This window comes from Neolamprologus brichardi, chromosome 1, assembly GCF_056152115.1.
Source record: "Neolamprologus brichardi isolate AB-2024 chromosome 1, ASM5615211v1, whole genome shotgun sequence".
NCBI classification, from domain to species: Eukaryota; Metazoa; Chordata; class Actinopteri; order Cichliformes; family Cichlidae; genus Neolamprologus; species Neolamprologus brichardi.
The window spans coordinates 39,411,878-39,980,799 of NC_142104.1; the positions used below are offsets into that span (position 1 = coordinate 39,411,878).

The 568,922-nt window shown below is 42.6% G+C and overlaps 19 protein-coding genes and 1 pseudogene across 29 annotated transcripts; 8 read left to right on the plus strand and 12 right to left on the minus strand.

Annotated features, from left to right (window-relative positions):
* Positions 1-39,062: 39,062 nt before the first annotated feature.
* On the minus strand, positions 39,063-42,550 carry foxr1 (forkhead box R1). Its single transcript, XM_087845080.1, has 7 exons — positions 42,418-42,550; positions 42,159-42,251; positions 41,302-41,531; positions 40,838-40,906; positions 39,692-39,819; positions 39,291-39,523; positions 39,063-39,091 (listed from the first exon to the last, which is right to left on the minus strand). The coding sequence occupies exons 1-7, from the start codon at positions 42,548-42,550 to the stop codon at positions 39,063-39,065; spliced, it is 915 nt and encodes a 304-aa protein (XP_087701206.1).
* Positions 42,551-49,662: 7,112 nt separating this feature from the next.
* LOC102794381 (V-type proton ATPase subunit d 1) lies at positions 49,663-57,240 on the minus strand. Its single transcript, XM_006804432.3, has 8 exons — positions 57,029-57,240; positions 55,849-56,020; positions 55,432-55,610; positions 54,841-54,920; positions 53,394-53,471; positions 53,067-53,243; positions 52,812-52,889; positions 49,663-50,723 (listed from the first exon to the last, which is right to left on the minus strand). Exons 1-8 carry the CDS (start codon positions 57,153-57,155, stop codon positions 50,562-50,564), a joined length of 1,053 nt encoding a protein of 350 aa, XP_006804495.1. The 5' UTR covers positions 57,156-57,240; the 3' UTR covers positions 49,663-50,561.
* A 17,339-nt stretch (positions 57,241-74,579) lies between these two features.
* Positions 74,580-78,310, plus strand: LOC102781509 (high choriolytic enzyme 1-like). Its single transcript, XM_006804473.2, has 8 exons — positions 74,580-74,633; positions 74,811-74,838; positions 74,932-74,982; positions 75,202-75,333; positions 76,096-76,213; positions 76,687-76,865; positions 77,859-77,940; positions 78,178-78,310. The coding sequence occupies exons 1-8, from the start codon at positions 74,580-74,582 to the stop codon at positions 78,308-78,310; spliced, it is 777 nt and encodes a 258-aa protein (XP_006804536.1).
* A 53,455-nt stretch (positions 78,311-131,765) lies between these two features.
* Positions 131,766-132,900, minus strand: LOC148106482 (nesprin-2-like). Its single transcript, XM_087843587.1, has 3 exons — positions 132,844-132,900; positions 131,930-132,112; positions 131,766-131,876 (listed from the first exon to the last, which is right to left on the minus strand). Exons 1-3 carry the CDS (start codon positions 132,898-132,900, stop codon positions 131,766-131,768), a joined length of 351 nt encoding a protein of 116 aa, XP_087699713.1.
* A 26,144-nt stretch (positions 132,901-159,044) lies between these two features.
* LOC148106483 (uncharacterized) lies at positions 159,045-161,756 on the plus strand (annotated as a pseudogene).
* Positions 161,757-181,799: 20,043 nt separating this feature from the next.
* Positions 181,800-230,272, plus strand: c1qtnf4 (C1q and TNF related 4). Of its 2 annotated transcripts, XM_006804434.2 has the most exons (4): positions 182,087-182,176; positions 190,839-190,984; positions 223,863-224,224; positions 225,305-230,272. In XM_006804434.2, the coding sequence occupies exons 3-4, from the start codon at positions 223,868-223,870 to the stop codon at positions 226,109-226,111; spliced, it is 1,164 nt and encodes a 387-aa protein (XP_006804497.1). In that variant the 5' UTR covers positions 182,087-182,176; positions 190,839-190,984; positions 223,863-223,867; the 3' UTR covers positions 226,112-230,272. The 2 variants fall into 2 exon arrangements, with proteins under 2 accessions (XP_006804496.1, XP_006804497.1); XM_006804433.2 differs by lacking the exon at positions 190,839-190,984 and having other exon boundaries at positions 181,800-182,176.
* Positions 230,273-231,478: 1,206 nt separating this feature from the next.
* ndufs3 (NADH:ubiquinone oxidoreductase core subunit S3) lies at positions 231,479-239,462 on the minus strand. Its single transcript, XM_006804435.3, has 7 exons — positions 239,353-239,462; positions 239,066-239,131; positions 234,780-234,877; positions 234,354-234,503; positions 232,058-232,183; positions 231,852-231,971; positions 231,479-231,764 (listed from the first exon to the last, which is right to left on the minus strand). The coding sequence occupies exons 1-7, from the start codon at positions 239,405-239,407 to the stop codon at positions 231,594-231,596; spliced, it is 786 nt and encodes a 261-aa protein (XP_006804498.1). The 5' UTR covers positions 239,408-239,462; the 3' UTR covers positions 231,479-231,593.
* Positions 239,463-240,212: 750 nt separating this feature from the next.
* Positions 240,213-244,961, minus strand: ptpmt1 (protein tyrosine phosphatase mitochondrial 1). Its single transcript, XM_006804436.3, has 4 exons — positions 244,661-244,961; positions 242,717-242,797; positions 242,335-242,526; positions 240,213-240,827 (listed from the first exon to the last, which is right to left on the minus strand). The coding sequence occupies exons 1-4, from the start codon at positions 244,805-244,807 to the stop codon at positions 240,699-240,701; spliced, it is 549 nt and encodes a 182-aa protein (XP_006804499.1). The 5' UTR covers positions 244,808-244,961; the 3' UTR covers positions 240,213-240,698.
* Positions 244,962-247,437: 2,476 nt separating this feature from the next.
* prc1b (protein regulator of cytokinesis 1b) lies at positions 247,438-256,984 on the minus strand. Of its 4 annotated transcripts, none has more exons than XM_006804438.3 (15): positions 256,639-256,984; positions 256,285-256,417; positions 253,917-254,039; positions 253,419-253,652; positions 253,050-253,220; positions 252,811-252,960; positions 252,554-252,701; positions 252,340-252,476; positions 250,592-250,687; positions 250,362-250,508; positions 250,167-250,280; positions 249,964-250,077; positions 249,479-249,661; positions 249,314-249,348; positions 247,438-248,395 (listed from the first exon to the last, which is right to left on the minus strand). In XM_006804438.3, the coding sequence occupies exons 1-15, from the start codon at positions 256,863-256,865 to the stop codon at positions 248,347-248,349; spliced, it is 2,061 nt and encodes a 686-aa protein (XP_006804501.2). In that variant the 5' UTR covers positions 256,866-256,984; the 3' UTR covers positions 247,438-248,346. The 4 variants fall into 4 exon arrangements, with proteins under 4 accessions (XP_006804501.2, XP_006804503.2, XP_006804502.2 ...); XM_087841886.1 differs by lacking the exon at positions 247,438-248,395 and adding an exon at positions 248,418-249,042; XM_006804440.3 differs by lacking the exon at positions 249,314-249,348 and having other exon boundaries at positions 249,556-249,661.
* A 50-nt stretch (positions 256,985-257,034) lies between these two features.
* vps33b (VPS33B late endosome and lysosome associated) lies at positions 257,035-267,692 on the minus strand. 3 transcript variants are annotated; one of them, XM_087841894.1, is made up of 24 exons: positions 267,554-267,692; positions 266,988-267,127; positions 266,159-266,239; positions 265,983-266,044; positions 265,848-265,897; positions 265,670-265,737; positions 265,534-265,579; positions 265,360-265,454; positions 264,612-264,716; positions 264,404-264,494; positions 264,252-264,329; positions 264,087-264,160; positions 263,917-264,003; positions 263,243-263,333; positions 263,089-263,163; positions 261,748-261,812; positions 261,620-261,674; positions 261,496-261,542; positions 258,661-258,793; positions 258,471-258,544; positions 257,827-257,928; positions 257,655-257,730; positions 257,408-257,527; positions 257,035-257,267 (listed from the first exon to the last, which is right to left on the minus strand). In XM_087841894.1, the coding sequence occupies exons 2-24, from the start codon at positions 267,081-267,083 to the stop codon at positions 257,188-257,190; spliced, it is 1,851 nt and encodes a 616-aa protein (XP_087698020.1). In that variant the 5' UTR covers positions 267,084-267,127; positions 267,554-267,692; the 3' UTR covers positions 257,035-257,187. The 3 variants fall into 3 exon arrangements, with proteins under 3 accessions (XP_087698020.1, XP_087698017.1, XP_087698023.1); XM_087841891.1 differs by lacking the exon at positions 267,554-267,692 and adding an exon at positions 267,415-267,491; XM_087841897.1 differs by lacking the exon at positions 267,554-267,692 and adding an exon at positions 267,319-267,351.
* On the plus strand, positions 267,471-270,347 carry hddc3 (HD domain containing 3). 2 transcript variants are annotated; one of them, XM_006804437.2, is made up of 4 exons: positions 267,471-267,689; positions 269,556-269,611; positions 269,699-269,939; positions 270,122-270,347. In XM_006804437.2, exons 1-4 carry the CDS (start codon positions 267,578-267,580, stop codon positions 270,250-270,252), a joined length of 540 nt encoding a protein of 179 aa, XP_006804500.1. In that variant the 5' UTR covers positions 267,471-267,577; the 3' UTR covers positions 270,253-270,347. The 2 variants fall into 2 exon arrangements, with proteins under 2 accessions (XP_006804500.1, XP_035769602.1); XM_035913709.2 differs by having other exon boundaries at positions 269,792-269,939.
* A 772-nt stretch (positions 270,348-271,119) lies between these two features.
* Positions 271,120-276,587, plus strand: mfap1 (microfibril associated protein 1). The gene is made up of 8 exons (XM_006804442.3): positions 271,120-271,313; positions 272,629-272,845; positions 272,939-273,077; positions 273,160-273,347; positions 273,799-274,068; positions 274,157-274,316; positions 275,082-275,171; positions 275,751-276,587. Exons 1-8 carry the CDS (start codon positions 271,232-271,234, stop codon positions 275,928-275,930), a joined length of 1,326 nt encoding a protein of 441 aa, XP_006804505.1. The 5' UTR covers positions 271,120-271,231; the 3' UTR covers positions 275,931-276,587.
* hypk (huntingtin interacting protein K) lies at positions 276,316-278,826 on the minus strand. Of its 2 annotated transcripts, none has more exons than XM_006804443.3 (4): positions 278,626-278,826; positions 277,342-277,397; positions 277,187-277,238; positions 276,316-276,538 (listed from the first exon to the last, which is right to left on the minus strand). In XM_006804443.3, exons 1-4 carry the CDS (start codon positions 278,785-278,787, stop codon positions 276,443-276,445), a joined length of 366 nt encoding a protein of 121 aa, XP_006804506.1. In that variant the 5' UTR covers positions 278,788-278,826; the 3' UTR covers positions 276,316-276,442. The 2 variants fall into 2 exon arrangements, with proteins under 2 accessions (XP_006804506.1, XP_087698043.1); XM_087841917.1 differs by lacking the exon at positions 276,316-276,538 and adding an exon at positions 276,733-276,860.
* Positions 278,827-283,830: 5,004 nt separating this feature from the next.
* Positions 283,831-313,160, plus strand: serinc4 (serine incorporator 4). Its single transcript, XM_006804444.2, has 11 exons — positions 283,831-284,201; positions 289,423-289,590; positions 289,950-290,128; positions 292,536-292,615; positions 292,941-293,034; positions 295,339-295,550; positions 296,152-296,247; positions 309,356-309,482; positions 309,622-309,734; positions 310,333-310,486; positions 310,581-313,160. Exons 1-11 carry the CDS (start codon positions 284,088-284,090, stop codon positions 310,786-310,788), a joined length of 1,545 nt encoding a protein of 514 aa, XP_006804507.1. The 5' UTR covers positions 283,831-284,087; the 3' UTR covers positions 310,789-313,160.
* Positions 313,161-315,161: 2,001 nt separating this feature from the next.
* On the minus strand, positions 315,162-373,836 carry adamtsl5 (ADAMTS like 5). 2 transcript variants are annotated; one of them, XM_087841924.1, is made up of 13 exons: positions 373,084-373,835; positions 359,103-359,178; positions 337,274-337,446; positions 337,020-337,080; positions 336,511-336,616; positions 335,161-335,288; positions 332,772-332,895; positions 330,031-330,117; positions 328,463-328,626; positions 322,387-322,585; positions 318,443-318,553; positions 317,313-317,384; positions 315,162-317,230 (listed from the first exon to the last, which is right to left on the minus strand). In XM_087841924.1, the coding sequence occupies exons 1-13, from the start codon at positions 373,101-373,103 to the stop codon at positions 316,911-316,913; spliced, it is 1,641 nt and encodes a 546-aa protein (XP_087698050.1). In that variant the 5' UTR covers positions 373,104-373,835; the 3' UTR covers positions 315,162-316,910. The 2 variants fall into 2 exon arrangements, with proteins under 2 accessions (XP_087698050.1, XP_087698054.1); XM_087841928.1 differs by lacking the exon at positions 330,031-330,117 and having other exon boundaries at positions 373,084-373,836.
* A 24,320-nt stretch (positions 373,837-398,156) lies between these two features.
* Positions 398,157-441,803, minus strand: crtc3 (CREB regulated transcription coactivator 3). 2 transcript variants are annotated; one of them, XM_087841937.1, is made up of 15 exons: positions 440,568-441,803; positions 436,205-436,315; positions 431,523-431,654; positions 427,327-427,385; positions 417,746-417,808; positions 413,720-413,823; positions 408,702-408,740; positions 408,536-408,621; positions 407,204-407,253; positions 406,245-406,465; positions 403,016-403,251; positions 402,588-402,746; positions 402,031-402,114; positions 401,491-401,698; positions 398,157-400,610 (listed from the first exon to the last, which is right to left on the minus strand). In XM_087841937.1, the coding sequence occupies exons 1-15, from the start codon at positions 440,697-440,699 to the stop codon at positions 400,405-400,407; spliced, it is 1,890 nt and encodes a 629-aa protein (XP_087698063.1). In that variant the 5' UTR covers positions 440,700-441,803; the 3' UTR covers positions 398,157-400,404. The 2 variants fall into 2 exon arrangements, with proteins under 2 accessions (XP_087698063.1, XP_087698068.1); XM_087841942.1 differs by lacking the exon at positions 417,746-417,808.
* A 1,512-nt stretch (positions 441,804-443,315) lies between these two features.
* iqgap1 (IQ motif containing GTPase activating protein 1) lies at positions 443,316-486,760 on the minus strand. The gene is made up of 37 exons (XM_006804447.3): positions 486,487-486,760; positions 485,317-485,419; positions 466,500-466,656; positions 466,324-466,401; positions 464,841-464,917; positions 463,877-463,944; positions 462,257-462,370; positions 461,587-461,765; positions 461,183-461,270; positions 460,938-461,095; positions 460,773-460,857; positions 460,538-460,701; positions 459,581-459,741; positions 459,369-459,493; positions 458,312-458,475; positions 455,342-455,432; positions 455,102-455,269; positions 453,879-454,021; positions 453,625-453,795; positions 453,445-453,528; positions 453,293-453,364; positions 452,927-452,996; positions 452,485-452,849; positions 452,080-452,243; positions 451,773-451,997; positions 451,479-451,619; positions 451,300-451,384; positions 449,274-449,506; positions 449,029-449,161; positions 448,779-448,881; positions 447,159-447,294; positions 446,978-447,065; positions 446,397-446,606; positions 446,152-446,318; positions 445,116-445,238; positions 444,896-445,004; positions 443,316-444,802 (listed from the first exon to the last, which is right to left on the minus strand). Exons 1-37 carry the CDS (start codon positions 486,527-486,529, stop codon positions 444,689-444,691), a joined length of 4,959 nt encoding a protein of 1,652 aa, XP_006804510.2. The 5' UTR covers positions 486,530-486,760; the 3' UTR covers positions 443,316-444,688.
* Positions 486,761-491,625: 4,865 nt separating this feature from the next.
* Positions 491,626-494,451, plus strand: cartl (cocaine- and amphetamine-regulated transcript-like). Its single transcript, XM_006804448.3, has 3 exons — positions 491,626-491,883; positions 493,473-493,550; positions 494,129-494,451. Exons 1-3 carry the CDS (start codon positions 491,626-491,628, stop codon positions 494,234-494,236), a joined length of 444 nt encoding a protein of 147 aa, XP_006804511.3. The 3' UTR covers positions 494,237-494,451.
* Positions 494,452-546,739: 52,288 nt separating this feature from the next.
* Positions 546,740-549,927, minus strand: LOC148106484 (sterile alpha motif domain-containing protein 3-like). The gene is made up of 5 exons (XM_087845089.1): positions 549,804-549,927; positions 548,654-548,697; positions 548,399-548,563; positions 547,940-548,146; positions 546,740-547,706 (listed from the first exon to the last, which is right to left on the minus strand). The coding sequence occupies exons 1-5, from the start codon at positions 549,850-549,852 to the stop codon at positions 547,512-547,514; spliced, it is 660 nt and encodes a 219-aa protein (XP_087701215.1). The 5' UTR covers positions 549,853-549,927; the 3' UTR covers positions 546,740-547,511.
* A 10,941-nt stretch (positions 549,928-560,868) lies between these two features.
* Positions 560,869-562,516, plus strand: cart3 (cocaine- and amphetamine-regulated transcript 3). The gene is made up of 3 exons (XM_006804449.2): positions 560,869-561,096; positions 561,675-561,758; positions 561,881-562,516. The coding sequence occupies exons 1-3, from the start codon at positions 560,908-560,910 to the stop codon at positions 561,986-561,988; spliced, it is 381 nt and encodes a 126-aa protein (XP_006804512.1). The 5' UTR covers positions 560,869-560,907; the 3' UTR covers positions 561,989-562,516.
* Positions 562,517-568,922: the final 6,406 nt, after the last annotated feature.

Genomic DNA, 568,922 nt, shown 5'->3' on the forward strand with positions numbered 1-568,922 from the left:
GTAACTTCTGTGAGCAACACAAGCCCATGAATAAAACACCCCTAGTAGATTCACAAACACAGAAAGTGGCATTTAAAAGGTTAAATCATCACGCAACCTCGAAATTTGCTGGCATCTTTCTGCTCCTGTAAAAAGAAACACATAAATTCATCCACCCTTTTGTCCTGTCTAGGTGAAGGTTAACCTTGAGTTGTGGTCAAGTCTTGTCAGCTTTTACCAGTCAGTCAGTTTGTTTTTATTTCCATTCATTCATTCATTCATTCATACATTCTTTCTTTCTTTGCTGATAGTGAAAACCATCGCCGCATTTAGATTTCCACCCTCAGCAAAATGACGTCATTTCAAAAAGAAAAAGAAGAACTTTAGATCGGATTACCTCGCTGAATCCTTTTTATGCAGGGACTCTCATTTTCTAATTGTCCCAAATAAGTGGCTTTCTCCAGAGCCCATTTTAATGTGGAGAAACTCACTTGCAACAATTTTCTCGACGACGTGTAGCACTTTTAATTCCTGACGTGCAGATCTGCTTAGCCCTTTAGAGCCGAGCGGAGCGGTCCCGCTCCGATTTGCGTAACTATTTTTAAATCCCAGTAGAACTGCAACCACGTAAGCTAGCGCAATAATTTTTTTTGCATATGAAACTGGAGAAGTTGTACTTACATATCACACACGCAGCTTTTCCCAGAGAGATGTTTCCTTCCTCTAATATGTTTGCAGAAATCATGTAAAAAGCGAACAAAAAAAAAAAAACCCAACATAATCCTGAGCCAGACTCTTTATCGATCTGATCAGCTGTTCACATCACTTCCTACGTTTGATTATGCCTTGTCACGTTGTCACCGTGACCTATCACGTGGGCCTGTACAACAACAACAGGAAGTGACGTCATTTCCCTGGGAAATTTAGTTTTTTTCTCTCGCTCGTGTATAATGTCGCTTTTTCTAGAAACATACACTCGTACAAAACACAGAACACACACTTTTTACACATTCAAACACATCCACCCATTACATTATTATGCAGCAACAATCCAGACACACCAAATACTTCACATTGCGCGAAGCTTTGGATCTGATTACCGCCCCTCCTGAATACGGTGCTTCTGGCCATTTGTCGGATCCTGATTCTGCTGACAGTGAGGATGAGGCCGACTTCGTTGAAGGGATTGACCCTTGCCAAGACAAGTATGTATATTGTTTGAAATAAAATAATGTTTTTTATGGAAGAGAAACGTAGGAAAAATTACGTTTGCGGTGCAAAAGAGGAATTTCGCACTGCGACACAATTTTGCCCAAATTACGCACCATTATATAACTCTCGTGCTATACAAATTGAACAGACGGTATAATTTATTTTGTGTATAGTGTTGATAATGTTGAAGAGGAGGGAACTGAAGTCTCCTGCTCAACTGAAGCAGCCCCTACTGCGGAGGGAAGCAGAGGGAGGGGAAGGAGTCAGATGACTTGTCCTCCGGCAAAAAGAGGCAAGCGCTCCAGGTCACTCTCCGGTGATGCAGCTGCCTGGATGAGTGAAAAGGACCCTGACAGCTTGCCTCATCCTCTACCGAATTTCTGTCCAAAAAGAAAGCCAGGTGTGCAGCTGCCATTTTCAGAATGTGTGGACCGTCCATCGCCATCTGAACTATTCAAGATATACTTTGACCGTGCTGCTATAAGAACACTGTGTGTCAACACAAACAAAAATGCAGCTAAAAATATTGCTGCAGGCAAAAAATTCACATGGACTGATCTCACAGAGGCTGAACTGTACCATTACATTGGCATAACACTCTACATGGGGGTTCTAAAGCTGCCTAAAATGAGACATTTGTGGCGCGTGAATTCGATTTTTCATGTGCAATATCCCTCTGAGGTCATGACCAGAGACCGGTTCCTCACCATCACTTGGAATATTCATATGAGTGACCCTGCGGAAGACACTCTCAATGACAGAAAAAAAGGAACTACAGATTATGACTGAAAGCATAAAGCTGTATACCACCCACAGCAAAACCTCTCTGTGGATGAGCGCATGGTTTCCACTAAAGTCAGAGTTGCCCTGAAGCAATACATAAAAAGCAAGCCAACAAAGTGGGGGATAAAACTTTTTGTGCTATCTGACAACACAGGCTACTGTCAGGGTTCCTGGGTTGGTGACCCAGTGTTTTCAGTTTTCCCACATCAATGTTTTCACTTCCTGTTTTTTCCCCATGTCAGCTTGTCTCTCGTGTCATTAGTCAGATTATGTTCAGCCCTGTACTCACCTGTTTCCAATCATTGTCATCATTCAACCTGTGTATTTAAGTTCCTCGGTTTCACCAGTTCTTTGTCGTGTCATTGATGTTCGTGTGATGTTGTCCTCCCCGTGTTCTCTCAGTTCAGTCAGCCATTCAGTGATCCAGCCAGTCAGTGTCCGTTCACCCTCTGTTCCTCCACTCCTTATAATAAACCTTCACCAGTCTTCACCTACCTGTGAGTCCTGCGTTTGGGTTCCTTCTTCCTCGCCTCCACACAACGCCTGACAGCTACACAGTGGATTTTAACATTTATACAGGGAAGTCAACTCTGGTAACTGGGAAGGGGCTGTCATTTGATGCTGTGATGGCACTTATAAACAAAAACTACCTGGGAACAGGATATCACATTTATTGTGATAACTTTTATACAAGCCCAGCACTTTTTCACCACCTTCATGATCTGGGGTTTGGAGCATGTGGGACATTTCGGGACACTAGAGTTGGAGTCAAAGGAGCTTGCAAAGAAAAGCGTCTGGACTTCTTTAAGTTACTTGAAGACGTTTCACCTCTCATCCGAGAGGCTTCTTCAGTTCTAAGGTCAAATGGTGGGGAGTCCCAGATATAAACCTGGTGGGAGTGTCCCCCCACAGAGGGACAAAAGGACCCCCTGATGTTCCTCTAATCGCCTGAGCCAAGGTGTGGAACTGGGTGTGGGTCCCAATCAGCCAGAGTTTCGGGTGAGTTCATTGTGAAACCTGGCCCCACCTTATCATGCGAATTCCTGAGGTCAGATGGCCCAGGGTGTGAGTGGGCCTTAAGGCGTCTGGGAAGGGATCTCAAAACTGGATTATAGATGGCAGAGAGTTGGTGTCGTAAACCACCGCCTCTGTTCAAAGATGGTCGCTCACAGTGGACATAGATGGCTTCTTTCACTCCTCTTTCAAACCATCTGTCCTCTCTGTCCAAAATGTGAACATTGGCATCCTCGAAAGAGTGTCCTTTATCCTTAAGATGCAGATGGACAGCTGAATCTTGTCCTGTGGAGGTGGCTCTTCTGTGTTGTGCCATGCGCTTGTGAAGTGGCTGTTTGGTCTCTCCAATGTAGAGGTCTGGGCATTCCTCGCTGCACTGTACAGCATACACCACATTGTTAAGTCTGTGTTTTGGCGTTTTGTCTTTCGGGTGAAACCGAAAGAGAGGGAGGTGAGTGTGTGGGAGGGAGGTGAGTGTGTGCTCAACTCTGCACAGTGCCTTCTCAGGAGACACTGTGAAAAGGATGTGCAAGGCTGAAGGACAACACAGAGCAATTGAGGTGCCAGTGCCATCAGCTGTAAAGGACTATAACCGCTTTATGGGAGGAGTTGATCTGTCAGACCAGCTGATTGGCTCCTATTCTTCATGGAGAAAGAGCAGGAAGTGGTATGTGACAGTGCTGCACCACTTTATAGACATTGCTGTCACAAACAGCTACTTGGTCAGCAAGGAGCTCTGTGGCAGACTGGAGCAGCAGCCAACCAGGATTTCCAGGAGCAGTTGATCGCTGAACTCTGTGGGGTGTCCTCACAATCAGGAACGAAGAGCTACCAACACATCCCAGTTGCCATTGTTGAAGGGGCATCTGGTCAAAACAAAGCCACAAAGGGGCGCCGGAAGTGCAGGCTGTGTGGGAAGTGCACACCCTTCAAGTGTGAGGCATGCAAAGTGCGTCATTGTGGACAGGAACTGTCACAGGGCCTATCACACCTCCACTACTGCTGCTGAAGAATTATATTTGACTGTTTTTCTCTCTCTAAAAGTAATGTGACACTTAGAACTTTTACTGCACTATTGTAAAAAAAAATTTTAAATTATTGTCATGTTGCCAAATTGTGCAAAATATTAATTTATTTATTTTTTGGTTATGCTCCACCGGGGCTACTGAACAGCAATATTTGACTGTGCCTTTCTGTATATAAATTCCTGTGACACTTATAAGTACTGTTATTGTATTGTACTATTATAAATAGTTCATTTCGATGTTGTATTTTTATTGTCATGTTGTTAAATTGTGTCCAATATGCATTTTATTGATTTTCGTTTTTTACTACTGTTTATAAAAATGATTGTATCTCAAAAATGAATTGATGAAAAAACTCCAAATAAATTTTGTGTAGTTTGAAAGGACTTTGTGCAACTTTTTTTCATTTACAATTTTGAGCTATATAGCTTTGATATTTTTGTATCAACAAAAATATGTGAAAAACAAAAAACGTTTTTCAATTTTTTTGTGGTTAATTGCACTTTTTTTAGCAATTTCTATAGTTACTATGGATTTGTTACACACATATTATTAAAATTTGGGATATAAGGGTTGTATTGATGTATAGTAAGTTAAAATACTCAAAAAAAATGGGCCTACAGTATGTAAAAATGTAAACATAAGGTCTGGCGGACTTGTTCTATGGGTCTTAAAGGGTTAAAGAAAGGAAATTCACAAACAGAAATCAGTGCACTGTTCAAAAATAAAAATAAAATGAAAAATAACAGATAAAACTGAAAAACAAAAGCAAATAAAAATACAGAAGCCCGGTCTTAGGACTTGTTGCAGAATATTCTTTCTCTTATAGGTGAGAAAACACCAAATCTAAAACTTGGTGCCATGGTAAAACTTTCCCCATACATCAGAAACAAAAACTAAACAAAACAAAAACAAAAAATCTGCTAGTTTGACTCATTTAAACTCTGGCTGCAGGATTCTGTTCACCCCTGCTATCATGTTCCCCAAAATAATACTAATTCATTCGTCTATGTATCACTTCTCAACCCACTCAACAAACCAGACAGGATGATGGTAACAGTATTGCCTACTTAAAATTGTGTTTGATCCTAATGAGCTTCATTACGTGTGTGTGTGTGTGTGTGTGTATGTAGTTTATGTACCTTCCCCCTTTTTTCTGAAACAAAACTCCGTTCACTCCAAATTTTGTTTCAGAAACATCTAAATGAAAAACTCTGTCATAGTCAGGCACAGCTAAACCCCAAATGCTTGCAGGTTACCATAGGCAACCACACTGAGTGTTGTTAACCCCTTCTACAAATACCCTCTTTTAATGTGTGCCACTTTATGTATGATTTTGTGTTATCTCTAGTGCATATTATATGCATGTGTGATGTCACCTTTCCATTTTTTCTAACAGTACTCTTGCATACCTCAGTGCTTGTCTTCCTCCCCCTTTTGTGGTGGTCTGGACACTGTGTCAATCCTCCACTTCCAGGCAGTCGTTTGTCTCCCTGGATTCCTTAACCCAATTTGATTCCCCACACTAAAACAGCAGCCTCTGTCCTCACCTGCTCCTTTCTCTCCGTTCTTCTCTCCCACTTTGCAGTCCAATGGCAGTCAGTTCTCTTCAGCTTTGTCCCGTGTATCTCTTTGTCCCACTGTCTCTTTCATTGCCATCTTGCTCCAAACATGGCAAGTGTCAAACTCCAACAATCTTCTCAAAAGTCCTTCACACACAGTGAGGTTTCAGCTTGCTGGAAACGCATCTCCATCCATCCAATCTAGATGGTGGATCTTCTCTTTCTGATGTCGTTTGCCCATAGTGCTGCTGGAGCTCTCTGCTCAGGACTCTGGTATTGTCTCTTGGACTGCTGTTCACTGTTGATGTTCATGGCTGTGCTTCTGGAACTGCACTCTGTGTCTTCAGGGAGAGATTAGCTTCCTTGGAGCTTGCTTGTTCAGGATGAGGACGGGAAGCTGCAAAACAATTCAGCCAAAAATTCTGGCTGGGTGTTTTTCTTTTCTTTTCTAATGATTTTAACCTATAATTGTCTTCCGACTGCTGCCCGTGGAGAATTGATCCAGGTCCGTTCCCCACCTGTAATCGACAGGCTGAGAGACTTTCATTATTCACTGTGACTGCATATATTTTCATCACTCCTAAAGCAACACATCTCTACTTATTTTGTTTTGAACTCTACTGACTTTAAACCCCAAAAATGAAATTTTATTTGTTCTTAACCGCAAACACAAAAATCTTCTTGATGTTATTGTTAATTATTTTCATCCACAACACTCCAAATTATGTTTTCTTTTGTGTCCAGCAGGGGAAGAAGGTAAACTGTAGTGTCACTGCTTCCCCCAGTTGGAGACAATTTCCCACTCACACTTCCACACTTTTTATTTTCTTTGTTTTCATCATTTTCTTTCTCTTTTTTTTTTACCCCATTGTTTTACACCCACACATTAACCTGTTAACTCACTCCTCCAACCTCATTTTCCTTTCACCCCAACAGCTCTCATGCAGTCCACAATCAAATTCTCCATTCATCCTTGAATACTTGATCACCTTTAAATGTCACTATTAATTTTATCAATTTATTTATCATTACCTTAACACTAATCCACTGTTTTAGTTTTCTTTATTTATTTTCAGTTCACTTTCTCCTATTTGATCACTACGATTTCTTGACTATTATTATTTCACAGAAAATCAACTAATCTACTTTGTCTCCCTATTTGTCATCAAGGAATTCACACACACTCACAGACTGGTCACTCGCCCCCACCTTTTCTTTCTCTCTCACACACACGCACATTTTACTCCTCCTTTGTTCCACCTGTGAACCCGCCCCTCGAGGCTGGCTCACACACACCTCATGCTTCTCACAGTGGTATGGGCTCAAAATGTGGTCATAAATATTTTGTACTTGTAAATCAGGATTTGTATGTGTAAAAAAATTTTGTGTGTGTGTAAAAAAGATTTGTATGTGTAAAAAAAATTTGTGTGTGCGTAAAAAAGATTTGTATGTGTAAAAAAAAATGTGTGTGTGCGTAAAAAAGATTTGTATGTGTAAAAAAAATTTGTGTGTGCGTAAAAAAGATTTGTATGTGTAAAAAAGATTTGTGCGTGTGTAAAAAAGATTTGTGTGTGGACTTAGCCAAAAAAACCCTGCAAGTTACAAGTACGAATTTTGACCCTATTTTTCTTCCTTTCATCTGATTGGTCAATGTCATGTCAATCACAAATGTAACAATCCAACCAGAGAACAGATGGGTTTGGCTGTCGGAGGGGTGCTTTTTTGAACTGCAGGTCCTTGAAGGGTAATACAGGTTGAAGCTGGAGGATCTCTATATAAATATCCGATAGCAGCTAGGTCCCCTAACTTTTAGTTGCTGTTGAAAGGATAAAGTTGTGGTATATCAGTGGTTAGAAATACCATTATTACTTTAGGATTAGTTTAACACAAAGTCAGGGCTGACCCGGGACCATTGCTGTGAGTCACAGTGCGCAGCATAAAAGTCCTTTCACATCGGACGCAGGATGTGCTGCTAATGCTAACTGCTAACTAAAAGCAAAGCATCCAGAATTTGTTGCGCTGGCTGCTGAGCTCTGTGGGTTTTTGCAGCAGCTCTACCTGTACTAGATGCACCTGCTCCTTGTCTTTTCTATCTCTGACTTTATGTCCTCTACAAGAGTTTCTGTTTTTTTTGCTAGTTCTTCAAATGTTCAATAAAAACATCTATGCTAATTCATAACGAAGAAAGCTTTGTAATGAAGACTGTCATTTCCAAAACACTGCCCGCCCCCACCCCGCGGTCTGCAGCTGTGGAAGTCCCTATATTAAACACGTCGACCTGTGACACAAAAATCACCAAACTCGGACGACCACAGACTGTTTTCCTTCGTGGTGATGAAGGAAAACGCTGGGTTGGCATGTAAAAGGGCATTTATTCCCTTCAAAGACCTGCAGTTCAAAAAAAGCGTCCCTCCGACAGCCAAACCCATCTGTTCTCTGATTGGATTGTTACATTTGTGATTGACATGACATTGACCAATAAGATGAAAGGAAGAAAAATAGGGTCAAAATTCGTACTTGTAACTTGCAGCGTTTTTTTTTGGCTAAGTCCACGCACAAATCTTTTTTACGCACGCACAAATCTTTTTTACACATACAAATCTTTTTTACGCACGCACAAATCTTTTTTACACATACAAATCTTTTTTACGCACGCACAAATCTTTTTTACACATACAAATCTTTTTTACGCACGCACAAATCTTTTTTACACATACAAATCTTTTTTATGCACACAAATTTTTTTTACACATACAAATCTTTTTTACACACACACAAATTTTTTTTACACATACAAATCCTGATTTACAAGTACAAAATATTTATGACCACATTTTGAGCCCATAACAGTCCCATACAAACTTTCTGCGAGACACTTCTACTGATTCAGGACAATGCCCTGATCAGCACAAAGAGTGGGTGCCGTCCGCTCTTGTACACTTCACAAATTATTCAAACTGTGCTACGGACTCGATACCGCGGCTTCTCTGCCCCAAAAAATATAAAACCAAATTAAACCCCTCAATTGACTTCACAGTTTGCAACAATTCGTGACACGGCCTCCTGCCGTGATTTCTACACACCACAAACACACATTTTTAGACACAAATAATTTTTGTTACTTTAATTGACTCCCGTACTTCAGACGAGATACCGACTCTAACGGCGCTTTCACACACACTACACAGTCCTCCTTCTGCTTCAACTCAGCTCGGAATCTAACCGGCGAAAGCAACCGATCCTGCTTTTATGCATATTTCAGACTGTGACAGGGACCTCTCCCCGACTTAGTTATTTAAGGAGCCACGAATCCCCAGGTTACCACCCTGGATTAGTGATGGTAAATTTTCACTCAAACTTAATTTGTTTCTCTTTTCATGTAAATCCCACTGCTAAGATGAATGATTCTAAAAAAACAACAACTATTTTATAGAGCAAAAAAGAGCAAAAAGATTTCTAAAATTAAGCAATTTCCTATCAAAATTGCTTAATAAACATTTATTTTGTTTATTTGTATTTTATTAGTATTTTCCTTAAATGTGTTAAATATATATTTTCTCATCTAAATGTCCACTGAGCTGTGAGCCAGGGGGCGGTAATGCACCTTAACATTGGTTGCCAACCAAGAAGAAGAAGAAGCTGTGAGCCAGGAGGGAGGGGGTGAGTGAGTGATTCGTTCGCTCGCTCTATGATTCAGCACAGGAGGGAGGGGGTGAGCGAGTCCTGAGTGATTCGCTTACGCTTACGATTCAGCACAGGAGGGAGGGAGTTAGTGAGTCCTGAGTGATTCGTTCGCTCTATGATTCAGCACAGGAGGGAGGGGGTGAGCGAGTGAGTGAGTGAGTGAGTGAGTGAGTGAGTGATTCGTTCGCTCGCTCTATGATTCAGCACAGGAGGGAGGGGGTGAGCGAGTCCTGAGTGATTCGCTTACGCTTACGATTCAGCACAGGAGGGAGGGGGTTAGTGAGTCCTGAGTGATTCGTTCGCACTATGATTCAGCACAGGAGGTAAGGGGTTAGTGAGTCCTGAGTGATTCGTTCGCTCTATGATTCAGCACAGGAGGGAGGGGGTGAGCGAGTCCTGAGTGATTTGCTTACGCTTACGATTCAGCACAGGAAGGGAGGGGGTGAGTAGCTCAAATGTGCTGTTAGCATGTTAGCAGAGCGATGCTACTGTGAACCGAGGAGCTATTTTCTTGATGTGAGCTTCTACTCAGGGTTTTTTCTTCCAGTTCAGAGCAGAAATGCTTTTGTTAAGAAACTGGCTGTTGTTTTTTCCCCCCCACAATTTTAATTATAAGCTAGATATATTTCTACTAAGCGAATTAGTTTGCTAACAGAAACAGGGATGAGTCAGTGAGTCAGTTGGGCTTGTGAATCATGATTCACGAGTCAGTAAAGTGATTCTCAAGTATTGAACGATTCGTTCACGAATCGAACATCACTACCCTGGATCTCCTGCCCTCACAGGTCCTAGCCCCGCGTCCGAGACTAGGTGGGGTAACCAAACCCGTGAGACACACCGCCCTCAGCTGGCGACGAGGCCTTAAACCCCGCTTTCTAACTAATAGTAACACAAGTTTCCTGCTTTAACGCACGAGGACGAGCACAACACCGCCACTTTTTTCCTAATAACTAAGACGGATGAAACACCGATTCTACTAATCCGTAACAAACGTCTCCTGCTTTAACGCACTGAGATTTTCTTACGGGGCGCTAAACATCAACTTGGAGTTCTTATCAAAAGTCTCTTGCTTTAGTCGCTCACAGTACGCTAAACATCAACTTGGAGTTCTTAACAAAAGTCTCTTGCTTTAACGCACTGAGATGGACCCTAGCCGCCTTTTTATTCTCTACTGAGTGAATTTACACTGCGATACGTTCAACTTAGCGAACAGATAATTTAGGCTTTAAACAATATGCACGGTTCGAAAATAAACAGGTCGTGCTTACCTTTTAATCATGTGAGCTAGCTCTCTGTTCGCCTCGTTTCACGATCTCAGCTCTGCCAATTCCTCTCTGGGCCTCGAGCGAATCCCGGGTTTCACGGCACCAAAACTGTTGCAAAAGCAGTTTCACCCCGGTTCGTATATTCGTCAGGACTCCAGAAAGAACACCGGGACTCAGAGTCAATTAACAACACTTTTATTAATACACGCTTATTGATTACACCTTCTAGAAGGGAGATGTACAGGACCCTGGACTTTCTCTGCAGATCTCAACTCCTTTGTCTGTTACGTGCAGTTTTAGTGATGTTCGATTCGTGAAGGAATCGTTCAATACTCGAGAATCACTTTACTGACTCGTGAATCATGATTCACAAGCCCAACTGACTCACTGACTCATCCCTGTTTCTGTTAGCAAACTAATTCGCTTAGTAGAAATATATCTAGCTTATAATTACAATTGTGGGGGGGAACAACAGCCAGTTTCTTAACAAAAGCATTTTGTTCAGGTGATAGCCATGTGAAGACGTGTTGTACAGGGCTCCTCAATGGACTAACTTTTTTCATAATTCAACCGCTCCAAAACTAACGAACTTTTAATAATAGTACGACAATACGCCCGTGTGCTGCTCTGAGGCACTTTTTAGAAGATTTGGCAATCTTCAAAGCTACGCTGTACGAATTATGAGCAAAACTAGATCGGGGAAAGAACAGGCCGCAAAAGCCTCGGACCATGCTGAGGACAGATCGGAGGCACCACCCCCTGACATGAGTGAGATTATGAGAGCGATTGCTAGCTCTGAAAAGAGGATATTAGGCCGTATCGATTCAAGCACGAAAGATTTAAATGATAAAATAGACACAATCAAAGAAGATTTGGAGAAGCAAGAGACTAGTTTGGAAAGTGTTGAGTTTGGTTTGAATACTTATTCAGACCGGACAGTGGAGTTGGAAAACGAGGTTAGCAAGCTGAAATCGGACGTTGCTAAGTTGACCAGCAAATTGGACGACATCGAGGGGCGACAACGCCGGTGCAATGGACCCTGTGCACGAGAAAATGCTAACTTCCTGGTTTGAGACCGGATGTGGGGTTGTACATTTCCGGTAGCTTTACTTTGCGGTCAATCGCTACTGCGAAGATATACTCCAAAATTGATGTCCAAAACTCGAAAACGGAACGATCGCGTTAAGTTACAAAGAGGAGAAGGTGGGAACACTCACCACTGTTGTGTCATAAAAATCTAATGATCAATTTTGACGTTTAAAGAGTTTAGATGATCAGTTGTTTACATCACTCAACACAAGCAGAACTGCATTACTGCAGCAGAAGACACATCGTCCACATTCAGAAGCACATCTCTGTATAGTGACTGGTCTTATGATTTAAACAGGCAAATGTTCAGCATTCAAACTACAGGTGAACAATAGTCAAACCAGATGTTTTCCCCGTTATGTCGATATCAGCTAGTCAAGTACACACACACACAGCATGTTAACAAACCGTGAAAAAAAGCCACACAAAAAATTAATGCTTGCTGGTAACGGTTTCTATACATTAGTATTTACGAAGGGTATGTTGTGACTTACCTTCAAAATTACAGTGGTCCCTCGCTATAACGCGGTTCACCTTTCACCTCGCTGTTTCGCAGATTTTTTAGTGCAAGTTTGCATGCTTTTTTACGTCCTGCGTCCTGATCGCTGCAGACGATCTCCTCCGTCTCTCCTGTACAGTACAGAATCACTGCATCTATCGCTAGCAGTGTGACTCTGAAGTGCAGTGCTGTATGTCCACGATGTACACGAAACGTTTTGCACCGTCAAAAAATAAAATTGGCTACTTGATTTCACCTATCACTGGTTATTTTTAGAACATAACACCCGCGATAAACGAGGGACAGCTGAGAAATATAACATTTGAATCCATTTTCTCTTTTCCCCTGAGGCGTGGGGGAAAAATATCGACAAGTCGATGAACATCATTTACAGATATATTGGGTAAATGCCCGAGACATCTATAGAAATGTAAATCGCCGCTTTATTTATTTATTTGCTTAACTTGTTTTGGACCGTAAACAGGGCGCGAATAGGACACCGGAAACAAAGCTCCCCACAGGAGTTTCCGCACCGGAAGTAGCATATGCTAACGTGCACATAGTCAATGCACGCATTGTAGGGGTGAAGGAGGGCTTTGAAAACACCGGGAAACCCACGGCAGTTATTGCTACAATGCTGAAAGACATACTGGGCCTCGATTTTACTCCGATGTTGGACCGCGCTCATCGAGGCTTGGGTCAACAGGGAAACTCCCCCAGGGCAATCGTGGTGAAGTTTCACTATTACCAAGAGAAGGAAGAGGTGTTCCGAAGGGCCGCCAAGTCGCAGCCGTTGCTGCTGCAGGACATGAAGATAAGCATTTTTCCTGATTTTACAGCAATGGTGGCAAAGAAACGAGCTGCTTTTATGGAGGCTAAACGTTTGCTCCGAGGCTGCACTGGCGTTAAGTTTGGACTTTTGTTTCCAGCTGTTCTCCGCATCACTTCACCTACGGGACAGGACAATCGTTTCACCGACCCAGCAGCTGCAATAGACTTTATCAAAAAATACTTACTACGGCCGTGAGAGGTACAGCCGAGTGAGAAGAGATAAGTTGGACTTCATATGTGCGATTGTTTGAACTCAAGGGACATAATTTTACGTTGATGTTGGGGAGAAGTCAAGTAATTAATTGGGCCATACTCAAAAAAGGCCGGAAGGTATAATGATTTTGATTTAATTTATTATGAATACTCTGCCTTCCTCCTTTGTTCCGATTTTTCGATATGTTCGAGATATTGCTGTTATTCTGGGGCATTTGATTAGAATAAACACGGGGAAAGTGGAAAATATAAGTTTTGGAGTTTTGTTTAGTTATTAAATGTTATATATTTGCCCAGTTGAGGGGCTGTTTGAGGGTTAACAGTATGTTTAGTCACTGTGCTATCCTAGCCTGGAGGGTTGTGATCTCAGGGATAATAGTAGATCAGCATGGGGTTTTGAGGCTCGTTTTATTTATTTATTTCCCCCCCCTTTTTTTTTTTTTTTCTCTTTCTTCGGGTTCCAGAGGTTGGGACATATTTTTTCAGCACCTGCATTTTTTGTACCTGAATGGCAAGTTCGCAAAGTAATCTGCCTCTTCGTTTTATAAGCTGGAATGTTAAAGGTATAAATAATCCGGTTAAACGCACAAGGGTTTTTACTCATTTAAAATCATTGAGATCCGACATTGTATATCTGCAGGAAAACACACCTCCGATCAAGTGAACAAATTAAACTAAAAAAAACATGGATAAGCCAAATATTTAGCTCAAAATTTGAGGATAGATCACGGGGTGTGGCTATTCTAATTAGGAAGGGGATTCCATTTATTCCACTATCAACTGTGGCGGATACCAGAGGGAGATATATTATTATACAGGGTAGGTTGTATGGGAAACAAGTAATTCTTGCAAATGTATATGGACCAAACTGGGACGACCCAGATTTTTATTGTACCTTTTTAAAATACCTGCCAGATTTAACAGAGTCCCATTTGATTCTGGGTGGTGACTTTAACTGCGTGCTTAATCCTCAACTTGACAGATCTAATCCTAAACCTGATAGCAAAATTTCAAAAGCGGGTAATGTTCTAAAATCTTTTATGCAATCTTATGCTTTTTTTGACCCCTGGAGGAACAAAAATCCAACATCTAAACAATTCTCATTTTTTTCACCAGTGCACCGGTCATACTCACGGATAGATTTTTTTGTTGTAGATAATAGAATTCTTCCCAAGGTTTTAGATTGCCAATACAATTCTATTGTTATTTCAGACCATAGTCCAGTACAATTAGATGTAAATTTTTATGAACGCTCAAGTCAAAAAATGGCCTGGCGACTTGATCCTTTACTCCTAACTAAAGACTCATTTAAAAAAATGGTCTCTGAGCAAATACAGTTTTTCTTAGAGACAAATCAAACCCAAGGGATGAAAATGACCGTTGTATGGGAGGCATTAAAGGCCTATCTTAGAGGCCAGATCATTTCATATGTTTCATTTCAAAAAAAGAAAAACTTACAACAAATGAACAACCTAGCCAACAGTATAAAAGAGATTGATGTCTTATATGCAGAAAATCCAACACCAGACCTCTATAAGAGAAAATTATTACTAAATTCAGAATACAAAATTCTGTCCATTCAGCAAACAGAACGTTTATTTTTCAAATCAAGGCAAAAGTTCTATGAACATGGGGAAAGAGCCGGAAAACTTTTGGCACATCAAATTAAGCAATCCATATCAGCTAACACGATTTCGGAAATCTGTAAAACCTCTGGAGAAAAGACGTCCGATCCGAAAACCATTAATGACCAGTTTAAAATGTTCTATTCCAATCTTTATACTTCAGATCCGGTTGATGAAAAAAAGGTTGCTGAAATGCTTGATAGATTACCAATTCCACAAATATCTGTAAATGACAGAACAGAAATTGATAGAGAGATAACCATTAGTGAAATTGTCGAAGTAATTAAATCAATGCAAAGTAACAAGGCACCGGGACCTGATGGTTTCCCTATTGAATTATATAAAATGTTTATAGACAAACTAGCACCAATACTCAAAGATGTATACCAGGAAATATTCTTTCAAGAGAAATTACCAGATACTATGAAACAAGCCATAATTTCTGTGTTGTACAAAAAGGGTAAGGATCCCTCACAATGCAGCTCCTACAGACCGGTGAGCCTTTTAAATTGCGATTACAAAATTCTCACAAAAATCTTAGCTAATAGAATTGATCTTATACTGCCAAAAATTATTAATCCTGATCAAACCGGCTTTATACCAGGGCGACAGTCATTTTATAATATGCGTCGCCTATTTAATATTTTATATGCATCAGAACCAAAAGAAAAATCAGAAATAATAATTTCTCTTGATGCAGAAAAGGCCTTCGACCGTATAGAATGGCCATATCTTCATGCGGTCCTAAATAAATTTGAATTTGGCCCATTGTTTCGAAAATGGATTAAAATACTGTATTCCTCTCCAGTTGCAGCAGTGAGGACAAATAATGTAACCTCTGACATTTTTCAGCTTGGCAGAGGCTGCAGGCAAGGCTGTAGTTTATCCCCCTATCTCTTCAACTTAGTAATCAAACCCTTAGCTATCGCTCTTAGGGAGGACAGTCAGGTTGCCGGAATCTCTAGGGACGGGACAGAGCACAAAGTATCATTGTATGCAGATGATTTATTGCTTTATATATCTCATCCAACGGCATCAATCCCTAAATTGTTTAAGATATTAGACCACTTCGGATGCATATCTGGATACAAATTGAACTATTCAAAAAGCCTACTGTTCCCTATTAATAACATAGAGCAAGATTTCTCTGCCTTCCCTTTTAAATTAGAAAAAGAAACATTTAAATATTTGGGAATAAATATAACCCGCACAATGAACGAGTTGCGGATTTATAATTTTGACACTTTGTTAGAACAAACATTGCAAGATTTTAAAAAATGGGCAACACTTCCAATCTCATTGGCAGGCAGAATAAATATAGTTAAAATGGCAGTCTTACCAAAATTTCTCTATGTTTTCCAAATGGTTCCTGTTTTTATAACCAAATCAAGTTTCAAAGATTTAGACAGATTAATAGCAACATTTATTTGGAAAAATTCAAATCCCAGAATAGAAAAAACATATTTGGAAGTACCAAAAGAGGCTGGTGGGCTAGGGTTGCCAAATTTTATTTTTTACTACTGGGCGGCTAATATCTCCAAATTATTGTACTGGAAATATGTTTATGAGAACAACGAGGGTGAGGCTTGGGTAAAAATGGAACTGATGTCTAATCCACTTCCCCTCCTAACCTCATCCCTAGCTCTAAATCAAAAACAGAAAATAACAAATCCAGTTGTAGGAACATCTATTAAAATATGGCTTCAATTCAGAAGGCACTTCTGTTTGCAACAAGTTAGTAATTTTTTCCCTGTTGCTTATAACCCTTTTTTTCTGCCATCCATTTCAGATAAAGCATTCCAAATTTGGCATAATAATGGTTTGAAGTTTTTTTACAATTTATTTTCAGGAGAAACTTTTAACACCTTTGACGCTCTGATGAGAGATTACAATATACCAACCTCACATATGTTTAGATACTTGCAAATACGAAGCTTTGCAAAAACATTGTTTCCTTCTTTCCCGTACCTACCTCCTAAAAATCAAGTGGATACCATTTTGGAAATAGATCCTTTTGGCAAAAGGAGAATCTCCGTCATATACAAACTGATACAGAGCTTAAGGCCTATTACTTGGGAAAAAACTAAAAATAATTGGGAAAAAGACATTGGGGTGGATCTATCTGATGATGAGTGGAGATCTTGTTTAAATCGTATACATACTTCCTCCTTTTGCATTCGCCATGGTTTAATTCAGTTTAAAATTCTTCATCGTCTTCATTATACAAAAGAGAGGCTTTCAAAATTTTTCCCAGAAGTCGATCCTGCCTGTCCCAGGTGTGGACATAATCCAGCAAATGAGGGTCACATGATGTGGTCTTGTCCGAACCTGGATAATTACTGGGGAAATATATTTAAAGCATTATCTCATATCAGTGCGCAGAACTTAGTGCTTGATTTCCGCATTGGCATTTTTGGAGTTATGCCATCTCAATACAAAACGAGTAAATCTCAGGAAAATGCCATAGCATTTGCTACATTGCTTGCCCGTAGACTTATTCTATTCCACTGGAAGTCTGATAAGGCTCCTTCATACATACAATGGTTAAAGGAGGTGCTTTTCTTTTTACCACTGGAAAAACTTAGATACAGAGTTCTCCCATCACAACAAAAATTCTCTGCGACTTGGAACCCATTTATTGACTATATAAAAACGTATTTTCCAGATGTGTGACATACATTTTTTGTTTGTTTTGTTTTGTTTCTCTTTACATGAGCCTCGGGTGGGGAGGGAGGGGGGGTTTCCTTTTTTTTTTTTTTTTTTTTGGTTTGTTTTGTTTTGTTTCTTTTTTTGTGTATAATGGCAACGTTTCCATTATGTATTGTGACCAGGTTTCTGAACATTAAACTTGTTGCTGCCTTTCATAGTGTGTAACTTGAAGGCCCTGAGTACTTTCTCCCACACTGCAAACACTGGGATGATAAAACTATTTGAACATTACCTAATAAGACTGATTCAGGACAGACAATTAGTTATTCTAAACTTTCCTAGCAGTCCTTCACAAACAGGGAACAGTCTGTCTATTCTCTCCATCTGTCAGCTGCTGCTGGCTCTTCCTCCTCCTCTTCCTCACACACTGCTGAGTTTGTCCTGGTGGATCATCAGGGGTGCAAGCCTCACAGATGATGTGCAGCAGTGGGTCCCTCAGTCTGTCCTCACTTTGGACACCTGCAGTCGTCACACATGGAAATCAAATGTGTGATAAGCTGCAGGATTCAAACACAAGTGTAACTTATAAATACATGTTCATACTTTTATTCCACAATCAGAGAGAAAGAAACAGAGAGAGAGTGCAGGACAGACAGACAGGTGACAGTCTCAGGTGTATACACTGCTACAAATAGAAGGATTTAGTGTTATTACAAGTGCTAAACAAGAAGAGTTCCCAGCTGGTACAGTGGACACATGTGTGACTGCTGTGATTAAAGCCTCTTTCTTTCAGCTTAATGAGTGTAGGAACCATAATTAAATGTATTGAATTTTTTGATGATCACTGGGTTTTCATTTGTTTGGTTGCTATGGTGATGTGTAATGGGAGTCACGTGGGTGCTAGCGGTGACATTAAGAGGGCGTTGTCAGTCTGTCATTCACTGGTTTTGATTTTGACAGAGAGGAGGGCTGGGTAGCCGTAGTTTTTGTTGACCGCTGCACAACATGTTTCGTCTTGTTACATTAGAGCCTGTGACGTTGTAAGAGTCCAAATCTCGAGATGACATTACTCTGTAAACACTTATAATAACTAATAAACAAGCAAACAATTCCACCTCTCGCATTATTGCTAAAGTTGACAGCGCGTCAGGCAAATAGGCGCGGGCTCCATCCCCGGCCTCTAGCGACTGTGGAAGTCGCTACAATGAGTGAACCGTCAGCTCGTTCAAACACACGTTAAAGTCCGTTTGGCTCAACACCACCGAACAGAGGCAGCAATATAACATAGCTAACATTAACAGTGCAGTGAATCCTGCTTGTGCCGTGATATTCAGGACTGCAAACCGAGCAGCATCACTGACTTTCAGCCTGTTGTGTTTGTGGATATATGACTGACTTTAATTATCCACAAAATCATCACATTCTCTGTAAGATTAAGGTCGACTATCGAACGGCGTATAAAGTAAAGACTTTAAAACAAAGTAAACGCTGAAAGTACAAACATCGCTAATGTCACATAACTTTGCCGGCATGTGGCCAACAGTAATGTTTTATTGTTCCTCGTTATTAAACATTTGCACATAAATAAGTGACATAATATTCAGAACTTACTTTTGAAAGTTTACTCTTTGGCCGCTCTGCTTCCACTTCGTTGAAGTGTCTCCCAGTCCCAGTGCACTTGTTAGCATGTTTTGGTCAACTGGTCCGTCCGGTTATTGTCTCCCCAGAAACATTTCCGTTGTGTTTTTTCCTATTTCCGTTGTGTTGTGTGTGCTTTTGCAGCACTTTTCTTTTTGTAGCGCTTTTCTTTTTGCAGCGTTTTTCTTTTTGCAGCATTTTTCTTTTTGCAAGTGTTTTTTCTTTTTGCAGCATTTTTCTTTTTGCAAGTGTTTTTCTTTTTGCAGCATTTTTCTTTTTGCAGCATTTTTCTTTTTGCAGCGTTTTTCTTTTTGCAAGTGTTTTTCTTTTTGCAGCGTTTTTCTTTTTGCAGCGTTTTTCTTTTTGCAAGTGTTTTTCTTTTTGCAGGTGTTTTTCTTTTTGCAGCATTTTTCTTTTTGCAGCATTTTTCTTTTTGCAAGTGTTTTCTGAAGTTGCAGTCCGTTTGGCCTCTCAGGGCCACCGTAGGTTAGTGAGTCCTGAGATATTTGCTTAAGCTTACGGTTCAGCACAGGAGGGAGGGGGTGAATAGCTCAAATGTGCTGTTAGCATGTTAGCAGAGCGATGTTACTGTGAACCGAGGAGCTATTTTCTTGATGTGAGCTTCTACTCAGAGTTTTTTCTCCCAGTTCAGAGCAGAAATGCTTTTGTTAAGAAACTGGCTGTTGTTCCCCCCCACAATTGTAATTATAAGCTAGATATATTTCTACTAAGCGAATTAGTTTGCTAACAGAAACAGGGATGAGTCAGTGAGTCAGTTGGGCTTGTGAATCGTGATTCACGAGTCAGTAAAGTGATTCTCGAGTATTGAACGATTCCTTCACGAATCGAACATCACTAAAACTGCATGTATCAGACAAAGGAGTTGAGATCTGCAGAGAAAGTCCAGGGTCCTGTACATCTCCCTTCTAGAAGGTCTAATCAATAAGCGTGTATTAATAAAAGTGTTGTTAATTGACTCTGAGTCCCGGTGTTCTTTCTGGAGTCCTGACGAATATACGAACCGGGGTGAAACTGCTTTTGCAACAGTTTTGGTGCCGTGAAACCCGGGATTCGCTCGAGGCCCAGAGAGGAATTGGCAGAGCTGAGATCGTGAAACGAGGCGAACAGAGAGCTAGCTCACATGATTAAAAGGTAAGCACGACCTGTTTATTTTCGAACCGTGCATATTGTTTAAAGCCTAAATTATCTGTTCGCTAAGTTGAACGTATCGCAGTGTAAATTCACTCAGTAGAGAAAAAAAAGGCGGCTAGGGTCCATCTCAGTGCGTTAAAGCAAGAGACTTTTGTTAAGAACTCCAAGTTGATGTTTAGCGTACTGTGAGCGACTAAAGCAAGAGACTTTTGATAAGAACTCCAAGTTGATGTTTAGCGCCCCGTAAGAAAATCTCAGTGCGTTAAAGCAGGAGACGTTTGTTACGGATTAGTAGAATCGGTGTTTCATCCGTCTTAGTTATTAGGAAAAAAGTGGCGGTGTTGTGCTCGTCCTCGTGCGTTAAAGCAGGAAACTTGTGTTACTATTAGTTAGAAAGCGGGGTTTAAGGCCTCGTCGCCAGCTGAGGGCTGTGTGTCTCACGGGTTTGGTTACCCCACCTAGTCTCGGACGCGGGGCTAGGACCTGTGAGGGCAGGAGATCCAGGGTAGTGATGTTCGATTCGTGAACGAGATTCGTGCACTGGGACTGGGAGACAATTCGTTGAAGTGTCTCCCAGTCCCAGTGCACTTGTTAGCATGTTTTGGTCAACTGGTCCGTCCGGTTATTGTCTCCCCAGAAACATTTCCGTTGTGTTTTTTCCTATTTCTGTTGTGTTGTGTGTGCTTTTGCAGCGCTTTTCTTTTTGCAGCGCTTTTCTTTTTGCAGCGTTTTTCTTTTTGCAAGTGTTTTTCTTTTTGCAGCATTTTTCTTTTTGCAAGTGTTTTTCTTTTTGCAGCGTTTTTCTTTTTGCAAGTGTTTTTCTTTTTGCAAGTGTTTTTCTTTTTGCAGGTGTTTTTCTTTTTGCAGCATTTTTCTTTTTGCAGCATTTTTCTTTTTGCAAGTGTTTTCTGAAGTTGCAGTCCGTTTGGCCTCTCAGGGCCACCGTACTAACCCCCTCCCTCCTGTGCTGAATCATAGAGCGAACAAATCACTCAGGACTCACTAACCCCCTCCCTCCTGTGCTGAATCATAGAGCGAACGAACGAATCACTCACTCGCTCACCCCCTCCCTCCTGTGCTGAATCATAGAGCGAGCGAACGAATCACTCACTCACCCCCTCCCTCCTGTGCTGAATCATAGAGCGAGCGAACGAATCACTCACTCACTCACCCCCTCCCTCCTGGCTCACAGCTTCTTCTTCTTCTTGGTTGGCAACCAATGTTAAGGCGCATTACCGCCCCCTGGCTCACAGCTCAGTGGACATTTAGATGAGAAAATATATATTTAACACATTTAAGGAAAATACTAATAAAATAAAAATAAACAAAATAAATGTTTATTAAGCAATTTTGATAGGAAATTGCTTAATTTTAGAAATCTTTTTGCTCTTTTTTGCTCTATAAAATAGTTGTTGTTTTTTTAGAATCATTCATCTTAGCAGTGGGATTTACATGAAAAGAGAAACAAATTAAGTTTGAGTGAAAATGTAAATTTTTTGCACTCTCTGGTCAACTGACTCAGTGAATCAAATGACTCAAAAAACCCGATTCACTTTGGTGAGTGACTCATTAAAACTCGATTCAGTAAAAAGAATCAAATTTACCATCACTATGCAGTTTTGTATAAGTGACCCCCCTTCTCAACCCTCTACAAGGTGCCATAAAACTAAGTGCTATGTCTACATACTTTTAGTTGTGTGTGTGCCAGCATGTGAATGCCTACATGTGCGTGTTCCCGCGTGTCTATGTGAGTGCCCGTGAGTGAGTGTGCGTGTGGATGTGTGTGCGTGACAGTTAAAACACTGTGGGTGTAGGTGACTCCCTAGAGGTCATAAAAAAAACATCTCCCTTCCAGACCACAGTTATCCAGTTACAAATGTTGAGACCTTTCACAGTTCAACTGGGGGAGGGGTATCCTACAATTACATTGAGGGCAGTGTCAGTGTCTCTACAATAATTCTACATTCTATGTTAACACATTTCTAAACTCTAAAATAAGCTAAACATTCCTACAAGACACAGCAAGGAGGAGATTTGTCAATCAGGCTGCAGAATGCAATGCTGTACTGCAATAAAAAAATAAGCAAAAAAGCGAGGCAGCGATGGATGAACAGCGGGACCACTGTGTGCTGTTTATTAATAAACAATAAAATATATTCCTATATGACAACATGCATAAAAGCAGAACGGTATTTGTACATCAGTGGGAAAATAGCGATGGCTTGCTAGCTTTTGTGCGGCTTCCCCGGATCAGTGAAAACTTTCAAAAGAGAAATGGATGAACTTACCAGGTTGCCCGATCTCTTCACAAATCTTCCTCCAAGCTCGGTCCTTTATATTCCTGTCTCGGTACAGAAAGCAGCTGGTGTCGTACAGCTCTGGATTGTTTGCTACGGCGTTGATTAGCCATTGAAGAATGAAGGGCTTTGGCTGGATCTGCCCCTTTGACCTAGGTCATAGCCACGTCACCAGGCTCCTGATTGGTTGTCGCGGCGCGATTTGACGCTGGAGTACAGATGTTTCCAACTCGAGCGGTAACGTGAGTGCGGTAACGAAACGTGCGTATGCGCAAAATGCAACACAAAAACTGACGCGCGTGGTTTTATTCGCGAGCCAAATGCGTCAGACACGGTACACTGACGCGCGTTTCAGCGAGGCAAATTGGCTTCCCAATTTTCGCGGGACCCGCAATCGCGTGTCAAGATGCTCTTCACTGTCAGACAAATTCTGTTGTACAGAGAGCATTAAGCCACTTTCGCTGTGCTTCATATTCATATTCATCTAGAAGAGAATTATACCTCTAGTTAAGTAACAGTCATAGTGCATAGTTGGTGCACCTACCTGCTCTGATGCATCATGTTGCCTTTTTTGCAGAGTGGGATGCTCCAGTGTTTACAAAGAAATACCTGCTGCTGGCCGATGAGCCGCCAACATCAAACTAGCAGAAACATGTACATATGCACTGACTGACAGCCAGTGTTGGGCAAGTTACTTTGGAAAAAGTAATTAATTATAGTTACTAGTTACTTCTTACTAACTGAGTTAGTAACTGAGTTACAATATTCTAACAGTAATTACTTGAAAAGTAACTGTTGCGTTACTTTAAAAAAAAAAGTTTAACCCTCTGGGGTCCAGGGTATAATCGGCCATTTTTAACTACTTTTGATTTTCCCTCCACATTTTACCTTTAAAAACTATTTACTTTGCCTTGTTTGGTATCATCCTTTTCAGCACAACCTCATGTGTCTGAATTTACAGTTATGTTTTCATTTTGACATACTGTACTAACACAAATGATCTAAAATCACACAAAAAAAATCTGAGTAGGAAAAGTTACATTTTTTACTATAACAACCACAAACATGTTTAATGAATAATATTTCATAACTTTAAGTGCAAATATAAATTGTCAATTTTAAAATCCTATGCACAAGTTTCGTAAACAACAATGTTATTTGCATCCATTTACCTTTTACCCTTTTTTATAACCATTTCAAACTATTTACAGAACAATCAGCTGTTCTGCATTCAATAAGCCACACAAATTATTTGTGCCACTCCAAAAAAATTATTTCTGTCCACTATAAAGGAGAACATCACAGCCTGATACCTGCAGGTCTGACAGCAGCAGGTGTATCACTCCTGTTTCTACCTGGAGACAACAGTCGCCTCATTGTTCTGACACACAAAACAAACCTATCCACAACACTACACACTAACTACACAAGAAAACACATTAACTACACACTCCAAACACGCTAAACGTCACAATCTCTCACAGTCTTAGTTTTACTGGATCTCAGTGCAGCATTTGATACAGTTGACCACAACATATTACTAAAATGACTGGAGAACTGGGCAGGTCTTACAGGAACTGTACTAAACTGGTTCAAAACATACTTAGAAAACAGGAAATACTTTGTGTCAATGGGTAACTTCACATCTGAGCAGACAAGTATTACATGTGGAGTTCCCCAAGGTTCCATCTTGGGACCCCTTCTGTTTAACATTTACATGCTCCCACTGGCACAGATTATAAAGAACAACAAAATGAACTTTCACAGCTATGCAGATGACACACAAATATATATCACAATGTCACCAGGAGACTGAGGCCCTGTACAGGCTCTTGGTAAATGCATTGAGGAAATTAATGACTGGTTGTGCCACAATTTTCTCCTGCTAAACAAAAACAAAACTGAAGCAATAGTCTTTGGTGCCAAAGAAAAACAATTACAGGTCACCAGAGAACTTCAATCTATACACCTAAAAACCACAAACCAGGCGAGAAATTTGGGTGTAGTGATGGATGCAGACCTGAACTTAGAAAAACACATTAAGACAATAACAAAGTCAGCTTACTATCACCTCATGAATATTTCAAGGATAAAAGATCTGATGTCTCAACAGGAACTGTTGTATCTGGAACAAACTCCCAGAAAGCCTCAGATCAGCTGAAACACTCGGTTTATTTAAATCCAGGTTGAAGACTCACCTGTTCTCAGCTGCATTTGAATAAAACACCAAATCAACACTTTTAAGCTTAAATTTCAAAATTTACATTTTAACTACTGATTTTATCTACTGTTCTGATTTTACCTACTGTTTTTTAAATCAATTTTAAATCATGCTTTTTATTTGTTTTTGTTTTTTAATGTCTCTGTAAAGCACTTTGAATCACCTTGTTGAATTGTGCTAAATAAATAAACTTGCCTTGCCTCAAAACTCGCTCTCTCTTTTTCTGCTCTCTCTCTCTGTCTCTCTCGCTGTCACTCCTAAAACTTCCCATGTTTTTATTTTTGGTCGTAAGCAGAGAGTGCTTGCTAGCGCTGTCCTTAGATACGGTGGCCCCTAGAGACAAAGCATGTACAAACTCCAAAACACTTACAAATTCCAAATAGCACACACAAAATCCAAAACACATACAAAATCCAAAATGCGTGCAAAATCCAAAACACGTACAAACTCCAAAACACGTACAAAATCCAAAATGCGTGCAAACTCCAAAACACGTGCAAACTCCAAAACACGTACAAACTCCAAAACACGTACAAAATCCAAAACATGTACAAACTCCAAAACACGTACAAAATCCAAAACACATGCAAACTCCAAAACACGTGCAAACTCCAAAACGCGTACAAAATCCAAAACACATGTAAACTCCAAAACACGTACAAAATACAAAACATGCAAACTCCAAAACACGTACAAACTCCAAAACACATACAAAATCCAAAACATGTACAAACTCCAAAACACGTACAAACTCCAAAACACATGCAAACTCCAAAACACATGCAAACTCCAAATCACAACGGAAGTGCTCCAGGACGGTAGGGGCAGTGTTGAACTCGATTTGCAAAATAAACGGCAAGTTTGTTGCAAACTTGTTTGCCACTTCAAACAAAAGCAACATGTGAAAAGCCGCGGCAGGGAATTAAAAGGAACGGACTTCAGCGTGAACGATCAGTTCCCCAAAGAGATCCTGGAACGACGCAGGGTCCTCTTCCCAATTCGACGCGGCTTCATCCAGAAAGGCTCCCGCGCTGTCATCGCTGTGGACCGGCTGTACGTGGACGGACAGCTCCACCGCGACCCCAACATCACTCCGTGGCTGTATTAACTTCAGACCAGATAAGAATCCGCTACACCCTTTCCCTATCCACTCACACTAACTTGCATTAACATCTGTTTAACTTACCGGTATCAAATCGCATCTTAAGTGTGATTTCATAGCAGTATTAACACCGTCACTCTCCGTCAGTGATTTAATTGGAATGTTTACGTTTTCTTTTCTCTCTTCTCGTTTTTTTTTTTTTTTTTCTTCTCTCTTTTCCCCCTCTTGTTTTTATGCTGCTCACCCTCGTCCTTGGTTTCTTTCTTTATTTCTTTCACTGCTTCGATCACCTGCTTCCACACTCATCCACAAACAACATCATTTATTTCGACACTTACTCACTGCACGATCACGCACAGTCATGCGCTCAACGGCAGCACATTTACATCAGTCAGACAGCGCACACAGACCTACAGGATACACACACTTAAGCCAAGCATACTCATATTAGTAAATATGCAAACACATAGTCAGACTCAGGGAGCATCTTGCCACACATTTTTTCTCTCTCTCCCTCTCCTTATTTATGAACAAGTGATGTATTCTCTCCACCTGTCTAAGCGACACACACAGAGTACACCCCTAGTTATGTACAGACATCTATGGGTGCACTAAGATTCGTTACATGGAATGTAAATGGAGCTGGCTCCAGAGAAAAGAGGTTAAAAATATTTAACCAACTCAAAAAACTACAGGCAGATGTTGTCCTTTTACAAGAGACCCACAGACCTCTTAGAGGTTCGAATGAACTTAAAACACCTGAGTTTCCTAATGTGTTCTCAGCTTGTTATAATTCTAGACAAAGGGGAGTAGCAATTTTAATCCATAAAAAAATTAATTTCACAGTACTCGATACAGTTATAGATCCAGAGGGCAGATTCTTAATCATTAAACTATCTATACTTGATAAAAAGCTATGTATTGTAAGTGTATATGGTCCAAATGTTGATGATCCCTCATTCTTTCACGGTTTTTTCAGTGCACTCTCTGAACACTTAGATGGCACACTTGTGCTTGGAGGCGACCTCAACCTTGGACTGAATGAAGAAATGGATAGGCTCAATACAGCAGGAACTCAGCGTAATTGGCAGTCCACAAATATAATCAAACAGTATATGAGCGACTTTGGTCTTTGCGATGCATGGCGCTCCCTTCACCCCACCAGTAAGGAATATACTTTTTTTTCACATGTTTATCACTCCTACTCTCGTCTAGATTATTTTTTGGTCAGCAGCTCACTGCTGAGTGACGTTTCAGACACTGAGATTCACCCTATAGCTGTCAGCGATCATGCTCCTGTATCTTTAACACTAATGCACAAGAATAATACTATGCCAAGTAAAAACTGGAGATTTAATACATCACTGCTTAAAGATGAAGACTTTATTAAATATTTTAAAAAAGAGTGGACTTCATATTTAGACTTTAATGACACTCCCGGAACATCAGCTTCTGTTTTATGGGAAGCAGGGAAAGCTGTGATGAGAGGTAAAATAATTTCTTTCTCATCACATAAAAAGAAAAAAGAAAACAAAAATATTCAGGAATTAGAAAAAAACATCAAATCACTAGAAGAAGCCTACGCGTCCCACCAAGATCAGGAAACATTGAACAAAATACGCAAAACAAAACTAGAATTAAATGAGATAATTGATAGAAAAACAAAATTCTTAGTACAAAGACTACGCTTACAAAATTATGAACATAGTAATAAATCCGGTCAATTTCTAGCAAACCAGCTAAAAATAAATAAAGAAAAAACAACTATATGTGCTGTTCAAGATTCATCTGGGAACACAATATATGAACCGAAACAAATAAACAACATTTTCAGGGATTTCTATAAAACGTTGTATTCACCACAAATAAACCCATCTAAAAAGGAAATTGATCAATTTTTAGACAACATAACTCTCCCAAAATTATTAGAAGCTCAAGCAATGGCACTGGATTCGCCACTGACATCAGGTGAACTCCAGGAAGCCCTGATAAGTATGTCCAATAATAAGGCTCCAGGTCCAGACGGCTTTCCTGCAGAATTCTACAAAGAATTCTGGACGATTCTAGCACCAGTTTTTTACAGAACGTTGTTAGAAATCAAAGAAAAGGGCAGACTTCCATCAAATATGAATTCTGCAAACATTAATCTCCTGCTAAAACCAGGCAAAGACCCTGTATATCCCTCAAGCTATCGTCCAATATCCCTTATTAATGTAGACCTCAAAATAATCTGCAAAGCTCTCTCGAAGAGACTAGAGAAAATAACCCCCCTCTTAATTCATCCTGACCAAACTGGTTTCATAAAAGGTAGGCACTCATCAACAAATACACGTAGATTACTTAATTTGATAGACTACTCATACAGTAAAAACCTTGAAACTACAATATTTTCCTTAGATGCAGAAAAAGCGTTTGACAGAGTTAACTGGAAATTTCTATTTGCAACTTCACACAAATTTGGTTTTGGATCTTCTTTCATCAACTGGTTAAAAATATTATATAATTCCCCAACAGCTTGTGTCAGAACAAATGACCAGACATCCTCCAGCTTATGTCTCCTGAGGGGCACCAGGCAGGGATGCCCACTCTCCCCTTCACTGTTTGCAATTTTTATCGAACCACTAGCAGCAGCAATTAGACAGAATTCAGCAATTAAGGGCATAAAATGCAAGAACGTGGAACATAAAATCAGCCTTTATGCTGATGATCTGTTACTCTTTCTCCAAAATTCACAAACCAATATCTCTGGGGTGATTGAATTGATAAACTCTTTTGCAAGAATATCAGATTACTCAATTAACTGGTCAAAATCTACAGTCCTTCCTATTAATTGCTGCTTCCATAATTCCTCTTCTACTCCACTGCAATCGGGAAATATAAAATATTTAGGTATTAATATTTCTCCCAAGCTTGCAGATCTAACTAAATTAAACCATACCCCACTTTTAAAGAAAGTAGAAGGTGATCTGGCTAGATGGAAATGTCTACCCATATCACTCATGGGAAGGGTTGCTGCTATAAAAATGATGGTATTACCAAAAATAAATTATTTATTCTCAATGATCCCAACTAAACCGCCGCAAGATTGGTTCAGATCTCTAGATTCATATATGTCCAAATTCCTTTGGAAAAATAAGCCCCCACGTATAAGCTTAAAAACACTACAAAAGACCAAGGATAAAGGAGGATTAGAACTACCTAACTTTCAGCACTACTTCTTAGCCAACAGGCTTCAGTTTATCTCAGGATGGCTAAAACATACCCTTTTAGATGAACCTTGGCTAGATGTAGAACAAGCACTTTGCAATAATCTAGAGATTTCAGATCTACCATTTATCAGCTCAAACATCCAACGACATGAATGCTTCAAAAGCATCAACATCAGCTCTTCTCTGACAGCATGGTGGGAGTTTCTGAAGTTGACAGAGTCTTCATTAATCCCATGCAAACGTACACCTATCTGGAACAACCCTGACATATTACAAAACAATAATATGATAAACTTTTCAGATTGGAATGGTAAAGGAATCAAATATGTAGAACATATACTAGAAGGAACAGAATTTATTTCATTTGACAGACTAGTTACACAATATGGGATCAACAAGAAAAGATTTTTAGAATATCAACAAATTAAATCCATAATAAAAAAGAAATTTAAACCGGGTCAAGTTGAACTACAAACACCACCAAGTGTGGTTCAATTTTTTACTCTTAAAACCCCCAAATTGCTATCCAAAATATACAGAATGCTTTCTAAAACAGATGAATCAATATCACTTCCTATTGCAAAATGGGAAGCGGATTTATCAGTTAACTTAGACCAAAACGTCTGGTCTCAGATTTGCTTAAAAACCTTTCATCTAATCAAAAATCCCAGTCTTCAATTAATTCAATACAAAATACTACATAGAGTGCACTATACAGGTCATCGGATGTTCAAGATGGGCTTTGCATCTACCAACAACTGCTCACACTGCCAAACCAATTCACCGGACAATTATATCCATGCTCTTTGGTTCTGTCCACCAGTTCAGAAGTTTTGGCGCGAGATATGTGAAGACTTATCAAAGTGTCTGAAATGTAACATTCCAACTTCCCCCTTAGTGTGTTTGTTGGGCAGCTTAGATAATGTCACTTCAGAAAAGAATATAGCCCATATGGTTTTCACTGCCCTATGCATAGCCAAGAAAACAGTCCTCATGAACTGGAAAAATAAAAACAATCTTAATTCTAACCAATATAGAAATTATCTATTAGATTACATTAGTCTTGATACAGCCTCTGCCACCACATCAGATCAATCGCTCTGGGCTCCTCTGATCAGCTCCATCACCTAGTGGGGGTGGGGGGTCATATTTTGGTCTCGCCTTCACTGTTGTGATTGGTGTGGGGGTAGGGTCAGGCTTAGGGCGTCGGGGGGTTCCCCCGGGAGCATCTTCCTTGGGGGGCTCAACCCGGGGTAGCGGTCATGGCCAATTAGGGGCTCTGTTGGCTCTTAGGTGACGGTTTCCTCGTGGCTACGTGCAGCGGGGCTAGGGGAGGGTCTGTGCTGACGGACGGGGGTTACTGACCTGGTAGCCTGGCTGCCCCTGGGTGGGTCCGGGACGGGCGTGAGGTTCTGGGGGCGCTCCGGCTCTGGCCTGGGGCCCTGGCCGGGCCTCGGGGGCCTGGGTCCTGGTTGGTGTGTTGCCGGGGTTGTGGGCCGGTGGGTATATGGGGGCCCACCACTGGCGCGGGGTGCCGCCGGTGCGCCGAGCCACCTGGGGGGCTCTTCAACTGGTGGGGGGGGGGTTGTCACATCTTGCAGGAGCTTTCCTCTCTCAGGAACTCTCTCTGCAAGAGGGGGAGATACAGGAGAGGTGGAGGAAGATCTCAGCCTGGGCGTCTATTGTCTTATGTAGTCTGGAAGATGAGTGGATGATGGGGTGGGTGCAGTTTTCTCTGTGGTGGGGTTGGGTGGACTGCCCCGGGCTCTGTGGGGCCGGGCGGCGCCGCTGCACTGGGCCCCGGTTCGGATGGGCCTGGGCCCCCCTTCCCTGGCGGGTCGCGGAGTATGGGGGTGCCTACTGGGGTCAGCGGGGGAGCTGGCCCCAGGGAGGGGTCACTTGCCCCTCCCTTCCTTCCCTCCCCATCTCCAGCTGCCTCCCTCTTCCCGCTCCACCACAACCACCCACATATGCAGGGCCTTGGAGTAGGGGTGTGTCACCAGGGTGCAGAGGAGGTAACCCCCCCCCCCCCCCCCTCCCTCTGTCCCCTTCTGGCTGCCTCTGCCTCAATTTTATCCCGCAACTTAGACATTCACATTACTCACACTCTCATTACACATACATATAGGATCTTGGGGGTGGGCACGCTACACGGAATCCCAATTACCATCAGGGTGTACACCTCACCCCTGGCGTCGTTGCCCACCTCTCAATTTTAAATACACGTAGACATTGAGGGCTAGCAGGAGGGACTATGCGCTTACCTGCTGCTCTCTGGCAGGTAGCTCCATGCCCTCCTGGGTTTTAAATGCACCTTAGAACACACATACATCAACACTACAATGAGCGGGTGGAGGGAGGTTAGGAGTCTTCTCTCACCCTCGTTCTCTGCGGTCTGCTGGAGCAGGGGGGCTAGGAGGAGGAGTTGGCCGTCCGACTGGGGTCCGGAATGTGGGGCCTCCCTGCTGCTGCGGAGTCGGGGCGGTCTGCTTCTCCCCACCGCAGGGAAAAAGGGTAACACAACCTGGGTCTGGGTGCGGTTCCCCCCTCCAGGGGCAAGGGTACCTAGACCCGGTTCGTAGAGTACGCTTGGGGAGTGTGATTGTGTGTACAGCGTCTCTTTATGTCTGTCTCCACGTTGGTTAAGTGTGGAGTAAGTGCATATGAGAGCATGAGGGTGGGAATGGATGTTTGTATCTGTGTGTGCCTGTATGTCTGTGTCCATATGTCAGGTTGGGTATCAGACGCCACCTCTCTGAGGACAGCTCAGGCCCTCCAAGGTTTGGAGGCCTATCTCCCCCCACCACTTCCCCTGCCGGGGGCGGACTCCCTCAGACATCGGTGCGTTGGTGGTTCTTTGTGTCCGGGGGTGGGCGTCCGGGTACACACCGGCTCACTCCTTGGCGGCTGCTTATCGGGGCCTGGAGCCTGGGGCTCGCTTGGGCCACTTCGGAGGTGGGGTGCCCCCGGCCTCTCGGCCTGGGGCTCGGTCACTCAGGCACAGCTGGCTGCCGGCGGAGCTTACGGGCACGTCGCTGCAACCCCCCCTGGCTTCTGCTCCGTGGCTGCTGGGTGACCCCTCATCTGGGACTCTCCTCAGCTCTTTCTGGGACAGTGGCACGGCTGCCCCTCTGTTGGTCTTCCTTGGTCTCTTGTGTTCTGGGGGCCTCTGGATGTCTGGAGTTTTGATCTCCTCCATACCTGCTTCATGCCCTGGAGGACGGGGCAGTGGCCCCCCACACCCTCTAGCAGATCATTACATGAGGGAACCTTTTAAGAAAACAAGCGCGTCCATGCTCACAGGTGTACACACGGGTGATCACACACACAAACTACACCCTTTTTGGCTCCTACCTCAATGCACACTGTGCTGTCGATCTTACGTGCTGCACAATAATGTTTAATATTTAGTATTTACTGTCATATTCCCATATATCATTGTGATGTTGTTTATTGTATTACTCTCGTTTTCTTCTGCTTGTTTTCTTTTTTCTTTCTCAACAGGTGATCCAGGTGATCGATATATGTATTTTTTTTTTTTTTTTTTTTTTTTTTTTTGCTTATTCTGTTGGTTTTTGTTTTTTGCCCTTCTCCCCCGTCCCTCTTCTCAACTGTTTTTCTTTCCCTCTTTCTTTCTCCCTTTTCTTTCCCCCAGTCAAGTCTGTCCCGTATTCAGCAAGTGAAAATAAAATAAAGAATAAAAGGTGAATCAAATGGACCATTACGGCAAAGCTGGGATGGTCAATTTGGTAAAGAAAAACCGTTGGGCATCTTTCTTCGCCTTTAGACAATAATTCTGATGGCAAAAGAGCCAAACGGGACAGGCAAAAGAACAAAAAAAAAAAAAAAAAAAAAAAAAAAGTTTGTTGCAAACACATGGGCTGTATGGGACGGTCTAGTCTCCGTCGCCCTTCCCAGGTTGCCTAGCAACCATGATACTAACCGTTGGAAACATGTCATACAACTTTGTTTGACAGAAATGAAGGAGAACATATTTTGTTCATCTGTTTGTTTGTTTCTACAAGAGCTTTGTGTGATTTAATTTTTTTAAATAAGTATCTGAGGCTGAGACCACAGGACAGTAAAACATGATTGTTGGGCTTCATTTCTGTAGGCTACTGAACACTCATTTAAGATTAGCTAGCAAATAACAATTAGCTAATGTTTTTCATGAGACTAAAGTCCTATCACTTTGGTAATGTAAATATAATATGGCCAATATTATAGTTATTATATTAATCATTATTAGCTATTACAGCAGTGAACATGAACTGTGTCAAATACTGAGCCTCAGTACAGATTCAAGTTGCCGTTATTTACATGTCTTATCACCTTAAATCTTCACTCAAAGACAAGTATATAGGAATGACTGCCAAATTTATTTGCCTCTGAAGCAGAAGGATGGCATCTGAATAAAACCTCTCTTGACATGCCTAGATGACATTAAAGCTTGGTTGGCTCTAAACTTTTTAAATTTGAATGAAAAAACAAACAAACAGATTTGTTGGTGTTTGGACCCAGTGGCCCCTGTGAGTCCTCTTCTTTTGATTTGGAACCCCTGGAAGTTTATTTTAAACCTGTTGTTATTGCCCTTGGTTTTAAGTTGGACCAGTCCAGTTTTTATCATTTAAGGCAACTGGCAAGAGTGAAATCTTTTCTTTCTAGGCAGCACTTTGAAACCGTGATCCATGCTTTTATTTCTTCCCCTGTGGACTACTGTAACGCACTTTATATGGGGGTCAGTCAGTTGTTACTCTGACGTCTGCAGCTGGTTCAAAATGTATATTGACAGTGCTTATATATAGGTGTATCATATATAAGAGACAAATGTTGTTCCTTCAGTATGTTGGCATTACTAAATTTGGCTCATTGCATACATATATTTATAAAAAGAAAATGTACAAGCTGTGATAACTGTTTCAGATAAAAATGAAAAGTAGACTGATATATTGAATATTCCTTTATTGGGTGAGAAAATCAGACCATGTCATAACTGCTTTAAGTCATACAGAATAGATATCAGAGCCTTAAACAGGCTGACTTCTGCTAAATGGGTTAGAATATATAAAGCATATAAACAATTACAGCAATATGATGCAACAAACACAGCAGTGCTACTAATCCAAAATACTCAAAGCTTCATAGAACTGAAACAAACATTTTTAGCTCCATTCTGCTGCTGATACATACTTTAGGTTTCTGAATATTAAACGTTTTGCTGCCTTTCATAGTGTGTAACTTGAAGGCCCTGAGTACTTTCTCCCACACTGAAAACACTGGAATGATCAAATTATTTGAACATTACCTAATAAGACTGATTCAGGACAGACAATTAGTTATGTTAAACTTTTCTAGCAGTCCTTCACAAACAGGGAACAGTCTGTCTATTCTCTCCATCTGTCAGCTGCTGCTGGCTCTTCCTCCTCCTCACACACTGCTGAGTTTGTCTTGGTGGATCATCAGGGGTGCAAAGTCTCACAGATGATGTGCAGCAGTGGGTCCCTCAGTCTGTCCTCAATCTGGACACTTGCAGTTGTCACACATGGAAATCAAATGTGTGATAAGCTGCAGGATTCAAACACAAGCGTAATGTTCATAATTTTATTCCACAATCAGAAAGAAAAAGAGAGAGAGTGCAGGACAGACAGGTGACAGTCTCAGGTGTAGACACTGCTACAAAACAGCACAAGAGAAGGAGGATTTAGTGTTTGTGTTATTACGAGTGCTAAACAAGAAGAGTTCCCAGATGGTACAGTGGACACATGTGTGACTCCTGTGATTAAAGCATCTTTCAGCTTAACGAGTGAACCGTCAGCTCGTTCAAACATACGTTAAAGTCCGTTTGGGTCGACACCACCGAACAGAGGCAGCAATATAACATAGCTAACATTAACAGTGCAGTGAATCCTGCTTGTGCCGTGATATTCAGGACTGCAAACAGAGCAGCATCACTGACTTTCTGCTTGTTGTGTTTGTGGACATATGACTGAGTTTAATTATCCATAAAATCATCACATTATCTGTAAGATTAAAGTCAACTATTGAACGGCGTATATTTAAAAGTAAAGGCTTTAAAACCAAGTTAGTACAAACATCACTAATGTCACATAACTTTCCCGACATGTGGCCAACAGTAATGTTTTAATGTTCTTCATTATAAAAACATTTGCGCATAAGTGACATTATATTCAGCACTTCTGAAAGTTTACTTTTCGTCCGCTCCCGCCGTTTTTTCTCCACAAAATTATCCACACCACCGCCACGCTATGAAGTCTGGGATATGTTGGGCCATGAAGGCTACACCGACCCATCCTTAAAATTCAGGGAAATTAAGGACGCATGTGAGGGCCACATTTCAAGCAGCCTTTGAATTGGGACAGCCTTCGTCGTGTCGGTGTGACGTAATCGGCCTTAAAATGCGGCCTTTAAGGCTGCAGACCCCAAATCCGGTCATTGGTACTTCCTGGCTTGAGTAGTTACTAGGTAACAAAAGCTCAACAATGCCCCTAGCGTCCCGGAGCTCTTGTACGTGCTTTGTCTCTTGGGGCCACCGTACTTGGACAGTGAACGTGATGAAACTATTGAGAAAAAAAAAAAAAAACAAAAAAAAACACCAACACGCATATATATTGTTTATCATGACTCTGGTTTTACATGGCCCATCAGCACAATTTAAAAACTGGTATACATTACCGTGTTGCTTTGTCTTTAAGTGGTCATGTGATTGGCTTACCACGACTACTTTATTCTTCCTCAGTCAAACAGCAGAACTCATGCGATTGTTTTGCCCCCTTAGCTCCAGGTGTTGTGCTAGACAGTGATCGTGATTACCGTCCGAAGGAGCGCACAGCTGCTTAAAGTTGTAGCGGCCAGATTACTTACAGCTACTTCCATGCAACGGATATAGGACGCGGTAAACTGAACACAGCTTCAACCGTCTGTTTGTTGAAAAAAATAGTAACGGACCGCATTTTCTTGTAACTGTAACGGTGTTGTAACAATAGGAATAGTAATTAGTTTTACTTATTACTGAAAAAAAGTAACGCCATTATTCCCATCACTGCTGACAGTTGGCACATATGCAGAAAGCATTTCATTGTTGTCAAATGAAGGAAAGACTTACATGAGGACAAATGTCTTGCAAAAGAAAACAGACAAGTTTAATGTAGTCTTTGTATCATGTCATCTGTGATATTATGTACAATTCCAATGTATTTTGTCCATCTCCCTTAAATAAACAGGCAGCCTTAAAGTATGACATATTCATATACAAAGTACACACATTTGTGTACTGTCTCAGTGTGACCTTTAAGACATTTATAATGTTAAAGTAGCTTGATGTGTAGGTGCTGACCATAAACACATTTTGAATGAAAACCGGGGAACTTTGGTCACACAGAAACAAGTCTCTATCCTTTGTGACCATATGGATCAGTCCCTCATATTACCATTGAGGGACCAAGGCACCAAGTTAATACTTTAAAAAGCTGCAGCAATACACAAATATAAACAATACTTGGTGACAACTTTGCTTTTAGCCTCTAAGGTCCAGGGTATAATTGGCCGTTTTTGACTACTTTTGATTTGGCCTCTATATTTCACCTTTAAAAACTGTTTCTTGCCAATCTGTTATTTTCTTATTTTGACAAACTGGATCAGCACAATTTATCTAAATTCAGAAAAAAATTGAATACGAGTAAAAAGTCATATTTTTGACTGTAAAAACCACAAGCATGTTTAACGAATCATTTTTATAACTTAAAATACAAATAGAAATTTTACATTCTTTAAAAATATGCACAAGTTTTGCAAACAAAGTTATATGGTACTATTTACCTAAAAATGCATCCAAGGCTCAGACGTTTTTCATACAACCATTTAAAACTATTTACAGGAAAATCAGGTGTTCTGCGTCAAAGAAGGCGGCACACAAATTTATGCAACTCAAAAAATTTTTTAGCTGTTAAAGTACGCTTCTAGCTCATATTCAGAAAGGTAGGATGGTTCGCCACTGAAATGTGGTTATTAAAGTATGCTTCTAGCTCAGATTAACAAAAGTAGGATGATTTGCCACAAAATTTTAGCAGTTTAAGTATGCTTGTAGGCAGTGGGAAGGTTACTTTTAAAATGTATTCCATTACAGAATACATGCCCCAAAATGTATTCTGTAACGTATTCCGTTACGTTACTCAATGAGTGTAACGTATTCTGAATACTTTGGATTACTTAATATATTATCATGCCGTTTACAACTACATGAATGTACTATTGCTGTGATTTATTACTGTTACTGAAGGTCCGCGGCTCCGAACCGTAGTAAAGGGACCTCTGGCTAATACGGTGGGTTCTGTGTCGGGCTCGTAGCCGAAAACTAGCTTTACTTTGTTGTCTGGGTCAAGTTTGCTAGTGAGAGACAGAGAGAGGCGTTGAAAGGCTGCTCCAACAGAACTTATTGTTTTGGAGGAAAACACGAACACTGTGTACAGTTGAGTCTTAATAGCTTACTTACAACTGGGCTCGTCAGGCACTCTTCTTGGCTGCAGTGGTTATTATTATATTTACATGCTTCCAGCTCCCGTTTTTGCTCAATGACAGCTCGTACTTTTCCCTTTTTCTCTCCCTCGCTCACAGACACATAACGGGTATGGCAGGCCATTCTCCCTGCAGCACGGACTACACTGCCTATGATGCTACATTCTTTAGAGCTATACCTGTAGCATTCTGCCTTTTAGCTTAGCACAACAACAGCAGGTGCTCTCTCACCCAGGAAACACGCAGAGAGAGAGGTCACCCGTAACCATGGCAACCGTAACGCTGCCGCCTGGAATAACAGAACGTAGCTGTCAAACAAAACCCAAACAGTCCTGACCCGCCACAATATGAAACAGGGAAGTACCGCCGTGTAATCCATTTCAACAAAGTAACTGTATTCTAAATACCACCTTTTTAAACGGTAACTGTAACGGAATACAGTTACTCATATTTTGTATTTTAAATATGTAACGGCGGTACATGTATTCCGTTACTCCCCAACACTGCTTGTAGGTGACATTCAAAGGTAGGTTGGTTTGGCAGTAACTCTGACCGGTCAGAGTATTTTTCTAGCAAATATTCACAAAGGTAGGACAATTTGCCACTGAATTGTGTGTTGTGGGCATGCGCAGAAACAACGGGTAGGACGGTTTGCCAGGTAGGATGGATTCCCAGAACACCAGAGTAAACGCCACTGTTTTATTAAAAACAAAAAACATCGGTTTTACGTGTCCTATCAACACAATTTAACTGGTGTATAGTTTGAAGTCCACACGTTCGACCCAAGTTGAAATGGAGACTCTGGGTCCGTCGACCCCAGAGGGTTAATCAGAAAGCCTCAGTTGGCTAGTTATGTATTGGGCTAATGTTTAAAGCTCTCACTTGAGTAAATTAACTCATATCACTGCTAAGTAATGTTAGCTAAGTTCACAACATATTCCATAATAGCGCTGCCATACTGCATCACACAGTGCATTTCAATCATTTCTCCAGTGAGTTTGATAGCAAAATAATCATAATTTAAAAAAAACAAACAAAAAAAAAAAACACAAAAAAAAAAACGCATGTGTAACGTACACGTACTGGAAAATTTGTGTTTTTCCATCAAACACTCATTAAAACAGCAAGGTATGTTAGCGCACTCATCACAGACTGTCCGAGGGAGGGACGGGGGGGGGGGGGGGGGTCACACGTTGAAACAGGCGCAAGGCAGCCCAGGTGGGGAAATTTTGCGACTCAATTTTTATATCTGAAAAGAAAACTATTCCGATAGTTATTTGTGGTGAATGAAATACAGTTACACTTTCAAGCACCGCATCTGAAATTCAAGCACTTTTCAAACCTTGAATTTTTTTTTTTTTTTTTTTTTTTTAAGAAGACAGATTAATACATTTGGACTAATGAACACTGCATCAGATGGATCTTTTACACCATGCTTTATTATGCTACTGGTTAATGCACATTTCCCACTTTAACTGAAATCACATAGGAAATAAGCTCCGAATTATATCTGAAACAAAAAGAAAGCAGTTATTTGTTGCAAACCAACAGCACCTCAAACTTAATTCTACACTCAAAATGAGTTTTATTCCAAAGCCATTTCTTTACATACGTGGTACTAAACTGAATTCCTTGCCATTATCCTTACCAGCTCTGACAGTAAACTGGAGCTATGAGCTTTCCTCACATCAAGATTGCTTTCCATTTACCTGGGTGGGACATGCTCTTCTCCAGCTGCTTTAAAGATTCTCCCGTCAGCATGTTGATCTCATCCTTAAGGCGCCGCTGGCCATCTAAAGTAAGTTGCCAAAAACATGACTTCCTCTTGCCATCTCTGCACAGCTGGTTGCAAGTTTTGCGAAAACTGCTGTTGAAGCACAAGTTGTGTCGGATAGTGTTCTTCCAGCCGTCTGGAGCCGTCTGAAAAAATGGGAAGTGCTCTCTGGGAACGGGCAGAGAGTCACATCAGATAGTGCAGCAGTTTTATCCAGTTCAAACATAACTTAAATGAAAAGGGACCCATCTGATGTTTTGAAAGACCTAATCATGTGTTTCATTTAGCATGCAAGGTGAAGTAACCTTGTGGGCAATTAGACAATCAAATCCTAACCTGGTGAAATTGTAAATCTGCTGGACTTTGAAGCTCCCTGTATGGCTGCTCTTGAGCGCCAAGGCAATGAGGATGGAGTAATTGACTGGTGGACGGGGCCAGCAGCCTGGTTTAAGAGGCTTATTGTCCTGAAAAGAAAAAAACAAAACAAAAAAAACCCCAAAAACAAACCCCACACACAAAAATAAAAAGCCCATTCACGTTGAAACAATTTTAACATTCACACACCTGAAAGACAGCACTCACAAACCCCATTCTAAATGAACTGCATTCTGGGATATTGCATTTCGAGCTGATTGGAGACCAAAACAGCCAATCAGATTTTTTTTGCATCCAAGTCTGTGATTGGTTTGTTGCCACAAAACCGTGTACAGAAAAAGTTGAACACTGACGAGCAGAAATGTTGAGCGCAAGCAACACATTGCAAGCAAGCGCAAATGCAAAAAAAAAAAAAAAAAAAAAAAAAAAAAAAAAAAAAAGAGCGAGAGGGGCTGCTGTTGTGTGTGTGGATAATAGCAAACACTGAAATGCATTTTTTGCACGCAGCAATAAATTTTGTTTTTAGCTTTTCTTCACTCAAAATTCCTCCTATAACAGAATCATAACTGTTTTTAATGCAGTGAGAGCATAAAGATCACGACCAGCCAAAAAAAAAACCAAAACCTGCATTTAAAGCTTCATGATTATAAGACTAAAAAACACACACTGAACAGTTTAAAAATTCAAACATGCACAAAAACTGGGAGTAGTTAAGCACCATAGAAAGGAGCAACTAGAATAATGACAATAAAGAGAAACACTGAGAGCCTACGGCATTTGCCCAATTATTGCAGAATATGTAGATGCAGTTTTATTGGGACTAAGGAAACTGTCTCTCCAAAATGCCCATTTATACGCAGCCACGTCATTGACTTTGTCTCAGTTAAATTACATTTTACACCGAATCCTAATTTGTTTTCGTTTGGGTCAATTCATTAAATTCCTCCAAAACACTGTAGCTTTAATTGAAAATGTTCTCATTTTAATTCATTTGGACAAAAGCCTGTCTGAGGAAAAAAGGGTTCTCAAGACTTCAAAAACGGCGAGTAATGAGCTGCCTGCATCCCACTGAAGGAAACTGGTTCAGGTCAAAGATATTGTTCTCACCCTGGGCTTTATGGTCCTCCCCTTACGTCTGCTCTTGACGGGTTGAGAGGAGATGACATCATTCTTGACCTAATCATCAGTGATGGTCAGATTATTGACAGTTAACAGATACAGGTTGTTTCAATCCTTACAGGATTTTTAAATGCAATGTTCTTAACGTGTATTTAAATAAATGTAAAAGATGTGGAGACTGAAATCACTTTTGATTAGTTACACCAAATAATGAAAGACTGGGCCTGTGACCCATGTTTATTGGTCAATGGTAATGCGTTTGGTCTTTAATGAATGCCTTGGGATAGCCCATGAACACAAATGTTTAATCCTACGCTCACATGTCAAATCCAGAAAATAAATGAAATGTTCATTGAGACTCTGCAGAAACACCCAGCACTCCAAGTAAGGTTGCCGCTGCAAACAGAAACAGGCGATGCATAATAGAGTGGCTGTGAGCGGTTAGTGTGTACCGTGTACTCAGAAGAAACTGATTGCAGCAGCTCCCCCTGGAGAGGACCATCATGGCAGGAAAACACCTGGAGCTCTGCTGTCAGGGGACATTGGGTCTCCAGGAGCCCAGTTTGGCTTTCCTCAGCAGGTTCACACACAGGCCCCACGTCAGCATCAATCTTGTTGTACTGGATCGGGCAGGCAATGTTGGGATTCACCAGCAGCCACAGGTTTGGTTTCACAAAAGTATCTGATGCACAGAAATATTCAGTTTGCTACAGTGATCACTTAAGAATAATTTCTCCAACACATGAAGCCAGAAGCATAAAAATCAGAGGCAAGAGTGTCATGTGGATGCTCATTTTCCAGATAAGACATTAAAAACCACATTCTTTGTAACAGTTTCCCTCCTTTCACAGTACACACACAATAAATAAAATAAAATTGGAAAGTAGAGTGGTGGAGCAAAGTTTTGACAAGCAGGCATCTTTTGTGTTTGTCCGTCACTGTGCACTGGCCCAATAAAGGAAGGATGTAAATGCATACTGGTAGGCTACCAAAGCTGAGCATGCAACACTCAAGCACACGCATACAGCACTGTAGTGCCAAACACAAAGCACAAATAATTTCAGTACGGTAACAGAACTGCATCCTTGTGTATTAGAAGAAACGTGCTTTAAGGTAGAAAATAAATAAAAGGATTTCAATCAAATCACACTTCAGTGTGTAAAGCAGCCCAACGTGTGTCCTAAACTGACTGTTTGCCATTTCATTCAAACACTACACAAACCACATTTTCAAATGCAAACTAAGAAACAGAGTGATTGTAAGGAGTCATTTGGTGCTGAGTTATGGGGTGGGACTCAATGCAGCTCACCTGATGTTTTATCGTACCAAATACATTCATCTTTCCTTTCCGAGGTGCTTACAGAAGGCCTCTGGACCACATACTGATCACTCACTTTGTCATCTGTCAGAGACACACAAACACACTAACACACACACACACACACAATGACAAAATACACACCGTCTGATCTTCAGATTGACTCGCTATTTCAGAAGGAATTAAAAACTGCTCATCCATATGACAAAATAAAGAGCAAACACTACTGAAGAAAAAAATTATCCATCACCATGATATAACTGGTCAGTGGTTGTAGCCAGTTTCAGCTCCTTGTCCATGTCCCAGTCAGTCAGACCAACAGAGCAATGCAGATCAAAGAGTTGTGCTTTGGTTTTAAGCTGTAAGGTCATAGCTGAATGCATTTCAGTGGTTTGGTTCCTCTCTGTGCAACAGAAGCTCTTAAATGTGGGGGCCTGCAGACTGTCTATACAACAGCTGGAGCTAAACAGCCTAATTGGACACAATTAATCCTAACAGGATGCAGCCTGTGACGACTGGACACATTTAGGTCTACAGTAAGCAGAAATTTCAATTCAGGTGTAAAAAGTCAAAGTAAATAACACCTTCCAAAAACAAGATTCTCAGTCTGAATCAATTAAACAGCATCACCTGTATTATACATATACATATACATACACACACACACATACACACGTGTATATATATATATATATATATATATATATATATATATATATATATATATATATATATATATATATATATACACACACACACATATACATGAAAGAATAAAGTTACTTTGAAACCAAGCACACCATTGTTTTTCTTGTGACATTACCAATAAGTTTGATGTGTCACATGGCCCTCTTCCTATTGAAAAAACAAAAGTTGTGTCCAAGATGGCCGACTTCTAAATGGCAACCATGGTCACCACTCATCTTGAGGAGTTTGCCCCCTCACATATACTAATGTGCCACAAACAGGACTTTAATATCACCAACCATTCCCATTTTATTACGGTGTAGCCATATAAATGGCCCACCTTGTATATATACACACCAGCAGCGGAAGTAATGAATTACAAATACTCACGTTACTGTAATTAAGTAGATTTTTTTGGGTACTTGTACTTTTATGAGTAATTTTTCAAGTGTGTAATTTTACTCATACTTGAGTACAACTTACACCATGTAATCTACTTCGCTACTTATAAAATCAAAAGTCGCTACTGAGTACGCCCACAATTTGAATTAATATTCAAACCTTTCGTCTGCATTTTTGCAGCCAATGAGGCCGTGCAATCGCAACCGCGCCAATTTAAGATGTAAGCAAAGAATAAACTCCGCTGCAGCAGCAGGCACAGGTATCTAGAGGTGCTAAATGGTGGAGTACAAACTACTTCATAGACGGAAGATTTGGAGACAAAGAAGCCAAAATGGAGACAGAGGACAACACTGTCAACCATGAAAACGACGTAGAAAAGACGGAGGACGCGTGCCCGTGGCCATACCTGGAGGAATTTTTCATGTACAGAGGCAGAAAAGGAGTCAGCGTCCAGATTAAGTGCAAACTTTGTTTGACCTCTACAGTCATTTCAGTTTACAGCGTCTAATCTAAAAAAAAACACATTGAGGTAAGAGGTTTTACAACTATACGTGTACAATATTGCCTTCTTATTTTTCATGTGTGTTAAGGTTATTAGTTTGGCTAAGATATTGTCACCGCCATTGGTTACCCTGATTAAAATAAGATGGAGCTAGCTAATGTGCGTGTGTGTGCATGTATAATTGAGCTACAATTCATAGAAATGTTTTAGCTTATTATTTGGATAACCACCATCATTACAATAAATTAAATATGTAGTCATTTAAAACTCACAGGCCTACAATCAGCTGCCCTATATTTAAAAAAACAAACAAACTTGAACACAGTGCTGAGCTGCATCTCAAATTAATCTTCCAGCTCTCAGCTGACATGTACCAGAGCCCGATTGATGGAGTTGATCAGTATCATTGGCCTGATATAGGTCTATCATAGTGACATGGCTCTTAATCAGTAGGGTTATATGTTTCCCAATATGAGATATTTTTTTAAAGAACATAATGTGGATTGTTTTTATTTGTTAGCTGTATGGGCAGCATTTTTGTGTATGTGATCCCTTTTCTTAAATTAGATTTGCTATATACACATATTTTGCTCTCTTAGTATTTTTAGGACCTGACTAATACTGAAAACTTTAGGGTGATACTGATAAAAAGGAGTTAAAAATTTAGATACTGATACATTGGTCGATACTCTTTTTACAGATAGTATACAGATTACAGAACTTAGAATGTATACAGAAATTCATGTTTTTTGCAATGATTGTTCAAAATTGGTTTACATTTGTAAATAAATACAGCAATATATCTCCATGATTTGACCAAATTCACCACTCTTTTATACTATGCTAAACAATCAAAGATTAGCTCAAGTCTAGTTGAATGATGTTTTAAAAATGTGTTTTCCTTTAGTGTTAATCACAGTGATGTTGATGAATTAATGTATGAACCTGACATATGATAATATTTATCTCTACAGAGGAAACATCCATCGAAGATTGAGCAGTACAATATCACTGTGGCATCAACATCTCGTCAGCGAAAGACCACAGCCACACCAAACAAGCTCTCAGCAAATACAGAAGCCAAGTTACCAGACCTGATGTTGAGAGCTGCAAACAAACATGTTCCACAAGCAACTGTTGACAAGCTTGTCATCAATTTCATATGTGAGGGTCTACAGCCATTTGCAGTGGTAGAACAGCCATCTTTCAAAGAATTGGTTACCACATTACAACCTCAAGCCAAAGTCATCTCCAGACCCACTGTCTGTGCCAGAATCTGTGAAGCTGCTGATCACATGACTTTGGTTGCAGCATTGGATAAAGTCAAATTTGTTGCTACCACTACTGATTGTTGGTCAACTCATCAGAAAAGTTACCTTGGAGTCACATGCCATTGGATAGAGGAAGAGTCCCTGGAAAGAAGATCTGCAGCACTAGCGTGCAAAAGATTGAGAGGGTCTCACACATTTGACATGCTTGCTGGTGCGCTTGATGATATCCATTGCCAATACAAGATTAGAGGCAAAGTTGTAAGAACCACAACTGATAGTGGATCCAACTTGGTCAAGGCCTTCCACATGTTTGGGGCACAAAATGACGTAGATGAAGCTGAAGATGAAGCAGACCCAGAAACTCTTGACCTGACTGACCATATTGACTACCATGAGGCAAGTGCAAATCTTGATGAAGACTCTGGTTTGGAGTATCAACTCCCGCCTCATCAGCGATGTGCATGTCACCTGCTAAACCTTGTGGCAACAACTGATGCTGCCCTAGCAGAGAGCATGAATGAAACCTACAAGAGGCTCTCCCGTGCAACCTTTGCAAAATGCCAGGCCATTTGGAACAAAACTGGCCAGTCTCATTTGGCTAATGAAGTGGTAGAGGACAAGTGTGAGCTACAGATCATTCGTCCCAATGCAACACGATGGAATTCAACCTACCTTGCCATTGAAAGGATAATACGCATCATTGATGAGAAGGGGGAAGATGCCATCAGGAGCATTTGTGAGGAATTCAAGGTGAAAATGTGAGTAAAATTGGACACCTACCAATATGGTTGCAAATTTTGTAAATTTTACTTAATGGATGGTTAAAAACGTGAGCAGACTCTTAATATTAAATCAGAAGATCCCTATTATAGTCACGGTGGGTTTTGTTGTTGTGTCTTACAGGTTGAGTCCTGCAGAAGTTGCATTCCTTAGGGAGTACTGTACCACCATGAAGCCACTGGTGAAAGCTTCAAACATCCTTCAGTCTGAGTCCACTTCCTTTATGGGATGGCTCCTGCCAGTAATCCAACAACTACTGTCCAAACTTAGCAGGCTGGAGACATCAAGCAAGACATGTGTGCCACTCATCAGAGCCCTGCAAAATGGCCTTCAAAAGTGTTTTGGAGCGATGATGGAGGATCCAGAGTTGGCTGCAGCTGCAGTCCTCTTACCCAAGTTCAAGACTTCCTGGACTGACAGAGCAGATGTAATTGAGGCTGGTAAGGATTCATGTGATCCCATTTTTGTGTATTTTTACATTTGAACACATGCTTAAGTGAGTATTTCACCTAATACATTGTAAGTTATTGATGGTTTGTCCTGAATACTAAACAATCCTTTTTGAGAATTTGCCGATTTTAAATTTGTGTTCAGGAATAATCACTGAAATTTAAATAACAAAATTGTATTATCTACTTGCAATTACAGCCTTGACATACATCAAACAACATCTTGAAACGACAGAGCATGAGAGTGAGGATCAGCAAAGAGAGTCATCTGATGAAGATGAATTCTTCTCCAAACCAATCTCAGAAGGCTGCAAAGTGCAGTTGAGCTTGATGGTTACCTTGCTCCTTCTCAGCCATCAAAAACCTCTCTCTTAAACTGAACACAGCTCTGCCTGCTTCTGCTACGTGTGAACGACTTTTTAGCTGTGCTGGTCTACTCTTCACAGCCAAACGAAGTCGGATTGCCTCTGTTAATTTAGAAAACCAGCTCTTGCTGAAACTGAACAAAAGGTTCAGAAAGTAAAGTGTGACAGAAATGCTAAGAGTTTAAGACACTTACCTGCCTGTTGTTCAGTGTATGGGGAAAAATTTAAACGGTTCTACGCATGTTCAGAAACATTTTTGTCATTGTTTTAACAAACAAAATTCCTTCTTTTATATCTACATTTATTTACAAAACAAGTTACCTTTCTATACCTTGTTCATCTGAGAAATGTGCTTTGAACATAAATATTTATACTGGTGAATCGAGTTGAATGCCTGCTATTGACGACAGAATAAAACATTGGTCTGTTAAAAAGTAATTAATACTCTGAGTAGTTTTTGAGAAGAGTACTTTGTACTTTTACTCAAGTATTTTTTTAACACCAGTACTTTTACTTGTAATTGAGTACAATTTAACGAGTGTAACAGTACTTGAGTACAAATTTTGAGTACTCTTTCCACCTCTGATACACACATACATACATATGAAAAACACCCAGCACGCCTCTGCGGGCGGTTTATCCTTCAAGCTCGGGTCCTCTACCAGAGGCCTGGGAGCTTGAGGGTCCTGCGCAGTATCTTAGCTGTTCCCAGGACTGTGCTCTTCTGGACAGAGATCTCCGATGTTAGTCCCGGGATCTGCTGGAGCCACTCGCCTAGCTTGGGAGTCACCGCACCTAGTGCTCCGATTACCACGGGGACCACCGTTACCTTCACCCTCCACATCCTCTCGAGCTCTTCTCTGAGCCCTTGGTATTTCTCCAGCTTCTCGTGTTCCTTCTTCCTGATATTGCTGTCATTCGGAACCGCTACATCGATCACTACGGCCGTCTTCTTCTGTTTGTCTACCACCACTATGTCCGGTTGGTTAGCCACCACCATTTTGTCCGGATCTGGAAGTCCCACAGGATCTTAGCTCGGTCATTCTCCACCACCCTTGGGGGCATTTCCCATTTTGACCTTGGGACTTCCAGGTTATACTCAGCACAGATGTTCCTGTACACTATGCCGGCCACTTGGTTATGGCGTTCCATGTATGCCTTGCCTGCTAGCATCTTGCACCCTGCTGTTATGTGCTGGATTGTCTCTGGGGCATCTTTACACAGCCTGCACCTGGGGTCTTGCCTGGTGTGATAGACCCCAGCCTCTATGGATCTTGTACTCAGAGCTTGTTCTTGTGCTGCCATGATTAGTGCCTCTGTGCTATCTTTCAGTCCAGCTTTGTCCAGCCACTGGTAGGATTTCTGGATATCAGCCACCTCCTCTATCAGCCACCTCCTCTATCTGCCACCTCCTCTATCTATACCGTGCAGGGGCCTGTCCTTCCATGATGGTTCCTCGTCTCCCTCCTCTTTCTTGGGTTTCTGCTGCCTGAGGTATTCACTGAGCACGCTGTCAGTTGGGGCCATCTTCGTGATGTATTCTTGGATGTTCGTTGTCTCATCCTGGACTGTGGTGCTGACACTCACCAGTCCCCGGCCCCCTTCCTTCCGCTTAGCGTACAGCCTCAGGGTGCTGGACTTGGGGTGAAACCCTCCATGCATGGTAAGGAGCTTTCTTGTCTTTATGTCAGTGGCTTCTATCTCCTCCTTTGGCCAGCCTATTACCCCAGCAGGGTACCTGATCACGGGCAGGGCGTACGCACACACATACATACGTATGTATATATATATATATATATATACATACATATATATATATATATATATATACATACATGTATATGTGTATATATATATATATATGTACATATATATATGTATATATATATATGTGTGTGTATATATTAGGGGTGCAACAATACTCGTATCGATATTGAACCGTTCGGTTCGGTGCGCACATGTATCGAACAATACAAAATTTTTAATTTATTCTATCAACTTTCCTTCTGACGATGCTGTCTGTGTTGAGCGCTCAGTGGATCTGTGCTTGACAGTGCAGCCTAGGCGCAGTAGTCGAACGCAGATTCACTGAGCGCAGGGCAAGCTAGCGAGACAGAAGTTAAGCTCTCGTTGCAACATGGCAAATTGAACCTCCCCCACCCTAATTCAGATGAGGCGTTTGGAACTATTTTGGTTTTCATGTGACGTATGTGACGTATGACCCTGAAGGGGTCATACGTCACAAAAGTAACACAAAAGTAAAACAAAAGTAAAACAGTATGTCGGATGTGCCACGCAATGCTCAATTACATGGGTGGGAACTACTGCGTTAGCGCAGTTTGCTTGTTAACGTGTTGACGCCGTCCGGCCCCACGCACGGGGCAATCCGCGGTAGCTCGTTAACGGAGATTTGCCATGTTGTGGCGTTAACGTCATTTCAGATTAACGCTGACAGCACTAGTGGGAACAAAATGAATATGACTGCACATTTACGCCGACATCATCCTAGTGCAAAGACAAGTGGAAGCAGACAAAAACAACAAGCACGCATGCTACAAACTTTACCCGAGTCATTTAGACAGCCGTTAGCACATGATTCTCCATATGCGGACCTGATATATTTAATATGCTGCTGAGAATATAGCCCAGAAGAAGCGTATAGTATAGCTTTTAATTTGGAAAGAGCCATTTCTCTGTAATAAACTCTCTTTTCCAAAGATGAGTGATTTCTCGATCAGATAGATTTATTATTATTTGTTATATATTATTTATTTATCCCTTTGTTGTTTCAGCAACATTAAATTTAAAAACTGTACGTTTGAGTTAAAATATATATTTATAATTTTAATAAATGACAAATTAAAAAAGCATGAAATTTTTTTTTTGTATCGAAAAAATATCGAACCGTGAATTTTGTGTATCATTGCACCCCTAAAATAAATAAATAAATATATATATATATATATATACACACACACACACAGAGGAGGAAATTCCATAAATTCTATCCGGTGGGAAATTTAAAAACTCAAAATAATGTCACGGTTCCTCGAGGTCTACAGACCTGCATTAGTCTGTTTATTACTCTGTCACATTTACAATACACATTTCACAAATAACAGATGAAAACAGTAATAAATCCTTTACAGCAGGAGAAAACAAAAATCAGATAGTCATCATTAAATATCTATATATCTTTGTATACTTTAAACATGACGTCTGTCATCCATACGCCCCGGATACTGACTCATTCCACTTTATTCACAGAATCTTCAGGCTGGAGCAGAAGTTCCTGTTCAGCTGTTTCATTTTCAATATTTTAGTATATACTTAGACAACAAACCAGGAGGGCCTCACACATTTCACTCATTGGTTTTGACAGAAAAATCACACTGACCACCAAACATGCTGAGAAAACGTAGCACTACCAACAGAAATCCACATCAAAGACAACCTGGAGGGATGTTTTCATGTTTCAGCACTTGGAGCTGCACAGGCTGAGACAACGTACTGTGTCTTTAGTTTCTGGTCATATTGAATTGCAAATTCTTCCACTACTGTTTTTTTTTTTTAATTAAACAGCTGCCGTGTGCAACATAACACAAGGATTGGAAGCAAGTATTTGAAAGTCAAATAAGTTTAAACAAAGATGTCGCTCTGACGAACCAGAATCATGTCATTCCTTTCTATTATACAAAAACAAAAAAACAAAAACAAAACTACAGTACATCCTTCAGTTGTATTTTTGTGTGTTGGATCATTTAACTTGACAAGCAAGAAAGGAATACACACAACAGCAACTGTTGAAACCCAATTTACACCTACGAGTGAAGAAAGTGGGACTTGAGCATCAAACCATCTGGGCCTTTATCACCAGGCTGCGACTGTGGGGAACAAAAAAAACCAACTGAATGAAATGATGGTGGGAAGAAGACGGCTTAGAAGATGGGAATGTAGTTGTCGATTTTGGCGCGGTGCCGCTGGGCGATGCACTCGGCGATCCAGACGATGTTCCTGCACTCTTGCTCCTTCAGCTTGACGTAGGCGTAGAAAACACTGAAGTGGAACTGGTTGAGGAAGGCCAGCTTATTCAGCTTCACCTACAAACACGAAGGAGGTGGAAAGACAAGGTTAGTACTGACGTCAAAGAATAAAAAATGAAAACAAAAGACGTGGTTAAGGTTGACACAAAGGGATCCAACTTCAATCTCTCTATTAGCTCAGCCCAATCTTTTCTAAACTGGCAGTTCAGTTTCATTTATATTTCAGATACTCATCATTGCAGAGCTTGTCAGGTATTCCTTTACTCAAGATGCTGGACTAAGTTTTTTTTTGCACACATTGCAACTCAAGTGAAATGGTAAATGGACTGATTCTTCTACAGCACTACTCTGCCAGAGTACAACATTCACCCATTCACATGAGCACTGTCTAACTACTACTCCCACACATTCACACTCTGATGGATGCAACTTGTGGTTCATATCTTGCCCAAGGACATTTGGCATGCAGACTGGGGGGAGCCAGGAATCGAACCGTCGACCTTCCGATCAGTAGATGATCTACCTACGGAGCTACAGCCGCCCCACATGTCAATGACTTTACATGACTTCCACACAGGAAACTAAACACAAAATCCCAAAACACCATAAATATCCATGTTGTCTAACAAAAGCAGAAATGAGTTAAAATCTAGTGTAAAAGGTTCTTAGTCTGAGTGACAATTATGCACATTTGTTGATTTTTCCTTTAAGCAAAGCCATCCTGTAACAACGCTATGATAATTATAAGAAACAACATAATTTAAGATGCTCAAAGTTGTAAATAACACAGTTGTTTTTTTTCCAATTGTGGCACTGATTGGCTGAGGGGCAGTCATCTTTTCTGCCTATAGAAGAAACTAGTCGACTAATCATCACTAGTCTTTATCAGACGTACCAGTCGTTTAATGGTTTTACATTGACGCCCAATTCCCAGTAAATGTTATGCAGGCGTCTGCCACAAAATGACGCTTCATTGTTGAGAAACAACATAACTCTGTTAATCTAGGCCCGATCGCTTGTTAAGACTATTACTGTTAGTTCTTTTAAAGGTGAAAGATCGCGGATACAAGTGGAAGAAAAGAGCTTTCTCCAAAGGATGGATGGGCTCTTCTTTAGCACAGGGTAGAGCCCAGCTGAGGGAGTCGCTTCTGGGTACGATGTTCCGACCAGGCACGTCCTACCGGGAGGCGGCACTGGGGTACACCCAGGACAGGCTGGAGGGATCATCTCCCTGGGGTGGCCTGGGAACACCTCGATGTGTCCTCACTACGTTTTCACAATACGCATCATTCATAATGCGCCACACTTTACCATTGTTAATTTGTCATATTTTAATAATAGATGAATATCTTTTGTAGTAACCACAAGTATCGTCTCGATGCATGCTTGATCATCCAGGTAAGTAAATCCCCAAAGGTCGATTCTGTTCATCTGGACGTTTTCAGTGGGAGAAATGCTACGTCCAGATGGACAGAAACAACCTTTGTATCATGTTTAATATCGGTTTATGTGTTTTTCCTCACTGTCCTTTGAAGTATAACACGTAATGCACAATGTGGGGTGCTGCACAGTTAAGCGGCATGATTCGTAATAAAAGAATGTGAATAATGGTAACAAATGGCTTTATTTTGAGCATTTCTGGGGTTCTCAAAACCAGATATCGGAGTGTTCTAGTTGGACAGTCAGATTTTTTTCTCCCCTTTTACTTTCCTGGCTTGGAGAAATGACGGGCTTCAGACTTGGAGCTGTTCCAGCAATCATCATGGGGATGTGAGGTGTTTGGATAATAATATGGACAACCTGTGTGAGGCGGTTAAGGCTCTCACACAGTCAAATAGTTGGATGTGTGTAGTGTTGCAGTGAGACGCAGCCACACTCACACCATGTCGTGACTGTACTGGCTTTACTGGGATGTAAGAAATTCTGCTGTATGAAATATTCTGAAGGCAAGACAAATCACTGAAAATAAATCTAATAACCACACATACAAACCTGCATTAATCCAGCAAAGTTAAAGTCAGCATGCTGTAAATAATAACAGCTTTGAACAATTAGTTCAAATGTAGAGGTCTGTGACTATTACACGACAGAGGTTAATACTGGGTGTAAAAAGGTCTTTGTGAGGGAGGGATGCATGTGCTTCACCTCATGCTCAAAGAAACGGTCCTCCAGGGTTTTATCTCCCGGGTTGCTACCGGCGCCCTCAAACAGCAGCTTGTACTCCTGAAGATGCAAGAACAAGTTTATGCTTTAACACAGACGTTAAACTGAAAGATTGAACCTCAATGGACAATGACAGACACCAAAGCACAAACTGGAAGATGAAAGTGAAAACAACTTGAAACATATGAGTTCAATGATGTTTCTATGGGGAATTCTGCAGGCCATTTCTGAACTTACAGGGTAAAAATCAGCTACAGCCTTGACCTGCTCATAGTCATCGGCACGGGCCAGCTGAGCAAGGCCTTCTGGGTAAAGCTTGCCACAGTGGGGAAAGAGTTTGGCACGGTCCTCTTTGGACAGCTCTGTGCCAAATGAGTTGATGGTGATGATGAAGGCTCTCCTGTCAGCTTCAAACTGCAGATACAGAGGCGAAGAAGAACAGTGATGAGTCAAGTTAAGGACGCTTCAGTGTCTTCGTGAGCAAACCTGCTCAGTGATAAAAGACCTCCCAGAGAACCAGAAGGAAGACTAGTGACACGTTCCTAAATCAGACTGAGGCCTCACCTCCAGAATAGGACACATGGTGTCAGCAGTCGTTCCTCCCAAGTTGGAGCAGAACTTGTAGAAAGCCTCCAGATAAGCCTGAGAGAACAAAATCTACTTAATGTATTTTACATGACAACTTTACATAAATGCATAACAATTTCATGCCAGTTCTGAATTTAAACTATGTAACAACTAGTCTGAGCTTGGAAAGAAAAGCGTCTGGACTTCTTTAAGTAGCTTGAAGATGTTTCACCTCTTATCCGAGAAGCTTCTTCAGTTCTAGGGTCAAATGGAGAGTCCCAGATTTAAGATCTGTGGGGGTAACCCACCGAGAGGGACAATGGACCCCCTAATGATCCTCTACCTAATCACACGAGCCAAGGTGTGAAAACGGGTGTAGGTCACAATCAGCCAAGGTTTCGGGTGAGCTCATTGTGAAACCTAGCCCCACCCCATCATGTGATCATGTGAATTGTGACCGACACCCGTTTTCACACCTTGGCTCATGTGATTAGGTAGAGGATCATTGGGGGTCCATTGTCCCTCTCGGTGGGTTACCCCCACAGAGTTTAAATCTGGGACTCTCCACCATTTGACCCTAGAACTGAAGAAGCTTCTCTGCTGATAGGTGAAACGTCTTCAAGCTACTTAAAGAAGTCCAGACGCTATTCTTTCCAAGCTCCTTAGACTACGATCACCTGGATGACTGAGAACCTTCACAGATATATAACTACTTTTAATGCTTCCATTAAATATTAAGAATATCTCCAACTCCCACGGGCACAAACTGGTTAACTTGTTCTTACTGATACAAAATCAACTGTCAGAAAATACCACGTGCTTTACCATATTCTGTGTTTCTCTGCTAATAATGATTTGGCCAGACTGGCAGACTAACGGGATGTTCACAGGACATTGGTAACTTGCAACTTAATACCTCCTGGTTATTCAAGTGAAAGCTAGAAGTCTGATAATTTCTCACAGAATCACAACTTCTCTGCCCTCAGCTTCCAGACTGACATCCACAGGACTATTAAAACTGTTTATTCTGTGACAAACGCTGGAAAGATTAGGAGCTACAACAATATCTGCAGTTGTCTACTAGAACACAACTGCCAGAGAGTTAATTAAAGATCGATACAATGACACGTTGCTTTATCAGTATTAATGTTTAAGTTGGAACAATTGTGCTCGACTACTGTTGATCTTAATTATTTAATTTTTATTGGTTTTTGACTTGTTCTTCTTCTGTTGGAGTAATTATGGTCTTTGAATTTCTGTTTCTTTAACTGAGTTAACTTCTGAGTTTCAGCTTTTACTGTCACATTTTTGCCTTTTTTGCTGTCATTTTATTTATTCACTTGCTTATGTGGACAGATTATGCTTTTTGCAACACATTGTGATTTCACCTGGAATGACAATGACTGTATAAATAAAGCTTAGCTCAGTTATTAATAAACTCTACCTTGTAAAGGGTGTTACGAATGATTTCAATGTTCATTTCATCCAAGTCCTGCTCAGATATGCAGTCCTGGAAGAACGCAGCTATTGAAAAGAAGAAAAAAAAAACAAAACAGAAATCAATATTTAGTGTTTTCCTCAGCTTTGGCGCCATCTCCTGTTCAACATAAGACATCACAATTCAGGTTTTACACCCCTGCTGGTTGGTGCCCATTCAGAGTAGGTATAAAGCTATCTTAAGTATGATACACAGATGTCAATACAAATGTGTCGCATACAGACAAACATTATGTTACTGCTTTGAAAAGTGAAAGCTAAACGCTACACCGACTGAAGGTGCGTGAGTTACCTTGACCAAATGAGTGTGACAACTTTCAGCCAAACTATAAGCAACTCACGTCTTTTTTTTCTTTTTTAAACAGGAAACCAAAGAAAGAAAATTAATAAACTTGAAAAGGGCAGAGCCACCGTTGTGAAAACCAATTTGAGTTTTAGATTTAGGGGAGTGATAAAGTTTTTTTTGAGGGCCTGTTCTTATTGCATAAAACCCCTGAATATTATTATGATGATGGAAAAGTCATATACAGATATTCACCCAGTGGTGTGTCCACAAGGATGGCATTGTAGAGCTCGGCGGGGGTCTGCGCAATGTTGACTGCCTCCATCTGTTCAAAGCTGCCCAGCGGGTGACACTTGGGCACCAGTTCAGAAATGGCCCGCTGGTGCAGAGTGCCCGTGATCAGCAGGATGACGTTATCGATCATATAGCTGTAGCTAAAGCCCAAAGGAAGGAGGGGAGGGATCGTCACAAATGTTCTACACTGTTATACTTTATAGAACAGAAATGTTACTTTACCGATTAAGGGCAAATACTTTACAGTACTTCAAAGTACTGCAGTGTCTACTGTTATTTACATGACAGTGCCAAATTTTAAATTAATTAATAATATGATATTCAGAAATTGTGCTAACAGACGTCTGTACTCAATTCAACTCGACCGGTTTAGCTTACGTGATGAAGTCCATGAAGCTGGCCAGCGGTTCATATGACTGGTTTCTCATGTGGCGAAACTCCACCACCATCTTCTCCTTTAGCTTGTCGTCAATAACGGACACGGTGAGAGGAGATGCCTCGTTTGCCAAGAAGCTGCCATAGTCTGTGCTCTGCAGGTGGAGCTTCAAGTCTGTAGGACAAACAGTTAGTCAGGGCTCTATTATTCTAAGGGTTAAAGTTTGAAACTAGAACTGCTAAAAATCTGTGGCTATAAATCTAGTTTTATATTAACATACAAAGAAACATAGTTTGTTTAGATGCTGGCTAATACAACAAAAAGCAGTATGAAGGTTTCCCCATAATGTTACCTTACTTGGTTATTTAAGAATTGTTAAATGTAGACTTGCAGTGTTGTACGGCAGCTTTTATTTTCTATAAAGAATTTTGCACTTCACTGACAAGATATTTTTTTGTCTTTTCAAACCAATTTCTCAACTGATTTGCGGTCCAACTTTCAGCTGCAGTGCCCCTGCATTTGTTGCTGTTCCTGTCTCTCAACCCAACTGCTAACTTGACTAGAAATTTGGCTACCTGGTCTTGGTTGTGTCCTAATCTGTCTCACGTTCATAAGTCTCTCTTGGAAAATAAATTTTAATCAAACACCTTGAAGGGAGTGCTGTAATTTGACGCTGAAATGTAACTGAACTGAATTCATCCCTGCCCGCTCCGTGCAGGTGAGCATAACAAAAGAAGCGTCTGCTATAAGAAAATCTCAATTATAATGATGTTAGCTAGTATTAGTTAGCAAGATATGAACCGAATGGTCACAGAAAAGGTAGAGAAAATGTTAACAGGAACACTGTAAAATCTCTTCTGACTATAATTTCACTTCCCTTAAAACTGGGAAGTGAGCAATAAACAGCAATATAGCCGGCCCTTGCTTGGGTTAATTTTAGCTAGCTACGCAGGATACAGACATATGACAGCAAGCTTGACGAACACAGTCTCAAATTATTTCACTTTAACGTGTGGCAGTTATCGATGTTGAGCTTGGCGACTAGATTATAACAGAAATTGGGACGACTTATATCGACAGTAAAACAGACACTAACGTTTAACAGCTAACTAGCTTTAAGCGCTAGCTTGTGGAATTAGCTGGCGTCTAGCTATTAGCCGCTAGCTATCCATTTTAACTCACCTTCCAGCGTCTCACACTGGACGAGATTTAAATAATCCGCCTGCGACAGTATTCCAGCTTTAAAACCTCTCACCAGCCCCTCCAGGTAGCCGTTATCGACGTTAAAATAGAGCTCAGAGAAAGGCATCCTGTCCGACCGTCAGACCCGTCTCTGCCACAGGATTCACTTTCAGTCCGGCTGGTTAGCACTAGCATCAGCTGACTGAACCACGTGACAGTCATCTGATCAGTCACCTGCTCATGATTTCATTACTGTATTGACAAATGACTTTGGCTGTTTGTATTCACAGTTTGCTTTATTACCAGCTCTGTTTCCAAAGCACATGATATTTATATTAGTTTTTGCATTACAATCCACACAAATAGAGGAAAACAACATGAGACCAAGTCTGTCACAGTCAACAAGCTGTTGTTGTGGCACCCTGAGTATTTTGAGCATCAAGAACAAGGTCCCTCCCATCATCTTTTTTTGCTATTGTTGTGACAATAGTTTGCATCATAGCACAGAGCGAAAAGCTCATTTGCTCCTCCCTGATGTGATGTTAGGGCGATATTTAGTTTTGCCAGTAGGTGGCAGTGGCGGCTCAGATAAATGGGTGACTGGCAAAATAATCCCTCACAAAAGTAACGCAGGCCACTTTATATTAATTGAACCTGTCAGTAACACAGAACTGTTTTGCTGTGTTTCAGGTGAGAGCAATATACGAGCACTACATACATTTATGTAAAGTTGATACTTATTTAACATGTTTGAAGTGTAATTCTTGTTTATATGGCGTTTAATGTGACCGAATAAGAGAGTTGTTTCACGTTATCCGTGGGCAACGCTAGTAACGTTTGTGTGCTAGCTAAGTGATGTTTGCCTCCTGCATTAGCCTCTGTAACTGTGTTGTTCCATCAGTAATATGAAAGAGTTCTGTTAGCTGGTTTCAGTTAAAGTTATAGGAAATAAACCACCCAGTACATGTTATGTTGTCTATTATTTACTGGTTTATTGTCTGTCATTTTCTCTGTGTACTAAGGGCTGATTACTAAAGGGCCATTACATGTAATCCTTTACAAAAGTAACGCAGGCCAGTTATTGTAATGGCAGCTGTCAGTAACACAGAACTGTTTTGCTGTGTTTCAGCGCAATAAACGTCCATGTGCACCTGGATGAACCTTGTCTTCCTTCAGTGTGTTGCATTATTGTTATTTTTTTATTATAAGCAGAATAAGATACACCAAAAATCCCGACCGTATCTCGCTTGTTTCTGGTTAAATGCGATAAAATAAATAAATCCTACAGCAGTGACCAAGGCAGGAAAAAAGTGAAGAGACAAAAATAGCACTGAAAACAGTAGAATATGAATTTAGTTTTGAAAAGGAAAAAGAACTCAAATAGATGAACAATAATTGAATTTTTAAAAAAAAACAAACAAACTCCTGCATACTGTAGTCAGCTTTGTCTCCATCTAGTGGAGACCTACCAGATCTAATGCTGTGATTTTTCTATTCACTCCCACCACAGGTTAGACTGACGCCGCATGTCACTGGAGAGTGGCATTAGTCGAACATCCCTTCGGTGGATATTAGCTACTCACAAATGGCACCCTTACAAACTCCAGCTACTGCAGCATCTCAACGAGGATGACCCAGATCGGGGCACAGAATTTGCAGAATGGGCAAAACAAAAATTGGAACAGGACCCTCACTTCACGCAGAAAATTTTGTTCAGTGATGAGACAAACTTTTATGTGAGTGGTGAAGTTAACCAACAAAACCACCGCTATTGGTCTGACACTAACCCACATTGGATGGATCCCTCCAAGACTGTTGTGTCTTCACCTTTGTCTGCACTTCAGTATTCCTTTGAATTCCTTTATATCCTGTTTCCATTTTGGTGCAGTTACACTTACATCTTATACCAACTAGTAATTTTTATTTTGTGGTTTATTTTCATATGGTGTGTCTCTTCTCAATAAAAATCTAATTTATTACTCATAAATGACTCATACATTTTTTTATTATAACTGTTCTGTAGGAGTTGAAGTAAAGAATCATCTGTAAGGCCCATCCCTAATGATGCTTTGTTCTTATGTCAGTCTATCCCTTTAGGGCTTTTTTGGCTTCTATAATCACTTTACCTTCCAGTCCAGCGTCCTTTCCACTTATTTGCACCTGAACCAACAGCTCCACCAGCAAATGACTGCTTTCCTCAGCATTTATCCCCACTGCAGTACATTTGTTACAGTCATTGGTGCTGCTGTTTATACACTTCAGTCACTCCCATGTTATTAACATATGTGTGATATGAAAGGCGCTCCTGTGGTTTCTAAAATACTGTCAAAGTCAAAGTGGATCGTTGTTGCACAGAGAGCCCCAGAACAGAAACTTTCTTTTTTTTGGTTTAATTACATAGCACATACCAAGCATAATCAACCTCCTCATGGCAATGGATATCATGAACTGCACCTCATGAAATTATTTAAAGTGTGTTAGACATTTATGTTTTTTACACATTTATTCACAACTGTTTTTTCAACTTAATCCTTCCTCAGAATATACATACACATACATACATAACAAATATTAATAAATAACAAAGACAAACACACTCTTTTCCTCCTTGGGATTTTATTGGTTTATATTTTTTCCAACCTAAACAACTGATCTTAATTCATCTAAATTGTGAAGCTTTGAGGTTTTTACTAAAAGGTGTTTCTGTCATGGCAAATTGTGATCATTGGCCATGAAATTTGCTGTCATTCATTATCCAGTCTACACCCACCTCCAATGTGATGCATGCTATCATGTTCTCTTCTTCTCAATATTCTCTGAAAACCAGCAGCTCCTTAAAGTTCTACCAGTGCATGATCTAAGCATACACACAATACACACAATAAGCAAAGACACAAGCCTTGAAAACGATCTTTGAAGTTTGAAACAGTAATCTAACCGCTACATCCATCCATCCATCCATTCACTCCCGCTTATCCTTTTCAGGGTCACGGGGGGCGCTGAGCCTATCCCAGCTGTCATAGGGCGAGAGGCGGGGTACACCCTGGACAGGTCACCAGGCTGTCGCAGGTTTTTCAATTAACCTATCCCCACAAGCTGCATGTCTTTGGACTGTGGGAGGAAGCCTATGGCATTATTTTTGTGCCACTATTCTGAGCGCACGTATAAAAAAAAATAAATAAATTTGAGCGCACGTGAAAAAAAATTTGCAGGTGCAAGTGTTGCATTTTGACGAGAAATTTATTTTGAGTAAAGAAAAGCTAAATTTGAGTGAACAAAATTCATTGCTGCGTGCAAAAACTGTATTTCAGTGTTTGCTATTATCCACACACACAATAGCAGCCCCTCTCGCTCAGTTTTTGCATTTGCGCTTGCTCGAAATGTGTTGCCCGTGTGCGTTAAACTCTTTCTGCACACCGTTATATTTGTGCCACAAAACCAGCCAATCACAGACTTGGATGCAAAAAAATCTGATTGGCTGTTTTCATCTCCAATCAGCTCGAAATGACAAAATGCAATATCCCAGAATCCATTTCGTCCAAAACTCAAACGAGGCAGTGGCGGAGGAACGCAGAGTGGCAGAGTTTGAAATATTACTCTTTCTGGGTCACAAAATAAACGTTTAAGATATTTTCATGCAAGAATGGTGCTGTGTGAACTTCAAATATCTGCTCGATTTATCAAGACATCACATATATGCAAAAGTGCACATAAATTTCTCCTCAAAATGCAACACCTGCAAAATGTTTTTACATGCGCTCAAATTTTTTTTATGTGCACTCAGAATAGTGGCACAAAAATAACAACATAGAAACCAGGGGTACCTGCAAACTCCACACAGAAAGACTATGGCCTGATGGTGGAATTGAACTCAGGACCTTCTTGATGTGAGGCAACAGTGCTAACCACCGTGCCACCACATCCATCTAGCATTTTATAACTTTCATAGTCACACGTATGATAAATCATAGAGATTTATCCTGAGCATGAAGATCCACGGTGCTGGGCACTGTGCACAGGGCCCACTACAGGATGTCGGACGCCCTGTTGCCCCTGTAGTGCACTAGCCCCAGAGGGCCAACAGTTAATTTCAAAAACACCAAAGCAACAGAAACTGATTAAACCCCCTCTGCTTCATAACTGACCAGATCAATACATCAACCTGATGCTCTACTCTGATTAAAAGTCTTCCTTTCATTTTCTGAGCACAGTTTTATGTAAGTATGACTTTCCTGGCTTATCACTGACTTAAAGGAGTGAAACTCTGATTATGTGACTGTGCTAATGGAGCCAATGAAGACTGGTGATCATACTTTTTCAGTCAGAAAAGGATGATGAAAAAAGTGAGCTCAATACCCCAAATTAGATTTCTAGCTCGTGGTTTGAGATTTAGAAAGGATGTCATTACGGTTCTTTAGAAAGGAAATTAACAGATTGTATTTCAGGAAACTACAATAAACTAAAAAGTCACACAGACAAATTGTCATCTGATTCAGGGTTTGTCTTTCCTTTGAACATTCACTGTAATTGCAATGCTGTGCAAGACTGTCAGAGCTCTTCTTCCTTAAAGGATGTGATAAGGCTTTGACAACTAGTATATGTGTCAACTATAATAGGGCCAAATGCCAAATCTCATAGGTCTCCTGGTTATGGAGGATCCAGACTCCAAATCAGAATTAGATAAACACAAACCAACCTTTTTTTAATTGCAGCAATAAGTCCAGATCGTTGAGCAGTGTAAAATAATCCAAACTGGAACACATGCAGAAAACACACATATAAACAATATGATGTGACAAAGAACTGAGGAAAACTGAGCGCTTACATACACACACAGATTCTATAATCTGTTTAGGGATAAGATTAGAGTGGATTAGAGACGCAGCTGGGTGTAATAAGATAATAAAATAAAATATTCCATTCAACGCGTGGGGTCCATTTTCATAGATTCAAAATTAAAAAATGGAAAGAAATGATGGATTTTGTGACAGGCTTCTAGTGACAATCTTTTGCTTTGAGTTATCTGTGATGTGCAGAAGTAACACTGGTTTATTCATTCAGTTATGTGCCTTTTTATGCTTGAATGATTTATAAGTCAGTGTTGCTTAATGAGCCATATAAAAAAACGTACTCTTAAAATGGTCAGGAACAAGGACTGGGCTGAAAATGAGTGAAAAAGCAGCCGATGTCCAAAGTAAAGTTTTCCAGAGACCTTCAGAAAGGCCGGAGAGCTCAAGACCAGTTTTTAAAAATTACATTGTGATAGTTCACTGGAATAGCTTTCTGCACTTCAAGTTTCAGTTTCACACATGAAGACAAAGGAACTTAACCAAGATTATCACAATTTTAATGTGAACCACTTGCCATGACTTTCCATGACATGTTTTTCCCATTACAGTCTGCAGTTACAGTAACCAACAAATTGTTTCCTAATTGTAATATGTTTTCCAACTTTAGGTAAAAAAGAGAAGACATTGTATATGAGGGAGAAACTAAAATCTGTCATATATTTAGTGTATATATAGTGTATATATAATACAGCCTTTAGTATAAATATAGTAATATTAGTTTGCCTATGTGGTCACACGTTGAGGTGTACAGCCTCTGAAAATGTCCCAAGGTAAGGTGAGGAAAATTTGTGCTCAGACTTGATGTGGAGGATTATTAGTGAACTCACTGGGAGGACACAATGCCTCCAAAAGCTCTAAGAAAGCAATCTTCCACTGATATTATTGATATTAATTGAAATTCACAACACGCTGGATTCTGCATCATATCAACAATGACAGAAACACCATCACATTCAGTGGTTTTGGGCTGTTTTCTATAAGACGTTCATTACAAAAAAGACACAACCTGTTTTTTCAGTATCAGCCATATTGACCATTAACCATTATTAATTTATAATGGCCAGTTTTTCAGGGAAAGCGTGTGCCAGGATGCTGGTAAGAAGGACTGATATGTAATATGAAAGATGCACAGCTCATACGCTTTTAAAGAAATTCCGGGTTTAAACTAAGTCAGTCGTTTTTTTTTTTCATATTGTTTCTTTTTCTTTTCTTTTTTTAAACTTTAATTCTAATGAGAACAACAATTTCAGTTATTTTACAGATTAAGGCTATACATATCAATGAAATATTATGTATTATTATTATAAAGTATAATGAAAGTTAAACTGCTTGTTATATGTTTCCCTCAGTCTGTGGATGGTGTGGTTGAACAAGCCACTGTTGGCATGTTTAGTTTGTTTTTTGCCTCAAAGTTGAGAGTACTTTCATGCCAAAGACCAAACCAGGATACCCAGCTTTTGAGCATTGACTTCACTTTCAGGTTTTAATGTTGTAGTTATTCATTTTATTATTGCTTTTAATCAACTTAATGTCATTCTGCATTTAGAGAGATGCATCCTGCCCTGTTTCCCTCCTAAGTTAAAAATCTTCATCATAGGTTTTTTTTTTTTTTTTACTTAACTCTGTGATGATGTCTGAACTTCTGCTAAGGCATTTTTGAAATCACAGAGTTTACATCAAAGTCAAAATGTGGATAACTTATTCTGTTATGGTTTATAATTTTATTTCTATGTTTAGAAACTTGTGTCAATGAATGACTTCATAATATTTTGTGTAATGACATAAAAGATCCACTCAACAGAAATTCCAAAGTTGTATCAGAAGGTGGCAGTAACGTTGCACATCAGTGCATCTCAAAGTATTCACAGTGCTTCATTTGTTCCACATTTTGTCACGTTAAAGCCTTTTTACAATTTACTCAATTTATTTTTTACCTCCAAGTTTTTCCACAATGACATAGTGAAAACGGTTTGTTTTTTAACAGGTTTTAAGCCAAATGTTGTAAATGTCATCTCCTACTAAAGCACATATTTTCATTATTTTATTAGTCCTTAATATTTACTTTTAACCTAAGGTGGTTATCATTACTTTCTGGGTGTGAAGCATCACAATCAGATTTAGAAAACAAGGACTCTGACTCCAGGTCACTCTTTAATATTTCAGACAAACCACACAAAATGTCACAGTAACAGGCCGTGTAAAGAATGTGACTGCACCTACTGAGGCCTAAAGATAAGAACTTTGGCATTTTAAACCAGGTATGATGCCGAGAACTGGATCTGACTGTGAAATCACAAACACATTGCCTCATTGTGACTTCCATCACAATGAGCATGTATCCTGGATACTCTGGATAATAACGTATCTGTTGTATGGTTCCAACCTTTTTATATCACTGCCCAAACTGCATTCATTGGTACAGTTTGGCAGTAGCACAGTGGCAAGGAGAGAGTCCTGCATCTTTGTCTACTTACACAAAACCCTGTAGAAGATCATCAAGAGTTCATTTTCACTTAGACACCATGGATCTTTGGGAATGACTGTCATGGCAACACTGATCAAATATTTCACAACACTTCAGGTCTTACAGTTACTTATTGAAATTCAAGCAGTTCAAGTCCAATGAATAGCTAGCTTGAAATGGCAGAAACATAAGTGGTGAACTCCCAGTGGTTTAAAAAAAAAGGTAAGGTTACCCTAAACTGAAAAACAATATACATTTCAAAATATACAAAAATGCATTTTTCTGTTAGAAAAATAGTGAAAAATGGTGAGGAAAAGGCAATTAACAATAAAAGAAACAGATTTTCATACTTTTAAAAGTGTCTCTCTTACAGCCGTGAAAGCTGAGTACAGTCTCAGTCGTTAAAGGCACTCAGAAACAAACTCTGACAGGAAGACGTCTGGCAGACCCAAAGCCACAACTGAATCAGAGGACACGTTTCTGAAAGTCAATGGCTTGTATGATGGACAGTTCACAGGACCACATCTTCAAATATAGCTTCATGATGATCATAGTCACCAAGTCTCAGCTTTGACTGCCAGTTACATGTTTGACAAGTCGAGTTCCTGCAAGAAAGCCATTGATAAGAAAGCCCTGCGACAGACTGGAGACATTCATACCTTGCCTCTTGCCTATGGTAGCTGGGATAGGCTCCAAGTAATCTCCAAGGAGTTTGATCCCCTGATGATGCTAATGATTCTTTGACACCTGCAGGTTATAGAAAGGCCATGACTCACTGGTGTCAGTAATAGCAGACACAAAGAGGCTTTTAAAGCACTTCATAAACAAATCATAAAAGTCAGTTATATAATTAATGTGGACATGAGCTATTGTTACACTCATTTTCACTCCAGTCCTTGTACTTGACTATTTTCTGAGGACTGTTTTGTGGTTTGTTAAACCACTTGACACTGACCTGTGAATTATACATAAATCATCATACTTAGCAAATAGCAAATTTTAAATACGGTAACATTTTTAACCACTTTGTTACTATCTTTGTGGAGATTTCCAGTTAGAGTTGATAAGATAAGATAAGATGAGATAAGATAAGATGACCTTTATTAGTCCCACAGGTGGGAAATTTTTTTCGTTACAGCAAAAGTGCAAAGTTATGTAGCAGAAATTAGAAAACACTGGAATGCAATAAAATAAAATACTATATACAATAGAATAAAATAGAATAATATATACAATAGAATAAAATAGAATACAAATGCTATATACAACTGAGTAAGAAAATACAAAAGTACAACTTTGTCAGAAAAAGAATTGCACATACAGCAGTCTTATTGCACATGTGTGGGTTTTTAATAGCTGAGAACTTGGCAGATCTTGGCGTGTGTCGTTAAAAATACTGAGGAAACTGGATGCTAAATTACACAACAGTGAGGCAGAGGCTTTTGTTATATCACTGTTAATGACTGTTGCTGATGACAGATTAGCTAGACAATGCCTAAATCTGGCCTAAGCTGGTGACATGGCAAAAATGCAATGTGGAGTTTTCCACTCCTGAGCTAAAATCTTCTCATCATTTGTCAGGCTGATTAACTTGTGTTAGCGTTACTGTAATCCGATTAAGTTAAGTTAACATGTTATTTATTTCAACTGTTAATTTGTATTGTTTAGAACTTACCTTACCTACCTGCCTTCCAGAAACAAAAGGAGGAAATGTAGTTTTACTTCCTGCTTTATAGCTTCTGGGTTCATCTGAGGTCACAGGAAGAGACCAAGTGCAGAAGGGGAAGAACTCTTATAATTTAATAAAGTTGATTTTAGAGGGTTTATGAAGAAGTAGATTTATTGTTATAATATGTATTGATTACACCAGAGTTCATGTTGCCAGTAAAGAGGAGTAGTGGAGGTCTGAATATAATCATGTTCATCGTATCTACCTACTGAATGGAGTAGTCCAGAGGAGAAATTGTTTGATTGAGTGGACTATTTAAGCAGAAGAACTCAGGTGTTTCAAAAAAGGTTCGGGTCAGTGTAGCTGTGTGCAGTTTGACCTTAATTTCCGTTGATTTAAGTTCAGTTATGTTTATTTGAACTGAGTTAATTATAGAGTTGAGTTTCTTATTTGTTTCTTTGTAAATATTGTTTCGGTCACAAAATGGTGAATAAATCACTTGCTACACTGGACAGCATCAGTCTCCTGCACTTCTTTGACCGCATAAGTCGAGTCTTACCACACCGTGTAAAGAATGTGACTGCACCTACTGAGGCCTAAAGATAAGAACTTTGGCATTTTTAAACCAGGTATGATGCCGAGAACTGGATCTGACTGTGAAATCACAAACACATTGCCTAATGACTTCCATCACAATGAGCATGTATCCTGGATACTCTGGATAATAACCTGGATAATAATTTATCTGTTTTATGGTTCCAACCTTTTTATATCACTGCCCAAACTGCATTCATTGGTACAGTTTGGCAGTAGCACAGTGGCAAGGAGAGAGTCCTGCATCTTTGTCTACTTACACAAAACCCTGTAGAAGATCATCAAGAGTTCATTTTCACTTAGACACCATGGATCTTTGGGAATGACTGTCATGGCAACACTGATCAAATATTTCACAACACTTCAGGTCTTACAGTTACTTATTGAAATTCAAGCAGTTCAAGTCCAATGAATAGCTAGCTTGAAATGGCAGAACCATAAGTGGTGAACTCCCAGTGGTTTAAAAAAAAGGTAAGGTTACCCTAAACTGAAAAACAATATACATTTCAAAATATACAAAAATGCATTTTTCTGTTAGAAAAATAGTGAAAAATGGTGAGGAAAAGGCAATTAACAATAAACGAGAAACAGATTTTCATACTTTTAAAAGTGTCTCTCTTACAGCCGTGAAAGCTGAGCTCAGTCGTTAAAGGCACTCAGAAACAAACTCTGACAGGAAGACGTCTGGCAGACCCAAAGCCAAAACTGAATCAGAGGACACGTTTCTGAAAGTCAATGGCTTGTATGATGGACAGTTCACAGGACCACATCTTCAAATATAGCTTTATGATGATCATAGTCACCAAGTCTCAGCTTTGACTGCCAGTTACATGTTTGACAAGTCGAGTTCCGGCAAGAAAGCCATTGATAAGACAGCCCTGCGACAGACTGGCGACATTCATACCTTGCCTCTTGCCTATGGTAGCTGGGATAGGCTCCAAGTAATCTCCAAGGAGTTTGATCCCCTGATGATGCTAATGATTCTTTGACACCTGCAGGTTATAGAAAAGGCCATGACCCACTGGTGTCAGTAATAGCAGACACAAAGAGGCTTTTAAAGCACTTCATACACAGTTCTACTTCCTATTTCCTGGAAATATTTCGACAGTCAGACACTTTTCATAATTTGTTTTCGTGTGCTACCACAGTGGATCTAAAATACATCAAGTCCAGTTTTAAAATACTCGAGTCAATTAAACAAATCATAAAAGTCAGTTATATAATTAATGTGGACATGAGCTATTGTTAAACTCATTTTCACTCCAGTCCTTGTACTTGACTATTTTCTGAGAACTGTTTTGTGGTTTGTTAAACCACTTGACACTGACCTGTGAATTATACATAAATCATCATAAATCATCATACTTAGCAAATAGCAAATTTTAAATACGGTAACATTTTTAACCACTTTGTTACTATCTTTGTGGAGATTTCCAGTTACAGTTAATAAGATAAGATAAGATAAGATAAGATAAGATGACCTTTATTAGTCCCACAGGTGCGAAATTTGTTTCGTTACAGCAAAAGTGCAAAGTTATGTAGCAGAAATTAGAAAACACTGGAATGCAATAAAATAAAATACTATATACAATAGAATAAAATAGAATAATATGTACAATAGAATAAAATAGAATACAAATTATATATACAACTGAGTAAGAAAATACAAAAGTACAACTTTGTCAGAAAAAGAATTGCACATACAGCAGTCTTATTGCACATGTGTGGGTTTTTAATAGCTGAGAACTTGGCAGATCTTGGCGTGTGTCGTTAAAAATACTGAGGAAACTGGACAAGTGTAAGATAAAATAAATGGCAGACCTAAAAAAAACTATCTACTCTAGAAGAACATTATATTAAAATCAAGTCCTGACATAGGACCTCAGAGATGCACCTGGCTCTTCAGTTCACTCTTCACATCAACTGTTTGCTGAAGCTTTAAAAAAGGCGACTGTAAGGAAGCCATTCCAAAGGAGGGAACGGAGTGAAAAGGGTGAGGTATGCTAAATTACACAACAGTGAGGCAGAGGCTTTTGTTATATCACTGTTAATGACTTGCTGATGACAGATTAGCTAGACAATGCCTAAATCTGGCCTAAGCTGGTGGCATGGCAAAAATGCAATGTGGAGTTTTCCACTCCTGAGCTAAAATCTTCTCATCATTTGTCAGGCTGATTAACTTGTGTTAGCTTGAAAACCGAAAGAGCCAATCTGCACCAGTCATTCAGAAGGTGTAAAGCTAGTCTGATGTGTAGTGAGAACAACATTAATAACCACCTTTGTGCAAATCAAACAACAGGTATGACCAATGGTGGGAAAGGTATGACCTTTGAAACCCCTATGCAGGAAGATGGTGTCGGTTTCTGATTAAAAAAAGTCCCAATCCCTGATCCTATGGGTCTAAGTCGGTATACAGCAGTCAGCTGGAGCCCATGTAGGTGACGGGACTTGCCAGTACTAACTACCTTGATCCCGTCCAGGTGTCTTCCCTGCTAACCCTGATAAGAAGAAACCCGAGTAGCTTTGCAGGTGAAGGCTTGTCAGCCCCTTGTTAACAGCAGCTCACGTCTCGATGGTGGTACTGGGATGACTTTAGTAGCCTGGATAGCAGGCTCCAAGGACAGATTTAACAGGCTAGGGTAACCTTTAAGAGCTATCTGCACTAATGAAGAAGAACACTCACACTTCTACCTTTACCTCTCACAAAAGGTTGGTGAGGAAAGGTTAGAGAAAGGATAAGCACATTCAGGTCGAAGGATGCACTTATCTCCATGTTCCAACTAAAATCACCCAACCGTGAAAAGAAGCTGGGCTTCAGAGGAAGTGTGATGTAAAAACCCTTCTGGATTAACCACTGAAGCCAAAAAATACAAAACTAATCTGCAGGTTCACAAGTTGGGTTTTCCCTGCTGGATTTTTCAACTGTGACCTTCCTAGATCCAATCTTTGCCCTCCTTTTGGCAAATCCGATCATGCCGCCATCTTCCTCACGCCAAAATACAAACAAAGGCTGAAACGGGAAGTTCCAGTTCAGAGGAAGGTCGCGCGCTGGACAGACCAATTGGTGGCCACGTTACAGGACGCACTCGATGACACAGACTGGGACAATGTTCAGAAACAGCTCCGATGATGATGTCAACGTGTTTACGGAAGCGGTTGTGGGATTCATCGGGAAACTAGCGGATGATACGATGGAGACAAAGACTATCACAACGTTTCCCAACCATTACACTGGTAACTTCAACATATTCAATTAAACTTTTCATTTATATTCAGTGTGCCAGTATTGAACAACTGAGCAAAATGAAACCTCATTAAAACCACATATGAGTTATGTAACCAGCAGAGATGGGCAGTTACTGTAATCCGATTACTTTTTTCAAGTAACGAATGTTACTTGAAACGAATGTAAGGGATTACTATTGCAAAATAAGTAATTAGGTCACTGTTACTTTCCCGTAGCCACGCTGCGTAACTGCGTTACTAAACCGTGATTCTGTTTGTCAGAGTGTCTCAAGACAGTGAGGTATGAGTGTGCGACATCTGTGGCAGCAACAGACGTGTGCAGATTAACAATGGATAATATGGAGTGATGGAGAGAGTACGACCATGCAGCGTTTAAAGCGTGGAAGTAATCACATTACTCTGAATTTGATTCTGTAAAAAGTGACACAAACATTAGCGTCTGCTGTTCACTCTGTGTGGGAAGAAAACTTCTTTCTACAGCGAAAAATGAAACTTCAAACGGGAACGTGACATTCACAGAGAAACCCCCGGATCCTCCCACTGACATGACCGCTGTGGGAAAACCTCCACCCGCCCCACTCCTGCTAAACACGGACAGATTTAAGGAGCCCGTTCTCACTCCCGAGGCGTAACATGCCGACGTTTTGTCACGTTCCGCGGCGTTCCTGAGGAACGTGAAAGGAGACCTTCGGCGTTCTTATGGGACGCGGCGGGTTATGGCCGAAATCCAGTGCAATGATGCTCCCGCGGTAATAGACGTTCCAGCCCTGTATTCCAGCCCTAAACCTAACTTTATCCCTAGCCCTAACCATAACCTTTTTCCTGAGCTTAACCAGGACTTTAATGATGTTAAATAGCGTGTTTCTAAGCGATTTGAAGAAAAAGAGCGAACATGTGTAGATTGAGTCCATACGGTTCTCATATTTCCTCATTTTTTCCGAGGTCCTCATTTAGGAACGTGGTGGGTAGCCGAAAACGTAATATGTTGACGATTTGTCACCTAGCGTAAAATGTTACGCTTTGGGAGTGAGAACGTGTTGGATTTAAGAGATGCTGAGTCTTTGATTCTATTCATTTTTACTGTGTTTTACTTGCATCTATTTGAAAGAGTGTAAACACAAAACATGATTTTATTTTATATGCTGGAATATGCAGAACATAGGTTTAAATGTTAAACACGTTTCTTCAAGTCAAAGACTGTTGATATCATTTAATGTTTGCTTGATGCATAAAGATAAAAGAGTAAAACTCATAAAACAAGTTTTTCATTTGATTTCATTTTATATGATGTATTATTTATAAAAAAAATAGAATTGGGCTAAATGGTCTATTGCTTTTTTATGTATTCAGGTTGTTTTTTAAAAAGTAACTAAGTAAAAAAGTAACTAATTACTTTTGCAAATAAGTAATCAGTAAAGTAATGGGATTAATTTTTTTGGAGAAGTAATCAGTAATTAGTTACTAATTACTTTTTTCAAGTAACTTGACCAACACTGGTAACCAGTACATGTAACCAGAGATTGTGCAACTGTGTTAACCATGAGCAAAATCACATTTAAGTGATGGTTCTGTCTTTAACCGTGACAACACTTAATACTATTTTCCTAATACAGGATTATGTTTATGATTAGTTGGCCACACAGTTGTAATCTTCCTGCATTCCTTCACACACAGAACTGCCAGGGTTTAAGCTGGGTCATGTCCACAGACACTCATGAACCTCAGTCATTGGAAGAGCCAGTTCTACTACTCAAACTACATTTCTCATTTATATATTGATCACATTTATATTTTATCTTTTATTAAGAATTAAAAATGCTTTATTGTTGTAAAGTAGGGAAACGCTCTGGTTTAGCACTGATCATTTTTACTCACATAAGCCTGGATATTAGGACCTGTTAGCCTCTTAGCTGTGATGTAGGGGCAGGGGGAACTTCTCCTTCTGCCCCAGGTCACATGACACAATCCCACTTTTAGTCACTGTTTTTTGGTTACATCGTTTGGTCTTCATGAGCAAAGGATAGCTTGGTTCTCATTAATTAGTAACATGTCATCATCTTGCCTTGCTGTTTCGGGTTTAGTCATCTCAGTATTTAGCTCAAAGTACTTTTATTTTGAAATCATTTAAAGGCAATGTTTTGATCTAAATATGATCACATGTGTCATATGATATGATACAGGGTGAGCTCATATCCTATATCATGGAGTGGGGTACGCTTCTGCTTTCTGAAATTGAGGGTCAAATAAAATTCATGGTGTTGAGTTGGTCATTGTGATAGTCACAGCGTCCCACCTGACACTGTTTGTAACAGCTGCTAATAGCTAACCTGTTAGCTGTCAGTCAGTTCACCTTTCTTTGCAAACAGGTTCTCAAACGCTGATGTTCCTCAGTGGCCTTTCTGTCCCTTTTCTTTCTTTTCGACACAGCGTGCATTAGCAACAACCATGACAGAATAAATGAGCAGTTGTGTAGACAAATAGTAAAAGAAGACGAGTTTTTAGGAGGATGAGTCTTTATCTTACAATATAAAGGCCTCAAGGCTGTTGTGGATTGGTGGTAAATATGTTTAAATTGAACTGAATTACTGCGCATCATAGGACATCATGTAGGCATGTAATAGTGCATGTTTGGTAGGTGGGTACATTAGTGTCTATCATGGACTACAGTGCAATGTAACATGTTACATTTCATTAACCATGCAACAGTCATGTGCCATGACGAGGGCCTGTGTTCTGGCATAATGTGCTAACGTACTCTGCAGTGTGGTGCAAAGTTTTGCTGCAGGTAAAATTCCTCAATACAGATCAATCAGAATCAGTTGTACCTTTTAGTGTGTTTTTTTTTCTTGATCTGAGAAAAAAGTAAAACGTCTGACACTTCCCACAGTGCTGTAGTGGTTAGCACTCACAGAACAGCACACACACCTGGACAGGTCAGGACAGGCATCCATAAAATTAAACCTAAACAAATGCAGCTTTGCCACATTCCTGACTAAAACAATGAGCCTTCTGTGCTGAAGGATCTCATAAGTCAAACATAAATGACTCGTTAAAGTCCCTGTCTGAATGCCAGCATGACTGTGGTGCTGCCCCAAGCTTTCAGTGAACATTCCTGTTTAGATCACACTTCATAAACTGAAAGACTTTCTGTCTGTGAACCAGTAAGACTGGCAGGGATAAGGACAGTGATGAGAGCATTAAAGTGACACATTTTGCTGTTAAATTGCTACATAAAAATAGATCTGCTAACCCCAGGGTGCTGTCCATTGTTACTATAAATGGGATACTCTGCTCCGGTGAGCAAGTTTGGAGGCGTTCTTTGTAGTTACGTGTCTGTGGTGAAAATCCCTGAGTTGTGCTGATGCCAGCTTTACTTCCTCATTGTTGTGGCCTCCACCTGAAACTGTCCTCCGTGTATAAATAAAAAGAATAATACAAATGAAAAAATGAACACTTGTTTCATGTAAGAAACATAATTTCTTCTGAATGCATGGATTATAATGAGTAAGGAAATGGACAGTACAACTCTCCATGTATATTTTTGTTTTATGTCATCTTAAGCACAATTTGTCTTTTTATTTAGCTCACACACAGGATGCTTTATTTAGAAAAACAAAAACAAAAAAACAGTTTCCTGTTTCCATCCCAGCCCTCAAAGTTATCACTGAGTCTTTTGTCACTTGAAAATTACTCATCTATTCAGATATACTCTTTTTTCCGTGCATGTCTCGCTTGCCAAGAGATGATAGAGAAAGTTCTCTGTAGTCATAAGCCAAGGACACAGTTAGACTTTGATCAAAAAAGCTATTGTAAATACGTTGATCTGGACACATTGTTACATAACAGATTCCACAGCCAGTCACACCTGTTATATCTGTATTTATCTTTTTTGTATGCGTCACAAGATTTTACAATGTTTTTTAATTTATTGCCCATTTATGCCAACAGGTTTAATGAATTGCTTTGTTTAATTTTCCTACCTTTGTTCGTTTAGACCACAGTTTCAGTTTATTTGTGTTTTATTTGAGTTTTTCCTTTTGACTGCATCTCAGAGAGAAGCTCTGTATTTTGTGTGCTAGCAGTGAAAAGTATATGATGTAATAAATTATCATATTTTTGTTGATTATTCTGCCCAATGGTAATAAAGCTATTTCATTAATTTCACCCCAGCAAGTCTGATTAAAATTTCATTTACACTGGCAAAGCATACGTCTTTGGGTTTTGCAACTTTTAATTGAAATAATGAAATGATGTGAGTGCTTTTGTCAGCCTGCGCTTCTTTGTTCAAATTTCCTTCCTGGAAAATTGTTGCTATTTCAGTGTTTTGACTAGAGCAAAAACAAAGTCATGAATTGTAAAGTAACCTCAAAAGACATTGGTGAAACATCAACCACACCCTGTGTGAGCTGTCTATAAAGATGCAGCAGCTGAACAGCTGCTGCATCCAGCAGACGCCTGATACAGCAGGTAAGCAGCTCACCTCCTCATTTCGTCTCGATACATGCTCAATCGTACAGGTAAGGAAGTCCCAGAAAGCTGATTCTGTTCATGTGGATGTTGCATTTTCAGTGGGAGAAAATTCAACATCCAGATGAGAAGAATCAGATTTCTGGGTTCTCCTCACAGCATTGATTTACTTTACTGTTCCAGCATTTATACACACTGAAGTTCTTATAACCAAATGCTGGTCAGACTTTGACTGTAGGTTAACTGCAGAGGACCAACATCATGACTCCAGCCTTCTTCTTCTCCCTCTTCCTGTCAATGACGGTCGTTTCTCTGGTACGTTTGACTCTTGTTGTTTTTGGTAATGTTGTTAAACGCTGCCTGCTGTTCTGTGAAAGCCGTGAAATTCTCACTATGTCTGCTTATACCAGTGACCATGATACCAAAATCTGTCAGTGTGATTTTAAACGCGATGAACAGCAAGGTAATGTGTTTGCTGTTTTTGTACTGCAGAGGGCTGCTGTCATCAAAGATCCAAGTGGTGCGTTGAACGATAAAATACTTCCCAGATGTTAAAGTTAAATTGTATCTGAGAGCTTATAGTTAACATGCTGCCACCCCCTTGTGTCCTCAGATGAGTTTTTGGGTGCCTCAGCGATCATTGAAAAAGTCAACGCTGACGTATGTAAGTGAAAATGTACATAATAAAACTCTTTTGGTTAACATAGAAATACTGGAGGAAAATGGAAATTTCCAGAGCCTGTTAACAGAAAATAGACGGCCAACACTCATGATGATCAATCACTCACTTTCTCCTTTTTGTTTTACATTTTATCACTTAGCATTCAACAAGTAAACATGCATTCTGTGAACATCCATCCACTCTCTGTTTGTTGTGCTGCAGCAAAAGGCCTGGTTCATGGCGACATTGCACCCACTTTAACCAAGAATGCTGATCCATGCACAGCCACTGGCTGCAAGTGGCCCAAAAGTGGAAGCCACGTCACTGTACCTGTCTCCATCTCCTCTGTATATTGTAAGCAACACAAACTTTACCCTTAAACACTGACTTCAGATATTTCTCCCTTGGATGCTCATTAAACTTGTTGTCAAATGTCATCTTTATTAAAGAGTTAAAAGACAGACCAGGAAACACGAGCTGTTTAGGCTGAAGGATGAAATATGTAATGAATCAAATAGATGTATAATTTAGGTTGTTTCTACAATAAGTCACTTGAACTGAACTGATGTAAACTGAAAATAATAACATGTTTAGAAACCAGCTTCACAGAGAAAACTAAAACTCTGTGACAACTACAGCAAACAGATCCACAAATGTGTCAAATTATGTTTTCATTTAATGTTGATTTCCATTCTCCTGGGAACGGAAGCATTGGAAGTATGAGAGTTATGGGGATATTGACTCATTATGTTTAAAATTCACTGTTAAATATGGTGACTAGCAAGTACAGGGAAACTCCACACACAGAAAGCCAACACAACCTTTTTACAATGCGGTGACACCACTGATGTTATACTTGTAATTTTATTGTCACAGTGGCAGTGTCAACAGTCTCCTAAGCACAGTTTAGATTACTAATATCAAATATACAGACGACTGTCAGGTGTTACGTGATGAGAGGGGAAGCACAAAAATATACATAAGCTGTTGAATTTTTTCTCATAAAGCATGTCTGAGAAATTCAACTCTATGCATCAAATAAACTACACATGAAGGTGATGCAATGTTACTGTTGTTCAAAGAAGCTCCTCAGCAGACTTGTATTTGTTTGTGCAGCCACCCAGGAGCGCAACATCATCATCAATGCCCTGCTCACCTTCCACAACTCCACCTGCATTCGCTTCGTCTGGAGGACAAACCAAGTCAATTTCCTTTACTTCTTCTCTGGAGAAGGGTGAGAATGCACTCCCTGTACTGACACTGTATGACAAGACAGGACTGACACACTCACGTCCTCAAAACCCTTTAAAATGTAAATAATTATTGCAAATATTCTATTTGTATCATGAAAATGAGCTGTAACAGCTCCATCCTGTGCTGAAATTCTACTGTAAAATGTCCAGCTTTATTATTGTTTGCTACTATATGAAGTGTATACCCTTCATAAGAGGGTAAATAGCATTTTGACGATCTGTTCTCAATTATTTCACATACTGTTTAGTCCACCCGTGCCAGGACTAGAGACTGGCATCTTGTAAGGCAATAAGATGAATCTGGGGTGGGTTGTTAAATGATCAAGGGAAAACAGATCTTTAAAAACCTTAGGAGATCAGTTAGACCGGTATCTTTTTATTTATTTTGGCTGATAGTAGATACCTGTTTGTGTGTCAATCTCAATCGTTTTTTAACAATCTTACTGTGTATCAGGTGTTATTCGTATGTGGGGCGTCAGAGACAAGGACAGGGAATCTCCCTCCAGAGAAACGGTTGCTTGTTCCAGTCAACGGTGCAACACGAGGTTCTTCATGCTCTGGGCTTCCACCATGAGCAGGTCCGCTCCGACAGGGACCAGTATGTGAAGATCCTCACCGAGAACATCATCCCGGGTCAGCTCAACTACACAAACCTTTGGTTACACTTCACATTAGTCCAGGACAGCGGACACTCTGTTTTATACCAATGAGCATTTTACAAGTAAGCTGTGCTTTTCCAAGCTCAGCAGATACGACAGCAGTGCATCCGGTATTCCTTTGGTCCCAAGACTCTCAAACCAATAATAAATGTTTGTAAGACTTCAAAGGCATCATGTCAGGAATGTAGAAATTAATCTATATGAAAACATTTTTTCTTCTTGAAAATCTAATTTCTCATTGAGAAAATGAATTTTAAATATCTCAGTCACTTTATTTGATGGGAAATAGAAAGTGTGGAAGTAACAATGCAACATGGAGTATCTACTAAGCATGATACTTTACTGCTTGGGGGGATACAAAATAGTAAAACCAATTATATAGCAGTAAATAGTCTTTTGTGAGTATAAATAGTAGATATATGTCTTCATGATATGGAAGCATTTATTCATGTACATGTAAAAAATGTTTTGCCATAGCACTTTCTTTGTTGCTTTGCAGTAGTCTTTCATGTTTAACTTTCTTCCTCATTTTTGCTCGGAATGTAAATGTTATATTGTAAATACGTCACGGCTGGTTCAGCAGTCATGTGGTGTTGTGAGAAAAAGGATCCAAAATGCAGGTACTGGCTAGGGTGCGAGTGAGTGTTTCTTTATAGTAAAAGCAAAGTACAAAAACAGAAAGAGCAGAACGGGGAGTTAACAATACCTAAACTGGGGAAAAGTAAAGAACTAACCTGAAACCATACACACACGGGATGAAGAGCAAAAATGGCGCAGAGAATGTTGGGCAGAGAGACACAGAAATTACACCCGGTTACACAGACGACGCAACGAGGAACACAGGCAGACCTTATGGTTATATAATTGTCATCTTCACAGAGCTGAGAGCAAAGATTTGTAGTTGAATATCGTGGCAGCCATGACAGAGTAACATTTAAACATTTGTCTCCTGGAAATGTCTGTGCAGGACAACAGAGCAACTTTGAGAAAGTGCTTACCAACAATTTGCAGACTCCCTATGACTTCAACTCTGTCATGCACTATGGCAGGTGAGTTTGATGGAGCTTGTAAGGTGTTGTGTTACCTTTCATGTTTTGCATTTTCTGAGAGAAAATGTCATCCAGAATTTAAAAAACACGGATTCATTGCTAGGATTTTAGTGTGACTATTCAATACTTTTAAAGGCCTATTTTCTCCCCCGTTCATAAATATTCTTTATATAAGAATGAATGCTGCATATATGAGCATAGTACAGTCACAGTATATGCTGTCGTTTGTTCTTTTAGATACTCCTTCTCCAGGAATGGGCGGCCAACGATTGTTGCTAGGTCCGATCCTAATCTTGACTTCGGAAATGCTTTTCAGATGAGCGCCAATGACATTGATCGTATAAACAGGCTTTATGGATGCTGTGAGTAATTAAGAAACACAATAAGACAAAACAACAAACATACTTTCTTTTTGTAAGAATCAAATACTTCACAGTACTCACTGGATTTCATCATTTTTTCTCAAACCAGAACTTTGGCATGGCAATTCAACTCTACATCCAAATACTTCAGTTCTCAAAACATCAGGATTACAAGAAGGAGCAGGTCGTCGATGCTGCAAAAATATGAAAGAAACAGGAAATGTGCTGCAAAGTTTTGCAAATATGTCACATTTGTCACAATTGAGATATCAAGATCTGAGTCTTTGTGTTAGAGAATATGCTTATATGCCAGAGGGGTCATTATGTTTCTCATCTTTGTTAGTCAACTATGACTACCTGATTTCTTTCTTCTTTCTTGTAATTTGATAATAATTCAGATTCTAATTGTAAATGATGCAGACATAGCTCCAAGCCTTGCGACCACCACTCGCTTCAAACAATAATCCTGGAATCATCATGATTGTTGTCTCACTCTGTTCTTAAGAAATATGTGTCGATACAGTCAAATATCAGCAGTACAAGAGGAACTTGAATCTTTTATTCTGAAATAAAGGGAGCAGTTTATGGTCGTAAAGAGTCCTGGACTGAAACTGAAGTAAATTAAAGTAATATTAGCATGACAACATTAGCCATGTTGAAATCACCAAGTCACCAAGTCAAACTAAGGAATATTTAATCCCAGCATACATAACTTTGGCAGCGTCTTCTCTTTTTTTTTTTTCATGCCATCTTTTTTCTTCGGGTTGCTCGTCTCTTTTTGTAATAAAAGTTGAATCGAATAAAATCCCATATTTCCAGCAAAAGGGGGCAGTATTGTTTCATTATTTTACAGAGATGTAGAGGACAGTGCAGTGTATCCCCAAAGTCCTTAGAGCACCATGATTGTTTAAGCTTTATCACAGCAGGTTTCTTTGAGCAGTGTGTTCAGCTCAAAGTTATGTTAGAAATAGCTGTTGTGGTTAAAGTTGGACAAAATGTTACCAGTGACTTTTTCAGTGTGCAATAAATGCATAAATATGACTTTCTAAATAAATGTTCTGCATTTAAAACCCTGAAAAATCATAAAAACATTATTGAACAGTGTATTAGAAATACGTAAAGCAGCGCCTGCAGAAGCGTTTCTTAAGTTAATATTTATGCAGCATTGTAATATCGTAGCCAGTCAAAGTCACACAAATCTTTATTTGTGGGTCCAAAAGTCCCACATTTTACTCATTTAAGTGAAAGTTAAAATCTGCAAATTGTAGATTATTGTCACAATACTTTTCTTTTTATCAAAATGTCTTTCTCAACATATCTTCCCTCCTTTTTCTTTAACAGCAACAGAATTTTGTAAAAAATATTTTTCTCGGTCAACTAGTAGCTCTTGTAAAAGTGTGTTTAGGCTCATTATCCCGCTCCAGTATAAATAATTCTCCAGAACGATTTCAACCAGACAGGGAAACATACTACTTCCTCTTGGGCAGGTGGAGTCAATTCAGTGCAGGTAACTCCAGAACAGCCAAACTTGAATATTCCCACTACCACCATGATGCACTGTACAGTTATGGGATCCGATTATTTGTCACTGTTACTGTTTCTACTAGTTCAGTTCACAAAGTTGCCTTTGTCTGTTTGTCTGTGTAACTAATTAAGTATACAAGCTGGGAATGTTAAATGGTGGCATTTAAGGAGCTGCTGGCTAACAGCTTAGTTTCCTGGTCTAATGCTGAGTGACAGCTACGTTTTAAGGTGGAATGATAGTTTGGTTTAAACATAAGAGTTTAGAGACCTCAGACATTTGGGGAACAAAACAAATGAGCAGCATAGAATGACGCTCAGCTGAGGTCCCATAAAATACTGCCAGCCCTTTTGTCCTGCAAGTCGCTTTGTAACCCACCTTCACCCCAGTTCTTCCACTGCATGCTGTGTATGACTCAGACATGCCCGATCTGCTCTGTGGTGGGGTCTTGTTCCTGCTCTCACTGCCTTTAACTTATGCACAGGAATATATGGGAAATGTTAATATACATGTAAATGACTAATGACTTATTCTACTAGAGTGCTCCTGACACATAGTTTTGGCTACAACAGTTTTATATGAATGTCATACTGGAAAGCCTTTGCTGTGACTAAACAAAGGCGCAGAAGTCTTGTCCTTGTCCACAGACATGTACTGTTTACTAAGGGAGTGGGAGTTTTCTTTATTTTATTTTCCATATGAGTTCTTTAAAAAGCCAAATGCTCTGGGTCTCCTTTGTCCAGCTGATGGACAGAGCCCACATAAACAGAGCATTTCTCTATACCTTTCTCTGTGTTTCTCTTTGCATCTTTGCTGTTTATTTCACTCAAGTGAATCATCACTCAATGGCAGTGGGCCTCGGATCCTAGCTCAGTGCACTTGTGCAATCATTTTCGTAGTAAAAACTAAAATTAGGAGAATTTTTAGCACTAGCAGAAAATGGATCTCCATGGAAAGCTTTATTTTGAAAGGTGTCCCTCTCATCTAATGTGCTGGAGGCATCCACACACTCAGATATGAGTACAAATATGTTCAAATAAACACCAGCAATCCCTACAGTGTCTGGCTCTGTGTGTGGTTCTATGGCTGAAACACAGAAAAAATTTTGCAGCCCAGTCTCCTGCTAAACGATTGCTAAACTCCTGTGATCAGTGGTTTTCAGGAGCGGGGCATTTCTCCATAGCTTGGTTGTAATGAGTGGTTCTTTAAGATACTTTTACCTTCTTCTCAGCTCCAAGCAGTCTGTCCCATTCACCTCAGAGAACTGCCCCTCACTCAATATTTTCTCTTTTTTGGACAGGAACACATCATAAATATGGTGAGTAACAAAACACATGGCAGTTTAGGCTGCAGGAAGCGGGCATTTGGTTAAATGAAAGAGACAAAAATAAATACAGAATTAAAAAACACCACTCAAAGTAGACTCCAGAGTCTCCCATCTTTTTTTAATCTAAAGTCTAATAACAGAGCCAAGAGGTATAAAAGAAAATATCATCTGAGTCCACTTCATCTGTTGGATGCTAAAAAAATCTTGTATGTCTATGTATTTTTGTATGTCGGCAATTGTATGGATTTGTCTCTTGAATAATTAAATTATTGGTTAATTGCAGTAGTTGAGGAGGTAAATTCTATCATCAACTAATCAGCGTTGATTGATGCTGGGTCTGCCCATGCTGGAGAGATTATATCTCTCAGCAGGCCTGGGAATGCCTCGGTGTTCCCCCAGACAAGCTGGAGGAGGGGACTGGGGAGAGAGAGGTCTGGGTTTCTCTGCTGAGGCTGCTGGCCACACGACCTAGCCCTGAATGCAAAGGAGAAGATGGATGGATTCATGGATGGGTGGATGGATTCATGGTTGGATGGATGGATGGATTCATGGTTGGATGGATGGATTCATGGATGGATGGATGGATTCATGAATGGGTGGATGGATTCATGGATGGATAGATGGATGGATGGATTCATGGTTGGATGGATGGATGGGTGGATGGATTCATGGTTGGATGGATGGATGGGTGGATGGATTCATGGATGGATGGATGGATAGATGGATGGATGGATTCATGGTTGGATGGATTGATGGATGGATGGATTCATGGTTGGATGGATGGATTCATGGATGGGTGGATGGATGGATGGGTGGATGGATGGATGGATTCATGGATGGGTCGATGGATTCATGGATAGATGCGTGGATGGATAGATGGATGGATGGATGGGTGGGTGGGTGGATGGATGGATTCATGGATGGGTCGATGGATTCATGGATAGATGCGTGGATGGATAGATGGATGGATGGGTGGGTGGGTGGATGGATGGATTCATGGATGGATGGATGGAACTCATCAGTGTGTGACTTGGTATTTGAGGTCATTCTCTCACAACCGATCGTAGCAGATGGCCGCCCCTCCCTCAGCCTGGTGATCCATGAGGTTTCTTCCAGTGAAAAGGGACTTCCTTCCTTCTGTCGTCAAGCGCTTTCTCATAAGAGGCCATGTGATTGTTGGGGTTTTGTTTGTATTACTGCAGGGCCTAATGTTTCTATAATTATGTTTAGTTATTGTGTTTACAGAGTAAATAGGCATAATGTCCCTACATACCTACTATAATGGAACTGCATTGAGAGCGTGACTCAATATAACAAGTGAAAGTTTCACTTCCTGGGGAAAGTGTGTGACTCTTGTTGTCCTTGTTGCATTTTTTTCTATATAATTTTGGATGCATATTTCGGCTTGTTGCCATGCTGCAGAACAACCTGGGACTGATCATGTGCTACCCTGAGGGATCTGTGTAATGGATAAGAATCTGACAATTTTACTTTTTCTGTGTTTTGCCAGCACTGTATGAGTCTTTGCCACTGGCACACTGTAAAAAGGCTCATGGGAGTTGTACCTCCAGCTATTGGTTTAGTGATGTGGGCCATACACTGTGTTATTAATATATTTAAATGGAGAACTAATACATTGTGGGATTTTGTTTAAAGAAGCGTAAGGCGCAAATGTTGGTTTCTGAATCCTTTATCTGCTCTCAGGTTAGCCCAAATTGTCTGCAGGTTTCAGGAGACAGGGAAGGATCTGCAGGCAAGTGGGGGGAAGAATTAAACACTTTTCTTACTGTCAGGTGACCTTTAATGCGGTGAAAGGGTGTGAAGGAATGAGGAGGAATGTTTATACCAAGGATAGTCAAGGGGTAGTGAGAAACATGTCTCTTGCTCACACGCACACACACACACACACACACGCACGCACACACACAAACTGCTGTTTGTGTGTAGAAGAGTAAGGATGAGCAGATGGTATCTTAGCAACAGCACGTTAACAGAGGAGAGGGGAGAATGCTTCAGTGAAGGTAGACCAAACTATTGAGACTGCACACACACACGTCCAGACTCTCCACTAATAGCTTAGTTTGTTGCCTGAGCCCCCGGGCAGCAGACAAAAGGCTTTGTATTTGAGCTACCTGATGTCGCGTTTCAGTGAGTGATTCCTGATATCTGCACTTCATTGATTTCTGATGGTGATATTAATCTCTTTGGATTTTAAAAAACGTTTTATTCCTAAATATTCCAAGTATTTAAGTGAACAGCATTTTTGAATAACAATGGTCATCCTACACAGCCACTGCACTAGTTACCATCAAAGGGAAACAACTGGTGTTGGAGAATACCTTAGAACAACACGATTATTAATATATGACAGAATTAAAAATTAATTAGTAGTATTTTTAGTATTAAAGTTTAGCTTGTTATCAGTTACTTTGGGAACATGTTTATGCAATCTGTTACTCAAATAGTGTCCCCTTTTTCATCAGTACTGAACAGACAATTCTTTCTGTCTCTATGCTAAGCTAGCATTAGCCCATCTTCACATAAAGACTGAAAGACAGGTAAACAGACTTAGGTAGCCATAAGCTAGTCTTGTTGCCTCAGCACCACAATCCCTGAGCTTAGCTCTGCCACAGGTCTATTCCAGTGAGTTCTTCCTCTTTACTGTCATAAGGATTGCTCATAGGGATCTGTGATTGTTACCTTGGATAAATGTTGTTGTGGAGATCAAAGGTCAGAAAAGTCAATCCGAAAGCTAAAACTGCATTCTTTTATCTCCAGCTCCTATTCTTTGTAGTGAAGTGAATCAGCAGTCTGCGTTCATGTAGTGTGAACACTGCCGGGCTAGTCACTGGCAGTTGAGTTTTTGTTTGACATGTTGTCAGAGCGAGTTTGATCATTTAAGTTCTTGTTTGAAAATAGTTGGTGTAATTTCTGGTAGTTATAATTTTAATGTTTTAATTAACCTGATATAAAGGATATTTGTTTATTTACATTACTGTTTATTTGTTGTTGAGTTTTTTCAGAAGTTCAGAATAGACACTACAACTTAAATAAATCTGAGAATCAAAGGCAAAAAAAATGCATCCACACCCAACAGTTGATACGTGAAAATATTTCCTTTATTTATTTATTTTTTTGTTGTTTTATTTTAGTTTTTCTAGTCATTTCAGTAAAATTGTATTACATATAGTTTTTGTTAATTATTATACCCTTACTACAAATGTGTACATTTGCATAGGCTGCACATTCAAGGAAGAAGAAGAAGAAATTTTCATTGATCACTTAATCAATTATCTTCTGCTTATCTGAATCAGGGTTCTGGGGGAACTGGAGCTTACCCCAGTCCCCATTGGGTGAGTGGCAAGGTAAACCCTGGACATGTCGCCAGTCTGTCACAGAGCTAACACAGAGAGAGCGACAGTCACACTATTAGGCAATTGTAAATTACTAATTAACCTAAACCTACTAACTACATGTCTTTGGACTCGGGGAAGAAGCTGGAGTGCCCTTAGAGAACTCACAGGGAGAACATGAGGAGAACACGGGGAGAACATGCAAACTCCACACAGAAAGACTCAGCCTGATGGTGGAAATGAACCGGGAACCTTGTTGCTGTGAGCAACAGCACATATCACCACCGCTGCTGCTTTCGTTCTGTGAATGAATGTGAGTTCTGTGAGGACAAAACTCCTCTTTTTAAACTCCTGTTGTTTTTTTGTGTCAGCCCAAAGCTTGATTTACCGATTGTCTGCGCCTTTTGGCCCATCTTGTTTCACCCATACTGCACCACCTCACCACTGTCTGTCTCCATCTCACACATACACACTCACTTTTTTGAGGTGTTGCTGTCTTCCCGGGTGTGAATGGGATTGGCTTCACAAGGGAAAAGATGCAAGGATGGATTGATGAAAGGGTAGGGAATTCAGGAACGGACAATCTGAACAAAAAGGGGAGGCAATGAAGTCAGGCAGAAAAAGAGAGGGAGAGAGACTCTGTACCACAAAACTGACCTGATTCTGTACACCTTGTAGATGTCAAAAATGACAGCAGAGGGATGAAGAAAGAAATAAGAAGAAAAGAAGCACAAAAAAGAAGAAATTAAACCTAAGTAACAACAAGCAGTACACCAAAAAACTAATCAGTACTGGAAAACATCGAATGGGCAAGAATGGAGTTTAAGTAAATCTCGCAGCATCTCCATCATAAAATGGTGGTACAATGCAGACCTCAATAATACGTGGCAACTAGTACAACTAAGGCAGAACTTGGCCGATGACCTCCAGCGGATTAACAACACTGCACTCCCAGGGAAACTGAAGCTCTGGTGCTTCCACTTTGGGTTATTACCCAGACTATTGTGGCCGTTGACAATGTACGAGGTCTCACTGAATCATGTCAATCGACTAGAGAAGCTAGTGAGCTCCTACGTTAAGACGTGGCTCGGACTTCCCAAATGCCTCAGCAGCGTTGGACTCTATAGCGACGGGATACTGTCATTGCCTATCTCTAGCTTGGTAGAGGAGTTTAAGTGTGCAAAAGTGAGGTTTGAGATGTGACTCACAGACTCCCGGGACCCCATAGTAAGAGGCACTGCTCCCACCCTAGCAAGGAAGTGGACTCCAGCCACATCTGTGCTACGGGTCAAATCTGCTCTTCGGCATCGTGACGTGGTGGGTCACGTCCAACAGGGCAGAGGAGGATTTGGTCTTGGAGCAGTAACACCTCGGTGGCAACAGACATCTGTTTTCGAACGTCGAAAAATGGTGGTGGAGGAGGTGCATCGACAGGAGGAAACAGCCAGACATGCTAGAGCCGTAGCGCTGGCCAAGCAGGATCACTGGATGAATTGGGAGAGTGTGGAAAAGCGGAAACTCTCATGGAGTGAAATCTGGGGAATGGAGTCTAATAGACTAAGTTTCATCATCCGAGCGACATACAATGTGCTACCTTCCCCAATAAATCTGCAGCTGTGGTTTGGAAAAGACCCATCCTGCCCCCTGTGAACAGTCTTGGTTGGTTGTGGGACTAGCGACTTGTGGGGCGATCGTGGCTCAAGAGTTGGGAGTTCGCCTTGTAATCGGAAGGTTGCCGGTTCGAGCCCCGGCTTGGACAGTCTCAGTCGTTGTGTCCTTGGGCAAGACACTTCACCCGTTGCCTACTGGTGGTGGTCAGAGGGCCAGGTGGCGCCAGTGTCCGGCAGCCTCGCCTCTGTCAGTGCGCCCCAGGGTGGCTGTGGCTACAATGTAGCTTGCCATCACCAGTGTGTGAATGGGTGGATGACTGGATATGTAAAGCGCTTTGGGGTCCTTAGGGACTAGTAAAGCGCTATATAAATACAGGCCATTTACCATTTACCATTTTAGCCTTACTCAGGGCAGATACACATGGAAACACAACGAGGTCCTCGGGTATCTAGCCGAGAAAGTTGAGTGCCAAAGAAATCCATCAACGCTTAACCTTTCACAAAACAAGAGGAGCGGCAGCTTTCATCAACATTTGTCCGGGAGGGAGACAAGCCGAGGACAAGCCCCTCAGCTCCGGACCTGGGCCCGCTGAAGGTTGCCAGGGATTGGCAGATGCAAGTGGACTTGGATTAGAGGCTAATTTTTCCCACAGAGATTGTAACAACGACTCTGCGACCAGACCTCGTCCTTTGGTCTAACTCCCAAAAACTTGCTTACCTCATTGAGCTGACGGTACCGTGGGAGGAAGCAATTGAAGAAGCATTTGAGCGTAAGAAGCTGTCGTATGCCAACTTGGCAGCTGAGGCAGAGGACAGAGGCTGGAAGATCAAGGTGCGCCCGGTGGAAGTGGGGTGCAGGGTCATTGTTGCCAGTACAACAGCAAAACTGCTTAGAGAGATTGGGATCAGAGGACAGGCGCAACAGCAGGCTATAAGAGAATTAGATAACACTGCTGAGAGGACCAGTCACTGGCTATGGATAACCCTTGTGTTGTCCTCGCCTCAAAAATGGTCCCTAGGTGAATGGCAAACAAGTATATGGGAATCCCGAGGACAACAGGGCTGACATCACTTGGGCAACTAAGGCAGTCAGCTAACCACGAGACACGCCCAGGATTGATCAACCCATGGTGGGCCTGCCTCAACAGGGGGCATCAAAAGGGTAAAATATAACATTAGAAATGTTGCTGGTTGACTGATACAGCTGTCTCAGGGCCTCCTGGGGGCTGTGCAGTTAACCTCATGGTAGTGAAACCAAAAGGAGGAATGAAAGAATAGGAAAGAAAAATGTTCCGCTCTCCTCCTCTCTGCTCTTCTTCCCTTTTCTGGGAGGCAGTGGGGAGTAGAGTGTACAGCCCAATCCGGTGGGGAGGGGTGGGAAGCCAGATCAGGCGCCCCCCTTCCGGTTCATCTCTCTGCTTACTCCTATCTTGTCCCTTTTGTCTTACTTCTCTCTATCACCTTTTCTATCCCTTTGAAGAAGTGAGGCTCCATAAATGTTAAAGAGGTAAGTATTAGTTTTTAGTTGCAGTGAATTGATAGAAGAAAGTAAACTGTAGAAAACTAAACAGCAGAAATAAGAAGAAAAATAACAATGTTAACATAAACCAGTGACACACTTCGGGGCCTGATCAGGGTTGATCAGGCCCCGAAGTGTGTCACTGGTTTATGTTAACATAAACCAGTGAGGGCCTCCTCAGATGAGGGTGTCTAGTGATAATGGCCAAAACACCCGATGATTCCAAGGTCCACTACTGACGATGTGTCCCAAATCTTAATATGATAATGTAGATCAGATCTCTAATACCTAAACCTAACCAAGGAAGAAAAAATGGCACATTAGCCTGGGTAAAACACAGAAAGTTGAGGCATAACGATGTGTGCTGCTGGTAAAGTTTCTGGGCTGCATTTGCTCATAACAGCCATCCCTCAAGATTCTCTCCATTTAAATAAATGCATTATCAGGGACTGTAACATCTAGCCCTTTTACTGAATTAGCTTTCTGCTAGGTTGTGTACTACTGGTCGGGGGATCAACCCAATAAAGGTGATCAGGCAAAAAGATGGACTGAAAAAGGGGATTCATGAAATGGATTGTTTTAGAAGTAAAGGAACAAGTATTCCTTGTGTCATTGAATATAATTCACATGAATCCTTTTTACTGTTGATCTTTTTTTTTTTTTTAAAAAGAAGTCTGTGGGGCATGAACCTATGAAGAATCTGAAAGAAAGGTTGTCAACCCCCGTCAAATCTAGATCAATCCTACTTACCAACAATAAGTGATTACCGTATTTTCCACACTATAAGGCGCACTTAAAATCCTTTAATTTTCTTAAAAAAATCAACAGTGCCTTATGTATGAATTCTGGTTGTGCTTACTGACCTCAAGCCAATTTTATGTGGTACACGGCGCTAAAATATTCTATGGTGAAAAACCCAGCAAACTCCTGGCTTGGCGTATAAAACAGCAGGAATCTGAAAAGGCAATTACAAAACTTGAAACTTCAAATGGAAATATCATAGTAGACCCATTAGAGATAAACAATGCATTTAAAGTGTTTTATGAAACGTTATATAATTCTGAATACAACAATGCAACTAGAATGCAATCTTTATTTCTAAATAAAATTGATATACCCATAATTTCAGACGAAGAAAACGAAAATGTTGACAGGCAAATTACTATGCATGAATTATTGATTCTATAAACTCTCTAAATGCTGTTAAAACAGCTGGCCCAGACGGATTTCCAATCGACCTTTACAAATACTTTAAAGATAAATTAGAACAGCCTCTCTTAGATATGTATATAGAATGTTTTAATACTGGTAATCTTACTGCCTCACTGAGGGAGTCCCTGATAATATTGCTTCCTAAACCTGGAAAACTAAATAATAAGTGTGAAAACATGCGTCCTATAACCTTAATCAACACAGACACTAAAATTCGCTGCAAAATTCTCTCCAAAAGATTAGAAAATGCTCTTCCAGTTATTATAGGAGATGATCAAAATGGATTTGTTAAACATAGGCAGGGTTTTCATAATGTAAGACGAGTCCTCAACATTCTTCATAAGTGAAGAGGAAGATACAGCCATTCTCTCGCTCGACGCGAAGAAGGCTTTTGATAGAATCGAATGGCCATATCTCTTTGATGTCATTGTTAGATGTGGGTTTGGTAAATCATTTCTGCATTGGATCTAGCTACTACACTGTCAGTCTGTTGCTCAGGTTAAAACAAATGAGATCATTTCCGAACCATTTGACATTAAAAGAGGGTGCCCGCAGGGTTCACCATTATCTCCACTTTTATTCCTTTTAGCTATTGAACCTATGCAATAGCTGTTAGAACCAGTGGACAAATACAAGGTGTTAAGATTGGTAGAAAGGAGTATATAATTGCTTTATTTGCTGATGATGTCATATTATTTTTAAAGCAACTAAAAACTTCTGTGCCTGCTGTAAAGGATTTAATAGACCAGTTTGGGGCCTTCTCAGGGTATAAAGTAAATGTAACAAAATCATCATTAATGTTACTTAAATAAGGGTATAATCAAAATTTAAGTCAGAATATATCTGGCTTTACTGTTAATTCTGAATTCACTTATCTAGACATTAAAATAGTTCCTTCACTAAAAGATGTGCCGATACTTAACTATAATACAATTCTACAGAACATTTCCAAAGATCTGGAGCGTTGGATAAGTTTACCACTATCTATTATTGGAAGGATAAGTGTTCTTAAAATGAATGTATTACCTAAACTCTTGTATATGTTTCAGAATGTCCCACTGGCTCCTCCTGCTGGATTGTTTACCAAACTAGCGTCATTAATCAGAGTTTATTTGGAACAAGAAGCAACCCCGCATTCGCTTGTCTTTGTCGTATCTTCCCTTTGATACAGGGGGGTTGAAATGCCCCAATTTTTACTGGTACTATCTGGCTATTCAACTAAGGACAATAATGTTTTATTTTTCATCCCAAAATACCCCATCTTGGGTGGAGATGGAAGCAAATTCTCTTAAAATGCCATTAAACTTGTACTTATACTCTGCACAGCCAAAACAATTAAAGAAAGAAACAAATAATCCTATAGTCTGAAATATGATTGAAGTTTGGTTTACAATAAAAGAAATGATGAATATTAAGAATAATCTCTCTCAGTTTAGTCCTATTTGGGGAAATGCCTTATTTGCACCAGGAAATTTGGACGCAGGGTTCCAGAGTTGGGCAGAAAAAGGTGTTAAGAAAGTGGGTGATCTTTTTTGTGTGGTTTAATGGTTTAATTTAAGAATTTAGTCTCAAAATTTCAAATCCCCCCAAAACACTTCTTTAAGTATTGACAGATTAGAAGCTTCATTTCTTCCATGCAAAATCAGTCTCTCAACATTCCCCAGTTAACTAATTTAGAGGAGTTAGTGGTGAAAAAATGTGGTAACAAAGGCTTAATTTCAAAATTCTATAACTGGATTGTCTCTCCAGTAACATCAGTTTCTAAGTTAGAATCTTGGAGAAATAACCTAAATATTAATATTTCTGAGGAGACATGGAAGTCAATTTGCTTAAAATCACAAAAACAATCGATTAATAGTAACCTGAAGCTATTACAATACAATTGGATCGTGCAAACATATGTAACACTGGTGAAATTGAACAAATATACTAACAGAATTCCAGATACATGTTTTAAATGTGGAGAAGCCCGTGGGACATTTTTCCACTGTACATGGGAATGCAGAATTGTCCGTGCATTTTGGCAGGAGGTGATGAACATAAACTGAATGAAAACTGAAAATAAACCAAATTTTAAATACAAAGATTGCTTTAGATACAGAAATGATGCTACTACATATGTATCCTAAAAATCTTAAACTAAGAGCCCATCAAATTAAGTTTTATGGATTATTGTACATTACATGCAAAACGTATAATTACATTAAACTGGAAAAAATCAGATCCTCCTGCTATTGGTGCTTGGATAAATTCTTTGGCACAGTGTATGGCAATGGAAAAGATAGCGTGTTTTCTCAAAGACAAGTTAACATATTTTGATGATGTTTGGAAGCCATTTAAAAACTTTATAAAAGAAGTAAACATGGGACAACTCCTGTAGGAGTGTGGATGACGGGAAAATTGTTTAGTCTGTGCTAGCTATTGTTACAAAATCAGTTTCACCCCGGTTCTTTTTATTCCTCGGGCATCCAGAGACAGCACCGGAACTCAGTAGTCATTTCAAAACCTTTATTCATCTTTATTTATCTTCATTTAAGCATGCATCTTCTAGAAGGGAAGACGTGCAAGGCCGGTGTCCCTCTGCAAAATCTTCACTCCTTTGTCTGTTACAGTCAGCTTTATAGAAGTGACCCCATCATAAAACCCCCATGGTGTGCTGCAAACTGTGTCTGTGTGTGTATGCACGAGCATGTGAGTGCCTGTACCCGTGTGTCTATGTGAGTGCACGTGAGTGACTGTGTGCGCGTACCTGAGTGTATGTGTGTGTACGTGAGTGAGTGTGCATGTAGGTGTGGGTGTAACAGTCAAAGCACTGTGTGTGTGTGTCTCTGTGTACGTGACTTCCTGGGGGTCATAAAAGTATAATCTCACCCAAGCTACACCAAATTCCTCTACACAACATAGAAAACACAGCTAACATATTACAAACACTAAGACTTACACTCTGCATCCACTGGGTCAGTGGCCTCTTGTTGTCTTACATTTACAGATAAGGTGGAGAGTCTCCTACAAACCTACTTCTGAGTTTATAACAATTATGAGTTTTATTAAAGGTACAAGCATCAGCATCAGCAACCCCCAACTGTAGCTTCCTGACTCCTTTTATGACACCAGACCCCCAGTGTCCATAAATTCCTTTCTCTCTAAACAATTACACACACTCTCAGGCTACAGCTAAGCCAAACTAAAACACAGACCAATCCTTCCTTATTCCTGTGATCTAAACAAATTTAACACATCATATTATAATAATTATTTTCTTGTACTCAAACTTTTTGTTTCCTTCAATATGTATAAATGCCACATATTTTACTAATGTATGCATATTTCAAGTGTTTTTATTTGATGTAGGTAGGTTTGGGAGAGAGCAGGGATAGGAGGTGAGGAGGGATATTATTGTGAAAACAAACCTTTGTATGCTGTTGCAAAAAGCAATAAAAATATTGTTTAAAAAAAAAGAAAGAAAGAATGAAATGTTTTAGTAGGACTTTGCTAAGCTACGAAGCTGCACCGCTTGATGGATTGTCGGAGCATTACGGCTACCGTAGTCAGGAGCCTCGCGGAGTAATCTGGGTCCAAAACTCCGTCCATTTTAGGTCCCAAAGTCAAACAAACACTGCAGCATCGCTGAGAGTTAAAAACTGTCTAAATTCATTCATCTTTATTAAAATGATCAGCGTTGCTGCTTTACCATGTGTAACAATTAAGTTTAACATCCAGGCATCCATGAAAACAGAATTTATTACATTTAACAGAGTTAGAAGTTAGCATGAAGTTAGCCCGCCAGCTTGCATCCAAATACAATATATCATGTCCTGACTGAGAGATTTTAGAAACAAATTCAAACGAACAGCTCTGCTATTAATTTCCAACATAAATGAAAACAGAAAACTAAACAGCAGTGACGTTTGTAACGTTACTGAAGTTTGGCTAGTCAGGAGAACAACTGAGATAATCCATCCACAATAGGAGGTTAGTCATTAATATACTGCAACAACATGGGAATAGAGCAACTGCGTTAAATATTTAGATTTAACATTTAAAATTGTTTTAAATATGAAAAGTTACAAATATTTTACTAAATGTTGTAAAACATGACTCGAAAAAAAATGGTTTTGTAAGGTTTTGAGCTAAATGTGGAAAAATGTTGCTATTAATTTCAGCATGTTTCACTTTACAAACGGCGCTCCATAGCTGCGAGACAATTAAACATTAATGAATCAATGGTACAGAAGTGGAGGAAGCAAGAAGAATGAGTTGAGTAAAGTTTGACTTATCTGACTTTTTTTTTTTTCAATTAATGTACCTTATAATCCGGTTCGCCTTGTGTATGAAAACAGACTCGTTCATCCGTGTGTCTTATGGTCCAAAAATATGGTACACGTTCTTTAACATTTATCATCATTTGAATTACACTTTTTTTTTTACTGTAGGTGAAAAGTAAAGAGTGGGGAAATTTCACTTATATCTTAATTTATTCCTTATTCCTGTATTTACTCAGTATTTCAATGACTTTGGATCATATCTCCCTAATGATGACACAACTGATAGGAATTTGTTTTCATGGTACATACATATCAAATTATTAAATAAACCCTCGAGAGAAACAGCTTGTTCCTATAGCTAAAGTACTAGCCGTGTTAAATATAGAGAGTGTATACAGAAACATGGCTCTTAGGAGACAGATGAGATAGTTGGCACCTAACTTTAAAAAAAATAAATGCATTTTTTTAAAAAAACAGCATGGAATTTGAAAGAAGCATCCCAACAGTTTCAGAAACAGGTTTGCACAACTAGAGACGAGCAATGAAGCGCAAAACATGCTAAGGGAAATCACTTGTGAGATGTGAGGATGTGAAGCAGATGTGTTCAGAGAGGAAGGTCTTTGGCACTGAGTAATGTCCTCCCCCCACTGGCTGTTATTACAGGCATTGAGCCTCTGATCACTGTCTTTAAAGACTAAACAGGTCTACACACTGCTAAGCCAGTTCACAATCACAGCAGAATGGCACAAAGTGAAAATAACATCAGTCGTCATCATTTTGATTCTCTGTCACCAGGACTCTGTGTCACTTGGATGAGTGCTGAAATGTTTCTCCCACTGAAAAACGAACAGAATCAACTTTTTGGGATTCCATAGGGTAAAGTTATTAACTAATGCTAGCAAGCTTAGTTAGTTAAGCTAAATATACAGGGTGGTCCATTTATATGGATACACGGTAATAACATGGAAATGGTTGGTGATATTAAAGTCCTGTTTGTGCCACATTAGTATATGTGAGGGGGCAAACTCCTTAAGATGGGTGGTGACCATGGTGGCCATTTAGAAGTCGGCCATCTTGGATACAACTTTTGTTTTGTCAATAGGAAGAGGGCCATGTGACACATCAAACTTCTTGGTAATGTCACAAGAAAAACAATGGTGTGCTTGGTTTCAACGTAACTTTCATGAGTTATTATTTACAAGTTTCTGACCACTTATAAAATGTGTTCAATGTGCTGCTGATTGTGTTGGATTGTCAATGCAACCCTCTTCTCCCACTCTTCACACACTGATAGCAACACCACAGGAGCAATGCCAGCACAGGCATCCAGCATCTGTAGTTTCAGGTGCTGCACATCTCGTATCTTCACACCATCGACAATTGCCTTCAACTAATCCCACCCTCCAGTGACATGCGGCGAGTGCTACGCTGTGGGCTCTTGCTACGCTGTGGGCTCTTTCTACGCTGTGGGCTCTTGCTACGCTGTGGGCTCTTGCTACGCTGTGGGCTCTTGCTGAATGAAGCTAGGACAGCCACTGATGTTTCTTCATTAGTGACAGTTTTCTTGCATCCATATTTTGGCAAATCCAACACTGAACCAGTTTGATGAAACTTAGCAAGCAGTTTGCTAACTGTAGCATGGGAGATGGGTGGTCTCGTAGGGTGTCTTGCATTGAAATCTGCTGCAATGGCCCAGTTACTGCGTTCACCAGATATCAACACAATTTCGATCCGCTCCTCACGTGTTAACCTCTTCGACATGTCAATGGCTGTGAACAAAGAGAAACTTGTAAATAACGTAAAGTTACGTTGAAACCAAGCACACCATTGTTTTTTCTTGTGACATTACCAATAAGTTTGATTGAGTCTGTATGTAATAAGTTTGATTTTCCTATTGAAAAAACAAAAGTTGTATCCAAGATGGCCGACTTCTAAATGGCCACCATGGTCACCACCCATCTTGAGGCGTTTGCCCCCTCACATATACTAATGTGCCACAAACAGGACTTTAATATCACCAACCATTCCCATGTTATTACGGTGTATCCATATAAATGGCCCACCCTGTATAATCTGTAAAGGTGCAACCTGCAAACTGGTTCTTCTAAATTACCCGAATTACTCGGTTAGATGTAGGAAAAGATCTGCATTTGGATTCAAAAAGATCTTTGCATAAACAAATTATGTTTTTTTTACTGGATAATTGACTTCAAAGAAAACCAAATGGGCTGTTTTCTGAGTAATATATAATTTCAGCTTTGGCTTTAAATACTCACTCAGCAGTGCATTTCGCTTAAGGCTAAAAATGATTAGTCTTGCATGCTGAGTATGTGAGCATGGCAGCTTTTGCTTATTTACATGCATTTTGGTGCTCGAATGCTTGATCATGTAAGCAACATGTTTCCAGTCCCCAAAGAAGACAAGATGTAGTTTAAAACTGAAAACTGATCTATATAACGTAAAAGTACAAATCCTCAGTGTCACTGTGTTTTAGCTGACACTCAATCCAAGAATCTGATGCAGTGTCACAACTATTAAACAGTCATCATGAATGATGCTGCAGTTTTGTCACGACATTTAGAAGAAAGTTCTTACCAATGTTGGTAAATTCAAACTTGTAAATTCACAGATCAGCTGCTTCTCAAAGAATGACAGATTAATAATAGCAGGACCCTTCATGTGCCTCAGATCTCACAGACATCGGGGCTAATGTGCATTTTTAGAAACAGTAAAGAGTCGTGCTTCAGTGACACGCACTTTCTATTCCATACTCATGACTATGGGAAAACTTGTAATGATTTTGGACTAAAAGTCCACAAAGGTGCCAATGTATGAAACCGAGTTAGCATTTACGATCCAAATGAAAGCTGAATAGTAAATGGTAACTAGTAGTAAATGAATCTCAAGCTTGTTAAATGTTTGGGGGGATTGCCAGATTTCTGCTCAGTGCAGGAATCTTCTGCTCAATGAAATATACTCATTGTTAGTAAACCTGCATTAAATTCTCAGGCTTTGATGATATTCGATCGCTAAAGATGGAGTGATCTACCTACAGATGGTGAACACAGCTCTGCACCGTTACGCCTTTCAGTAGCTTGCTGTGATGTTTCCTGACCCAAATTCCATGGTTACACAATCAAACACCTCTGATTCTCTCATTTATTTATGAGTATTGACACTAAATATCAAACGAACGTATATTTTCTTCACAGTTCAACAAGTTGCTCAGGGTTGTTCCACACAGCACTCACTCCAGTGTGGAGCTTGCTCATAAACAATTTCACTCACAAAGCCAAAGTGCTTTCTGACTGAACCTGAACCTGCTCTCATACAGATGACTTTCTGCAGAACGCAAAGACTCCCATTAATCTTGCTGTACAAATTTGTTTTCTTCCACTCAGCCAGTGCAGAGAGCACAACATATAAATCAGGTCCCAGATTCAGGGACAGTGGGAAGCGGTAAACAGAAGTGTGCAAACACCATCGCTGACAATTAGTCTCATTTTTGTGTCTGTAAAATGTGCTGCACTGCACTTTGAGCTTGTTAGCAGAGTTTTTATATAATGACCAGAGATTCTTTTAATCAAAATGTAGCATAAATCACCCTAAACGATGTCATCTCATCATAAAGTTCAGACCAAAAAAACCCCAAAACATCTAAATGCAAGTCATTAAGCTCGCTTTTATTACATAAGTCGGAGCATTTTTGCACGGAGTTTGGTACAGTTGTGTAAGTGGAAGAAAATCAAACTGCTGCAGTGAGAGTGAGGAATTCTTCTGCCGCCGCTCACATCATTAAATAAATTCAGTCTTTCTAATTACACACATGCAGGAATATGTAACACCGAGAACAACAATGCAGCGCTATAAGCGTGCCTCATTAAACCTCAACCAATCGTCCATGCTGTGTATGTGTCTGCCCATGAGTTTCTGTGGCTGCGTATATGAAGCTGTGTGTGGGTGTTAGAGAGGAGGAGGTTGGTGCCGGCTGGATCTGGGGCTCCATGTGCAACACAGCCTGTCTGCTCACACAACACACACTTTATAATTGGACTCAGAGGAGCGAGGAGATCTGCCCGCAGGCTCCGGATTATGCTGATATATGGCATATATTGTTACCGTAGCATTCCTATCACATATCTGGCTCTATTGTAGGCTCACACTTAGTACACCGGCGAAGTAAAAAGTAGAACGGAGGCCTGAGAAAGCATCGCGGCTGACTGTCATGTTAGAGACAATCAGGGCTGTCCTGAAACAAATCTGCTTCTAGGCTGTTTAAACGTCTCTATATCAAACAATAGCTCGCTTCTCCAGGATGTAATGCACACAAACACACACAGAGACACACACACTCAAAGGGCTTGGTTTGCAACAACTTTATGACAGTCTTTGGATTTAGGTTTTCCTTGATCTTGATCTTGCCCGATGGCAACACAACCTTGATTTGTTGTGTTGCCATCGGGCAGTTTTATAGCATAGCTTGCAAATGGGTGTCTTCTGCTCCGTGTTGGTGCTGTTGAACCCAAAATGTAACCAAATCACAGACGTACCCCCTCTTTTCGGTAAAAGTGCTTCTTCTTGGGCTGCCTGTGTAGCTGTCTCTGCCTGTTGCATGTCCGGGCATGAAACTGCAACCTGTCGCACGTCCATCATTTTGAGTTACCGTAAAGCACATCGCAAATCCGGGTGCACGTAAAGCAGCACCATGTCGCAAAACTTTTCTTTGCAAAAAATATCATTTTTTTATACTTTATTTCCTCTTGCATAAAGTTAGAGAATGTATAGTGACAAGACAAAACTAATATATTTGCCACAGGATATTTAATGATATATTTTATGTAATAATTTATAAAACTAGGTTAGAAACGATAGAAACGATAGAAGACAAATGGCACGATAGACATTTTTCTATCGTCCACACGATATATATCGTCATGTCGCCCAGCACTATTGCTAACTATTATTAACAGCTCAGCATTTATTAGAAAAGTATTACATTATATTATCATAACTTAGATTCTGCTTATGCAAATTGCAGATTTCGGACCATCTTTAATCTGGTTTTCAAAAGTAGCACTCCACTGACGTGGCTTTTTAAAATTATGATAATGATCTTTTAGTGGTGTATACTGCAGTGTTCATTTTAGTTGATGTCAACCTTTGATACCTTTGACCACAGTATGTTACCTAATAAGTTTCAAATTTTGGCATTAACATTAGACTTCCTGCTATTTTACCTAACAGTGTTACAAGTTCTCCTGTAACTATGCTTCTATAATTAATACCCTCATTTTCTTTCTTGTTCCTTGAACTCATTCAATGTTTTAATGTAAAATCAGTTTTAGATTCCTGTTTTGTTTTACATTTACAGAACATTTCTAAATCGCAAACTAAAGTTTCCTCCAGCTGAACTGGGTAAAACTGCTTGTTTATATTTGTGTCACTACTTGTATTCTTAACTATCCATCCATCCATCCATCCATCCATCTTCATCCGCTTTATCCGAGGCCAGGTCGCGGGGGCAGCAGCCTAAGCAAAGAGGCCCAGACCTCCCTCTCCCCAGCCACCTCCTCCAGCTTATCCGGGGGAACACCAAGGCGTTCCCAGGCCAGCCGAGAGATATAATCTCTCCAGCGTGTCCTGGGTCTGCCCCGGGGCCTCCTCCCGGTGGGACATGCCTGGAACACCTCACCCAGGAGGCGCCCAGGGGGCATCCTTGTCAGATGCCCAAACCACCTCAGCTGGCTCCTTTCAATGTGGAGCAGCAGCGGCTCTACTCTGAGCCCCTACTCTGGACCTCATCAACACCAGGGGCTCTGCCACCAAGGAGTTGTTTAACTGCCTCAGTGACCTCGCCCCCAGAAATTGGCGGGTCATTCCCCTCATCCCCAGACTCTGCTTCCTCCTCGGAAGACGCGTCAGTGGGATTAAGGAGGTCCTCGAAGTATTCCTTCCACCGCCTGACAATTTTCTCAGTCGGCAGCGCTCCGCCAGCACTATACACAGTGCAGATAGAGCACCGCTTTCCCCTCCTGAGACGCCTGACGGTTTGCCAGAATCTCTTCGAGGCAGTCCGAAAGTCTTTTTCCATGGCCTCTCCGAACTCCTCCCACACCCGAGTTTTTGCTTCAGCCACTGCCCGAGCCGCATTCCGCTTGGCCTGTCGATACCTGTCGGCTGCCTCCGGAGTCCCACAGGCTAACCAAGCCCGATAGGACTCCTTCTTCAGCCTGGTGGCTCCCTTCACCTCTGGTGTCCACCATTTGGTTCGGGGATTACCACCACGGCAGGCACCAACCACCTTGCGGCTGCAGCTCAATGCAGCAGCTTCGGCAATGGCGACGCTGAACATGGTCCATTCGGACTCAATGTCCCCCGCCTCCCTCGGAATGCTGTTGAAGCTCTGCCGGAGGTGTGCGTTGAAGATCTCGCGGACTGGGGCCTCTGCTAGTCGTTCCCAGCACACCCTCACTACGCGTTTAGGTGCACCAGGTCTGTCCAGCGTCCGCCCCCGCCACCTGATCCAACTCGCCACCAGGTGGTGATCAGTTGACAGCTCAGCCCCTCTCTTTACCCGAGTGTCCAGAACATATGGTCGCAGGTCTGGTGATACGATTACAAAATTGATCATCGACCTACGGCCTAGAGCGTCCTGGTGCCACGTGCACTTATGGACACTCTTATGTTCGAACAAGGTGTTCGTTATGGCCAAACTGTGATTAGCACAGAAGTCCAATAACAAAGCACCGCTCGGGTTCAGATCAGGGAGGCCGTTCCTCCCAATCACGCCCCTCCAGGTCTCGCTGTCGTTACCCACGTGAGCATTGAAGTCTCCCAGCAGGACAACAGAGTCTCCAGGTGGAGCACCTTCCAGCACCCTCAGGCTCCTTCCCCACCAGAGAGGTGACATTCCATGTCCCTATTGCCAGTCTTGACAGCCGGGGGTCAGTCCGCCAGGGCCTCCACTCCTGGCCGCCACCCGGCACACAATGCACCCGACCCCTATGGCGCCTCCTGCGGGTGGTGGGCCTGCGGGAGGATGGGCCCATGTCTCCTCTTCGGGCTGTGCCCGGCCGGGCCCCATGGACTAAGGCCCGGCCACCAGACGCTCGCCCTCGGGCACCCTCCCCGGGCCTGGCTCCAGGGCGGGGCCCCGGTAACCCTATCCCGGGCAGGGTAAACTGTTCCCTTGGTGTTCTTTTCATAAGGGTCTTATTCTTAACTAAATAAGCAAAACTTTGAAACTGTTTACCTTCATGTAACTATAGTCTCCTTATTATCTGAACTGTCTCAACCATCGCCGCTGATGTCAGCATTATAAACGTGATCAGGTGAATGTGTCATCTCTTATAAAATGAGAAACTTGAATTTTACTCTGAGAGTTTGAGTCACCTCGTATGTATGTATGTATTTACACATTTGGAAAACATATGCTGTCATGATCCTGGGTCATTTTGACCCAGCATTCTTAGTTTTTGTGTGTTTTTGTATTTTGTTCTTTATTTATGCCATGGTTCCTAGGATGTTCTGTTAAGATGTTGCTTATTTGATTTCCCCTGACTTTACTCCCTGTGTGTCCCCTCTGTGGATGTGAGTCCTCGTTTCCCCTGCCTGTGTTTTATTCCATGTTTTCCCCAGCCCGTTATGTCTGTGCTCTCCCCGTGCTCTCTCTCTCCCCCTGGTCTGCCTCTGTGTGCTTCCTGTTTTAATAATAATAATAATAATAATAATAATAATAATAATAATAATAATAATAATAATAATGGATTGCATTTATATAGCGCTTTTCGAGACCCTCAAAGCGCTTTACAATTCCACTATTCATTCACTCTCACATTCACACACTGGTGAAGGCAGCTACAGTCGAAGCCACAGCTGCCCTGGGGCAGCCTGACAGAAACGAGGCTGCCATATCGCACCATCGGCCCCTCTGGCCATCACCAGTAGGCGGTAGGTGAAGTGTCTTGCCCAAGGACACAACGACCGAGACTATCCGAGCCGGGGCTCGAACCAGCAACCTTCCGATTACAAGACGAACTGCCAACTCTTGAGCCACGATTACTTTTACTTTGATAGTCTCCCGTCAGTGTGCGTCAGTGTTGTGTTTGCTCCTGCCATGCCTCGTTATGGTTGTCAGTGTCACCTGTGTTCCCCGTGTGCTCCCACTTCCCTCGTTAACCCTCTGTGTATTTATGTCCACGTCTCCCTCAGTTCAGTGTGGCGTCGTCAATGTCTCTTCCCTGAACCTGTGTGCCTTTCTCTGTGTTCCCTCTGTCCTCAGTTTAGTTTTCCCAGTTTAGTTCTGTTTCTTTGTGAAGCCTGCAATAAAGCAGAGATTTTGAGTTCAGCTTTTGTCTCCGTGAGTTTTGCATTTGGGTCCTCATCTGCCTGCATACAGCTAGTTCATGACATATGCAGTGTTGGGCAAGTTAATTTGAAAAAGTAATTAATTATAGTTACTAGTTACTTCTTCAAAAAAAGTAACTGAGTTACAAGAATCTAAAAGTAATTAATTACTTGAAAAGTAACTATTGCGTTACTTTTTAACCCTCTGGGGTCCAGGGTATAATTGGCCATTTTTTTACTACTTTTGATTTTCCCTCCACATTTCACCTTTAAAAACTATTTATTTGCCTTGTTTGGTCTCATCCTTTTCAGCACAACCTCACGTGTTTGGATTTACAGTCATGTTTTCATTTTGACATACTATATTAACACAATTGGTCTAAAATCAGGCAAAAACAAAATCTGAGTAGAAAACATTATATTTTTACTGTAACAACCACAAACATTTATTAAATCATATTTCATAACTTTAAATGCAAATATAAATTGTCAGTTTTAAAATCATATGCACAAGTTTTGCAAACAACAACGTTATTTGCATCTATTTACCTTTTACCCTTTTTTATAACCATTTCAAACTATTTACAGAACAATCAGCTGTTCTGCATTCAATAAGATGATGCACAAATTATTTGTGCCACTCCAAAAAAATTATTTGTCCACTATAAAGGAGAACATCACAGCCTGATACCTGCAGGTCTGACAGCAGCTGGTGTATCACTCCTGTTTCTACCTGGAGACAGCAGTCGCCTCATTGTTCTGACACACAACACAAAACTATCCACAACACTACACACTAACTACACAAGACAACACATTAACTACACACTCCAAACACGCTAAACGTCACAAATCTCTCACATCTCAAATCTCTCTCTCTCTCGCCGTCACTCCTAAAACTTCCCCCTCTTCCTAAACAACCAAATGTCATGTTTCCATATCATTTTTTGATTGGTTGACATGGTGCATTTTTCCACCAACACGAACGAGCTGTTTTTTGTTTCTTTGGGGTTTTTTTTTGCTCATAAGCAGAGAGTGCTCGCTGCGCTGTCCTTAGACAGTAAACATGAAACTATTGAGGAAAAACATGGGCATATATTGTTTATCATGACTCTGGTTTACGTGTCCTATCAACACAATTTAAAAATTTGCATATATCACCTTGTTGCTTTCTCATCTTGAAGTGGTCATGTGATTGGCTTACCACGACTACTTTATTCTTCCTCAGTCAAACAGCAGCACTCATGCGATTGTTTTGCCCCCTGAGCTCCAGGTGTTGTGCCAAAAAGTGATCGTCGGGCAGAAAGTGATTGCCGTCCGCGGGAGCGCGCGCAGCTGCTTAAAGCTGTAGTGCCCAGATTACTTACAGCTACTTCCGTGCAACTGATATAAGATGCGGTAAGCTGAACAAAGCTTCAACCGTTTGTTTTTCATTTTCTTGTTAGTAACGGCGTTGTAAAGATAAAAATAGTAATTAGTTAGATTACTTGTTACTGAAAAAAGTAACGCTGTTACTCCCATCATTTAACATATGTAACAGTTATTCAGTAATTGTTTAATTTGATTAAATTTTATTTGATTAATCTATTGCTAAATCACAACGAAAGTTTCCTCAAACGTGTTCAAAGTGGTTTGTTAGGTAAAAACAGTCAGCAATAATGCAATGAATACTGAGTTCAGTTTGTAATTATTCTGACATTCCCCTTTTTTAAATGTTCAAATAAAAATATCTGTTAAATTTTCTTTATGAAACAGTTGGGGGTCACTTTCCTGCCTCACTGCATACGAATGCACCCACATCCTCCATCAGCACGTTCACAGTCACAAATGAAAGTGAGATGTACGAGCGCGAAAACATTTTCACCAACTCACGTTAACAAAAACATTATTCTAAAAAGTGAAGAGCACTTATTCTCACAGTGAATTACACACTCGGTGTTTCATTCTGACAACTAAATAAATACATAAAGCTTTAATTTTATGTCCTGTTGGACACACCTGATATATTATGCTCGTGTGACACACTGTAATGTGTGGTCACATTATGTGATAAAATTTTTGTATATTGTATCAAATCAAATCAAATCACTTTTATTGTCACATCACATGTGCAGGTACACTGGTACAGTACATGCGAGTGAAATTCTTGTGTGCGGGCTTCACAAGCAACAGAGGTGTGCAAAGTACAATTACATAAGAACAAGCAAAATATAAGAATGGCTAAATCTGAGAGTAATAAATATATGTACAATATAAGAGTGTATTCATTACTGGATGTGTGTACTAAATATGTTTTTCTACGTGTGTGTGTGTGTGTGTGTGTGTGTGTGTATACATATTTTACAAATTAAATAGAGTAAATGTAACCCAGTGTTAGTTTGGTTATCTGATATTGTGTAATATTCAGTATATATATATATATATGTATATCTATATTGGGTGTTCAGTTATAAAATGTTCTTCAATGATTTTGAGTTTTTTTTATTGTTATTGGTTTGCGGCTGCTTTACGACAGTCGACTGTGGTAGTACATCCTAGCGGGAGGGGCTATGAGCTCACGTGGCTTGTAGCTATGCCAGAGAGCAAGCTTGGGTGAGCTAGCGGGGAATATCTTCTTCTGCAGTAGCCTTAAAAAAAGACTATTGTTTGTTCTCCTGCCAGGTAAAAATCCGTTTTGTATGTATATTATATTATTCCATGTGTTATCATGTGTTTGCTATGATGTGCTGTGTAGTAATGGTTATTAAGGTGCTAATCGCTAATCGGGGATAAGCTAGCAAGCTCGACAATTAGCCGCCATGCTAAGCGGACGTTGGTAGCCAAGTTCGTATGTCACTGTGGGGTTATTGAGCTCACATGGCTTGTAGCTATGCCAGAGAGCAAGCTTGGGTGAGCTAGCGGGGAATATCTTCTTCTGCAGTAGCCTTAAAAAAAGACTATTGTTCGTTCTCCTGCCAGACGCCTCGCTGCTGTGCTGCCTTACTGCTGTGCTGCCTTACTACTGTGCTGACTCGCTGGTGCCATTAAAGGACCGGCGGCTGCCATCCATTCATCCATCCGGACCTCGATTATTTGGACCGAAGTACTCACACACACGCCCGCACTCAGTGCCATACATTCTCTTTATTTTGCTGGCCAGCTAACACCATTGTTTTGCTTTGTTTTGTTTTTGCATTCACAAAGACTATCCAAAGACATTTTGGTTATTGTCAAATAGACACTCTCTGATTACGGACTGAGGAGGTTGTGGTGTTACAACCCCAGGACTGAGAAAAAAGACTCTTTACATAATATATTCACTTGTCTCCTGGTTAGGAGAAGTGACTATTGATGGAAATATTTTTTTTTTCTTCTTGTCTTTGTTTACATTGTATCCCAGAGAAGTTTTAAGTTGTTCAGGTTGAAACATTTGCACTTAAAGTCTGTTAAGTTTCCTTTGATTTATCAGTGTCAAGCTGATGTTTAAGAGGGTATGTTAAGGACAGATGTGCTCCAGTCCATCAATCCTTTAAAGTGCTGGACACCGATGGTAAATTGCCATCAGACCCTAAATAAATTGTCCTCTGCTGTTATCCATATTGCTTCACTCATTCTTTTGTGAGTAGACGTATTGGTTACAACTAAAAGTAGTAGGAAAAATTGGCGCCCGAACAGGGACTGGAGCGCATCACTAACTTTATCCTGAAGCACATGCACAGACATCTGTGAATTAATCTACTGCTTTGCAGAGAGAGACAGTGGAGTTTTGTGACAGGTATGGGTTTGATCCAGAGTACACTGTTTTGTTAAAAGGGGCTAAAGCCAAGATTAAACTACAAGAGGTGCAAAGAGCATTCGCTTTGCTGGATCACGTTGTCAAAATCCAACCAATAGATAGTCTCCCTGACACTATTTTGTGTCAGTTCACTGAGTCCATTACCCCAATGCTCTTAGATGGAGAACATTCAGCAGATGGGGAGTGTTGGGAGGTTATTCAGATAGATGAGTACTGTCCTCAGGGACCTGACAGTTTTCACCTGGCGCATGATGTGGTCCCCCTTGCTCGAGCAATTGATGATGTGACTGCTAGTTTCAGAGAACAAGTAAACGAACTGGCATTAGCATATAATGTGAGCCCCATGACTTTAAATCAGGCTGCAGTGAGCCATATGTGTGGGAAAAATGATACATATAAGGGGTTAGCTACCTCAACTCCTGCCTTGGGAGTTAAAACTCAGTCCACACCCGGTCCCAGGTCAACTGCCGCCTGTGATGATAGCCATGCACCCAAAGCTAAACAGGCACTTGATGCGGACTCCCTGCTTGTTGATCCTGTGCCAGTGGAAGTTCAGAGAGTCATTGTGGAGCACATTGTAAAACATGACTCGCCCATGCACACTCCCTCTGCTTTTGAGCTCCGCTCATTTTCAGGAAATTCTCCAAAACCCCCTAATGAGGTAGAGTACAGGGTATGGCGACTTAGAGCTAAACAGGTACTAAATGACTCTGCCCTTTCCGAAGGGCAGCAGCGCCGTGTTTTCCTCGATAGCTTGGCTAGCCCTGCTTTGAATGTGGCCCTTTCTATTGGGTCTCAAGCACCACCAAAAGACTACCTCAATGAGCTCGACAAGGCTTATGGCAATGTCACTGGAGGTGAAGAGCTGTATATCCAGTACCTAGAGACTCATCAGAATAGTGGAGAAAAGGCATCTGATTACTTGCGCCGACTCCAGACGTTGCTGCAGGAGGTAGTTGACGGTAACGGCATACCTAGAAGTGATTTCGATGTTCAGCTACTAAAGCAGTTCCTCAGAGGTTGCTGGGATGACTCTCTAATTGCCACTCTGCATCTAAAAGAAATAGTGGGATCTGCACATCATGTTATTCCCACTTTCTCAGAGCTGCTTTTTAAAATCAGAACTTATGAGAAAGAGAGTCAATTAAAAGAAATGTGCAGGAGACGTTACATGAGCGGCACCTCAACTAAAGTGCAGGCTCGAACCCTTGTAGCAACAGATGACTGCAGGCCTTCTGGCACACCTCCCACAGTTCTGGATGTTTGTACCAGAGAGCAACTGGAGGAGAGAATCAGGCAGCTAGAAGCAGAGCTAATGAACAGCTCATCTGCAGCAAATTCTCAATCTCCCAAAAGTGATAAAACTAGGCAGAAGCTATCGCACAAAACCAAAATCCACAATCCATCTCCACCAACTCCTGCTAGGCTACCTGGTGATCATAAAAGGGTTGGGAAATTTTGCTATAATTGTGGGGAGGATTCGCATATGCTGCCACAATGTTCAAACCCAACCAATGCCATATTAGTGCAAAAGAAATTGTGTGAAAGGCACAGTGCTGGGCAAAGCCAGTGTTCAACGGCTCAACGACAGAATAGTCCACAGTCCAACTGCCCTTTAAACAAGTAGGAGCTCCTGCTGTGGAACGAGCAGGAGCTGATGGTCAGAGTAGTTCCAAGCCTTCAAGCCAGTGCATGTATGAAGCCCCAGCTCCAACGGTGCCTCCCCAGTTTCCCCAGGGTCTAATTGGGGAGCCTTGTGATGGTTTAGCATGGTTAGATCAAGTTCCGTGTCGGTGTTTAATTGACACCGGGTCCCAAGTGTCAATAATATCAGAGTCATTCTATTCTCGCTATCTTTCTCATAGAGAACTGTTCTCTATAAAAGAGGTACTAGACATCGAAGGTGCGGCTGGACAAAAGGTACCATATGTGGGGTACATTGAGGCTAAAGTTCAGTTCCCTGAAAGTGCTTGTGGCACAGACAAGTGTTTCAACATCTTAGCATTAGTTAGTCCAGATCAATCATACAATGATAAGTTTTCTCTTCTTGTGGGCACAAATGTGTTAGGTCCCATGATACAAGACTGTCAAAAAAAGGGTGGAGCAAAGTTCCTGCAGACTCTACCCATTGACACCAACTGGGTCATGGCATATACCGAATGTTTCAAACAGGCTGACCCCCAAGCAGACGAGGCCAAAGCCCTCCGTGTTGCACTCTCCAGCAAGGTACCAGTGCATTTGAAACCAGGTGAGGTGTATACTTTGAAAGCCATCTGCCACACTAAACCTGGGAGTGATAAATTTCAAGCGCTTGTGTGTAGCTCGGAGGACACACCCACACCAGGGGGGCTTATCATCTATGACCAGATAGTCGATGTAAAACCTATGTCCCACTGTAAGTTTAAAGTTGCGGTCAAAAATGCCTCTCGGCAGGGCATCACACTGTATCCTGGGACAGCTATTGCTGAGTGCTCCCCCATGATTGGGCAGTTCCCGTTGCACTCTCTGATCTGAACCCCCAGCCCAAAGATGCTCCTCTGCAGGCACATTCCCTGCTAGCTTCTCACTGCGAAGACGGTAGCCAATCTGCTGTGCCTCTTGGCCTTGATTTTGGGGACAGCCCGATATCACCACAATTTAAAGAGCACATACAGGCTAGAATTGTCAAAGAAGCATCAGATGCTTTCTCGAAACATGATCTTGATGTTGGTAGTGTGACGGGGGTCAGTCATCGCATTGAGTTAGAACCTCATGTCCCATTCAAAGAGCGGACAAGACGTGTTTCGCCCGCTGATTTCAATGACTTGAAATGACACCTCCAAGACCTTTTGGCAGCAGGCATTATAGAGGAGTCACATAGCCCCATGCCTCTCCAGTAGTGCTTGTTAGGAAAAAGAATGGGGAACTGCGAATGGTTGTAGATTATCGGAGACTAAACAACTTCACCAAAAAGGACGCATACCCATTTCCTCGTATAGAGGAGACGTTCACTCTGCTCTCTGGTTCAAAATGGTTCACTGTTTTAGATCTCAAGAGCGGGTACTATCAACTTGAAGTTGAGCCATGTGATCGACCCAAGACAGCATTTACAACGCCGTTTGGAACATGGCAATTTCGGAGGATGCCTCAAGGCTTGACTAACTCCCCTGCCACATTTCAACGGACCATGGAGAAAGTGATGGAGGGAATTAACCTCCAGGAGGTTGTTGCATTTCTAGATGACCTCATAATCTTCTCCAACTCACTGGAAGAGCACGAAGAGCGGGTGATGTCCTTAAACGCATTGCTGAGTTTGGTCTGAAGTTATCCCCTTCTAAATGCAAGTTCTTCCAAACCTCCGTGAAATATCTGGGGCATGTAATATCTGCCCAGGGGATCCAGCCTGACCCAGACAAAATTACTGCTGTGAAAGACTGGCCATACACACAAACTGCCAAAGAGCTTCGGTCATTTCTAGGTTTCACGGGGTATTACAGGCGGTTTGTGAGGGATTATTCTTGCATTGTCAGGCCTCTCAATGACTTGTTGAAGGGAGAACTAGCCCCCAGGCATAAAGGCCAAAAACACTGGCCACGAACAAAGTCACCCTCACTTGGGCCAAAATGGACCCCTGCCTGCCAGGCTGCTTTTGGCCTTATTGTTGAAAAACTGATTTCAGCACCTGTTCTGGCTTTCGCCAACTGGCAGCTCCCGTACGTACTACACACAGATGCCAGTATGTCAGGCATGGGGGCAGCGTTGTATCAGGTTCAAGACGGCCAGACTCGAGTAGTAGCTTATGCTAGTCGTGGCCTCTCCAAAAGCGAAAAGAATTACCCTGTACATAAATTAGAATTTCTCGCCCTCAAGTGGGCAGTAAGTGAGAAGTTCCATGATTATTTGTATGGGGCTAATTTCAAGGTGCTGACTGATAACAACCCTATGACATATGTGTTGACCAGTGCGAAGCTTGATGCTACAAGTCACAGATGGCTTGCTGCTCTGTCGCTTTACAACTTTGACATACACTACAAATCTGGCCAACATAACACTGACGCTGACGGGCTCTCTAGGAGGCCTCATGGACCCTCAGAGGAGGACGAGGAGTCTCTGGAGACAGACAGAAAAATCTCCAGCATGCTGGAATGTGCTAGCTTGTCCCCTGAGGAGTTTAAAGTTCTCGATGGGGAGGCAATGAGTACTTTGTGTAATGAGTACACTCATGAGTACAATGAGTACATAGTGTCAATGTCAACACGATCTTAGGTGAAGGCACACAGACAGTCAACACTGTAATCCCTGCCGTGGAAACACTCTTGTGCAATGACAGTGCGGTTCCTGATGATCTTGAGGATCCGGTCCCCATACCTGGCCAGTCAGCCCTACCAGGAATGTCTATGGTGGACTGGTATCAGTTACAGAGGAATGACAGCTCTTTAGCCCGCATCATAGGCATTTTAGAGACTGGGGATGAGACTTTTGACAGAAAGTCTGAGGAACCTGAGGTGGTTCTGTTTTTACGGGAGAAATCCAAGTTACTTCTAGTTGAGGGGGTGCTATACCGTAGAGTTTTTGATCAAAAGGGGGAGGCCTTCCATCAACTTGTCATCCCTAATAGCCATCGAGAGAGAGCCTTCCAAGGTGTTCATGACGAGACAGGTCACATGGGTATTGAGAGAACCTTAGAACTGGCTAGAGCGAGGTTTTACTGGCCAAAAATGGCTAGCTACATTGAGAACAAATGTAAAACATGTGAGAGGTGTGTGAAACGAAAGGCACGAGTGCAGAAAGCCTCTAAACTTGTCAACATCAAGGTCAGTGGTCCCCTTGAGTTAGTGTGCATAGATTTTCTGACAATAGAACCCGATTCGAGAGACACCAGGAACATCCTAGTACTAACTGATCATTTTACAAAATATGCACAGGCATATCCCACGAGAGATCAGACAGCAAAAACGGTGTCCACGGTGTTATGGGAGAACTTCATCAGTCACTACGGGTTTCCTCGCAGAATCCATAGTGATCAAGGTACTTGTTTTGAATCTGAAATAGTGGCAGAGCTTTGTAAACTAGCAGGGATTACAAAGTCCCGTACGACACCCTACCATCCACGTGGAAATCCAGTGGAAAGATTCAACAGGACTCTGTTGGACCTCCTCGGAACTCTGGAGGATAAGAAAAAAGAGGAGTGGAGGAAGTATGTTCGCCCCCTTGTACATGCTTATAACTGTACAAAACATGACGCAACTGGAGAAGCACCCTTCCTTCTGATGTTTGGTAGAGAGCCACGCCTTCCGATTGACCTTTGTTTTGGACTTAGTCCACGTGGCCACAGCACCAGAACACATATTCAGTATGTACGAGAACTAAAGAGTAGGCTGAAGTATGCATACGACCTGGCCTCAAGAAATGCTGAGAAGAGACAATTGTTGAACAAAAGACGCTGGGATGCTAAGGTTACTGCCCTTCCTTTGGAAGTGGGTGACAGAGTCCTGGTAAGGAATCTGAGCCTCAGAAAGAAACACAAAATCTCTGATAAGTGGGAGCCTATTGTGCACATCGTTGTTAAGCAGCCGGATGAGTCTATCCCAGTTTATGTGATTAGGCCAGAGGATGCAGAGGGCAGAGAGCGAGTTCTGCATCGTGACATGCTTCTTCCCTGTGGGTTCCTACCAGTTAACCTGCAATGTGACAGTCAGGATGTGCTAACCAGTTCGGTTCAACCTCTCATGAGAGCGGATGCAGGGAGCAACACAGAAGAAACTCAGCTGGAGGAGGAGTTTGGGCAAGACGAGGAAATACACTTTGCATCCAGCCAATTTCCTGACAATGACTTGTTGGCGGACCAAAGGGATGTTCTGGGAAAACAGGAGGCATCCCAGCCACAGAATCCTCTGGATCCTGGGGCACCTGAATTCATTCTAGATCTGACAGGATCGGAGACAGCAAACGCTGAGGAGGTGCTCAGCCCAGCCCCAACATGTGGTAGGCCACAAAGGAGGAGAGTGCCACCGGCTTACCTCAGTGACTATCAGGTCAGCTACAAAGTCGATTGTAAGCATCACAGTTTCAATGCGCCGATGACACTTGCATTGCTCAATAATTTTTTAGAGTAAATGTAACCCAGTGTTAATTTGGTTATCTGATATTGTGTAATATTCAGTATATATATATATATATATATGTATATCTATATTGGGTGTTCATTTATAAAATGTTCTTCAATGATTTTGAGTTTTTTTTATTGTTATTGGTTTGCGGCTGCTTTACAACAGTCGACTGTGGTAGTACATCCTAGCGGGAGGGGCTATGAGCTCACGTGGCTTGTAGCTATGCCAGAGAGCAAGCTTGGGTGAGCTAGCGGGGAATATCTTCTTCTGCAGTAGCCTTAAAAAAAGACTATTGTTCGTTCTCCTGCCAGGTAAAAATCTGTTTTGTATGTATATTATATTATTCCATGTGTTATCATGTGTTTGCTATGATGTGCTGTGTAGTAATGGTTATTAAGGTGCTAATCGCTAATCGGGGATAAGCTAGCAAGCTCGACAATTAGCCGCCATGCTAAGCGGACGTTGGTAGCCAAGTTCGTATGTCACTGTGGGGTTATTGAGCTCACATGGCTTGTAGCTATGCCAGAGAGCAAGCTTGGGTGAGCTAGCGGGGAATATCTTCTTCTGCAGTAGCCTTAAAAAAAGACTATTGTTCGTTCTCCTGCCAGACGCCTCGCTGCTGTGCTGCCTTACTGCTGTGCTGCCTTACTACTGTGCTGACTCGCTGGTGCCATTAAAGGACCGGCGGCTGCCATCCATTCATCCATCCGGACCTCGATTATTTGGACCGAAGTACTCACACACACGCCCGCACTCAGTGCCATACATTCTCTTTATTTTGCTGGCCAGCTAACACCATTGTTTTGCTTTGTTTTGTTTTTGCATTCACAAAGACTATCCAAAGACATTTTGGTTATTGTCAAATAGACACTCTCTGATTACGGACTGAGGAGGTTGTGGTGTTACAATCCCAGGACTGAGAAAAAAGACTCTTTACATAATATATTCACTTGTCTCCTGGTTAGGAGAAGTGACTATTGATGGAAATATTTTTTTTTTTCTTCTTGTCTTTGTTTACATTGTATCCCAGAGAAGTTTTAAGTTGTTCAGGTTGAAACATTTGCACTTAAAGTCTGTTAAGTTTCCTTTGATTTATCAGTGTCAAGCTGATGTTTAAGAGGGTATGTTAAGGACAGATGTGCTCCAGTCCATCAATCCTTTAAAGTGCTGGACACCGATGGTAAATTGCCATCAGACCCTAAATAAATTGTCCTCTGCTGTTATCCATATTGCTTCACTCATTCTTTTGTGAGTAGACGTATTGGTTACATAAACAATAAAATAAAATATATAAAATATACAGAGTGGCATTTATATACAGTATGGAGTGCATAATGTTGAAGTTCCAGTAGTAAGGGTGAGGTGTCTATGAAGTGTTCAGCAGTCTGATGGCCTGGTGGAAAAAGCTGTCTCTCAGTCTGCTGGTTCGGGACCGGATGCTGCAGAACCTCCTTCCTGATGGAAGTAGTCTGAACAGTTTATGGCTGGGGTGACTGGAGTCCTTGATGATCCTTCCTGCTTTCCTCAGGCACCACTTCCTGTAGATGTCTTGGAGGGAGGGAAGCTCACCTTCAATTATCCGTTCAGAGCAGAGTATAAGCTTTTAGGTGTAGTTTTGTTAATCTTAATCTTGTGATTTTTGTTGGAGATCCAACATGTGGTGTGATCCCTAGTTACGCCACAAGGGGGCACGCTACTGCTCGACTTCAGATCTGCCAGAGAGAGGAAACACACTACCTGTCGTCCATCTCATAATTTATCTGTTTTTTTCAGGTTAGTAAGTAATAAGGCCACACATGTGGTCCACATAATTTACATGCCAAATAAGGGTAAAACCCAATAAGCAGTTTGTTTTGCTGAGATCTGTATTTGTCTGTTTTGCTCATTGAAATGTGTTACAATCGAGAGTAGGAGCTAGCTTAGCTCGCCACATCCTGGAGTAGCCGTCGGCTTTGTTGTTTCCTAAACTTAAGGCACCCTTTTGTAACAAAAGTACACCACGGCTCCTGTATATTTGAGTTAATGTGTTCGCAGAGACAGTTTGATGTGTTGTCACTGTTATTGTCTAAAGTTAGTGTAATAACCTATAATAATTCTGATCGCTCTGCAATGTTGATGTGGAGATTTCCACTATACAGATACGCCATTAGTGTATGGTACAGTACTGGAATGTTTGCTTTATCAAACTACGTGTGAAAAAAAGTGTGATTTATAGCTCTTAGTAACAAACAACAGAGATGACTGTTTAGATTTTTGTTTATACTATTTTAGTTTATTCTGATTTTGGGCTTTGGGAATGTGAGACAGAGATGTTAAGAAGTTTTTGTAACCTGTTGTGAACGCATGAATGTGTTTAAATAAAGATCTGGCAGAAGCGAGACAGGAAACACACTTCCTGTTGTCCATCTCATGATTTATCTGTTTTTTTTCAGAACCAGACATAATCTGTCAGCCGCCCTCTTGCTTGGGGTGTGTTACACTTGCCTACTTCATTTGATGTGATGCCCACGTTTGAGTGGATTCGTATGTTGCGGCTCAGAGTGCACAATAACCACACCAGGTGTTTAATGGCTGAGCAGCTTAGTCTCCAACACGTTTCACTTGAAATTCAACTTCGTTGTTTTGCCCATTAATTTGTTGGCATATTAATGGCAAAGGTGTGTGTGTGTGTGTGTGGTTGAATGGCTGTGCTCAGTATTCACACTTTGTTATGGGATGAAAATCATTGGAGCTCATTATGTGGCTGAGCTGTGCTGGTTGTGGAGCTGTCATTAGCAGCGTCTCAGAGGAGCTAATGAGAGAAATCCTTCTCCTTCTACAAAGCTCTTTACAAACTCCAGCTGTAGGCTGAAGGCTTACCTTACCATTATTCTTTCACGTGATTGGCCAAAGCTCCAAACATAATGTAACAAAGAGTCCAGAAGAGGTGCAGGAGTACGCTTCTTCCACATCACATAAATTCAGATATACTTAAAAGGTTCATATGTAATTATTATGAGACACAAATACTGCCCACTCTGTAATCTAAATAAAACTGCAGTGAAAAATGTGTGATCTAAAACATACTGAATCTTTTCATAAAGGACCCTATTCTTATTAGGTGTTGACAGCTTCACATGGTCTTCACTGTAAACAGGAGATCTCAGTGAGAGATGAACCTAATTTCCCTCTCTTCCATGTATGCCATGCACCTTGCACCCTGCTGTTCTGTGCTGGATTGTCTCAGGGTATCGCTGCACAGCCTGCTCCCAGGATCTTACCTGATGAGGTAGATACCAGTATCTATGGGTCTTGTTACTTGTCAGGGGACATTGTTTGATTGTTGGGGTTTCTCTCTGTTATTGTAGGGCCTTTACCTTACAGTATAAAGTGCCCTGAGTGCCCTAAATATATGTGCTACTACTGGATGAGTCAAGTCGAAAGTGACTACTCTGTGCAAAAATATCAATAGAAGACAGCTGGAGATCCAGATGCTATAGGACAGTGGGAACAATAGTGAGGAGAGTGGAAATAACGAGCAAACCCCGGGAGCAGACAATAGTTAACTAGATGTCCAGACGTGCATCAGATGTGTCTAATGAGGTGGGGATGAAGATTATGGCCACCCAACCCAGAGCACAACTCCCTGTTCTCACTGACAACGTTTCAGATGTGACTACTCCTCTTTGCATCATCCCCTGTACCAGAAACAGTGAGCTCAGTATCCCAAGAAATACTCGGGCATAAGATTATGTGTGCAAGGAAGTCCTCCATGGAGAAGAAGGCTGAAAGCCAAACTCAAGGTGACCTGGAGGATGAAGTGGTTAAATGAGGTGCAGAAGGGTGTGAGAGGGACGGGCCCTGGATGAACAAGGGGTACAAAATGATGCCCGTCACTGAGAGGCTACCAACTGCCAAACAAAGACTCCAAGCTCTACCCACCAGGCTGTAGAGAAACACCAAAGAAGCAGAAAGGGCAGCACAGAGCAGATCCATAATGGTAGGAGTCTACCAGAACTCGAACTGTAAACTGTGCAAAGGTCCTCCAGAGCAGGCAGGATGAAAGGTGCAAGCTGGGACCGCACTGAGAGGCACAACCAAGTGGCTGTGATGGTGTACAGGAACATTTGTGCAAAGTATGGATTAGTGGCACGATCATGGGTCATTGACCCAGTGTTTGGAGTTTTTATATATTTTGATGTTTATGGTTTAAGTTCGTCAGGTTGTCCAAGGTCATTTCTGTTATGCCTAGGTTGCCTTTATAGTTCACTGTTTATTAGATTCCCCTCATGTCTACCCCCTGTGTTTAAGTCTCCCTCGCCCTTCATGTGTTTCATGTCTGCGTGTCTGATATTGTCATGTTTGTCTCATTATGCTTCCTGTTTTATTTTGAAGAGGTCTGGTGTCCCATTGTGTTTCGTTTCACTTCCCCTGTTTAGTCTGTGTGTTTCCACTCACTCCTTGTCCGATCGTTTGCTTTGTCTCCATGTCATGTTTCCAGGTTTATGAATTCATGTCAGGTTTCTCCATGTTCTTGTTTGAGGGTTTTTATATTTAGCTCACCCAGATTAGGTTATTGTTGGTTTCGCCTTTGCTTTTGTATTGTTTGCCAGCCTAAAATTAACGGCACGCTTTCAGTTAGTATTAAGTAGGGCTGGGTATCGTCACTGATTTCTAGAATCGATTCGATTCCGATTTACAAGGTCCCGAATCGATTTGATCCACGAATCAATTCAATTTTAATCGGGGAAATTTTTGCCTCAGACAGTCCGAAATATTATAATTCAGATCATGCATAAGTACATATCCATATTTTTATATCTATAAAAAGAAAGCTGACACTTGCAAGACTTTATCAAAGGTGTGACGTCACAGCAGAGGCCTTTGTGTCAACGTAGCTGAAGATAAAACACAGAAAAACATGAAGGAGATTTTCCTGGCCTGGATTTTATAAAAATATTCTGCAGTAGATCAAAAATAAAAGAAAACTACTAATAAACACATGAACATTACCTGATGCTGCTGAAGTGAAGCAGAGCAAGTTACAGAGGTTTTATTAGAGACACAGCTGAACGTTTTGCAATTTTGCATAATTTAAAAAAGTTTACATTTGTTCAGAAGCCTATTGAACGGCAGAAATTAGGTTTACTGTCATGGTCCTGGGTCGTTGACCCAGTGTTTTGAGTTTATTGTTATTATTTTCCAGTTTCTGCTGTTTTGTATATGTTCTTACGGTTTGAGTTGTGTGTTTAGTGTTTCTATCATCCCTACCTGTGTCCTTCCTCTGTGTTCTGTTCGTGTCCCCGAGTTGGTATTGTGAAACAGTCTGTGAGTTTCCTGTTTTACTTTGTAGGTTTGTGTCTCGTTATGCCCATTAGTTCCAGCTGTGTCCCCTCCTGTGTGCCATTTCCTGATTACCTGGTGTGTGTATTTATACTGCGTGTCTGCCTGTGCTCCTCGTCGCGTCGTCTGCATTTCTCTGCATCATTTTGGTATATCTCCGTGTCTCTCTGTTCCTCGCTTTGTGTCCTCTGTTTGTGTTAGTTTCACCAGTTTAGGTTTATGTTTAGGTGATCTGCCCTCACCTTGGGTTTTTCACTGTAAATAAATCTCCACCTGCATCTCCACTGCCATCTGCATCTTGGGTCCTCTTTCATTCCACCACACGACTGCTGCCCAGCCGTGACAGTACGACGCGACCACTATGGATCCAGCAGATTGGCCCGGAGAGAGCGATCTGACACGCATTCTTCGCCCGGTGGATTGGGTGACCCACACTTCCAACGCAAGGGCAAGGGTTGTCGGGATAAATGCTATAGAAGCAATCCTCAACGGAAATCCCTACCTCCACCTGGTCCGGGGACTTGAGGATTTCATTTCGGACCTGCATGTGGCCCGAGAGGCGGTGCAAGCTCTGGAAGTGGCGGAGTCCGCCCAGCAACAGCAGTCTATGGCCGTCACCGAGCAGCCGCGTCAACTTCGCCTGCCAGAGGTTTTGCCCAGCCCGTCAGAGCCATCAGCAGGGGGGAAGCGACGAACCCGCCGCCGGCGCGTCACTCCACAGCCGGATTCCGGGACAGTCAAGCTACTGGCTGTGCAACCTTTTCAGCCATCACTTCAGTTAGCTGCTCAACAGCCAGTAGCTCAGTCTACACCTCCACCACAATCAGCTCTGCTACCTGTAGCTCAGTCACAGTCTTCACTTGCCTCCCTTCAGCAGGCTGTGCCTACGCTGCCCATTTTGGACTATTGCTCTAACGCTAATTCTGAACAGAGAGACAAACCTATTCACAATGAACTGGTTCCTCAAAAGCTGGCTATGACTCGCTCCAGGGCCTCCCCAGAGGCTTAGTTTCCGCCCTCAGCCCACTCTGGACCCCTGGAGGCTAAGAACCCAGCTGAGGACTGCACCTGGCTGTCGCTGCCTGAGCTGGGTCAGTGCTCCGTGCAGCTGCAGTCTGCTCAGTGTTTGCCAGAGGCTCCCATGCCTGCTGGTTCTGATCTGTCTCTGCCAGAGGCCCGCGTACCTGCTGGTTCTGTTTCTTCCCTGCCAGAGGCCCGCGTACCTGCTGGTTCTGTTTTGTCCCTGCCAGAGGCACACGCGCCTGCTCGTTCGGTTTTGTGTGTGCCAGGGGCCCCGGTGCCCACTGGTTCTGAGACTGTTTTCGCTGGGGGGCCCGATAAGCCCGTCCAGCCTCCTGCCTCGTCGGCTGGGGGGCCCGAGGAGCCCGTCCAGCCTCCTGCCTCGTCGGCTGGGGGGCCCGAGGACCCCGTCCAGCCTCCTGCCTCGTCGGCTGGGGGGCCCGAGGAGCCTGTCCAGCCACCAGCTGCTCCACCACCAGCATCATCCTCACCCTCGCCTGCCGCAGCAGCTTCATCATCCTCACCCTCGCCTGCCGCAGCAGCTTCATCATCCTCATCATCCTCATCATTGCCTGCCGCAGCAGCTTCATCATCCTCATCATCGGCTGCCGCAGCAGCTTCATCATCCTCATCATCGCCTGCCACAGCAGCTTCATCATCCTCATCATCGCCTGCCGCAGCAGCATCCGCTTCGCCTGGCCCGGCCTCTGCTTCAGCTTTGCCTGGCCCGGCCTCTGCATCGGCTTCAGCTTCGCCTTCACCTGGTCCAGTTTCAGCTTCAGCATCATCAGCGTCGCCTGGCCCGGCCTCTGCTTCAGCGTCGCCTGGCCCGGCCTCTGCTTCAGCGTCGCCTGGCACGGCCTCTGCATCGGCTTCAGCTTCGCCTTCACCTGGTCCAGTTTTAGCTTCAGCATCATCAGCGTCGCCTTCACCTGGTCCAGTTTTAGCTTCAGCATCATCAGCGTCGCCTGGTCCAGCTTCAGCATCATCAGCGTCGCCTTGCCCGGCCTCTGCTTCAGCGTTGCCTGGCCCGGCCTCTGCTTCAGCGTTGCCTGGCCCGGCCTCTGCTTCAGCGTCGCCTGGCCCGGCCTCTGCTTCAGCGTCGCCTGGCCCGGCCTCTGCTTCAGCTTCGCCTGGCCCGGCCTCTGCTTCAGCTTCGCCTCGCCCGGCCTCTGCATTGGCTTCAACTTCGCCTTCACCTGGTCCAGTTTCAGCTTCAGCATCATCAGCGTCGCCTGGCCCGGCCTCTGCTTCAGCGTCGCCTGGCCCGGCCTCTGCTTCAGCGTCGCCTGGCACGGCCTCTGCATCGGCTTCAGCTTCGCCTTCACCTGGTCCAGTTTTAGCTTCAGCATCATCAGCGTCGCCTGGTCCAGCTTCAGCATCATCAGCGTCGCCTTGCCCGGCCTCTGCTTCAGCGTTGCCTGGCCCGGCCTCTGCTTCAGCGTTGCCTGGCCCGGCCTCTGCTTCAGCGTCGCCTGGCCCGGCCTCTGCTTCAGCGTCGCCTGGCCCGGCCTCTGCTTCAGCTTCGCCTGGCCCGGCCTCTGCTTCAGCTTCGCCTCGCCCGGCCTCTGCATTGGCTTCAACTTCGCCTTCACCTGGTCCAGTTTCAGCTTCAGCGTCATCAGCGTCGCCTGGTCCAGCTTCAGCATCATCAGCGTCGCCTGGTCCAGCTTCAGCATCATCAGCGTCGTCTGGTCCAGCTTCAGCATCATCAGCGTCGCCTGGTCCAGCTTCAGCATCATCAGCGTCGCCTGGTCCAGCTTCAGCATCCTCAGCGTCGCCTGGTCCAGCATCTGCTTCAGCTTCACCCGCTTCGCCTGGTCCGGCCTCTGCTTCAGCTTCAGCTTCACCTGGTCCGGCCTCTGCTTCAGCTTCACCCGCTTCGCCTGGTCCAGCTTCAGCATCCGCTTCAGCGTCGCCTGGTCCAGCCTCCGCATCCGCTTCAGCGTCGCCTGGTCCAGCCTCAGAGTCTTCATCCTCATCTGGTCCGGCCTCTTCTTCAGCTTCTGCCTCGCCTGGTCCGGCCTCTGCCTCGGCTTCAGCTTTGCCTGGTCCGGCCTCTGCCTCGGCTTCAGCTTCGCCTGGTTCGGCCTCTGCCTCGGCTTCTGCCTCGCCTGGTGCTGCGGGGGCCACGCCACCTTCAGGTCCCCAACTGCTGCCTCAACATCGCTGGCCATCTTCTAGGCCGTTGGCTGGTCATCATCGCCATCGTGGACGCCCTCCTGAACGGTGTCGCCACCGCCGCTGCCTTTTGCGCGGTCGGCCTCCGGACCTGTTTCGCCTGCGTCACTGCTGTTGCCCACCGCGTGGCCGGCCCCCAGATCTGCTCTCTTGCCACCACTGCCTTCTGCATGGCCGACCCCCTGAACTGTTTCACTCTGGACTCCTGGGCTGGCAACCTCTGGGCCGGCCACCAGAGCTGTGTGAGCTTTCACGATATCAGGCCCCAGGCCGGCCACCTGAACTATGTTTCGGACTCTGCTCCCCCGTGTACATTTTGTACATTTTTGTTTGGATTCCTGGGGGTCTCTTGTTTTGTTCTGTTCCGGACCCTCCGTCCTGGACCTCCCGCCGCCCGCCGGCTTGGTGGTCTGTTTGTGTTTTGGGGCTGTCGGGAGCCAGCCCTTGAGGGGGGGGGGGTACTGTCATGGTCCTGGGTCGTTGACCCAGTGTTTTGAGTTTATTGTTATTATTTTCCAGTTTCTGCTGTTTTGTATTTGTTCTTACGGTTTGAGTTGTGTGTTTAGTGTTTCTATCATCCCTACCTGTGTCCTTCCTCTGTGTTCTGTTCGTGTCCCCGAGTTGGTATTGTGAAACAGTCTGTGAGTTTCCTGTTTTACTTTGTAGGTTTGTGTCTCGTTATGCCCATTAGTTCCAGCTGTGTCCCCTCCTGTGTGCCATTTTCTGATTACCTGGTGTGTGTATTTATACTGCGTGTCTGCCTGTGCTCCTCGTCGCGTCGTCTGCATTTCTCTGCATCATTTTGGTATATCTCCGTGTCTCTCTGTTCCTCGCTTTGTGTCCTCTGTTTGTGTTAGTTTCACCAGTTTAGGTTTATGTTTAGGTGATCTGCCCTCACCTTGGGTTTTTCACTGTAAATAAATCTCCACCTGCATCTCCACTGCCATCTGCATCTTGGGTCCTCTTTCATTCCACCACACGACTGCTGCCCAGCCGTGACATTTTCTTTTCGGAAGTAAGTAAAAGGAAAAAAACAGCGTCCGACAGCGATGTAAACAACGGCAGACTTGTGCGTAACAAGCAAGTTAATAATGCAGAAAACAGATTTTTAGATGGGAAACTGTTCTTGAAGTACAGAGAGAGAGAGAAAGAGAGAGAGAGCTGTGCAAGTGGGATTTTATCATGGTGGAAGCAAAACAGTAAAAGTCAGAGTGAATTCATGACGATGTTTATGTGAAGCGTAGTTTGGATCTTCTTTTGCTGCTGGTTCAGTCAGTATTGTTTGGAGAGAGATAAAACTAACAGCTTCAGAATCTAATGCAAAAAGGGCGTAAACACAAAGCTCAACCCGCCGAAACATCAGAATCAGCGAGCTGTCGGCTTTCAGCCCCAACCGTATCCGTGCCATCAGGTGAGAAAGGCGACATCTCACTGATTCTGATCCGTCGGCGGGTCGCGTTTTGTGTTTACGTCTTTGTGCAGAATCTGTGTACCTGCTCTCATTTACTGTTTTAGCTGTTTGTTGGTTGTTGAAATTTTGTGAGGTTTAACCTGAGATTCTGGCATTTTGGGCAAAATAAATTTATAATAAAAAAATCGATTCAGGGATCAATATCACGTTATCTAAGCTAGAATCGATTTTCGATAATGAAAACCCACCCCTTGTCATGGTCCCTGTGCCTCCCCGGCCAGCCCAGTGTGGCCACAAGTGTTGTTGCTCTCTCTCCTACCTGTCTGCCTGGGCGGAGCTCTGACTGGGCTCCTGCCCTTGGCCACGCACCTGCTGCTGATCAAGCGATTGCAGTTCTCTGGCTCTTAAGGCTGGGGCTCTGAGCCATTCGTCGCTGGAATATTGAGTTTGATTCCACGTTAGTGTCATTAGTACCAAGTCCAGTGAGTACATGCCCGCGGTAGTCGAGTGTCCTGACAAGTTGCTTCTTTGTTATTTTTCTCCAGGAAGGAGCAGGGAAGACCAGAGCAGCGAGCACGGGGTGTGGGGACACACTGGAGCGAAGACCACGGAGCACGAACTTGTGGGTGAAGACACGACACGGAAGTCACGGGGAAAACATGGGATTATTTTTGTGAACTATTTACACCATTGTAAATAAACGCACTGCCTTCATCACAAAGTCCTGCATCTTGGGTCCTCATTCCCCTAATCCCCACGGTCTGCCCCACAGACCGTGACAGAATATTCCAGCCACCATGGACCCAGCAGATTCAGCTTCCTCCCCGTCTCCCTCCGCCCCGGTCACACTGGAAGCGATCTTACAACGCCACGAGCAGATGCTTGTTCGCCTCAGCGAGAACGTCGCTGCCTTAACACTAGCAGCTGCTCAGCGCACTCCATTGCCGGAACCCTCACCTACCAGCGAACCCGCCCGGGCATCATCAAGCTCCGCAGTAAGTGCTGCCTCACCGGTTCTAGTCCCGGCTGTGTGTGAGTCTCATCTCCCCACACCTGAGCTGTTTTCAGGGGATGTAGGGAAGTGTGCGGGTTTTCTTATGCAGTGCTCACTCCAGTTTCGCCAGCGGCCTCATGCCTTCTCTAATGACGGGAGTAAGATCTCATATTTTGTTCAGTTGCTACGAGATCGTGCGCTGACCTGGGCACAAGCTGTGCTGAGCGCTAATCCCGAAATTACTTATGATGAATTTTTGTCTCTGTTTCGGAGTGTGTTTGATAAGGGCTCCACTGCTGCGGCGGCCGGGCTCCGCCTCATGAATCTGAAGCAAGGCAAGCGGAGCATGGCAGATTTTTCAGTTGACTTTTGGACACTAGCGACGCAAGCGGGGTGGGGGCAGGAGGCATTAAAGACGGCACTGTTAAATAATGTGTGTGAGGAGATTAAAGATGAACTGATGGTGCGTGAGTTACCCTCCTCTTTAGGTGCGATCATGTCCCTATGCATTCGAATAGACGATCGCCTGCGTGCACGGCGAAGCACGCAACGTCGCTTCGCTCAGCCTCAGCCACCGAGGGACGCCTCACCGGGGCCCGGAGCGGCACGCGAGCACGGCGAGGTTGAGGAGGAGGAGCAGCCCATGCAACTTGGACGTTCGCAGCTCTCGCCCGCAGAACGTCAACGGCGTATGGCCGCCGGTGAGTGTTTATTTTGCGGCCGTAAGGGCCATTTTGCCTCTTCATGCCGGGCACGGGCAAAAGGGCGCGCTCGCCAGTAGTTGAGAGAATACTGGTGGGCGATATAACGACTAGAGGTTCTCTCCCCCGGCTTATGTTACCTGCAAAACTCACCATTAAGAACGTTACCCACTCTCTTCAAGCTCTAGTGGATTCAGGTGCTGAATAGAGTTTCATTGACGCAGCTCTGGCGAAAAAGCTAAGCATCACACTACACGCCCTACCCGATCCACTGGCTGTCACAGCCCTATCTGGGCAGCGCTTGTCGGACATAACCCAAATCACAGAACCCCTGTCTCTTACTCTCTCGGGTAACCACTCAGAGCGCATCGAGCTCTTCGTGTTTCAAGCACCGCGCACCCCCCTTGTATTGGGTTATCCATGGCTGCTCCAACACAATCCACACATCGATTGGAAGAAAGAGAGAGTGACCGGGTGGAGCATTGACTGCTACATGAACTGTCTCCGAGCTGCACCTGCTCCAACCACATCTCAAAGGTCTGACCAGCCGGTCGAGCCTCCGGATTTGACCTCAGTCCCACGTGTTTATCATGATTTGGCTGAAGTGTTTAGTAAAGACCGGGCACGTTCACTTCCCCCTCATAGACCGTATGACTGCGCGATTGATCTCCTGCCTGGGGCTCCGCTTCCATCTGGTCGTTTGTACAGCATTTCACAGCCAGAGAGGGAGTCTATGGGGACATACATTGCAGACTCTCTCGCTGCGGGCATCATTCGGCCGTCGTCTTCCCCAGTGGGAGCGGGGTTTTTCTTTGTTGCTAAGAAGGACAAGACCCTTCGCCCCTGTATCGACTATCGCGGGCTTAACAAGATCACCGTTCGTAACAAGTATCCCCTGCCCCTTCTGTCTTCTGCTTTTGAGTTACTTCAGGGTGCCACGATTTTCAGTAAGTTGGACTTGCGCAACGCCTACCATCTGGTGAGAATCCGTGAAGGGGATGAGTGGAAAACGGCCTTCAATACTCACCTGGGCCATTTCGAGTACCTTGTGATGCCGTTCGGCCTGACCAACGCCCCCGCTGTGTTCCAGGCTCTTGTTAATGATGTTCTCAGAGACTTTATTAACCGATGTGCTTTTGTCTACTTAGATGACATTCTCATCTTCTCCAAATCTAAAGCGGAACATGAGGTCCATGTACGGCAGATCTTGCAGCGCCTGCTGGAGAACAGGCTCTTCGTTAAAGGGGAGAAGTGTGACTTCCACATGGATTCGGTGGCATTTCTGGGCTACATCATCACCAGAGGGGATTTGAAACCTGACCCGGCAAAAGTCCAGGCAGTGTTGGACTGGCCCAAACCACCCGATCGCCGGCAGCTTCAGCGCTTCCTGGGGTTCGCTAACTTCTACAGACGTTTCATCAGGGATTTTAGTAAAGTCGCTCTGCCCCTCTCTAGGTTAACATCGCCCAAGGTGCCATTCCAATGGGGCCGGCTGGCTCAGGAAGCCTTCTCTCGCCTCAAGGAACTATTCGCCACCGCCCCGATCCTTCGCCAGCCGGACCTCTCCCTGCAGTTCGTTGTGGAGGTGGATGCATCGGAGTCTGGAGTAGGGGCCGTGCTCTCCCAGCGGTTCGAGGGTAAGCTCCACCCCTGTGCCTTTTTCTCTCGTCGTCTTTCCCCAGCCGAGAGGAACTATGACATCGGAGACCGCGAACTTCTGGCCGTAAAGCTGGCTCTGGAGCAGTGGAGACACTGGCTGGAGGGGGCCGCACAGCCGTTCATTGTATGGACTGATCATAAAAACCTCGAGTACATCCGCTCGGCGAAACGGCTCAACTCACGGCAGGCCAGGTGGGCTTTGTTTTTCACCCGGTTTAATTTTACCATCACTTACAGGCCAGGCTCCCGTAATGTTAAACCGGACGCTCTTTCCCGGCTATTTGCCCCAGTCGGAGAGGAGTCCGACCCTGGATCTGTCCTGCCTACTTCGTGTATTATTGGAGCCGTTACGTGGGAGATCGAAGAGCTCGTCCGGGAGGCACAAGAAACCGACCCTGATCCTGGCACGGGCCCCCCTGATCGACTCTTTGTTCCGGCGACTGTCCGGTCCCGAGTGCTCCAGTGGGCTCACACGGCCCGTTTTTCCTGCCATCCAGGAGTTAACCGCACCACTGCATTCCTCCGCAGGTATTTCTGGTGGCCCACCCTCGTTAAAGACTCACGGGAGTACGTAACCGCCTGCACCACTTGTGCTCAAAATAAGCACTCCAATCAACATCCGTCTGGACGTCTGCAGCCGCTCTCCACACCCAGCCGACCCTGGTCCCACATTTCTCTGGATTTCGTCACCGGTCTGCCACCATCTGCAGGTAACACTACAATATTGACCATCGTTGACCGTTTCTCCAAAGCTGCCCATTTCATTGCGCTTCCTAAGCTCCCTACAGCCTTGGAGACTGCCCGACTCCTCACCACACATGTTTTCCGGCTCCATGGCATCCCTGAGGACGTTGTCTCGGACCGGGGCCCTCAGTTCACGTCGCGGGTGTGGAGGGAGTTCTGCTCCGCCATAGGAGCCAAGGTGAGCCTCTCCTCTGGCTTCCACCCGCAAAGCAACGGCCAAACGGAGCGCATAAACCAAGAGTTGGAGGCTGCCCTCCGCTGTGTCGCCTCGCATAACCAGGCCATCTGGAGCGAACACCTGTCATGGATAGAGTATGCTCACAACAGTCACACATCCTCTGCTACCGGCGTGTCACCCTTTGAGGCATCTCTGGGATACCAGCCACCTCTGTTTCCCTTGGTTGAAGGTGAGCACGCTGTTCCGTCTGTCCAACATCACCTCCGCAGGTGTCGCAGGGCCTGGCGGGCCACTCGGGCGGCTTTACTCCGGACGAAGGAACGGAATAAGGCTCTTGCGGATCGCCACCGGACGGCCGCCCCTGAGTATGTGGTGGGGCAGAAGGTGTGGCTCTCCACTCGATTCGTGCCCTTACGTGCCGAATCTAAGAAACTCACCCCCAACTTCATCGGCCCATTTGAAATCAGTGCTGTGATCAACCCTGCATCCGTCCGCTTGGCGCTGCCACGCAATATGCGTATTCATGATGTATTCCATGTCTCTCAGGTCAAACCAGTGGTCTCCAGCCCGTTGTGCCCTCCTTCCAGGCCCCCGCCGCCCCCCCGGCTCGTGGGTGGCCAGCTGGTTTACGCGGTCTCGCGCATCTTGGACTCCCGCCGCCGGGGTCGGGGATTTCAGTACCTGGTTGACTGGGAGGGCTACGGGCTCGAGGAACGTTCCTGGGTGCCCCGGTCGGCTATCGTGGGTGGGGGTCTGGTCCGGGACTTCCACCGCCTGCACCCGGGTAAGCCTGGTGGGTCGCCGGGAGGCTCCCATTGAGGGGGGGGTACTGTCATGGTCCCTGTGCCTCCCCGGCCAGCCCAGTGTGGCCACAAGTGTTGTTGCTCTCTCTCCTACCTGTCTGCCTGGGCGGAGCTCTGACTGGGCTCCTGCCCTTGGCCACGCACCTGCTGCTGATCAAGCGATTGCAGTTCTCTGGCTCTTAAGGCTGGGGCTCTGAGCCATTCGTCGCTGGAATATTGAGTTTGATTCCACGTTAGTGTCATTAGTACCAAGTCCAGTGAGTACATGCCCGCGGTAGTCGAGTGTCCTGACAAGTTGCTTCTTTGTTATTTTTCTCCAGGAAGGAGCAGGGAAGACCAGAGCAGCGAGCACGGGGTGTGGGGACACACTGGAGCGAAGACCACGGAGCACGAACTTGTGAGTGAAGACACGACACGGAAGTCACGGGGAAAACATGGGATTATTTTTGTGAACTATTTACACCATTGTAAATAAACGCACTGCCTTCATCACAAAGTCCTGCATCTTGGGTCCTCATTCCCCTAATCCCCACGGTCTGCCCCACAGACCGTGACACCCCTAGTGTTAAGTTTGTTTCCACGCTGTGTTTCATCTGCATTTGGGTGTGTCAGGACTTTTAATTCATTTGAAAGCCTGATGCTTAACATTGTCCACCCCAGCTGTGAAACTCAGGAACCAGTCTTACTTGTTATCATCTATCGTCCACCTGGGCCTTACACAGAGTTTCTGTCTGATTTCTCAGACTTTATATCTAATTTAGTTCTGAGCTCAGATAAAATAATTATTGTGGGTGATTTTAACATCCATGTTGATGCTAAAAATGACAGCCTCAACATGGCATTTAATCTGTTGTTAGACTCAATCAAAATGTAAAAGAACCCACCCACCACTTTAATCACACTCTAGATCTTGTTTTAACATATGGCATAGAAACTGAACATTTAACAGTGTTTCCTGAAAACCCTCTTCCTGTCTGGTCATTTCTTGATAACATTTACATTTACAATAATTGATTACGCAGCAGTGGAGAGTGGACTTTATCAAAGTAGATGTCTTTCTGAAAGCGCTGTAACTAAGTTTAAGAATATAATCCAGCCACTGTTATCATCGTCAATGCCCTGTACCAACACAGAGCAGAGCAGCTATCTGAACGCTACCCCAACAGAGGTCGATTATCTTGTTAATAATTTCACCTCCTCACTACGTACGACTCTGGATACTGTAGCTCCAGTGAAAACTAAGGTCTCTAATCAGAAGTACCTGACCCCATGGTATAATTCTCAAACATGTACCCTAAAGCAGATGACTCGTAATCTGGAGAGGAAATGGCGTGTCACAAATTTAGAGGATCATCATTTAGCCTGGAGAAATAGTTTGTTGCTTTATAAGAAAGCCCTCCGCAAAGCCAGAACAGCTTACTACTCATCACTGATTGAAGAAAATAAGAACAACCCCAGGTTTCTCTTCAGCACTGTAGTCAGGCTGACAAAAAGTCAGAGCTCTTTTGAGCCAACCATCCCTTTAACGTTAACTAGTGATGACTTCATGAACTTCTTCACAAATAAAATTTTTATCATTGGAGAAAAAATTACCAATAATCATCCCACAGATGTAATATTATCTACAGCTACTCTTAGTACCATTGATGTTAAGTTAGACTCTTTTTCTCCAATCGATCTTTCTGAGTTAACTTCAATAATTACTTCCTCCAAACCATCAACGTGTCTTTTAGACCCCATTCCTACAAAACTGCTCAAAGAAGTCCTGCCATTGATTAATTCTTTGATCTTATATATGATCAACCTATCTCTAATAATCGGCTATGTACCACAGGCCTTCAAGGTGGCTGCAGTTAAACCTTTACTCAAAAAGCCATCTCTAGACCCAGCAGTCTTAGCTAATTATAGGCCAATCTCCAACCTTCCTTTCATATCAAAAATCCTTGAAAGAGTAGTTGTCAAACAGCTAACAGATCATCTGCAGAGGAATGGTTTATTTGAAGAGTTTCAGTCAGGTTTCAGAGTTCATCACAGCACAGAAACAGCTTTAGTGAAGGTTACAAATGATCTTCTTATGGCCTCTGACAGTGGACTCATCTCTGTGCTTGTCCTTCTTGACCTTAGTGCAGCATTCGATACTGTTGACCATAATATCCTATTAGAGCGATTAGAACATGCTGTAGGTATTACAGGTATTGCACTGCAGGGGTTTGTATCATATCTATCTAATAGACTCCAATTTGTGCATGTAAATGGAGAGTCCTCTTCACACACTGAGGTTAATTATGGAGTTCCACAGGGTTCAGTGCTAGGACCAATTCTGTTTACATTATACATGCTTCCCCTAGGCAGCATCATTAGAAGACATAGCATACATTTTCACTGCTATGCAGATGACACCCAGCTCTATCTGTCCATGAAGCCAGATAACACACACCAATTAGTTAAACTGCAGGAATGTCTTAAAGACATAAAGACTTGGATGGCCACTAACTTTCTGCTTTTTAACTCAGATAAAACTGAGGTCATTGTACTCGGCGCTGAAAAGCTTAGAAATATGGTATCTAACCAGATTCTTACTCTGGATGGCATTACCTTGGCCTCCAGTAACACTGTGAGGAACCTTGGAGTCATTTTTGACCAGGATATGTCCTTCAACGCACATATTAAATAAATATGTAAGACTGCGTTCTTCCATTTGCGCAACATCTCTAAAATTAGAAATATCCTGTCTCAGAGTGACGCTGAAAAACTAGTTCATGCATTTATTACTTCCAGGCTGGACTACTGCAATTCATTATTATCAGAATGTCCAAAAAACTCACTGAAAAGCCTTCAGCTAATCCAAAATGCTGCAGCAAGAGTACTGACAGGGTCTAGAAAGAGAGAGCATATTTCTCCTGTTTTGGCTTCCCTTCATTGGCTTCCTGTTAAATCCAGAATTGAATTCAAAATCCTGCTCCTCACATACAAGGTCTTAAATAATCAGGCCCCATCTTATCTTAATGACCTTGTAGTACCATATCACCCTATTAGAGCACTTCGCTCCCGCTCTGCAGGCCTACTTGTTGTTCCTAGAGTATTTAAAAGTAGAATGGGAGGGAGAGCCTTCAGTTTTCAGGCCCCTCTTCTGTGGAACCAGCTTCCAGTTTGGATTCGGGAGACAGACACTATCTCTACTTTTAAGATTAGGCTTAAAACTTTCCTTTTTGCTAAAGCATATAGTTAGGGCTGGACCAGGTGACCCTGAATCCTCCCTTAGTTATGCTGCAATAGATGTAGGCTGCCGGGGGATTCCCATGATGCATTGAGTTTTTCCTTTCCAGTCACCCTTCTCGCTCACTATGTATTAACAGACCTCTCTGTATTGAATCATATCTGTTATTAACCTTTGTCTCTCTTCCACAGCATGTCTTTTATCCTGTCTTCCTTCTCTCACCCCAACCGGTCGCAGCAGATGGCCGCCCCTCCCTGAGCCTGGTTCTGCCGGAGGTTTCTTCCTGTTAAAAGGGAGTTTTTCCTTCCCACTGTCGCCAAAGTGCTTGCTCATAGGGGGTCATATGATTGTTGGGTTTTTCTCTGTATCTATGAAGCGCCTTGAGGCGACTTTTGTTGTGATTTGGCGCTATATAAATAAAATTGAATTGAATTGAATTCATGTAATTAATATATATTCTTAATGCTTATTTTCTGATTATATTGTTCTATGTATTTTAATAATACAGGCCTTTATAAACCAGGTCCAGAGGTGACAAAGAACTAGGTCAGAGGGTGAAAAGTTGCCCTGGCAACAGACTTTAGAAAGGAGAAGTAAAGAAAAGGGGAAGTTTAGTGCAGAGCTGCACTGGAAATCTGACACAAAGAAAGAGGAACTGAGTAAACTGAGGGGGTGTGCGTGACGTAGCCGAACTAGACACATACAGATTCACCTTGTGATTTTTTTCAGAGCTGTGGGTCCATGAGAGCGCCCAACAGCTCTCTGTTCCTGGGAATGTCAAATAAAGATCATTTTTTGAGTTAGACCACTTTGAGCCTTGAGTTTTTCTTCACTGCCAAAAGAATGCAAAGAACCAAATTTAATAGTGCATTATTCACACACTCCACACAGTCTGCTTCAACCACACTGTAACATTAGAAGTTTCGAAGTCTTGAAAGAAGGCACCACCAAAGTCGGTCGGTTGAGCACAACAAGGTCCTTTGAATTCCAGTTAATTAGACTGGTGTTAACTCATCATGACTGTCATTAAGTTTCCTAGAAATAACATATCTTTCATTAAAGCTAGCTGAAAGGCACTTCTCGCATTCCTTATTGCAGCATGGCTTGACAAGTAGTCGAACAACATTTCTTTTCTTATGCCCAAATTTAAAGCTGACTTAATTTTTATTGTGGGTTCTGCGTTTTCACATTTGTGCCTGAAGATTCATTTCTGAGTATCCCAATGACCATCCAGTCGATAGCTGCTAGTCCAGGAGCCAGGGCTCAGCAGCTTTAGATGTTTCTGTCAGGTCTAATCAGTGTGATGGAGCAGAACACAGACAAACAGCACAGTATTATACCACAAAGGTTGCGGCAGCACAAGGAAAACGTCTCTTTAGCAAGTCTATAATATCGTTTACATCTGCTTAGAAACCATTTCATCTGACATTTGTGTGATTTTCTGGCAACATAATTGCAATACTGTGCTCAGATAGTGTTTTAACATACTAGTTAAACACATACTTTAGCTGAATGGTGCATAACACCATCATACCATGACATGACACAGGTCAGGAACACAAGAGAGTCTTTATAAATGTCCACAACTGATGTCAGTAAGTTTGGTTTCATTTTTAAAAAGGTCCTTCAAATGGTTCTTTAAAGAACCATTTTAAATCTTTCAAAATAAAATGTATCATACATTGAATTTGAGTAGGGTAAAATAAATATGAGCACAGCATAGAGCTATTTTAATGGTTTGTTGCCATTTCGTAGTTACCAAAAGACAAAAAGGCATTTTAACCCTCAGCACAACATCACTACTAATACATGTCACAAATTAGTCATTCTAAACAGTGATAATTAAATATATTTGCTATACTATAGATAAATATATATAAATACTATATCTATAGATAACACAATTAATACATGTATTGTTTAATTGATAAAACATCAGAAAGTGATAAAAACACATTAGAAATAGCAAAGGCTTCATAACAGACCAATAAATCAACACATTTTCATCAGCAGATGTTTGTATGTTCAGTAAAAATATTTCAACAACAAGCTTTTGATTAAAATGATCAATGAACTTCAGCGTTATGTAAGGTAAGTTTCATGTTGGACTCGTGGTCCTTTGTTAGTCCAGTATAGGACAATGTCTCTGACGTATGTATCATATCAAATAAATGTCATATCCAAACAACCCCACAACTGCAGTTGTTTCAGTTTTTCACGGGTGTTTCAGCTGGTCAACCTCACTCAGGCGGACATCCATATCAGCCAACCAAAGGACAAGCTCCTCCCTTTGTGCTTCAAATCCGTCCCACTCTGAGACAAGGAGCTGAGAGAGAGAGAGAAAAGTGAAACTCTCCTCAGAACGTCTGACTCGCATACCTGCAGTCGACCTGTGATGAACTCCAGTTTGGCATTCACGTCATCCCAGCGGCGGCCACACTCCCTCGCCAATGCCAGCAGCCGAGTCTGCAGGGTGCCCTGGAAGAGCTGAGTTAATGTTTGACTCCTCCTGGTCAGGCTCTCCAGCTGGATGAGCCGAGGTCTCCCCTCTCTCCGCCGCCTCTGAACACACAAACACAAATTGCATGTGAAGCAGGAGGTGCAGATTTTTTTGCTCTTCTTTTCTAAATCCAGGCTTGATCACGTGGTATTTGTAAAACTTTTCTGGCCAGCGGACGACTGTTGTCTCGCAGAAAGTCAAATCAAATGTATGTGATACACAATCAATTCACAAGAACACATTATAAAAAACAAGTCCAGTTCTTGCCTGATTTCAAGTGAATTCTGCATCAAAACAGGGTAACATAATTCAAACTAGTGTTTGCTGCAAATGTGAGCACAAATCTTCACTTTGTACAAGCCTGCTATTAAAGTTCTCCTCTATGCAGACAACGTTCCTGTTTTCAAGGCACAACTTGGATCTGCTGTACAAATCTTATGGATACACGCTAAATGAAACAATAGTGTGCACGACTCCAGATTCTGATCCCTCATCCTAATATGGTCCCAAAAGGCTCACAAAAAAAAAAAACCATAGCAATAAAGCAAATGTTGAGGCTTCTAAATACAAAGTCCATAAACCAATGGTGATAAATATACAACATATGGTCTTAAAACGAAAAGTATAATACAGATTTTAGTCTGAGAGATTTGATGTTCATTTACCTGCAGATGCCCTATACATGCCTGCTCTGTGGTTTTCCACAATGATTTGCACATCACTATTTAATACAGGAAGTGAACTAAAACAAGTCATCTTTCTTTGTGAGAGGACCATATTAATGAAAGCAAACCTCAATGACATCATAGAGATCCCTAAAGATGCTCCTGCTGCTTCTCTTCCTCCTCATCCTAAGCTGAGCGAGCAACTAGACTGGACTAGACTAGACTTTCAGTCCACGACCTGCCAGCTTTCTAGCTGTCTCCACCCTCCTCTCGCCAATACCAACGTCACTGAAGAAGTGAGAGCCTGATTACTAAATGGGTGTCAGCTTCCCTGCCAGCCTCAGTAGCACTGCCCCTTGAGCCTGTCGCACCATATATTGTATTATAGAATTTATTGGTTTTCTTTTATTATTACCTGATAGTAAAATATAATAAATAATATGTATTGCAATAAATAAAAAACTATGTATGTAAGCGAGTAAATGGTGTGCTACTATAAAGGTGCCTTTATTTTGGTGTCTGTTAGCTGCTGTGTATCTGATTATTCTACATCAACAGGCGTGTGTGTCTAATCCATATTCTGCAAAGGTAAAGCAGCCCTGAGTAGCTCCGTGCTGTGCTGGTCCATATTGAGGCAATCTGTCTTCGTTGCTTGTAATTTACATGGTAACGTGCTGATATTGAGGGAGCCTATCAGAGAACCCCTGCAGAACAGTGTGGGAGCTCTGCCTTTGCTCGGTAACAGCAGAGATGTACACACTCTGACCTTGAGATTATCTCTCCTCTTCACCCTCATCTGCTTGCATCTATCAGATTCTCTGTGGAGTAAAAGCTTGATTTGCTTTCTTTTGAAATAGCTGGAGGGCTCTGACATGACTCCATGCAAGTCTATTTTGGATGTTGGTAAAAATTACAGAGAAAGTGAAATTAGGCGTGTGCTACATTTGTCACATTGGTAATAACATTTATAAATCCAGAACAAAGACCGAGGCAGCTTGGCAGATAGTAAAATGAGAATGTACCTTAGTTCAGGATGGTGTTGGCACACTGAACCAATTACTACAAAGTGGGATTAATGGATTAGCAAGATTTCAGGCAAAACAAGGTTTTTGGAGTCACAAAGGTGACTCCTTTTACCATCTAAATTACTGTGAAAACCTATACCAACACATAGCCTGGTCCTGCGTTTGACATTAAAATTGTCTGAACTTTGAATGAAGGACCATGTCATTGCTTTATTCCACTGGAAGAGGCAGTGCATTAAAGTTACCCCAGCACAGTCTGTATGCATTGTCATCATGGGAATTTCCACGTGTTCAGTTGCAGAAAATTGGAAATATATTTTTATGATTGGTCTTTATCAGCTGGAAAGTCTGATTTATACAGTTGAAACTGCACTGAATGAAATAGCAATTAGAACATGTGTTGTAGATGATGTTACACATGTAGTCATTTCCACATCTCCTTCATTAGTATATACGGCCATGTCAAACCTGAATGCACTGAGTGGCTCACGATGTGTAGCTCTGTCACATTTTACGTGACAGCTCTAATGTGTAGATGTTTCACATGACACTATTCTGTCAAGGTAAAGCAGTACTGAGCACACACTCACTGGCAGAAGAAGCGGGGTATTGGATGTCCCCATATTGGCGTTTTTCTGCATCATCACAATAACGCTGGTCTGGGATCAGCATTATAAATGACCAGTCGTGTTGTTGGTTTGGGAAAAACAAAACAAACAATCATCATTCTAATGAGTTTTTATGATATTCTGACTTTTTGTTTTGGATTCAGTTTAGTTTCCAGAGCAGGTTTGGGAGTTTCACTTTAAACATTATTGTATGTCAGATGGTAAGATTTGGGAAAACCAGTACTACAAAGCATCTCCGATAACTAACTAAATGTTTTTTCACATCTAGATTTATTTTTCCTTTAGTTATAACCTCGTATATTATCAAGTTCGGTTTGCTGTATGACACATTTAGGGGACTCGCGTTGTTCGCTAATGAGTTTGATAGCATTAGCTAACTTCTTAGCTAGCGTCTCAGCTAATGCTCAGACAAAATCATTGCAATGTTGATCCTGGATCAGCGTTATTATTAGGGATGGGTACCGGTATCGCACCGGTTCTGAAATAAACGGTAGTAACCAGACCGAAAAGCAGCGCACATTTCGGTGCTTTATTTCGGTGCTTTTTTTTCCCTGAGATGTCATAGACTTTGAATTCTAGCCAATCATTTTACGTTTCCGAGGATAGTAGGCGGGTCCAGGTACGTACGTTCTTTTAGAGCAGAGCTACAGATTAAAAATGCCCAAGGCGAAGCGTTCAAAAGTCTGGCTGTACTTCACAGCAAAATATGCAAACTCAGCAGCCTGCAACAAGTGCTTTAAGCTGATACTGTGATACTGTGCAAAGGAAGTAACACCTCAAATCCGATGAAACACCTGGCGATGCATAGCGGGGTTTTTTTTAAAGCCAAGAAATGCACCGTATTTGATAGCTTGCTGCGAGACCTCACACCGTGCACATCTACCGCGGGTGGGTTGCCTGTTATCGGACCCGGAGTTTGCAACATCCCCCAAAAACCTGAAGAGTAGAGTCCTGGCCCCTAGCCCTGCCAGTGTAGCAGAAATGATGACGGATGATGATGGCAGCAGCAGCCGTTCTTCTCTGCGTGAGTAGCTTAATGTTGTTCGTGTGTAATTTACGTTGAGTAGGCTAACTACTAGTGATGGGATTTCTGGCTCTTTTTAGAGATCCGGCTCTTTCGGCTCGGCTCACTGAAAAGAGCCGGCTCTTTCGGCTCCGAACCGGCTCTTCAGGTTGTTTTGTTGCTTTAATTATTTAATCATTAACAATAATATAAAATTATGCAGAAAAGGAATTACTAATGTAAAAAAAGTGGTTTTATTTATATATGTTTATATATGGCCCCTAGAGACAAAGCACGTACAAACTCTAACGCATATACAAACTCCAAAAAGCACGTACAAACTCCAAAACACATTTCTAGCGTTTACTGAACTTCCAAAACAGAGCTACCCAGATCACTTAAATTACACAATTGAAAGCATGTGTGTATGGTTTGTGTATTTATAGACAAGCACTCATATTTATTTTATAATTTTAAAAAAAAGTTCATTTACCTGTTACTACTTCCTGGCTTGTGTAGCCACTAGGTAACAAAAGCTCAACACTGCGCCCTAGCATCCTGGAGCACTTCTGTTGTCTTTTGTACGTGATTCTGAGTTTGTACGTGCTTCTGAGTTTTTACGTGTTTTGGAGTTTTTACACGTTTTGGAGTTTGTACATGCTTAGGAGTTTGTACGTGCTTTGTCTCTAAGGGCCACCATAAATATACTTTATTTATTCACTCCACATAAAATGTAATAAATAAATCATGTAATACAAAAAACAACTATTTACATTTCTTTTTTCTTTTAACTATTTAAATTTTCAGCTTTTTCCTTTTAAACAAATTTAACGTGAAACAACACAAAACACTGCAAACCACAACACAATTAAATATACTGAATATACTGAAAATAGTGGATGATTACTATACCTTTCTAATGTGACGTTGTTGTCCCTCGCTCTCTTTCTCTCTGGCTCTGTTCCTGTGCTACTGCGAGTGTAACTACCGCCCCTCTGCCCAGTGCAAAGTACAGGCCGCGCATGCGGAGTTTAGCGGAAAAAAGGGCGAGAGAGAGGGTGAGAGAAAGAAAAAAAAAACCTCATGGCTCCCAATAAGGAGCCAGCTCGCATCGTTCACTTCAAAGAGCCGGCTCTAAGAGCCATTTCGTTCGCGAACAACCCATCACTACTAACCACGTTATTACATTAATGCATGTAAGGTGAACTAGCAAACATCATCATAGCTACATGCGGCTGTCTTCTTGTTTGATGGTAGATACTCCCTTCACCCTGGCCAAAAAGGCTAAAATGACCAAAGAAAAAGTGGAAAACAGTTAAACATGAGAGGTTTTTGGACAAAGTTTGTGTTTTTTCCATTGTTTAAGCACTGCCTCCAGCCAAGAATGATACCATATATGCCCCATAGCTGCAGAAAAGGCTAACATTGTTATCTTTTTACAAAAAAACAGCTGAACATGAGAGGTTTTTGGACCAATTTTGTGTTCTCCATTCTTTAAGCACCGGTTTGAGCACCGTTTAAGCACCAGCACCGTTTCAAAAGTACCGGTTTGAGCACCGTTTAAGCACCAGCACCGTTTCAAAAGTACCGGTTTGGCACCGGTATCGGATAAAACCTAAACGATACCCATCCCTAGTTATTATGATGATATAGGAATAGCACAGAGATATCAGAGTGGCACAATATTTCCAGCTGTGAATTCAAAAGTTTACCTGTAGTCCTACCAGCAGGTCAGCTTGTACCATGTTGGTGATCATCAGACAGGGACTTCACTCTGTTCAAAGTAGCAGTAAGTGTGATAAATTTTCTCCACTGTACCTGCAGCCACACTGGAAAGCTTAATGCAGGGCTTAATGAAAGACCAACTGATACTAAGGAAATAAATCTCATTAGTCTGGAAAGCTCAATAGTACATTTAACAATTATACGAGTAGGCTTATTGTCAGCAAATTAAAGCGACATGATGAGGTGTGTTCTGCTCGAATCAGTGGATTCATCTGTGCTCTTTGGCATGTACCTTTTAACAGTATGAGAGGCGGTTGTGTGTCCCATTTGTGGATGTTCATTATCACTCACAGCTACTGGTAATTATTCAGCCTGTCATTCACACAGTATTTGGGGGCGTCTGATTGTTACAAGGGGCAACACAGCTTATTATGTTAATGCCTGCATGCATTAGCAGTGACTGCATACCCTGACTTGTGTGTACATAACCTACTCTGAAATGTTTTGACTAATTGATATTTAATAAATTGATGTTCTGTCACTTCAGATTTAAGCAGCAGTACTCTGTCCTTAATTAATATGAATTTATTAAGTACTTACAGTTTAATGCAGCGTGATGATGCTGCACTTAATGTCAAAGCAGATGACTTTTAGCTCATGATGCATTTCCACTCGAGGTTAGATTTCTTAACCCCCCCCCCCTCCATGCAGTCGAAGTGTTTTATCAAAACGCAGCAGTGTGGAGTACGTAGGTGGCTAACTGCTAACAGCAGGTATTAATAGGTCATCATTTCCTTCTGTCTTGTCATACCGCCGCCTTTTTTAGCTCTCTTGAGAGAAGCTTGTTGTTCAGGGTTTCATACAGTAAGAAAGCTATAAGCTGTTAACTTTCTGCTTGCCTGTTTACTCGTTAAGGAGGAATTCATCCAGATGTGAACTTTTGTCAAGCAGTTCTAGTTGGCATTAGTAAGCATGCTTAGTACGAGCTCTAAAAGGATTTAAAAGGCAGTAAACATAAGCCAGTGTTGTACCTTTTATCCATTTGTATCTATATCTAAGGGCTATGAAATGGAAATCTGTCAAAGGGTTTATTTAACATAATGACTCAGTTCCAGTTTCTGAGATGAGTTAAAAATGTACCGTGGTTTCATTCATTCAGTTGGACAATCAACACAAAGATAAATTGTCAAATTCATTTGTATTTATTTTCTTACCGTCCTAATTCATACACATTTTCTCCAAATAGCTCCTAACTGTGTTCACCTGTGTTCTTAATCCACAAGTAAAGACTTGAAAATGAATTCAACAGATTCTGGAGCTTCTTAAGATGCTCTTAGTATGAGTATGAGTGGGTACTTCAGTCTCTTGATCTCTTATTTCTAATATCATTTTAATGCTTTTGGAAAATGCCTGGAAAAAGCTCTGTTGTATTCTCAGCTTCTTTACGTACGTATATCAACTGTTAGAAACCTGCAGACCAGCAAAGACTTTCCTTCTAGCAAACTCAAAGAGAAGCTCCACACTCCAAACCATATAACCTTTATACCTTTGACACACCAACCCTAACCTCTGCTGGCATGGGAAGAGGAAGAAGTTTTTATTGCCTCCTGTCTCTCCCGTCAAAACCTGGGCATCCAGAGAGAAACAGCACAAGCAGAAAAACCCCGGGGAAATATCAGGACACAACCTGAGAGATGAAAATGGAGAGAGGCAGAGAAAGGTGAGATGAGGCGAGAGACAGAATATAAATGGCATCGAGAGAGAAAGACTGAAGGTGTGAGATAGGAGAAAGAAAAGGGAGGTTCAAGGAGGAAACAGAAGGCAGGAGAGGGAGGAGGAGGAGAGGTGAGCGGTGATAGCAAAGCAGAGAAATTGCATTTTGATGGAGGCAAATTGAATCAAGTCAGCAGTGGAGGCCTCGGGGCAGAGCGACAGATTGAGACGGTCATGTCAGCACGGAGAGATTACTACCACCTGTGTGTGTGCGCGACGTGATGATTGCCTGCCGTCACAATCATAAAATGTCACACAAGAATGTTTGTGCACGCACTGTGACAGCAACCCCCTATCATCAGGGTGAATGAGCAGGCACGCACACACACCTATGATAGTAACAGGAGACCAGGGAGACACTCGGAAATAAAAAGGAGTCAAAGACAGGTATATGAGATTGTCTGCTGAAAAGTCATCATCATCATCCACTAACAGGATTACACAGCAAGGATGCTGGTGCAAGAGAACTCAGCTCTGGTTTGAGAAAACTTTAAAAAAGTAGTCACACAGAGAAAATCTGTGTCACATTAGTCATCAGTGTGAAATAGAAAACGTGTCTACCCGGGTGAGCACACGTGATCTGCTTTCAATTTACACGGCGAGGTTTTAAAATATCACACAAACAGCTTGGTCCACGTGAACGCTTTTCATATTGGACTGTCACGCCCTCTCTCTCTCACCTCCATCAATGTGGCTTTCAAGGCAGCGGCTTGGAGCCCTGTTTAAGTCATTTTAAGTGCAGTGGAAATTTTAAAAGCAGCATCAACCGAGTAATCTTAATGATGTCATGAAAAGTATGAAACTGTTACGGTTCTGGGTCATTTTGACCCAGCATTTTCAGTTTCTTATGTTTTTGGTATTCTTCTGTATTATGATTGATGTCTCATTCTTTAGTTATCCTGTTTTGATTATTATTAAAAATCTTTGTTTCAGTTTATTCTGGTTTAGGGTTTAGTTCTTAAGTTTTGTTCTTGTGCCGTCATGTTTAGTTTAGTTCTGTGCTTAGTCTTCTCTGCCCGTGTGTTCCCTCTGTGTCCGTGTTTCTTAGTCTGCGTCTTTGTGAATTGCTTCCTGGTTTATTTTGAAGGGTTATGTCTGATGTCAGTGTTTCTAGCTTCGCTCCCCCTGTCTCGTTACGTCTCATTCCTCCCAGCTGTGTTCCCCTTCTGTCTCTAATTCCTTGATGACTGCCTCAGTGTGTTTCTTTGTGTCAGTGTCGCGTTGTACCCTCAGATTTTGCCTGTGTGTTTCCAGTCTCAGCTTTCATTGTTCTGTTCATGTTTTGTTCATTGCCAGCAATAAAGCTGTGGTTTTCAGTTGCAATTTTGGCTCCACGAGTCCTGCGTTTGGATCCTCATCTCCGCCTGCCTGCACAGAGAGCCCTGACAGAAACTGAAGAAGAAGGGGGGGGGGGGGGGGGGGCTAAAACATGTCAACACAGAGGGTGGAGCATGTTAGCAGAGCAGCATCTGTGATGTGTCATCAGCAGACTGAATTAGTGACGTGCGATACATCTGATCTGACACAGAGGAAGAAAATCTAAATCAAAAGTAGTGTTTTTCAAATTATAGCTTTCAGAGTGTTAAATTATGAAGAATTATCATAGAAGAAATACATTTTAAATATTCAAACATTTGATAAATGCATGGTATTGTGTATGAAATATTTTTGAGTCGTATTTTTATAATTCAAAGCCTACAGTGGCTGCTTTACTGCAAGTATGTTTTAATGATACCTCTCCAGTTTGATTGCTCTACATCTTGACCTGACTAAATCTAGTCTGAATGAATTGTTATGTGGTGATTGCAGGGACACACATATTACTCCAAGCTAAACTCATACAGCAATTTATTGTAGCATATATTTATGACATTCCTTTTTTCATAGCCATATTTATTAATTTGAACAAATGGGTTTAAAGGATGCAAACATCCATCCATCCATCCATCCATCTTCATCCGCTTTATCCAAGGCCGGGTCGCGGGGGCAGCAGCCTAAGTAAAGAGGCCCAGACCTCCCTCTCCCCAGCCACCTCCTCCAGCTTATCCGGGGGAACACCAAGGCGTTCCCAGGCCAGCCGAGAGATATAATCTCTCCAGCGTGTCCTGGGTCTGCCCCGGGGCCTCCTCCCGGTGGGACATGCCTGGAACACCTCACCCAGGAGGCGCCCAGGGGGCATCCTTGTCAGATGCCCAAACCACCTCAGCTGGCTCCTTTCAATGTAGGGACGTAGATCGACCGGTAAATTGAGAGCTTCGCTTTTACACTCAGCTCCCTCTTCACCACGACGGACCGGTGCAGCGTCTGCATTACTGCAGCTGCAGCCCCAATCCGTCTGTCGATCTCCGGCTCCCTTCTCCCATCACTCGCGAACAAGACCCCGAGATACTTGAACTCCTCCACTTGGGGCAGGAACTCATCCCCGACCCGGAGTGGGCACTCCACCCTTTTCCGGCTGAGAACCATGGCCTCAGATTTGGAGGTGCTGATCCTCATTCCCACTGCTTCACACTCGGCTGCGAACCGCTCCAGTGCGAGCTGGAGGCCCTCACCCGATGAAGCCAACAGAACCACATCATCCGCAAGAATCAGAGATGAGATTCTGAGGCCACCAAAGCGAAAGCCCTCCGCCACTTGGCTGCGCCTAGAAATCCTGTCCATAAAAATTATGAACAGAACCGGTGACAAAGGGCAGCCCTGGCGGAGCCCATCACCCACCGGGAACGAGTCCGACTTATTGCCGGCAATGCGAACCAAGCTCTTGCAACGGTTGTATAGGGATCGAATGGCCCGTAGCAATGGGCCAGACACCCCATACTCCCGCAACACCTCCCACAGGACACCCCGAGGGACACGGTCGAATGCCTTCTCCAAGTCCACAAAACACATGTAGACTGGTTGGGCAAACTCCCATGCACCCTCAAGTATCCTCGAGAAGATGAAGAGCTGGTCCAGTGTTCCGCGACCAGGACGAAAACCGCATTGTTCCTCCTGTATCCGATGTTCGACTAGCGGACGAACTCTCCTTTCCAGCACCCTGGCATAGACTTTCCCGGGGAGGCTGAGGAGTGTGATCCCCCTGTAGTTGGAACACACCCTCCGGTCCCCCTTCTTAAAGATGGGGACCACCACCCCGGTCTGCCAGTCCAGGGGTACTGCCCCTGATCTCCACGCAACATTGCAGAGGCGTGTCAACCAAGACAGCCCTACAACGTCCAGAGCCTTCAGGAACTCGGGGCGGACCTCATCAACACCAGGGGCTCTGCCACCAAGGAGTTGTTTAACTGCCTCAGTGACCTCGCCCCCAGAAATTGGCGGGTCATTCCCCTCATCCCCAGACTCTGCTTCCTCCTCGGAAGACGCGTCAGTGGGATTAAGGAGGTCCTAGAAGTATTCCTTCCACCGCCTGACAATTTTCTCAGTCGACGTCAGCAGCGCTCCGCCAGCACTGTACACAGTGCAGGTAGAGCAAACAAAAACACTAAAACCTAAGTCGCTGAAATAGCTCCACACATGACTCCACTTACAGTTAGCCATTGTTGTCAACTGAGTGAGTGAGCACACGTGAGCCGTGACGCATTTATACAGCTGTGTTTCACATATCACAGTGACAGGAAGTAGTTCCTACCAATCATTTAGACTACCCAGTGACATTTTTACTTCCCACTGTGTTCCTGTTAATGACACCACAGGTCGTGTAACACAGGGCCACAGCTTCCAGGTCAGACAAATGAAACCAGTGCCTTAAACCAGTATTCTACAGAAACTCTGTGCTGCAAAATGAGTTCAACACACACTTTGTTATCGAGACAAAGATAACAGTTATCTTTGTCTTGAGACGTCCCAACATTGGGATGATAAGCACTCACATGAAGCTCAACTCACTAAGGTAACCCAGGATTCCCACTGCGCGTTCACATGAACTGGGTGGTGTCAGCAACATCTGACCAATCCATAAGAGCCTATGACTGATGCATCCTATGACTGTAAGTGCCAACTTCTCCAATCAGAGACATGATCAGGTGATGTTAAAACAGTCATTTAAAAATCTCTAAAGAACATGAAAAATGTAACAGTTAAATGACCCCCGATTAATGCTGTAGAACATGATTAATCTGGTGATTTAATGCACAGACAAAAATTTTAATTAAATTTAATTTGCGAGGCAGTGCCAGCCCTGCCAGAGAGTCCTCAGGCCACCCTCATGAAGTCTGTTTGTGATTGTTTGATCACAGACATTCACAGCTTGAGCAGTGCTCATCCTGTTCCTCACTGCACAAAGGAGCAGATACCGGTCCTGCTGATGGACCGTCTGTAGCCCTGTCCAGCTGTCCCAGAGTAACTGTCCTGAAATCTCCTTCATGCTTGGTGCTGGCAGACACAGCAAACCTGGCAAACAAGGAACAAAGCTAAGATTGTATATTTACTACCAACGCTCATCAGGAAAAGAAAACGCTGCACCCTATTAAAAACTAAAAACATTAGAGCCTCCTACTTGACCCGTCAAGTCTGCGCCATCTTTGAGGAATTGTCATGCTATTTTGGAAAACTGGTCAGTAGGCAATGATTTCACATGCCAATTTCTACTCTGGAACCTAACTTGCTCTGGATCAAAGGTTCACATCATAAATTATTATGGCGATATAGCCTGATAGGAAGTGAACTACATTCACGGTAGTGATGTGTCGGTCACAAACGAAATGGCTCTTAGAGCCGGATGTTTGACGTGAACGACGTGAGCCCGCTCCTTATCGCGACCCGTTGGGTTTTTTTTTTCTTTCTCTCACCCTCTCTCTCGCACTTTGTTTCCGCTTCACTCCGCACGCGAGCCTTGTGCTTTGCGCTGAGCAGAGGGGGGAGGGGCGGTAGTTACACTCGCAGTAGCACAGCAACAGAGCGGGAGGGAGAGAGAGAAAGAGCCAACATGAAGAAGGTTCTCCCCAAATACTACATCTCCTTCCCCACAAGAGGTGATCAAACACTGGACCACTGTTACACTCCATTCAAAGAGTGTTACAAACCCCTCCCCCGCCCAGCTTTTGGCAAGGCAGACCATTGTTCCATACTGCTGCTGCCTGCATACAGACAAAGACTAAAACAGGAAAAAAACAGCTTCCAGGGTCATCTACAAATGGGACAGTGAGGCTGAGGAGGGCCTACAGGACTGCTTTGACACAACTGACTGGCAGATATTTGTGGATGCAGCTGATGGCATATGTGGTACTTTAACCTTTGTACTGTTTTCATCAGGTAATTTTGCAGTTAACATGTGAACATGTTGGATGATCTGTCTGCTGTCACTGAGTGGTGCTGAGGTCTGAATCTGAGGGCAGCCCCTGTAATCACAAAGACAACAGAACCATCACAAACTGAAATATAAAGTCTGAAATAAAGCTGATCCTTCTGTCCTCACACACTCAGAATCTGAAGCTCTTCTCTCACATTTTCAGTTCTACAGTTTAATCCACAGTTACAGATTAATGAGGAGTTACTGAAGTAGAAGCTTAAAAAAAATTGGTGTTACTGTCTTTACACATGTGGAGACTGAAAACATGCTGTTGTTTGCACATATTTAATAATCAGCTCTGCACAGGAGCTGAAGCAGGATGCAGCCTGTTGCTTTTACAGTATAATACTTGTAATAAAAGTACAGTAACAGTAATTAGTGACTGAGCACCCCGGGGCGTTTCTCTTGATTTCTTTAGTCAGGGTAAATTCATTCAACTGCACAGGTTAGCTAAACAAACCCGGACAGCCGAGTCCTCATCTTAGCTAGCTAGGTCTCAGGACCTAGCTAAGGACAGTAGTTACGGATTAGCTTACAAACATGTTTAACTTACCGAAAAAGTGCAGCGGGGCCGCGGGTCCTTCTGTCGGGTAGTCCAGTTTACTGAAGAACACCTCAGGCTGTCAAGTTAAAACAGTCGGTTGTGTTTTCGTAGCGTAAACGCTGGCCCTCCTCTCAGAGCCTACGCTCTATCTGCTATTCCCGAACAGAGATACGTTTCTCCGTGACTGCAGCTGCCAGTCAAAGCTCTTATGATGACGTTTCACCCCAATTTAACATCACCGCGGTAGAAATTAAAAAATTATCTGAGGAGAATTAATTTATCTTAGTCCGACCCCAGTCCCATCCACTAACATGGAGGAGGCGGGGTTTATGACCTATACTGCAGCCAGACACCAGGGGGCGATAGAGACGTTTTGGCTTCATTTTTGGGGAGCTGTCGCGTCGTCCATGTTTTCTACAGTCATTGGCCCTTTCTCAATTCTAAGTACGCGAGTACATACTCACGTTCTCAGCGAGACCGGACTTGCCGAGACCGCACTGGAGTACGGACTCGCCGAGAACGCGAGCACGGACTCGCGATTTTTACAATTGGAACACCAGCGTACTTGATGATGTCACAGGTCCGGAGTTTTTACTGCCGTCCCCTCTTAATTTGACTGTGAGTAATATGTTATGAAGCTTAACTTTAATCACAGCCAAACCGGTTTACTCAGGAACAAATAAAACACTGAAATAAACCAAACATTAACATTTAGAAGTGATCTAAGTGACTTATATATCATGTTTAACCTCAGTAGTGAAATCTCTATTAATAAAAATAGTGTACATGTACATACGTGTACATACCTTATTGAAAACAAGCAGGTGCGATGTTAGAACGCTTTTATTTTTATTTTAGTGGACACTCAATACAATAGACAGCTACTGGGGTTGTGGGTTTGTTTAACCTGAGTAGCGAAAAGACCGCGGGGGGGTTGAAAATGATGTGCCGGGAGTCCGCTGTTCTCGCCGGCTCTAATGATCCTCGACCTCGCTGTCTGCTATGGAGCTGGCGGGTCACAGACGTCTCCAAAAACGTCGGAGCGCGTTTGGAAATATATGATATCTTGATAAATCAAGCAGATATTTGAAGTTTACACAGCTACATTCTCGCTTGAAAATAACTTAAAAGTTTATTTTGTGACCCAGAAAGAGTATTTAAAAGTTTTTAGCCCCGCTCGTCCGTCATTGCTGCGTTTGAGTTTTGGACTAAATGCATTCTGGGATATTTAGCTGTACCAAGTCCACACAAGTCACCACCGATGCATGCTCGATAAAACGGGCGGAGCGAGAACACATCCGGGACTTTTTCGCGTTCTCGGCTTGATGCGTACTTTGAATTGGAACAGTACTTGGTCTCCGACTGATGACATATCACGAGTACACGAGAACACAAGTACGCACAAGTACGCATATTGAGAAAGAGCCATTGGTTCAGACCTCTGACGGTGCTGTTGCTGCAAAAAGACTTCCGGTGCTGTACAAGCCTTTTGGAAAACAGCTTTTTGACTGTGCTGCACTTTACGAGCCCATCTCGGTTCATTCTGAATCAAAAATGAAGCTCATCACTTTTTATGCTCCTGTGATTAACACACAACCTTGGAACTGGAACTTGTGACTCTTTCACACCTTAGCTAGCTACTTTAAGTGCTCACAGCCGCCCATAAACTTAGTACAAGTAGGTAAGGTGTTTTCTCACATGCACTGAAGCTCTGACCTTTTCTAGAAGTAACCTGACAGAGCTGCACAAATGTCCAGCACAGCTGGATCAAATTAAATGGGCTTTAACCTGATCCAGCTCCCTAAAAGTTTGATTTCCAGTTGCTCCCACTGACACGATCTCAGGCATGCCTAACAATTAGCTGTAAGTGAGGGTTTTCTGTGTTGTGCCTCCTGTTGTGCTATTATTATTCTTCAGCTTCCTGTTGTGTGTTTAATGTCAAAAATATGAATTTTGAATAATATCCTGACTGAATCCGAAGTTTGTGTTTCTGGTCGTGATTCTGCTGATCATTAATTAGCAGATACGTGCGTCTGCACAGGTTCCTGTCATCCAAATATGGTCACTCTTGGCTCTTAAAACAACAATGCTGACGCTTCTTTAAATCTAAAATTAATGGGTGTCAGTGTTTACATTCATTTTCATACAGTGCGTGTCATTCGGTGTTTCACACTAAATGTTGCTCCGAGGAGTCAGCTGTTCACTTCTTTTGGAAACTATATTTTAATTTAAGCCTGTTTTTGTAGCCAAAATCAGTGTCCTATGTAACTCCACTTCAAAACTGATAACTAGCATTAGGATACCTGTAATCTTTAACTGGGCTTTATAGCTCTGCCTGTTGGATGCCCCAGTATACGACGCAGGTCCCATGAAAGGAATGTGGGACCCACACAGTGTCTGAATATTCAGACGTTCTGCTCGTCTCCCTGATGTTTCGTCGTCTACTCGCAGAGCTCAACAATGCATCTGAGACGAATTCTCTCGAAGCAACTGGAGGAAAGTCGAAGAAAGAATCGTTTCTCATTCTGACTCATTCACATCACAGCGTCATCTGCATTTATCATCAGCAACAACAACAAGAGATGGTTTTGTTCTTTCCGCTGTGAGACTGAGCCCACTGTGCAGCTATATTTAGTTTGCCAGCTTGCTCCATAAAAACAGACCTAATGATGAAACTAGGGCAGCCCACAGTGGCAGAGCCCCTTGCAACCTGAAGCAATGCTCTCAGAAACCCTTGATGTTAATAATAACAACAACCCAGAGAACCTGCGCGCTTCATTTATGTACCAGCTTTTTCTGCTGTGAAAGGCACGTCTGTGATTCTGTTCTTTTCCACAGCATGTTTGCAAACAGCAGTTTAATCTAAAGATCTTTCCTTGAATGAGTTTCTAAGAGACAAGTGTGAGCAGGATGATGAAATAACACTGCAGAGAGGCCACTGGTTAGTATGCAAACACAGCAACAAAGGTTCGGATGTGGGATGACGCACACCTGGCTGCCATCTGTGTTTTCACAGTGAGGAAAGAAAATACAAGATATAGATCCAAGATTTTGTTTTTTATTAATTATTTCTAATTAATAAAAAATCTTCCAGATATAGATAATCAAACATTAAATATAACAAATCACCAGAGCAAATCAAAGGCAATTCAATGCAACTTTAGCATATTTACATATTTCTGATATTCAGGAAAGTAAAAGACATCCTTCTGGTGACTGTGAAGGCTGAGAGTGCTCGTGGATTGCTGTGATGAAAAATTAAGCAGAGGGAAATTGGGATCTCTTTAATGAAACCAGACTGTTACATCACGGCCACGGAGGAATACTTGGTCATTTATGCGTCAGCCTCTACTCACACTTGCACATATTTCCACAGAGGCATAAGATCCAAGGTGAGGAATTATACTGTAGGCATGCATACACACACACTGCACTGATCATAACACTGCTATCCAACACTGCAGTCGGTAGCCTAGTGATACAGTCACAGTCTGCTTTATGTGACAGAAGTGAAGAAGAACTGAAACTGAATATAAATACTCGGTCTTTACAAAATGTAAAAATGGAGAAAAAACAGTAGATGCATAAGAAAGTCAGCTAACACTAGACCATCTCCTCTGTGATGACTCCAGACATGTTAACAGATAGAAAAAAGCAGCATCCGATTTAGGTCTGGAAGGTGGGGCCTCCCTGCTGCTGCGGAGTCGGGGCAGTCAGCTTCTCTCCACCCCAGGGAAAAGGGTAACACTACCTGGGTCTGGGTGCAGTTTCCCCCTCCAGGGGCAAGGGTACCTAGACCTGGGGTATAGAGTACGCTTGGGGAGTGTGATTGTGTGTACAGTGTCTCTTTATGTCTGTCTCCACGTTGGTTGAGTGTTGAGTAATTGTATATGAGAGCATGAGGGTGGGAATGGATGTTTGTATCTGTGTGTGCCTGTTTGTCTGTGTCCATATGTCAGGTCAGGTATCAGACGCCACCTCTCTGGGGACATCTTAGGCCCTCCAAGGTATGGAGGCCTATCTCCCCCCACCACTCCCCCTGCCATTGGCAGACACACTCAGACATCGGTGCACTGGTGGTTCTTTGTGTCCGGGGATGGGCGTCCAGGTACACACCGGCTCACTCCTTGGTGGCTGCTTGTCGGGGCCTGCAGCCTGGGGCTCGCTCGGGCCACTCACCCCACCCAGGGTGGGGTGCCCTCAGCCTCTCGGCTTGGGGCTCGGTCACACGGGTACAGCTGGCTTCCCGGCGGGGTCAGAACCCGCCCTGGCTTCTGCTCCGCGGCTGCTGAGTGACCCCTCATCTGGGGCTCTCCTCAGCTCTTTCTGGGATAGTGGCGCAGCTGCCCCTCTGTTGGTCTTCCTTGGTCTCTTGTGTTCTGAGGGCCTCTGGATGTCCGGAGTTTTGATCTCCTCCATACCTGCTTCATGCCCAGGAGGACCGGGCTGTGCCCCCCCCACACACACCCTCTAGCAGATCATTACATGAAGGAACCTTTTAAAAACAAGCGCGCTCATGCTCACAGGTGTACACACGGGTGTTCACACACACAAACTACACCCTTTTTGGCTCCTACCTTAAAGCACACTGAGCGCTGTCGATCTTACGTGCTGCACAATAATGTTTAACACTTAGTATTTACTGTTATATTCCCATAGATCATCATGATGTTGTTTATCCCTTGTTAAATGCTTGTTTTCTTTTTTCTTTCTCAACAGGTGATCCAGGTGATTGATATATGTATTTTTGTCTGCTTATTTTGTTGATTTTTGTTTTTTGCCCTTTATCCCCGTCCCTCTTCTCCGTTGTTTTTTTTGTTGTTTTTTTCCCCTCTTTCTTTCTCCCTTTTCTTTTCCTCATTCAAGTCTGTCCCGTATCTAGCAAGTGAAAATAAAAAATAAAAAAAACAATAAAAGGTGAATCAAATAGACCATTACGGCAAGGATGGGATGGTCCATTTGGTAAAGTAAATCCGTTGGGCATCTTTCTTTGCCTTTAGACAATAATTCTGATGGCAAAAGAGCCAAATGGGACAGGCAAAGAAAAAAAAAGGAATCCCTCGGTTTCAGCCGAGCAGGAGCATGTATCAACATGTTTCTTCCTGTTAAAAGGGAGTTTTTCCTTCCTAATGCTGACAACTGCTTGCTCATAGGGGTTGTCTGGTTTTTGAGGTTTCTCTGTATCATTATAGAATAGAATAGAATTCAACTTTATACATTGTCATTGCACATGTCACAGGTACAAGGCAAAGAAATGCAGTTTGCATCCATCCAGAAGTGCTTTAGCCATGATATAGATATATTACAATATATATTAGCAATAATATAGATATGTGAGTATATTACAGAAATGGGTCTATTATCTGGTACCGAAAGCAGACAATATGCCCGCTTCTGCACAGATTTCCGGAAAGTGAATGCGGTTACGAAACCAGACTCATTTCCGCTCCCGCAGATGGAAGATTGCCTCGGGGCGCTTTGCGTCGGTTTCTGGGCATGGCCGGGTTCTATCGGGGGTTCTGTAAAAACCTTTCGGACGTGGTAAGCCCTTTACCCGACCTCGTTAGCCCCTCTAAGCCTTTTGTGTGGTCTGCTGCATGTCAAACAACATTCAGGTCAATCAAAGTGTTGTTGTGTAGTGCGCCGGTGCTTACAGCGCCTGATTTCGGTCGCCTGTTCAAATTGGAAGTGGACGCCAGTGCATCTGGTGCAGGGGCTGTCTTGCTGCAAGAAAGCAAGCAGGGGATTGACCATCTTGTCTGCTACTTCTCTAAGAAGTTTCATAAACATCAGAGTCATTACAGCACTATCGAGAAAGAGGCTCTTGCCCTGCTATTGGCTCTACAACACTTTAAGGTGTATGTTGGATTGACAGTCAGGTATGTACTGATCACAAGTATTTACTGATCACAATCCACTGGTGTTTCTGTCTCAGATGCATAATTCCAACCAGCGACTGATGAGTTGGTCGCTGCTGCGGCAAGATTTTAACTTGCAGCTCCACTACAAGAAAAGTAAAGAAAACGTGCTAGCAGATGCTTTGTCTAGAGCCCTGGAGTTTTCTCCTTGAATTAAACATGTGGTGAAATGTTAATTCTTGGGGTATGGGGGTGTTAAAGCTGGGCTGGGGTTCTGACATGTAAATGTGAGTGTGCAGGTGCGCCTCCAGGAGTGGTGGATCCCGAAGAGGGTGTGCCAGGATTGGATGCTGCTCTGGAGGCGGAGTATAAGATGGTGCGTTTGAGGACGGCAATCATCCATCCTTGGTTTTACCCCAACTGGCTGGGGCTGCGACATGCCCTGTGTTGTTTTGTGAATCCAGGAGGAAGTAGGGGTGGATCGCCTTTTCAGTTGGGCACAGTTTTCTCATGTTTAGTTAGTCAGGGAGGTAAGTGATTGTTGTTTGGTTATGTTTCTTTGGGGCTAAGTAAGCAGTCGCTCCCCTGAGTTAGTTTCCATTTTGTTTGTTATTTTGGCGCTGGTCCACCCCGAAGCCTGAGTGACTCCTGTGAAACCCATTTTTGTTTCATGTCTGTAAATAAACCATTTCATATTTTAACTTATGGTGTGATGTGCTGCTTGGGGTCGAGCAGGGGATGGATCATTCCTCTTGTTGCGGTCGGGTCCCCTAGACCGGCCGTAACACTCATGTATGGATCTCTGTGTCGCCACATCTGCCCAAAGCATAATCTGAAAGGCAAACATTGTGTTTACAGTGCGTATAAAACAGTTTTAGTTTTGTTTTTCCCTTTCATCACAGTTGTTTTAATAACCTCTCCATCTGGATAGTGTTAAAGCCTGGCCACTGTTTAAAGTTTTATCTCCTTTAATTCTGTTCACTGGACATCTTGGTCATCTTTGTGTTATTGGTATCTTTTGAAAACATTTTAATGGAACTGTCTGACAAATGATATGTCACAGTGTGCTGTAATGTTTGAGCGTAAGTGGTGAGAGAAATTCCCCACTTTACTTAGTGTGCAACTATAATTAGCTAATTAGCACCACACCAACCCATACCATTTGTGGATACAGCTTTGCTCACATTAGCTTAGTATACCAACCTTTGGTCTACATGTAGTCACAGAAAAACCTTGTCAAGACCATCTCCAGCACAAACCCATAGGTGTTGTCACACTATGATGTAAGCATACCGTCTGTCTAGAGAATAGAGACTATGTGCACCTTACCATATGCTACTTCCGGTGGGGAAACTCCTCTAGGGCGCTTTGTTTCCGGTGTGATATTCGCGTCTTGTTTACGGTCGGGTTTTCCAAAAAAAGTCAACCAAATGGACAACTCAAGCGGCGATTTAAATTTCTCAAGATGTCTTGGGCATTTACCGAATATATCTGTAGATGATGTTCATTGACTTGTCGATATTTTTCCCTCGCGCCTCAGAGCAGAAGAGAGAAAGGGTTGAAATTTCTCAGTATATACAGTTCCCTCGTGTTATGTTCTAAAAATAACCAGCGATAGGTGAAATCTGCGAAGTAGCCAGCTTTATTTTTTACAATTATTTTAGATGTTTTAAGGCTGTAAAACCCGTCACTACACACTGCTAGTGATCGATGTAGCGATTCTGTACTGTACAGGAGAGCACGGCACAGCACAGAGGAGCTCGACAATGATCTACAGCTGATCGGGACGCAGAACACAATGCGCTTTAAAAAACAAAAGCATGCAAAATTGCACTAAAAGAATCTGCAAAACAGCGAAGCTGCAAAAGGTGAACCACGTTATAGCAAAGGACCACTGTAATTGTGAAGATAAGTCACAACATACCCTTCGTAAATACTAACATATAGAGACCCTTACCAGCAATCATTCATGTATTTTTTATATCCTGTGGCTTTTTTTCACGGTTTGTTGACATGCTGTGTAGGTGTGTACTGATATCGACATAACTGGGAAACATCTGTCTCTGACTATTGTTCACCTTTAGTTTGAATGCTGAACATTTGCCTGTTTAAATTCTTCTTCTGTGGAACCAGCTTCCAGTTTGGATTCGGGAGACAGACACTATCTCTACTTTTAAGATTAGGCTTAAAACTTTCCTTTTTGCTAAAGCATATAGTTAGGGCTGGACCAGGTGACCCTGAATCCTCCCTTAGTTATGCTGCAATAGATGTAGGCTGCCGGGGGATTCCCATTATGCATTGAGTTTTTCCTTTCCAGTCACCTTTCTCGCTCACTATGTGTTAACAGACCTCTCTGTATTGTATCATATCTGTTATTAACCTCTGTCTCTCTTCCACAGCATGTCTTTTATCCTGTCTTCCTTCTCTCACCCCAACCGGTCGCAGCAGATGGCCGCCCCTTCCTGAGCCTGGTTCTGCCGGAGGTTTCTTCCTGTTAAAAGGGAGTTTTTCCTTCCCACTGCCGCCAAAGTGCTTGCTCATAGGGGGTCATATGATTGTTGGGTTTTTCTCTGTATCTATGAAGCGCCTTGAGGCGACTTTTGTTGTGATTTGGTGCTATATAAATAAAATTGAATTGAATTGAATTGAATTAAATCATAATAACTGTTACTATACAGAGATGTGCTTCTGAATGTGGACGATGTGTCTTCTGCATGGTGAATGGTGAGTGTTCCCACCCTCTGCTCTTTGTAACTTAATGAATCTTTCCGTTTTCGAATTTTGGGCATGATTTTTGAGTCCACCTTCGCAGTAGCAATTGACTGCAAAATAAAGCTACCGGAAATTTACAAGCCTACATCCGGTCTTAACACAGGAAGTTAGCATTTTCTCGTGTACAGGGTCTATAAAACATAAACTGTTAATGTTAAATGCTACGAAGTTATTCCTATCTATCATCATACACATAACATCCATCCATCCACTCGCTTCTCTTTTCAGGGGCGCGGGGGGCGCTGGAGCCTATCCCATCTGGCATAGGGCGAGAGGCAGGGTACACCCTGGACAGGTCGCCAGTCTGTCGCAGGGCTAACACATAGAGACAGACAACCATTCGCACTCACATTCACTCGCGCAGTCACACCTATGGACAATTTGGATTTATCAATCAATCTATCCCCACAAACTGCATGTCTTTGGACGGTGGGAGGAAGCCAGAGTAAACATCCACGCAAACATAGGGAGAACATGCAAACCCCGCACAGAAAAACTGCGGCCTGATGGTGGAATTGAACTCAGGACCTTCGTGCTGTGCGGCAACAGTGCTAACCACCGTGCTGCCCATCATACACATACCTTTGTTATAAAATGGTGTGTGGATATGATGAAAACTATAAATGTTGAGGTTATATGTGACACTCACTATACAGTCATTGCATTACAGTTTCAATTTTCTTACACAAACAGTAAAGAGGACTCATATTCAGTTCAGCTTTCACTTATTGACTTTTCTGCACTCAACCTATATTAGAAATGTCTTTTAAATCATAACACAGACAGAATAGAGTTGTCTTTCACTTGGCAATATTTTTCCTTACCAGCCATTTTCCCTTTGTTTTTCTCATCTTATTGATTCCTCACACACTCCCTCTTATATGTCACCTCCCTCTTATATAGGCATCCATACATCTCTTTGTTCTGACTGTCTTTCTGGGCGCTGCACAGCAGTAACAAAGCATAATATTAGGGAGGATGAAGATGTCATGGCGGGCTTATCCTTGTATCTCTATTTCCACAGATGAAACAGAACGTTGTTATTAAACAAGGTTGCCTAGAGCTGCCTACGCACCGTGTCACCTGAAATATCCCCATATCCACAACATCCTCTACTTTTAAATTCTGCACTTTAAAGACTTGACATTTCAAAGTTTTTTGTGAAGCTGTTCTCTAATTAACACCAGTGAAGACGACTCTGACATTCACGCACCGAGCCAACAGAAACACAAGCTCCCTCTTTCCCGCACTGACAGTCAGAGAGGCCATCTCTCCACATTGCTCATATACAACATGTTGTAGGTTAATTGGCTGATCCCAGGTGGATGGAGTGATTGATGGCCATGAAGAAGCAGAGAGGGACTGAGTAACAGACCGACACCGATGCAGAGTATGGCAGTTGGGGGAAAGAGAAAATTGGGGGACACTGAGACTAATTTAGCATCTTTCCCATCATTACCTGATAGCTGGGGGTGGGTCATTAGCTGAGCCTGTCCTATATGCTGGCTTCATGGTGCAGGATGAGGAACACCTGCTGAAGGTGGCAGATGGCAGATACAAAGAGCCCTGAAATAGACACAGTCAGGAGGGGACTGGTTCACATGATTCAGCTCTTGCTCCATTTCCTGTTGTTGGTTTATGTGTAGAAAACTAAAGGACAGATTTATTTCTTTTCATTTTTAATGGAAAGACTGGCATTTAAGATGTGGCTCAAATTGTTGCAAAATTAGATGCAAAAGAAAATGCATATAAACGTCTGTATATAAACCACTAGCTTTCTGTGGTAGGAACAATGGCAATAATGTACATTTTGGCATCCTTTTTTAAAATTGCTTTGAAATAAAAATGTCAGCTGCTTGACATTTTTATTTCAATAGATTGTTGTAATTTTCACCTTGATTGTCTCATTTTTATCCCTTCCCCTCCCCAAAAGTAAAATATGACGCAACACAAAGGTTTTGAAGTTAGCTTTGTTAAAAGATCCAAGGTTGTTATTAAGAGTGTGTCAGACTGAGGCAGGCAGCTAAAAGCGTTAAATCAAAAAACATGAAAAGAGTTTAAGCTGCTCTAATTTAGGCTCAACAAATACAGGAGAACGTGACGGAGTGAAGGTGTCAAAGCTCTCATTTGTTTTTTCTTTTTGTAAACTCATTACACCGAAGCTTTAAGCATTAAAGTTGTTACTTTGTGTTAAAACATCATTCAATAAAGACTATTTTATAAATTAAACCTTTTCTTTGTAACTATATAAGATAGCTTACTCAACAACTCAACAGCCTAAGAAAGGAGTGCGTGTGCAATGCATTCAGCACACACATAAATGACTGTATTTACTTGCATTAAGTCTAATATGTAGTTGCAGCTGACAACATTAGCATTTACTGCGTCTTCTAGAAACCATTAGACATGACCTCTCCCAAACATTTTTGTTTTTGTTTTGTTTTGGGATTTTTTGTAAAGCTTAGGAGTAAGTGCTTAAAAGGATCATTCCAGTGTCTGTTTCCCATTAATGTGGCTGCTGTGGCTCTCTAGGTCATGGTAATTTTACTCTCTCTGTCTCCATTGTAGAGATTGAAAAGGCTTCCTTGATGTTAGAAAAAATTACCATTGAAAGCGGGTAATTTATTTGTTTACTTTCCATCAGACTTTAAAACAAACATGAAAAGTGATTTACATTAATATTGTGCCTTCTGGAAAAGCTGCAGGAAGCTTGTGCTATTTGTTCTGATGAAAAAAAGAAAAGCTCACATTATACAACTTACCTTGTCTATATTGGAGCGTGCGTCTGTGTGTGTGTGTGTCTGGGGCTTTTTGACCCTCAGCCCCTGTGGGACGTGGTCATTGAGGGAGGGGCTCTCCACTGGATGCTGCATGTGGGTACTTGTTGGTTCAGGGGCACGTGGCTGCATGTTGTGGCGTTGTCAGGAGGGGGGGCTCTGCCGATGTTTGGGGGTCTGGAGCCCTGGGACCTGTTCTTGGCTTGTACCAGGGTGGCCAGCCTCTAGCAGGGTAGCAGCCCATTGCCTCTGGTAAGTCCTTTGGCTTAGCTCCTGCCCTGCAGAAGCCTATCGTAAAAAGAAGAATTCATGGCGTACAAAAAAATATAATTTTTTTGTTTATTTTGTAGTGTACTCAACCTCAGTGAGAAAATCTACATCCTGCAGCTATTTTCTTGGTTTTTTTAACCATTCAGCCATAAAAGACTGATGGGGTTTTCTCATCACCTGATCGATGGGTAGTGTTAAATACCCCAATTCTTTGATCTTTGGGCTGAAGGAAGAACAACACTCGGTGTATAAATGCTCAATCAACAATTTCTTTATTCCATACAACACTTTGAGCATTACAAACTTCCGGACGGGAGATGTGCATAGAGAGGGTCACAGCAGATCTGGAAGTGTCTCACAGTTACACAGACTCTAATAGCTTCTCCCCCACTAAACAAATACAGGCCATTTACCATTTATAACTCAGCAGGATAATGCATCATAAAACAGTGTAATGATTTAATAATCTACTGCTAAGATGAATGATTCTAAAAAAAACCCAACTATTTTATAGAGCAAAAAAGAGCAAAAACATTTCTAAAATTAAGCTATTTCCTATCAAAATTGCTTAATAAATATTTATTTTGTTTATTTTTATTTTATTAGCATTTTCCTTAAATGTGTTAAATATATATTTTCTCATCTAAATGTCCACTGAGCTGTAAGCCAGGGGGCGGTAATGCGCCTTAACATTGGTTGCCAACCAAGAAGAAGAAGAAGCTGTGAGCCAGGAGGGAGGGGGTGAGTGAGTGAGTGTTCCCTTTCAGTCGATTCACTCGTGCAACACATAAGTATGGGATATCACGCCCTCGCATGTCCTGACTGAAGAAACCTTTAATCACGCCTTTAAGGCAGATGACGTGTGATGACACGCGCACGGCCCCGCCTGCACATATAGCTGCTGTCATCACAGTTATCCCTCAGTTCTTACGCTCTTCACCTCGCTGAGAACACCTCTGTTGAGTTGGGCTAGCTAGCTGCTGCTAGTTAGCTCCGTTGTCTGCCGACTTGAACTTAGCTTAACTGCCCCTGTTGGTGTTAGCCTCCACTGCGCAGTTGGTGTGTAGGCTGCCCGCGGAGCGCTAATTTCAAGACGAGGATTTTCTGGTCGATGTCCCCGCAATTAGCTGGGCTGACCACATGGAATATGTTGACGGGTTAGCCGATGACGAGCCGGAACCATGCAGGATCACTGACGGGCTTCAGCCTGGGTTCAAGCCCGCCAGCGCTCCCTAGGACGATGATGACATGCTGGACATCGGCCTGGACATCCATGGTTTGTCGGAGGATGAGCAGGAGAGCTCATTGTCGGCCCAATGTACACCTCTCTTTTCTCCCTGTTTTGCCATGCTGCTGAGAAGCTGCAGGTCGACTGGCCCTCTCCTCCGCCAGCTCAGAAGCCGTCGCGGTTCGCGGGGTTTTTCCTCCCACCGGAGCCCGCAACGCCTTCCCATGTTCCCAGACTTTCTCTGCGAGCTAACAGCATCATGGGACAAACCTCTGTCTACCCGCGTCACTGTGCCCGGCTATGGACAGTACATGGAATTGGAGGGCGCCGAGGAGGCTGGCTTAGCTAACCCACCCCCTATGGAGCCGTTTCTGGCTGCTTATCTGGCCCCGTCCCATAACCATGGTGTTGGCGACCCTGCAACTCTGCCGTCCAAGCACTGCAGATTCTCTGCTTCGCAGCTGGAAAAGATTTATCGAGCTCAGGCCGGCACTGCTCGCGCCATGAGCTCTGTCACCATGCTCCAGACGTACCAGGCAATGTGCCTGGCGGAGCTCGGATCGCTGGTTCCTGATGACAGCCCGCTGGCACCTCTTCTTAACGAGGTCAGAGTCGCCACAGATTACATCCTCCGTGCGTCTCGCTCTGCAGCGCTCTCCCTGGGCAGAGGGATGGCTTCGACAGTAGTGGTGCAGAGGCACCTGTGGCTGACCCTCTCTGACGTCCCGGATAGGGACAGGGCGGTATATCTGGACGCACCAGTGTCTGCGGCTGGGTTATTCGGACATTCACTTGAAGCCATTCAGGCTAGATTCGATCTGAGGAAGAAGCAGACGGAAGCTCTGCGCGACATCACCCCCAGACGTCAGCCCAAGCCCAAGCCCGCAGCTAGCTCTCACAGGCCCGCCGCTCCTCTGCCGACTGGCAAGAGACCGGCGCCCACTGCTGAAGTGGGTGTGCTGCCAGCGAGAGCACATCCTCCGGCCCGAGCTCCACGCCAGTTGGCCTGGAGCAAAGGCCCACCCTCGGGCCCCCGGCGGGACCCGACGCCCAGGAGGAAGAAGCCTCAGCCCTCCTAGCTGTGGTTTTGAGTAGAGAGGGGGTCCAGCAGCATGGAGACGCTGTTTTTACACCTCTGTTGCCGCACAAGAGGTGCCGCTTAAGTTCTGTTCAGGTTGTCAGCCCCAGAAGGCGCTGCACTTTCCTAACGCTGTCTCCCAAGCACAAAACCCCTGCACACAAAATGCCTCAGGTAACTCCTTGTTCAGGTGTGTTAAATGTTCAGGTGACCACATCGAGTGTTCCCGCTGTTTTTCATTGTTGTGCCCCAGAAAAGGTGCCTCCAACAAAATGTATAAATGTACATGTTTCCATCTTACAATCAATAAAGAGTGTTGTTTATTCTCAAACAATCTCAAATGCTCAGCCTGCAGGCAGAATGAGCCAGGTCAGGCAGGTGATGCAGTCCCCTGCAGATACACTGGGGGGCGACAACGCCCCGCCGACGGTGCTGCAGGTCAGCCGGCTGGCTGCTCACTTCCCTCAGTGGCGCGCTTGCACCCCCTCTCCGTGGGTGCTGCGAACCATTGCCATGGGTTACCGGTTGCAGTTCCGGGTCAAGCCGCCTCGTTTCCAAAGAGTCGTAAACACAACTGTCAACACCGAGGCGGCCATGGTACTCAGAGAGGAAATAAAGGCGCTATTGCAGAAAAGAGCAATACGAGTGGTCCCCGCTTTGGAGACAGACAAAGGTTGGTACAGCCGTTATTTTGTTGTTCCAAAAAAAGGGGGAGGGCGAGCCGCCCCCACCAGCGGTGGACGAGCCGCTCCCGCCCCCGCCAGCGGTGGACGAGCCGCTCCCGCCCCCGCCAGCGGTGGACGAGCCGCTCCCGCCTCACCACAGCTTCGTCCCATCCTCGACCTGCGAGTCTTGAACACGTATCTACGAACGTACAGGTTCAAGATGCTAACACTCAGACAGCTCTTGAATGCGATCTAACAGATGCTTATTTTCATGTGGCTATACACCCGAAACACGGGCAGTTTCTGAGGTTTGCATTTGAGGGCGTAGCCTACCTACCTACCTAGTGCTGCCGTTCGGGCTGTCGCTCGCTCCTCGCACCTTTACGAACTGTGCCGAGGTAGTGCTAGCGCCCCTCAGAGAGAGAGGAATCCGCATCTTAGCCTACCTAGACGACTGGGCTCTCGTAGCTTGCTCCAGAGAGCAGGCGGAGACACAGCTGTCGCTGGTTCTGTCACACATTCAGACACTGGGGTTCTCTGTGAACTTTCAAAAGAGCTCGCTAATCCCGGGTCAGCAGATTACTTTTCTCGGTTTGGAAATATGCTCGCTTTCCAGCCGCGCACGTTTGTCAGAGCACAGAGTGGCCGCGTTTCATCGCTGCCTCGCTCAGTTTCAGTTGGGACGCAGACTGCGTTTCCAGACGGTATTAAACTTGTTGGGCATGATGGCATCTATGATCGCCGTAGTGCCACTTGGACTGTTAAAAATGAGAGCGTTTCAACGCTGGACTCTCTCACCATTTGTGTGCATCGCGTCACCTCCGGAGGAGGCTGCCGGTAACGGTGTCTTGCATGCTAGCTCTCAGTCCTTGGAGGGAGCCCGGGCTGCTGCACCAGGGCTCTCGGATTGGGAGGGTGTTGTTTCGCAAGGTGGTGTCCACAAATGCTTCCCTAAGAGGGTGGGGAGTGCTGTGCGAGGGTGCATCAGTGAGAGGGATCTGGTCCACAGCCCAGCGCCAGCTGCACACCAACCACTTAGAGCTGTTAGCAGTGTTCTTAGCTCTAAAGCATTTTCGTTCAGTCCTGGAGGGCCAGCATGTCTTAGTCAGGACGGACAATTCAACAGTGGTGTTCTTACATAAACAGGCAGGGAGGAACACGCTCTCTTCCCCTGTTGAACCTGTCTCGCTCTCTGCTGTTATGGTGCAGTCTTCATTTTCTGTCTCTGAGAGCCACCCATGTCCCGGGCCACCTGAACCTGGGGCCGGACCTTCTCTCCAGGGGGGGTCCTCTGGTGAGAGAATGGAGGTTACACCCTTTAATAGTGGCTCAGATTTGGGACCTATTTGGCAAGGCGCAAATAGATCTTTTTGCTTCCAGGGTAAATACTCACTGCCCCCTGTTCTTCTCCATAATCGACCACGATGCACCCTTGGGCTTGGACGCGCTAGCGCACCAATGGCCAGATGTGCTCCTGTATGCATTTCCCCCAGTGGAAATGATATCTCCAGTTCTAGAGAGAGTGCGTCGGCATTCCCTCTCTCTGATTCTAGTGGCCCCTTGGTGGCCCTCAAGGTCGTGGTATGCAGAGATAATCAGCCTGCTAGCAGCAAGTCCTTGGCAGCTCCCTCTCCGCAGGGATCTCCTCTTTCACGCAGGAGGAGAAGATCCGCCAAGATCTGTGGCGCCTTCATGCTTACCTGCTGAGAGGTTAAACTTGATTGCTAAGGGTTTGCCACCTAGTGTGATAGCAACAATTCAGAGCGCTAGGGCCTCATCTACTAGAGGCTTGTACGCTTACAAATGGCGAGCCTTCGAGCAATGGTGCCAGGACCGCCACACTCTCCCATTTCAGTGCTCTATTGTGGATGTTTTGACATTCCTGCAGGAGCTGCTGGATAAGGGCCTTTCATTTTCGACAATTAAGGTTTATTTAGCAGCTATATCTGCTTGTCATATTGGCTTTGATGGGGTGACACCGGGTGCTCATCCCCTCGCCATACGTTTTCTGAAAGGAGTTTGCCGGCTGAGGCCCGTGCTTAAGTCCAGTGTCCCTGCTTGGGACTTGTCTTTGGTGCTGGAGGCCCTTTGTAGCCCCCTGTTTGAACCCATTGAGTCTGTGGATGTGAATTTTCTTTCATATAAGACTGCATTGCTTCTCGCTTTGGCTTCGGCAAAGTGAGTGGGTGACCTTCATGCGCTCTCTGTGCATCCCTCCTGCACACAGTTGTCTTCTGATGGCCACAAGGTTGTATTGCGTCCAAATGCTGCCTATTTTCCCAAGATCATGCCTGCATCTTCTAGCTCAATGGAGTTTGAGTTGCTGAGCTTTTGCTCCCCTCCTTTTGCATCAGCAGAGGAGGATGCATTCTCTTTGTCCAATGCGGGTGCTACGCACCTACATTGAGCGCACTCAGAATGTGCGTTTGTGTGACCAGCTGTTTGTCTGCTTCGCTAATCCAAATAGAGGTAGAGCTCTGTCCAAACAGAGGCTGTCCCACTGGATTATAGAAGCTATCTCACTGGCATATGGCACCAGTGGTCTTGCTTTGCCCCACGGGGTGAGAGCTCATTCCACCAGGGGGATGGCAACCTCATGGGCTCTTTTTAAAGGGGTGCCTGTAGCTGATATTTGTGCAGCAGCTAGTTGGGCATCACCGCACACTTTTGTGCGGTTTTATCGGTTGGACGTTACAGCCCCTTCGGTGGCTCATGCTCTCCTTTCTGCTGGGTCTACCACTCACTGAGGATGTGGTGGTCCGATTCCGGTTCGGTGGCTGCTCTGTGGGGCGTGTGTTGTACCGAGTGAATCGACTGAAAGGGAACGAATAGTTATGTCTATAACTTCTGTTCCCTGGAGGAGAGGAACGAGGTACAACACAAGGTGGCCCCACTGAGCAGTTTGGCTCAGTGAAGAGCAGCTATCAAACTGAGGGATGACTGTGATGACAGCGGCTATATGTGCAGGCGGGGCCGTGCACGTGTCATCACACGTCATCTGCCTTAAAGGCGTGATTAAAGGTTTCTTCAGCCAGGACACTCGAGGGCGTGATATCCCATACTTATGTGTTGTACCTCTTTCCTCTCCTTCAGGGAACAGAAGTTATACACATAACTATTCGATTCGTTCGCTCTATGATTAAGCACAGGAGGGAGGGGGTGAGTGAGTGAGTGAGTGAGTGAGTGATTCGTTCGCTCTATGATTCAGCACAGGAGGAAGGGGGTGAGCGAGTCCTGAGTGATTCGCTTACGTTTACGATTCAGTACAGGAGGGAGGGGGTTAGTGAGTCCTGAGTGATTCGCTTACGCTTACGATTCAGCACAGGAGGGGGTTAGTGAATGAGTGAGTAATTCGTTCGCTCTATGATTCAGCACAGGAGGGAGGGGGTGAGCGAGTCCTGAGTGATTCGCTTACGCTTACGATTCAGCACAGGAAGGGAGGGGGTGAGTAGCTCAAATGTGCTGTTTGCATGTTAGCAGAGCGATGCTACTGTGAACCGAGGAGCTATTTTCTTGATGTGAGCTTCTACTCAGGGTTTTTTCTTCCAGTTCAGAGCAGAAATTTTTTTGTAAAGATACTGGATGTTGTGTTTTTCTCCACAATTTTAATTATAAGCTAGATACATTGCTGCTAACAGCAACAGGGATGAGTCAGTGAGTCAGTTGGGCTTGAACGATTCGTTCATGATTTGCGCAATACTAATCTTTAATCAAAGGCATAATGTGGCTTATAGTCGTATAATGTTTCAACAATTCTTTGATTAGAAGTATAAGATAGTGTAATAATCTCACAGCAGTGAGATTTTTAAATTGTTATCATAAATGTGTCTACTAAGACTTGTTTTGCTATCCTCATTCAATTTAATTCAATTCAATTTATATAGTGCGAAATCACAACAGTCACCTCAAGGCAGACCCTACAATAATACATACAGAGAAGAACATAACAACCCCCTATGAGCAAGCACTTTGGCGACAGTTGGGAGGAAAAACACCCTTTTAACAGGAAGAAACCTCCGACATAACCAGGCTAAGGGAGGGGCAGGGCCATCTGCGGGACTGGGGTGATATTCCCTTTCTCATTCAAGCAAACTTTCCAGCCAATTAACATTAAATCTATGAAGACAATCTTCAAACAACATGCTTTTTAAACAGAACTTTTTTAGTGCATCTTTTCATCTTTGGACAAATTCCCACACCGTAGCAGTGTTGGGTGTAATGTGTTACTAAGTAACGCATTACTGTAATTAAATTACTTTTCCACTGAAAAAGTAGAGTAACTAATTACTGTTCATTTTTAGGTATTTAGGTATCGGCTGCTGTTAATAGCAGGAGTAATCTACTGAAGCGCCTGACACGAGAGTATAGACGAACACTTCTGAGTGATCCTTGTTCATCATCCATGGATAACACCGCGGCAACTCGTGCTAAACAGGCAAAACTTGATTTTACTTCAGCAGCACAGAAAGGTGAGCTTAAAAAAATTATTGCAGGCTACTGTTGAGGAGTAGTTGGTGAGGGCTAGTTCTTTTAGGTTCAGCAGCTAACAAGATGGTGTATCGGTCAGAATACAGGAAGGAGGACAAGAGGCTTCCACTTTGCTGGATTGTCACCGCCAGCTGTTTTATTGCCACCTAGATGCTCAGTGTTGCCAGCAGTCTGTAGTAACAAACAAGTTGCCATGAGTATATAAATATATACAGCAACAGCTTCACTAAGATAAACATAAAGAATGAAATTAAATAAACCAACACATCCATCTGAATATACACATAACACAACATATATGATTTGGACTATGCCAATCTTACATCTCTTGCTCCAAACAGAAAGGGCACAATTAAACACAGTGAGAATGTCTTACATAGCCGAAACATTCACTCTAACTGTGAACAAAGGGACTTTGGCGCCTTCATGTGGCTGAATAAAATTACTACATAATGGCGGCGGCCAGCGGCACATCCCTCTAGTCATGAGATGAAAAAACACGCTGCTATAATACGGTAGAAAGTAACTAAAGCCGCGGCAAACATCAGGATCGGAAAATAAACATTTTTAAGGAAACTTACTTCCAGTCATGAACTTAACACTCGGAGCATCACCGTGAAGGATTGCAACCAGGAACACAGCTTACATGATGAAGTAAAACAGAACTACCACGGAAAACAATCTCCCCTTCTCGAGTAGCATCGTGTTACCCCCAACTTCTGCCTACGTCATTTCCTACGACTCCACCCCACACAATATTGCAGAACATAGACATAAAATCCCAGAGCCTTTAATACAGCCGCCCCCAAATGTGGTTACACATTTGCTCCCCAAAAAAGGCTCCCTAATCAGTTCCGGGAGGCGACTTGCTATTCTTCTCCGTATCTCCGTCTTTTGATGGCATGGCAGGTAAAACTACCAACCGAGCAACTGGTCTGGTGTAAACACGTCCATTAACGTTCACATTAGCAGATCTGACAAGTCCATCATCACTACGATGAATCTTGATCACATGGCCTATTGGCCACAAGGTTCGAGGCAGATGCGGCTCTGCAACCATAACAACTGCCTTTTCCAGAAGTTCAGGAGGAGTTGACTGCCACTTCTGTCTCACCTGTAAGCCAGGCAGGTATTCCTTGATGAATCTTGCCCAGAACTGATCAGCAACGTATTTCCCTTTCCCATACACTTCCGAAATGTGGGGCTGTCGGGGGGTTGAACTGAAATCTGATCTTCTGACGGGCGAGCCTCCCTTGCAATGTCTCTGACATGTTGGCAAAGGCTTCTCTGAGTTCTCGTTCTCCCCCTTTGAAATTGGTCCCACAGTCAGACCATAATTCTGCCAGTGTCCCTCTTCTGGCTATGAATTGCCTCAGGGCCATGAGGAACGCATCCGCGTCTAAGCTACTTAGGAGATCTAGATGTACCGCCCTCGTCATCATACAATTGAAAATGATTCCCCAGCGTTTCTCATGCTGTCTTCCTACCGTCACAAACATAGGCCCGAAACAGTCAACACCGGTTGAGTAAAACGCTGGTTTGTACAGTCTAAGCCGAGCAGCTGGAAGGTCAGCCATCTTGGAAACAGAGGGTTGTGCCTTCCAACGCTGGCACTCAGGACAGGTTCGCTGGTGCTTGCGAATTGCCTCTCTTCCACGCAGTATCCAATAAGACCTCCGCAGCTCCGCGAAGACCCGTTCGGGACCTGGATGATGTAGATCAATGTCATATTTCTGGATAAGCAGACGTGTGAAAGGGTGTGAAGGATCCAGGACAATTGGATGCAATATAGGTCCGTAAAGACCTTCTGGGCATCGCAATCGACCCCCTACTCTAATGAGGCCCGCTGAAGTATCCAGTTCAGGTGACAGGGTAAGCAAGCGGCTCCTGGATGAGACAGGTTTCCTTTGTGAAAGCAATCTGCACTCCTCGGGAAACGACTCCTGTTGAGCCTGCCGAAGGATGGCCTGTTCAGCATTCTGATAGTCCTCGGCACTAGGTGGCGCAGTCGAGAGTCCCTGACCACAAAGCTCTTTAACAGTAACATCCAAGAGTTTCTGTCAAGTCTTGCACGCCATTCCATCCTGACAGGTAGGTGTGGAGGTGATAGAGGTTCCACAGAAGACTGTCTTCCGAAGCTCAAGTTCGTCATTACTGGGGTCGGAGCTTGGGTTCTCTGGCCATGTATCAGGACTGTTGAGCAGAAAGGGGGGTCTATTAGACCACCGATTAGGCACTTTGAGCTCGGCCAGAGCCTTCCCTCTCGTCAGGTCATCCGCTGGATTACTCTCTGAGTCTATGTAGCGCCAGGTACAGTGTTTTGTCAACTCCTGTATCTCAGCTACCCTGGCTCCTACAAAAACCTTGTAGCGGCAGGACTGTGAGCTCAACCAGGTGAGAACAGTGGTCAGACCACAGGACTGTTCTTTCAATTGCTGAGGTGAGTTCCCTATTCAGGGTACTGGCCAGCTGCGCTGCCAGCAAAGCTCCGCAGAGCTCGAGGCGGGGAATAGAGAGAGCTTGTTTGGGGGCTACACGGGATCGAGCTAGGATGAAGGTGAGGGGAACTTGCCCATCCTGTTCTACAGTCCTCATATAAGACACCATTCCATAAGCTTTCTCAGAAGCATCTGCAAAAATGTGCACCTCACGGATGGCCTCTTTTGAGTTAGCACTGGCAGGAACATAGGCACGTGGGAAGGTAAGGTGAGGTAAAAACTGAAGCTCCACCTCCCAGTCAGACCAAGCTTGCAGGAGGGTGGAGGGGAGATTAGAGTCGTCCCAACCATGGTTCTTATCCCATAGCTGCCTGAGGAGGAGCTTGGCCCGAGAGGTGAAGGGTAACAGATAGCCCAAAGGGTCGTACTGTGAGGCTAGGACTCTATAGATGTTTCTGAGGGTTGGCATCTCATAGGACACGGGCCTGTGCTTATAACCCAAGGAGTTGGTATTCCAGTCCCAGCTGAGCGTGGTCTCTAGCGGGTTGGATTTGTCCTCGGCTAGCCACAGATCCAGACTCTGTGATCTAGCTTCTCGAGGCAAATGGCTCAGGACATTTGGATCATTACAAGCCCACTGACGTATCTCAAAGCCGGCCAATTTCAGCAACTCTCTTAGCCGATCCACCAGATCTCTAGCTTCTTCCGGTGAGCCAAATCTCTGTAGGCAGTTGTCTACGTAGAAACACCTCTCGATGGAGAATCTCAGGCTGTCGTCAGGCTGTGTATGCTCCATCACATGACGCTGCAGGGCGAATGTGGCGCAGCAGGGGCTTGAAGTTGTCCCAAATGGCAGGACCTGCCACTTGAAGATTTTAGGGGGTTCATTCACCTTTAAGTCCTGCCAAAGGAACTTCAACAGGGGCCGGTCTTCAGGGAGGAGCAGTACCTGATGGAACATCCCCTTGATGTCTCCACTCACAGCTATGGGGTGTTCACAAAACCTGACCAGCACCCCCAGCAGGGAAGCTCCAAGAGTAGGGCCAGGCAACAGGAACTGGTTCAGGGACTGTACAAGGTATCTATGGGAATAGTTAAACACCAGGCAATTCTTCCCGTTATGACTGACAAGATGATGCAGTATGTACCAGTTCTCCTTGGGCGAAGTCTCATACATAACAGGCGCCATTCTGTGCTTCGAAGCATGGGCATGACTGATTCCTTTGGTGCATTCAATGGTGGCATCTGTGGGTGACGGATTAGAGGTGTAGCATACCTGAAGACTCCCTCAACCATCCTGCGAGTTGTTCTTGCCTCGAGCAGGGCCACAGCCAGCTGATCCTGTTTTGACCGAGTGACCTCTTTCTCGGATCAGTAAGGCACCACGTTCACCTGCCAGAGCCGCTCCACATGCTTGAGCAACTCGTCTGATTGGGCGGATGTATACAGGGATAGGACAGGCTGGGTCTGCCGCCCCATGAAAAGACTTGGCCCTTGAAAGGTCCAGCCAAGCCAGGTGTGGACTGCTGCTGGGCCTCCAGGTGGGCCGAGGCGGACTGGTTCTATGGGGGTGATCAGGTGTGGCTGGTCTGAACCAATAAGGAGCAGAGGCTTGGCTTCCTTCAGGGCAGGGACCATGCAGGTATTTGTACTTCCTTCTCAGCTGATCGATAGGATAGGTATGGTGAGCTAAGTTGAGACGATCAGCTGTGAACGCTCCGTCAATCTTGTAGTAGGATCCAGGGTTGGTAGCAGCAGAGACGCTGAAGGATACGGTATGTCCGTGAAGCAGGACCATCCAGGACACTTGCTATCTTTCGCAAGGCGAGCTGATGAGGTTGTCCAAATTTGTTGTGGAGGGCTGCCATGGTGTCAGTATAAGGCTTGGGTGAGTTCAGGTAAGCATCGGCGATAAGTCGTGCTTCATCTAGTTTGAGGTGGTCCCCAAGTATCTGACACTTGAAGAGCTCAGTAGCATTAGGAGAGAGTAGGTTCTCTAAAGACATGCGGAGCCTAGCAAACTCAGAGGGATCAGAATGAATGAACCTTGGAATGGTTGGTTTGGGCCCCTTGTACACTAGCTCAGCCGAAAGAGGAGCAGATGGGTTATTGCAGTGCCCACTGGTTACTCCAGTGACAAGAGAGGGGGAACTGGCTGGAACAGGCTTGGTTGGGAGTATTGTTCATCAACCTTCATTTGGTAGAATCCTGTGTGCAACTCTTGCACCGGTTCAGGCCATGGTGGTGGGTCGGGCCACACCTCCTCATCCTCCTCCTGTGGCATTGTCTCAGGGGTGGTGTATACATCTCCTGAACCGCGCTTGGAGGGCTGACCGGTGCTATGCTGTGAGGCAGTCAGCTGAGCCATATCCTTCCTCAGCAGGTGAGCCACTTCAATCAGCAATATGAGGTCACTCTTTGCTTCCTTCAGTTCTCTGAGGCCCTCCTGTAAAACTTGCTGTGATTGGAGTAGCTGCTGTCTTTTGGCTTGCAAGGCTCTGAATTCTGTATGAAATGGGTGTATTGAAGACCCTGGCCAATTGGAAGGTGCAAATTCAGGTGAGAGGCTCCTATTAAGGTCCACATCTTGTTCACTTCTTCCCAGTGGAGGGGGTGTATTGTAATAGGCCCCATCCCTGTCGCTGTAGAGGGGTGGCTATCAGGGGCGATTTTAGCCCATTTTTGGGGGTGCTTCAGCACCCCCAAAATGAATCAAAGCACCCCCAAAGATTTCTTACTTTTTTTTGACAATATTTGTTGTTTGTGTGACACACTATTAAAAATATAAAAAATATACAGTACTTAATTGAGATGGAAGATTTAACAGCAAAAGTTTAGATAACCACCCCCCCCTCCCAAAATGGTTTGTTCCAGCTCGGCTCTCCCCTGCTCTGCAGCGCCGTTGCTGCCAGAGCGATGGTGGCTGTTACGCAGCGGAGCGGAGGTGTGAGTGCCTGGCTTAAAACAGGACATATTAGCTGCATTTAACCTTCAGTTACTCTTTATATAGTTAGGTAGGAGTCAGACCATGTTTCTTTTTAGCTGAAAAACATTACACCCAGGTAACCTGCAGTGTTGAAAATGTCTTTTCCGACGATGTTTGCTACCCTACAATCCGTCCTGCTCTGTAGTAAAATCAGTGATATTTGACCGTCCCGTTGCGCCCATTGAAATTTATATAGCCTATTTAAAATCTAAAACTTAACATTATCTAGCCTGCTGTTGTTACCACTGTCCTGTTTGAAATGTAATGAGAGAAACTGGTTATTTTGTCATATGTGCATGTGCCGATATTGAACCCAAGTTACTAACTAGCTAACTGACTGGATGCAGTACAAAGAGGCAGCCAGGTTCATAATGGATATGAGGAAGTTTTTTCAAAAGAAGGAGCCACATTTAGGTAAAAGTGTAAAATCAAATGATCCATCAATAAAGGATAATGTTGGATCAGTGTTTCAATATTTGTATCCTTTATTAGATGTGCATGTGGTTTGGTTATTTGCGTTTTGGTTGAAAGTACACTGAGAGAGGACTTTTTTTTATTAGTGATCTTAATAGTATTTTTTTTTTTAATCTAATTGAATACAATCTATTTGTGTATGATTGTCAGTCCAAAGAGGGAGAGAGGAAAGAGGAGAACATGAGGAGAAAGTACAAGATCAGGAAGAACCAGGTAAGGAAACAGACAGGGAGTACTAACAGGCAAGACAGAAACTGTTAAACTGGCAAATAAAAAAAACAACAACTAATTTTACTCATACAATCTGGAAGTTGTGTTCTCCCTATATTAAAGCTGCTATACAGAATCTGCTAAACAAACTGGGTTGTCAGCCCTGGACTGCATTACCATATTGAGCTTCAGTCAGAGGAAGTCGGGTTGCCAAAAACTTTTTGAAGCTCAAGAGTGAGGCTGGTGCCATTCCAGATATGTTAACATTGTACAATCTTCTGGATAATCAGATCTTCCCCAAACTGAAAACTGTTATTCAGGTTGCCCTAACAAACCCAGTTAGCAGCTGTAGCTGTGAGAGGTCTTTTAGTGTCTTGAGTCAGCTCCATACCTGGCTGAGAAGGACCATGGGTCAAAGCAGACTCCAGCACCTGGCTGTAATGTCAGTTGAGAAAGAGATGCTTCAGAGACTTGACCACCAAAATGTGACAGATTTACCAACCTCAAGGTGAGGCGACATAGGTTAAAAGAAAAGAAAAAATCTGCAGAGCCATAGTAGTATCTGCAGTAAAGATCTTTTCATATATTGTATACATTGTACCAAAGGCCAAGGTCTCTCAATTTTCTAATTTTTTAATAATATTTTGTACATTTCAAGGACTCTTCTATTTTTGGAGTGTATTTTTTATGTATCTATTTTATATTATACATACACATTAAAAGTGAATCTCTGTCCAAAAAATGCACTGAGTTTACTTTTTACTCACTATGAGCATCACTCATTATTCTCCCGCAGTAATTAAGGTTAGGATATGTTTTTTTTTATTCCAATCCATTCTTCTTTAGCAGCATTTAAATAACCTTTATCAGATTTGATGGTTTTGTTACAGACTTTTCAAAAAAGTGTTTTGCTTTTCTTTCACAAATGTGGGGATTAAATTGTGTTAAAACGTACAAAACAGTGATGTCATGTTTTGTGACGAGGACCCAGGCACAGAGAGACTTGATGAATTTAAGAATCTTATGATTTAATAAAGAAATTTGCAGACTTGCACAGAGATGGTAAAATTATGATGACTGATAATGGAGATGAAGTCAGCAGACGATGAGGACAGAGAGGAACAGGGGTTTAAATGCACCAAGGAGACATTCAGAGAGAACTCGGGACAACTGGAGACATTTAAGGATGCAGGGACTGACAGAGACAGGGAAGACGTCTCATTACGACGAGTAAAGTTTACCTTGCCTGGATGGGCAGCTCTCTGGGTGCTCAGCACCCCCAAAGCTCTGATCCTAGAATCGCCCCTGGTGGCTATACTGAGGCTGAACTCTCCCGCCTTTATTTAGGGCTGAAAACTCACGGAAAAAACAACAACAAAGTAACTGAGGGAAAACCTGAACATAGACTAGGAAACTATGACTCTTACTGAGAATTTAGACTATAACTAAACAATACACAAACTATGGCTGGGAAACTATGACAAGGGGTAGGGGAGATAACACAGACGACGCAACGACGAACAAAGGAAGACTGAGACTGAGGACTTAAATACACACATGAGGTAATCAGGGGAAGTGGAGACACATGAAAACACAGCTGACTAGAATGAAACATAATGACAATACAAAGGAGAGTAACACTAACTACAATGAACAAAGAACACTAGACTCTTCCAAAATAAAACAGGAAACACTCTGCCTCCAGTAATGCCCGTGGACGAACTAGGGTTTAGTCGTGCACACATCCAGCACTCCTGCCCCGTGAGTTGGGCATGATGTCCATAGCTGCTGGGGTCTGCTGAGAAAAAACAGACGAGAAGGGATTAGTGTGGGGAAATGACCGGCGGCCAGCGCAGTGGTGGCACCTGGAACCTCATCCTTGGGCCCAGGACAGATCGGACATTTGAGCGGGTGCCTCAATCATGCTGGTTGGGGCTCTGGCATGCCAGTCCTGGATTTTTTCAACTCTGTAGAAAGGACTCCGGCACAACCCAAATACGTGCAGTTCTGGTTTTTATTTTAATGCACGCTTTCCAGTGCTAGCTCGATCCCAGCTGCCAGCTCCTAACCTGTCAACTACACCGATAGGCTTTGTCCTCCTCCAGCCCCTAGGGAGGGCATGATTAGATGACACCACACCGTGAACCCACTGCTCCACCCCTCCCCTGCAGCCAAGCCACAAACCGCCACAGTGTCTGAAACGCTTCTTACAGCCTCAGTGTGTCAGAGTAGAGCATGACCTCAGCTGTGCCTGTGGCTTAAACTACTTGACTTTGACCTCCACTCCCAACATACAACAAAGATGTACAGCACATGGTGGAAACAGACGTTTTCAATGAGAAAGTTTTACATCAACAAGCCGACTCATTGTAAAGTACAATCACACACACATCATGGTTTTCTCCCTTAGCCGCACCAAACAGACCCTCCAACTGACCCTCAAGTGTACCAATGAACAGCCCGCACTAGTACTTTGACCATGGTCAACATGCAAAAAGTTTATAGAGATAACATGAGAAACGTGCTTCAAATAACAGTCTCAACAGTTTTTGATACAAAGCTCCATGGTGTCACACCCACAACCTGTCGTGGAAGAAAGCTCCCCCTCCCTGACCCAGTTTCTGCCAGAGGTTTCTTCCTGTTAAAAGGGAGTTTTTCCTTCCTAATGCTGACAACTGCTTGCTCATAGGGGTTGTCTGGTTTTTGAGGTTTCTCTGTATTATTATAGAATAGAATAGAATTCAACTTTATTGTCATTGCACATGTCACAGGTACAAGGCAAAGAAATGCAGTTTGCATCCATCCAGAAGTGCTTTAGTCATGATATAGATATATTACAATATATATTAGCAATAACATAGATATGTGAATATATTACAGAAATGGGTCTATTATGGTATGTTATAATGTACACGGTATGAAGTATGTTATGAATATGCTATGACTATAAGTATGTACAGGCTGTAGTGAGTACAAGCTATGTACAGGCTATAAACAGGATATAAATATGAAAAACTATACAGAATATGAAATAATAAAAACAATACAGAAATATGAGATATACAGCTATACAGAAATGTGAACTATGCAGGTTATAAACATTGTAGGGTATTTACCTTGAATATAAAGCACCTTGAGGTGACTATTCTTGAGGTTTGGTGCTTTATAAATAAAATAATAATATAAAAGAATAAGAATGAGATTTAATTTTTTTTCTAAATAGTACAAAATGAGACAGCTGCAACTCTTCAAATTTTACAGTCAGGGTAAACTCTGCACTGACAAAAAGAAGAGCAGACAAAACATGTACCATATTTTTCAGACCATAAGGCGCATTAAGCGAAACAAAACAGTCAGGTATGTCAAACTTTACTCAGCTCATTCTTCTTGCTTCCTCCACTTCTGTACCATTGATTCTTTAATGTTGAATTCTCTAACAGCTGCTCTATTCCCATATTGTTGCAGTATATTAATGACTAACCTTGTATTGTGGATGGATTATCTCAGTTGTTCTCCTGACTAGGGTTGCCAACCCTCCCTTAAAAAACGGAATCGTCCCGTATTTAGAAACAAAAGTACACGTCTCGTATTGAGCTGAAAAGGGACGCACTTTGTCCCGTAATACAGTGAGAATCAAAAGTAGTCTATAAGTTTTATTGTAATTAACGCTTTGTTTGAAAACATAATTCCCAGCCCCGCTCCTGCTTTGTGACCAATGAGCTGACAGCACACTTATGACAATTCGAGTATGACAATTCAGATTACCGCTCATCTCATTGGTTGAGGAAAGGTCGCTTGCGGAGAAAATACCGGAAGACAACAGATGACCACAACAAAAAGCATGGCCAACAGGGAAACAAACGCCGACACTGCGGTGCAAGTCTCAGACGACAGTACACCTGAAGCTGGGCAAACACTGTGCGATTTTCAAACTGCACGATTGGCTCGCATGGGTTATAAGTTCGTAGGTCACGATGCAGGTTCTCACACTATACCGCCCAATGCTCTGATGCGACCTGAGTGCTCACACTGTGCCTCCATAAAATGAAGGTTAAAACAGAAAATCTGTCGCTCTCCCTCTCTGTCTTTCACTCACACAGACACACACCACCATCAACTTTGCTAAATTGCTAATGAGAAACACTGATCAGGCAGCTGTGATTGAGCAGCAATGTAAATCCAACTATTTTCACGGTTGTTGTGGTCGTGATCATTTGGTGATGCCACATCGAAAAGGCTCGGATGAGCTTTCCAAAGTTCTACAAGTTGTGCCTCCATCGCTTGTGTCCAGATCACACGCTGCACAGCCGTGCTGCTCCATCTTTTTCACCAACGTTTACGTGTTTGCGCGTGAGCAGTGTGAGTGGCTGCGGTGACACCCTCACGAGCGATTGACAATCGGGAGCTGGTCGTGAGGTGTTAATCGCTTCTCGTTACCCCACATATACTACACGATGCACGATGAAGGCCAAAATCGGGCCGATCACCAAATTGGTCGCACGACTCAAAAATCGGCTCAAAATGGGCCACAAATCACACAGTGTGAGCCCGGCATTAGACCAGCAATGTTTGTTCCTCTCAGAGAAAGAAAAAAAGGCTGCAAAAGTACAGGGAAGAATGGGAAAAGGAAAACACCTGGCTGGAAAAGTGCACGATAACACCTATAAAGCGCACTGCAATGTGTGCCGGCGCACTTTTTCCATAGGCGTGCTTCTAATGGTGGGCACATGAAGAACATGAGGGGCGTGAAAGCTCGGGGAACCCTTAACCAATTTTTGTCCACCAGGCCACGGCAGAAGCAGATATGGTTTGTAAACACTGGTTTGTTTGTTTTTACACCCTCTGGTTAAGGTTAAAATGGGCATGTGCAGTGAATATCAGCGCTATGTGGCCAGAAGTGTGATAATATAATTTATTTTGTGTAATAAACAACTGCAAGAATAGATGATTACAACAAATAGATGAGTAATACATAAAAGTAATACATAGATGAATAATGATGATGAGTTATGATGTGTAATCATGCGAACAAGTGGGTTTACAAACGGGAGCAAAAGCTGAAATAATGCCTCTACTGAAGCCAATTGCACTAAATGCACTAAATGTGCACTGTTAGAAGAATATTTTTCTTTCTATTGTTTTCTATTAATTTATATAATTTTAAGTTAAGCAGGACAGAGTTCTTTTAAAGAAAGATTTACTTTTATTCTCAAAAGTTAAGCATGACAGGCTTCTGTTTAAGAAAGAGACCTGTTTTATTGTGTTAATGTTGTCATTTTGAGCTAAAAATAAATGCCTAAATGATTTTTGTTTCCCATGTGTTGATATCACAAAGAATACGCATCTACTTAAATCAAATTCAAGTCAAATGGTTAAAAAAAATAATTTCACACACAAAAAAAGAGCTAAAAAATTCACCACACTGGGAAGGGTGAAGACAACTGGGTCGCCCGGCCCTGGCCACAAGGTGTCCCTTATTTATTTCTCAGGGAGTTGGCAACCCTACTCCTGACTGAAGTTTGGTCCGTTTACAGCATCCTGCCATGCGATTGCATTTGTCTCTAACCATCAGGAACCCTCACATTAACTTTTATCGAGTGGGAAAAAGTTAGTGTTCATCCTCCAGCTTCACTGTGTTTATGTTATGTCGGTGACCCAGTGTTTTCAGTTTTGTCACATTTAGGTTATGTTGCCACATCAATGTTTTCACTTCCTGTTTTTTCCCCGTGTCAGCTTGGCTCTTGTGTCATTAGTCAGATTATGTTCAGCCCTGTACTCACCTGTTTCCAATCATTGTCATCATTCAACCTGTGTATTTAAGTTCCTCGGTTTCACCAGTTCTTGGTCGTGTCCTTTGATGTTATGTTGTCGTTCCCGTTAGTGCTCAGTTATTCAGCCAGCCACTCAGTCTTTCAGTCAGCTAGTCAGTTCTACCGTTCCTGCTTGTTCATTTACCCGCTCCAATAAATCCTCATCATTTCTGCACCGTGAGTCCTGCGTTTGGGTCATCTCTTCCACGCCTCCACACACAACCCCTGACAGAATGACACGACCCGTGCCACGAAGACACGTTTTCGGCCCAGCGGACTCAGATCTGTTCGAGCGGCAGGAGGCAGCACTCTCCATTTGGGCGGAGAAGCTTAAGGAGAAACAGCGGCTCTTCGCGGAGCGAGAGCACATCTTCGAGGGAACTCGCCTGGCTCTGGGCGGACCTCGGAGACACCGCGTTCTCCCACTTGCTGCCTCACCTGCACCGGAGCATCTGCCGCGGAGAGTGGGCGTTTGGCGCCGCGCTTCGGCGGCTCCCTCTCTCGCGGGTCCGCTCCTCGCGGGTCCGCTCCTCGCTCACACGCCACCTGCCTCATTCACCGGACCTTCAACCTCGCCATGGCACAGCGGCTCCGCCCCCCACCTCGGCTCAACAGAGGCTCGGCTGTGTACCCCGCCCGCTTCCTCTTCCCGGAATCCATCCATAACATGGACTATTTTCAGCAACTCCCGGTGGTGAGTTCCAGTGACTGTTTTCCACCCTCCTCATTTGACTCTTCACCTAAAATAACTAATAGACTCATCTCCGATTCATGGGGAGTTTTCCTCCTAGACGAGGATGTGGACTGGGAAGAGTTTTTCTGCTCCGCTCCCCCAAAGACTGTAAATAGTGGTGGCAGAAAGACCAGACCAATCCCCGATAAACCTGCCAGTATCACACACCCAGTCACTATTTCCACACCCATTACTCAGCCATTTCCCACCAGCACGGCGGCCCAGATTCGGCCTTCCCCTTCAGCCGTTTCACCTCCTCAGATGGCTAGGGCCCAGTCTACACCCACACCAGTGCCAGCTCCCAGGAGGAGGGCAGCTGTGACCCAGTCTACCTCCACACCCGCTTCTGTTTCTCGGGTGGGGGTGACTGGTGTCCAGCCACCTCCCGTGCCTGTCCCAGCGCCCAGGCTGAGGGCAGCCTCAACCCAGTCTGACCTCCCTAGAGGCTTGGAAGAGCTAACCAGTCCACCTGCTACTTCACCACTTCCTCCACCTCCTGACCCAGCCTTTCACGCCCTCGCACTGTCCCTAGTTAGATTAGCTGACCTGTCCCCTGCTCAGGCACCAGCTTTACTAGCCCAGGCTGTAGCTCTATCTCCTTCGCTAGCTCAGTCTGTAGCTCAGCCATTAGCCACACCAACCTCAGCTCCGTCGTCAGCCTCGCCTACCTCTGTTCATCCCTTAGCATCTCCACTCCAGTCAGTTCCCTCACCTGCTGTTCAGCTTCCACGCCAGTCAGTTCCCTCACCTGCTGTTCAGCTTCCACGCCAGTCAGTTCCCTCACCTGCTGTTCAGCCTCCACTCCAGTCAGTTCCCTCACCTGCTGTTCAGCTTCCACGCCAGTCAGTTCCCTCACCTGCTGTTCAGCCTCCTCTCCAGTCAGTCCACTCACCTGCTGTTCAGCCTCCTCTCCAGTCAGTCCACTCACCTGCTGTTCAGCCTCCTCTCCAGTCAGTTCCCTCACCTGCTGTTCAGCCTTCTCTCCAGTCAGTTCCCTCACCTGCTGTTCAGCCTTCTCTCCAGTCAGTTCCCTCACCTGCTGTTCAGCCTTCACTCCAGTCCCCTGTAGTTCAGTCTCCTCCTGTCCTCCAGTCTCCTGTCCTCCAGTCTCCTGTCCTCCAGTCTCCTGTCCTCCAGTCTCCTGTCTAGTCAGTCCAGTCGCCCCCTGTCTAGTCAGTCCAGTCGCCCCCTGTCCAGTCAGTCCAGTCGCCCCCTGTCCAGTCAGTCCAGTCGCCCCCTGTCCAGTCAGTCCAGTCGCCCCCTGTCCAGTCTGTCCAGTGGCCCCTGTCCAGTCTGTCCAGTCTGTTGTCCAGTCTTCTGTAGTCCAGTCAGTTCAGTCACTCATCCACCACCCTGTTCAGTTCCCGGACCTGCAGCCACAGCACCCAGAGCCAGCTGTGAGCTCTCCTGCTCTTCAGTCCCAGCCAGGGGCTTCCGCGCCCGCTGGCCCTGCCTGTCTCCAGCCAGGGGCTTCCGCGCCCGCTGGCCCTGCCTGTCTCCAGCCAGAGGCTTCCGCGCCTGCTGGCTCTACAGCTGTGACTCCGTCACCCCCGGATCCTGTGCCGTCGCCTGGTCCAGCCTCAGCTTCTGCTTCGCCTGGTCCTGCGGCTGCCGCGCCGTCGCCCCAGCCACGTTCTGGACGTCATCGCCGGCGTGGCCACCCACCAGACCTGCTCAGTGGCCGCCGCCGCCTTCCTCGCGGCCGCCCACCGGACCTGCTCAGTGGCTGTCTCTGTGTGGACTCCGTCCCTCTGTCCTGGGCCCCCTCCGCCCGCCCTGTTCTGGTCTTTTTCTCTTTTGGCCGTCGGGTGCCGGCCCTTGAAGGGGGGGGTACTGTCAGGGTTCCTGGGTCGGTGACCCAGTGTTTTCAGTTTTGTCACATTTAGGTTATGTTGCCACATCAATGTTTTTACTTCCTGTTTTTTCCCCGTGTCAGCTTGTCTCTTGTGTCATTAGTCAGATTATGTTCAGCCCTGTACTCACCTGTTTCCAATCATTGTCATCATTCAACCTATGTATTTAAGTTCCTCGGTTTCACCAGTTCTTGGTCGTGTCATTTGATGTTATGTTGTCGTTCCCGTTAGTGCTCAGTTATTCAGCCAGCCACTCAGTCTTTCAGTCAGCTAGTCAGTTCTACCGTTCCTGCTTGTTCATTCACCCGCTCCAATAAATCCTCATCATTTCTGCACCGTGAGTCCTGCGTTTGGGTCATCTCTTCCACGCCTCCACACACAACCCCTGACATATACCAGCTAGTCCAACTTCAGTAACCCTATAAACTTCACTGCTGTTTAGTTTTCTGTCTTCATTTATGTTGGAAGTGATAGCAGAGCTGTACGTTTGAATTCTTTCAGAAATCTCTCAGTCAGAACATGCTATATCATGTTTAGGTGGAAACTAGCGAGCTAACTTCCTGCTAACTTCTAACTCTGTTACATTTAATAAATCCAGTTTTCATGGATGCCTGGATGTTAAACTTCATTGTTTCACCTGGTAAAGCAGCAACGCTGATCATTTTATTATGAAAGAATTTAGACAGTTTTTAACTCTCAGTGATGCCGCAGTGTTCATTTGACTTTGGGACCTGAAGGGATGGAGTTTAGCACCCAGATTACTCTGCGAGGCTCCTGACTACGGTAGCCGTAATGCTCCAACAATCCATCAGGCGGTGCGGCTTCGTAGCTTACCAAAGTCGTACTAAAACATTTTTGACAGATTTCTGCGCGCCGTGTAGCACATGTACCACATGTACCACATAAAATCGGTTCAAGGTCAGTAAGCACAACTAGTTAAGTTATAAATTCATCATCAAACAATCCACTGTGAAGTCAGCATCAAGCAGTGATGAACTCATCCTGATGTTTCTAAACATGAAAAGGAAGAAACTGACATTCTGGCTTCATCTAATTCTCTATCTACTGGGAAAAAAAATCAAGCTTGATCTAAGGAAGAAAATGCAGTAAATTTGTCCTGCAAACTTAATTCAGTGTAGACACCGGGATTGGGCCCATGGGCTTGTTACGTTACTTCACACTAAAGCAACTAGCTTGTCACAATGTCACTCTAAGCCAGTGGTTCCCAAACTTTTTTTGCTAGGCCCCCCTTTGTTTTACAAGAATAATGTTCGCGCCCCCCGCGCACAAACACATCCTCCAACCACACACACACCTATTTTGCTCCATTGTGGTTTATTTCACACCTCAAACATTTAGTAAACAATTAAGCAAATACAAGTAATCTGCAATAAATTACAGGTAGTAATAAAATAAACTACTAACTATTTTACGCTACGTTCGCACCTACACAGGCATTTTTGAAAACGCAGCTGTTTCGTCCACACGTAAACGGCGTTTCGAATCACCAAAAACTGAGATTTTTTTAAAACTCCTTTTTTGCATTTACGTGTGGACGAGGAATACAGAGTTCGACACGCAACGTCAAAGGTATGTGTACGTCACGCTGTGCGCCACGTTATTGTTTACATGAGATGAATTGCAGAATGGCAGATAGTCAGATTAACAGTATTTTGTCTCTATCTGCAGGTTTTACACGCTTACATACACACACGCAGTTACTGTCCCTCCATTTAGAAAGGCAGAGGCTCACGGTGTAATTATTTTACGTGTAGTTGTTTTTTTCCTGTGTAATAATATTCAACATTGCTATCAATACATTTTTCCAAAAATGCCTCTCTGTGCAAAATGTGTTCAAAAACATAAACAGCTGTGGGATACTGTTTGTCAGTGATTTGAACCAAGGGAACAGATCTTGGCAGGATCTGCCTGATGTTATTTGTATCCCACTGTAACTTTACTGTATAAAGAGTTAATATCTCCAAAATGTCAGGAGTAGTTAGTCATTATGACAAGTGTTTGTAAACTAAAAATCAAGAATGTGGGATACTGTTTGTCCGTGATTTGAACAGCCCAGCGCGTGCTCCCGACTAAGGGAAAACCAATTATGCAGGGGAGACCTACCTCGGCACTTGTGCAGGTGAAGCCAAAGGGAAGACATGCTTCACCATATTTTCTAGTCTTTGGCTTAAATGAAGTTGGCTTGGAAACATATTCAGCTATGCTTCATCTCCTGCTTTGCGTTTGTGTAGGCGCCCCGTGCTAGCAGTGTCCAAGCCTTTTTTTTCCCCCTCCCCCTTTTCATACAACACCCCCCCTGCAATGGCTCTGCGCCCCCCCTAGGGGGTGGGCCCCACACTTTGGGAAGGTCTGCTCTAAGCTTACTCACAAGATCGGCTGCCTTGAAGGCAAAAGGCTGTTACCCTTCTTCTAATTTTAGCTTCTGTCAGACCACAAGCACAGCTCATGTTCTCTGAGTCCAATCAAGGATCATGAGCTTGGAAGCAGTGGGCAGCCATAGACATCATAGTTACAGTATTAATTGGTTATGGTTTTAGAAGCGTGGTTGGAGACATTAGAGGCTGTCTCAGTAACACAAGCCTCTCTAATGTTTCAAACAGTCAGACAAGATGAAAAAGAAGACCTTTTCAAACAGTTCTAGACCTCAAAAAACTTCAAAGACTCAATGAAGACAACAATATGGTGAGCTGACACCAGTTCTTGAAAAGCACAAACAAACTGGAGCTTATTTATTCAGTTGTTTGCTAACACCACAGTCTTTCTAGTTTTTCTGTGGTTATGTGTGAAAAGTTACAAGAATATCAGAAACGCTCTGTCAGTGTCATCCTGAGCTTTGGTCCATTCACACTCATTTACCTTCAAAGTGGGTTGCATGTGTCCTGCCTGACATTAGATCTGCGTGGCCTCACTGCCCACTCTTTTAGTTCTATATACGCGTATTGGCCAAAACACAAAGAGTGTGCCAGTTTGCCGAGAAGCGTCCAGGAAGATGGAGAGCAACAGAGCGCAGCAGCCTGCCAAAGGCTGACCAAGAAAAGCGAAAGCACAGGAGGGATTTAGTCAAGTGCTCATTTAAATATGAGTGAGCAACAGACTGTGGAATTTGAATGAGATTATAAAGGGAGACGGGTAGGATGAATTTCAATTTGAGAGCATTACACGTATTCTCAGTGTGTCTCTTCATCCCACTACCCCCGCGCCTTACCCACCAGCCTCCCAGAGGTGAGAAAATAACTCCCAACAAAGAAGCGGGAGGGAGGAAGTTGGCAGCGCTGTCGCCAAATAGCGAAGCCCAACGGTTGTTATGGCACGGAGGCTCCTCCCCTCCCATTATCTGTGAACGTACACACAAACACGCACGCACCAGAAAACACAGGTGGGAACACATACACACGCACGCACACACACACAGACTAGGATCTAGGTTAACAGAGCATCATATCCGAGTGCATCTCTCCAGCACTGCAGTGGTACGCATTGCACCTCATCTAAAAGCTCTTTATCAAATGATAGCCTCCAATAGCAATATAGCCGTACAATATATAATTATATGTACAAAGACAACATGAGCAGCAGCAGGTCGAGGGAAGGCACTGAAGTAGGGAGAAAAAGGCAGATGGAGAAAACACAGTGAGTTACAGAGAAAAAAGAGCAAGAAGGGAAAGCCGGGAGGGTGGGAGAGCAGACTGCGAGAGAGAGAGAGAGAGAGAGAGGGTGAGGGGGGAGGTTTATCCAGCAGCGCTGATGAGACAGAAGTTTCAGCTCTGTGCGTTGCACACGGCCAGGACAGAAGAGACCTTCCGCATACATACAGGTGAGACAGCTCACTTCTTCTTCCCCTCTGAAGCACGGCTTGTAGCCTTTGTGCATGCTGAAACGTAATGCAGACATTTAGGTGCAACAGAGAATACTAGGAACTTGGTGCTGGGAGCGCAGCCTAAGTTGTGAGTGTGCTGGCATGCATCGAGCGCGTCACTCGGGGTTCAGCAGATGTCCTGAGAGACAAACAAGACAACCAGTCCAGAATGTGCTCTGATTTTTCTGATAAGTAATTTCCCAGAGGAGCTCAAAAAGCAAAGGGCAGCGTAAGTGTTGGTGTGATGTTAATGGATGCTTTAAGTGTTGCTTGCTGTGTAAGTGCTGGGAGAAAAGAGCTATACTGCCTTCAGTGCGCATTCAGCAGTCATGCCGCATCTGAGCAGCATGTATTATTTATCTGCACTGATCTCCAGAAACAGTGACACCTCACAAAAGCAGAGGATGTAATGCATATAATGTCTATATAATGTCACATGTGGCAGCTGGGCTGATATAATGCGCTGTGGGAATGCGAGCAGAGGGACAACCTGCAGCTTGCATATGTTTAGCTGAGCTACAGTTGCTTTGTCTTGTTTGTAACATCTTGCCACGGTGGGTTGCAGTGTGGCAAAGACAGCATGAGTGGATATCCTATGGTTTATTTATCTGCCATTATCTGCGGCAGAGATACAGGAGAGCAGAAGGAGGCTGTGAATTAGGCTGAGGAGATGAGATCTCTCTTATCTTAAGATGGGTTTTCTGCACAAAGGCGGTTGACTCCTTTTGTCTGCAGATACAATATCTTAATCCGCATCAGTGTAACATACGGCTGCTGCGGGCTACAGATTGATCCTCGTGCTCAGTGTGTGTGCAGATTACACATTTGTCAGGGACATATGCTGGTGTTATTTACAGCATCTGTGTGTGTGTGTGTGTGTGTGTGTGTGTGTGTGTGTGTGTGTGTGTGTGTGTGTGTGTGTGTGTGTGTGTGTGTGTGTGTGTGTGTGTGTGCCTGCATCCAGCTGCTTCTGCCTTCTTTTATTGAGGAGCTCTTGATGTCGTGAGAGCAAACAAAGAAACCTAGAGTTATGAGATATAAAAATATACACGCTGCCAGCGCAATAAATTGACAAGTAAAGAATTGCCTCAACCAAACACAGCCCGGAGGGAGGGAGCATCAAGCGGTTGAGGAAAGTTTCAAACTTGTTGCTTTGCAGTAGATTGCAGCTGTAAATGGTGTCGTTTAACCTGTTGTACGGTTTTACTATACAGGCAGAGCCTTCAGTTTTCAGGCCCCTCTTCTCTGGAACCAGCTTCCAGTTTGGATTCAGGAGACAGACACTATCTCTACTTTTAAGATTATTCATTACTAAGATTATTCTCTCACCTCAGCATGTCACAGCAGATGGCCCCGCCCCTCCCTGAGCCTGGTTCTGCCGGAGGTTTCTTCCCGTTAAAAGGGAGTTTTTCCTTCCCACTGTTGCCAAAGTGCTTGCTTATAGGGGGTCATATGATTGTTGGGTTTTTCTCTGTATTTAGTTTTGTAGGACCTACCTTCCCATATAAAGCGCCTTGAGACGACTGTTGTTGTGATTTGGTGCTATATAAATAAAATAAAATTGAATTGCTGTATTAAGTCGACCATCCTTTTGACAACATACACTCTATGCAGACGATAGATGTAGCCACATGACATTACGCACTGGTTTGTGGACTTTTTGCTTTTTGGCTGCTGCTGTGTCATGATCCTGGGTTGGTGACCCAGCATTTTGAGTTTATTGTTATTATTTTGTAGTTTATTCTGATTTTGTATTTATTCTTTAGGCTTGATTCCAGTGTTTTATCATCCCTACCTGTGCCTTTCCTCTGTGTTCTGTTCGTGTCCCCGAGTTTGTGTTGTAAAACAGTCTGTGTATATCCTGTTTTACTTTGAAGGTTTGTGTCTTGTGAATTAGGTTCAGCTGTGCTCCCCTCCTGTGTGTCATTCCCTCATTACCATGTGTGTATTTATAGTGCGTGCCACAAAAGCATGTGTTTCGTAGGATGCTTAACAAAGAAGTAAAACCAGCAGCTTAATAAGTTCTTTGGCTTAAGCAACCAAGTTTTATTCAAGTGAGCCCTATTTTTCATAATAAATACGAGCCTGTAGCATTTAGTGACAATAGCATATGAAGATCGTAGCTTGAGGCGACTGCATTTACGTACTTCTGAGGATGATGTTTGGGGTTTTAACAGACAGACTGAGATTAAAATAGTTGCAGCTACACAACCCTAAAGCTTCTGTAAATAACATTTAATCTTCTGCATTCCTGCACCAAACAGTCAGCCTGACTTGTTCATTTGTGCTGGAAAGCAACATGTTGCATGCAGCAAAGGGGGAAAGGGTTAAAAGGTGCAAACCTTTTTTTTCTTGCATATTGAACACTAACAGTGTGGTTTGTATGAGTGTGTGAGAACGAAAAGGCCGGCAACCCCTCCCAAATATTCAAAAAGAAAAAGCTCAAATACTTGAAAAACAGGGCAAAGATTTATTCAAGTTGAAGCCATGCTGTTCTCAGTCAGTCTCCTTTTTGTCATGCTTTAATTCTCATTTAGAAAGGGTTCACTCTGCTGCTCACTGTTCCAACTGTGACAGGTGCAGCTTTTCCCAAAGGAATGCCTTCTGATGGGAGCTTTAAAAAAATCCATATCAATGCATCCATTTCTCCTGACACATGAAGGGTATAGGAAAGAAAAACAGTGGTCCATCTTTTCATTGGCCACATCTACACATAGTTCAGGCGTTCAATGTTAAAAGGCACTGAAGGCATAAAGAGCCGATCACTACAGATCCAGATCCATCACGATGTTACTGAGGTGTGACCACCAGTGCACTCACTTTAAAAAGAAAACAGCAGAAATGCAGTTTACTTGTACTCGTGCTAGAGAGTTTTCTTTGTTGTCTTTGTATTACTGTGGGGTCTTTACTTTACACCTTGAGAGAACTGTTGTTGTGATTTAGCATTAGATTGATAAATTGAAGTCAATCATTTGCAGAAAAATACTGTATTTATCAAAGCCAACATAAATTATACTTTTTGTTGTCTTTTAATCATAGTTTAAAATCTCATAATCACATATAATTTAATATTAATCACACAATTACTGAGCAGTAAGCATCACCATTTTTATCCTTGGAAAATAAAAACACTTAGATGAACCAGAGATCACAAAAATAGATAATGAGATACTTTCTGTGTTTTTGTGCTTAATGGTATTTAACTAAGACACCTGAGTGATGTATGAGCAACTAATTATGTGAGCAACCTTCTCCAAGTCATCTGGGGTAGCAGTGTTTGATCTTTGAAACATCACAGCAAACACAACATTTCAGTTTGGAAATAGTTTGTGCAAATCCAAGCTCAGCCATGAGACATTGCTGTTTTTTATTTGTCATGAATTGAAGAGAACAGCTTTGGGGGACATTAAGGCCACCATCACAAAGAGACCAGCTGGCAACCTGCTGTCAGCTTGTCATAGAGAAGAATGAGGGAGGTTGCTTGGTGTCACTAGGTGAAATTAGTCACAAAGAAGTATTTGGCACTGTATTGAAAACCTCATTGTAATTGCTGTGGTTGCTAGCAGATTAGCATGGTCACGTGTAATCTATGAGAGAGTTGCCAACAAGTGCAAACACTTGTTAACGATTTGGTAAGCAGCAGTGAAAGGGGAAACAGAGACCAACCACCTGTAAAGAAAACACCTTTGAAAAGTGGTGGTTTCAACAGAAAGGCACACAGGTGAACACTCTCCATTCCTGATTTAGCTTTTTCAAATTTCACTACTTGTCTGTGGTTATTTGGCAATTTGCAGACAGCTTGTCATCTTCTATACAAACTACAGGCAATCACAGCAGTCCAAGGAGTCACGGGTCCCCTGTGTTATTGAGGCTTACCAGGCTATAGTTTGACATTACGGCTGCCAGCACCTTCCAAATAAAACTGAATGTGGAATATTTGCAAGAGCCACTTCAGTCACTGATTGCCCATCTGTAAGCACCAACCAGAATACTCAAAGCAGGTGGAGATCTGTTTGTTCAGAGCTTGCCAATCTTGAAAGCACAACATGCATCCCACGCAGGAAAAAGAAAAAACTACTAAGCCAATTGCAGTGCAGTGTTGTGGAACAGTGGACACGGCAAGTGTGAATGCAAAGCATCATGTGAGAAGCACACAAGGAAAAAAGAGAGACACACTCTGATTATTTTAAACCTCACACCTTTGGATCAGTGCAAGTTACAAATAAGTCCCAAAATAAGCCCCAAGAAGAGGAAAGTGACAGTACTGCAGCAGACGATGTCTTTGAGTTGTATGGCGTCATCATCTGACAATCCCTCTGTTGCTGCACTAATCTGTCTCCAGCAACATCCTGACAATATCTCTCTCACACACACACACACACACACACACACACACACACACACACACACACACACACACACACACACACACACACACACACACACACACACACACAGTTCACTCCACCCTGAACCCTTTCATACTTTCCCAAAAGCACAGTCCCCACCCCGAATGGAAAACAATCCATCTGTGGATTCTTCTGTTGTGATTATACAGGTTCACAATACTGCAATGCTTTTGTTTCCTCGCTTTCTCAGGCCATGGTAAAAGACTTTCAGACTGCCTTGAAGAGATTCTAGCAAACCGTCAGGCGACTCAGGAGGGGAAAGCGGTGCTCTACCTGCACTGTGTATAGTGCGGGTGGAGTGCTGCTGACTTCGACTGAGAAAATTGTCATGCGGTGGAAGGAATACTTCGAGGACCTCCTCAATCCCACTGGTCTTCCATGGCGGAAGCAGAGTCTGGGGACGAAAGGGATGACCCGCCAATCTCTGGGGGCGAGGTCACTGAGGCAGTTAAACAACTCCTTGGTGGCAGAGCCCCTGGGGTGGATGAGGTCCGCCCTGAGTTCCTGAATGCTCTGGATGTTGTAGGGCTGTCTTGGTTGACACACCTCTAGAATATTGCGTGGAGATCAGGGGCAGTACCCCTGGATTGGCAGACCAGGGTGGTGGTTCCCATCTTTAAGAAAGGGGATCCGAGGGTGTGTTCCAGCTACAGGGGAATTACGCTCCTCAGCCTCCCTGGGAAAGACTATGCCGAGGTGCTGGAAAGGAGAGTTTGTCCGCTAGTCGAAACCTCGGATTCAGGAGGAACAATGCGGTCTTCTTCCTGGTCGTGGAACACTGGATCAGCTCTTTATCCTCTCGAGGATACTTGAGTCTACATGTGTTTTGTGGACTTGGAGAAGGCATTCGATCGTGTCCCTTGGGGTGTCCTGTCGGGGGTGCTCCAGGAGTATGGGGTGACTGGCCCATTGCTACGGGCCATTCATTCCTTATACAACCGTTGCATAGCTGACAATAATTCGAACTTGTTCCTGGTGGGTCAGCCAGGGCTGCCCTTTATCACCGATTCTGTTCATAATTTTTATGGACAGAATTTCTAGGCGTAGCCAAGTGGCAGAAGGCTTTCACTTTGGTGGTCTCAGGATATCATCTCTGCTTTTCGCAGATGATGTGGTTCTGTTTGCTTCATCAGGTGATGGCCTCCAGCTCGCCTTGAATAGTTCGCAGCCGAGTGTGAAGCGCTGGAAATGAGAATCAGCACCTCCAAATCTGAGGGCCATGGTCTTCAGGCGGAAAAGGGTGGAGTGCCCACTCCGGGTCAGGGATGAGACCCTGCCCCAAGTGAAGGAGTTTAAGTATCTCTGGGTCTTGTTTGCGAGTGATGGGAGAAGGGAGCGGGAGATCGACAGACGGATTGGTGCGGCGGCCACAGTGATGCGGATGCTGTACCGGTCCGTTGTGGTGAAGAGAGAGCTGAGTGTAAAAGCGAAGCTTTCAGTTGACCAGTCGATCTACGTCCCTACCCTCACCTATGGTCACGAGCTGTGGGTAGTGACCAAAAGAACGAGATCGCGAATAAAAGCGGCAGAAATGAGCTTCCTCTGAAGGGTGGCTGGCCTCTCCCTTGGAGATGGGGTGAGAAGTTTGGCTATCTGGGAGGGGCTCAGAGTAGAGCCGCTGCTCCTCCACATCGAAAGGAGCAGTTGAGGTGGTTCGGGCTTCTGACAAGGATGCCTCCAGGCATGTCCCACCGGGAGGAGGCCCCAGGGCAGACCCAGGACATGCTGGAGAGATTATATCTCTCGGCTGGCCTGGGAACGCCTTGGTGTCCCCCCCGGATAAGCTGGAGGAGTTTGCTGAGGAGAGGGAGGTCTGGGCTTCTCTGCTTTGGCTGCTGCCCCCGCGACCCGGCCTCGGATAAGCGGAAGAAAATGAAAGAAAGTATACTTTATTGATTCCCATGGGGAAAGTCCTCTCTGCATTTAACCCATTCACTCAGTGAAGCAGTGGGCAGCCATTGGGCACCTGGGGAGCAGTGTGTAGGGATAATACTTTGCTCAGGGGTACCTCAGGGTAGCCGTTCAGTGGATTCGAACCACCAACCTTCCGATCATGGGGCCACCACTACCTACTGAGCTATCCCTGCCGCAGTGGATGGATGGATGAAATAAGTTATCCCACACAGAACAGTGTGCATGCTGTCAAATGCAAGCTGTCTTTAGAACAACTTTCAGTCCAGTTTCCAGAAATTCAACAGTCAGCACAAGTAAACATGACTCAATGCATTGTGTTTGTTTATGACCATCAAGCATTACACAGTAAGCTACCAACGTACAATCATGCAGTAAATGGGTGAGATGGGAATAACGGGAGTGAAAACTGGGTAAAGATACACTGGTGTAGAGTCAGAAGGGTAAAACAAATAAACAGCAAGGACAGAAGCTGTAAATAGACTGGTTCTTAAGCAGCACTTTCCTCTCTGGTTAAGTGCTTCATTCAACTTGTCTTATTCACATTCATACGAGCGCTTTTTTCCAACATCTAAGTGCTTTCTGTCTAACACTCACACACTCCAGTGAATGCATCAGGGGCAGCTCAGGGTTCAGAGTTTTGGTGAAGCATGTAGACTGAAGCAGTCAGGGATCAAAATACCAACCACCCAATTAGCAGATGACCTGCTGTGACCCTCAGCCACCCCCGAACTGTGGTATGAGAAGAAGATTGATGCCCATCTACAAACTTTGTCAAACAGAAGTTCACAGACCAAATTTAGCACCACTTACTACAGTATAAAAACAAACTAGCAGCCACTGCTGGTTTTTACAGTGGCTCTTTAGGGACAGCACAGCTGCTCTTTCAGCTGGTGCGCCTCTTTTAGCCAACTGAAATATCTTTATTCAAAATTTTAAAAATCTTAAGGAGACTTTTATTATCGCAACTCAGAAAAACCAGGAAGGATATAGTCAGGGGTAAAAATAGTTCAGAGTTGTTTTCACAAGCAGAACAACTCATCTCTGTGCAGGCTGCCAAGAGATGAGTGGAAAAACTGAGTCACTAATCCAACTTAAGGTGGAAATAGGTGAGAGCATGGGCTGGTGCTAAATATAGTAAGCCCAGATGATTAATACTACTGACTTTGGATTCTTCGTCCATGAGGTTGAATTTCAATGTCACAAAGTTTACACAGCAGAATGAAGTGTGATCTCTTTATTGACCCATGTTGTGGTATATAACCAAAGTGGCAGCTAAACGTGATGTGGACACCAAACTGACTGGACAAACACGACTCGGGATCAGCAGGTTCATCGCTGTCAGCGTGTTTGGCATTTATTTCAAGAAACGCTTGGCATAATCAATTCAATTCAATTTTATTTACACAGCGCCAAATCAGAACAACAGTCACCTCAAAGCACTTTATATTGTGAGGTAGACCCTACAATAACACATGCAGAGAAAAACCCAACAATCATATGACCCCTATGAGCAAGCACTTTGGCAACAGTGGGAAGGAAAAACTCCCTTTTAACAGGAACACATCTGGCAGAACCAGGCTCAGGGAAGGGCGGGGCCATCTGCTGCAACTGCTGCAAGCTCACTAAGCCGCTAGGAAGTCTCTGGACTCTTCTGCTGCTTTCATTGTCCTTCAGTACACAGATGCATTTTCAGTTTGCAGAGAGGATGTGATCAGTCAGCACCGTGGATGTTTGATACACTCACTATTTAAGATACCATGGATTACACACCTCCGTTTATGATAGAAAGGGAACTGGATCAAAATCAAATAAGCATGACAAAGTTGGATATTTCTTAAGCATTAAATAAACGGACCAAAAATAAGTGGGCGGAGATTTCTAACTATATGCTTAGAAGTTCTTTGATTCTGAAGATGTGTCCTGCTAGTCTTAGATCATTAAGCCCGTCCTGGTGGGCTGGAAATATCCTCCTGTGCTAATTATTCACCTTCCTCACAAGACCATAGCAGCTGACCACAAATTGCAGGATAGTTTGAGAAGGGAAGTTTGTTGGTGTTTAAATCTTACTGAAATCTAAACCAGCTCCTTACCTGACTGCCATCTGTGCCTTCAACCCCTGTAATCGCACATATAATGGACCGAGGCAGCAGTCAGCTCACTCCCGCTGCTGCTTGTACCTCGTATGTCACTGATGAATCGAACCTCGCCATGTTTTCTGGCAAGAAACTAGGCTGCTGCCACCGCCGATATTCTCCTTGCTTTCTCTCTCTATTCCTTCTCTCTTTCTGTTTCTTTAGCAGGTGAATTGACAGGATTGAGAGAGCAGTGTTTCTGCTTTGGGTTTTCTTTGTACTCAGACACTGGCAGGAAAAAGAAGACACTTACAGGATGGATTAGAGTTCATAGAAATTGATCTCTTCTGTTGTTTGCTAAGGCTGACAAGGTAGGCTTACACCTCCAACTCTTTTTTTCTCTTTCATATTGGATCTGTCAGTTCTCTCTCTTTGTCTTTCCATCTTTCTTTCCATCCCTGCCATGCATCCCATCCCCAGGCTGGTCCGTGTGTCTACAGTTGAGCAGGCAGCTGACAGCTTGGTGACAAGTGCTGAGGAAGGGAGGAGGAAAAGCAGTGAAGGGAAGGAGGGAGGGAGAAGGATTAATGAGAGGGGCAGAAGCAGCAGAGGTCTGTCACTGCACCTCCAGATAACAGCCCCCCAATTCTCTTTGATATGAGGCCTAGGTCGCCAGGCTGCTCCATCAGGCTGCTCCATCAGTTTGTATTTTTGAGCAAGGGTTGGGCTCTTATTATACCTTCCTCCCTTTATTTTCTTTGTGCATTTTTAAAGGGAGGAAAAGAGGAACCAGTGTAGGGTGATGCCAAACCTCCGAAGAATAAAAAGCCAAAAGTAGAACTGAAAAAAACACCTTTGGGAAAGGACAAGAGGAAAGAAACTGGTTATCCACCCAAAGCACGTTCCCCCTGCTGTGCTGATAAATAGAGGCTGGTGTACAAGAGGAACTGCATGATGTCTCAGCAGTGAGAGGTTGGCAAATACAACATGGGAAATGTCTAAACAACTCGACCGCTAAATCAAAACTTTAATACAACAGATACAGACACACTGAGACTTGATATATATATATTTGGCAATTACACTCCCATGATCCATCATGGGAGAACTGAATCCCAGCACTGATAGGCTTTAGGACACCTCCCCGGAGTCTGAGGCTTAGATGGAGCTATGACTGAGGTATCTGTGAGTTCGAGATGGGGGGAACGAATGAGTCTGAAAGGGACAATAATGGACACTTAAACCAAACAACGGGAGGCTCATTGGGTCAAAGAAGGTAGAAGGAAGATGATAGGACAAGAGTAATGATGTCAGACAACGTGAGAATTGATATATAAACATGTATAAATCATAGGTTTTAAAAGATGGATGTAACTTCTGGTTCTAAGAAGATTTAGGTACCTTAATCTTAATCTTTAGAAACCTATTCCTAATTAATACCTTAATCCTACAGTCCTTCCAGTGACCAGCAGGGGCAGCTCCTCATCCCAATCCTCTTGATGCAAAAAGAGTCTGATTGTATAGAAGTCTATGGGGAAGCGTCTCTAATGCTAACTTATCTATGACTTCAATCAAGATTTTAATTGTGAATTTGTGGTCTCTGTTCTTAGTTTCAAGTCTCATTTAATATGATATGATGTTCATTTTGTAATTTTTCCTCATTTATAATAATAAATTAAACACTAAACATGGAGTGATTTGGAGTGTGGCTATCTTCTGATTGATAAGTACCTCACGAATCAAATTAAATTAGTGTTGTCATTCGGGCTACATCCATCTTTTCTATTCAGTCTGGGGTATAAATACATTCACATTCATTGTTTGTTTGTTTTTTCAAAGCTTTCATTTAAGCATATGTTTTTACTGCTCTGGGATTTATGCTCCCTCACAGGTCAGGAGCTGAGCTGTATGCACAGGGCAGTTTTCAGATGGGGGGAGCAATAAAAGGACCTGCTGAAACAAACAGACCTTGTGATGAAACACTTTGCATATTCCTGCAGAAAACAAAAATCCACCAATAGGCTTTATTTTTTATGTAAATAGCAAAGAACCTAATCCAGCCCTCCGGCTTTTCACTTTCATTTAAACTTTACATGGATTTCCATAAACCTGCTGTAGATAACGATGTGAAAACGAGGCACACATAAATCCCAATGAACCCGACCCTCTGACGTCGTAATGCCCCTCATGATCAGGGCTCCTGTGTGTGTCATGCCCTTTGGCAGCATGCTCTGTTTAAAGTTGAAGACATTTACTGTAGCACCAAAATATAATATGAAGTACCTCATTTACACTTAATTCAAATCTAACATGGCAATGAACTGTGCGACATGTTTGGTAGAGCAGCAGATAATGTTAAGCTCTGAGTCATTCTTAGATAATCTGCTGTAGCTCCTCAGATAAAACATTACATTACAATAAAGATGTGCACACATCACCCAGAGGTTAAGCTGCAGGGATACAGATTTAATCAATGGGACTTTTCCTAACTGGTAATAAATTAATTTTGTAAGTCAAAATATTTACAATAAATTACCCAGTCCCAGTACACGCCCTTATTTAGATTTGTATATACTGATGGTGGACGTGATGTTTGTTTGTTACATGAAAGCTCCAGATAACATTACCAACTATTGTGCTCATGCTTGGATTCACATTTGATTACAATTTGATTAAAATGTATATCTTAAGAGAATTTTGGAGCAACAGAAATTGCTCAAGTCATGTAAACTTGCACTATTTTATAATCTGCTACTAGAAGATTACGACATGTCAGCTGAATGGAGCTGGTAGCGTTCAGTGTTTGAATGCAGATAATGCTTTAATAAGACAAGTCTTATTAAAGTCCATCTCCTTCTCTTAGCTGATGAAGGGACCAAAACAAAACTTTACACTTATGCTAAATAACGACCCTAGTCATCTTCTCAGAATGTGTTTAAGGACATTGAAAAATCAGAGACATAAATTCTCCATTTTACACTTTGTCAAATAGTTGTTGCAATAACTGTTTTAGTTAAAAAGCAGAAAGTCCTGCTTCTAAGCCTGGTTTAGAAGACAGAGTGAATTAGAAGCATTACAAATCTATAAAGGTGACTTTGAGGGCAACAGAAGTTTTTTTTTAGCTCAGACTCGGGGTGTTACCTGTCATCATCCTGTCCAAGAGCTTCAGACTCATTTGGGATTTTCTTTGCACACTTCTGATTATACGACCTGTGTAATGCAGACATCAGTGGGGATGCTAAAAACAATCTTCTACAATAGAAATCTTTGATCCAGTCCCAAAGGGCATAATCATTCAGGATCACCCCATGACTCTTATTTCTTCTCCTGGGGCTGCTCCTTCTGATAATGGACATAATCATAACACTAGACTGAACACTTTGATGTCCATCCTCAGTCCCAGTCTACATTTTGATATTGACTTCTAGTCTGAGGTGTGAACTTTCCTATCCACCCTCCCTCAGAAGCCTGTGCTTTGATTTTGCCCTCCCAGCAGGTAGGAGCCGAGGGAGGCGGCTTCACAACATCAGTCGCAGCCTGCTGCCTTCATGGGAAACAGAGCAGACAGTATTGGTCATTATGGAGGCCCTTATGTGCTTTTCACAGAGTATAAGGGCGAGCACGGGCATGCATGTGCAAAATTATTATCATCAAGCTAACTGGAGGACGTACAGGGTAAGTTGGGCATTGAGTGTTCTTTGGTGGAACAAAAAAAGAACCAGGTAACATGTATACTGGTTTTTTTATGCTTTTTCAGAGCAGGAATGTTACTGGGACTTAATATGTACATACTGTACTGTGGAGAACTCTATTGACCTTCATATCAACCCATGGTAAAATCTGATGATGACAGGTACTGTGGATAAACGACAGCACATTTCTGTGCAAGTTAAAAAGTAGAATGCATCAGTTCTGTTTGTCCCGATTTTCACCAGTTTCATGAGAGCCTGGATGTTTGCAGTGAGCAGCTTGAAACCTCATTCCAAACATGGACCCTACTCACAGTGTGTTATCTAAATGTGTAGAGGAGACCATTTAAAGCATGTCAGAAACATTCAACTTGGATTTCTGACAACTTAATGTTCTTTGAAACATTTTAGAAAGAAATATGTTTTTAATTTATGCTGAGCTTTTAGCACTTTTTGTTTTGAACTCACTGGTCACTCTTGGTAATCATCTAAATAAGTCAATCATCAGCAGAAAACTACAAGGATTTGGAACAATCAAAAATCTCACTGCTGCTTCCAAGCAGTCCTTCCTGCTGATGCCATGGAGACTACTCGCTGCACATCCTACCCATTCGTCCCGTGCATCCATATAGATTTCACTGGATTTCCGGTGGCCTCATTTATCTGTAGCTAGCAGTACAGAAGCAAAGCAAGCATATAAGCTATGTTTTTAAAATTAGCAGGTCATTTCAAATGTCAACAAATATAGCCTGAAACAGACTATCAACTGGATTTTGAAACACAAACTGTTAGCTAGCTATTGGTCCATTTGCTGTATTTGAGCTCATTCTCTGAGATGGCGAGAGTGACAGCACAGAAAATCCAGTCTCAAAATGATATCCTCTTTCTCATTAAGCACTTTATCCAGCTCTTCTGACCAAGGTGTTCCCAAGCCAGAGGTGTAATCTGTCCAGCGTTTCTGAGTATGCCTCATCCCAGGAGGACATGCCTGGATTACCTCGCACAGGAGATGCCCAGGATGTATACTGATGCCTGCACTACATCATCTCACTCCTTTAACGTGGAGGACTGGTCCCTCTTAAGTGACCACAGCTAAGGCTGAGCCTAGCCACCTTTAGTATCCACGATCTCATTCTTTAATCCGCAGGTCATGAACCAAGACCTGAAGAGACTTAAAGTCACGAACCATGGCCCTGGGCTTGGTGTTGCTGAATTTCTCTTGTTAGTTTGTATTGTTACGTTTATTTTACAATATATTGTTTTTTAAGTAATAAAAAAGAAATTTAAAGGTTGTGTTAGAAAGTAAGCATAGGCTAAACGTGGTAGGTTGCAGTATTATGTCAGAATTTACAGTAACATCCTCTGCACTAGTTGTGCACGTTCACTGTTAGAATAACCCAGCGTAGGAGTTACTAATGTGAAATTTAGCTGATGGTGCCTTTTAGTGTAACCAGTGTTGGGGAGTAACGGAATACATGTACCGCCGTTACGTATTTAAAATACAAAATATGAGTAACTGTATTCCGTTACAGTTACCGTTTAAAAAGGTGGTATTTAGAATACAGTTACTTTGTTGAAATAAATGGATTACACGGCGGTACTTCCTTGTTTCATATTGTCGCGGGTCAGGACTGTTTTGGTTTTGTTTTACAGCTACGTTCTGTTGTTCCAGGCGGCAGCGTTACGGTTGCCATGGTTACAGTGTGACGCTCTCTCTCTGCGTGTTTCCTGGGTGAGAGAGGCCTTTTTGTTGTTGTTGTGCTAAGCTAATAGGCAGAATGCTACCGGTATAGCTCTAAAGAATGTAGCCTCATGGGCAGTGTAGTCCGTGCTGCAGGGAGAATGGACTGCCATACACATTATGTGTCTCTGAGCGAGGGAGGGAGAAAAAGGAAAAGTACGAGCTGTCATCGAGCAAAAACGGGAGCTGGAAGCATGTAAATATAATAATAACCACTGCAGCCAAGAAGAGCGCCTGACGAGCCCAGTTAAGTAAGCTATTAAGACTCGACTGTACACCGCGTTCGTGTTTTCCTCCAAAAACAATAAGTTCAGTTGGAGCAGCCTTTCAACGCCTCTCTCTGTCTCTCGCAAGCAAAGTTGACCCAGACAACAAAGTAAAGCTATTTTTCAGCTACGAGCCCGACACAGAACCCACCGTATTAGCCAGAGGTCCCTTTACTACGGTTCGGAGCCGCGGACCTTCAGTAACAGTAATAAATCACACAGCAATAGTACATTCATGTAGTTGTAAACAGCATGATAATATATTAAGTAATCCAAAGTATTCAGAATACGTTACTCTCACTGAGTAACGTAACGGAATACGTTACAGAATACATTTTGGGGCATGTATTCTGTAATGGAATACATTTTAAAAGTAACCTTCCCAACACTGAGTGTAACTAACCAAAGTCCACCTGAGACCAGCTTTATTCTGGCAGGGTTTGGAAAACAGCTGTGAAAACATCTGTTTATATGCAGTTAGCCAAATCAGTCCTTCTGGAAACAAACTGGGTAGCCATCTTGAAACACCGCCTGGCAGTTATTTTAGAAAAATTGACTTTAATTTAAATTTCAACACCAATTTCTCCCTTAGATTTTTATTTGAAAATTTTAGCCATTCTCTTACTCTTGCTCTCCTGATAAATGAACAAAAGCACTAAATCTCCAGGTTAGCAGCAGCACTGGTTATCCCATCATAGCCACAAACAAACGTGCAATGTTGCTTTCAGTACAAATTATGAGACTTATTTATAAGTTAGTAACTTTTTGCACTATCTCTAGCTAAATCCTTAAAGCTGAATACTTGCTGTAGGTTGGTGCCCGGGTCATGGTCAGAGCATTTTACAGAGAGCTTTTTTGGTGAAAATGGCTCTCTGGTACTCTCAAAGATGAAAGGCTTCATTTTGATTGTACTATGTGCTTTGAAACACAATGAAATCATCGATCTTAATGTGCTATGTTGATAAAAGTGACTCCCTGAAACTGATGACAGTGATATTGCTTTAATGTAAATGGTAAATGGTAAATGGACTGATTCTTATATAGCGCTTTTCTACTCTCTCAGAGTACTCAAAGCGCTCTATACAACATGCCACATTCACCCAATCACACCCATTCTCACAAGCACTTTATCTATACTTAGTGCTATCTAACTACATTCACACACATTCATGCTCCGATGGATGCATCGGAGAGCAACTTGGGGTTAGTATCTTGCCCAAGGATACTTGACATGCAGACTGGAGGAGCCAAGGATCGAACCACCAACCTTCCGATTAGTAGGTGACCTGCTCTACCTCCTGAGCTACAGCCATTACTGCACAATGTGCAGTAAAGGCAGTTGATGAGATCACACATGAAATAAGCTGATAGACTGTTACCAGAAATAAGCACGACGCCCGTTCCTATTGTCCCGCAGCATCTTATATTCCTGCTCATTTACGGCATCCGATGAGCATCCGTACCACTAAACACAAAGTGTTGTGCATGCTGCTCTTCGCTCAGCATCCGTTGGATTTGGATCGGTTCTCACTGACTCTGTCTGTGTGGTTTTCAAGGTTGCGTGCTGCAGTTCCAGTGAAAGTCATTTTCAAAGGAGCTTTTGTATTCAGATGCCAGTGGGAGAGGAGGAATCAGCAGCCTGCACCCCTGTGTGTTTAGAGGACAGGTGGAGGGAGCCGGTCTTGAGCTGGAACTTCATGTTTGCTCCAGCTCATGAAGCAAAACATGTTTCATCTGTTAAGAATGGGTAAACATGTCAGCAAATGGCAAATTATGCCTTTGGTTCCCATTTTTCAGGCTTTTGCCATTTAAACATGGCAGCTCACTATATGGATGTTTTTTTTAGCTGAAACGTTTGTGAGATAAACCATGTGTCACATTTTCGGTTTTGAATTTACTTTGAATAAGAAACTGTCAAAAGCATTAACCAGCTTTGTTTCAAATAGTGTGATGATAGCGCCCACAGCCTGATCCTGATTACTTTAGTCATTACACAGCCTACAGACTGCAACCATCAGGCAACCTCTGCTCCCAGGGAAAATATGTATTCTCCAAATGGGTGTAACTATTTGCTGGAAGTTGCTGTGAAATCAGTTGCTAAAGCCCGAGGATTAGAGACCAGTAACCATCGATTGCTGGGGAAAGGTGTGTATTCCACGACAAATTGTTTGCTGAAGGTTGATAGCTGTTGCTAAGGATTGAATTTTTCAACAGGTATTATAATATAAATTTGAATATATTTTTAAAATTTGAATCATCAGGATTATATGCAGAATGTGGTACAACAGTAGGGGCTTACAACCATCAAAACACAATGGAGCCTTTATCATGGTTTGCAGTGTTGGGAGGTTACTTTTAAAATGTATTCCACTACAGATTACAGATTACGTGCCCCAAAATGTATTTTGTAACGTATTCCGTCACATTACTCAATGACAGTAACGTATTCTGAATACTTTGGATTACTTAATATATTATCGTGCTTTTTACAACTACATGAATGTCCTATTGCTGTGTGACTTATTACTATTACTGAAGGTTACTTGTCATACCAACTAGATGTTTAAATCTTAATATAAATGAGTAACAGTAGGTGGACATTAGGTAAGGCTGCACTTTTTGCAGCGATCTCGTATAGAAAACTATTCGGCGCGTATATAAAACAGGTCCGAGGCTCCGAACCGTAGTAAAGGGACCTCTGGCTAATACGTCGGGTTCTGTGTCGGGCTCGTAGCTGAAAACTAGCTTTACTTTGTTGTCTGGGTCAACTTTGCTAGTGAGAGAAAGAGAGAGGCGTTGAAAGGCTGCTTCCACCTCTGGCGCTGGTGCCCTACCCTCAATTTTTAATGCATATAGACACTGAGTGTTTTCGGGAGGAGCCGTGCTGCTCTCTGGCAGGAAGCACCATGCCCTCCTGTGTTTTAAATGCACTTTAGAACAGCACGCAGCAACACTACATATAAGCAGGCGGGAGGTTTGGGGTCTTCACTCACACCCGTTCTGTTAACCGTCAGGGCTGGGGGGCTGGGAGGAGGTGCTGGCTGTCATATTGGGGTCTGAGATGCAGGGCCTCCCTGCTACTGCAGATAAGGAGGCGGTCTGCTTTCCTCCACCCCAGAGAGAAGGGTTGCATCTCCTGGGTACCCCTGCCCCCAGAGGGGCAAACCGGACCCGGACCTGGGATATAGAGTATGTTTGGGGAGTGTGAATGTGTCTGCAGTGTCTATTTGTGTCTGTCTCCACGTCGGGTGAGTGCCGAGTATTTGTTTGTGTATATGGGGGTGGGAATGCACGTTTGTGTCTGCGTGCGCCTGTTCGTCTGTGTCTATATGTCAGCTTGGGTTTTAGACTCCACCTTTCTGGGAACATCTCAGGCTCTCCGAGGTATGGAGGCCTATCTTCCCTCACCACACTCCCAGTGGCTGATGCCCTCAGACATTGGTGTGTTGGTGGTTCTTGGTGTCTGGGGCTGGGCGCTCATGTATGTACCGGCTCACTCCTGGTGGCCGATTGGTGGTGCCTGGCGCCTGTGGCCCGGCTGGGCCCCTTCCGAGGGCCTGAGGCCCGGTCCTCTCTGGCACAGCTGGCTGCCAGCAGAGCCCGCGGGCACGTCACTGCAACCCCCTCTGGCCTCTGCTCCGTGGCTGCTGGGTGACCTCTCGTTTGAGGCTCTCCTCAGCTCTTCCCAGGAGGGTGGCACGGTTGCCCCCCTGGTGGTCCTCATTGGGTCCTCGTATTCTGGGGCCTCTGGATGTCTGGGGCCTGGATCTCCTCCATACCTGCTTCATGCCCTGGGGGACGGGGCTATGGCTCCCCACACTCCCTAGCAGATCGTTACATGGAGAAACCTTTTGAATACAAGTGTGCTGATCCACACAGGTGTACACACGGGTGTTCACAGACACAAACTATACCTTTCTTGGGTGCTACCTCAAAGCACATTGTGCGCTGTCGATCTTGCGTACTGCACAATAACATGTAATATTTAGCATCTACTGTTATCTACTGTTAGCTAGTTTATTGTGATGGTGTTGTATTTATTAAATTCAATTCAATTCAATTTTATTTATATAGCGCCAAATCACAACAAAAGTCGCCTCAAGGCACTTCATAGGTACAGAGAAAAACCCAACAATCATATGACCCCCTATGAGCAAGCACTTTGGCGACAGTGGGAAGGAAAAACTCCCTTTTAACAGGAAGAAACCTCCAGCAGAACCAGGCTCAGGGAGGGGCGGGGCCATCTGCTGTGATTGGTTGGGGTGAGAGAAGGTAGACAGGATAAAGACATGCTGTGGAAGAGAGGCAGAGATTAATAACAGATATGATTCAATGCAGAGAGGTCTGTTAACATATAGTGAGTGAGAAAGGTGACTGGAAAGGAAAAACTCAATGCATCATGGGAATCCCCGGCAGCCTACGTCTATTGCAGCATAACTAAGGGAGGATTCAGGGTCACCTGATCCAGCCCTAACTATATGCTTTAGCAAAAAGGAAAGTTTGAAGCCTAATCTTAAAAGTAGAGATAGTGTCTGTCTCCTGAATCCAAACTGGAAGCTGGTTCCACAGAAGAGGGGCCTGAAAACTGAAGGCTCTGCCTCCCATTCTACTTTTAAATACTCTAGGAACAACAAGTAGGCCTGCAGTGCGAGAGCGAAGTGCTCTAATAGGGTGATATGGTACTACAAGGTCATTAAGATAAGATGAGGCCTGATTATTTAAGACCTTGTATGTGAGGAGCAGGATTTTGAATTCAATTCTGGATTTAACAGGAAGCCAATGAAGGGAAGCCAAAACAGGAGAAATATGCTCTCTCTTTCTAGTCCCTGTCAGTACTCTTGCTGCAGCATTTTGGATTAACTGAAGGCTTTTCAGCAAGTTTTTTGGACATCCTGATAATAATGAATTACAGTCGTCCAGCCTGGAAGTAATAAATGCATGAACTAGTTTTTCAGTGTCACTCTGAGACAGGATATTTCTAACTTTAGAGATGTTGCACAAATAGAAGAAAGCAGTCTTACATATTTGTTTAATATGTGCGTTGAAGGACATATCCTGGTCAAAAATGACTCCAAGGTTCCTCACAGTGTTACTGGAGGCCAAGGTAATGCCAGAGTAAGAATCTGGTTAGATACCATATTTCTAAGATTTTCAGGGGCGAGTACAATAACCTCAGTTTGATCTGAATGAAGAAGCAGAAAGTTAGCGGCCATCCAAGTCTTTATGTCTTTAAGACATTCCTGCAGTTTAACTACTTGGTGTGTGTTATCTGGCTTCATGCACAGATAGAGCTGGGTGTCATCAGCATAGCAGTGTAAATGTATGCTATGTCTTCTAATGATGCTGCCTAGGGGAAGCATGTATAATGCAAACAGAATTGGTCCTAGCACTGAACCCTGTGGAACTCCATAATTAACCTCAGTGTGTGAAGAGGACTCTCCATTTACATGAACAGATTGGAGTCTGTTAGATAGATATGATACAAACCACTGCAGCACAGTACCTGTAATACCTACAGCATGTTCTAATCACTCTAATAGGATATTATGGTCAACAGTATCGAATGCTGCACTAAGGTCTAGCAGGGTAAGCACAGAGATGAGTCCACTGTCAGAGGCCACAAGAAGATCATTTGTAACCTTCACTAAAGCTGTTTCTGTGCTGTGATGAACTCTGAAACCTGACTGAAACTCTTCAAATAAACCATTCCTCTGCAGATGATCTGTTAGCTGTTTGACAACTACTCTTTCAAGGATGTTTGATATGAAAGGAAGGTTGGAGATTGGCCTATAATTAGCTAAGACTGCTGGGTCTAGAGATGCTTTTTGAGTAAAGGTTTAACTGCAGCCTACTTGAAGGCCTGTGGTACATAGGCGATTATTAGAGATAGGTTGATCATATTTAAGATCGAAGAATTAATTAATGGCAGGACTTCTTTGAGCAGTTTTGTAGGAATGGGGTCTAAAAGACACGTTGATGGTTTGGAGGAAGTAATTATTGAAGTTAACTCATAAAGATCAATTGGAGAAAATGAGTCTAACTTAACATCAATGGTACTAAGAGTAGCTGTAGATAATATTACATCTGTGGGATGATTATTGGTAATTTTTTCTCTAATGATAAAAATTTTATTTGTGAAGAAGTTTATGAAGTCATTACTAGTTAACGTTAAAGGGATGGTTGGCTCAACAGTGCTCTGACTTTTTGTCAGCCTGGCTACAGTGCTGAAGAGAAACCTGGGGTTGTTCTTATTTTCTTCAATCAGTGGTGGTGGAGGTGAAATTATTAACAAAATAATCAACCTCTGTTGGGGTAGCGTTCAGATAGCTGCTCTGCTCTGTGTTGGTACAGGGCATTGAAGATGATAACAGTGGGTGGATTATATTCTTAAACTTAGTTACAGCGCTTTCAGAAAGACATCTACTGTGATAAAGTCCACTCTCCACTGCTGTGTAATCAATTATTGTAAATGTAAATGTTATCAGGAAATGATTAGACAGGAGAGGGTTTTCAGGAAACACTGTTAAATGTTCAGTTTCTATGCCAGTTTCTCCCCTCTATTTTTCTTTCTCTCTCTCTCTTTCTTTCATTCTTTCTCCCTGTCCTATCCCCCAGTCATGTCTGTCCCGTCTGTAACAACTGAAAATCAAATCAAATAAATACATAATTATAATAAAGGTCAATCAAATGGACCAATATGGCAAGGCCGTGATGATCCACTTGATAAAGTAAATCCGTGTGGCATCTTTCTTGGCCTTCAGACAACAATTCTGATGGCTAAAGATCCAAACGGGAAAGGCAAAAAACCCCCCCCAAAAAAACCATATACACACATACATAAACTGATGGTTTGGTAGTGTGGCGTTGGGGGTCTTCTGAAAACTGTTAGAATCATCAGTGTCACATTTTGACCATAATGCAACAACATCTGGAAAGCATCTGATTGGCAACAGCTTCATTTTTTAGTTTGTCGTTGATCCCAAACACACTGAAAATTCAGTAAAAGCATACGTTGGTAGAAAAATGGAACATTTTAAGTCAAATATTGGCCTCCCAGAGTGTGTGTGAATGTGTGTGCACACATGTGTGATGAGAGATACTTTTGTTTTGTTTTTGTTTTTTTTCTCTTGCTTTCACAGAGCAAAAGCAGTTGTACTGGCCTATACAATGCAACAATAGTTCTCTGTGTGTCTTTGATCTAATGAAGAATAGTGTGTGTGCGTGTGTGTGTGTGTGTGCGTGTGTGGTGGGGGTGGGTGTATCAGAGAGAGAGCGCTATTGTTCAGAGGAAAGCAAAAGCTGGGTTACACAATGAGACTGAATCAGCTGCTTATATCTTCGTTTTTGCTGAACCAAAGGTCTTGCCATAGAAATTGAACCATGCTGTTTTAAAGAGTGATAGCACGGCTATTATTAGAACAGTTACAGTTACTAACATCACATTCACATCAGAGCACTGGCTAGTAAACATGATGAAAATGAAGGTTTCTACCATCACTGCACATTGGTGTAAAAGCTAAAGGTCGAAGGGAGCAGCTGGCCTCAGTGATAGTTATTACCAACATGAAAAGGGAAATGAAAATTAATTTAGGAGTAGAGACTATGTCTGCATTATGGTATGAAATATTAAAATGCAAGTTTGCATTTGACCACACCTAGGGATGCATGCAGACAACCAGCTAACCCTGTGAATAATCACAAGGACAGAAAAGTACATACACTTTGTTTTCATAGGCTTTATGCAGCCATGCGTACACGCTGTTACTGTGAACTACTAAAAGTGCATTTCTTCTATCGTCTTTAGCAGCAAGTGGAAGCAGACCGTCTCATTTTTCATCATTTGCATACAGAATCACTGTTTGCTCCACAAGTTATTTGACAATAATTTTTTAATAAGACAATATCAAAGTAGACGTGCAATTTTACAGACTGTGAAACTGGGAGAGTCACAGGAGAAGTGGGTGAAATGTGCTTTTGTTGTTGAGAACAGAAGAAAAGCTACTGAGGAACAACAAATGTGATGGAGGCGATCGATCCTTTAAGTTCAGGGTACAGAACGCTGCTGCAAGGAAAAAATAGACTTTAAAAAATAACCTCAAATCACAGAAGAAGAGTCAATAATTACAGGTAACAGAAAGAGCTGTAGATAGGTGTGTTCATAAACATGCAATATAACAACAATACATGGTTGTAGTTTCGCTGTCCTTTATAAAGCTTATTTATGTGTTAGAAAGCATGTGCATGGTCTATGTGTGTCATTTATACATGTGGCCAAAGCACTACAGATTATTTCTGCAAATGATGCAATCTGATGGAGGACAAGGGTTTGTTAAGAGCTTGTTTGCTGCCTGTTGTTGTTGGAAATGGGGCTGATAAAAAACACTTGGTCTAAGCCTTAGAATAAGCTGCCATTAAACCAAAACACTGAGCTAGAAGAGGCTAAAAAGCCACACATATCTGCACAGCTGGGTAAATCTGTAAGGTCCTTTTACAGAATCCCTGAAGTCAGTTTATTCAAGCTATACAGTATGTTTGTCTGTTTGTGCCAGGTTACAGGTTATAGAGTAAAGTCTTGCCTTTCCCTGAAAGACTTAGTAGACTAAATATTGCAGGCATCAATCATGCATGTAGTCTTTCACATTTACTAAGCAGTGTCATCAGAAAGCAAGAGCATTTTAGAAAATTAAGATATCTGATTTTATGATACTGGCTGTCAACTTCATGTCAATGTACATGTAATCTACATGTAGGTCCAAACAATCTTAGACAATAACACAGTTAATTTGAAATCACACAGTACGTGTGTGACTGAAGTACAGACTTTAAGCTTTAATTTGAGGTGCAAACAAAAGTATTGCATTAACTGTTTCACAGTCATTTTTATACGCATGCCTTCATATTCAAAGGCTCAAGAGAAATTGATAAAGCTGTTTTATGGTCAGGTCAGTTTCCTCATAAGTCTATGAAAAATTCAGCAGAAATAAAGTCTTGAGTTGATTCCAAGAGTTGCATTTTATTTGGTCTCTCTTCACTGGAACTCTCAGTTTGACTGTGAAAGACACGTGGATGCAAATGAGGAAGACTGAAACAAACAAAACAAAATTAGAGTAAGAGTAAAAACATTCGCATTGTCCAAATCACCATCTAACAAAGTCAGAATATTCATGAATAGATCGCTGCATCACTGTCAAGTCTACAATGAAGAGACACGTTCATACAGTAAATGAAAATAAAAAGGGTTTGCAGTGGTGCAAAGCACTGGTTACACTGACGAATGGGAATGCCATTAAAACAAAAAAGGAATAAAGTTCTTTGGACAGAAGAAAGTAAAATGAACTTAGATTAACCAGAATGATGGGAAGAGAAAAGTCTGGAGAAGAAGAGAAATAGCTCATGAGGTAAAACATACCATACCAGTGTTATGGGATGAGCATGCACACGCCTGCCAGTGAAACTGTGTCACTAGTGTTTATTGATGATGTGAGTGCTGACAAAAGCAGCAGGATCAGTTTGAATCTGCTCAGATTTGGCCAAATGCTGCAAAATTAATCGGACAGCACTTCACAGTCCAAATGGATCCAAATGGATAGTACCTCAAGGAGTACTGCAAAGAAACTGGATGTTCATCAACAGCCAGGTCAGGCAGATGCTGGAGATAAAACTGAAGGCAGAGAGAGCCATGAACAAACCCAGTGGGACTGAAAGCGGCTGCAGTACAGAGGAAAATGACCAGAAATGCGTCCACAAATGTAAACTGCAGCTACACTTTAATGTCAGTCTTTTTGGGCTTTGTCTTGCTTACAGTTCAAAAAACTGAGCCATGGAGGAAAAAACACTGTGCTCATACTGGTCAGTTCACACAAAAGAGACAGAACCATGATGACTCAAGGGGATTTTAACGTGCCAGTCCTTCTGTCACAATGATGTGAAATGTCTCAGATGCATTGGTTTGGTTCCATTATTAAACACCATGAGAAATAAAATGCTGAACTGTTGAGCACAAAATTTGTTCTTTTTTCGTTTCTGTCCTACACGTTCCAGGTAAGGCCTGGCATTAACATACGGTGCTTCTTTACCTGTAATTTACCTATAAACAGAACACCTCACTCATAGCACAACAGCTTCTCAGCTTCAGTCATCGTCCTTAGATTAGCTGAGGAAATCTTAGCTCAGGGTTAAATGGGAGATGATGGCGCTGCAGTTTGTGGACAGCAGCAGCAGGAAAAATGAAAACATATTAACAGGTTCTCTTAAAGGTAATATGAACTAGTCATCCTGAGCCAGCTGGAGAGTGGCTGTTTTGCTTCAGTCTGCAGGCTAATGTGTCTGTTATCACCTCGAGCAGATGGCTCAGCATGGAAGAGAGAGATTCACACATGCACGCACAAAGAAACCAACTCTTCCCTGCACATCCACAAAAACACTCTGAAGTATGTTTGTCATGCACATGTACAACGGTGCAAAACTAAACGTGAAAAAATTCCCACCAGAAACCAAATATTCTGTCCACTACTGACATTTATTCATTTCTGAGTGACAAGAGGGTAACGGAAATGATTTAAAGGTTTGCTGGGAATCTGCATAAAAATACAGCCACAAAAATATTCTAATGGAGGGGAAAAGGTCATATTAAATCTAGTCGGTATAAGCAGTGTGTCTGTAGTGTCTGTAACATTCCTCTGTAGATTAAACCATGCACATGCCGAGGTGACAAAGTTGCACTGCAAAATAAAACTTGGTGTGTGACCTTCAACATATTTCTTTTTCAGCAAGCTCCAACTAGTGCCAAAGTATCCTGTCACATGCTGTATAACTTATGTATACAGTGTTTTTAGTGTTTGACCAGATTATTTATGTTTGAGAAAGAAAAAAAGACGATTTAATCATCCTGAAACAAGATACTGTGACTTTCTTTCCCAGTGCATAAGCATTGAATGAACTATTGACACATATACAGTAGAATATAGACATAAAGTCATATACAGGGAGGAAAATAATAATTTGAACCCCTGCTGACTTTGTGTGTTTTTCCACTTATAAAGAAATCAAGAGTTTATGTTATGATCATTTCATTTTAATGGAGAGAGACAGAATTCCAAAGCCAACATGACGTAATACTTGGTGGAGAAACCCGTGTTGGCAAGAACAGCGGTAAGATGTTTCTTCCTGTAGCTGGTCAACAGGTTTGCACATATCGCAGAAGGGATTTTGGCCCAGTCCTCTTTACAGAAACTCACTAAATCCTTTAAGGTTTCTTGGCTGCCAATTCGACGTTCAGATCCCTCCACAGATTTCCTACAGATTGGAAGTAGACTGGTTTGGCCACTCCAAGAACTTAATATGCCTCTTCAAAGCCACTCCTTTGTTGGCTTGGTGGTATATTTTGGGTTACTGTTATGCTGAATCCTCAATTGTTCTGTCTGAGGGAAAGAGCTTCCTGTGCAAGATTTTGTGGTACCTAGTACCATCAACTGGCCCCGCAATGCAATGAAGTCATCCTGAACCCTTAGCAGAAAAACAGCCCCAAAGCATAATTCTTCCACCTCCATGCTTGACTCTTTGGGTCATACTCAGCATTTCCTTTCCTCCAAACATAACAGGACAAGTTGATGCCATTTTATATAAGCATTGCAAATTTCTTCTGTTTCACACCAAGACTTTTTGCCTTCTCAGTAAGCCTCGTGCTGATGATCTTATAACCCATTCCAGCCTTGTGCAGCTCTGGGCACAAAGCCAGTCTGTGGGAGCCCACATTCTGGCTAGGTTGTAGGGGATCAAGCACTTTTGTATGGTGGCCCCTAGAGACAAAGCACGTACAAACTCCAAAGCACGTACAAATTCCAAAACACGTGCAAACCCCAAAACACAACGGAAGTGCTCCAGGACCCTAGGTGCAGTGTTGAGCTTTTGTTACCTAGTGGCACAAGCCAGCAAGTACCAACAACCAGATTTGGTGTGTGGTAGTAACAGGTAAATGAACTTTTTTTTAAATTATTTGAATATATATGAGTGTGGTTGTTCTATCCTTGCAGGTGTTGTCCGCTGGTACTCCATGTGTTTGCAACAAACTTGCCGTTTATTTTGCAAATCGAGCTCAACACTGCCCTAGCGTCCTGGAGCAATTCCATTGTATTTTGGAGTTTTTGCATGTTTTGGTGTTTGCTCGTGCTTCGGAGCTTGTACGTGCTTTGCAGTTTGTACGTGCTTCAGAGTTTGCACGTGTTTTGGAGTTTGTACGTGTTTTGGAATTTGTACGTGCTTTATCTCTAGGGGCCACCAAAACCAACCAACAAAAACCCAACAAGGACCCCAGACCAAAACACGAGCAAAAAGTCAAGCATAACTTTGAAGGTCAAAGGTACTGAGCTCAAAACAAGACAGCCCTGGAGGTCGACAACACATGAGTCCGTTAACACTTGGTTCTGGAGGGTGACCCGGAGGTCGGCAACACAACAGTCCATGAAGCCTCCATTCAGGAAGTCTACCCGGAGGTCGGCAACACCAGAGTCCAAACGAAAACAGTTCCAGAGGCCAGCAACGTGGAATACGGTGGCGAAACAGTTCAGGAGGCCGCCCATGACGGCAAGGAAGTCCAGCTGACGGCCTAGAAAGTGGACGTGGCAGGCACCAGACGCGGACGTGGCTTGGCAGGTGCGCCAGGCAAGGCAGGATGCTGGACGGGCTCCCCAGACCCTCCAGCTGGCGAGGCAGGATGCTGGCTGGGTTCTTCTGAACCCCCAGTTGATGTAGACGGCGGCATGGAAGCTGCTGGGTGCTGGGCTGGCTCACCTGAGCCAGCAGCGGAAGCCGATGCAGGACCAGCAGGTACAGAGGCCCCCTGCAAAACTGAGAGCGGGGCAGCAGGCTGCGCTAACAGCTGAGCTGCTAAGTGTACAGGGAGCTGAGCTGCTACTTGTGCAAGTAAAAGCGCATGTGACTGATCTAGAGGCAAAACTAGAGATTGAGCAGGTGGCTGAACTGTGGCCTGCGCCAAGGACTGAGGCATAATCATGCAGAGAGAGAGCAGGTGAAAAACAGTCCATAGTGCCCACAATCTGTAAACAAGCGGCCATGAAATTAGTAGTGTTAATAATAATGATAATAATGGATTGGATTTATATAGCGCTTTTCAAGGCACCCAAAGCACTTTACAATGCCACTATTCATTCACACACTGGTGGAGGCAAGCTACGGTTGTAGCCACAGCTGCCCTGAGGCAGACTGACAGAGGCGAGGCTGCCATATCGCACCATCGGCCCCTCTCGCCAACACCAGTAGGCAGTAGGGTAAAGTGTCTTGCCCAAGGACACAACGACCAGGACAGAAAGCCCGGGGATCAAACCGGCGACCTTCCGGTTACAGATACGCTTCCCAACCCCCTGAGCCACGGTCGCCCCGTAATGATCACTGATCCTGAGCCAGCAGTCTTTACGTTCTCAGAGTCTGAGTCAGTCTTAATTGGCCTAAAGGCAAATGGTCCAGTCTCTTCAGACACAGAAGAATTCAGCATAGGCTGGTTGAATTCAATCAATGACACATGAAAAACAAGGATCACAACCTGGCACACAAAAACATGACTTAGACCTTTATGGTGAGGCTCGAGGACAAACATTAAATACTCAGGTATGTATCTGGTTAATGACAACTTAACAGCATGATAGTGGTAAGTGGTACATTTACTTGGAACCACGCTTGATGTGGACTGTAACTTATAAGTGTTGTTTAGATTGTATGGAGAAATGGGTGCAGATAATGCTGCGCTAGAATCCTTAATGAAAAGAGATGACTTTTCAGATTGTGACTGGGTGGTAACACTGTTATCCCAACATGAAACCTCATCTAGTGATGAGTTTACAGAACTAGAGAAGACAGACATCACGGGAGGGGATAACAGAAGTTCACTAACAGTTAGACTGGACTCCCCACTTTCAGCCATGATCACCTGATTGGAGGTGACAGTGCTGGAGTTAAACAGTTCAGAAACATCCTGCTTAAAATTCAGAGGAAAACAGATTTCAGGTTGAGTAATGTTACCGCTTGGATTTCTATGATCTAAATTCGTGTTGTTGTCTGTGAGTTTCATAGTGAGTCTTTGACCAGCATCTATAGTTTTCAGTTCTTTGCACACAACAGCAGGCAATACCTTATCACTTGTCACTTCACACACAATCTGTTCACACTTTAATTCAGGACTGGCCACCTCTGAAATGTCTTTACTTGCTATGAAAGCAGAGGGGCCTGGAGGAGAAGAAACACAGTCTCTGAAGACAGGCTCCAAAAGAGGGTGTGGCTGGGGAACCAATCAGTTCTGGTACATTGAAACCTTTATTTTGAACAAGATCCCCAAACATGACTTTCTCCAGTGACTCAGTAACACCATCATTAGCTTCTTGAAGTGGCTCTGGGGTGAGCAGAGCAGACACAGGAAGGGAGGCATCGGTCACACATAGTTCAGTCTGTGATGGAACCCTTGGCACAACATATGTCGCAGAAGAAAACACCTCCACCCCACTGCCCACAATATTCACATTATGATCTGTGAAAGTCTCTTTTAGTCTAAGTGCAGCATCAGAGATCTTTACAGGAGTACTAGAATTGTCCAAAAATTTTTTAAAAACAAAATCTCCTGTCTGTGGCTTGGTTAGCGGCGCATTACTTAGCTGAAACCCAGCACTGTCTAACTCTGAACAAACGTCTTCACAAACAGGAGGACACATGACACAGGATTCCCCGTCAGCTCAGCAGCTGAGCCGTCAATCTCCTGTTTGGAAGGGCGTGACAAAAACACAGGCTGAAACTCTCCAGTGCTGGAATTCACAGTCTGTGTGGGTCTTACTTCTTGTGCATAGAAGCCAGACGAACAGACAACACCATTCTCAGTACTACAGTCGGCCATCTTCACACTATGAGTCTCTTTTAACTTTGACTCTTGAATCTGTAATTCTGAATCTAGTTCATCTTCTAATGTTTCAACAAAGACTGGTGATAAAAGACTGCATTCACTCACCTCCGGTCGTTGCGCAGCGCGACGGCGACACGAACGCCGTTTCTTCTTGATGGTGGTTTCCAATGAACCAGACAGCGGTGCCTCATGCACGCCGGGCACCATTGCACAGGCTGGGGAACTAGGTGCTGACAGAGCGGTAGGTGAGAGTTTCTGGCAGCTCAGGGGGCCCCCGAGAGCCAGTTCCCCGGAAAATCTTGTCATAGTTAGGAGTGAGCCACGGCTTCCACCGGAGCTCTTCCTCTAGTTGAGTGCATGCAGCGCGCTGCTGCTCCTCGAGGTCGAAATCCATGACCTCCACAGCATCCTTGTGTTGCTCAGTGGAGGGCAAGACATGCCGTAGCAATGCGCGACGGCGACGTGAACGCCGCTTCCTCTTTGAAGCGGCCATGGACAAAACTTGAATTTTCGTGGCGACCGCCCCCTCGTCCTCCAACCACATCCGTGCCAGATAGGAGACAGGAGATGAGTAGTCCGATTGAGGCGGCGAAGGTGAGTGGCCGGTCCGAGGCGGGGTGACTGGCGAGAGCTCCTCCTCGGAAATGAGCCAGGGCTTCCAACGGAGCTCTTCCTCCCGAAAGGCTCATAACACCTGCTGCCGCTCATCGTCACCAAAATTGATGGCCTCCACCACCTCCGTGCAGCTTGACTGTGGCGGAGATGAGGAAGCCGATGTATGGTGAGACGCTGGCAGAGCAGTGGCGAGCTTCAGCGTTCCAACTCTGACTGCCTCTGGCTCACGAGGCAGCGGCGACGACACCCGTTTACGGGGTGAATTTGTGGGTGCTGCTGTGGCTTTCAACACTCTCTAAGCCAGCGCATGGGCGCGAAGCTCCTCCTTCAGGGGGCCAGAGAGTCTAATGCCTCAAAAAGCTGGGGAAACTGCCGGAGCTGCGACAGGATGGCGTCTATAGCCACCAACACAGTGGACACCACTCTGGGGTCCATGCACCCACAGATGCGCGTCATGAGCTGGCTGATCCGCTGCAGCTCCTCCCCCATCTCATCTGGACTGTCTGCTGGGTCTGACATGGTCAGGTCATGCTGTCACGGCGGGGTGCGCCGGTGTGTAGATGAGGTAGACCCAAAAGCAGACACAGTGAAGACAGTACTAAGTCCAAAAATAAAGCGAGCCTTTGTTGTGGCTGATGGCATGAGAACAACTCTAGAGTCACACTGAAACTGGGAAAACTAAGGGGACTAAGAACACTGTGTAAACTAAATGACAATGACACTCTGTGAAAGAACTATGAAAAACTATGAACACAGAGTAACTAGGAATGCTATGAAACACAGTGAAACAATGAGGGAAAACTATTAAATCTGTGGTGAGGATAACACACAACCTGACAAAGAACAGTAAGAGACAAAGGACTTAAATATACACATAAGGTGATCAGGGGAAGTGGAGACACATGAGGAAACAGCTGACTAGGATGAACATAATGATGCACAGGAAATGTAAACCAAAACACAAAGACATGGAAACTGGACTTTCAAAATAAACAGGAAAAAATGATAAGACGCAGGCATGACACAAACTTGACAACATTAACCAGGCAGGCAAGAAACATGACCAATAACAGACAATAAACAACATGGGGAACTTTAACACAGGGGCAGATGACACAAAGAAATTAAGAAACAAAGGACTAATAGCAACCTAGAAATTGACTGGATGAGCTAAACTGAAACTAGAACACAAATTAATACAAAATGACACATTAACAACCCACACACTGGCTCCCATGACCCAGTACCGTGACAGACTCATTAATGTTGAATTCTCTGGCAGCTGCTCTATTCCTATATTGTTGCAGTATATTAATGACTAACCTCGTATTGTGGATGAATAATCTCAGTTGTTCTCCTGACTGAGGTTTGGTCCGTTTACAGCATCCTGCCATGCGATTGCATTTGTCCCTGACCATCGGGAACCCTCGGGAAAAAGTTAGCGTTCATCCTCCAGCTTCACTGTGTTTATGCTATGCTAACATAGCTGTGTCGCTAGCCACCACGTAGCACATCCTTATATACCAGCTAGCCCAACTTCAGTAACCCTACAAACGTCAATGCTGTTTAGTTTTCTGTCTTCATTTATGTTGAAGTGATAGCAGAGCTGTACGTTTGAAATTTTCAGAAATCTCTCACTCAGAACATGTTATATCATGATTAGGTGGAAACTAGTGAGCTAACTTCCTGCTAACTTCTAACTCAGTGAAATGTAATAAATTCCTTTTTCATGGATGCCTGGATGTTAAACTTAATTGTTTTACCTGGTAAAGCAGCAACGCTGATGATTTTATTAAAGATAAAAGAATTTCAGACTTTGGGACCTGAAGATGATGGAGTTTAGGACCCAGATTATTCTGCGAGGCTCCTGACTACGGTAGCCGTAATGCTCCAACAATCCATCAAGCAGTGCGGCTTCGTAGCTTACCAACATTTTTTGACAGATATTTGACCACATAAAATCGGTTCGAGGTCAGTAAGCACAACCAGAATTCATACATAAGGCGCACTGTCGATTTTTGAGAAAAATAAAAGGATTTTAAGTGCACCTTATAGTCTGAAAAATATTGTAATATTTCCTGGGCCCTGTGGTTGATATTCTGCCTCTCTCCATTAAAATGAGACAACCATATAGATTACAGGCTGTTCCCTTCTTTGTAAGTGAGCAAACTTACTGATTCAGGGCATGAAAGGATTATTTCCCCCACTGTTCATATAACCTTAACCACATTATATAGGGCAGAAACAAGCATGATTCAGATGTGTGAACCCACATGTGCACAAAAATATAACTTTAATCAGCACACACAGATAAATTCACACTCGAAGTCACACATTTCTTCTGATACACACCACCAGCAACCCACGCAGCAGAGACTACACAAAAACGCACACCACCACCCACATGACAAAGTTATATAGGCCACATGAGCACGCACGCACAAACACACACACTATTACTGTATTTTAAATCCCCAGTAACCACTCAACAGCTAGATCCACTCCAAGAAATTCTGCCAGATTTGTTCATCATTCTTCTCTTTCTCCACCTTTCCTCCATTTTCTCTCCCTCCTCTTGTCCTCCTTTTCTCTCCCATCTCAATCGTCAGGTATCGATCTGTTTCCAGGGAGGAGAAATCAGCCCTTCTCCTCCCTCTATTTTTAGACGCGGGGCATATCTCGGGGAGAACCACAACACGAGAGAAAGATGGACTAGAAGCACCAACTCTACTGACAACACAAGATGGTGCTTAATCTGATGGCGAGCTGATATTAGAAAAGAATAAAGACAAAGCTCGTAAAGCAATGAACCTGCCAAGGATTCGCTGTCTCTGAGGATATTTGGTTCACTGCGGTACAATCCATGACACCACACTGATATCCATTTGTAGTATTTTAACTAACTTCTACAAGAGAAATTCTCTGTGAGACTCTTAAAATCCTCTCTACAAACTCAAAAATGCATGAAGGTCAATCTGACAATAAGGCTGGTTTTGAAATCCCCCACAGGCTGACCTTTGGAGACAAAGAGGAGTTTGGCTCACATGTTTCTGTTGTCTGAAAAACACACAGATATTTCTGTGTGTTCCTCAGTGTCTCTGCTTAATCTGTGGATCACAGAGAGTGTAGATATTAGAAATCACATGGTGAAAAAACTATTATTCAACTGAGTATGATAGCTTATGGCTTTACCTCTACAAACAATCATTATGGCCTTTTAAGAACAAACACAGATGAGTATTTAAAACCCCTTTGAATCCATCACATCTGTGCAAACCCGTTTTATTTTCAACCCCATCGAACAACAAGATGAGACTTTTTGAGTAAAGCTACTTAGATTTGGGGAAACAATTTGTTCAGGGAGGCCATGAAAGCTCAGCTGATTCTTTCTCTAACTGCTCTGCCTATAGTTGCTTACACCAACAAGCCGCTTTGCAACCCACCTTAACCCAGTTCCTACTTTGATGACTTGAATTGAATGAATATCTTATCAGTTTTCACCAATGCCTACTATCAGTTTGGGGATCTTGGGGTTTTTCTTCTCCACCTCTCGCTCCATGTATGCACATATTGGCAAATACAAATTACTGCAGATGGTGGTTTTCTTGGCTAATGCACAAATCTCTGAATCTCTTGGGAAGAAGGATGCCTTTTCAAATGCAGGATGCTTTGTGTTTTGTGTTTTAGCCATCAGAAAATACAGCAGCTCTGTAACACTCGTGCTGTGTATACAGTGAACAGACACACAACCAGCTCTGTGCTGCTGCTTCATCACTCAGCTGAGTGGTGGGGAGTCCCGTACAGAGAGTGATTGATCCCCTCTAGGATCAGAGCTCTTTTGATAAGATTGCTGCGACTGTCACTGAGGCATGCAACCTTTCATCTTCTGTGATAATGTTGATTTTCCAGCAAGGTGAAGGGCATGGAGTTAAACTGGCAGAACACAACAGTGCAAAAGCACATGATTCATACTCCATGTATTTTATGGAAAATACATTAATTACACAACTTGCTTTTGTAGTTAACCAAATGCCAAGAAAGTGGAAAACATTCATTAGGAAAAGAAGTTTCAAAAAATCTTCTTATTACATTTATTAAGTCTTTTGTCATAGACTGTACAAAATACAGCTGGAGCCTCAACCGCTGCAAAATGAACTTTGACTCTCTCCCTACCATCTGCACTGTGTTTACCGTAACGGAAAGAAGAGGGGAGGTAATCCTGTACCTCCAGCACATTTGGTGTGTTGATGTTCAGTTGCAAATAGTTGAACACACACTAGTCTACCACTCTCAGGTATTCTGAAAGCTCATCTGCCGAAGTATCCGGTAGCTGCAGATCCTGTCAAGAAGTTCTGAATATAAGACTTTCGGTAAGACCGCCACTGCCTATGTGTACAGGGGGCAGAGTGAAAAGGGAATAAGACACAGTTCCTTGCAGTGGCAGTCCAAACTTCTGTGTCTGACACAGTTTTAAATGTGAATGTGCTAGCGTACAGTAATCTGTGTTTAACGCAGTTCTGACCAGTGAGGAAATATCTCAGCTATAAGTGTTTCATGTTCTGCATCTGTGTTAAAAATCCAAGTTTATGCTTTTATTTTGATACATATAAGAAAACTATTCTGGAGGTCTTCAAAACAACACTCTGAAAGGATTAAGAGGTGCATCAATGTGCAGGACAGTCATTCGCGACCAGTGTTGGGTAAGTTACTTTAAAAAAGTAATTAATTACTAATTACTAAAATACTTATCTAATTACTGTGTCAGAAAAGTAACTTAATTACTAAATAAGTAATTTAACTAAATCCTTCTTAAAATCCCTATAAACCTTGAGCGGGCAAACAATAGAAATTAAACTCTTTAAATAATAAATATTTTTTTTTAAAGACGGAGACTCTACAGTACGCAGCGGTAGCATCTCTTCCACAATGTAGCCCGCAATCATTTTTTAAGCTCACCTTCAGACGCTTTCTGTGCTGCTAAAGTAAAATCACATTTTGCCTGCTTAGCAGGAGTTGCCACGGTGTTATCCATGGATGATGAACAAGGATCACTCAGAAGTGTAATGCGTGTAATGCGTTACTTAGTAACGCATTACACGCATTACACGCATTACACGCATTACACGCGTTACTTAGTAACGCATTACACCCAACACTGTTCAGGACATTTTGAAATGTGCTGAAGACACTGGAGAAATCAAAGAGCATCATTTGGACAGCCCCTCCTGTCCTGTCCAGATGGATGTAGGCACGGTGGATTAGGTGTATCGCGGCAGCGCCAACTCGTACATCCGGTTGGTTGGCGATCTGAGTAATGAATCAGTCCCCGTGGATTTTCCCAGAACATGTTTCCTGGCACTTTGAAACAGCTAGTACTGACATGGATATTTGCATACCATGGAGTTTAAGAACTCACCGAATATCTGGACAACTACAGATAAACTACTGAGCAGTCTGAAGGCAAGACAAAAGAGGCAGTTTGATGGCAGCATTCACATGTTTGTTTGTTTGTTTTTTGCTTATTGTGATTTGTTTTTCATGTGTTCAGTTCCACCTGATTCTACAGTGTATGTAAACACAGCTCTGGCCTACTTCTGTTGTTACCCTGAGACAAAAAGCCAGAAAACACAAACAGTATTTAAGGGGAATGAGGGTAGGAGATGTTTTACTCCAGTACATAGTAAATCCTCTGGCACGTGGAAGAACAGGCATCTTTTGTTAAAAGGAACATATCCAGGACTCACTGGGACCATAATGGGATTTCCCAGTCTGCTCAGGCTACTCAGTATTCCCCTCAGAAGAAGCTGCTGGACTCGTAAGCTGTTCAAAAAGGGAATTCTGGCTTCAGCCCAGTTAAATATAGAAATCGACGTTTGAACAGACATTTGGAGATAAGTAACTAGTAAAAAGAAATAGTAAATAAAATTCATGGCAGTCAAATTCATTAGCTGATACATTTCCTCATATTTTATCTGTCACAGCTGATGTTAGTCTGATGGCCTCCCTCAGTCTCTGTATTGGCCATCACAGCTGAGTGCTAGCAGTCACATTAAGTTAACATATGGTTTTATTTGCAGGAGGGTTAAACAGAGCTGTTGTCCTCTTGAAACAAGAGTACACTCCAACGAGGTAATTAACTTGCGAAGGCTCCACTGAAGCTGTTGAGCTTCAAGAATAACAAAAATATATTTCAGTAACATAACACTAAAGTAATTTCCACAAATTATTAATTTATTGTTACAGGTTTTGGTTTCAGAACATATACACATATATATTATGATCCAATAACCTATTGAACTTACACTTCTGACTGATAGATAACAAATTGCCTGTGACTTGGAGCCTATTTAATATTAGCAGCTTCACCACTTCTGCACAGTCTGTCTCGGCCTGTGGGGAAGCAAGAAATTAGAAACACAATTAACAGCAGAGTGAACAAATGTGAAAGTCAGCTATCCCGTGATGACTGAGCCTCTGCAGGCAGCAACCCCTATCTTCAGGCGTTTTGTTGCCAGATGGCAGATAACTCGTATCTGAGCCAATACTTCATCTTACTTGCAGTGCTTATTGTTTACAGACCTCTGGGCTTGCGGTACTTACATTAGTATTATTTATTTTTAACCTTAATACATTATGTCATTTTATTACTGCAGTAATCACCGGACACCCTGCTACTGAGTGAAACTACAACAACTAATCAAATGTTGTGGTATGCTACTCGTCGTGCTGTATAGCAAATGTTAGCATGCTACCATGCTCAGGCAGTTAACATGCTTAAAGGGGCTTTTGGCCAACAGGGATTACTGTGCTAGCACCACTGTGTTGTCCATATGACCGTCATACACTTTTACATGACAGAAACAACGGTAGGTCTACTTTAACATCGATGTGTTAGCATAATCAGTGAACATATGTTAGCATATGTTCAGCTCAAAGCAGTGCTTTGCAGCATTGTTAGCTACACCTCAGTACAGCTAGCATAGCCATTTAGTGTTTTTCTGTTTGTTTCTGGTTAAAATGAAGAACATTCACTGCAGCACACACTGAGCAGCACATAGTCAAACACACTTAGTGTGTAACAGATATTGTTGTGTTATGCATACTAAAAAAAGCTTGTACAATCAGATAATTGTAACCACACAATTACAATGCTCCGCGCATAATAATGTTAACACTAAACTTCAAGAAAGTCAGCCAAAGAGAAATATGCACCTGAGGTGCATTTTAATTATAGAACTGTGCAGGGCACTAGAAAGAGGCTCATTAGTTACATTTTTTGAAAAAGTATCACCATGTACTCTTTATTCTTGAATGGACTTACTCAGCTCCATCCCGTTCTGTTGCTTCGCTCTGTGCTTCACTCCCATGGGTGCTCATTATGGAGGAAGTTTGTTTGATCTGTTCTTTTATTACTGTTTGAACCTGAAGCGTCTCTCTGCGGAGAATCTACATGACTAGTTAAAACTGCTGCCATTACATAGACAAACACTATTTTTTGAATGTAAGGTGCCATTATGTGAACAAGACTAACTACTGCATCATCTGCTTTTTTAAGACTGTTATGATTCATAAAGGAAAATTATGATATCTGCAGCACTATTTGCTTTCTCAGAAAGCATTTCTCTCTCTGCTGCAATGGGACGAGTAATCACACAGAAGTGATCAGTTGTGCCTCGGTGCCCTAAGTACAATTAACCACTATAATTAGTTTCCATTTAAAGAGGTCGATTTAGTATAGCCATACAAGAAGAACATTTAGTTTCACCAGTAATTAACTTTCAAAGATTACAAGTTATAGAGAACCATATAATATACAACACTTTGCACATTAGATGAGGTAAGATGCCACAATGCCGGTTTGTCATGAGAACAAATTCTAATCAATAACAGCCAATAAAAATCCCAACAGAACAAAATATACGGACCTATTTCCTGCTTCATATAAAGTTATATACACCGATCAGCCATAACATCATGATGTCATGCATGTGAAGTGAATAACACTGCTTATCTCTTCATTCTGTTCCCTTCTGTTGGGGAGGACGTGACCTTTGTGTCCTCAAAGTTAATGTGTTAGAAAACTGGACAAGCTTAAGGAGTCAAAACGTTATCCCCAGTCAGTGTGTGTGCTGTGTACATGCAGCCTGTATGTATGAACCTGTTTTAAGTCTTATAGTTTCCACTTTTCTCACCAGTTAGGCATGCAAACCTGTTACACTACTGCAAAAGTGTTGCACAAAGTAATGGTGTGTTTACTGTGTTTGGTTTGACAGTGAATGTTGGTCTGTGCGTCTAAGCTTGTGCATTTAACCCAAGTAAAAACATGCAGTTCATAAAACCATTTCCAAAAGAACAAGAACACTGTGTAAGAGTGTAAATTAAAACATAATGCAGTACAATATAATGTGACCAAAAGTGTGTGAGACTCTAAGACTGATAGTCTGGCCCTCGGGTTGAACTGTACTAAAGGGATTCTGTCATGGAAATCTCTGCATGGGCTCAGGAACACTTCTAGAAATCACTGTCTATGTTTGCCCACAAATCTGCATCATGCATGTGTGAGCACTGCTGAAACACTGCTGTCATCTCTGCGCCAAACTGTAAGCTGACTGGAGCAAAGTGGAAAACTGTTCTGTGGTCACACACTTTTTTATTATTTTGCGTTATCTGGACTGAAGAGGAGATGGACAGTTTTTAATCAGTACAAGTTCAGCAGCCTTCATCTGTGATGATAATCAGGTGTGTTAGTGCCTGTGGAACTGGATCTGGAGAGGCAGCATCAATGCTAAAAGTACATACAGCCTTGTCTATGTCAGCAGGACAAAGACAAAAACTGCACACTGCAATTTTTACAACAGCATGGCGGGGTAACTGAGCTGCCTGCAGCCCAGACCATTCACCAATACAAAATATTTGGAGCATTATGAAATGAAAGACACGGCAAAGAAGATCCAGACAAGAATCTGAAAAGAACGAGTCGACATTCGTCTCCCAAAAGCAGCCGGTATCCCTGATTTTCCCAGATGTTTACGGACTGTCGTCAGTAGAAGGGATGCTACACATTCGTAAACATGGCCCAGCTTCAGATGTGTTGCTGTCAACAAAATCAAAAGCACCTATTTTCTAACTGAAATGGTACATTTTCTCAATTGAAACATTTGATTTGCTGTCTGTGTTCTACTGTAAATAAAATCTTTCCATTCTGTTTCTATCTGTATTTTCCACAGCATGCCAGCTTTCTGCAGTTGTGATGGTGAACATATGTGCAATGCTGTCGTCTGGGTTGGTAGGCAGATTAGCCTTGTCAGGTCACCAGTAAAAGATCCATCATAAAATATGATATAAAAATATGCAGACATTTGGTTTAATAAAATAAGCAGCATCCAGAAGTCACAAGAGTATCAGAGTGCCTTCCTTTGCAAAAATAACCTGTGAGACGGGAGAACCCTGCAGTGTGGTCGGGAAATGTTACTCACTTTTAATTTGTCTTGTAAGATACACTGCACTCAATTTCTTCATGGAGCAGGACCGTCAGTCACTCCAGTTCAAACTGACCTTGACCTAACCTAACAGTTACCATGGAAACCACAGCCAAATCTAGAGGAAACTTTACAACAATGCTGCAAACTAACCAGCTCCATATCTGCACTTATATAATCTGTCAACATTGGCAAAATAAAACAATAACTGAGATATGTCACAGTGTAAAAAATGAATCTGACAGTATGGATTAACCACTTATCTCTAAATGTTTCATTTAATGAGTTTCATGTTTATTGTTGGTTTTTTTTAAATCAGCTATAGTGTTTAAAATAAATGAATGGTACCTACGTGAGGGCCTGGGAGGGAGTATAACACCAGAACCATAAGAGCAAAGCAGCACCGTCGCTATGAGAGCATTCACAGCTACAGTACAGAGAGCCAGTAACAGCATCAGGTGACTCAAGTATTGATTTTGGGGGGGAAAGTGTGTGACAGGGTTTATGACTATATAAACCTTCTGATACCTCACTGTCACTTGTCATCAAACTCCACCGTCTGCTCACAATTTGAATTAGAGTTCAGATTTTTCTGATTGTGTGAAATACTGAAGCATATTGTTGACACAACTGCATCTAATTTTCTTCATATTCTCTAACGTTCTGCATTGTTTGTTTTGTAAGTGGATGGTTGTTATATGTAATAAGTCCAAATGTAAAACTAAGGTGGTGAACATGTATTCGCTGTGCTGAACATGGAGACCACTCCCCCGAGTCTCTGCTCCTTACATGTTAAGCCTCGTCCTTTTGTTCTGACGGGCTTTCAGAGCCCTGCAGCTCCACCTGTGTGTGTGTGTGTGTGTGTGTGTGTGTGTGTGTGTGTGTGTGCGTGTGTGTGTGTGTGTGTGTGTGTGTGTGTGTCTACTTCCTGTTGGTTCACTGGGGGAGGACAATGAGACAATGAAAGCGCTTGTCGCTGCTAATAAAGAACATAATACCTCCTTTACTGAGCACGAACTGCTTGAGTGATTCAAACCCTGCTCTGGGACTGCGTGTTTTTCTTTCATTGAAAAGCTTTTTTGTTGTCGTTTTTGATGTGCAAATGTGTAGTTGCTCCACTGTATGGGGGTCGGGTTTGTCCAGTGCGGTTCTAATGTTGATACAAATATGTGCCTCCACTGTGCAAAAGACAGATGTGGCTGAAATGACTGCACGGTCTGTCATGACCAGGAAGGGGCAGCTTCTCTGACTGCAGAGGAAAACCTGATTGTAATGAAGTCGACAAGAAAGTGATGCTTTGGCTTCTGCAGGTTTGTCCACTTATTACAGTAACAGTGTTACTGAAGGCAAGATGATATTTATTTTGTAAATTATAAAGGATAAAAACACAGGGTGTGATTCAGAGCTTGTGTCAGGCAGTCGTGCTGTGACAGACGAGTTGCTACCATATGAGAGTGAAGTGTTCCTCAGCTTCTAAGACAGGCCAAAAATTCGGCTTGATTTTTAAAACTAATCTAGATGGCAGTGGACAAAAAGCTCAGCTCGATGGAGCAATGTCATCTTTCATATGCAGTAAATGGCACTTGCTTAACAGTTGAAGCTCAGTTATTTATTATTGTCCATAATTCTCTACGATGGACATTTTTGTCAGGTGATGTTTTGAGTTGGTGCTAAATTTCAGGACGTTTCTGCTGGTTCAAGTGTGCCGACAACACTGACTCAGTGAGAGCAGCTCAGGTACATCCAGGAGGTCAGTGACTGCCTCAAGGGCAAAGCAAGGCTGAGACAGCATGTAAGCAGCATCCATCCATTTACAGGTGTGTGTGTGTGTGTGTGTGTGTGTGTGTGTGTGTGTGTGTGTGTGTGTGTGTGTGTGTGTGTGTGTGTGTGTGTGCGTTCACATTCACATCTTTGGGCAGTTTAGGATCACCAATTATCTGAATCCTACCAAGTACGTGTCTCTGAAATGAGGGATGGAGAGAGAGCTCACACAGGTACGAGGCAAACACTTTCAGGTGTGAGGCAGTGGTGTTAGCCACCACGTTACTGTGTTGCCAAGGTGATGATTAAGAAACCATCGACAGAAAAAAACTAGTCCAACTCTTCTCCACAGAAATGGGTTCTGGTTTATCTCCATGTGCTAGTTCACTATGAGCATTGGTGTATCAAATCATGTGAAGGGGACGAATACGATGCTGTGGAAATTAATGAAACAACCGTTACAAATGTTGCAGCCGCTAAGCAGCAAGACAAATGAACACAAGGCTTCAGGCAGCTGGAGCTGATGTGCTGTTTAAGCAGATTGAACACAACAGGGTTATTTATTAAATCCCACTCATGATCATGGAGTGAGACAAGGCAGCAAGGGAAATTCCATATCCTAACTTCCCTGTCACGTATTGATTATACACTGCTGTTTGCCAAGTGATCCATGGAAACCTTTCTATGATAGACTGTCACAAAAACCGCAGCCAGACTGAAACTCTGAGATGTGTGACTGAAACTTTACAAACCTGTATGTGAGGTAAACGTGCCCCTTCTTTCTTTCTGTCTACAGATAAGATGCTGCTCCCAGCCGGCCTGTTGATTGGTCTGCTGTGCCTGAGTCACATGGGCAGTGCGTGGGGTTTCGCCCGTCTGCTTGATGATGTAGAGCTGCGCTCAGCTTTCTCGGTCGCTCGCACCAGCAGCATGGAAGGTGGACCGAAGATGACGGTGACCTTTGACGCTGTTTACGTCAACATCGGTGGGGACTTTGATGCCAAGTCTGGTCTGTTCCGCTGTCGTATCCCTGGAGCCTACTACTTTTCCTTCACCGTGGGAAAGTTTCCACATAAGGACCTGTCTGTGATGCTGATGAAAAACAGGAATGAGGTGCAGGCCATTGTGTATGAAGAAAATGCAGGGGAGGAGAGGAAGGTACGCTTCAGAGCTTCAATCTTATTTATGTTTTTATGTACAGAAAGCTGCTAGCGGCCAAATCTTATAATCCAGTAGTGCTTTACATGTTCAGCAGGTATTACTGGTTAGGATTACTACACTCGGAGGATGAGACTGACCTAAACTTTTATTCCCTAGTCAAAGTGGGTAATAAACACGCCGGTATCTCTCTCTTGTCAGTGACTGAGCGGAAATACACCAAGCCCTAATACACCTCTGCTTATTATAATAAAGTGACTGTTTTTTAACTTTGGAGCCTGCTTCAGGTTTTTATGGAAGTGAGCTCCAGCTCCACAGTTAGTACTTTGACTGGCCACAACATTAAATAATAATAATCTACCTTACATTGTGCTTATACACACAGCTGGCCCAGTAGGACACAGTTAAAGAAGCTCCGAGTGCAGATCTGTCAGGCACTGGGACTTTGGGACTTTGCTTTGTGAAATGAAATTCCTGACACTGAGAACTGTACTGAAGGTGTCCTGGGCTAAGATCCCCCAGCATGAATCTGTTGTGTTTTTTAGTGCTCAGTCAGAATCAAGAAGACTGGGTCAGGGTCTCTGGCTCTGTTTCATGTGCCTCAGCTGTCCTCAGGGCACGCTCTCCTACTGGGTGAAGCCATGCACACCTTCTGGTATATTCCAGTGGCATGCACATGAATGTCAGACCCGGAGGTTTCCCAGCAGATCATTGCATTTCATGCACATTTAAAAAATGCAAAAGCTTCTAATCTAATCAAGCTACCAGATTTCCCAAAATATGGAACTTCAATAACCTTTAAACAAGCTCTGGCACTTTATAGAGACATCTTATAATTGATTGAATCAATCTCTCTCGATGTGTATTTTTTCTCCCCATATTTACAGCGCTCTTTTATGATGTCAGAGGTTGTGGTAGCACTCACAGAGGGTGTGTTTGTGTGGGGATGGGAATGAGATCAGATCAGAGCGGATTATTCCGTCCAATGAAAGGCTGTGTGACAGGATCATGTGTTTGTTGTTGATGTGAAACAGGCCTCGGTATGACTACACCGGCATAACAGTCTGCGTCATTCCTCAGGTGCAGAGCCAGAGTGTCATGCTGCAGCTGGAGTTCGGGGACACTGTCTGGCTCCGTCTCCATGGCGACCCTCGCTACGCGCTGTACAGCAACACCGGACACTACACCACCTTCAATGGTTACCTTGTGTACCCTGATGTCTACGGCTACCAAACGCACCACCATCACCACCAGCAGCACGCCGACTCCGAGCAACCACTGCAAGACAACACCCCACTGCCGAGCGACAACCAGGCCACGGATCATGTCAGACCCGGAATGACGGATGGGGAGAAGGAGCCGCAAATGAAAGAGGAAGAAGAGGAGGAGGAGGACGAAGAGGATGACCAGAGATCTGCTTTCTCGGTGGGGCGCACCCAAAGCATTGTGGGCGTGAACCAACTGGGCATGCCGCAACACCAGCCGGTGAGCTTCGACACTGCATTTGTTAACATAGGGGAAGACTTCAACGTGACAGAGGGAGTGTTCACCTGCCGCATTCCCGGGGCGTACTATTTCTCCTTCAACGTGGGCAAGATGCCACAGAAGACACTGTCCGTCAAACTGATGAAGAACCGCCTGGAAGTGCAAGCGATGATCTATGACGATAGCCAAGGTGAGAAAGCTCTGCAAAGCCAGAGTTTGATGCTGTCACTTAAACCAGGGGACACAGTCTGGCTCTACTCCCACCAGAGAGATGGATTCGGTGCCTACAGCAACCACGCCAAGTACATCACTTTTACCGGCTTCCTGGTATACCCAGATTTTCCTGCTTCCGCCACCACCAATACTGCCACCAGCCAATCATACGCAGACAAGAAACCCTAGCTGCAGCACCTTGACTAGGCACCGAACATTTCTGGAGGAATTCATACAAGATGGAAAAGTCTCAGAATTCACAGAAGGTACTGGGGAGCTGTACTCCAAATGAATGCTGCTTTGTGGCTGTCTTTCTGCTTCATATGAATTCCTTCACAAAGTCACAGCGACCCGGACTGAGTGCAGCGCTTACAACAAAATCAATGTTCAGCCAGTGGCTTCCCAGGATATGATGTTGGCAGATGTGAATATTTAACTCTTTAATGAAAGTTCAGTGGTTATCACCCACTCACTCCTGTGTTAGCTCATCAGTTAGCGTCCATGTCTTTTATACAGCTCAAAAACAGAGTGGGATTCAGAAATGCTCTGTCATATACTCTTAATGATTATTATATGATTGGATGGATATTGGGACAAGATGGTGGACTGCTAAGGTGGAATGCTAGCAAGCTAACTTCTAAGTTAGGCAACAAAGATAGGTTAGCGAGCTGCATGTGCGGTCACAGATATCTGATAATTAATGCCAGCTGTTAGAAAGTCACTCACAAACACTGAATCCAAGGCGGTGCAATAAACACAGCAAGTTATTTTTTAGACAGCAGCAATGAAAATGCCCCAAAAGACAGTTTGACTTCTCGCTATAAAGACAAAGATAAAAAACGGAACCTAACTCTACACCTGCGTATTTCTGCTGCACTGAAACTGACTTGTTTCCATTGTCAGGCCCAAGTGGCTCATAGATTTGTCTTTGTTAGCTTCTTTTTTAGACGAGGCTGCTGCTCGTTGCCGCTTGATGACTTTAAGTTGTTGACAAATAAACATATGTTACTTGCTAACTACATTGCTAGATTAAGTGATTAAATAAGGCGACTTTAGTTAAAGTGTTATATGATTATTTAATGTTGACAGTTGGCCGGTGCGTACCACAGTACATCGTCCTTGTAAAGTCTTTATATTTGATTGCATTTTGAACATAAGATCTTGCTCTGAAGAGAAACTTATAAGCATGTTTTGATAAATGTGCAGTAAACGTCCTGTGTAATGTACTGCAGAATTATAAAGGAAGGGTTAAACTGCAAAACAATGTACTTACTTCCATTACATTGAGCAAAATGAAAATTCAAACTGCATGCACACTTCAGTCTGAGCTGTAGACATAAAGCTGTGGTAGATAATCACTGAATTTTTCATTTTTTTTGAGCAAAATATTCCTCCAAGTGCATTTGTTACCCTCGTCCAAGGTGTTTCTGCTTGTAAAGTGTCTTTACTTTCTTTGTCTATAGAGGCATGTAAATTGATATGAAATTTGTGTGTTTTGTGTCAAAATTAGTCTTTTTTTTTTTATAAAAGTTTGGTGTTTCTCACCCAAATATCAGCCGCAGGAGGAGCAGAGCGCGACGGGAACAAACTGACGTAGCTGTAGAAATGTGCAGACTCCATATCCATCCGACTGTTGACCACATGCCACCTCTGAGCCTGCAGGGATCTGGACCTTAATTTGATTTCTAATTCTAGCGGCACTTAATTCATGTCTTCAGAACCACTGTGGGGAAAATGTAATTGCTTCTCCCGGCAGCTATAATATGCATGTCTGTTTAATTTCACGCCGCAGGGGAAACGATGATGCTGTTCAAGTTGTGATGAACCTTGACTTTATGAAATCACCTTCTCTGTTGGAAAGGCAACATGTGAAATCATACTTCACTTTAATGAACATTTACATTTTTATTACAGTTAACTGGCTATAAATTCACAGGAATGAGGTTCTCATATAACCAACGATCTAAACCAGGGGTGTCCACCTCCAGGCCTCGAGGCCTGCAGGATTTAGATCTCACTCGGGTCAGTACACCTGAATCACATGATTAGTTCATTCCCAGGCCTCTGGAGAACTTCAGGACATGTTGAGGAGGTCATTTAGCCATTTGAATCAGCTGTGTTGGATCAAGGACACATCGAAAACATCCAGGACACCTGCCCTCGAGGCCTGGAAGTGGACACCCCTGATCTAAACACACCAGTGTATAAAAAATGCAAACTTGCTTCCTGAAGACTAAAATAACAAATCAACATTAGTTTCATTAATCAGTATTTTGGTGGTACTGATGGCATAAATGGCTGTGCAATTATAAAAGGTTGCCCAGTGTCGAACACACACTGAATTATTATCCCATTTTGCTTAACAGCTCACTCTCACAGCAAACGACTGAGTCTGTGCTCGTGTGCATTTAACCCAACACAGTTTCCTCAATAGAGGAAATAGAGACTGACTGGCATTCATCAGGTGGAGAGAAGTGTTGCTCCACCTGAGCAGTGGTGGTGTTCATGTACGTCTGCTGCAGGTACAGCTGCTTTTGTGTCCAACCAGACACTACAGTCCAATCACTTCCAAAATCCCTCTTTTATTATTTGGATAAGCAGAATCTTTCAAATCAAGCCAAATATTCTCTCTAAATTCAAGAAAACATATTTTTTTTAATTGTTAGAGGAGTCAACAAATTAAACGTGAAGAAAAAAGATAGAAAGGTTTTGTCCCCTAGCAACAAAATCTGTTATTAGTATCAAAAGTTAAAAAGGCCATTAACAAAACATTTCACATTAAATACCAGAGGCCTTGACTTTGCTTTCTTTTAGCTTTTATCAGATCCCTCAAGATATAATTTTCCTCTTGTAAAGCTGTGGGTGGAGAAGTTCACACTTAAATAAGACATAAGCTATGATGTCCACATCATAACCAGCGAATCAGAGATCTCGGACAACTGCCGATTCTGAGCCACACAGAAAAATCTCAATTAATTAGCCCAGGAAACTTGTGTATAAACACTTCCTCTTGCTCCAGTGAAGTGCATTCAGACTGAAGCACCACAGCAGGGGTAATCATCGCGTGGGTAGCCACGCTTCAGTTGGCAGGCTGAATGGCAGTGAATGTTGCAGCCAATACACGTAACTCCTAAAATAATCCAAACAGCCACGCTATTAATAAACTAGATGCCCGTTAACCACGCTGCGGTCCTGCCAGTTTTACCGACCCTTGGAGCGCCGCAATGGTGAAAGATTCATTGGAAGGAAACATAAACAGTGGGCTGGTGCAAAGTCATTTGGACTGATTAGGAAAAAATACAAGCTGCATTATAAGAAGCATGCAACCCTTCATGTATCCCTGAAATCTGACTATCCCTCATCTGGCAGTAATGTGATTAGTTGCTAATATTAAGAGCAGAAATTTCTAACCACACACACCGTGGCAAAGGAGGAGACGGAAATGAGAGTGTGCAGCAGCAGGAAGTTACATCAAATGGACCAAGGTGTGGAAAACTGGGCTTTAAAATGATGAAAACCTGAAGAGATAAACCTGAAAATGTTCCTAAACAACAGCGTTAGAGTAGTGGAAAGTAAAAAGAAAGGTCTTTGCTTCATTGTCACATCTTTTGGGCGCAGGAGAAATGATTTTGCACCAGCTGGTCTCCGGCTTCAGGTGGCTCCACTCACAGTCTCACTAATCCACAATTTCCTGTCCTTTACGGGCTGCACTCACTTCTGAGAAATTCAGAAAAATATGCCTTTTTTTTAACAGTATGAAATAACACTGTGAGCGTGGCTCATTGCAGATATATTCTGTCACAGTCTAACACTCAGTGAGGAGGAGTGCACACAGGTGGAACGCCTCAGTTCTGCTTTCAGAACCATGACCAGTCTGCAAAGGTGTCCAGAAATCCTGCACCAAACTCGTGTGATGCATGCATTTAAGTGAAATACATGAAAAAGATACTTTGTCACGATTGCAGAGCAGCTTCACAGACCCACTCGATGCCTGCTGTGTACTTTTCTTGATTAGTGACTTATCTGTATAGTAACTGACGATATGTTGGATGTTTCGGGTCTGTGCTTCTCTGTTTCTGATAATCCCCAATGGAAGACTGTGTATTAGTAAATATGTAGCACAGACATGGGTCGAAATGTGCTCGCTTTCTGGAACAGCATCATTTTACTCGGCATGATTGAAACTGAAACTGTGACTGTGACCCTGCTTATGGGGAAAGAGGGCTCAGTTTGACCCACAGCCTGTCTGCAGTAGTCTGCCTCACATTGACTCTTTAAAGTGTTTCGAGTATTTCTTATTTGTAAAATGAATGCTTCAATGAAGATGTTTGACAAAATAAAAAATAAACATAAAGGTTTGAGTGTCATTCTGACTGCGATGAAAGACATTCCAGCTTTATATTATTCAGTGCCGCAGCGCCACCTGCTGGCTAAATTTAGTGTTTGACATTTGAAAAGACTTCAGTGGTCACAGACAAAAAGTTTGTTTCATGATTGGCTTTCACTTTAGTCATAGTTTAAAACTTCTGGTTTCAATTTTTCGGTTGTGTGTTTGTGTGTGTTGTGGGGGGGGGGGGGGGGTTATGAAGTTCATAACAGACACTGCAATGTAAAAACTATAATCACAGTCACATAAACATCCTAGCCTCGGTAAATATTTGAAGACAACTTTGACCAACCACACAGACTTTTTCACTCACTCAAAGTTTGTTAGTTTTCTCTTTTATCAACTTGCTAAAGCTGCTGCCTCGGTAGGAACAGTTTATTTGGGGCCCATAATAAAGAAATACACAGCGTCCCCCAGTTTAGTTACCTCGGGTTGGTCCCTTATTCCCCCTTATTCAGCACAGATTTGATGCTGGATGCCCTCGTGTCAGGAACACATCGGGAAAAAAAGGATGCTGCGTCATTTGTTAGAAATGAGCATTTTCTACCTACCCAGGGCTAAATTTAAGAAAACTCTGAAAATCAAAGGGAAGGAAATGCAGCACGTTAGCTCATTTTGCCAAAAGAACAATTCTGAAACTCAAATAGTGTCAGTAGTTTGTATGGCCCCCATGTGGTTGCATGCATTCCTGACAATGTTGGGACATGTTACTAATGAGACAACCGATGGAGTGATTCCTCCCAGACCGGAGCCAGGGCATTGCTGAGCTCCTCAACAGTGTTAGGTGGAGGAGTTGGACTGCCTGCATAACCTCTGCAGGGTCCAGTTATCTTGTCATGTGACCAGTAGTGACACTGAGCCCAATTAGATGCAAAACTAGTGAAAAAACACAGAAGTTGAGGTCAGCAACTTTTTTTTAGTTTTTTTCCTACTTTTTGTTTGAATTCCCCCAGGACGATATTCTGCTGCTCATGATTCCAACATGAATGTAAATTCTTTAAGCACTTATTTTGAAAAATTAAACAAAATAAGGCTTTGTGCATTATTGGGTTTACTTTTAAAAACATTTTCCCAGTTTATGGTGAAAGTGACAGGTCTGTACCCCTCTGTCAAACCCTTTCAGGTACTTTTTGCATCAACTGGAAGAAAAAAAGCCACAATATTCCAGATGTTTTACTAGTATCTTTATTTACATAAATATCAGGATTGTTGGGGGGTTGGACTCCCAGAATAACACAAAAACAAAACATGGTGATGAAGATGTGGAGGCTAAACAAGAGGACGTCACTTCTTCTCAGGGGCCTTTTCACCAGCCTCCAGCTTGGGTGCATCCTCTTTGGGATCTCGGTAGGCGGGGAACACCTCCCAGGGCGTGTTTAAATCAAACTTCCTAAACTCCTGCGCCAGCTCCACAGGCTCCGCCACCACACGTTTCAACTCATCGTCATAACGAACCTGCAGAGGGAGGCATGCTTCGGGTCAGATTCCTTCCCGTCTCTCACATTGCTGGAGTTGAATAAAGTGGACTCAAAGTAAACTCACCTCCACATATCCCGACAGAGGGAAGTCCTTTCTGAAGGGGTGACCCTCGAAGCCATAGTCTGTCAGGATCCGCCTCAGGTCGGGATGGTTGGCAAAGAAAACTCCAAACATGTCCCACACCTGTGGTAATACAGCTTTGCTCTCAGTTTGTCTGTAATGTTAGTATAAACCATTGCTGAGTTTCACAAGTGCAGCGGGCAACTCACCTCCCTCTCGTACCAGTTGGCGGCCATGTGGACGGGGACAGCGGAGTCAACCGGTGTTAACTCATCGGTGTAGGTCTTGACGCGGATACGGGAGTTGTAACGCAGCGACAGCAAGTTGTACACAATCTGTAGCACACAGTGAGTCAGAGTACTATAGTACACAATCAATGCATAAATTAGACTACCTAACGTCCCACCACAGCCCTTCTCTTGGACCGAGTCTGGACTTTGACATGATTCTTTTCAGCTCTTCTGTTACAGATCGGTTGGTTTGCTGTGATCCTGTTACATGACCTAATGTCACCAGGCTTTAGCTCTCAGAGAGATGGCCTCATATTTGACTTAGAACCCCCCTCAGTATGCAGAGCGATGCCCCTAAATGACTCAAGGTCCAAACAGGTCCTGGCCTTCCTGCGACCCAGCTCCAGATAAGTGGAAGAAAATGGTTTGCTGGATGAAGGTTAGAGCCTGAGCATTTAATATTAAACTGAAAAATTGTATTATATTATATTATATTATATGTGGTTTTTGGTGCTTTGGAAAACTGTACAAAATGACCAAAACACAATATTAAATACAATTATTATTGAAAGTGGTGGCAGAAGTATTTTTAAAGGTTTATGGTAAAATGTCCTAATGCAGACAGGCTCTATGATGCACAGTCAGAGGGACTACTCCATTTGTTAAAGAAGTATAAACTAATTCAGGAACAAATGTTGATAAATCACAGACGCTGCTGTGAAACGTCTTGAAGCACAGATTGGTGCAGACGCTCGGTTGATAAATGAGCCGCAACATTGCAGAAATCTCCAGGCTGTCATCAGGTTTATCATTGAACATGCTAACTGAGCCCTGCACACTTTGAGATGCAGTGTTTGGGTTTATTCCAGATTCCCGGAGCGTTGCCTGTTCTGACCTTGAGGTACATTTGTCTGTCTTGAATGCTTTCCACTTTTTTATAATTCTTCTTTCTTTCTCATTGGAGAATAATGGACTGATGAGCATAAATAATTGCTTTTTTATCAGCGCTTATCTTTCCTCCTTGGCTGGCCGTGCTGATGATCAATTAACCCTTTAAGACCTACCATAGCACCAAATCCGCCAGAGCTTACTTTATATTTTTTTACATGCTGTGGAGCCATTTTTGGGAGCATTTCAAGTTGCTATACATCAATACAACTGTTATAACCCAGACTGTAATAATATGTATGCATTAAGTCCATAGTAACTACATAATAGTTTATTTTTAAAAAATTGCAATAAACTACAAAAAAATAGATAATCGTTTTTGTGTTTTTTACATATATTTCTACTTAGAGAAATTTAAGAGGTTTATCCCTCAAAACTTTAAATACAAAAACGTTGCAAAATTAGTTTTCAACAACAGAAAATTTATTTTGAGTGTCTTCTTAGTTTTATTTTTCAGATACACCAATTTTTATAAACTGCAGAAAAAACGAAAAAAACAATCCTACAATGCACATTTGCAAACAGCATGTGCATCAAAATAAACTATTTCCAGCAGTGCAATTTGAGTTCTAAGCATCCCAGAAACTATTCAGAAAAGTATAAAGTCAAACATGACTTTTAAAAACACCAGTATAGGCTTTTAAGGCCTACAAGTAAAAAACTAAATTTTCCGCAAAAATGATGTCACTTCCGGTTACGGGCAGGTAATGGCGGACATGCGATAGTTCGCGCTGACGTCTATTTCAATGTAGGAAGTGTTATGAACAGCTGATCGGATCGGCAAAGCGTGTTTCTGGGATATTATGTTTTTGTTCCTGCAAGCGCTTTTTATGCAATTTTTGCAAAGCTATATGTGGAAGGAAACCGTGACCGAGAACAAGCTGATGGCATGAGATGTAAGTACAACTCCTCTGGTTTCATATGCAGAAAACATTATTGTGCTGGCTTACGTGGTTGCAGTTCTACGGGGATTTAAAAATAGTTATGCAAAACAGAGCGTGCCCGCGCCGACCGGCTTTAAAGGGTTAATCAAATGCATTGATTACCAGCACCAGGCTCTACTTTCCCTCATAATTCCTATCAAAGCATTAATTGTAGACTTGGTCTTTCACACACTGCTTCCAAATTTTGGCTACATTTTTGTTAAACAAATAATGACACCATGTAACATGTTATATGTTGTTGTTCACCTGCACTGAGAGTTCTACTTTCTTGTTACCATGGCTACACAGGCATGCACCTGCAGATAGGATGCTTAAATCCTTGCCTCTCTTAGCTATAACCTCAGGCAGCTCACAGCTCAGTCAGTTCCAGTTTATCTCTGTACCTCAAAACGGTTCTGCCGTGTCGGGATGTCAACAGCTGTCAGGTCAGTCATGTTCCTGAACTGAGCATTGGTGTGGTCTCTCAGGAAGGTCAGCACAGGGATGACTCCATCAGGATGGATCATCACCTCCAGCTCGTTGTAGCAGGTCACCTACACACATGAACAGTCTTTTAGGCCCTGCTGCAGGTTTCTGAATCTAAACATGCATTCATCCATTCTCTTCCTTATTCAACTCAGAGTAAATCCAAACATAATAAGTCTAATTACAGTTTTAAAATATTTAATCAGGTCTTGATTAGTAACGGCACCAACATATTGATGGCTTTTCAAAGTAACTGTGAAAAACCAATGTGCTGTCTCGGTCAGCAGCAGGATTTGCAACAGAAGAGTGTACGTGCTCCCACTGTGATGTGAATATGAACTGACCTGGACCTGCTGAATATATTTGGGCATCATCTCTGCCACATACTCCCCAAACGCTGCCAGCTGGTTGTGAGCGACAGCATCCTTGGGCCTGACGGTGGCTGCAAAGAGCAGAGGAGACGACACCGTAAATTCACCACGACAGACGCTTCAGGCGTCTGTTTGATATAACGATATACATCGGATGACGATATAAAAACATCTATCGTTTCATTTTACGATATCGTTTGTATCGTTTTGATGGTCACTGTAGTGGCTATATGCATTTCTTACAGTTCTCTCTTTCTCTTATATTTAATATAACCACACTACGGACGGAAAAGCGCCTGTTTTTATGCATTGTCGTTAGCAACAACGACGGTAAAACCTTGTTTATTTTCCACAGATCCTATTGAGACTTTTAAAAATAAACTGAATCACGTGAAAGAGTATGCAGAGTGTTTACGGATGAGAAGCAAAAAAGAGCTGTCAGGTGCTAAAAAATAAACCTTAAACTCAAACGTTAGAACAGGCTTTTGTGCCAGCTGGCTGCCGGCGGAGCTCACGGGCACGTCACTGCAACCCCCCCTGGCTTCTGCTCCACGGCTGCTGAGTGACCCCTCATCTGGGACTCTCCTCAGCTATTTCTAGGATAGTGGCGCGGCTGCCCCTCTGTTGGTCTTCCTTGGTCTCTTGTGTTCTGAGGGCCTCTGGATGTCCGGAGTCTTGATCTCCTCCATACCTGCTTCATGCCCTGGTGGACGGGGCTGTGGCTCCCCACACCCTCTAGCAGGTCATTACATGAAGGAACCTTTTAAAAACAAGCGCGCTCATGCTCACAGGTGTACACACAGGTGCTCACACACACAAACTACACCCTTTTTGGCTCCTTCCTCAAAGCACACTGTGTGCTGTCGATCTTACGTGCTGCACAATAATGTTTAATAATTAGTATTTACTGTTATATTCCCATATATCATCGTGATGTTGTTTATTATGTTGCTCTCATTTTCTTCTGCTTGTTTTCTTTTTTCTTTCTCAACAGGTGATCCAGGTGATTGATATATGTATTTTTTTTTGTCTGCTTATTTAGTTGGTTTTTGTTTTTTTGCCCTTTATCCCCGTCCCTCTTCTCTTTTTTTCCCCTCTTCCTTTCTCCCTTTTCTTTTCCTCATTCAAGTCTGTCCCGTATCTAGCAAGTGAAAATAAAAAATAAATAAAATAAACAATAAAAGGTGAATCAAATAGACCATTACAGCAAGGCTGGGATGGCTTTTCCCCGCAGCACGCCGTGTAATACATACAAAGAAAACGGTGGCCGTTACAACTTATGTCTAAAAATGTATAGTTTCATTTTTAGACATAAGACTCCAGGTACACGACGCGCAGCTGGAAACACTTCGCGCAAGTTGAGCTGCCCGAGATTCACAGAATTTTCAGAAAATGTTAAATTTTTGTGATTTATATCTTTATCGGGACAATAGATGTCTCATATTGGAATATGAGATTTTGGTCATATCGCACAGCCCTAACAGATGCAAAAATGCTTTTGTTTTTCTAATACAACCGATTGTCTCGCTGATGTTCTGAGGACTCTCCTGAGCATTAAGGAAACACGGATTCAGATTTTTCCCAGTTCCAATCTGATTACAAGACCTGGGTTTAAGGTTCTGCCAACACCAATCGCTGATCCGATACCAGTGTTGAAATAATAAAGTCACTGTGAGGGACAGTTTGGGAATCAGTGCTAATAACTTCAGGGTCAATGACAGTACGGCTGGGCCATATCATACCGTTCACAGTAATACCGGCCTAATGTTGGGCAACAATAAGAAAATGAAATATTGCGGTAGAATATGGGTAAAACGCGCATGCACAGTGCCTTTGTTTTCATACGCACATGGCGGAAAAAGCACGGCGGCGACGAAGAATGAAAAGAGCGAAAACGTATTGTTGAATGAAAAGGATGAACCAGAACTGGTTTGTAAAAATGCTGCAACTTCAGTGGTGTGGAACTGGTTTGGCTTTCGTATGTCAGATACACACCAAAGCACTATTTTTGGTAGCGCATGCTAGCGGGCCGTCGTTATTACTGTGTTTTTTGGAAAATACGGCACACTTAAAATTAATCCTTTGATTTTTCTGAAAATCGACAGTGCCCCTTATAATCCCGTGCACCTTATGTATGAACTCTGGTTGTGTTTACTGACCTCGAAACGATTTTATGTACACGGCGCTTGAAAATCTGTCAAATGTTTTAGTGCGACTTTGCTAAGCTACGAACCCGCACCGCTTGATGGATTGTCGGAGCATTACGGCTATCGTAGGCAGGAGCCTCGCGGAGTGATACGTACTGTGCTTCAACATAATATTACCGGATTGTGTGTGTATAACCTCTTTTTAAGTTTTGTGGATATTATACATGGTTATGCTGAGGATATGTCGGCCAGTTTCCACTGGAAATGCCTTTTGGTTAAACTGTCAGCAAGGAATTTGCATTTGCACTGTTAAATTTTTATATAACTTTAATGCACATAAAAAACAGCTGCTTGTTTAAGTGAAAATACATTGATGGGGTTTTTTGCACTAATAAAGTTGTGGAGTTGTAAAGCATTTTGTCTAGTGTCAATTATATCATCAGTTATATCGTTATCATAAATTTTCAAATGCATATCGTCATAAATATTTTTGGTCATATTGCCCTGCTCTAAATGACGGTGCTTCTAACTTTACTAAATAAAATCAAGCAAATAAAATATTTTGAATACAAAATAAAGATTTCATCAACAAAAACTTTTTAGTGAAAAGCTGAACATCTGAACCATTTCAGAATGTCTCTCTGCTTACTGACTGCAGCACACGAGCTCCAAAGGTTCAGCCAATCCTCAGAAACCCTGTTACCCCAGTTCGACCTGACAATGACCCACAGAGCTTCTTGTGATGTCAGGAGCATGGGCCTTTCTCAACCTGTAGATGCCGCCCAAGGTTACTGAAAAAATTTATGTCAGTAAGTCAGCACTTGTTCCTGCACGTTTTCTCTGAGGTCTGGACTCATGGATTCATTCTACTTTTCATTAGTCATCAGGGTGTCAAACTTCAGACGAGGTACTATCCCAACTATCTTTTTTAAAAGCTTTGACAAGTTGGCAGTTAATGTTGTCACTGGGCCTGTATTGTATAAGTAAACTGTGTGATGTGAAGGAACACTGTACACTCTATACTGCAATGATGTGTCCATAGGCTTTAAATATTCAGGAGCAGCCAAAACTAAGTCTTACTCAATATTGTGATGACTGTGTGACAAATATTTTATGCAAATAGACGATTTTGTCATTTTCATGCTGATGCAGTAGTGCAGTAGTAGTGTAGGTAGTGTTTCCCACCCCTGTCATATTCACATGGTAGCTACTGGATATTCATAGTTATAAATATGTGTGTGTGTGTGTGTGTGTGTGTGTGTGTGTGTGTGTGTATTCTTATGTTCTGGGACTAAATGTTGTTTCATTCAATTGTTTTCTTCCATTTTTAAAAAACAAAACTGAAGCACAATGACTTTATGAACAAATGTAAATAAAAGTCCATGTATAGCCTTAACATAACAAAGAATATAAAATGTCAAGGCCAATCATGCCCCTCATTAGCAAATTGTAAAGATAAAGGAAACATTGTGAGCCATTACTGGGACTCCCCTCCCTAAGGAGGATTCAACACAGATGTTTCAGCCCAAAGATCAGACTTCAAGAAGCGGCACACTAAGCCAGCAGCTGTGCTACATACACGCGGTGTCCCCTCTTTGTTGCCAACTTTGTGCACCAGAGAGTTTTTTTTAGTCTTTTACTGTTGGGAAAACACTAAATTTTCATTTGTTGTATGTAGTGCTTTATCCGATAGGTCGAGCTTTGTGTGTCTGTCAGCAGACAAAATAACATCACAACAGTCACAAACACAGCAGCTTTCACTGTGGACCCCACTCCATGTGCTGTTACATATATTTAGACCCTCTGGATATTTTTAAAGCATCTGCGAGTGTTTAAAAAAAAGTCTGATGTTTTTAGTTGTAAAACTTTGCTGTGTAATGTTAGTACCGGGGACAAAAACAACCCGTCACTGCAACCATGTCCGTAGGTACAAACTATGATTTGCGGCTCCATACTCCCACAGTAACGTCCTGTTAACTAGTTGAGTTAAAACAAATTCTAATGCCATTCTAACTCTGGGGTTCTCATATATTTGACAGCTATTAGTCCTAATGTCAAACAGCTCGGTGGTTCAGCGGCACTACCCTGCACGATGAGTTAGTGTGTACTCACGTCTGGTCTCGGTGCTGGAGCCCTGCAGTCTGGTCTGCTGCTGCAGGAGACACGAAGTCCTCGCAACTGAGGAGGGACAGACAGAAAGGATCAATCACTGAGGTACTGACGAGTGAATCCGCACTGCTACACAAGAGCTGGCTAAAGGTAGCATTAGCTAGCTCGAAGGTCAAACACGGAGCATTTGAAGGCTGAAGACGACACTGTATTGGTAGCACGCAAACGGACGCAGGCTAAAACGAATCATTGCAATTTACAGCCTGTATATGGATTTATAGTTAACGTACTGTTAAAACTCCTTCCAAGACCTCCGCGGACAAACCGTACCAACGACGCCGCCATGTTGGCTCTCTCAAGTTTCCTCTTCGGGCCGAGAGCTGACTATCAGCGGCCAGTCGCCCCCTCGTGGACGGGAAGACAAATGTCACTCAATGTGCCCTGGAAAATGCACTGAAACGGAAATATTCAAACATCACATTTTAAGAGAGTGCCAAATGATTTCATTAAATAATTACTAATTAAATATTTTTAAATAAAATTGTAAATAATAAAATATTTAAAACTGTAATTACTGAATAAATTATTTCAATTTTTAATTAATCCATGCTACATTTAGTTATTTACAGATGTATTTAATTAATTGAGTTTGGCACTCGCGTGTAATTTTTAGCCCCAAACCATGCAAATGCTTAAAATACCATGATTTATATAACAATGTGTCATGATACAATGCAGCACTGGCAGTCGACAAGTCAGACTACGCCGAGTGGCCTCTCAAATCTGGATTAAAGGGGAGGGTTGTGTCAGGAAGATCATCCAGCACAAAATGGTCAGTGCTGTTAGCCAACAGCGTGTCAGTGGAAACTAATATTAAATGTTAAAGTTAAATAAACTTCCAATAAACATCTACCCTACTAGGATGTAAAAGTTGACGAATGTTTTAGGTTTTATTTTGTTTTTCTTCAATTTAATTTTTCTATTTGTTTGCATGAAATAGAATCTAACAGTATTATCACTTGAACATTTTTCATGTGTGTCCTCATATTAAACCTTCTTGATAACTGTCACATTGGAACATCCCAACTTTATTTAAATATGTGCTTGCCAATAAGAACAAACTACTGAAAATAAAGAAGCACCATTACTCTTTATGTCATAAACATTTATTTATGGTCATTTTTTTTACATTATGAGGCACTGCAGAAAAATATAAAGCAAATATTTTCCAGTCTACACAGAAACACCTTCATTACTGATTTATTCATTACAGTGTTCTCATCTTGTTGACTAAACTCCAGCTGACGTCAGCCGGCTCTGAGGGGAGTGTTTTCTTTTTTAAGAACAAACGTGGAGAGCATTGCAGTGATTTGTCTTAGTTTGTTAGTTAAAACAGAATAACGTGGCTGGAAATCAAATTCTAAAAAGGAAAATTTCTTTCAACAAAATTATATTAAAGAGTAACAAAAACAGATAAACAACATGTTCTGTTCTGCAGCTGTACACATGCCAAAGAGGACTTGCTGAAAAGGGAACAGTTGCATTTCCTGTTACTGTTGTTTTGATCAAGGCTCTGAGTCGCCGTCTCCCACCTCCAGTGGGAACACGATGAGGTCCGACACACTGCCCCACTTTCTCAGCTAGACTGTGCACATATCTGCTGGTAGTACTTCCTCAGCATCTCCAGCTGAGCGGAGCGTACTAGGATGTGCGGTCGAACAGATGCCAGCTTCTGACAGGCCTCTTCTGGAGTCCAGCAGTGTAACTGTCAGCAGGAAAGCAAACGGTCAACACAGCAAACCTGTCGCTTGATGCCCGAGCGACTCATCAGCCATGAGCATGTTTCATACAGTCACCACTCTGGAATATTGACTTAAACACTCTGTGGTTCAGTGCATGTGGAGGTAAACGGGTCAAAAACGGAGTTAAATGTGGCATGTGTTTTATCTGAAATGACCATAAGATTATATTTACATACAAATACTTTAAAGGTAAGTACGCTGGAATAAAAGGGTAAAAAGTCAGGGTTTTTTCAGGAAACAAAGAAATATATTACATTGTAATTTAGCAGTATGCTGTACTGTTTCTGGGTATTTTACAGGAAAGGAGACACAGCTTACAGTGTAAGTAATTTTAAATACACTGTAAGTTAAAAAGAACAACTGAATAACAGAAAATCCATCATGTACACAGTGTAACAAAATAAGGATGTAAAAAGGGAAGGTTAAGTCACTCAACATTTACAGCCGTCAACACAAAAACTGCATCAAAAATATTGTTTTTCTGCAAAATTACCAGCTAATTACACACCACTTAAAACAGGCTCTGAAACTGAAACGATGTCATCTCATTGGAAGACCACTTTGTGTTCAAGTAGTAATAAAAAAACTAAACAAACAAGAAAACACCCACAAATATTTCTGAAAATGTTTTGTTTGTTTTTTTAATTTCAAATATTGTATAATGAGACAAAACTGCAAACATGAACGTAGATTGTAACAAACTGAATCCTTTCATCGAACCACCAAACAAACACACTGGTCCTCTCTGCGCACACACGTGGCAGCACTGCTGCTGTCATTGTGTTCATGTTTAACAAAATAAACTGCAGACATCAGTGCGACTCTGTCACTGAGCTAACAGCTGATCCCTCAGCATGTTTGTGCTCTCTGCTCATGCTGCCTTCGAAGATATTCAGTCATTCTCAGCTTTTTAAAGAACTTCAAAGACAAACTGCAGGACATTTCTTCAAGTGGCCCCCAGGCTGCAAATATGAGACCCTGACTCAAAATAAGTTATGCAATACTCAAAATTACCTACAGTATAAATTGTGTCTCCTTTCCTCTAAAATACATGCAGGATAGGCCCGTTTAGGCCACTCTGTAATATTGCCTGCTCCACAAAAAGTAACACGTACTTATGACGTAAATACAGGGAAATATTGTTTGTTTTGCTGCTAAATTACCAGGAAATTACACAGCACTTAAAAGTACTTAAAAATACTTAAAAGTGCTTATGCGTTGCTCAGATTTTATAGCAGTATAATTATTTGATTCCTGTAAAAAACGGATTTGGTGCCGCCTTATTCTTATTTGTTCAAAATTATCCAACATAACAAATGTGAATTTATTATTCTATTTATTATTTATTTCTTTATTTTTTATCTGCCCTTTATGCTTTATCTTGAAAAGTGGGATGTTCTTCTCTCCACTCGGTTTTTGTGCTGTCTGCAGTTCAAACAGCAGGTGGCAGTCTGAGTGCATCATACTGACCCGTATGAGGTAGGCGGCAGCTAATGTGGCGCTCCGGGAACGTCCAGCCTTGCAGTGCACGTACACACTGGTTCCCTGCTCTTTATGCTGCAGTGCAAACTCCACGCCTCTGTGGAGGTTCTCCATGCTGGGGACACCAGTCAGGTCCACAGTGCTCAGCCTGAGCTGCTCCACACCAGCAGCCCGCCACTCCTGCACCAGCACCGCAACAATAAATGACACAGTGTATGAGGGGCGGCTCTTTGGCACTTGAACTTCTATCACACATCAGTATTTAACTCATCTTGCATATGCATGACAGCACAGGGTCATTTCAAATATGAGCAGGGCGATTAAACTGCACGTCAACTTAATAATGGGAACTCAAACGAAGGGAACTCACCTGGGCTGAGTTGCAGAAATATTTGGTCTCGTACTCTTCGTTCATGGTGATCACCCCTCGAACATTTTCTGTTTCCACCAGCTGCAACAGCAAAAACAGGCCATCAGCTCTCAGAGTTGAAAACTGCAACTGCCACGAGAGCGGCGCTCTAAATACTCTTTCTCTCCTTTATTCCATTTTTTATGAGGTCTTGACAAAATATATTTCCAGTCTCCTTCTCTGCTCTTTATGCAAACACTGGTGCATCTCAGAAAATGGCAATATTGTGTAAAAGTTCATTTTTTCCAAGATTTTTTTTTTATTTTGATGATCACAAAAAACATAAATCTGGTATCTCAAATTATTAGAATATTTCATCTGGAGTCCACAGCCATGAGGAAGACTGCTGACTTACCAAATGCTCAGATGGCAAAAATCAACAACCACCAGAAGCCACCACAGTCACTGCTGCAAAAGCTGTCAGTTCACAGTGTGCAAATATTTATGGGAAGTTGACTAGAAGGAAAAGGTATACACAAACAACACACGTGACATGAGAGTTTGCCAAGGAGCAGACTGAAGGTGGTGTCAGTGTCACAATGTACACAGCAAAGGGGCCACAGCCATCGACTTCAATAATATCAGCCACTCATAAACAACAGGCATCTTACCTGAGCTAAGGAGAAAGATACCTGTGGTCCTTATTCTAATCATGTAACAGGTAATATCCAGTATGCGTAATGTGACAAAAGCACAACGTTCAGTGTGTGTTTCATGGCATTTTTACGCAGCCAACCCAAAGTTGTGGAATGATCTGCCCTTGCACGTTAGACAGACCTCTTCGCTTTCTGAGTTTAAAAGTTTTCTTAAAACATATTTATTCGCTGAAGCCTTTGGGACTGATTAAAGGGGTTGACTCAATTTGTTTTAACATGTTTTAATTTATTTTAGTTATTTAATTTATTTTATCTTATTTTTATTTACTTTACTTAGGCCATTTGCATGTACAGCACTTTGTGAACTCTGGTTTTATGTTAAAGTGCTTTATAAATAAAGGTGGTATGGTATGGTAGCATGTTCCTTGTGTAACAGTCTTTACATTAATAAGCTGTATTCCTCACACTGAGGAAGGGATGTTTGCCTATCATTTAATAATCAAAAACATTTTAGAAATCACAGTCCTACAATTATCCAAAAGCTTCTTTGCTGGGACCAAAATTACTTTTATAAAAGGAAAGCTCTTAGCTCGGGAAAAGGCCATTCAAAAGCTTTTTGGGGGCAAAGTATTCAAACACACAAATAAGTGGCCAAATGTGCATCTGTGGGTGGTGCTGGAGTGGCCACAGTGGCTGTAGGCAGGACGCACTGATGGGGCATCGTGAAGGAAGGGGCGGAGGTACAGAGCAGCAGAACAATAGCAACAGCGGTGTGTGAATTAATGCTAAACATAGTATGAACATTAGTCTTAGTGTTTTTCTACTGATGCACACTGCACTGTGTGCTCCGACTGACTACTGCAGAAAAAACAAACCTAATAAATCATGTTGACCGTCAGAGGTCTGATGATCCAAGAGGACCAACTATGGGCAAAAACTACTGAACTGCGAGACCGTTTCTGTTTCTGATATGTTAGCTTGTTAGATAACTGAGGCGGTGTTACAGCGGTTTCTGCTTCAGCTGGATCGAAGATGGTGAGAATCACCCACAAATCACAATATTCGCTGATTGAGATAATGACCTACTCACTGCGAGTTACTATTTCATAATTGTGTAATGTCTTTACAGCATTTCTTTGAAATTGCACACACACACACACACACACCACTACTATAACAACTTGCCAAAACATTTGTTTAGAACAAAGTCAATGCCGCCTCGTTAGCGCAGGCTAGCTCGGCAGCTGGTCTAAAGAGTCGTTAGCGTAGTCGAGTGCTAGCTAGCAGCTTCAGTGTTTGACAGGCGGACCTGTTTGGTCATGGACCTGAACGGCAGCGCTCCGAGGATCACAGTTTCATCCACTCGGTCAAACCACCGTCTCGAGGACACCTTCTCCATGACAACGTTGTAGGCTAACGTGGGATAGAAGAGCAGCCGTGCTAACACTCCCGACATGGCTGAGCTATTTTCTGACGAGTCGTGTAAGAATTGAACTTGTGCTGTGGAGAGCTCAGCCTCTCATCATTACTCCTCCGTGCTGCTGTGCGGCGTGTGCTTCGCAGCCTTCATCCCACATGCTGTCAGCTTCCTCCCCCTGCAGTACGACTTCCGCCGACTGCTACCCCTTCAAAATAAACACACTGACCTTCCATCCATAGATTCAGTCTCAAATCAGAATATTTTTTCTGCTCGACCAGCTGATGTTAAGGTGCAAAATCGAACATATATAATGAGTACTTCCTATATCACATTTTTGAAATGACTGTCAGAACCTTTTTTTACACATTAAAATTTAATCTCTCAAAAACTATTCCAAAATAAAAACCTGATTTTTCACTGCGCTTTCTTATCATCGAAATAAATCACGGTATCTGCCAAAGATACGTCAGAAAATCTCGCTAGTTAAAATATGAAAACAACAGCCCAGCACTCTGGCGTTTTTAAAAGTAGAATGGTAGGCAGAAGCTTCAGGCCTCAGTCCCCTCTCCTGACCTCACAGTTTGGACTCAGGACACAAATGATTTCTTCTTTTAAGGTTAGGCTCAAAATGTGCCTTTTGTCAACCCATGCTTCAGTTATGCTGTCATAGTCTGTATTTGCTGGGGGACTTGCCATGATGCATGGAGTACTACTTCTCCTCTCTGTCTCTCACTCCCATCGTGTTTATATACTGTGCTGACTCAAATTTCAATGTTAAGGTTTTCCTGTAATGTTTAGGGCTTTTCCATTGTTTAATATTGTCATTCTATCATAAATAAATAAAAAGATTTTCATTGTGTGGTTTATTCTTCATATAATTTGTAACACATATGAGTATATATGAATAACAGTCTACTAGCATCCTGAGATCCAGCACCCTCATATGGAAATATTCCATTTAGTCTTTTCCTTATACATCATTCAAAACATTTATATTAAAATGTAAATGTTTTCATTTAAAAATGATGACTTTGCTTTATGGTGTCAAATAAAACTATTCTCACCATACTAGGACATTAAAAGATAAAATGGATGTAAGTAACGGCTTCGTACTCAAAGATTACGTTTAGTTTTTATCGTTATAAAGGCAGCTGTGCTGTGCAGCCTGGTGTGAGCTGAAAACATAATGCTATGGTTATGGTCGTCTTCTTTAGAGATGGTCCACATTTACAGGTGCATTTGGTGCAGGATGTAGTTATAGTGCAATCACTGATGATTGGCTGCTTCTGGAAGAGGGTTGTGCAGGAGTGTCTAAAATTTGGGACCTTTCTCCTTATTGACTCTCCCTGACTATGAGGCTTTACAGAAACACATACCATTGCTAAGCTAACTGCAGAGAATACCTACAATAAGAATTGAATAAATCTGTTTTAAGTTTAATTAAGTTTAACTGCTTGATGGTTCGTCAGAGCATTACGGCTGCCGTAGTGAGGAGCTTCACGGAGTAATCTGGGTCCAAAGCTCCTTTCCCTTCAGGGCCCAAAGTCAAACAAACACTGAGAGTTAAAAACGGTCTAAATTCTTTCATCTTTAATAAAATCATCAGCGTTGCTGCTTTACCAGGTGTAACAATTAAGTTTAACATCAATGTATCCATGAAAACAGATTTATTAAATTCAACAAAGTTAGAAGTTAACAGGAAGTTAGCTCGCTAGTTTCCACCTGTTTCCAAGTGCTCTGTAGGGAAACAAGCTCCAGCAGCTCTGCGCTCGGGAAAAATACTATGCGCCGACATTGCATTATATCGAGCACAGTTAAACTGTGACTATCACCAGGTCACGTGGGCGTGTTTCTTGAACTAGCAGCAGGTGTTAAACAGCTGACAGGTGAGGAGGAGGATGCATGCAGGTAAACTGAGGGCCTTTTCAGCTGATCGCTGGTGTCGTGAGAAAAATGTCAGCTCTTTCTTTATGTTACAGAAGCACAGAGACACAAGACCAGGTGGAAAGAGACGATCGTTTGGTGAAAATGAGAATCTGCGAATGCAACATGTGGAACACGGAGAGTGGAATATGTAAACAAACCGGTTAACCCCCCTTTCCCCCAAAAAACAAACAGTGAAGCTGGAACACCGGGGCTGTGAGCTCGGTGCACTCTGTCAGCTGACTGTTAGCTGAGCACTTTTGCAAACATGTTCTATGTCGACAACCTGACCAGACTTGTGAAGATACGGCGCTACATTCGCGGCTAAAACACTATTAAAAGTGTAGCTGGTGACAGAAAAACGGGGTATTTTAAAACTTTACACCACCAACATTGCTGCCTGTGATTTAAAATGCATTCTGGGATACCTGGCTGCCCCAAGTCCACACATTTAATTATTTAATGGTGTATTTAATTAATTCATTATGTCAGTCCTGGCGTTCCATACGAACCAACCAGAGCCTCTGATGTCAAACATGTTTGTGCTACACACTGGCTAAACCTGTGAGAACCCTCTGAAAACTTTGGGGTTTGTGTGTCTTGATATGTTTTTAAAAATAATCTCCAAATGGGCTCCACAAAATGTTAGAGGGCAGCCTTTTTTTGCCAACCAGTTTCTTTGTTGTCACACATTACACCCTTGTTGTTTTTCCTCCATCTCCTCAGATATATGAGTCTTTGAGTGAAAAATGTATTCATTTATTTTTCTTGCTTCCAAAATCAGCCGTGATATGACGTTTCTGTGATTTCAAACATGTAACCTAAAGCCCCTCTCAGACACTCATTCCTTTTCTCATAATCTGATGGCAGCATTTTTCTGCAGGAGTCATCATGGCAACTTTACCAGGATGGACCCATATGTGCAGATCTGAACGTGACACAAGCCTGAAACTGAAGCGCACAAAGACTTACACCTGCACACGTGCTAATCCTTCGTTTTCTCTGTTAATGAGAATAGTGGAGAAAACCAAACGTTCAAAAGTTCAGTTGCACTTCACCAGAGACGTGACGGTGTCACGCATGTAGGCAAATGTGTCACTTAAACTTTTTCATGTCCAAAAAGGGGCTTTAAAGTCCTGACAGCCTGAAATCTTTATGAATTAGCTTAAAAAACACAAACAGCATAGAGACATATATACAGAAACATTTAGGGAAAACAAACAGACTGAGCGAACAGTGTGAGTCTGTGTGAAATGACACTAATCGCAGCAATATATTTTCTAAACAAAGTGCAATACATTCATCATACATATATGGCCTGCAGCCCCAGATTGCATAACTTTATAAAGCTAAACTTCTTATTCAACTGTTTCTCTAAAAAACAAGAATGTGCAGTATAAGATATGGACAATACTATTAGAATAACTGTAAAATTATACAGCCAAAGTAGTGTTGGTTTGACTGTTCTCAGTGACAGGCAAACACCAAAAAGCTTCCTCAGGCCTTTGCTCTCAAACATTTAACACATAATATATTAATGCCTTCATTTACATGGACAAGCAGATCGCTGTGAAAGGTAGTGACACTTGTTGAATGAGACCTCAACTTTAACCAATCAGAGCAGAGAGGTCAAAGGTTGGTGGTGGTGGAGTTCAGGATGCCGTGCTGGATCTTGGCGTCAGAGGCCTTGGACAGGTCTCGCTGTGGAAAAACGAGCAGGCGTGAGCGTGACGTCACATACGTGTGCGGGCCGTTAGAGAAGACAAGACACACACTGTTAGTGTAAATCAGACAATCACACAGATATTAAAGTGCTGCTCATGTAAGTAGTGCTAGCAGCAACAGCAGTGCAGATGAATAAAGGTATCCAAACACTGAACTTGCATTAGCCGTCGCTGACATGTCGGCACACCCAACAACGGTTAACGGTGACATTTTGGAGAACCTTCAGTGACGATGGCAGCAAAAGCCAATCACAGAAGCCCAAAGAGAGCCTCGTTTAGCTGTTAGTATGAGCTTAGCTAGCTGCTCTCACATGTACGTGCTTCCTCTGTGGACAGGGTCATGATTGTGGATTTGTTTAGTTTGCTTGTGCTGTCACAGTGAAGACTTGATGAAATAAAGTAAACTCAAAGCAGCTTTGGCTTATTTACAGTCTAAAATAAATCTTTATTCACGTCACACTGCTCTTTGTGGAGCCCCTCAGTTGGACAGTGTGTTTCAGCTCATTCGAGCCAAATCTCTTCTGATCCGATAAGCAGAAAATTTGAACAGGAGATGGACGGGAGCTCCTGCGCTCACAGTCACTAATGTAGACCCCACAGCTCCACACTAAGGAGGTTCCCCGTCTATGACATACAGCGCAAAGAAACCTTCTGAAACAGAGGGCTCAGAAGCCTTGATTCACATCCACTATATCAACGATTGGTAAATTAACACAGTGTCTGAGTAACCCACTGTTAATCTATGCTACCCATAAATCTGTGCCATCACGTTTAAGAAAGTTAATTGTTAATTTTATCTTTAAGTGTGATTTCTGTCTTTGGTTTGAAGCGTGCAGTTAGAGCAGATTAAGGTGATTAGTTAGGATTATGCAAAGTTTCAGGACTTTAAACACACCTTGATTGAACAGATTCAGTGCTGACCAAGTCCCTCTAAAATACAAATATACATCATAAGCATTATTGTGTACTTCATCCTTGACTTTATGCTTTAAAATGTTATTGCACAGAAACAGAGGGACCGAAATAATAAAAACATGCAGAGACAAAAGTGTTAAATTACCACAAACTCTGAATATGTGCTGGCAACAGAGGCTATGCTGAAGTTACGCTGTGGACTAGCAGGAGTCAGCAACGCACCCCTCAGAGGGCTGCTGCCCTTCAGCTGGGCCTCATTTTCTTTGTTGCATCCCTGCAGTCTTGGGTGGGGGGGTTTACAGCCCCCCGGTGTCCGCACTGCCAGGGTCTGATGGAGGAGGACAGAGTCACATCAGCATTTATAGGCATGCTCTGCTGATAAATAAAATATAACAGTCGCACAACACGATGCAACTATGGTACATTTTAGCATGAAGCAGTAAAATAGACAGGTTATAATAAGTTAGGCAATTGGTGTCTATATCGAGCTGATGGATCAATTTGACCACTTTGTGTTTAACTGACTCCAAAGACGAACCAGGAAAAACATCTAACATGTTTTACGTCCGAGGCTCAAATATCAGTGAGCATGCTTTCGATGTGAACAAGTTTCCCAAAAATCAAGCCAACCTTGTTTGCTGAGAGGGGAGGGCGCGGCACCGGCGAGCGGCAGACAGTCCCGCCATAGACAGAGCGCATTGTGCTGTTAGAGGTGCCACTAGAGATGCTGGTGGTCGCATTACCCTGATAAGAGACGAAGCAGGGTCAGTGCTGCAGAGACGGCGGCTTAATTACAGCAAGAAGCAAAACCCCGACTACAAGGTGATATTTACCATCTTTCGTGATTTATTTGGGGTGGCGGTGCCCAGGAACCTGCGCTTGGTTGGGGTTCGTACTGCGGTTCCGTACAACATGTCCTCCTCCGTTTGTTTGCTTTTCTTAATGTGCTGCAGAGATTGTGGAAAGACGAATCATCAGCACCCTTAGCAAACACCGTGGGTAAGCTTTTAATACAAACACACTCTTACCCTCTCCAGCTTCTCCTTCTCCTTCTCTATTCGGTGCAGCTCCCACTGCTCCTCTACGTACTGCAGAAACTTCTGGCCATTTACTTGAAAGTCTCGACCCTGCTCCTGTTCCCACGTGTCGATCTGGGCTTTTAATCTCTTTTCAATCTTTAAAAAGGAAAGACGCGCACACACACATTAATGCTACAGGATATTATCAGCTCAGGAAAGAGGTGGCCTTCGCTCTTTACCTTTGGCAGGCTTTTAAGCAGGTCAGATCTCTGTTTCTCCTCTTTGAGAAGATTTCCTCCTCTGTTAGTGAACCTCGATGGATCTGTTGCTTTTTTCTGAAGAAAAGAAAGAAAGTGAAAGAAATGGAGATGGACCTGGAAGCAGCATTACCAAATAGAACATGTTCATTAAGGGAGTGACAAATGTTTCCTAATTAATTCAGAAATGTTCATTTAAAGTGATGAAACATGGATATTCATGTTTTATTTGTATGAACTTTTCCTGCCACACATGTTCATAATCTGTATAACAGATTTATAATTAAAAGCAATTATCTGAGTGAGATTTAAGACCAGTCAGAGCACATACAGAGGTCCATAAATATTTTGAGACAACTTGTTTCTAATGTTGGTTCCGTACATCACCACAGTGAATTTTAAATGAAACGACTCTGATGCAGATCAAGTGCAGACTTTCAGCTTAAATTCAGTGGGTTGAACAAAAAGACTGGATAAATTTGTGACCAAATACAGCATTTTAACACAACCCCTTCATTTCAGGGGCTCAAAGGTCATTGGACAAACTACTAGTTGCTTGTAAACTGTTTGCTAGCTTTGACAGCCTGAAGTCTTGAACATCCCCAGATGCTGGTTTCCTCCTTTTTAAAGCTCTCCCAGGCCTTTACTGCAGCGGGTTTCACTTCCTGTTTGTTTGTGAAGTTTAGTCTTCAACAAGTAAAACGCTCAGTTGGGTTAAGATCAGTTGACTGACTTGGCAAATAAAGAATATTCCTCTTCTTTGCATTAATAAACTGCTGGGTTGCTTTGGCTGCATGTTCTGGCTTGTGGTCCATCTGTATTATGAAACACCGGCTAATCAATCTGACTGCATTTAGCTGGATTTGAGCAGACAGTCTCTGAACACCTCAGAGTTCATTCAGCTGCTCCTGTGTCCCTGTGCTTCAGTCCATGACGCCGTGTGTCACCGATGATGTGCTTTGGATCATCAGCTGTTCCACACCTTCCATTCAGGTAGAAGTTGATGTCGGTTTCATCTGTTTGTCCAGATCTGTGCTGGCTTTTTGAGATGACTTCTTTTTTGCACCTTGCAATGAACCCTGTGCATTTACTTTCATGCAGTCTTCTCTTTATGGTACACTTGGATACTGATAAGCCTACCTCCTACCTTCCTCCTGGAGAGTGTTATTCACTTTGTGAAGAGTTTCTCATCACCATGGAAATGATTCTGTGATCACACTGATGTCTGTGGACATCCAGGTCTTTGTGTTGCTGAGTTCACCACAGCTTTCTTTCTTTCTTGCACCAAACTGTAGATTTTGCCGCTCCTAATATTGCAGTAATTTCTTGGATGGATGTTTTCTTTCTTCAAAGCTTAAGGATGGATCGTTTCACCTGCATGGAGCGCTCCTTTGACCACATGTGGTCTGTTTACAGCAAAATCTTCCAAATGCAAGCACCACACCTCAGACTGCAGGCTTTTTATCTGCTTACTTAATAATGATATAACAGAGGAATCGCACACACCTGCCCATGGGCCCTTAAAGAAAAGGAAAAAAAAAAAAAAAAAAAGGAGGGTGGCACATGTGGAGGAGCTTCAGCTCCTAAACACGTCAGAGACTCTAAAATGAAAGCTGAGAGTCTACACATCGTGTCCATGATATAACTATAATTCAAATGTTTCAGTAGACATAAAACAAACTAATTTTGTGTCAGTGTTATACATGGACGTAGCTTCCTGTCAAACTCACCTCCAGCTCCAGGAAGAGTCTCCAGCTTTGCTCCCACTGCTGAACCCCTTCAAAAAGCTCTTTGTGATCCTCATAATGCTGCTTCAAGCGCTGGATCTCAGCATCGTGCAGACTTAACAGATCTTCAGTAAAGTCCTCTAAAACAATCAGTCAGCTTCAGTTAAAAAAAACGAACAAAAAGCTAAATGAATGTGTGACGAACAAGAAAACCCACCACTAAAATATGGTGTGAAAGCCTGCCGCTGCTCTGTGCTGAGGAAGCACTTCTCCCAGAAGACAGTGATCTCAGAGCGGATGGCATCTATGACATTGCGGATGTTCTGCAGTTTGAGCTCCTCGAGACGCTGGACTTCTGTTTGTAACTGAGGAGGACAAATAAAGATCAAACAACACGGCAAAACAGCAGCCACAGAACTGGAACTCACAGCTGTCCACAAAGAACAGGAAAAATAATCTGCAGCATCTTCTCACCGCATCCAAATTCCTCTTCTTGGACGTGACCATGTGTTGGCTGAAAGCCTCCCTTTCCTCCCGTGGAACCTGCAGTCTGTCCCACAGCTGCTGGATCTTCTCTCTGTGACTCTCACACATGGCCTCGTTCTCTGCCTTGCGTTCCTCAAGCTGCAAGATCAACACAGCATCAGTTAGCAACTCAGCAGGTTGGGCTGAAATGACGATTTATGCAAAAAAAAAAAAAAGATTCTGCTCACCTGGCAAAGAAGCAGTTTGAGTGACGTAATGTTGTCTCTAGAGAGGCAAAAAGAGTCCTCATCCTCACAGACCACGTCCTTCTCAAAGCTGGTTTCGGGGACACGGTCCAGCTCCTCCATGTATAAAATGATCTGCTTTTTGAGCTCCGTGAACTCAGCGTGTCGCTTCACCTGGAAACATGAAGCAGTCAAAATGTGACGTAACAAAGAGGAAGAAACAAAACCTGCTCAAACAGTGCTGCACCCAGACTGATCTCAGCATGTCCAGTGACATCTCTCCTGCTTGTAGCAGTGTTCATCCCACAGTTTCTCTTCATGCAGCCACATTAATGTTCTGTTAGAGGTGCGGTTTGAACTACGAGGTCCTACCCTCTCTTCATTCTGGTTGGCGATGTGCTGGTGGAAGTTGTCCAGTGTTTCCAGTGAGGGGACGGAGTCGGGAGCGATGCCGTACGGCACGGAGCACAGGACGTCGCACAGGTCCTGGTCCTGCTCCAGCAGAGCCTTCAGCTGCTGCATCCGCTGAGCCTTCTCCTTTATCAGGGCCTCCACCTGTGTGCGGATGTTCTTCTCTTGCTGGAGCATGCTGATGCCAGCCTCTTCCTTAATATGCAAACAAATTTAACAGCAAAACGTTTTGTTTTTTTTAAAGTCACTAAATTGTCATTAAAGACATCAGCTGATAACTACAGTGACTGACAGGCATGAAGTTAGAAATGGTTTTACAGCAAAAGGAGGAAGCAGGTTAGGCTTGTTGAATATCAATGATATAATCAGTCATTTGCCGAGGAGGATCCTCGATGACGTGTAATTAAATGTTTGATTCAGTTCCCAGTTAAACACGTTGAGATGGAAACGCGCTGTTACCTCGAACACGGGCAGCTGAAGCTCCAAGCAGAGTTTCTCCATTTCTGTTTTGCATGTCTGAAGGCTAAGGATGAGCCTCTTTTTCAGAGATTCCTCTTCTTGAATCATCATGTCTAATAAATTCTGTTGGAGAAACGCAGCAAATCAAACAGGAGTTTAGTGTAAATATCAAAATTCTCTTCAACAGCTGATCACGGGAGGTTATTGTGATTATTTAGGAAACAGTCATTTCAATTTCCATTTCAGTTCATGAAATCCAGATATAATCGGCAACAAAGACTTTGGTGGTTAGCTTACTGCTCCTTGTAAAGGTAAACCAAAGAGCTAGCACAGTTCTTCGTTTTAAAATGCACATTAGGAGAGCAACAACTTACCCAAACTATGGTATCTGTTTAGATATTAGTTCTGATGTTTCTACTGAAATAAGGGGGATAAAATACATTTTGAACAATCACCAATTCTAGTTGGGACTCAATCAGCTGATATTAATTTGCACTGAGTGGCAAAAATTGCTTTCAGTCCTGATGCACTTCTGCTGGTGTCATGACTTTCCTTGGCTTTGAATTCTTTGCATGTGTTGATTGGACAGGTTGTTACTGACTTCTGGCGAAAACTTCATGTCAATAGCACAGAAACATATTTACTTCCAGATGCATCTGATCTGCAGATAACTTTAACTCTATTGTAGTTTTTAGACATAGGCATCACTACAGTGGCTATCAGCTTTCTTTCTGAAGCGGAGCTTTCAACTCTGAACAAACTCATAAAATGTTGTGTTTCATGGGTCACATGACTCCTCTCCCACACAAAATGATCTGCATGTCTACTCCAATCAGATGATGACAAAATGATCATCTATAAAGAATCTGAAAAAATATAACAGTAAAATGTAACAGTGTTGCAAAAGATCAAGCAATGGATGCTGCAGCAACCTGACGATGCAGCACACAGAGCAGTGAAATAAACTCTGTGCTGCTGTTTATTTCTAAGGTTAGTGCTGCACACATTATAACAGTGGAACCTTAAACTGGATCCGTTTAAACATTAAATGTTACCACAGCATAATGAAGGAGACGCTTTACTTTGTAGTCAGATCAGCGACAAACTGATGTTGCTGACCGAACAGGCAGAGGTGATGCGCCCTGCGCTCTAGTGGCTGCAGCTGCAGTGTAAAAGCCATCTGCTGCGACCGGCTGAGGTATTAATATCATCAGAGCTGTAAATATTTTCCACTGCCAAAGATCTCTTAGTAACAAGCCTTGCCACTCTACAACAGTCATATTGAAATATTTCTGAGCACTTGTTCAGGCAGCTATTTTGAAGCGTTGTCTAAATTAGGGTTGTCCAAACTCCCCTGATGTCAGCAAGTCAAAAAAAAAAAGAGCATGAGATAGCAAAGGGTGAACATCACAGAGAACTCGGCATTGACAAAGAGCACAGCTGTTCCACAAAGATGTAAGAGACAGGTTTTTCTTTTTGCCACAGTGATGCACACGTAACGTCTACAGAGTTGACGAAGTGTTTAAAAAAGCAAACACACAATTTACATTTCTTTTAAAGGAATGCACTCATGTTTCTTAAGAGGTCTCATGTTGCGCTCTTCTGTTCTGCAAATGGATGATTCATTAAGTGTGACTGTTTTTATCCACCGAAGATCAAACTGAGCAGCATGTAAACAACAGATAATTCGAACAGAACAACTACAATCTGATGACAAACTGCTCACAGGTGTGATGACTTTGCCCAAACACAAGGCTTTAAAAAGCCCCTCCCCCGGGAAGTTGACCTTCTCCCACTACCTTTGCTGTTGCAGATTTTCCGGATTCTTTGCAGCCACCCCGATTCTCATCGGGGTGGCTGGTAGAGCAGGTCACCTACTTATCGGAAGGTTGGTGGTTCGATCTTTGGCTCCTCCAGTTTGCATGTCAAATATCCTTGGGCAAGATACTAACCCCAAGTTGCTCTCCGATGCATCCATCGGAGTATGAATGTGTGTGAATGTAGTTAGATAGCACTAAAGTATAGATAAAGTGCTTGCGAGAATGGGTGTGATTGGGTGAATGTGGCATGTTGTATAGAGCGCTTTGAGTACTCCGATAGAGTAGAAAAGCGCTATATAAGAATCAGTCCATTTGAATGTCTCCAGTCTCGTTTCGCTCACAATGAATGCAAGCATCAATCCCATCCTTCTTTATTGCTGTCATTCAGATTTACACTCACCCAAAGCACCCTGCACCATCCTACACTCAGTGAAACACCACTAGCCTAAAACTTAAACCCGGTCACAATCCAGCAGGTGCATTTGAGTCACTGACACGTCAGCAGTGATCAGAGGTTACACATACTGTTACATGTGAAATGGTCTCACCTTTATGTGACTTTTGACTACATTAGTTCTCTGTAGTCTCTGGTCCTCCGGGATGCCGATCTCCTCCCAAATGTCCTTCAGGTGGCACAGCGCTTTATTCAGGCACGACACAGCCTCCGCTGCGAGTACCTCGCTAAAAACAAACGCAGGAGACACCGTCGTTTATTAATACAGGATTCACAAGCTATCGATAATCCAGCCGTTCGTAACATTATAACAACAACAGGATTTTTTGGAACACGTACACATCAATTACGAACTGCCTTTGACATTAGCTAACAGTAAGCTGCTAAGAGCCCAATATATAGTTTACAAACACTGACTCCACTGCGAGAAACAAAGACTTAAACATACCTTTTCCTCATCGTTAAATTCCAGAGGCCGTTACAATTACAGGTAAAACCGTTTAAAACACCTGTGGAAAGGTCAAGCCTCAGACGGCCGCTTCTCTCCTGCGCCCAGTCCGTTTGTACACAGTTCAAAATACGCGACTCGCAGCGTCCCGCTCTCCGATTGGCCCGTGCTGCCAGTGCGCTCGTTTTGTCACACCACATCGGGCCGCCAGAGTTTCTTCTACCCATTGCATGCAATGAACTGCACGTCGTCAAGAAAACAAACGCAACGATCGCACGGACGGTGCGCTGACGTCACGTAGTAGAACAGAAGAAACTGCAGTTAATTTTAAACTGATGAACTCACAGCAGAGCCGGGCAGCCGGTAAACGCGACTACATAGAAAACAACGAAGATGTTAAGAAACGTTTATTCACTTTACACAACTTTACAGTTCTCGCGTCACCAGAAACAGACCAGAATGAAGCATTTCTTTATCTTTAATGCCAGTGTTGGAGGAATGCATAGCGGCTCCTTAGCAGTTCTGTCCATAATGATGTGCTGCCAGGCTTCATACGTGGTTGTCCAGCAAAGCCTCCAGGAGTCTGGAACTGTTTGTAATTGCAGTTGTAACCACAATGAATTTATAACCTGAGAGAAAAAAATAGAAATGGTTGTTATTTTCTGCTTTTCAACAATACAATAAAAAAAATACATCTCCCATTTCAGAAGATGTTTTTCACATTTTTTATTTTTGCCTAAGTGGCCCTACACACCATCACAATGTTTACCTTTCTCTCTGCCGAGGAACCGAAGGGCTGAAATCTCAGAGTAGGTGCATCCACCAAGAAACATGACCAGTATGATACGCTGAGTGTCGTTCTTTCCCCTTGAATCCACGCCGCTGCTCCCTGATCAGAGAAGGAGAACAGTGATCAAATCAAAGGCATTTAGATGTTAGACGTCTGTTACAACAGTCTCCTTTTCTGTTTTAGCAATAGCCTCAAATGGATCCATTATACCTGCCATTGAACTAACCTGTAACTGCAAATTCATGCCCATTTAGCAGCCTGGTGACTTCTTCAAGTCCCGTCCAACCGTCTCGCTCCAGCACCTATGCAATACATACCGGGAATAGAATTTTATTTTAAAGTTACCATGGCTGCCCCCCCATCATATCCACAGACTGAATGTGTCCTGGTTGACTTACTTGTTCGATGAGTTTGCAGCTCAGAGGGATGTAGGCACCACTGAAGATATAAGCCATGTCTCGAGGGACACGCAGGTCATATTCTTCATCCGCCTTTGGCACCTTGATGCAAAATATGATGAGCACGTTACCATTTGACACAATCAGAAATGAAAAACAAAATGCCTTTAGGAAAAGTATGTGCTGTAGTTTTTAAAACAAAATAAAGTTAATTAAAGAGAATATATGTTACTGTTTTGTGTCATATATAGTGTTATGATTGCAGATGCTCGTTAAAAGTGTCAAACAATGAGGTCAGCCTATGTGAAAGAAGTAAACAGTGATTTTTTTTTACTTGTGGCTCTGTCTGATGTCACTGAGAGGACACTGCTAATGTGGTCATCCCAACTTAAAACTCATTTCTCTGTTTGGGCCAACCAATCAGAAAAAAGATTAAAGAGAGGGATGTTTTACAAGGGGAGGAGATTTATTTATTTATTTTTTTTTGTTTAAAGCCTTTTTTCCAAGCAGGATGAACACAGTGCTTCACCAAGGCTCAGTACACCATAGATAAGGTTTATTTTGAACCGTGAACCTTACAAAGTTGTTCTTGTAGAGTCATCAAATACAACTAACCAAAGATGTTCACCTAAACAATAATTTACCAAGTTAAGTTTTCTGCTCAAGGCTCTGAAATTGCTCTTCTTTGCCAGAGAGGAAAAGGCATCTGTCAGTTTTCCTGGAAACAAAGAAGAAGAAAAAAAGTCAAACAGCACGTGTGTCTTGATGCACAGAGCAATGCAGGGTTTCCTGTAAGTGGAGAAGGCTAAAACTGCGCTGAGAAGCCACTGTCACCTGCAGTTTTATCATTAACCAGTTTGCCCACTTTGCTCTCCATTACAGTGAGCGTCTCTCCCGGCTGCTGCTCGACCAGCAGCCCAAGCTGCCTCAGGTTGGAAAATGTGAGCAGGTGATCCACTCCATAGCTCTGAGGAGGTCAGACAGAGAAAAATGTCAGGCATTGGACCCATGGCTCTTTATCAAAATGAGCACACACTTAACAAGCCAAGGCTGGCAGCAAAGAGCAATCTGCCACTACAGGCTGCCTGATCAGATCTGTGACAACAGCCTGTGATGTCCCCAAACAGCTGGACGCTGCACGTTCTCCAAAGCATTACTCTAAGAGGAGGAAATGATCTTTGTTCAGCTACAGACTGATTTACATTTCATGCTCCAGTGTAGGGATAGGCTGTATTATTATTTTTCCCCACAGGGCCAGACTGTTAAATTAAGTGAAAGCTCACAACGAATAAATGAAAAATTTAGTGATGATTTAAGCTGAACTCAGATTCTTTTACAATCAGATATTTGTGAGCCTACAAGTCCTGAGTCTTTGTTTAAAAAATACATTTCATTGTCATCTCAGGTTACAAAGATACAAACATGCTTTACATTACAGGTATGTAAGTTTTACTGCATTATTCTGCTCGTATGGGCTCGACATCACTCGGTGAAGAATACGCCCTACATGAAGTACAGGACCACCTGCACACCACATCTTACAGGAGCTTTACAAACATCCCATCATACACCCACAGGTTATAATGGGCTGCATGGCTCATCCAGGTCAGGTGCTGCTGTCCAATGAGAGGTCCTGGCTCACAACCTAGTTCATTATTGGGACTGAGGTCGGGGCCCACAGCAAACTCAAGTAGGAACTGAAAAGGGCCATACTCAAAATGTTCCTACAAAACTGGATTCACAGAACAGTCCCGCATTAAAACGTTCCTTTAGGAGAAAAGACCCCATAGCATTATTATTATTATCTGTCTGAGCCAGCACAGTGCAGTCGGGCGGGCAGCGCTCTCCTGTCATAAGCAAACCCCAGAATGGTCCAGCACACTGTCAGAGAGAGAAGCGTGTAGCTCCAGAGTCCAGTGGCGTTTACACCACTTTGTCCACTGATGTTTCCTCAGCAAGACTCTCAAATTCACTGAGTGTCTCGTTCTCTCACAGAGCTGAAGTAAAGCCGACTGTATGTTTAGCTGCTTGGTTTTATACACCTGAGTTCAAAGGTCAACATATGTGGCCCAATACTTTTGTTCATGTATTGCACCAGCCTACCATTTATCAGCAAATACACTGTATAATAGTTAAATACAAAAATAATAAATCATTTGAGAAAGCAGACGCTCTTTCCAAGACAATCATTGACACAATGCTGCATTTGATGAAATGTGAAGGTTGTTTTGTTTGAAGACATTACAGGGTGACCGAGATGGTTACAGGCATATTTGAGCTGCACAAAACACACACAAAGCAAAGAAAGAAGTGTGTGTGTGTGTGTGTGTTTGCTATTTAACAGGCAAATGTAGAAACTGTGTTATAACTGTGCAGCTGCTTTGTGAGAAGTTCTGCTGTCAGCCTGATTTTCTCCGTCTCAGACGGGTTTCTCCTCGGCGCTCTGGTCTTCCAACAAACAGATTGGACTTTTATTCACCAAGAGCTCCAAAAATGACAGATAGGAGTGTTTTCTGGCACAAATCCCTTACGGCCAGTATCAGCCTACATGCTGTTTGTATACTTGAATCTTTTTTGAGCAAACATGAACAGAAAATAGCATTAAAAAATAAAAATAAACAGCAGAAAATACCATTTCAAGCAAAGGTACAAAAATGCTGACACTAAAAGCTTTTGTACTTCTACCACCAGTGTTGGTCAAATTACTTGAAAAAAGTGATCAGTAACTAACTACTGATTACCCCAAAAGTAATCCTGTTACTTTACTGATTACTTATTTTCAAATTAGTTACTTTTTAAAAACACAATTTACAACCTGAATAGGTGATAAAGCGATAGATCTTTCAGCCCAATTCTACTTTTTCTGCATAATCCATCATACAAAATGTAATCAAATGAAAAAGTCTCTTTTTAAAACTTGTTTTATTAGTTTTAATCTTTTAACTTTATGCATCAAGCAAAAATGTAATTATACGCAACATTCTCTGACTGGAAGAAATTTGTTTAACATTTAAATGTATTTTCTGCACATTACTGCATATAAAATAAAATATTTATTTTGTTTTTACACTCACTCCTTCAAATAGATGCAAGTAAAACAGCAGAAAATAAATAAAATCAAAGACTCAGCGGTCCTGTTGCTCTATTTTCAGCAGCGGTCAGTGGAAGAATCTGCGAGTTTCTCTGTCAATTTCCCATTACGTGGCAGCTACTCGGTGCTTGCTCGGAAGTTTAGGGGTTTTTTCGCTGTAAAAAGACGTTTTCTTCCCACGCACAGCGGACGCTAATGTTTTTGTCACTTTTTATGGAATCAAACTCAAAGTAAGGTCAGTACTTCCACGCTTTAAACGCTGCATGCTCATACTCTCTCCGCACTCGATATATTGTCCATTGTTGATCTGCACACAGCTGTTGTCATGAACGTCGCACTCGCTTACGTCACTGTCATGAGACACTCTCGCAAAAAATCGCAGTTTTAGTAACGCAGTAACGCAGCGTTCCTACGGGAAAGTAACAGTAATCTAATTACCGTTTTTGCAATAGTAATCCCTTACTTTACTCGTTACTTGAAAAAAGTAATCGGATTACAGTAACGCATTACTTGTAACGTGTACTGCCCATCTCTGTCTCCCACAACAAAAATACTTTGAGAGATTTGTTGTACCTCACCTGCAAATACTGTGCTTTCAATGAGCGGTAGTCTTTTGGCAGCAGTCCTGCAGGAAAACAGCATCACAATAGTTGTAAACAGGAACGACAACAGTCTGTGACGAATCAGTGAAGGATGATTCACCGTTTTCTGTGATAGACAGCAGACAAAGCAGCCGCAGACTTTCTACCATGGACACCTAGAAAGGAGAAAAGAGTCATTCAGACTTTTTGGCAGTGCGCTTATTGAAGAACTCTTTTAAGAACACTCACCTGTCTGTTGATGTGCTCCTCTATGTAAGAAATGCATTCACGGATTTCAAATCCTTCCAGTAACACTGGGAAAGCACAAGGAAACAAGATTTGCTGCTTCTGGGGTTAAAACACTACAAACTATTATCTTTGACAACTTTTAGTAACGGACATACACAAAATGAACTGAATCACTTAACGTGCAGCATGGAGACAGGAGCACACACAGGAACACAGGTGTGTTTGTTTACCCATCTCTGCAGGATTTTATTCCACAACAGTGCACTTCAAGCCAGGCACTGTTGTCTCACAGTAAGAAGTTTCTGTGTGGAGTTTGTTCTCTTAGGTTATTCTGGCAGCTCACAGAGACGTGGCCACAGGTGTGACTGTGAGTATTAATGGTTGTCTGTCTGTGTGGTAGGCCCTGCACTGGACTGGGAATCTGTCCAGGGAGTGTGCTCTCCCTCTTGCCCTGTGACAGGATAGGCTCCGCCCTCCTGTGGCCCTAAACTGGATAAGTGCTTAAGGAAATAGATTTATGGTTGGATGGCATTCTCAAGCCTCACGTTTAAGTGCTAAAAACTACCATAAACCTAACTTAACTATGGTCCAAGTCCAAGCTGTCACTGCTTATAATCCCACTCTTAACACTGATCTTACTGTTCTTCTCCCGGTCTTGGCAAACAGGGCACACAGAAAACAATGCAGCAGTTTTAGGCATCACATCGTCACCAGTCCCCGTCGTAACCCAGGGAGATAATGTTGCTGCTTCAGTGACCTTTGCTGGGTTTATGACTGCCTGCTTGTGATGCATTTAGCGGGCATCTGTAAATTGTAGTAATAAAAAAAGATAACCCAAGTTACACCCTTCTCAAATGGGATCATCTCTAGTTGATTTAAAGTACTGAAAACATGAGATTCATTGGTCAGCAAAGTCTTTGGAGAGCTTTCATGTTCTTGCACACACGTATGAAACCAACAAACATGGAGCTTGTTTTGTGCTTTAAGGCGTTAAAAGTCCCTTAACCTCCTAGGACCTGGCGTCCACATATGTGGACATCACATTTTGGGTTATTTAGACCAAAATAGTCAATTTTGCACTACAAAAGTGATATCCACTTATGAGGACATTATACTGCTAGTGTTCGATCGAAATGAATATCCTCATATGTGGCTCTCATTTTTCTTAGAAACAAAAATCAGGTAAAGAAAATATCTGGTAATTCTTTGTTTTTACATTCATCGGGTCCCAATATGCCCAAATATCAAAGAGAAATTAAATATGCTGCTGTGGAAGAGTTCGGGTCTTAGGAGGTTAAATGAAACGCGATTGGAACAAAGAGCAGAGCGGAGGATTCTTACAGTGTTCTGTCTTCAGCAGCTCCTGAAAGTCCTGCTTTGTTTTCTTCTTCATTATCGACTCGCTGGCACCAATGTCTGGAAGAGAAAATGCTCTTCAGCAACGCAGCCGTGCAGATATGGCTCGGAGTCAGCGGTAGGATACTGTAACACTCACGCAGGGTCAGCAGTCGATGTTCCTGCTTCAACCCTTTCAGCTCCTCTGACACAAACGTCTTCATCTGCTTTATGTCCATCCCCCGACGTTTCTGTAGAGTTATTAAAGAAAACCAGACAAAAGGTGTTAGCTGTTATCCTTACTGGTCACTAATGCTTCAGCTACGTCATAATTACCCCTCTGAAACACTGCAGGGTAACCTGACACTATGTAACTATGTAACTAAATGTAACTACACGTCGCATCAACGCAGCCCAACACTACTGTGAGGGGTTCAGCACCGTCAGATCATCTGGACAATTTCCAGATACTTTTTTGTTGTAGTTTTTGAGACAATAACAATTATAGCATCAAAGTGTCAAGATAAAGACTCACAAACGTCACTCCAGCAAATTCCTGGAGCGAGATCACTGAAACTACTGGAACGTACAGAGAAAGAGGAAAAACTAGAGGGACAAAAATGTTTGCTGACCTAAACAGAGAGCGCAGACGCAGGAGCATTTTATTAGTTTCTATTGGCTGGCATCGCACAAAAAAAAATCGACCATGAGGTAATAAACACGTAACGCACCAATGCAAATATAAATGCCATTTTTCAAGGTTGTGCCGTACAAAGACTCTCTAAATCAAGCCACGGGTGCAATGATTGCTAAGCAGTATGAACATTCACTCACGTCATATGCAGTCTGCAGATTCCTGGCTTTCTGACTGAGAAAACCAAAGACGCTGGAGAAATGCTCATTTCTGATTTCACTGAACACCTACGAAACATTAGACACACTTTTCTATTAGAATCACGACAGTTAGCAAAGGGCAGCCGACCGCAGACTAAGACGAGCCTTACCTTATCCTGAGAGTTCAGCATCACTTTCACACTTTTGTCAGAGGCGGTAACATCAGGTCCAAACTCCACACATCCTGCACAACAGTTGGAATGATCAGACAACATATGGATATTTTTCAAAAGTCCCCCAGCCGGCGCTGGGGGATTCGATTTACTGACACCTACCACATTTGATTCTAAAGATGTCATCAACAAGTCCTTCGTAGACAACTTGTGAGCACAGAGGAGTAACAAAGTCCACATCTGCAATGATAACGACGACATTAGAACGGGAACGGCACGGCCCATCGTCCTCTGAGATCACTGCGCCTCCTCACCTCTGTCAATAAGGAAAACATTCCCAATTTCAGCCTGACGAGCTTTTTGTTCTCCCTCTTCGACCTGCTCCCTCCACGACTCGTACGCCATCTGGGATCACACAGAATTACCATCAGCAACAGACCAAAGCAGGTGACGGACAAACTGGACGTGAAAAAGTTAAACTAGTTTGATCAAACTAGCTTCTGGTCTCTAATCTTACTGCACCTTTGAGCAGCGCCCAATCCCGTAGACCTTTGAGAATGGTCCGTACAGGGAGTACAGGAGGTGGAGAGCACTGCCGGCGGTCCTCACCCAGCGCTGGTCTCCAGCCTGGAAAAATACAAGATGCATCAGAGATACACTTCTGATTCAACTACGGGCTTATAAATTAAGCAATGAACAGTTCAAATGTGATGATTTGTTTCACTATGATTATTAACACATTAGTAACACTACAACGCCCAGACTTCCTTTGTGCGGTCGGCTTCAGAAATGAGGAAATTAAAGAAAGAAACGACGAAAACTCAAAACTAAAGCTCGAGGACAAAAACTGTGATGGAATGTAGTCACATCTGGACAACGGTACGAGCAGCTCTGTGTTTCTCACAAAAACATGTTTGGATGTCAAGGTGTCTGTAAACCACGTGGAACAGTAAAAACACAACGAACTTCAGATTTTAGACTGAGTCTATAACGTTTTATTCAAAAGTCTAAAACTGAATCAAACACTGATGCAGAGCAACAAGTCATGCATGCATCCAACAAGAGCATGTGAGGCCAATATTTCTTTTCTTTTCTTTGCTTTTCGTCATTTAGGGGAAACAGCTAACTCATTAGCTGCTCGTGTTCACTCAGTCTGTGTACTGCCGCAGAACCTCTTCACATTAACAAATGATGACTAAAACACTGACTAGAAAAGGATTTAAATGATCAGTGATCAAATGATCAATACAAGGAATTGGCCTCTACTAACCAGGAAGTTGTCTTGAAAGAATTCTGGCAGCTCCAGACTGATGATGTCATCATCAAGAGGAAGCAGGTAGAAAGGCCACTCGTCTATGGACACATCTACAGGAAAGGCAAAAACAGCTTTTACACTTCTCCTCACTCACACTCGTCATTCCTGCAAAAAGAGAAAGATGCCTACCGCCAAAGATCCCCTGCTCCTCCAGCACGGCCTCACACGCATAGAACTGGTAACACAAAGAAGGGTCAGCAGGTCAGTATCAAGCACTCGAAGCATTACAAGTACAGCACGGACACAAGACAAGAAAGAGAAATACCTTCTGAGGGGTAAAGATGATCTTGTATCTTCGGGATTTTCCAGGTACCTTGTCTGTGTTCACCACATCTGCAACAAGAATGCAGATGTCACTTTGCTTCAGTTTCATCCATTTTCACCGGAAGACTTTATAATAATACCATCAAGACAAGAGATAAATAAAAAGAATCTCCGTTTACCACATATCCATTTCACAGTCTGTATTCTTGGACGGATCAGGAAACAGAGCCTGGAAAAAAAGCAACGCCACATTGTCAGGTGTGCGCGTCAGGTGTGTGGGTACAATTCTGCAAGGTATGAAGGTGCAAGCTCACTGATCTGAGGTGCTGATAACAGGTTTGTGTTCCACTTTGTAGAGTTTGTCCACTTCATGTTGCTGAAAGAAAATGGGGGGGGGGGAGGAGACAAAAAGCTTTTAAAGACCTGCTGAAAGTGCAGTAATCCTGAAGAGATCAGAACAGGCAGGAGAGCAGCAGCTGATGCAGTTCACCTTTAGTGTTGATACATTTGCAATACGATCCAGCGGGCTCATCAAGTCTGCCTCAATGAACAGGTCCTTCTTCCCGGGCAGCTGTGACACAAGAGAGCGGCTTGTAGGACAATCTGCTCTTCACAACACAAAAAGCATCACTTGTTTTGTCTTCACCGAGTCGGAAGTACATCACAAACTAATGCGTGCATGGCTTACTCTGCACACAGCTTCTACACTTTCTCCACTGATTCTGACAATGTTCATTTTTGCCTAATTAAATGAAATTAAACTGTAAAACTGAGTCCTAAGGCAAAAGTAAACTGTAGTTTGGTGGGGACAATTTTCATGTTAAGACAGTATAGTTCCGCATATAGGAATATTTCTCAACATAAAATCTCAAGTGAATGGCTGCAACCTTAGAAATAGACATGATTCTGCAGCAGAAATCACTCCATTAGCTGGTGGGCACTTTTAAAAGCCACTGCCAGTAAAACTGCTTGTTGTTATCTCCATAAACACAATTTATAATTCTATAAAACAAAAAAGAAATACAGTAGACTTCATTAAAAACACAAAAGGCCAAAGCAGTCTCTATTTTCTGACATCACTGAGGTCCTTCAACATCTACCGGACGCTGCTCAGGATGTTTGATGAGTCTGTGGTGACCAGTGCGGTCCTCTGCTGTGAGCGATACAAACAGACGTGTTGCTCGTGAATGGGTGTGCAGTCAAATGATAAAGTATAATAATAAAAAACAAAAAAGAAGAACAGTGCCATATCCATGCTATACATGCCAGTCATATTACTGATGCGTATGTCTTCGGCAGGAGCTGTGACGTGTTCCTACCTGTTCCAGCAGGTAGATGAGCTGATCTCTGGCCAGCCTCTTGAGGATGGAGAAGTCGGGGAGCTCCGGGGAGTCTCTCCTGGCACTGTGAGCCATACTGGACACACGACGGAGACCGGACAACACTCAGGCATCCACGACTGGCATAAACAAAGAAAATAAATAAATAACTCATATACAAATATAATGTTTAATAATGGAGATACAAAAACCAGCAGAAACATATAAGACAGAGATCTGTGCTGTGATTATCATCCCTGCTGGCTTAGCTTCAAAGCTAAAAACACATCCATCATATAAATGCTGATATAATCGAATACGCTGACAGTACTTTGTAAAATTTTCCCTCGAAATATAAAATTAATGCCAGAAATTTGACCGTTTATGTCTTTTGAAACATAACGCTTTATCTTAAGTTAGCAGCTACCTGCTTCCGTAGCTAAATAAGTGGAATGATCCCACGACCAGTTGTTTCCCCCCGGATCATAATACCAACGGACCGCTACACTTGCTGGAAAGACGTTGAAAATTAAATAACCTAATAACGCGGGTTTTCTGTCACTGACCTGACAGGACGTGATTTTTACACCATGAACTCAGACGCAGCTTTGTTGTTGGAAACTGTTCAATTTGCCGCAGAGAAACACCGCAACCAGCGACGTAAAGATCCAGAGGGAACGCCGTATATAAATCACCCCATAGGTAGGTGTGTTTTTACGGTAGTATGATGCATTCACGGCCTTTACGTAAACCCGTGAAGTCTCTCACTCTTATCTTTAAAAGAAAAAGAAAACAAAGTTTCTGATGTTTAACTGATACGATACCGGAAGCCGTGGAAGGAGGAGATTGAATTAAAACCCAGTTATCAAACTTAATTATGTTCATAATGGACATTATATAACAGTATCTGCTGCGGCGACACCTTGTCAATAAGGGAGTCGCCGAAAGGAGCGGTACTATTAGAACTAACCAGTCAAGTTATCAGGGTTTACTCGCCTACTACAGCTATATCACTAACATTATATGTTTACCATTTTATGGCAACAAATAGTTTTGCAGAAACTATGTTTCCATTAACACGATTACCTTTATTTTATTTGATTCTGGTGATAATACCCTGCCGTGTAATAGCGATACGTTATTTTTCGACTTTAAATTTGTATAGTGTATAGTCTCACAGGGAGGTGGAGGTCGATTGATCCGGTTTTTTAGTTCAGGGGTACAAAACTAATGGCTTTTTGTGTGCGGGGGATTTAGCGGCATCTAGTGGTAAGGCCGCAGATTGCAACGAATCTAATATCTCCCCCACTACTCACTGCTCCGTTTTTCTTTGCTGAGCTAATGATAGCACTTGGCAGTGCTTTTCCTGTCAGGGCTCCAGACCACTAGAGCTGTGGGGGACTTAAAGGGACAAACTTTGAAAGGATAAAGGAACGCACCAAAAATAATACTGAAAAACATAAATTATTTTCCCTCAAATCTAATTTCCATGTATCTATTTTTATTATATTGTCTTTGCTTTTATTTATTTATTTATTTATTTGCCCCCCCCCCCCCAAATTCGTATTTTTACATTTCTTCAGACATTCTGCTTTATTATGCAAAAGAGGAGCTAGTGATTGTTTCAAAATATCTTTTGAAACGACAGTTCAGTGGATTTGTTTATTGTGGTGTTAGCAAGGAGCACCATAGATGGGCAGCCAGTGATTAAGCTCCCTCCTTGTGTCCCTGTGTGTAAAGGAAGTTTCTGGTGGTTCGTCTGCTTGTTCTGTTTGAGTTTTATTTTCCTACTTACAAATGAGAGCTATGAGCTATGTTATAGTGGGGAGGTAGAGTGTACAGCCTGATATGGCGGGGAGGTGTGGGAAGCCAGATCAGGCACCCCCCCTTCCGGCTCTGCTCTCTGCTCACTCCTATCTTGTCCCTTTTGTCTTCTCTCTATCACCTTTTCTATCCCTTTGAAGAAGTGAGGCTCCATAAATGCTAAAGAGGTAAGTATTAGTTTTTAGTTGCAATGATTAGATAGAAAAATAAACCGTAGAAACCTAAACAGAAGAAAGAAGAAGAGAAATAACAATTGAACATAAACCAGTGACACACTCCAGGGCTGAATCAACCCTGGCAGGGCCTCCTTGGATGAGGGTGTCTAGTGATAATGGCCAAAACACCTGATGAATCCAAGGTCCACTACTGACAATGTGTCCCAAATTTTAATATGAAAATTTAGATCAGATCTCTAATCCCTAAACCTAACCAAGGAATTAAAAATGGCTGATTAGCGTCGGTAAAAGACCGAAAGTTGAGGCATAACGATGTGTGCTGCTGGCAAAGAACAGCCATCCCTCAAGATTCTCTCCATTTAAAGCAATGCATTATCAGGGACTGTAACATCTAGTCCTTTTACTGAATGTAGAAACTTAAAGTGTTGAAGGAGCTCTTCAGAGAGGAAATGTCTGATTATAAATGAGTTTTCTTGTTCTATAAGTGACTTCTCTTAGCAGTCTGGAAACAGTGAAGGTTCTTGTTTACGGTCTTGTTTACTCACAGCTCTCTGTGTGTGCTTTTAAGGAGTAGCGAGAATCCTCAGCCACGAAGGGGGCGTCACAGATATTGAGGTTTTGCAGGTGAGTTATCAGTTGTTACCTGTTAGTCACAGTCACGTGCACGCATTCTCGCATCAGTAATCCTGTGTTCCTTCTCCTGCCCTGCAGGCCGCCCTGCTTCATGACACAGTCGAAGACACCGACACCACCCCCGCAGAGCTGGAAGCTAAATTTGGTGTAACTGTGGCTCGCATTGTTCAGGAGGTGACGGATGACAAGAGCCTGCCCAAGCAGGAGAGGAAGCGTCTACAGGTGGAACACGCACCTCACTGCAGCCAACAGGCCAAGCTGGTTAAACTGGCTGATAAACTGTACAACCTGAGGGATCTGAACCGCTGCACTCCTGTTGGTCAGTACGTCTCTGGACACAGTGCTGTTTCCTACAATAAATGGGATGCTGTGTAAAAAAATTAAAATTAAAATTAAAAATGAAGAGGATGAAATGCTTTGGAACACTTTATTTATTTGGCAGAAGTGCAAAAGACAACATATCAAGCGTTGTTCAGTTATGTTTCTGAATGTGCTTGGCAGGTTGGACAGCTGAGCGAGTTCAGGAGTATTTCCTGTGGGCCTTTGAGGTGGTGAATTGCCTGAAAGGAACCAACTTGGCTCTGGAGAAGAAGCTGGAGGAACTCTTCAAAGAGAGAGGAGTCCAGCTCTGACAGCAGGGCCACAACACAGTGGAGAATGGGCTGTTTCAAATGCAAATAAAACGCTTTTTGTTTGTAAATATTCAAAATAAATCAAATTTCATGTACATTACAGTGTCCTTTAATTTTCTGTTCTGTTTGTAATGTTTTTGCAGGCTAGTTGAATCCCCGAGTGTCTGATGTTGTGGTGTTTAGTAATAGTGAAAAAGTAAAAGATGCTACTCCTCATTTGGTAATTGTAGCTTGTGGACTGTGATGGTGCGTTTAAAAATAAGCCTATTTAGATATAACACACATTTGCAGGACTGCATTACACAAAGCAAACAATTTGGCACAAAGTGTTTTTCACTATACATGTTATTGGTTATATTTGAATCCATTGAAGAAAGCCAGGATGCTCAGTAATTTTCTTTAACAGAAAAATAAATAAGCTAATATAAAACAACAAGGAGATGTAGTTCATTTGCATTTTTTCTCTTGAAGCGACCTGATAACTCTACTTCATTAAAGTAAAAGTGATTTAAGAGTTTTAGTGACTCCTTTACATGTTACATGTCCACATTTAAAACATATGGGATTATTTGAAATTATTCTACTTTTTAACCAAGAAAACAATAAATAATTTGATTTATTCGTATAAAAAGAATGAATGTGTTTAGCTCAGCAGCCTGCAGAGGGCGCTGTTACACTGAAACGTTTCAGAATATTAACATTCACTTTCACCCTTCCCTGTTTTAGAAAGTTAACTTTTCGTTTTTCGCAAACATATTTCCTGTGTAAACCAAATACTTCATATCTTCTGTATTAAAGTGAAATGTACACAGTCACCGCTCACCGGCGGAAGAACTGTCGGAGCAAATTTACTTCCTGTCCGTTCGCCGATTGTGTCAAACTTCCGTTTGATTTGAGCGACGACGAGGAATTCGTTTTGTCAAAGTGAAATACTAATTTTTTAATCTTTGTACGGTTGCATATCGTCGACCGGGCGGTCATGTCTAGTCGCGAAGCCCTAAACATGAAGCTTCCACCGATCCAGTCCACGGCCGGAGCCGTGCCGGTCCGGAATGAAAAAGGTGAGCTTATGCGGTTAGCAAGCAGGGTGTTAGCTGCGTGCTAAGCTAGCTAGCTGGAGTAGCAAAGCTGATAGTAAATTTATGTACGAAGATATATGCTGGAAAAATTTGGACTGTACTTTTTTTTTTTTTACTTAATTTAAAACCATTAGTGTCCTGGCTGTAACAATTTAAGAATTGACGGAACATGTTACCAAATTATCTTCGTCTACATAGTTGTAGTGTTGTAGTTGGATAACGGGTCTCCTGATGGGATCCTGCACTACCTGCGGCCTCAGAGTGGAGTTGCATTAAAACAGAGCCACGTTTTTATTGCGGGGTGCTTCAGTTTGTGGTTTGCACGATTTACACTTCAGATTAACTCTCAGTCCACTCTGTGTTAAACGAGCTCCTTCGTCTTTAAGCCAAAGGTTTTCATTGGCTGGTCTTCCTAAACAGAAGGTTTTTAGAGCAGGTGACATGACCCAGTTGGGGATATTTCCTCTGTGTGACATAATACAGAGTCAAGAGTAGAAAAAACTGTCCGCATCAGCGTGTTGCGAGCGGCCTGAAGCCAGTGAGGACGTATATACACAGACATCAGCACTGTCAGGCATTGCAGTTACTTAAAGACCAGTGACCCCAAAGTCGGAATCAGAATACTTTATTAATCCCCAAGGAAATTATGTGGGTTACAGTTGCTCCAAGACAGCAACAGACTAAACTAATTAAATAATACAATATGTTGCAGAGTTTACAAATGTAAGAAATAGCACTAATATATACATGTAAATACACTCAGTTTGATGTCACGTGTGCTTAAGAAAAGGTGGATTTATTTCTTACTTAGAAGAAGAAGAAAATTGTTCTGAATTAAAATTATGCTTCATGTCAGTGGATTTGTTGATTAATAAAAGTATTTTTTAAAGGTTTTTACTAGATTTGCTACATACAAAGAAATTGGATATTAGAAGTGACTTAAATAATAACTGAAAAACAAACTGTGTGTAATCATTCATTTGGGGTTACCAGTATTGTATAATATTAAATAAATTCAGGTTTCGGTACTTTTAAGATGACTTTTTATGATTTGCATGTCCTGTGAGAAAGGTATTAAATCATTATGTCGAGCAGTTTTCTGGTGATCAGTTTGTCATGTAATGATTTATTTAGCAGTAATAAATGATGATATTTATGACTTGGTCTTAGCTAAACATTAAAATGAGAAACTGCAAAGTTGGTATTATTTGTGGTTCTGCTGAGCTGGTATTCCTAATCGGAAAACTTTACGTAGGTTCAAGTGTGATTAAGAGGATTGTGTGTCTCTGTGTGCCAGGTGAACTCTCCATGGAGAAGGTGAAGGTGAAAAGGTATGTGTCGGGTAAACGCCCTGACTACGCGCCGATGGAGTCGTCTGATGAAGAAGAAGAAGACTTCCAGTTTGTGAAGAAGGGAAAAGAAATGGAGCCAGAGGTGGAGCTGGAGGAGGAGGACGTCTCTGATCCACGTCTCAGGCGTTTGCTGAACCGTGTCTCTGAGGACGTGGAAGAGAGGTGGCGCCCAGCGTTTACAATCTGATTCAAGTTCACCAAAACGATCAAGTTGGAAAGCTGACGTGAACATGATTTGTGCCTGTTTGTCCTCAGGCTTGCAAGACACAGACAGATAGCAGAGCCTGAAGTTGTGGCTGAGAGCAGCGAAGACTCTGATGAAGGCACGTGGCACCCACAGCGAGAGGAGAGCAGTGAAGATGAAGAGGAGGAGGAAGAAGAAGTGGATGATGAGGTGCCTGAAAGCTTAAATTTGTCAGTTTTTTTCTTCATCTATTTGTACTAAGACATGTTTCTTTTCTTCTGGTCACTTACAGGAAATTGAGAGGAGGCGAGCAATGATGCGTCAGCGAGCCTTGGATAGAAAGAATGAAGAGATGGAGGTCATGGAGGTGGAGGAAGAGGGGAAATCAGGAGACGAGTCGGAGATGGAGTCTGAATACGAGGAATACACCGACAGCGAGGACGAAGCAGAGCCGCGGCTCAAACCTGTCTTCATCCGCAAGTACGAGATGAAAGTTTGTAGAACAACGTAAATCCAAAGACCGTATTTATCAGTCGCGGACATGCGACGGTCAGTTTTCTGTGCATAATGTTGACAGATCAAGACACACAAGAAGTGTCTGCTTGCATTACTGAAGGAACGAAAATTAGCAGCATGGAGAAAACATATGAGTGAATGATGAGTCTTTTATCAAGTGGGCTGTGTCTCATTTATCCAGAACAGTCATGTCATTTGGAAACATACAGTACAGTCTGGAGCTGTTCACACTCAAAAATGTGTTTGGAAAGAGCTCGAGTGGAGCCGAACATTTCTGTCAAAGTAACTCCTGAACACTTTATTCCTGTTAAAGCTGCAGTGCGCTTTGTGTTTTAGATGGAAGCAGATCACAACAACACCGGCCTGAATACCAGGCCCTTAACATTAATGAGCACATGAACTGTTTTCTCCACAGAAAAGAGAGAGTCACAGTGGCAGAGCGTGAAGCAGAGGAGCAGAGGCAGAGAGAGTTGGAGGCCGAAGCGAAGAGGCAGGCGGAGGAGCGACGGCGCTATACCCTCAAGATCGTGGAGGAAGAGGCCAAGAAGGAGTTTGAGGAGAACCGGCGCACACTGGCTGCTCTGGACGCTCTGGACACCGATGGAGAGAACGAGGAGGAGGAATACGAAGCCTGGAAGGTCAGAGAGCTGAAGCGCATCAAAAGGGACAGAGAGGCACGGGAAGCGTAAGTAAACACCAGTTTGAGTGACTGAAAATGAATTTGTGATAAAGGAACATCCAGAGAAGAGATCATGAGTGTTGTTTGTTCTCAGCTTCGAGAAGGAGAAGTCTGAAATCGAGAGATTCCACAGCTTGACTGAGGAGGAGCGCAGGGCCGAGCTGCGCAACAACGGCAAGGTCGTCACCAACAAAGCCACCAAAGGCAAATACAAGTTCCTCCAGAAGTACTACCACAGAGGAGCCTTCTTCATGGTGAGTCACCACAGTGCTTCAGTCTAGCTGCACCATCTAACTGAGCTTCCCCCAAATGTCCCAGCTTGACCCAGGGCTTTTCTGCTGAGTTTCTCCTAAGAACCTAAAACATTTGTTACATGTAGCAAAGCAATAATACTTTAATTTCTCATTATATGACTTACCTTTGAATGAATTTCTTGATTTCCATCCCCCTTTTCTTGTATTTTTTAATCAAACTATTTGAGGAGGATCTCTTTGCACCAAATACTTTCTATGCATTTACCTGCATGTAGTTGAGTAAAGCAGAGTTAGTTCACCTAGAAATGAATTAATTTGGATTTGTGTGCCAAAGGTCAGGTGACTGTAGTTTAGTTTAATCAACCAGAGACAGATGATAAAATGATTTTCAGTAAAGTTGAGTACATGTTGGATATTTTGTGTATGTTATGTGCGTGCACACAGGGATGCTGAGCTTCAGTGGGCTGGTGGTACTGTCTGAAAAAAGCAGGATATATGCACCGCACACAGTGCAGGAGATGCATGTAATCCTTGTGGATGTGAACTTTAAACAAGCACCAGGCCTGTACTGTTTTGTCCTCAACAGCAAACTCTTGTGTCAGTGAGCTTTTTAAAATGTCCTGACTTTTTTACACCAAAACGCTTTTATAGTTGTAACATCTCTGACCTTCTGGCTCATCCCTGGAACATTGATCCAAGCTGCAGGATATTAGCTGATGATGTCAGCGATAAGTCTAAGTGTCAGGATGTGTTTTTCTTTTGCAGGACGAGGAGGAGGACGTGTACAAGAGAGATTTCAGTGCACCTACTCTGGAGGATCACTTCAACAAAACCATCCTACCCAAAGTTATGCAGGTCAGTGGCGTTTGCTTTTTCCTCATCTTCATCGTAGCCTGGACTGTTTCACTGAACATTGTTATAACAGCGTTGTGTTCATATGAAAAATAAGGTTAAATGGTTTTCAGGTGTTTGTGCTGTTTCTCAGGAGATCTAGTTGGAACCTTAGAGGAGGATGTAAACACTTAACCATGTTTTTACATTTGTGTCTTGTTGTTCTGAAGACATTTGGACGGGTATGTTGTGAAATTAAATGTTCTTGTGTGCTGCGGGTGTTTCAGCACTCCAGCTAGCTTGGACCTGCTTACTTGGTGCACTTGCAGATATTTATTGTTAATCTGCATCTGTTTATTTGTGCGTTTTCATAAATCAGTACTTGTTTTGAAGCTTTAATGACTAAACAGTCGTCTTTGACCTGCTGCTGCTGTTTCCACTGACTTCTTCTCACATGTGGTGACAGCTGAGAGAACCTCTCGTGCTGCACAGAGCAGTAGAGACAATAACAGTGCATCTTATTCAGGGAATAGCAAAAAGAGTTTCTTTTTCTCTTCAATCACGGGGCTCTCTGATCTTTTCTGGTTTGTGTTTGCTGCAAAGGTGAAAAACTTTGGTCGGTCTGGACGCACAAAGTACACCCACCTGGTGGACCAGGACACCACGTCGTTCGACTCTGCCTGGGCTCAAGAGAGTGCTCAGAACACCAAGTTCTTCAAGCAGAAGGCGGCAGGCGTGAGGGACGTGTTTGACCGGCCCACTGTGAAGAAGAGGAAGACTTAAGATGCACATGAAGAGGATATGAGCAGGCCCACGGTGCAGCTGTAAAGACTTTGAGAGACTGAGCTGCAGCCTGATGGTCTGTTTTTCTGGACTGTGACGTGGAAGGAAATCAGCAGATGGACTGATTGTAAGGTGCACCATCACTGCTGGCTCCATGAAATCTACAGGAGATGCAGCTGGTGGGATTTCAGCTGTAAAACTGTCAAAAAGAGGTTTCTATGTCATTGGACGATGGTTTGTGATGTAATTTTGTAAATTCGGCATTTAGTACACACAGTCTCCCACTGACTCGTTCCTTTTTCCTCGGTGTTGTTTACTGATGTTTGATGACTATTCCAATAAAAGCAGTGTGTTTTCTTTTTTCATAAATGGACATGAAAGAAGCCAAATGTCAACTTTTATTTAAAAAAAAAAAAAAAAAAAAAAACACAGTAAAGATGACACCACGACAGTTTAACCACCCAGTGTGACCGATGAGCCTAATGAAGCAGTCCAGTGTCAGTCATGTTTGTTCAGTTGGTCAGAGCCACCAGAGCTTCCACCACGTTCCCCATGTGTTCCCTCAGACTGCGCTCAGCCACGGCCCTCGAAATCTCCATCTCAGACATCTGGACAACAACACGGACACCAAAAGAAGCGTAAAGACAACTGGTTTTATAAAAACTACAGTTAGGCTCAGGACAATTCCTTCTGTAACACACTGATGTAATTTAAAACGTAGGTTTAATATTTGATAGTTTCCATTACTAACTCTCCAATCAACAGACGTTAGACAGCACTGGTCCAACTGTTGAATTTTATTTTTAGATCACCAATTTACAATAATAGTCGGGACTTAATAAGGTAACATAAAAGTCGTATGTGCACACATGTAGTGACTGTGTGAAGGAACTACTCCACTGTAGAGCCAGGCTCATACGCTGCGATCACCTGGGAAATCAAAGGAAAGGAATTCCAGTTCTAATCGTTTCAAGTGAAGCTTTTAGGAATTCTGCTACTTTCAGATCGCTGAGATCTGATTTTTGTCAATTATCAATAGAAGTGTTTTTGATTCTGGTCCAAGATGCTCATATTTATCATTTTCACCACAACTAAAAAACAGAATCAACTTTTTGGGTTTGGGTCACACGGCGTTAGTGTCCACATACTTTAGATCATGTAGTGAACCAGCATTTGTGTGGTTGTATAACAGCTAAATGGATTAATACACAAAAAGAGTAAAATAAATAATATAATAATTAAAAACAACAACTTACAATTAGCTCTACGTCCTCTCTCTTGATGGTGACTTTGGCCAACTCCTTTTCTCTGAAAGCAGGAATAAATAAAACATCGGGACTCTCCTGGGTCTTTTACAGTGACTGAGGCAACAAGGAGCCAACACTTCAGTTACAGATGAAGCTGCTCTTACCTCTCCTGCTTGGCTTTCTGTTCCCGCGACCTTCTGTCTCCAATCACTGACATGGCCTGTGACAGGAAACACTGTTTATAGCATTTATATGGTTTTCACCTTCCTATGTGTCAAACATGAAGAATATCGCAACCCAGACAATCTCTGTTCTACACGTCCGAGCATTTTGTTTCACAAATTAATGAGTTTTTTAAAAATAGTTTTTAAAATGTTACAAGTAAATAAAGTCCTGCTCACAACTCAGTGTACAGTGCTTACACATTTCATGACTCAAACGCCAACAGATGGTCGCACAAATGATGGGAATAATCTAGTCACGTCACCACTCATTAGGAAGCACCACAAATATTTGTGTGTGCCACACGCAATGTGTTTAGGAATGAATATTAAAATGTGCATTTATCCAAAAGGCGTTAATTATTGGTATTTTGTCAAGAAACAAGGTTTCAAGGTGAGAAAAACTGAAATACTTCTCTGGTCTCACTCCGTGCTGTTCTATCATATCGCGAGTTAGTGTGCAGTAGTTTTTCCTTTAGGTCGAAATATAACCTGAAGATCTTCAGGAGGCGCTGCGGTGGAGTGGGCTTGGAAAATGATGCCAGGCAGCATTTTACTATTTTCTGATGCAGGCATCAGTGAGGTAAGCCCTATTTGATTACAGGATGTGCCTCACAATGGGAGAGCAATTACTTTAAAGTTGTGATTACGTCGCTCAATCATCCAGGGAAGGAAATCCCCAAAAGGTTGAAACTTGCAGTTAGCTGAGAATGAGGAAGTTACCTGGATGAGTGACAAAACGTTTCTCCCACGTGCAGATGGACAGAATCAACTTTAGGGGGTTGTGATTACGTCCCTAACGTTTGATAGGTTTTCGTTTTTCATACCGGAGCTAACGAGAGACATTTAAAAACAGAAGCCTGACAGGACATGTGCGCTCTCTATAACGCTGCTCTTCTGTGTGCAGCATGCTCTGTCTCAGCTGTGAGGCTGTCGTCTTTTTTTTTCTTTTTTTTTTAAAAACATATTTTACTTGTTTTAAAGAAAACCGGTGTGCGGATTTACCTGGCGAGCCACGAAGCAATTAGTTACCGAGTTTATCACTCACGTTACATAATTGCGCAAACGTTAGCTACTAGCATGAAAACAGGCAAAACTCGGTGTGTAGCTTGTGTATAAAACACAAGCAACACACTAGACTTGGTTCTGTGTCAGTGATGCTGTGCGGGAAACGACGGCAGCACGGACCGCATGTTTCCGGTGCTAACGTGAGCCCGCTGCTCTCACCGTTTCTAAATCAGAGCTGGAGATTTCCTTCTCCTCCGCGTAGTCTGTCACTCTCTCCAAATCAGCGGCCCCGCTGTCATGTTTCCGAGGCTTCTCTGCCGGCTTCCCGGTGCAGTTTTCCTCGGCTTCCAAGTCCAAATCGACATCTCCTTCCGCCGCCATGTTTGCTCCAGTAACGCCGGAACAAAGAGGACGGTTCCTAGAACTATCGGATGGAATACGGGGTAGTACCGGAAAGCTTTAAAAAATAAAATCCCAGCTCCCTTAAAACAAAAAGTTCTTTAAAAATAGCAATAACAAAAAACTGTCAACAAAATTAATTAAATGATAAGATACACACAACAAAAATGAAAGTGTTCAGTTTAAAAATACTGCATGAGACTTGTTTGTGAGGAAGAACTCATTCATATTTGTCCGTAGATACTGTAATATCTTTATTTCATGTAGTCAAATATGATTCTGCAATGTTGCTCAACCTTGTAATGGATATGTGTATACATAATTTAGGTAAGCGTTTGGTCACCATGACTATGTCTTACAGGACACCAGATTTATTTTATTGTATTTTTTTTTTTTTTAAGAAAAAGGAATTTGTCGTCAGTCTGATCAATATTTATGATCAGTTAGATGATCCATATATCCAAAATACAGCACAACGATTAAATCCAGTGTGGTCCCCTTTGACACTGAGCAGAGAAATGTGTTACAGTGATAACAGCAGAGAGCATAAACAACAGTTTGTGGAGGGCTTCAGTAAAACAACAACAGTCAGTTGATCAGATGATCAGTCTGATGCTCGGGAAGGAAATGTCTGTTTATTTTATTTTTTTAAATTCTGGATCTAAACTAATATTTAAACCTACCCACAGGTTTGAGGAAGGATAGCATGACTTACTGCCTTGTTATTTTTGAGACAAAAACAAATTACGTGCCGTCTGTCTCCGGATAACTAAATCTCTCTGTACTCCTCTTCGTTCTATTCCTGTCTGTTCTAAGAGGTTTACCTGTTCTTCCACCACTGCAACAGATTTCCTGTGTGTCCAGACTTTTTCAGCCCTTCTGTGTACTTGAGCTTTTCCAATCCACCCACCACTGTAATCAGATTAAAAGAAAGAGAAACCTGTTGGTGCTTTCAGCCTCGAGTGGGACAGAAAAGACACCTCAGTGCTCTGTGGTTTCCTCCTTCAGGAGGTGTGTTGGGTTGCGAGCAGCTGGAGGGATGCCACCGGGGCCGGAGACACATTGTTCCCGTCATACCAACCCCTTCATCCTGCTTTATGACTGATGCTTGCTTGACAGTTTTGGAGATCTCATCACCCGGGGCCTCAGGAACGCGATGACAGGACACTGGCTTCGGCCACAGGTGAGACTCTGCAGAAAGCAAACAGCCTGACAAACACACAAGAATAGAAAACATCTAAAATGAAATTCCTCTGATTCCCAAAAGGATTAAAATGTTGCATACAACCTCTGCTGCCCTTAACTGTCACTCAGTCAGCGCTGAGAACCAGTGGGACTAACAGATTCTATGTAATTATATATTTTTTATATATATAACAAGAAATACTCAGAGAGTGCAGACCGCCGCTGAGGCAGCTCACTCTCTGAGTATTTATTTTTCAGAAAATATTATTGTATTTTTATATGTTTAGTTTTCTTTGATCTTTTTTAACGTACCTTAAGAAGTTTGTATTCCAGTAAAAACAAGTGCAAAGTGGAGGCTTTTGTCATTTCCCATTTTATTTTGTATAATACATTAGCAATGAAGTTATTGGTTAGTTTAGTTTGTTAATAACTGGACATGAATAACTTGAGTCTATTATGTACTACAGTACATTTCTAGCTAACTAAGCAGCTCATTCTCTTTCTCTTAACAAAACATCCTTTAAAGACCAAATCATTTCTGTGTGAACTTGAAAGAAAAGCAGATGTGAAATGTAAAAGTAGATCATAGTTATGAAAGTGTGACCTTATTTGGCCTTGAAGAAGAGGTCCAAAGTAATGTCATATTTAGATCCTCATACATCTTTGCCTGTATACGTTCATGTTGTCAGTGCGAGCGATGACATTGAGAAGTACTTCTATTTAGGAGACCCCCCCTTAAAAACCAAACAATTGTTCTGGGCAATTGATGTAAATATTGGAAACCACCTTTCAGGAACATAATTATTGAGCACTGTGTATGTACACAATGCTCCTGTGCTAGAATAAAAAGGATGGCATCAGATTTTGATGTTAGACCAATGAAAGCAGCACTTTCCCCAAAGTTAAGCTGTCAGTAGAAAAAATGCAGTGTGTAATAATCTGTCGTCTGTGTAATCCTTCAGAGTATGAACACGCCGTTCTGTCAGAGCTATGAATGGGTACATTGTGTCTCTATGGGAAGAAACATTCCTATTGTTTGTAAAACCTGGTAAAAATTGACAGCTTTTATTTGCCTGCCAGGACCAGCGCTGCTTAGAGCGCTCAGGTTTGTCTGTAAGATTCCTAAATAATAACAAAGGGATCAATTTTTTGTGATAAATGAAAACAAGGCTTGGATTTCAGCCAACAGTCATTGCACAGGCCTATTGAAACCATAGATCGAGCACATTCACTCAAGCACGGATTTGCATCCTCTAATTTGCTTTTGTTTGTTCTCGCTGGCACTTCCTCCTCTCCCACAAGGCAGCAGTAATTATCCAAGAGTGAAAGGGGCCCCAAGGAATGCCGGACCCTCCGCAGCCGACCGGAGCGCTGAGAGCAACACGTGTTTGTCACAGTGACTAACTGGTTTACACCCACACTTGTTGGAGGGGATAAGCTAAAGTGAAATTAAGGAAATGACATCAAACAATGTTTGTTCTTAGTTAGTGTGGACGTTTGTGGCCTGGAGAAGCCTTCCTAAGTGGGTTACTGGTTCTCTGAATAATACCCACTCAGCTCCAAGAGAGAGTTATCAAACACATGCAAAGTTACATCATCTGGTTCATTTCTGTCATTTTTATTGGATTTTTTACTAAATATATTTGAATAAAAGCCCTTTGAGTTGTAACATGCATGCAGGTGAAAGGTTATGAATCCTGGGAGCGGGACGCCCACACTCAGGGAGACAGCAGAACACAGTCGTGTCCTGAGTGCTCCACAGTTTCCTCCCCTGGTCTTTGTGTACATTCACAGCCAGCGTGCATCACCTTTCAGTCCTTTAGTGTTTATTCTTCTCGTGTTGGTCATCTTACATTTCTTTGATCGTCTTGTGTATCTGTATTTATTTACAATGTATTATATACAGGGACTAGATAGACATTATCAAAGCATCTTAGGTCAGCTAGTTTTTTCAAGTAAATTGTTAAAAAGTACTTTTCTGTGAAATCGCTGTGAATGAATATGTGGCAGTGAGCTTGTTCTTGGTAATGCTGTCTGTGGTCAGCATGTTCACAGAGCTCCGTGTGTTTCCATGAGCCTCACACTGATAATCCTACAACTGATATAAGAGTCTGGAAGAGTCTTCATTGACTGGCTTTATAAATCCAAGCCTGAACCAGGTTAACCTCTGATGTTCCCTCTTACTCAACTTCTTCTTTATTGCTCAATCCCATGAAGGTAAATCTGGTAGGACTGTGTCTCCTCTCCAGAGGCTACAAGCTGCTTTTTTCCAGCGTACATGCACAGAGGTTCAGTACCAAGAACAACGCATTAAAGCAGCTGAACACGACAGCATTGTGACTCTCTGCTTTTGCTTTGCATCAGCATAACAGTGAACAGACAGTTTAATATATCTGCAAATAACAAAGTGATCTTTTACAGTTGGATGTTTTTGTAAAGCACTGTACTCAGATGGCTGTTTACTGAAGCAGGGGCTCTAAATCCCACGGGTCCTGAGGACACTTGGCCTTCATCATGTAATCTGTCAGACACAGCAGTAACTAAGTAAACTTGTAGCTAAACATGTTATTTTGTTGGGTTTTTGTCTCCATACGGGAGCACAGACTGCTGTGTATTATTTCCTAAACATGCTGCACATTGGCGAATCTCTGCAGCTTCAGTTGAAGGTTTCACTCTGATAGTAACAGGCTGCAATAATGCTGTGCCTGCGCTGGTGAAGGTCATCCTGGCTGAGAGGAGGGCTGGAACAGCGATGGGATTATCCCAGTGCGCCACCCTACACACTAACCCAAATCTAATCTGACCCTCTCCTCATGCACTCAGCGCTTTTCAGCCGCTGCCGTCGTCTCGTTTCACTGCCGCTGTGCAACACAGAAGAGTGTTTTAGCACATATCCAGCTCCAAGTAGCTTTTACACCTCAGTACTGACCAGCTTTGTCCCTTTGAGGAATTCACGGACTGTTTTCACAATTGTCAGATTGTAGAACAGAGCTGGCGACGAGGAGTGTAGCTGAACTTGCAGTGTATGGTTTCCCCCCACGAGCATAATCGGCTTTTATCATGCGATATTCGATATTTGATATCTTTTTACACAGAAACTCATCAAATAAAAGCACAAAGAAAAATACTAACAGTTCATGGAGCTGCAGAGTGCAGCAGCTTGGATTGTGGAGCTGTAAGTCCTTTAAATGATTGCTGAGCAGTCCATCCCAACATCACACACACACTGTCTGGGTAACTTAATAATAAATATATTGTCTTTTGTTCATTTTTGCCTAATACCTTATTACTCTCCCATTAGAGGCCTTCCAAATCCAGTGGCCTGTTTATCATTAAGCACATGTACCGATGCCGTTGTTGACCCATCACAGGCAGAAAGCCGTCCAGCGCGTCCTGCTTTAACATTTCTGGGTCGTAGTGCAATCACGATAACTCGTTGGGATTACGGATGTGGGCCTCTCTCTCTCAGACTTGGCCCAGGTCTCGGAGAAAACTGCGAGTCAAGCTTCCAGAAGTCACACAGGATAATTGTTTAATTTTCCAAATCTGGATTAAACATGCCCAATCTCATTGTGCTGTGGATTTTGTGCAATGCTGGGAATAGGGAATGGAAGGGGACAGATGGGACTGGCACATGATCCCTGTTGACCTCCTCCTTCTCTCCCTCCCCCTCCTCCTCTTCGTCATTTCTCCCCCACTCCCTCCTCCCCTCACACACTCTCTGCCTAATCTGACTGGGGGAGAGAGGGAGGGCACCGGGCATTCGCCACCACCTCTCCCTATTTTCTGGCAGCGCCCAACTCGGCAGCAGAGCCAAAGCACGCAGGATATGGGCGAAAAAACAACTGATTCCTCTGTGAGGCTGGACTGCAGCAACACAGCTCTCATGTCTCATCTGCAGAGAGCCTAGTTGGACTAGATTTACCGCTAATCCAGCATAAGAGAGCGCACAGAAACAAGCTGCCGGACTTTGCATCTTTCCTTTTTTTCCATTTTGCTGAAAAACCCATTAGACGCTACATTCTGGCCTCTTTGAGGATGTGAGGATGCCATCTTTGTAGGCACTTGGAAAAAGAAGCCGCTTGTGCCGGACGTTCATGGCCAAATGTAGGGTGGTGGCGGCTGAGGAAAAGCAGTTCACGATGTCGGCCACTCAGGGGATGAACCGCAGCGGGGTCTACAACTACTTCCTCAACATGGTGGCCTATCAGGTGAGAGCTGGTGAGCAGCAGCACAGCTGGAGTCTGTTTGAGCCATTTTCAGTGTCAGTTTAGTTTGTAATGCATTAAACTAAAGGAATTTACTCATGAGATGATTGTGCATACTCACTGAAGTGCTTTTATTCAGTCAGTTAGATTCACTGCAGCTATTAAGAGTTTTCTGTAGCTGTATTTGTTTTTATTAAAAAGTAGAAGGACAGTAATGTAGAAATAATCAGTTACAGGACGCAGAAACATATTAATGTGTAAGGAGCTTTTTAATGTTGTTGCTGGTCCCAGGTCAGCATTGGACATATATTGTACAGATGCTATAGAAATGTGTAAATATTACTCTGGACAATTACTTTGAGCCAGTGCTGTTAAACAATAGATGTACGTGAGTAAACTACAAGCTTTTTTACTGACTGTTTGCAGTGCTGGCATCCTACTGCAGCAGTGCACTCTTTCACTGCAGACTGCATGGCTAGATGTTTGATTTTTCTCACCAGTGACAATGGGACTCAATGCCTCATTGCAGTGTTGAGACGTAGCCCGAGATTGTTTTGGGTCCAGATTTGTTCATTTGCTCAGCAGTATAGAACTAAAGAACAGTTTTGTTCTTCGGCAGCAGCGGCGTTGTCTTCGGTTTAGTAATGAGCAACATGATACTCTGAACATTCTGCCTTTAATTTGCTCTCCATTAGTAAAAGGTGATTTACTTTTGGATTTTGGATTTGAAGCTGCATTTGGCCTGTTTATCATAGAATCACAGACCTGTTGAAAGCAGTCCTGTTTCCATACTTCCATACTTTACTTAATGTTACGTCTAAACGCTCCCAGTGGGGGGCAGGTCTGAGGTGCAGCCAGACCGGGTTAGAGTATGCTGGTGGGATATGTGCAGAATGAGGTTTTGGCATTATCTGTCTGAAATAAGCAAGACCTTTGCTAAGAACACATCACATTAATAGCAGCTTATGTTAGCTCATGGGGCTTCCATGAATATGCATTTATCGATGTTATGTGGACCTGTGCACCCACACCATGACGGATTGTGCACTGGTAGGAACCTGGAAGGTCCCGCTCCTCTTTAGCTCAGAGAACAAAGCCTGCTTGATTTTCAGGTCACTTTCCTCCTTTGCTGCACTTCATGAATTACCTTTAGGCCAGGATCAGCTGTATTTCTAGATTGTTTTTATGTAGGTTGTCTTATTTCTTGGTTTGCATGTGTGGTAGAATTTCACCCTGGATTTGTGCAACAACGAACTGTGTTCATGACAGCGCTCCTGAACCTGTGCAGCAAGAATACTGAAAGGAAAAGAGTTCATATTACTCTTATATAAGATATATTTCAGGGAGTCCCAGTAAAGTCCAGTTGTCCCAGTTTGTGTTCGGGAGACAGAGACCCGCTCTGCTTTTGATAAAGCATATAGTTAGGGACGGGTCAGGTGACCCTGAACCATTCGCTAGCTTTGCTGCTATGTATGCAGGGACGTTTCCCATGATTCAGTGAGTATTTGAAAGGGGAGTTCTTCTTCCCCATAGGGGACTGTCTTATCATTGGGGTTCTTTCTTTTCTGTAACATATAACGTCCTGTCAGATCCATGTTGTACAGTTGGAGCTTTATAAGTGCATGGAGGCTTAAAGGCGCTCAGCATTAGATTTCAAACTGTGCACACGGGTTTCTGTGGATTCTGTAAAGCTTTAATGTTCTGCAGGATAGTTCATGTAGTTCTTTACTTTATCACACTGAGAAATGTTCTGTTGTTGAACAATTTGCCTTTTCACAAAGCAGCGAAACCCTTCCCACCACCATGTTGCTCTTCCATTAAGGTGAAGCCCTCAAACCTCAGTGGATGAAAATAAAATGCAAAGGACACATTATAAGAAATATACATAGATTAAAATACATAAAGTTGACAGGGGTCCTTTTGCGATACAAAGTGAAAGGCAGATGTGGGTCAGGATTAGCACTTAATACTTGGAAAGATGCAGATGAGATCGTCATCATGTAGAAGTAACATGTTGAGTGACTCCTGTGTTTCTGAAATAATATTCTTACATTTGTGATTTGACAGGACAACCTGGCTCGTTTATGCAAACGTCCATGAATGCCTGAATGAAGACTCCGTCTCTATCTCACAAACTCCTCCACGTTTAGTCTTCACTCTGTACCTAACAGTCTGTGGTCTGCCCTGAATATGCTGTGTGACCCACTCTTTTATTTGGCTGTTTTTAAATGAAAGTGATTATTCATGTTTTTGGTTTAATCTCCGTGGCCCAACTTTGCTCTGTGACCAGTAATCCTGCATTATGAACCTTAAACTAGGCCACAGGGCAGACACCTGGCTGTCTGTAAAGTGGCTCAACTTATAAACCTTTTTTATAAATTATATAAAGTTTCCCTTTTGTTTATGTGTAGTTTTCTTTATTCCATCAGAAACATCTGCACTTCTTTATTATGAACAGTTCTGGTTTGTTCAGAATGCAAAAAAGGACAATTTACATCTGATGCATTTATGGTTTCTTGTGCTCTGCATGCTGAGAGATGGTTTTAGGTGTTCAGTTTCCAAAGTAGTTTATTTTGTGATTATCAAGTGACTTGGAGTTATTACAGTATCTCCATGCTTCTCTTTGGGCCGTCAGACCATCAGTCAGAGTGCAGATAAAAGTACTTTTATTAACAAATCTACAACTTGACTAATAGACAAATAAACAATAAACATGTAAATGTGTACAGTATGTAAGAAAGTAAACAGAGACGTGGTAAACAAAGCTGGTTTAAGTGACTGTGCATGTGGTTGCTGGTGTCTGATGGGCGGGTTTGTTGCAGATCTACTGTATTTTCCCACATAATCATCTCTGGGAGGTTGGTCTGAAGAAGAAAACCTGAGTGACAGTTCTCTGGGTGAACGTGTGTTGCTGGTGTCAGAGGGAAATGGTCAGACTGCTTTGAGCGGACATTGAGGCAGCAGTAACCATCTGTTACAACCGCGACATGTAGAAGAACGTCTTTGAATGTACGATGTTAAACTTTGAAGCAAGTGGGCTGCAGCAGCAGAAGTTCACATTATGTGGCTCTCCTGTCAGCTTTGAACAGAAAACTGCAGCTACAGTTCACACAGAAGACTGGAAGTATGCTGCCCGCTCTGATAGCATGAATTTCTGCTGTAACATTCAGATGTCCGAGTCAGAAACAACAGGACAGCATAGATCCATGTTGTGTGGCATCACTGGCTTCAGGCTGCTGGTGGTTCAATAGTGCGGGGGATATTGTCTCAGCACCATTCGAGTCCATTAGCAGTGGCGTTGTTAAAACACCACGGCCTACCTGGGTTGTGCTGCTGACCTTTACTACCACAGTGTACCCATTCTGTAGCTCAGGAGGAGCCACAGGAGTAGAGCTGGTCATCTACTAATCAGAAGGTTGTGGGTTCAATCCCTGGCTGCTGGAGAAGATACTCACCTCGTTGCTCCCTGATTCATCCATCGCAGTGTGAAGGTTAGAAAAGACAAAGGAAAGAGAGATAAAGGTGCTTGTTGGTGGGTGAATGAAGCAAGTCGTATAAAGTGCTTTGAATGCTCAGAGTAGAAGAGCTCTATATACGAACCAGTCCATTTACCATTCTGTGACGGCTGCTCAGAGCAGGACATCACACCACATCACAATAGTCTCATCAATGAGCTCATTGGGCTCCACAGTAAAAACTTTATGATGTGGTGGAATGGGAGATTCAAGTCATGGGTGTGAATCCCAAAATCTGCAGCAAACACATTATGTACGTGTTAATATATACATATATTGTCATATAGACCAAAATCTATCTTAGAATTATAGAATTCTAATAAAGCACATATTTCTTCTTCAAAATTTAAAGTAATCTACAAAAATACAAAAGGTAGCACCAACAAACAGAAACTGTTCCCCACAAAAATGACCAGAGCAACATCACTGACTGACTGATTTGCAGCCATGTGAGCAGTCAGTGCATAATGGAAACCCATTCTTCAGCTGGGAGGGATATCAGGAGATATACGCTCCATTTAATCGTCTTTCATCAAATCATTTTTCACCCACTGAACAAGATTAAAGATCTATTTTGATGCAGTCTTCCCCTCAATGAGAAGATGTTGGATAATCTTCTCTGCATTATGTATCAGATTAAGACGTGCACATGATGAGTGATAATACATCTGGATTTACTCCTTTAGTATTTAGTGCATGTGTTCATAAATCATATAGTGCAGTTCCAGTGCCTGCAAATATGCACACAGTTCACAAAGCAAAGCAGAGAAATACAATCTACAATATGAAACTACACAGTTACTACAGACAGACTGCAGAGGCTGCTGAAGCACATGAGCAGATGAGCGTGCAGGTTTCTCCTCTAGGTTTAGTTCAGGATCAGTGGACACGGGCTTACATTCAGTCATCCACAGCTCTGATTGATGAGAATCAGAACCAGCCAGATGCCAGTGGACTCATTAATCTGCCATCATTGGCAGTGTGAGACTGGGACTTTTAAATGTCTTCAGACAGTTTTGCTTTTAATACTTGGATTGTGCAGACGCAGTGTTTAGGATTTTCAATCCTCCGGGTCCCTGTACCAGCAGGACACACTGTCCTGTAGAGGTCTGCTGCTCACCAAAAGGTCTGCAGAGATGTGGAACAGCACTGGGAGTTCAATCCATGCATCGATAGTAAACTCTGCTTAACTTAAACTTAACCATACAGCACGATTCAACACTGCAGTGCCCACTACAGAAAGTCTTCAACTTTCAATGAGTACTAAAGCAGTTTGAAACTACTCCAAATACCCGTAAAGTAAATTAGAGCTTAAGGATCAAGAGTTCTCCTGTTGTTGAAAGGCAACAAATTTATGGAGCTCATAGTAGTTCATGGTTTTCATTTTTCAGCACTCTGGACTGAATATCAGTGCACATCATTTCTAATCCCACGGCCGTCAGATGCTCTTTTCACTCAAGAGATGCTGTGTGCCAGAAGTGACCACATGCCAAAGATTTTATTTTTCTAACTTTATCTCCACTTGTTGCAGCATGTAGTGTAGTTTTTACTAACATATTACACGTTTCAAATCAAGTGAAGTGGGATTTTGGTGATTACAGTTCACATCTTCTCAGCTGTCCCTATGTGTGACAGTTGTAACAGCAGACAGAAATATGTCCGTGGCCTGTGTGCTGTTTGGATGCTGAGCTGCCTCTTCTCCTCCTCAGATATGCTGCTGCTGTGGGCCGGCTCCCTGCTCGCTCTGCTGTGCCTTCTGCCCTCCGGTCAAATCCTCCACCAGCACGCGGATCATGTACACGCTCTTTCACATAATGAGTTGTGCGGTCTCCTGCCTCATGCTGTCCCGCACGGTCTCCGAGCTCGTCAGGGAAAATGTGAGTGTTTGCTCAGTTGTTCAATATGTTACCAGTGCGCTTTATACAGTGCAGCTATTCTGACTTCATACTCAAAGTCCACAGTCATGAGTGAATTCAAACCCCAATGAACAATGTGAGAAACATTAAATAAAATCATACAGAATAATAACTACTAAACATTATTATTCTGTACGTAGTTCTGCAAATAACTGCTGCAGGTAAGAGTTTCAAGAACAAAAGAATAAATAAACCAAATTATTTCTCTTATATTGAAGAGCTGCGTGAATTTAATGTGTAGACGAAAATACACTGAATAGTCAGTCAGTGTGGATAAGCGCCATCTCTGACGTCATCATGAATGTGACGTGTCACTTCAGGTGCCTTTCTTCAACGTGGTGTGTGACCAGGCGCACGGCGGGGGCCACTGTGAGATGTTGGTGGGCTACTCTGCGGTCTATCGAGTCTGCTTCGGCACTTCCTCTTTCTACCTGATGATGGCGATGTTCCTCATTGACGTGAAGTCCAGTCAGGACTTCAGAGCACTCATACACAACGGGTCAGTGTGAAGTGTTACACATGAGCCTTTTTCCACATTTCAGCACCAACATGTTACAATGAGTGACAAGAAGTTACACGTACAGACTGTTAGAGGTTAATAATGTAGTTCACCAATCAATCAATCAATCAATCAATCAATCAATAGCTATTTGTAGGAGTCTTCCCAATCTGGGCCTAAAAGTAAAATACCGTATGTTTGTCCAAACAACTCTACACTTTACAAAAGTGTAAAATATAAATAATCAATTTCAACAATAAAAATCTAGTCTGACCTTCAGCATTTGGGTTTTCAGGGCTCAACATGCATCTAAATGTAAAGTCCTTCAGCCTGATACCCAAATATTTGTAGACTGATCGATTAAGTCTACTCAGCGGGTTTGAATACTAATATGTGAGTCTGACATCTGGCAAACATTTATTATCAGTCTCTTAGCTGAGATCTAGGTTTGACTTCTGGGAGACCAGATGAATTTGGCTTTGTGGAGCTCCACAATAAGCAGAGCTAAAGCGTGGCATCATCTGCATACGTGTGCATGTTAGCTGTAAACATATTCGTCTCAACAGTAAAAACTGAAAGTAAAACAGGGCCTAAAATTGAATCTGACTTCTGCCTGTCTGTAAAACAATAACAACATCATTTTCTCTGCCTAAGAGCAGGTCACAGCCAACAAAATCAGATGCTTAACCAGTCTGGATTTGAACACAAGTTTCCTGTCAAAGTGATCAAGAATGCTGGTTTTTACTGGCAAAGCTGCTTTGTTTATACTATGAGGCAGTCCAAGGCCAAAATTAGTTTATTTCAGACTCCCGAGGAGAACGTTTGGATATCAGGTGTTTAAATCTGAAAGGTCACTGCCGTTTAATAAGTGGAGAACATGGGTTTGTTTCCAGATTTCAGGGATGATATTAATCTGGAGGAACCTGACCAGCTTTTACAAACCATAAAGTTATTTCACACATTTATTGGTTTACTACATCAAACATGTTCGTTCATAGTTTTGATGCCTTCAGTGAGAATCTATGATGTAAACAGTCGTGACCACAAAGAAAAAACAGTAAATGAGAAGGCGTGTCCAAACTTTTCAATGGTAGTGTATGTGTATTTTATACATATTATTCTATCTATTTACACTATACATAATACATACATCTCTGTATAGATATTAATCTAAATACACACTATAGGAATATGTCCTAACTACATACAGACAGCAGGATATAAAAGAGAAATGAAGCATCGTGTGAAGGTTATGAGCAGGGACAGAAGATGATGTGTCATGTGACCTGTGCAGGTCTTGTAAAGAAGGCAGATTGGAGTCAATCATGTTTCAGTTAAAAATACTCAAGAAAATATTCAGTTTTTACATTTTGTAATGTTTTCTGATTCACATGAACAATGAAAAGCTTAACGCAGGATATTATTGTAACACTGTTATACAAGTGCAGCAGATCTGACCTAAATGTGCACCGCCTGCTTTTATGTGATTTCCTTGAATATTTAAATTAGACTTTAGGAGTGTGTCCTCACACACGCCTTTAAATACTCCAGCCTGTACCTACTGAAAGCTGCTGCTCTAATTAAAGCTCTTTGTTGTTGCACTTTCCATTGCAGTGCAGTCGATTATAGCTGTGACGTAGCTCGGATTAGGATTTGACAGACTGGATTGCTGCTTCTGTCTGGTATAAATAAACTCACAGGAGTCTTAGTAGTAGCACAGTGAAAGGTTACAGCTCTAACAGTAACCTGCAAAGCAGCGAGTACCCTCGTTCTTAAAGACCAGACGCAGACACATAAACAGTGTTTGCACGGAGGAAAAACTTACTGTGCTCATCAACGTGCACCTCCCTCTTTGGGACTTTATTATTTGTGTTTCAATTGTTTTTCTTTTTTAAATAAAGTATTTATCTGAATGTATGAGGCCACTAAAGTCAATACAATGAATTTTATTTCTGAGGAAACATGAGCAGCACACAAGCACTTTAAAATTCTGCACAGAGACATTCAGTTTGTAGCTGGAAGAAAATCCAATGACATAAAACATGTAATGTTCATGTTGGTAGCAGATGCTGTAAATCTTTACAACAGCAGCTTGAGTTTATGCTGATTCTAATTATTAGTTCAAAAACACACCACAGTGAATATATTTTCATTCCACATCAGATGAATAAAGTAAGTTTGAGCAAACAAGCAGATTTGGAGCTCAGAAGTCTGCAAAAGGTACGTTTTTCAGATTCTGCTGTTTCTGTTCTTAGTATGAGAAATGAGTGGGTTTGTAGGGTCAATAGAGAAGTAATACAGCACTTGTAAATTAGTAAAAATTACAAAATCGTTGGAAAAAAGCTTTTATATTGAAGGTTTAAAACCTTCCAAAAACTAACAGTTCCTTTTTTCTTTCTTTTTTCAGCTTCTGGTTCCTTAAGTTCATCACACTGCTGGGAATGTGCACTGCTGCCTTCTTCATCCCAACAGAGTCCTTCCTGCATGGTGAGAAACTTTTCTATCAGGCTTTTCATTGGAAACAAATCCATCCTGAGAGCAGATATGACCTTCCTTCTAAACCCTTCTAGGGGGCAGCAGAGATCTGCTCCTGAGCACTATCGAAACCCTGCAGGGCATTCAGCCATAAATCTCTGCAGCTCGGCTTCACTTTGTTTGGGGACAATAAATATGCTGAAACAAGTTTGAGATCACAGCCAGTTTATTATATACAGGTTGCTCTTGTTTTTCCTTTCCTGTTAACTGCTTCCTCTGTCATCTTGAAATAAATCACTGGATGATGGCGCTTCTCTCTCTGTTTTACCTGCCTCAGCTTGGCATTATGTTGGTGTGGTGGGAGGATTCGCCTTCATCTTGATTCAGCTCATCCTCATCACAGCGTTTGCACATACCTGGAACAAGAACTGGTAAGACTAAGACTGTCCTACAGAATCACCTAATGTGTGATTTTATGTGAAATGAAGAAGACGAACTCGTAGCTGTGTGGAATCACTCATTTGACAATCATCCAAAGCAAGGACACACTTACCCCGTCTGTGGGGATCTTGACATTGTTAAAAAGTGTGTCATTAACTTTGTGTTTGCTGTGTTGCTTGTGTTTTGCTGACATCATAATGCGTCTTTGCACGATGAAACTTTATGAAAAAACGATTTATGACCTGGAGCACATCCAGCACCTCTGGGATGCCTCGGTGCAGTGCTGGATGAGAGCGAATCCCTGCAGTCAGATTAAACATCTGGTGGAAAGACTGAATCCAGAGGAGGAGCGCCACATGGTGTTGGAATGACATGTTTTCATTGTTTCGCAGTGAACACATATTTTTGGTTTTCAGCATAACACAAGTCCTTCACAAAATACCAATGAAACCATACACACAATCACATCTATTTATTTCTGTAATCTGCATATTTACAAGAGAAATGGAAACATTTTGGATAGAGCTTATAAATTGGTGATGTGCAGCATATACTGCTTTATCATCCTTCTGGACACTAATGTGCATCATTTCCAAACTGAACATAGTGTTGTGTTATTTAAGACAAGCCACTGCGCTCATGGATTTGTATACAGTTGGACTTGTCAGACTTAGCATCCATCTCTTGTTATGTACGGTTTCTGGGTCCTTTGCAGCTTCTTCCAGCCTCGTGTGAAGCCAGTGCTGATGATTCATTTCTGTCCTGCAGAATAACTCAAATCAGACTCATTCAGCACCAGCTAAGTAAAACAGAATGCTGCTTCTATTTTATTTGCTTTTTCTGTGGATGAAACATGTGACAAACAGCAACCACACGTCTGTCTTCAGACGTCTGGAGTAGTTGAAACCAAAAGTATTCAGTTTGCTGTGGTCAAAGAAAATCATCCAGACCACAAATATTCAGGAAAAGAAGGACGTGTTCATGAGTGACCGGAGAACCGACGGACTAAGAAATAATAATTCTGTTGGCACTTCTATCCTCTCTGCATCCTTTCTGTCATGTCCTCATTTATCCGTCCAGACGTATCCCAGATGTTATTTACTCTATCCAGCTGTTGCGGCTGCCTTTGTCGCCAGGCTCAGCCACCTCTGAACTCTGATGAGTTGTAGCCACGACAGCTGAGAGGATTTATTCATTCAGGCCTTTTCTGAGGCCACTGCAGACAGGCAGAAAAGCCTCGTTCTCTCTTTACAATGACGTGGAGTTTTCATTCACCACTGTCTCTCCAGTCTTGGTTTACAGGTCAGAAATGTTACCAAATATTCTTTGGTTCACAGCTGCAGCCCCTGGCAGATTTCTCTTTGCATTATCAAGCTGACTCCAGTGTTATTCTTACTGTCTTCTCATTCCTTGGCCTCACCACTGTGAGTCCTAAATACCCGACTGACTCAGTGACTGTGTGAGATATTCCAAATTCCATCTTAATAACAATAACAGTCACACATTTGATTTATAGGTGCCTGTATAAAACCCCAAGGTCACCTTGTGTTGGTACAGCAAATTAAAAACATGTACACAATTAAACGAGAATCAAATAAACACATAAAACTATACAAACTAATGAAGGTAACGACAGACTGAGACCGTGTTATAATGAAGGCTCTGAAACCTTTTCCATAGAAAATCACATTCACTTGTAAACATAACTTTAGGTTTACTTTCAGCTACATGCTAAACATGCTAAACATGTTCACGTCAAAGTAGGCTGTATACATGCATTCTGTCTTCCAGTTGTTTTCCAGTTGTGTGAGTTTAAATCTCCATAACAAGAGGTTTGAACCACTAACCACCGAGTTCTGCCCATGAGGATGGCAAGGAGAGCAAATATTACTGTACATGTCATTTATCCACAGTTCATGTATATGATGCAGATGTGCAGACTAAGAGATTCATCTTTAATGTTTATGGACCTTAGCAGAGGAAATGTTCTTACAGTCCCAGCTGGTGTTATTAATGGCTCAAAGCCCAGCTCTGCTTTGGTAAGCTTACAGTTCAGGTGTGATGTGTTCAGTCAAAACAATACAGATCTGTTGTTTTTAGTGTTAACAGGTAAAACAACAGGGCTGGAATAAACTCTCAGTTAAAAATGAAGCCTGATGTAATAATTAGATGCCACTTTCCCACCAGCTTCCTTGTCTCGCCAAATTCAAAGTGGAATAATCACTCGTGCAGTGGAACACCATCACACTTGAATATGAAATCAGTCAAGCTCTGACGATCGTCTGTCCTCTCAGGTTGACTGGAGCAGCAGAAAACAAGCGCTGGTACCTGGCGGTGATGTGCGCCACCCTGTTCTTCTACACCATCGCCACTATGGCCTTCACCTTCATGTACAAGTACTACACCCATCCCATTGCCTGCCACTTCAACAAAGTCCTGCTGTGGATCAACCTGGGACTCTGTGGTCTCATGTCCTTCATTGCCGTTACACCGTGTGTGAAACAGAGTGAGTCGATGAAACACGCTCACGGCAACAAATCTGCAAATAACAGTCCACATCCAGCTGTGCAAACATACACCTGTTGAACGGAGAGCTGATGTAAGCTAACATTATCTGCTTCTCCCATTAAACCAGATGTGCTTTGTCTACACATGTCTGGGCTTCAGGATTAAACACAGGCCTGTACTTTTACAAGTGCAGGTAATGGTATTGGTACTTGAGTATTTACATTTTGTGAGAGTTTATGGACTCTAGGAACACACATCAAGACTTTTAACTCCACTGCATTTATCATACAGCATGAGGTAGTGTAGTGTGCATTTGTACTGTGCAAATCTGTAGTTTGGTAAAAGATCTTTATATTCTATATTTATAAAAATATTTATAAAAAAAGAAAAATAGACACTATATGGAATGGAGGACAGTTACATCCTGTTCATTGTGCTGGCACAACAGTAGCGTTGCCAGGTTTGATGGTTCTTTATAGCAGTTTGAAGTGCTGAGCTGAAGGTTTCTTCCTCGAGATGAAAAATAATCATGGCCAGACTTTTCAGGACTCCCCTTTGAGAACTTTTGTGCCATCCTCTGTCTTTCTCTCTGTCTACAGAACAGCCTCGGTCTGGGCTCCTTCAGGCCTCCATCATCAGCTGTTATGTCATGTACCTCACGTTCTCTGCGCTGTCCAGCCGTCCACCAGAGAAAGGTACGGTAAATAATCAAACGCAGAGCAGAAACACAGAGATCACTCTTCTGAGACACTGACACAGAAACGTGGACTTTCCCCTTGCATGCCGATTAAGAGAGAAACATGTGCAACAAGTTCCCACACATGCACCCGGATCTCTTCGTGCTTTTTTCTTCAGAGCTGCAATCGCTCAATGTTGTTGGATTAAATGACACCTGCGTAATGTGATGAGGGTTATAAGGGTTGTCTTCCTGCAGCGTTTCTCTGCATAACTGCGATGTAGGGATTGAAACAATGTGCAAATTTAAAAACTGAAAGTGTAACACTCACAGAGGAAGATAACCCAAATGCAGGACAAAGACGGGAAGTACAAGATTCAGTACAAATAATCCATCTTCAAAATAAAAAAGGAAGTAACTAAGACAGAGTAATGCACAGAGACATGGAGGCAGACGAAGCCTGACAGCTTGCGCTATACCAGGATGTAACCCTAACACATACACATACTCCTCTATAATTTGCCTTTCCATTTTCCCAGTGACTCACCTGTTGGCTCCAGGTAAAACAAAGACCCTTTACATAACAGAGACATTAGAGCAGCAGCTTATCACATGACCCAAGTCTTATCCAGGCTTTACATCTAAATGTGTCTGAATCATACATGGATGCTTTCACAATACTGGCTGGTAGAGTCGTTACACTTCCAAACACAGCTGTCCCGATGAACAGCAAAGTGCAGGGTGATGTAAAGCAGGCGTCCAGGAGGAACCAAAGTACCAATGCATCCCTCATTAAGTGTAGCAGTTCGATGTTTTTAGTCCATTTTTGCTACTTCTGGACTTGTTTGGTTAAATACAGTGTGTTTTTAGTCAAAGGTAAAACATCAATAAAGTCATCATGGGTTCATGATGTTGGAGAAATCTAAATTTGTTTGTGTTGCTATTTTATGCTCTTATTCCATAAAAGCCATAAATTGTATCATAACTTCGACAGGCTGGATGATGTCACCCACAGTTTAAGAACTCCAGTCTTTGAAGTCTAAATTTTAGCGTTAGTTTCATCACCACCTTGTTTTTAGGTGACAGAAATGAGAATTTATTCAACAAGAGGGTGTAGTTCAACCCTGACAGGTAATGCTAGCAAGCCTGCGAGGGAAGTGTTTATTGATAGTATGATCGGAACGCAAGGTTTGTGGACATGCTGTCCCAGACAGCCTTCAGTTAGCAGCATGATTGTCTACAGTCCATATTAGCTGCAGTGATGCTTAGCAAACACATAGGAGCTATAGCTGCCTATAGCTGTGAAACCAGTGAGTTATTTAAAACTTTACTCTCTGTACAATTATCACAAAGTATAAAGGCAAAGGCATGTTTTCATGCTGAGGCTCTGGTGCAGCCACCTTTGAGTCATCGTCTGCCATCGTTGGTGCTTTGGCATAATCTGGCATACACTTGAAGTCCTGGACGGACTCTCGCTTCTTTCTGTTGCTGTTTAAACACATTATGGGTAAATGTCAGAGCTCAATAAAACATTTGAAACCCTCACTGAAGGCCCAGCAGAAAAGTTCCACATCTGTTTTCTAAATGAAGATTGTCGCTTCTTTCTTTAAGGTCACTCAGCAGACTGTGAGCTGTGTCATGTTTGAAAATGTTCTCTGTAATCGGCTGTTATCCACAAGGACAAACTATAGGTGTGTTTGTGTGTGTAGGAGAGGTGTGTGAGAGCTCAGAGGCACTCGGGCAGCTCGGGACGCTGCAGCAACATGTTGAGAAAATATGCACTCTGAGTTTGTTATAAAAACAGCTTTTCAACACAGACTGGGAAGCACACACACACACACACACACACACACACACACACACACACACACACACACACACACACACACACACACACACAACCTTACACACTGTAATAGTTAATTCCCACTTACTGTGGCTGAGATTCCTTTAATTCATGGATTGACCTGTCATGGAAACGTCTCCAGAAGGGAAGTGTGTGTGTGTGCGCGCGCACACGTGTGAGTGTGTGCGTGTGTGTATGTGTGCGTGTGCGCGCACGTGTGTGTGCGTGTGTGTGTGTAGGGCTGGACTGGGACAAAAAATCGGCCCGGGCATTTTGACTAGAGACCGGCCCACCAGGTATTATAGGAAAAACCTATAAAAACCTAAACCTTTGAATGAAAACAAACGCTGTTGTCACAGTGATGTACGCTGTCTTGTTGGTATATATGTACCAGTCTAATAAACTTAAACCTACACCATCCTCCTCCTGAAATTAAGACAGAGAAGACTAGAGGTGAGACATGATCATTGCTGATTACTGATGACAGATTTAGATATATTTTCATAAACCATTCATTTGCCACATCAATAAACAGCATGGCAGGGCAAAATATTTTTTCTAACATGGCAACCTTTAATAAGTGAAAGGAAATAGAAAGACAGGTGAGAAAGAATAAAACTTAATTGACTTTTTGATGGCATTTTACACACAGTAATTCAATTTCAATTTATTTATATACCGCCAAATCACAACAAATGTCGCCTCAAGGCGCTTCATAGATACAGAGAAAAGCCCAACAATCATATGACCCCCTATGAGCAAGCACTTTGGCGACAGTGGGAAGGAAAAACTCCCTTTTAACAGGAAGAAACCTCCGGCAGAACCAGGCTCAGGGAGGGGCGGCCATCTGCTGCGACCGGTTGGGGTGAGAGAAGGAAGACAGGATAAAAGACATGCTGTGGAAGAGAAACAGAGATTAATAACAGATATGATTCAATACAGAGAGGTCTATTAACACATAGTGAGTGAGAAAGGTGACTGGAAAGGAAAAACTCAATGCATCATGGGAATCCCCCGGCAGCCTACATCTATTGCAGCATAACTAAGGGAGGATTCAGGGTCACCTGGTCCAGCCCTAACTATATGCTTTAGCAAAAAGGAAAGTTTTAAGCCTAATCTTAAAAGTAGAGATAGTGTCTGTCTCCCGAATCCAAACTGGAAGCTGGTTCCACAGGAGAGGGGCCTGAAAACTGAAGGCTCTCCCTCCCATTCTACTTTTAAATACTCTAGGAACAACAAGTAGGCCTGCAGAGTGGGAGCGAAGTGCTCTAATAGGGTAATATGGTACTACAAGGTCATTAAGATAAGATGGGGCCTGATTATTTAAGACCTTGTATGTGAGGAGCAGGATTTTGAATTCAATTCTGGATTTAACAGGAAGTCAATGAAGGGAAGCCAAAACAGGAGAAATATGCTCTCTCTTTCTAGTCCCTGTCAGGACTCTTGCTGCAGCATTTTGGATTAACTGAAGGCTTTTCAGTGAGTTTTTTGGACATCCTGATAATAATGAATTGCAGTAGTCCAGCCTGGAAGTAATAAATGCATGAACTAGTTTTTCAGCATCACTCTGAGACAGGATATTTCTAATTTTAGAGATGTTGCGCAAATGGAAGAACGCAGTCTTACATATTTGTTTAATATGTGCGTTGAAGGACATATCCTGGTCAAAAATGACTCCAAGGTTCCTCACAGTGTTACTGGAGGCCAAGGTAATGCCATCCAGAGTAAGAATCTGGTTAGATACCATATTTCTAAGCTTTTCAGCGCCGAGTACAATGACCTCAGTTTTATCTGAGTTAAGAAGCAGAAAGTTAGTGGCCATCCAATGGGGTCTAAAAGACACGTTGATGGTTTGGAGGAAGTAATTATTGAAGTTAACTCAGAAAGATCGATTGGAGAAAAAGAGTCTAACTTAACATCAATGGTACTAAGAGTAGCTGTAGATAATATTACATCTGTGGGATGATTATTGGTAATTTGTTCTCTAATGATAAAAATTTTATTTGTGAAGAAGTTCATGAAGTCATCACTAGTTAACGTTAAAGGGATGGTTAGCTCAAAAGAGCTCTGACTTTTTGTCAGCCTGGCTACAGTGCTGAAGAGAAACCTGGGGTTGTTCTTATTTTCTTCAATCAGTGATGAGTAGTAAGCTGTTCTGGCTTTGCGGAGGGCTTTCTTATAAAGCAACAAACTATTTCTCCAGGCTAAATGATGATCCTCTAAATTTGTGACACGCCATTTCCTCTCCAGATTACGAGTCATCTGCTTTAGGGTACGTGTTTGAGAATTATACCACGGGGTCAGGTACTTCTGATTAGAGACCTTAGTTTTCACTGGAGCTACAGTATCCAGAGTCGTACGTAGTGAGGAGGTGAAATTATTAACAAGATAATCGACCTCTGTTGGGGTAGCGTTCAGATAGCTGCTCTGCTCTGTGTTGGTACAGGGCATTGACGATGATAACAGTGGCTGGATTATATTCTTAAACTTAGTTACAGCGCTTTCAGAAAGACATCTACTTTGATAAAGTCTACTCTCCACTGCTGCGTAATCGATTATTGTAAATGTAAATGTTATCAAGAAATGATCAGACAGGAGAGGGTTTTCAGGAAACACTGTTAAATGTTCAGTTTCTATGCCATATGTTAAAACAAGATCTAGAGTGTGATTAAAGTGGTGGGTGGGTTCTGTTACATTTTGAGAGAAACCAATTGAGTCTAACAACAGATTAAATGCCATGTTGAGGCTGTCATTTTTAGCATCAACATGGATGTTAAAATCACCCACAATAATTATTTTATCTGAGCTCAGAACTAAATTAGATATAAAGTCTGAGAAATCAGACAGAAACTCTGTGTAAGGCCCAGGTGGACGATAGATGATAACAAGTAAGACTGGTTTCTGAGTTTCACAGCTGGGGTGGACAATGTTAAGCATCAGGCTTTCAAATGAATTAAAAGTCTGTCTTGGTCTTTCATTAATTAATAGACTGGTGTGAAAAATTGCTGCCAAACCGCCCCCTCGACCTGTGCTTCGAGATTTCTGGTAGTTAGAATGACTCGGGGGTGTTGATTCATTTAAACTAACATAATCATCCTGCTGCAACCAGGTTTCTGTAAGGCAGAGTAAATCAATTTGTTGATCATTTATTAAGTCATGTACTAACAGAGACTTGGAGGAGAGAGACCTAATATTTAATAATCCACATTTCACTGTTTTACTCTTTGGTTCAGATGTGGATACTGTATTGTTCTTTCTTTGTAAATGTTTAAGTTGTTTGTTGCTGGTTTTTAGTTTGTTTTTTGTCTTTTTGGAAGCTGACACAGTCTCTATGGAGATGGGTTTTTGGGGGGGTAGCAGGAGGAGAGAAGCTGCAGAGAGGCGTGTAAGACTGCAACTCTGCTTCCTGGTCCCAACTCTGGATAGTCATGTTTTGAGGGGTTTAATAAATTTGTCGATATTTCTAGAAATGAGAGCTGCTCCATCAAAGTGGGATGGATGCCATCTCTCCTAACAAGACCAGGTTTCCTCCAGAAGGTTTGCCAATTATCTATGAAGCCCACATCATTTCTGGGCCAGACCAGAGAAAACTACAGAGTCCGACATTGTTTTGGCAAAGTTACACACCGATTCAATATTGATTTTAGTGACCTCCGATTGGCGTAACCGGGTGTCATTACTGCCGACGTGAATTATGATTTTACTGAATTTACGTTTACCCTTAGCCAGCAGTTTTAAATTTCCTTCAATGTCGCCTGCTCTGGCCCCTGGAAGACAATTGACTATGGTTGCCGGTGTCTCTAGCTTCACATGTCTGAGAACAGAATCACCAATTACCAGAGTTTGACCCCCAGCGGGTGTGTCACCGAGTGGGGAAAAACGGTTAGACACATGAACGGGTTGGTGGTGTACCTGGGGCTTCTGTTTAGGACTATGCTTCCTCCTCACCGTTACCCAGCCGCCTTCTTTCCGCAGCTGCTTGGGATTTGCCGGGGAACAGCTAGCGGGGCCTACGCTATCTTCGGCTGCACCAGCTACAGGGGCCTGGCTAGCTAAGGGTGAGAGAAGGGTGCAAAGCCGAGTCTCCAGATCAGTAATCCTGGCCTCCAGAGCTGCAAATATGCTACATTTGTTACAGATATCATTACTGCTAAAGGAGGCCGAGGAGTAACTAAACATCTGACACAATGAGCAAGAAAGTGCAGAAGGGACAGGTGAAGTAGCCATGGTGCTAACGGGTCGGCTACGAGCTAAGCTAGCGAAACAGTACAGAGACAGTGAGTGAATACTTTGGCTATAAATTAGGTAGTGAGTACACAGAAAGTGTGCTTCGGATGAAGCACGTGAAGATTATACTGTGGAAAAAAAAAGAATGTATTTAAAAGTTGTTAATTAAACTGCTAAGCAAATAAGCTACTCAGAAACACCACTGTGTTTGAGCAGGAACAGGAAGCGATACTATACCACAGAGCGAGCGAACACCAAGTGACAGCGCCACCGACAGGACAGCAACGTTCCTATTGGAGCAGCCTTTCAACGCCTCTCTCTGTCTCTCGCTAGCAAAGTTGACCCAGACCAATACCAGTACCAGTACCAGTACTGGTACAGTATCTAGAAAATGTGGGAAAATACTGGCATCATATACAGTACTTGGCTACTTCTGGGAGCCTAAAAAAAATGACTATGTACAATAATGGATTTCTATACATTTGGCATCAGATGAAAACGTTTGTTGTAAGATTCAAATAATTATTTATTAAAAGCTAGACATTTTAAATGAGAATAAGAAAGAAAAGTATTTCTTTGTGCCCCCCTCTCCCTGTTAATGCCCTACCTGCCCCCTGGCAAAACTTTGCTAGACTGCAGTTACCAGCTGTCAGCTACATAAAAAAAGGATCCTGGTGTTCTTAGTCCCTCAGAAACAGTTCATAACTTCCCTTCAACTCATTTATGTCACCTAAAGCAGCGGTCCCCAACCCCCGGGCCTCCGTGAGTCGTTTGGTACCGGGCCGCAAGAGTTGAGGCTCAGCTGTGAAATGTATGGTTTTCAGGGTTTTTATCGGTTTTCAGCGTTATTTTGTTATCGTTTTTATCGTTTACTCGGTTTTCCTGGGTCTTTTCACGTGTGTTATGAATAAATCTTCTTTTTTTCGGTACCGGTACTAGTTTTATTTTGTTGTATTTATCCGCGACACATTAAAGGCCGGTCCGTGAAAATATTGTCGGGCATAATCCGGTCCGTGGTACAAAAAAGGTTGGAGACCGCTGACCTAAAGGGTAAACCTGTTTCTCCATCACCTGTTCAGCTCTGATGATTCAGTAAGAACATCTCCTGGTTTCATCTTCTTCCATCTTCTTCATGTTTCCCTCTCACCAGATAACCAAACCGACATCATGACCAGCAGCTTTACAGCTGTGGCTCCAACAAACATCAGCTGATACTAGAAATTAATATTAAATAAATTCTAACAACAGCTGATCAAGCTTAAACGTGCTGGTGTTGTTTAGCGACATCCACTGGTTTCCTCTTTCTGGCACAAAGTGGGCGATAAACAAACAAGAGAGAAAAGCCGATCAGCTGATCATTGATCAGTTTTATGATTGAAGTAGAAACGGGAGAGAGAGGGGAGAGAATGAGAGAAGAAGATGCAGCTGACAGCAAAGACACAGAATAACTCCAGCTTTGTGTCCGGGACAAACTGTGTTCCTTCTCACCTCAATACCAAACGCGCAATATTTTCTCTGAATACCAGACTATTCCGTTTTTTACAGGACGGTTGGAAACTCTAATAACTAACCTTATAAATAAAATAAGATAAAACAAGTTCAACATCAGTAACATCATAGCACCCACCCAGCAGTATAGAAACTCCATCATGCTAGCTAGTACGCAGTACGAGTTGTTGTAACTGACTGTAAAAAGTCAGCACAACGAAAATAAACTCCACCTAAACTTGGTTTATATCTGACCCAGATAGACTGCAGGTCATAACTTCTTACCTGGAGTTCAGTTCACCGCCTCGGGTCTCTGCTCCTCCTGCCTTTCCGTCATCCACCTGCCAGCGTGTTGCATCTGCTGGCCTCCACCACTTGCTAATGTTACTGAATCTGTGGAAGCTCCGCAATAGCCACCACCAAACAATTGAGTTATTTTTACACATCTCCCAGCATCTGGCCAATCCACCACCTTTCAGTGTTTATACCGTTATGGGGAAAAAACGAAAACAAAAAAACCCCAAAACCCATCGGCACATAAAAACGAAAAATCACCATGCCCAGTGGGCCGATGGCCAGTCCAGCTATGTGTGTGTGTGCGCGCACATGTGTGTGTGCACGTGTGTGTGTGTGTGTGCGTGTGCGCGCACGTGTGTGTGTGTGGGGGGTCTCGTTACTCTCTTCTTCGGCCTTTGTTTGAGTTGTGTGTTCCTAGAAGGCTTATTCTGCTCTTTGAGCTCACCGTGACACACACAGAGTAATCTGTGTGTTTCTGAGAGAAAGAATTAGTGACTGAAAAGACACAACTCAAAGAGGGAGACATGCTCTTGCTGCTTTGGCAACTCCTGATCTGAGTGTACTTGTTTGTCTGTCTTTGTGGGGCCCGGGTCTGGAGTTCACACCTCCAGCGGTGTTAAAGAGACTAAACATCAGTAAGAGTAGAAACATCTGCATTTGACATTTTGTACAATGTCAGTGATGAGAAGCAGCTTAAAGTGTGGACAGCAGAGTTGAACAAGCTGCACATATGAAAGCTTCAGCAGAGATTATATACGGCAGCTATGACACAGTGTTTGTCCTGCATGTGGCACCTTGTCCCTGTTTTGTTGTTGCATTAATAAAAACCAAGACTGCAGCAGGAAGTATGAGACATTTATTCGTTTAAGTTGCTCAGCTGACAATGTTGAACAGAAGAAAAGAGAATGAATTTAGTTACAAAGTTGTTACTCACACAGACTTTGTTACCATTGTCAGTATTTCTATGACGATACAATTCTCTGTATTTACTAATAACACTTTACATATATTACATTTATATCAGACTGTGCCATCATGATTTATCTATAGATATAGTTAAAGAGTCACTTAAATGAACCTGATAGGAAGATATAAAACTCAGCTGCCAGTCAAAGAGCCAGAGTAAGATCTGTGTAAGTAGCTTTCTATTAATATTCCAAAGTTCAATGAACGAAAGAAAAGAAAATATTAGTTATACTGCATGTGTGTAAAAACAGTGATTTATAAAAAACACAAATGCAACAAGAGAATAAACCTTGATTTAAATGTATAAACAGAACGTTGACAAGACCCTTACTAACACAACAATACACCAGTAAAAATGATAATAACCACACAACAAAACCAACAAAAAAGAGTAGAAGTAAAACTGTTAAAAACTTTAAAAAATGTTACATTTAAAGTAAAATAGTAAAAACAAACATAATGACTGACTGGTACGGATAAATAGGAATGTCTTTGGTTTTAAATTCTGATAATGTTGATAATGTTAAAGCACCATATAATGTGATTTATTACATTGTTTCAGCAGCTTGGAGGTAAAAGCAGGTTCACCAGTATTAGAACAGCGTACCGAGGACGTACTGAACAGAGTGTGCAGAGACTTTGAAACAAGCATTAAAGTTTAAAAAACTTTTGAAACTAAATGGAGACTAATGCAAGAACCAACAACAGTCTCTGTGAAGCTTATTTTGGTCACAGTAACATTGTTTTCAGCTCTGCCCCACCTGAGTGTAATCGTTCAGGTAGAAATATGGTTCAGAAATTACATGCCAGGCAACCAAAGTGTCAGTTTCTGAATTTTGCTCAGCATTGCTGTTAGGATTAGCGGCGTCACTCTTGGGAAAGAGGGTGTCGGTACTGACGGCGTCAGTTTCACTGTTATTGGGATTAGGCTCGTCATTACTGTTAGAATGAATGGAACGGTTGCTATGGTGATTTTCTGTTTGTGTCTGCAGCTCAGCTTTTCGAATGTGATTCAAGTATCCTTCACAGAGTTTCTTTGCTTTTTCTTCTGCTATATTTTTGAGCTCTTTCAAGTGGTTGCTCACCTCCTCTGAAAGAAGTTCTTCGTACACCCATCTGTAGTATGAGGGGCACCATGAGGACTTGATGTTCTTGTTGAACCGTCTCATAATACAAATGGGTTTCCAAAATTCGTAGATATTCCAAATAATGAAAAGCACACTCAAAACACCAAAGCCAATGTCCTAAAAGGGAAGGCAGGAAAATGTTAAAGCTTATTTATCTGTATGTTACATGAAATGCACAACTGCCAAAGATATCTATGAATATATATCTAAATCTATATAAATACATCTGTATGGTAGAGCTGTTAGAGAAACGCATTTTATCTTATTTTATTTACTTACCACTGACTCATTCTTATATGTAGCTTTGGTGTGCTTTTCCTCATTTGTCAGATTCTCCTTACAAGCGATTCCTCTGTGGTTTCTACCAATGTTTGTTATCAGACAGATGTACCAGTCACCCTCAAGCAGAACAGCGCCTGCCCAAATGCCAGTCAGAAAGAGATATTTGGCTGAAAAAAAGCCAAAAAGCTGCATGTAATTACCACAACTACAATAGCGCTGATAATAAATCGTCTTTTTGTAGAAAGACTCAATTAAGGTGACTAAACAACTGAGGATTAAAGGTGGGAGAGCCATGAAGACTGCACCAGTTATATGTGAATGTGGATTGCAGGAACAAACATAGTCCATGTCCAATAAGTACTGAAGGACAAAGAAAGTGACTATGAGCAGGATGATGCTCACAGCTTTAGTTAAGGATGAAAAAAGTTTTTGAAGCAGCTCGACATGGTGAGTCATGCTTGCTGAAAAATGTCAAAAACTCTTGATGTAGTAGAAGAACAGTTCAGCTTTGAGACTTGATTTCATCCAGCTTTGTGCACTGCTAATGTGAGAGTGTTTTTCATATGATAACAGAGGGATGTTATTGTGTCTGCTGTGTTTTTAGGTGGGTGGGTTACAACCCGCACTTTTATACTTTCACTTTTGATATCTGTAGTCTATGAAAACATAATATATTCTGCGTTTTACACAGAATGCAGATGGTTTCATGTCATTATTTAGTAAAATAATTTAAACCCCAAAATACTTTTCATCACTGCCTCTGCAAATTTGAACCATTGGGTCTGGTATGAAAGCACATGGCAGCTAGTCTATGTGTCTCTGCCGAATCCAGAGACAGGGATTTCTATTAACTGCCTACCCTTCCTATTCATTGTTTCTAAGTTTGATAAACTTAGAGAGACTCCATTCGCACGACTAACATGCTGAGGATAAAAGGAGGCCCAGCCATGAAGACTGCATCATTTACATGTAAACCCGGACTGCATGAGCAAAAATAATCCATGTCAAATACGTATTGCACAACGAGGAAGAAGGTTATGAGCAGGATGATGCTCACAGCTTTTGATAAGAGTGAACTAAAATTTCCACGTGGTGTGCCATGACAGCTGAAAAATATTAATTCAATTCAATTCAATTTTATTTATATAGCGCCAAATCACAACAAATGTCGCCTCAAGGCGCTTCATAGATACAGAGAAAAGCCCAACAATCATATGACCCCCCACACATTTACAGCACAAAACTCTCAAAGCAGTTTCATCAAATTCTTTCTTGCAGCTTTGCTTTCTGCTAAAACCACAGGAAATATTCTGCATTTAGCGGGCCTGTGAGAACACTGCTGAACTGCTACTACAACGTGCCAGCCCTCTACCCCAGCAGTGGGGGTATAGTCCTTCTTTCGTTGGTGCGCTACCCCCCCCCCCCCCCCAATCCCCCTTAGAACGCACAGTGCAGGTTGGCAGAAGTCAGTTTTTTACAGTTTTATTTAAAGTGCAGTTTAAACATCAAAGTGTGTGCACACTGTAGAGAGCGAGAGCGGTAACCACAGGTTATGAAAACAAGCTGGGACAGGTGCCAACAGTTTCTGCTTCATTTCTTAGTTACTCTGATTTGGATACAACAACACCTTAGACAACAAGAACTGTAATAACTGCAAACCATCCTTTTTACTGTTCAAAAATAACAAATCAGAACATTTGCTTTGCGTAAATAATTCTCCTAACAGATCAAACGTCTGGCCACATAATTTGTGGAACAATTTCTAACAAAATTATTTTAACTACACAAAATTACATCACCAAATGGCACGGTGTTTTAATTCCTGTGCATAAATATGCTTATTTATTCTTGATATTGCTGCAGTTACTTATTGTCACCAGATTGGTCATGTGATCCTCTGGACAAATGAGAGTTTAGAGAAGAAAAGTTTCGTGAAGGCCGGCTAATAGCAGCTAACAACAGAAAAGCTGAAGATGTTCAGCAAATGAGCGTCACTGACTCCTCGACTTGTATCATTGTTGTGAGCAAGACTGAGCAGATGTGCACAGTTGAGGTAAACAGCAGCCTGACAGGCTAAACTCACTGCAGATCAACGCTGGCCAGGGCTCTTGGTCCTACAGCGGCCACCGTAGCTAAGGATTAGAATTAGAATAGAATTCATGTCTATTGTCATTGCACACGTCACAAGTACAAGGCAACGAAATGCAGTTTGCATCCATCCACAAACTGCTTTAGCAATAATATAGATATATTACAGAATATGGATCTATTATAGGTATGGTACAATGCACATGGTATGAAGGTATGTTATGAATATACTATAAGTATGTACAGGCTACAGCTGTAGTGAGTGTACAGGCTATGTTAGCTTATACATATGGTTCAAAATATGGAAACTATACAGATTGTAGATATACAATTGTATTAATAAACAGTTATATACAGTTGCAAACAGTTGTAGAATTATAATTATCGTATTTTACAGCATTTGCAGTAGTGCAGTTAAGCTAAGTGAAATATGTGGATAATTTCTACAGAGGCTATATAACGTGGTAGTGGGTGGTGGTTCAGTCCATGTTATTATTGTGTTTATTTAAAATCAGTACACAATAGATCGAGAGTCCTTTGAAAAAATGTCATATTTTAATATTGAGTCAGTTACTGTGCTCACTGTGTTGGAGGAACTGTGACCGTATCATTTCCTCAGGGATTAATAAAGTATTCTGATAATAAAGATTTCTCTCTTTTTTTTAAAATATAAATTGTGATATTGTTTCATCTTCTGAAACTGTACTGTCAGTGTTCAGCCATTCATACATTATATAAACCAGCGTTTGAGTTTCCTGGTGTGATGCGATGGTAAAACTTAGCATGCTGTGTTATCTTTGTGTCAGTTGTGTACCAGGGCATGAACATGACCGTCTGTTACCCCAGTGTGGGACAAGATGGCATCCAGAAAGAAGGCAACGCTGTGGCCATAATTGGAGCCGCCATCATGTACTGCTGTGTGCTCTTTGCATGGTGAGTAAACACTTCATCTTTAGACAGAGTATCTGCATGATACAAAGAAGTGACTGAAAATGTCCTGTAAGCGTGCATTGCATTTTACATTTCCTCTCTGCTGGGGCAACAAATGTGTTGATGTCTAATTTCCCTCCAGTAATGAAGCTTCCTACCTGGCAGAGGTGTTCGGGCCATTTTGGATGATCAAAGTTTACCGCTATGAGTTCCAGAAAGCTACATGCTGTTTCTGCTGCCCTGAAGAAGAAGAAGGTGTGTACTAAAACACTTAACCTGGTTTCATTTGGTCCTTATGCTACATTTGACCATTTAAAAACTCCTTTTGCAACTAAATTAACTCCCTTAAAACTGAGGATTTAAGAGGTTGGTATCAAATTGTGTCAGTCTTTAACAAGAAGTTTGCAAATGTAAACTCTATGTTGAAGCACTTGCAGTTCTTCTAAAGACCAGCTCGATCCAGGATCACCAACAGCAACGGCAGACTTTTGAAACTGACACCTGACATCAGGAGCTAACGTTGTCCCGCTGATGGGCACTGGAGATTTATTAATTGAGTTTAAATACAAAAGCTGCAACCATTGTTAGCCAATCCTTACACTTGATGATACAAATGTTACAGTTGAATAATGTTTTCCACTTGTTTACTAAATGCAGATTATGGTAGGCCAGGTGGTTCTTTGCCATGTTTCAACCATGCTCACTGTGACTCAGTGCTCTCTCTCATAAATGATTGTGTGTGCAGAAGAAAAAAACACCTTTGCTGTTGTGTAATCCTAACTATGCCTCACAGTTGATGCTACAGTGGAATGATGGTTCTGCAGTAACCAGCATATCACTTGTAATCTTCCAGCTGAAGAAGATTTTGCGATTGATGACGAGAACAAAGGCTGTCAGAAGGTTATTCACAACGAGACGCAGAGGGTGGCTTACAGCTACTTCTTCTTTCATTTTGTCTTCTTCCTGGCCTCGCTGTACGTCATGATGACCCTCACTAACTGGTTCAGGTTAGTAAGTGACAGTTCTAGACATTGTTCTCATACATATATATTTTACATTTCTGAGATGTTTCTTTTGTAATCTGTGCCGTCTTCTCCCCAGTTACGAGTCAGCAGTGCTGGAGACCACTTTCACCCACGGCAGCTGGTCTACCTTCTGGGTGAAGATGTCGTCCTGCTGGGCCTGTGTGATCCTCTACCTCTGGCTCCTGCTGGGCCCTTTGTGCAGCTGTCAGAACGAATCCAGACCTCGCCGCTCGCGCATCAAACGCCGCTCAACATCGTCCCGCCATGTCACCGTCAGTGTCTGACACTCAGGAAGTAGCCTGGCAGGAGGAGAGTGGACAAGAGGTCAGGTGTCGGAGGGCCTCCCCGTGTTGCCCAGCAGGAGGAAATTTTCAGGCGTGGAGGTCACTGGGGTGAGGGGTCAAAGACTCACGGTGTTGTGAGAGAAACCCACGGGTGGTGCCCCTGCTGACATGTGAAGAACTGGGCACAGGCCTGATGTCACAGGCTTGATACCCTAAACCACTAATAAGGACATAACTGTGGTTTAGAAGCACATTACAATATGAATTGCCAAAGGGATCAGAAGTGAACTCTCACTCAGTATACTGGGAATCGCAGTAAGAGGGTAGGTGTAAAGATTTTGAATGTTTAATTTTAGTATTTTTATTATTTTTGCAGCATGTAGACACTTAAAATTGTAAGAGAGAACACTGTTTATGTATTTGCTAGATTACTATTTCAGAGGCGCATGTCCCTAACATTTAAAACTTTTTCATGTATAACAAATAAAGAATTTGCCCTAAAGCACAGAGCCTTTTTAGCCCTCTGACAAATAATTGAGGGTTATGGAGCATGAACAAATCTTTCAAATTCTGCAAAAACACAAACAGTTTAAGAACTACCTATAAAACAACACGTTTTCCTACCGACACATTTACAGTTCAATCTGTGCAGTAACTTTGAATCTTTTTGTACATCTAATCTCTCTCCTCCGCATACAACTGCAAACCTGAAAAAAAGGTCACATTACACATAACTACACTTGACACACTCATCTTTCATCTAAAATAACGTCATGCATACATACAAAAAAGCATAATCCAGTCATCTTGAAAGAAAGAAAAATGCACATGAGACTGGCTCCATATAAAACAAGGCATTCCCTACAGACCCATGTGAAAATCTTCAAATTTACATTATTAATAACTAACCTTTTATCTTTTATTAGTTAACTTCATCCAATTTGAAGACAATGTAGACGCTCCACAAACATGCCTCAATGTCTGTAGTGGTCGGTGCAGGGCGTAACTGCTATAGCAGTAGCATAGCAGTAATCAGCTCCTTCATTGTGAGGCCAGTTACCACTTCCTGATGTGTGTGGTTGCCAGTCCAACATGAGGGATTCTCCAGTCTCGGTTAACCAGATGGTAGCTGCAAACACACCCTAAAAAACCCGTTCTTTTTAGCTTAACATCTTGGTTAGAAATCGCTAACACATTAGCCTAGCTTTTCCAGCCTAGCTTTTCCCCATGCTGCCAGTTGTAAAGGTAAGCTAAAGCCAGTAAACTTCTGGCTTTAGTTTGTTAATGCACAGACACAAAAGTGTTGGTGATCTTCTCAATAGGGATGGGTATTGATAAGATTTTCACGATTCCGATTCCATTTTCGATTCTGTTTAACGATTCGATTCTTTATCGATTCTCTTATCGATTCTTTTTAAAAAAGGAGAACACTAAGGTCGATTAGCTTAGAACTTTGTTTTATATCTGCTCTTTGAACAAGATAGAAATTTAGCAGTAACATGGCCTTACAAACCCAACAGTGAGATCTTAAGAGATCCACAACCTATGGCTCTTCAATGGGTGTCACAGGGTCCCCAGGAAAAAAAATTGTAAATGTAAAATAATAAAATAAATATTCTTCTGTAGCAATAACAAAGTATAACATAAATTATTCTGTAGCAATTACACAAGAATATCCAGTAATGTCCCTGCCTACAATTAAACACATTCACCTACCGAAAATCGAGGGTATCTGCTGTGGCAAATGGGTTCAAGCCTTTGACCACAAACTTAGTCACTGCTCGGTGACATTCGTCTGTCCTGGCCTGAAAGGAGACGCTACCAGTAGACTGCAGCGAGAACTGCCAGCGTCTGAGCCAGACTCTGTCTGTCTCTCTCATCATGGTCACCTAAATGCTCAGTAATGGCAGGTTTTGTAATAAGGCAGATTGCGCTAACATAATATGCACTGTTAGTTGATTATTTATCTGCCGCATTAACGGGAGAGGACGTGCAAACGTTACCGCTGCTGCTGGGTTGAGATTCACGAGTCCGGAGTGGAATTAAAAACACGACATTCATTTAAGGTCATCGCGTGTTTTGTGAGCAAATGCTTTTGCATATTCGTAGTGTTTCCACACCTTAAATGACATATCTACTTTATAAGTATTGCAAGTTGCCCTGTTGTCATCAGTTCTCATAAAGTATAATCATAATTTAGAGTGTTTGAGCCGCCATGTTTCCTGCCAGGTAAATGACGCTCCGCAATGTGGTGACGTCATTCGGGGCGACTGGAATCGATAAGGGAATCGTTTGCAAAAATGGCAAACAATTCCAAGGAAATTAAACAGTGGGAACCGGTTCTCAACAAGAACCGGCTTTCAATACCCATCCCTACTCAATAAACGTGTCAAAACAAATCCATCCAGCACAGAATGTGAGCTTTATTTCATGTAGCGCTAACAAAACCAGAAAATGTACAAACAACATCAGTTTATTCTTTTAATTCATTCATAGCTTCCCACTTCTGTTTGATGCAGCAGCTCTTGATTCTTGTTTCCCACACAAACCCAAAGAAAGATTTGTTCATGTGTTAAATTAAATTCTGAAAAAGATCATGTCTGCATTGTTTCATCAGAATCTGATCTTTAAATACTCTGAGACAAAGTTTACTAGAACAATTGAGAGGCAGCTAAGTAGAATTACATGATTTTTTTTAACGATTAACTGAAGACATGTTAAAAAGACATAATTCACTTCTGTATTTCACAATAATTATCCAGATACATTTATTTATTGTTTACATTTATTTTTGCAAATTGTGAAGCAATTTTAAAAACTTAAAAAAATAAATCCAGGAATGCTTAAAAAGTATTAAAAATGCAGAAGGGATAGAAGCTTCCTGTCTCATGCCTTCAAATGAAGTAATCATGTCTGCAAGAGCGAGTTTGAAATATGTTGTGCACCTAACATAAGCCCCGCTCCATCCCACAAAAGGTCTCGTTGATGTAAGCATATGAAGCCTAGGACTGGTTTCCAATAGTCCCTGTTCAAATAAAGGGAAACTGAGCCAAGTGTCTGTGATGACTCACATACAGTTAATGAGCAGGAACCAGGCTTAGTAAAAAACAATAAATATATATTAGGGGTGCAACGATACACAAAATTCACGGTTTGGTTCAGTTCGATACTTTGGTGTCACGGTTCGATATTTTTTCGATACAAAAAAAATGTTCATGCCTTTTTAATTTGTCTTTTGTTAAAATTATAAATATATTTTAACTCAAAAGTACAGTTTTTAAATTTAATGTTGCTGAAACAACAAAGTAATAAAAAAATGAATCTATCTGATCGAGAAATCACTCATCTTTGGAAAACAGAGTTTATTACAAAGAAATTTCTCTTTCCAAAATAAAAGCTATACTATACGCTTCTTCTGGGCTATATTCTCAGCAGCATATTAAACATATCAGGTCCCCATAATGAGAATCATGTGCTAACGGCTGTCTAAATGACTCGGGTAAAGTTTGTAGCATGCCTGCTTGTTGTTTTTGTCTGCTTCCACTTGTCTTTGCACTAGGATGATGTCGGAGTAAATGTGCAGTCATATTCGTTGTGTTCCCACTAGTGCTGTCAGCGTTAATCTGAAATGACGTTAATGCCACAACACGGCAAATCTCCGTTAACGAGCTATCGCCCGTGCGTGGGGCTGGACAGTCAACACCTTAACGAGCTAACTGCGCTAACCACTAGTTCCCACCCATGTAATTGAGCGTTGCGTGGCACATCTGACATACTGTTTTACTTTTGTCCATGACGCGCTTACCTTCAGGGTCATACTTCACATGAAAACCAAAATAGTTCCAAACGCCAGATCTGAATGAGGGTGGGTGAGGTTCAATTTGCCATGTTGCAATGAGAGCTTAACTTCTGTCTGGCTAGCTTGCCCTGCACTTAGTGAATCTGTGTTCGACTACTCTGCCTAGGCTGGACTGTCGAGCGCAGATCCACTGAGCGCTCAACAAAGAGAGCAGAAGGAAAGTTGATAAAATAAATTAAAAATTTTGTATTGTTCGATACATATGCGTACCAAAAGCACTGTATCGAACGGTTCAATATCGATACGAGTATTGTTGCACCCCTAATATATATATATATATATATTATATATATGTGTGTGTGTGTGTGTGTGTGTGTGTGTGTGTATAAAGTTGTATTAGCCACTGTTTAGTGCTTCCTTTGGTGTAGATGTAAAGGGTTTTTGTAAATACAGTTTTCTTACGGATGTTAATTTTTTCTCATTTGTTATTTTACATTGGTTGGTCTTTGAATACACACGCACATTATAAAGACAAAGAGAGTCTCTTTGGCACATATACATACAGTATATTAGGTTCAAAAGCAAATATGATATTTTTAATCCACAACACAATAAGCAGAGTTCAACCATTTAACTCATTACAAGGTTTCTTAAAACAGTTATAATCAGTTATATTGTAGTACATTTGTAGCTAATCAGCGCCACACAATAAAATACTGTATATTTATTTTCTGTAAGTATCAAAGGCCAGACCTGATTTAACATACTCTAACAAATGAATACAGCAAATAAGCAACGTTATGAAAGACATTACACAGCTTACACAAAAACATTGTGTTATGATTAAAGCTTATTTTTCATACATGAACACTGTGAAACAATCTGTTATTAGATATCACCAGTCAAAGATAAAGCATCTAATTCAGTCTGTCGTGACTGCTGTTTCAGGTTTTTCCCATTGTCTGATTCAGCTGTAGTGTAAGGACAGGTCACACCACAGTTTGAGTAGTGAAGTTAGTGTCTGCATTATATTCTGGTCTATTGTCTGAGAAAGGACTACACAGTGAAAAGAACTGGAAATACTTTTACTCTGGACAGGTAGCCAGTCTGTCAATCTTCTTAAAGACTTCCAAACCTCCATGTTGGAAAAACCACATCCTTGATTAGATTGACAGTGTTTCTTTAAAGAGAGTGGCAGATGGAATAAAGATAGCTCTAGACCTGAGTCTGTGGACTGGGGAAGGCCTCAGACTAGACCTGAGTCTGTGGACAGGGGAAGGCCTCAGGGAGAACTGGCAGGAGCTTCTGGGCCAAGCATTGTGTGGGTTGGCGAGTGTGAAAATGAAAGGAAATGTGCAAGAAAACCATACAACCGTGGGACCAGAGGGTAAGTGTATGAGGTGTGGTCCCACTCCTGAAATTCAGATAAATTATTTCAAACAAGAAAAAAAGACAATGAAACAGCCCCATTGTTGGGATTAAATATTTTGCAGTGCCTCCATAATGCACTGGTGAACAACCTTCAGTTGTTCAGCTGATATCGGTCCACTCATGTTCACTAATTATGGCTTGTTATTATGGTATCCTGCTTCTCAGCCCACTGACAGACTGGCAACCTGTCTGGGTGTGCCCCGCCTCTGGCACTATGACTAGTCTAAAGCAGGTGAGCAGCAGCTGCTCCACAGAGCTGAGTTTGGCACACAGTATACCTTATTCCAGGTGAGATCGTTCACATCAACATCCCAGGATTAGCATCTGAAAACGTGATTGTTGGAAACCCAGCTTTGCAATAAGCTGGAGGTTTCATATCACATATGCTATTTGAAAATAGTATGACCAAGATTTACAAAACAGATCAAAACATATATTCAGAACAACCCAAAATAGGTGACTGAGCCATTCTCCCACAGACTTTGATAGGATCAGAAGTTATTTTGAAACCACAGCTACCGCCATGTGCTTCCTGTCAGACAAAATTCTGGTTTTTAGGCATTTTTTCAGAAATACTAAAGAGAAAAAGGAGAAAATTATTCAAAGTGGATTCTTCTTTTACACAAAAACAAATATAATATAAAAATATATGATGGCTGTGGGAAATAGCCACAATAAAAAGGCCATTTCAGTCAGTTCTTCTCTTTGGTGTTTTTAAAGGTGGCACAAGCGTCACCTAAAGTGCTCTAAATTGTACAGTAAGCTGATCAGGCTTTTAAATAATCGTGGACTCTCAGTATTTCTGGAATACATGCATCACAAGGAATCTGATGTTGGTTTAAAGGTCCAGAAATGTTATATCTGAGTAAAGTGTGCGACAACCCGCATCCCCTCAGTTCTGTTTGGGTCCTCTGTTGCTGCAGAGCCTTTCAAGCGGCCATAGCAGTTCATCCTCTCTGGGTCTGTATGGCACCACATAGCTCTCCTCTTCAAGCAGAATTCGGTTTAATGTGCGCTCATAATTAATGTGACGTCGCGCCATAAAGATATACTGTTTCCCTACTTCCAGGTTAGGGCAGTCGCACACATTAGGGACCCACAGGAACTCCCGGTGCTCCAGGCGGAACCGGTTCCGGTAGGTGTGGATGATCTGGACGTCGTAACGAGTTTCCTCACCTCGTTGCAGCTTCAAAAGGACTCTTGCCCGGAAAACTAAAATAAAATAGCGATACTAATACAGCTGTATGTGGTAACAAGCCACTAAAAACAGCAAAAATAGAATATGTAGTCTTACCAAAGTCCTTCTGGCAATACTGTCTCTGGCGTTCTCGTCGACCTTTAACCCGCTTGCATTTGCCACAATGCCCTGAAGGATATGGCAACCGCAAATTAGTTAGACAATTGCAGACATAAATAAAAATATGTCTCATAGAAATACACCCCGTGGAATTAGATGAAAAACATTAATTAGTCTTTAATTCATGTTTCTGCCATTTAGAAGATAGTGATCCTTTTGTGACAGCCAAAAATGGCCATTGTAATAAATTCATCCCGGATGAACCCCCACTTGCCAAAAACGGGCCACAAGACAAAAAGGGAGACGTACACACATACTTATTAATAGACTATTTATTTTAAATGAAAGACACAAGAAGAGACGCTAAACTAACCATCGTGTGTGGTTAGTACAATCATTTGTGTAAATGGGTGAATAAGGTGTGTGCAGTTTTCTCAGGGGTAAGAAACAACTGAGCGCTGAGGACGTTGATAGTGCACAGGCACAGGAGCCCCATGCTAACAGATGTGACCTGCCACTCAAAGCCAAAAGGAGGGAAGGATGGAGTGGGTCATCACACATAGGCTTGGATGAGAGCCACACTGAAGGTACGTCAACACTAAAGGTTGTACTATCACATGTTTCTTTTTAAAGGTACTTGGCAAGTAGGTTGTTCTCAGTAACTCAAAGAACTTGCCACAGTTCCTCTGTGAATGTGGTCCCAGTGCCAAAACTAGGACTCACAATGACTGATGCCAAAAACTTTGACCCCAAAGATGGAGCCATAACCAAAGACAGCTGCAGTCTACAGATTCTCTCTGCAATGATATTATTCTCAAGGACGTTAGCCACACTTCTGCTGTGCAGTTATAAAGTGTTGCATATACTGAAATGTCAAAGGTATCAAGTTCTTTTTTCTCTTAATGTCAGACCGATTGTTGAGATCACGGCTATGTGGGGTCTTAGCAAAATACACAAGAGCTCTTGTTATTCTTGTGCTTCAAGCTGTTTTTTATTACTCTAGCTTGGAGTTAATGTGGCATTTGGCCTTGGCACATATGGGACTGATCTAATTTATAGGGTACATGAAGTTTTAAAAAATACCAGTTTTAGCTTGTTGAGTGATGTGATGGGTTGTTTGAACATACTTTCAGGTGAGGGCTGAGGGAGGAAATTTCTACGGTTCTCGTCCCGCTCCAGACGAGGCAGGATGGGCTGGTGGGGACGCTGGTGGTGTGGTGGCTTCACTGGCTGTAAAACTAGAAGAGACAAAATCAACACACTAATATCAACATGATTTTTCAAATCCTTGGGCATCTTACAATTGGCTGTTTCTCTATGTATTGCAACCACAATCACTTTGGGCTCCAAAGCAAAATCATGGAAGAGACCAAAAACTGGTCAGTGATGTCACGGTGGCTATTTTCATCTTTTATATACAGTCTATAGTCAAGGTTGATCCACTTTTTTTAACCTATTTTTGATTATTACTTATATTTTGTTGCTTTCATTTTTTATTTTATTAAGTTTAGGCAACAAAACCTCTGGATTTAAGAGTGGGCAGTTGTGCCTTCTGTCCATTTTATCCAGCACTAATGAAAAACCTATAGCTGTGTACTAGAAAGGCAAACTCTTCCTCTGGAACTCCATTTCCATTGGCTATAAAAACATATTTTATGTCGTGTTGTGGCTTAAATGTTTGCTGTTGTTCATTTCATTTTGGATAATGATCAACAGGCAGGCAGTATATACACATGCACTGATATTACAGCCTATCAGTTAACAGTGTTTTTCATTATATAACACAACAGGAAACATTATTTGAATATATTAATGAAATGACAGAGCAGCAACTTTTTCTCGCTCTTTTTTCCCCTTTCAATTATAAGTTAAAAAATGTGAAAACAAAGCCATACTACTGTTATGTTCAATTGCTTTCTCAATAAAAGAGATCATGATTTAAAAAAAAAAAAGAAATGACAGAGCATCTTAAAAATCCACGATGTGTCTCCGTTATTCAACTTCACATTACATATCTAAAACTAAACCTGGTATTGTAAAAGATAAAATATATAAAAATCCTGCATCATACAGTTTGTTTTGCTTCGGCAAAAAAAAATTCATTCTGACTTTATTATGTATCATTGCGACCTGAAGAGTCCCGTTTTTATCTAATAAACAATCAAAATACTATTTCTGTCAATGATATGAGTTCTGCTTTTGGCAGAAATTCCCCTGCTGGAAAATGTTTTCCAGAGAGGCTACTTAGATTTATTGCAGGGTTGGATGGAGTCTGACAAGAAGGCATGGCTCCTCGGGCTCAGTGCAGATTCCCATGTGAATATTTAAGGAGAGATTGAACACATGTGTACTGTGTACTGTAATCATGAAACTTACACCAGCTGTGTTTCTTAGCAGCAACCAGGCCAGCCTGCAGATAAACTATTTTAAATCAAATGGGACCTGAACATGGATTCTTTTCAGCCCCACTGCGAGTGTTTTCACTTATTCAGCTGAATTAGAACTTCTGTAAGGGTGCTGTGTGCACGCCTTTAGGTTTGCTGCCACTCGTCCGACAACTTCCTCTGTCAGACAATAAAATGCACTCGTGAGCTAATCTTGGCTTTATATTTATCTCTGAAAGGAGTCACTCAGCCAATATTTCTGAGTTAGTTTCATCCCATGTTGCTGATTCAAGATGCATAAATATGTCCAAAGTAATTTATTAAATATTCATTAGGTTACTCAGAAATGTGTACTTTCTGCATTTTCAAGTGCTTTGCAGAGTGGTCAGCAGTCTGCTATTTTCAGCATTACCACAAGTTTGTTTGTTAATTTAGCATCATTAGCGTTGCTTTATCAATTTATAAAGTCAGTGAGGAGCATCTATTGTTTCAGTTGTGTTTTTTTGTGACTTGCGTGTCTACTGCAGAGGGCATGAATGAATAGGCTGTGTCTCAGAAGGACATAGAACATGAACAACATGTTATAGTCTGACTTCAAACGAGCACCTGAGAGCATAAACACATCATAATTCCTGAGAAAACAGAGGAATGTAGCAAAACAGGCATTTTCAGCCTCAGATTTGTGCAGAATCAAACTTGTTTTTCATCCCCTGCTGGTGATTAGAAGAAATTATAATTTCTTTCTGTATTTTTACACACATTCTGTATCTGCGGTTTAAAGTGAGCACTTGCATCTGTAGAGATACAGCTCTTAAATTCAATTTCAATTTAAATTTTATTTATATAGCGCCAAATCACAACAAAAGTCGCCTCAAGGCGCTTCATAGATACAGAGAAAAACCCAACAATCATATGACCCCCTATGAGCAAGCACTTTGGCGACAGTGGGAAGGAGAAACTCCCTTTTAACAGGAAGAAACCTCCGGCAGAACCAGGCTCAGGGAGGGGCGGGGCCATCTGCTGCGACCGGTTGGGGTGAGAGAAGGAAGACAGGATAAAAGACATGCTGTGGAAGAGAGACAGAGGTTAATAACAGATATGATTCAATGCAGAGAGATCTGTTAATACATAGTGAGTGAGAAAGGTGACTGGAAAGGAAAAACTCAATGCATCATGGGAATCCCCCGGCAGCCTACGTCTATTGCAGCATAACTAAGGTAGGATTCAGGGTCACCTGGTCCAGCCCTAACTATATGCTTTAGCAAAAAGGAAAGTTTGAAGCCTAATCTTAAAAGTAGAGATAGTGTCTGTCTCCCGAATCCAAACTGGAAGCTGGTTCCACAGAAGAGGGGCCTGAAAACTGAAGGCTCTCCCTCCCATTCTACTTTTAAATACTCTAGGAACAACAAGTAGGCCTGCAGAGCGGGAGCGAAGTGCTCTAATAGGGTGATATGGTACTACAAGGTCATTAAGATAAGATGGGGCCTGATTATTTAAGACCTTGTATGTGAGGAGCAGGCTGTTAATGGCACACTTGTTATTAATCTCTCTCTCCTCCACAGCATGTCTTTATCCTGTCTTCCTTCTCTCACCCCAACCAATCACAGCAGATGGCCCCGCCCCTCCCTGAGCCTGGTTCTGCTGGAGGTTACTTCCTGTTAAAAGGGAGTTTTTCCTTCCCACTGTCACCAAAGTGCTTGCTCATAGGGGGTCATATAATTGTCGGGTTTTTCTCTGTATCTATTACTGTAGGGTCGACCTTACAGTGTAAAGTGTCTTGAGGCGACTGTTGTTGTGATTTGGCGCTATATAAATGCAATTGAACTGACATTTTTTTTGTAGATGAGCTTTACTAACCACTGAATAATTCGGCTGCATTTTTACTTTCAAAGCATAACCGTGTGGGGTTATTTTTGTTTCAGAATGTGGCTGAAACAGCCTCTGTTTCTGGAATGAATCCATCCGTCACACAGATCACAAAGAGTCTGATGGTGATCCATGTAAACTGAGTATAAACTACTGTAAATGTTTAGTGCTATTACTGCAGACTGCAGAGACTGCACAGGACCAAAGCCTTAGTTTTCTTCTTTTTCTTTTTGTAACCTGGATTTCCCTGATGACTGCTCGTTGCCCAGTAATGTAAAGTGAACAGAGAACACTTGTGAGTGCTGTACATGTATGTACAATACTTGGTGATGAGAAAACACTGCTTTGCATCAGTTAAAGTGACAACCAAAGACCAATGGTGTTGTAGGTATTTGTGGAATGACACAATGAATCTGTCTGGTTCTGGTAACAGATCCACAGCTCAACACCACAGAAGGCAGCATTTATAACATTGGAAAGATAGCACAAAGTCCATTTTAGCTGTTATCATTAAAGAAACAATAAAAATACTGTGTTCATGTAAGTATCTGCTCAGTATAGGGCAGATGGTCTGAATGTTGCTGACGGCACACTCTTTCATGAGTTTCTCCTCTTACAGAAATGACTGGCAGGAATTTCTTTAATGCGGTACTTGTGTGTTTTTAAAGGCAGCCTAAAATTACTTCTCAACCTGAACTGTGCTTTAATTAACATGAGGTTGTTTGAGAGGTTGACTGACTTACAGTTTACTGACTTACTAAACTAATGGTTTAATGTATGAATCTGTTTCACGAGAATTAAAGAGAGTATATGGGCCTTACACCAGTGAGGTCGGGGGGTGTTTTGTGGAACCCTGGTAGTGGTGGTTGTGGCTGAAGCAGTGGGCTGACTCCAGGGTAGGTAGCTGGCAGTATGGTGAGCCTGTCGCAGTGGGCTCCTCCTCCCGTGGTAGAGAGCATACTGGTCTGGTGGGAGCCAATACTCGTACTCAATTCCTGGGTTTCTGTCTGTTGCCAGAACCTGCACACAAGTGAACAGTTCAGAGTGGCATGGAAAAAAAGAAAAATAGCAAGCTATCAGTCAGGACCATTAGAGTCAAAGGAAGATTTCTATTTCTATCTGCAGTAACGTGATTCTTTCACCAAGCTGACAAGAAAAAGTCTTTGACTAGCTTCCTCGTTCTCATTTCTATTTTGTTGTTAGTCATCTTGTTATCAGTACATGTGCCCAGATACTTGAAGCTACTATTGATTCCCACAGACTGACCAGAAATTGAAGGACCTGTCATCGGGCCTGTGTAATTCACCGCCTTGATGCTCAATCATCCAGGTAAGTAAATCTCCAAAGGTTGATTCTGTTCATCTGGACGTTTTCAGTGGGAGAAACGTTTCGTCACCAGATATGGGGTCGTTACTTGTAACGCGTTACTGTAATCCGATTACTTTTTTCAAGTAACGAGTAAAGTAAGGGATTACTATTGCAAAAACGGTAATTAGATTACTGTTACTTTCCCGTAGGAACGCTGCGTTACTGTGTTACTAAAACCTTGATTTTTTTGCGAGAATGTCTCATGACAGTGACGTAAGCAAGTGCGACGTTCGTGACAACAGCTGTGTGCAGATCAACAATGGATCATATATTGAGTGCGGGAGAGAGTATGAGCGTGCAGCATTTAAAGCGTGGAAGTACTGACCTTACTTTGAGTTTGATTCCATAAAAAGTGACAAAAACATTAGTGTCCGTTGTGCGTGGGAAGAAAACTTCTTTTTACAGCGAAAAAAAACCCCCTAAACTTCCAAGCAAGCACCGAGTAGCTACGACGTAATGGGAAATTCACAGAGAAACTCACGGATTCTTCCACTGACCGCTGCGGCACACCTGCACCAGGGTAAACCTCCGCCTACCCCACTCCTGCTTTACAGGTGAAAATAGAGCAACAGGACTGCTGAGTCTTTGACTTTATTTATTTTCGGCTGTGTTTTACTTGCATCTATATGAAAGAGTGAGTGTAAACACACACACACACAAAAAAATATTTTATGTGCTGGAATGTGCAGAAAATAGGTTTAAATATTAAACAAATTTCTTCCAGTCAGAGAATGTTGCATATAATTAAATTTTTGCTTGATGCATAAAGTTAAAAGATTAAAACTGATAAAACAAGTTTAAAAAAAAAAGACTTTTCCATTTGATTACATTTTGTATGATGGATTATGCAGAAAAAGTAGAATTGGGCTGAAAGATCTATCGCTTTATCACCTATTCAGGTTGTAAAGTGTTTTTAAAAAGTAACTAAGTAACTAAGTAATTAATTACTTTTTTGGGGAAGTAATCAGTAATTAGTTACTGATTACTTTTTTCAAGTAACTTGACCAACACTGTTCGTCACTCATCCAAGTGACTTCTTCAGTCTCAGCTGACTGCAGGTTTCCAATCTTATAAACAGTACATTTGCATAATGACTGAAACCAGCTGAAAAAACGCTACGTCCAGATGAACAGAATCAACCTTTGGAGACTGTGTAATTCACATTTTGTGAACATTAAACATCAACTAATAATGGATTATCAGTTAGAATTCCAATCTCCTTCCTCAGTCCTCACCTGGAAATATGTTCAAATTCTAATCCATCGAATCCGTCTTGTTGTTGTTGTTGTTGTTGTATTAAAGTCAGATTGACAAATAGCATCTTTTTACTGTAAGTGACATGCAGCTGTATTAAATATAATCATGTTGCATCTTCTGTGCCCCTTTGTGGTTTATATACAAACTGCAAGGATCCAACTGATCCACTACAGCTGAGGTAAGATGTTCACTAACCACTTGTGCCACATATTTAGCCAGGACAAGTCAAAAGTTAAAGCACCTAGATGAAAGTCACCAAGGGCTTTTCGGAAGTGCTTTAATTATAGAAGTTTTCCATATATTTGGGAATGCGCATGCATTTAATAAAAACTGAAACAGTCTGGTCAAACTGCTGCCCAGATGCTTTATGTGGTTTAATCCTCAACAGTTACCAACTGGGACAGATGACCGGTTGGCTCTGAGCTACATCAGCCATTATGGTACTGGTACCTTTACCTTTAAAGCTGTGGCGTGTCCAGCCCAACCAGACTGGCCACCCCAGGTGCCACCCCGAAGCTAAAACAATAAGTGAATCGAGTTTGAATGAGTCACTCACCAAAATGAATCGGGTGTTTTGAGTCACTGAGTCACTGAGTCAGTTGCTAGGAGAGTGCAAAAAATGTACATTTTCACTCAAACTTAATTTGTTTCTCTTTTCATGTAAACCCAATTGCTAAGATGAGTGATTGAAAAAGAAAAACAACTCTTTTATAGAGCAAAAAAGAGCAAAAAAATAAAGATTTGTAAAGGGAACGTTTATTTTTATTTCAATAGAATATCAATGAAATTTCTGACAGATAGAAAATGAAATGTGAATCATCAAAATCAAAAATCTAAATAAAAAAAATAAAATTCACAGATTAAAGCATTCAAATTCTTTTGTTAAAAGGGTTGGCGTAATAAGCAAATGCTTCAGCCAATACCTTTTGATTAGCCTTGTCTCATGCTTTCTTGCTTTGTGGTAGATCTTTGTTCTGTCTTCACTGAGATATTTGAATGCTAATCAATAAAACATATCACTCAAGAAACAAGAAACAAAAGTACTAGTCCTCAAAATTAATTGTCCCTTACAGATTGGCATTGAGGAAAATAAGCTCCCGAACTTTTCCAGGGCTGAGACGGTTCCTCTTGTCTGTAATTATTTGTCCTGCCTTTGAAAAGATCCGCTCTGATGGAACGGAAGTTGCCACTATGCAGAGTCTCGTCTTCATAACATCGCAGGTTTTTTGGAAGACAGTGGCACAGGACTTCCACCACTCCAGGGGGTCAGATGTTCGGGGTAGGAGTGGCTCTGACAGGAATCCTTTAATCTCCAGCATTGCCTCTGTGAAGGGGTTTTGGACTCCTGGCCTCAGTGATGCAAACCGCTTTTCAAAATCGGACCAAATCACAGGCACTGTCTCAGTGGAAGGATTGGCCTGTGGGGCACCCTCTCCTTCCTCTGTGCTGGGTGTTGCCAGTGGCAGTGGTCTTAAGGACCTCGATGCAGCTCCCACAACTCTTGTTACAGCATCTTCTGCATGCCTATCATGCAAAAATGCATGCTTCTTGAACCTGGGATCCAAAAGTGTAGCATCTGCAAGCAGGCTCACTTGTTCGATCCCCCCCCCCCCAGCCGTTTGACAGTTTCTGCAATGAGGATATCTACCATGTTGCGGATTGGCTGATAGATGGAAAGACTTCTCTGTCTGTGTGCAGTAACCCTCTGCAGCCCTCTTGCCATTAAAATGGCTTTTGATCCAGTAACAAACCTGTTGAGGAGAAATAAAGGAAAGACTGTAGTTCCATGCGTTTTAATGCAGTTACAGCCCCTGCAGTTCAGTGCATTAAGCATACATTGTCATAGAAAACCATTTTACAGTTTACATTTAATTGTAAGCTGTTGTAAGAAACATCTTAAATGCTATTATCTGGGAAAGAATTGAAAAATGTGTTTAGGCAAATGTAATGACACAACATGAAATATATACATGTATTATGACACTATTTTAACATACCTTTCGGCACTCAGTTCCACAGTCACTTCCTCAAAAGGCTGCAGGACCTCACAGGTTTCCTTGACCATCTCCCACTCTTCAAGTGACAGGGTTTGCAGCTGTGGATTCACCAAGGCCAGGGTGGAAATGAGGGGATCCTTCACTTCTGCAATCCGCTTCAGCATGTAATAAGTGGAATTCCACCTGGTTGGCACATCTTTCTTCAGTCGTAGTTGGGGCTGTCCCATCTGCTGCTGTGTCTCTCTCAGTTTAGCAGAAGCCACTCTGCTGCGGCGTGCATATTCAATTATTGCTTTTACCTTTCTGATAATTTCTTGAATTTGAGACTGCTGGATTCCCTTTCTGACTATTAAATTCAAAATGTGTGCAAAACAATTTAGATGGTTCCAGTGCAGATTGTCACCCACAGCCTTCTTGACATTGGCTGCACTATCACTTACACATGCGACTATCTTTTCCATTTTCCATGCAGAAAATGAGAAAATGAGGTGAAAAGAAAATGAGAGAATAAATGTCCCGGTAAGTAATATTAAGTTTGTTGAGTTTAGTAAACTTCGGTGAAATTAGAATACCAAGGAAAAAATAACACTTAAAGAATTATTGCAGCCGTCGCATATTTCAGACATTAGGCTGCTGGGGGGAGCTCGCATTAGAGTTATGAGTTATAAAATATAATCCAAGTCGTAACATTGCTGTGTGGAGCTGCAGATTTGGTTGCAGGTTAATACTGGCAGTGTCACCATGCCAGCTGACTGTACTTCATCATCAGCCAGTGTTGTTCTTTATACATCAATATTACCAAAGTTTACCATAAGGCAGCACTTACACTACACTGTGCGGTCTAGCTAATTTCTCTCATTACTTATCCTATCTGCCAGCTCCAAGTTATGAATAGAGTGTAAATCACCCCTGTGCCATGTTCAGTGCAGGGATGTGCAGTTCTGGTTCTCAAGGCTCCTGTCCTCCCGGTTTCAGATGTTTCCATACGTCAACACAGCTGATTTAAAGAATCATTTACAGACTTCTGCACAACTAGGTGTTTGGGGATTATTTGATTTGAATTGGCTCTGTTGGTATAGGTAACATCTAAAACGTGCATGATAGGGGTCCATGAGGGCCAGAATTTGACATCCCTGACTTCTAGTCAAGGCCATACATCAGGAAAGTTGTTGTTTGTGACATAAGTTTTTGCTCTATTACTTCAGGGCCAACCAGTAGAGATAAAAGAACAGGAAAAATATTGAGAATTTCTTCCTTAAGAAGGCTAAAATACACCCAGAAGCAGAGAGCAATGTCAGGGAAAGGTGGACTGAGCAGCAGGCATCATTGTCACCTGTGAGTTCTACAAATGAAGGAATGTGTGAGAAGGAAAATGCAAGGAAGGGATGTTTATATTGTCAAGGTACTTGAGTAAATGTTCACTTTCAAAACATAAATATTTTGCAACTCCAAGTGCTGCTGTTTACAAATGTTTTTGTACTTCTTGTCTTCCTAACACGTAACAGACTCGTATTAAAAGTTCAAGAGGTTTATTTTTGCACAATTTATACTGAAAACATTATCAAAAGAAGGCATAGAAAGTATTTACTTGCTTTCAGGTTTTATTCAAATGTTAAGTCTTTTCATTTGTTTCCCCACTTTTTTCCTGTTTCAAAATCAAACACCAGTTTGTGAGAAGATGATCTTCTTTTTTTAACAGGCAGATAAAGTTTTGCATTGGCTAATTTGCCAACTGTATGTTAAAAATGTTCATATTTTAATATTCAAAAATGCTTTTGCTCAAAACATATGTGCACTATATGTCAGTAAAAATACTATGCAAATATTGCTGTCCTTGAATGCTGAATAAACACTGACAAAGCACTGATTGTATCTCTTGTACTTTATCAACACAGTATCTAAAAACTTTGCTCTGTAGTGGTTAAAATCTCATTCTAATAAGAGTTAAAAGCACATTCGGTTATTAGGTTTATAGGGTTATTGAATTATGGTTAATGGTTGGCAGAATTTTTTTTAATTTTTAATTTTTTTTTTTATCTGCCAATTACATCTGCCACCGTTCTCCAAATCTGTGCCCCTACCTGGCGCCCCCAATTAAAGTTTTCTAGACACGGCACTGCTTTAAAGTCTTCAGTGTCAAAACAGACATGTAATTGATTTATAAAATATATATAAATATTTGGACAGAGACAACTTTTTTCTAATTTTGGTTCTGTACATTACCACAATGAATTATATATATTTGTTCTGTTCCAGCATCTTCAGATATTCTTACCATTAGATGAAGGTCTTCCTGGGTGGGTCCTGGCACCTCAAAGCTTTCCCAGGTGTCTGCTGAGCGCCGATAAACCAGCTTAGTCCCTGCTACACTGTACTCGCCTGGAATGCTGATCTTCCAGTTTCCATTAATCAAAAACTGGGAGCGTCCATTCTGCAGGGCTGTGCAAGGGAAGAACAGGTCATGAGAATGAAGGAAAGACTGGCATGTCTGTCGACATCAAAAGAAACAGTTATGTTTCCTTATCAGTGGGTGAAGTTGAGGCAAAGGCCAGATGCCAGAAGCAGAAATATGGCGCCTGACTATATATGGCAGCAGTGACTCCTGGAGGGGAGAGATTTTCTTTTTTTTTTCTTTTTTTTTGTGTCCCGTTTGGACCTTTAGCCATCAGAATTGTTGTCTTAAGGCCAAAAAAGATGCCAAGCGGATTTATTTTACCAAGTGGATCATCATGGCCTTGCCATATTGGTCCATTTGATTGACCTTTATTATAATTATGTATTTATTTTACAAACGGGACAGACATGACTGGGGGATAGGACAGGGAGAAAGAATGAAAGAAAGAGAGGGAGAGAAAGAAAACCAGAGGGGAGAAGAGACGGTGAGAAAGGAGGGAAGAAAGAAAGAAAAACAAACAAAACACCTGGATCCCCTGTATGGAGAAAAAAAACAGAAGACAAAGCAGACAAAAAAAGAGCAACATAATAAAAACAGCACCATCACAATAAACTAGCTAGCAGTAGATAACAGTAGATACTAAATATTAAACGCTATTGTGCAGCACGCAAGATAGACAGCGCACAATGTGCTTTGAGGCAGCAGCCAAGAAGGGTGTAGTCCGCGTCTGTGTACACCTGTGTGCACACCTGTGTGGATCAGCATGCTTGTATTCCAAAGGTTTCTCCATGTAACGATCTGCTAGGGAGTGTGGGGAGCCATAGCCCCGTCCCCCAGGGCATGAAGCAGGTATGGAGGAGATCCAGGCCCCAGACATCCAGAGGCCCCAGACTACAAGGACCCGAGGAGGACCACCAAAAGGGGGGAACCGTGCCACCCTCCTGGGTAGAGCTGAGTAGAGCCCCAAACGAGAGGTCACCCAGCAGCTACAGAGCAGAGGCCAGAGGGGGTTGCAGTGGCGTGCCCGCGGGCAGGGGAGAGATTTTCCATGACATGGATGGAAACAAGTACCTTCACCTGTCTTAACCAAGTGGTCAAATAAAGCCTTTATGAGGGTCTCTTTAAGGACAACAGCGCATTCTGTTTCAGGGCGTGTTTTATTTTGGTCTCATAAACCGTGATGAGAATAGATGCCCTTGGTTATTATGCTGCCTGGGAAACATTCAGAGGGTCCAGAAACCAAATGGGACCGTCAAGCCCACTGTCTCCAGGGAGAGGAAGCCACGGCATGTGTAGACCTGAAATATAAAACTGATTTACACTGCAGCTATGAAACAGTGATGCAAAGAGACTGCCATGGAATTAAGCTGAAAGTCAAACGCACAGCAGGCCTGGTGTGTGTAAAAGAGAGACAGGGAGAAAAAGCGGCTCTGTAGACAGAATCTTACCAAGATAATTCCTGCTGTTATCAGTGACTCGGATGTGAGTTGCTCCAGCAGGGATCATGGCCACTTCATTGTATCCAAAAGGCCCGCCTGACAGAGAGAGTAAAAGCTTGGTTTTAATTGGATTTCTTGCACCACATTCAGAAAAGGCCATTTTTTTTCCAATCAACTACACAAATACAACACCAACAGCAAGCTTGGATACAAAGTACCAGGAAGCCAGGAAACAAGAAAATCCTAGAAATCATCTAAAAGAAGCTTAGCGTTTGTTGGTTAAACAATAATCCCACATCTGCCTCTGGGATTGCAGAGAGAGTTATGGCTCAGTCTGCAGGTTGAAGTGTTTACTTATATATATACGGTCCAAAAAAAGGATGTGTCTGTAATGTTAAAGCATCTTCACGTTCAAGTCATCTTACAAGACCAGACCAGCCTCCTGACAGAAATCAACCCCTCAGTTACTTGTTTAAACTCTTTTATTAAAAGCTAAATCACCAACACCAGATTACTAGACTACCACTTTATTAGAACCAGTCCATTTACCATTTTAGTGCCATGCTAAACAAGCAGTCACAAAGTTTAAACACTTTTTAAACATCTTAATGTTTTTCTATCATTTAGAACTTTTTTCTCATTTATGTATGTGAAAATTCCACAAAATGCTGTGGATGCTATCCTAACCCCACCCTTAACTCTAAATGGTCACATGGTGGATACCAAAAACCTGCTATGCATTACTGAATGTTATTTGAAAGGATATAAACTTGCACATCTCCAGACAATTGACTGTACTATTATCCTAGTTTGATAACATAATAGATATTTAGAAGCATTCAGACTGTACTGTGCACCTGATACTCAGGGTCTACCTTTGTGTAACTGAGCCGTCAGTAAGTGCTCTGTAATCAGTGACTCACAGAAAACCTGGATTATTAATCACATGATTATAGCTTTTAAAAGAGCTTGCTGTACACTTGCAGGCTATGGTTTGTAACGTGTCATTATAAGATAAACGGGATCTGTAATGTCAGTAATATTAAACCTAATTAAGCACAAAGACAAAGAAATATGGACTCTAAACTCCCAACCATTCCTTACAGACCGATACTTCAAGAAATAGAAAAAGTCTCAGGTGTGTCCCCGAGCGCAAAGCATCAACAGCATGAAGCTCATTTATCATGACGTATAAAGAGTGTCTCACTCTGGTTTTTCTTTTCACCAGTTTCGGAGAAAAACTATTCTCGAGGTGAATCTGCAGGGCTTTATGATGATATAGTGTTTTGAAATGTCAAAGTGGTAGGCATGTGATCAGCGATGAGCTCGGGGCCATGTGCATTTAGAGCTTGAAAGAACCGTTTCGTGCTGCCCCATCGGCCCTCCCTCCACTGGTGAAGGAAAGGAAAAAGAGCCCTTGGAGGCTGCTGAGTCACCCAAACAAAGCAGCCTTTATCAGCCGTGTTCTTCTTTCTCAATCTGAGCCATTATGGGCCAGGACTTCATCTATCACCACTGGTCTGTCTACACAATGAGCTGTGAGAGAGAACCACTGTTACAGAGCCAAAGTGACACGCTTGAGGTGTTAGGCACTTTGTAATTAGGTTTAATTCCCCAGAATCTGGTGCTTATTTTTGTTTATTTCCATCTATTATTCTCAGACCATTAATGTTTGAGAATAACATGAAAGCTCTGTATTATGTTGAGGTTTCCATTCATTAGATGAATGCTCCCAGCTGAATAGGAATGCCCCCTAAACAAACCTCCAAACTCACATGAGTTAAAAAGTAACTATTCTGAGGATAAAGCAGCCAACAAATTCCAAAAGCTGCCATGTTCAAAAATCAAAAATCACATCAAAATGTAGCCAAAGTGCCTTAAACGTGCAAGGCCACTAGATGGCAACTGGTGTTTTTGCAAAAAGAATTTTGGTTAAATACCAATACTATGAAGTCTATGAAGTCTTGACCTCTGTATACACAGACTATTCCATGGTTTGCTCACCAGCTGATGACTTACATTAACATTTGAATTCTTAATTCAATTAAACAGGGCAAACAATGCAGTATAATACTGCTACACAGTGTGTGGGGTTTGTCTGCAGTATACGGGGGAACATAGCACACAGATGCAGGGTGAAGTCAAGAGGCTGGAGATGAACTTGAAGAACATGTGTCCAAGTCCAAGCTCTGCCTGCTGCTTTGTTTTTGCTCTGTTTAATTTCAAAGTAAACTGAGTTAGAAACAGTTTGTTCGCTGGCCTGGTTTAAGTAGTGAATACTTGTGTTTTCTAACCTGTTATTTCTCTTTTCAGATAGAGCATACAGGCAGACAAGCTTCTGAAAACCTCCTCCCAGCATGCAGTCAGACCCCACATTATCCTCTCGAGTACAAGTGCTGATGAAGGTAGAACATGTTGTGGTGGCACCGAGCCAGAATGGCCCAAAGAACTTTGTGTTCTTCCTCCTCTTTCCTGAATCAACTGTAATTTTGTAGCTGTTGTTTGCTCGATTCCTCCTGGAAGGCAGCCAACTGCTTTTATTTGGTAAACGTGTTGCCATGGTTAACGTTCACTTCATCAGGGAACAGTTCCCTGAGCTCGAATGACTAATAGCATTTGGGCAGGAAAACACAAAGGGGGGACTGGAAATATCCCCACGCTGTGTTGGCATTTCAGTCCTTATTACTCTGTGTGTGTGTGTGTGTGTGTGTGTGTGTGTGTGTGTGTGTGTGTGTGTGTGTGTTTCCTACCTGCCTCCAGACTGTTGCTCTGGTACACACTCTTGTGGTGTAGGCAGGTGGCGTTGTGTCCGCCACACACCATGCAGGCATCCACCTGCTGCTTTGAGCCTAAGATGAAGTCACAGCCAGGTTTCTGTGATAAACACAGAAAAACAGTTTGCTTTGACTTATTGTCGCTCCTTTTTTTCCTAACAGCGTGCATTTTCTGCTGAGAAGTAACCTTTCTTTTGGCCTTTTCTTTGCCATGTAGTCACCTCCAGCTACTGCCGGGCCTCAGCTCTCTTCACTCTTCCTTTCTTTCTCGTATTTGCTTCTCTCTGTCATTTGCTTGCTCTTACAAACATTTACTTTGTGGAAAAACTGTACCCCAGGGCCTCAACAGGGCAGAGTGGGTTGGAGTCATCTCTATAAATGCCAGAGTAAAGAGCAGCCAAGACGAGCAGGATTTTTTTTGGTGTGTGAAGAATCTGTTGCTAGAAAGACGACAGCGGCTGCGCTCTTCTGTGGTCTCCATTTCTGCTGTGCAACCCAATCAAAGAGGTTCTCACACTAGAGATCAATAATCTGGAGAACCTATTTAATCAAAAACACATGATCTGTTTGCACAGAAGAAGACATGGATGCTGTGACATTTAGGCATAAAAGCAGACTGACAAATTGAATGGTTGAAGTTGTTGCTGAGCAGCTCTTCTAAAGTCTAGAACTGATTAGTTAGTTCACTGTTTAGTCGTTCAACAGGAAATGAACAATCAGAATCAGTAATTTAATCATTTATGTCATCCAAAGGATGACAGCTTTCCCACTGGTAACCTCCACAGCTGAAGAGAAAACTATTCTTTTTCTTAATGTCAAAACTAAGTCTCAAAATCTGCAGTTTCTCAAGTGGCCACTTGAGGCAGGCGAAAACAAACCAGCCAATCCTGATGGACTCTCCATTCCAGCCAAAGACAATAAACCCACTTTGGGGTTGGATCAGGAGTCAAAAGCATACCAAATCAAGCATGTGGTGCTGCCTGCTGTGGCTAGGGAGCAGCTGAAACATAGCTAGTAATTGCAGAATTAAATAATTTCTTAAACTGAAAAGAGTTTAGATAATTTTGTGTGGTGTACATTAAAAAAACACCGCAGTTTTAGCTGTGAAGGAGTATCTACACTTACACTGCACACACACGGTCCTGTGTTCATGTGTTCACCTGCCTGAACTCAGTTTGTTACCTGCAGGACTCCACGAGCTGCAGGCTGCATCTGCTTCTTGTTTCAGGCCCAGGGCTGCTCTGACCTGGGCCAGCACAAGTCTGTGGCCCATAAATCCTCTTATATGCGCCACACGCAACATGTGAGCATGCTCACACACAAATACACACGTATGCACATGCAGCATATGTAAACACAGACACAGATTAATCCTTTGTGGGCTGTGTAAAAATAGCTTCAGCAGTGAGCGTCCTCTCTTGCAGCAGATGTGTCTGCTGAGTGTTATGTATGCATGTCCCGACAGCACACGAGCTCCAGGACCCATGAGACACGCGTTTGTTTCCTACCCAGTCCCCATCCGTGTGAGGGTAGGAGAGGTGAGAAGGGGACAGGCTACATGTGGGATTGTGGAGAGCTCAGCAGAGCCATAATGCTAACTGAAAGCTGCAGTCTACACTGATGAGAGAACTGTGGTCCAAACGCACAGCATGGAGTTCACTTCTCCAGAGAGCTCCAGTGAGACTGGTCAACATCACTTATGCCTCAACAGAGTGGAGCTGAAGGAACAAGAGACTCGGGCCAGTTTTCTTTTGACATCGCCGTCATTTGAAAGCTTGGATGAGTTTTTAAGGATTTCTGTTTCCAGAAGTACAGCTCCTGTTCATTTATTCCACAGACATGTGACTGAGTGCCGGAGCACCTGAGATGACTGAATGGACACGTAACTCTCTTCAAATAATATTTATTTGATAGAAAAGTGAAATTATTTGTTTTTTAGTAGAAAAGGAACAAAAATTAACTGTAACTCTCAATTTGGCACAAAGCATCCACATATAAAATCATATTACTGTATAAGGACTTTAAAACATGTAAATAGTTTAACTTTTAGACTATAGCGTGGTGAGAAAATATCCTGATTTTTGCATTCCTGGTATAGACCGGACGTGACATCTGCAGTCCAGTCACAGGTGTGAAAATCAAGTGCCCATATTAGGAATATCCCCTCTCCGTGACATCATACTGACTCAAGAGCAGGAAACACTACCTGAAACAGACTGACCTTCGTATCTGAATCCTCGGCCATGTTCAACATAAGCATCTGGCATTGTTTATGACAGAAAACAAGGAAATCCATAATAGGCCTGCTTTAAATCTTCTATGCGGTAAGAAACACTGACACACACACAGACTGGGTACCACTCACCAGGCAGCGTCCGTTCACACACACTGCTCCTGAGTCCTTGTCGCAGGCTGTGCCGTCAAGCACTCGGCCAAAGTTGAAGTAGAAGTTGTGACCCAAGGCCAAGCAGCTGAGTTCACAGGGGTTAGAGCCTGGCAGGGAAGATATTCAGTCAGTGGCTCATTATAATATTATGGGAAAATAGGTGAAGCAGAAGGGCAGCGGGAGGTGACTGAACAGCAAAAACAACCAGAACATGGAGAAAGAGAGCAAACTGAACAAACAGCAACAAAGTCCTGGGATTTAACTTCCAGTAGGCCACAGCAGGACGTGCGAGCTACACGGCTGCCACAAACACACAAACTACAGCTGCGTACAGCTGCTGAGCTTTTTTATTGTTTAGCTACAGTCTGTATGGGCCTTAAAAAACACAGTCTCTGCACATCCACGAGCTATACATCTGAGTCCCTGGAAAACAGAAAAAAGTGCTGTTTTATATGGACACATCAGCATGCTCATCGAGGCTCTGAATGTTATTGGGGAACACTTTTTAAATTCATCTCCAGACATTTTGCTGTAGTTATATTCTACACAGATTAAACCCAAAAGACACACTAGGATAGACTTTTCAGCTCACTGTGGATTTTTGATACGCACTAACTTGTTTGATGGGTTTTTGAAGATTTGTGGTTTGTTATGTATGATTAACGAAGAAGGGAACATAAATCTATTGACACAGTCAAACTGTGGGAAACTGACTTCCTTTTGCACCCAAACGATGAGTCCCCTTACAGTAAACCATTTCATTTTACAGTCGTAGTTTAAATTCAGTGTTAGGACTGAGCAGGCTGTTTATGGTGTTAGTGTGGTGCCATCTGTCCCATCACGATGCCCACAAGTAGTAGAAAATGTATTTCAAATATATCTGGTCTAAAAGCCACGAGTGCCCAGGAATTGCTTTATTGGTGTGCAGGGTTTTTGTGTTTTCAAGTTTTAAAACGTGCTTCTGAAGACAACATAGAAAAAAGTCTCTCTTTCAATCCATGTTAGATATCACTCTTCTCCTCAGAGGCCTGTAGATCGAATAGGAACGTTCGCTGGCTTTCAAGGAAGCATCTTTTGAAAGAAAACCATTTTTCCTGGTGATTAAATGATGCCTGCAGAGAGTAAACTGTGGGCTTAGAAATTTTTCATACATATATAAAAACCACACATTGCATAAATGAGCCATCTGTCTCAGCTTTCATATGGTGAATCTATAACAAGCCACGTGGGACTAGTTACATCCAAAACTGATCTCTTCACTGCACAACAAAAACAACAACATATACTGAAGAAGTCTTAAGTAGGAAGAGGGTGAATCATCTCACTGACCTCCATGAAAGGTGATCCATCTGAAGGAGTTGCCAGCCACCAGCGGCCTGTCATTAAAGGCAGCACACTGCATCTCTCGGAAATCCTCCGAGCCAGGGGGACAGTCCTGCACACACACAGACACACAGCATCAACACCCTGACGTCCTTGAGGATTAACCTTTGTTACGACCATGCCATAAAATATAGGCTTCACATCGAAGGAACCTTCTACCTGATTTTGAACTCTCTCAGTGAAACTGTTTTGATTGCTACACTGTAACAATTACTCTGCATACAGAGACACATTATTGCTTTATCATGAAGCGCAAACAGTGGCAGGACCGCCGCCGCGGTGCAGACGCAGGTTAATCTGTCAGTGAAATCCCAGATCACACCCTGAAAGTCACTGATCGTTATACCCTGGACATTCCTTCACGAGCAAACGTTAGCCATTGCTCTACAGTGTTTGCATAAAATGTGTGTGTGTGTTTTTAAAATAAAGACCAAAAGCCTTTTTGTTGAAAGGACCTTGGTGTTGCAGATCTTGTACTGTCTGGGATCTCCTGCACATGGTCCACCCACTGGGTTCCTGGGACAGAAATAAAAGAGATGTATAGGATTAGGTAAGGGAACAGTAGGAAACACTGTGGCTTAAAAATGTTAAAATATAAATTTCATATCCCTTCAAAAATCTCTGTGAAGGTTTTTCTGGAAAAAAAAGTCTGACTGAAACGTCGTCGCATAAAATTTGGAAAACTGTCCGTATTTTCTCCCGTGCTAACCTTGTGATGCAGGTGCGTGACCTCACAGATGCTCCGCCCCCACAGGTGCGTGAGCACACAGACCAGCCGCTCCACGTTGCCCACTCATTTCTGAAGTGCAGCTGCCTCCGTGTGCGAGCTGGACGCACCGATGAATCGTCGCTGTTAGGACCCCACGCCGAAATCCAAGAGGGCTGGAAAAAAAGCATAAAACAGAGAGACAATTACAAAGACAACTTTAAGAACAGGTAACACAAACATGAGAGCAGGACACTGGGAGAAGACCAGGTAGACACCAAATGAGTGTACACGCTGAAACCTTTTATCAAATGTAGATGAAGTATTTGTATTGGAAGCATCAGGTTTCTATCATATCTCTCTGCAGTTATTTAGGTCACAAGAGTCACAGTAACAGATGCTAGTGTTGCAGTAACACATGTTGCACCTATGTATGTATTCTGTGGTAGGGCTGTTCGATATAACGATATATATCGGATGATGATATAAAAACATCTATCGTTTCATTTTACGATATCGTTTGTTTCGTGGTGTCGCAAAATAAACTGTTTACGGCAATATTTTATCAACATTTTGATGGACACTGTAGTGGCTATATTAATTTATTAAAGTTCTCTCTTTCTCTTATATTTAATATAACCACACTACGGACGGACAAGCGCCTGTTTTTATGCGTTGTGGTTAACAACAACGATGGTAACACCATCGCATGTCCGCTTGTTTATGTTCCACATAAACCTTTCACAATAAAGCTCAAGATCCTGTTGAGACTTTTCAAAATAAACTGAATCACGTGAAAGAGCAGAGTATTTACGGATGAGAAGTAAAAAAGAGCCGCCAGGTGCTAAAAAATAGTCCTTAGACTCAAACGTTAAAAGCCTTCATCACAGCACAGAAACAGCTTTAGTGAAGGTTACAAATGATCTTCTTATGGCCTCTGACAGTGGACTCATCTCTGTGCTTGTCCTTCTTGACCTTAGTGCAGCATTCGATACTGTTGACCATAATATCCTATTAGAGCGATTAGAACATGCTGTAGGTATTACAGGTATTGCACTGCAGTGGTTTGTATCATATCTATCTAATAGACTCCAATTTGTGCATGTAAATGGAGAGTCCTCTTCACACACTGAGGTTAATTATGGAGTTCCACAGGGTTCAGTGCTAGGACCAATTCTGTTTACATTATACATGCTTCCCCTAGGCAGCATCATTAGAAGACATAGCATACATTTTCACTGCTATGCAGATGACACCCAGCTCTATCTGTCCATGAAGCCAGATAACACACACCAATTAGTTAAACTGCAGGAGTGTCTTAAAGACATAAAGACTTGGATGGCCACTAACTTTCTGCTTCTCAACTCAGATAAAACTGAGGTCATTGTACTCGGCGCTGAAAAGCTTAGAAATTTGGTATCTAACCAGATTCTTACTCTGGATGGCATTACCTTGGCCTCCAGTAACACTGTGAGGAACCTTGGAGTCATTTTTGACCAGGATATGTCCTTCAACGCACATATTAAACAAATATGTAAGACTGCGTTCTTCCATTTGCGCAACATCTCTAAAATTAGAAATATCCTGTCTCAGAGTGACGCTGAAAAACTAGTTCATGCATTTATTACTTCCAGGCTGGACTACTGCAATTCATTATTATCAGGATGTCCAAAAAACTCATTGAAAAGCCTTCAGTTAATCCAAAATGCTGCAGCAAGAGTACGGACAGGGACTAGAAAGAGAGAGCATATTTCTCCTGTTTTGGCTTCCCTTCATTGGCTTCCTGTTAAATCCAGAATTGAATTCAAAATCCTGCTCCTCACATACAAGGTCTTAAATAATCAGGCCCCATCTTATCTTAATGACCTTGTAGTACCATATCACCCTATTAGAGCACTTCGCTCTCGCTCTGCAGGCCTACTTGTTGTTCCTAGAGTATTTAAAAGTAGAATGGGAGGGAGAGCCTTCAGTTTTCAGGCCCCTCTTCTGTGGAACCAGCTTCCAGTTTGGATTCGGGAGACAGACACTATCTCTACTTTTAAGATTAGGCTTAAAACTTTCCTTTTTGCTAAAGCATATAGTTAGGGCTGGACCAGGTGACCCTGAATCCTCCCTTAGTTATGCTGCAATAGATGTAGGCTGCCGGGGGATTCCCATGATGCATTGAGTTTTTCCTTTCCAGTCACCTTTCTCACTCACTATGTATTAACAGACCTCTCTGTATTGAATCGTATCTGTTATTAATCTCTGTCTCTCTTCCACAGCATGTCTTTATCCTGTCTTCCTTCTCTCACCCCAACCGGTCGCAGCAGATGGCCGCCCCTCCCTGAGCCTGGTTCTGCCGGAGGTTTCTTCCTGTTAAAAGGGAGTTTTTCCTTCCCACTGTCGCCAAAGTGCTTGCTCATAGGGGGTCATATGATTGTTGGGCTTTTCTCTGTATCTATGAAGCGCCTTGAGGCGACATTTGTTGTGATTTGGCGCTATATAAATAAAATTGAATTGAATTGAATTGAAACGTTAGAACAGGCTTTTCCCCGCAGCACGCCGTGTAATAAATACTCACAAAGAAAACGGCGGCCGTTACAACTTATGTCTAAAAATGTATCGTTTCATGCATCGGTTAAAACACTCGACTCCAGCTACATGACGCGCAGCTGGAAACACTTCCCGCAATACGAGCTGCCCGAGATTCACAGAATTTACAGAAAATGTTACATTTTTGTGATTTATGTCGTTATCGGGACGATAGAATTCTTATTTTGGGATATGAGAGTTTGGTCATATCGCACAGCCCTATTCTGTGGTTATAACCAGAGATTTTTCTCTAGTTCACAGTATCTGCAAAGAAGTTTAACTATAGTTGTGGCACTAATCTACAGGCACAGGCATTCTTTATCTATGCATTGGCTGTTTAGAGCTTTGTGTGCTATTTTCTTCTATGACATGCTTCTTTCATTCTAAAAATGCTCCATTTACACATGTAGTCTTAGTTTGAGCGTTTATGCAAACATCAATGTCAATGAATATTTATTATCAGAAACTGTTGGTGCCCAGAGGTTGAACACTGACTTTCCTAGCCACAAACAGGTTTCCATCCTATTTTTATTCCTCTGTGACTGGCTCACAATCATCCTGATCCATGTGCTACTGTGTTATGTTTTTTTAATATGAGCTTTCTTTGAACAACTGCCACTCTACAGTCACACATGTTTAAGTTCTTACTGAGAGATTGAAAGTGCAGAAACAACACGACTCCCTGCTCTGTTGTTACTGTGCTCTGCTCTGCAATCACTCTGCAGCATCACTCTGCACTCATGTCCTGCATGTTCAAAGCTGTTAGGTGGCAACTGGCCACTGTCAGCAACTCCCAGTCATTTGTGTCGTGCGTAAGGGAGAAAGCAGAGAATGATGAAATATCATTTGTGGGAGGGAAAATCCTGGAGCCAGATAAATCTATTTAAAGAGCAGACGTATGAAGAACAACAGTCAACCTTGTGAGCCTGGTGGATCAGGATCAGCGGAACAATAAAAGTGATTAGAGAAACCTCAGTGCTGGTCCTCAAACACATTCCAAAGTTTCTGCCCTGGAGGAGGACTGAAACTGGCAGCGTTCCCACTGGTTGCTCATACTGCACACACATTTAACTCTTTACACACATGCAACAGCTGCAGCAGACTCGCTGTCATGGATGGCTGAAGCCACAGACAACAAGTACACAAAACATGTCAGACGGAAAGTTGGTTACATGTATTTAAACTGATTTATATCTACAATACTTAAACAACACAGAAGATTACATTTGAAATAAATCCAAAAGAGGCAGCACTGAGAGAGACAAGCTGAAGAAAAATGATTTCAAACAGTTATCTAATAAAGACTTTATGCCAGCATGCCGACGATTTGTTACATCCTGAGGCAATCCATGGGAAAGCTAAAGGTAACCTTCCGCGTGCCCGATTGTGGATGGAATCCAATAGAAGGATGCTGCCGGCGGTAGCTCACGTTCCAGCCATGTATTCCAGCCCTAACCCTAACCTTATGCCTAACCTTGTGTGTTTTCAAAGCAATTCATGATGAGAAAGTAAAATAAATGTACATTGTAGATTCAGTCCAAATGGTTCTCATGTTTCCTTCTGTTTCAAACGCATAACATAGGAACGTGTTGGGGGGCTGAAAGCATAATATACCGACGATTTGTCACATGGCATCAGATGTTACGCGTTTGGAGTGAGAACGTGTTGCTTATGCATGAGTATGTTTCTTAGTAAAAGCATCATATAGATTTAAATCAAATATTATTCATTTAATGATCTGGCTCTAATTTAACAGTTGCACCAGGTTATGTGGCGAACAAGATAATTATTACAACCTCAGCGTGCTACTCTTCACTGTCATAACATTTTAAATGGTGTCAGTATTGCAACAAAACAACGCATTTACTGAGTTTTACTGCAACAACAACAAACATGGATGTTCACAAATGAAACAGAAGACTCTTTGTATGCAGCTGATGTTGCACCACGTCCGTGTCGGTTCATCCAGGTCCTGGTTTAAGTTTAAGGAGCAAGAAATCCAACAGACTTCTTTAGGTTTCGTGAAGACGTTTCACCTCTCATCCAAAAGGGAGTCTTCTTCACTTCTAAAACCAAAGAGTGGCAATGTGATGAGGCTCATGATTAATCAGAACTAGGTTTTAAATACTGCAGACATTTGGTTTACATGACAAAAAGAAAACAATAATGGATTGACCTCCCCAGAGCTTGAACCTCAAGCAAAGAAGATCTTTCGACTGTCCTTCAAGAAGCCTGGTGAAGAAACAAGAAGAAAGCCTGCCTACACGAGTGCAGGCTGTGTTGAAGAACAAAGCTTTCCTGCTCATGAGAAAATGTCAAACTCTGGTTTGGCTGTTATTAAGATAAACTGAATTGGAAAAAGGAGTCAGGCTACTAAACACAGGCTGACACGCGTGTAAACCAAGATCACTAATGTTAATTAAATTATAGTCTATAATGTTTGTTTAAAATAATACTGACATTATTTCCTAGTTTTAGTTATGTAACTAAATTAAACAATAAATCATCTACTGTCACGGCTAGCAGGGCAAGCCGTGTGAGTTTTAATAGAGGACCCAAGATGCAGGCAGCTTCAGATGCAAGTGAGCTTTATTAATAAGGATGGACACACAAACCATGAATGTAGCAGGCACAAAACAAAACCTAAGAGAAACCTAAAATGGGAAAACGAACACAACTAACCTGAAACCAGAACAGAACCGCAGGGAGACTCAGGGAAGCAACGGATGATCTGATATCGTCGTGTTAGTGTTGTTCCCAGATCATCATGAAAATGTTGTTCCAGGTTCAACATTGCAAGTGACCAATCACATTATTGTGACGTTATTCTTTTGCGCACCAACCCATTCGTGCATTTATGAAATTCCAATGTTGCAAGGACAATATCAATTCTGTTTTACGCCGTTTTTTCCCGAAGTCGCAAAAGTATGACATCACAACATTCTGATTGGTCACTTGCAATGTTGATCCTGGAACAACCTTTAGTATGATGATCTGGGAACAACACCAACACGAGGATATCAGATCGTGCGGGAAGCAACAAAGAGGAACCAGCAACAGGCAGGAGAACACACAGGGCTTAAATACTCACAGGAGTAATCATGGGATGGGAGAGAGGAGGGGAACACACCTGGGAGAAATCAGGGCTAACGAGACACAGACATAAAGCTGAGAACACTCACATGTGACAGAGACCTTCAGAATAAAACAGAAAACTCACAGACACAGAACCAGACAAGGCATTGAACTTAACAGACAGATTCATGAGCAGACAGTGGCTGTGTCCCAATTCAGGGTCTGCACGCTTCAAGTACGCATTTTAAGTGCGATTACGTCACTACCACGCGACGACGGCTGTCCCAATTCGAAGTGTACTTCAAATGCATACTCCAAATGTGCCGTTGATTTCCCCAAATATCAAGCGTGGTCCGGTGCACGCTTCGTGGTCTCATATATCCCACAATTCATAGCGCAGCGGTAGGTGTGGATAATTTTGCTGCAAAATACGGCAGAAGGGAGCGGCCAAGAGTGAACTGTCAAAAGTAAGTACTGAATATGATGTCACTTATTTATGTGCAAATGTTTATTTAATGAAGAACATTAAAACATTGCTGTTGGCCACAAAGTTGTGTGACATTAGTGATGTTTGTACTTTCTCCCTTTAACTCCCTTTAAACAGGAAGAAACATCCAGCAGAACCAGGCTCAGGGAGGGGCGGGGCCATCTGCTGAACACATAGGCTGTATCCCAATTCAGGGTCTGCAGCCTTAAAGGCTGCATTTTAAGGCCGATTACATCACAGTGGCGCGCCGAAGGCTGTCCCAATTCAAAGGCTGCTCGAAATGCGGCCCTCAAATGCGTCCTTCATTTCCCTGAATTTTAAGGCTGTGGCGGTGTAGACTCCGTGGCCCAATATATCCCACAATTCATAGCGCGGCAGTCGGTGTGGATAATTTTGCCGCAGACGGCAGAAGCGGAGCAGCCGTAGAGTAAACTGTGAAAAGTAAGTACTGAATATTATGTCACTTATTTATGTGCAAATGTTTAATAATGAGGAACATTAAAACATTACTGTTTGAGCGGGAGGAGGAGGGTATGGGGTCTTAACACCCCCCCGTTCTCTGCTAGCCATCGGGGCAGGGGGACTGGGAAGAGATGCTGGCTGTCCGATTGGCCTCCCTGCTGCTGCGGAGCCTGGGGCGGTCTGCTTGCCTCCACCCCGGAGGGAAGGGTAACATCTCTTGGGTCTGGGTGCCGTTTCCCCCTCTGGGGGCGAGGATACCTGGACCCGGGGTATAGAGTATGTTTGGGGAGTGTGATTGTGTGTACATGTCCATTTACGTTTATTCCTACGTTGGGTGAGTGCTGAGTGTTTGTATATGTGTGCATGAGGGTGGGAATGCATGTCTGTGTCTGTGTGTGCCTGTTTGTCTGTGTCTATATGTCAGGTCGGGTCTTAGACTCCACCTCTCTGGGAACTCCCAGGCCCTCCAAGTGTGGAGGCCTATCTCCCCTCACCACACTCCCTGCCGGTGACTGATGCCCTCAGGGGTCGGTGCATTGTTGGTTCTTGGTGTCCGGGGCTGGGCGCTCAGGTCATGTACCAGCTCACTCCCGGTGGCTACTTGGCGAGGCCTGGCGCCTGCTGCTCGGTCAGGCCTCTTCCGGGGCGCGGAGGGCCTCTGTGCCTGCGGCTCGGTTCACTCTGGCACAGCTGGCTGCCGGCGGAGCCGGCGGGCACGCCGGTGCAGCCCCCTCTAGTTTCTGCCCGGTGGCTACTGGGTAACCCCTCGTCTGGGGATCCTCAGCCCTTCCCATGAAGGTGGCACGGATGCCCCTCCGGTGGTCCTCCTTGGGCTCTTGCACTCTGGGGCCTCTGGATGTCTGGGGCCTGGATCTCCCCCATGCCTGCTTCATGCCCTGGGGGACGGGGCTATGGCTCTCTACATCCTCTAGCAGACCATTACATGGGGAAACCATTTGAATACAAGCGCGCCGATCCACACAGGTGTGCACACAGGTGTTCACTGTTCGTAGACTTAAATCACACCTTTCTTGGCTGCTACTTCAAAGCACATTGTGTGCTGTCTGTCCTGCGTGCTGCACAACAACATTCAATATTTAGTATTTACTGCTGTTTACACTTAGCTAGATTAATGCGATGGTGTTGTGTATAGTATGTTGCTTTGTTTTTTTGTTTTTTTTGCTTGTTTTCTATTCTTTTTCTCTCAACAGGTGATCCCGGAGATATTTTTTTTCCCCCCCTTTCTCACTGTCCCTCTCCCCTTCTGTTTTTCTCTTCCTTCCTCTTTCTTTCTCCCTTTCCTATCCCTCACTCATGTCTGTCCCGTCTGTAACAACTGAAAATAAAATAAAATAAATAATAAAAACAAAGGTCGATCAAATGGACCAATACGGCAATGCCATGATGATCCATTTGGCAAAATAAATCCATTGGGTATCCTTGTTGGTCTTCAGACAACAATTCTGACGGCTAAAGAACCAAATGGGACAGGCAAAAAAAAACAAAAAAAAAAAAACATTACTGTTGGCCACATGTCGGCAAAGTTATTTGCCATTTGTTTGTACGTTCAGCTTTTACTTGCTTTTAAAGCCTTTAAAATATAATAGTAATACAATAGTTGACCTTAATCTTACAGAGAATGTGATGATTTTGTGGATAATTAAAGTCAGTCATATATCCACAAACACAACAAGCTGAAAGTCAGTGATGCTGCTCGGTTTGCAGTCCTGAATATCACGGCACAAGCAGGATTCACTGCACTGTTAATGTTATATTGCTGCCTCTGTTCGGTGGTGTCGAGCCAAACGGACTTTAACGTGTGTTTGAACGAGCTGACGGTTCACTCGTTAAGCTCAAAGAAAGATGCTTTAATCACAGGAGTCACACATGTGTCCACTGTACCATCTGGGAACTCTTCTTGTTTAGCACTCGTAATAACACAAACACTAAATCCTCCTTCTCTTGTCCTGTTTGTAGCAGTGTATACACCTGAGACTGTCACCTGTCTGTCCTGCACTCTCTCTCTGTTTCTTTCTCTCTGATTGTGTAATAAAAGTATGAACATGTATTTATAAGTTACACTTGTGTTTGAATCCTGCAGCTTATCACACATTTGATTTCCATGTGTGACAACTGCAAGTGTCCAGAGTGAGGACAGACTGAGGGACCCACTGCTGCACATCATCTGTGAGGCTTTGCACCCCTGATGATCCACCAGGACAAACTCAGCAGTGTGTGAGGAAGAGGAGGAGGAAGAGCCAGCAGCAGCTGACAGATGGAGAGAATAGACAGACTGTTCCCTGTTTGTGAAGGACTGCTAGGAAAGTTTAAAATAACTAATTGTCTGTCCTGAATCAGTCTTATTAGGTAATGTTCAAATAATTTGATCATTCCAGTATTTTCAGTGTGGGAGAAAGTACTCAGGGCCTTCAAGTTACACACTATGAAAGGCAGCAAGAAGTTTAATATTCAGAAACCTAAAGTATGTATCAGCAGCAGAATGGAGCTAAAATAAATGTTTGTTTCAGTTCTATGAAGCTTTGAGTATTTTGGATTAGTAGTACTGCTGTGTTTGTTGCATCATATTGCTGTAATTGTTTATATGCTTTATATATTCTGAGGTAAGTTGATCTATAGGGTTACATCATATTCTATAAGGATGTTATGTGTTTGTATACTTTCTGCCCAGTTTGACCCATTTAGCAGAAGTCAGCCTGTTTAAGGCTCTGATATCTATTCTGTATGACTTAAAGCAGTTATGACATGGTCTGATTTTCTCACCCAATAAAGGAATATTTAATATATCAGTCTACTCTTCATTCTATCAGAAACAGTTATCACAGCTTGTACATTTGCTTTACATATATATGTAAGCACTGAACCAAATTTAGTAATGCCAACATATTGAAGGAACAACATTTGTCTCTTATATATAATACACCTATATATGCACTGTCAAAGATACTTGAGTGTCTTTGAGTGGAGATTTAAGGTGATAGGACATATGAATAGCTGCAACTTTGAATGTTTACTGAAGCTCAGTATTTGACGCAGAGTTCACTCACATGAATTTCACTCACATGTGCTGTACCAGTGTACCTGCACATGTGATGTGACAATAGAAGTGATTTGATGTGAGAGTTCAAACTCACTGCTGTAATAACTTGTTATAACTAGTATAATAACTATAATATTGGCCATATCATATTTACACTGACTTTAGTCTCATGAACAACATTAACTATTTGTTATTTACTAGCTAATCTTAAATGACTGTTCAGTACAGATATGAAGCCCAACAATCATGTTTTACAGTCCTGTGGTCTCAGCCTCAGATAGTTATTAAATCACGCAAAGCTCGTGTAGAAACAAACAAACGAACAAAATATGTTCTCCTTCATTCCTGTCAACCACACGTTTCCAGCTATCATGGTTGCTAGGCAACCTGGGCAGCGCGACGGAGGCTAGACCGTCCCATTTCACAAGCCTCGCACTTCCGGCCTTAGCGGTCTTTGAGTACGCGGCCCTTGAGGACCGTTGAGGCTGCGTACTTTAAGGCTGCAGACCCTGAATTGGGATATAGCCATTGTGAGTGAAAAAGGTGAATGAAAAAGTGAGTGGCAGACATGGCCACCAGGGTGCAGCCACAGAGTCTGGCAGGTCCTATGTGTTTGCCAAAAAATATATCTAAAACCCTTGGATTTTGCCATATTTGTTTGGTCTTTTCTTGTCTTTCTGCCTCCTCTTGAGCTTAACGTGTCTACGGAAAATGGTTAATTTAACTCTCCACCCAGCCAAGAGGAGCCAACATCTTTTGTATGCAACAATCTTGGATCTTGAATGATGCTAGGCCGCCCCCCAGGTAAACGTGTTAAAACGGTATCTTGATCATTCCTGGGGGTTGTGAATCTCTTGATGATAATACTTCTGGCTGGCGATGTTGAGCAAAACCCTGGACCTGTTTCAAGTCCTGTGCTACAGTTGCAGCAGCTCTCTGGGCTAACACCATCACTGCTACCTTGGCTACAGCAGCTTCCTGGGCTAACACCATCACTGCTACCAGGGCTACAGCAGCTCCCTGGGCTTACACCATCACTGCTACCAGGGCTACAGCAGCTCCCTGGGCTTACACCATCACTGCTACCAGGGCTACAGCAGCTCCCTGGGCTTACACCATCACTGCTACCAGGGCTACAGCAGCTCCCTGGGCTAACACCATCACTGCTACCTTGGCTACAGCAGCTCTCTAGGCTAACACAATCACTGCTACCAGGGCTACAGCAGCTTCCTGGGCTAACACCATCACTGCTACCAGGGCTACAGCAGCTCCCTGGGCTTACACCATCACTGCTACCAGGGCTACAGCAGCTCCCTGGGCTTACACCATCACTGCTACCAGGGCTACAGCAGCTCCCTGGGCTTACACCATCACTGCTACCAGGGCTACAGCAGCTCCCTGGGCTTACACCATCACTGCTACCAGGGCTACAGCAGCTCCCTGGGCTAACACCATCACTGCTACCAGGGCTACAGCAGCTCTCTAGGCTAACACCATCACTGCTACCAGGGCTACAGCAGCTCCCTGGGCTTACACCATCACTGCTACCTTGGCTACAGCAGCTCTCTAGGCTAACACCATCACTGCTACCAGGGCTACAGCAGCTTCCTGGGCTAACACCATCACTGCTACCAGGGCTACAGCAGCTTCCTGGGCTAACACCATCACTGCTTCCTTGGCTACAGCAGCTCCCTGGGCTTACACCATCACTGCTACCAGGGCTACAGCAGCTTCCTGGGTTTACACCATCACTGCTACCAGGGCTACAGCAGCTCCCTGGGCTAACACCATCACTGCTACCTTGGCTACAGCAGCTCTCTAGGCTAACACCATCACTGCTACCAGGGCTACAGCAGCTTCCTGGGCTTACACCATCACTGCTACCAGGGCTACAGCAGCTTCCTGGGCTAACACCATCACTGCAGACCCCCATTACAACTAAACCTGGTAAGTCGACACAACCTATCATACTCATGCGTATGAGTCCTGTGTAAGAGGAATCGTAAGAGGAATCCTGTGATTAAAAAGCATTGATCGTGTAAGTTATTTCGGACTCCTAATCAAGCTAGGACTATATGGGATCCACAGTGTAAAGAAAAAGGGCTCTGTCAATGGAAAACTGTACTTAGTAGTCAGTATAATCTTTTAATAATATAAGTTTACATATGGTAGTGATAGGATGTGCGATCCTTAATAGTCTGCAAAAGCTTTGCGTGAATTCCAGAGTGCTCTGGCATTCACACCCACATCCTGCGTACATGGGAAAGGTCGTACCTTGTCTTATTGTTTTACGGTAGGATAAACGTAGCTATGTCAGTTTTAGTCTAAGTGCCTTTTTTACATATAGATGAACTGTTGTATTTTCCAGACCAGCAGGTTAAGGGAAGTCGTTTATGGGGTCACACTCTGACACACACACACACACACACACACACACACACACACACACACACACCTCCACATTCCGATGTAAGGAACAAACGCCCACTGATGTATAAATAAAGACCAGAGCAGTCTCAGAGTTGCGAGTCTCTGAGCCCTCACTCTCTCGTGCGAGCGTTCTGGTGACTGCCCTTGCTAGCAAGAAAACCGTGTGTTTCTCCTCTCTGATTCTCAGCTGAAGAAGTGTTTTAGAATATATCTCTTAACAGGCTCCTAGGTGGCCATCTGAACATACGCAGCATGGCCCATAAGAGGGAACAACTGGAACATCTTCTCATTAATTCAAATGTTGATTTCACGGGACTTTTGGAAACTTGGCTCAAACCCTCTTCTCCACAAGCACTGGTAACCCTACAGGGCTACAATGTCTTCTGAAAAGACAGACCTCAAGGAAAGCGGGGAGGGGTGTTATTGTATATGAAGGACTCTCTAAAATGTACACAAATAATCTGGCCAAATGAAATCTCTATTGAATGTGTTGAAGTTAAAGTGTCACTCTCAGCAGAAATGTCATTTACTGTTTTATCGCCCACCTTTGGCAAAAGTAGATTTTTATGACCAATTCAAGGCACTTCTGAATTCTTGCGACTTCAACAATGAACTTATGCTAATGGGAGGCTTAAATGTAAATTGGGATAATAAAAGCAAAAGAAACTAAAAGAAATTACAGATAATTTTGGTTTAACACAAATGATCAGTGATCCCACTAAAATAACAAATCGCTCTAGAACTCTAATAGACCTGGCGTTTTCTAACAAAGCGGATAGAATGATCTGATAGAATGATAACCACAATGTCATATTCTTCTCTAGAAAGCTGACTAAAAAGCGACTGATGATACGGTAATTTTTACACAAGCCAAAACTGCTGATGATGCAGCCCATCAGCTTTCATTGGCATTACATGATCTACAAAAATGGCAGAATGACTCATGCCTGTGCCTTAATGTTAAAAAGACCATATCAATGTTTTTTAGTAAACTTATAACAACCGTGGCTGCAGTAAAGGTTCGCCTGGGTGCACAAGAACTAATTAATGTTGAGGAATTTAAGTATTTGGGAGTGCTGCTAGACTCTAAATTATCCTTAAAAACACGTTAAAAAATAGTGAAAACTGTAAATGTTAATATACAGAACTTTAGACATATCCACACATCATTAACAGACACAGCAGCGATTACATTCCTGCACTCTATGATAGTGGCTCATATTGAATATTGTATTACTATATGAGCTTTGCTGCTATTGGGCCAATCGAAGTGTGCTACAAAAGAGTATTGAAAATATTAGATAAAAAACCTTTTTCATATCACCATTGTTAAATTTTAGATAAATACAAGTTTCTAAATTTTACTAATTTCAAAATTATTTAAATCTGCCTGTCTAGTATACAAAGTTGTACATGGTCTGGCGCCTCCACCAATGAGTGATTTTTATTAAACAAAAGTCTAGCAGTGTTGCCGGGTCTCGACTGACTCGAGCCACTGTGAGAGGTGATTGTGAACTGACATTTAGACGGAGCACCTGTTCACAGATGCTCTGTCATATCAGGGAGTGAGCTTCTGAAATAGTCTTACACTGTCAGTGAGGGAAAGTCTCCCCATGTTTAAGAGTCACTTAAAAGGGCAGCTGAAGGACACAAACATATGACCATGTTTAATAATCATGCTTTATATTGGACGTGAAAAAGAGTTAGTGTATTACAAAAAGGGAAACAACTATTAGTGTAATGGGTCAGTGACAGGACAGTCAGGGCATGTGCAATACTGGGGTTTGTGCAATATAATTGATGTGTTTCCGTTATTGTTATCTATACTGTCCTCTGTGTCCACTCTTCTTGTCATTGTCTGTTCTAATATAATGTGATTACTGTTTTCGTCCTTGTCACATGATATGTAAATAGTGTCTCTGTATGTTTTTACTAACATGTGTGTAACACCAACCTGCCAGAAGGTCTACAGATGGAAATTAGCCAAAGGCTATAATCTGGCATATTTACATCTGTTTAAATGTTCATTAATATGTTGCCCCTCTTTCTAAATAAAATAAATAAAAATAAAATAAGAAGCAGTCAGTGAATCATGGGAAGCAGCCTAAGCCTATTTCAGCATGTCTAAAGGTGGATTCAGGGTCACCTGATCCACCTCTATCAAAAAGGTTTATCCGAACTCCCATTCTACCTTTAAATGACGCAGGATGGCCTGCATTATGAGAGCAAAGTGCTCTGTTGGGGTGATACGGTACTGTGAGGTCTTTAAGACTCGATAGGGACGGATTATTCAGGACCTTGTTTGAGAGGATTTTAAACTTAATTCTGGGTTTAACAGGGAGCCAGTAGCAGGTTAGGTCTGCACTGTAAATATATTGACAGAAATATAAAAACAAAGTTAGAGGATATGATGAGCTGAAAACAATGCAACCCTTCAAAATGAACAACAGATCAGCAGTGACTGTGAAAACTGCTTCATGTAGCTGCACAGTCAGGAGATAAACTGTGATTTAGCCATTTCATGTTTCCTGACTGCAGTTTCACCTTGGGGTTACATCAATCCTGTTTTTCAAAGTGTGACAGCCACTTTACAAAAGATAAAATTCATCATGTAAGCCCTCTGAATCCCCCCGAGCTCAACATTAAATGGCTTTTGGTATCCATAAATCAACATGTTAAAACTCCCACATCTAAAACTTCAAAACAAATCCTCTGTACTTTGAACTTCTGGCATTTACGTGTGTGGAGAAAAAGCAACAAAGTGTCTCATAATAAAAAAATGGTTCGATGCAAACACACCCTCATACAACGTTACACACAAAGCTGAGAGCGACCTTTGCTATAACTGTCCAGCATTACTATGGCAGGGTCACCTGAGGTCACTGTCATTAGCATCAGCGCCAGCCAAATTAGCCTTGATAACAGCTGTCAATGGGTCGGACTAGCTTTCTAATTAACTAAGTTGACCTATGACCTTTACGATGTCCCCATCTCTCCTCCACCATTCACACCAAACAGAGAAAAAAGTGTCTTCTTTGCACAAAGCAAACTGCATAAAGAAAGAGAGACGGAGTAAAGAGTCTACGTCTCTCTAGCCAGCGTGCAGGTAAACTGCCACAGTGTAACGTTGTTCGACTGTTCGCCTGTCTGACCTGGCATAACTGTTTCCATTCTGTAAGCTGGATGGACAAAGGGTCTTTTCTCCAGGGTCGATACACACTCATATAGAGGGGAGTCTGATGTGTCATTTGTATAAAATATACCTGCAAAGAATGACACTTGTGCTCCAAATAAAGCAGGAAAGCATTAATGTAATTAAGATAATTACTGTAGTTTGTGGTCAGATCAAAAGGAAAACATTATTCCTGATTCAGTGTTTTAATCTGTGTAAAGTTGTGTAAAAGTTGAAGCTCTCTAGTTAAAAATGTGAGTTTTGTGGCGGAGAAACAAATTTAACATGCAGCTTTGGGAGTCAGGGGTAAAGATTTGAACTATTCTGTTGTTCAAGTCTCAGGTAAATATTTCAAGCATCTGATCTGTGTGATTATAGAGTTGATGTTGTTATGTTAGTATATTTGTCCATGGTTTTCCTCCTTTTATTTCATTTGCACTTTGTAATTTTTTTTATCAGTCATGAATTCATTTAACAGTTTCGGTATTAAGAGACGAATGATTGTTTTTTGTGGTGATGAATGCAAATTTATTTTTATTAATCACTAAATATTGGTAGCAGTTGTAAGCATATGATTTCACGTAGCATAGATGTTTTTGATAATTATGAGAGCTGCAGTATCTAGAAACACTTAAAGACACGTAAACAACCTGCAGATACTGGCGTCCACGCAGCTGGGGGCGCTGCAGTAAGGCTTACACAGTAACTGAAATGGCTGTTTCTTTGCAGCCATAAACCAAAGTTCCCAGTGAGAACAGAGAAACGCAGCAGCATCACAGCCCTATAAAAGTGAAGCAATAACATCTGTACATGCTGTTCTCTGAATCCAAGGGGAAATACACCAAGCCTGTAGCGGGGTTACACCATGTCCAAGTCTGGTGTATTTCATGTTCTGTTCTTGCCGTGGCCACCCGAGACGCTGCCAGCACAGCTGCAACAATGACAGAGCGCAAAAGATGTTTCAGCAGTGTAAACAACTCTGAAACAAGGATTGTAAATAATGTGTTACTAGTCTTTTTGAAATGACACAACTGTAACACAAAAATGAAAAATGGATCCATTGGTCTGTTTGAGGTGTCACAGCAGCTGGGAGGGGGGGCAGTGTCTGAGTGTGGTTATTCCAGCCAGCCCTGGGGGAAGGTTGGATGGTTGTCTGCTTGACCTCAAGACAAATAGCGATGAAAGATGCGGTAAGATGGGAAAAGGTGGCATAGCAGCAACAAACACAACAGAATAGGAGACAATCAGGATGCTGGCTTGGAGCAGCGCTCCTCTGCTCACACCCTGCAAGAAAAAGCCAATCAGCTCAATTGCTGTGACTAGTCTATGGGCTGTGATTGGTTTATTATCTAAATGAGCTGGATTTTCCTCTTTGGGACCTGAAAGTTGGGATTTTTCTTCTACACAAATGGCCTTAATCACAATATTTAACTCTGTGAACTGTAAGAAAAAGAAGGCATAAAGACAGGATAACGTGGGGGCGGCTTTGGGATATGGCTTTAGGCGCTGGCAGGTTTACCTGTGCACTTTTTTTTTGGGGGGGGATTTCTGTCTATACAGACAATATTGATTTGTAAATGATTAACTAACAATCTTGTGCTTGTACTTAAAGTGCTTTGTCTACATTATTGCCAAAGAGTGCCAATGTTAAACGTAATCATCACATCGGCCTCCTCTGACGACCTGTTTGCTGCTGCCTGCCGCTGAAAGGCAGTGGGGACACTTGGGCAGTGCATTTATGATGACATATAATGTGTTCTCTGGACACACTGTGCTTTTTCAGTGCTCAGAGGTTGATGGGTCCATGTCAGAGCTGGCTATGAATTTCAGACAGATCAGGCCTTAACTTAACAAAAAAGTTATCAATCGTTCTTTTCATCTTTTCTCATTACCCACAGCTACATCCACTTCTCAGGCCTAGGCTGCTCACCGGGGCTATGTATCATCACTGATTTCTATAATCCATTCGATTTGATTCACAAGGTTCCGATTCGATTCAATTTTGCCTCAGAGAGTCAGAAATATTATAATTCTGATCATTGATCAGTACTGACACTAGACTTTATCAGAGATGTGAACATCACAGCAGAGGCCTTTGTGTCAAAGTAACTGAGGATAAAACTCAGAAAAACATGAAGCAGATTTTCCTGGCCTGGCTTTTTATAGCAGATAACCTTAAAAATATTCTGCATTTTGCATAATTTTAAAAAGTTTAAATGTCTTCAGTATTGAACAGCAGAAATCAGTCTTTCTTGTCCGAGGTGATTAAGTAAAAAAAACAAAAAAAAAACAGCGGTCGACTGCGCTGTAAACAACGGTAGACTGGTGGGTAATAAGCGAATGAATAATGCAGAAAACAGATTTGAGATGGGAAACTGTTCTTGAAGTACAGAGAGAGAGAGAGAGAGAGAGAGAGAGAGCTGTGCATGAAGTGTGATTTTTATCGTGGTGGAAGCAAAACAGCAAAAGTAAGAGGGAATTAATGGTGATGTTTATCAAATGTGAAGCGTAGTTTGCTGCTGGTTCAGTGAATTTTGGCCGCGTACCTGCTCTCATTTACTGTTTGGTGGTTGTTGAAATAGTTTTATGAGCTTTAACCTGAGATTTTGGCGTTTCTGGTAAAATAAGTTTATATTTAAAAGTCGATTCAGGATTTAACGAATCGATATTGCTTTATTCAAGCTACTCACCTCTCTCTATCCGCCTGCACTTTCAAACGTACACACGAAGGACTACGGGAATATCTGGACCACGACCAATCAGAGAGGCCCCGCCCCTGACTGTCTCTGATTGATTTAGACCACGATAGGGGCATAATGTGTGTCTGCTGTTGACCACATGGAGACTTTCAGAGTTGCTGAGTTTTTTTTTGTTTGTTTGTTTGTTTTTTTTTTTTGTTGGTCGCACCGGTGCAACCCAAGATATTTTTTTAGTCGCACCATTGAAAAATTTGGTCTCATTTGCGACTAAATTGGTCGAACTCTAGAGCCCTGGAATACAATTTATGGAGCGCTATAACAGGAAAATTGTCATAGTAAGATCAAAGATATTTAAAATACACCAAAAAAGATAAATATTATAATAATTTTCCATTAATAAGGAGAAATACCAACAGTATGAATCAGTGGGTGATTCAATAACAAGTAACAGAGAAAATAAATCACCAGTAGTGCCATTTTGTTTACCTTTTAGCCTCTCTTAGGTCACTCTTTCATTTTTTACAGCACACTTATTAACCATTGATTTACTGATCAATGTCTCCATTCTTGATTCATGTGTCTCATTACCATCAAGCTGTCTCCTCTGGGGCTTAAACATTAGGTCAATGTAGAATTGGTACAAAAAGTCCTTCAGTTTCTACTAGGGCATGAGCAAGTTGTTATTTTTTTAACAGCCATCTTGAAACTGAAGTCAGGGTTGTAGCTGCTTTTAATGACAGGTGTCTCAAACTAGGCAGCTACAGCTGATTGGTGTTTGTGCTTTCTGGAAGATATTATTACAAATAATCCATCCTGCTGCAAGGTAGAGTTGTTGGTTAGCGTACTAACCAAGCTTGCTACCTTGAGCTGAGCTAATACGCTAATACTCCAAAACACAATCTGTCCAAAGCTATGAAGAGTTTAAAACTAATGTGTGACCTTTTCATCAAGGTCGCTATGTTTATCTTTTATATACAGTCTATAATTAGCACCAGAACATTTGTTGGCTTGAGAGCGAGCGATTTTTGTTAGCTGTTAGCAGCTATACAAAAAAAGGGAATTCTTAGCTAAACTACGGAGGTGTCCAAATTTGTAGACTCCTCCAAATGTGGTCGACAAATGCGTCCTCATTTTCCCCAGAATATCCCAGAATTCATTGCACGGCCCAGCCAATTCCAGTTTCCAATAATGGCGGCCGCTACTTAGTTGTAATATTACTCTTATTACTCTTTCACTTTTAAGATATTTTCAGGCGAGAATGTAGCTGTGTAAAGTTCAAATATCTGCTCGGTTTATCACGATGTCACATATTTGCAAAAGTGCTCCGACGTTTTAGGAGAAGTCTGTTACCCACCAGCTCGATAGCTCGCCGGGAGCTCGAGGGTCACTAGAGCCACTGAGAATGGCAAACTCCCGACACATGGTTTTTCTGACCCCCACGGTCTTTCGCTACTCAGGTTAAATGTGATATATAAGTCACTTATATAACTTAAAAATGTTATTGTTTGTTTTTATTTCAATGTTTTATTTGTTCCTGAGTAAATCGGTTTGGCTGATATTAAAGTTATAGTTTTCACACAGCTAAATAAACATCAAACAGAAAACTGATTAAACAGAAGTGTGAGATGGTCGAGAGTTTACTCCTGTGTCCTGTTACATTTTAGATAGAAAGGAGCAGACAGCTAAACTCCACCGAGACAGCTGGTGACGCAAATCTGAAGGCTGGACCGTCCAATTTCACAGCCGCTTACTTCTGGCCTACCCGGCCCACGTGGACCGCTATGGCCGGGTCCTCAAGAGGATACAGCCTATGAATTTGAACACCCCTTAAGCAGTGGCGGAGCAGGGGGGTGGCTTACTGGGCTTAAGCCCGGGTTGTTTTTTAAGAAGCCCGGGGTCTTTTGGAGTGTAATTGTTTCATAGTTAGATGCCTGGCTGACAACTGTATAAAACAAAAACTACACACAGTATTCGAAGCAAATAGTGCACACTGTGGGAATTTATGACTGTGCGTAAATCCCCCCTAATATTGGTATGATCCGAGCTCAGACACTAAGCGAGGGGGCGGGGCAGCCGCTGTTGGAGAAGCGCAGCCAGGCAGACAGAGAACTGAAGTTCGACCAGGTACCAAAGCAAATCATTCGTACTGTACAAATAATGTAAATATGACGGTGAATTGATATTGATATCAAACTGATCGCTTGACCCATATTACGTTACTTGCTCTTCGAGTGAATCAACAAATGGCGAAATGAAAAGCGGAACAACAACAATGCTGTTTCTTTAGAGAGTCTCAGCTTACATGTGTTTATTTCATATTTTTAGTTGTTTCCCTCCACGGCTAAATAAATCAAGATATACAAGAATGGATATAAGGAGCTTCTTTCAAAGAAAAAACTCTGGTAGATGTTATTTTATATATTATGTTTTGTATGTTGTTCAATATATTTCTATGCAAAACAAGAGGAGTTTCAACACACAGCAGTATATTCACAGTTTAAACCAGATATTTACATACACTTTATGGAAAACACGAGAACATTTTTTTACTGTACAACATCAATTTAGAGTAAACTTGTTTTGTTTTGGATAAATAAATATTGAAATATCTTTTGAATTAGTTAAATGTCAGAATAAAGAGAGACAGAGCGATCTAGCGATCTATTCTTTATCACTTTCATCAAATGTAGGAGTACATGTACACTAAGTTTATTGTTAATTAATAAGAAAACTGCAGACGATTCCATTCTGAGCTGAAGAAGCTTCTGATTGGTTAGTAGAGTCCATGTGAGTAAATTGGTGGCACAGCTGTGGATGCATATAAGACAAAACACAGAGTCTGTTTCTGTGACATGGGAAAATCAAGAGATGTCAACCAAAACACCAGGAACAGAATTGTGGAGCTCCATAAGTGTGGCTCAGTTTGAATACAATTTGGTGCCATTTACAATTAAGAAATACAGACAGTTTCTCTCTTTACTCTTAAAGTTAACAAATATGTTTTTATATTTATCAATCTAAAAAAATAAACATTTAATCTGATTTGATGTTACAATTAAAAAGTGTTTTTATCTGAAGAGTTTGTAAATATCTGGTTTCAACTGTATATTTGATGATGTTGGTGTTTGGCTTGATTTATTAAGTTCTGCAGCTTGTTTGCACAACAAGGCTAAATAATTATATAAACGTTTCTGAATCTAAATAGTGGACTTTGGTAGAATTAAAAAATAAGTGTAGTGCAGGTCTATGATGGTTTTTAGTGCTACTATCATCTAGTTCTGATTCTGGTTCTGGTTTGGTTAAATCCTCAGTAGTCCTGATTTTGAACTGTTGTAGTCCTGTTTTAATTCCGGATCAGTTCTGGGTCTGGTTGAATTGGGGTTTAGTCCTCGTGTCTTGATACAGCCCCGACTTTGTTCTGCCTTGCTGCTTAATTTAAAAAACTTGTTTAAGGTGTCCTGCATATGTGAAATATATTTTTTTCTTATATGAAGTCATTCTTTTTTTGAACAAAACTCAAAACAGAGCCTATTAATCCCCCCCCCCCCCCCCAACCATACTACCCTTTATGGCTAAGCCCCAGGTGTATCAAATGTCTGCCTCCGCCTCTGCCCTTAAGACTGATGATTTGACTGAAAAGCTATGATACACATGTTTCAGTGTATCTGCTGTTTGCCACTACATCATAAAAGTATGAAAATGAAAACGATGGTTAATCCCAGCCTCAGTTTGGTTAAGCTTAAGAACCAAACTCATGACAACTCAGTACAGCTTAGGAAGCTTCCACAGAGTCACGTCATTTAAAAAGGAGCCTTGGCTGACGAACTGTTCAGGCCATGCAGTGACTTGTGCTGATGTGGGTGGGTTGGGCTTACACTCTGCGGGGAGGACAGGCACACAGGAAGGACCAGCAGCAGGACAAAGGTCAGGGCCTGGCAAAGAGTCAGCTTCCTAGAGACAAAGAGAGAAACAAACCCCGTCAGTCGCTTGGTGACGTCGCCCTTTGCTGTTTCACACATCACATACACATGAATGAAGAGCCGCAGACGTAAAGATGTACATGTTGTTGCAAACATGTTTGAGCAGGAGACCGAGAAGACAAAAGAGGATAGAGGAAGAAAAGGCACTGCTGACACTTCAAACAGACGAGGTCTTTAGGTCAGTGATAATATACACAAATAAGCTGCCATACTACCCTGAACCCCTGAGGGCAGCAGCCAAGGTCAGGAATGTCCCCCGATTCAGTAAGTATCATTCGTTCCCCCCACCCTACTCCCCCAACTCACCCCCACAGTGCCATATTAACTCCCACAGATTCTGAGAGGTGGTGACTGCCCGCCTTGCTGTCCCACCACTCCCCTCGCCTTACCTCCCACTCAGCTGCTGACCTTTAGCATCAAATAATCCACATGAAACCTTTTCTTTTCTCTGCTGACATCAACTCACTGTACATTCAATTTTAGCCTTAACAGATAATTTTGTTGATGATGGATTTCTTGAATATATCAAGTACTAATAAGGCTGAACTAAATATGTTCAGATGACCTGTTTGCTTGAATAGATCAAGTCTTTCTGAAGGTGGCAAGTCAGAATTCAAGAATTGGAGCTGACCAAGTTAGAATTCAGACAAAGATGGTGACAAAGCTGACACTGATGCTTGTTTTTTGTGGTTTCTTTTTTTTGCAGTCTTTGATCATTTTATTTGGCACAGATACAAACATTTTGCTTTTTAAACCCTTTTATCTCACACTGTCTGACTTTGTCTGACTCAGTCGTCAGTACAGCAACCTGCTCAAGCATGAAGGTACACTGTTTGACAAAACTGTACCGACTCAAAGTCGACTTATGTACTTTTCTGGATTATTCAACCATATCCCCCAGCCTGTCTTCATCCACTTTAAGCACTTTTAGGACTTCTAAGAATTACATCTTGAACTTTCTTTGACATAAACAAGAGCAACAGTGACATCCTTTTAGGGTGAAAATAAGTAAATTGGAATTTATTTCAGATTGTTTCTAAATTGTAATGTAATATTAAAGTGAAATGTAATATTTGAACCCAGGATTTCCACTAGAGATTATTTTAATCTTCTGAATGATTTTGTGAATGATTTTGAAATGTAGTGACCAGATGTGCAAAGCTTGATCAGACTTACATTTAGTAAATGATGCTGACCTTACAAATCTGAAAATGACAGGTTTAACCACTGAATAAATGAATATATTTTTAATTCAAAAGCAATTCTAGGTAACTGCAGTAACACCACTGTGAGGCGGTGAGATTCTACCAGATAAAGTCTCTGTTGAGCTTCACGGTGACTGTGTTTTCTGCCTCATCTCCTTCCTTACCTCCAGGTTAAACTCAACAATGACACATCCATCCTCTGATTCACCAAAGGACGACTGCTTTCTTCTGAGAAGTCTCAGTGATTCTGGGAAAAGCTCTTTGATTGCTTCCTTGTGCTGCTTTGTAGACAGTCACAGTGTGTCATACTTTTGAGTGTTTTGTGATGGAACATTTTTATTTTCATTAAGACAAATCGACAAAATAAAAATGCCAGACAGATTTCATTTGTGAATGGCAACTCAATATCCTCCATTTCTTTACTTGTGCCCTCTCCCCCCACGTCTCAGCTCAACTAGCTCTCTATGCGTCTCTTATCTCTCCCCTGATCATAAACACTGAGCTGCTCTAAGGCTTTTGGAGTTGGCTGTTGGCTCAGTCCCAGGTCAGTAGGTTGCCCTGTCCAATTAAACGATACACATCTCACTACATCTCCCTCACACTTGGCTGGGCAGCCCTTCCCTTCGGAGACTCGGCTGCTGTCCTGGCCTTACATGGGAGAATTCTTATCAGAGGAAAAGGGAAGGTCGCAGTGACCAAAAGAGGAGAATGTTAATCACGATTAAAGGAAGAGGCCTTCACAATTTTATACACATTTCCACTGTGTACACAGCTCAAGAGCCACTAGATTTGCAAGTTTGGTGTTTTAACATCAAATCATACACTTGTACTAAACAATATTAAATCCATATTAGTCATAGTTTGTATGTGACACGCCACATCACACAGAAACATCCACATGGAAAGCAAAACAAGGTTTTCTTTTGTTTTTCTTAACGGTTCTGTTAAGCTGTTAAACCAAATTGTGGATGGATTATCTCAGTTGTTCTCCTGACTGAAGTTTGGTCCGTTTACAGCATCCTGCCATGCGATTTCATTTGTCCCTAACCATCGGGAACCTTCACGTTAACTTTTATCGAGTGGTAAAAAGTTAGCGTTCATCCTCCAGCTTCACTGTTTATATTATGCTAACATAGCTGTGTCGCTAGCGATCACGTAGCACATCATTATATACCAGCTAGCTCAACTTCAGTAACCTTACAAACGTCACTGCTGTTTAGTTTTCTGTCTTCATTTATGTTGGAAGTGATAGCAGAGCTGTACGTTTGAATTGTTTCAGAAATCTCTCAGTCAGAACATGGTATATCATGTTAAGGTGGAAGCTAGCGAGCTAACTTCCTGCTAACTTCTAACTCCGTTAAATTTAATAAACTGTTTTCATGGATGCCTGGATGTTAAACTTCATAGTTACACCTGGTAAAGCAGCAACGCTGATCATTTTATTAAAGATGAAAGAATTTAGACAGTTTTTAACTCTCAGTGATGCTGCAGTTTTCGTTTGACTTTGGGACCTGAAAGTTTGGCCCCGGAAACGGCTAATGATTTTAGATTTAAAAACCGGATACTGCATGGAAACACACTTCGTCTAACTGTGCCAATAAAGCACAGTCACCAATACTTCTTTACCACAACAACCTGTGTGGTCAGTGAGGACACTGGAAATAAATTTTGATTCGTTTTGTCACTACTACCCCTGCATGCTTATGCCAGTGACATGTAATGAGCATGTATTGATTTTAGGTAGCTATCTAACATTAACTGATAAGCTCTTTTCAATGCTTAGTACTTTAGTTAGTACACCAGCACGATAAGCCCCAAAGAGCTATTAGCCAGAAACTTTGCGTGTCTCAACATGGTGTGAGTGTGTCTTTTAGGGACAAAAGAAGATGTGCCAGTAAACAATATCAATCATGGATTGGCCTCCCCGGAGCCTGGAACTCAACATTATTGTAAAGTGGGATCACCTTGACAAAGAACAACAACAAAAAAAGCAAAACAAAAAAAATTCAGCCAACATCCAAAGATACATTTTGGGTGTCCTTCGGTTGGCTTGGAGAACTATTCCTAAAGACCACTTTTAAAGAAATTACAAGTAGATTTGCCTACAAGAGTTCAAGCTGTGTTGAATAAAGATGGTCATACCAAATATTGACTTTCAGGCTTGTTAGAATTGTATAAACTCTGTTTTTGCCTAATTTTGTATTATGTAAATATTTCTGTTTTTCCTAGCTAAGTATAAAATAATGAGGGTTGGCAGGTTACTACACCTTGAGCGTGTTACTACACCTTACTTGATCCTTATACACCCGCTGGAAGAGCTTGGTCTACACAAGCGCTGGACTCGTAAGTTTTATGGTCTGAATTTCTAGGCGTAACAACTTGGATGGTGTCAGAATCTTGTTTCTGCTTTTCGTAGATGACGTGGTTCTGTATGCTTTATCAGGTGGTGGGCTCCAGGTCACACTAGAGCAGTTCACAGCCGAGTGGGAAGTGGCGGGAATGAGAATCAGCACCTCCCAGTCTGAGGCTATGGTCCTCAGCCGGAAAAGGGTGGAGTGCCCACTCTGGGTCAGGGACATGTGAGGAGTTTAAGCATCTCGGGGTCTTGTTCACAACTGAGGGGAGCAGAAGATTGACAGAGATGTGCAGTGATGTGGACGCTGTACTGTCGTGGTGAAGAGAGAGCTGAGCATGAAAGTACCAGTTAACCTACGCCCCTACCCTCACCTATGGTCACGAGCTGTGGGTAGTGACAGAAAGAACGAGATCGCGAATAAAAGCGGCAGAAATGAGCTTCCTCCGAAGGGTGGCTGGCCTCTCCCTTAGAGATAGGGTGAGAAGTTCAGCCATCGGGAGGGGCTCAGAGTAGAGCTGTTGTTCCTCCACATCGAATGGAGCCAGTTGAGGTGGTTCGAGCATCGGACAAGGATGCCTCCTGGGTGAGGTGTTCCGGGCATGTCCCACTGGGAGGAGGCTTCGGGGAAGAGCCAGGACACGCTGGAGAGATTATATCTCTCGGCTGGCCTGGGAACGCCTTGGTGTTTCCCCGGATAAGCTGGAGGAGGTGGCTGGGGAGAGGGAGGTCTCCCTCCACCCTGCCTCAGCTGCTGTCCCTGCGACCTGACCCCAGCTAAGCGGAAGAAGATGGATGGATGGTTGGCTCAAGAATTTCGCACAGCATATATAATTGATTTCTTTCCAAAATGGCAGTCATCCATGAAAATGCATACATGTCTTTGTACTGTAGGTTTTATTCTGGTAGAACAGGACAGATTCTCCACCAGATACATGTAATCATCATCAAAGTGGAGCTCTAAATGTGACTGCACTGTTTTTAAGATTTGAATCTCTGTACAAGGATCACGAGAGCCCAAAACGTGTTTGTAATTCATTCCCATATCTTTGAGTATTTGAGAGTGAAAACAAACAGGCCTGTGCTGCAATTCTCTGTTGTGTCCTGGGCGGGACAGATGTTTTTATGGGTGTGTTTTTCCTATAATAAATCAATTAGCAGGCTTGTTTTAGACATGTAATCCACTTTGAGCCTGCATTAATCTTCTTCTTTTTAACTCAGTTAGTTCCAGTTTGAATGGAGCTGCATGAGAAATGAGGGATTGCACAACAAAAAGAGAATAAAAATGTAATCCTTCATATCATGCACTATATGCAAACCATTTGTTGGTGAATGAAGTATAATATACATGCAACAAAGAAAACAGAATGTTGTTTGCTAAATGGTTTGTTGTGATCCAACCCTCCCCTTTCTTCACTGCCTTTCAAATCCAGGCTCACAAGGAGGCTGAAGCTTCTCCCAGCTGTCAAGGGTGAGAGGCAAAGTAAATATGCTGAATATGCTGCCCGTTATCAGAAGGCTGACACACAGACACACCCATTCACACTTACAGCCAATTTAAAGTAATAAACACATTTTCTCAGTGACAATATTTGTTTAGAGAACTGCTTTTTTAGTATGTTCATTAAAAAAACATCAGTTTTCCAGAGATAAGCAACACTTACTCACTTATGAATGAGCATGGTTTCACAAAAACAACATTATGTGAATGTAGATCGATGAAGGAACCCCCAAAACGGAGTCATTTCTCAAGTTTCACTTGATCTTTGGCTGCTGTTGTTGAACATGAAAAGATCAGCACCAGCGACTGACTGGTTGGCCCCCTCACTGCAGGGGCCCGCACAGAGGTGAGCAGGAGTCAGCCCGCCTCCTCCTGCTCTCATTAAGACTATAGCAGCACATTAGCGAATAGCTGCAGGGCAGGGGGAGGGAAATGGCTCTAATCAACGTGAGACTAGTTTTTTATTTGGACTGACATTAGTGGCGCTCGTGACTTTAGAAAAAGACCAAAAAGCACAAACAATTTTTAAACAAATAACAAACAGGATATGGCTAAAATCATCAAGCAGCTGTGCTTTTATTCAAAAAGAGTAAAGCTCATAAACCAGGCTAGAGATAAACACGGTATATAATTTATTACATTGAACTTTACATTAGAAGTTACGACTCATTTAATCTAAAAACGGTGGGTAAATTAGATCAGCTGCTGCTTGAATATATTTAAGCATCATATTTTCCAACATTACAACAATATAACACATGGTGTAATTTACTTTATAACTAGTTTACTTGTCAGATTACTATCTATGTTTTGGTGAAATTGAACCCAACTTTCACTATTAACTAAAAAGAAAAACATTTCAACAATCAATTAAATGTGCGACCATTTATTGACCAAAAAACAGAAAAACATCAGCATTTCAAATGTGAACATTTGCTACAGTTATTATCTGATCAATTACAACCATAAACCATATATAAAAGATGCTAGTCACCATGACATTACCCGCTGGTTTTTAAGGCCTCTTGAGAAGCTTCATGTGGAGCGTTTGGCTGTTGCCATACAGATGTTTAAAACAAGACAGAGTAGAAGAGTAGCTCAAACTCAGAAACTGAGGAGCACTGCATGCTTATATGGTACTTACTTATTAATTGGTAGGAAGCCACATCCAAAAGAATACAGTTATTTATCATCTATGTTGCTCTTGGACATGAAACTAACAAACCACAAATCCAATAATAAAGCACTGAGGTTATACATGAAGTGAATATTAGGGCAGTTTCCTCATACACTTCACCCTCTACTCACCATTAGAAAGAATACAGGGTTAAAGCGCTTCAGTTTTATTTAGCAGTACTTGCTATTATGCTGTAGTATTATTTGTTCTGTGAGTTTAGTCTGTTGTTGCCTGGAGAACATGATGGTGTCATAATATATCCTGCACAATTCAAGCTTTGTGGATATAAATGAGAGGTTATGATACTGAGGTATTATAGGTGCAAAGATGTAGATGGCCTAATTTAACCTGTTAGTAAACTAAAACGGCGGTTGAAGGTGGTTGCTAGGTAGGATCATGTGTTGCCTAGCAACCACATGCCAACAGGTAAGACCCTTGATATAGTTAAGTAAGCGAGGGTGTACATGCGTGCCAGTTTTGGTTGTTCAGCACCTGATCCTCATGCAGTCCTTCTGACAGACAGTCACCATCTTTTATATACAGTCTATAATTATAATCTATGCTTTTGTGTTTTGTGTCATATTTAACAATGCATAGCAACAGCTCTTACACAGTACGCACACCTACACATTTCTCTGTTGACCTTTTTAAGAGTGTCTGTGGAGCAACATCACCTATAACCACAGATGAATCACATGCACCAGCTTCACTGGGCTGTAGATCTGGAATATTGCACATATGCCATCGACAGATCTTTCATTTTGACTTGAAACACTGGTCTGGTCTGGTCTCCTTATGATGACTCACAGGGTGGGTTGCCATGAGCAGTGACTGTGACTTGGCAACAAACCCATATATAGACAGGTACCTCACCTGTGTCTAACGTCAGCAGGTCTTAAGAAAGGTAAAGTTCTCTGCACTCTCCCCACCCTTACATTGTAATGTGAGTGAACTCACGAACCTTGCCTTAAACACGCCCTAACAGACAGGTAGCTCTCACATTCCCACCCTGCACAAATAAACAACAGCTCCACACAGCTATCATGCAATTACACGGATTCTGTTATACCACTTTGGCTTGATTATGCTGCAGGTGAGAATGTGACCTCTGACCTCCTGGAAGCCGAGAGTCACGTCAACGCCGGAGACACCTCAATTCAAGATCTCTGCTCATTTAAATTCTTTGTGTGGGATCTCGGTGTAAGTGTTTCTGTATGGCGCCCTACAAATATCTGCACACCCACCAAGTTTGGAAAAGCAACATGTCTTCCAACCAGAGGCTAGACTTGACCTTTGACCCACCCTGAGATTTAATGACCCAAGACTGACTGGTGGAGGGTCTGATGCTTATGTGGAGCACGCGTTTGAATAAAATGAAAGAACCAGATGTTCAGTCTGAAGCGCCCGATTCCGGCTCTGATCCCTGGATCTGTGCTTACTAAGTAGTCAGTGGCCTCGGTCTGGGTTAGGGTTCGGGCCTGTGAGCCTCTCTGAAGACGAGGCAAAAGTCTCTGCGGCTCAGCAGCTGTTTCACATGAAGACGTAGCAAAAAAGAAAATAAGAAATCCAGTGTCACTGTTTGTTAACCCTTTAAGACCTACCATAGAACCAAGTCCGCGAGAGCTTATATTATATTTTTACATGCTGTAGTGCCATTTTAGGGAGCATTTCAAGTTGCTATACATCAATACAACCAGTATAGCCCAAATGTTAATAATATGTATGCATTAAGTGCATAGTAATTACATAAATTGCAAAAAAGTGCAATAAACTACAAAAAAAACTGACAATCGTTTTTGTTTTTTTAACTATATTTCTAGCTAGAGAAATTTAAGAGGCTTATGCCTCAGAACTGTAAATGCAAAAAAGTTGCACAAAATAGTTTCTCACCACAGGAAATTTATTTTGAGTGTCTTCATAGTTTTATTTTTGAAATACACCAATTTTTATATACTGCAGGAAAAACGAAAATAAATATTATAATGCAAATTTGCAAAAAAAAACAGCATATGCATCAAAATAAACTATTTCCAGCAGTGCAATTTGACTTCTAAGCATCCCAGAAACAATACAGAAAGTCATAAAGTCAAATATAACTTTTAAAAACACCAGTATAGGCTGATGAGGCCCTGAAGGTAAAAAACTACATTTCCGTGAAAATGACGTCACTTCCGGTTCCGGGCAGGTAATGGCGGACATGCGATCGTTTGCGCTGATGATCTATTCCAAAGTGTTACGAACAGCTGATCAGATTGGTAAACCGTGTTTCTGGAATATTATGTTTTTGTTGCTGCAAGTGGTTTTTATGCAATTTTTGCAAAACTATATGTGGAAGGAAACCGTGACAGAGGACAAGTTGATGGCATAAGATGTAAGTACAACTCCTCCAGTTTCATATGCAAAAAAAATTATTGCGCTAGCTTACGTGGTTGCAGTTCTACCAGGATTTAAAAATGGCTATGCAAAACGGAGCGTGGCCGCTCCCACCGACTTTAAAGGGTTAAACGCTCAGAGAGAATTGTGGTTAATTGTAAAATAATTATAGATGGCCGCTGCCAAAATGTCTAGACTCAACTATGGTGCCTTCCCTTTGTTTGGCTTGCTTTGCTTCACTTGATTTCACTTTGCTCCTTCCACCACAGGAGAACAACCTTGGTACACCACCATACCTCGGGGATTATGAGATTATCTTTTCACAGCCACTTTGACTGAAGCAGAGCCTCTCAGGTCACCAACAGTCACGGTCTCACAACATGAGAATGTGGAGAGATGCACGCAACTGATGTTGTGATGACATGTGGGCTAAACCCACCATGTTTTAATGGGCTTTTCAAAATGTCTTCTATCCACATAAAGAGTGAAGCCTGTCTTAGATTAAAAAAACATAAACACTAAGTAGACATAAATGTATCCTGAGGGTTGGGAGTCAAGTTTCAAGTCTTTGTCAGATTTTCTACATCATGGATTAAAAACATTAATGATCCAGTGGCAGAAGCTATGATTTAGATCACATCCAGTTCAGTTATTCCTTGTTACCAATCAGTTTTCACATTGTACCACAAAGGTTCATCCTGCTAACAGACAAAAACGTCACATGTCCTCCTTGGACACAAAGAGACTAAAGAGTAAAAGCTCGAGTTCAGATAGGCACAAAGAGCAGTAAAGCCTTATCTGCCTGGTCCATTACACTAGAAAGCGTCCGTCTTGGAATGACTGCATGGCTTCATCTTTGTCTCCGACAGAGCCCGTGGGCCGCTGCAGATAAGCCAGTACCTGCTTCAAAGTAACATGGAAAATGTATAAATGTGAATATCCACAACAGGAAATCGTTCAAAGTGGATTCCACCCTCTACCATTTGTTAACCTTCTGTTACTCTCACCTGTGGAAAGACTAGTTTTACATTATAGGAGTTTCTGAGGTTTACTTTAAAAAATCTTTCCAAGAAATCGGCACAACAGACAGCAAGAGTTTACTTTGCTGCCGGATCGATAACAGCATTCCAGTTGTTTGCCTGAAGTCAGTGATTGTTCTCAGCTACTGTTTGTACCGACAGAGGAACACAAAGTGACAACAGTGAAAAAGATGAAATGACCAATAAGTGTTTCATTTTAGTTTGCTCTGTTCTGGACGTTGACCAACAAAGTATGTGAGAGTGCAATGATTGGACATCCTGCCAGCTTCCTACTGCAACGTTGACGTCCTGCGTCCTCCAGCATACTCTGTTCCTTACCTAAACCAAAAATATTCTTTCCACTGACGAGGACACATCTGAACCATCTCCCATCCTGATTATCACACTCATGCCTTGATTTCATTCAAGAAAACATCTTTAATGTGGGTATTTTTGTAGCTGCAGCTGTGATCTGACCTATTTGAGCAGATAATCTGTTTTGTGAATTAAAGTACTGTTTTTGCCCTGTCCTTTATTCTTGTCTTAGGTCATTTGGGTGTATCTAAAAACAAAAGGTTTTTTGCATAGAGTTTTAAACTGGGAGAAGCTGTGACTGAGAACTGAAGTACTTCATGACTTGGACGGACATCAAACTCTCCACGTTGAATCATCACGAGAGTTTCCGGTATGATGGTGCTTGTCTTAACAAGTCCTCCCTGGAGCGTGTGCCGGTTGTTCAGACTAAGAGTCCAAGTACTCCCCATCAATGTCAGAGTCCACTTGAAGATTCTGCTTCATTCATTTAAAATGTTAGAGCTCTGCATGGGCAAGCAGCAACGCACATCAGAGAGCTTTTAGCTCCATACATCCACAGCAGGTCCCTGAGGTCATGTGATAAGGACCTGCTGTGGATGTATGGATACAAAACTAAAGGAGCTTTAGCAACAGTGGCCCCCAGACTCTTGATCTCTTTTCTTCAGAGCCTGAGATCTGTGGACTCGCTGGTCTCTTTTACTAAATCTCTTTAAACTTTAACTCTAAGCACCTTATGATATTTGACTTATAGAGTGATATATAAATACAATTTTACTTACTTTACAAATGTGGTTCTTCGATTAATAAATAATTAAAATGTTATAAAGAATTCAGTATCTTTATCTGTATAATAAGAAGCTTAAATAAATGTAATAATACAGTTATAATAATGGTACAGTTGCCTTCCTTCCATGTATGGGCCTTTTTACTCTTAAAAATGTATGAGGACCTAAGTTGAAGAATCTGAATCTGACTGTTTGACTGATGTGTTCCTAATTACAGCTCCCAGGGAGCACTGAGATTTAAACCAGCCAGCCCCAGAGTTTAAAATGAAGACTGGATAATTCACAGACTTTTTAACTGGCAAATTGTGATGCAGTACTTTTTTCCTTGCGGCAACATTACTCCAATCAGCTCTAACATTAAAACCATCTGCTCGCTCATGTAGGTCTCCCATCAAACAGCTCTGACCCATTAAGGCGTGGACTCCACAACAACCCGGAAGATGTCCTGTGGCATCCACAACAAAGACGTTTGTAACAGGTCCAAATAATCCTGTCTTTGCAACCTGAACCACCTTCTTCCATTGCTCCATGGTTCACATCCACCCTTTTCACACAGGAAGCGGCGTGCACTGTGCTGGGCTCTGGCTGTACTACATCACTTTCTTGCTTCCACTCATGATCTTCATTCGTACTACAGGCTCTGAACTTCTATTGGTCACACAGCTATACTGTCGCAGCTAGCATGTTGCACTTTCTATATAAAAGGGCCCTAACTCTCACATGTAGGCACATTTGATTATGGACAGCATAAACAAAGTTCCAAACCAAAGACTGTATAAGACTGTAATGCAACATCCCCCTGGACTATGCATTTCCAAGCCTCACCATTGGTGATTTGGATGTATCTTTGGAGCCAGAAGTGAAGGTACCAGTTATCAGCTAATGCTAGCGAGCTGTATTCATAGGCAAAAGTGTAGGTGCACAGATCTGCTAATTAGTATCAAGCTAAAAAGATACTCGAATTTCACTCACCAAATTTAAGGCACAGATTTCTTGGATGGTCAGTACTACACAACAGGTCACTTCATTTCTGAGATGTTTCCACTAAAAATGGAGAGGTGGTGACCGTTTCAGGAACTAGAGTTAGTAGAGGTGAGGCCTAGCAAACCCAGGCCTCATTGGGCACTCGGCCTGGACTACATCATTTATTTGCGTCCATTAACCAACTTTCAGCATTTTAAATATCTGAACAGGTGAGTTTAATCCAGCTCCTGTACAGTTATTATGGAGGGAGACTATCAATAGAAAGAGGCTGAAATGGTTTTTGTCCCAGGCTGAAAACATACTTTTAAATCTAAAAAATCTGGCATTTGAACATGGCAGCCTTTGGGGTCTGATTCAGTTTGGAGCCAGCCTCACATGGCCATTAGAGAAACTGCTTGTTGTTGGTACTTCCACATTTTCCTGGAGGTTTGCACTTGCTCCATAAACTTTTAGCAGCCTTTACATTTTAGCAAGTCTTTTAGAAGAGCAAAAATCTCCCCATGGCCATTACTGATCACAGCTTTCTGAAGCTAGTAACCACAGCATACAGGGTACCCTCCACAAGACCTGCCCTCTTGGCACTGCTATGATTTTCTAATATAGCCATCATCAAAGTCTCTGTGATCATTATCCCCATTTTTTCCTGTTTCCAGCATTTCAAGCACTGGCCGTTCACTTGTTGCCTGATGATCAACGTTGTTCCCTCGGTTCCAGTGGTTTTAATGGTACTATCACCTGCTTCTCTAATGGAGTCTCAGGCTTTCAGGTGTGATAGCAGTTACAGCCAAAAACAGTACAAAACTTGGAGATATTTTCATAATTTCAAAAACTACCTTCAATCTTCATCATGGACCAGATGCTTTATATGCACGTAGAGGCCATTGCAGAACATGTCTGTAAAAATGAACACTGGAGTGCAAAATCATGTACCTCAGCTTTGCATCTGTTAAATTAAGAACGTTGTATTTATTAGAAGAAAACTGAGGCTTGCATAACTTTTTGTCTTTCATTACACATCAAGGATAATCCATCAATTACAAAGAGCCACTTAAAAAAACCACTAATGTCTTTCTCTAGTGCTTAAAGTGCAAATCCCAGGCGAGAGAAAGGGATTGAAATTCCTTGCCAGAGGAGAGAGTGACATCGTTGCGTGTTACACCAAATTAGTGTCCTCGTTTTGAAGCTATATGCTCAGTGTTCCATGGTAAGAAGATTAAACCTGTTCATGAGTCTGACAGCTGCTTCCCAAACAAACATTCCTCTGAAGAGTTACCCGACACAGAAAATGTGCCCTGAGCCAATTCTTTCTCTCCTCTTTCTCCTGCTGCACACCAGCCTGGCTGACGGCGGTCCTACAAATGTGCCCTGATGCACGGCATCAAATGCACACCAGGTCCACTTGAGAGGCAGATATGAAAAAAGCTTTGCAAAGTTTGAGTCTCTCTGCAGTCCTCTGTGTTTGTGTTCTCTGTTGCAGGGTAAGGATTAGATAAAATATTACCAGGGTATTTATAGGCAGTGACATTTAGGAGATAAAGGCAGAGTATCAGGGCGTGTGGAATGTGGAGTCGGGACTTGTAATATCACTGATATGGCAGGGGGATTACCTCACCCTCTGGTAGGAAGTAGCCTACAGCAGACTGGATATGACTTCTGCCCCTGGCTTCACAGGCGACTGCAGGATCAACTAAGCTGCTCCAAGTCAAACCAAATGCACAAACCAAATAAAGCGAAACACAGAAGCACCCAAGCAACGAGCTTTTTCAAATATGCTCCAAAACAACTGAGAAAAGATGCCCCACAGCACAAGTTTTCGTTGAACTTCTTGGAATGGATCAAACCACAAAACAAACACCGTCCAACCCACTGGGGAAGAGAAAAACTCAACTGTCCCTGGAATTTATCACCTCCCATCCTTCAATGCAGTGCAAGAAATGTTCAAGGCTTTGCAGCTCCTTGCAAGAAAAAAATAAGTCAAGGTAAATATTTAAAGCCACCAAATATTTCCTCCTTCCAGAGGACAGACAGGCTCCATGTTGCTTCTCTGGAATTTGTCGCCTTTTATCAAAGCTGGACTCTTATTAGAAATCACAGTATATTAATCCCACCTGCGGGTGGAAGATAAACTTGATCAGAGAGATCGTTTACAGCCCCTCGTTCTTACCTCGTCTGGACTGAGGACATCGTGGATCCTGTAGTGGAGTGTGCTCCGGTAACGTTACATTCGCGCTCAGGTGCAGTTTGGATTCTCTGTCATGATGAAGTGTCACGGCTCGGACGCGCTGTGCACCCAATCTGCAGACTGCGCCGACACACGGATTTCAAAGACAGCGATACCATCCATGTCCCTGCGTCTGCTGGAGGCTTCTTCCTTCTGCCTTCGCTGTTTTTTAGCAGACACTCTGAAGGAAGTCTCGTGTCTTTCACGCTCTCTCAGCTGAAGTGCCTGTCCATCCAAACAGCTGCGTCCCACTTCCCAAAACACATGACATCAGTTACAAGTAAAGCCTAAATAAATACGTTAATTTTTGTAAGACCTCCTTTGCTGCACGCGCAAGTGCAAAAAGTGACACGAAGGGCCCTTTGTCCTTTAAAAAAAGAGCTTCTTATAAACCATCTTCCACGACTCCAACGTGTTCCTACAACTATGCTTAAAATGCACTTTTGCCTCCCGGCAGGTGACTCCCGGTTGACTGTGGTCGCAGCAGCAGCAGGTAGCGCCGGTGGCACTTTCCCCTCTATTTTCCTCGTGATCTTCCTCTCAGTCCGGCCAAAGTGCGCACAGAGGAGCGGGACGACTTCTCAGGAGCACGGGGGCCACGGGCCGATCCCACTTGTCCACAGCTCGGCTGCTGCAGTTGTGTCGGTGTGTCTCCCTCTCTCTCTTTGCTGCCCTCTCTCTTTCTCCACCTGAGCGCTGCATTCCTGCCGTGAACACGCCTCTCTCCCCCGTCACAGCACAGCAGCCCGTCGGAACTCAGAGGCGGTAAAACTTACCGTCCCTTCACCTCACTACGATCAGTTCAACTTTGGAAATGGAGCAGCTCACAACAGACATCTTTGAAGGAACATATATGTCTGCACTATAACAGTACCTTCAGTAAAAACACAATTTATATAAATCAAGAAAAAATTAGCGCTTGGGGGCAAATGTAACACTGAGAGCTTTTATTATTGTAGTTCAAAAGCACTTTTGTTACATTTTTATATCCTTAAAATATTTTTAACTGTATTTGAAGAAAATATCTTCTTCCTTCAAGTCATCCTCCTCAGCAGTGGCGGTCCTAGCCTGTTTGGCGCCCTGGGCGAACACTCCCTCTGACACAGACACACACACACATAAAACATATACAGTTTTACATTAACATAAAACTGTTGTCGAAACCATACTGAATTTCACCAGAGAAACACACACACATACACACACAGAGTATGCATAGTATGCAAATGGCTTACAAACAGCCATCATAATTGGTCGTACAATGAAACAGGACAAATCAAGAATTGACAATGACTAATTAATATTGTGCTGAACACAGTCCAAAGAGTCAGTACGCTACATCAGTGTCTACTGTTTACTATCATAGCCAAGTGGCTAACAAAGGTAAACAGACGTTTTCACTGTCCCTACTAATTAATGTTATCTTGTTGTATTTCTGTTGTGGCCAGTGCGATCCTCTCTGCTGTTGTAGATGCAGATGGTCACAGATGCCAAAAGGCTAAATTAACTGATCCATAAGGCCAGTTATGTTGTGGGGATGGAGCTGGACTCTGTTAGGGTGGTGTCTGAGAGGCAATGTTGTTCAAGATAAAGACAATCATGACAGACAACACCTCCCACGCACTCCATGACATGCTGGCTAGTCACAGGAGCGCACTCAGTGAGAGACTGAGATTACCCACAATGCATCACTGACCGACACAGGAAATCATTCCTGCCTGTGGCCATCTCCTTGTATGACTGGACTGGATGTAGCGGAGATAACAATAAAGTTTACTTTGACTTCAGCAGCGCGCAGGCGCACCAAGGGCTCTCGCGCTCACTTTTCACGTACAGAATTTTGAAAAACATTGGTGCAAATTATAAGTCTGTATCATGATGTCTGGTGTTTTCGTGTCTGATGGTTTGTTTTTATTTTGTTTTATTTTGCGAGTTGTTTAATAGATGCTGCTCCAGCCAGCCAGAGATAAATGCAGCTAATAAAATGCAGCACTGGGAGGTGTGAGCACTTCTGTTTTGCTGAGCGATCAGCTGTGTGTTACCAACATGCCAGGGAGGAAAGACATCAGCGGTGATCTTAAAGAAGTAATTGTTGCTGCTCGTCAATCTGTGAAAAGCTAAAAGGTCATTTCCAAACAGTCTGAAGTTCATCAATGTACAGTGAAGGGGATTATTCACAGGTGGAAAACAAGACAGCTGCCACTCCTTTCTTGGTGTGGATGTCCCAGAAAATTCACCCCAGGGCCAGCTTGTGTAATGTTTGAAAAAAAAAAAAAAAAGGGGGGGGGGGGGGGGGGAGCAAGCAATCTCATTCTTGGCAGGCCTTAGTTAGCATGTTAAATGTGAAAACTTCTGACATTACAATAAAAGACTGAACAGGTTTGTAAAGGTTGCCAAGAGAAAGCTCGAGCACCTCAGATGAACCTTTCAGTCACTGCGCTGACCATGAGCTCTTCTGTGCACCGAAGTATTCTAGAGTCAAACCCGAGTCCATCTCACGTTTGCTTGAAACTAGGTTATGACAATGAAAGCAAGCACACCAGCTGGAGAATAAGGTGTTGTCCCAGTTAAAGACCAGGCTTCAAGCAGGTTGAAATGCTGTGGTGGGGCCTTATGTGAGCTGTTCAGGAACAAATGCCCCCAAATATTTTGTGAACTGAAGTAACGTTGAGTAGAAAAACGTCCAGAATTCCCCCACAATGAAGGCACACAGAAACAAGTACTTCAAGTTATTGCTCTAATAAAACCTTTCTTTTTCACAAGATCGTGTGCACCTCAGAGAGCTGACACATGAAACATGGGGACCACAGTTAGGTCTGGGAATCTTCTTTTACCTTACATTTCCCTACAAAAATAGCAACGACTGCAAAGGCAAAGATTTCTTTAAAAAAACAAAGAAGAATCAACACACAGTGAGTCTGCAGACTGTCTGTTTCTGTTTAGTTACCCTGGTAATCCACGATCACCTGCTCCAGCTCAGAAGGGAAAGACTCTCAAGTAACAAACATACATTTGCTGAAGAAACGTGACTTTATTTTGACGTCTCATTAGTCGTGGATCCTCCATCTTTATGCAATTTTAGGAATAATAAAAAGGGCGTAAATCTTTAACTTCTTGTACAAAATAATCAGACACTACTATTTCACAGTATTCCTACAAACGTGTTATATGCTATTGATATATCCTCTTACGTTATATATTCACGGTGAGCCAGGTAACAACAAACAGTCACAGTATGTCTGTGTGACTGTGTATGAGTTTATGACTTCGTGTTATATTGATGTAACATTTATACAGTTTATTTGGTATTAACAAACAAAAAGAGGCAAAGAACTGGATTTAACTTGTACGTCTCATAAACCAGTTTATCGATTGGTGTTTGTTTCAGTTCAATTAAACGTCATTAAAACAACTTGAAAAATGAAACTGTGTTTCAGAGCCCGCATAGCCACAAAAATAACAAATCAGTATCTCGAATATCCTCCTCTCAGTCCGTTTATCATCACTGCCTCTTTCATCTGGCCCCGTTCCCATTGCCTGCATCTTCCATTAATTCCTCCACATCACGTCATCCTCTGTGACTCCTTGTTTCAGAGGGTGACTCCTTAAGAAAAGTAGACCTCTGCATCGACATGTCAGGACATGTTTATCATACCAGTCTTAGTTTCTTCTTTTTATTTTACAGGCACATTTAAAAACCCCTCTTCCTCTGGACCTGTGTGTAACTGTATCCCTCAGGCTTCTCTTTTTGTCTCCCACTGTGCGTTATGTCTGACGTGCCAAAGCTCGTATTTAGCAGGTTTGATGTTACAGTGGAAATGTTTTCTGCAATGAGACAGTAACATCCAGGTCATCTCCAGTTTCCTGCACCGCTTGTCCAGCGGTACAACTAGCATAACTTAGTGATAGTGGAGCAACCACACGGGCTTTCTGTGAACTCGGAGCACACTCCCTTTATGCTCAGCCAAGACAGCTACAGTTAAGCTGTGCTTCAGGTTCCACGCGCGACCTTGAGCTATCATCTGGAGCCAGGCAGACATAACAGAGGAAACAGGACAGCGCTCTCAGCTCTCAGCTCTGCTACTGCCCGTGAGCGTGTTTTTGACCATACAGGGTCATACATGGTGCCCGTAAACATTACAGATGCCAAAAAACACGAGAAACTACAAATGTTGACTTGTAGACAAAATGAGTCATAATCATCAGAGGGGTGGAAGCCGTCAGCAGCCAAACAGAGTGTACGTTAAACTGTGAGAGTAGACTAAATAAGGCATGTTTGGTTTAACCATCGCAGACTCAAGTGGACCACAGCATGGCTTAAGAAGATAAAAGGCAGCCGATCTGTACACAGCAGGATGGGACAAAGTGGCAACAGCCCAAAGCCACAACACACCATTAAGTTTTGTGTGGGTCTGAATCTATTAAACCTCAGCTAACACAAAACGGACTCACGGTCAAAACCATGCCGACATCATCAATCCTCTCAGTCCACACTTTGTTAGCCTGAAGCGAAGCATTAAGGCAAGTTTTTGCTGTTGGCCAGTTTTCATACGTGCTAAACAGATGCTGGAAGCTGGACTGTGCTGTAACTACATACAAGCACTACTCACAGCTGCTTTTTTCCAAGAGGGCTGTGCTGGTGCCAGTCCCTGAAAACTCAGACCACAAGTACAAGAACAAATTATTACACATGGTTCTTCCCTCCGTTCACATAAAAAAGCTAGTACTGGTATGAAGTGCTTTGAACTGGTCCTTTTCTGGGTTTCAGTGCATGGAACCGGTTCTCAATTGGGCCCTGGAACCATGACAGTGGAAAACGGGGCAACAGACATCATTTAAGTGCATAACGGCTACCCTGAAAATACAACAACTGGATCTTTAGGCAAACACCAATATGCACTTAGCTTTTTGGACAATGACCTTTTGTAATTTTGCCTGTGTGCACCACCAAAGTGGATCTGATCCAGCCAGACATCACATCTGTACATTCACCACCGTCAGGAGCAGAGCCTTAAACAGTTCTCTGATCTCCTGCTCCTTCATCTAGCATCACCATCACAATCTTTTCACAGCACGGCGTCATTAAACTAAACAGTTTTTCAGATACATTTACAGTGAAACTTTCTGTTTAATAAGTCAAAGGGCTCCATGCAGTTAGACAAAAAGCATAAATGTTTAATGTCTTCATCTTGGTTCCAAAAGTATTTAAGCAGCTCTAAACAGCTTCAAGCTGCCTATCAGTCATATGTGATAGAAATGTTTCCGTGGGCAGTAAGCAGCTCCTCAGCACTCGTGTATATAATGATTAGTTAAGCGCTCCGAGGTCTGGATGCTTGTCCCGGCTTGTAGAGAGATTTTCCTACGCCCTCCTATAGTTCCCCATCATTACAGAGCACACTTTAGTACTCTGTGTGTTTACCGAGAGGCAGATAGCCGAGTGTTTACAGTAATCATCACATTCACGCACACGTGCACGCTCTCTCTTTCTCTGTGCGTGCTTTTGGCAGCTTACTATGTTCTTCCCTCTAATAAGAGCTTTCTGAGACGAGGAGGCACTTTCCCGCTCCTCAGAGATATTAGTGAGGAGGAGGGTTGGGGGTTAGGAGGGGGATATGGAGGGCTGCACTTACACCCACCAGCCCCGCCCCTGGCCCCTCTTTCAGGTTTTTACTGAGCTTGGCAGGCGGCCAGGACGAGAAGCTGATGGTAGGACTGGGTTTCACGCAGCAGCGCTGATGAAAGATTGTGGATGGTGCTGTGAGGAATCATACACAGTACATGCAGCCTTGGCACAGCTGCTGCTAGGAAGCTCTTCAGGTGTGTCGGCCTTCTTTAACAGTTTTATTGCTGTCTAGAGAAAATCCATATTTGTGACAGATACAGCACCATTAACAAATACTGGTGAATACCTGGACATCAACAGCTGAACTGGGGCAGGGGGCAGGCCAAACAAATGATATCCCCGTTCCTCCAACGCGGTGCCGGCGTCTAAGCTAGAACCGGTTCTAAGCATGTTCTTCAACATAGAAAGAAAGAGGAAACAGCAGCCACCAGCACAGAGGACCACTGGCTGTACGAGGGTTACACACATGGTTGGCACAGAAAAACCCAAACTGTTGAAATGTTGGCTGGTTCTCAAAGGATGCCAAAGCAGAACTCAGACTTCACAGCCTAGCACGGACAGCAACTCTCAAAGTGGATAGCATCATTTTGGGGTCTTATTTTGCATGTTTATGAATCTTGTCATGTGATTAACGTCATTGTGCACGTATGCAGCATCGATCTTTTGAGGCAAACACAAACAGAGACAAAAAGGAGTGCTGCTTGCAAAGAAAAGCCTTTAAATGCAAATATTAGAAGCCAGCACACCACAGGGTTAGAGTTTGCTCTGATGGGATTGGGAGTGACTGGAGGAAGAGAGGAGGACCACATACAATATGCAGTGTTAAACAAACAGGAGTCGAGGAGATACGTTACGTCCAGATACAGACAGACAAAATGGTGGTGGCTAACCAACCGGACGTAGTGGTGGACAAACAGAAGAAGACGGCCATGGTGATAGATGTAGTTATACCGAATGACAGCAACGTCAGGAAGAAGGAACACGAGAAGCTGGAGAAAAACCAAGGGCTCAAAGAAGAGCTGGAGAAGATGTAAGGGTGAAGGTGACGGTGGTCCCAGTGGTAATCGGAGCACTCGGTGCAGTTCAATTCAATTTTATTTATATAGTGCCAAATCACAACAAAAGTCGCCTCAAGGCGCTTCATAGATACAGAGAAAAACCCAACAATCATATGACCCCCTATGAGCAAGCACTTTGGCGACAGTGGGAAGGAAAAACTCCCTTTTAACAGGAAGAAACCTCCGGCAGAACCAGGCTCAGGGAGGGGCGGGGCCATCTGCTGTGATTGGTAGGGGTGAGAGAAGGAAGACAGGATAAAGACATGCTGTGGAGGAGAGACAGAGGTTAATAACAGATAAGTTTCAATGCAGAGAGGTCTGTTAATACATAGTGAGTGAGAAAGGTGACTGGAAAGGAAAAACTCAATGCATCATGGGAATCCCCGGCAGCCTACGTCTATTGCAGCATAACTAAGGGAGGATTCAGGGTCACCAGGTCCAGCCCTAACTATATGCTTTAGCAAAAAGGAAAGTTTTAAGCCTAATCTTAAAAGTAGAGATAGTGTCTGTCTCCTGAATCCAAACTGGAAGCTGGTTCCACAGAAGAGGGGCCTGAAAACTGAAGGCTCTCCCTCCCATTCTACTTTTAAATACTCTAGTGTGGAGGTAAGCATCGACGACACAGAGCTGGGACGCGGAAAAGCCGAAACGGCCTGGACTCTGTCGGGCAACGGAACCACACCTTCAGCGGAAATGCGGTGCCCGAGGAAATCCAGAACCGGCAACCTAAACTGGCACTTGGAAGGGTTGATGATCAGGCCGTGCGCTGCCAAACGCTGGAAAACCTGGCGCAGATGGGACTCATGCTGGCTCGCTGAGCAGCTGGCCACCAATATATCGTCCAGATAAACAAAAACGAACGGCAGCCCACGCAAGACGGAGTCCATCAGCCGCTGAAAGGTCTGGGCGGCACCTTTCAGGCCAAACGGCATGCACAAAAACTCGAACAAGCCGAAGGGGGTAATGACAGCGGTTTTAGGAACGTCTTCGGCGCGCACGGGAACTTGGTGATACCCCTGCACCAAGTCAATTTTAAAAAAAAATTGACGTTCCGGCGAGATTGGCAGAAAAATCCTGAATGTGGGGGATGGGGTAACGGTCATTCTCCGTGGCATTATTTAAACGGCGAAAATCTCCGCATGGCCGCCACCGACCGTCCGATTTGGGCACCATGTGAAGCGGAGAAGCCCATGCACTGTTTGAACGCTGTACAATGCCAAGCCGCTCCATGGCTGCAAACTCTTCCCGAGCAACGGACAGTTTCGCGGGGTCGAGGCGGCGCGCGCGAACACCGGGGGCCCAACCGTGGGAATATAATGCTCAACCCCATGCTTCGTTACCGTGCTAGAAAAATCAGGGACAGACAGCAATGGAAACTCTAAAAGCAAACGCTGAAAAACATCCCCGGAGGTCACTACATTAGCCTGAATCAGGGGCTCGGCGGCCCGAGTAAAACAGGGTAGCGAAGAAAACGAGAGAGCATCAATTAAACGTCTGTTAGCAACATCAATAAGCAGTCCATGAGCACACAGAAAATCAGCACCTAAAATAGGTACAGAGCTAGCGGCAACAACAAAGTTCCACTGCAAATCCCGGGCATGAAAACAAACAGTCACCAACCTTTCCCCAAACGTTTTGATGGGAGAGCCATTAGCTGCAATGAGCTGCGGCCCACAGTTCGCTGCTAGTCCGTCGGCAGCGGTAGGGGGAAGGAGGCTCTTCTGGGAGCCGGAGTCCAGGAGAAAATGTCTCCCGGAGTACGAGTCCTCTATGTAGAGCAGCCTTTCTGTATTGCCAGCGGTCGCGGCTGCTACGGCACGCTGGCGGGTCTGTTTCCCAGGGCCGTGAAAGCGCAAGGCGGCAGGCAGCGACGCACTCTGTCGCCAAAACGCTGATGGTAGAAACAGATGCTCTTTCCGCGGTGCCGGCGTGTAGCAATCCCTGCCGTCAGCAAGGGGGCGGATGCTCCGGGGGAGGCAGGTGGAGGCGTGGAAGGTGCCGCCGGCGAGTCCGTAGCCAGGGCATGAACGTCGAAAGTGCGGCTAGCCAGGAGAATGCGATCCGCTTCTCCAGCCAGGGAGCAATAATCCTTCGCAGGCAGAAGCAGGGGGTTTGCGAGGACAGCTCTCACGGCGGCCAGTTGTTGGCGGAGGAAGAGGTGGGCGAAGAGGAATCCCCTGTCATCCGGCCCGAGCAACGATAGCATGTTCTCCGCGGTACCGCGCTCGAGCGCCGAAGAAGCAGCTCTTTAAGGGCGGCGTATTTCCCATGGGCGGGTGGGTCCCGGAGGAGCGTCATCGCGCGACGGGTGGCCAGCGGGTCGAGCGAGGCTACCACATGGTGGTACTTCGTGTCGTCAGCCGAAATGCCGCGAAGGGCGAACTGAGCCTCCACGTGTACGAACCATGACGGGGGGTCATGGAGCCAAAAGTCCGGCAGTTTCAGCGCCACAGCGAACATAGCTGCAACAGGAGGCGGAGGTCCGGTGGCCGCTGATGCATCCATAGCGGAGTCTGCGTTATCTGCGGCCCGTTGCATGCTCAAGTCAGGGGTCACCAATGTGGAGGTAAGCATCGACGACACAGAGCTCTCAATTCTCACTCCTTCTTTATTCGTCTCGAACATCAACTGCACATATCGCGCCACAAAACACAGGAACACACTTCCTCAACACTGGGTGTGAGTGGAGCCCTCTAATGGTCCACCACACTAGGAACAACAAGTAGGCCTGCAGAGCGAGAGCGAAGTGCTCTAATAGGGTGATATGGTACTACAAGGTCATTAAGATAAGATGGGGCCTGATTATTTAAGACCTTGTATGTGAGGAGCAGGATTTTGAATTCTGGATTTAACAGGAAGCCAATGAAGGGAAGCCAATACAGGAGAAATATGCTCTCTCTTTCTAGTCCCTGTCAGGACTCTTGCTGCAGCATTTTGGATTAACTGAAGGCTTTTCAGCGAGTTTTTTGGACATCCTGCTAATAATGAATTACAGTCGTCCAGCCTGGAAGTAATAAATGCATGAACTAGTTTTTCAGCATCACTCTGAGACAGGATATTTCTAACTTTAGAGATGTTGCACAAATGGAAGAAAGCCGTCTTACATATTTGTTTAATATGTGCGTTGAAGGACATATTCTGGTCAAAAATGACTCCAAGGTTCCTCACAGCGTTACTGGAGGCCAAGGTAATGCCATCCAGAGTAAAAATCTGGTTAGATACCATATTTCTAAGCTTTTCAGCGCCGAGTACAATAACCTCAGTTTTATCTGAATTAAGAAGCAGAAAGTTAGAGGCCATCCAAGTCTTTATCTCTTTAAGACATTCCTGCAGTTTAACTAATTGGTGTGTGTTATCTGGCTTCATGGACAGATAGAGCTGGGTGTCATCAGCATAGCAGTGTAAATGTATGCTATGTCTTCTAATGATGCTGCCTAAGGGAAGCATGTATCGTGTAAACAGAATTGGTCCTAGCACTGAACCCTGTGGAACTCCATAATTAACCTCAGTGTGTAAAGAGGACTCTCCATTTACATGTACAAATTGGTAAATTGGTCGCTCTAATAGGATATTATGGTTGACAGTATCGAACGCTGCACTGAGGTCTAGCAGGACAAGCACAGAGATGAGTCCACTGTCAGAGGCCATAAGAAGATCAGTGACTCCCAAGCTAGGCGAGTGGCTCCAGCAGATCCCAGGAACAACATCGGCGATCTCTGTCTAGAAGAGCGCAGTCCTAGGAACAGCTAAGATACTGCACAGGACCCTCAAGCTCCCAGGCCTCTGGTAGAGGACCTGAGCTTGGTGGATAGACCGCCCACAGGGGCGAGCGGGGAAATAAAAAATATATAATCTATTATTCATATGGAGCAATCGGAAACTGCTGTTGAGCTATTTCACACTGGAATTCTGCTTTATAACATAGCCTTTATAAATGCACTGATGACCTCATTACTACTTTGCTGTGACACGTGAAACTTATGTCACTCTCATTCATTCACCTAATCAGTCAAAGCACACTCACACATGGCAACAACACCCACTGGCAGCCTCTCTGCTGCCCCACAGGAAATGTCGCTCAGGAAACTTGTGTCACAATTTACTGACCTGCCTAAATTACTCCCCACACAGTGACCTGATCAGCATCTGTGGAATGCACCACACAAGCCCCCAGACAGGCAGAGCAGTGGGTAGGTATTAATTTAACTGCAGGTCTAACTGTTTTTATAAATGTTTTGCTTTGTTCAGACCCAAACTATGGCAGCAAAATACCCCAAACACCATAACAGAAGTGATGCACCCCTCACTGCTGACTTCAGTGGTTGGAATGAGTGTTTTCACTCACTGGGATCACGTCCTCATTAAGGTTTGACAGTGTTTCTAGCAGATGGTTGAGCATGAATTGAGGCTGTGGTTTGGAGAAGGCCTCACTGGCAGTGACAGATGCACGTGTTCTTTGTAGGTTCACTCAGTGTCCCTTCCACAGGACAACATGCAGGCATGATGACCACAGGCAGGTGTTCGGGGAAAGAAACTGAAAGCATCATATTTGTGACAACATGAGAGGGGTGCCTCTATAATCAAATAAAGAGACTGTTTTAAGGAGAATGACCAAATTCACTTTATTCATAAAAGACTTCATAGGCTTGAAACAGACGACGAGAAGCCTCAGCATGTCAGCATGTCAGCATGATGTCAGCATGGGTGGGATTTGAATTCAAGTGGAGGTAGAATAACACTTAAACAGCGTGCAGGAACGTCCTGCTTTCATCTCGATCTGTCATCGGTCACCTGGGCAACACACCGGCAAATACATGTGATGTGGTGTTGTGACATGTTTTATATGTGGCCCTGTGGCAGACACTCTCTGAGGCAGTGAGGTTTTGATGCAGGGGCTTAGTAAAGTTCATAAACAGAGCAGAGTGTGTAGCAGTGCAGACACCGAGCGCACAGTCGAGCTTGTTCATCAACCAGCTCGTTAGAATACGAGCTATTACATGCAGCCGTCATGTAATTTACAATACCGTGTTCACATAAGGGAGAAATAACATGCACAGAAAGCCACTTGAAGCCATTGGTAAAACACCATTTACTCAGTTTACTGGGCTACTTGAATCCTGTAAGAACATCTGCATCAGGAGTTATGTACAGAAACCAAACAAGCCACATGCTGCTCTTAATAGCTCTCGGTGCACATGTGGAAAAACAGCAACACAAGTATATGCCTTGAAAAAAAAAATGTACACCGATCAGCCAGAACATCACCTCCTGCTGCCTAATGTTGTGTTGGTCCCCCTTTTGCTGCCCCGACCCTTCCAGCCATGGATGCCACTAGAGCCTGAAGCTGTGCAGTTGTACCTGCCACCGAGACGTCAGCAACAGATCCTTTCGGTCCTCCAAGGTGCGAGGTGGAGCCTCCATGGATCGCACTTCTTTATCCAGCACGTCCCACAGATGCTCTGGATTAAGATCTGGGATTTTGGAGGTCGATACAATTGAGTCATTGTTGTGTTCCTCAAACCATTCCTTTTTTTTCATATTTTTATTGATAGACAAGTGTACATTAGAATTAGAATTACAACATTACAATGACAATACAATCTGTGCCCCTCACATATTTGTTAGTTTTTCTTACATGAACAGATACAATAATACACCCACACACACACTTAAATAAAATTGAAAAAACACACAAACAAAACAAAACCTAAGAAGAAACCCAAAACAAACACAAACAACAAACCCCAAAACACACACACACACAAAAAAAAAAAAAAAGGGGGGGGGGGGGGGAGATGATATTAATCAGCTGGTAGAGCGTTTAATGACTTGCAGTAGTTTACGAAGGGGCCCCAGATACGATAAAATTCTCTGTATTTGCCCTTCGCCACAAGGCCTATCGTTTGCAATTCAAGAAATGACATCACATCTCTAAACCAAAAAGAAACTGAAGGTGGCTTTGAAGATTTCCAAAGGAGTAAGATGCAACGTCTAGCCAAAAGTGATGTAAAGGCTAATATTTTGAAGTGTGTAGGGTCGATTAGACCAGTGTTGACTGGAAGCCCAAAAACAGCTAGAAAAGGGTCCATGCAGATTTGGGTCCCAAGAGCCTTGGAAAGAATAACTGAATACTGACTCCAGAAGCCATGGAGTCTTGGGCACAGAAAGAACATATGACCTAGGTCACATGGGGTGGCAAGACATCTCTCACACTGATCCATCACTTGTGGGTAAATCTCAGACAGACGAGACTTTAAATAGTAAACCCTGTACAACACCTTGAACTGGATAAGTTGTAACCTGGCACAGGACGTACTATAACGGACATTGGATACTGCTTTCTCCCATTGCTGATCCGAAAGAATTACTCCTAACTCCCGCTCCCAAGCCCTCCTAATTTTAACAACTGAATGGACATTTAAATCCATGTTGTTTATATATTAAAGATATAATTGACTTCTTATTGGGTTTAAGGGATAAGAATTCGTCCCATGGTTGGACATTTGGAAGAAGAGGGTAGGAGGGGAAGAGAGCAAAAGTGCAATGCCTGAAAATAACGGAATAGATTGGTACCCGGAAGATTTGTTTCTGAACACAGGTCTAAAAAAGTTAAGAAAGTGCCATCTTTATAGAGATCCTTAAACGTATTAATACCATGACGCTTCCACTGTACATAGGTACCATCAATGAGGCCAGGAGTAAACAGATGGTTCTATGTGATGGGCATGTGTACTGATGCAGAGATGTACTACCCTTGTGGGTGGCTGTAGCTCAGGTGGCAGAGCAGGTCAGCCACTAACCAGAAGGTCGGTGGTTCGATCCCAGGCTGCTCCAGTCTCCAGTCTGCAGTCCTTGGGCAAGATACTAACCCCGTGTTGCTCTCCGATGCATCCATCGGAGTGTGAATGTAGACTACTTAGCACTTAGGTCAGAAAAAAGTGCTTGTGTGAATGGGTGTGATTGGGTGAATGAATTAGTTGTATAAAGCGCTTTGAGTGCTCAGACAGAGTAGAAAAGCGCTATATAAGAACAAGTCCATTTACCATTTACCATGTACTTAAAATGACTCCTGAATTGTGACCAGATCCTTAGACTAGACTGTACCACTGGGTTTTTGGTGAAATGAGAAGGCTTAAGTGGTAGTGGAGAGAACAATAAAGCTTCTAAGGATGAGGAAGTGCACGACAGGCGCTCCAGTTTGCACCACAGCAGTTCTTGAGATTCAAGCCAATGGGTCAATTTGTGAATATGAGAGGACCAATAAGAACATAAAAAGTTAGGCAAGGCAAGACCACCATCAAATGTCAGTCTCTGTAATAATGATTTCCTCACCCTGGGATGTTTCCCTCCCCACAAAAACGATGTAACTAGCTGGTCTAACTTTTTGAAAAAAGCTTTAGGTAAAAATACAGGAATACTCTGAAACAGAAATAACAATCGGGGCAAAATGTTCATCTTTACAGCATTGATCCGAACAATTAGGGACAAAGGTAGCGATTTCCATCTCTGAAAATCTGATTGAATTTGAGTGATTAAAGGGGAGAAATTGAAAAAGTATAAAGAAGACAAAGTACGAGTAACGTTAACTCCCAAATATTTAAAGCCGGCAGGGCTAAGTCTAAAAGGAATGTCAGATTGTTTAAGTGTAAGACTTAAAGGGGAAACATTCACTTTTAAGAAGATTTATTTTGTAACCTGACAGAGAGCCGAACTTGTTTAATAGAGACACAATCGATGGTATGCTAGATAAGGGATCAGAAACATAGAAGCAGGTCATCTGCATATAAAGACAATTTTAAGTCAAGGCCTGACCGGGAAATCTATGAAAATGAGGAAGGGCCTTCAAAGCTATAGATAGGGGTTCAATTACAATAGCAAAAAGTAGGGGGGACAGGGGGCAACCCTGTCTCGTGCCGCGTGACAATGAGAAGTAGCCAGAGGAAACACCATTTGTATAGACACTGGCTTGGGGTGCCTTGTACAACAGTCGAATCCATGAAATGAATCTGTCCTTGAAACCAAATCTTTGTAAGACCACAAAGAGAAAGCTCCACTCTACACGATCGAAAGCTTTCTCAGCGTCAAGTGAGATAACTACTTAGTGGTCGAGTGTTGGGAAAGAATGACATTCAAAAGCGTGCGAACATTAAAGAACAGCTGGCGGCCTTTAATAAAGTCATTCTGTTCATCTGAAATAATAGTAGGAAGAACCTTTTCAAGGCAAATTGCTAAAATTTTAGCCAAGACTTTAACATCCACATTCAGCAGTGAAATAGGCCTATACGAGGTGCAAGACGTAGGATCCTTACCCTTCTTTAAGAGAACAGCAATTAGTGCTTGAGGCAATGTAGGGGTCAATAGACCACATTCAAAAGATTCATTATACACTGAAAGAAGTAGTGGGGCTAACTTGTCTATAAATGTTTTTAAAAATTCAACTGAAAACCCGTCAGGTCCTGGTGCCTTACTATTGTGCATGGTCTTGATTGCATGCACAATTTCATCCAACCTAAAAGGGGCATCTAATTGTTCAGCTATAACAGGATCGACAGAGAGCATTGTAAGACCGTTAAAAAAAGGAATCCACCTCAGAGGCGTCAGTAGCAGATTCAGATTCATATAGGGAGGAATAATACTTCTTAAACACCTCATTCACTTCCTTTGAATCAGAGACCAAGTTGCCTGCCGCATCTTTAATTTGAGAAATTAATCAAGAAGAGGCCTGACGTTTTAACTGATGGGCCAAAAGCCTTCTGGGCTTATCACCATGTTCATAATAAGTCGCACGCGCACGAAGTAAAAGACGTTCAGCATCTGCCGCAGAAAGTAAATCAAATTCGGTCTGCAAGTCAAGTCGTCTTTTATGCAAATCAGGAGTGGGACTGGCAACAACCTGTCTATCTATGTCACAAATTTGTGTAGTCAAAGTTTGAAATTTGGCTTTGTGGTTTTTAGTGGAATGGGCAGAGAAAGAAATTATTTGCCCACGCACATATGCTTTAAGAGATTCCCAAAGCAATGACCTCGTAACAGTATCGCTGTCATTAAACACCATAAATTCATCAATTGCGGATTTGATAAAGGTAACAAATCCCTCATCCGAAAGCAACAAAGAGTTAAATCTCCAGGGTGAGGAAAGAGAGGACTGGGCTATGAGCTTGATGTCAACACTAAGTGGTGCGTGATCGGAAATGACAATTGGATGATATGTAGATGACAGTACTTTTGGAATAAGGGAACCGTCCACAAAAAAAATAATCAATCTGCGAAAAGGACTGATGTACCTGAGAAAAGAAAGAGTACGCTCTGGTAGTAGGGTTAGAAAACCTCCAGGAATCTACAAAACCATTCTGAAACAAACTCTGAAATAGACTTGGACATAGAGGATTGGCTTAGGGTCCGAGGATTCGAGTGATCTAAGGCAGGATCAATAACACAGTTTAAGTCACCACCCAATATTAAAAGATGAGTATCAAGGGAAGGGAGACTACTCAAAAGTGCATCAGTAAAACCTGGATTATCAAAATTCGGCGCATACACATTGACTAAGAGGACAGGTACATTGTACATGGTGCCTACAACAACCAAATATCTCCCGTTTTTGTCAGCTTTAATCTCAGAGGCTGTAAACTGTACCCTTCTGTTTATTAAGATCCCCACCCCCCTGGCTTTTGAATTAAACATTGAATGGAATGTATGTCCCACCCATGGGCACCTGAGCCTAAGATGATCCCTATTGCGCAAATGGGTCTCTGGCAAAAACATTACATCACTCTTTAGACGTCTAAGATGCGAGAATATTTTAGATCGTTTAATTGGGCTATTCATACCTTTGACATTCCAAGTTAAAAATCTAATACCACTATTGCCTAAAGACTGACCTGAAGTGCTGATCATTGCAGAAAGATAAGAGAAAATACTTATTTCTTCACCCCCAAAGAAAGAACAAGTGGGAAAAACACACTGACGCAAACACACAAAGCAAACCCACAACAACAGAAGTACAGCTTCAGAATAAAAATAATAATAACACGTCAAACACACCCTCCCACCTCCCCCCTGCACAGCAAAAGCCCCCATCCCCAAACGACGGAAATGGCAGTGCACGCTCCCACCCGGAGCAATCTGAACAAAAACGCTCCCGACTACGAAACGAACCGTGTCAAACCAAAGCTCCAACAGTCATTTCTGAATAAATTAAAAGGCACAAATAAAATAAAAACAACACAATTATATTTTACTATTAGAGGGGAAAAAACAAAACAAGTGTTTGGCAGAGTAACAAACTTAACTCACCACAATGATGTTTGGATTTGGATCATTCGCTATTTCAAACAAACAAACATTGTCCCGCTACATTATTATCGCGTGGTTATATATATTCCTTGGCCTCTTCTGGCAAGACAAAGTCGCGCTGCATTCCTTGACAAGTGATCCGTAGCCTTGCCAGATAGAGGATCCCAAATCGGACTCCCTGGATGCCGCGAAGCTGGCGACGGACCTCATTGAAAGCCGCACGGGCCCGCGCTGTCTTAGCGGTGTGGTCGGGGAACACAGAAATGGTCATATTATTTATCTGAACCCTCTGCAGCTCCCTGGCCTTCTGGAGAATCCTAGCACAGTCCGCGTAATAGTGCAGCTTCACAACCATAGCGTGGGGACCTTCATCGGTGTTAGGTTTGGGGGCCAAAGTTCGGTGGGCTCTGTCTACAAGCGGCTCCTTCCCAAGCTGAAATGCCTCCATCAACAGCACGGACACATCTGTAGCAGATAGGATGTTCTCCTCTGGCACACCAACAATGCGTATATTATTGCGGCGAGACCTGGACTCCAAATCCTCGCATTTATTCTCCAATTTGGCCAACTCCTTTGACATCGCATTCACTTTGGCTTGGAGGTGGACAATATCATCCGTGCATGTAGAGATAGTCTGTTCCATCTCCGTAACTGTGCTTCTGAGGCCAGGGAATTCCTGCTGCATGGTAGTTATATCTGAGGAAAGGTCCGTTTTTAGTTGCTGTATGTCCGTCCTGATAGACGTGAGATTCTCCGCAAACCCTGCCGTCAGTTCCTTTTTAAACAGTGCTGAAATTTCTTCACGAAGTTCAGAGAGGAGTTCAGCCTTCGTGAACTTTTCCGTATCGACGAGCAGCGTGTCGGGCGACCCAGGCAGTGGCGAAGTTTTACCACGAGGTTAGCAGCAGGCCGCAAGTTCGGCTGAGAGGTGCTTGCGCTCTTATTAACCTTACGCGACATTCTAAACGCAAAAAGCAAAAACAGTCTTGTCTCGGAACTATACAAAACACACACACGAACACACATACACAGTATGACAGTGCGCACACACACGCACACTGTCAGGGTCCCTGTGCCTACCCGGTTGGCTCAGTATGGCTACATATGTTTTATATTCTTTTTTTGTTCCTGCTCTCTCCCTTCCCCTCTTTCCCTCCTCCCTCTGCCTGGGCGGAGCTCACCTGTGGGCTCCTGCCCTTGGCCCACGCACCTGGTCGCAATCACGCACCTGTGGCTCATCACAAGTGTTCCAGCTCCTTTATAAGATGGCAGCTTTGTTTCTCGTCGCTGGACCGTTGCCGATCCTCGTCAGTGTAACCCCAGCTCAGTTACTTCTAGAGTGTTTTCACAGCGATTTGCCTTATAATCCCTTCGTGTCTCTGTGTACAGATTCCCTGGACCAACCCCTGTGTTACCTGAGTGATTGGAGTGTGAAGAGGAGCGTGAGGAGTGGACGGAGTGTGTGTGTGACTTTCGGCGTCTTTCCCGTTCGTGTGTGGACCCCCGGAGCCCGGCTTTCCCCTCACCTTTGTAAATAATCACCTGGTGTATCGTAATAAAGACTCTTGTGCTTTCAAGACCTAGAGCCTGCGCGTGAGTCCGTTCAGTCCCGCTGTGACACACACACACGCACACACACACACACACATGCACACGGAAACTGCACATTTTTCCTGCTTCTATCTTTACCTGTTCCCTGATATATTCCACCCACTAACAGGTGCCATGATGATGATCGGTGTTATTCACTGTCAGTGCTCATATTGTCATGTATGATTGGTGTATATGTCTACTTCTATGATTATTTTGAGAAGCCAGTCATGAGCTGGAATTGGATGCAGACTGGAAAACCAACCAGTGGCCTGTGGGATGGTTGGAAATCTCCTGCAGGGAGTATGAGCTCGCTTAGTGAAAGCATAACTGTTGATATATTGTTTGTAAGGAATGCTGGTCACCAATCCACACGGTCCACATGCCCGACAGCGCGCCCAACGCTCGGCAGAAAGCTTGACCAGCATTCGACCAGGATTTTTCATGGCTCGCTCGCCGTATGATTTTCACTCACTGTTTGGTTACAACACACGTCTCAAAGCTCTGTGCACATTTTTCTCAACGTATTCACACGATCATAAACTCTCTTGACTTTAAAAACATGAGTGTAAATCATAATGGGAACTTGCACAAATGACCTACTGCGTCGCGTCCTGGGGTCTCAGGCGTTTGCTGTGACAACATTCACCGAATAAAATTTCTTGTAAGGACACGCAGCCATTGTTAACAATAATGTTTTCACAGGACGTATGCAGTCCACCCTCACTGCTTCCAGGGGAACTACGAGTGTCATTAGCAGCCAGGTGCTGCTAATCAAATGCATCTGATTAACTGATCATTGCTGAGGTTCAGCATCTCTATAAAAGTGGCAGTTTGGGCATCCAGATGTGTACTAACACATCAGGATGCCACATTGTTCCCAGCAATGGGCGTCCCAGCAAATCCAGCCCAAGGTCAGACCATGCATCTCTCTGAGAAACTGGAAAAAACCCAGGAGCTATATCTCAGAAGAAATGGACCCACCTGAGGCATGATGGATATTTGGGGATGCATGCTAAGTGAGATAGTAAACACTGTATTTCCGCTGTAAAGTCACACGGGTCAGTAACCTGTCAGTATAAACAAGGTGTCTGGATGGGAAACATCTGCCGTCTCACTGACGTTCTCATGGAGTCTCTCCTTTGCTCAGTCATAAACACGTAGATAAACACAGCTCGTCTTAGCTGAGGTTGCACAGATGCAGCGGAGAAGCTGTGTTTATGCCAGCGACACGGTAGTCTAAGAAACACGTCTCAGTGTCTCAAAACAAACATCCACAGGCCCTCAAACACAGCTGCAGGGGGAATCCACTCGTACGCGCGCGTAAACATACAGTCAACAAAGTCATCCTCGGTTGGCTCACTGCTGGCAAATGTTCCCACACAGCCCAAATGTGCTTTGTACTTGTTGGCTGAGAATAACACACAAAAGCATGTAAACATCCAAAGCACAAAGGCAGGTCGCAGATCGGGATGATGTTGCCGCTCCTCGTACTCTTCTGGGAACCAGGTTTATTTGAGCCCGTTCAGCCAGGATCCTGCTGCTGTTGTGTGGATTAGTCTATTTCAGTCACCCGCAACATGTAATGCCAGAGGTGTGGCTGCCCTGCCACCCCAGCCACAAGAAACCTAAAAATACAGATCACAAGCATTCAGGCCGGATGAGAACTAAAGAGTTTGTTTGTGGGTGCAATGAGCAAGGCATTAGAAAGCAAAGGAAACACTGCTATACAGGCATCTAACAACAGCTGCATCATGAAACCAATTAAATATGAAAAGAACCCAAATCACACCAACTGTAGTACACGCCCATTTAAAAAAGAAGCTTTACATGCAGATCTCCTGGTCTTTATTAGGTCCTAAAATAAGGTAAAAACGGTCTCGAATGAACTACAACACATGACGAATTGTGCCATTATTTTTTCAAAATACAGAAGAAGTGTCTGAAGAATGAAGTTCACCCTCACTGTCTCCACAGGAATTAGGAAGGAGAGAATCAGCCACGCAAAAACCAAATACACCGAACAGCAGAAGCTACGATGGGCCGGGCTTCTTTGCATCGTGCAGTTGGTGAACCATGAGCCAAAATATCGGTCAAATGTGAGGACGTCTGCCTGACAGCTAAAGCTTGGCCCACATTGAGTGGTGAAACAGAGCTATGGTAGAAGCAAATATACTGAAGCTACACTGTGATGAGGGACTGAGAAGAAACACTGCTGCTGCAGTTTTGTTAAACAGAGAGTGGAGTGTGTCACATGCAGCTAATCTCAGGTTGAATTTGCCTTATTTTTCATTTGCCGTAGGTTTGACCATGTCTCTGACACATAGCAGCAGATAGCGTGAGTCATCCAGGCTGCTGTTTGCTGAAGGCCTCAGAGGTCACATATATGGACAAGACATAGACAATAGACCTGAAGTCAAGACCGCCTAAACCAAGACAATACCAAGACCAGAGGGTATCGAGACCAAGACAGAGTCGAGACGAGACCACGTAAAAGTAGCCTCGAGACATCCAACTCTAATAGACAATAACATGTATGGAGGTGTTCCAATACTGAGAGTCACAGGTAATCTCCAGTCTTATATATTATCTCCAATTAATACCTGCCAGAGATGTCCTGATACAGAAAATCTTGGTGTACTTTGTATCTCACAGATTTTGAGCTCTTTTAAAAACTATCACCAAATGCCTTTCATGCCCATTTCAACTTTTAAACGTGAGATTTTCATGAACTCAAGAAGACACGAAGGCTCAAAAAACATGAGAATTGGTCCCAGTTTAAACAGGACGTGTTCAAATCACATTTCTGTCTCCTCTTTTTATCAGGATTACAATCACCTGAAGAAATTCATTCCAGAGACATTTTAGGGACATCTGATCAGTGTCTCTGTGCTGGAATAAATGCTGAGGCTCACTGAGCCACGCAAACATGGCCTGACATGTGGTCGTAGCACAAAGTCAGGCCGGTGGAAGTCACGAATGCTTTCTTACTGTTAGCAGTAAAAGGAGCAACTGCTAGATTGAGGCCAGAGGGGAAAAACAAGAATGCTGAAAACAAACAGCCGGAGTGAATTTAGAGACACAGAGCAGAGTGGAGCTTCTTTATATCACAGGACGCTTTGTGGTTCAGTGATCGAGTTAACTTTAAGTGCAGCACCTCTGGTTTCCTCTGGGTCATAATATGGAACATCAAACCAAACGGCACAATAATGGAGGGAAATGCTTCACGTGATGAAATAATCCACTGCAAACATGAAATTCTGAACATGCACCGAAGAAGGTCAAAGTCAATGTGTAGTTTTTCAAAGACGGGGGGAAAGATAGAACTAGATTGATTTTAATGAATTTCCCATCATGCTCTGGGTGGAAATGAATGATGGAGCAGAAGCACAGCTGCTTTTGTGTGTTTCTGAGAAAAAGCAGGTGACACCAGAGCCGTAGACAGAGATCATTGTTGTCGACAATCATCATGCAAATTAACATCATCGTGTGCACAAACCTAGAAAAGACAAACCTGCAAAAGCATTAAATCTGTCTGACCTTATCAGAACCTCAAGGCAAAAAAGGACTTAAATAGTTCAGCAAATGTTTGAGATGAATGACGAGCATCGTGAGAGTCAAGCTATAATATTACCTGATAGTAAATCAGCTTACACTGCAGCCACACACAGACTGGTCATGAGGGGAAGGTGTGTATCCCCCAACCATTTAGTGGTTCCTGGATGCAGCTGATTGCCAAACACTGCTATACGCAGTGCTTTAATCACTAGCAGGTTGCCAGTAGTTTTAATGGAAGAAGCTGATTTGTCTGCAGACACAAAAACGACTCGCCATGGGGGGGTACAACTTTGAAAAGTGTGACACAAACTAGAAATGGACAGTCCTGACTTCCACGATTGCATCCTATTCTAAGATCACCTTTTAGTTGTGACTCTATGCATTTCAGAGTAATGAAATGTAAAAATCTCACCCAAACTCACAAAGTTATATAAAACAAACTGCTGCAAACTTTTGATTGCATCTGAGAACATGCATGCTTTAAGGATTATTCTCTGTGTACACAACAAACCTCATCCTTAGACAAAGATGCAGCAGTGATCGAGTTTTGGTGTGAGATAAAAATATCAAAGTAGCATGAAATACCAAATAGATGGCTTTTTGTGACCAGCTAACGACTCCACGACCGACTTTGTTCTTAACTGGTTTAAACAGAAATCAGCTGGTGCACTGCAGGACTGCCGGCAGCTTAAACCAGTTCATTAATTACTTTTCGGCAGCAGCTCAGTTCAGTACTCCTCCAGGTTCCCACCAGCTGGACAGTACACACACACACACACACACACACACACACACACACACACACACACACACACACACACACAAACATCATCCTCAGAGGAATGTCAGGCTGGCATCCTGACCTGCCCAGACTCACTCTGTGGAGCTACTCCAGCTCTCTGACTGAGGACTGATTATCTGTTCAGCTCCCTTACTGTGTGTGTGTGTGTGTGTGTGTGTGTGTGTGTGTGTGTGTGTGTGTTGTTTTGGGAACTCACTCCCAGACTGCATTTGATATATGAAGCCTGGCTGATTTCCATGGCCAACACTGTCCTCACGCACTGCTATGTAAAGTCTATACTGTTTGCATGTGTGGTTCCAGGGACTGTAATTATCCCCCGCGGGGCAACAAATGTCACATTTTATCTGAAATAGTGTTTACTGCAGAGTCAACAATTAGTATTACCATCTTCTTACGGCAGCTGTGAGGATGAGCACGAAGCAGGTGAACACACTGAGATGACTAAAACTCTGGGAAACGCTTTTTCTCTCATAGCTTCAGTTGAAATTTAGAGTTCTTAGACAGAGAGGAGACTAGATTTCGACTTAATCCCACAGCTTATTGCCTTTGCTGGCAGGTACAGAGGAACAAACATTATCAAATTGTTACCATCTAACTTCAGCTTGGACGTATAAACACAGAGCAGCAGTGCTATTAAATACACATGAACAGGTCTATGTGCCGGCACTCGATCGAGTACTGTAGTCATCAGACACTCGAGAGTAACGTGACGCTATTGTGCTCATTCACAGCTTCATGTTTTTATTCTTGGACTCTGCTAGGAGGAGCTTTGCATGATTCACGGTTCAAAATCATCCTTTTTTAAAAAAAAAAAATCTTATACCAGGACCAGTCGCGCAATTCACCATCATTTGAAACAAGCAGTCCTTCCTTTAACCTAAAGCTCTTTCCAGTGGCTGACCTTCATAACATAAAGACAACTTAGTGTGTTTTCAATGTGAGGATATCCTTGATGTCATGTGGAGCTAAAAGAAAAAACCCCTCAGAAACATAGATGACAGATTATATGCAACTTTGGTCATGTTTTATTTGATGCCAGCATCCACATCATTAGTTACACCAGTACTAGGTTGGATCCCCTTTTGCATTCAGAACTGCCTCAAGTCTTTGTGGCATAGTTTCAGCAAGTTGCTGGAAACATTCATCAGAGATTTGGATCATTACTGACATGACAGCATCACACAGTTGCTGTGTGTGTTCGACTGGATTAAAATGTAACTTAAAGGACAAGAAACTAGTTTGATGCATTTCAATTTTTGTGGCATGGCACAATATCCTGCAGGAAGCAGCTATCAGAAGGGATGGATATAAGAGGAGACAATAGTATTTATGTAGGCTGTGGTGTTTGATTGATTTAATTGTCTTTACACACTTCGGGCTCCTTTTTACCAATGTCCTCCACACACAGCACCTGATCCACTGATACAAGAAGGAGTCATGGTTTCATTTGTTTACATCAAATTCTGACCTCATCATCCAGATGTTGCAGCACAAATTGAGACACATCAGGTGGATGATCATTTTTCCAACCATTTATCTTCCGATGTTTGGCGATCCCATGTAAATTGCAGCCTCAGCTCCCTGTTCTGATAGAAACAGTCCCCGGTGTGGTTGTTTCCTAACAGCACATCTGCTCTAAGGGCTGACATGTTGTGCATTCAGAGCTACCAAGTAACGCTTTCCATCAGTGTGAAACAGTTTTCCACTGACCTCTGACATCATGGTGTGTGGGGATGTGTACATTAATACATAGAGGAAACTTGTAAATAATCTGCATTTGAATCCTGACAGACACTAACAAATGTTGTTTGTAGACCACTTACAGAAAACATGAGGGCAAAGGAAACTGCACGTGTTGAGCTCATCAGCTGAACTAGCTGTGGCTTAAAGAGGCTTCCTGCAGTGATGCTGTTAGTTTGTGCAGCGCTTACAAACATCGGAACCAATCAAATCAGACATCCCTTTAAGGGACTTGTCTCTTTACAGAGTACAGTTATATTGGTTTCAAGTGAGCGTGTGTTCGACTGTAAGTGTGAGGCACACCACACTGCTGCCATCTGGTGGCAGGAGCAGAAACGCCAGGACAACATTTAAACTTAATGCACAGTATAGAGTTTTATTGTTTATATTAAATCAGAAAGATAAGCACTATAACGTATGATACAAACCAATAAAATTTTATATCTTAGGGAAAAACAAAAACTCAAATGACATTACAAAAAAAATAGTAACACTAGTGGACAAAAAAAACATTCTTTAAATAACAGAACTGTACATTTTCATACGCAACTAAAAAACAAAAAACAGAAAAAAGTAAGACACCAAAAAGAAACAAATTAAATAGTGATGGAAAAGAACCACAGGCAGTCAGTACCAAACAGAGCTAAAGCTAAAGTCAGCTGACGCGGGAGGAAGGAAGTAAGGCAGCAGGAAACAGGCTGGGACGCGGGGAGGATCAGAGCGAAGAGAGGAGAAACTGCTGTGTGGTTCCTTCACTCACCGTCTTTACAGAGTTAACAAGAGAGAGCAAGTAGCTGAATATAAACTCTTTAGAAAACAACCTCAGTGTAACCCCAGCACCCCCCCTTCATTTTCATTTTGACAAATATAATGACACTGAATCTCTTTGACACGCAGACAGAAGCCACAGTCCACACAGTGCAGGACACCTCCAGGTTCCTTTGCATCAATCACTGTAAACTCTCACGAGAGTCGGCACGCACCGTGGACGCCGGACGGATGTAATATCGCAATTTGTAGGAAACTCGAGCCCGCCCATCGAGTCAACCGGCGAGCCTTGTTACACTGCATAAAGTCCAAGTTGCACCTGTTCTACAGGTTTCTGAAACTCTTTGAAAAGTTGCATAGGTAAACGAGCAGGCAGCAAACGACAGCCTTCGATTTGACTACAACAAACACTAGAGGGCACCGAATGACTTTGATTCATTACATAATCGTCTGCAAATCTGAAAAACTTTTCACCCAGGAAACAAAAACTCATCTCGCATCAAAATTAAACTCATGTTGCTTTTCTGCAACAACTGCATGTGTGCTATAGAAAGTCTTCAGTGATGGCTTCATTCTGTTTCTTTGGGTTTGCAGGTTTAAACAAAGAATCTACACAATGAGAATCAATTAGTGCAAAAGAGGTTAAATGCAACGTTACACCATGTCCGGAGTCCACGTGATCGAGAGCCCCTGAACGACTCAGCAGCTTCAGCCACAGAGTGCTGGTGGAGGGAGGGGAGCTATGTACTGCTACAGAAGACAAACACGTACTTAACCCAGTAGCACAGCGCATGCCCCGCCCCTTTTTTCTTGTCTTTTTTTAAAAAAGCGCCGTTACAAGTCGGTACAAAATGTAAAATAAAATCATATGCAGTGAACGTACACATGAGCAAAAATGTGTCAGGTTCCTTTGAAGCAGATTCGGCCCAGAGCTGTGCGAGCTGTGCCAGACAGAAGTGCCAGGCCGCTCACGTGTGACGCAGGAAAGATCCATCAAAAATGCAAATAAACAAAACGTCTCAGAATCGGACTTCTCCGATAGAAAATTCACAAATCTAAACTTTTTAGTAGCAATATCAAAATGTCCTCTTTGTAAACAGTTTGCCCTTTTTGTCGAGTGGGTACATACATTCTAGTCACACTGATGCTGAGGCTTGTATACGAGTGTGTAAGCGTGTATTCACAAATCTGTGGCAAACATCTCAAAATCATCTGACGCTCAAATCCCTGTGAGCTGCACTTCTGTTGTTCAAGCAGCCACGGCTGACTTCACTGCAGGACAAAGTCGTGCAGGTGTTTGACTTCATCGCAGCTCCACTCGTACGTTTGAAGAAACGTAAATTGCGTGCTGCCGTTCGCGTCGCCTTTTGGAGCAGCGGCGGGGTTGCTATGGTGCGTAACCATGGTGATTGGCGCAGAGTGGGGTGGGGGTAGGGTGTTGTGAGCTGGTGATGAGTGAAAGGACGGGAGCGCTCGAGCTCCTGTCGGACGTCCTCGAGGTTTTGAGTGTGGAGACGGGAGGGGCTGTGTGTGTGTGTGTGTCTGTGTGTGTGAGTGTGTGTGTGTGTGTTGGGGCGGGGGGCTCAAGCGTGCATGAGGGGAACGTTGCTCAGAGCAGGCATAAACAGTGTCTGTTCACAAGTCTCCTTCTTCCAAAGTGGGCATGACCGTGTGGGCGTGTTTCACATTTCATGAATCTTAGTGGCAGTGGATGCATGCACAGTGGCCCTACATGGATTGTTTGCATGCAGATTCAGATTTGTACACTATACACTGCAAATCTGTGTGTGTGAGTGTGTGTTTCTTTAGACTTGTGGTGCTCTTCACATTCAGAGTCTGTCACTGCGGAAAGTATCCTCCACAGACGGGTCCGGCAGCACCATGTCGGGATCACTGAGCATGCTCAGTCCGTCCAGGCTGAGGGGCTCGATGCGCAGCTCGTCCTCCAACGGGAAGCCTACCTCTGAGTCAAAACATTCGGGCACCGTGGAGAGCGCACTGCTGATGTCCTTGGACAGACTGGGGTTGGAGTCGTCTGAGAGAGAGAAGCAGATAACGCCCAATGATCTCTTTGCTTCTTAGACCAAAAAGAAATAAAAAAGCACAAGAGCAGCACAGGTAAAAGTCACGTACAGGAAAGTGAGTTCATCTCCCTTCAGTGAGAAACGTCAGCATGGCGCTCTCCTATTCTTTGCTTTCAATGAACACTGAAAATTCGAGGTCGCAGCTGCGTGACATTTGCTAATGTCACTGCAGTTCAGCACAATCGCTGCAGCTGTCTGAGGCTGCGCTGCATTAGCTCAACATCCACCAGCTCTCTGCAACACGGCAAACATCATAATACACAACATCCTGTGAAACAGGTGATTTCTAACACCCATAACTGCACAGGCCAGTGGCTCATGTTAGCAAGCCAGAGACAGGTTAACAGATGGGAGGGGCTCCGTGATCCACCGAAAGCAGTAAAGACAGATGGAAAACGGGAGGTGCAGTAAAACAACTTGTGACCAGCAGAGGAGCTCTCAGCTGGACCGTCCTGACAGACGAAGCTAGCTCTGCTAACGTGAATGAGCCAGATGTTGACTTTGTTTGAAAACAGTAGCACCAAAATGTGGCACCGCATCCAATCGAACAGCAGGCAGCCTGGTGAGGACTACCTGTGCCAAACTCACTGAGTGCTGTTAACTCAAACTAACAGCAACAGCCACAAAAGTAAGACTAATAACAATGTGACATCATAGCAAACAGTAAGGGTGACAAAAACAGGGCTGTGTAACTGGCTCAGATTCCTGCACCAGGATATCCAAACAGTCCAGCGTGTCAGGAAAACACTGACTGTTCGGTTTGTTTTACATACTCGCATGTTTATTTTTTTAATCCAGACATGACAGCGGCTCTCTCCCCGTCAGACTCACCAGTCAGTATGATGTTGGGCAGTCCTCCGCTGCAGTTTGAGTACAACATATTGGATCTCATGTGCATCTGGTCCTGCAGGCTGCTGTGGCTGCCACCCATCCCTGACTGAGCAGCCTGCGAGTAATAGAGGGAGGCGGACGACGGATCGAAGCAAGACCCCCCTGCTGTGGAGCTCATTGTGTTTTCCAACAGACCGAACTGATCCAACTAGCAGGCAGATGGTGGAGAGAAAAACAGAAAGAATCAAGGAGCTGAGATGGTGTGACGTTCACCCTGGCAGACTGTACCATGTACCACGTTTTCTCAGCACAAGAAAAACGTCACATCCTCCTGATCTGTCCTGTCAACACTGCACTCACTTTACTGTTGGTTTGATCTTTGTTTGAGGTTTCACACATACAGTCTGCAGGATTTTGTTTAGGAAAAATGTTCCCAGAAGATATTTCAATCTTTTAACGATTACAGACACTGGAATCTGCGTGTCAATAACCAAACACTCGAGGTTCTCATAGCACATCTGCAGATTTAACAGTGGTCACCTGATAGGGGACCATCTTGTTCTGGCGATTACAGAACTGCGGCTCCATGAACGGGTCGCTGAAGAGAGCTGCCAAATTGTTGGGCTATCAGGGAGAAAACATTACAATGAGAAAGAAATCAGTTCATTTCATTCGTGATGACGTCAGCTGCCAAAACATATCAGACTTTATTATTATTATCACATATAATGTTGCTTCAGTCACTTTAACCGTAACCACAGGAAAGGACAAAAAGCTAAAACAGAATGAAACTAAAGGAGGCTTTGTGTGTCTGCTTCTGAACACATCTGCATAAAAGTGATCGCATATGAAGTGCTGACTGACAAATCCAACTACAGCCTCAGTGTTGCACTGGCTTGTTTGTTGTTCAGACTTCATAATAAGATATAAAGCCTCGTCTGTTACAGTTCAAATGCTGAAGCAAAAATGTATGAAAATCAATAATACGCTGCAAACACTGTTGTTTAGTGACATGACTGTGTGTCCCCGCGTGTGCATGCTAACCATTCTGCACACACACAGACACACACAGACAGACAAAGACGCTCTTCACTCACTTGGCTCGTGTTGAAGTCTAGTGGAATGCTCTGAAGCGGAGAGACGGGCTGCTGCTGCTGCCGTTGGAGGCCCTGGTCCACTACATGCAGGGGTTGTTGGTAGAGCGGATAGGGCGGAGGAGGCTCCCTTGGCATATTGCTGGTATCCAAAGCAACTCCCTATCCACAACAGAGAAACCCAGCAGGAGTCACTAAAGTCCAATAAAGACCTGAAGCTCATTCAGTCTGACTGTAGTGCCATTACTTCATTACTCTGAACAACGACACCAGCGTGTAAATGAGTAACTTGGAGGAAATGCTTTGCTTTGTTATGCGTACGTTGAATTTTGGATCCTTCTATGTGACAGCAGTCGTTCACACAGTGAAGTAACTCCTTTTTCTGGTGTTTCCCTCTCGTCAGGGGAAACCTGTGTGTGAGGTGAGTGTACCTGCGTGATGGGGGACAGCGAGGGCGACATGGTCGGAGACAGCTGCTTGGCCAGACCCCTGCGCTGCTCGGCCCCAGGAGACAGGGTGAGGGGGCTGATGGGAGCTGGCCTTCGCCGGGGGGAGTTGCTGGACAGGCGCAGGGACGAGTTGATGGAGGGATTGCTGAGCGAAGACTGCAGCTGACAGTTGTTGAGGGAAGCCTGGATTGAAGGATTGCTCAAAGAGGAGGAGAGACCTGCAGGGAGAGAAAACACAGCAACACAGGGACTCAATCACACGAGCTTCAGACCCAGCACGGTGTAAACGAGGAGAGTATGTGGTACTGCTGATGTACTTTTTTCCAGAATACTCTCCAGGCCCCGACTCACAACACTGGAGTTTATTGTGTGACTGGGAAGGGAGAGAAAGATGGCGAGCAGAGGAAAGGAAAATGAGAGGACAGAGGGAAACTGAGGGGAAAGAAAAGGGCTGATTGTAGCGAACCGAAAGAGGGTCAAAGTTTCTCTGTCACTTTGGTGTTCGGCCAAGTTGAACTGTATCCGACGTGGGAGCCCAAACACACACGCGCACACGCAACATACACAGACATTTATGGGCGTGACCAGGCAGCAGAGTTCACAGTGGGAGCTCTGAGACAGAGAGCCTTTAATGAGTTACTAACAACGTATGGCTGGCAGAGACATCGAGCTGGAGCTCGCTCAAAGTGCCGGAGCTCGGCTTCCTAAGTTAAAGGGACAGTTCGAGCCCCAAATTCATGTATTTTCCCCATCAGCACTGTTATTCATCTGTCCAGACTGTTTCAGCGTAAAGCCCTAAAAGTCAAAGAAAAATCTATCAAAAGCACGTGTTACTCACTCCAAGTATGCCACAACGAAATGTTGCAAGGACAAGTGGAAGCAGCAGTGCTGTGTTAAACTGAGCTCCCACAGAATCACTGCTGTGATGTGTTTTATGAATAATTCAGGCAGACTCACATCTTTGGTCTTGGATCGGTCACAGCTCAATATTATTGGAACATCCCAGACATGTTTGAGGTGTGCGGGCCAGAGATTGTCCGCGGTGATGTCATGTGATGAAAGGGGGGGCACTTTGAGTTTGCGCTATCGGGCAAGAGGAGCAACAGAAGGGGAGGCAGGCAACCAGGTATCTGTGAGGTTTCCCCTGGTGTGTGTGTCCTGTGTTTGTGTGTAAACAAGTATTTGTTTGTAATTTACTCATTTCCACGTGGTCAAAATGAGTCTTTATCACATGTGGACTGTTGATTCAGCACCATGGCTACGACGGGTGCAAGAGAGGCACGGCTGCTCCACAGTGACCACAACTGCACAAACAGCTGTTAATTTATGATTGGGGATTTTTACAGAAATAAAGCTTTGTATTTTTTTTAAATAAACTCCCATAATGACTTGCATATTAAAAAAACTTTGGTTTTTTTTTTTAATTGGGGAGTGACGTTAACGGTGTTCTGGGAATCCATCCTCCCTGAAAAAACATCGTACCCAATGTTTCTGCGCAGAAGCGGCGCATGCGCACAACATCAACGCCGGATTAACTTATTTTTCTCTCACCCATCCGGAATACTTCTTAAGGTTATGGTTAGGGTTATGGGTAGGGGTAGGGTTAGGTTCAGTCGCAAGTCACCGTCAGATTATAACACAGGTAGGACGATTTGTCAGAGTAGGATGGTTTCTCAGAACAGGCAGCGAGACAGAGCGAGCGAATGAGAGAGAGAGAGAGAGTTTTAAGATGTGGGAGATGTAGGAGCCATATGTTGTTCTTTTTTTGACTAAGTGGGTTGGTACAGTGGACTCACTGTATTGGTGCACGGGTGTGGGGCGTGTCTCATGGGTGTGGGACGTGTCTCATGGGTGTGGGGCGTGTCTCATGGGTGTGGTGGACGATGTGGCTGCTGCTCCACATCGAAAGGAGCCAGCTGAGGTGGTCTGGGCATCTGACAAGGATGCCTCCTGGGTGCCTCCTGGGTGAGGTGTTCCAGGCATGTCCCAGTGGGAGGAGGCCCCGGGGCAGACCCAGGACACGCTGGAGAGATTATATCTCTCGGCTGGCCTGGGAACGCCTTGGTGTTCCCCCGGATAAGCTGGAGGAGGTGGCTGGGGAGAGGGAGGTCTGGGCCTCTTTGCTTAGGCTGCTGCCCCCGCGACCCGGCCTCGGATAAAGCGGATGAAGATGGATGGATAGTTGTATATGTTTACAAAATGTACAATTTATATTTACCCAGCATGTCTGTGTTTTTTACAGTAAAAAATACTACTAAGATTTTAAGTTCTTTGTGTGATTTCAGATCAGTAATAGTACTATTAATAGTAATAGTAATCCTAATGTCAGTGAAAAAATAACTACATGCTGTTGAGCAGAAAAGAATGAAACCAAACCAGGCAAAGGGGAAAAATAAAATGAAACAATCTGAGGGTGAAATACAAACGTAAACTCAAAAGGAGTCAAAAATGGCCGGTTGTATTTCACACCTCAGATCCAACAAATCATGAAAAATTAGGTTTAAATTTTTGTTCATGACAGTGCAGATTTCTGACATTTTGTGTAATTTAACATGTAACAATGTGATTGTTTTCTGACAAAACAGTGTGAAACTTAAGTTAGACTTGTGTTTGTAAATGAACCGTCCCATGTTGTGTAGCTTTCTGGATTTTATACTTATTGGGCTGCATATTTATTTATTATACAGGCTATACAGTACATAACATCAAAACTCACATGTTTTATGTAACTAAAGTGTGTAATTATGTGGGCTACAGACAATAATTAAGTTCTAGACTATTTTTATATGAAAAACATGTATACTTACTGCATTTGAATCATTTTAACCATATGTAACCACCTGCATATGTGTTTGGGGGGGAAAAAGGCTTTGATTTTGCCACCCCATTTGATTTCTCTGTCACCCTCATGCCACCCTAAGAAAATTTCTCTAGATCCGCCCCTGCTCTCTCTCTCTCTCTCTCTCTCACACACACACACACACACACACACACACACACACACACACTCTATACATATCTTGTGGGGACATCTCATTGACATAATGCCCATTCCCCTCACCCTAACCATGAAAAATAAAAGCCTAACCTTGACCTTGTAACCCTGACACTAAAAACACATTTTGAGTCTCAAAAACTTTGAACTTGTGGGGACCTGGATTTTGGACCCCACAAAGATATGAATACACACACACACACACACACACACAACCTTGTGAGTTCCCGATGCCCAGGTGCATCATTGCAGCTGGCAGGTTTCCGGTGCTGCTGCCCCCGCTGATGTTGGGGTACCCGCTGTTGTCGTCAGGGTCCAGCGGCGTGGAGAGCGGGGAGGGAAACTGCAGGTTGCTGAGGTCTGGCAGGGAGCCCCCGGTACTCAACGAGCCCTGGTAGTGGGACAGCCCGGGGTTCTGCTCTGGAGACGGGAAAATGCTGTAGGAAAGGCAGACAGAACACTGATTCAACACCGCGCCGCTGACCACAAACCATTCGGATTAAAGTAACGAACGCGACTAATTGAAAAGCACTCTCTTCTGTTCCCCACCCACTCTCTGCTTCTTCAATTATTTCCAAATAATAGCATATGGGCAGCAACTGTGCCTCGTCTGTCCCCAGACTATAAAGCAAATGCTCGCCTCCATAAACAGAGCAGCTCGGCACCTGGCACTCAGTGTTCTGCCTTTCTTATTTCCATGTTCAACTGGGGCAAGTCTATGAACGCTCTGCAGAAGCTGTTACTGCATTCTGTATCATGAAAAGAGAAGCTATAGGTCTGAGCTGTCTCACACGGTACCACAAGGCTGCTGCTAATACATTCCTGGCAAAAATGGAGATTCACAACACCGGAGGTCGTTCGTGGTGGAAGGAAAATAGTGTCAACAAAACACGGTTAAACAATGCCAATGGCATGTGATTGTCGTAACAACACTCTTCCTCTTACTTCTAAAGGTTAAAGGTGTAAAGGACGTCCTGTTCGAAGCAGTGGGAATGCGTGGCATTTCATTTCTAGCATTCCTTTGTTTCCTTAGATCAGCTGCAGTTGTTACTGCCCATGGAAAACACCCACAGCTTATTTTAAATGATGGACTGGGGCGATGATACGACACAGGCAGGTCAGTTATGACGACAGGGAAACAGCAGAAAACACACAGTGACCCTGCTCAGACTCACTTGATTCCAGGCACTTCACAGGATTTAGGCCTTGAGGCCAGAGACTGGACCTGAAACAGAAACAGGAAAACTATGATAAACGCAAAACATAACTGAGACATAAAGCAACAAAAACCCTGAACATGCATTTACACTTCTTGAAACAACAATTCTGCATTTTGATTTTATGCTAAAATTATTTCAAGGTTGCATCATAGACAACCTAGTGTGCTAAAAAATGGCAACGCAACAGCAGCCAGTGACCGTAGTCAGGGCTAGGCCACGCAGTGCGTTTGACTGAGCATGAAAGATCAGCAATTAGGCAACATTTAAAATGTTAACAACATGGAGATGTTGGAGCCTCCCGTTCATGTCAGAGCATGTTCACAGCATTTACAGCTTCAATTAGAGGTTGAAACAGAACTGCCATGAGAGAGAGGAAGAGGAGAAAAAGTCCTGCAGCGGTGTCAAGATGTGCTAAACTGTGGCTGTGGGCCGTGCACCACCAAAGGGAGCATCAAACCATTTATAGGCTGCACTTGACGAGCAGCGATGAAGAACTTTGTTTAGAAACTGCATCTTGGAAATGATGAACACTTAAACACGCATCCATGTGCACAAGTTAAAAACACGAACACAACCGCCAGGCAGCAGAAAAAGCTCACCATTATTTCACTTTTCTACTACCGCTTATTGCTCGTGCACTATGTTACTATTCCAGAGAAATGATTTCAACAAACACTTAGAGAATAAAAGCAGTAAAATAAGGATCGCTCAGGCATCAAAATCAGAGCATCTGTGCTGAGAGCGGCTCTTTGCATCAGCACAGCGTATTCATCCAATAACGAGCAGAAATCCCCCTGAATACCAAGAATTAAGCAAAAAAGAATGGGGACATTAATCACTGAGCAATGGGTGGTCATAACATTTGAGAATGCTGTGATCAGACAGACAGTGTTCTGACTGAAGGTCCACGTTTAAAACACACACAGTGTGCAAAAGTAAATGTCACGCATGCAACTGTGTTATGTGCAAATGTGCAGCTGGTGACTCGAGGGGTTAGAAAGACCACCATACTCTGTGTATTTAAATCATTTCTTGTTCCTTTGTGAATTTCAACATTCCCAATTCCGTATATTTGCCTCTCACATTTCTGGCTGCTAACGATCAGACAGGAAGGACTGGTTTGACCTGCAGTCTCTCCTGAGCCACAGCAGGAATCCACGGTGTCACGATCACCTACGCTGCCACAGACAAATGCTGTTGGTCCCATTTTCAAGTTTGTTTTTATCAGCATAGAAAGAATGAAGCCAGCCTGTGGTCAGTGATGTAAAAAGAGAGCAAACTTCTCACCTTCTTGGCCTGCCACAGCTGCTTGGGTAGAGGCTTACTGACACCTATGAGGTTCTCCTCGTTAGGGATGGTGGGGAAGGAGAAGACTGCAGAGAGAAAGGCGCACGTTCATTCACACATGTTTCCTGATGTCAAGTATAATATGGTGCAATGTGGTGCAACTCACCGTCTCCTGAGCCGTCCACCTCGGCCTCATTTACACTCGCTGCACACCAGCCTCCATCAGAAGCAAACAAACAGGAAGCAGAGTGCGAGTGGCGTGATCGACGAAGAAAGACACAGAAAACAAAGGAGGAGGAATGTTAGAGGATATTCTATATTAACCAGCTGTTTGAATAATCCCAGCACGCCTGATGCACTCATTAGCCTCTCTGACAGTAACAGGCCCTCTGGCATTCTGCAATTACTGTGCAGTTTCAACAACAACAGCTGGGCATCTGGCATCGTGTTATTAATCAGAGAGGGCGAAGAAAAGTTGGGAGAGGACTGTTGTTTTCTCATGCCTCAAAGATGCTTTCTACTCCTCCAGACTTAACAGCAGATCCACATGCCTGTGTCTCGTCCACCCAGCGTTTCTCTTTTCTCTGCCCAAGTCGTCGTGTGGGCAACACCACTTCCTGTAAAACACTTCTGTTGCTTATTAGGAAAATAGTTTTTGTTTCTCTCGTTTTCTCCTTCAGAGCTCATCATGGATCAAACTTGAGTTTAGGTCATTTTTTTACGACTGCTATTATAGAAGTTTAAGGGCTGAAAATCTGGAATTTATGTCAATGCTACTTTGGCACAGACACTTCCCAAATTGAAGCCGGCTCGCCCCGGCAGGCTTATGCCCCCCACTACACCAGAGCAACTGCTCAGGCAGCGCTCAAGCATCACAATCAAGACTTTGCCTCCAAACTGCACCAGCTTCCAATGGGATGCACTGGTCTAATACATGGAGGCAGCATCTGAAATCCACAGAACACAAAGGCTCCACAAACCTGTGACCACAGGTTAGAAGTGCTCAATCATCCAGGTAAGTAAATCCCTAAAGGTTGATTCTGTTCATCTGGACATAGTGGGAGTGGGAGAAGTGTTTGTCACTCATCTTTCACTGTCTTATAATGCTGTGATTGCAGCCCAGCTCTCTGTGAATGGTACTCATGGCCGTTGATCAGTGGTTGTTGATCAATGGCCATGATAATCTGCATATTAATGATCAAGGAACTGACCTCCATTGTTCCCTCAGTGGTGCTACTTTCAGTCATTGTGCAAATGTAGTGTTTATCATGTTGGGGAAACCTGCAGTCAGCTGAGACTGAAGAAGTCACCTGATGATGACGAAACGTTTCTCACACTGAAAACGTCCAGAATCAACCTTTGGGACAAGTCAGAAGTGTTTTGGTTTCATTGGATTTAGACCATATCAGTAGTGTGAAGCATAAATCCAATAAAACCTTTAAAGTATAATTGTAATTTGCTTTGAGGACAGATGTTTTCAAAGACTTTTCAGGATCTCCACAGCCCGACTCCTTCCATGCTCTCATTCTCTCTGAGGCCCATTCAAATTGAGAGACAGCATTCAGATGGAGCAATGAGACAAGACAAGCGTCTGGCATCGTTACATTTCCCCTTTAAAGGTTGTCGAGTCCCCGTAGCTCAATGCTGCAACTAGGACGGAAACGGGACAACTGGCATGGAAAATGGTTGGGCTGGTGTCCCTGGCTCGGATCAGGCCGTGCAATGCTCTCAGTATGGGTGTTGTAAATGCTCAGGATTAAGAAAAAAACACTAGTGTCTACTGCCACAGCATAGCAGCAATCAGAGCCCTGTAAGCTGCACAGACTGCTCCTTTTCTAATGACAACAACAGAAACGAAATCTCAGGATTAGAGACTGCAGCTGAACTGATCTGTCCAAAGTGTTTCCACCTATTCCTCCACTGTGACTCATAGCTGTAATTTCTAGTTAGATGCTTCTTTAATCAGCCAGGGCTTAACACCACTCTAAGTCCACCGAAGCCTTGAGAGGTGTCAACTGCTCCATCTCAAGGCCTCTTTCAGAGGAAACGACACAGAGCCTGTGGGTCATGTGCAGCATGTATTTTACATTTACAACAGGCTGTGAGCGCAGACTGCACTGTGCATAGTCCCCCACAGACTTCTCAGATCATGTTGGAGAAACAGAATTAGCTCTTTGCAGATACAGTTAATGATTTATCAGTTTGACATAAATGCACCGAATAAAGTTTAACTACTTAAACTATTGTCAACGGACACGACATTATCATAATTACATATTCATTTATAGACATAAATCCTTCAAGGGTTTGAGCCTCTTAACAATTCCAATGATGGGAGACTAAAGAAACCTTATGGATTCTGACTGATGGAGTCTCAAGCTGCAGCTCCTCTAATGGCCAAACGAGGCTTTAATGTACCTCTTTTTTTTCATTATTTAAAAAAAAAGTTTACCACTTAGTTATTTTGGTCTTCTTTGGTAATTTCCCCCTTCATAGCCCACCTGTTTGGATTTTGTTTAAAGTACGGGGTGCGACTGCTCTGTCAGGTGTGCTGACAGCTGCAGTCCCATAGCTGCATGCTGGGCCTCACCTCCATTAACTGGAGTCGCTGAACTGGACCTCTGGGGTGCTGTTTGTGCATTTTGGAGCATGTTAACAGACGAGCAAACGTTACAGCTGAGATGCAGCACAGACCATCCAAGAAGTCTGTGCTTCAGGTTTGGTGGGTAAGGCTGTAATATTTTACTCAGTGTGCTGTGTGTCCACTTCATGGATGCAGTTTGCTAACAACAGTTGGTAACTCAGTACTCCACACACTGATCAACAGCCAATATGCTATAAACACAAAAACTAATGGGTCACAGTGGCTACGTCCATCTAGGATCCACGGGTAGCCACTCCCATCAGTGCATGTGAGCCAGGCAAAAGCAACCCTGTGTGCATAAATGAAGCTCTTTCTTGGGTTAGATCTTGAGGCAATATCCTGTTTGAATGTGTTGTCTAAACACAAGGAGTAGGAATCCACTGCAGGAGCACTTCTGTTCCACACTTCATCAGCACTGAGATAACAAAGAAGCACAAAGTGAAGGACTAACGAGTGCAGAGAGGAGCACGATCAGCTCTTTGACTCTGAGTCGACTCTCTCTCTTTGGCTCAGCTACAGACGTATAAACAGACCGTTTTAAACCACAAAGGGCTGATGGTGAGTTGTGTAACTGAGCCTAGAGTGGCTTACTGGCCTGAAATGCAGCTGGTTGGACTGTGTTCTCTGTTAATAAATGACCAGGGGAACAGAAACACAAACATCATAAACTAGCATGATTACAATGAAATGAGCCCAGTATAGGAGCGGTCTGCTTACTCTATATGACTAAAACACATCAGCTCTGTATTGCAGTGATCCAGCTTTCTACTCTGAAGTGTAACACACTGGCTAAGTTTTTGAGGCTAAATCCACGAGTGGGTTGTAATTAGTCTCGCTGGACTGTTTCCTGGCCTGTTGGTGGGGTGTTTCATACTGTTATTCCTCAGATTCTTTCATGTGATGGTTTCTGTTAGATTTAGGACCTGATTAAGTGGCTCAGGGCAGAATAAAAACATCTGTTGGCACCAAAAAGCAGGCACACAAACAGGTTAGCGATGGAACCTGCTGATTAATTCAGCTTGGACTTTCTGACTTGCTCAGATTTGCAGGAGGACGAGGTCACTGCTGCTGTTTGTGGCATCATTTAGCCCCGTGTCCGTCATTGCAGCAATCATTGTTAGAACAAGCACAAGGCTGTAAGATCCATTCCTTCAGTCTTTAACGACTGCTCCCTCTGAACCAAGCCCTGCATATTTCTGCTCCTCAACACTGCTGTTTTAATGCATCCGAGCTGATTTGAAAGGTCAGAGAGAGGGGACGCATACAGGCAACAGTGTGTACTTCTCAAGTCATTTAAACACAGTCGGTCAGAATCTGACTAATGCTCTGTGTTTTTCTACACATCCGACAGGTCAGCTGTTAAAGACAGATTCCAGGTTTACATCCCGCCCTCTGGTTGGGAATATAAAGCAGCCTCACTCTGGATGAATCCTGCACTCCATCTCAGCTGTCAGGATTTGGAGAACAGCGTTTCTCAGTGGCTGACAGAAGATTTTACTCAAAAACACAGCGATTCTCCTTCTGCCCCCTCTCCTTGGTCGTTTGCTTTTGTCCCCCTGTTATGCATAGCTCGTGGTAGCTCGTGTTGATCATTACTGAAATGACTCGGTCACGTCTTTTCTTACTCTTAGATCACCTGCAAAACCTTCCACTTCCTGTGGCACTTTTCAGCTGTTGTGGGATTATGCTAATCCGGCCTGCTTAGCAGCGCTGTGTTAGACGTTAATTCACAAATTCTGTTTGAACTAAAATTAGCTGATGGGGCAGACCGTGGCTTCAAATGAGCCTGAATGTGTTTTAAGACACAAAGCTGGGAAGTTTAAAGACGTTCAAACAGAGAGTTTAACAAATGTATTAGTCCAGGTTTACACCACAGGTACCGTAACATAACAGTACTGCTAATCAACAAAACCATTTTTATGTGTCATGGTTAATCCATCTGCATGTGCAAGTTCTTTAATCAAAATGATATTTTAATACTAGAATATAATGTTGTTAAACATGTGTATTGGGTTAAGGAAATAATTTTGTTTTAAACATATTTTCCAAAAGTGTGTTTTCCTATTTTTACAACAGACGGTCTCATAAATTTGTTAAGCACTGTACTTCCATATCACACCTGTGCAACCAAATGCAACACCATCTTGTTTGCTTGTAGCTTAAAGTGAATCGGGTGACTCACTCTGCACAGAAGTTACAAACTCACGGTGAAGCACAGACGCACAAAACCCACGGAGTGAAGAGGAGACATTTTCTGGTTTGTTTGCGTCTCTCTTCAGGCAAACTGAGGCCTGATGATGTCAGGTTCTTTGATGGCCAATAAGAGCAAAGTAACTGCTGTGAACATAGGTAATATTTGCAGGAAAAAGACTACTTTAAACTCCAAATGTCTTTTTAATTTTGCAACTTAAAGGCATGTCTTAATGATGGAGATGAATTGCAGGTCTTCTTAAGTCAAACTCTAACTTACAACACTAAACACTGTCAAAAGGGACGCATAGAAAGTGCTCTCTGAATGAGTGTGCGTATGATACTCTCACCATTGCGCTGTGGGGGTCCTCTACCCATCTGCTGGTTCATGCCAAATGGGTCCTGAGGGTTTGGGTTCATAGCACTTGTATGAAGAGCAGAGTCTGAGTTGGTTCTGTGTAGGAGGAAGAGGAGGAGGAAGAAATTATGGTGTGTATTCCAGCACCCTGGACAGAGGCAGAAGGTTTCTGAAGGCTGTAAGGTCAGTGAATCATTCCTGCTCTGGCTGCACATGGGCCACATTCATCTGCAGGCTCCCGCTGACCTTACACATAAATACCCTCACAGCACTCAGCTCAATCTTTAGAAGGACATCGTAACATAATCACCTTAAACCCTGAACGAGACACAGGGAACTCCATGCAATGGTTAAGATTAATATGAATGTTATAACAATCCAATTTCATCTGATTATTTGATTTGAAGCTGCGCTTTTCTTGGTGGTAGATGCCCAATCCAACATTTCACACACATATGTTCACCTTTCACTTGAAGCAATCTCTGAACATACACACGAGCCAGCCCACACACAGCATCTTCGTCTTGCAGCGCTTCAGCTGAGAGCTTTCTTTAGTGCGCTCCATTAAGCCTAAATAGCTGCTTTTGTGCATCACAATGAAGAAAAGTGTTGTAATCACACTTATACTGTGAATGTGTGTGTGAATGGGTGGGTGACTGGATGTGTAGAGCGCTTTGGGGTCCTTAGGGACTAGTAAAGCGCTATACAAATACAGGCCAATTACCATTTATACTTGATCCAGTTTAAGCTTTTAAAGCTGCCAGATTTTATTCCAAGTCTGCTTTGTACCATCCATTACTGTAAGCTGAGGCAGGCGAGGGGGAAGTACGTTTGATTATTGAGCACATCGAAATGAAGCTAATGCATCTACACACTTTGGCTGTAAATATAAATCTGTGCTGTGGTTTGAAATGAAATAACAGAGACACATCAAAATGACCATTTTCTTCACTGTGCCAATTATAATGATGCTGGGCTGGGCGATACATCGAGTCTTTCAATATATCGATATATTTTTATACGAGATAAGAGATGTGACAATATCGTTTATATCAATAGCGTCTATGTAACGTTATAATTATAAAGTTTGCTTCTTGTCCACTTCTGTCTCTACGCTGCGTTACTCCGCCTCCCCCATGCTTCACCTGCAGGCAACGACCAGATGGACACGGCAGCTATCAAAGAGGAGCTGGTCGGTAAAAACAAAACATTTGGAAATTACTACTTTAGTCCTGGCAGCGTTAATCTCATTAAAATGACGTTAACGCGGCAAATCTCCGTTAACGAGTTACCGCGGATCGCCCCGTGCGTGGGGCTGCACAGCGTCAATGCCTTATCGACCTAACCGCGCTAACGCCATGCAGCCCCACGCACGGGGGCTGCACGCCCTAAAGTCCTTTAATTTTCTCAAAAATTGACAGCGCGCCTTATGTATGAATTCTGGTTGTGCTCACTGATATCGAACCGATTTTCTGTGGTACACGACGCTCAAAAATCTGTGAAAAATGTTTTAGTACGACTTTGCTAAGCTACAAGGCTGCACCGCTTGATGGATTGTCGGAGCATTACGGCTACCGTAGGCAGGAGCCTCGCGGAGTGATACGTACTGTGCTTCAACGTAATATTACCGTACTGTGTGTGTATAAGGACCATAAATGGCACCTGTTCAGAGACACGGTTACAAAGAGGATTTCAAACTCCAGGCTGTCAGTCATGCAGTAGAAATTGGGAACAGAGCAGCTGTGAAATCTGTCTTTGTTATTATGCTCAGCGTCTGTTAGTTTACATTTTGACTGCACAATTGTGAGCTTTTTGTTATGCACAAAAACAACATTGGTTTATTTTATTTATGGAGCATTATTATTAAATGCTGATAATTTATTTCTGAGTAATTTTTGCACGTACATCTGCGCTGTATGTTAATAAAAGTGTCTGTGTGAGATCTGGGACACAGCTTTGACTAAGAGCTCTCTCTTTGTTCTTACCTTATGGCTTTAAGAAATATGGAGAGATCTATATCGTATATCACCATCCAGCTAAAGATTGAGATATGAATTTTGGGTCATATCGCCCAGTCCTAATGATCACTGACTTTATGGTAAATGGCCTGTATTTGTATAGTGCTTTACTAGTCCCTAAGAACCCCAAAGCGCTTTACACATCCATTCACACACACATTCACATTACACACATTAATACATTCTAAGTTAGGAAATAGCCTTTAAACAACAGTTAAACAAGCACAGGGTGGAGACTCTGTGATCTGCCCCCATTCATAGCAAACAGGTGCATTTACAAACATTTTGATTGCAAATTTAGAAAAAAAACCCCAAAAAAAACATTGAATTATCTTCAAAGCATTTAAAATTCAGACATGTCATTTTCATTTTTCCCCTGTCGCAGGAGATCCAGACTTCTGCACTCAGTACTCATCAAATGTGGTCGTGTGTTCAGTCTTTAAGTCAGATTGATTTAAACCCTTTCACAGCTGATGTTATTACAGTTAACTGACTCATTGAAGCTGCTTTTTACTTACAAAACGAAAATAAAATCAAAGTATTGAGTAAGTGTCCTCATTTTTATACATTAAAAAAAAACAAACGGCAACGTCCTTGCTACTGTGATTGTGATATTTGCAATTTATTTCCATATTTGGCGACCAACTGCAGCAACCAAGTGTTCATTCATAGACTGAGAGTGCGTCACAGTCTGGACAACCATTTTTATTCACAAGGCAATCGCACAAATCTCATAATGGGAGGCAACCTGTCTCCAAACAATCGTGATCCAGCTTCAGCTGGTTACAGTTATTCTCAGACTGGTGAAGGTGTGCAAAAAAACTGCCATCTCATTTACAAATGCAGACGGATTGCCAACACGTTGTGATCAATCTGCCAAAAAACCCCAAAGAAAAACAAGTTGATTGACTGATTGATCCAATTTAGTTGTTGTCATAGTAACAGAAACACTGTATTCTGATAATCCGCTGGTGCAAACTTAAAAATGTGTATTTTAGACACAAACTATTCTCCGTGGTGACGACCTGGAGGCTGATACTCAAAGTTGGTTATGGGAAAATATCATGCTGAATGAAGATGGGAACGCCACATTGGAGTTGGTATAAAATTGATCTGGAGCCATTTTACGAGTGTATGTGTGCAGATATTTCATATATCCCATCCAGTCTGTACCTCGAGAGCTGCAACTCGGTGTTTCACAGAAGCCGACGGTCACAGCGAGGTAATACTTGTAGAAAGCACTCAAGCACTTTGTAATGTGTGCCATTTTATTCTTTTCTACATATTCCACTTGTGTGTTTTTAATCCTGTTCTCTTATAATAAGAAATCCAATCAGACAAACAGTAAAGAAGAATGGTGCTGAGGAAGCCGCTGCTCCCCGCAACAATCGAGTACAGTGCAGCTGTTGGTTTGTTATTGCTTTGGTCACATTGTGTTGGTCCAGAGCTGTGAAAGAGATTAAGATCAGACCACATTTTATGAGTAATCAATGCAGAACTCGCTTTAATTCCAACATGTTCTCAACCTTTTCTTGCAACTGCCGCCAACAGAAACTGACTCCAGATAAATCAGAGAACCCAAACACAATACAACATTTCAGAGATGATGTAAAAAGGCTGAGAGTCAGAAAATGTGAGTAAGGGACCTTGATGTTAGACTGCAAAAAGGCCACGAGTCCTAAAGCTGGTTAGTGAGTACCTAATGTTACAGACTGAAAACAGGAGTGGAAAGCCACAAAGAAATGAGTGATAAGACTCTGGAGCTGAGACTCGGGTCCTCTATTCCAGTGCTTCAAAGGAAGAAAGAAGAAGGGGATTATTGAGATGTTACAAATCAGGCAGAGATTTACAACAGATAGAAACCAGGACACGATGTAGACAAGACAGATTGCAAAAAGACAAAGAACAGAATTGTTTGCCACTGTAAGCGAGGGATAAGGCAGGCCGAGCAAAAGAGGGGAAAAAGACTGAGAAAGAGAGGGATGGGGTCAAGGGGTCACCTGTTGAGTTGTGATATTAATCTAAACCCCGGCCGTTTTTCCTCAGTCCATGGCTGCTGTTCCCTTCGAAGACAGACAGAGGAAAAGCATGACAGACACATTTAATGGGTAAAAGCAGAGACCCCTGGCTCCAGCCTTAAAGTTCTGCAAGAGGAGAAAATATCCCTGTAAAAAATGTAACATATTTGCATTGGCATACACATGGAAAGAAGAAAGACCTCGGAAAATACTCAAGACCCAGCACAATAGTGCTTTATTTCGGAGAAAAATGGAAAGAGGGGATAAATTCAAAACAGGCTGAAGACTGATGGAAGACAGTTTGTTTTTCTCCAACTGGCACAGCTACTCTTCTAAAAATACTAAACTGTGATGGAAAGAACTAAAAACTAAAAATAAATAAATAATAAACTAGACCACCCTCTCTCCAGTCGTGCCGGCTGGGATGTTTGTGGAATGCTTTCTTAGCGTTATATAGTGGTGCAACAGATCACGGTTGATCCGTAATCCGAACCGATCCCACTCCACGGTTCGGCACGTATGTGATCCGAAGATTTGAAAAAGAAGAAAAAAAAATATGTGTATGGTGGTCAGTCTGTCAAGCGGTAGTTATGGTCAGCGCTAGCGGTCCAACTGGAGGAGCAGAGGAGTTTGCGGTATTTAAGCAGCCCTTTGCTGCCCAATCTGACCGGGCTAAAGCTATTACAGAAGCTACTGGGGTGTTTAGCTGCAGACGGGAGGCCGTATTCTGTTGTGCAAAACAAGGGGTTTAAACTGTGATGGACGTGCTTGAGCCACGCTATGATATGACTGTTGCACGTCCACTTCAGTGACAAGATCGCTCCAGGCATGTGTGAGCAGGAAAAGTTTAAAGTTATGTCTGAACTGTCCCAGGCATCTTCTGTTGCCCTAACTACAAATGGGTAGACCTCCAGGGCAACGGAAAGCTACGTGACCGTTATTATATCGTTGTTATATCACAGAGTGGTAGATACAAAGCCCTGCACTGCCCTATAGATTATATTAGATTAGATGAAACTTTATTTATCCCTCGGGTGGGTTCCTCCAGGAAATTCTGCAACAGAAGTTGCAGAATGTGAGCAGAAATATACCATATTTACACATATATAAATACAGAGAATACAAAAGGGATAAATAGAATAAACAGGAATAAGAATACAAGGGAACGGCACATTTCAAGTATTGTGAGTCTATTACACCGTTGGATATTAACAAAAACTATTGCACAGTGAAAAGACACTACAGCTTACTTGTTCCCCCCTCCTCTGTCCCTGTTTCCCCTCCCAGTTTGATGGCGTGTGGGACAAAGGAGTTTTTAAGTCTGCTGGTTCTTGACTTTGGGAGAAGCAACCTGTCACTGAACAGACTCCTCTGGTTGTTTATGGCCGTGTGCAGAGGATGCCCAGCATGGTCCATAATGTCCATATTGCACCTTAATTTATTCTTATATAAGTGCGTGGAATGAGTCTTGAATTTAATGTTTTTTAATAGGCAAAAAATACTTAAATGAGTAAATGGCGAGTCAAATTTTTGTCTTTTTTTCCTCATTTTTGCTGATCCGAAAATTGATCCGATCCGTGACTTAAAACCGTGATCTGATCCGAACCGTGAGATATTTGATCCGTTGCACCACTAGCGTTATATATTAACAACATGCTCCTGTTTTTCAGCTGCCATCAAAGAAATAGTTGGAAAACCAAAAATCAAAGCAACCAGAAACACAATGACGTCAGGCACTTTGTTAACAAGCTGTTTAGCCACATCTTCACTTTCAGTACAGGGATTTAACTGCCCGACGTGTGAGCCTGGGTTCGAACCTGCTGGGCAGCGAATCTCTGAGTGGACTTTGTCTGTGGGAAGGCTAACGTTTCCTCTCACTGTCCAAGTTAGGCTTCCTGACGACTTTAAATCGTGTGAGCGTGTCCGGCTCTCTGCTAGTCTTTTTCCCACTGCGCAGTGCCAGTGACCAACCCAGAGCCCACACCTTTAGGACCAAAGTTGGAAAGTCATCAGTTACTAGGGTAGGGATTACCACAAGAAGTTCCAACAATGGCGGGCAGATATAGCTGAGAGCCCGCTGTGACTTTATTCTCTGAGGAATTCGACCTCTGCTACTGTGGCTACATAATAATCAGTTCTCAGAACTGACATAATGTGGGCTGGTTCTCAAAGGGCACCAGTGCAGACCTGTGACAACACTGACTGGGTTCCCTACGTGACGTCTCAAGCCGACTGTCTTGGTGTTTTAAAAGTGGATATTAAAAAAAATCCAGGGTGGATCTGACTGGAAACCAAAGCTAGCAAGCTGCCCATCCTCTTTCCAACTTTAATGTGGGCAATAACTTCAAAGTGAACATTACAATATGTTCAGTGAGACTTTTTGGTGGCAATACTATGTCAATGCAGGGACATCAAATATCGATTTTATTAAATACATGAAAATACTTTGGGAACACTACAAACAAGAGCAGGGCTCGCAAACTTTCAAAGTCCCTGGTAGCCCTTCGGGCAGGGACTGTTCAGTTTTTGGTAGCCCAAAATAAATTTAAGTAGCCCGAATAAAAAAAGAGAGCAATTTGTTGATTGATGTTTTGTTTCCTGTTTTGTTTCCTGTTTTGTTTCCGTTATAATATTATACATTAAAGTATAATATTGTAACGGAAACAAAACATTAATCAAAAAATTGTTGAAACACAAATTACAACATTGTATAAAAATTACAATCATCAACTCAAATACTGTAAAAACTGTGCAGAACATGAATCAGTCTGTGTCAGATCCTGAATTTGAAACTTCCACTGAAGTCACGGGTAAGAGGCAAGTGGAACCAAGATCGAGGCCATTTGCTTTTTGAAGTTTGCAAAGACTGCTAAATTGTGCCAGTGATAGTTCACTCTTTGCAACATAGTAGCTGTTCTAAACAGATTTTTCAGGTTTATTTTTAGTATGTTATTTGCAATTGGTGTTTGTTCTGGGAAAGATATTGCAGACTGAGCAATAATGCATTTTTTTGCATTTCTCATGGGTTCTAATGGGGGCCTTTCTTAAAATTACTGGTCCCAGTAACAAAGGCGCTTGTCGACTCAGAAATCGAATGAAACTCACAACACACCCGGCAGAACATTATGTTATTTACACGGGTGCACATAAGTGGTCCGCATGTGCGCATTCGCTGTCAAAATAAAAGACGCGCACCAGATAAGAAGTTGCAACGCTTTGCGTCCATATAAAAGGCACTGTTTTTGTCCGCTAGAGTGGTATTTTCACAGCACATTCTGCACCACATCTCTGTGCGTTCATCATTTGTTTGAAGCCAGCTCACCTCCTGCAACCACTTTTCCGAGAATACGCGTTTCTTTTGTGGTTCGGACTCCTTCTGACATTTCTTTGGAGGTGGAGAAACACCAAAGTAATTGCTTAAAGGAGCTTCTTCGACATCTTTAAGAGTTCTAAACAAATGTCTGTCCTCCTCCAGAAAATCTTATGTACGCAAACACGTGTTGCAACTTCTTGTCTTGTGCGCGTTTTTTATTTTGACAGCGAATGCGCACCTGCGGACCACTTATGTGCAGCCCTGGTTATTTAGCTCGTCATGTTGCAGCCACAGAAATTCTTTTGTCCATGAAACCATAAAGCTGCACTTTCTTTTTGCCTTATAGTCTGATTTGTCATAACTTTTCCGTTTGTGGTCACGTCTTCACCCTGACCTGTCTTATTTGGCTCAGCAGAACTAAAATATATATCCTGCTGCTTTTACACACGCACTCACATGACGCTCAGCGATTCTCTGTGCGATCAACCTCTCACATGTTTAAGCTGCGGGAGATTTCACGTGTCATGTTTGCATAGTAAGCTAACGATTGATAAGACGATGTCAGAGGAATTGGTGCGCAAATTATCGTCACTCACCAATCAGTGCTGTCGCTCTCTATACACAGTTCGCGCGATTGCAAAGTGAAAGCAAAAAACAAGCACAAATTCAAACGCGATTTTAATATGTCACATATTGACAGTGGCTCACCGATGCCAATGACATAATTACCCAGCTACATTTCCGAAAGAATGCAAAAGCATTGACATATATTTTTCCTTCCTACGATAGGCCGACGGGCAGGGCAGAGATAGATTTTGGTAGCCCGACTGGAAAAATCGCTAGCCCTGGGACGTCGGGCTAGCGATTTTGCGAGCCCTGAAGAGGCTCATCACGCCTGACACGAGGCAAACAGTTGCAGTCTGACTGACTACGCTTACTCAGAGCTTGTTGCTTCTAACTTCTAAGAAGCTAACTTCTCATTTATAAACGCACACAGATTGCCAGGATGTTGCCATCAGGCAATGAGTTTCAACGGGCTGCCGTTGAGCAGGAAGGTAACTAAAATGAGAATTTCTTTCTGTGTAGACAGCAACACACGTGTGATTGTCAATCATGTATCACACATAGATTGCATGTTAATTGCCGACTTGACCCCATCTAATAGACTTATAGCAGACTGACTCCATAATTTTGTGGTTACTGCAATTCTTGGTATATTGCAAAACATTAAAAATCGCAATAATATCACATTGTGAGTGAAGTATTGTGACAATATCGTATCATAGGATGTCTCTACAATGATGTAGGCTGGAATCACGTTTTCTCAAATCAGCACAAATGTTCACGCTACACTTACTCATGTTAGCAACGCTGACAGTTTAAGACAAACCTCTGACCTCCAACAGTCTGTGACAGAAGCGTCTCAGGAAACCAACACCCAGAGTGCCGTGCTGGAAACACGATTAGTGTTACTATTAAGCTTTGTGAGTCTAAAGGTCTGCAAACCTCCAGACTTACCTGACAACTTACTGTATTCATGCAACTGTAAAAACAACAACAAAAAGCTACGACACTACGTGTGCAACATTACCTGGCTGTTACTGCAGGGTGTACAACCTGTAGCTATATTTAGATATGACGTAGGCAAAGGAATGCAGATGAGCTGTGGCATCCCACCCATCCCACAACAAATATTTAACTTGCACAAATACGTGTGATTGTTAAAAAGGGCAGACTGGTCTAAATTCATCCAAGACTGGTTATGTTAATGCCGTGTTGTACATGTGAATGCCAACCGGCGTTTGTGTTAAGCAGCAGCAGCATGACGCAGTTTTCAGGTGAGACAGCAGTTGTTTAGTTGAAACAAATACACAAAAAACTCACAGCTCATTCAATAAATGCATAGAAAAAGCAGCAATCAGACCGAGGGCACAATCCCTTAGCAATCGTCACAAAACATCTCCGACAGAGACTGCGGTGGAATTTAAGTCCTCTTCTCTGCACTGCAGCCTCCTGGGAGCCTGGGCTGAGATTTCATCCCGAGAGAGGCTGGTACAGGAACAGCAGGCCAAAGATGGGTGCACGGAAGAGAAGCAGAGCGTGGGACTGCATTGATGCTCTGACCCTGAAGCAGATGGTCTCCAAAGGGACCCAGAGCTGTACTCAGGTTTTATGCCTGAAGCATCTTTAGGAACTAACCCCCTTTAAGAGCAGTCTTCCCACACACAAAAAAACAACACACCTTTTTAACACTGGACTGTTCAGAAAGGTGTCGGTGTGTAGGAAGGACAGATGGTGGATATCAAACCCTGGCTCAACTCACTACAGATGGACGCATTAGGATACAACTCCTTTTCCCCTCAGAGAAAAAGAAAATCCAGAGAGATGATAAAATATTCCTTTGGCCAGACTGCTGGTCACTGGGCGGTTAAAGGCTATGTGAACAGCTCTGTTCCCCTGCATTTCTCTCATGCCTGGCAATCCCTCAGCTTATGTAACAGAGTCTATAAACCTCAACATCAGTCATCTGTTTACAAGAGGACAGATGTGCTAATGAATGCAAATATATGTTTTTCAATCATCTTCATGAAAAGCAGCTTTTATTAAAACACCATCTTATTTCTAACAGCAGCTGGTAAAGTGTGTACTCTGTGCTGTGTACACACTTTATCCAGACCTGCCACAGTTCATCTGGAGATTTTCTCTTCAAGTACTCTAAGATCAGGCTCTGCGGAGGCCGACAGCGCCGCACACACAATTCCCGGGAAATCAAGTTTCCCTAATTTGGATCCATGCTTTGCAACTAAGCTCTGAAACACCTTAAGGATTATTTTAGCGCCCTATATGTTAGCTGTCAGAAAGCTACTGTAGCTAGCTCTGACACTTTCAAACATTAACGTATTCACAGCTTTATAGCTGTTAGTTTTATACCATCACAAAAACACAGTGGCCCAAACTGACATGTGGATATTTGACTTAACAGTGATCTTTTCCCCTGTAATAGCACCTCACCTTTTATTGTTGCTTTGCTTTTTGGTTCGAACGTTTATAGAAGCTGGGTTAAATTGAACACAGGTCTCTCCACAGCGTATACCAACTCAAGGTTGTATGTAGATACATTACATGTAGACCGGGTTCTACCATCACATGCTCAGGACTGAATCATGTTGCTCTTCTTGGCCCTCACCATTGCTCTTTATTACTCTGCCAACATGTTTGGGCTTGTTGTCAAACTTTTACTCAGTGCAGCATATGACATCAAACCAAAAACTCAGCAAAATATGATGAGATTTCTCCTGGAATGATCCGAGTAAATATAGAGATGGTTGCTGTGTGTCCTTTCTGAGCGGCTGATTTTAAGCAGTGAAACCGAACACACTGCTGAGCTAATGCAACGAAACGGTTAAAGTGTTTTGTGGCTCTTCTCCACAACTGACTAACAGTAATGTAGTGCAGATGTAGCTGGCGCTGTAAACACTTACCACCCCACTCTCCCCTGAGACAGTCTAGCTGGAGGATCTGCTTCTGACTGTAACAACACAAGGGCCTGAGACTATTTCCATGAATGCTTATTAACCTTAGCCACAGATGGGGTCTTTGGATGAGACTGAGTGGGTTTAAATATGGAAAATAAAAGAACATTAGCCTCTTGCAAAGGATTGCAACACACAAAATTTCTTCAATGGGACTTCCTGGCCAACCAGTTGAAGAAGAGCTTCCCAAATGTGACACAAGTTCAGGCCAAACACACTTCCTGTTTCCCCTCCAATCATGTGTTATGTCTTTATCCAAGCTACATATCCGTCAGCAGGCTGAGAGGAAAAGCATAACAGTGACAGTGCAGAGGGGAGCTTGTGTTGTGTTCACTTATTTGGTCCACACAGACAGCTTACAGAACGAGGACACTTGCCAAACGCAGCCGGTCCAAGGACCGTGACCTGATTTGTAAAATAGCTATGGCTGCATTATCATCAAGAGATGACCGCTGTCGCTTCTCGAGGCGTCTCAAACGCAGACACGTGCAAATGACAACAAGTGACTATGAAAACGTGGTTGTGTGCAGAGTCAAAAAAGAGAAGTACTTCTCCGTTGTTTAAGTACAAATATGCATATGTTTAAGAAAAACGAAAACTAAGAGGGGACGGGCAAATATGGGCCCTTATTTATGGCTCCCAAGCACTTTACTCTGATCTAACATCATATATTCATCAAAGAGAGGAGCAGCAGAAACAGCTTTATTTCATCGATTTCAGTCTTAAATCATATGAAACATTGAGAGCAACTTATTCTGATTGCAAAGATCTGATTTTGTTACAGTTTTTCAGACCGCAGCGTGCCCCTGATCCTCAAAGGGATTTGAAATTGGATCTTCGTAGCTTAAATCTTAAATGCTCTTGTATTAACCTCATTCATGGACGGTTATAAGCATCTTCCGAGTATTATTACGATGCCAGATTCAATATTCTGAACCTTTTGTTTTCAAATTGGGATAATAAACTGATGGATTAAGTCAATGTTTAAACTTCTTATCAGCTTTTCAAAACCCACAATCTGGAAACTGTGATAAGTAAAATTCAGGAAGGCTACTTAGCATTTTGTTGTTGTTGTTTGTCTTGGCTCAGCCAGCCAGATGTACAAATCTCAGAATGATGAACTACATCATTAGAACTAAAAAGCAAATGAAAACACATGTAAAGCCCTCGGATGTCAGGTGGACATGCGAACATTAAGCAGGGGGACAGGGATGCTCTTTGAGCATTCAAGCTTTACTCAGACAAACTGGGCAGCAGAGTTTGCCCAATGTGCTTCCACTTATGGTACGCCTTATAACCAGCATTATGGTACTCGTAGTTCCTCTGCCTGCGACAGTAAAGTAGGCCAAAATCCACTGCTGAGGGGGAAGCTTATCCCTGTTACACACTGTGACAGCAATCTGCTGCAGGTTGGAGCAGGAGGCTCGATTTGGCCTGCAGAGACTTGATGGAGCTGCAGAGGGGCATGAAGCGGGAACAGGAAAAGAAAACGAAAAGAAAAATGACCACAAGCATAACGAAGGGTTTTTTGGCAGTTTACATAAGAGTATTTAGATTTTAGATTGAGTACTTTGCACCTATAAACAGAGAAACTATGAAAAAAATCCTCAAGCACAATCGAGTCACAACCCATTGAAGACTCATTCAATCGATTGACGAGTTCACATTATCGTTCATAGACGTGTGTGCGCCTTCATGCCAGAAGGTCCAGTGACTGAATCACGTCAAAATGATCGTCACGTTTGCTCATACTGTAAATTCACAAGCTCAACCATTCACCACAAACAGGTCTGAGACAAAAGCAGCAGTGCCGAAATTATATGCACGAATCTGCTTTTAGTTCTTCGTGCCACATGGCTCAGTAAGAAACACGCCCACTCCGAGTGCGCTGACGTCTGGCTGCTCCGCGAGGACGTTTGTCAGCCAACCTGTTTTGTGCTATCAACAATGACGCAAGGGCGTGGGCCTTATTCAGTTCTTCGGCGCAAGCTGTTATAGTACACTGCAACGCAGAGCCAATGTCTGCGTCGCTGCTGAGGAAGAAAACGAGGCAGGCTGATCGGCAGCCGGCCAAGACGGCATACAAAACACAAAGTGCGGAAACACAGCAAGACTGAAAGAGTGAGAAGGGAGGAGCTTGGCTCAGCTCTTCTATCACAGGCCCATAATTCACTGCCTTGTAAACACAGAGGAAAAGCTGTCTACCAGCACACTGACTGCTCTACGCAGCCACGATCAGAGCTCAGGCGTCCAGCCCAGCACAGTCTTCCAGCAGATGCCGAGACCGAGTTTCAGCTAAGTTGGTGATTCTGCACCACGGGGCAGCGACAACACAAATCCCTTAGCAGTAGGACGACTGCTGCTGGGCATGACCTTTAAAACAAAAGGCTATCTGTCAGACACCTTCAGTGAGGCGCAGGCTTCTCAGGGCCAACGCAGCGTTTTCACACTTGAAACATTTGTGCAGAAACAGTCGAGGCCAACAACTCCACCCAACAGCCTGCTCCAGCACCTCACTCAGCCATTACTCACTGATCTGTGTTCAATCGAGATAGCTGGGGTCTGGACTTTAAAAGAAAATAACAGCAAACACACAGACAGACTTGATATGGGAAATACACTGGCAGGAGCAAATGGTTCCTGTTGTAAAATGATCCAGTTAGAGGAAGAAGAAAAGACGGTAAGCATTCTGTCAGCAGCTCGGAGGCTCTACTCACCTTCTCCAGTTGTTGTCCGGAGGTGGCGACAGGTACACCGCTCCATACGGAGAGCTCTCTATGTAGGCTTTGGTCAAGGAAACGAGTGACACATCAACACCATAACACAACAGTCAGAATTAAACCTCATTATAAAAGATATGCAGATGTGTTCTGTCTATAAGAAGCAGGTCAAAGTCCTGCTGAAGTGATGTACAGCAGAGAAAAGGTGTGAACAACAGAACCGACCGTCCCAAAACACTCAGTGAAACAACATTTAAGAAAGACATGTTTGCCTTTATACACACGCTGTGGTGCACAGTAGAGAGGGCACGCCATCCTGGATGTTTTAAAGCGGAGACTCCTGCTCTAACATGCTGTCCAACAACCTGCTGCTGAACAACATGAAACAATGGCAGCATTATTTGATTTACTCCTGAATGCTGATGCAGAGTTCCTGGCTTTGTCTGTGAGAAGGCAGGGTGGCGCTTCGTCTTGCCAACAGTTACTCTTTCAGCGAGTTGAGGTCTTTTGTTTTGGAAATGCGGGGTAGCTGCTTAATTCAAGCAAAGCCACGCAAGACTTGACGGCTGTTCCAGGAGAATCTGTATCACATGGATTATTATTGACATGGGGCAGATTTACAATCTAGATACTTGGTGTCATTCATCAGTTCTCACACAAAACATCGGACAGGCCCAGATACAGAGCAGAGAGGCCATGATCCAGTCAAACTGGATTAACACCTTTCAACAGCTACAATGGAGGAGTCCAGCCCGGAGCGCACAAAGAGGAAAAATGAATGAACAACCTTCTTCTATATGAGCAGTGAGCCTGAAATGGGAAAATCATTCAAAATCAGCCCACCCTGCATTTCTCTGGCTTATTGGAGCCACCATCACATTTTAAAGATTTGCCACTGTGAAAAACAGAAGAACAATCCACTACAAGTGTCTCGGCTTCAGGTGTCCTTTGATACAGACACACTTCATTACATGTTTTTGTGATTTTTAACTAATGGTCCAGTCTCAGCGTGAGTCTGCATTCATTAAGCTGTCATTTACAGTCACGCTAGTTTCTCCTTTCCCTGCTCCAAGTCTCAGTGTGAGTGCACCTCCTCAAACACATGCATGCAATGTGAACAGTAGAGCTGACATGAAAGGTAGAGTGTATATATGTGCGTATCAATGAAGGTGAGAAAGCTGCTTAACGTAACAAACAGAATAAGACAGAGTGTCACAGGTCGTCCTCGGATCTTTCCAGCAGTATCAACACACACGACCTGACTGTGCCTCAGACAAAAGCAACTGGAATACCTTCAACCTGAGCTACACTGCTGATGACTGAATCAAACAGATCAGGCTCATAGTTTGTCCCACTGTCACGATGACAGCATCTCCAACTTTCATAATCAGGATCAGACTGACATCAAATTTGTCATTTTTATTTTGAAGGTGCTGTGCTGCCCCCTGTAATCTCCACGTAACAAGTAAAGAGTAAGTAGAAGGTCGAGTTTCCAGCTCAAGTTCAACCAATCATCAGTAGCCTAGCTGACAGAAAGATTACTGTTCGATCCTAATAGGGCAACGATGACATGTCTCCTCCCCCCAGCTTTTTATCTGTACAGTGGTAGATTTGGCTCTCAGCAGTTCTAACCAGTGTTGTTGACTAAAGTTTCCTTTCCGCTACTGCGATGTACATTTTTACTATTGAAATACTCAGATATTAAACAGGAAGGCCATGACACCATGTGACCATGAAGCACATGTGCTTAGATGGCCTCCTGTCCCACAGGGCCCATTCTGAGCAACAAACACCTCATTATTGACCTTTGCAGACACCAATGCACAGAACTGACACCATCGCTTTTGTTTTGATACTACGAGATCAAACATCAACACGGGGGCCCCACCCGGGTTACATGTTACATTACAGTATACAACTTTCATTAAAATTAGAAAACAAACAAACAAACAAAGCTATCCACCCTAATCTCTCATCCTGTTCTACTGCTCGCTGATGTGAACCACAATCAAAGCTCTTTAACTGTTAAGCAGAACAAAGGTCTGCAAACTGGGCTCAACTTTATTGTTTTATGTCAAACAAAAGTGATCAAAAGGAAGTGCAGCTTATGCTCCTATCTGGAAATGTACAGCTGCAAAACGTAACTGAAATAGAGAGTATATGTAATGTGTATATTTTGAAGGCAGTGTTCATATAGCAGTCAATGAAGCTGCCGTAAGCTTTGGAAGAGGTGTGGTGTGTTTCAGTCTTTAGCAACACCGTGGCTCAGGGGGTTGGGAAGCGCATCTGTAACCGGAAGGTTGCCGGTTCGATCCCCAGGCTCTCTGTCCTGGTTGTTGTGTCCTTGGGCAAGACACTTTACCCGACTGGTGTGGAGTTATATTTACTTAGTGACAATAAATATAACAATAAACTTACTGGCTCTCCAGTTAGTGGACAGAGTCTTAGTACAACTTCTTGGACTGCTTTTGTCAGTGCTAGCCCTCAGTGAGCTCACTGGGCCCACAGGAACCAGTCCACCTGCAGGTTGTGGTTAGAGGGCCCAGCTCGCTCCAGAGCAGCAGGAAGACAACTGTGGAGCTTCTAGAAAAAGCCACTAAATGATGTCAAGCACCACCACAACAGCAACTTGGTCAGCCAATAGAGAAGCACAGGGTGTGAAGGACTGCAGCTAGCTGGTTAGCAGTTACTAAAAGGTTCAAAGAAGAATGAGGGCATCTACTAGCAAATCGATTATGGATAGCATTGTTAGCTCAGATACAAAGAAATCACCAAATATGTTGAGCTGCTGTTGATATAAATGTGAAAACGATGCCTGGGAAACAGTGGACACATCTACGTGTCCATCCATACAATGTCTTCACCAGTCTGTCACAGGGCCAAGTTAGAACTTAACAAAGTAAATGGACTGGTCCTTATATCGCACTTTTCTACACTGGGCTCATTTAGTTTTTCACACCCATCTGTACGAGCACGTTTTTCTAGGGGTTTTTTTCTACGCAGGTGCTTTTCTATCCAGCATTCACACTCCAGTGGAGACATCACAGAGCACCTCTAGGTTGGTATCTTGCCCAAGGATATTTGGCATGCAGCCACCCCACAAGTTACCACTTGTAACTTGTAAGTTATAGTGTAACTTCGGTATTGATTCAAACCAGAGTATTGATTTTATTTTGGCAATCTTACTAAAGTCAGTTAGTATAGATATATAAACTTTTATATATAAAGAGCTTCTCTTCAACATCTGTGCAGAGGCAGGGAAAGAAGAAACAAGTAGGGCTGCTAGAAGTGTGAACAAATGTTTAATTTAAATATAAAAAACTGGGTGTGAATGAATCCACATCAAGAAACTGATGTTTCAGTCATCGGTTAGAAGCAGCTACTGTTTTTGTGCGATTGCATGTTGGATAATCATAACAGCACACGACAGGCTCCGTCTAAAAAGGAATCGGGTCGTCTCTCCTGCACTGCAAATTCATTTTTAGAACAGTCTGTCCAAGTTACATCTCTCATCTCTTATAATGGTTGCTCATCATTCATGAGTTAAATTATTATACGTGAACTGCCTACGCAGCTGTTATGCATCCTGACAAACACCGCGCATGTAATTGCTGACTGCTAAAAACAATCACAGTAATTAACTGTGCATCGTAAAATCTTACAAATCCTGAATTATTTCACTGCCAACCGTGAAATCTGCAAGGACGTATAAAACTAAATGATTTCTCTTCTCTTGCTCATTTCAGCTGTGATGAGACTCCATGATGAGATGAAGGTCGCAGCTACGAGTCAAACAATCACCGCTCTGCTCCTGCATCTTCACCATAAAAGTCTCCCTTACTGCGACACGTGCATGCAAAACACACACATATGTACCCACACCTTCAGTGTGCTCTCAGACGATGCTAAGAATCTCCTGCTGTCAGTGTCTATTAGGAAAAAGCAAGCACATTGTCTCTGCGTCACACTTGAAATTAGCATAATGACTAATTCTGCTCCTGAGGCCACAGAACATCTGCCTACACCAGTAAGTGTCGTCACATTAAAGCACACTACGAACACAAACCATTAACAAACAAAACAAAAACCACCTGGAAGCCACAGCACCCACTTTCTCATCGTCGATTAACCTTTCATGACGACGACAACATCTGTATTGCACAGAAACTATCGTTCGTTCAGGCTTTAAAGGATATCTGCCGGCCGTGCTTGTCGAGGGGTCGGCGATGGGGAGAGTTGATACGGTTGCGGTCCCTGTGGACCCTCTCGACCAGCCCGTGGTGGCGAGTCCCTCTCACCGAGTCCAAACCTGAAGGGAAGCCACCCTGTAAAGGACACAGCAAAGGAACTGTTCACGTCACACACATCAAAAAGCTGATTCCTGAAATGTAGTTAGAGCTGCTGACACTTGGTGAAAGGTGCTGCAGAACTGAAATCAGCCGTTTAGTAATCATGTTAATTAAGGTTGTACACCTAAACAGAACAGACTTAATGTGATCACTAACACCTTTTACACCTCACTGTGCTCCATATTTTCACTCTTGTACACTATTAGAGCAGTTATGCCAGTCACTGGCCCTCAGTAGTAGCTCCTCCCCTTTCCCCTCTGGTTAAGATGAATTTCTTCTGATTGGAAGCCCCTCCCAAACCAGCAGTTTAAACAGCAGGTCGATGGGTTTTGTGGGCCTTAGATGACCAACGCAGAGATATCCCTTCTCTATGACATCTCATGCTGCTGTGCATAAAAAACAACTACCTGACAGCGAGCATATGGAGCAGTCTGCAGCTGGATTATCTGAAACTTTAGCCATGTGTGTAATTTAAAAGCCAACATTGAAAAATGTGACAGATACACACAATAGGTCCCCTTTAAAAGTCTACAAACACTGTCAGAGACCAATATGTACCCATGCATTTTCATCACATAAAGTGCCACAGTGAAATACATGTAATGTCACATGTTTAACAGTTTAGAGCTGTTTATTCCCTGGCTGAAACCCAGACATGCTACTCAACTATGTTAACATAAAGATTGAACCATCTGTTTTCATACAAGTCATCTTTAAAGTGTCTGGTAGTTATGTCTATATATGCAGCTCTGACCACAGGTATGTGGTCATAGAACGAGTAAACATCTTACAGACATTAACAGTGAGCGGCAGGTAAGATAGAGCACCTAGAGCAGCGGTCTCCAACCTTTTTTGCGCCACGGACTGGTTTGTGCCTGACAATATTTTCACAGACCGGCCTTTAAGGTGTCGCGGATAAATACAACAAAATAAAACCAGTACTGGTACTGAAAAAAAGGAGATTTATTCATAACGCACATGAAAAGACCCAGGAAAACCGAGTTAACGATAAAAACGATAACAAAATAACGCTGAAAACCGATAAAAACCCTGAAAACCATACATTTCACACCTGAGCCTCAACTCTCGCGGCCCGGTACCAAACGACTCACGGACCGGTACCAGTCCGAGGCCCGGGGGTTGGGGACCGCTGACATAGAGCACCTAGAGAACCAGAACCACTATCCTCAGTGATTTGTGAGAGCAATGGGTCAGATATAGAGCATAAAGCAAAAACTGCTTGTTTCCCATCCAGGCTTTTAAACAAGCTGAAACAATGCAACAAGCTACAACAATATCAGTGATGATGATGATGATAATGCCCCCCTCGTCACTCCTTCGTCGCTGCTAATAATAAAAAGGAAAAACCCAAACGCTGCAGGTGTTCCCAGTGTTTGACTAAACTCCTACACTTCTTCCCAGCTCAGACTGGGCACTCCACCCTCTCTGGCAGAGAACCAGGGCCTCAGACTCGGGGGTTCTCATCCCAGCTGCTTCACACTTGGCTGCAAACCGCCTCAGTGCAAATTAGCAGTCATTGCTCGATGAAGTCAACAAGACCACATTATTTACCCAAAGCAGAGATGAGATCCTGAAACAGCTGAACTCAACACCTTCCATCCCATGCCTGCACTAGAAAGAGAGCACCTAGAGAGTCTATAAAATTACATCAGAGTCAGTGATGAAGGGCTGTCCTGGCACAGTCAAACCCGCCGAGAACAAGTCTGACTTGTAGCTAACAATGTGAACCAAGCTCCCACTGTACAGGGACATGATAGGAATACCAGATACCCCAACTTCCCAAAACATCCCGAAATGCAACTGGATCCCTTCTCCAAGTTTACTAGTTGTGTTTTGTGTGTACATATGGAGATTAGTTGGGAAAACTCCCACAAATGCTTGAATATCCTTGAGAAAGAACTGAACGAAAACCTTCTTCCAGAATCCAAGCTTCAACTAACGGATAGACTCCCCTCTCCAGCACCCTGACATAGACCTTACTGCACTCAGGATCTCCTTGGAATATTGTTGAGATTCTGACTGAGGGTGGGATTTAAAGACCTCACTGCCCGAGGCCTCAGCCAGATGCTCCCAACGGACCTTCGCTATATGCTCGGCTGTACTAAGCCTGTGTGACATCCTCTCCACACTACCGATACTAGTGTTGCATTATTGCATTGGTTAGGTTTTGTATGCTTGCAGTATTCAGGTCTTATAAAAGGAATTTTGGAGCTTAAGAGGTCGCACTTTAGTGGAGAAATAAATCAGTTCAGTATACAGATTATCACCCCAGCCAGCTGAGATCAAGCAGAGGACGTTTCCACCTCTCGTCTTCAGGTCCCAAAGTCAAACAAACACAGAGTTAAAAACTGTCTAAATTCTTTCATCTTTAATAAAACGATCAGCGTTGTAACTATGAAGTTTAACATCCAGGCATCCATGAAAACAGAATTTATTACATTTAACGGAGTTAGAAGCTAGCAGGAAGTTAGCGGAAGTTAGCTCGCTAGTTTCGCTAGTTGCCTAAGCATGATATAGCATGTTCTGACTGAGAGATTTCTGAAAAAAATCAAACGTACAGCTCTGCTATCACTTCCAACATAAATGAAGACAGAAAATAAACAGTAGTGATGTTTGCAGGGTTACTGAAGTTGGGCTAGCCGGTATATAATGATGTGCTACGTGATTGCTAGCGACACAGCTATGTTAGCATAACATAAACAGTGAAGCTGGTGGATGAACGCTAACTTTTTTCCACTCGATAAAAGTTAACGTGAAGGTTCCCGATGGTTAGAGACAAATGCAATCGAATGGCAGGATGCTGTAAACGGACCAAACTTCAGTCTGGAGAACAACTGAGATTATTCATCCACAATACGAGGTCAGTCATTAATATACTGCAACAACACGGGAATAGAGCAGCTGTGAGAGAATACAGCATTAATGAATCAATGGTACAGAAGTGGAGGAAGCAAGAAGTGTGAGTTGAGTAAAGTTTGATTTATCTGACTGCTTTGTTTCGCTTAATGTGCCTAATAATCCCGTGCACCTTATGGTCCGAAAAATACATATTTGACCTTTTTATTTGGCACACTGCAGTTTAATGTTGCAAAGCACCTCTTTTTAACTTCAGTGGATATTATACATGGTTATGCTCAGGATATGCCAGCCCATTTCTACTGGAAATGCCTTTTGGTTAAACTTTCAGCAAGGAATTTACTTTTACACTGTTAAATGTTTATATAGCTTTAATGCACATAAAAAACAGCTGCTTGTTTAAGTGAAAAGAAATGGATGGGGTTTTTTTCGCTAGTGTGGAGTTCTGTTTTGTCTCGCGTCAATAATATTGTCAATTATATCATCAGTTATATCATCATCGCAAATTTTCAAATATATATCGTGAAAAATATTTTTGGCCATATCGCCCTGCTCTACCTCTCGTTAAGGCTTAACACGAGATCATAGTATTGTGGTGTTTGGGAAAAGTTGGGATTAAATGGGTTAATTCTGTCTGATTAAGAAAGCCTTGGCAAGTATTACATTAAGCACTCTGCACTCATTTAATTGAATTAGGGCTAACGAATGATCGCAATCGAGTAAGAGCTAGAAGCCATTTAGTTTGTGGCATTTTGTTCCCAGTAGAGACAAATGCACTCGATCAGTGAGGGAGGCTTTATCTGTCAGTGAGGGGAAAGCTCCACCTCAAAAGGCCATTCTTTCAGCTAACAGGGACACCTTTACCTGGACTTTGTGTATCTTAGGACAGATACTCCTCAGAGAACTGATACACGTCCCAGTGTGACAGAAAAGCTCTGTTAGAACTGCAGCATTGATGTTTTATCCTGGTTTTTCTTCCAGTCTGCAGAAACTCGAGTGAATTATTTAATGCTCTCGAGAGCAGCTTGTTTGCACTTCTAAAGATCCAGCACACAGTTTTGCTGCTTTTGCAGTTGAGCTGCACATCAAAATTGGGCATCAAACACAGCTGGCCTTGAACAACCCCTCAATGAAAACGAGATCTTACACATGATGTACTGCAATTTTAAGGAAAGCACACATCTTTTTCTTTTCTTTTAATAAGAAATCTTCTTTAGCTTAACTTCAAACCGACTAAAACCTCCCGTGTTTCTGCACCAGTATGTCCTGAGGCCATGTTCAAACTGACATTAGCCCTGTGAGTCCTCCTCAATAGGTTTGAACAACAATGCTGCACTGATGCGGCTGCAGCGCTAATGCAGAGCTCCACCAAGACCAAACATACATATATAAAGAAAGACAGAAATAAGGCTTGTCTAGTGAAAGAGTTGAATTTGGCTCAACTTCACTGCAGCATAACTGCACAAGAATTGCCCCAAGTGCACAATGAGTATTTCTGTTAAACCTCTGGGCTTTTTTCCACACAGATTTCATACCGACCTTATCAAGTCCATGATATTTCATTTTGCTTAAAGTCTTAGAGAGGTGTTATTACATTTTGAATGCAGTCTGTGTGGGTGCTGTATATTTTGATGGTGACGAGTTCCCACCTGAAATTCAGTGCTGGTGTTGCCGATTTGATTGACGTTGGGCAGAGAGCCTCCGTAGTACTGCGCCCTTGACTGAGACAAGCGAAGCTGCTGGATCTTCTGAAACTGGACCTGCGACAAAAACAGAGTCACGTGTTGATCATCTGGGCACGTAGAGAACAAGTTCTGAATGAGAAATGAATTTGAGCAACCCGACCTTATATCGTACTTCAAATTATGCAATATCCTGCGGATGTCTAAAATGTCACTTGGGGCCCACTCCTGTTATACTGTCACTGCTCCTCAAATTGCATTTTTTTTCTTTGCATGTCTCATCAAATGGATTTATAGTTTTCAATCAGTTCGAAGCAATATCGTAGTGCAAGCAGCCACTCCAGATGCTTTAGCACAGCTGTGCTCTTATTATTCAATCTGATTTTACCATCTACATTTTGGAAGTGAACAGAGAGACAGGCGTAATGTATAAATGCATTAAAAACTGTCTGTCTGATTAAAAAGCAGCCATATCCACTGGACACTGGGGACACATTCTAGGAAATGGGCAGCTTGGCGTCCACATTAGCAGCCTACTGCAAAGACGCCACAATGATTACCTCGCAGAAAACAGAAGGCAGCTTGTTCTGCCAAGGTAAACAGGCAGCTGTGATCGGGGATAGGCAAATCAGAGGGGCAACTTCCCTTAGAGCGCCGAAAGGACAAAATTTAAATTTCAAAGACTGGCTTTGTTTGATTGTATCGTGTTGTATAAGAGTTTACAAAGAGACTGAAGTTGGCAAGAAATTCGGGGCGAGCTAGGACCACTGGACTAAAAACCTTATCTTTTGGCACAAAATGTATCAGTTTCTGTGCAGTGTGGGCGAAAGACTGTTCTGATTCAGCAGACGCAGCACAGCAGACAGTGGTACGGTGTTTAGAGGTGCTGGTGGTCTGTAACCAATGGGTCTGTGATATACACGACTGAAAAGCTGGTAAAGACGTGCTTCCTCAAGCCAACTCAGAAATTTTTACTGCCAACAACTGGTATTTAATGTCAGAGGGTTTCTAGCCTCAAATTTCAGTGACATTGATTATTAATGTAGGACACATGAAAAAAATATTCCCTCACTTAGAGTGTCTGTGTCAGCCTTTATGTAACATCTACATATATTTATGGATGTGAAGGGTGCAGACTTAAGCCTCTTGGTGTACTCGCTACAATGCAGAGTTCTGCAGAGCTTCTCAGGGGTTGATAGTAAGACTTTATGGTTGGTGTAAATGCTGAAGCAGCTATTTCTAATTTCAGCTGTTTGCTTCAAGTGTGCCCTGTGGCCTGGCCACCTTAAGCCTCACTGACTGGGCTTTTCTGTCTCAGAGGTCACTTACAGTTCACATCTTATGGCAAACTTAACTCAGTGTCGCCTCGAAACCACATCCTCTTTGACTGGCCATTCAGGACTCTCGCTCGCACAGAAAGAGCCCACTGTCAGTGGATGGAATGAGAATAATGTGAAAAGGCCTTTATATCATCCAAGGAGTTTTTATGACTTGGAATGCATAAGGTTTACAGTCACAGGAAAATGAATTTTCCAGGTTTATGTGTGGTCTGATATCATCCTAGTCACAAATCTAAACAATATAGCAAATAATACACAAACACTGTACATTTAATGTCTTCAGTAACTAAGAAAACTTCCCATCTCAATTCTGACGTAATTGCACCTGCAACGCATTCAGGTCTAAGGTAGCAAAGCACCTCCAAACCCTAATGCTTCACAGCTGGGATGAGGCTTTAGTGTTGGTGTGGAGAGCTGTTTAACCACTAAACAACAAGTGTGTCTTTTCTCAGACAGAGCAGCTACAACAGGAGCCATTACCAGCTCCTAATGTTAACGTTTGGCATCCGTCCGGAAATAACAGAAACGTTTTCATCTATTTTTTAATCATTTTCTTTTTTTTTTTGTAGCATCGCATGAGAATCGATGTGTCTTTGTTTGAGTTACAATTCGGAATTACGTTCTGATCATCTTTTCAGTCATTGAGCAGTTCCTCAGTTCCTAGAGTACATGAGGTGGTCATGTCAGGAACGTGCAACAACATCTGCCAACAGCAGCCTTATTGACTTCTGTTGGCCTAAAGACAAATGTTGTGACATTGAAATAGTGTAATATCAGAACATCATTGTTATAGCAACACCATGACTTCCCTAGTGTGCATAACAAGGCAAGTCCTGGAATGTCTGAGAGCAAGAGCTGCTTGCCAGACTCTGACAACAACTAAAAAGAGCACTACTTAGCAACCTCCAACAAAGCACAGCACTTTGGAAAATAAAGGCCAAAATAACAAACATGTTTCACCATTTGCAACAAAAACAAAACAAAAAAACTCCACCAGACTATGAAGGAGGAAAAGATGCTACCAGCAAGTAATGTGCAACCCAAATGTAAACAAATGATTCAACCGAGCATGTCTGGAGCATCGGTTGTCATATGGAGCCATGGTTGCAGTCCATATGACAGGAAGCGCCAACGACAGATGGAAATTACTGACGTAGTTGCATAGTGGAGCTGTAAGCAACAGGTTAAAACACTCAAATGTTCAACGTGCCAGGCGGAAAATTGTTTCACTTTCAATGTTACTATGTGGCAAATACTGTGCAGGCTGCTGAAGAGTTACAAGGTTACTTTAGTTATTGTTATACTAGCGTGTTACACAGTTATTTGATACTTTTACTTTAAATTTCCTGAGAAAACACGACCCAGACTGCTTATATTTTGACTTGTGCCATGTCACTAGATGTTTTGGATACTTTGCTTTGTCACTACTATTGCACTACAAACCTGCTGCTGCTCGCAACTTGTTAAACTAGAGTCACACGTTGAATTAGGTACTGTCATCAGTGACAGTTCACTGGGAAAGGCGGCACACTGAAAAAACACTGTAATGCAAGTGACAACATAATGGTTACAGCCATGTACTTACTGAACTAAGTACAGTAATGTGTTACCGAGTTACTGAAAGATGTAATGTGACTACAGCAAAGCGTTACTCTAATTGTTACATTGTAACCCAACACTGGTCATCACATGTTTACAAGTATACAAATGTGACAAATGAAGAAAGTGAAGCGAAGCACTGACTGACACAAAGACTGAGATTATGTAACTAATGTGCCGACATCACGAGCCTCTTTAGTTTGCCCTAGTCGGACTTCTCTTTTCAAATTCGTATTACATGAGACAGTAAGCATCAGGTTGAACCTGTGAAAGCATTTTCAAGAAATACACTGACAACGTGTAAACTCTGCATTTCTGAACAGGAAACTCCTTCAGTGTTTATGAAGCCGGAGCATGTCCAGAAGGGGGCCTGGAAGGCCGGCTGCCAACGCCATCAGCATATGGTAGTGTTACTCTTACAACGCCAGCGCCAACGGGCGAGAGCACAGTCTGGGGGAAAAAAGTACTCGTGTACTTTTACTTCACTGGTACTTTAAGTACTTCTATGTCTCTACTTCTGCTCCACTATAATATAGATTAATATATTGTACTTATATTGTAAAGCTTAGTTATGTCTTATTTTGCATGTTTAAAAATATAACTCTAATGAATGATGCTATATAAATACAGATAAAAGTCATTAAGTAAGGAGTCAAACTCATCTGATACACAAATGCATAAATACTTATGAGACAAAATCATTATGTATATGATTCTGCATAATGAGTGCTTTTACTTTAGGTACTTTATTCTTATGCTCAAGCTTTTATACGGTTGTGTTAGATATGTTTTTTAATAAAATATTATATTAAAATTAACAATATATAAGTAAAGTAGGTTTATGGCTTTAGTAAAAAGTAAGTCTAAAAAGAAAATGTTTCATATAACGGCATCACGGGGTTACACAGAAGCTTGAAAACTGTGCCCATGTTTTCTGTGCCTAATGTGTACACTTTATTTATTTGTGCTAAAAAAAAACCCAAAAACTTCCTGTGCCCCCCCCCTCCCCGTGCCACCCCATTCAAGAAAAATCCTGTACACGCCCATGACAAACAGGACGGCTTTTAAGCGGTTGGTGCAAATATTAAGGAGCCAATTTCCCCATTCCTGTCTCACCGCCGACTGCAGTTTAAAAAGGCTGTGCGTCAATCGCTGCACCCCAAGTCGCAAGTTGCTTAATATTTGGCTCTTGAGTAGAATTACATAAGCCGAGTATCGACGGGTGTGATTTACGGCTGCTCAAGAGAAACGAGAAGTACTGGTTGAATACCAGAAATCTCCGCCGGCAGATGAAGCCTGACAGCTCCGGTGTGAATGAGGTACATGACCACATCCGCTTAGAAGATAAGAGAGCAATAAATGTCAACAAGCTGAAAGTGAAGCGCATTTACCCTTGAGACATTGAGGTCCGTCATCAGCTGTTCAAAGGCCCGCGTCTCCTCTGCTTGCTTCTGGTTGTGCAGCGCTATCTTTTCGCTGAACTTCCTGGGGTTCGAGCCACCTGTGCCCGGGGAGCTGGACATGGTGCGGGCCGCAGTTCAACAACTTCAGCTACTTGTTTTGAGTGGAAGACTGTGCTGGTGGGGTCTTATTTTGCAAAGTCTCTCAGCAAGCGTTGTAGCAAACCCATGAGAATTTTAAGAGCACACCTCGCGTTATCGGTTAAACCAAAGTCACTTCAGACGCAGCTCGGCTGGCTGCACTGGCTCAATGCTTTTACAAGGCAACAGGCAAGCTAACGCGGCTAGGCTAACACTCAAAGCTCCCTTTAATAAAAGTTGTTTAAGTGTGACTAAAAAGCGGACTAAATAAAAACTTTGCAAAGTATATATTTACTCTGACTTTCTAGGCAAACTGCGAGGCGACAATAGGTTAAAGTTAAGCTGTAACTTCACGCTGACACTCTTCCAGCGAACCACTTGTTTGAATCTAACGTTAACATGGCGTTAGCTGTCACTGCTAACATAGCGTTGGAAGTGAACGGAGAGCAACAGCGACAGCTAGTCGGCTAAGCTACTGTCAGTGCCATTTTAATTCCGACAAATGCACTTTATCTGCTTGTCGACATCTACCCGCTGTCGGTATCTTTTAAAGGAAACTTCCACCTAAATATTTACAGCTGCGGTCAGAGAAAGTTGATAGCCTCGTTAGCTAAATCTCTCCACTACCGCTAGTAAAGCTGACCCGCAGTTGGCCAAAGGTTTACTCGCCGAATTGTATTTCAACAAGTTTCCGCTCGTTTTGCATAGACTTAGCTGTAGTTCCACTTTGTTTCCAACCAAACCGGGGAAAGCAGCCGCTGAATATTGGCAAGTGACGTAAGGATCACAATCCACAGTTTGACACTTTAGCTGATATGACAGCGCTTCGGAGTCGACTCTAGTGTTAATCCATGGACAGCATAGAGACCGCAGACAAACTCCAGCCGAGCGACTCCGTGAAGATAAAACAAACAGCGCCGACAGGGAAGAAAAAAACGGTGGTTTCCCCGTCGCCGATGAACCAGAAGTCTCTCGGAAAAAATGTTTTTAGCTTATTCGTCCTTGGTTGAGGGAGCGAGTAACAGCAACTCAGATCGGCTGGCTTGTTATCCTCATACTACTGCGAGAAAAACATTACCTCGTCAAAGGCGGTGTGTACCTGTGGTATCCACAGGGGGGCGACAAAGTCACCACGCCCTTACCTTACCTTACGCAGCCGCAAGAAAAAGTAAAAACAAAACATGGAACATCACTGGCTATAGCTATAGATCAAGAAAACTACTTCTGTGCTTACAATATTTTCTTAAATGCGCTATTTAGATATGCAAATATTGCATTTATCAAATTAATTTTCATGTTTCTATGAAATAGAATAAAACGCTGTGTTTCTTGGAATAAGCTATGTACAAATCATGCTCTGAAATACACATGAAAAACACCCTTAAAATGTACATCGTGCATGAATGCACCATAAACATGACTAGTACACTGTGCTCTACAATTCACCTATTAGAAATCCACATTTTGCAAAAAAGTTGGAATACTGTGTATAACAGGTAAATAAAAACAGAATGCATGTTGTGCATATCTTGTGCACAGTAGCATTACTCCGTAGACTTCTGGGCAGAGAGACCAGCTGCTGAAATGTTGGGAAAGGACACAGCAGTCCTGGTTCGTCTTTGTCATGCCTTTCGTTTCACGATGCGTCAAATGTTTTCTGCTGATGGAAGCTTTGGAATGCAGGCGAGCAAGTTTAGCACCTGGACTTTGCCATTGTGATGCCATGCTGTTGTAATAGATGCAGTATGTGAGCTCCAAATCCTGCCTTTACCTTTCAGCACTCGTGTGGAAACACTAATGTAGTGCAGAGAAGCAGAAGGTCCCTCTCCTCTTTATCCCAGAGGATGCAGCATCCTTGTATTCCAAAACAAATTTCACATTTTCTATTTGTCTGGCCACAGAACGGTTTTCCACTTTTCCTCGGTCCATGTTAAGACAGCAGTGTTTCCGGTTCACGTATGGCTTTGTCTGCGCATCGCAGGGCTCGAACCTGCATCAGTAGATGACACGGTGATGTCTGGAAGTGTCCCTGACAGAATCACATCGGTTTTTACTGAAGTGCCGCCCGAGGGCTCAGAGATCACAGACGCCCAACAATGACTTTCATCCCTGTTCCTTGCACAGAGAATTCTTCAGCTTCCTAGAATATGTAGATATTATTACATAGCACAGATGATGAGATCATCAAAGTCTTTGCAATTCTACAGTGAGGAAGAGCGATCTGCAGTGCTGAACCTCTGCCTCTCTAAGATGCTCCTTTTATACTCAGTCTGTTACTTTTCCAGGGCTTTGTTGAGGCGTGTCGCTGCTGCCGTAGTCAGAATGGACTGACTGTTTTCTGAAAGTGTTACATTTTCTGTTTGATGTTTTCTTTTTAATTGTCAATCAAATCTAGATTTGAAAATCACCATTTTATTAACATTTTACGCAACATCCAAACTTTATGGGAAGCGGGTTGTAATTTCACTACACATTCCTTCTGGTTGTGTGTGTAGTGGAGGTGGGTTTACAGGTGGTTGTAACATAAAATGGAAATGCTCATTTGGGAAAACGCCTTCTCTTCCTGCACGAAAACTGTAAGATTAGGAAAAAGGCAGCGCATTGGTAGAGCTTTATTCTGAAACTGGAACAAGCACATTTCATCAAATGAAGAACAAATAATGACGAGAGCACAAGGTGGCCACCTCCGATCAAAGTGAGTCTGCGTGAGAAGCAAAATCGATTTCACCAAGTCTGCACAGATTTTCAGCCTGGCTGAAACAATCGCTTCAAGGACCACTCAAACGCCACGACGTGACAGCGCAGAGTGACATCTAGTGGGCCCACATGGTGCTGTAACACTGCACGCACGCTGGAGCTCGTTGGGTGATGGTGCAACCATCAGCTCCAGCAGACTGAAAACATATAAAATATAAATAATGGCGACCAGGTATTTTCAACGCTAGAAACATTCTCAGTATTTAACATCTGCTCAGCTTACAAGTCCAAATCCCATCTTGTGTTTTACAATTCATCAGGCATCATGTTGTGCTTACCCATTTTATAACGTAACAATAAATCGTTCTACAAGATAAAAAGAAAAAGAATGATTTCCAGTAAGTTATCTGAGAAAGCCAGCAAAGCGGCACGTCTGCCCAGTTTCGTGTGATTCCACGTTTCGCTTGCTTCTCTTGCGGGAGCCAGAAGCACAAATGCACGGCAGGTCAGTTCTGAGAAGCAGCAGGGCTGCAGTCACGGCCAGCTCAGTCCACTCAAAACCACTGACCCGTCTGTAGAAGGGAGAGGCCTCAGAGCCAGATCAGCACCAGTGCAGCCTGGACTTCAGAGGTAACGTCACACTCCTGCAGCTCGGTGTTAGAATTGGACATTTTGGTGACTGATGTCACAGTAAAGCCAGGAGAAGATGATCAGAGAGAGAGACGGCTGCAGCGCTTTCACCATAAACACACGATCAAAGATAAGGAGCGCATCGTTTACTTTTCTTTCGGTTTTTCCTGGACAAAGTGCCGTGCACTACAACCCTGCTGAAAAGTGCGCATGCACATCGATGATGTTCATCGGGCTTTTCTCAGTCAGGTGAGCGGATGAACTAACAGCTGAAAAAGACGTAAAACTCTCTTTACATAAAAAAAATACACTTTTTTCTTTTTAGATCTAAGCCCATGCACAACATATTCAGAGTATTTAGAGCAAAAACAGAAATTACAAATCTTAAACCTCTGACCGAGCCTCAATGAGAGATGAGGCACTAGGAAAAAACTTGGGTAACGGAGGTTTTCCATTAAGAATAAAGGATACTACATATCCATGTAATAAAACATAATGCATAAACTTGTATAGGCACAGTGGAGACGTGCTGGAGGAAATGTGTAGGTAAGACAGCATGGTTCTGGTCAGGGCTTTAAAGCAACCCTCAGAGGGGGGGTTGTGGTTTCAGTGTCTCTAGCCCTTTTTTCTCCTCTTTTTTTCTTCTATTTCCCATAAAATTTCTTGTTGAGCAGGAAAATGAGCAGGTTGACGTTAATGGTGGCCCGGTCGAAGAGCTTCATCACTGCCACGCCTTCATACTGCAGCTGGAGCAGATCCTGTGAAACAAAAACCCAAAGAGCTCAACCAAAATGCGTCGCTGGTCAAGCTACTGCGAGAAGAGCCAACGAAGCTGAGAAAGGCAACGCTACCTGATATTCTAACTGTAACGTCTCCAAGTGGACGCCCATGAACTTGGCCTTCACGTCAAACACTCCGACAGTCTCCGATGGGGAAATCTCAAAAATGGCATTCTTGAACCTGCGATGAGAAAAGAGCAGAAGACGGCTGCTTAAAGCAGAGGAACAGCAGACTTCTAACCTTGGGCTGTTCATGAAGCTAACTGTATACATGATCAGCTGCACAACTCACTGGTTGGGCTGCAGGTCCTCTATGGAGATCAGCACGCCCTTTTCGTGCAGCCGGGCGGCTGTGTATTTCTGAGAAACCTGTTTGCTCTTCTTAGCCTTGTTGTCGCCTGGTTTCTTTGACAACCTGAGAAGAAAGACACAAGTGTACAATAAAAGCAGCTCCCAGCACAGACTTCAAGGCTCACTATTGTATTCTAGGCTGTGACATGCAGACTTTAAAAACACCGAAGCCAATGCTGCACGGTCACCATGCAGCAGACGACACATTGCAAGTCGCCAACGTGCATTTAAATGGAGGAAAAGAACAAAGATTTATGCTGTATGTAACAACAGCAATTTCATCACATTCAGAGTTCAAACAGCCAAAAGATGAACAAAAAGACAGCTTCTTGATTTAAATTTGACCGAGCAGCCCACGCCACTGCCTGTGTTTCTGTTACGGGCGGATAGATTTTAACCACGAGCCTCAAACATCAGCTTGTGCTAACGAACGCTCACACTGAGCTGAGGATGAGAAGAAGCCTGAAGGTTGCCCATCAGGTCAAGTGCATGTACAGTTTCTGTTTCTTTGTCCCCCCCGGTCTACCGAGGGAAGACATGTGGCACAATCAAGAAGTCTTTCTGCCACACCAACAGTGAGAGAAGATGCCGGGCAGGCCAAGAACATCTTTGATCCCCCAGGGAAAGATTATGAAGCTCAACCTGCCTCGAACCTTCAGAGGCAACGATGGTCCATCAAAAAAATCTGGCAGCTATAAAACACTCAGTGATTACAGATTTTGACACAAATCAGACGTGAGCTGTAAGCTCGTCTGCGGAGGGAAAGGATACAGGATGTGACATTTTCAGGTCACGTCTGAAGCTCATTTACGCTGGACGTTTGAGTGCAGTATGTTTCAGATGTGGTCCTGAGGTTTGCACTGACAAACGCACAACTTTACCAGCATGTAGGTGACAAACTTGAGCTTCGCCGTATCCCCAGCAGCAGTGCAGCTCATGACAGCAGTAACAACCAGCAGACAGTGGAGGTCACTCACTTGCCCTTGCTGGCCAGGTTGTCCATGCAGGTCTTGATGTACTGATTGTAGGAGTCGATCTGCACGTTGTAAAAGTTGCTCTTTGAATTCAGGGCGGTGTTGGTCTGCTGAAGCTTCACCAGCTCGGCTTTCCTCCGCTGCCGATACCGTCTCTGATTCCTGATGTCCTGCAGACATTGAAACGACAACCCGTGAGGCAGCCTCTCTCTTATTTGTCCATTGAAGGGACGAGCGGTTTATTTTACCTTGGCGATGTCATTGATGAGGTCCTGATAGCGGTTCTCCGGGTGGACCTTCCCCAGCTCTGCCAGCCTCTGCAGGTTACTCTTGATCTTGTCCTTCTTGCCCTGCAGCGTCAGGCTGTCGTCCACCACCGGTTTGACCTGCTTCATCTTCTCAGGCGTGTTGGCATCTCTGATTGCTCTCCTCTGCATGGCCCGCTGGTACTCTGCCTCCTGCACATTATGTTCAGAGTCTTTAAAACTGTCATTAACAGAAGTGGCAGCAGTAATACTGTTACACTAGTTGTAGTGAGTTTTTAATTTCCCATAAACTTCACTCCTTTTGATTGAAAGAGGATGTTACCAAATATGTGGCTATTGCAGTTTTGTGTTAGTAATTCACCAACAACAGGACAAAGAGTCATGTGTAAAAGTCAGTTCCTGTTTTGGGTCGTAAGGCAGCTCAGTAGTTTTCCGCTCAGATACAACATGCTGAGTAGACATGTCTCAGGACCATCTGCTGAGATGTTGACTTGGTTACAGTCATCACCCATCCAGATTACTGAGACCTGGTGCAGAAACACACAACGTCATGCACTCCCCACCTGCTCTGGGCCGGCTGTTGAGTCCAGGATCTCGGTCAGAGTCTCCCCTGGCTGGAACCGGATCACATCCACAATGAGCCTCTTGGTGCTGGAGAGAGAAACACAAAGACGGAGATGTGAGAAGTCAAAGAGATCCGACAAACAGCAAGCTGCTGACTTGGACTCTGCGGTCTGAACTCACTTTAGCAGGAGCGTCTTTGCGTCCATCTCAGCGTTGGCCTCACCGGGGACATCGAATTTATTCGTGAGAGTGAGCGACACTTCGGTCTTGCCCATCAGCTCTTTGTTGGGGTCGTCAGCGGGGAGAGGATTTTCACCTGAGTGCAACAGAAAACAAAGCATCGTGAACTACTGACGAGTTCCTGACCCGTGACCTGCAGAGTGGAGGCAGGGTTTAGACAGCCACCGTTTCAGACAGACCTGTTGTTTTCACACAAACGTTCCCTGCCGGCATATTTTAGGCCAGAGGAAGTCCAAAAGCCGGGATATGAAAACCAAAGAGCCGTGTTGGAGGAAAATGTTCTGTGGTTACGTTTTAAGGTGCAGCCACGCTCAGCAGCACATTTGAAGTCATTTAGGGATCGATTCAACTCTACCAACATTTAAGGTCCTGTAAACTGAAACATTTAGTTGGTCTTGAAAGCTTGACTCAGACAGATGCTTGCTCTTAGTCACAAATATGTTTCACAGGGTTTTGCAACCCAGGGGTTTCTTATAGATTTGAAATGATTTGGAAGTTTTCAGCCGTTTCTTGGATGTTTTATATTTCTACAAATGTCTTTAAATTTCTTTCCATGAAGCACTCTCTAAACCTAAGTGCTACAAGCTTATAGCTAACCTCACATACTCGTTCTTGTGATTGCACCCTCCCTGTGATCGTCCTTTGAAGATCAATCAGCCTGTCTGCTTTGCCACCCAGAGTGTGAATGCACACCTCACACTAACACGCTATAGCTAGTTAATGTGAGCATATGCAATTCATGTTAATAATAATAAAACATACCATACGTGTACCTATTGTACAGAGGCATGTGGTGTGTTTGGCATCAAGCTTACAGCCCACGATAAGAATGAGCAAACATTAATGAACCTTAGTCTGTAAAAACAAGTTTTTTGTTGTTCTTTTAAATATTTGCTATTCACCACTTATATATATTATATTATATTATATTATATTATATTATATTATATATACATTAGGGGTGCAACGATACACAGAATTCACGGTTCGGTTCGGTTCGGTTCGATACTTTGGTGTCACGGTTCGATATTTTTTCGATACAAAAAAATGGTCATGCCTTTTTCATTTGTCATTTATTAAAATTATAAATATATATTTTAACTCAAACGTACAGTTTTTAAATTTAATGTTGCTGAAACAACAAAGGGATAAAATAATAAATTTATCTGATTGAGAAATCACTCATCTTTGGAAAAGAGAGTTTATTTTAGAGAAATGGCTCTTTCCAAAATAAAAGCTATACTATATAATTTGCCCTCAGTGGATCTGCACTCGACAGTGCAGCCTAGGCGGAGTAGTCGAATGCAGATCCACTGAGCGCTCAACACAGACAGCATCATCAGAAGAAAAGTTGATAAAATAAATTAAAAATGTTGTATTGTTCGATACATATGCGTACCGAACCGAAAGCACTGTATCGAACGGTTCAATATCGATACGAGTATCGTTGCACCCCAAATATACATATATAGCAGTTTGCCACTTCCAGTGGTTTTGTTCATTTTGTTTTGTCTTATTACTGTTAATTCCTAAATATTACAAAAAAACGACTAAGCTCACCAATGAGGGACTCCACAGTGGGAACCTCGCCTAGGTCCTCAAGCAGCTCATGGATGGGGTCATTGTGCTCTGGGGCGATGGCATCCTGATGGTCCAGCAGCAGCTAAGGATACAAGTTCAAGTACAAGTACCCGATCAGTGTTCGTACTGTACAGGCAAAACTTTTCAAGACCACCTTAAAGCGAGCGCTTTGGCACCTCAGTCTCAGTCAGTGAGAGATAAATGGATGAATGAGGTGAGTCAAACTCACTGTGTGAGTGTTAATAATCTCTCCGATGGAGATGTAGATGACAGGTTTGGTGACTGTGACCAAGTCTGAGTACTGATCCACGTTGAACTTGTCTTCGAGCGATGGGACGTCGCACGCTGCCAGAAAGAAGCGCCTGTGACAGAAGACAGGAGGAGAATGTCACGGGGAACAGAAACGGTAACAAAGTAACAGTTTTGGTTGTTATTTAGCTGTTCTACGTGCACACATTCATAATCGTATCAGACCTGAACTTCTGGTAGGAGGTGCTAAGGTATTCGTTGATGGGATTCAGGTGGGCGTTATCTCCCAGGAACATCTTGTTGGACGCAGCGTGCTGCAGCATCTTGGCTACAGAGCCCAGGTTCCGTCGCTGCTCGGTGGTCAGCTGACCACCAGCAGACATCTCGATGATGTCAAAGGCATCGGGAGCCACGATGGCCGGGTTCATGTAGCGGTAATACAAAAGGTTGCCCACAATCTGAAAGTTTCAAAGTAAACTTAATGATCACCACCAGAAAAATCAGCAGCATTTCAAAGCTTTGTCTCTATTATGAAGAAAACTATTAGACAAAGAAAGTTTGGGATCTAAAACCTCAGACTGGAAAACACTAACTGAGCAACAACAGGTATCAACAGGTATGACTTCATCAAATTTAATGTTAATTATATAGAAAGGAGGCATTAACCCAAGACTGTATATGCTGTTATGGTTGGAACCCCTCTACTTTAGGATCATTAGTCATGAGGGTAATGAACAGACTCCCAGGATAAGTGCTAGTGTGTCATGCAGAAGAGAGCTTAAAAGTGTAAGGAACAAGTGGAGCAGTAAGAGAAGGAGAGCCAGAAGAGTGGCATGGCTCACCTTTGTGTCAGCAGTCGGCCGTAACATGGAAAGGAAGGATGGAGCTGGTTGGTGAGGCGGGGAGAGAAGAGCAACAGCAGAGTACGGAGGAAAAAAAAGGAAAGAGTGTGAAACAAACAGTGAAAGTAGAGCGAAGCAAATGATTGATGAAGAAGGCTGGAGAAGAGAGGCTTATGAAAGATGCAGGTCAAAGGTCAGAGTGTGAAAGAGTGAGCTGTATGCAGAGTGCTTTCTGTGTAGCATGGTTGAACATGTAATGCTCTTAGGGCCACACATCTCTGTGTCAGTAGCACTGTCAGTTTTACACAGGCACAGGCGGCACGGGCACAGTCAGCACAGACGGCACAGTCAGACGGCACAGTCAGACGGCACAGGCACAGACGGCACAGGCACAGACGGCACAGTCAGACGGCACAGGCACAGACGGCACAGTCAGACGGCACAGGCACAGACGGCACAGGCACAGACGGCACAGACAGACGGCACAGTCAGCACAGGCACAGACGGCACAGTCAGACGGCACAGGCACAGACGGCACAGGCACAGACGGCACAGGCACAGACGGCACAGGCACAGACGGCACAGACAGACGGCACAGTCAGCACAGGCACAGACGGCACAGTCAGACGGCACAGGCACAGACGGCACAGTCAGACGGCACAGGCACAGACGGCACAGGCACAGTCAGCACAGACAGACGGCACAGGCACAGACGGCACAGGCACAGACGGCACAGTCAGACGGCACAGGCACAGACGGCACAGGCACAGACGGCACAGACAGACGGCACAGTCAGCACAGGCACAGACGGCACAGTCAGACGGCACAGGCACAGACGGCACAGGCACAGACGGCACAGTCAGACGGCACAGGCACAGACGGCACAGTCAGACGGCACAGGCACAGACGGCACAGGCACAGACGGCACAAACAGACGGCACAGTCAGCACAGGCACAGTCAGACGGCACAGGCACAGACGGCACAGGCACAGTCAGCACAGACGGCACAGGCACAGTCAGACGGCACAGGCACAGACGGCACAGGCACAGTCAGCACAGACGGCACAGGCACAGTCAGACGGCACAGGCACAGTTGGCATAGGCACAGACGGCACAGTCGGCACAGGCACAGACGGCACAGGCACAGTTAGCACAGACGGCACAGTCGGCACAGGCACAGACAGCACAGGCACAGACATGCCAATGTTCTTGAACACGACTAAAGTAGTCTGCATGATTCACACTTCAAAATAACACCTGCTGGGTGTTAGCATAGTGCTAACATGCTTCGTCCTGTCTGAAACACAACATTTAAGCTGCTCCTCCCACCGTGTGAGATAACCTTCTCCTGATTGGCTGCCCCTCATGGATAAACAAGAGCATTAAGCTTGCAAATGACTGATGCAAACCTTGAGCAGCTCGTCCTCCGTAGCATCTGGGAACTTCTCATGCAGAGTGTCCTTCAGCACTTTGGAGATGAACCGCATCCCGTATCTGAAAAAAAAAACACACAGATGCTGTGACACAAGCCAGAGGTGGGCACTGGAAAAAAAATGCAATCCAAACAGCGATGTTGGGAGCAACGTACGGAATCTTTTCCACAGAGACGATTATGGCAGACAGGAATTTGTCAGTGATTGTCTTCATGTTCTTGATGGAGGCTTCCAGTCTGGTCCTCACCTCCTCGTGGCTCATGGCCTGCTCCGGAGTGACGTCATAAGGCAGCTTACTGTAAACAACAGTATGAGGGAGGATACATAGAATAAGGTTAATGTACCTATATGTGCAAGGTAGTGTTCTTTAAAATCTTGTTATTGTGCCGCTCCAGGTGGTGTCTCTGAGTTTTCGGAGAACAAGATGCTGGAGGACACCTCCACCTCACCTGGCCTCTCCAGTCTGAGACTCCATCTGGTTCACCCAGCCCTTGTAGATGTCCACTGGGTCGGTCTTGATGTTTAGCGTTTTGTCATCCATGATCTCCTTGACAACTGGCGCCAGGATCTGCCGCAGTGCATTCTGCCCCCGTGCACCTCTGTGGAAGCTCACTACCATCTTGATTACGGTAGGATTTCCAGTGACGATCTCCTTCATCTGGTCCACTTTTGACCTGCACACAGTTGTTGATGACAAGTCTTTCATTGAATTTAAGACATTTCTTTGTGAATAAGAAAGGTCATCGGGCTTCTCACTTGATCTCCTCCTGCAGGGCGGTCTTGAAGAGCTTGAGTAGCAGGTACTCCTCTCTCTGGTTTGATGCATAGTTATACAGAGTGAAGATTACAGAGTCCATGAACTTGGTGGATTTATTCTGTGGCATCTGGAAGATCAGCTTGGCGAGATACGTGGGGTTGGTCTGAAAGAACGCAGAAAATTTAACAACCTTACAGTATGTATCCACGGTAACATGCTGTGAGGATACTGTGATGCTCAGTGCTTTGTATCTTTACAGGAAAAATGTCAGATCTATTCACATTACTCTCATTCATCTAAAGAAGCGACTCTGAGAAGTCAAACTGGTGGAAACATCTCCTCCCTCTGTGCATCAGTGTCCTGTAGCAAAGACATCAAAGTGCAGCGATGTCCTGGGTTCTTACCTGTAACAGGTAGAAGAGGTACTGGTAGGCTTCCAGTTTAAGCCGCTTTTCCTTGCTTAGAGCCTTCAGGCCTCCCTTCTGCTTGGTCATCATCATCATGTCCGACAGCTGGCCCTTGTTCTTCTTGGTCAGCTTTTTACTGTGGGACACCACCTCCTGCAACGTGATCTTGTTCTTCACCAGCAGGCCGATCTTGATGTCCATCAGGTTCAGGTCGTTCTCCAGCTGCTGGTTGGAACGGATGTTGGTGACCACCTCCTCACGGAGCCGCATCAGTTCCAACTCCTCCTGGAAGTCCTGGTCGCTGTGGTCCAGCAGGTGGACGAACTTCCTCACCACCCCCATCGGAGGATTGTCAGCGCTGACTGGAGACAAATAAGGAACATGTCAGGTGACCCCCTAAATCGTGAAAAGTTGGTTTGACAGCCCAGGTCCTGCTTACTCAAAGTCTTGTAGTCGTCCCTGGCCTTGTTGGCTCTGATGAAAGCCTGAATCTTCACCACATCACTGATCTGTAAGTGACAACCGCAATCGCTCGCTTGATCAAAGGTGCTCATTACAAACAGCTCCAAAGGGACCCGCAGAGGGTCACATGTGTCAAAGTGCTAAATGAGCCACCGCCTGGAACGCCACAGGAGCCAGAGGAAATGTCAGAGGAGATTTATATCCCGGAAAAAAAGCTTTCATTAAATAACAAGTCATTTGTTTACGTCAGTGTAAATTGTGGCAGAGGATGAACAATGACTTCTCTCGAGCGTCCCACGGCAGCTCATTTGAAACGACAGAGGCTGAAACAAATAATACTAACGTGATCTTCAAAGTACTTCAGACGATCCTTATACTTCTTACGAGCTTGATGCATCCGAACCATGGACTGGATCTGAGAGAGACAAAAGGAATGTGTTAGTTTCACACGTATTTAATCACACGCAGACGAATGGAGCCGCACACTAAGCTTACCTTGATGGCCTCAGCAGTGTGGTCTTTCAGGTACTCCTTACGGTCGTTGAACGCCTTCCTCTGTTTGTAGCCTTTCCAGTGAGCCTGAGAACGAGTGAGACCAAAAATGATGACTTCTTCCATCAGGCTCATCTTTCCATCTACACCCAAACGTGATGGCAGTAAACATGGCTATATCACCTGTATACAGGTAAGAGCAGGGTTTTGGGATTTCAGGAACTCCATCCTCTCCTTTTGGCCTTTTCGGACCAGATAGCCACGGCAGCGGGCTTGTAACTTGGTTATTAGAGTTTCATTGGCCAGCCACAGCTGCTCTCGATTGTAGGCCGTGGTTACCCCAGAGACCACTCCCTGACAGGCAGAAGAAAATAAAGAGTTAAAAGGTGTGTTAAACAGCCAGGAACCCGCAGAGCTTCCCTGGGAGAGACGCCGACCTGGATGTCCTCCTTGTTGAGCTGAGTGTTGTTCTGAATGAAGTTCTCTGGCTCCACCCAGGTGCCCTCCTTGGTTTGCAGGTTGTAGTAGTAGTTGTGTCCTCCCTTGACCCAGTGTTTCACCCACTCACTGCCATTATCACCTAGACACAGGATGGACGGAAGCAAGATGAAAGCAAGTTTCCTCTCGTAGTTGTGCTGTGAAGTGTAGTAATGTGCTAGCACTTTATTTATTAGCCCTAACACAGTTCTTATGGCAGCCTGAGCCTTCAACTGTATGCATTTTACATGAAGGCCAACAGGTTTGTGTTTTTTGAGAGCATAAAGCAGACACTAAAGTCACTTCTTTTGGTTTTTGTGTTTCCTTGCAAAAATTCAATTGCCTGACTGGAACAAACCATTTCTACATGGTTCTGACACCGACAGAAAGAGTCGTGAGTTCATGAAAAGCCACACGAAATGCTCGTGCAGAAAGCTGCAGGTCCTCTAACAGTCACTTGAGCCCGAACTCGATGTTCCCCTTTTAATAGATATTTAATAGTAAGTAAGTAAGTAAGTAAAACTTTATTTATATAGCACCTTTCAAGATAAAAATCACAAAGTGCTTCACAGAAGCTAAAACCTAAAAATAAAAATCAACCAAAAGCAAGTTTAAAAAGATGAGTTTTTAGCTGTTTTTTAAAAGCGACCACTGAGTCCACAGATCTCAGGCTCAAAGGGAGAGAGTTCCACAATCTGGGGGCCACAGTTACCAAAGCTTTGACGCCTTTTGTTTTCAGCCTCGTGTGTTGGACAGCAAGCAAGCCCTGGTCACATGACCTCAGGGACCTGCTGGGAATGTATGGATGTAAAAGTTCACTTATATATGTTGGTGCTTGTCCATGCAGAGCCCTGAAAGTCAAGGTCAAAACCTTAAACTGGATTCTGAATTTAACGGGGAGCCAGTGCAGCTGAATCAGCAGGGGTGTGACACTGGGCGCTGATAAAGTAATACCCACCTCCCCATCAGTAATTCTATCACTATATTTGTGTCTTAGAAATAATCAGCAGGTAAGTCTGTGCACCTGTGCAGCTGATGACTTTGTACTCCACCCTCCTAACGCTAAGACCTCACTATGCACAACACGGTGTCTCCATCGTTTATATACAGTCTGTGTTACTTATTTCAAGTGTTGCGAGTTTCATCAAAACGCCACATCATTAATCCGTCTCAGGCTCCTCACCTTCTTTCTTTTTCTCCTGTTTGATCTTGGCCAGGTCGTCCTGATAGGTCTGCGCACACTCGGACGTGACGCCATACAGTCCTGCTCCGGGACCACGCAGAGCGGCCAGCGTCTGAGCTGCATCTCCGCTGTCCACCGCCTCGTTAACAGCCTGGATGGCCTGAGAGACTGTAGATAGATAAGCATTAGCTCTCTCTAGACTACTGAAGACAAGTGTGGCATAAATGTACGTATTCTTACACTGCAAAGCCTCTTTTGTGTCCTGGTTGGCTTTCAGAATGGCATCCTGGATCTCATCCAGCCACAGCACAGCAGAAGGATCCTGTGTCTCCTGGATGAACACAGGATAATATGTTTTGAGTCAAACACAGCAAATCCAATCATAAACACGCCACTTTGAGCTCCCGTCACCTCTCTTTGAGCTGCTCACAACATAAGGATGAAGAGTGCTAACAGCAGGAAGTGCATGCTTGGATCTGAGATGATGACCATATTAGGGACTTCCCCGATCTATGACATCACAAAGAGCCAAGAATACAAAAAAAGCCTGAGCTTTTGGCTCACAGGGATTTATTCTACATATGCTGACCTGATTATATGAAATATTCTAATCCAGCATACATGACAAAAAATAAAGTACACTACGGCTCCTTTGTAGGTTTTGCTCAACCAGAAAAGAATTGCCTTCATATATCAGCATGTTGAGAGTTAAATGAGACACAAAAATGGTTAAATATTGCAAAGATACATTTTCAGAAAAACAGATTATTTTCACAACAGCTGAACAGCAGATTTTGTAGAGATGCTTTGTTAATCCCAGAAAGCCGCTGTCGTTTATCTTTTATTTTTATCTTATGTAACTCCTGCCGTGCTTATTTTTACTTTATGGAACATTTGCATAGTGCAATCATTCACGGCTGTAGCCCAGCATGCCATTTGTTCACCATACAAACCACTCCAAGACCTCGACTTCTACAATGTTATGAGATGCAGTGGCAAACAGCAGCATCCAGATGGCGCTCTCTGCCTCTGCATAAAGAGTGCAGGAGCTGGCTGCTGCTTGTTCCCGCTGCTTTTCAGAGCCCGGTGAGAGCAGGCAGCTCATTTGGCAACAACACCCCCACCTCCTTGGTGCGCCCCGCCTCTTCACATTTAGTGCCACGCATTAACAGGAGGTGTGAAAGAAGAGGGCGGATAAAGTCTGATCCCGCATCTTGTGCAGCACGCACATGTGTGGAGTCGAACCAGCCCCGTCGTTATAGTAAATAAAGTCGTAGCTGGGATGGTGCCGATGACTGTTTGTGTGTTTGCATTTTGGCGCTGTAACTGGTGATTGCAGACGATGAGTCACTGCAGTTAGCAGGAGGCGCTAGACAGGGTGTGGTGGCAGAGTGGGCAGCGGGTGGAGGAGGAGGAGGAGGACTTGGGTGAAAGCTTTATGAAGTTTGTCACACAATACAAGCACACTGTGGAAAGGGAGGAAGTGGGGGGTGGTGGGGGGGAGGTCATAATTCATCCATCTAGACTTTTCTTCTATACTTGGAAAACATGAATCTCTCTCGTGAGAAACACACACATGCAGAACTACAGTACAGTCTGCACACTGTAAACACTGCAGCTACAATCACATGAAGAGGATGAGGAGAGAATATTTAGCTTGTTAGTCAGTGGAGTCTGGGCAGGACTTCCTGCTGTTTATCTAGGCACAGCCCTCTGCCCACAACAGACGCCAGCTTCTGCCCAAATATCTTCTCAGCCACCTTACATTCCCGCTATTCCCTGCCCCTTGGAGACATCAGCGGCGGGGAAATACCTCATTGACTTCGACCCTTTGAAACCCAACAGGAAGCTTTAACCGCTTCCTATCTTCAGCTCGTTACTTCAATCAGCCGCACTCGCCCGCTGACACGACAAGCACGGTTAGAGTGCCCGCGGGTCTGTAATGCAGTGGTCAACTTTCTGCCCTTTTATGGAAGCAAACGACTGAGACTGGCTTGTTATTTCCTATGCCTGTGAAATCAGCAGGAAAATAGCTGGCTGCTTTTCCCATCCAGGTTTTTTCCTCCCCAGCCTCTCTTTTTCTGGTGACTGTACTCAAAGTGAGTTCCCATATGATGTTTTTACAGATTTTAGATGAACCTGATGATGTTGACTTTGAAAACAATGTGGGCAGTGACTTGATAAGAACATTTCCCTTATCAGCGTTTATGCTGGAGCAAAACCAGACTACTTTCTAAAAGCAATGCACCGAGTCCACGCTCGAGAAATCTGGAGGGGACCTTTGGTCAGTGCAGACTTCCTTTGTGCACGGCAGTAAAGCTATAACCAGCTCCTGCAGCTGAGCTTCAGCTTCAACAGGAAAACAGCACAAGTGTTCTGTGACATCATATGCAAACTGACTGCCTCACCACAAGCGCGCACAAACACACAAGAACCTCCACAGACTCATCATCCATCCAGTAACGATAACACAGGCAAATGAGTCAAAGAGAGCACGGGTGCCTCTCCATCAATGATCAACCAAAGAGGAGCAACAGAAACGACGTGTGAGGCCTCAGGAAAGAGCGAGAGCAAGGAGAAGCGCACACGTCCCACACAGAGGTGTGACAGGAAGTAAGGGGGGATGGTACACATGACATCAGCGTCCACTTGAATCAAGCACCGCTCCGAGGACAGAGTCACATGAATGACACCTGGTGAGCTTCTTGTGCACCCCCCCCCCCCCCCCCCCCCCCCACACACACACACACCACACACACACACACACACACACACACACACACACACACACACACACTAAATCATGCAATATTTGCAACAGCTGTGTTTCAGTGACACAGTACGATGTGTGAACGATCAAACACTCCTCGTAGAGCCCAGGATCATTAGTCGAGCCAAGAGTAGCAAGTCCATCTCATCCGAATAAGACTCAACATTGCACTTATAAGTTCATATAAACAAGTCAGTAAGTTGATTAAAGTCTTCTACACGCGTCGCAAGTCACGTCAAATAAAACCAAAACCAGGCTGTAACTGTCTAAGCTGCAGTTAAAACTGTAGCCTGTTTGCATAATGTTCACAGGAAAACACACAAAAAGCAAATAGAGGCTGAGTGACGCAGTAATTGCCATCCACAGCCCGTGCTTGGCAGATGCAGCCTAACACGTTATTCAGTTTTGCGCAGCACAAATCAGGAACATGAGGTCCTTACATGAGCCTTCTCCCTGCGGGCCTCCAGCAGTTTGTCATGGTAGTGCTGAGCAATCGACGGGTCCACGTCTGTGAGCTTGGCTGACGGGCTCTGCAGCATGGACAGCGTCTTCATAGGATCTCCCTCATCCAGGGCTTCATTGATCAACCCAATGGCAGCAATTCCTACAAATGCAGAAGCAGACACACACAGAAAGTGTTGGGCTGTCTGTAAACGTGTGATTCTCATAGGACGACAACGGAAAAGCTCTTTGATATCATTCAAGATGTGGCAGTATTTAACAAAAAGGTGCACTATAACTAAACTAAAGCTAGGGAATATAACTAATAAAGGTGCTGAAATGTTCTTAAACTTGAACATATCATACAACAAATAAGAAAACATTTTATGGATCAGAGCTTAGATCATACTGTTCTATTCATGGGTATGTTTGTGTTTTACCCAGAGACTCTGTTCATTTGTTTGTGGACTGGTGTCTCGAGTCCATAGCCATCTATTTTTTTATAACTAGGGGGAGGGAGCAGAAGTGATGACACGGGGTGCCAAGTTTCCAGCTCGCCCTACCTGACCTGGCTCTATATGTTGTATTGTTACCATGGATGGGAAATTGGAACAAAGCTTTTCATGTTTATGTAGCATTTATGTAGCAGAAGTACAATAATTGGCAGTTCAGTGGAGCCATCCACGGGGATGTCGGTTAAAAGTGTGTAACTTTATATCAAAGTGTCAAACCGATGATCTAGCAGCGCCACGCGTTTATGTTTGCTGTGCGAGCACGTCTGAGACTGTGGCGCTAAATCACACTTTTAATTAGGAAGACTGTCATCAATGACAGAAACTCCTTAAAACAGAAGGATGTTCAGCATTTTTTGGATGGCATCAGCAACATCTCAAACTTTGCTGAAATATCGTGGCTCCATGGTGTGGTGGTTTGATCCTGGGAGGACACACGAGATCAGCAAACACACCAATCTACCAGGTGAGACACCTGTGAACAAGCGAGCAGCCAGAAGTTTCTGACAAAGACGTGAATGGATGCGATCGTGTGGCCTCTTACGTTCATGCTCCTCCTGCACAGCCAGGTTGACCTGGTCGATGCAGGCCTGAATGTCGTTCCAGGTCAGATAGTCGGACCCTTCCTCTTTGGCTGCTGCTTTAAGACGCATCAGTTCATCCATGTATCTGAGGAGCACACGGGTAAAGAGTTCACGCAGAAACACTCAAGACTTGACAAAGGACGTGTCGATGACGCCAGGCGTAGGCGCTCACCTCTGAGCGTACTCATCCTCAACATTGCTGAGTCCAGTTACGGTGCTGGACAGTTGTTTCCAGAGAGCCCCTCGGTCTCCGACGTCCAGCGCCTCGTTCATTAGCACCACTGATGACAGCATCTCCACGGCAACGAGCAGCTCGGGGTGGGTAAGGTTACCCTGCGGGACAGAAACATAAAGCGCTTCATATGTAAAACTACCATTATTGCTACTAAAATAATCAACTACACTGTTTACTCGGTCATGAAGGAGGTCGTAAGATACACATCGCTTCCAGTCCTGTATATAATAAATATACACCAAGCATGGCTCCATGCTCGGGTAGGAAATGGGAATTCAAACATGGAGCATGGAAAACAGGACCAAAGTATTCCATGTGGAAATAAATAAAATCTTTCTTAGTTACAGAAACTGGTAAGGTGAGTTTGATACGACAACACTGCACCTGCACATTTTATGCTTGCTAACCAGGCTCGCTAGCATTAGCTAATAGGTTAGTGGTTGACGCTCTCACACAATGAGGTCACTATTGGCGCCAAAGGAGACACGGCAACGGCAAGTTCACAACCCAATGGCTGCCATCACGGTGAGCACATGCTGTGCTACAAAAGACGGATTCTGATGTCTGTCGTGGAAAACACACGAAAAAACTTTTTGGGGTAAAGAAAAAAAAGTATATCTCACATAGATGAGAACTTGGGTTAGGAGTACTTCCTACCTCAGTCTGTGCAGACTTTAGTGTCCTTTCTGTTTTGTGTACGTCTCAGTGAAAGCTAAAATAAACTGTGCTATCATCAGAGCAGGCTGGATTCCAATAGAGCGCCTGTTGTGATATAAACTGGAGGACGGTCAGCTGCTGCTGTAATTGGCATTAAAGGCCACACGAACATGTTTCTCTGCTGAGAACTGTGTCAGTGAGCGTTCACATTAGTCACTGAGCTTTGGGTCCGGGTACCTCTTGGCTCTGCTGCTGCAGGCTGGCTAGCTCTCTCTGGTAGAGGTCTGCAGCGCTCGGGTAGACCTCAGGCAGCTGTGCGTCAGGGTTCATGAGCTCCTCCACCGTCTTTTCTGGCACACCTTCTCTGATTGCATTATTGATCCGTTCCACTGCTTTCAGCACTGCACAGAGACAGGAACAGAGTTACAAACGCATAGATAACTTTGTTATAACACAGGTGTTACAGTCGTACTCTTTAGGTAGCTCTCTGCTATCCCGTTGGCCACGTCCACGCCGCTCTGCAGCTCGTCCTTAGTCAGGGCTTCTCCTGGAGACGTCTAAGAAGGAGAAACCAGGTTAATGTGGAAAGAGGGACGCTGGCTTGCTACAGTGGTGGCTGTTAGACTGTTGACCCCACCTGCTCTTTGTTCTCTCGGTCACCCTGCAGCTGTTTCAGGTACCAGGCTTTGTTCTGGGGCTGCAGGTTCTGAATGCCCATGGCCTTCAGCGCCTCATACAACTTATCCTCATCTCCACCCAGCAAGGCCTGTTCAGCTTCACTCAAAGCATTGTTCACTGTTGGAGAGAGGTCGGCATTTCCACGAGTGCACCACAGAATCCAGTAAATACCACAGAGTGTGTGTGTGTGCTGATGTAGCTTACCGTTGACCTTATTGACATTGCCTTGGATTTCTGCCTGGGTAAGAAGCTCATCGTAGATGTCCCTCTCTGCCTCGGCGTTCTCCATTTGCTGTGAGAGCAGAGCAGCACGTTACACGTTTGCACTGCATGATACTAGAATAAGATGTTTGTGCGCTTAAAGGGTTGTTGGGGCCATGCATTCAAAGTGCATCAGTATGGCAGTGCTTCGTTTTAGCCATTCTCAGCACATCGCAGACTAATGCCAACATTTTCTTCCATCTTCAGGCTGAACCTTCAATTATTTTCTAATCAAAAAGCAGACGCGACTGCTATGAGCTCCCTTCATCTTTAATTATAAAATAATGCGCCTCAGGCTGCTAGTGACTGCTGGCCCTGTGAAAGTAGTGGACGGTAAATCCAGTTACCCGCTTGCGTGAGTTGGCCACCTTCTTCCCTTTGGCCTGGTACAACGTGTCGTGGTACTGCTGAGCACAGCTGGGATCCAGTTTGACCAGCATGGCGTTGGGGTTTTGCATAGCGGCCAGCGTGCCCTCTGGTACGCCCTGGTCAATGGCCTCATTTATGGCAATCACAGCAGCGTGCACTGAGGAGGAGAAGCAGTCACACCGTTTACTTTGTTAGTTTTTGTGGAAAAACTTTGAAACGTGGGATTGTAACATCGCTGCCTCACCAGGCTGTTAAAATTGTGTCCTTTGAGCCACAGCTGACTAAATGAATAACTGGTGTTATATACGACACAGTAAAGGCGTCACTCATCAACAGATCTTTATCGATCACGTCTCCATTTAAGGAATCATTTATTGGAAGAATGCACAAACGTGACGTGTTTGTTTCTGATCGTCTGTGGCTGTAGAGATGCCGTCTGACGCAGTGATGTCAGGTTGGCTTTGTACTGGACTGAAGTAAACAAAGGCAGGCCGACGGTTTCTTACTTAATCAACAATCAAACGTCCTAAATTCCTGAGTTGGAATAATCCTGAGACGGCTGGGAAGAAATGCATCCGTTTCATTAAAGCATTTATTAGAAGCTCTGAGAGCCCGCCCCCTCCCCGCGACACCCGAGCCCCTGCTTACATGCCGCTTCATCCACTGAGAGCTCATTGGCCAGGATCCCACCAATCTTGCTGAAGGCGGGCATCTGGATTCCATACTTTTCCAGCTCGCTCTTCATGTTGTTGATCTCCTCCTCTGGGAGAGAGAAGACAGAGCAGATGGAACAGATCCACGGATCGCAGCGGAGAGGGAAAAAGAGAGAAAGGAGTAGGGTTGGGGGGGGCAGAGACAGACTGTTCCTGGCTCATGTGTGATAATCTGATTTTGGAGACTGGCTCAGGGACAGCGAGCTGAGCTGGGCTGACAGGAAACCCTCTGACAGTTACTAATGACTTTCACATTTCCAGGAGCTCCTCTGCTCTTTACTCGCAGCGCTGCCAGTGCTGCTCTCAGGCTGACGGCAGTTTCACCATGATTTACATATTACTGTATGTTGTTACAGTGGTGGAGGCTCATAGCAATGACATGACATTTAGCATCATGTGATGAGGTCAGGGGAAGTGTAAAAGTATTCCCTGCATAGCTGCTCCAAGCTTTTGTTTACAAGTGGAAGCCAATCAGAAGAAACCCAGCAGCGTGATGTTTAACCATAATACAGAATGAGCACCACAGGTTACCTGTAAGCGGCACGCTAACTTTGGCAGTGGTCTGGATTTAAGACGACATAAGGACGTTAACCCTTTAAGACCTACCATAGAACCAAGTCCGCCAGAGCTTATATTATATTTTTTATGTTGTAGTGCCATTTTTGGGAGCATTTCAAGTTGATATACATTAATACAACTGTTATAGCCCATATTTTAATAATATGTATGCATTAAGTGCATAGTAACTACATTAATTGCAAAAAAGTGCAATAAACTACAAAAACATTGAAAATTGTTTTTTTTTTTTTTTACATATATTTCTACTTGCAGAAATTTAAGAGGCTTATCCCTCAAAACTTTAAATACAAAAAAGTTGCAAAAAATAGTTTCCCACCACAGGAAATTTATTTTGAGTGTCTTCATAGTTTTATTTTTGAGATACAGCAATTTTTATATACTGCAGGAAAAACGAAAATAAATATTATAGTGCAAATTTGCAAAAAAGCAGCAAAATAAACTATTTCCAGCAGTGCAATATGAGTCCTAAGCATCCCAGAAACTATTCAGAAATGTATAGAGTCAAACATGACTTATAAAAACACCAGTATAGGCTTTTAAGGCCTACAAGTAAAAAACTAAATTTTCCGCGAAAATGACGTCACTTCCGGTTTCGGGCAGGAAATGGCAGACATGCGATCGTTCGCGTTGACGTCTTTTTCAATGTGGGAAGTGTTACGAACAGCTGATCGGATCGGCAAAGCGTGTTTCTGGAATATTATGTTTGTGTTGCTGCAAGCGCTTTTTATGCAGTTTTTGCAAAGCTATATGTGGAAGGAAACTGTGACCAAGAACAAGCTGATGGCATAAGATGTAAGTACAACTCCTCTGGTTTCATATGCAAAAAAAATTATTGCGCTAGCTCACGCGGTTCCGGTTCTACCGGGATTAAAAAAAAGTTACGCAAAGCGGAGCGTGCCCGCTCTGACCGGCTTTAAAGGGTTAATAAGAAGCAAACGAAGAAAACAGATGCGCATGTTCAGGCTCGCGCTCTTACCAGTGAAATCGACTTTTCCATACAGGTCCTGGATCTGAGGTGCCAGACCCAACTTGAACAAGTACAGACTGCAACACAGGGGAGAAAAGAAGTAAACATGAGTGAAGATGTGCAGAAGAAGAGATGAGCGTCACACAGGAACGGATATAAACACCAGCGCTTGGCTGACACCTCCAACAACTCCAGGATTTTACTACTCGTTTCATTTTTGGTGACGCAATCGACAAATAGTGAACAGCCAATATGTATGAAATATATGAAAAGTACTGTATGTGCCTTTGCTAAAGGCTGGAAATACTACTTTTAATTATCACTGTGAAGAGGTTCAAACCAAGAAGACGTGATTATTCAGCATGTGCCTATAAATCAGCTGATCTGGGGCTAAAAGGATATTTAGACTGAACAACAGCGATGTGTAAAAGTGAACTCTAAAGGTTACAGGTAGGAAAGTTAGTTTTGCTGTGAAGTAGAGCAGCAGCACAAGAGGATGAAGAAGAAGGATTTGGGATGGCAGTTTTCAGAGGCACCATGTCTTCATCTGAGAAGATGTTTCAGAGCCGCCTTAACACACCGACCACCACGGTAACCGTGAAGGTTTACAAGCTGCTGTACAGCAGCTCACAGCACCAGTTGGACAAACCACACACTCCAGTGTTTACAGTAGAGCACATTTCTGTGGCAGTGCTGCAGCATGTGTGTGTTTTCTTTAGGAGGGTAATTACAGAGCTCAGAGCAATGACAACATCTGCTCTGCTGGCTTTGAAGGCATCAACATCCTTTACACCTGAGCGTGCAATCAAAACAAATGGGCACATACTCTGTGCCGCTTTCAAAAGTCACGCCATATGCTGAGCGCTCCAGGCTTTAATGCTTTTAAAAAAGAGCCTCAGCAGCAGTCTGAACTGCAGGGCGGCTAAAGCTGGGTCCTTACTGTCAAATCAAACTCAAAGGACGAGACACAAACCTGAGTGCATGTATGCAGTAGATGCAGCGTGGCATGTTCTTCCGGTCATATATGTCTGTGGTCTCAGGGTAGAAGATCTGAAACACAGAGACAACGGTTTCATCATGTCGCAGCATGTGTGCAGGAGTGACTCAGGATATTAGCTCAATGGTGGGATTACTCAATGCAGCTCTTCTGTTCACACGCCCTGGCGCTGCCTCTGTGGCACAACTGGAATGAAACATTTAACACAGCTACGAGCGGGTCATTTTCATGTCTGATAGTCGATTTTATTCACGTCCAACTAAATGACACGCTGCCAGTTTGCTCATGTGGAAATTTCTCACAAAGGAGCCTCGTTACTACAACAGGCCAGTGTTTCCTCGTTTTAGGCTGAGTGCTCCTTTACTGACATTTCAGGTCCTGAATGGACAGTTTACAAACCTGCCAACTTCTCCAAAGCACTCCGAGCGTCCGAGGAGTTCAGACCACAGTATCAAAGTCAACGTCCACTGAAGGGAAAGCTTGTTTGAAGCAATCAGTCACTCTGAAAAACGCTGCTGTCATCAAAAATGGGAATCAACCTAAAACTCATTCTTTTCATATAAAAGCTACATTTAGTGATTTTAAACATTTGACACGAGAGTCAAGCACCGTTCTGTCACGGTGCACAGGGACGGCAGTGCTCTTTAAACTGAGTATTGGTGAGCTGCACTTCAGCGCTGCTCTGAGGATCCTTCTCTGTCGTCTGGCAGCCGTGGCCATCGAGCTCTTTTTCCATCCGATTGTTCATTCGTCTGGTTTAATTATCAGGCAAAAAAAAAAAACACACCCACTCAGGTCAGACAAACAGCTCAATGCCTGAGGAAATTTAAATTACAGAGTTTCTGACATCCCACTCAAAAGCAAGAACAAAGTAAAAATAAAGAACTGCTTTTTTGTGGGGTTGGCATCTTATTTGTAATCTGATATTACCTGTAGCTGCTATCATGACCTCGGTTGATAAAGAAACCTCATCGGGTAAAGTAAGTGTCTCCAAACATTCTGAGCAATAAACTAAAACTGTGTGACTTTTAATGTCCCAGCAGTTTCCCATTCTGACAAACGCATGAAAACAACAAGGTCGGAGGAATGGCCCCCCCACCCCCCAACACTGACACGGCACCATTAATACTGTAGGACTTAAGCCGCTTATTTAAATCTGACAAAGTTTACTTTTAACAGTCACTGGCTGCAGGACCGACACCCTGTCACATATTTACTGTAACGTCATCTCTAGCACACTTCTTTGCAAGCTTAGCTCAGGCTACCTGGGACCATTTGATGTCTTGAGGGTGAGAAATTGAAATGTCAAACAAAGCGTGTGCTTTGAATGCGAGCACTAGCATCACGTAACTGGCTGACAATATGCAAAACCAACACAATCCAGTAAGTCTCGGTTGTAAATGCTTAACTGACCGTTTGTGCACATTTGTGTCCCCTGTGGGCTTTGAGCCGGCCTTACCTTTGGCAGTCCCTTCTCCGCCATGGCGTTGAGCCACTGGATGACATTGTCTGTGTGTCTAAAATGAAGACCAGTCGCCTGTAAGAGAGACGTATTACATCAGAGGAGAACAAAGGCTCACAGTAACAAATTACAGTAAATAAATGACAAATGCATAAACATCTGCATGTTTTCACCTTGTACCGTGTCTGCTCACGGTCGTAAATCTTCTTGAGGGAAACTGTCTGCGGCGCAAAGAAGTTGCCCAGTTTGGCCAGATAAACGCCGTTTCTCAGCCCCTCCTCCAGCTCTGTTGTTGGAGGCAACTCCTCATCCAGGCAGGCCTCCATCCATCTGCAAGGAGGGCAGCACAAACACGTATCATGCATTACAGTCAACAAAAAGCACAACTTCAGGAGAAGATGGAAACACTGCAGTGCCTCTTAAAGGCCATGAAACAAAGTGAGTCATTGCTCACAGCAAATATCACAGACGCATGCAAAGAATATTTGGTCTTGATGTTTAGATTTCCCCCAATAGGTTTAAAGGCGACAAAGCTAACCATAGCCGATAGCTATAAGCTAAATCAACACACTTAGCAAGACCGCTCTCGAGAACATTTTCTGACAAATACTCAGAAACCTGCTCTGAAGTGCAGCTGAGAAGTTTTGGTTTTTAACCCAAAGCACAAACAACTTTTTGTATGTAATGCACGCTAGTGTTAGCACGTGCAGTTAGCAACACTGCACCTCCATGACTGCCACCCCTGCTATTAGAATAAGAGCAAAACACTTTCATCTAAAACGGCTCTTTTTGTATAGCAAGTTTTATTTCAGGATAAATGCCATTAAAATATAAACACATCGGCCATCAGAAGTTTCCACAGAAACATTTTCCTACCGTAGCCTGATTCATTGGTTATTATGAATAAGGAGTAAGCCCTGCTCGGGTTTAATATTAATGCCGTAGGTCCAAAAGGTCCAACCTCACAGTTAAAAAGGATCCAACTAGTGTCTTGACTTGATCTCAGGGGGAAAGAGCACAGCTTTCCTTCCTGTGTTGATCCGTTTCACACATCAGTATTAATTCTCTGCAGCTCCAAGACAACAAACCCCCCTAACCTGGCTAGTGCTGCTAACCCCTCAGCATTCCTCACGCGTGACATTTCATTTCTTCCAGGTCACACTGTGGAGGCGCATTCCCGCTGAGTGACAGTGTCAGCCCTGGGCCACAGAGCAGACACGCTGAGCTCTCTCACTGGGACGCAACTGGTGGACTAGATTCCACCAGCAAATGTCACTTACCAGTAACAACATATGAAGCCAGCCAATGTTAGTATGTAATTTAAATCACCCTGTCATCTCCTTTCATTCTCTTAAATACGGGTCAGTTTACACTCATGAAAGGAGGAATGACCCCTGCAGCAAAGCATCATGGTGGCGTGTAACAGCATGGCGAACTTTTCTGCTCTAATACTGCTTATGAAACTACTCTGAGTTTTATCTGTGTGACATCACAGTGTGAAGGCAGTGAAATGAAATGTGTTCTTTTGAACAGACAGCCTGTGTTAGCATTCGCTAAGGAAACACTCCCACTCTTCAGAAACAGCACAAGGTTAACTATACGCTGATTACAAGATTCCTTTCCTCCTACAGACAGACTGTCCTTCACACACACACACACACACACACACACACACACACACACACTTGTGAAAACTGTCTCTGACTTTATTTAATCAAATACAAAGTACAGAGGCTCATTTTTAGGCAACATCCACGTCTAAGCTCTTGTTAAGACACTTGTGTGACGAAACATTCACAGCAACATTTTCCAACGTGAGAAGCCAGCGAACCACCAGCTGAAACAACTTCCCTCTCAGGAAGTCGTGACACAGGGTCTCCAGACAGGCCTGCTATTGAGGCTGAGGTGACGGACCCACAGCGCAGGGCTCGGGCCTGCCAGGCAGGAACAAGCCCCCCCTTTCACTGCACATGGGAGCAGTGAAAGGCTCCACAAAGGCTGCTCAGTAATGGCTCTTTTATCAAGGCTATACACATTCCCCTTTTCCCCCCAAATACAGACACACCCTCCACTTAACTGGGAAGGACGGCGGCCATGAATGGGATCTCTGAATTGTTTGTCGTTAACTACGGCAAAGAGCTGCCAAAAATGATCCGTGTGACATTTACAGGCGTGTCTACAATTCAAAAAATAACCACAAATATGAAAATGTTATCTGAAGTCTCTAGAATGGCTGTAAACAGTCTTATCAAAGACGTGACGGTTCAAGAACGTCCTCTGGGACAAGCTCATCGAAGGCTAAAGCTACATTCATGTCATACCAAAAAGATCACCATTAGAAAACTTCTGATATCAAGTTTTTTTGTCCCACTCGACAAAAGAGTTTAAGAGCTGCACGCTTTCACACGGACATTAAGTCAGGATTCATGTTTGTGAAACTAAACCAAATCAAATGTTCACACTTCAATGATAATATTGGACCGATACTAAAAACATGAGACAAAGCAAATTAGTGACAATTAAGATTATTTTTAATACTTTTTCCAACAAGGCCCTTATTTAGGAGACAGCTTTCAATATGTATACTAGCTAGCAACAGTTTACACTGGAAGTACCAGTTTAATGATTTCTGTTGAGAAGCACTAACATTCAGTGCTGACACTCACACTGAATATACGTATTCACGAAGAAGTGCAGATGTTTGATGCTCATCGTCCTGCTTTTACTTAAGTTTCAGTTTAATCACTTCACAGACCGCTAACATGATGTAATGCAGCGCGTGAAAACCAGGCTCAAGGTCAGGTTACTTTTTTAAAATGGTAAGAAGACATCAAACTAAATCAATCTACATGAGTGTGGTTTCATAATGATGACAATAACGTTACACTGCTGTGATTCAGACATGGATGATTTTTTAAAGACAGGAATTCTAAAGTTGTTACTTTCTGATAATAAGTCTCATCTGTGGAGCTGTAGAAGTTTGTGAAAGTAACAGTAATATGCAGAATAAACTACAAGGCCAAATAACCAGTGTTGGGAGGTTACTTTTAAAGTGTATTCCACTACAGATTACAGATTACATGCCCCAAAATGTATTTTGTAACGTATTCCATCGTATTCTGAATACTTTGGATTACTTAATATATTATCATGCTTTTTTACAACTACATGAATGTGATTTATTACTGTTACTGAAGGTTACTCGTCATACCAACTAGATGCTTAAATCTTAATATAAATGAGTAACAGTAGGTGGACATTAGGTAAGGCTGCACTTTTTGCAACGATCTCGTGTAGAAAATTATTCCGTGCGTATATAAAACAGGTCCGCGGCTCTGAACCGTAGTAAAGAGACCTCTGGCTAATACGTCGGGTTCGTGTCGGGCTCGTAGCTGAAAACTAGCTTTACTTTGTTGTCTGGGTCAACTTTGCTAGCAGAGACAGAGAGAGGCGTTGAAAGGCTGCTCCAACAGAACTTATTGTTTCAGAGGAAAACACGAACACGGTGTACAGTCGAGTCTTAATAGCTTACTTACAACTGGGCTCGTCAGGCACTCTTCTTGGCTGCAGTGGTTATTATTATATTTACATGTTTCCAGCTCCCGTTTCTGCTCGATGACAGATCGTACTTTTCCTTTTTCTCCCTCCCTCGCTCTCAGACACATAACGGGTATGACAGTCCATTCTCCCTGCAGCACGGACTACACTGCCCATCAGGCTACATGCTTTAGGGCGATGCCTGTAACACTCTGCCTGTTGCCTTCATATTAAATCATTTTTGTAAATAATTTTTTAAAATATTTCTTCACATCATTATGCTCCTGCAAGTAGAGGTGACATGGGTCACGAGACTGAGACACAGACATCAGAGCCTCTAGAGCCCCAAAAACAGAGAGGGCATAGCCGAACATATGAAACAGGAAAAGACCGCCGTGTAATCCATTTATTTCAACAAAGTAACTGTATTCTGAATACTACCTTTTTAAACGGTAACTGTAACAGAATACAGTTACTTATATTTTGTATTTTAAATATGTAACGGCAGTACATGTACTCTGTTAGTCCCCAGCACTGCAAAGAATCAGCCTCGAGCTGAACATCTGCTGCTGGATCCATAGATCTTTGTTTTGAAAGGAACCTTTTCTTTTGAAAAAGCAGACAGCTGTCCTTCCTTAGGAAGCACAGCTCCAGCCCCAGAAACTGCTGCTAAACTTCTCCAGGACCACCATAGAGAGCATCCTAACAGACTGCATCGCAGTGCGGTGCAGAAGCTGCACAGCTGCTGGACTGTGGCAGGGCCGTACAGCTGGAGGGCCCACACCACAGACTAATACAATCCCACACAAACAGACCAAGAGGAGCTTCTTCCTCGGGCTGTGGCCTCCATCAGCCCCACCCCTCCACATACAACGAGGTGCACTGATAACTGTCAGGACACTCATGTACCCCTATATAAGCACTGTCTCAGGTTTAATAATCTATTTATCATTTTTAATATTTATACTTAATGTTATTTTGCTGATCACAGCAGAGTTATGTTGTTGTCCTTGTATAATGACAAAGACTATTCTACCCTAACAGCACAGGACACAGAGGGAAACTGCAGGAATTATTGTCTCATTCCTCCTCAGGTCCTGCACGCTTTCAGGAAGCCGATGTCAGTGCTGAGTTCAGAGGTCAGTCTCATAGGAAGAGGTCTGCTACTGACCGCTGTTACTCCAGGAAGACACACCGACCACGCCTCTGCCTGCTATCGAGGCGCATCCTCTTGTTTTCCTGCATAACTTAAATCAAACGGCCTATACTTGCCCTGCACTCTCTTTGCTAGGATGGTGGGTTTGAGATGGAGGCGGAGCGTTAATAACATAAGCTAACTTCAGTCGCTTCCCTTTTCCCCAGGTTTCACTTTTGGACACAGACACACCGTTAACGTTTGATAACAGCTCAGAAATATAGGCTGTGCAGGCCACACGCCTGGTTACTGTACAGCTGAGTCACTGCTGCCCGATGCCTCTCAGGGAGCAGCCTCATAGGTTTCAATGCCTCATTGTTTGGAACAGTTAGGTCAGGGCTATAAAGAACGATAATGTGCTTCAGTGAGTCGAGTGTGCACATTAGTGAAATTATATTGGTTTAGCATGATAGACATGTGTCTAATGTGAGGCAGGTAATTACACTGATGAACCGTAATTAAGAAACCAGCATTTAGAAATTGTATGTTTGAGGGGAAAATAAAAAGTCCTTTATGAAGAAAATCCCACTAAAAAGCAGAAGTCAAGCACTGCCGCAGGAAATGACAATTCAGCATTTTAGTCACATGATCAAATATGTTTGCTTATGATAGCATGAACCACACTCAGTGCTGTTTTATTATGGTCGGACAGAATGATCTCACACCTGGTTGATGATCTTTCTTCATTTCATGCTTTTAATTTTTTACCATTTATAACCAGATTATTTCACATGGGAGTCCAATTAAATCCTGAGTACTAGTAACACTAGAAAATTCAGCAACTGAGGTCAGAGACAGCGAGACTAGCTCAAAGCTTTTATGGTTAGTCCAACTAGTTCATTTATGTTAAATACATTTCCTGCTCATTACAAAAGAAACCTTTGATCAAATTGTAGTTTATATGTTATATTGTGACAGAACTGTAGGAATAAGTTTTGGTTTAGTGAGCCAAGCACCAGTAAAGCCTCACGTCCACACCTATGGAGCTTGTTCTTTTTACATCGCTTAAAAGATCCAGGATTAACTGGATAATCCTGGATTGGCTAAACCTGGGAATGCTGATACGGTTTATTTGGTTCTAATGCAAGTGAACTGAATTAGCTGAGTAGCCATGAATCACTTGAACTGATTGCACAGTGTTGTGGTCACAGTGTAGGGGAAACGTATAGATGAATGCTGTGACAGGAGTCTGCATAGCTACAGCTCGATGAGAGCTTCTGTTTGAGGGCTCTGAGATGAAAGAAACAAAGGAGTGGCTGTTGAATCACAATCACAGAAAACGTGACCACGTTTTTACCCAACCACAGCAGCCGCTGTTTGTCCAACGATGCTCGCTCCACTTGAAATCTTCTTCGTGTCACGAATGCAGCATTTGACTGAAACCTCCCAAACCAGACGAGCCCGGCGTGGTTGGACATTTAGTTCCATCATGTAATACATGCAATAACCGTGCTGTGCAGCAGGTTTGATTTCTATGCTATTTTACTGTGACACCCAATCCAACAGGAGAAATATCCGGGACCTCATCAAATGGCAGTTTGCAGGATTACCATCCTGGTTAAAATGGGAATGCCCCTGTGGAGAACGGTCCCTGCGACAGACGTATTCATTGGTGCGATGAGCAGAAACACATGCATCACCAGTAGGGCTGGGCTATATCATACCGTTCACGGTAATACCGGTGTCATTTTGGGCAAGGATAGGAAAATGAAATATCGCGATAGAATATGGGTAAAACGTGCATGCACAGTGCCTATGTTTACATATGCACATGGCGGCGACGAAGAATGAGAAGAGCGAAAACGGATCATTGAATGAAACGGATGAACCAGAACTGGTTTGTAAAAATGCTGCAACTTCAGTGGTGTGGAACTGGTTTAGCTTTTGTCCATCAGATACACACCAAAGCACTATTTTTGGTAGCGCATGCTAGCGGGCCGTCGTTATTACCGTGTTGTTTGGAAAATACGGCACACTTAAAATCAATCCTTTTATTTATTTTTCTGAAAATCGACAGTGCCCCTTATAATCCCGTGTGCCTTATGTATGAATTCTGGTTGTGTTTACTGACCTCGAAACGATTTTATGTACACGGTGCTCGAAAATCTGTCAAATGTTTTAGTACGACTTTGCTAAGCTACGAACCCGCACCACTTGATGGATTGTCGGAGCATTACGGCTATCGTAGGCTGGAGCCTCGCGGAGTGATACGTACTGTGCTTCAACATAATATTGTGTGTGTATAACCTCTTTTTAAGTTTTGTGGATATTATGCATGCTTATGCTGAGGATATGTCGGCCAATTTCCACTGGAAATGCCTTTTGGTTAAACTGTCAGCAAGGAATTTTCACTGTTACATTTAATGCACAACAACTTTAATGCACATAAAAAACAGCTGCTTGTTTAAGTGAAAATACATTGATGGGGTTTTTTGCACTAATAAAGTTGTGGAGTTGTAAAGTATTTTGTCTAGTGTCAATTATATCGTCAGTTATATTGTTATCGCAAATTTTCAAATGTATATCGTGATAAATATTTTTGGTCATATCGCCCTGCTCTAATCACCAGGCCTAACATTGGGCCACTTTTAGCCTGTGGATGGACCGAGCTGTGGAGAAAAGCAGGAAAAGGCTGAGTGACGACAGCGCCGAGCTTCGGCACTTATCGACGTGAGCTCAGTCTCGCATTGTTCCCCAGCATTACAGACCTATTTCTGTGTGTGCCTGAAAAGAGAAGGGTAGGAAGTGGTGTTTACATAATAGCTGGAAAGGCAAATGATGTGTGGTGAGCCTTATCTAGCAGCAGCACAATGTCAAGGCACACATGACCTCTATGTCCTGCTCTGTGAACCTCTGTGATGCTTAAGGAAGGTGTGTATGCTCAGCCACAACTCTAACACCACAGGCCAATCCAGCCCAGTGGGAATCTGACTGCGTTTCATGGAAAACGAGGCTGTGAGTGATGGAGGGAGACGAGGAGAGAAACGACAGGAGGGAATACAAAGAAAGATGAGTGAAAGCCAAGTTGTCCATTACATGCTTTGCTGCAACACTGGAATCTGTGCACCAAGTGACCTTGCACTTTCCCCACTCACAGTCAAACAGCCTGTCCTGTCTGTGACAGCAAAGTTACCCTGCACTCACCCACGCCTGCTCCACACAACCCTCTGCTGTCCTTTATGCTACAGAAGGCTTTGATGGATTTATTATTTGCCACCTTGGACATTCTGCTGCATTCTCGTGTTAAACGTGAGCTCAGCACATATGCAGGCATGTGCAACAAAAGCTCAAGATTCAGGCTACACCAGCTGCTTTGTTTCAGACACTTTTTCCTGTCCTTGACTCTGTATGATGTCAGAGAGAGCTGATGTAGATAATGCAGTTATCTAAGGCAGCGGTCCCCAAACCGCTGCTGTGAGGCACACAGCTGCTGCTGAAACCTTATCGTTATCAGGACTCAAAAAGCCTTTTTAAGACAGAAGATGAACATTAACTTATCCGAAAAATAAGGACGACTTGGAACTGTGAAGTATGCAAAGCAGCTCTCGTAGAGCCCCAAGAATGTGAGTCCAAGCACGTCCGACCTGCCTTTACTCGAGTCCCGAGGTCACCTGAGGTCAAATAACAGCTGATGTACAGTACAGCAGGGGGTTGGTGAGCAGGGACGAAACTATTGTGAAGTCCAGAGTGCAGTCTCAAGTTTCACAGGTGGAGGTAGGGCAGGACCTTTCCCGCAGGGCATTTATGGAGCACTAATCCCTCTCCCTTTCATTCCCATCTCATTCCCTCATTCTCAACTGTTTACTGCCAGCCGAGTGACTCAGGCCTGTTTTCTGGGACGCCTCGCTGTCTCCCAGGAAACAGGCAGCAGGTAGTATTTACACAAATACCCAAAATACTACACTGAATACTACGATGAAGACTCGTGTCTCAAAAGGCACAAAGAGCAGAGGAAAGCTGAGTTTCCTGTTAAAACAACCAAGCAAAGAAAAAGAGAAGAAACTAGTGAACAAGTGTTTTTACTGAAATTTCACCAACAAAAATAAAACTTTGCTCAGAATGAATAAAACAAAAATGTCATCCTTGGAAGCTTTTCATTCCAAGGATGACATGGAATGAATGAGCACATCAGCTGAGCCTTCAGGTTTAGTCACCTGACGACTGTAAGAGGCCACTTCTCACCTCCTACCCAGGCTGTGACATTACGTAACAAGTATTGCAGCAGCAGCAGCAGCTGTACACAACAGCGTTGGGAAACTTTTGAAAACAGGAAGCTGCAGGCAGTTGGCCGGAGCTTTAGGAGGAACTGTGCTGCTCTTGAAGAGTGAGAAAACTGGGCTTCTGTTTTACACTGCAACATGACGCTCGGCATGGGGACAGTCCTAATCTTAACTTCAACACCAAAATACAGATTTACAGTTTAAAGCCTTTCATTGCTGTTGCTTCAATTCTCTTCGTCCATGCAATCGATGTTCGTTTTCCTTTTTTAAGCATAAACGTCCTAAAATCTTCTTTTCAGTACTGTGGGTGTCAGATGACAGGCAAGTAAGGGACGAACGACAATACGATGTAAAAGCTCAGATAAAAGATAAAACACAGAGGATCCTTGTGTTTAGCATGATAGGTGGTTTATTCGACTGGCTTCTCTTGAGCTAAGATTAAAAGATATTGACGTCGCACCGTTCCCACGTATTAAGAAGACAATAAGAAAGAAACTTTATCGTGTCACGGGTTAATGTGTGATGAGAAATTCTGCACTCCACAGATGTCTCTCTCATATCATATATTCAACACTATGCTAACACAGCATGAGGCAAGCTAATAACAAAGGGTCAAGAGTTTACAGGTCACATAATGTGATAACTCCATGTAACATAATGTGTTGTGTCAACCTTAATTTAGATTAATTTCTCTTCAGCACAGCTGTGAGGGGTGCACTCAGTGATACCGAGAGCAGGGAACAGAACCTAGTGTGAGTGTAAATGTGAGCAGCGTGCAGTGAAAGACTCACACAGAGCTAAAATAAGTGTGGTCCAAATAAACAACACCAACATGTCATTTTTTTATTTTACTAATCAAATATCACTTCAGTAAAATTATGTTCACGGATTTATTCGTGTCTTAAATTTTATTTTATAAAGTTAGGAAAACAGTCTTGTCTGTTGATAGGTTTGTAGCTTAAACCTATTCGTTGGAACGTTGAAGACAATTTAATTACACAGCAAAAGCAAGACACGAGCAGGCAAAGTTCTTTATGTTTCTCGTGCACGGGAGAGAACTGGACAAACGCCGCCCCTTCGCTTGACCCCAGTCGCTCTCGTCCGCTCCCCCATAACACTGCTCTTTTATTGAGGTTACATGAATATACATAGGTTCATTAGGGTTCATTAAGAGCAGATATAACCTCTCTCCTGACCTTAAGTTGTGCGTGCATGCCAGAGTGCTCTGGGAGGCACACAGAGTCTCCACAGGCTACTAAGAATCAAACCTCTACCAACATGACACTGATTATAAAACTCTAAGCATATGAGTAGATATTTCTAAGCATAAATGACAATCCACTATATAAACCTGACATCTGTTGTTGCCTTACATATAAAAGAATGATTCCTAGTCTCTTGCCGTGGCCAAGAATAAAGCTTATTATAACCTTTTATGTAAGTTCGCCTGAAAAAAAGAAGATATATGTTAATTGATATCTAAATACATCTTTGGCCTCTTTCACTTTCACCCAACACCTCGAACCCTTGAAGAATAGACGTTCACAAGACTTAACATGAGGAACTTTGAGACGTCAGTGAAGCTCTGGCTGTCATAAATATTAATGTATCCAGCGCACACATTAATATTAGCCCTTTAGCTAATGTCAGTTACCCAATAGCCACATTAGCTGTCAAAGCTAATTAGCTGTAAAATCTAATGTGGCTATTGAGCTACTGATAAAATTAACACTCACTGCATAGCATTAACAGGACAACACAATTATTAATTTTATTGCTTTCTTTAACAAGACAAATAATATTAAACATACTTGGCTAAACCTTCATGAAGAAAAGCGTGAGTGATTGGTTGTTGCAGTGACTCAGCCACACCTCTGGTTAGCAGAAAGGCTAGCGTTAGCTTAGAGCATTGTGAAAGCAGAGAGAAACACACAATCTGCACCAAGAGCATTTTCATTCATTAAGCAAATGAAGGTAGATACAGCTTAATGCGCCTGTGTGAGTGGATTTTGTGTTGCGGGAAGAGAGTTTCTTAGTGTGCGAGAGAAGTAGCAGCAGCCACAAAAAGAAAGAAGGAAAAGTGGATGTTGTTAGCGGCAGTCGCATTCGTTGACTGCACCGTCAGCTCATATCTGCCGTGAGGTTGACTGAACTAGTTACTTCTCTAATTGAAAGGGAGCAGAGCAGTTTGATTTTCAATTTAGAGTTATTGCTATAGAATTTATGCTGAATAAAGTACAAGGATTTAAACAGATTACACAAAAATCCCAAAGATTTCCACTCGTATAACAAGAGCTTAGTGGCCTCGTCGTCAGCTGCCAATGATGTAACCCAACAACCACCTCACTGTGCCACTTGTGATATCTCTCCCCACTGTCGACCACCTCGTCTGTGAAGAAATTCTCATCACTGTTAAGTGATGGGCGAAATGTTTTCCCCATTTTAAGAGGTGACACACTTTTGCTGTCCAACAGCGTTTACTATGACCTGAAGGATGGATTTCATCTGAGCAAAAACAGCCTGAGTGCAGCATGTCAGTCAGTGTCAGCGAGGGTGAAATCACAGGTAAACTCTGCTGTCGTCATGGCAACAAGCTAGGTTTTTTGTTAGTTCACCTTCAAATTTATTACCAAAGTCCACGAAAAAATCCCAAACTAATCAACTACAACTGCAGTATTTTAGAGCACAACAGCCGCACACAGGTATCTACAGTTACATCACAGCAGTATGGCTGGCTTTGAGGTTGAATAGTAGAAGGAAACTTGTTTGTCGTTGTGTATGAGACCTGGTAGCATTACACTAAGAGCTTCACAGTTACAGCATCATTTGACCTTTGTGCTGTCTTATTCAGAGTAAAGGTTCAACTCTCGTGCAAAGCATACCCAAATTCTGTTTGCGAAGTGTGGGTGGGAGGAAAAAGATCAGAGAAGGGGAATCAATAAAGAACAATGACTGGGTTCATCATTTGCAGTGACCTTAAACATAATGGATACAATAAATGATCTTAGAGCAGTTATGTGGGCTACACATGACGAGTGGCTGTTATGGAAAGTAAGCTATAGCGCTAAGTTAGAGTCGATGTAACTTTCCCAAAATGCTTAAGTCGTTGGCGTATTTTTTTAGATTCACATGTTCGGTTTCTTGCGGAGTTCACTCTCGTTTGCGTGTGCTGAACATAACCAGCAGCCAGCAAGGTTAGCTTAGTACTGAGACCAGCGGGGAAACCGTTAGCGTAGCACCTAATCAGTGCCACGAATTCTCACATTTCATTTGTTCGTCTGTCCAACAACCAAAGCACGACCGCCTCTTGGGCTCCAAATCAAAGAGGGACACAAAACTGGTTTAATCTAAGCTTTATAACGGAAAGTTCCAGCAATGAGTCATTGCAACCTGTTTCAGTCATTTACATAACTGCACTGCCATTTCTTTTCAGTTTTCAAATCCAAATCCTTTCTAACATTTTGCAGGAAAACTGTCATGTAAATACGTACGAGACATTCTGTGAGCTGTTAATAGACCTGAAAATGAACCACACTCTCACAAAAGAAAACAAAGCCAGACACCTTCCTGTTCTTAATCTCGCCACCTCAGCGCGCTGTCAGCGGCAGGACTAATACCACAGATGGCAGCTGGACGACATCGGTGGTACACACTGACCTGGTGACTGAAGTGCTTCTGAGAGGGTACGAAGCACAAACTGACTACGTAACCACACCTCTGTTATCAATTATAACATTTTCATGGTGAGTGATGCACGTGATTTTGGCACCTACAATCTGGAACCTTCCAGACACCCACTCAGGATGCTGTAATATTAATGGACAAGTATAAAAGATGGAGACAACAAAAACCTTTTATAAACTCTGAGCATTTAGATTTACAGCGCATTCATCTGTTTCACTTATATCTCTCAGCTTCGTGGTGTCTGCAGGTAAAAGAATTGTTTGTTGTCGTTTTACTTCTTTAACCTGACAGGTGAGTCCGATCTCTGATCTGACCATAAAAGTCAGTCAGGATTCCACCTACGCCTGGACAATAGTTTTATCACTTCCTCCTTGTTCTTTTGAACAGGCTGTGAGTTTTAATTAAAAAACTTTAAAAAAAAAAACAAGAATTCATGTCCAATGGACAAATTAGAAGAAACTCAAGTTGGAAGATGACAAAGTTTTTCCTTCCTAAAATAACTGCCACTCAGTGTTTTCTTTTAAATCCATTTTTTTCCCCAAAACATTTTTAATTTTTTTGTTATTGTTGTAACAAGATTATTTTCCAAATCTGGAATAAATAAACTATATCATATAAAGGTACTGATTTTTTTGTAACAAATGGACAGAAATAACATCGACACACACACATTTTTGTCCAATTAGGTAACACATGCCTTTTGTATAGTCACTCTGCTAAAGGCCAATTTTGAACTGGAAAAACCCAGCTATACTATCAGTTTACCAGCCCATACTGTAAAATCAAACAGGTAACCTCTGCCCCTCTTTTTCACCCAAAACAAACACATGCTCCTCTGCTGCTTACAGTATGCTGCGCATGGTGCCGTCAGCTTTGGGGGGGTAACCTGTCACGACCCGCTCCTACACCCCAAACACAACATCGTGATCTGCAGAAAACATATGCTGAGTGCGTGACTCGCACCCAGCTTCACTACACTGCAGAACATACAGACAGGAAATGATCATGAGAAAAAAAAATTGTAACCCACATGACACTGTGTGCCATCTGTGCACTGAGACTACCTGAAATTGTTTTCTGTTTGTGGCAATGTATGAAATGTATGAAATGTATGAAATGTATGAAATGTCTGAATGTGTAGCCTGGATCAATAAAAATAGTATCACACTGAAAACATGTCTGACTGCATTCCCACTGCACACTGCACGAAAGGAGCAGAAAGTGAAAGAAAATTGAAGCAAAACTTCAGAAACATTAGATATAAGATAAGTTTCTTCTTATGTAAATGTTACCCAAAAACGCTGCTTTCACCTTCTCAAACAGGACGACTGGATTTCTACTTTGGATTTTTTCTTTTTCATGAAATGGGGGGGGGGGGGGGGGGGGGGGGGGGGGGCAGCTGCTGGATTACTAGACAATGAAAATAATCATAATAATCATAATAATCATGGCCTCTCCAGTGAACGGAGCTCAGCAGACACCTCTGTGCTAGCAGAGCTGCGCGGCTCACTTACCATTCAAATATGGTGTGATAAAGAGCAGGTTGCCTGAGCCTCACTGCTTGCTTCTGTGCATTTAATGGGAACATGAAGATAAGAGCGATAAAACCTGCTGTCGTTTGCATCCGTCTGCCGGCTGGCAGGTATGAAACGGGCACTTGTGTCTGTATCGACACTCGAATACACATCTGACAGTAGTAGTGTTGGAGCGATGGCGGTGCATTCCCACAGCCAGGTACAGGCTCACGCCCTGCTGTGCATCTGTCACATGCATTCATATCATACCACACACACTCGCTGCATTCCTGTGCCCCGGCCTTTCTCTGCAGGTGTTCCCTACATGGAGTCGCTTCACTGCCTGAAACTCTGATGTAACAACTGTAACAGATTCCTGCCACCAACGGCCCGGGACGCCGTCACTCAGAGGAGTCGTTCTTGTAGAGGTCAAGAGCAAATACTGTGCCGCTACTGGCAACAGACTATTTAAATCAACAGAGGAATTGTGTCTTCATCAAACATCGTAGACTTCCCTTGGAAACAAAGCTGTGATCAGCTAGTGGGGCAGTTGGATTAAGTCTGGTAGAAACTAATGTAAAGAAGGGAAATAACCCAGACTGGTTTATCCAGGACCGCACGCACACAGACGCACACAGATAAACGCACGCACACACAGACACACACAGATACACGCACGCACACACACACACAGACACACACGCGTTACTGAATCCTTTCCTCCAGGTTTGTCTGATATTCACAAACCAGAGAAATGTTGAAAAATCATGTTTGTTAATTTTAAGAAAACAGGGCGTCCTGCCCAACGCCACCTTCAGGGCTAAGAAATGAAGCCAACACACAAGTGGTAAAAGCTGCAGTACCTGCAATGGCCACTTGAGGCTGTTCTAGAAACAAGTCAATTCCCAAACGCTTCCAAGTAAAAGGAGTTTACAGCAGAAATGAGCATCAGTAAGGATCACTGTGGTCACTATCACTATGATTGATGAGGCTTTTACATTTGATGATTGCTACCTCACTATTACAGTAACGTCAACATCAGAAATTGAAATCTGATTTCAAAATAATATTAAAGATTTCAAAATATTGAAATATATTTTCACACTCATAGGCCATTGTTGCAATGCAGGATGGGTAGTGAAACAGTTGGAGTGATCTTGGAGCTCACAGTGAGACAAAAAGTCCTGTGTTAATGAGGCGAAGCCAACGTAACGTAACCGCTATTCAAACAGACACAGGCAGGCGTGTCTTTGCAGCACCTGCTCCTCGATGCCAACTGGGAGGCTGTGCTGGTTAAAAGCTCCACTTTCATTCAGCTGGTAGAGGTCAGTTTGTAACTTTCATTTTATGATAAAAAGTCTATTACTAACGGTAATTTCAAAGATTAGTAATGACTGCCGTCATACAGTCCTTCTCCAGTTTTATATCAGAGTCAGTTTCATGTTGACGCACAGAAACGTGGCCCATAATTACAGGCCCGAACGCTTCTCCAGGCCACTGTGTGTATCAGACACGCCTGCATCACACTGAGCTCTTGGGAATTGCTGAGCTGCCTGATCATGCAGACTGTCTGCTTCCTCCGGGATCGGGGCAGTGAGCCCATCGTTTAGCATCCAGCTGAACAGCGTCTAATATTTTCCTTCTTTTACAATCCGACAGTGATTTTCACTCATTTTCCTGAGGGAGTTGTGAGTCCTCGTGGGAGAAAGTTGTAGTAGCAGCATCTGGTTTTAGTCTTCACTTACCACCAGCAGCATTTGTGAACTCTTTCAGCCAACAACATTGATGAAGTGCATGTGGATGGAAGTGCTGAGAACACAGCTGCAGGGCTTTTAGGGCTCGTCCTCGTCCAAAAGCCCCCCCTCTCAAAGACTGATGTAACGTCCCTTGATTCCTTCAGACTGACAATCCCAACCAAAAAGCAGCACGCTGTGGCATATTTTTATATTTATATAATCGGGTCCATTCTGAACTGTGTAATGACAGCTCTGTGACAATCTGTGTGATCAGCAGGCTGTGCCATCAGAGTGAAGTCTTGAAAAGAAAAATGAACAAGTGTCACATGTTGAATGGTGTGATCTTATATTATCAGCATATTAATGCCGACAAATTGAAATAGTTTAGGTTCCCAAACTAAGGCAAGAACTTAGCTAAATATCGAATTTACCAATATGGTCTCACATATGCTTTCTTCCAGCAACGCAGTGTGAAAAACACAGGAAGCTCATGTGACCCCACATTTCATACTTAGTGCTTTGCTCACCTAAAATGTGCTCTTTTCCTCTCAAGTGTCCTGATTTACCAAATTTACAAATCCTAGAAAGCATTTCAGGGGTAAAAAAAAAGCCGCCCAACTGAAGCAGGAATGTCAGATACTCCGAAATCATTCCAAGGATTTCCTGATGCCCGCCCGTGTGAGCCGGTGACGGACGAGGGGCAACACACACCTTCACTGCAGAAGTACAATCACACAGAATCAGAGCGCACGCAGCCTCGCAGCAACCCGGCTCCACTCACACCGGAACCTGTTGCTATGACAACTGTGGGTTTCTGTGGCAACAGTGGGAGATATTAAAATCAACAGGGACTGAGTCACTTCCTGTCTAACACAATCCTTCCTCTTTTGAACCCATGAGCCCGCGGCCGGGTTGACTCCACACACACTGAAAGCAAACATACGTGGCTGCTGACAAGCTCGGGCAACCGCCACCTTTCTCACACACACACACACACACACACACACACACACACACGTATGTGTGTCTAAGAGAAAGAACAGACCTCACCTATTTCGTCATGAATGTACTAACGAAATCACCCCCAAAACAAGAAGTCGGCTCAACATAAAGTTACAAGGTGTGGCTGCTTGAACCTTTTCAAGTGTGATGATCTGCATTTAGCAATTAATGTTCAAGTACGCTCACCCTGACAACTGAGCTATCCAGTCATACTGCAAGGGTCCTCATAGAGACTTTCTGTTGGGGTCACAGGGTGTTGCTCAGACAACACAGCAAAGAAAATAAGTAAACAGAGTACGCCTGTGGCTTTTACTCCAGTGAAACCACAGACCTCCAGCATCACTACATGTTTGAAAGTAGGGCTTGTTAGCATACAGATCATTAGAACTTCTTCCAACATTTCAACGATGGTCACTGAGTGGAGCACCACACATGACATCCACCTAAGAAAAAGCAAGTGTTCTCCAAAGCTAAACGTTTTACCCGTCAGATCAAAGAGTCACTGAAAGGATCACATTGGATTGCGATACGCTGTTACGCAGTCAGCACCAAAACCACCGCCGTTCAGAGACGTCACTTCCGAGCTGCTTGTTCTCTCCAAACTGTAACTTCAGCACAGGTTGAGATTAAACGATGACACGTCTCCGCTGCACGCAACAGTGAAGCTGTGATACGCTTCAGTCAATAAATAGACTCCTGCTTTCTTTCTAGCAAATGTTACATCTCACACTCACAGGTTACATGAGGGCAGACATGCATTTGAATTAGGAACCAAATCAGTGACTTGCTCTGGCTACTCAGATCTTCCCGTGCATGCTTCACATTACCATAACTCCTCAAACATTTTGAGCCAAAATTACTAAATAAGTGCAGCCTGCCTGTCGTGAGCGATAAAGCGTTAACAGATGGCAGATTAGCCAGAAATGAAAACGATGACACCTCCATACAAGCCATGAACGAGTTCTGCCGCAGATAAGACATTTTCTCCCGTTCTTTAAAGCCAGAAACACTTTTCAGTCATTTGGAGGACAGGCGGGATTTTTCTCACTGTGTTGCAACATTTAACCACATTCTCTGGGTTTTGGGGACTAAACTCAGTTTGGTTCTAATATTCTTCGTTTTAAATTGAGCTGATTGTTTTCAGTGGGCGACCCAGACTCTTTCACTTCAGAGCCGGGCTGCTTTAATATGTACAGACTGCAGGTTGGCACAGTTTCACTGAAACAATCATGGCCTTTCCTAAAAGACACACATTCACCTCGTATGTATCCTAATGTGTTATCAGTGGCTTCACAGATAAGCACTTCACCCGTGCCACATGCACTAATGTACCCTGATACTATCGTGGACGCTGGCATTTAAACTGATAACAACCCGGGCCGTCCCCGTCCGTCTGTGACTGACACAAAGTGTTTGAGCCTCTCTGATATTTGTTGTTAGATTACAGGACAGTCTGATATTCTGCCTCAGTCCATTTACATGGGGATGGGACCCACAGACTGTTTCTGGATAGTTTTCATGGTTTGAGCTCGTTGAACACAGTGATGAACTGTGATCAATCAAAGTGGTTTTCACATGTGGTCTTCAGCCCAACGAATGATTAACACCTTTTCTTTCTTTTTTTTTTTTACATGCAGAATTGTCTGAAGGCCTGAACATCACAGCTGTGCAGCAATCCTTACAGCCGAGATGTCATGTGTCTCAGATCATTTGACCTTCACTATCACAGCATTTCCCAGAGAGGTGACGAGCTCCCCGCCCTGAAAAACTCTGGACGCTGATTTTGAATCCAGTCTGGGATGCTGGGATGCTGTCCCGGGTGTTTCTGTTGCATCAGCCCAGCTTTACTGGCAACAAGTTCAGACTGGACATACATTCTTTAAAAAGAAAAAAAAGGCAACAGGGCCGATCACTTTGACCTTCTTATGAGTCGTCCCTGGTCTGTTTTCTGTAGCTTTTTGGAAACTGGTAGTTTTCTACATAATTCTCTGTGTATATAATCTGATTGCAGGGGCTCAGTGCGAGCTGACTCACAGCTCTTACTCATTAGCCCTGCTGCCTCTGCAGGCTCAGCTGACTTGCAGATGAAGTGACTTTCTTACCTTTTGGCTTCCTCCAGGTGGCACAGGTACTCATAGGCCATGTTCTGCTGGCGCCGCTCATCCATCTCCTCGGCCGTGAGCCGCTCCACGCCATCCAGTACAGCTGGAGGCAGGAAACACAAGGAATGCTTTTGAAACAGCAGGAATACATGGAAAATAAGAAACTATGGCTGTGTTGCTGCACAAAGAGCCTCACAGTGTGGTTATTCACAAACAGCGTTTACACAATGTTCACCTCGTCAGTTTTTGTTTTGCTTGCATAACTATGGAAATCTTTCCAACCAGCAGCTGGCCTCTAACTTCCTCCGTAAAGCCAGCGTGTTTGTAAGTCATCTGTGCTTCACACATGAACACAGGTGCGTGTAACTTTAGGGAATGCATGTGTGTGGAGATGGCAAACAGTAACCCACACAATGCAGAGGAAGTCACAGGGCGATTCCCCGTGAGATTACACAGAGGCCTGCACAGAGCATGAGTCCCTACAGCCGTGGGGTTTTTCCCACATAAGGATGGGAGGGGGATGGGGACGAGAGGAGGGGAGGGACCACCTCAGCAGGTAAAACAGCTTTCAGCAGAAACGGAACATACGGGGCGCTAAGACTTCAGAAACGGCCTCCTGTTTGGAACCAGGTTTGGTATCCACTCATAAATGACACACCATCGGCTAAGCAAACCACTTCACATTTTCCACACTGCGTGGATAACGTGTCACAGTGCAATCGCCACACGTTGCCTCAAAAGGTCTGAGTTTATGGGCGGTGGTTGTTAAATTGGTAGCTGTTCGCTTCATGTGTGCGAGGACGCAAAACTTTGGACTATCGCCGTCTGTCCCGTTTCCACCAGGTCCAGTCCCCATCCCACGTCCACGTACGAACTAACTTGGACGTAAAGCGGCATTTAAGAAGGAAAAAGTCGGGGAAACTGCTTGCCCGCTCTACGATGCCTTGCTATTAAAACGCGGAAGTCATGATTTAAGCTGTAACATGCCGTCAGAAATAAAGAGCCAAGCTCGCCGTGAGCGCTTTCTACTAACATACAACGTCTGGTTCGGGACTTTGAGGAGTCTTGCGTGAGCACAGTGTCCGCTGTGGTCCGGGGCTGTGTGCGGTTAAAGGAAGCCTTCCTGCCTGGCATCTCAAGGTGAGCACGGGGGGAAAGCGCATAACTTACAGCCATATCTGGGCCGGGGCCCGTCTGCCTCTGAAGTTGACATCCTCCTCTGTCGAGAAACGCGACTCTCTGCGCTCCACTGCAGTCACGAAGAAAAGTTGAAGCGCAACTTCAGTCCCCAAACTCAACGGAACTTTGAAAAGAGCAACACGCCGAGAAAGAGCCGAAAGAAAAGCGCACAGGACCTTTCGGCCCTCTTGTTCCTCCTCTGCACAGTTTGAGTTGAGAGCTTTTTTTTCTTCTTCTTCTTCAAACCTCACTGATGTCACTGGGTGTGTTCTTCATAATCCTGAAGTATGCGTTTCAGGAAACACGGTTTAGCAGCCTGGGGCCGGCCAAGCTGCAGGCGCAGCGCCCCCTGCCGTCCACTCGAAGGTGGATAGTGCAGGGAGGTTCCCAAGCGGAGGTCCGGGGGACCCCCGGGAACCCTCTGGGACCGGGGAAATCGCAATGACATGACAAAGTGTTGCATTTTCCAAGAACCTTCCTGTCCAACCTGTAATATTGGGCAGTAAATATAAGTCAGCATGTGTTAATGCAGATTTGACCCAAGTGTTCATCTGCAACAAACACTGGGGGGAAAAGGATGCTGTGACTTTCTGGGATAACGATGTATTTACAGTAGAAAGCTGGAGTAATAGACACAATAAGATAAGATAAACCTTTATTTGTCCCACACGTGGGAAATTTGTTTGTTCACAGCAGAAAGTGGACAGTGCAAAGTTAAGAGCAGCAGAAATTAAGAAAAAAAATAAGATAAACTAGAATAACATACCAAATACAATCAGAATGACAATGATAAAAATGGTTGGCGAATGTGCACAACCACTAGAATCTTTTTCTGTCTTTCACCAAAAGGGAAAAACCACAAATGTATTTGTTCTTTTTATGTATGTATAATGTTATAAATACTTTATTATCAGGCTGCAGGAGTGCGTCTGTGGAACTGCACAAGAGTTTAAACATTCCTTTGAATTCACATTGTTTCACAAAGTATTTGGACCCTTGGTTTGAGTGCAAACATGTGGTAATTGTGAGGCACTCTAAAATATATTTATATATGTGTGTTACTTTAATGTTGCAGGGGGAGATGATTTTAATGACTGAAATACTTCTGGGTAGCTTGATCCATAATAGTCACGTTTTAATAAGTTTGGATTTTAAAATGTCCAAAGACGTAAAAAGACTCTGGATGGTTAAAACCAGGATCTTCTTACTGTGAGGCAACAGTGCTAACCACCATATCTACCTATCTATATAATAAGATAAAATACATGTTTGTATAAAGTCTCACAGGCTAATTGGCTAAAACAGTTATCAGATTTAAAAAAAACAAAAACAAAAACTTGCAGTTATACTGTTTCTATGGAAACTCAAGTCCACTTATTGGTCACAAGCTGGCACTTAAAGTAAAGATCTAATTATGTGAGCAATTTTAGTTAAATGTCATTGTGAGCAGACATGAAAGAAGTGTTACGTTAGTGCAGAGCAGAGCGATAACTCTTATTAATAAACCACAGAACAACAGGCCTTTTTATAATTCCTTTTTTGTGCATAACTACAAGGTCAGCTGCTGACTCATTTTTCTCTGTTACTAAATTTAAAGGGGTTTTCCAGCAGTGCAGTAAGCGTCCCCTGAGAGGCCACTGTCAGCAGCAGATCTCTGAGTTTCGGTGGCCGATACATTCACTGAAAAACGAGGCCCATGGTGCACACACGACTAGGGATGGGTATCCTTTAGGTTTTATCCTATACCGGTGCCAAACCGGTACTTTTGAAACGGTGCCGGTGCTTAAACGGTGCTCAAACCGGTGCTTAAAGAATGGAGAACACAAAATTGGTCCAAAAACCTCTCATGTTCAGCTGTTTTTTTGTAAAAAGATAACAATGTTAGCCTTCTCTGCAGCTATAGGGTATATATGGTATCACTCTTGGCTGGAAGCAGTGCTTAAATAATGGAAAAAACACAAACTTTGTCCAAAAACCTCTCATGTTTAACTGTTTTCCACTTTTTCTTTGGTCATTTTAGCCTTTTTGGCCAGGGTGAAGGGAGTATCTGCCATCAAACAAGAAGACAGCTGCATGTAGCTATGATGGTGTTTGCTAGTTCACCTTACATGCATTAATGTAATAACGTGGTTAGCCTACTCAACGTAAATTACACACCAACAATATTAAGCTATTCACGCAGAGAAGAACGGCTGCTGCTGCATCATCATCCTCATCATTTCTGCTACACTGGCAGGGCTAGGGGCCAGGACTCTCCTCTTCGGGTTTTTGGGGAATGTTGCTAACTCCAGGTCCGATAACAGGCACCACACCCGCAGTAGATGTGCTCGGTGTGAGGTCTCGGAGCAAGCTATCAAATACGGCGCATTTCTCGGCTTAAAAAAACCCCGCTATGTGTCACCAGGTGTTTCATCAGATTTGAGGTGTTACCTCCTTTGACAGTATCAGCTTAAAGCACTTGTTGCAGCTGCTGAGTTTTTGCATATTTTGCTGTGAAGTACAGCCAGACTTTTGACCGCTTCGCCTTGGGCATTTTTAATCTGTAGCTCTGCTCTAAAAGAACGTACGTACCTGGGCCCGCCTACTATCCTTGGAAACGTAAAATGATTGGCTAGAATCCAAAGTGTATCACAGCTCAGGAAAAAAAATAAAGCACTGAAATGTGCGCTGCTTTTCGGTCTGGTTACTACCGTTTATGACAGAACCGGTGCCATGATGGCACCGGATACCGGTACCCATCCCTACACACGACTCGCTGGAGCTCAGAGCTTTTGTTGAGTTACAGTTCCAATCAAACGATGGTGAAAAGCAGACACAAGTTGGACTCAGCTTGTAGGAATCGATGCAAACACACAGTCTTCTTTAGAAGGATGAAAGCTTTATCATTAAACCATTTACATTTTTTTTCTAAAATATTTCATAAAATTGTATTTAAAATGTATTATTGTGATACACTGAAGCATGTCGTCGACGCCGTTAGGAATAGATTCTGTTATGTGGACGATAATAACGATAATAAACAATAAACAACAGATATTTATATTCATGCTGAATTAAGAATTTCATAAATACAGCTTCCCCACACCTGATTAGTATCACTATTATACCCACTGTCAGTGTTATCAGGTCCTGCTGTGACGTGTCAAATGTCTCTTGAAAACAACCATTATGGTACAATTTTTGTTAAGACTGTGGCCAAATACACTTCAAAAATATAGCTTTTGTGTCATCCTCCTTTTAGAAACACTTAAATATTCCTGATACTTATTTAAACACACGTGGAAATCACTGTCAATTTTGTCTTCGTTCTCCAAAATCAGCTAACACAGCAATGACAAGTTTCTTTGGAAAAGGGGGCCTGGTAAAAACCAAAGCATGGATAAAAAAGCTTGTTTGTTTAGAGATGAAGCAACTTTTTTAAAAGGCAGTCAAACGTTCCAACAAGCTTTTATTATGCTCCACCCCCCCCCCCCCCCCCCCCCAAAAAAAAAGGGGGTTGGGACATGAATAAACTAGTAGCCTGGAATAATTGTTCACTCAAAAAATAATATTCCTCCAATTGATCCCTTCTTTTCCACTTATCTCATTCAGGGTGTAGGAAAGCGGCTGGAGCTAGTCCCGGGTGGTGCTGGGTCAGATGGTGGATTCAAACCCAGGTCCTTGTTGCTGTAAGGCATCACTGTGCCCTAAGGTTGTAACCTACACAGCTCTATTTAAAAGACTAAAAGACGCAGAGCTCCAATAAGGCCCCCCTGACACTGGATGAGCTGTTTCTCTACTCACACACACTCAGCGGAAATGTAAATCAATGGGCTGAAGGTTTGGGTCTGATCAGTGTTGTTCTACACTCTGCAGGGGCACATCTTTCCTGTGGGGCCAACAGCCTGAGTAATGGCTTCATTTACAGTATTCACAGTTAACAGGCTGTCACATCTGCAGCAGGATGACTTGCAGCTATTTGTGGGGTTGTAATTCTCACCGACCTGTATCATCAGTACAGAGAGCCATCCTTTGTTTTGTCAGTGTAATGTAAAATAAACGCTCAATAGTATTGACCCCAAACCTCTCTCTCTCTCTCTCTCTCTCACTCACACACACACACACACACACACACACACACACACACACACACACACACACACACACACACACACACACACACACACACACACACACACACACACACACACACACAGAGGCTCTCATTTCTCATTTTTGCTTCTGCTTCTCAGCCTCTAACAGTAACCATCCCATGGATGGTTATGGATCTTTTGCCCTGTATCGCTTCTTGTACTGTCACTGCTCTGATGCACTCTGCAAGTTGTTATTTAAAAAATGATCTTGCTGGGTGGCAGTCAGGTTGGTAGACAGGCAACTAAACATGTTTGAGAGTGAGAGGTGAGTTTACAGGAAACAAAGGAATGAGTGAGGTGCAGGTAGAGAAACTGGGATAAGGTGGAGTGGGTGTGTCTGACAGGTGACTGGGAGGAGACTGAGGGCCTCTGCGGGGTGGAAGCAGGGATATAAGCTGTAACACTGCTCACCTCTGCCTAAAGAGTTAAGGAGAAATAATCCAGCCATAACAGTTTGATCCAGGGAGTTTTTAAAAACTATTTGTTAACCTCATAGAGCCGTTTCAGGCCACAGCTCCATAAAAACGCTTCTGCTCTTCTTACCGAGTAATCTAAAATATATATTTATATATAAGTACCTGCCCTACAACACAATTCATATGAAAATAAATATTTAAAATATGAATATTTTATTCAGGATGGAATTTTATGTGGCTAAATGATAACTTCGTTGTGATACATGACGGTGCTACAAAACAGTAAAAGTTATTTTGATGGGCAAAGACGTACAGAATGAAAATCCCTGCTTCCTTTATCACACAGGAAATGAAGTAAGCAGGTAATCAGGGATGATGCTGGAGGGATGAGATTAGACATTTAAACGTGTGCGTGTGTGTGTGTTTACACATGATGTGTGAGTTCCTCGTGGTCTAACCAAAAGAGAGAGGAGAGTGGGCTTCTCGTGCTTCTGCCCCCCCCCCCCCTTCAGTACTTTCCGGTATGATAGTCTCGCAGCGGCCTCGCGGGCGGGGCTGTGTGAACCGGTATAAGAGGGGACATGGTCCGGAGGGTGGAGGGAGAGTCACCTGTGGACCTGCTGCGACACTGTGCTCCTCAGCCTCTAATCTGCTGCCTCCCACTGGGACCTCCGCCCTCCCGCTTCACCGCCACCAGCACCATGGATAGCTCCGGGATGCTCCGCGGGCTGCTGCTCGTCGGCCTGCTGTCCGTCCTGTGCCACGGCCAGGCATCACGGGAAGTCTCCGCAGAAGACTTTGGAGAGAAGAAACAAGAAGCAGCTGTAGACAGAGACCTGGTGAGTATCTGCAGAGCTGTGAGTTTATGGAGGAAGGCCACAGTGAGGGAGGGAGCAGTTTAATGATAAAGCTGAGAGACGCCAAATAACTAAGAAAAGAAAATATCGTTTTGAGTACAAACTCAGATTCTGGACGGATGCTGTAAACTACATGTGAGGTATAAACTGTTTGTGAGGCACAAATACTCAAATCAACATCAACACGTAGGATCCAAATAAAGCGCATTTCATTTGGATGCGATTCTCTCACTTCCACGCTGCTTAAACACAATCAGAATAAACAGAAGTAAAAGTTTGCAGACTTATGCAATATTCCCGGATTTCCTATGACAGCAACTGTTAACTGTCACATCAGCTGCTTTTCTGTCTGCTGTATGTCTTTGGGTTTCAGTGGGGATGCAGCTGCACATCAGGTTTTTTTTAAATTATTTTTTCGTGAAACTTAAGTGTGATTTACTTGATCCTCGGTGGTTTCTGGTGGCCAAAAATGATGGCTCACGTTGTCAATAATTAGAACCATGTTTTTCTTTGATCCGTGAATAATGATGAAGTATTTTTTAATAGAAAGAAAAAAAAAGTTACATTAAATTATGCAACACATGTACTGCACAACGGCTCGTTATATTAATAGTCATGCTGTAAATAACGTCAAACTGAGGGGTGATTATAACGGTCACTTTTGTCTGTTTTGCCTGTTTTTTTGGGGTGGCTGTAGCTCAGGTGGTAGAGCAGGTCATCTACTGATCGGAAGGTTGGTGGTTCGATTCCTGGCTTCCCCTAGTCTGCATGCCAAATATCCTTGGGCAAGATACTAACCCCAAATTGCTCTCCGATGCGTCCATCGGAGTATGAATGTGTGTGAATGTCAGTTAGAAAGCACCTAGGAAAAATGTGCTTGTGCGAATGGGTGTGAATGGGTGAATGCACAAGTTGTATAAAGCGCTTTGAGTGCTCAGAAGAGTAGAAAAGCGCTATATAAGAACCAGTCCATTTACCATAGGTTTTTGCTGTGGTTAGTTATGAACGTTTTGCCATTTAGCATATGTGTAAGCATGATAAGCATAATAAACAAAAGCTTTAGCCTACAGCTTTTCAGAGAGTTCAGTTGAAATTTAGTAAATTGCGTTCTTTCTATTTAATTGCATTTATATCCTTTGTAATGTGTCTAATTATGTTTTCAACTGCAAACATATAAACTCATAAATTCATGATTCATATGATTCAAATGAACCTGGACATGTTTTAGTTTGCTGGAATAAAGTTACAGTATCAAAAAAGTATCTCACTGCAGTCTTAGTAGTAACTCTGTAACATAATTGTGTTATTAACATGAATAGCGCTGACAGTGCAGTGTTACAAATGCTAACACGTTTAACATTTAACTCTAACCTGAGTGAAACTGACTGAAAGGGTAACACAGCTCACAGTCTAGCGTTAACACTCTATCACAGTTAGTTTGACACTTTTGTTTTTATTGTGTATCTTCCGGCTTCATTAAAAAGTTTGAGCATGAATAAATGTGCAAAAGTATCAAAAAGTGGATGAATATTATTTAAATCAAACTTTTTCTGTTGTTCTGTGCCGAGCAGCTAGAGGCACTGGAAGTGCTCCTGGGCAGAAACCATAATCAAGTCTCCTCCCCTGAGAAAAGAGGAAGCATCCCACTGGTAACGTCACTTTCCCCCCCAGTTTTAACATTAATGCACCGTGGCTCTAAGAACGTCATTTAGTCTCGGCTTTTAAGACGAGTCATTAATATGTACTGCGTACATCACTCCACTGTTGTTTAATTAAAGCGTTTGGAAAATATACCTGCCACTAATTAAAAGATAACAAGGGAATGCCAACAACACTCTTTCACTCAGTGCAATTACAGACTAATCAAGGCTGCTGCCCAACTCCAATTAGCTGAGAGAGGGAAACTGGAAAGCTGCAAAAAGCTTTCAATCCTCCTGTCTCCTCACACAAAATAAGTCAGCCTGTTTCCTACAGGCCCAGCTGGAGGTAATGGATGGCATTTAATTACAGCGCTGAAGAATGATTCATCTTCTTCTTTCTGTTAAATAAATTGAATAACTGTTCGCAAAGTAATGAAGTTTTTGTGCGCTAATAACAGAATAAAAAATAAATATCCTCCCTGACAGATGTGAAAGCTCATAGTTCTTTTTGCAGCTGTTTCCACATTCAAAGATAAATAAGTAAACTCGCTCAGAGTAACAAGTCTGTGTCTTCCTGCTCCCCTCAGTGCGGGTTGGGGAACCGGTGTGCCATGAAGTACGGGCCTCGCATCGGGAAGCTCTGCGACTGTGGAAGAGGAGCCAACTGCAACTCCTACCTCCTCAAGTGCATCTAAACCGCCCAGGGCTCTCCTTTAGTTTGTCACCTCTGCAGCGCCAAACACATCCTTCAGCACAGCTCCCATAAACCAACCCTGTCATCATTTATAGTCATAGCTGTTGTTAAACAGTTGTCGCCTGAGGATAAGCATGGATTTTGTACTGCTGACAGTACTGAATATGTTGTGTTTAATGTAAATGTTTCATCTTCAATAAACACGTCAACATATAATTTGTTTTTTTTGTTATTTCTTGGTCCGTGTCGCTCGCCCTTTGTCATTCAGATTACTGTGTGTTTTCATATTGGAGATGAGAACGTGTTGTATAAAGCTTTTTTGGATTCGTTTTTATTGGCACTGCAGCCATTACACTACACAGGAAGTTTGCTCAGCTGGAAGGACAGCACTGTGCAAATTCAAGCTCTTCAATGCAACTGGAGTCTGTCCAGTAACGATACACATTTATTCTGGTTTCAGAGGCCTTTAGGGCCAGTGGAGAATGCATACGTAAATAGGAGGTTTCAAACTTGGGAACAGCCTTAAAAGTATAATGTACTGACTCGCTGCTTTATTTGTTTATGTAGAAACTTCAATTCAATTCAGTTTTATTTATATAGCGTCAAATCACAACAACAGTCGCCCCAAGGCGCTTTATATTGTACAGTATATCCTATAATAATAGATGCAGAGAAAAACCCAACAATCATATGACCCCCTATGAGCAAGCACTTTGGCGACAGTGGGAAGGAAAAACTCCCTTTTAACAGGAAGAAACCTCCAGCAGAACCAGGCTCAGGGAGGGGCGGCCATCTGCTGCGACCGGTTGGGGTGAGAGAAGGAAGACAGGATAAAGACATGCTGTGGAAGAGAGACAGAGATTAATAACAGATATGATTCAATGCAGAGAGGTCTATTAACACATAGTGAGTGAAGAAGAAACACCCAGTGCATCATGGGAAACCCCCGGCAGCCTACATCTATTGCAGCATAACTAAGGGAGGATTCAGGGTCACCTGGTCCAGCCCTAACTATATGCTTTAGCAAAAAGGAAAGTTTGAAGCCTAATCTTAAAAGTAGAGATAGTGTCTGTCTCCCGAATCCAAACTGGAAGCTGGTTCCACAGAAGAGGGGCCTGAAAACTGAAGGCTCTCCCTCCCATTCTACTTTTAAATACTCTAGGAACAACAAGTAGGCCTGCAGAGCGAGAGCGAAGTGCTCTAATAGGGTGATATGGTACTACAAGGTCATTAAGATAAGATGGGGCCTGATTATTTAAGACCTTGTATGTGAGGAGCAGGATTTTGAATTCTGGATTTAACAGGAAGCCAATGAAGGGAAGCCAAAACAGGAGAAATATGCTCTCTCTTTCTAGTCCCTGTCAGGACTCTTGCTGCAGCATTTTGGATTAGCTGAAGGCTTTTCAGTGAGTTTTTTGGACATCCTGATAATAATGAATTGCAGTAGTCCAGCCTGGAAGTAATAAATGCATGAACTAGTTTTTCAGCGTCACTCTGAGACAGGATATTTCTAACTTTAGAGATGTTGCACAAATGGAAAAAAGCAGTCTTACATATTTGTTTAATATGTGCGTTGAAGGACATATCCTGGTCAAAAATGACTCCAAGGTTCCTCACAGCGTTACTGGAGGCCAAGGTAATGCCATCCAGAGTAAGAATCTGGTTAGATCTAAGATTTTCAGGGCCGAGTACAATAACCTCAGTTTGATCTGAATTAAGAAGCAGAAAGTTAGTGGCCATCCAGGTCTTTATGTCTTTAAGTCTTTAAAACATGACATACTGTGCAGTTACCTTTGACTCAGAGCTCTTTTGTTGTTGTTTTTATATATTTCTGGGAATATTCATGGGAATTGAAAATGAGGACTTAAATCAGTAAAAAAAAAAGTCTATAAACACACAAACTGTAATATACAATGACAATGAGAATGATAGTGAAGATGTTCATTATTTCCAGCAGAATCACAACAACACCATCAATCATCTGGAATCATATTTCAACGCAGATGATTACTTTAAACCCAATATTCACTCCTGTTTTTGCTCTATTAGCATCACCACCCAAGTACACTGTATAGATAACTACACATTACACCTACAGGAGTTGTTTGGCAATGGAAACCCTGCTATGATGTTCCAGGCACACACTTTTTGTGTTTGGAAATCTGCAGTTAGTGAGTCAGCAGAGCGTTGGCAACTTGTATGCACTATACCTCTGCAACAAAACTCTATAACTTTATATGATCAGTCACTTCTTGGCTAAGCTGCTCCTAAACGACTGTGAAACATCTAAATTTCACAAACTGGTGGCACCGTCTTACAGGACCATGCCAGAATTCAAAAACACATTCTTTGAAAAATGTTGGCAACGGCTGCATGGCTACAAGCTGGAGTTGATACCTGTGGCAATGAGACTGAAAACGTCTGGACTCAGTAAGAGATGTGGCCTGACACAACGTCCACACCGTGTACAGCCTTTTACCCTTCACTGGCTCTGCCTGTGAGCTGCAGTGATTGGGTACAACGATTGCTTTTTTAAGAGTTAAAAGGCTTAAACCCCCCGTAGTGCTGCAGACACGAGGACAACTTGTGTTCCTGACGAGGGGAAGCCTCTTCCACACAGTCTATCTAGATCATTGTTATTATTATATTGTTAATATACTGTTTGGTAGATATTCATTTATAAAATGAGTCAGAATTTGAAGCAGAATATTTCTGCAGTGTATTACAGGGTGTGTCACATAACTCCTACAAACAGTTGTCTTCAGTTCTTTTTAACCCTCCATGTTAAATCCTCCCCAAAGCCATTAAACAGCTCCTGCACTGGACTCCTGCAGGACTGTGGATTTAAAGGTTGATGGAGACTCTGCTGGCTGATGCTGCTTGGGCTGGAGCCAAGTGCAACATGCTTATTAAGCCCGAAGTGGAAACAGACCAAAGAAAAACAAAGCAGCGTGACGGCTCATCATTTATAAATGCTTATTTATAACTGCCCTTTCCTAAACTTTTATTCTTGCTCTTTCCAGAGCCTGTGCACCCTGCTGCGTGACACATTTAACCCCAGCTTGGAACAAATGTAGTGTGTTCATAATATTTGGCTGTATTTTGATTTGATTGATTTGATTTGATTTATTGATTAGCATTCAAATATCTCAATGAATACAGAACAAAGATCTACCACAAAGCAAGAAAGCATGAGACAAGGCTAATCAAAAGGTATTGGCTGAAGCATTTGCTTATTACGCCAACCCTTCTAACAAAACATCTTTTTGCATGCAGCTCCTGTACACAGGGTTCGAAGCAAAGAATAAAACAAAGCAAAGTAAAACCAACCAACCAACCAACCAACCAAAAAAACTTTCCACCTTAGATAAGTAACTACATCAAAGCAAAACAGTCAAGAGTTTCAGTATTATTATTTTTGCTCTTTTCATTCTTGATTTATATATTTTTCTAATACTCTATCTTTAAACATGTTTTTAAACAAGGAAAATGAACTCCACATTTTTAAATCACTGTCAGAACTATTCCACGGGACACCAGAGGAAAGAGGTTAAAGATATTTAACCAGCTTAAAAAACTACAGGCAGATGTTGTTTTATTACAAGAAACTCACAGACCTGTTACAGGTTTAAACGAACTTAAAACACCTGAGTTTCCTAATGTGTTTGCAGCTTGTTATAATTCTAGACAAAGAGGAGTAGCAATTTTAATACATAAAAATGTTAATTTTACAGTACTCGATACAGTTATAGATCCAGAGGGTAGATTTCTAATTATTAAACTATCAATATTGAACAAAAAACTATGTATTGTAAGTATATATGGTCCAAATGTTGATGAACCCTCATTCTTCCACGGATTTTTTAGTGCACTCTCTGAACACCTTGATTGCACACTCATTCTTGGAGGCGACCTCAACCTTGGACTAAATGAAGAAATGGATAGGCTCAACACAACAGGAACTCAGCGCAATTGGCAATCCACAAATATAATCAAACAGTATATGAGCGACTATGGCCTTTGCGATGCATGGCGCTCCCTTCACCCCAACAGTAAGGAATATACTTTCTTCTCACATGTTCATCACTCCTACTCTCGTCTGGATTATTTTTTGGTCAGCAGCTCACTGCTGAGTGACATTTCAGACACTGAGATTCACCCTATAGCTGTCAGCGATCATGCTCCTGTATCTTTAACACTAATGCACAAGAATAATACTACGCCAAGTAAAAACTGGAGATTTAACACATCACTACTTAAAGATGAAGACTTTATTAAATATTTTAAAAAGGAATGGATTTCATATTTAGACTTTAATGACACTCCCGGAACATCTGCTTCTGTTCTATGGGAAGCAGGAAAAGCTGTGATGAGAGGTAAAATAATTTCTTTCTCATCACACAAAAAGAAAGAAGAAAACAAAAATATTCAGGAATTAGAAAAAACCATCAAATCCTTAGAAGAAGCCTACGCGTTCCACCAAGATCAAGAAATAATGAACAAAATATGCAAAACAAAACTAGAATTAAGTGAAATTATTAATAGAAAAACACAATTCCTTGTACAAAGACTTCGCTTGCAGAATTTTGAACACAGTAACAAATCAGGTCGATTTCTAGCAAACCAGTTAAAAATAAATAAAGAAAAAACAACTATATGTGCTACTAAAGATTTATCGGGGAACACAATATATGACCCTGGAAGAATAAACAACATTTTTAGGGATTTCTATGAAACTTTATATTCACCACAAATAAACCCGTCTAAAAATGAAATTGATTTGTTTCTTGACAACGTAACTCTTCCAAAATTACTAGACAGTCAAGCAATAGCACTGGATTCGCCACTGACGCCAGGTGAACTCCAGGAAGCCCTGATAAGTATGCCCAATAACAAGGCTCCAGGTCCAGACGGCTTTCCTGCAGAATTCTACAAAGAATTCTGGACAATTTTGGCACCAGTATTCCATAGATTGTTGCAGGAAATCAAGAAAAATGGCAGACTACCACCAAATATGAATTCTGCCAACATTAATCTCCTGCTAAAACCAGGAAAAGACCCTTTATTTCCCTCAAGTTATCGTCCAATATCCCTTATAAATGTAGACCTTAAAATAATCTGCAAAGCTCTCTCAAAGAGATTAGAGAAAATAACCCCCCTCTTAATTCATCCTGACCAAACTGGTTTCATAAAAGGTCGGCACTCCTCAACAAACACTCGTAGATTACTTAATTTAATAGACTACTCATACAATAAAAACATTGAAACCATAATATTATCTCTAGATGCAGAAAAAGCATTTGACAGAGTTAACTGGAAATTTTTATTTGCAACTTTACACAAATTTGGTTTTGGAAACTCTTTCATAAATTGGATAAGAATATTATACAATTCCCCAACAGCTCGTATCAGAACAAATGACCAGACATCCTCCAGCTTTTGTCTCATGAGGGGCACCAGACAGGGATGCCCACTCTCCCCTTCACTTTTTGCAATTTTTATTGAACCTCTAGCAGCAGCATTTAGACAGGCTACAACAATTAAGGGCATAAAATGTAAGAACGTAGAACATAAAATCAGTCTCTATGCGGATGATGTGTTGCTTTTTCTGCAAAACTCACAAATCAACCTCTCTGAGGTAATTACTCTAATAAACTGGTTTTCAAGAGTTTCAGATTATTCAATTAATTGGCCAAAATCTACAGTTCTTCCCATTAACTGCTCCTTCCATAATTCATCTTCTGCCCCACTACAATCTGGAAATATTAAATATTTAGGTATTAATGTTTCTCCTAAGCTTTCAGACTTAATTAAATTAAACCACATCCCACTTCTAAAGAAAGTAGAAGGCGATCTGACTAGATGGAAATCTCTACCCATATCACTCATGGGAAGGGTCGCCACTATAAAAATGATGATCTTGCCAAAAATAAATTACTTATTTTTAATGATCCCCAACAAACCATCACAAGATTGGTTCAGATCTCTGGATTCACATATTTCTAAATTCCTTTGGAAAGATAAACCCCCGCATATCAGCTTAAAAACACTACAAAGAACCAAGGATAGAGGAGGATTAGATCTGCCTAATTTTCACCAATACTTCTTAGCCAACAGGCTTCAGTTCATCTCAGAATGGTTAAAATGTACCCTCTTAGATGAGCCCTGGCTAGAGGTTGAACAGGCACTATGCAATGATCTAGAGATTTCAGACCTACCATTTATTAGCTCAAACATCAAAAGACATGAATGCTTTAAAAGCATCAACATCAGCTTTTCTCTGACAGCATGGTGGGAGTTTCTAAAAATAACGGAGTCTTCATTAATCCCATGCAAACGTACACCTATCTGGAATAACCCTGACATATTACAAAACAATAATAAGATTAATTTCCCAGAATGGAGTTGTAAAGGAATTAAATACTTAGAACATATATTAGAGGGAACAGAATTTATTCCATTTGACAGACTAGTTACACAATATGGGATCAACAAGAAAAGATTTTTAGAATATCAACAAATTAAATCCATAGTAAAAAAGAAATTTAACCTCAGTCAAGTTGAATTACAAACACCACCAAGTGTGGTTCAATTTCTTACTCTTAAATCCCCCAAACTATTATCTAAAATATACAGAACACTTTCTAAAATAGATGAATCAATATCCCTTCCTATTGCAAAGTGGGAAGCAGATTTATCAGTCAGCTTAGACCAAAACGTCTGGTCTCAGATGTGCTTAAAAACCTTTAAATTGATTAAAAATCCCAATCTGCAATTCATACAATACAAAATACTGCATAGAGTGCACTATACAGGTCATCGAATGTTCAAGATGGGCTTTACATCCGCCAACAACTGCTCACACTGTCAAGGCAATACACCAGACAATTACATCCACGCTCTTTGGTTCTGTCCACCAGTGCAGAAGTTTTGGCACGAGATATGTGAAGACTTATCAAAGTGTCTGAAATGTAAAATTCCAACCTCCCCTTTAGTATGCTTGTTGGGAAATTTGGATGATGTCACTACAGAAACTAATACAGTCCACATGGTTTTTACTGCCCTATGCATTGCCAAGAAAACGGTCCTCATGAACTGGAAAAATAAAAATAATCTTAATTCTAGCCAATATAGAAACTATCTAATAGATCACATTAGTCTCGATATAGCCTCTGCCACCACATTAGATCAATCCCTCTGGGCTCCTTTGATCGGCTCCATCACCTAGCGGGGTTGGGGGGTCGTGGTTTGGTCCCGCCTTGGCTATTGTAGTTGATGTGGAGGTTGGGATGGGCTTAGGGCACCTGGAGGACCCCTAGAGACGTTATCCCTGGAGGGCTTAACCCGGGGGTTGTGTTCATAACCTGGTTAGTGGCTCTGGTCGCTCTCAGAGGTTGTTCTCCTCGTGGCTGCGTGCAGCGGGGCTGGAGGATGGTCTGTGCTGGCGGACGTAGGTTACTGGCCTGGTGGCCTGGCTGCCCCTGAGTGGATCCGGGGCGGGCGTGGGGGTTTGGGGTTCGGGGGTGCTTCGCCTCCGTGCTGGGGCTCTGGCTGGGCCTTGGGGGCTTCGGTCCTCGTCGGTGTGTCGCCGAGGTTGTGGGCGGGTGGGTGCACGGGGGCTCAGCCCTGGCGCAGGGGGCCTCTTGTGCATCGGCCTAACTGGGGGGCTCTTCAACTGGCAGGGAGGTTGTTCCATCTTTGCAGGAGTCCACTCTGCAGGTGGGGGAGAGACATAGGAGAGGTGGAGAATAAACTTAACCTGGGTGTCTGTGTCTTGTGTAGTCTGGGAGATGATTGAATGTTGGGGTGGGTACAGTTTCCTCTGCGGTGGGGTAGGGTGGGCTGCCCCGGGTCCTGTGGGGCTTGGCGGTGCTGCTGCCGTAGGCCCCGGTCTGGATGGGCCTGGGCTCCCTTGCCTTGGTGGATACCAGAGGACGGGGGTGCCTATTGGGGTCAGCGGGGGAGCTGGCCCTAGGGAGGGACACCCTCCCCTCCCTTCTTTTCCTCCCCATCCCCGGCTGCCTCCCTCTTCCCGCTCCACCACACCCACCCACACAGGTAGGGCTTTGGGGTGCGGGTGTGTCACCAGGGTGCAGGGGAGACATTCCCCCCCCCTCTGTCCTCTTCTGGCCACCTGTGCCTCAATTTTATCTCACAACTTAGACATCCACATTACTTACACTCTCATAACACACACACACATATATATATATAGGGCCTTGAGGGTGGGCACGTTAACGGCGTCCAGTAGACGGTCTGTGTATTCAAACCTACCTCTGGCGCCGGTGCCCACCTCTCAATTTTAAATCCATGTAGACATTGAGGGTTCTCGGGAGGGGCCGTGCTAACACCTGCTGCTCTCTGGCAGCAGCACCATGCTCTCCCTTGTTTTAAACACACTTTAGAGCAACATGCAGCAACACTACACTTGAGCGGGAGGAGGAGGATATGGGGTCTTAACACACCCCCGTTCTCTGCTAGCCATCGAGGCGGGGGGGCTGGGAAGAGATGCTGGCTGTCCGATTGGCCTCCCTGCTGCTGCGGAGCCTGGGGCGGTCTGCTAGCCTCCACCCCGGAGGGAAGGGTAACATCTCTTGGGTCTGGGTGCCGTTTCCCCCTCTGGGGGCGAGGATACCTGGACCCGGGGTATAGAGTATGTTTGGGGAGTGTGATTGTGTGTACATGTCCATTTACGTTTATTCCTACGTTGGGTGAGTGCTGAGTGTTTGTATATGTGTGCATGAGGGTGGGAATGCATGTCTGTGTCTGTGTGTGCCTGTTTGTCTGTGTCTATATGTCAGGTCGGGTCTTAGACTCCACCTCTCTGGGAACTCCCTGGCCCTCCAAGTGTGGAGGCCTATCTCCCCTCACCACACTCCCTGCCGGTGACTGATGCCCTCAGGGGTCGGTGCATTGTTGGTTCTTGGTGTCCGGGGCTGGGCGCTCAGGTCATGTGCCAGCTCACTCCCGGTGGCTACTTGGCGGGGCCTGGCGCCTGCTGCTCAGTCAGGCCTCTTCCGGGGCGCGGAGGGCCCTCGGGCCTCCGGCCTCTGTGCCTGCGGCTCGGTTCACTCTGGCACAGCTGGCTGCCGGCGGAGCCGACGGGCACGCCGGTGCAGCCCCCTCTAGTTTCTGCCCGGTGGCTACTGGGTGACCCCTCGTCTGGGTATCCTCAGCCCTTCCCATGAAGGTGGCACGGATGCCCCTCCGGTGGTCCTCCTTGGGCTCTTGCACTCTGGGACCTCTGGATGTCTGGGGCCTGGATCTCCTCCATGCCTGCTTCATGCCCTGGGGGACAGGGCTATGGCTCTCTACATCCTCTTGCAGACCATTACATGGGGAAACCATTTGAATACAAGCGTGCCGACCCACACAGGTGTGCACACAGGTGTTCACTGTTTGTAGACTTAAATCACACCTTTCTTGGCTGCTACTTCAAAGCACATTGTGCGCTGTCTGTCCTGCGTGCTGCACAACAACATTCAATATTTAGTATTTACTGCTGTTTACACTTAGCTAGATTAATGCGATGGTGTTGTGTATAGTATGTTGCTTTGTTTTGTTTTTTTGTTTTTTTTGCTTGTTTTCTATTCTTTTTCTCTCAACAGGTGATCCCGGAGATATTTTTTTTCCCCCCTTTCTCACTGTCCCTCTCCCCTTCTGTTTTTCTTTTCCTTCCTCTTTCTTTCTCCCTTTCCTATCCCTCACTCATGTCTGTCCCGTCTGTAACAACTGAAAATAAAATAAAATAAATAATAAAAACAAAGGTCGATCAAATGGACCAATACGGCAATGCCATGATGATCCATTTGGCAAAATAAATCCATTGGGTATCCTTGTTGGTCTTCAGACAACAATTCTGACGGCTAAAGAACCAAATGGGACAGGCAAAAAAAAAAAAAAAAAAAAAAAGAACTATTCCACAGGTTAACTCCTCTAGCAGAAACACATCTCTGCTTTATATTTGTCCTTAACTTGTTTTTTTTTTTTAAAGAAATCTGTTCCCCTTAAGTTATATTGACTCTCTCTGACGTTAAACAGCTTCTGAGTACTGCAGCAAAGCAAGTTATTTTGTGCTTTATACATTATCTGTGCCATTTTATATTCAATTAAATCATAAAATTTCAGGGTATTCAGATTAATAAACAAAATGTTAGTTGGTTCTATATAGTTTGATTGATTTATAATTCTTATAGCTCTTTTTTGTAACTTGAAAATAGAAAGAGTATTTGTTTTATATGCATTACCCCATATCTCCAGACAGTAAGTCATATATGGAAGCAACAGAGTACAGTAAAGTGTGTATAATAATTTTTTATTCAGGACATGCTTTGTTTTATAGAGAATAGCAATGGTTTTTGACATTTTTGTTTTCACATGGATTATATGAGACTTCCAACTCAGCTTATCATCAATTATCACTCCAAGAAATTTATTTTCATTCACTCTTTCAATTTCAATTCCATTAACCCTGATTTTAGATACATTTTTCATTTATTTAGTCACAAACTGTGACAAATAAAAGCACACTGTCCAGCTGTGCCAAAGATATATACAGTAATGGTGCAAACATGTGGCCTGCAGCCAACAGATACATGCTTTTCATTCATCCTCCTAATCCGCCATGAAAGACCGAGGAGCTCATTTAAAGTTCTTTGGCTTCCTCTGCTTCTGTTGAAGAGATAGCAGGCAAACAGCCCTGTAATGCGTCCCCTGTCCAACGGCTGAAGAAATTTAATCTGCATTAAAAAACATGTCAATCACCAGTGGATGAAAAGCTTCTGTTTTTAATTATTGCAAACAGTCTGTACCATGTGTCCCCAATAAGGCAACCTCACCTCTGAATTTTAACATGTAACATGGGAGTGTAAGGAGATGCACTGCCTTTTAAAATTAGCCTGAAGTCTCATTAGAAGTACCACATGTTTTGGTACTTCCACACTGACTGACAGACACAGGGGTAGGTGAAAATCCAAGAACACCCCACGATTCAGTAGATTGTAGAACCATGTTTAGTTGAAGTGATGATATTCTGTATGACTGTATCATGTCTCTGACATCACTGTGGAGGAGGCCCTCTCTTCTGCTAACAGCCCACTGTTACCAGTAGCAGGGCCTAATGTAGCCTCGGAGTAGTAATCTGGCCTGCAGGAGGAATAAAAAGGTCTGGAAAGCTCAGTGTTTCACACACTGTTTTAGTTTGTAGTTTTCAGACTTCACATCGCTCTCTGTGATGCCCTTATACTCTTCAGCACCTGGAAACATTGTTAAAGTTCTTATTAGAGCAACATCCTGCCTGATAAGGAATCTATATATCTGTGTCCTATTGCCCAAAATTATTGTGTGCTGGACTGTACTGGGACAGTGGCTGCTGTCGTCACAACCCCAGTGATGTTTCAAATAAGTTTTTTTTTCCAGCATTAAATCTGTTGCACCACATTCACTCTGTCCTGGTTTCTTCCAGCCTCATGACTCCCCTGGGTTCTCTTAAAGTGGTGCCAACTTGATGAAAAAAGCTTTTTTTTTTGTACAGTTGTGAAGCACAATAGAGAGAGCTGTTTTACAGCAGACAGAAAGCTGTTGTTTCCACTCCCCACCCAGGTAATGTGATCCGTTCCCGACTAGATGGCGTGATTCAAAGATAATAAACTAACTGCTACAATGACTCACATGAAAAAAAGAAATAAAAGTCACTATTATTCTTTGTCTGTGATGTTGAAAGTCTTTAGTCTGTAAGAAACACATCATCGCTGCGTGTGCTTTTAGATCTGGGACAAACGAACAACTGCAAAATGTTATGTAGATGACTTGGCTTGGATTTTCTTTTTTTAGAAAGTTTTATTCATGTTATAATTCATACATATACAGCAATGGCAGCCACAGAGCAGAAGAGATGCATCTGCCTGCAAGAAATGAGCAAATGTGTTCATGCTGACTTTAATCTGAATTACATGATTAATGATCACTGGCTACATTTGTGTAGATTACATTGTCAGATGAAATACACAACATCCCTGCATTAGCTATAATAATCCAGGGCAGCCTTAAATACCACAGTGCTCACTGAGCCCATCAGGATCAGGATCAGGATCAGAATCAGGATCAGGATCAGGATCAGGATCAGGTCAGTGATCACTGGATCACATGGAGCAGTGCTCGTGATGATGTAAGTTTTTGACCTACGTAATGTTATCAGTATCTAACATTACCTCAGAGTTACCTCAGGCCATTATGAGGTCCACTGTATAACATAATGGGCTTTTGTTAAAGCGGCTGTTGTGTCCCAGTTACACACAAAGTACGTTGATGCATGACGTGCGCGGTATATATGGAGAGTCACGCACATTAACATAAAGTATTTTAAGAATGAATTATTAATTGTGAAAAAATTATTCACTTTATACTCATTCATAAATTAAGTTTTGATGTCTAATACTTATTTATACACTAATGAAGCAATTTATTATTTAATCACTGGATTGTCAGCAAAAATTAGGAAGTATAAATGTTTCTAAATGAGCTATTAATCCATTCATAAATAGTTCAAATGGAAAAGGGATTTACAAAAAAACACTCAATAAAAGCTTCATTTAAAATATAGAAAACACATATATACATATATTTATTTAGGCGCTATACACGAGCGCCTATATATATTTATATACATATATATGTATATATGTAAATATGTACATATATATGTAAATATATATATATATATATATATATATATATATATATATATATATATATATATATATATATATATATATATATATATATATATATATATATACACACACACACACACACACACACACACACACACATATTCTGTCTGTCCAGCCTGTTGATACCTCCTTTTCTCCTTCCTTAGTGTGCAGCCTTACACAGGACTCACTCTAAGCTTTTGTGACCTCTCTTTCTGCTGTCTGCCTATGTCTCCCAGCATTCCTACTTTCTACTTTCTTCATCTTCTTGATTATCTCATGTTTTGGGTTTTTTTCACCTATTTTTTTTAATGCCCACCAAAGTCTGTTGCATTCACCAGTCTCTCCCTGATGGAGACACTCCATACTACTTTATCCACCTTACTTCAGAATTAGTTTTTCTCTTTTAACCTCCAACCTGCCACTCACAACATTCAACAGCAGCCCTTCAGTTTACAGCTTCAAATTCAGGATCCTGTCTGAGATGAGAGCAGTTTCAGTGTCATTCAGTGACTGTCCAGAGGACAGACGGGGCTCAGCTGTTAGTCTTAACATCACCGGCTGATATCCCCCTATTTTTGGGGGTTTCGCTTTTTTGTTTTTTTGCCTTTCAGGCTGTCTTCACACTCACAGTTGGTTATACATTTGATAAATCCAACAATGATCTGCAAACTCATGCATACCAGCCGAGCCAAGGCCTTCTACAGAATGAAGGTAAATCTGTAATGCTTAGCAAGTATTTATTACAGTAACATAAAACCACATGTCAGTTTTATCATTAAATTAACACCTACAGCTATTCATTTTTAAAAAAGTCTAATTTTCTCATTTTTTCAGTCCTTTTCTATGTAGAAAAAGTAGAGGCTCATTCAAAATTATTACTGTTTTATATACAGACATTTTTTTTTTATTAAATTGTGGTTAATGCTGAAAACAGAAACTTTTCATGGTTAAAAGGTTGATTTCATCTCTGTATCAGGGACAGAAGATGAGTTAATAATAAATGATGGATGACAATTCCAGCACGTTGGCGATATACTTTCATATGTTACCATAGCTATAGTGGATTTTTCCGACCACATGTGAGAAGGGAAACAAGTGGAACCAGACAAGTACGTGTTACCAGCTTGTAAAGTGATTACCAACAACAGTCGGGTAGCAGCCTTCACTTGTAGCTGTGTATTTGGCCACGTGACACATGTAAAGTCAATACTGCTTCACTCTACACAAACTCCCCGGGGAAATATCTTTGTGTTTTTAATCCTCTGTCTTCAGCAGCTAGCTGCTAACTTTGTCTGCCATCTGATGCTGAGCAGGCAGCGCACACTGGGCTTAGGGGAGCTTTTCTGACACCTGTTGTGGAAAGAAATGTGGTTAATGAGCAGCAAAAGTGAAAAAAATACAAAAGTTTTTGGTCATTACATCAAAACAAAGTTTCTTATAAAGACAGTAGCTCTGTAGGGTTGAAGGGAACTGTAGAGGCAGGTGAAAAACTTGATTCACGACTCTTTAGAGTTTCTTTCATTTTCAATTAGTGGAGTGATTTAATTACACTGAGCCATAAGGTCCTATCTGCACTCAGTGTTTGGACAGGATTAGTGATGCACCAGTGCTCTGATGTCACAGTGGGCCAGGCACAAATCCAGACAGAAGCACAGAATAGTACGAGGTTCCTCCTGATTCACACACATAGATGATCATGAATGTTTACACATAATGGAGAGACATACAGTATTTTGATAATGTGCTTAACACACAAGGATCTTTTGCAAATTCACATGAAAATGCAAAATAAATAAATAAAATCATGTCAAGAGGTCACCATAGTAATCGGTGGTGATACATCCCTCAGCAAACAGTAATGCTGGCCAATCAGAAGTCTACAAGCAATAATATGTCACTGAACAGTCTTCAGAAGTTTTTGACATCTGGAAGCAGACTCACAGGCCACTCGGGGAACTGTGGCTAGCACCTCCATGTTTACTGGTTTCAGCTCCAGTGGCTGCCACCTTGTAAACTCCAGTTTAGTAAAGACTGCATATCTTCCAGAGAGTGAAAACTCCCTCTGTCCCACAGTTTTATCTGTCATATATGCACCCACTGTGTGGGCTGCAGTGACTAATAGTGTGAAATGAAAATATAAGATGTGTATGTGTGCAGAGTCATTTTTACAGTTCTGCTTCTTGTCGACTGATTACTCAACAGCTCCTTAACTGATGCTATTTTTCTAAGTCATGACACATGGAGGGGTACCTGAACGCTATCTCAGCCAGCTGCATGCGTCCCATCTTGCATCTATGTGCAGTACTGCACTGCTGCTTTGCACAGCTGAGGTAAGCCTCTAAGTCCACGGATGTTTTGATTCCACTAATCTCTTACCCCATCAGAGAGCCCACCCCACAGGTATGTGTATGAATAAAGTACACATTAGGTTTCTATGATATTGTGTTAGTGCAGCTGAGCTGTCAAAAAGTTTCACAGCTCTGTCGATAAGAAGGAAAAAGCTTATCAGATTTCATTTTGGCCAGTCTCCCCTCATCATTCCTCCCAGCATGGCTGCTGTTTCTACATCTACAGTTTCACCATGACCTACAAACTTGCACATCGCCTTCAGCCACAGGTTGGACTAAATTTGGTGGTCATGATTCTCGCTGGTGAAATCTGGGTCTCTGGCTTTGAGTTGAAGAGCAAAAACAGTTTTGAGCTGAGGAGTGAACAGATGCCAAACCCAAAGACAGAGGATCACTTTCCCCCAGGTAAGACTATGCTGAGGCATTAATGGGGATGACATGGACGTCCTCATCAGGTGCAGCTGAGTTGAATGGTGGCGTTTGCTGGCATGTCAGCATGTAAACATATATTTTATGATGCTTCTTATGTAGTACTTTTGTATTCTATTTCAGCACTCAAAGCATTTTACACATTCACACACAGTCATACGAGCGCTTTTTTCTACGCTCAGTGCTTGCTAGCTAACATTCACTCCCCAATAAATACATCAGAGAGCAACTCGGGCTGCAGTAACTTGCTTGGAGATACTTAGGCATGTGGACTGGAGTGAACCATCAACCTTCCAACGAGGAGATGGGCTGCTCTGCTTACTGAGCTACAGCCGCCCAGTGACTTTGTCTTTGTCCCAAAAATGAAACTGACACTTAGTGTTTGCTGTATCTACACTTAGAGGAGGTTTAAGAGAGGCATGAGGGAAAGATGTGTCTTCAAGGGAAAACGGCAGCAGTGATGGAAGGACATGCCCTTCCTGAAGGGGATAATTGAAGTTCAATGAGGTCTGGGTTTGGGTTTTTTTTTTTTGTTCTTTATGGGTGGTGTTCTCAAACTTTATGACTGCACCTGGTATAGAAAGTCACTCAAAATAATGCAGAGTGGTTTCTTTGAGAAATATTTGCAAACGTGGTGCAAGAGACGTAGGATGGACTCCTGCAGAGTTTATTCCCATTTTTACCAGTTTAATATAATGTGACTTGACTGACACTGAGTGCAGACGAAAGGGAAGCATCTCATCCTCAGGACAGCTGTGGGCTATTTGGCACCGACGTGTGTCTAAAAATATGAAATAAAATATGTCACTTATATAACAATCTAATAAACACGATTATAAAATACGGTTTAATTACTCTCAACATGAGAAACACAGCAGTTTTGACTTCTTCTGTTATTAATCTGTTTCTATTCACATTCGTTTTGCTGTGAGGTTTATGAAAATGATCCATCATGCAGCTCTGTGGGCAAAACCCCAAAGCTGGCCGCCATACTTTCCGTCGTGCTACCACAGTAACATAAATGGAAATCCATCAGAATGAGATGTAATTCAATTATACCCCTGGGCGTCCAGCCTTCATTTTCATTTTCAATCTTTTTGCTTGAGTGTGTTTTATGGACAGACACATAAAACATCAGAGTCGTGAACAAGAAAGAAAATGCAATTACTCCCCAGTTCCCAGGAGCACTGCTCTGATTGCAGATAATTTTATTGGATTACCAATAACCTGCAGGGAAATGGAACACAATCTGTGTCTGGCACCAACATCACTGCATAGACCAGATGTTAATGAGATTCTTCTGGACCTGATTACCTAAGAGAATGAAAGTCGCAGGCCCAAGAGAAATGGCTGTGTTGACTCTTTGCCGAAGGATCATAAAAACAGCTCAGGTCGTAGAGCAGATCAGCTACTGATCGGAAGGTTGGTGGTTTGATCCTAGGCTTCCCCAGTCTGCATGTCAAGTGTCCTTGGGCAACTCCAAATTGCCCTCCGATGCGTTCATTCGAGTGTGACTGTGTGTGAATGTAGATTAGTTTGCACTTGCGTTTAGAAGTGCTTGCATGAGTGGGTGTGATTGGGTGAATGAGGCATGTTGTATAGAGCGCTTTGAGCACTCCGGGAGAGTAGAAAAGCGCTGTATAAGAATCAGTCCATTTACACACACAAGCCTGTTCAGCTATCTTAGTTATCAGCTATCTTCATAGCCCCTAATTGTAACCCTGACACTAAAACCACATTTTGAGCCTCAAAAAGGCTTCAAACTTGTGAGGACCAGTGTGTGTGTCCTCACAAGTGACTGTTGGTTCTCACAAGTATAGTAGAATGCAGATTTCGGTCCTCACAAAGATAGCTAGACAGGAACACACACACACACACCTTCATAACAAGTTTATGGGTGATGTTTTTATATACCCTTCTGTTAATGCTTTAAGATAAGGGAATGACTACCTTGACTAACAAGTGTAGCAGCACAGGCCCCTGTAGCTGGGAGCTCTTTGCTAGGCGTTGCTTCTGGTAATCCGACCCACTAAAGTGGACCTCATGACAGGATTTAAGCTGTTGGGGACTTTTGGAATGTTTTACTGCAATTATCTGGCAAATAACACGGATCATTGTGTGGCGCAGGCCATCAACAGCTACTTCAATCATTAATTTGACACCAAGTGAACAATGAGGGGAAAAAAACAAGAATCATTTAAGAAGCCTGAGGTGATAGGACCACTTTGTTACTTTGTTACACATCATACTGAAATGATGATGATGGAGTGGATATGAGAAAGAGCAGGACCACTGAGGAGTTTTCTGGAATGATGAACACTGGTCCTGTTGAAATGTGGAGGTGAAGGAGATAGAGGAGAGAAAACGCAACGAGAACCTTCAGTTGGGACAAACACAGATCATCTCTCTCTCTCCTGTTGTAGTCTGTTTGGCTCCATCACTACAGTCACTTGCTGTTCCTTATTACTAGCTTCAGGTCTATCGATGAGTGGTGACACATACCAGTACATTCACTGGCTTCAAGTGATGTAGGATAACCAAAGTACTGAAGAAGTTAGTGAGATCAAACAGTTGTTTCACTCTCAAAGAGAAATGATGGAGCCAGACCCAGGAAGTGAGGACACATGTGTGGATACAGTAAGCCTACAGCATTTTGAATGAGTCTCTCTTTTTAGCATCCAAAGCGATGATGCTAATTTAACTTGCCTAAACTCTTAATGGGGAATGGCAATACTAGAAAGATACTGGTACAACGATCTTATAGAAAGGTCAAGTTTTGATCATGGAGCAGTTGTTTTCATAAGCAGACTGTTTCTAAAGTGAATACCTTTCCTCTACCAGAGCAGTAGATGCACCTTCCTGTTTGAGCTATAAAGATCAAAATCTCCGCAGTTTTATTTTGTTAATGAAACAGCTGCTAGAAGGATGCAACTGCTTGCTACAAATGGCCACAACAACTAGGAATTGTCCTTTAAAGCTTTTCCAGAGACCAGGAGATGGTGCTGTTTCTTAACAAATGTCCATCATTTCCCCTCTAATCCGACTGGATCATGTGGCTGAAAGCAGAGAGAACCAGCAGGACTCTGAACAAATGTTTGAAACCACACTCCAGGACTGTCACATCAGTGCAGCAGCTGATTTCACTAATTAGGCTCTGCTCTCTGTGTGAACACGTGTCAGTCACTTAAATCTGGTGTTGCTGTGTTTGTTTAGAAGAAATCCTGCATCGGCTCAGCACTCACTGCCTGCATTTGTATGGATGGAAGCATATTTGGATTGCAGTGGTTAACAGTAGTGGCTCTGTGTTTCAGTTTCCAGAAACTTTACTCGAATTTAATTAAGTTGAATTCAGTTTGGTTTATATTACATCAAATCACAACAGCAATCAAAGTTCTTTATATCATAAAGTAACTGCCCTAGTGAGAAACCCCACAAATCAGACTAGCCTCCATGAGCAAGTACTTGGCAACCGTGTGAAGGAAAAACTCCCTTTTAACAGGAAGAAACCTCCAGCAGAACCAGGCTCCGGGAGGGGCGGGGCCATCTGCTGCAACTCCATCACATGAATCTTTTTACTACAATGAAAAAACTCTCAGATTTATTTAACAAAGCCCTGAAGAGTAGTTTTACTAGTGTTGAAGACACTGGTTTTACTGGGTGTCAGTTTTCCCATTCACCCTGTTGATCAGGGATCATGGCTCATTGTCAGCAAACATTTTCTTCTGAAAAGCTCTGTTTCTTAGTTTAGATGTGTATTTAAAATGACACTGTTGTGCACTTGAAATATTGCTAAACAAGACTGTTGTTTCAAAAAGTGAACTGGAGATACTGGAGATGCCTTCGTCTTCTCTAACTCAGATTATTGTTTTCTTGTATGAGTAAAGCACATGTTAGTCACCTCCAGTCTGTTCATACTGCTGCTGTAAGTATTTCAGCTCACTCATAAATCTTGACACATCAGGGTTCTTACTTGTACGGCGTTACGAGGTGAGGGCTCCTCCTGCATTACTCAACTGCTCCATCTCTGGGTTTCAGGTCCTCAAACAGGGGCTTTCTTAAGGTTCACCGTCGGTGGACTTAAGGTGGATTGTGCCTTCTGCACATTAGTTCCAAAACGTGTCCACACTTTTAAAAAGCAGCTTCAACACAGACAGTGTTTGTAGTGTTTGCGTTTTGTCTCTGACATAGGCTGCTTCTTATTGATCCCTTTGTAAAGGACTTTGTGACTGCTCTTTGTTTTAGAAAGGGTTAGATTACATTTTTTTTTCACATTTGCATTTTTCAGATCATCAAACAAATGGTAATATTAGACAAAGATAACCTGAATAAATGCAAAATACCCCCTTTGAAATAATAAATTAGCATTGATTAACCACACTTTTTTTAATCTTTTCATTTGATGGTCAGAAAATATGACAAAATTGCAAAAAAAAAAAAAAGAAAGAAAGAAAGAAAGAAAGAAATCAGGAAGGGGGCAAATACTCGTTCACAGTGCTATAAAAAAGCTTTACATGCTTACTATTACTGAAGCAGTGTGGGCTCACTGACAGGGAATGGAACAAAGCTTTTTAAAATTCATTTGTCACTTTTGTCATTATCCCCGTGGTGCAGGTGCACTGTCTCACAATGAACACAGGATGTCTCAGCCATCTTAAAGGATTGAAAACGTGAACATCTAGAATAGTTGGACAGACGTCATCTGCAGATGAAGAGCATGTGATATAACTGAAAGCAGGGGCGATTCTAGGATCAGAGCTTTGGGGGTGCTGAGCACTCAGAGAGCTGCTCAGCCAGGCAAGATAAACTTTACTCGTCATGATGAGACTTCTTCCCCGTCTCTGTCAGTCCCTGCATCCTTAAATGTCTCCAGTTGTTCCAAGTTCTCTCTGACTGTCTCCTTGGTGCATTTAAACCCCTGTTCCTCCCTGTCCTCATCATCTGTTGTCTTCATCTCCATTATCAGTCATCATAATTTTACCCTCTCTGTGCAAGTCTGCAAATTTCTTTATTGAATCATAAGATTCTTAAATTCATCAAGTCTCTCTGTGCCTGGGTCCTCGTCACAAAACATGACATCACTGTTTTGTACATTTTAACACAATTTAATCCCACATTTGTGAAAGAAAAGCAAAACACTTTTTTAAAGTCTGTAACAAAACCATCAAATCTGATAAAGGTTATTTAAATGCTGCAAAAGAAGAATGGATTGGAATAAAAAAAAATACATATCCTAACCTTAACTACTGCGGGAGAATAATGAGTGATGCTCACAGTGAGTAAGAAGTAAACTGAGTGCATTTTTTGGACAGAGATTCACTTTTAGAGTGTATGTATAATATAATACAGATACATAAAAATAAACTCCAAAAATAGAAGAGTCCTTGAAATGTACAAATGTACAAAATATTGATTAAAAAAAATTATAAAAATGGAGGCAACTTTGCCAATGGTACAATGTATGAAAAGATCTTTACTGGAGATGCTATGACTCTGCAGATTTTTTCATTTTATTTTAACCTATGTTGCCTCACCTTGAAGTTGGCAAATCCGTCACTTTTGGTGGTCAAGTCTCTCAGCTGACATCACAGCCAGGTGCTGGAGTCTGCTTTGACCCATGGTCCTTCTCAGCCAGGTGTCCCTGTCTGTTTCCTTACCTGGTTCTTCCTGACCTTGTACTCTCTCCTCACGTTCCCCTCTTTCCTCTCTCCCTCTTTGGACTGACAATCATACGCGAATAGATTGTATTCAATTAGATGAAAAAATTACATTAATGTGAAACAAAAAATACTATTACGATCACTAATAAAAAAAAGTCCTCTCTCAGTGTATTTTCAACCAAAAGGCAAATAACCAAACCACATGAACATCTAATAAAAGATATAAATATTGAAACACTGATCCAACATTATCCTTTGTTGACGGCTCATTTTATCTTACACTTTTACTTGAATGTGGCTCCTGGGATTAATCGAATGACAAAATAACCAGTTTCTCTCATTCCATTTCAAACAGGACAGTGGCAACAGCAGCAGGCTACAGACAATTTAAAGTTTTAGATTTTAAATATGCTGTATAAATGTCAATGGGAGCAACAGGACAGTCAAATGCCGTTGATTTTACTACAGAGCAGGACGGATTATAGGGTAGCAAACATCATCGGAAAACACGTTTTCAACACAGCAGGTTACCTGGTGTAATGTTTTTCAGCTAAAAAGTAACATGGCCTGACTCCTACCTAACTATATAAGAGTAACTGAAGGTTAAATTCAGCTAATATGTCCTGTTTTAAGCCACACCTCACACCTCCGCTCCGCCGCGTCTCAGACACCATCGCTCTGCCAGAAAGAAGGGGTAGAGTATGGGAGGGGCAAGCTGGAACAAACCGGGGGGGGGGGGGATATCTATACTTTTGTTGTTAAAATATTACGTCTCACCCAAGTACTGTATGCTTTTTATATTTTTAGTAGTGTGTCACACAAACAGCAAATATTGTCCAAAAAGTACGAATGAATCAAAGTGTGAACTCTGAAAAACCTTATATGGTCATCTTGTACGTTATGCAGCCAATTTTCACAATTGTAACTGGAACTGTAATTATATATGTGAATATGCCAAAGGAAGTGCCAAACTGAAGCTTTTATAATGACCTGTGAAGGTCCCGGCAGTTATGAAAATTACTTAAAAAGAAAAGTGGCATGTTTTTAAAAGTAAAGAAGTCGCTGCTTTGACATTACGAAATGTCAATCTCAGTATTTCTCATATCAGGAGTGATGTGAAGCTGGTGTGTTTTTTGTAATAATTCCTCATATGAAGCATTAATCATCACTTCCAGCAGGCTGAATAATAACTGTGCTTTAGTTTCTTCATATAAAGGTTTCATTTTGACGTATGGGAGCGAGTCTGGCACGACTCCCTTATCAGTGGACAACAGGAGATTAAAGATGGTCACTTCTGACCTCTTGATCCTGAAGTAATTTTCCCCGCTGGGACATTACTCTGGTTTGATTGTTAAGCAGAAAGACATTACACTGGTCCATCAGCAAACAAAGAAAACCTGGGTGACTAATGTGAGTCATTACAACAGCTCTAATAACAGCTGCTTTGCACTCCAGGATTAATTATTTAGGAACTCTAATTAGTTTTAGGAGCTTGTTGGACAGTTTTTTCCCTTTTTTATGAAGTAGTGTAGAAATGGGAAGAGAATAGAAATGTTTTATTGGCTCGTAAATAAAGAAGTGGTGACTATTTCCTCACAACAGATGTGTAACAGATACAACCTGACCACCCTGCACTGATTGGTTTATTGAACATTGACTTTGATGCCAGGAGCCTGAATAACAGGTGAAGCTGTGTTCAAACGTTCCCTCTGCAGTGTCTGTGTTGTTTCTGCATCATCACTGAAAGTGCATTCAAACAGAAAAGGTGACACGTTTTTGAGAGTTGAACCTAATTTGAAGCATTCACCGATTTCACACCGAGCAGGTTTATTTGGATTTGAGGTATGAAGGTGTGTCCACACACAAATGTGAATATGAAGAATGGTGAAGAAGGGATGTCAGACTTTTCCGTAACATCTTCACTGTGACTACCTCTAACCTAAACAAACCTCAGTTTTAACATTGTTCAGGATGGGGTGAGACCACAGCTCTGGTTCTGAGGTCAGACTTCCAGGCTTTATTTATTAAACCGAGCTGTGACAGAAAAGCACGTATAAGTCGGTTTTGAAATCCATACTTGGAAGTGGCAAGAATCTCTAAACAGTCCAGACTTGACTAGAAGCGATTTTTGGGTTTTGCTCTTTAGGGACGTGCTTGCTGTTGTCCGTCTGTCTTCGTGCTGCAGTTTTGGATGGCTGCTCGTTTCCCCTTTGGTCAAACTACAGGGTGGGCCATTTATATGGATACACCGTAATAAAATGGGAATGGTTGGTGATATTAAAGTCCTGTTTGTGGCACATTAGTATATGTGAGGGGGCAAACTGCTCAAGATGGGTGGTGACCGTGACTCAGGGGGTTGGGAAGCGCATCTGTAACCCGAAGGTCGCCGGTTTGATCCCCGGCCTCTCTGTCCTGGTCGTTGTGTCCTTGGGCAAGACACTTCACCTACCGCCTACTGGTGATGTCCAGAGGGGCCGATGGTGCGATATGATACAGCCTCGCTTCTGTCAGTCTGCCCCAGGGCAGCTGTGGCTACAACCGTAGCTGCCTCCACCAGTGTGTGAATGTGAGAGTGAATGAATAGTGGCATTAAAAAGCGCTATATAAATCCAATCCATTATTATTATTATTTGAAATACTGCAGAGTTACTGCATTAACTGGTTTTTCTGTCCTGTCACACCAATTCACATAAACCGTTGCCTCAAGGTGACCCTGTAATATTAAACAACATGAACAAAGACAAAGAATCAAGAGAAAATCCAGCGATTACACAGCCCCGTACAAGCAAGGACTTGATGAGGGTGGGAAGGAAAAACTCCCTTTTAACAGGAAGGAAGCTCTGCTGCCCTCTGCTGCAGCAGGTTGGGGACTATAAGCAACTTGTAGTTTACTATGGAAGGAAACTGAAGGCTAACTGAAATCCACTTGGTTTCATTGCTACAGTCTTTCATTCTACTATTTCTGATGTGAACATTGTATGTAGGGACATTTATGCAACTCTCTCCTTCTGCAGCTATACTGTCATTAAAGTCTTCACTACTGTAGTTCCTTTTGCCTTTTGCCAAGCTGAGGGGTCTGAAATTGTGCCTCTTCCTCTGTGACTGTGTAATGGACTTGCACTCCACAGGTGGGGACACCAGGCGATGATGCTTGCAGCATCGTTAATAGTGCTGCTCCTGCACAGCTCCAGTACCAGTGTAAAATTTGCCGATGACTCAGCGGTGGTAGCCTTGGTCTCTAATGAGGATGACTGCCTACCTGAAAAAACGTGAAGGTGTAATTTCTGTGGATCCAAGGAGATTATTGTGGATAAGATAAAATCAGCTCAGAATCTAACTCCATCCCACTCAGGCTCCACAGGCCTTTTGTGGGATGAGTCAGCAGTTCCAAATATCTTCATGTGTATATTTTTGAGGCCCTGGCCTGAACTATTCACACCTCCACTGCAGAAAGCAACCACCTCAGCAACTGAGGAAATTCACTCTTTAATGCCATACAGTAAACATTCTTTAATGCTACTGTACTTGTCAAAGTTGTATATAACAGCTCATTAGACAGACCTGCAGGTCATCTACACCCAATGATGCAGGCCTGGGGCGAAACAGATCACTGCTGACACGTTTCACCCGAGCCATATACTTTTCTACTGGCTGCATTCAGGCAAACGCCTCTGCAGGCAGAACTGAGACGAGGAGAAGCTTTCTTTGCTGTCTTTTTAACCACAGCCTGTGCAAAGTCTAAATTTACCTTAATCCCACTTTAATATTTTCATTCTGTTCTGCGTTGCATTACTTAAGCTGCATGCTCAGTTTAAATTCTGCCCACGTGTATTAGATTAACATCTATACTCGCTCATCACATAACACTTACCTGCCACAATTGAACTTGTTGCCCTTGTAATTGTAACATTAACTCATCCCTGTTTATCTTACACTCTCTGTTTTACCATTTGTCTAACTTTGGTCTCATTTTGGAGCCTGACCATGCTCTCACAGTTAGAGGCTGCAGTCCTTTCATTTAGCTTAGTCCTATCCTTTACATAGAATTTTGTTTAATATAATATATTATATGTATAATGCATTACAGTCATGTATAGTGATTATATTGTTTTTCACCACAGTGAACACTGCTACCATTATCAGCTTCAGTGGAACAGCACATCATGAAAAAAGTAACACTAAGTGTACAATGGGTGTAGTGTGAGTGCTTATGCGTCTCTCAGCCTTTAGTTTTGTTCTCAGTAACTGAGAAGCTCTGTCGGGGTTGAGATCAGGTAACTTTCCCTGAAGAATATCTCATGTCTTTGCCTTGAGACTCTTTGCTTTGGCAGTATACTCTGGGTCGTTATCCGTTTGCTCCGTGCTGTCTGAGCAATTTTGTAGCACTTGGCTGATTCTGAACATAGAATATAGCAGAATTTATCACATCATTAATAAATACTGCTAACTTGCTATATACTTTTCTCTTCCTATTATTGTGGTGCAAGTTTCATCTGTGCAGAGAATTTTTCCAGAACTGTGTGTTATTTTGGATGTTTTGTGCAGTCTGATCTTTCCTTCTTGTTCGTCAGTATAATCAGTCGTGTGCACCTTGTTTTAAACCTTCTGTACTGAAGGTTTAAAACATGAAGGCGTCTCTGGGTTGTAGACAGCGATACACCTGGCTCCCTGGCGTAACTATATGCTTTAGCACAGAAAGAATTCTGTAATTATCCACTTTGTCTCTGATCTTTCAGGCCTTTGGGTCTTTCTGAGCTGTATTTTCTTTAAGCATTTAACAGACTGTTGATTTGCCTGCTCCTAAAATTTTCAAAAGTCCTAGAATATTCTCCTCCTAGAGTATACTCAGAGAGGTGTTACGTAAAGCAGTTTGACCCCGGTTCTTTTTTATTCCTCAGGCCTCCAGAGACAACACCGGGCTCAGCAGTCATTTCACAAAACCATCTTCAGTTACGCATGCACCTTCTAGAAGGGGAGACGTGCAAGGCCCTCTGCAGAGCTCCACTTCTTTGTTTGTTTCCACCAGTTTTATAGAGCGACCCCATCGTAAAACCCGCATGGCGTGTTGTAAACTCTGTGTTTGTATATGTATGCACGAGCACGTGAGTGCCTGTGTGTGCGCAGTGGCATTTGATTAAACATTTATTTCTTTTATTAAGCATACAGTTTCAGCGTACCTGTGTGTGTGTGTGTGTGTGTGTGTGTGTGCACGTAAATGAGTGTCTGTATATGTGACTTCCTGTTGGTCATAAAAGTCCATCTCACCTCATCCAAGCTACACCAAATTCCTCTACAAAACATAGTTAACAGATTACAAGCACTGAGACCCCCACTCTACACCCACTGGCCTCTTGTTGTCTTACTCTTACAGCTAAGCATGTGGAGAGTCTCCTGCAAACAAACAATTATGAGCTTTTATTACATTCAGGGACAAGCATCAGCATCAGCATCCCCCAACTGTAGCTTCCTGTCTCCTTTTATGACAGGCAGACCTTCAGTGTCCATAAATCCCTCTCCTGCTACACAATCACACACTCTCAGGCCTACAGCTAAACCAAACTGAAACACACAGACACATCCTTCCCTATTCCTCTGATCTACTGCCTGTTAAAAGGGAGTTTTTCCTTCCCACTGTCGCCAAAGTGCTTGCTCATAGGGGGTCATATGAATGTTGAGGTTTCCTCTTCTGTATTTAGGGCTGGGTATCGTCACAGTTCTCTCTCAGCATCACAGCAGGTGTGTCAAAGTAACTAAAGATATAAAACAGAAAAACTTGAAGCAGATTTTCCTCTCCTGGCTTCGTATAGCAGATAACATTAAAAATACTCTGCAGTAATTAAAAAAACTGAATAAAACCACGAATCAACATATGAACCTTACCTGATGCTGCATTGACATTTCTTCTGTATTGAACAGCAGAAATGAGGCTTTCTTGTCTCGAGGAAAACAAACCAGTGGCCGACAGCCCTGTAAGCAACAGCAGACTGGTGCGTAATAAACAAGTGAATAATAGAGATTTGAGATGGTAAACTGGTAAATTTATGACAATGTTTATCAAGCATGAAGTTTGGATCTTGTTTTGCTGCTGGTTCAGTGAATTTTGGTCAGAGAGTGACGAAACCTGCAGCATCAGGATCTGTGAGCTGTCGGCGGCGAGTCCGTGTAGGTGCTGCCGGGTGAACGGGGTATCTGCGCTTTGTGTTTACGTCTTTTTCCGTTGACCTGCTCTTTAATCGTTGCTGTTTTGGCTGTTTGACGGTTGTTGAAATAGTTTTGTGAGCAGTTACCTGATATTCTGGCGTTTCTGGCAAAACAAATCGATTCAGGATTAATGAATTGATATCACGTTACTCAAACTAAAATCTATTTGAATTGGGAAATAGATTTTTTAAACCCACCCCTAGCTGTATTATAGTATAAAGAGCTGAATGTTGTTGTATAAATAAAACTGAACAGAAGTGTGTGCCATCTCTCCGATGATTTATTTTTGGGTTTTCAATCTAATCTAATGTTACGTCAGCATCTCTTTGGAGTTCATATTGAGAGTTAAACATCTCCCAAATGCAAGTTTCAAATTTGGAATGAACTCTAGATTAATGAGGTAACAGGCCGGGCCAATCGATCGCCCGGTTACTTTTAAGCTTCAAAAATGAGCACCATGTATAAAAATGGCTTTTCTTAAACAGTTAGTGCAATACTTTTGTTTTGTTCTTGTTTCTGAAGGTCTGCACCTCAATCATTGTGTCATTGTCCAGATCTGGGAGATACCATATTTTGCAAGTCAGCAAAGTGACTATGAGTGAAAGTTATATGTTTCTTGCAAGTAGTATCATAAACCATAGAAACATGTGTCGCATCCCTCCCGTAGCTGATGGTGGGCCCAGCAGGTGATAATATATTCATTTTGACCCTTTCCAGCATTACTGAGTTCCTTAAACCAATTATGTTTTCATTGTCTGCACAAGGACAGAAATCACTGACCTTTGCCACATTGATGTCACTGTGTGGTTGGTTACAGCTTTAAATGGCAGTGACTGAGTGAGCACAGGCCCAACTTTCCCCTCTCTGACGTAACGTGATGAATGAAACAGCTGCCATTGAACCACTCAGGAGGAGGAACAAGCTGAAAGCATGAGGAGAAAACTGAGCTTAGCTAAGTCTGTGCCGAGGAAGTGTTTTTATTAAGTGACTCCAGAAGTGAATGTCAGCACATTTTACAAGTTTCCTGACATTACTGAACAATGAGGAGCACTTTTGTCCAATCAAAGTATATCTGCTCTGCTCAAATATAACTTCAGCTCTATACTTGGGGGACTTTAGATCTTTTACCTTTTCTCAGCTGTAGGGAAACAGCTGACTATGAGATTCTGTATATAGGAAACATCTGACATGTCTTCCAAGGAAACATCTGCTGCTCATCATTCTAGACACAAAGGATTAGGTACACCTGTGTCTTCCTTTATCTGTCCACACTGATTGTGGTCACGAAAATGTAAAAATATCTCACTATTTGCATAAATGTCAGGGATAAATCTGATCAGATCTCTGCCTACAAGCAATAGTAATGCATACGTTATGGATCTTTACCCAGTGTAGTTTTTTCTGTAAAATGGGCCCAGCCTAATGGATTATGATTCCTCGTGCCGCATGCATCCACTGCCAATATTTACCACTGATAATACTGTGTGTGAACAGGTGGAAGATAAGATTACAGAGTGTATTCAGCTTGTCTATCGATGCAGGACAGCACAGCACCTGTTGAACCTGCACTAGGCTGAGAGGAGCTTGCTCAGTTCAGTAGGACATCAGAAACCCAAAGCATCCACTCAGGCAAACATAATGGCTGAATTTGGTTGTTAAAAGTTATTGTGTGGACTTCTCAGGTCGACATACTAGTTCATGCATTTATTACTTCCAGGCTGGACGACTGCAATTCATTATTATCAGGATGTCCAAAAAACTCACTGAAAAGCCTTCAGTTAATCCAAAATGCTGCAGCAAGAGTCCTGACAGGGACTAGAAAGAGAGAGCATATTTCTCCTGTTTTGGCTTCCCTTCATTGGCTTCCTGTTAAATCCAGAATTCAAAATCCTGCTCCTCACATACAAGGTCTTAAATAATCAGGCCTCGTCTTATCTTAATGACCTTGTAGTACCATATCACCCTATTAGAGCACTTCACTCCCGCTCTGCAGGCCTACTTGTTGTTCCTAGAGTATTTAAAAGTAGAATGGGAGGCAGAGCCTTCAGTTTTCAGGCCCCTCTTCTGTGGAACCAGCTTCCAGTTTGGATTCAGGAGACAGACACTATCTCTACTTTTAAGATTAGGCTTAAAACTTTCCTTTTTACTAAAGCATATAGTTAGGGCTGGACCAGGTGACCCTGAATCCTCCCTTATTTATGCTGCAATAGACGGAGGCTGCCGGGGAATTCCCATGATGCATTGAGTTTTTCCTTTCCAGTCACCTTTCTCACTCACTATGTATTAATAGACCTCTCTGTATTGAATCATATCTGTTATTAATCTCTGTCTCTCTTCCACAGCATGTCTTTTATCCTGTCTTCCTTCTCTCACCCCAACCGGTCGCAGCAGATGGCCGCCCCTCCCTGAGCCTGGTTCTGCCGGAGGTTTCTTCCTGTTAAAAGGGAGTTTTTCCTTCCCACTGTCGCCAAAGTGCTTGCTCATAGGGGGTCATATGATTGTTGGGTTTTTCTCTGTATCTATGAAGCGCCTTGAGGCGACTTTTGTTGTGATTTGGCGCTATATAAATAAAATTGAATTGAATTGAATTGAATTGAATTGACACGGTCTGTTCTGGTTCACCGGGCATTGTGCTTTCTCCACAGACTGGACATTGATTGTTAACCTGAGAAATGCTGAGCACAAGGTTCTACAGAACCAACAGCTTCAATTCTGTCAATTCTTCTCTACTGTGCAGTAGAGGAAAATCTTTGGATATGGTGTTGTAGCCTGGTTTGGTAACTTTGGTCCACAGTTAAAATCTCACTTTATCCTAAATGCTATGAAAATCATTGACATGAGGCAACATCACTCTGATGTATCACATGGTTTGCCTGGAGCCACTTGGGGCTGTCACTGTTTGGAAAATATTTAAATTATCCATTTAATCACCTTTTACCTGTTGTCACACTCATGCTACACAAATGTCCTTTCAGTTTCTTATAGAAGTCATCCAAACCTGTTATACACTAGTTAAGTCTAAGTGGATAAACCTATAGCAGTGTTTCCCAACCTCTTGGAGCCACGGCACATATTTCACACTAGAAAAATCCCACGGCACACCACCAAACAAAAATGTCACAAAAAGCATATTGATCATTTACCCAAGAACACCAGGTATAGCACAACTCAATTCAATTCAATGTTATTTATGCAGCATCAAATCACAACAACAGTCGCCTCATGGAGCTTTATATTGTGCAGTAGACCCTACAATAATACATGCAGAGAAGAACCCAACAATCATATGACCCCCTATGAGCAAGCACTTTGGTGACAGTGGGAAGGAAAAACTCCCTTTTAACAGGAAGAAACCTCCAGCAGAACCAGGCTCAGGGAGGGGCGGGGCCATCTGCTGTGATTGGTTGGGGTGAGAGAAGGAAGACAGGATAAAGACATGCTGTGGAAGAGAGACAGAGGTTAATAACCAGTGTTGGGGAGTAACGGAATACATGTACCGCCGTTACGTATTTAAAATACAAAATATGAGTAACTGTATTCCGTTACAGTTACCGTTTAAAAAGGTGGTATTTAGAATACAGTTACTTTGTTGAAATAAATGGATTACACGGCGGTACTTCCCTGTTTCATATTGTGGCAGGTCAGGACTGTTTGGGTTTTGTTTGACAGCTACGTTCTGTTGTTCCAGGTGGCAGCGTTACGGTTGCCATGGTTACAGGGTGACGCTCTCTCTGCGTGTTTCCTGGGTGAGAGAGGCCTTTTTGTTGTTGTTGTGCTAAGCTAACAGGCAGAATGCTACAGGTATAGCTCTAAAGAATGTAGCATCATAGGCAGTGTAGTCCGTGCTGCAGGGAGAATGGACTGCCATACACGTTATGTGTCTGTGAGCGAGGGAGGGAGAAAAAGGAAAAGTACGAGCTGTCATCGAGCAAAAACGGGAGCAGGAAGCATGTAAATATAATAATAACCACTGCAGCCAAGAAGAGTGCCTGACGAGCCCAGTTGTAAGTAAGCTATTAAGACTCGACTGTACACCGTGTTCGTGTTTTCCTCCAAAAACAATAAGATCCGTTGGAGCAGCCTTTCAACGCCTCTCTCTGTCTCTCGCTAGCAAAGTTGACCCAGACAACAAAGTAAAGCTAGTTTTCGGCTACCAGCCGGACACAGAACCCACCGTATTAGCCAGAGGTCCCTTTACTATGGTTCGGAGCCGCGGACCTTCAGTAACAGTAATAAATCACAGCAATAGTACATTCATGTAGTTGTAAACAGCATGATAATATATTAAGTAATCCAAAGTATTCAGAATACGTTACTCTCATTGAGTAACGTAACGGAATACGTTACAGAATACATTTTGGGGCATGTATTCTGTATTCTGTAATGGAATACATTTTAAAAGTAACCTTCCCAACACTGTTAATAACAGATATGATTCAATGCAGAGATGTCTGTTAACACATAGTGAGTGAAGAAGAAACACCCAGTGCATCATGGGAAACCCCAGCAGCCTACGTCTATTGCAGCATAACTAAGGGAGGATTCAGGGTCACCTGGTCCAGCCCTAACTATATGCTTTAGCAAAAAGGAAAGTTTGAAGCCTAATCTTAAAAGTAGAGATAGTGTCTGTCTCCCGAATCCAAACTGGAAGCTGGTTCCACAGAAGAGGGGCCTGAAAACTGAAGGCTCTGCCTCCCATTCTACTTTTAAATACTCTAGGAACAACAAGTAGGCCTGCAGTGCGAGAGCGAAGTGCTCTAATAGGGTGATATGGTACTACAAGGTCATTAAGATAAGATGGGGCCTGATTATTTAAGACCTTGTATGTGAGGAGCAGGATTTTGAATTCTGGATTTAACAGGAAGCCAATGAAGGGAAGCCAAAACAGGAGAAATATGCTCTCTCTTTCTAGTCCCTGTCAGGACTCTTGCTGCAGCATTTTGGATTAGCTGAAGGCTTTTCAGAGAGTTTTTTGGACATCCTGATAATAATGAATTGCAGTCGTCCAGCCTGGAAGTAATAAATGCATGAACTAGTTTTGGATAATTTAGAATTGGCTCGGTTTGTCTCCAGTATACCTTTGTTGCTTTCTTCTGACCACTACTCATGCTAGGACCAGGACCAGCTCAGACTGAACACTTTTTCTTTTCAAATATTTATCTATTGCTATTAGCACTGCCTCATCTTACAGCATGACTATTATGCCATTTCTTCTTCGTCTTCTTCTGTTTTCCTAGCAGTTGGCAACTCATAGAATTAGAGCAGGTAGTTGTACTGCCCTCTAGTGGAAGAGAATGTAATTGTTCTGCCTGTTACTCACGCTGGTCGCTTAGAGTATTAATCAGGTGGAAGCAGATAATCTTCCACGGCACACCTGATCATTTCTCACAGCACACCTATGTGCCGCACCACAGTGGTTGGGAAACACTGCCCCATAGTGTGTAAAGTTGCTGGCAGGGATGCTAGCAAGCTTAGGAGTAAAAGTGCGTCCCAGTAATGTTCTCCCTGTGGGTACGCTTCCTCCCACAATCCAAAGACATGAAAGTTCGGATAAATGATGATTTCAAATTATCCACAGATGAGAAGCAGACAAAGTGCTTACAATGAATGGTTAAAAATAGCTTGTAACTTGTTTCCATGTACGGACCAATCAAATGCTCCAAAAGCTTGAAAGATTCAGCAACTTTTAACCAACATATTTGTTACCTATGCAATGCACAACATTACTGCTGATGGCTCAATCATTAACTCTAGCAAATTAGAATTAATCAAATTTGAATCTCAATTACAATCTCAGCTTTCAGGGATTAAATGGACACGGTTAAAACATGTGCTCCAGTAAAACACAACAAAAGCAAATCAGATGTCCAGTCTATGTTAACAGAAACATGCACAACAACAGGCTGGCAAACCAGAAGGCAAAGAGCTTGTGAACATTGGTGTCTGCGACAGACTGGCGACCCGTCCAGGGTGTACACCCCCCCCTCCCCCTCGTCCAGACTGCTGGGACGGGCTCCAGTCCCCCTGCGACCCTGACAAGGATCAGTGGAAGAGGATGGATGGGTGGTGTTGTTTGGTTCTTTAGGGACCTTTTCAGGGTTGCGGGGCCGCTGGAGCCTATCCCAGCTGTCATAGGGCAAGAGGCGGGGTACACCCTGGACAGGTCGCCAGTCTGTCGCTGACACACAGGGACAGACAACCATTCTCGCTCACATTCACTCCCGCATTCACACCTATGGGCAATATGGATTAACCAATTAACCTGTCCCCACAAGCTGCATGTCTTTGGACAGTGGGAGGAAGCTGGAGTACCCGGAGAGAACCCACGCAAACACGGGGAGAACATGCAAACTCCACACAGAAAGAACCCGACCTGATGGTGGGATTGAACTCAGGACCTTCGTGCTGTGCGGTAACAGTGCTGACCACCGTGCAGGCGATATATTTCAGTTAATGTTTCTTTGAGTGCCATTTCCCCTCCTAATGTTTTTAATACCAATTTATTTTGCTTCTGACCTCACTCCTCGTTGTCTTCTCAACTAAGAAATTTGAATCTATCTTTTAAAAACTTCCAGTGGTCGCGGTTAACCACTCCGCTTTTTTCTGTCCGACTTGACGCACCAGCAGCTCTCCTGCTGAGAGGTTTGGCTGGATTGGTGTTCCTTGAAGATCAAACAGAGTCTTAAAAACCATAAAATTAACACAGAATTTGAAATTCAGATTACAAGCAGAATGGCTTACACAGGATAAATTGGGCAGCTCATTCTGATCATTCTCACGAAGAAAATGTTCACGTTATTATTCAGGAAGGCAAAGGAGAAAATGTATGGTGAGCAGACAGAAGTATTGGAACTCATGGTGATGGAAAAACACAAAATGTGGCAGAAGAAACGTGTATGCTGTTGTTCCAGTTTGTTACACTGAAGCCATAAATGCCATAATTAGCTTGGTTTTTTTTAATGGATAATGTCAGTTAAAAATAAGCAAAACAAAATGCAATTCTTCACATTCTTATGCAAAATGCTTTTTAAAAACATTTGATGAACAAATTTTACATAACACATGATCCCAACTGAAGTCATGGAAGTGTTGCCAAAAATATTTTATAGGGTTTTTTTTGCTGCCACTGTATCAGACAGCATATTGTTTGTGTTGAAGGACAACACAACAGGATTCCTTTTAAAAGAAGACCGTCGTTTGGCATTTATTTGGAAAACTGTTGAAAAGCACAGCCTGCTTGTTCACGCTGCTCTGTGTTAAACATTAATAAAACGAATGGTGGTGCAGACAGTCAGTCTGTACAACACTGTGCAGCCCGGTCTCTTCTTCCATCTGACCTCCCTTGTCACTTCCAGTTGCCGCGTTATGGCTGTGAAAAGCCTGCAATAGTTCAGACTTTATCGATTTTTCTTCTTTTCCCATCTTGACTGGCAAGCAGTGACTTTGTATCCACTTTTGACAATGACAGAAACTTCAGATTGGAATTGATTTAAGTCCCCGGGGAGCCCAGGTGCATTTAAAACACTGCAAAGATTTAATGATTTATCAGTTTGTTACATAATAAGACACTAATGATGAATGTTGAACAAATAACCATCTATGTAGGCAGAGACTGACTCTGACTCATCTTCAGTGGCTGAATTTTGTACTTTAAGAGGCCACATATGATATTTCTAACAGTAAGAGTTAATATTACAGTGGTCAGGACTGTATTAGCAGATTAGATTAGTTTGAAAAGAGACATTTGTTTTGGACAAATGGGATAAAATTAAAACTGAAAACTAAATTCCCACACACACATATGACGTCACAATTCACCTTTTGCCATCAGTAGTTGGCACTAAAGAAAATATACACCTGTTTGGTATCCTCTACCTTTTTGTTCCTGATGGCATCAACTCTTTAGAAACTGTGAGTCTAAATGCTTACATGTTGTCGCTTGCTCAGTCTTCTCTCAATGTTAATTTTAGTCTTAGCCCGACTGGATCCACAAAAATTGTTTAGACACCTTGATAAGTATCCAGAACGTGGATCCCAACAAATCCCATCTGATGGGACATGGTTCCTATGTTTAGACACACAAACAACTTAGTTAGGTTTAGAGAAAAGATCAGATTTGGATAAAAACAGGATATGGTCTCAAGGCATAGACTGTAGTTAAAGGATGGGCTGCCACGACGTCACCCACAGGTTAGTGAAATCCTGTTGGGAAGCCTGGAGCTTTTTAGCCGTCACCATCATTGTGTTTTGAATGAGTGTACTCGTGATACGTACTGCATGTTTTACTAATTTTATGAAACTATGGATTGAGTCCATAAACACACCTTTTGCACAACCCGCTGTCATTGTTGCATTTTTCTATTGCACTTGTTTCTGCTCTGTTCTGTCTGGTGTTGCACTGCATTGATTGTCTGCTACATGTAGCACTGTGGTCTTGGAGGAACCCTGTCTGACTTCAGTGTGCGCTGTACCACTGCTCATGGTTTCAAAGACAATAAAGCCACCTGACTTGACATCAGGAAAACGTTTAACAACGTCACAGAGCGAGGGAGCTGAGGGTTGTTTCCTGTGGACGTCTACAGCAGCTAGGAGCTGCTTCTGCTGACGAATACAAACACTGCAGGTTTCAGTCACTTCCACGTTGGCTTCACTGTCCACTGTTAAAAGGAGCTACTAGAAGATGTTTTCACCAGAGCATGGTTCATAGTCAGCTGTTTGCATAAGCAACCTTAGTACAGGAGCACGGTGTGACTCTGCTGCCCCGCTGACATTTTGTCTAGACCAGGGGTGGGCAACTCCAGGCCTCGAGGGCCGGTGTCCCTGCAGGTTTTAGATGTGTCCTTGAACCAACACAGCTTATTTAAATGGCTAAATTAGCTCCTCAACATGTCCTGAAATTCTCCAGAGGCCTGGTAACGAACGATTCATTTGATTCAGGTGTGTTGACCCAAGGTGAGATTTAAAAACTGCAGGACACCGGCCCTCGAGGCCTGGAGTTGCCCACTCCTGGTCTAGACCCACGGAGAGCTGAGGTTTTGGCTTTTACTTTAATATGTCACAAGTTTGTGAAGTCCAGTGAAATCTGTCTGAGATATCCTTGTAGCTCTCAGGATCAAGACACTGTTGAACATTTCTTAACTTTTCCTCTCATGACATCATTCAGTTCAATTCAATGTTATTTATGCAGCGCCAAATCACAACAAAAGTCACCTCAAGGCGCTTTATATTGTACAGTATATCCTATAATAATACATACAGAGAAAAACCCAACAGTCATATGACCTGCTGTGAGCAAGCACTTTGGTGACAGTGGGAAGGAAAAACTCCCTTTTAACAGGAAGAAACCTCCGGCAGAACCAGGCTCAGGGAGGGGCGGGGCCATCTGCTGTGACCAAGTCCAAAAATGTGACAATATTGTTCAACACTTTGGTTCATTAACAAACGTGCAAAAGTGCTGTGAAACCAACAAAGGCTGATTCTTCACAATCTCAGTAACAACGTTTTATTGCTGCTTTGATATTTACTGCAGTATTCAGGTGTGTCTCACAGGGTTTTTCTAATGATGCAACATAATGTGCTGCTGCAATTGCACTGTAGGTATTTCATTAGAAATCATAAATGTTTCTGTCAGTTCAATATTATTTTAAAAAATTGTTCACAAATTAGGACATTTCAAAGTAATCACAAACTTTTGAGCAATAAGCTTGTTGCTGACTCGTTTTCTAATTACTCTGGTTAATTGTGGACTAATTGATTAACAGGCTAATAATTAATCAGCTCAGATTAAAAGGTTCTAAAAGTCGTAACCAGACTCGGCGTAAATGTTACGAGCTGTGAACTCCAAAGGACAGAAACGCTTTAAAGTGCAGTTAATGCTGAGATTTTATAGACGCGTTGCAGCTGTTTGCATGAGTCTATCTGCGAGAACACACACATGCAGAGAAGCTGCAGAGATGAGGGGAAATCATTGCTGCAAAAAAAGCCAAACGAAAAAGCCGTCACTGTTTCTCTACACTGCAATTACAGCAGAGAGAATAGTGTGCATTATTTAAGGACAAATGTACGCCGTGTAGGCAGACAGAAGCAGAAAGGTCCCGAACCCACACCCTTAATTACCTCACAGTGACGCACGAGAGCGAATCTGAAGGATGCTGGGCTGACAGACTGAACTTGTCCAAGTATATGTTATTTACCGATCCAGTGAACTCCGAGCTGTGCCTTTTGTCCTCTCGGTTCCAAAGAAAAAGGTGGAGTACGACGCTTTCCCTCATGAATACTTTATTATTCATGCAATGTCATTATTATCTCTCTCCTTTGATATTTTGCTCTTTAACATTTTTTTGCACTTCATAAAAGTTGAAATATTAATCCCAGTGAGGGAAGATCAAAGCTGCTTCATCATCCCTTTAACACGCTTGAAATGTTCTGCAACATGACAGACAGTTTAAAACAGACTCTGCTGCCCACGCTCGAAACATCCTGTGTCTGTAGTGTACCGGGCAGCCTTTAAGGGACCGAGCATTATGATTTCATGGTGGGAACTGACAGGCTTTGCATTAATCATCTCCTCCGCCCACACAGCTTTGCAACAGATACTCCCTATGTTAATGACACAGATTATGTCAAATAAGGACATTTTACAGACATTGTGTGAAATGCAAAAGTACCAATGTGACAGATCGAGTGAGGAGAGTCATTGTGACAGGAGGCAGTCAAAGCTGTTTAATAGCAAATGATAACAAAAAGAGGCGAGGACATTTGCTGGCGCTCGCTTTCGAATCTTTAAGAATTTATTTAAGGCTGACCTGCACGTCTTGCTCCAGGACACAGGAAAAGTGGCGTGTTCTTTGAGTCATGTCTAATTGGGCCGTGTTGTTACTGTTCAAGGTTACTGCTGCAGAAAACCGTCTGTCAGATAATTATGATCATGGTGTGAACACCAGAGCTGCCTCCTGCTGTGTTAAACACACTCTTGTCACACTTGGTGCAAAGATGATTGACTCTTGGAGACAGCTGTAGGATGCTCCAGTTGACCTGTAAGTGTCTCGACAGAGCAAGGACGGCTTATTATTTTGTTCTGATCTAATCACTGTTGAGATAAAAGGATTTGCAGTGCTTCAATAATGCTATGCTTTTTTATTAATAAGTGTTATAAAGTCATGTAGTAGTATTAAGTGGACACAGGGGAGTAGAAAGCTGCAGACTCTCGCTCACGCTTGCCTGGGAAAAAGTAGATAAGAGGGGACCATCTCTGGTGGAAAGTTACTGAGACACTGTTGTTTAGACTAGAATGAGAGAGCTTCTGTAATAAAACTATCAGGGGCACACCAGCATTTTGAGATCTGCAGCAGCGTGTCATGCAGGACGCATCTCCCTTCTAGAAGTAATAAAGTGTTAAATGGTCTACTGAGCAGCGTTTGGTCTCTGAGGAATCAAAAGAACTGGGTGAAGTGTTGCTGTTAACATCACCCAAACCTACGCAGCATTTGTTAAAGCCTGATTCCAACTTTAGGATGGTTGTTTACCAGGTGACATGATTGTTGAAGAAAACCTTCAAGATGGGATTTTATAGCATGTTTGGAGAAGTAAAAACAAGCTGCAGACTTTTATTAAAGTGTTATGTCACAGCAGCCTTCAGGGCTCAAAATGAAGCCAGAGTGGAGGCAACAGAAACGGCTCCTCTAACGGTCATTCGAGGGTTATTCTAAAAATGAGTCAGTCCACGTAGAGTAGCTGTCTGCTGGGCTTCACCTCAGCTGATTCAAGTCCCTGAACTGAACATGTTAAATGTGTCTGTGATGTCGGAGCATTTCTATGGCTCACTGTGTGCTTAACCTCCCTTAAATTCTACACTCAGATATTTTCTCATCCAACAAATAAGCTTAGCAATCCTTTGTCAGTGATTTGTGTTCTGGTAAGTGTAAGTCCACTATTAACTTTGTCCGTGCTTTGGTCCCAACCATCATCAGATCTGTGCAAAAGTCTTGAGTGGCTGGGCACTTTTTATTTCTGCTTCAGGTATTTTACAGTTTTTATTTGACTAATTTTACAATCATTTTCAGCACAGTCTTTGTAACTGACCATTACTGACCAGTGGCCACTTAACATGGATCTATAAGCATAAAACGTGCACCTAACTCATGAGATGAACTGGTGTTGTATCAGAAAAAACCAAAGTTCAAATGGTTCAAATCAGGAGTGAAATCAACCACCTGTAAACACGGAGGCTCTGTCATTTGGGGGTTTGTTGAAGATGAAAATGAATTATGACAGCAGACACGTATGCTCAGATCTGTAAAGTGTCGGGGATCTCCACCCTGCAACCAAACACATTGCCATTGTGCATACCCGATTAGAAAAACACATCAGAGAAGACTATCAGTCATGGACTGGCCTCCCCACAGCTCAGACTTCAACATTACTGAAGCAGTGTGGGATCATCGTGACAGAGCATGGAACGAAAGGCATTCAGAGGGGAGCTCTGAGCGTCCTACAGGAAGACAGAGATCACAAGAAAAGAAGAATATAGGTTGTCACACCAAATACTGACTTTCCAGCTCTTCAAAAAGTTGTTTTTGTCATCTATGCTATATTTCCGTGTGTGAACATTTTTCAGTAAATTGCTGCAGCTAAATGAGCGACAACTTCAGGCGTTTGCACAGCATCAAATGTGAGTTCATCTGATGGTAGCTAACTTCAAAAAACAAAAAAGGTTTCCACACTGCTGTGCTACACTATGTTTTACTCTAAATGCTGAAATCAGTGAAGATCTGCCAGAATTCACTAAAACAAACAGAAAAAACAAACTATTGTTGATTGTAAAGTATCCTGGAGCCACTTTACATGATGTTTTAAAGTGCTTAAAACTCCACAGTATGAGTGCATACTCAGGTTACACAAATCAAGAAAACTCCAAAGAAACTTTGAAGTTAATGTTTTCAAAAGCATGTGCATATGTTTTATTTCACATATGTTACAGACATTCACCCGCGATACCTCGAGCCCACATGTTGGATGCATGAACATGACTCAGTATCCAAGAACAAAATAAAGGTGTCTGAATATTTCAAAGTGAAGTCGATTATGAACTCGTGTTTCATTTATATAACACAATATGCCCTTAATGCATTGACATGCAGTCTAAATCAGTCTGCAGTGGTAGATCAATGGTACTGTGGTTACTTAAAACTTCTTTTGGTGTTTAAACGTTTATGTTGTATCTGATACTTCTTCATATTCCTGCACCTGAAGCCCCACAAATGGCAGTTAGACACACCGATGACTCACTCGCTCATGAAATTAGAGGCAACAGTGGAGTCAAACTCAAGCTGCTGGCTTTATGTCATAAAAACTGACTTTATATCACATTTGTTTGACACCGCTCGAGTAATGATGCTCATTAATCACACTCTTATTTCACACAGATGACTTGTAAGATGCAGCAATTAGTAATGAGTCATGACTGGAGTTAACACTCGAGCCGACCCTGATCGCTTTTCACTGCAAGAGCCGGCTGGTATGCCATCTGATGACCAATCAAAAACCAGCGCTGGGAAGACATACTCATGTGTGATAGCGAGATAAATAGAGATTAGCTCTGACGCGATGCTCTTATGTCATCTCATTTTCCTTTTTTCCTTCCTCTCCTCCTCCTCCTCCTCAGATCTCCATTTGAGGTGTTTTCCGGAAAGGAGATATTCTTTGTTAACGAGACAGCTCAGCGGCACTTGTACTGGTGTGTGTAATTAAGGCTGGGCTCTGCAGATAGACGGAGACCTGAGCTCTCTGCTCTTCCCTTCACACCAAACTCCCAGTTTACACAAAACAAACTGATTGTGGGAAACACAATCAGAGCTAGACCACAGGCATTGATTTTTTTCTTCTGCTTATCATTCCTATCAACTGCATTGCCCTGTCCTGGAACAGAGTGAGAGCTCTCGTTATGGCATCTCTGCATATTTATGTGACAAGTTTAATTTGAAACATGATATAAATTACACGAGTCCCAACATCCTCATCTTTATTTCTTTTGAAGAAAAGGCTGGCAGTCAAGCTGAAAGCGAGCGAGGCTATTTTTAGCTCTTGAAAAGTCAACATTTTAGAAACAGAGTTTTTTTTTTTACATGGTAATGGAGAAAAATCAACATTTGAAATGATGAGGAGATAATGAGAGCTCAGCACTTCATATTTCATATGGGAGAAGTATGAGCTCGACTAATACACAAACAGATTAAAAGACAGGCACTACTTCTTTAGATGCTTCTTGAACGAGTAGCTGTTAGATTAAAGTCTGAGTCAAATGAGGTACAAAGACTAACAACTTCACAGGTGTGCACGCGGCTGACGAATGAAACGAATGTCGGTGAAACACAACGGATTGATTAATAATTTCATTATGTTGTAGTAGAGCTCAAGCAGAGACTTGGAAATGTTTGATCAGACCTGAAGATAACTCTGTCTCCCATTCATGTCTGACATCACAAATATAAATATATATAAATACAATGTAACAACTTTACGGTTCACTTGAGTATTTTTTGAGGTCAATTAATAGAAAAAAGGATGCTGTACATAAAATAGTATGTAGTTACATCTGCCAACAAACTAATTACATCTAATAATTATATATAGGAGTGAGTTTGTGGTTTGTGAAAGCCACCACGTTCCCTCCAACATATTTAATACAGTGGAAGGACATCTCAGACTATTCACGTGCTGTGTATGTGGCCGGTCTCTAACCACATACAGTGGGCTAAAAAAGCCCTGAGTTACTATTTGTTTTGTATGTTTGTGACACGTAAATGTTTCAGATGATCATGATGATGACACAAGTGAATACAAAATGCAGTTCCTAAATGAAGGTGTTTATTATGAAGGGGGAAATATCCAAACCTACAGAGCCCCGTGTGAAAAAGTGATTCCCTCTCATCCTAATAACTGGGTGGGCCGTCCTTATCAGCAACAACTGCAGTCAAGCGTTTTGTCTTTGGCTGTGGAGGAATTTTGGCGCATTCGTCTCTGCAGAGTTGCTGTAATTCAGCCACATTTTATATAGGATATAGGATTTTATAGCATTAAACGCCTTTTTAAAGTTCATGCTCAAATACAGCAGCACTTCCCAACACTTTCTGTTGATTCCAGAGACCCTGGAATCAACAGAAAATGAATGAAACAGGATTTGTTTTGGATCTTAGCAAGGTAGAGTCATTCAGGTGTCACTGGCAAAGCTGAGCAATTCTCATTTATACAAACACTCCTGCAGCACAGTCATGGACAGCCTGCTCGGAGCTCTCTGTATAGCTTATTTAACGAGTCACAAACACACAACAGCAGCAGATCGTTTACAGTTTTACTGCTGTTTACGTTCTGTGCCGCTATCTTGGATCGTGAACTCTGGGTATGCAGAGCTGCGCTGACTTTCCAAGTGGGAAAACCAAGTCGAGGGGGCATCCCACAAAAACCCAGGTACGTACGTTCTTTTAGAGCAAAGCTACAGATTAAAAATGCCCAAGGCGAAGCGGTCAAAGTCTGGCTGTACTTCACAGAAAAAGATGCAAACTCAGCAGCCTGCAACAAGTGCTTGAAGGTGATACTGTGCAAAGGAGGTAACTCCTCGAATCTGACGACGAACCTGGCGACGTATAACATTTTGTTAAAGCCGAGAAATGCGCCGTATTTGATAGCTTGCTGCGAGACCTCACACCGACCACATCTACTGCGGGTGTGGTGTCTGTTATCGGACCCGGAGTTAGCAACATCCCCCAAAAACCCGAAGAGGAGAGTCCTGGCCCCTAGCCCTGCCAGTGTAGCAGAAATGATGAGGATGATGATGCAGCAGCAGCCGTTCTTCTCTGCGTGAGTAGCTTAATGTTGTTCGTGTGTAATTTACGTTGAGTAGTTTAACCACCGGGAGGAGGCCCCGGGGCAGACCCAGGACACGCTGGAGAGATTATATCTCTCGGCTGGCCTGGGAACGCCTTGGTGTTCCCCCGGATAAGCTGGAGGAGGTGGCTGGGAAGAGGGAGGTCTGGGCCTCTTTGCTTAGGCTGCTGCCCCCGCGACCTAGCCTCGGATAAAGCGGATGAAGATGGATGGATGGATGGAGGCTAACCACGTTATTACATTAATGCATGTAAGGTGAACTAGCAAACACCGTCGTAGTTACATGCGGCTGTCTTCTTGTTTGATGGTAGATACTCCCTTCACCCTGGCCAAAAAGGCTAAAATGACCAAAGAAAAAGTGGAAAACAGCTAAACATGAGAGGTTTTTGGACAAAGTTGGTGTTTTTTTTCCCATTGATTAAGCACTGCTTCCAGCCCAGAGTGATACCATAAATCCCCTATAGCTGCAGAAAAGTCTAACATTGTTATCTTTTTACAAAAAAACAGCTAAACATGAGAGGTTTTTGGACAAAGTTTGTGTTCTCCATTCTTTAAGCACCGGTTCGAGCACCGTTTAAGCACCGGCACCATTTCAAAAGTACCGGTTTAGTACTGGTATCGGATAAAACCTAAACAATACCCATCCCTAGTGTCAAATAGGGGGAAGTTGAGTTTTAACATCAAACAATGGTTTTATGAACATTTTATGACTTTATTTGTGTGTTTAATAATTCAGGTATAGTAAAGCTTATAATGACCCAAAAGTTCCCAGACTTTTTTAGAGAACCAGTGAAAAGCATATATCATCATTTTCATGTTTAAGCATTAATAATTGAAATAAACTGAATAGCGTTTAAAGGATAAAATGCCTGTGTTCACGAGAAGCTGAGTATCACACTGGAGAGGAAATTGTGGGACAGCAGGCTGAATGAAACAAATGATTTTTGTGAAAGGGGGGGCAAATGTTAGAATTAAAAATGGTTAATTTGTTTTTGCATCACTGGAAGAACAATGGACAATAACATTAGATTATCAAGGCTAGGCAGAGAGGTGTTTTGGTTTTCTGTCTCTTACAGAGAAAGGAACAGACACCAGATGAGGTCATGGAGATACGAGGATCCTTCGCAGCAGAGACAGACACAGAGACTGCCAAGACAGCAACTGGGTGAAGTGTCATGGCGTTTGGGCTCCTGCTAGTCACCTCAAGAGGATGGATTCCCGAAGCACAGCAATAACCATGAAGGGGTTGGCGAAAATCCAGGAACACCAGACCAATGAGGTTTGAGAGGCTCATGGTAAAAAGGGGGACACGGCTGTGACCCCAGAACACACAGATCATTGTTTGAAATAGGGGCAGAATAATCCCCTGATCTGTGCAACGACTGAAGGGTGGTCTAACCCCTGAGGTCGAAGAAAGAAGAGGAGCAGAGAATCACCCGACTGGAAGACACTGGCAGCTGCAGCAATAAAATAAAGGTTAAAAGCTCCTCGGACAGAGGTTCTAGTCTGAGTACGTTGGAAAGGTATAAGGTGGCACCAAAATGGGGGTGGGAAACTGGAGCACCAAAATAAAGCTGTGGGAGAACTGGGGAGTGATGGAAGTGTCATCTGTACCTACCGTTGTTATTGTAATCATAGTTTTTCTTGCATCTGAATTGCGCAAAGACAGAGGTCATCCCACATATGGTCCACCCATTAAAGGGGGGCAGAGGGTAAGAAGAAATGGACCCTGCAACACTGGATTGCAAGGTGTAAGTGATCTCTTTAAAAAGAGATCAAAGGGGAATTGTGAGATTATTATATTATCTTATGCCATGTTATACCCCTAATTAAAGATTGTGAAATTATTATGTAGTTTTAGTTTGCATTATTCTCCTGAATTAGAAGAAGGTGATAACTATTACACTTATTAAACTGATTTGTATTACATTAGACTGCTTATTTATGGTGAATGAATGATATTGTTTTATGATGCATTATACTGCTGAGGTATAAGAAATACTGTTTTCAGAGAGTCATCGCCTTATTTGTCTGATTAGAAAAGAACAGAACATACTGCACAGGAAGCCAAGGTCATAACTTAGGCGCTGTGTGAGAGAAAGAATGTGAATGTTTAGGCTTTTACGATGAGGTGGGGGCCACTAGAGGCTATAAGAGCTTGAGTAACCCTCCACCAGTTTGAGATTTTCTGTGTCCCTCTGCATGCATGTCTCCCCATCCGGATGGTTTATGCTCATAAAGTGTTGAATTGTATGAAATAAAAGATTGTTGATTGAGCATTTATACACCGAGTATTGTCCTTCCTTCAGCCCAAAGATCGAAAGAATTGGGAGAATTTAACAGTACCTAACCCGTTCCCCCAGTCTGTCGTGTAATTCATGTCTGTGTGTTCCTTGTCCTATTGTCAAGTTTGGTTGTCATGTCTACGTCTCTCCATGTTTCCTGTTTTATTTTGAAAAGGTCTAGTGTTTCCCTGTTCAGTGGGTTAGTTTTACTTTTCCCTGTGGCGTTGTGATCATTTGTGTCAGCTGTGTCTCCCAGGTGCTTCCCTCGTTACCCATCTGTGTATTTCAGTCCTCTGTCTTCCTCTGCTCTTTGTCAGGTTGGCTGTGTCCCAATTCAGGGTCTGCACGCTTGAAGTATGCATTTTAAGTGCGATTACGTCACCGCTACGCGTCGACGGCTGTCCCAATTCGAAGTACTCCAAATGCGCCGTCAATTTCCCCAAATATCAAGGGTGTCACTACCCGCTTTTTTAGTGTTTTATTTGTTTGTGAGTCAATCGGTTTGGCTGAGATTAAAGTTATTAGATTAGATCAAATAAAACTTTATTAATCCCCTGGGTGGGTTCCTCCTTGGTTTTTACACAGCTGACTAAACGTCAAACAGAAAACTGATTAAACAGAAGTATGAGACGGTCAAGAATTTACGCCAGTGTCCTGTTATATTTTAGATAGCAAGGAGCAGACGGCTGAGTTTATTAAACTCCACCGAGACACCGGTGACGCTAATCTGAAGGCTAGACCGTCCAATTTCCCCAGCCGTTTACTTCCGGCCTACCCGACCTTCTGAGGACCCGGCCCACGTAGGGGTCCTCAGGAGGATGCAGCCCATGAATTTGGACACAACCAAAGCGTGGTCCGGTGCACGCTTCCTGGTCCCATATATCCCACAATTCATAGGTGGGCGTGGATAATTTTGCCGCAAAATATGGCAGAAGGGAGCTGCCGAAGAGTGAACTGTCAAAAGTAAGTACTGAATATGAGGAGGCACCAAGATGGCGGCTTGAACAGTCGTGTTTTTTCAGGAGCTCCGAAAGACCGCAAAATTTGCTAAGTAGCTTTATTCTCTTTCCACTCGAATTATAACTATGGATGCCCAAAAGGTTATTAAGAATGCAAAGCTGCAATTTGTGCCATCAAACCCCAGTGTTAAGACGTCTTCGCATGCTAAAGTCAGTGACCATGGCTATGCTAGCACTGAAGCTGCCAATGTGGGCCTAAACAAGCGAGAACGGGGAGCAGAGTCGGCGCCGCCAACTCCATCAAAACAACTGCCAGAGGAGAAAAGAACAAAATCTTCAGAGAATTAAGATGATATCTCCAATAAAACTATTTTTGAAGCCATTCTAGGACTTGAGAAGAAATTTGAAGTACAGCTGGAAGATATCAAGGAACAAAACAGACAAAGTGCAGTTATGGTTGCCAGCTTGGCTAAGGCTGTAGAGTTTAATGTGTTGTGCCCTTAAACAGGGGAAATAGTGAGGAGAGGTGAAAGAACGGCACAGACACGCAGCTCTCACTCTCACTCTCACTCGTCTGTATTGAGTTTCAGAAGCAATACAACCAAAACAATATTCTTATGGATGCACTCAGTCTCAGGACAACCGTATCCAAACTAAGTCACTATTGTTCGCTGCATTAGCTGATGAGAATACTTTAGATAACATGAACTGTAGCATTAGACAAAAACATCTTTTTAACTCGCACATGTTAGCTGACGCAGTCACTAACTTTCCACAGCAATGAAATAATACTTTAAGTACTGCATGTCTTTCAGTAGTTAACTTATACAGATAGTAACAGAAAAATCTTCACACAATATGGCAGAGTAATAGCGAAAACTAGCATACACAGCAACAGAGATTAACTGGAACTTCTCAGCAAAATAGTCTGCAATTCACATCTTCCGCTACAATGAACAATGATAACAACTTAATAATCAACAGTAACACACATTTATACAGATTTGTGCATGACAGTTACCTTAAACAGGGGAAATAGTGAGGAGAGGTGAAAGAACGGCACAGACACGCAGCTCTCACTCTCACTCATCTGTATTGAGTGAAGGAAGCGCGCGAACCCACCTACTGGAGCCCTGAGGCATTACCAATGGATCGACGCACAATCAACCCAGGCAAAACTTTCACTACATATCTCCCTCTATATTCCCACTGCATATTCTATTCGAAAACAGTCAAAGCAACAAATAAAACATTAATAAAGGCATGACATGAAATGTAAGGAACAGAGATGTACAACTTCAAAACTAATCAAATTTATGATCCACCACAAATGCTGCAGAGATAGTTGATTGTGAACTGAAAGTTGTTAAACTTGCAAATACGAATGAACAGCTGGTTAAAGAAAACGAAGACTTGAAAAGAAGAGTGAGAGAACAAGAGCGCTACCGAATGAGGTGGTGCTTAAAGCTGAAAGGGGTGAAGGAAGACAAAGACGAAAACATTAGAGTGAAGGTTTTGCAAATGCTTCAGAAGATTGCCCCTGACTTGAACTTAGAAGAGGCCATTGATATTGTCCATCGCTTAGGGAAACGAGTTGATGGCAGAAACAGAAACATCATTATTCTATTCACACAAAGGTCGAATCAAAGAAGAATTGCGGAGGCGCACCAAAGATTCTTCAACCTGCAAGCAAGAAGGCATCAGCTTCGCAGAGATGTTGCCGCAGGAGGACATACAAGATCGACAGCGCCTATGGCCTCTGGTGGAGGAGGCAAGACGTGCGGGTAAACGAGCCTACTTTCGTGGTCCACATGCCTTCATTGATGGACGCAAAGTTGAGGAAAGACAGGAGAACTAAAAATGAAAAAACTGAAATAGTGGAAACTTGTTCGTGGTCTGAGGAGCTCAGCATTTAGTACTTTTTTCTTTTTCGTTTTTTTTCACATGGTGAGTGATATTCTGTCTATAGTTCATGTTGAATGTTAACATTTGTTTTGGTTCTTTAAATGTTAGGGGTTTATGAGAATCTGTTAAAAGAAAAGCCTTATTTTTGTACTGCAAAGGTAAAAAAATCAAACTGTATTTTTCTACAAGAGACTCATTCAGCTGATAGTGATGTATCTTTTTGGTCAAACCAATGGGGCGGCAAAATCCTGTTTAGCCATGGCTCAACGAGGTCGGGGTGTAGCAATTTTATTCAATAACTTTCCTGGGGATCTTGTAATACAACGGACTGACTTGAATGGTCATTGGTTGATTGCTGTAATGAGAGTTGAAAGTTTATTTTTCATTTTAGTCAACGTTTATGGATATAATAATGAAAGTCAGAATAAAATTATGTTAGAAGATATAACTTTAAATATTTTTGAACTTAAAGGTCGATACCCTACGGAATACATTTTAATGGGTGGTGATTGGAATATGACTCCTGATGAATGGACTGATAGATGGCCCTCAAGGACAGGTAGACCACAAAAAAATAACCTAATTATAGATTTTTTGATAAACAACAATTTGACAGATATTTGGAGAGTAAAAAATCCAGGAATTAAGAGCTCCTGGTTTAAACCAAATGGAGCTTGCAAATCTAGAATAGACTATTGGCTAGGAAGTGACAACATTCTTAACCACACTGTAAAAGTTGGATTGTCAAATGTACCTCTTTCTGATCATTGCTTTATTGAACTATGCTTAGAATCGGAAATTAGACAATCAAATAAAAGAACTTATTGGAAGTTCAATGCCAAACTTTTACAAAATGAAGATTACTGCAACATAGTCAAAAAAAGTATAAAAGATATTATGGCTGATCATTTAATTGTAGGCTATATCAGTAAATGGGAATTCATTAAATTCAAAATTAGAGAATTTAGTATTCAATTCAGTAAAACCACAAGTCAAAAGCAAAGAGAATATGAATGTAAATTATTCCAAGAAATTACTTATTGCTGTAGTAAAGATGATCTAAATATCCTTTTGTGCGTTCACGGGCCATGTGGATTGAGGAGGGGGAAAGAAATTCCTCATATTTATTTAATTTAGAAAAGAGCAGACAGAAAATAAATTTTATATCTTCCCTGTTAATTGATGGCATTGAATGTGACGACCCTAAAATTTTGGAGAATGAAACTTATACATTCTATTCCAATTTATACTCCTCACAGTTCTCCCAAGCAGATTGTGATGACTTTTTTGATCAAATAGATAATCTGATCCCTAAAATTGATGAATCATTTAAGGAATTTTGTGAATCTGACTTTAGAATTGAAGAGTTAGATGCATCTGTTAAGGAAATGGCGCTTAATAAATCCCCTGGTCCAGATGGGCTTACAGTTAATTTCTTCCAATTTTTTTGGAAAGACTTAAGGGAAATTTTATTCAAAGCTATACTGGCCAGTATTGAAAAGGGAGAATTGATGTCTAGCATGAAACAAGGATTAATTACATTAATTCCTAAACCAAACAAAGATAAACGACAATTGGATAACTTAAGGCCCATAACTTTATTAAATACTGATTATAAAATTTTCTCTAGCTCAATTGCAACAAGGCTTAAACAAGGGGTTTCAAATATAATTAGTGAGACACAATCAGGCTTTTTAAAAGACAGGAACGTTCGTAATAATATCAGATTGGTTTTAGACTTACTGGACTACAATGATCTAATTAGTGATGACAGTTTTATTCTTTTCTTGGACTTTTATAAAGCTTTAGATTCAGTAGAACATCCTTTTATTTTAGAAACAGTAACTCGATTTGGATTTGGGGATAAATTTAGGAAGATAATAGATATACTGTATAATGATATAAATAACTCTGTGTCATTAGGCTATGGCACTGGTAAAAGATTTAGCGTCAAAAGAGGAATTAGGCAAGGGTGTGGAAGCTCTCCGTTATTCATAATGGTTGTTGAGATGCTCGCATTTCTAATTAAAAACAGCAGTGTTGCCGGAATTGAGATTATGGATAATTTTTTAATAATTAGTCAACTTGTGGATGACACTACTCTTAAAAAATGAACATCAGATTTCCCTGGTAAAACAAATAATCACTACATTCTCAAAAGCTTCAAGCTTAAAGTTAAATTTAAATAAATGTGAACTATTGGTGTTAAAGGAGTGTCATTCACAATTACTGTACGATATAAAGGTGAAGAAGGAGGTAAAATATTTGGGCATCACAATTTCAAAAGATCACAAAGTCTTAGAGAAAGTAAAGATTTCAGATAATGTTGACAAATGTAAGACAATCTTAAATAAGTGGTTACAAAGAGACATCACAATTTTTGAAAGAATATTATTAACCAAAATGGATAGTTTATCTAGATTTATATATCCAGCTTACTCTTTATGAATATCAAATAAAATAAAAAATAAAAAATAAAACAATTAATAGCTTGAATTTTAATTTTATTTGGAGGAATAAGTGCCATTATATATCTAAAGATGATTTGGTTAAACCATACATTGAAGGTGGTGGAAATACAATTAACTTTGATATAATGAATGGTGTTTTGAAACTTAAATGGTTAAAATCCTTCCTAAATAATCCACACTCCATTTGGGTTTTTTTATACCAAGTAAGGTCTTTAACACACTGGGGGGTATCGATTTTCTCCTAAACTGTGACTTTGAAATTACTAAGCTACCTGTTAAACTCTCTGAATTCCATAAACAGGTCCTTCTTTATTGGAAAATGTTATTTAAACATAATTTCACTCCACATAATAGATATGTACTGAGGAACAGAAAATCTATTTTTATTCAAGATTGGTTATCAAAAGGTGTTTGGGCAATTGCCCATTTTGTAGATGAGGAAGGACGTGTTCTAGGACATCAAGATTTTTGCCAAAAGTTTAATATCCAATGTTCTAAAAGTAAATTTAATCGGGTTATAAAATCCATTCCATTGTCACTTAAAAACATAGTTGTAAATGATATAATATATTCTGACATCTCCCCCAAGTTAAGGCAATTATATATGTAGATGGTATCCAGTTTTGTGATGTTAAATGCAACAATAAGTTTCTAAGATCTTCATTAAGGAGTCTTTATTCTCCAAATTTACCAAAATTACATATTAAAAGATTTCCAAAGGGAAGAAATTGAAAGAATAAGAACTGATTATATCACCTTCCCTAACCCTCCTAAAGGGAAAGAAGTCCAATTTAAAACTCTGAATAAAATTTACCCTACAAATAGACTCCTTGGTGATAGATTCAAAATAGAAAGTGTTAATTGTGTATTTTGTGAAACAGAAGAGGAGGATTTGGACCATCTATTCTTTTTATGCAATTTTATACAAATATTTTGGTTGGATTTTCATACCTGGCTTTATTCCAGTGGGATTCAAATTACCCCATTTACCTTAAATATGATAATGTTTGGAGTGTTTTTGAAAGAAAAGAAAGCTAATTATGGTGTTAATGTGTTATTAATCTTGTGCAAGCAATTTATACATAAATGTCGTTTTTTTTTTTTTTTTTTAAGACTTTGGTCTTAAAAAAAACACTAGCTTACTGGAAAAACGACTTAAACCTGTTGGTTAAATCTTTGACTTTGGTTAAGAAGAAAAAGGCTGCTCTTTTTGTTTGTGGAAGATTTTGATTTCGTGAGTTAATAATCTGTTAAATTATGTGACCCCATCTTTATATTTTCTCTTTCCTATGTATGAAAGTTGCTAATATGTAAGGAATGTCTATTCTCTGAATGTGTAATATACACTCTCAGAAATAGGGGTACCAAAGTGTACCAAAAAGGGTACAAATGCTTGTCGCTGGGGGTGTTCCTTTTTGAGGGACATTTCTGTACCCTTTAGGCTTGGTACATTTTTGTACCTTATGAAGTTGTACCATCTGAAGTACAATCATGTACTTTCCTAAGACATAAATGTACCTTCAAACTATAGTACAGAAATGTTCCCTTGAAAAGGGTACAACAGGGGACCTATGAGGGTACCCCCCCAGCGACAACCTATTTCGTACCTAAAGAGACAAAAATGTACCCCCAATAGTCCAAAATATTTGGTTATTTAACCATTTATTTTCGATAATAGAATCACATCAAAGCATTTAAACAACCACAGGAATACATCCTTGATTACATTCGTATATTGCCATAGGACATGTCAAGAAAAATACATTCATTTAACAAAAGTAAACAATCACATAAAGACATTAAACACCTGAACACAATGTTTTGACGGATCACAGAGCATGCATGTATTTAAAAAACTGTCCACAAATGTTTTGCTCTACTTCAACAAGCCAGAATATATATATGTCATATATATAGACAAAGTGGAAAATGTGCTTGCAATCACGTCACACAGAATACCTCAAGGACACAAACAGCCTATCATCAACTAAATAGGTGTCTAGAGCTTGAAAGTCTAATTCATTTCCTGGATTGAACAGGATCCAGTCATTGTCAACTGCCACTTGGTAAGCATGGAAATGACATTCATAAGTGCAAGGAAGTAACAGTTTCCCACACAATACCCAACAAGTATCAACATTCAAAATATACTTGATTTTAAAGAATATAGGTATGGCTTCAGTGTGTACATGGCCAACTACAAAAACATCCTCAAGTTCATATTTGACACTGCTGACAGATATAGCAGACACACGCTGAAGCACATCTGTAAAACTTTTGTTCATTTCCAGAGCATTCTGTAAGTCACCTGGCAGAGATGAAAATGGCACACTGACACTTGTGCTGAGTGAATGTTCAAAGTCAACAAGCAACCTATCTGAAGAAAACTCCCAGCACTGAGAGCAAATGAAATGTCACAAAATTTACTATTTGTATGAGGTCAATATAGCACCTGTAATGTCTTCAGCCAGTGCATTCTCTCTTGCCTCCATGTAGACCTTCTTCAGTGGCAAATCCTTGGTCATTTGAAGAACATTTTGAAGAACAGCAGTGAAGTTTTCGCTAAAGCGGCGACAGATGTTGTCTTGGCAGGGATGCATTAAATCAACCTCATCACACAACTGGAAATGAAAAGAGCAGAATAGACAAAAGAATGACATTTTACATTGTGGATTTAAACTTTTGACATGTTTAAAGACACAGACTGGAGATAAATGTAAAGTGCTTTAACCCTTGAACAAAAATTCTAAAGATAATGAACAGATTGATTAATCAGTTAGTACAGAAAATAATAATCAGATTTAGAGACAAAAAAATCATTAGCCGTTTCCCCAATCATCTTAACAATTCTTACCCCTGCAGATGTCCCCAGGAATGGATATCTCTTTAATAGGTCCACAGTACACATTCCTTCAGTTACCTCTCGACGTCTCCATGCAAAGGTTTTTGTCATGCGGTCTTTCACCAGTGCTGTGTCAGGATGTAGCTTCTTGTGCTGATCATTTAGCACCTTGATATGAGCATCAACGGAGGCTGCATCTTCCCCCACAAAGCACGAATCCTTTGTCAAAGCAGATATCAGTATTATCATAAGTAAAATCTGATAAGTTAATGTTACTCGAAATGCGGTAATTTGTACACAAAATGCAAAAATGTTGAATAGGAATTGCAAGTTGAGCTGACTTTTGTTAAATCAACTGTGAAGTTCCTTTTTCTATGTTAATGTTATCTGTTTACGTTTAGCTTTACAGTGAACATAATAAGACTACATATGTTACCTTAGCTCTTAGAGGCTGAGGGTGTGAGGACTTACGAGAGAGGGCTTCAGTCTCTTCAGACAGGAGCTGCTGGATTCCTCTGTGGTCCGATGTTTCTGCGTGCGTCCAAACTTTTCTTTAACCCGGGTCACTTCTTCGTTGCTGATTAGGGGAGCCCGTTCTGCTTTGAAATTTCTCTTGAGTTGGCTGTGCCAGGTGTCCTAGTTGTTTCAAATGTATATAAGTAGTTAATTATGCTTACTTTATATTAATATAATCTATAAAAGAAACAAAAAAGGAGAGGTACTCACATAATGCTTTGATGACCTGGGTGTAGTCTGAGTGGGTTGGGTACCTGTTTTAAACATAAGAAAAACAACCCACAGTACACTGATTACTCTTATCCTTTCCTGGGGGCTTTTCTGTTCTTCAATTCTTCTAATCATACTGTTATCACCGTAAATAGTATGTTATAGACCAGTGTCAAATCAATGTAGCTAAAGTTTATTTTAATTTTTTAAAAAATGGGCATGGACAAACAGCCACACCTCTCCCAAACTTCATTAATTAATTGACTGCAGTCCTGAATTATTAATTTACTCTTGAGCAAATTCGAAAATGAACACTTTGGATATCATAGTCCAGACAAGGTCTGGAGACACAGGATGTATGGTTTTACCACTATTGCCAGTTCATTGGGAGGCAGATGGGCTAACCATTTGTTCTCTGCCTCTCGTACAACAGCAACATTAATACTAAGAAATTAATGTAATTATTCAGAAAGGAACCCTTACATTGTGTACTGTGACAGCATTTCATAAAGAGTCCCAATTATTTTGTTTCGGTACTTCTGTTCTTTCTGGACTGGTTCTTTGAGATCCAAGCGACTCTGCGGGAGAATAGAATCCTAGGCTATCTTGTCTGTTTTTGCTGCCCACAATTTGCCTCCTTGATTTTGGTTTATTTGAAATTATAAATCGATCCCTGATCGAGCAGCTAGCTGGCATCACAGGTGTTTGCAGACAGTGTCCCTAAGCAGAGCTTACAGCTCTCATATTCGAAAATCCCACTAAGTAGGTGGAATGGTACAAATCTGTACCTTCCATTGTTTAAAATCCCTTTGAGCGGGAAACAAGTTAGATGCGATAAATTTTGCTTAGAAAACGATTTTGTTAATAGCTATATTTACATACTAGCATGTTTTGAGAAATTATTGATTTTTTTATATTGTTGTACACGGTTAGTCACTATTTATTGATAAAACACTCGAATACGGCGGGCAGACAGACATTGAACATTCCACCAACAGTCCAAATAGTCCACATTTGTACCTTTCTTTGTTTAAAACTTAGCTAACTGCTAGCTTTCACCCATGCTAAATCTAGCTCTTCGGACTTTTGCTAACTCTACTGTAAAATTACACGTAATTTTTATAAAAACACAAAATCACACCCGACTTACCTCTAAACCTTTGCGCCTCGTCGTCTGACACATCAATGCCTTCTTCCATCAATTTTTTAAGGAGCTCCTTCGTGGATAACCCCCTGAGAGTCTTTTTCTGCGTCAACGCTAGTCAGCGCGGAGGCGGAGCACTCATCGCTGCTGGCTTTTCAGCCTTTGGGATTAATGCGCGTTGCGAACTTGACACATGAAAATACAACATTGTGGTATTAATGCGCGGTTGTTTAGAAACCGTTATGATGTCTTGGCGAACTATATTTGTAACTTACAAAATGTCGTCACCGTAACATAAAAATCTGCTTGACATTTTAACTTCCAAAGAACCTCGGTTTAACTTGATGTTGCAAATTCCATAAAAACCTCACAATTAATGAACAATTCTAGGATGTAGTAAAAGCGAAAAAGTAAATGGCCAAACATAACAGTAAAATGATTTCACGTTTTTGAAGGCTACAACCAAGATTTAAAACATTAAAAATTATAACTGGAACTTAATAAAATGGAAATGGACCAGTTTTTTTTAACATCATTTGGTTGTGCCCGCATGTCATTGTGTGTGTGTGTTATTTTTTTAATATAATTTAACATAACTTACACAAAGGTAGGTTACAGATATTCTTTGCATCATAGGATCATTTACGTACAGAGGAGAGGACCAACAGATTTGATTATAACATGTAGCTTTTATGAGCACACTCACATCTCATATGAATTTTACAATTAACCAGGCCCATCCAGATTTTCCCATGCTGACCCATTACCACATTCTGCCACTGTCACTGCAGTACAGGTCAAAATGGTACAGATTTGTACTTTATTTCAAATTGAACCTTTAAAGGGGCATTTCTGGACTTTTAAAGACCAGTATTGTACTTTTAAGGGAACATTTTAAAAAAATGTACCTATAGGTACAAAAATGTTCTTCTCTCGTACCTCTATTTCTGAGAGTGTATGGTGCATTTTGTTTGTATGTTAATTTTACTAATAATAAAAAATAATAATAAAAAAAGCACTGAATATGATGTCACTTATTTATGTGCGAATGTTTAATAACGAAGAAAATTAAAACATTACTGTTGGCCACATGTCGGCAAAGTTATGTGACATTAGTGATGTTTGTACTTTCAGCGTTAACTTGTTTTTAAAGCCTCTACTTCAAAATATATATATAGTCGACCTTAATCTTACAGAGAATCTGATGATTTTGTGCATAATTAAAGTCAGTCATATATCCACAAACACAACCAGGGCCGTGCAGAGAGGTTTAAAGGGGCGGGTGCTCAAAGTTAAAAAGGGGCACATTGAGCAAGGCTGAATAACAACAACACACATTCATCAAGAATCTAATATGGGAAGGGCAGGGCTGTGTTGATCTGAGACTGTAGACATTAAAAAGTCCATAGGAGAGATGGTAACTGATTAAACAAGTGTCATGAGATAATAACAAAATGCAAAGATTGGTGACAGCGCTTGGAACCATAAGGCAACAAAAAACTGTGAGAAATAAACTCGGCTCTGCCTGTGAATCACTCTTTGCTTCTCTTCTTCCTTCCATCCCATCATTTCATATATCACTCTCCACTTGCTGTCTATGTGAGAACAAGGCACAACTTGCTATTGCAATAAACTATAATCTAATTATCCACACCTAACAACTCTTGCACTTAATCTATAATAAAATGATGACAGAAAAATGTTATAGCACTGCCTTTAGTAGCCTCACACAGCTCCTACTGTTTCCTCCTCATGTCCTTACCAGGCATGTCTGGACAATGTTATATCATGAGTAATATTTTTTTTTTAAAAATCCATCTAAATAAAACACACACATTCACGCACACACAGTGACATTTTAGACCTTCTTCAGAATACTGGATATACTATGGGCATCATGGTGCTGATCCAGAATCCTTACATTATTATTTATTATTAGAGCTACAATAATAAAGCAATGAGAAGGGGGAAGTAATAAATATGAAATAATGTATTTATGATGTTTCCATTTGTTTCACTAACCACTCTGTGCAGGGCAAAGCTTATTACATTTTTAAACTGTAAAGATACAATAATTTTACTGCTGTAAAATCCAAATTTTGTCTTATTTAAAATATAAATCTGCATGTGCTTTTTAATATATTATAATTATAATAATGCATAATTATGTGGACATGCATATTAGATCGTTTTTTAGTGAAATTTAATCCCTCCAGAAAGGCAGGAAAAGCCCGGAAACTTACTTTAAAACTAAATATGTTCCCTAAAACGGTGACAGAGCTACAGACCCATGACAGCCTTACACAGGTAGCCAGCAGCTATGACCAGCACTACCTGTGCAGTTAATAAAAGGACAGGTAATGTTTGTCGCGCTGTTGCACACACAGCACGCTCGTTTGTTTCAGTTCGTCAGTTGCAACAAGACAGCTTACCAACGTGTACGTAATAAGCTAATACTCCTGTGTGCTATACACTACAGTGTACGCTGTACACCTACTTACTGGTTTTGTCGCATCAGTCTGTGTCTCTGAGTTAACTTGTTTCTCCTACAGCTCTGGACCGCAAAAAATGCGCGTGCTCTTTGTGAGCTCGTTCCCGGCTCGTAACCAGCGCGTTCTGCCGTCAAGGGCGATCATTGGTTAAATGTGATCATGTGACAGATGCAAGCCAGATCCTTTTATTTAGCAAAACTGTGATTAATAGTTAAATATTATTGTTGAGGGGCACAGACAGGACTCCGCACGCACACACACATTAAAAAAAAAAAAAAAAAAATTAAAAAGTTGCCTCAACAAAAGGGCACTTTAGGCACCCATCAGGAAAGGGGCGGGTGCTCAAGCCCCTCTAGCCCCCCCCTCTGCACGTGCCTGAACACAACAGGCTGAAAGTCCGTGATGCTGCTCGGTTTGCAGTCCTGAATATCACGGCACAAGCAGGATTCACTGCACTATTATTGTTATATTGCTGCCTCTGTTCGGTGGTGTCGAGCCAAACGGACTTTAACATGTGTTTGAACGAGCTGACGGTTCACTCGTTAAGCTGAAAGAAAGATGCTTTAATCACAGGAGTCACACATGTGTCCACTGTACCATCTGGGAACTCTTCTTGTTTCGTAATAACACATAATCACTAAATCCTCCTGTTTGTAGCAGTGTATACACCTGAGACTGTGTGTATATATATATATATATATGTGTGTGTGTGTGTGTGAAGGCTAGACCGTCCCATTTCACAAGCCTCTCACTTCCGCACTTCTCGTACGTAGGCACCGTACGTAGTGCGCATAGTGCGCGTACTTCAAGCGTGCCGACCCTGAATTGGGACACAGCCGTTGTCTGTGGTCTCCACGTCTGGTCACAGCTGCTTGTGTCTACTGCTCACGTTCATGTTTTGCATGTACCTGTTTGGTTTCATGTTCTAGTTATGAAAGTCATTTAGCTGCTCCCAGTTGAGTTTCTAGTTTAGTTTGTCCCAGTATGTTTTGCCTTGTTTTCTGTTTTTGACACCATCCCAAAATAAACAGCTTTTTGTTAAAGATTCAGTTCCCTCGTCTGCTTTTGGGTCTGCTCCACAAACACACCTACAGTGGAGGCAGAGCAGGTCACCTACTGATCAGAAGGTTGGTGGTTCGATCCCTGGCTCCTCCAGTCTGCATGTCAAGTATCCTTGGGCAAGATACTAACCCCAATTTGCTCTCCGATGCATCCATGTAGTCAGAAAGCACTAAGTATAGAGAAAGTGCTTGTGAGAATGGGTGTGATTGGGTGAATGTGGCGTGTTGTATAAAGCGCTTTGAGTACTCCGGGAGAGTAGAAAAGCACTATATAAGAATCAGTCCATTTACACCGGCCATGCGTGACAGATCCATTCATTAGTTACTGAGACACTCATCTAAAAATATCTCAATAAAAATGGGGTCGAGAAAATTGAGTTGTTTGCTGAAGAAAAGGTAAACTGATGACTGGAATATTTAGATTTTATTCTCAGGCAAACACAAGCGTCTGAAAGTCGATGACACTCACCCTGAATGGAGCCAAAGTAGAGTCCTGACCTCAGGAACAGCAGCAGCTCCCAGCAGTGGCAAAAAGTTGCATATGCAGAGTGGAGATAACTAACACTGATAATGTTACAATGCTGAGAAACAGCTGTTAGGTATACAGACCCAAAGAGACCTCCAGCAACTTCAGGTGCTTGAAAAAGTACGAGTAGGTGTAGAGCAAAAACCTCAAAGTCAGTTTGATGGATCTACATAACATCGTGTTTGGCCATCGCCTCTCAGATATTCAGCACATCTGTTCTTGCAGTTTCCTGAGCAGAAACATGAGCGAAGCAGCAGAGGGGCTGTACCTGCTGCTGGGAGCGTCTGCACAGGGATCAATGGATAGCAAAGTGAACAAACCAGGGGTTGACAAATGGATTACTTTTACCTACTTGTTGTCAACCATGTAGGTGTAATTTTTATCTGTTTTTACGGCTTTAAGGCTTTTTTATTTAATTAGAAATATTTCCCCTCACAGTTTTACATATTTAGGATGTGATTTTTATCAAACTGTCTCATATTTATAGCAAAAACTTTGGAAACTTGACTGCGGTGCCTGACTCATGAAAGTTACGGCTACTTTTACATCTTACTCCCACTGTTGATTTCATACATATGCATCTGTGTGTGGTCAGTTTTATTATGACTTGTCTTTTTTGTTTTGATTTGTTGTGTTTTTGCATCTGTACCTCCTTATGGTGTGACAAGGGTGTGGGTGGGATTCAGGTCCTTCATGTGTGGACGTCTTTGTTCCCACATACCTCTAACAGGTTTGTTTGGTTAAAATCTTAACCTTAACTTCTACTTGTGAAAACACATCCTTAACTTGATAGAATTTTATTGATTTATTTATCTGGATGGCCCAGGTCCCTCTTTTTTAGTTCATTCTAAGACGATCAATGGATTGACTTGGTCTTGGCAGAATAATCTGCTTTTTTAGCCTTCGAAAACTTCTCGTCTTCAGGTCATTGTCCGTATTGTGAGGTTGAATCTGACACCACATCATTACTGATCCCAAAATGTTGATCGTGTTCATCTGGACGTTGCATTTTCTCCCACTGGAAACGCTACATCCAGATGGACACAATCAACTTTTTGGGATTTCGTCACCTGGATGATTGCGCAAGCATCAAGACACATCCTTACACTCTGTAGCGTATCACACTGATTTCATCAAGTTTTAAAGTAAGAATATGATATTTGTCTAATCTGAGCACATATTGATCTTAGTTTAATCCAAATGCTATATTTTCTTTTGTGAAGTCCTGCTGGCCTTGATGGAGAGAGTTGTTCACTTGACTTTTTAAATGATAGAAAGGATCATGTGATCACACACCTTGGTCACTGAGTTCATCTGTGTTTTATTTCGAAGGTTTAGTAGACATAGATTAAGGCTATTCTCAGACTAAAAGAAAAAAAAAATCACTGAAAACCTCCACTGAAAAAAAGTTTATGGTCTAGGATTAGGCTTAATCCTGGGAAACTGAGTCATGAACCAGCAAACTGTTCCCGCTCAGTTCGGATGGATTTGCTTTGTCATAGCGGGTGAAATGCTAGAGCAGGAATCATGTCTGTACAGTTTTCCTGCCTACTTAATGGAACATGTACAAAGCAATAGCGTTTCCTTGGAATAACTTTTCTCCAATTACATCTGAGCCCTTGAAAATAGGCAACTGTATAATCATGGATTATATGCATTAGGGGTGGGTTTTGATTATCGGTTTATCGATTAAAATCGATTCTGGCTTGGATAACGTGATATCGATTCATTAAAATCCTGAGTCGATTTTAAATATAAATTTATTTTGCCAGAAACGCCAGAATCTCAGGTTAAACCTCACAAAATTTCTACAACCACCAAACAGCTACAACAGTATATGAGAGCAGGTACATGTATTCTGCACAAAGACGTAAACACAAAGCTCGCACCCGCCGACGCATCTGTATCAGTGAGATGTCGCCTTTCTCACCCGACGGCACGGACACGCCGTCGGGGCTGAAAGCCGACAGCTCACTGATTTTAAAGCGTCAGTGGGCGCTTTGTGTTTATGTCCTTTTTGCGCTAGAATCTGAAGCTGCAGGTTTTATCCAAACAATATTGACAATATTGACTGAACCAGCAGCCAAAGACGATCCAAATTACGCTTCACATTTCGCTTCACATAAACATCGTCATGAATTCCCTCTGACTTTTGCTGTTTTGCTTCCACCACGATAAAATCACACTTCATGTAGAGCTCTCTCTCTCTCAGGAATAGTTTCCCATCTAAAAATCTCTGCTTTTTGTATTATTCGCTTACTTATTACCCACCAGACTACGGTGTCGGACTTTTTTTTTACTTATTTCTGACAAGAAAGCCTCATTTCTGCTGTTCAATACTGAACAAATTGAAACTTTTTAAAATTATGCAAAATTGCAAAATGCTTAGCTGTGTCTCTAATAACACCTCTGTAACTTTGCTCTGCTTCACTTCATTTTTGATCTATTGCACAATATTTTTAAGGTCATCTGCTATAAAAACCCAGACCAGGAAAACCGCCTTCATGTTTTTCTGTGTTTTAGTCTCAGTTACTTCAACACAAAGGAATCGGGTGTGATGCTCACACCTTTGATAAAGACTCACAAGTGTCAGCTTTCTTTTTATAGATATAAATATATAGATATGTACTGATAAGTGATCAGAATTATAATATTTCTGACTGAGGCAAAATTTCCCTTCCGTCCTTCCTTCCTTCCGTCCTTCCTTCCGTCCTTCCTTCCTTCCTTCCTTCCTTCCTTCAATCCGTCCGTCCTTCCTTCCTTCCTTCCGTCCGCTCTTCCTTCCGTCCGTCCTTCTTTCTTTCCGTCCTTCCTTCCTTCCTTCCTTCAATCCGTCCGTCCGTCCTTCCTTCCGTCCTTCCTTCCTTCCTTCCTTCCATCCGTCTGTCCTTCCTTCCTTCCTTCCTTCCTTCCTTCCTTCCTTTTGTCCTTCCTTCCTTCCTTCTTTCCTTCCGTCTGTCCTTCCTTCCGTCCTTCCGTCCTTCCTTCCTTCCGTCCTTCCGTCCGTCCGTCCGTCCTTCCTTCCTTCCTTCCTTCAATCCGTCCGTCCTTCCTTCCTTCCTTCCGTCCTTCCTTCCTTCCGTCCTTCCTTCCGTCCTTCCATCTGTCTGTCCTTCCTTCCTTCCTTCCTTCAATCCGTCCGTCCTTCCTTCCGTCCTTCCTTCCTTCCTTCTGTCCTTCCTTCCTTCCTTCCTTCCTTCCTTTTGTCCTTCCTTCCTTCCTCCCTTCTTTCCTTCCGTCTGTCCTTCCTTCCGTCCTTCCGTCCTTCCTTCCTTCCGTCCTTCCGTCCGTCCGTCCGTCCTTCCTTCCTTCCTTCCTTCCTTCAATCCGTCCGTCCTTCCTTCCTTCCTTCCGTCCTTCCTTCCTTCCTTCCTTCCGTCCTTCCTTCCGTCCTTCCATCTGTCTGTCCTTCCTTCCTTCCTTCCTTCAATCCGTCCGTCCTTCCTTCCTTCCGTCCTTCCTTCCTTCCTTCTGTCCTTCCTTCCTTCCTTCCTTCCTTCCGTCCTTCCTTCCGTCCTTCCATCTGTCTGTCCTTCCTTCCTTCCTTCCTTCAATCCGTCCGTCCGTCCTTCCTTCCGTCCTTCCTTCCTTCCTTCCTTCCATCCGTCTGTCCTTCCTTCCTTCCTTCCTTCCTTCCTTTTGTCCTTCCTTCCTTCCTTCTTTCCTTCCGTCTGTCCTTCCTTCCGTCCTTCCGTCCTTCCTTCCTTCCGTCCTTCCGTCCGTCCGTCCGTCCTTCCTTCCTTCCTTCCTTCCTTCCTTCAATCCGTCCGTCCTTCCTTCCTTCCTTCCGTCCTTCCTTCCTTCCTTCCTTCCGTCCTTCCTTCCGTCCTTCCATCTGTCTGTCCTTCCTTCCTTCCTTCCTTCAATCCGTCCGTCCTTCCTTCCGTCCTTCCTTCCTTCCTTCTGTCCTTCCTTCCTTCCTTCCTTCCTTCCTTTTGTCCTTCCTTCCTTCCTTCCTTCTTTCCTTCCGTCTGTCCTTCCTTCCGTCCTTCCGTCCTTCCTTCCTTCCGTCCTTCCGTCCGTCCGTCCGTCCTTCCTTCCTTCCTTCCTTCCTTCAATCCGTCCGTCCTTCCTTCCTTCCTTCCGTCCTTCCTTCCTTCCTTCCTTCCGTCCTTCCTTCCGTCCTTCCATCTGTCTGTCCTTCCTTCCTTCCTTCCTTCAATCCGTCCGTCCTTCCTTCCTTCTGTCCTTCCTTCCTTCCTTCTGTCCTTCCTTCCTTCCTTCCTTCCTTCCTTCCTTCCTTCCTTCTCCTGGTGATTGCTTCTCCTTCCTGACTTATTCTTTGGCCATCTTTAAGCATCTTTTTGCTCATGTGGTTTTCTGTGTTTGTCCTTCTAACCTCTGTTCTCTTCCTGCTTCGTTAGTGTCGTTATTACCCCGTTTCTCTCTCTGGTGTTTAGCTTGTGTGCATTTACTCACTGGTCAGTGGATTGCTCTCTCACCTCTGTTCCTTTCCTGTTTTTCTCCTGCTGACACTGTGTGTTAGGTGACAGAAAAATAATATAGGTGTGTACAACACATTTTGTTAACCGTAAGTTCATTCTTTTTCACCACCTGCTCAGCTGTTGAGATGTCCAACTGCACCAGGCCAATACCCCGCTGTGGCCCACAGGGTGGCTTTGGAAAATGTGAAGGAGAGCATCAGTTTTGAATATTTACCTATATTTCCATAAGTCTGCATTATTGTAGGGTGTTTGCATTACAATATAAAGTGTCTTGGTGCTATAGAAATGGAACTGATGACCTCACACGTGACCATTCATACTACAGCAGAGTAAATAAGTTCCAGATAAACAACGATAACAAAAAGTTGCTGTTTTTTCACTGTTTAGTACAGAAATGTTTGATGTGTAATTAAACAAACATAATCTGTCAATTATCAAATGCTTTCTGTTTTATAATTACAGGACAGTCTGGGCAGTGAGCTACCAGAACATCATTTTACGGATTTATTTCAGTTTCGCCCAAAGAGTCGTGCTGACAGACTTCTTTTACTTGCTACAGGAGCAGGGTTAGGGTTAGGTCTTTATTATGTAGGAAAACTGACTTGTGTTGTTGAACTTGCGCTTCTTTTTCTCATATTAAAATATCTCAGGGATTAAATGTAAAGTTCTTTACACTGACAAAAAGAGGCGTTTCACGGTCCGACCCACGCAAGATCAAAGTGGACCATATGTGACCGCAGACGTAAAGAAGAGTGGGGTATTTGTTGGAGACAGAAAAAACAAACCACAAAGTGTGGAGGGTTAATTCTGAGGTAGCCAGAGAAAGAAAACCGAATGAGTGCTGCTGTTGCTCTGTGGTCACTGGATATGTAAATTAGGCAGTGATTATATGTCTGCTGTGTTTACAGCTCGTTGTCCTGCCCTGGGTCACAAAAATAAAATCACTAATATGAAAATAAATATTTAAGCCTATTTTTAAACTCATGGCTTCCCCTCAAAAATCCCCTAATATGCTTTTTCTGAAATAGTGAAAACATTTATTATATTGTTTTCCTTGCGCTGCTTCCCGAAATCTGTTTATTTATGCACAATTCAAAAACTGGCTGATTGAGGTAACTCACTTTATGGTCTTCAAGGTTACATTTTATGTCTGAAAGCACCAGAAGAAACCAATCAGAAGGAGGAAGTGACCCCAAAGGCAGTACAAGCCTGTGGCAAAAAGACTTTCAGAGATACGATACAAAAACTAGTGAAGCCGAGGTTGTGAATGGAATAGCCTGGTGGTTTTGAATGGAATGTCAAATTGGCGTCTCAGTCATTAAAGCTGGCACAGAGGGAGACATGAGTCATGCAGTCTCGAGCACAATCAAAGCAGCTTCCTGCTCCTCCATCTCCGCCGGTGGACCCGACGCAGGCAGCTCTGATACCCGCGATCAATGCAGCGCACAGGGAAAACTCAGCCGCAGGATTAAGAATACAATGGGAGAGACAACTGCTGTCGCTTGTCCGCCCATATTTTGTGTAAACATTCATCATTTGCATTGTTACCGCAGACTCAGTGGTTGCATAAGAGATAAAATGATATGATTCTGTGGCTGCAGGGTACAGATCATGTTAGGAGGAAGAGTGCGCGGTGGAGATGATTATTCTGCAAAATATGGATTATTTTAATGTTGTTTATGTTCCCCAGTGTGAGTTCTGATGCTTTTGGAGTTCAAGTATGCAGATATTAAAAAATAAAATCATCTGATTATTTTCCATAACACTTTGTAATACAGTATAAACCTGAAATATACTCTGAAACTTGTACCTGTTTTTTCCCCACTAGTGTCATAAATGCTGCAGAAATAACGAACTAAATCACTATTTCCCTTTGAGCAGTTGGTAATAAAAATCTCTCACATACTTCAAAATGCAAAAAATGGACTTCTAATCAACGTACAGGCTGATTAGAAGTCGGTTTGTTACTTTACAAGCCGTTTTCAACCAGCACTGCCTGTTTTCGTGGTAATTCACTGCATAAAAGACTGAGTCACTAAGTTCTAATGCTGGAGTGCCTGGAAATGGCACTCTGGGAAAACAATAAGAGAAAAGTAACGCATTGTGCCATACTTCTTCTATAGGTGGAATACTAAATACAGCCCTGTTCTCTGACTGCTGGGTGACTCAAGCACATCTTTTGCTCTTCTGTGAAGTTGAACATCCTGAGGCTGTAAATCCAACAGTGTTTGCCGACTGCAGTTATATTCTCATGGCTGAAATTTAATCAGGTGATTGACCTAATGCCGCTTGAACTTGATCTTGAGCTTCTTAGAAAAGACCAATTAGTTTTCCATTCTTCTATGGAGTAAGGAGTAATCCTTTGCACTCTAAGTAACGACCCCACGCAGGCTGCTGTTGTTGTTGACTTTTGGAGGCATATTTTGCCCAGCAACTTTTGCGGCATGACTCACCCAAGGCAGCTGTTACGCATGACAAATAGAAAAAAAAATCAAAGGATAAGGTGGAGCGAGCAGATGCAACTAGTCAGATAAAAAGGTGTTTGGAGCGGTGGAGCGACTATTTGAGACCGGCAAAAGGGGCGACATGCTACCGTGCACTGGGACCATGCAGAGCTCCAGGCTGCTCAGCGGGGCGCTCCTGTGCGCAATGCTGCTGCTCTCCAGTGCCGCTGGAGCCGAAGTGTTGGACTCCGAGTCCGAGGAGGAGCTGAGCCCCAGAGCCCTGCGCGACTTCTACCCCAAAGGTCCGAACCTGACCAGCGAGAAGCAGCTGGTAAGATCTGCACCCGGAGTACGCATGCAGACACACGGCGCAAGTTTAACAGCGGAGAGCTTTCTTCTTTTATCAAGACCGTTACTGTTTTTCCTCTCTTTCTCCCTTTTTTTTTTTTTTTTTTTTTTTAAAAAAAAAAACAACTTTTAGTTATGCTGTGAAAAATAAAATTAAGACCATTTTATTTATAGTCTATGAAGCCCGCTGACAACAAGAGTCAAGAGCAACAATGTGACGCTAAGCTGAGCTCTGTGAACAGCTGAGAGTGAAAAGAAAGTCGCATTTTACGCAAGAATGCAGGATTCTTCAGTGTAGTTAATACAACACAAACAACAAAAACAAGAAGAAACACCTTTCCTCGGCGATTTGTGTCGTTTTACATAAATATGGCTTTGTTTGTATAGTTACTTTATTAATAATTCCAACTTTTAAGAAAATCACCAACAGATTAGATTTTTATTTTATTCGTGGCTTTTAATTAATTTGCATGTTCCATAAATTGATTTTATATTTGTATCCCACTCCAAAAATCACATTATTTTTATTAATGGTTTTGTGTTTGTGTTGGTTTCCGACAGCTCGGAGCTCTCCAAGAAGTTTTGGAAAAGCTGCAGGCTAAACGGCTGCCTTTATGGGAAAAGAAATTTGGCCAAGTCCCAACGGTAATTATTATGATTATTATTATTATTAGTAGTAGTAGTATGAAATGGCATGCCCTTGGTGCATGCAGTGGCGGGTGGAAATGAAGCCAACCTCTGGTTGTGTCCCTCTCTCTGCCTCTCAGTGTGACATCGGGGAGCAGTGCGCCGTGCGGAAAGGCGCTCGAATCGGCAAGATGTGCGACTGTCCCCGGGGAGCTTTCTGCAACTTCTTCCTGCTGAAGTGCTTATGAGCCTCTCCGGATCTGAATGTAGCATTGAGACAGAGGGAAAACAAACTCGCACTCTATTTCTCTGTAATTACTATCATATTTTTTATGATGCCGTTGAGGAGCAGGTGGCTGTCCAACCCTTACAAAAAAGATTATTCTGTGATATGTATATATTTTGAAAGTATATATTATCAAAGAAAAATACTATAAAGAGTCTGTGTAAGGATGGTGGCGATGGATTGAAGATGAGCCACAAAGTACCATAAAGTTCCTGTAAATGCTCCCAACCACTTTATGTCAGTAGGAAAAGCACAGGATGCGTGTTGTGATGTAATAGGAGTTAAGGCATAACCCACCCTGCACAATTAACCCACCCGAGGACCACATACACGCTGTAAAGTCTCAGCAGCAATATTATGGGAACATTGTAGTGATTCTTCACCTGGGCTAGTCCGGTCTGTCTCTCGACCCTGGTCTGTTTTGTTTCAGATGAATGTTTTGTGTATGACTCATAATTATAATAAACTGTGGACCATCTTGTTTTGTAAAGCAGCGGACTGAGTGCATGTTCTTTTAAAAATGCCTCCGGGCACGTAAACAGAGGCCAGCTCCCTTGAAATCAGTTATGCAACGTTTTCCACTTTTTATTTTTATTTTTAGTATTCAGATAATCTCACGGATTTGAGGGAGTCAATATTTAAACAGTGACGTTCGCCAGTGACGTCACACCTCCTGGGGCCGGCCAGGCTGCTCCGGTGACAGAGGGGCTTAAAATTAAACCTAATATTACTGCAGGGAAAGCGCAGAGTGACAGCGACACTGTCACTGCGCCCAAACACTGAGCCGCTTAATCACTTTCACAGGGGGCAGCCTCAGGCTGATAACGTCAGATATAAGCTCAACACAAACGACACGTAAAACGATTTCGTTCTTGGCTTGCACAGGTAACCTCACGAATCTGGTCGTTTCAACTTAAACCCGTCTTCGTTCAGAAACACTTGCACACTGATGTTTGCGCAGAGTTTTGGAAAAGCGCTTTGATTTTATGCTGATGGAGGGAAATGTTTAGGGCTGAATTAAAGGAGTGAGCAGCACCGTGCAAAGGTTTCAGGGAGTAAAAGCGAAGGAAGGATGCTCACAAAAGCGATGTCATGAAGGATTTTTATGAATCAGCGAAGTAACATAAACAAGCCTTCGCTTTTAAGACATCCTCTCTAGTTTCAGTGCACTTTTCTCTCACGCAAGTATTCAAGGTAGCGTGATTGAAGCACCTGGGAGAACTTGCTACAGTTAATCTGACTGCAATGTTGAGACAGGAGCTCAGTGGGGGTCAAACCATCTGCCGAGGATGTCTTGTTCTTCTTTTGGCTGAAAACAGTCGTGTGGCCCTGGATCGATGTTTTCATCTTGCTGCACAATGAATGAGCCTGAGAGAATCTACCAGCTGAGAATCCAGCACGCTCGCAGCTTTTGCACACAGTCAGGATCCTGTTTGGAGCGAGCCATTATATACAAAACACGACAAATCATCAGGAAACTTGCAGGTGCAATTTTAAAAACTTCCAGAAACTTGGTACTAGAAACTTGAAAAACTTATAAAACTCTAATAATATATTTTTTTTAATGCTTAGCAAAAGGTTTTGAGTTTCCATCAGGGAGGAGGTGAAATAATTACAGCTTTTTCTTGGTGGCAACCTAAAACTTACTTGACACAAATTACGATAAAAAAAATCACGTCTACAGTAGCAGTAACACATGTCACTGAAAACAATGCATGTCATTGTTTTGACAGAGAGCAGGGATCCCTGCCTGGTGTACGCTGAATGAAACTGAGCCAGCGTTTCGTTCCAAAGCATCTGCCAGAGTCACCTTCTCTTCCTAATAAACTCCAACGTACATAAAATACATTACACACCAGACATTTTCAACAACAACAAACACACAAAAAAACCTAAAACAAAGTTTGGAGACAGTGGCACCGCCGAAAAGATTCAAGGCTGAGGTAAATGAGTAGGGGAGACCGGGGATAGTTGTAACATTTTTGACATTTCTGTCTGTAAATTGGAGCTCTTTTAAGGTAGTGGATTCAAAATGTAATGCAAAGTATTTACATGTCTCGGCTATTAAATAGTGCAGCTATTTTCTCTGCAGCACAATTACCCATTGCATGGTATGGTCTCAAACACAAAGAGTGAAATGTTACAATTAACCCCATAGTCTGGGTTAGTTGTAACATATCCTGGGGTGAAATGTAACACAATGAAATAAGGGTACTAACAAAACATTAACATGTAATCTTTGTTTATTCAACACATGAATGCACTTAGAGCCATTTATGTAGCTATGTGTGTGTGTGTGTGTGTGTGACAGAATGCAGAAATCTAGCTTTTGAACATATTCCAACCCCCCAAAAAAGACAAATTATGGAATTTTCTGCAACTGAATATTTCATTAATTTTGGTTGGTCTTCCTTGAGTTTGGCCTCATTGGCTCAGTGGGCATTATAACCTACAACTCTTGCACCAATTTTGAACATAACAACGAAGCTGAAAAAATGTAGTTGTTCACCAGCATCGCAATTCCATTACTTTTTATCATGGCTTACCTTGGTGTGGTTTGCAAAGTGCTTCAGAAAGATGAGGAAATCTGTTTCTTGCACCCATCCTGATTTATTTCCACTACCAGTACTTCCTACTGGTCCATCTCTGACACAGTGGTCTGCATAATGTATGTGTGGGAACACAAACAGTGGAGGAATTGTGTTGCCAATGGCATTAACCGCATATACAAAGGTGACCAGTGAACCTCTCTCCGCTGATGTCGTTGCCCCAACTTGTTTAACTTGGAATAAGTTAAAGTAATAGTGTGGTAAGTTGTAACATCTGCATTATTGTTACAACTAACCCAGACTGTTGCTGTTACAACTAACCCAGATTCCTATAGCCATGAACTAGCTAACATTACAGCCAACGGCTAAAACATTAGCACTAAAGACCTACACAGAATATATCCCCATAGACATACAAATAACATAATTTAAGTTGGATGAGTTTAACTGCAAAGCAGATAATGCTATTAGAAATTGAAATAAAGTAGAAAAACTTACTTTTTGGCATACAAATTACTTTTTTTGGTGATAAATTGTCTGTGTTTGACAAAATGTGCTGATTTTTCACATGTGATAGCAGAACTGAATTGGGCATGCACAGGATGAGTCACATCATTTGAAACTTAGCCCTGATTGGAGATATTGGAAGTGTTACAACTGACCCACGTTACAACTATCCCCGGTCTCCCCTACATCAGCCCGAGGCGAGCGGTCAAAGCTGAGATGGTTTGGACATGTGCAGATGGAGGTGCTGAAGATGGAGAAGATGGAGCTACAGGAGGAAAAGAGGAAGACACAAAAAAAAACAATAGACTGTCACTGAATCTTAATTTATTTGTTCTTAATTTCCAGAAAAGCTTTCTATAAATGTTCTGTCATGATCCTGGGTTCTTTTGACCCAGCGTTTTGTGTTTTCTATTAGTGTGATTTTGGTTCTGTTGTTCCTCCTGTTTGGTGTTATTCTGTTCTGCCCATCTATTCCTGTGTTAAGTCTGCGTTTCCTAGTCTGTGTCTTTGCGTGTATGTTTCCTGTTATATTGTGAAGGTCTGCGTCTTATGTGAGTGTTTTCAGTTTGCCTCCGTCACGTTTATCACTCCCAGCTGTGTCCCCCACCTGTGTGTAATCTCCCTGTGTTCTCTGAGTGTTTTTAAGTCGTGTCTTCTGTCTTAGTCGTTGCTGGTTCGTCTGTGTTATTTCCCCGGACCTCCCTGCATCTTCGTTTTTGTTTTGTTTTGTTAGTTTTACCCAGTTTAGGTTTTCCTGTTTCACCTTCACCCACGCCATTGCTGTTTGTATTTTCTTTTGTTAAATAAATACTCATCTGCACCAGAGCTGCCGCATTTTGGCTCCTATCTCCAATTCCAGGACGTGACATGTTCGGTACAGCCACAGTCGTGTAAAGTGAAGGGAAATCTCAGCTGGGTGTTTTTGCTGTTGATATCTGTTGTTTTGAAACCAGACAAGAAAGACGAGACAAGAAGGTAAGTGAGTGTCAATCACAGGGTGAGCTCAGAGAGTCACCAAACAATCTGAAACAGATTTCACGAGGGTGGCTGAAGGCCCAGCGTCCTTTACTGGGCCCTGTTCTCACTTCCCCGCTCTGTGGAGCCTGACTGGCATTTTCCATACAACACCAGGATCAGCAGGTCCACCTCTGGCACGCTCTGCTTTTCACAGAGGAGAGCAGGTTCACCCTGAGCACATGTGACAGATGTGAAAGGGTCTGGAGAAGCCGTGGAGAACATTTTGCTCCCTGTAACATCGGTCAGCATGGCCAGTTTGGTGATGGGCTGGGGAGGCATATTCATGGAGACACACACAGACCTTTACAGGCTAGACAACGGCACAATGATTGCCATTACATATCAGGATGAAGGCCTTGGACCCACTGTCAGACCCTATGCCGGTGCAATGGGTCCTGGGTTCCTGAAGGAGGAGTTCCTAATGAAGGGATTGATACCACTGACTGGTCCCCACACTCACCTGACCTAAACCCAGTATAACACCTCTGGTCCATCAGACATTGCCAAGTTGAACCTCAGATTGTTATCGGGCACGCATACGTGCACGTGGGAGCCATTAAAACGAGCACCATTCTCAGTTACTGCAAACACTAGCCTGCTGCATCCTTTTCACTTTGAATTCAGCTCTCTGCAGGCTTCCACCATGTGGCATCTGTTCACCACATCACCCAGTCCAGATAGAGTTCAGATATCCAGCGTAGTTTATTTCCCCCATTGTTATCTGACGGGTTTTCAAAGTGTTCTTCTTATTTTCATTCTGTCATTTTGAGCATGCAGAGACAGAGAGTCTCTGTATGCACATACTGTATAAACGAATACAAAAATATTTTTTAGACCGTCTGAAATAATTCAGCCAAATCAAACATGCAGATCATAAAGAATTTCATTACCGGATCAGTCGGGGCCCAGGTTAACAGCATCCACCTCCAGTGCTATTGGCCAGCAGGGTGCTGGTTGAAACTGTTGGCCGAAGACAAGACGGAAAGGGACAGTGGGGACACTAAATCTGGGACTATGACTGATAAAGAAGAAAAAGAAGCCAGATATATTTTTGTGTGTGCAGGAAACCAAGCGGAAGAGAAGTAAGGCCAATAGCCCTTGTGGTGGTGTTGTAACTTTATTGCAGTTTATTGTTTGATAACAGCATTTTGGTTATTTTGTAAGTGATTTAAGTGTTAGTCACATGTTTAGTGAGAGCTGTTAATTATAGATTTAAATTTCTGCTAAAGGGGAGCATTTAACAGGTATTTTTATTAGAAAACTGCGTTTCCCAGAATCCTTTGCGGTAGACGAAAGTTACTCTGGGGTTTTTAGCTAGCAAAGAAAGTTTTCGGGAAGCCATTATATGTTGCTCTGATGTCGAGCAGTTTATTTGTTGTACATTTCCCTTTTTGAAGCCTTATATAAAGACTATCGTTTCTACAACTGAATTCCGATCCATTTTTTTGGCTAAGTGGATTCGCCACAACAGGTGGATTTAAACTGTTCTGCCATGATCTAAATATGAGGAGAAGGATAATCCTGAAGGACGAGGGTGTGAGTGGTGTTGTCGAGCTGGAGAGAGTGAAGGACAGGATTGTGAGTTTGAAGCTATTAATCAGAGGAGTGATGTTGAATGCCCCACAGTGTCCTCGGGCAGAGAGACTGTGGGGCAGAGCACAGGTGTAAGGACAGAGCAGGGAACATGTAGAAGCGAGCCTGGAGAGGTGGAGGTATGCTCTGGAGAGAAGAAGACTTTATTTCATTTTATTTATTGGTTTCACACATGGTTCAGCAGTATTTCATTTCCTACACACACGCCCTGGAAGAAGAATAAATTCACTTTCTTCTGTAACAAGTATAAAGGTTTTATGTTTCTCGCACATGTATTCCCCCACACTTCAGCACAGTAACTGAGAAATATGAAATACGCATTGCCATATAATCATAATTCTCTGACATATAAATATAAATATTTTTAACCACCTCTTTTCAAAATGAGATTTCCATGTTAATTTATCATCATTACTCCCAAAAACCGGAGTTCGGTAACTCTCTCAATCGGAACTCAACGGACAGAGTTACTTCATCCTCTTTTACACGATTTCAAAAAAATTCACTTTTGTCAAGTTCAAAGATACTTTACAGATGTATCACAGAAGGAAACAAAGTGCATTTACACCCGCTCACAGCTCTTTATTCACCTACTCAGTTATCATACAGCTGTAGCTTTTTTCTTTCTTTGTTTGTTTGTTTTGAAGATTTCACACACAAGTATGACACACTGACGATTCAATAGGCAGCAGTTTATATCAACCCCACTAACAATAACATCAGAACTCTATTACTGCACCACTAATAATAATTCTGCTGCAGGAAGGTACTTTGGCATGAGTCTGTTTCACATGTACAAAGGCGACTGCTGTAGTTGTTTTATGTCCTCAGTGCATCGAACTGTTCATTGTTTTCATACTTAATAATCATCATTTGTTGCTTATGAAAGTCAAGCCGCAGTCTCATTACATGTTAAAATAATAGAAATATTGATTCATTGGACTCAGTAACTGATGTGTTTTCTTAACTTCTCACTCTTAATGAATATTGAAGCTTCTTTGTTGATCTTCCTCAGCCCTGTGCTAAATCCACGCAGCCACCCTTCCTCTCTGCCACCTGCCATCAATAATGCAGTCGAGTCTGGAATGAAACGTTGACTTTTTAATGTCCCCTTTGCTCCTCTGTGAGCTCAGCGTGTGTGTGGGCGTGTTACCACTTGGGAAATCATGGTGGAGCTAAAGGCAGACGGCGTTGTAGTTTACCGCGTACTTATTCCCCGGAAAAGCTATT

Excerpts from the sequence above, each read along its gene's own strand:
- foxr1 (XM_087845080.1), bottom strand. The coding sequence starts at position 42,550 with ATGCATTCAGCTATGACCTTACAGCTTAAAACCAAAGCACAACTCTTT. Across the intron at positions 39,524-39,691 it reads CAGATTTACAATTTCACCAG|AGAGCACTTCCCATTTTTTC; the intron begins GTTAGGATTTGA and ends GCCCGTTCCCAG. Across the intron at positions 39,092-39,290 it reads GAAGAGCATGTCCCACCCAG|ATATAATTCGGAGCTTATTT; the intron begins GTAAATGGAAAG and ends TTTTTGTTTCAG.
- LOC102794381 (XM_006804432.3), bottom strand. The coding sequence starts at position 57,155 with ATGCCTTTCTCTGAGCTCTATTTTAACGTCGATAACGGCTACCTGGAG. Across the intron at positions 53,472-54,840 it reads TTCGTAACACCCTTTACAAG|GCTTATCTGGAGGCTTTCTA; the intron begins GTAGAGTTTATT and ends TTGTTCTCTCAG. Across the intron at positions 53,244-53,393 it reads CCATGTGTCCTATTCTGGAG|TTTGAAGCTGACAGGAGAGC; the intron begins GTGAGGCCTCAG and ends CTGTATCTGCAG.
- LOC102781509 (XM_006804473.2), top strand. The coding sequence starts at position 74,580 with ATGACTCCAGCCTTCTTCTTCTCCCTCTTCCTGTCAATGACGGTCGTT. Across the intron at positions 74,634-74,810 it reads CAATGACGGTCGTTTCTCTG|AGGGCTGCTGTCATCAAAGA; the intron begins GTACGTTTGACT and ends TTTGTACTGCAG. Across the intron at positions 77,941-78,177 it reads TCTGTCATGCACTATGGCAG|ATACTCCTTCTCCAGGAATG; the intron begins GTGAGTTTGATG and ends TTGTTCTTTTAG.
- LOC148106482 (XM_087843587.1), bottom strand. The coding sequence starts at position 132,900 with ATGAGGAGGAAGAGAAGCAGCAGGAGCATCTTTAGGGATCTCTATGAT. Across the intron at positions 132,113-132,843 it reads ATCTCTATGATGTCATTGAG|AGGCGGCGGAGAGAGGGGAG; the intron begins GTTTGCTTTCAT and ends TTGTGTGTTCAG. Across the intron at positions 131,877-131,929 it reads TCATCACAGGTCGACTGCAG|CTCCTTGTCTCAGAGTGGGA; the intron begins GTATGCGAGTCA and ends TCTCTCTCTCAG.
- c1qtnf4 (XM_006804433.2), top strand. The coding sequence starts at position 182,107 with ATGAGACAGAAGTTTCAGCTCTGTGCGTTGCACACGGCCAGGACAGAA. Across the intron at positions 182,177-223,862 it reads GACCTTCCGCATACATACAG|ATAAGATGCTGCTCCCAGCC; the intron begins GTGAGACAGCTC and ends TTCTGTCTACAG. Across the intron at positions 224,225-225,304 it reads ATGCAGGGGAGGAGAGGAAG|GTGCAGAGCCAGAGTGTCAT; the intron begins GTACGCTTCAGA and ends GTCATTCCTCAG.
- ndufs3 (XM_006804435.3), bottom strand. The coding sequence starts at position 239,407 with ATGGCGGCGTCGTTGGTACGGTTTGTCCGCGGAGGTCTTGGAAGGAGT. Across the intron at positions 234,878-239,065 it reads CTCCAGCACCGAGACCAGAC|CCACCGTCAGGCCCAAGGAT; the intron begins GTGAGTACACAC and ends TGCTCTTTGCAG. Across the intron at positions 231,765-231,851 it reads CTCTGTCGGGATATGTGGAG|GTTCGTTATGACGATGAGTT; the intron begins GTGAGTTTACTT and ends CTCCCTCTGCAG.
- ptpmt1 (XM_006804436.3), bottom strand. The coding sequence starts at position 244,807 with ATGTCGGGAGTGTTAGCACGGCTGCTCTTCTATCCCACGTTAGCCTAC. Across the intron at positions 242,527-242,716 it reads ATTTCTGCAACTCAGCCCAG|GAGTGGCGGGCTGCTGGTGT; the intron begins GTGAGTTCCCTT and ends GTGCTGGTGCAG. Across the intron at positions 240,828-242,334 it reads CTGCCGCCTACCTCATACGG|TTACACTGCTGGACTCCAGA; the intron begins GTCAGTATGATG and ends TCCTGCTGACAG.
- prc1b (XM_087841886.1), bottom strand. The coding sequence starts at position 256,865 with ATGGGTAGAAGAAACTCTGGCGGCCCGATGTGGTGTGACAAAACGAGC. Across the intron at positions 253,653-253,916 it reads TTCAGCTGCCCGTGTTCGAG|GAAGAGGCTGGCATCAGCAT; the intron begins GTAACAGCGCGT and ends TTGCATATTAAG. Across the intron at positions 252,702-252,810 it reads AGAAGAGGAATTTGGATGCG|TTACAAACAGAAGTCCAGCG; the intron begins GTGAGAAGATGC and ends TGTCCTCCTCAG.
- vps33b (XM_087841894.1), bottom strand. The coding sequence starts at position 267,083 with ATGGCTCACAGTGCCAGGAGAGACTCCCCGGAGCTCCCCGACTTCTCC. Across the intron at positions 261,813-263,088 it reads GCTGCTGAAGACAGAACACT|TGTTACTGGAAGGATTTGAA; the intron begins GTAAGAATCCTC and ends GTGCTTTCCCAG. Across the intron at positions 257,268-257,407 it reads GTTCCTCGGCAGAGAGAAAG|GTTATAAATTCATTGTGGTT; the intron begins GTAAACATTGTG and ends TTTTTCTCTCAG.
- hddc3 (XM_006804437.2), top strand. The coding sequence starts at position 267,578 with ATGAACTCAGACGCAGCTTTGTTGTTGGAAACTGTTCAATTTGCCGCA. Across the intron at positions 267,690-269,555 it reads GTATATAAATCACCCCATAG|GAGTAGCGAGAATCCTCAGC; the intron begins GTAGGTGTGTTT and ends TGTGCTTTTAAG. Across the intron at positions 269,612-269,698 it reads CAGATATTGAGGTTTTGCAG|GCCGCCCTGCTTCATGACAC; the intron begins GTGAGTTATCAG and ends CCTGCCCTGCAG.
- mfap1 (XM_006804442.3), top strand. The coding sequence starts at position 271,232 with ATGTCTAGTCGCGAAGCCCTAAACATGAAGCTTCCACCGATCCAGTCC. Across the intron at positions 273,078-273,159 it reads AAGAAGAAGTGGATGATGAG|GAAATTGAGAGGAGGCGAGC; the intron begins GTGCCTGAAAGC and ends GGTCACTTACAG. Across the intron at positions 275,172-275,750 it reads TCCTACCCAAAGTTATGCAG|GTGAAAAACTTTGGTCGGTC; the intron begins GTCAGTGGCGTT and ends TTTGCTGCAAAG.
- hypk (XM_006804443.3), bottom strand. The coding sequence starts at position 278,787 with ATGGCGGCGGAAGGAGATGTCGATTTGGACTTGGAAGCCGAGGAAAAC. Across the intron at positions 277,239-277,341 it reads CAGAAAGCCAAGCAGGAGAG|AGAAAAGGAGTTGGCCAAAG; the intron begins GTAAGAGCAGCT and ends TCCTGCTTTCAG. Across the intron at positions 276,539-277,186 it reads GAGAGGACGTAGAGCTAATT|ATGTCTGAGATGGAGATTTC; the intron begins GTAAGTTGTTGT and ends GTTGTTGTCCAG.
- serinc4 (XM_006804444.2), top strand. The coding sequence starts at position 284,088 with ATGGCCAAATGTAGGGTGGTGGCGGCTGAGGAAAAGCAGTTCACGATG. Across the intron at positions 290,129-292,535 it reads AGAGCACTCATACACAACGG|CTTCTGGTTCCTTAAGTTCA; the intron begins GTCAGTGTGAAG and ends TTCTTTTTTCAG. Across the intron at positions 295,551-296,151 it reads TACACCGTGTGTGAAACAGA|AACAGCCTCGGTCTGGGCTC; the intron begins GTGAGTCGATGA and ends CTCTGTCTACAG.
- adamtsl5 (XM_087841924.1), bottom strand. The coding sequence starts at position 373,103 with ATGTCCTCAGTCCAGACGAG. Across the intron at positions 359,179-373,083 it reads ATGTCCTCAGTCCAGACGAG|GAAGCTGACTCTTTGCCAGG; the intron begins GTAAGAACGAGG and ends CTTTGTCTCTAG. Across the intron at positions 332,896-335,160 it reads GTGTGAACGGACGCTGCCTG|AAACCTGGCTGTGACTTCAT; the intron begins GTGAGTGGTACC and ends TGTTTATCACAG.
- crtc3 (XM_087841937.1), bottom strand. The coding sequence starts at position 440,699 with ATGTCCAGCTCCCCGGGCACAGGTGGCTCGAACCCCAGGAAGTTCAGC. Across the intron at positions 413,824-417,745 it reads TTAATATCACAACTCAACAG|AACCAACTCAGACTCTGCTC; the intron begins GTGACCCCTTGA and ends CCTCCTACACAG. Across the intron at positions 407,254-408,535 it reads AGCTGTGGCAGGCCAAGAAG|GTCCAGTCTCTGGCCTCAAG; the intron begins GTGAGAAGTTTG and ends TTTCTGTTTCAG.
- iqgap1 (XM_006804447.3), bottom strand. The coding sequence starts at position 486,529 with ATGTCAACTTCAGAGGCAGACGGGCCCCGGCCCAGATATGGCT. Across the intron at positions 453,365-453,444 it reads ACACTGCTGAGGCCATCAAG|ATCCAGTCCATGGTTCGGAT; the intron begins GTAAGCTTAGTG and ends TGTCTCTCTCAG. Across the intron at positions 452,244-452,484 it reads ACCTCTTCTACCTGTTACAG|ACCAACCCCACGTATCTCGC; the intron begins GTAAGAACCCAG and ends GCGTTCTTTCAG.
- cartl (XM_006804448.3), top strand. The coding sequence starts at position 491,626 with ATGGTCCGGAGGGTGGAGGGAGAGTCACCTGTGGACCTGCTGCGACAC. Across the intron at positions 491,884-493,472 it reads CAGCTGTAGACAGAGACCTG|CTAGAGGCACTGGAAGTGCT; the intron begins GTGAGTATCTGC and ends TGTGCCGAGCAG. Across the intron at positions 493,551-494,128 it reads AAAGAGGAAGCATCCCACTG|TGCGGGTTGGGGAACCGGTG; the intron begins GTAACGTCACTT and ends TGCTCCCCTCAG.
- LOC148106484 (XM_087845089.1), bottom strand. The coding sequence starts at position 549,852 with ATGGAAGAAGGCATTGATGTGTCAGACGACGAGGCGCAAAGGTTTAGA. Across the intron at positions 548,564-548,653 it reads CCAGGTCATCAAAGCATTAT|GACACCTGGCACAGCCAACT; the intron begins GTGAGTACCTCT and ends TGAAACAACTAG. Across the intron at positions 547,707-547,939 it reads TCCTGGGGACATCTGCAGGG|TTGTGTGATGAGGTTGATTT; the intron begins GTAAGAATTGTT and ends TTTCATTTCCAG.
- cart3 (XM_006804449.2), top strand. The coding sequence starts at position 560,908 with ATGCTACCGTGCACTGGGACCATGCAGAGCTCCAGGCTGCTCAGCGGG. Across the intron at positions 561,097-561,674 it reads TGACCAGCGAGAAGCAGCTG|CTCGGAGCTCTCCAAGAAGT; the intron begins GTAAGATCTGCA and ends GGTTTCCGACAG. Across the intron at positions 561,759-561,880 it reads AATTTGGCCAAGTCCCAACG|TGTGACATCGGGGAGCAGTG; the intron begins GTAATTATTATG and ends TCTGCCTCTCAG.